General features: G+C 43.1%; 3 protein-coding genes and 1 pseudogene across 6 annotated transcripts; 3 read left to right on the top strand and 1 right to left on the bottom strand.

Annotated features, from left to right (window-relative positions):
• Positions 1-7,501: 7,501 nt before the first annotated feature.
• Positions 7,502-7,925, top strand: LOC144696376 (small ribosomal subunit protein uS8 pseudogene; annotated as a pseudogene).
• A 3,085-nt stretch (positions 7,926-11,010) lies between these two features.
• Positions 11,011-13,658, top strand: fezf1 (FEZ family zinc finger 1). The gene is made up of 4 exons (XM_078567537.1): positions 11,011-11,724; positions 11,880-12,014; positions 12,866-12,998; positions 13,396-13,658. Exons 1-4 carry the CDS (start codon positions 11,011-11,013, stop codon positions 13,656-13,658), a joined length of 1,245 nt encoding a protein of 414 aa, XP_078423663.1.
• Positions 13,659-46,793: 33,135 nt separating this feature from the next.
• Positions 46,794-133,741, top strand: aass (aminoadipate-semialdehyde synthase). The gene is made up of 23 exons (XM_078568375.1): positions 46,794-47,017; positions 54,350-54,526; positions 62,524-62,608; positions 62,707-62,774; positions 64,931-65,077; positions 67,956-68,034; positions 69,199-69,326; positions 72,394-72,542; positions 73,914-74,036; positions 76,194-76,305; positions 79,950-80,012; positions 80,103-80,170; positions 84,170-84,291; positions 92,205-92,334; positions 92,929-93,039; positions 95,796-95,904; positions 96,404-96,544; positions 98,390-98,557; positions 112,685-112,780; positions 115,701-115,816; positions 116,573-116,661; positions 131,716-131,892; positions 133,386-133,741. Exons 1-23 carry the CDS (start codon positions 46,796-46,798, stop codon positions 133,499-133,501), a joined length of 2,796 nt encoding a protein of 931 aa, XP_078424501.1. The 5' UTR covers positions 46,794-46,795; the 3' UTR covers positions 133,502-133,741.
• A 1,316-nt stretch (positions 133,742-135,057) lies between these two features.
• Positions 135,058-396,313, bottom strand: ptprz1a (protein tyrosine phosphatase receptor type Z1a). Of its 4 annotated transcripts, XM_078568367.1 has the most exons (32): positions 396,010-396,313; positions 349,211-349,276; positions 267,480-267,659; positions 266,429-266,577; positions 264,423-264,518; positions 262,260-262,326; positions 260,708-260,865; positions 247,424-247,574; positions 242,564-242,748; positions 242,276-242,408; positions 228,526-228,572; positions 224,106-224,940; positions 222,342-223,040; positions 211,127-211,271; positions 192,454-192,545; positions 180,577-180,662; positions 175,783-175,803; positions 174,074-174,170; positions 164,259-164,341; positions 162,949-163,083; positions 161,998-162,132; positions 160,641-160,804; positions 158,017-158,109; positions 154,570-154,705; positions 152,570-152,716; positions 149,941-150,034; positions 148,590-148,663; positions 144,320-144,448; positions 142,944-143,090; positions 139,957-140,099; positions 139,239-139,374; positions 135,058-137,693 (listed from the first exon to the last, which is right to left on the bottom strand). In XM_078568367.1, exons 1-32 carry the CDS (start codon positions 396,182-396,184, stop codon positions 137,550-137,552), a joined length of 5,142 nt encoding a protein of 1,713 aa, XP_078424493.1. In that variant the 5' UTR covers positions 396,185-396,313; the 3' UTR covers positions 135,058-137,549. The 4 variants fall into 4 exon arrangements, with proteins under 4 accessions (XP_078424493.1, XP_078424494.1, XP_078424495.1 ...); XM_078568368.1 differs by lacking the exon at positions 158,017-158,109; XM_078568369.1 differs by lacking the exon at positions 222,342-223,040 and having other exon boundaries at positions 396,010-396,312.
• Positions 396,314-522,714: the final 126,401 nt, after the last annotated feature.

The raw sequence follows: 522,714 nt of genomic DNA, 5'->3' as shown, positions 1-522,714 counted from the left end.
GGGGGGGGGGGGGGGGGGGGGGGGGGGGGGGGGGGGGGAGGGGGGAAGGGGGGAGGGGGAGGGAGCGAGGGGGGGTGGAGGGGGAGGGAGGGGAGGGAGAAGGGGGAATGGAGGGGGGAATGGAGGGGAGGGAGAAGGGGGAATGGAGGGGAGGGAGAAGGGGGGAATGGAGGGGAGGGAGAAGGGGGGAATGGAGGGGAGGGAGAAGGGGGGAATGGAGGGGAGGGAGAAGGGGGGAATGGAGGGGAGGGAGAAGGGGGGAATGGAGGGGAGGGAGAAGGGGGAATGGAGGGGAGGGGAATGGAGGGGGGGAATGGAGGGGGAGGGGAGAAGGGGGGAATGGAGGGGAGGGAGAAGGTGGGAATGGAGGGGAGGGAGAAGGGGGGAATGGAGGGGGGAATGGAGGGGGGGAATGGAGGGGGGAATGGAGGGGGGGAATGGAGGGGGGAATGGAGGGGAGGGAGAAGGGGGGAATGGAGGGGAGGGAGGAGGGGGGAATGGAGGGGAGGGAGGAGGGGGGAATGGAGGGGAGGGAGGAGGGGGGAATGGAGGGGAGGGAGGAGGGGGGAATGGAGGGGAGGGAGGAGGGGGGAATGGAGGGGAGGGAGAAGGGGGGAATGGAGGGGAGGGAGAAGGGGGAATCGATGCATGGAGCGGAACAAAATGGAGATGAATGGAGGGGAATAGAGGGGAGGTGGAAAGGAGGGGAGGGGGAAAGGAGGGGAGGGAATAATGGAGGGGAGGGAATAATGGAGGGGAGCAGAATGGAGGGGATGGGGAAGAGGGGATGGGGAAAGGAGGGGAGGGGGAATGAAGGGGAGGGAGGGGGGAGGGAGGGGGGAGGGAGGGCGGAGAGGTGGGAAGGAGGAGGGGGAGGGAGGAGGGGACGGGGAATGGAGGGGAGGTGAAGGGGAGATGAAATGAAGGGGAGGCAATAATGGAGGGGAGGGGGGATGAAGGGGGGAGGAGAGGTGGGAAGGAGGAGGGTGGGAAGGAGGGGGCAGGGAGGGAGGGAGGAGGAGGGAGAGGGGAGGGGAGGAGGAGGAGGGGAGGAGGGAGGGGGAATGGAGGGGAGGGGGAATGGAGGGGAGGGGGAATGGAAGGGAGGGGGGATGGGAGGAGGGAGGGGGGAATGGAGGGGAGGGGGAATGGAGGGGAGGGGGATGGGAGGAGGGAGGGGGGAATGGAGGGGGGAATGGAGGGGAGGGGGAATGGAAGGGAGGGGGATGGGAGGGATGGAGGGAGGTGGGGAAGGAGGAGTGGGAGGAGAGGGAATGGAGGGGGAAGGGATGTGGGGGGAGAGGCACAGTGAGAGGGAATGGTGGGGGAGGGAGGTGGGGGGGAGGTGGGGGGTTGGAGGGGGAGAGTGGGGGGAAGGAGGAGTGGGAGTAGGGAGAATGGAGGGGAGAGGAGTTGAGGAAAGGGGAATTGAGGAGAGGGGGAATTGAGGGCAGGGGAGGGGGAATTGAGGGCAGGGGAGGAAGGAAGGGGAAGGAAGGGGATGGAGGAGGGGATGTGAAGGAGGGAGGGGAGGGAGGTGGGGAGAGGTAGTGTGGGGGAAAGAGGGGAATGGGGGAAAGAGGGGAGTGGGGGAAAGAGGGGAGGGGGAGTGGGTGGAGTTGAGGATGGGCTGGGGGAGTGGAGGGGGAGTGGGGGAAAGAGGGAAGGGGGAGTGGGGCAAAAAGGGAAGGAGGAGTGGGGGAAAGAGGGGAGGAGGAGTTGGGGAAAGAGGGGAGGAGGAGTGGGGGAAAGAGGGGAGGAGGTGTGGGGAAAGAGGGGAGGAGGAGTGGGGAAAGAGGGGAGGAGGAGTGGGGGAAAGAGGGGAGGAGTGGGGAAAGAGGGGAGGAGGAGTGGGGAAAGAGGGGAGGAGGAGTGGGGGAAATAGGGGAGGAGGAGTGGGGAAAGAGGGGAGGAGGAGTGGGGAAAGAGGGGAGGAGGAATGGGGAAAGAGGGGAGGAGGAGTGGGGAAAGAGGGGAGGAGGAGTGGGGAAAAAGGGGAGGAGGAATGGGGAAAGAGGGGAGGGGGAGTGGGCAGAGTTGAGGATTGGCTGGGGGAGTGGAGGGGAAGTGGAGGTGTGTGGGGAAAGGGAAGTGGAGGTGTGGGGGAAGGGAAGTGGAGGTGTGGGGGAAGGGAAGTGGAGGTGTACGGGGAAGGGAAGTGGAGGTGTGGGGGAAGGGAAGTGGTGTGGGGGGAAGGGGTGGAGGTGTGGGGGGAGGGAAGTGGTGGTGTGTGGGAACAGAGGGAGGTGGTTGGGAGTGGGGGAGGAATGGAGGGTGAGGCAGAGGAAGGGAGGGGAGTTTGAGGCAGAGGAAGGGAGGGGAATGGATGGGTTAGAGGGTGGAATGGAGGGTGAGAGGGAGGAAGGGAGAGTGAGGCAAGGAAGGGAGGGTGAGGGTAGAGGGGAGGAAGGAAGGGAGGATGAGGGGGAAGGTGGGATGGTGAGGGGAGGAGGGAGGGGTAAGGTGGGTGGGGGAGGAAGGAGTGGAGGGGGAGGGGGATGGGGGAGGGGGAGGAAGGGGAATGGGGGAGGTGGAATGGAGAGTGAGGGGGAGGAAGGGAGAATGAGGTGAGGAAGGGAGGGTGAGGGTAGGGGGGAAGGAAGGAAGAGAGGATGAGGGGGAAGGTGGGATGGTGAGGGGAGGAGGGAGGTGTAAGGTGGGGGAGGAAGGAGCGGAGGGGGAGGAAGGAGCGGAGGGGGAGGGGGGATGGGGAGGGGGATGAAGGGGAATGGGGATGAAGGGGAATGGGGAGGAAGGGGAATGGGGGAGGGGGAATGGGGAGGGGAGGGGGAATGGGGAGGGGAGGGGGAATGGGGAGGGGAGGGGGAGGAGGGGGAATGGGGAAAGGGAGGGGAGAAGGGGGAATGGGGAAAGGGAGGGGGAGGAGGGGGAATGGGGAAAGGGAGGGGGAGGAGGGGGAATGGGGAAAGGGAGGGATAGGAGGGGGAATGGGGAAAGGGAGGGGTAGGGGAGGAGGGGAAGGGGAGGAGGGAGGAGGGAGGAGGGGAAGGGAAGGGGAGGAGGCAGGAGGAGGGGGAAGTGGAGGAGGGGGAAGGGGAGGAGGAAGTTAGAGGAAGGGGTAGGAGGGAAGGAGGAGGGAGAAGGAGGGGAGGAAGAAGAGGAAAAGGGAGGAGGAAGATGAAGGGGATGAGGAAGAGGAAGGGGAAGGGGAGGGGGAGGAGGAAGAGGAAGGGGAAGGGGAGGGGGAGGAGGAAGAGGAAAGGGACGGGGAGGAGGAAGAGGAAAGGGATGGAGGGGGAGGAGGAAGAGGAAGGGGAGGGGAGAGGAGAAGAGGAGGGGGAGGAGGAAGAGGAAGAGGAGGGGGAGGAGGAAGAGGAAGGGGAGGGGGAGGAGGAAGAGGAAAGGGACGGGGAGGAGGAAGAGGAAAGGGATGGAGGGGGAGGAGGAAGAGGAAGGGGAGGGGGAGGAGAAGAGGAAGGGGAGGGGGAGGAGGAAGAGGAAGAGGAGGGGGAGGAGGAAGAGGAAGGGGAGGGGGAGGAGGAAGAGGAAGGGGAGGGGGAGGAGGAAGAGCAAGGGGAGGGGGAGGATGAAGAGCAAGGGGAGGGGGAGGAGGAAGAGGAAGGGGAGGGGGAGGAGGAAGAGCAAGGGGAGGGGGAGGATGAAGAGCAAGGGGAGGGAGAGGATGAAGAGCAAGGGGAGGGGGAGGATGAAGAGCAAGGGGAGGGAGAGGATGAAGAGCAAGGGGAGGGGGAGGATGAAGAGCAAGGGGAGGGAGAGGATGAAGAGCAAGGGGAGGGGGAGGATGAAGAGCAAGGGGAGGGGGAGGATGAAGAGCAAGGGGAGGGGGAGGAGGAAGAGCAAGGGGAGGGGGAGGATGAAGAGCAAGGGGAGGGAGAGGATGAGGAGCAAGGGGAGGGGGAGGATGAAGAGGAAGGGGAGGGGGAGGATGAAGAGGAAGGGGAGGGGGAGGATGAAGAGCAAGGGGAGGGGGAGGATGAAGAGCAAGGGGAGGGAGAGGATGAAGAGCAAGGGGAGGGGGAGGATGAAGAGCAAGGGGAGGGGGAGGATGAAGAGCAAGGGGAGGGAGAGGATGAAGAGCAAGGGGAGGGGGAGGATGAAGAGCAAGGGGAGGGGGAGGATGAAGAGCAAGGGGAGGGGGAGGATGAAGAGGAAGGGGAGGGGGAGGATGAAGAGCAAGGGGAGGGAGAGGATGAAGAGCAAGGGGAGGGGGAGGATGAAGAGCAAGGGGGGGAGGGGAAGGAGGGGGGAGGGGAAGGAGGGGGGAGGGGAAGGAGGGGGGAGGGGGAGTGGGGAAGGAGGGGGAGGGGGGAGGGGAAGGAGGGGGAGGGGGAGTGGGGGAGGAGGAGGGGAGGGGAGGGGGAGGAGGAGGGAGGGGAGGGGGAGGAGGAAGAGGAAATGGATGGAGGGGGAGGAGGAAGAGGAAGGGGAAGGAGCGGAAGGAGGAGGGGGGAAAAGGAGGGGGAGAGGGAGAGCGGAGAGGGGAGAGGGGGAGGGGAGAGGGGGGAGGGGAAGAGGAAGGTGGAGGGGGAGGGGAAGAGGAAGGGGGAGGGGAAGAGGAAGGGGGAGGAGCGGAAGGAGGAGGGGAGAGGAGGAGGGGGGAAGGAGGGGGAGAGGGAAGAGGGGGAGGAGAAGAAGGGGGGAAGGAGGGGGAGAGGGGGAGGGGAAGAGGAAGGGGGAGGGGAAGAGGAAGGGGAGAGGAAGAGGAAGGGACGAGTGGAAAGCCGGGAGGGAAGGGGGCAGGAGGAAAGGTGAACCGGGGGTAGGATGTAGGAGTTCAATATGTTCCAATCGGATGTGATTACGATTTCGCTACAAAAATCGCTGATCCGGACAAGTCTGTTCAACAATAATTGTTAAGAATCTAGAGGCTTGGCTGCTAAACATGGTTTGATGTCATTGAGCAGAATACAGAAACCACCACAATCCTATCAGCACATGGGGCTTGTCCCTGCAAAAATATACACGGGCTTCTCCCACTCGGTCCCTCAGCTTTCCCTGGACAATGAGCAGAATAACAAACTCTTGGCAGATACAGTGGAGGAGAGGAGTCGATATGGATTTTAATACTTATTGAGTCCATTTATTTTTCAGACCATCCTCTCTTGAGTTAAAGCTCCTTTCGCTGTCTTTACTTACTCGGCTTGGCTTCCATTCACGATCCACCTCTCCGGGTTGCATCCTCCTGGATCTGCCCGGGCTGCGGCTGGTCAGGAATTTCAGGCTGGCAGATCAGAGGTCCTTCCAGAGAGTGATGACTGCCCACACCAACCCCGAACAAATATCCCGCCCGAGTGCTGGCGGCTCTCTCACATGACTGGACAAGTCCTTCCACCGACTCGGGGTGGCTACCGCGCGGCCCTAACGCCACCACCACTACTCTACACATCAAATCCAGAGTCCTCAGATCTGCCTATCTGATCTCATCTCATCTGGATGCATTTCACTTTGTCACGTTTTCTGGAACTTTCGTCCAGTTTTCCCAGAGATGTACGCTTTCAAAATGCCCGGAATGCTATCTCTCCCCCACCTTAATCACAGTCGCACCTTCTGCACCGGGCAAATTAAACTCCACCGGTGTTAGGATTGAAACTAGAAACATATCAAATTGATGTGAATGTTCATGGTGGTTTAGATCGTATTTTTCAAGCAGGGAGAGGGTTTGAATTTGGATTGCATTTGTTGGACTCGGCTTGAGGTTTCCTCCTCTATATCCAGCTCTAACACTCCCAAAACCCTGCACCCCCAGTTCGGCCAAACTGTCCGGCGGCAGCAAATAGGGAAATTACCTCTTGTGTATTCGAGTGATTTGTTAATTATTATACTTGATAATTGTGTTTTATCCCCCCTCCAAAACCACATTGATTTCCATTATAGGGCAGACAGACTATACTTTGGGGAAAGATTTGTATTTTGCAGCTTTCACATTTGTGGCCCGGTCTTTGTCGGTATTTCGCTGCTGATGGGCTTTTACTGCGTTTCTAATCAATGTGTATGTCTCAAGCTGAAACTGTTGTGAATTCATGTAAGCCAGGGAAGTGATAAATATTTCAAAAATATTTCAATTAACATTTGAAGTAATTTTATCCGGAACAAAGCCAACGCCAAGCAACATTGCAAACTGTAGGCGAACGTATGGAATGTCTCCAAATTGCCTACTGAGAATCAATCCCGTTAGTAAATCTGCATTTGGTTTGATTGGTTGAATATCAGAGAATGTGAAAGCGGGGGAAACATTATTGAGTTCGGATAAAAACAAAATACCGCGGATGCTGGAAATCTGAAATTAAAAACAGAACATGCTGCTGGAGAAACTCAACAGGTCTGACAGCATCTGTGGAGAGAGAAACAGTTAACGTTTCGAGTCCCTATGACTCTGAAGAGGAATTCGAATATTTCACTTCGCCCCGCATTGTTGTGACATTTTTTTGTATTCGTTTATATTTTAGGGAAAGTGTCCAAAGGCAGCAGATATATTTGTGCCAATCTCAACAGAGGCTACAGGCAAAGCTTTCTGGTAAAAGAAAGATTTGCATCTTTATAGCGCCTTTCACAACTTCAGGACGTCCCAAAGCGCTTTGCATCCAATTAAATACTTATTGCAGTATGGACGCTGTTGTAATGCAGGTGGACGGGTTGCCAAATTTTAATCCACTTCTGCATTGCATCAATGAGAAATAGAGTAAGTTTCGCTCCCAGACTTTAGTCGAAGAGCATCTTTAAAGCATATGTACAGATATGTACTGAGGAGAGCGCAAGGCCATCAGAACAGAATACACACACTGCCGACCCCAGCAAAATGGAACCTCGTCACCATGATAACCTCAACACACAAATGGAGGGACCATTGACCCTGTCAATAATGAGAAGAATCAAACGCAAGTTTAGTGAGTTCCTAGTGGATCCATCAAATTTCTCAAAGGTACAGGGAAGCATTTATACTAGCCAATGTGAAATCTGAGTGGTCTCAGGTTCCAACACAGGAGTGGTTCACACTTCTCGCCTTTCGGGTGATCCGCATTTAGATTACAAATCTCATCTGACAACCAGCCATGTGCCCATGCCTTCTAAACGCCCTGCCACTGAAACCAAGTGTAATGGTCCTAAAGGAGGTGACTTCACAATGGAATGACTCTACCGTTTATTGTCCATGCAACGTCAAAATCGCCCCCTATTGGCTGCCACCTTGTAATTGCCTTGTCATTCCAGTGTGAAGCTGTTCAAGCTGAATTTAGGCCTTGACACTGCGGTTCACGGTGCGAGACCAGTAGCTACAGTGAACGGGTTTCAACCCTGCTTATTTTGGCTGGCTGCAACTCGAACCTGTCCGGGAGGGAGAGCGCCATATATTTCTGGATGTGTACATATGCATTGCTCTCTACCAGCATTTTTAATAGTGCAAATTTTTAGAGAGACTTCAGAGGAGAGCATTATAACATTTCAGTTATTGCCAGGTTGGTCGAAAGGCGCCCTCCGGGTCTTAACTATTCCTGTGCAATGTGTAAAACAAGTGGAACAGAGGAAGCGGCATCATGGTGCGCATGAATGTCCTCGCCGATGCCCTTACAATCATCAACAATGCAGAGAAACGTGGAAAACGGCAGGTTCTCATCCGACCATGCTCCAAAGTGATTGTGAGATTCCTGACTGTAATGATGAAGCATGGCTACATTGGAGAGTTTGAGATTATTGATGACCACAGGGGTGGGAAAATAGTTGTCAATCTCACAGGCAGACTGAACAAGTGCGGTGTCATTAGCCCCAGGTTCGATGTTCAAGTAAAGGAGCTAGAAAGGTGGCAAAATGGTCTCCTGCCTTCCCGTCAGTTTGGGTACCTTGTTCTAACGACCTCAGCTGGCATCATGGACCATGAAGAGGCCAAGCGAAAACATACAGGAGGAAAAATCCTAGGATTCTTTTTCTAAAACTTAATACCAGTCTATAATAAAACAAATCTCTATTGTCTCTCTGGTTGTCAGAAGCTTCATTCGTTTTGCTTGGATCAGGTCGGGCCTGGACTCTGGTTTGGGTGTGAAGGGGAAATTGCTTGGGACCCAGGCTAAATGTAATATGAATGCACCTGTCATTCCAACGACAAGGACTGAAATAAACGCTATATGTTTCTAAGCTGTTCCAACTGACTCTCCAAGAACTTCTTTCGACTTAATTTTTAACCTTTCTTAATGTCCACAGCCTATTCCACGCGCTCTTGACTAATCTTAAAACGTGACCGGCATTTGGACACCGGTAAGCACTCTCAGCCCATCTTTGCAAACACACATCCAATAACCTCCATTTTGCTTGGCTACAAAACCATGCGAAGAGATCATTTTAAGCGCTGTTTAAATGGATAGATTTGCCCAGGAAATCATCCAACACCGAACTGTGTTTGCGATACTCCGCCTCCCTAGGTGCACATGCAGGCATCGCCTATCTTACCTCCCCACATGGTACATGGTGGACTTTAGGACTTTGACTGGAGTCTGATTGCCTTTTGTCCCACACTTGCATTAGAGGTTAAAACAAGGAGGTAGACAACTGTACAAACAGAAGACTCCGAGCACCTACCACAAGGGGAGAGAAACGGCTGCAGCGTTGCAATTGCTGGAATAGCAGCAAGCTCCAGAAGAACTCCAGCAGCTAAACCAATTAAGAAAAGTTACAACCATTTGAAAAAGAAAAAAACAAAAAGCTAAAAGCTACTGCGGATGCTGGAAATCCAAAACAAAACAAAAACAGAATTACCTGGAAAAACTCAGCAAGTCTGGCAGCATCGGCGGAGAAGAAATCAGTCAACGTTTCGAGCCTTCATGGCCCTTCGGCAGAACTGGCAGTTCTGCCGAAGGGCCATGAAGGCTCGAAACGTTGACTGATTTCTTCTCCGCCGATCTGCCGAAGGGCCATGAAGGCTCGAAACGTTGACTGATTTCTTCTCCGCCGATGCTGCCAGACTTGCTGAGTTTTTCCAGGTAATTCTGTTTTTGTTTTGTTTTGAAAAAGAAAACACAGAAAGGTCGGCTCCAATCGGCATCTGAAAGATAAAGGATAGGTTAAAATTGAGAGTGTTGTGTTGGTCAGCCAGGCTCTACTTCTAATCGAAGATTACTCTCAGCTAGTTCTGCTGAAGGATCTCCGCCCCATACTCTAGTTTATCTTTCTGTTCCAGATGTTAACGCAGCTGCTGCGTATTCCCAACAAGTGTTCCCGTTTCAAATTAACAGTCTCGACAGTTTCCCTTTACCCCATTCGATTTCAATGTCTTTTCTTCTTGGAATAAAAAGTATTTGAATCAACAAACATCGATTAATAATATTTTATTGGTTCTGTTAGCAAACGATAATCTGAACTATATCACCAGGTTATGTCGAGTAAAAGCATTATTTATATTAAAAACACTTGAAAACCATATAAAGCCACAAATGATTATCTATTGATTTGCAGTGGGGGTTGCTTTAATCCTGTTTCAATTGATGTTTCCAATAACGAATTCGTTCTTCGCTAACAAAAACGATATAATTCACAGAAAGAATATGCAGAACCCACTAAAGTAGGAAACAGTGTTTTGGGAAGCAGGGGCAAGTTATCTAGGTGTTCTGATCTCAGAATACCACTGTACTGAGATCAGAATATCTAAAACAAAAACAGAATTACCTGGAAAAACTCAGCAGGTCTTGCAGCATCGGTGGAGAAGAAATCAGTTAACGTTTCGAGTCTTCATGACCCTTCGGCAGAACTGCTGACCTGCTGAGTTTTTCCAGGTAATTCTGTTTTTGTTTTGGATTTCCAGCATCCGCAGTAGCTTTTAGCTTTTTGTTTTTATCTCCGAATATCTAAGTTTGGTTTCTAAAGTTAGCCACACCCAATGTACCAACCGTTTCTTTCAGGAAAATAAAGAAAATTACTCGCACTATTATAGGCCCTTTCACGGCTTCAAGACGCTTTACTGCCAATGAGGCACTCATTGAAGTGCAGTCACTGTTGTAAGCTAGGGAATGCCGCAGCGCACAGCAAGATCCCATGATAAATGACCAGGTCACCTGCTTTTGTGATGTTGGTTGGAGGGTAAATATTAACCAGAGAATATGGTCTTCTCGACCTAGTGGATGAGTAGTCTGACAGAATCGAGAAATATTTAAGGTTGCAAAGGAAAATGTCCATATTGGTAACACATATGACTACAAGCTGCGCTCGGGAAGAACTCTTTTACGTGTCAGATATACCTGGGACTTGGATTTCAGCGTTTTTGCTAACAAGTGTTCTGCAGAAAGGGCGTGTAAAAGTGCGCTGACCCAAATCAAAACGGAGTTATTGACTGACATTTACTCCTGCCAGAAATGACCAAGGTTTAAGATTTGGCAGAAACCACAGCAGAAATTAATCGGGGGCTTTTGAAAGCCCCTCGGGGCTTGTGACAGGAGTTGGGCCGAGGTAACGCTCCGCTCAGGCTCCTCTGACTGCACCGTGTTCCGAGGATTGGCGCTGGTGTCAGTCAAACACCTCACGGTCTGAAGCGCTCTCCAGATTTGACGCGAACTGCCAGGCAGAAGGAAGAGAATGTGTGTAAAGAAAAAAAAGGAGGTGCCTCTTTGCCGGGCGGGCGGGCGGGCGGGCGAGAGTCGGATCTCCAGTGACGAGCAAAACTGAACGCCAGCCCACTGAGAAAGCACACAAATAAAAACTTTCATTGCCGACTGCTGCAAGTGAATTAGTGACTTTATCACTCACCTCCAGATGGGAACATCTATGGAGCGTTATTGGCACAACACATTGTAATGGGCAGGGTTTGGAGGAATGGTGCCTGACTGTCACACGGGCTTGCAGAACGCTCATGTTGTGTTTATTTCCGTCCAAAATCTGCAACACGGAGAAAAGGGGCGTCTACGAAAACACACACACACACACCACGAAAAGAGCAAGTAGATTTTTAGCATTCAAGCAGATATGGACAACACTTACTCTCATCGCTACCGCGCAGATAAGATCCTTGGAGCCACTTCTACTGGGAGAGAGAGTCTACATACTGGAGACGGTATGATCAGCACTTCCAAACCCTTGGCTTTCTCTATCGAGCGAATCATGGCCAGGACACCAGAACCGAAGTGCGTCCCTTACCCAAACCTACTACAAGGATCGGTGACCAAGGGCGAGCCGAAGCACGTGTTCCACCTGAACTCTTCCGTGCCCTGTATGATCCCACTGCTGCCCCTGGGTTACGAAAGCAGCTCCAAAGTTGGCCTGACCGGTACAGAGCTCCGCAAAAGCCACTTGGATGTTTCCTACGACTGCAATCACTTGGTGAACTGCGGCGTGCCGGCCAAAGCGGACCTGTCTAACCACTCGCCACCGCTGGAGCAGTACAGACTCATCCGGCCGCGGGTGGTTAACCAGTCCTCCTTCCATGCCATGGGGGCTCTGTGCTACCTGAACTGCGGCGATGGCCCGTGTCCGCCCCCGGCCGCCGCCACCATCTTCAACGTGCACCCGATGGCCTCCTACCTGCTGGGCTCCCCCCTCGCTCTCCAGCAGAAAGCCTTCCTCACCGACAAGAACAAGGTGGTCCTGCAGCCCTCGGTGGAGCGGTACCCGGCGGCTTTTAAAGAACTCTCCCCCGCTCAGATTCAGCACTATGTGAAAGAGAGTGCGCAGTTTCTCTCCGAAAAACTGGCCTTGAAACATGCATCCAAACTCAACAACAACTCGCCCGGCAGCAAACCCAAAGTTTTCACCTGTGAAGTGTGTGGAAAGGCAAGTCTCTATTCTCCTTCTCTCAATTGCTGCCCATTCCCGCTCCCCCCCCCACCCCCCCTATTCTGATCTAGAAATTAGGCTTTTGAGAAACAAGTGTGACAATTCCCGAGAATCTAATTCGTTCCTCCCCTCCATCATTTTGTGTTTTTTAGGTATTTAACGCGCATTATAATTTAACCCGTCACATGCCAGTGCACACTGGAGCTCGACCGTTCGTCTGCAAAGTCTGTGGCAAAGGCTTTCGCCAGGCCAGCACTCTGTGCCGGCACAAGATCATTCACACACAGGTATGTCCGCCCGCTTCCTCCAATCCGCCACGGTTACAAATGGAGCTCCCAAACTCGTACAGGGTACAGCCCGAGCTGGAGCACTCTGGAGCGCACTTCATGGTGAAGTCTGGGCGGTGGACGGCTCTGATAACCTTGGCAGAGAGTTCAAGCATTTGCTGTGACAAAAGATGGCGAAGGAAGTGGACCCCACTACATAACACTGGGGCGAGAAAGTTTACAGTGTGCGATGTGATGGGGGCGAGGGAGGGGAGGGGGGGTACACATTCTAAAAATGTAATGTTACGAGGAGCCTGTGTGTCCATTGATTAAATCATATACACGGAGACATGGACAGAGAGAGGACAAAACCTCCAGGAACAAAGAGGGGGAGACAGTACATGGACAGAGAGAGAGAGAGCGGGCAGACTGAACGTGGGCAGAGAGGGAGAGAGGGGATGGAGCAGGCGCTCCATGTTATATGTGAACCTCTCGGTGATGTGTCCCCTGTGTGTGTCCATGTACTGTCTACCACCTGTCTGTTCCGGGAGTTTGCCCTCTCTCTTTGCCCATGTCCATGTGAGTAGGGCAGTGGTCTGAGGAGTTTCAGGTCCCACACTGGCACTCACTCTTTGTGATGTCAGAAATGATCACGGGCCTTTATTTCTGGAGTGGGTGATACATTTATTGAATGAGGTTTCTCTGTACTGGGGGATTTGCAGTTGACATCTTCCCGTTTTTAGCTGAAGGTGAAAAGCAGAGAGTTTGGGTCAGATTGTTGCTTTCCTGGAGAGTTTCACTGCTCGGAAAACCGAAGGTGTGTAAATGTGCCGGCAAAATTCACTGAATTTCCATTTTCCATCAATTGGCAGGAAAAACCTCACAAATGCAACCAGTGTGGAAAAGCGTTTAACCGAAGTTCCACACTCAACACTCACACCAGAATACACGCTGGTTATAAACCCTTTGTGTGCGAGTTCTGTGGTAAAGGCTTTCATCAAAAAGGTAGGACTGGGCTGGTGTAGGGGGTGGGGGTCGGGGGTGGAATCACAGATAGACACACTCAGAGAGTTAACATAGAAGTAAACAAAACACTGAGAACGAATTCATCTCTGTTTAATATACACATAACAAGTTTCCAAACGAGTGAGTTAAAATGACTTGTATAAGTCCACAAAAAATAATTCGCGTATGCAAAATCATTCGACTTTTAGCAATATTTTGTGATGAAATATTTCTAGTTTCAATACAGTTGCTCACATTTTTAACTATTTACTGAAGCATTTATTCACCTGACAGAGTCCATAATACAACCAGTGAGCAGAGTCAATCGTTGTTAACCTACGAGTTTTATTTGGCCTGTTCCGCTGCAGTTTAAATCCGAGTCTTGCATTATTTTCAGGTAACTACAAGAACCACAAACTGACTCACAGCGGGGAGAAGCAGTTCAAATGCAGTATCTGCAACAAAGCTTTTCACCAAATCTATAACCTTACCTTCCACATGCACACCCACAACGACAAGAAGCCCTTCACCTGCTCCGCCTGTGGCAAGGGGTTCTGCCGGAACTTTGACCTGAAAAAACACATCAGGAAGTTACACGACAACTGCCCGGGATCCCATTCGTCAGCGGCAGACATGCCCATGGAGGAGCCTCGGAAATAATCACTGGAGACCAACAGACACACGCGAACATATATATATATATTATATATATAAATAAAACCGCTAAGTACATTTTGCATGCAGATTTCTATTATATACAAAATGAATAAAGACTCGGACACAGAGATTGTTGCGACTTGAAGGCCTTTTATCTAAGACAGTTGGAAAAATAATTCGCTTCATCTCAGGTTTGGAGAGATGTAAAAAAAAGAGTATAATGTATTTATTTGGGTCTGTTTCGTTCCCTGCTGCATGGATTTCGTCTGTTTGGATTCCCTCATTCTCCGCTAATTACAGATTATATTGAGCTCAGTCGCCACCCTGGCAATGGAGGACATGGGCGCTTTTTGATTCCCCCGCGCTGTCTCTTTCCTCTCGCTCCGATGTAAAATAAAATGCCCGGCTCCTTCCTTTCTGTGTTGTAAAGAAATGTTCATCCGTATCAGGAAGGGGAATTGCTGCGACCCGACTTTGCTGTATGTTTCCCTGATGAAATAAATTCTTGTAATTCTCCAGAGAGTGGAATATTTTGCATGTTTTGAGAATGTGATTTTAAGAGTTGAGGTTTTAAATTAAACCATCAGTTAAGCCTATTCAATATTATATCATTTTATACCTGTTCACTATATACATTGACATTTCACTCTCTCTAGTATTAAGCATATATGTTATTCTACACATATACATATAGGCACGCCTCACTATCTACCATAGACTGTATAAGGATTTATTAAGTATGCATTTTATTGATAGCAGTGATCAGTTTTCGAGTTTCCTGCATGTTGTAATCAATATTGCAAATTTAAACAACTTACTTTGTGCTTCTAGTAGAGTTAAGGAAGAAAACGAAAGCAGTGCATAGATGTAACAGCCGAAGGGGGGAATAATCGGTGCTGCAATGGGGTAAGTGAGAGAAACTGTTTAGAAAATGATATATTCGAAGGCGATCGTAATAGATGGAATTAATCCATTTTACAAAGATTAGTGGGCACTAAATATTGTTCTGTAATTTCTTGTATAGTCTGCACAACTTGGTTTGACTGGTCTAATTTAAAAGCCTTTTTATCTAAAAAAAATAATTGCAGCCTGCTGTCTTTGCGCCTATTAAAATGCAAACTGTTATGACATTAATTAAGGGGAGTTTAATGAATAAAGTGTGGGCTACACGCGGCTGGTTTGAAGGTATAATGACGAGCAATTACTGAGTCCTCTGTAAGAAAAATATACTCGAATGAACGGGTTTGAATTGGCGAAGAAACGACGTCAACTTAAATTAGGGCGACAAGCAGTTTCATGAGGGCAACATTTCGGAAAATATTTTTTTCTGTGGCGGGAGAGGGAAATGCTTTAATTCTAACTGAAGACTCAGGACCGCATTTATTAAAGGCGAATCAAGAGCATCTCCTTCACCTTAACCAGTTATCCAATTTGAGCGAATAACACGTCAAACTAAATTCAGCGGTGAGCTCGGTTCATGGGAAAGAGAAGTCCGGCTGTTAACAATCGTCACCGGGTTTATCCCGTCACGACAGTATTTATACCCTGGTTATGTGGACTGTTTTCTTCTAAGGCGTGTTCTTGGCCTTTTCAATGGGATGCCAATGTTTGTTGTTAAATCTGCTCCTGTGCAATTACTTGGACAGAACAGAACCAAGCATACAAAACAAAACATCATCCCAATGATGAATATATCGGGAAGGAATTGCTGACCAGTGGGACGAGTTGGATGGCTCGTTCAAAGAGTTGGCACCGACGCGATGAGCCGAATGGCTTATTTCAGTGAAGCTTGTTCGGTGTCCTGTCACCCCCCAATGACCCGATAACAGGGAGAGCCATAGGGTATGTTTTTAAATAACATATTCCACTGCCCTGTACTCCATAGTCAGGGACTCTGGTATTTGAGGCTTTCGATATTTCGATTCAATCTAATAATAAATTCGACTGCAGCTTCAAAAATCTGCAGCGATTATGAGTTGGAAAAAGTGAGATCGGCTTAGTGCCTGGGAGAAATAGAGATGTTCAGAGAAAAAATGTTATTTAATTAAAGCACAGCAACGGGTGCGGAAACAGATGTAAACTGGTTAATTCTCTCCACATGTCTTCATTTTACACAGCTCAAATTGCAAAGATATCAATTAAAAAATAAAAATAAAGTTTAAAAATAGCCAATGTTGATAAACGGCGGAAGTAGCGAAAGATGAATTATATAGGGAAAGGGGTGGCTTGTAGACTGAGCTCATCTGGTAGAAAGTTAATTGTGGATTGCTATATTTTCTTTCCATATACATGGGCAACACTGTAGCTGCAAGTCAGCCAGCTATTTATTTTCCTGTTAAGGCACGGGTCCTTCCTGTGATTCTGTGGTCTGGGAGTGAAAATGGTATTTGGTGGCTAATTATCGCCGAGCTTGGAACTGTCGGATTGTCATTATAACAGCCGCTCATCATTTTCAACTCCGATGAAATTCGTGCTGCTCACTCAGTTCACTTCATCCAGAGGCAGAGACGCTCATTAACTCGGGGCCCAACTTGCAAAACCAGCTCAGACGCGGTCGTTACAGAACCTGGGTGAAGACTGTCATTGAAACAGGCTTAGCACTCGGCTCCTCCCGTGGTAATTGCACTCCACATAAGATCTTACCTGCTTATAATTTACTACCCAGAGAGAGAGAGATGAAAATTAAACAACTCTGCTCTGCGGGGCTGAGAGAGGATTCACTTTCAAAAGGATCGGTGAAAGGCACTTAAAGTGCAGGGAAAGATGCAGAAAAACGTCACCTCCCCCTACCCGCTTGGAAATTTGCAAAAGGCTTTTCAATTCTAGAAATGGTCGTTATGATATCTTTTTGTTCAGACGGTTCAATGATTTTAAAGATCTTTAACCCTACCACTTCCCTATGGCGAACAGCTCTTTATGTGACCTGATTCGCACGGAAAAAGGGAAGAATAGCGCTGAGCGGGAATTCTTACCCGTCTCCTTCTCCCCTTCCCTGGCGGGCTGGGTGGCGTTTGATTCGGGCCCGGTAGGGGATGTTCATAGGTGTATGTGATAAATCAAACATACACTATGCTTCATATGTATGAGACGATGGTTCTTGGTAAAGGTGTAAGAAGCAATTCGATGCTGATTTTTTTTAACCTGAATTTGCTCCACCAAAGCCCATTCTATAGCCAAAAAAATCAGCAACATTTTTCAAACAAGATTCCGTGTATTTAGTTTAAAACAATCCGTTTAAATGCTGGATGAATGAGTCCGGTCTCAGTAATCCAGGTGAAATTTAATGCACCGAATTAGGAGTGAAGGTGCAGACAGAGTCCTATCTCAGCTTCACTTTCTCCAATTAGGATTGAGCTGGACACTGGCAATTTAAAAATAGCCAATGTTGATAAACGATGGAAGTAGCACAACATGGATTAAATAGGGAAAGGGGTGGCTTGTCAATTTGTACAGACATATTACATTTTATTCGTTGTCATCTAAATTGTAAAAAAGAGTTTTCATTCAGAGTTAATCGCAAGTAATCACCTCCTCACCCGGTGTGATTATCATTCAAGTGTTTCTACACTCAGCAGTCGATTTGTTAAGGAGAGTTTACTTTAAAATGTGGATCAGGTTATTATTTTGGGCTTTGAATCGTGCTGGATCCCCTCATATCTGACATTAATATTTACCTTGTTTTGATTTGCTTACCGGAGGGGCTGACAGGACATGTAACATCTATTGCTTCAGAGGTGTTACACTGTCAGATTTCAAACCCAGCATCGTATGGGGTCAATGGGAAACTCAGAAACAACTGAAAATGAAATGCAAGAGAGTTGCATGTCGTGGGGGAGAAAGTAGGTTCTTTTTGAATAGACACCCTGAGACAACTACTCTGTTCCAACGTGAACTGACAGCTATCGCTCACTTTCCTTCTTCCCGTTTAAACTATAGCCTTTTGGAATGGTTGCACGATAATCCTTTACGCTACACTCACAGGAACCAACCATAAAAAATAATAGTGATAAAAAGACATATTCGTTTTATTAATGAAAGATAAATATGTTGACTGCTTTACCTTTGAGGGAGAGCGTTTTCATTTTGATCAATATTTAACTTGCCGAAATTGTTTGGTGGGCGAAAATTTAAATAATCTTTATGAAGCATTCCAGAAATAATTCCTTCTAAACTTTTGTAGGGCGTTGGCATTAAGCGTCTGGAGGAACTATCCAGAAAGCATCCTCTAGTGGAAATCGGAAGGAATAGCAACAGATTGCACTTTCATATTTTTCCTGGCAGACAAGATTTGCTGCTGTGAATATTAATATAAAGATGATTTCCCAGTTTAGTTTTCAACAGGAAAACGAACCATCAGAAATCTTTCGATGAACAGACATAAAACAAACACCTTGGAATATAGCGTATAAGTAATTCAAGACTTGACATGTGGTAAGTGTAAGTTGCTGGGGAAGAACAAGTGACTTTCGACTTGCGGTTCCCAAAGCTTTCTACCACCGGGGGTTCCTCTCATCATCTGAGTGTATATGGGACTAATTAATAGAGATTAATTGCTGCGATTAGTCAGAGGGAGAGAGAGCTGTGGTCATTATTGTGGAAGGGGAGAGAGCTGTGGTCATTATTGTGGAGGGGGAGAGAGAACTGTGGTCATTATTGTAGAGGGGAGAGAGAGCTATGGTCATTATTTGTAGAGAGGAGAGAACTGTGGTCATTATTTGTAGAGGGGGAGGGAGCTGTGGTCATTATTTGTGACGGGGGAGAGAGAACTGTGGTCATTATTTGTAGAGAGGAGAGTGTTGTGGTCATTATTTGTAGAGGGGAGAGAGTTGTGGTCATTATTTGTAGAGGGGAGAGAGAACTGTGGTCATTATTTGTAGAGGGGAGAGAGAGCTGTGGGTATTCCTTGTAGAGGAGGACGGAGCTGTGGTCATTATTTGTAGAGGAGAGAACTGTGGTCATTATTTGTAGAGGGAGAGGGAGCTGTGGACATTATTTGTAGAGGAGGAGGGAGCTGTGGATATTCTTTGTAGAGGAGGAGGGAGCTATGGATATTCTTTGTAGAGAAGGAGGGAGCTGTGGATATTCTTTGTAGAGTAGGAGATAGCTGTGGTCATTATTTGTAGATGGGGAGGGAGCTGTGCTCATTATTTGTAGAGGGGGAGGGAGCTATGGATATTCTTTGTAGAGTAGGAGATAGCTGTGGTCATTATTTGTAGAGGGTGAGGGAGCTGTGGTCATTATTTGTACAGGGGGAGAGAGAGCTGTGGTCATTATTTGTAGAGAGGGAGAGAGCTGTGGTCATTATTTGTAGAGGGGGAGAGAGAGCTGTGGTCATTATTTGTAGAGGGGGGAGAGAGCTGTGGTCATTATTTGTAGAAGAGGGGAGAGCTTAGTCATTCTTTGTAGTTGTATTGTTAATGATTCAAAAGGAAAGTGTTTATAATCATTCCTCACATTGCAACTAGACTAATTCGTCTTACCAACATGTGCTTTTTCATTTCATTGTGTCCTTAGTTTACAGCTTAGATGAGGATTAAATGGAATCTTTAGTGTGGAGTCTGTCAGTTTTATTATTAATTTGGAGTCATATTATGTGACCAAAGATGTCTGGATATGATTAAAAAAAGGATTACTTCATTCTGGTTCCCCCTTCCACATTGCTTGATGGCATAGTTGTCATGGAGAACAGATTGAGCAGAAGATATGCAGTTACCTAATCCCAGTATATTATTTAGCAGGAAAGAAAACATTTAAAAACTTAAATGTGGATCACAAATGCCCACTGTGCAATGCCTTAAAATTTGCAGCACCAGATTGATACAGACATCCAATTCACACCCGTTAAAGCTACAAGTGTAATTTTCAAATGGGGGTCAGACTGGAGTTCACTGCTTAAACTTTGCGAATATTTACAATAACAATACTTCACTGTAATCCATTGGGAGGGAATTTAGAGTGATGACTTCTATTGTAGAACAGTGCTGCAGGTACATTGGTAGCCTTGTACATTATTTAGAATGACATGCTATAAACAAATGAGAGAGGAATCATCATCATTAAAAATGGATAGCTCATTTATCAGAGATATAAACAACCAAATATATACACACACACATATAAATATATACATATGAAATATAGCGTAGGAGGCCATTTGGCCCATTGTGCCTGTCTCAGCTCTTTGAAAGAGCTATCCAATTAGTCACACTCTCCTGCCCTTTTCCCCATAGCCCTGCAATTTTACTCCCTTTCAAGTATCAAGAATCCTCTAAATAACCCCGTCATTAAATAATATGGAGATTATTTGCTTACCTAGGATGCATGAATAGATACATCAATCACATGGGTCAAGGTTTTAGCCATGAACATCCAGTTTCACTAACTCAGATCTTTAAGGCAGCAGTCAACAGGGAGTGCTCTGACTGGTAGGCCATTGAAAATGCTTGGGATTTTACATTGTGAATATTTGCAATACTAAACCAGCTAAGTGTGACATGACAACCTTGGATAGTAGGCTGGGCAGCTGCTGGTTGACTTTGTCAGTTTGCTGACGACATGGTTCCTCCTCCCCCACCAGCTTCACCAGCCTAGTTCAGGTATATTAGCTATCGCAGCTCCTTGGTGTTCCCTGGCTGATCTATGTGCCACTAAAACTTATATGAGTCACTTCAGTCGGAGGCTAACTTGTACTGCACTGCAGTGATTCTTCCTTCCAAAATTGTGCATTAAGTAGCTTGATTTCTTTAAAAACAAGAATGATAATTCAGGAAAGTTAACTGCATTTTTAATACTCTCTTAGAATCAATTAAAGTTATTTCTCGTTTGTTGATGACTTGTTAGATAATACATTTTCAGCATTTCTGTATGCAGACCCTTTTCGTGCGATGTTTGAACTGTGACTATTGTTTAACTTTTTTAAATGTTCAAGTGAAATATATTTCAGATAACAGCAGTCTTATTTTTAAGAAGTCATAATAGTAAATGTTCTCTTTTTTAGAAATAAAGCATTGCAGATTGTGTTGTTCTTAAAATTTATTTAATGACAAAACATTGTGTAAAGACTACCCTCTCATGAAAGTTACCAAAACAAATGATCAAAATGCTGTAATGATAACACTTAGCATTTCCCTGTCTTTGGGTCTCTCTGAGCTATCTTCTATTCCTTAGTCAGAATATTTCTAGCCCTCAACAAGTAACTACAACCTCTAACTCCCTTTCCACCCCATGAAGAAGCTGTGGTACCTCATCCCGATATCATGGCCTGGTTGAGATAGGAAACTCCTACATTCATAATTTTGGCTTTTATCTCGTTCCAGCTACACCTGTGATTGTTTTAAAGATGCAGTAGTTTGATATTTGTTTCTCCATTGGATCACACTTTAAAAGGAGTTTGAAGCTCAACTGACTATTAACCGTTTCATCATAAAGGACAGAAGAAAGCATTGTTATACACCACTAATGTGACCATAGCATATGCTTAACAAGTAGCACCCAGGATCACGAGTGGTGAACAACCAGAATTAGGCTTTCTGTTTATTTTCAAGCATTACTGAAGCTTCAGGTTCAGCTTCAGCTTTCACTCAGTTCCCTGTTGACAGGGAGATCTGCCTCCAAGAGTTAACTTACCAACTTACCCAACTTATATTGGGTAATCAAAATATTTGTGAATATTTTATGATATGTTTCCATTTTATTGAATCTAGAAGAATAATATGAGGAAATAGTCGCTGATACATAATTTTGCTGTAGTGGTTGTTGGAGACCAAAACCGTACACAATATTGCAGATGTGGTATGACCAAGAACCTGTATAGCTGCAGTAAAACCTCCCTACTTTTATTTTCCATTCTCCTGAAAATAATGTCAACATTCCATCTGTGCTGTATTTGGGTCGTATTTATTATGTAGATTGCTAACTGTTCCAGATTTCCTCCTCAGCAATAACTTCAAAACTTGGAAATTGTAACTGAAACAATGCAACAATCAGATCAGCTCCATACAGTAAGACATTTCTAACTATTATGTGCTTGATGTTCCATGCTCTCAATTAGTCACTGTTGAAACCCATTAAGCCCTGTCAACCAACATCAAGAATTAAATCATTCAACCAAGTTTGCAACAGATCAAGATATTTTGAGTTTTAACATTGTCTGGCTCCATGACAACCGTTTTATAATCCTTTACTCTCTTAATCAAGCAAACATGCTATTACAGAGCAAATCTCTAATAGGATAACAATAATAATGGACCAGATTGCAATTTTTATTTGATAAAGCAAAGATGAGATCTGTGGTGTTGAAGCTGTATTTGTACAGGTAGTAGGATGACAATGGTGGATAAGCTGATAGTTCTGTGTAGAACTTATTATCCACCTGAGATCTCAATAAGAAATATTAGTATCCTTTTCACATGGTCTATCAAGGTTGTAGCTGAAAATGGCCAGTTAAAGAAGGTGAATTCTGCCATAGAAGATAGCATTCAGTCTGAAGTGTTCTACAGGTAAATAACCTGTGATTGTGCTATGATTACATCAGGAAGTCAAAACTCATTTTAATAAACTTGATTATTTATGAGCTGTTCACAGAACATGCTTCACAGAATCTTACAGCACAGATGGAATGTTGGCATTATTGTAAGGGGAATGGAAAATAAAAGTGGGGAAGTTTTACTGCAGCTGTTACATCGCCTTGGTGAGACCACATCTGGAATACTGTGTACGGTTTTGGTCTCCTTATTTGAAAAAAGATATAATTGCATTAGAAGCAGTTCAGAGAAGGTTCAATCGATGCATTCCTGGGATGAAGGGCTTATCTTATGAAGAAAGTTTGAACAGGCTGGGCCTATACCCACTGGAGTTTAGAAGAAGTGATCTTATTGAAATATATAAGATCCTGAGGGGATTTGATAAGGTGGACATTGGGGAGATGTTTCCACTTGTGGGAGAGACTAGAACCAGGGGACACAGTTTAAGAATAAGAGGTAAGACAGAGATGAGGAGACGTTTTTTTCTCTCAAAGGGCTGTTAGTCTGTGGAATTCCCTTCCCCAGAAAGCATTGCAGGCTGGGCCATTGAATGTATTCAAAGCAGAGTTAGACAGGTTTTTGATGGACAAGGGAGTCGAGGGTTATTGGGCATAGACGGCAAAGTGGAGTTGAGACACAACCAAATCAGCCATGATCTTATTGAATGGTGGAGCAGGCTCGAAGAGTTGAAAGGCACTACTAAATTGATTTCCACCATCCTTTCAGGCAGTGCTAGATCAAAGAAACTCATTCTGTAAAAAAAAAATAATTCTCTCCCTTCTTTGGAATTGTACCATGTGACCTAACAGCTTTATGGGAATAATTTACTGACTAACACAGGGGAATCCTATAACTTCTATGTATACATCAGACATTTTTTTTAAACAAGCCTCCCTTTTTACGTTTTGAAAAGTAATGTTTTTGGTTATTAAATAAACCAGCTTATTTAATTACTTACATGGCTTTGTTGGTGCACACTTACCTTTGAGTCATAAAATTGTGGGTTCGATTTGCTCTCTAGGACTTATGCACATAATTGAGGCTAACGTGCAGCACTGATGAAGCTTCAGAGGTGCCATCTTTCCAATAGGATGTTAAAGCAGGCTGTAGTTTGTCTGCTCAAGTGGATGCAATAAACATCTAATGACATTTTTGAAGAAGAGCAGGGAGTTCCTCTGGTGTCTTGGATGGTTTTCTCACTCCTCAACTATTCACATCATTTACTGTTTGTAGGGTATTATGCACAAAACTGACTGGCACATTTGCTTGTAAAACAGTAACTTACAGGTAAAAATTAATTCATTGGCTGTGAAGAGCTTTCAGTGTCGTAAAGATATGTAAGGCGCTATATAAACACAAAAGTCTTTCTTGCTGTTGTTCAGACCTATTCCAGTGAAAAGCAAGTTTTCTTCGTATAGAGCTTTATTTGTTCAAATGGCTCCAATTATGTTGTTGTTTTCCAGTTCCAGCCTCTAGATTGTCATGATGAAGAAAGAACTTGCATTTATATATCACTTCAGCCTAGATTTTGCGGTGTAATATGAACATATGAACAAGGAGCAGGAGTAGGCCATTCAGCCCCTTGAGCCTGCTCTAATCACCATCATGGCTGATCTGATAGTAACCTGAAATCTGTATCCCACCTACCCCAATAACCTATCACTCCCTTGCTTACCAAGAATCCATCCACCTCTGTCTTAAAAATATTCAAAGACTATGCTTCCACCACCTTTTCAAGAAGAGAGTTCCAAAGATTCAAGCCCCTGAGTGAAAAGAAATTCACCTCATCACTGTTTAAATGGGCAACCCCTTATTTTTAAACAGTGACCCCTAGTTCTAGATTCTTCCACAAGAGGAAACATCCTCTCCACATCCACCCTGTCAAGACCCCTTCAGGATCATATATGTTTCAATCAAGTTGCCTCTTACTCTTCTAAATTCCAGCAGATATAAGCCAAGCCTGTCAAACCTTTCCTTATAAGACAACCCACTCATTCCAGGTATTAGTCTGGTAAACCTTCTCTGAACTGCTTCCAATGCATTTACATCCTTCGTTAAATAAGATGACCAATAATGTACACAGTACTCCAAATGTAGTCTCACTAGTGCCCTGTACAACTAAAGCATAACCTCCCTACTTTTATGTTCGATTCCCCTCACAATAAATGATAACATTCTATTAGTTTTCCTAATTACTTGCTGTACTTGCATACTAGCCATTTGCGATTCATGCACTAGGACACCCAGGTCCCTCTGCATGTTAGAATTCTGCAATCTTTCACTATTTAGATAATATGCTTCTCTTTTATTCTTCCTGCCAAAATGGACAATTTCACATTTTCCCACATTATACTCCATCTGCCAGATCCTTGCCCATTCACTTAACCCATCTATATCTATTTGTAGGCTCCTTATGTCCTCTTCACAACTTACTTTCCTACCTATCTTTGTGTCATTGGCAAATTTGGCAACCATCCCTTCATCCAAGTCATTTATATAAATTGTAAACAGTTGAGGTCCCAGCACTGATCCCTGTGGCACACCACTCATTACATCTTACCAACCTGAAAAACACCCATTCATGCCTACTCTCTGCTTCCTGTTTGCCAGCCAATCTTCTATCCATGCCAATATGTTACTCCCTATACCGTGAGCTTTTATTTTCCACAATAACCTTCGATGTGGCACCTTATCAAATGCTTTCTGGAAATCTAAGTACAGTAATGGCAGCGAAACTATCAGTGTCAGTGGAAACTCCACTGCAAAGGAGAGAGACTTCTGAAGTCTGCCCACACACACAATAACATAGAGATCTATTAGTGATTCTAGGCCTCTCCAGAGGGTGCATTGTTCAGGCACTCCAGGCTGCAATCAATGGAAATCAATTGAATTAACAGTAGCTTCTACTCTTATGCTGTTAGTCTTGCTGTAAAAACCCTTGAAAAAGTTACACCTTGTAGAATGATGTGTAACTGGGTTTTAATGGGTTGTCAACTTCATGATTACTGCTAAACACCCTTTGTGGCCAAAAAGCTGATTATATATAGTAAATTCTATATTATTGGCATGTCAAATTTTTCAATAATTCCACGTTTAATTCTTTTTCTTAAGTTTCTTTATCTTTGATATAGATTCTACCTTAATCCAATCATCATTTATTTACTTTCTGAAAATTTAAGTTACAAGTGAAAGATATTAAGTGCTCTCACCTTCTCGGTTTGTTGCGTGTGATCACTTCAATCTGATTGGCTGATCTGATCACTGTTACTGCACACCAAGACATCCACGTCGTGGTACCAGATTTCAACTCCCATTAGGAAAGGGGAAAACCACGTCACAGAGATCGCTAAGCCTTTGTGGGAAATGTTTTTTTGAGGTCCACTGTGATGCCATTGTTTCATCACTGACTGCAAATTCCGGGCCCTTACCGTAACCTCAGGATGTCTCTAAACACTTTATAGCCGATGGTTGCTTTTCAAAACGTTTTAATTAGACAAACTTGATAGACAAATTATAGAACTGGAACTGTCTGAGCTGAGATGCATAGTTGTTGATTAATTAATAGATTTTTGCTATATTTGTTACACTATTGAGCATATCTCCCTGTAGCTATAATAACAATGTTTTTCTGCATGATTGAATCCTGACAGGTACATAGTACACAGAGCAAATCTTTTCTACAACAGTGACCACACTTCAAATGTATTTCATTGATTGAATGCTATTTTGGGATGTCCTGAGTTCATAAACTTTTCTTTCCCCCTCTCTTTCACTATCTTTTTCTCTCTGCCTTTCTCCTACCCTTCTTCCCTCCTTCGGTGAAGCAAAATTGTGAATCTATTTAATGTTAAACATTAATTACACCTCGTCACGTAAGTCATAACAGCCTATATGAAAGTTTAAACAATGCAACAGTTTTCAAGCTAAAGCAAAAGTTTGCATATCTATAACATATTAAAAATATTTTGGCTGTTTTCTATTCCTCACATTTTTCAAATTTCTATGTTCACATTTAAAATAGAAACTGCATATCTAAATTTGCCATGCTGTAATTACAAAGTTTCCATTATAAATGTGAACAGAGGAATTTATAATTGGATGTAAAAAAATAAAGACAGTTCATATGAATTTAAAATGTGTTGTTAATCATGTCTGTGCGCTCTTTAACCCTGTTTTAACTGATGACAAAAGTTGAGCTTGATTCCCTGCTGGAAATTGACAAGTATCTGATTAAAAATCTTGTATAAGATGTGAATTCCACTGTAAGATGACAATGCTGTAATATCAATACTTTTCTGTAACTATTAACTATGGAGCCAAAAGGTAGCACGATAATAGGTATTCAAGTGCAACACTGATCTGTCACTAACCTGCCACACCACTAGGTGGCATGACTATCTATTCCCTACAAGTTAGTTAAAATATTTTCTCAGAGATCTGGCATGTAATCTTAGCAGACACCCCAGGTCAGTACCGAGGGAGTGCTGGACTGTGCATTGAACCGAGGTTCCATTTGTTCTCTCCCATGGCAGTATTTGAAAAAGGGAAAAGGTGTACTCCTAGTATTCTAGCCAAAATTTATCACTCAGCAAAAAGAGTCTAACCACCTCCCCTTGAGAGTCAACTACATTGCCATTGCGAAATCCACCATCATGAACATAATTCTGGTCACCATTGGCTGGAACCCAACCTGGACCGGCCACATAAGTTCTGTGACTGCAACAGCAGGTCAGAAACTGAGTATTTTGCTGTGAGTAACTCACCTCCTGACTACTCCTTTCCACCATTTACAAGGCATAAGTCAAGGCATAATGGAACACTCCATTGTAGGAACTTGCCAATGTTTCTTCCACAGCACCTTCTAAACCAACAACTTCCATTGCTGAGAAGAACAAAGGCAGCAGGCATATGGGAACACCAACACCTCCAAATCACTTGGAAACATATTGCCGTTCCTTCATTGTGGCTGGGTCAAAATCCTGGAACTCCCTTCCTAACAGCAATGTGGGTGTACCTACACCACATGGACTGCAGCGGTTCAAGAAGGCAGCTCACCACCATCTTCTCAAGGTCAACTAGGGATGGGAAATAAATGCTTTCCTTTCCAGCGACATACCCATTCCATGAATGAACTTTTAAAAATCACCACCGGAAATGTGGCCATTTATCTCATAGTTGTTTGTGGGAGTGTGGGGTGCACAAATTGGCTGGTGTGTTTACTACACCACAACAGTGACTATGTGTCAAAAGTACTTCACTGGCTGTAAACTTATTTGGAATGAACTGAGGTCATGAAAGGCACTTCATAAATGCAGGTTCTTTTCCTTTCTGAAAAAGTAATTATTTTATCATTTTTTCTCAATAGTTATAATTTCTATATCTACAATATGGTTCAAAACAAAATAAAAAAATAAGTTTCACAGTATCATGGTTAAATATATCCATTCAATTGCCCTTTGCCACCTTTTTTATTTCTTTATTAAAGATTTTGTTTGAAGGTCTCAATATCTCCCGAAAGAAAAGACTTAGACTTAAAGTCACACCTCTGAGCGAATATGTTATTAATTGAATACATTGTACCAGATTTCCCAGGATAAATAAGGCTTATTTATTCAGCTAAACTTAGAATTCCCAATCCACAGTGATGCCGGAATACCTTTCACTGTATACCCAAATAGAGCTTTTGAAATTTGCTACCTACTTTTAACATAGTAGATGCTATGAGAAGCCAAAGACAAATATTCCAATGTCAAATAAGATGAATAGCCAGTTCACTTATTTTTGGCAGAGGTGAGAATGGTAACTAGACCACCAGAGATGCTCCTTGCTCTTCCTGAAAAAATGAATGTACACTTGAGAGGGCAGACATGATAACAGTTTAACAATTTCCATCAACTGATCCAATAGTGCAGCACTCCCTCAGAACGGCACCGGAATGTCAGTCTAGATTATGTGTTGTTGTGAGGCTTGAGCCTACAACCTATAGACTCATGTGGGTCTGCTAACCCTGAGTCAAATTGACACTCAAAATCATTAAACTAACCCATTAAATTTTCTTGTAATTTCATTGTTTTTATGTGAAGGCTCAGCTTCTGCCAGATATCTACATTTGAGATCAAGGCCTGGGCTTATGATGACAGCTTAAAGAGAGGGGTCAGTTTGAGCATGTGCAGAATTTCCCATCGTGTAAGGTTCTGCTAATGTGAGTGTTAGGCTGACTCACAAATAGAAGCTCATGGCTGTAGAATTTGACTCTGTAGTCTGTGGGGCAGCTGAAAATGGTGGGCACACCACTTCTAGTCACTTTCTGCATGCCATGCACAGCACCCCATATTTGTAAGGGCACTGGCACGGACGTGTTCTGCATATGCCAGAAGCATGCAATGTGGGCACATTTAATGTCAAACTACCTCTAAGGCTTATTTGCTGCATGTTCTGACAGTTTGGACCACGCAGGTCCTTTTAATGTCATGTGCTAAACACCCCCAGTTAACGTATTCAGTTGCACAAGGAACCCCATACTAGCGTCATTTAAAGGGCCAAACTTGAAGGTGAGATACTTTTGAGTTAGTTTTGCCCTTGCAAAGTTTGCGGAAGTACAATGTTGATGGTTTTGGGGGAGTTCTGGAGACTCTGACAGGGAGGCTAGAGGAATTTTCAGCCCTTTGTCTGGAAAGCTGGAGTTATTGGGGCTACAGTTACAGTCCCTCTCAGGCTGCAACACCATAGAGGAGCACAGATGCAGCGAGGAGAGGTTTACAGTTACAGTCCCTCTCGGGCTGCAACACCATATGGAGCACAGATGCAGCGAGGAGAGGTTTACACATTGTGCAAATTTGGGAAAACTCCGCCCTAAGTGCAGTAGTGGGTGGGTAAAACGACACCCTCGCTGCAGTCCTGCCACAGTGCTCACCCCCACCCCCCCACCCCCCACCACCACCAGTCACCTCAGAGGCAGGGCTGCACTTGCCCCCTGATCTGCACCCCCCAACCACCAGTCGGGTAGGGCGGCACTCAACCCCGACACCCTGGCACCCCTGAAGCGTGCAAAGCAACAGGCGACCCTGGCTCTGCTCTGCAGAACGTTGCTGTGCACTCACCTCCAGTTTACTCAAAGTGCAGGTCACCAAGTGCACGTCGCCTGTGTGCTGTTGTGAAACACGTCAGTGTGCTTTCCCGCTAATGTGGATGGACGATCCAGCAGGGTGCAAGAGCGTGGCAGGCTGGCCTGATAATGATATGCTGATGTATTACAATGAGGTTCCTGATGACCGATGGCAGGAAACGTGGCTCGCCATCAGCAGGCTGAGCAGACAATCACTACTTGTCTTCCCACAATCGTGAAACCCATCACGTCACATTGTTTGCTCATGCCTCCTACCACACCCGCTGCCAGCGGGCACAGAAAATTCCATGCATAGAGGGGAGTAGGAGGGCTCTCCACAGAAGGGCCTATCCACAAAGGTATTCAGGGAACATTTCTTCTACTTCCACCTCAGTCAGGAACAATGTCTTAGATTCAGCAAGGAGGTAGTCACTACTGTGTCACCTTCTTCAATAGGACCTACACCTACACTTATAGGGTGGCACTGCCAATGGCTGCCAATGTATTCATCACCCTCAATGTCTACACATGCACATCCTTCCAGGTGTGAACAGGCAGCATAGCCAACATTTCCCAGATTGCTGCCCATCGCTGCATCAGGGAGGTTACAAGGGGCCTGAATGCCAGGAGAGGGGACTTCATCATCTTCCCACTTGTAACAGAGATGCAGGGGAAGCTGGCATGTGGTTCTTGCAGAGTAGCAGAGTTCCCAGTGGTATAGAGAGCCATCAACAGCACTCATGTGGCTCTGTGGAGCCAATGTAAATGAAGGAGATGGACTGGAACCACAAGGGCTACCACTCCACCAACATGTAGTTGGGGTGTGACCATGAACAGAGCATTTTGTCAGTGAATGCCCACTATCCTGACAGCAGCAATGATGACTTCTTCCTGAGGCAGTTAAAGTGCCCGCTCTCGTTGGACCAGGCGAGCTTCCGAAAAAACATGAAACCTCATCCACGGGCAGGATAAGGTTTCATGAGGGTTTTAAAAATGTTTATGAAATTTATAAATAAAAATCATTGACATGTCCCAGCTCATGTGACAGTGTCACATGATGGGACATGTCATTAATTTTTTTTCTCTGTTCAGCACAGGTTTTAAAGTTGAAGTGATCTCCCTGAGGCAGCACTTTGCCTCAGGGAGATTTGTGGGCTCTTTCGTGCATGCGCAAAAGAGCACACAGACCTGCTCAGGGAATCCCCCCGCCTGCACAGGGAGCGCACAGCGCTTCGGGGCAGATGTCACGCTGGGCGGGCCTTAATTCTGCCCTTGGAAACTCTAGGGAATATAGACCCAGTTTCCCCAATCTCTCTTCATAAGCCAGTCCCTTCACCCCCAGGGCAAGTCTGGTGAACCTTTGTTGCACTCCCTCTATGGCAATAATGTCCTCTCTGAGGTAAGGGGACCAAAACTGCACACGACACTCCAGGTGTGGTCTAACCAAGCTTCTATACAATTGAAGCAAGATTTCACTACTCCGGTACTGAAATCCTCTTGCGATAAAGGCTAACACTCCATTAGCCTTCCTAATTGCCTGCTGCACCTGCATGTTAGCCTTCAGTGACTCATGGACAAGGACACCCAGGTCCCTTTGTACATTTACACTTTTTAATCTCTTACCATTTAGGAAATAAGCTGCACATCTGTTCCTTCTACCAAATTGGATAACCTCCCACTTTCCACACTATATTCCATCTGCCATGTTCTTGCCCACTCACTAAGTCTGTCCAAATCCTCCGCTTTACATCTTCCTCATAACACACATTCCCTCCTAGCTTTGTATCATCTGCAAACTTGGAAATTTTACATTTGGGTCCCCACATCCAAATCATTGATATATTTTGTGAACAGCTGGGGCCCAAGTACTGATCCTTGTGGTACCCCGCTAGTCACAGCCCGCCAATGTGAGAATGACCCGTTTATTCCTACTCTCTGTTTTCTGCCTGTTAGCCAATTCTTACTCCATACCAGTATATTGCCTCCTATCCCATGTGCTTTTATTTTGCTAATCAACCTCCTGTGGGGGACTTTATCAAAAGCCTTCTGAAAATCAAAGTATACTACGTCCATCGACTCTCCTTTATCAATTTTGTTAGTAACATGCTCAAAAAACTCCAACAAGTTCATCAAACATGATTTCCCATTCGCAAATCCATGCTGACTATGCCCAATCAGATCATGATTATCCAAGTATCCATTTATCACATCCTTATAATAGATTCTAGCATTTTTCCTTACTTCTGATGTAAGGCTAACAGGTCTGAAGTTCCCTGTTTTCTCTCTCCCTCCCTTCTTAAATAGTGGGGTGACATTTTCTATCTTCCAATCTTCAGGAACCATTCCAGAATCTATAGAATTTTGGAAAATGATCACCAATGAATCCTCTATCTCTACCTCGCAACCTCTTTCAACACTCTTGGATGCAGAATATCAGGACCTGGGGACTTATCAACTTTCAGTCCCATTAGTTTCTTCAATACAACCTTCATACTTGTACTAATTTCCCTCAATTCCTCATTCTCCCTAGTCTCTTGGATCTCTAAATCTGGGAGATTTTCTGTATCTTCCTCAGTTAAACAGACACACAGTAATCATTTAGCTTCTCTGCCATTTCTCTATTCCTCATTATGAATTCTCCTGACTCTGCCTGTAATGGACCCACAGCAAAAACAAAAAATGCTGGAAAAACTCAGCAGGTCTGACAGCATCTGTGGAGAGAAAGACAGAGTTAATGTTTCGAGTCCGTATGACTCTTCTTCAGAGCTGTCTTATCCCCTGGTCCTGGCTGCAGCCCACTCATGCCCAGTGACTCAGTCTATGGAGATCCTGACTCTACACTACCCTGTAAGGTATGTGCAGCGCCAGTATCTCAGATGATGGCTATGATTGTCAGATTCATGAACAGTGTTTCTTCAAAGGTCTGGAGCTCTTGCCCTTCCTCATGAGACTGCGCTGGCTGGCTATGCGGCAGTTCTTGGGTATGCAGAAGAGGGGTGTTGGGGTGAAGATATTGGTGGGGTGGGGTGGGGTAAGGAGGGCACTGGAAAGCAGGAGGTCCATGGTCACACCATCTGCCATCTGCAGCTTTCACTTCATGCCTGATAGCAGGGTGAGGGTGAGGTAAGATTTAAAGAAGGGGCATAAGGCAGGAACATACCATCATCCTCAATGCTCTCAGCAACAACGGATGTGATGGCCTCTGTCACAGCTGGCCCCATGACTCAGAGCGCCATCTCCTCCACAGCGCTCAATTGATGCTGGCATGCCTGTCCCCCTCCAGCTCTGCTCCACTCCCTCCTGCTATGCATCACTTTGTCCTGCAAGAGGGGAGAATGTCAGTGATTGTGATGCAATACATTTGGGTGATGTTCCAGTCATGGGTGAAGGCAGTGAGAGGTGGGAGTGAGGCTGGCAGCATTGGAAGATGTTGAGGGTGAGGTGGTGTATCTGAATGTTTGACCTGAGTCCTGATTGCAACATATTGCCCTTGGTGAGTGATGGGGGGTCTATGTTTCATTAAGCAGTCTGAGGTGTTGGTGGAATGGTGGGTAGGAGGTGTCATGTGAAGATTATTTCACAGACCTTGACTACCCATGTGAGGTCATTGAATTTCCTTAGAATGTGAAAGACCAGTCGGGTGTGCGTTGAAATGTAATCAAGTCTAGAGGTAACAAAGGCATAGATGAGGGATTCAGCAGCGGAATAGCTGAGGCAGGGGCAAAGTTGTGAAATGTTACAGAGGTGGAAATAGGTAGACTTAGTGACAGCACGGATATCTGGTCAGGAGCTCATGTTGGGTCAAATATGACACCAAGATAAAGTTTTATGTATTATCTACTGGTTAACTTCTAGCTCAGAAACAGCATAAATCAGAGACAGGCAGCCAGAGAGAGAGAGACAGAGAGAAAAACAAGAGGGAGAGGAAAGGTAGAGTTTTGTTTTCACTGCCTAGTCTGCATTCTGGTAGAGCTGATTACACACACCATTTTCTTTTCAATTTTCTTTCCAATTATTTCACTACACCCCTTTAAGTGACCTTGCATCTCCAATGGTTTGGAATGCAGCTTTTGTTGCCTAATATCTAGTTAATCAATACAATGACCTGGTGATCATTATATAGAACCTCTGCTTGTGTACCACAGCTACTTAAATCTCACAGCTGCCACTGTATGTATTCTCTCTCTTTGGAAAGTTGACTGAAAAACATTCTATCAAGATGAGGCACAAGTGCAAATCACAAAATGGTTTATATCTATATAATTTATATGAATGAACAGAATACAATTTTCGTAATGGATATTATGGAGCACTTGAAATTACTCAACAGAAGAACGTGTGGGGGCAACCAGATAGTCATAAAATACCATGGCAAAAGTTGGGCCTTTGAGATGAAGCCTCAGTTGTGGCAGAAGCAACATTTCAGAGTAATCTGGCACATTTTCCTGCCATAAGATCACCTTATGACTCAAAGAACCATATCTTGCTTGATAAGTAACAGCAAATATAACATACACCACTATTAATGCGCAAATCGCCAGCAAATTCATGAGAAATAAGCCAAGAATTGAGCAACTCTAGAACTTTTGGTTGATTTGTTGTTCGCTTCACACAAATGGCTTTTCGACGATGACCTCCTTCTTATTTTTAAGAACTTGCTGGATTCACACATGGATTGCCCATTAAACTTGCCAGAGAAAGTTAAGTTTGCCAATTACGAGCATAAAGCCATCACAATTCATCATGTTGTCTCTCCTCTAAATTCACTGTCCTCTCATCCTCCTTTAATCTCACCCTCCTTATAAACTCACCAACTCATATTCTTGGCCAACCCCTTGACCTTGACATCTCACATGGCCTTGCTACCCCCTGAGTATCTATCATAGTTATGGCCTTCTCTGATCACCTCCCTGTCTTGCTCCCCACCCACATCTCCTCTCCTCCTCTAAATCTTACTTCCTTCTGCGTCTGTCTCTCCTAATTCACTTACAGGTGGCAACTGACTGAAGCTGAACCAGATTGTTCACAAACTTGGTGTTAAATTTGACCCTGAGAAGAGCTTCAGATATCTGTGCCACCGGACCACCCACTTCCATCTCTGTAAGATCATCCACTTCCCAGTAAATTTGAGGCCATCCAAAACTCTGCTGCCCATATCCTAACTCACCGCAAGTCCCATTCATCTTCAATGGCTGCTGGTTAAGCAATGCCTTTATATTTGAAATTCTTAATCCTTGTTTTCAGATCTTTCTACACCCTTGCCCCTTGAATCTCCTCCAGCCCCTCAGCACTCTAATCCTGGCCTCCTGAGCATCACCAATTTTTAACCGTTCTGTCATTGGCCATTGATGGCCATGCTGTCAGCTGCCAAGGACCCAAGTTCTGGGAATTTCCCCCTTAAATCACTCTAGCTTGTTTTCCTCCATTAAGAAACTCCTTAAAACCTACCTCTTTCACCAAGCTTCCGATCATCAGCACTAATATCTCCTTTTGTGGCTCAGAGTCAAACTTTCCTTGATCGTGCTCCTGTGAAGTGCATTGGTACATTTAATTATGTTAAAGATGCTGTTTAGATGCAAGTTGTTGTTGGAACGTAGAGAGATTTTGCTGAGGTGGGATCACGGTGGGGGTGGGGGTGGTAAAATCAGGGGGAGCCATCTATGGCGGACCAGCTCCCTGAATATCTCCTGTTATTGGGGAATTGCACCAACGGCGGGGCCAGCTTTGGCCAGGCTTCTCGCTGCAGGGAGGTGGGAAGCACACTTAAGGATTCAAATGCCCTATTTTGCGCCAGTTTGCCAGGCCATTGGCATTTTGCTGACAGTGGATCGGCCCCCGACGGGCGGGGAGGCCACGAGCTGAATACAGGTGGCCTCCAAGCAGCAGCCGGGTGGGTTAGAGTTTTTTATTCAAACAGAGGCCATAGGCAGAGAAGGCGGCCCCAGCGATGACCTCAGAGGGTTTTCCCATCCATTAGAATATTTTTTGTATTTAAAAAATTTTCTTCCGCCTATCTGGTGTAGGCTGTAGGACCCTTGCCTTCTCCAGCAGTGGCCACTGTTCTTGGTGGCATGGCTGAACTGTTGGCCCTCTGATTGGGCCGGCAGCTCTAGGAGGCGGGTGATCATCCTGCAGAGGAGGGCAACCCTGGCAGCAGCTTATTAATGAGCTGCTGCCCGTAAAATCAAGGGGGAGGTATCGCCAACCAGCCATGCACATTGCTGACATGGATTCCTAGCCGCTGTCAGAACTCCAACCATTTTGGGAAAATTCAGACTGTAATTAGTGTTGCAGTGTAGGAAATAAAATCCAAATATAAGTATCCAAATATTTCAACCATTTCGATTTCTATTTTGATTTTAATAACGTTTACTACAAATGCCAGGATGTGGGATCAGGTCCACCATACACTAGAAGTTGATACACCCAGGCTACATCTGTACAAAAGTAATTGGCTGGGATATTGGGAAAGAAACAGGTTTTCCCTTTTCCGACAAAAAAGTACTGTCAGCAACTTAACAAATGTAAGCACCTTATAATAAAACCAAAATCGATACATAGCACTTTAGGAAGATGTGAAGATTTTAGAGGGGGTGCAGAAAAGATTTATAAGAATGGTTCCAAGGTTAAAGGACTCCAGTTACCTGGATAGATTGGCAAATCTGGGATTGTACTCCTTAGAGAAGGTTGAAAGGAGATTTGATAGAGGTGTTCAAAATCATCAGGGGTCTAGACAGGGTAGATAGAAAGAAATTGTTCCCACTGGTGGAAAGGCTGAGAAACAGAAAACACAGATTTAAGCTGAATTGCAAAAGGAGCAAAGGCAACATGAGAAAAAACTTTTTTATTTTTACACAGCTTGTGGTTAGGATCTGGGCACACTACCTGACAGTGTGATGGAGGCATGTTCAATTGTGGCTTTCAAAAGGGAATTGGATAAGTACCTGAAGAGAAAAAATTGTAGGACAGAGGCGTGCGACTAGCTCAATTGCTCTTGCAGAGAGGCAGCAAGGGTTTGATGGGCCGAGTCTTCTTCTGTGCTGTAAGCGTTCTATAATTCTAGTCTATGATTTAAAGGGAAGCTTGATAAGCTCAGGAGGGTGAATAGGCTGATAGGGTTTGATCAGTGGTCCTCAAACTTTTACATCCGCAAAGCACTTAGGTGGGGCAAAAGAGCTTGTGGGCCAACTCCTGGTCCTGCCCCACCCAGCTCTGCTCACCACTGCACAAAATCATCCCAACTAATGGCAACTTATGGTCATGATAAATATTTCACTGCTTTTTCACTACTAAATGTAATAAGTTTATATTTTTAAAATTAAATATCATAAGTATTTCATTCATGCCAGAAACAAAAGTATACAGTTTCTTATTAAAACATTCATAATGCAAATGTTGATTTGAAACATTCTAATATGTTATAACATGATCACAATTTTTCACAATGGTTGTAATTCTTACAACCCATCGACCCAACCCTTCCATTCCCACCTGCCCCGCATGTGCTAGAGTGTGCAGGCCGCACATTGGACATCAAACCGGAGCGGTTGCAGGTCATCCTCGATCCCCAGGGACTGCCTAAATGAGAGTGGGAAGGAGGGTCCTGGCCTGTTCTCTCCTAAGGCGTCAGCTGTGTTGCTGCCTGTCAGTGAGTTACATTTTGGTCCAATCTGCGGACCACCCGAAGAACCCTCCCGGACTGCCGGTGGTCTGTGGCCCAGACCTCTAGAACTACTGGAGTAGATGAAAAGCCATTGGTGGAGACTCGTGTGAAGCATGGACACCAGCAGGGCAGAGTAGTTGGGCGGAACACCCGGTTTTTGTGCTGTACATTCAATGTAAAAAAAATGCTGGATGCAGGAAACTTGAAATAAAAACAGAAAATGCTGAAAAACCCTTGGTGGAAAGAGAGAGAGAGAGAGAGAGAAAAGAGAGTTAATGTTTCAGCTCCTTTCATCAGAACTATCAAAAATATTATCTGAAAAAAAACCCAAAAATTGCTGGAAAAACTCAGCAGGTCTGACAGCATCCGCGGAGGGAAAGACAGAGTTAACGTTTCGAGTTCTCATGACTCTTCTTCAGAACATATCTGGCACGGTGAAAAAGAGCATTACGCAAATCAAAAAGTGGAGTATCCAGGGGTTGTACACCTCTGCTGGTTTAGGATTTCCTGGTGACACACAAGTCAATGTGTGCCTATTATTGAGGAGGCAGTGCATTGCGCTGACGCACCATTGGCTGCCTGTGGGAGCGGAGTCAGTTTCACATCGTTCTGGAAATAGCTGTGCACTCCCAACCCTTTCAAATCCTGCCCTTCCTCCTCCCGGTCTGCAGCGAGGTGAGTGTTTGTTACTGAGACCCAGAACTTTAAGCAGATCCTTCATACCTCTTTCCCCAACCCCCTCTTCTCTCTCTCTGGCTCCACAGGGAGCGAACTATAACTTAACGTAATCGGCGTACAAAGCGATTCGCCTCTTTGGGGACTGCGACGCATATTGTTTGATTTTCAGGCCTGTTACAATGCATTCGCCGCAAATCACCCTCTTTGCCATCGGACAGGAGGAGCGGCAATGGCCCGAGCTCCAGGAACAGCAGTGAATGGGCAAATGGCGCAGTCAATGCAAGGAGATTGTGCTGGTCTCAGTCTGAGCCTTTTAAAGCCTCGCTTGCTGCCGTCAGTGCCTCTATTTAGAATCTATGCTTCCAGTAATCTGTCAGCACGAGAAAACATTTCCTTACACATGTTTTCACTTCCCGTACGTTAAAAAAAAGGAACTTTTTTTTTAGGTTATTTGCACATGTTACGTCCTACATAAAAACATGAAGCATATGGGGGATTTTCTAACAATAATAACTTTTTATAAAGGAATGAAAAAACGTTGTCTTCGCTGCCTTTAATAAGGCATAATACAGTTGCCTGTTTGGGATCTTGGAATCCCTTCACTCTCTTTTTAGAATATTTCTCAAAACCAAGTGTTTCTTTCGACTAAGCTTTTGGTCCTTAAAGTAATATCTCCTCACATGGCCCAGTGTTAAGTTTTGTTTAATAATGCCCCCGTGAAGCATGATATTTACTATATCAGAAGTGCTGCACAAATGCACGTTACTGTCTGTGACAAGTTTGTTGCTGCCTGGCCTTCTGAATGTTGCCCACTTCTGGCGTCCTCACTCAGCAAATGGTCGAGAATGATGTAGTCTGAACTGGTGCTTGGGTGTGTCAAGAGAGAAAAAAATTATTTATAAATCATCTTTCACAAGGCACCTAGTAACACATCAAGGTGCCCATCCATCAATGATGAACAGGGAGGTCCCACAATCTCATGGCATCACAAAGCAATTTGAGGCAAAGAAGTGCTTTTGAAGGGTGGTCACTGTTGTGTAATGTGGGATTTGTAAACACCCACAAAACAGCAATGAGATTGTGGTCAGCTAATTAGTTGTGGTGAAGTTGGTGGTGGCAGTGAATACATTAATATGTTTATAATGTGAAAAAAAACAAAACAAAAATTGTCTTTTTCCTCAGTTTGGAAGTTGCTTCAAGTTTACCAGGAGGTCAGGGTGTAGAATCTGTTTGGGTGGAGATAAGGAACAGTAGGGGAAAGAGGTCACCAGTGGGAATGCTCGACAGGCCCTCTAACAGTTACCACAATGCAGGACCATGTTTACAAGATGGAATATTGGGTGCTTGAGATAAAGGGACGGCAATAATCATGGTTGACTTTAATCTACATATAGAATGTAGTGAGGTGAAAGTGCCTGCCCTTGACATCAAAGCAGCATTTGACCAAGTATGGCGTCAAAGAGCCTTAGCAAAATTGGAGTCAATGGGAATCAGGGGGAAAACTCTCACTGGTTGGAGTCATCCCTAGCACAAAGGAAGGTGGTTGTGGTTGTTGGAGGCCAGTCATCTCAGCTACAGGACTTCACTGCAGGAGTTCCTCAGGGTTGTGTCCTTGATCCAACCATCTTCAGCTGCTTCATCAATGACCTTCCTTCCATCATAAGGTCAGAAGTGGGGATGTTCGCTGATGATTGCACAATGTACAGCACCATTCGCGACTCCTCAGATACTGAAGCAGTCCATGTCCAAATGCAGCAAGACCTGGACAATATTGAGGCTTGGGCTGACAAGTGGCAAGTAACATTCGTGCCACACAAGTGTCAGGCAATGACCATCTCCAACAAGAGAGAATCCAATCATTGCTCCTTGATGTTTAATGGCTTTATCATTATTGGATCTCCCACTATCAACATCCGGAGGGTTACCATTGACCAGAAACTGAGCTGGACTAATCATATAAATATTGTGGCTACAAGAGCAGGTCAGAGGCAGGGATCGTATGATAAGTAACTCACCTCCTGACTCCCCAAAGCCTGTCCACCATCTACAAGACACAAGTCAGGAATGTGATGGAATACTCCCCACTTGCCTGGATGAATGCAGCTCCCACAACACTCAAGAAGCTTGACACCATCCAGGTCAAAGGAGCCCGCTTGATTGGCACCACATCAACAAACATTCACTCCCTCCACCACCGACGCACAGTAGGAGCAGGGTGTACTGCCTACAAGATGCACTGCAGGAATTTACCAAGGGTCCTTTGATAGCGCCTTCCAAACCCATGACCCTACCATCTAAAGAGCAGCAGATAGATGGGAACACCACCACCTGGAAGTCCCCCCCCCTCAAGTCACTCACCATCCTGACTTGGAAATATATCACTGTTCCTTCACTGTTGCTGGGTCAAAATCCTGGAACTTCCTTCCTAACAGCACTGTGGGTGTACCTACACCAGATGGACTGCATCGGTTTAAGAAGGCAGCTCACCACCACCTTCTCAAGGGCAACTAGGGATGGGAAATGATGCTGGCCGAGCCAGCGAAGCCCACATCCTGTGAATGAATTTTTAAAAAACCTGGAAAAATCAGATTGGCAGAAGTAGCCTGGATGAGGAGTTCATACAATGCTTTTGAGATAGTTTCTTAGAGCAGCATGTTCTGGAACCAACCAGAGAGCAGGTTATATTAGACTTGGTATTGTGTAATGTGACAGGATTAATTATTTCAGGGTAAAGGCACCCCTAGGTAGCAGCGACCACAATATGATTGAATTTTACATCCAGTTTGAAAGGGAGAAGAGTGGGTCTAAGATTAGTATTTTAAACTTAAATAAGGGCAACTATGTGGGGATGAAAGCTGAGCTAGCTGAAGTTAACTGGGATACTAGGCTAGAGGATAGGTCAATAGAAAATCAGTGGCAGACATTTAAGGGGATATTTCAGAATAAGTATATTCTTACTATAAAGAAAAGTTCTAAAGGGAGGGCACACCATCCATGGTTAATTAAGGAAGTTAGGGAAAGCATCAAACTTAAGGAAAAAACATATAACCCCACAAAGATGAGTGGCAGGTCAGATGATTGATCAGAATATAAAGAATGGCAGAGAATGACTAAAAGGTTAATCAGAAGAAAGAAATTAGAGTATGAGAGGGAGCTAGCTAGAAATGTAAAAATGGATAACAAGAGTTTCTACAGGTATTTAGAAAGGAAAGGAGTAAGTAAAGTGAGTGTTGGTCCTCTAGAGAGTGAGAAAGGGAATTAATAATAGATAATAAGGAAATGGTGGATGAAATTAACAAATATTTTGCTTCTGTTTTTACTATCGAGGATATTAAAAATATTCCAGTCATAGCTATAAATCAGGAAGTGGAGGGGAATTTGTTGAAATTACAATCACTAGGGAAGCGGTACTGAGCAAACTGGTGGAGCTGCGGGCAGACTAGTCTCCAGGTCCAGATGGACTTCATCTTAAAAGAAGTGGCTAATCAGGTGGGAGATGCATTGGTGTTAATTTTCCGAAGTTCCCTAGATTCTGGAAAGGTTCCATCAGACTGGAAAGTAGCAAATATAAGCCCTCTATTCAAGAAGGGAGGAAGGCAGAAAACAGGAAACTATAGGCCAGTTAGCTTGACATCTGTCGTGGGAAGGTGTTAGAGTCAATCATTAATGAGGGTATAGCCGGGCACTTAGAAAAACACAAGGTAATTGGGAAGAGTCAGCATGGTTTTGTGAAAGGGAAATCATGTTTAACCAATTTATTAGAATTCTTTGAAGGAGTAACATGTGTGGTGGATAAAGGGGAGCCTGTAGAAGTACTGAACTTGGATTTCCAGAAGGCATTTGATAAGATGCCACATCAAAGGTTATTGCAGAAAATAAAAGCTCACGGTATAGGGGGTAAAATATTTGCCTGTATAGAAGATTAGCCTAGCTAGCAGAAAACAGAGATCAAAGGGTCTTTGTCTGATTGGCAAGTTGTCACTAGTGGGGTCCTGTAGTGGTCTGTGCTGGGGCCTCAACTTTTTATTATTTACATCAATGACTTAGGGGAGAGAAGGCATGGTAGCTAAATTTGCAGACGATACAAAGTTAGGTAGGAAATTACGTTGTGAACAAGACATAAGGAGTTTGCAGATGGTTACAGGTAGGTTGAGTGAGTGGGCAAAAATATGGCAGATGGAGTATAATGTGGGAAAATGTAAAGTTGTTCACTTTGGCAGGAAGAATAAAACAGCAGAGTATTACTTAAATGGAGAACGACTGCAGAATTCTGAGGTACAGAGGGATCTGGGTGTTCTCTTGCACGAGTCACAAAAAGTTAGTACAGCAAGTAACCAAGAAGGCAAATGGAATGCTATCCTTTATTACGAGAGGCATTAAACATAAAAGTAAGGATATTATGTTTCAGTTATACAGGGCATTGGTGAAACCGCATTTTGAACAGTGTGTGCAGTTTTGGTCTCTTTAATTAACGAAGGATGTAAATGCATTGGAGGCAGTCCACAGAAGCTTACTAGATTGATACCTGGAATGTGCGGGTTGTTTTATGATGATAGGTTGGAGAGGCTGGGCTTGTTTCCACTGGAGTTTAGTAGAGTGAAGGGTGACTTGACTGAAGTATATAAGATCCTGAATGGTCTTGACAAGGTGGACGTGGGAAGGATGTTTCCTCTTGTGGGTGAGTCCAGAACTAGGGGGCACTGTTTTAAAATTAGGGATTGCCCTTATAGGACAGAGATGAGGAGAAATTATTTTCTTTGAGAGTTGTGCGACTTTGGAACTCTCTGCCTCAGAAGGTGGTGGAAGCAGTGTCACTGAATATTTTTAAGGCAGAGGTAGACAGATGCTTGTTAGACAAGAGAATGAAAGGTTATCGGGGGTAGATGAGAATGTAGAACTCGAAACACAAACAGATCAGCCATGATCTTTTTGAATGGCAGAGCAGGCTTGAGGGGCCGAATGGCCTACTTCCTGCTCCTAATTCGTATGTTCTTATGTACCATCTCTTCTTCTTTCTACAGCCTTTGTGTGAAAAGTAGCCTGAGCACCACTGCTTCAAAACCATTGAAGGGCTTGTATTGTGGGGCCCTGCTCCCATCAGATTCTGTTCTTGATGCCATTGTCCTGCTCACCTGCACCTTTTAAATAAGTGAAGAGTCATATGGACTCGAAATGTTAACTGTGTTCCTCTCCGCAGATGCTCTCAGACCTGCTGAGTTTTTCCAGGTATTTTTATTTTTGTTTTAAACAGTAAATATGCCATAGTACAGAGCAGTCTGTGACTGAGAATCCAGTCTGTAGTACCAGGGCTCATTCACACTATTTTAAAGTGGTTGATCCCCTCTGCCAGCACATAATTGATATCAGCTAACTATTCTTGACCTTCATTGTGACAACTGACAGCAGTAACAGAATGTTCCAACCAGTGCCTAATTCCTGAAATAGTAACATTTTTATTTCTAGTTGTGGAATGTTCTCACAACACACAAGGTATTAGAGGGTGAATTTCCCCCAATTCTGCACTGTCGTTTTAAATTTTAACAACCTGCATTTATATAGCCTCTTAAATCAAAGAACATCTCAGGGTACTTCATAGATAGGTGTCTGCAGAATGGACACTAACGCAGAAGGGGCGAATAGAATCTTGGTTGAACAGAGGTTTTTAAAGGTGGAGAAAGAGGGTTAGAATGGGAGCTCTAGAAAATAGGATCACGGCAATTTCGCGTTCTGCTGCTGATCATTGTGAGAATTGGAAGAATTAGCTGCTTGGAGGGATTATATAGGACTGGAAAAAATTGCAGAGGTTGGCTTGGGAGGATTTATAGACACAGAAGAAATGTGATTTGAAATTTAAATTTCATGCATATGCAGATGAAGAGCCACAACAGATTAGTAAGGATTGAATGATGGGAGAGCAGGACTTAGTGCAGGATATACATGGCACTGTTTTGTACAAGTTGGAGTTGAAAGGAGGCTGGCAAAAGGTTGGAGTTGTTAGCCCTGGAGTGACAAAGCCATGTTTACTGGTTTCAGTGGAAGCAGACAATATTGTAGCGATGGGGGTAAATGGCCTTGGCGATAGATAGGATGTCAGATTCAGAACTGCATTCAGGGCAAAACAGGATGATAGTTGTAAATGGACTGGTTCAGCCTAAGAGAGTGACTGGAAAAACCGGATAGAATCAGTGGCAAAGCAGCAGAATTTATGATGAGGGGTGAAGACAATGCCTTTGGTCTTCTTAGTGTTGGAGCTGAGCCTAGAAATGGAGGCAATTCTACTATTATGGTGATGATGAATGCATGACTGGAATTTTGAAGAGTAGAAGTTCTGACTCATGATTACTTGATATACAGTGAAATAAATCTACTACTAATAAACCTTACCAATACTAATAACCCTTACTAATAAAAATAAGAGAAAGGACTCATGAGCCTTCCTTTCTGTTGGCATAAACTCAGTCCCTTACTTTGGAGAAAGGAAAACAACAGCAATACTCACCAGGCTATCATCTCACAATTTTCCTATGACGTCATTTTATTTCTTTCCCCCTTTTTTTTCAAATTCATCGGTGGTCTGGAACACTACTGCTGCTGCCACCCCTGGTAAGTGCTTGGCCCCAATCCTGGGCCTGAATTTATCTTCTTTCAGGCACTCCCAATTCCACCCAGGTTCACAGGCTGTTGTTGCCTCATCCACCTCAGAGGCCAAACAGAGCTTTAGTTTATTGCCTCATCTGAAAGACAGCACCTCCAACAGTGCAGTATTCCCTCAGCGTTGCACTGAGGTGTTAGCCTGGAATATGCTGACAATACTCTGGAATGGGCCTTGAACTCACAACCTTCTGACACAGAGTTGGAGGTGCTATCACTGCGCCAAGACTGACATTAGTACTGTCCCTTAGGAACTACAAAAGCAAAGTATGCGAATGCTGGAAACCTGAAATATCAACAGAAAATGCTGGAAGTACTCAGAAAGTCAGGCCACAATTTTTGGAGTGAGAAATGGAGTTAACGTTTCAACTTGATGACCTTTAATTCTGATGTAATGTAGGAAATGTAACAGCCATTTTGCACACAGCAAGGTCCCAGAAACAGCAATGAGATAATACCCAGATGTTCAATGATGTGGGATGAGGGGTGAATATTGACTAGGACACCAGGGGGACTGCCCAGCTTTCCATTGAAATTGTAATGTTGGATCTTTTAGGTACTTGAGAAGGCAGAAAGGGCCTCGATTAACGTCTCATCTGAAGAATAGCATGTCCACTTGACATGTGAAAACAAGGAATTACACTGGCTTTGTAACTTCAGATGTAACATTCCACCATTTGTATTGGAGGAATTAATCATCTGTGCATGGGAGCTCAAAGGAGAAATCCAAATCCGAAGGCACAATATTGGTTGCTTTTCTGCTCTGCCATTCAATATGATCATGGCTAACCCTCTGTCTCAACGCCATATTCCTGCTTTCTCTCCATACCCCTTGATGCCCCTAATATCCCAAAATTTATCAATTTATTTCTTGAATATATTCAGTGACCTGACCTCCGCAGCCTTCTGTGGTAGAGAATTACACAGGTTGACCACCCTCTGAGTGAAGAAATTTTTCCTCATCTCAGTCCTAATTGGCCTGCCCCGTATCATGAGACTGTGTTTGCTTGACCTTCATCCTTTCCCAATTTGTGCTGCTGCTTTCCTGCTCCCCTTCATTTTATTCAATGTTAAGACTCTTTCCCTGCTCACCTCCTGAGTTTAAATCCAGCCTACCTGAGAGGATTAAAATTATTTTCCTTTGTTGCTAATTAATGCAACATGAACATGGCTTTCTTAACCTAGTTCTGATGGCTACATGCCCATAGCACAAATTGCTTGTAATTAAGCATTGCTCTAGCCATCTCAATGAGGCAATCAGGAATGTGTGGCAAATGGAAACTATAGAATAATGCAGCACAGAGGTCATTAGGCCCGTTGTGCCAGTGCTGGATCTCTGAAAAAGCTATCCAATTAGTTGTATTTCCTTGCCCTTCTCCCAAAACACTGCCAATCTTCCCTTTCCAAGTACATAACCAATCCCCTTTTGAGAGGTATCATTATTGAATCTGCTTCCACTACCCTTTTAGGTCATGCATCCCAGGAAATGTCATGATGGTGCAGACCAAAGGCTGAGATGATAGTACTGTTTGGGGTGCAGTAGTGGGAGATTTGTGTTATATTTGAGGTGTGCCTTGGCTATTGACTGATCTCTGAGGAATGATTGATGCTGATAGAGCAAAAAGTTTTTAAAAAAAATCTGTCTAAATGAGTTTTCTGTCTTCACCCTATCTAACCCACACATTTTTGTTTTTAAATATCTACAGGTTCCTGTATACACACAATTTTACAGAGGCAAAGAGTGAGTATGAATAATAATTGTAAGGTAACTAGATACTTATTGTAGCTGTAATAATGTCACTGCAATTTATGTTGTACAACACGAGTTTGCAGAAATTTTTTTGGAAACTTTAGAGGCTTTGGGTAGTTATTAGATTCCTGTCCACATTCATGGCACACTGTTCACTGCCTCTGCAGTGTTTTCATTATTTTTTATGGTCGCTGGTATATTATTAAGGCAATTCTGCCAATATGGCAATGTTTTCCATTGGGTAGGTGACACTGGGATAGGAAATAGACTTGGGCAGTTGCACTGAAAGGGTGGTAGAACATTAGCTGCCTATTATTGCTGTTCTACTGACTTCAATATTGAGTGTGCTGTATAGCAGGTCACTCGTGCGACATGGCCCATTTGACTCTACTGCTGAATCTCCATCCCACTGTCTTTGAAAAGCATCGTGCAGGTGTGTTAAAATTTGCAAAAGTCGCTGGGAATGTGCCATTATTTGTGCTGGGCCTGCAGGAGGGTATGAATATTTGTTTTGGGCTCACTGGAAGAGTGTCAATGTTTGTACGGGTTATGGAAATATTTGCAGAGTCCTCACACGGCTAAATTTGAAAATCGTTGCTGCATATAGCAATTACCAAAATGCTGTCTTGCCTTTCAAAGTGCTACTGAGACCAGGGTGGTTTGACATGCTCATTGAATATTTATGCGATGGTTCTTTTTTTTTAATGGTTACTGGATCTGTCCTAAAATGGATCTGGATTGCTCTCTTCCATTTTGTAAGCAGGTTTGAACATGTTTTGGTTGTTGAAACATAAAAGCAAAGTGATAAGCTGCTGCCACTGGTGTGGCCACCCCAGATACCAGCATCATAAAGCTGTCTTAGCGTTGCGAAGGGAGGACATAAATGTTTGGGAGAGGCGAGCACCATTGGCTCCGAAACACATCAAAGAGGTGACCAGTGCAGGCTACAAGGTCCTGGTACAACCATCCAACAGAAGAGCCATCCACGAAAAGGTGATTCTGAATGTTTCATTGGCCAGAATGTGACCCTGCTTGGGTCTAGTTCTGTTTTACTTGCTGGCACAGCCACTCTGAAGTTTTTAAGTCTGTGTTTAGAATTTATAGCGGAGTAATTTTACTTCTATAAGTGGGACTTTCTAAGGTTTTGTGACTCATTTTTAAAGGAAAAAGAATATAAGGAACTGTAATGCCAGTCAGTGTTTTTATATTTTGATGGCTATGCTAATCTCTTAAAAGGAACTAACTCTCCACTTGGAACAGATTTCTCAACTTGTTCTCCAGATTTTTTCATTATTCTGGCAGCAATGCAATAAACTGTTTCTGCCTCCAGCTTCCCCCTTTTACTTTTGGTAAGTTGTTTTGTTCATTAGGAAACTGTCACGGAAGCTTCATGATCTCCACCCTGACATGGAATATTTTTCTTCTTGAGAGTTCTAATTCCTTATTTCAATTCCATTGTTCCTAACATTACATTGGTGGAATGATTTGCAGTTGTGGGTGTTCATGTAACTATTTATCTTCAAAAAATATATTAAGGTGTAACATGGAGCAAAATTATGAATGTAAATAATGAACAAGCTTTTGCAACAGCAAGTCTTATCCCTGTGTCTTTACTTTGTGAGAAATGTGAGTTATTGCAAAGTCCTTGCAAGTTCAGTTTGTAATGAATGTGGCCAAAATCCAAGTTCTTAAAGATTCTTTTGGTTTCCAGTCAATCTTTCTCACTCCCACACTACTAAAAGTGATGACACTTCTTGGCTTGTTTTCTCTGTCTTCCTATTTAATTTTCTCTTCTCCTCTCCAAAAGGGCCTTCTTTTTTAAATGGAGTCATAACACCTGCAGCAAAACAGCAGACTCAAGGTTGTATACAAACACGGGAGGGTAATGTTTCCACTTTGAGGCATGATTGGCAATTCTGGGGCAGAATTTTATGGCTGACGTCCAGGTGGCGGAGCCCGCACGTAAGCGCTTAAAATGTTGCGCATTGACATCGGGCGAGCGTCCCGACGTCAGCGCGCACCATCGCAATATTTAGCTGGGTGGGCGCGCTACGAAGCGCGATGCGCACCCGCCATTAATTAAAGGCCTTGTTAAGGCCCTTAACTCGGCAATCAACGCCAATTTTGAGGCGCCCGTGTGATCTTCGCCTGGCGCACGGGCCCAACAGGCAGGCGGGTAACTGATTTTTTAACAAACCTCATCCACGGGCGGGATATGTGGGCTCAGAGGGATTGTTAATGTTTTATCTGAAGTATTTATTGCAGAAAGTGTTTTAAACTTGCCTGTGTGATCTGTAGCAGTTCAGATCGATTTCCAACAGCTTTTTCTGTACTTTGAAGCTTCAGCTCAGCAATCTGCAGACAGTAATCTTTATCGGGCCTGCAGCTTTCCGGAGGCCTCCATTTAGCCTTGGTATGGGTTCTGACATCTCCACTGGAGGCAGCTCCTCTGAGGAGGAAGGGAGGGATAGAATAAGGAGGAGGCCAGGACAATCAGCCTCCAGGGGAGCCACCTTTGGGAGGACAGGCGCAGGCACAAGGGGCACTGGGCCAAGAGGTTGTCCAAGGTGGAAGGGGCAGCAGAACACGCCACTATCCTGCTGCCAGGGTATACAGGCGGCGAAGCAGCTACCTCAATATGACTGAGGTGCAGTGCCGAAGGAGGCTCTGACTGTCAAGGGGGACAGTGAACTATATCTGTCAGATGATTGGCCCTGAGATCTCCGTGAATTGTGTGGGTGGACACCCCATGCCAACGGCTCTGAAGCTCACAGTTGCCCTCCACTTCTATGCATCTGGCTCCTTCCAGGGCTGTGTGGGTGATCTTTGTGGTGTCTCCCAATCAGCTGTCCACACTTGTGTCAAGCAGGTTACAGACGCTCTGTTCAGACATGCATTGACCTTCACCCACTTCCGCTGCGACCAGATAAGTCAGACAGAGCGAGCCAGAGGCTTCGCGGCCATTGCTGGCTTCCCCCGTGTCCAGGGTGCAATAGACTGTACACATGTGGCCATCAGGCGCCAGCAGGTGAGCCCGGTGTCTTCGTCAGCAGGAAGGACTTCCACTCCATGAATGTGCAGATAGTGTGTGATCACAGGATGCTGATTCTACAAGTCTGTGCAAGGTACCCAGGCAGCTCCCATGACGCCTACATCCTCCAACGCTCCCAGTTGCCGGGGCTCTTCAGTGCTCCGGCTCAGCTGGATGGATGGCTGCTGGGTGACAAGGGCTATCCCCCCAGATGGCTCATGACGCCTCTCCACCATCCAAGAACAGAAGCTGAGCAGCGGTACAATAGGAGCCACACCTCCACAAGGGCTGTGGTGGAGAGAGCCATTGTTCTTCTCAAGATGCGCTTCCGTTGCCTGGAACGCTCAGGGGGCGTACTCCAGTACCCCCCAGATCGTGTCTCTGTGATAGTGGTAGCATGCTGCGCTCTGCACAATCTTGCGCTGGAAAGGGGGGGATGCAGTTGACGATGAAGACCTTGACGCAGTGGATGAGGCTGCACATGATGAATCCAGCAGTGGCTCAGAGGATGAGGAAGCACAGGGTGATGATGAGGGGCTGCACACTGACCCACTACTACACCAAGGAGGCAGGGACATCCGAGACACTTTAATCCAACGAACCTTCAGCTAGCTCCACACACATGGATCAGCAGGACCAGCATTGCCTGGCGCTTCCACATGTAGCACTTAGTTGCAGCTGATGAGGTGGAAGATGTAGCACCTAAGGGCTTAGTACAGAAACATCAATGTCCACTCAAACACTCATGAGATGTCTGTGAAACATACAAATGCAGCACAAAGGAAACACCCTCAGCCATGGTCAGAAATGTGGACTTTATTGCCACCAAAATAAACAACAAACGTCGCTCTGACGCAGATAATGAAACATTCCCTAATCTAGGGCCAACACAAAATCACCAGTGACAAACCCGTGGAGTGCCTAACATGCCTTATGCCTATGTTTGCGGGTGCTATGTCTAGGTGCCGCCCCATCGCTCGGAGTGGCTTGTGAGACAGCCTACTCACTCTGCTGTCCTGTTGGCCTCGATGACCTTGGCGGCCGTCCTCTGGCCTGTGCTGGCCCCGCCTGGGAGGGAGCGGCCAGTTCCAGAACTGGCACCTTCCCAGTTGTCGCAGCCTCAACGGATGCAACGGTCACTGGCAGAGGGGCGGAGGAGCTGCTGCCCTCATCCGGAGCGCCCTGAGAGGAGCTCACAGCAACGTCACATTGGACCTCCCTGCTCACCGCAGATGGATGGGCACCAAGCTGAGACACATGATGCCCAGAACATCTCCCACATTGCCAATGACCACCTGTGGCCATTAGCGCTGTGATGGCTTGCAGGTCAGAGCGTAACCCAATCAGAAGATTCTCAATCTGTTGGAAGCCCCTCTCCATGAGAGTCGCCAATCTCTCAATGGAGGAAGCCTGAAGCTCTGTCCTGAGGTTCACGCCATCACTGACACTCTGCCTGATTCCTCCACCACAGAGACCAAGTGAAGCACATCCTCATGCAATCCTGCCAGATGCTCCTGCGCACCCTGCCGCTTGTCCTGCAGCTGCTGCATGGCTGACATCTCCAGAGGCACATCATCACTGCCGGACTCAGCATGTGCCTGGTCCCTTGCAGTCCTCTGGCTGCTGGCGCCATCGGCACTCTCTGTCCATGCCATCTCCTCCAGCGATTGTGAAGTGCCCTCTCCACTTTGCCCCGGGACACTAGCCAACTTTATAATCCCCACCAAAGTGTTTGTCGCTGCACTGGTGCCAGGCTGGCTGAAATGATGTGACGCAAGTTGCAAGCCTTGGCCCTCAGGTGTGGAGGGGGGTGCTCTGGACTTGTTCCTGGCGGCCATGCAGTGGTGATGCTGAAATTAACAACAAGGACAGTGGATCAGTTAGCGTTCAGTCAGTAACACCTTTCATCCCTTTCCCCCCCCAGCCTCATAATGCGCTCAACCTTCAAGAACCTAAGGAGACGAACATTGGTGTGGTGGAAAATAGTCAAGAGGAGGCCCAAACATTACACGCGCATACAGACAGGGTGGTCAGATGGCCTAAGGAATGCCACATGGAATGTTATTTGGATAAGTGTTTGGTTAAGCACTTGGGCAAAACAAGCAAGGTACAGGAATACATGAGTAATGGTAGGACCGTGGGAAGTCATGACGATTATAGGGACCTTGCTGGGCAGACCCGTTAAGGTAACAGAACAGGAACATAAGGTGTTTAACAAGGTCAAAGCCAGACTTGCCTTTATTAGCCGAAGAATAGAATGTAGGAAAAGGGAGGTCATGTTGCAAGTGCAGAAAACGCTGTCGAGGCCACATCTACACTTCTGCGTTCAGTTGTGACCTGCGCTTCATGGGAGGGATGGCATTGGAGTGGGGAGAGTGCAGAGGTTCCTGACCTGGATACATGCTGGCCTGGAGAGTTGGAGTGATGAGGAAACATTGCAAACACTTGCGACATTTGTCGTGGAGCACAGGAGATTGACAGGTCACATTATTGACCTTCACACCGTAATGAGGGGCATAGAACGGGTGGACAGAAGGCAACATTTCCCCTTGGCGCAGGGACGACTAACGTGGTGGCATTTATTTAAGTTGAGTGCCATGAGGTTGTCGGGTGAGGTGCTGAGGACCTTTTGGACAGAGTAATGTGGGGCGCACTGGCTGAAAAGGTGGTGGAGGTACAAACCCTCCTAAGAAGAAATAAGTCTTTGGATGTGCAGCAGCGATGCCATGGCATGTTAGGCCATGGGGATAGTGGTCACAAATGGGATAAGGTGATTTTGGAAGGTGCTGGAGACGTGCATCCTCAAAGGGGCTAAGGGACCTTTGTGTATGACCCACACGTCTGACTGTATCAGTCTGTGAATGAGCAGTGATGCAGCATTAACGATGGCAGCAATCGTCAGTGCTTTGGATGGTGGGGAAACAGAGTGGATGGGACTGTGGCCCTCGAATACCTGGCCACTGCACCCCAGCCTCACCGACACCTGCCGACCTGGCTGCCTGCCTCCTCCCCAACTCCATGGCCTGCTCCTCATAAGTGGTGAGGTGCTGCAGCATGGTGTGCCCAACCCCAGTCCACAAACGCTCCCGGATATTGTGCTGTTTTTGCCTGCAGAACAGAGCAGAGGATTTATTGGGGCTGATCGCTCATGTACTCTGCACGCGCACGCCACACCCCAACCACAGTGGCCCATCTGAGGCCTCCAGTGGCTCCTGTCCACACTACTAGAGACCAGTCCCCAGAAGATAGTACGGCTGGTCCCAACCCCCTCCCCCAACGGCCACCTTGGACACATTCAGCGTCCATCAATTTGAATAGCACACGGGTCTTAGCGCCCATGGCAAGGAAGCACAACTAGGTGCAGCGCCGAGGCCAGCAGATGGCTCTTTGCCACGACACCTTGAGGCTCCCCTTCCACCATCTCATCACCATCAATATGACATGTGTTGGAGTTCTGAGTATGTGTCTAGCTGCCTCCCCTGCAGGTTGCCCCCAGGCTACTCAAATGTGACAAACACCAACATATGCTGCAGGGAGAACCCATCTTCTCCTCAACCACTAAGGCTGATGTAAGCATGGTCACTATCTGTTTGCCCACCCAGCGTGCGCCAAATGCCCAATGCAGTAATGACACTAAGACGTGTTGCGGGGGGGGGCCTCAAAGGCTAAGGTTGCCTGCTGGTTAAAATGGCCAAGGCCGACATGGTACTCACCCTTCCAGAGCACAACAAATCATTGAAACGTTTGTGGCACTGCGTTCCTGTGCACCGCACAGCATCTTGAGAGCTTACAGCCTCTGCCAACTCCTGCCACACCTGCCTGGTCACTTGGGGGGCCCTCCTCCTCCCATCCTCGGGAAACAACACCTCCCGATGCTTTGACACCTTTTCCGGGAGGGCAGCAAGGCAGGCATCGGAGAACCGAGGGGCACATTGGCCCCCCTGCTGGCCTACCCTGCAGCCTGCCCCCCTGCTCCTCCTCTGCCTTCACCTCCTCTGGAACCCGGTCGCTGGCCGTGGTGAACAGCCTAAAGGAGGCTGCCTGGCCTTTCTTTATACAGACTGTTGGTTCCCCATTGGAACCGGCGGTCTGAACATGCCCACTGCACATTTGAATTTCTCGCTGTACGTGGGAGTCTGAAACGCACTGGGCGGGCCTTAATTGGCCCGCCCGCGCAATATGGCGGCGCTGCCCAATTCGCCGGCGGAGATCGGCTACGCACCCCCTGCCGATTGGGTCGGGCCTGCCTGCCCGACAAACATAAAATTCTGCCCCTGGTGTATGCTCAAAATTACATCCATTTTGAAAAATGTTCTCCTCCCACCACCGGCCCCCAGCGTTTCTGCTCAATCTCACTTGCATATCACAATCTGCTCTGAACCAGTGCAAATAGGGCAGCGTTTTAAAACAGAATTTTTCTTAAAAAAGATTTTGCTTTAAAAAACCTTTCCTTCTGATATTTAAGAATGGTAATTGGGTGCAGTGTAATTAATACAGCTGAAACTGAGCTTATTATGAAAAGTAAGCATTTTTAATCACCATCAATCCATCACCTATGAGTACCCAATTTTAAATTACTGAAATACATTTTTAACAAATGTATATAACAACTTTCTAGTTATATTGAGGTACAGTGGTCCCTTTCTCAATGAATCAAATGAAAAATTAAATTTAGAAGCTTTTTACAATGTGCCCTTTTCTATCTTAAATATACTCAAAAGAACCAGTTTAATTTTTAAAGGTTTCCTGAAGGCTTGCGAGTGAACACAATTAGTGAAAACTCCCAGTGGTGGCAAATTCACTCTAGGGTTGTGGCCAATTTTGTAGGCAAGGCCTACTTTCACGTGTGACGTTTATAAAACTAGTGTGAAACATCTTGGAAACAGGAGGTGTGCTGAACTCAAATTGGGCATAAAATTCTGTGATATTCTGTGCAGCACAGAAAAACCTCAGTTCAGTGGAATCCCTAAACTGTGAAATGTTTGTCCATTACTATCCATAGCAGTAATTTTTAGGCTTGCATTATTAACACCTCCAAGTCTCAAATGCATAAGAAATTGTTGAACTGTTTGATACTCCTTTTAAAAAAAATACATGGATTTTTGGTCCCACACTGTCAACCTTATGTCCAATTCTGATTTCCTTCACAATGTGAGTGGGAGCATACAATCACCAAATGGTACCAATAACTACAGGGGATTTGTTCATCTCTGACATATTGGTTTTCTGAGGCTCAATGCTTTTGAAGCTGACTTAAAAAAGGAGAAACCATTTTGTAACATCTCTATTTTTAGGATTATAGGCAAGCAGGGGCTATAATCCAGGAAGACATCTCCGAGGCTTCTTTAATTGTTGGAGTGAAAAGCCCTCCAGTGGAGAAGCTGATACCTAAGAAGACTTATGCTTTCTTCTCGCATACTATTAAAGCCCAAGAGGCAAACATGCCTCTTCTGGATGCTATCGTTGCAAAGGTATGGCAGAAACATATGTTTTTTTGTTAACAATTTCTTAAACTTTTTTCTTCTGAATTTGATGTGGTGACCTTTACAAATGTATGCCGAGAAAACAAAAGTAGGAAAGAAATACGCCTTGTAACTGCTAACAGCTTCATTGTTTGAACATTTTCCATATCTTTATAATTATTGACAATAGTGAATACAAACAGATGTTTTAGCATACGCTGAGTATGTTGCCTTCTAGATATATGGAAATTCTCTTTATAAAACAATGTTAGGAGCCAGATAGATACTCCTTGGATGAGCACAGAGGCAGTGTGCTGGTTTGTCAGCACCATTCCACCATTTTCCCAGAGGCGGGATTGGGGTGGAAGGGCAATACCCACCTGCAAGTGGTGGGTAACAAGATAAGGTAAGTTAATTGGCCTTAATTGATCATTTTCAGAGAACAAGTGGAAATTTTCAGTCACCATGTGGTGTTAGAACTGAAGCTGTCTGGAGGCAGCTTCTCAGCAGCAGACCAGAGGACCAGTGCAGCACTGGGTAGGCAGGCCTTGCACCCCAACCTGCCCCTCTGCCTATAACTGCGGCCACAGGCCACCCTGTAGAGGGTTCCTCCTCCATGAGGGTGCTGTGGTGGTTTTAAATTTATAAGTTGCACTTCAAAATGGAAGAATCTCTGACTTTCCCAACTGCAACGGCAGGCTTCAAATTCTTCTGAGCTGGAAGGCCTCCTATAGGCCCTCCTGCTTCAAGAGTCTATGCTCTCTGGCCACTAAATGGCCAATCCACGGAAAATCATTACTGGGTTACAGTTCCTCACACAGTGCAGGATCTTGATCCCCATTTGACCCCGACATCAGTATCCTGAGCCAAAACCAAAAACCCTGTCCCTTGTCTTTGTTGAGAGTGCACTTTTGCTTTACAAAAGCCTAAGTATGTGAACAACAGTTTTTGGCAATTCTGATTTTTATTATTGAAGTACAGACTCTGAAATCTTGAAAGCTGAGATTGTCAAGTACTGTCAGAAATCACCACGTCCCAAAGCTCTGTCTGAATTCCCTAAATAATATTCCTACACTTCAGCCTCTGAGAGGCTTCTCCTGCCACTAAAAACACATGATGCTTTTTCCAGTGCTCAATCATTGAGCCTTCTAAATGAGAGACTGTCTGATTCGAGGCCAGTGAGATGCTCTTTATTGAAGCTCATTGGGAATTGAATTGAGTCAAAACCGCCCACACCAAAAGAATTAATAGTGGAGATTGAGGGGGAGGGTTGTTGTAAAGAAGCTTAGGCCCATCTTGTCATGATAATTGTTGATAGTGGTAGTGGACTCCAGTATTAGATACTATATGTTACTCTACTAGATAGGGGGTTGCCTGACCTGGGAGTTGAAAGTCAGATAGCACATGTTGGAGCCTGTTTTGATCAAATTCAGTTACTGCAGGTATGTGTTTACGTTAGGAAGATTGTTATCAATAAAGTTAACTCAGCTACAATGTTGACAGCCTGTGTGCATCATTGAAACAAAAAACAAGACATGGTATCAGAAGTAAACTACACACAACAATGGAGGTTCTGAAACCACCAACAAAGTTCAGTTTGGAGGGCAATCTTACTGAAAACTGGAGGGAGGTTCCAGCAGTGATTCGAGCTGTACCTCACAGTGACGGGCATTGATAAAAAAGACCCTGTGGTACAGTCTCCCATCTTTCTTCACGTAGAGGGGAAGAATCTCTAGAAGTCTATAACACATTCATGTTTTAAAGCGATGAGAAACAAAATGACTTGAAAGAAATAGTGGAAAAATTCGAAGCCTACTGCAGCCCTAAGAAAAACATCATGTATAAAAGATACCGATTTTTTATGTGCACACAAGGCAGTGACAACATTAGCTAGTACATAACTGAGCTGAGAAAACAAGTTAAATCATGTGAATTTGGAGAGCTTGAAGGATCACTCATCCAAGATAGAATCATTTGTAGAATTGCAAATGACAATCTCTAAGAACTGCTTTTGAGAGAAGTTGATCTCAAGATGGAGAAAGGAATAAATATCTGTAGAACGGCAGAGACAATGAAATGCCAGATTAAACAGATGACAGAAGATGATTAGCTGCACACAGTCAAGCAGTTAGATGCAGTTAAACAGAAACAACCCTGGGAAAGAACAAATAAACAGCCTGAAGGTAAAAAAAAACTGCTATTAGAACATTTAAATGCAGTCGATGTGGAACACAACATTTACCATGTCCAGCCTACGGAAAGCAGTGTAAGAACTGTGATAAACTGAATTACTTCACCACGTTGTGTAAACCAAAGAAAGTGCACACAATTGCAGATGATGACACAGACACTGAAACTGAACTTTCCATTGGTGCAGTAACAACAGATTCTAAAGAAGATGAATGGAAGATTGATTTAAAAATTGCCAACATGATGGTGAATTTCAAGCTTGACACAGGTGCACAAGGGGATGTCATTCCCATAAGCCTGTATTGTAAGATAAGCAAAGAAAAACGTCTAACTAAAACAAAAGTGAAGCTGTCTACTTATACAGGGTGAAAAAACTGCTGTAGAAGGCAAGTAAGTGCACACTTAAAGTGAACTCCAAAAAACAGTCTCAAGCACTTCCATTCATAATGGTGAAAACTGATGCAAAACCCATTCTTGGAATCAAAGCTTGTGGAAATCTGAAGCTAATCAAGAGAATAATGATTGTCACCACTGCTGACATCCTGAGCGAGTATAGAGATGTGTTTCGGAGGACTGGTTGCCTAAAAGGAGAATACACCATCAAGATTGACGAAACTGTGACACCCAAAATACACCCACCCAGGAAAATACCAGTAATGCTGAGAAGACTGACTGAAAGCAGAGTTGGACAGGATGGAGAAACTTCACATCATCAAGAAAATTGAAGAATGGAAAAAGTGGGATAATCCAATTGTAATTGTAGAAAAATCAGATGGGAACCTGCGAGTCTGTCTGGATCTCAGAGACCTAAACTAGGCAGTACAAAGACAGCATTACCAGCTGCCCTCAGTAGAAGAGATCACGTATAAGCTAGCTGAAGCTAAATATGATTCAGTCTTGGATGCGAGTTCAGGCTTCTGGCAGGTCAAGCTGGATGAACACAGCTCCGACCTCTGTACTTTCAACACACCATATGGGCGATACAGGTTTTTACGCTTATCTTTTGGTATTAATTCAGCTCCGGAGGTGTTCCACAGAACAGTGAAGCAGCTATTTGAAGGGTTAGAGGGTGTGGAAATCCATATCGGCGATGTGCTGGTCTGGGGAGCCTCACGAGAAGAACAGACTGAGGTAGGTGCTGGCTAGAGCTAGAGAAAGGAACCTCAAGTAGATGAGGGAAAGTGCAAAATAGCTCTTCATAAAATCAAATACTTGGGACACGTGCTAACAAATGAGGGACTGAAGCCGGAGCTGAGTAAAATTGAAGCAGTCATGAACATGCCACCTCCAGAATGTAAGAAAGACTTTGAGAGGTTTTTGGAATGGTGACCTAACTTGGGAAATTCATTCTGAACATGTCAGACCTGACAGCACCTCTCAGAGAACTTCCACAAAATGATGTGGAATGGCACTGGGAACAAAGTCACCAGGAAGCTTTGACCGGTCTGAAGAGAACACTGACCCAGGCACCAGTGTTAAAGTATTACAATGTCAGTCAGCCAGTCAAGATCTCAGTGGACACTTCAAAGACTGGCCTGAGAGCTGTCTTCTTGCAAAATGAGGCACCAATGGCATTGTCAAGAAGATATAATAATGTCTGTAATGTTATTGGAAATTATAAAATACAGACACTCTGTCACTTGCATACATACCCATCAAGGAGGAAGAGGATAAAGAAACGGAAGCACATGTTTCACATGCTGACAAAGAATTTACTTGTGGCTGTAACCAAACTGGATGAGATCAGGGAACAGTCCAAGAATGACGCCACCATGAGAAAACTGCAGCAGATTGTGCAAACTGGCTGGCCCACACGTCGGAGCAGAGCCCCTTCTGCTGTACAAGAGTACTGGAACTTTTGTGAGGAACTTCATGGAGTAGAAGGAATACTTATCAAGGGAGAAAAGATCATAATTCCTGCAACACTGAGGAAAGCAATGTTGCAGAACATACATGAAAGTCACCTCGGCATAGAAACATGCTCGAGGAGAAAAGCTCGAGATGTACTGTATTGGCCTGGAATGGGAGCACAAATCGGGGAAATGGTAAATGCATGTGCAAAGTGCCAAAAGTACAGGAACTTGCAACAAAAAGAACCACTTCAACCACACAGTGCTCCAGAGAGGCCCTGGCAGAAAATTGGAGTGGATTTGTCCACATTTGACAACAGTGAGCACCTACTAACAGTAAATTATTACACAAAGTTTTTTGAGTCTGTGCTGCTGAGAAATGATAGTAAGATCATCACTGTAACAAATTATTTAAAATCAATTTTTGCTCGCCAAGGCATACCTGAACTGCTCATCTCACATAACGGTCCACAATTCTCAGGCACTGAGTTTTGCAAATTTGCACAGAACTGAGAGTTTTGCTAGACTATGTCAAGTCCCAAATATCCATTATCCAACAGAATGGTGGAACTTACAATCCTGTTAAAGAAGGGAAAGGCAGATGGAAGAGACCCCTACCTGGCTCTGCTGAATTTCAGGAGTACTCCATTAGAGGGCATTGGATCATCTCCAGCATAGTTCCTGATGGGAGAAAGACTAAGAACCAAGCTTCCAACTGCACCCCAACTGTTATTTCCACAGCCAGTGAGCTGCAGTGTGCAGGACCTGTTCAAACTGTGACAGCAGAAGCAGAAACAGTACTTTGATCGAGGTGCCCAATCTCTGCCTGACCTGAACATGGGAGAGAGAGTAAGGATTCAGCATGAAGGGATCTGGAATCCTGCTGTTGTCACAGGAATCACAGGAGAACCAAGGTCTTACATAGTGCAGACTCCAAACGAACAACAGTACAGGAGAAACCGGAAATTCTAACGGAAAACAAATGAAACACAACCTCGCTCTGAACCAGGAAGTGTAGCTGAAGATCAAAAACCAGAATGCATCGGTGAAGCGACAGATAACTAGACAAGGTCTGAGAGTCCTGAAAACTATCCAAGTGGTGATATTGACACAGAGCTGGAGATGGCCCCTTGTCCTTCAAAATCACCTCTGTCGCCATTCAGAACATCCAGTGGAAGAATTGTGAAAAATCCACAGAGATACAGAGATGAGTAAAAGACAAAACAGACTGATCAAAACAGAGTGAGAAAGAATAGAGACTTTGTGTACTTGAGTTGTCTAAAAGTTTTTTTTAAAAAGGGAAATACCAACAAAATAGTAGTTGATTGTGGTAGTGCACTCCAGTATTAGATACTATATGATACTCTGTACTAGATAGGGGGTCATCTGACCTGGGAGTTGAAAGTCAGATAGCTCCTGTTGGAGTCTGTCTTGATGGAATTTAGTTACTGCAGATATGTTTGGAAAATGTGTTATTAATAAAGTTAGCCTGTGTGCTTCATTGAAACAAAAAACAAGACACATCTGACTGGTCCGAGCTGGGCTTTGCCATACATTTCAGTGATGGAAGGCAAGAGTACAATTTTCAGACTGTCTGGTCAAGAGAAGCAGCATTGCCAGTGCACAACAGGATGCAGATTCTGGGCTTAGCCCAGAATGTAGGAGTCCATGTTGTTCTTTTTGGTATAATAAAATATGATAAAGATTGGAATACACTAATGCTATTGCAAAGATTTAAAAACAGTGCAATGTGTACAATAATCCCTTTTACAAGTAAAATCAAATCTTTATTAGGGGGATTTCATTAAATAAACAAAACTCTGAACAGGGCAGGTACTTAAGAACATAACCGTTGAATAAAATTCTTCAAAATAAACACGATCCCCTCCACCATAAACAAAAGGGATCGGTTAACAGGGTAATATAAATATACTTTACGCTGTAAGTATTGTGTATTTTAGATATTGCAGCGGAAATGTATGTATTGAGTAACCTTGTACATGCAATATCCTCGTGGGGGTGGGGAAAGAGAACTGTGAATGTTGGGAATTTGAAGTAAAAAATGTAGAAATGTCTGCTTCCATTTTAAATGTTGATCAACCTACTGTGAGTTGCTGTTTTCTCTTTATATTTTAATGTTGTCAATGTTTTCCCTGTTTTTGAGCCATTACTATAGTGCAGCATTGCAGTGTGAAGCTGAGGTTAACACCCCTTTGTCTTTTTTAGGGAAGATCTTCCTGATTTTGTGGATAAACCCTGGATAATTAAGTACATTGGAAATTCTATTTTACTTAGACCTTGGCCCAGATTTTCGCTCCCAGATCAGATGCAGAAATGGGAGAATTCCCGGATCTGTGAACCCAACCTTTAAAAATGGCCACCTGCATTTCCAATTTTCGTTCCGGAGGCGGGCTGGATTAGAAGTTGGGCCCACTGCCCCTGCCAGGTGCGAAGGCGGGCTGGATGGAAGGCCTGCCTGTGTGCTCCAGCACTTTGTTGAATTCAATAAAAAAATGATTAAAACAAAAAGCAACCCTCCAGACCTCACCCCTCACCCCCCACATACTACCCATGCCCCATCCATGCCAACCTATGCCAACACATGCCCCTATACCCACCCTTTATAGGCCCTGTGCCAACTCATGCCAACCCATTACCCCCACCCATCACTCTTTGCCCTTATCCCCTTGTTGCAACTCACTGAGTATCCACCATGGCAAATCTCAGAACTTTATGCTGACATATAATAAAGTTATGTGTCTGTTGATGACATCACTATTTTAAACAAAAAATGCTCTCTGATTTAAAAAAACATTCAGTACATAGAAATTCCTTCAGCTCATCTCGTATAAAAACAAATATTTCTATTCTATAACCACTTGGAACTGTCAGTCAAATTGCTCACTGAACAGGCGCCCCACTGTGATAATGTTAGTTTGTAAAATCCGACATTGCAGAACAAATCCTATAATGATAACCCTCAGGTTTATGTCAACAGACAGAACGAAATATCAAGCACTGATTATTTTTTGAACTCCAGACTGTTTTTGTTTTAATTTATAGCCCCACAGAGTTAAATTCATTGACAGCTTTGTCAGTTCCATTGAGCTTTGACAGTCCCAAAGAGTTTTGACAGCTCAAAATTCTTTGGAATTTACTACCCCAGAAGGCTGCGGAAGCTAAGATATTGAGTATGTTTAAAATAGAGATTGGTATTTAGAAATCTGTCAATGGCATAAAAGAATATGGGGAAAGTGTGGGAAAAAGGCATTGAAGTGGATAATAAGCCATGATCGTGTTGAATGGTGGAGCAGGCTCAATGGGCTGAATGGCCTACTTGTGTCCTTATGTTCCTAAAAGAGTTTTGGCAGTTCTTTGACAGCTTGGCAGTTCTTTGACAGCTTTACAGTTTTTTGACAGCTTTGATAGTACCAATGAGTTTATGCACTTTTTACATGCAATCATGTTTACTTTTAACAATCCGAAAGGGTGCCCTTACCTCTCCCAATGGTATCCTGGGACCATATCCAAAAGGGCACCTTACTTCTCTAAAGGGGTACTCTGGCTATCCAAATGCATCCACCAAGTTCAGAGCAGCTCTTACCTGGTCTAATATGCACACGCTGGGTTTCATACCCCTCGCCTACCAAAATCCTACTTCAGTTGAGGTAGCTGATGATTTAAATGGCCAGCACACACAGACCCCAGCCCGACTGCAGCCTCTCCACTGCGAAAATAGGAAATGCCTTTTTGGGGGGGCCCGACTTAGGATTTTTAGCTACTTCCACTATTTTTGCCATGGTGGAGAGCCTCTCTATCATGGCAAAAATCTGGGCCCTTAGTGCAAGTTGATACTTTTGCATCGCTAGCTCTGTTTAATCACTGCATCAATAGAAATATGATATAGGGAGCTGTACTCCTAAAGAACCATGCTTATATTGCTTTTTGTTGCACTTTAACTTACAGGAAATTCGCCTCATTGATTATGAAAAAATGGTCAATAGCAAAGGGACAAGAGTTGTGGCATTTGGCCAGTGGGCTGGGGTAGCAGGTACTTTTTTTCCCTAATTGTAACTTTTTCCATTTGCAACAAAACCATCATGACCTGACTAGTACTTTCTAATTGTTTCTTTCTGCTGTTTGTAACAGGAATGATCAACATCTTACATGGTTTGGGACTGCGCTTCCTCGCCCTTGGCCACCACACTCCTTTCATGGTAAGAGTCCCCTGTTTTTCCAGCCTTTTGTGTGCTCCTGGGTTTGTTGAGGATGTAACATGTAGGGTAGATAAAGGGGGAGTAGTAGATGTGTATTTGGATTTGCAAAAGGCATTCGAAAAGGTACCACAGGAAAGGATAGTCTAGAAGAAAAGAGCTCATGGTATTGGGGATGATATATTAGCATAGGTAGAGGATTGGTTAACTAACAGGAATCCGAGAGACAGAATGAATGGGTCATTTGCAGATTGGTAAATTGTAACTAATGGTGTGCTGTAGGATCAGCGCTGGGGCCTCAACTACTTACGATATTTATTAATGGCTTGGATGGAGGACTGATGGTGTGTAGCCAAATTTGCTGATGATATGAAGATACGCAGGAAAGCAAGTTGTGAGGAAAATACAAAGAGTTTGAAAAGGGCTCTAGATAGGTTAAGTGAGTTGGCCAAAATGTGGCAGATGGAGTACAATGTGGGAATGCATGAGGTTGTCCACTTTGGGAGGAAGAATAGAAAAATAGAATATTGTTTAAATGGAGAGGAACTGCAGGTTGTTAGCATGCAGGTACACCAAGCAATTAGGAAGGCAAATGGAATGTTGGCTTTTATTGTAAGGGGGAAGGAGTATAACGGTAGGGAAGTCTTACTACAACTGTACAGGGCATTTGTGAGATTGCACCTGGTGTACTATGTACAGTTTTGGTCTTCTTACCTAAAGGAAAGACATTACTTATATATTGGAAATAGTTCAGAGAAGGTTCACTAGGCTGATTCCTGGGATGATGGGGTTGTCTTTTGAGGAAATGTCCAGCAGGTTGGGCCTAAACTCATTGGAGTTGAGAAGAATGAGAGGCGATCTCATTGAAACATATAAGATCCTGAGGGGCGAGGCAGAGTAGATCAGAGGATGTTTGCTCCCATGGGGGAATTTAGAATTTGGGGGCACAGTTTAAAAATAAGGGGCCTCCCATTTAAGAAATTTCTTCTCCCAGAGGGTCATTAGACTGTGGAATTCTCTTCCCCGAGATTGGTGGAGGCTGGGTCATTGAATATATTCAAGGCTGAGTTAGACAGATTTTTGATTGACAACGGAATTAAGGGTTATTGGTGACAGACAGCAAAATGGAGTTAAGGCCATAGTTAGATCAGCAATGATCTTATTGAATCGTGGAGCAGGCTCGAGGAGCCAAATGGCTCCTGCCCCTCTTTCTTATGATCCTATAATTTTATAATCTTATGATTTAAATAATCCTTTTTTGCATCAATACTTTCCCAGTTCCTTTTCCCTCTACCCTCTCTTTGAAGATGATGTTTTCCTTGCTGGGGGTTAGATATGTCAGTTGCTCTGTCTGCTACTTTGCCCAAGGCCTGTTCATGTTTCTCTAGATAATGGTTTCAGTAAGCTGTTCACCAGTCGAGTGTTATGCCTGAGCCCAAATCGTACTTTCTCCTGATATTCAAGCCTATCAGTTCCAGTAGGGATTGCTGAGTTGTTATCAGGACCCGCCAACCCTGCGACACTGAGGCTAGATGCGATTCATCCTGGCTGAGATGTGCTCGTTCAAGCAGCCTGGAGGTAGAGTCTGGGACTTGCTACCTTGAGCAACAGAGCCATTCACCTCATTCAAAGTCTACAATTTTGTTTTCAATGCCTTGGGTGGTTATTAGCATTGTATCCATTTTCAGTGTTACCACAGACTGTGTTATTTTTGAGTTCACCCCCTTTTTTTCTTAGCTTCACTTTCAAGTACTTGGATGTTTGATGGTCAGATTCTGGCACAGAAATTTTCAAACCTTTCACCAATAGGCCAAACCTCCCATCCGCCCATCTAATAATATGGATCCATGATAAATATTTGAGAAGTAAAATATCTTTTAAAGTCACTGAGCAAGTTTTTGTGTGGTTGCAATTTTGTCAGTGCTTCTGTCACTGTACCTTTGGTGGAGGTATGATGGAACCCCTGTTTTATGAGTGTGGAGTGGGGGGCGGGGTGGTGGGGAATGGGGTTGGGGAGAGGAGGCTTCAAGGAAGTTGGTATTTTAGGAAGCTCCTCCAGTGAATCTAGTCATGGAGCAAATGGCTCTGAGTTGGAGCTAACTGGTAAGCTGCTGTGTTAATGGGTGTTGCTGTATTCAGTCAATGCTTTCTGTTTTCAGCATATTGGCATGGCCCACAATTACAGAAACAGTGCCCAGGCGGTGCAAGCTGTGCGGGACTGCGGTTATGAGATCTCCTTAGGTTTGATGCCAAAGTCCATTGGACCAGTTACGTTTGTGTTCACAGGCACTGGTAATGTCTCCAAGGTAGGCCACATGCATTTTATTAAGTTCCAGGGGAATGCTTGTAATAAACTTGGTAACGTCGTAGAGACCAGACACTCACAGAAATGTCCAAATCTGCCTAGTTTCCTTTGAGAGCTACAACTTGGGTGCAATGTCAGGTATGAATGCTCAGTTGTCTCCTGTCAGCTTCCTCCACAATTTCAATGATAGTGCTAACTGATTACTTTTAATGCCTTTCTAATATTCTTTCAAATATTGGTTGTTTATGGTGGGAGTTAATAAATTCAGAGAAGGGAAAGACATGCATATTAATGAATAGCTAAATAGTGATTTTGAGATGTGGGATTGTCCCTCAAAGTGGAAATGTATTTTTTTTCATAACAGAACTGGGTGAAATCTTGCTACCTGTTTTTTGAGGATTTAGCACATCATTATCAAGCTGCTTCATCTAATCTAGGACATTAGAAGTAAAGGATATGCCCTGTGTTTGAAAAGGGGCTAAATTCAGAACAAACCTGTGGTAACATTATTTCAGTTAATGAACAGTCAGTCTATGGAATAGACTCCTTTGGGAGATAGCAGAAACAGTTAATATTTATTCATTCAAATGGAAATTAGATTTCTTTCTGAAAATAACCTTTTGGGATACAGTATATGAATACCTTGAAAAATCACATGCTAAGTGTAGCATGCTTGGGAGGAATGGTTGACTGGGGATCTATGGTCCTCAAAGCTCTCCATCACTGGGTTTTCCTCACCTCTGGGTCAGTTGTAGACTAATTGATGGAAAATAATTGCTATGATTAGGCAACAACTCCATTATTGTTGTATTATGTGACTACCGGGATGGAAGAAGGTGAACTAGATGTCTAGCAATTCCTATGTTCCAATATCATGTCACACAAATGCCTGTCCAGTATTTATTCTGTTTAATTGAAGTTGCAGTTGTCTTCCAAATCATTGCCAACAGGCGTAGATTCAACTAATGTTGAAAGCTTCCTGACTTTAGAAGTCTAAAGTGTCAGTCATTATTTCAGAGCTTTGATGAAGCGACCAATTTTGAATGTCAGTTTACTCCTGCCAGCCAGTTGTTTGTGCATTGGGTTAACAACAAAAGAAACACATCTGTCATTGCCGATTTACGGATAGGTTTCATTTTCCCCTATCAATGAATGTGCAGTGTTAAATATACAGTGTTTTAACGAGCACACGTTTGCTCTGACTTCCCCTCTTTTATTCTGAAGTAATAATTTCTAACTAATTGAGAACTTTTTCTACATCTGGAACTCAGTCTGTATACAGACTGAAAGACCACACCATGAAGTAACACTCGTGCTGAAATGCTCCCTATTACACACTGTTTCTAGTAACTATCATTTTAATTTGGGATCAACTGAGGGGGAGGTTGGACATTTCCCAAATGCATTATTTTCAATTAGGTGGGGATGGAGAGGAGGTGATGGGCTGGATTTTACAGTTTTCGGTGGGGAGTGGGACGGAAAGTGAGTGGTCCGCTCGCACTCGACCCAGTCTCATCTCAGCCAATCGAGCGCCATACGGCCAATTAGTGGCCGCCAGTGGGAACACTGACAATTAGAGGTGCGAAGAGGGGCTCTGCATCCAACCGAACCTCTAGGCCGAGACGGCATGTGGGAGGGGGGTTATGCCATGAACAGGAAGTCTGTCGTGGATACAAAATTAAAGGCCTCCTGCCCTCTCAACCTCTTCTTACTTCTTACCTCAGACTAAAACAATGAATGACTGAAGTCAAAAAACATGCAAATGCTGCCACCTTCAGCAGCATACTCTGCTGCTACATGCAGCCATGGTCCTGTAGGAGGCCCTTTCTTCTGCCCTTGTACTGTCTCCTCATAGCTGCAATGAAGCATCCCAAATATTTTCCCATGTGATGCCTGAAAGATGAAGTGGGCAACAAGAAATTGCAGACAATTGGGTGTTTAACAAGCTCAATATTTTGTTAATTGGTTATTTAAAAATGTCGACGGATTTCTGATGTCTGCACCTGTCGCCTTCCATAATATCGGAGGCTGGCATGATGATGTCAGGTTGCTGACCCGATGTTATCACACCGCATTTTATGTTTGTGCAGAGGGATCAGCCGCTCTGTCCCACCACACCCCACCGAATTCAGCCGTAAAATCCAGCCTGAGGAAATTAGTTGGGGGGAAGAGGAGCTGGGGATATCAAGTGGGGGTGGGGATGAGATGAGGGAATTGGATAAGAACCTGAAGGAGAAACAATTGCAGGGCTGGAGAGAAATGAGTTGAAAGGTTATGGGGAGAGGGCGGGAAATTGGAGTTGAGGTCGAAATGAGATCAGCTATGATCATACTGAAAGGTGGGGCAGGCTCGAGGGCCTGAATTGCCTACTCCTGCTCCTAGTTCTTATGTTCTTATGTCCTTATATTCTTATGAAAGAGCAGGGGACTGGGCTAGCTATATTCCTCTTGCAAGAGAGCTATGTACAGGCTCAATGGGCCAGATCGCCTCCCTGTGTGCTGTAACCATTCCATGATTCGAATCTTGAAGGAGCTGTACATTTCAGTGTATGAGCTGAAGATTTGGGTTCCCAACAGTTTTGTGTTTAAGTTAATTACGTAACAAAGTTAACTTTGTGTTGCGTTTTACTAGAAAGTGCTGCTTTTCTACAAATTTTAGCGCATATTGCTCCAGTGGTGTTTCTTGAAAGTCATTGCAATTTTTGGATCCTCTTGTGTTTCATTCCTCCGAGTTTTGATTTTAACTTTGGTGGCTAACTATTTGAACATTATAGATGCTATATAAGACTAAGAACTTGCTGCAAAAGTTTGCTGGTCTGAACGTATTTCGCGGAAGAAGAAACGAAACATTCTTTGTGATAACTGCTGTTGCCTTTCCAGGGAGCACAAGAAATATTTACTGAACTTCCTTGTGAATTTGTTGAACCACATGAGCTGCAGGGTGTTTTCCAGTCTGGAGGTATTTAATAGTTAAGATTGCTTCATTCCATGTATTTAGAGTGATCGGATATAATGAATATTTTGTATTAGTGCATTGTCATGTTCACTGGCTACTCTTCATTGTGCTCAAAACGTGTGTGTCTTTGCGCTGTGCATTGCCTGAACTCGGGGAGAGTGTGAGCGCTGTGTTTTTCTAAACTCGGGAGTGCAAACGCTGTGCGTGTGTGTCTGAACTTGACAGCCCAGTGCAGCACTACCTACCTTTAATCTGAAGGCAGTGGCTAGAGCAAATGGCCCTTTCTTAGAATAGTGCTGGCAGACTGGTCTCTCGTTGCACCTACCACCTCCCTGCGTTGTCTGCACATTAGTTGATTTGTCCTTCCAGCAAACACAGACTTCTAAAAAGTTTCCTTTGCACCGGTTGTGGCTTTTGCAACCAGGATGATGCTCAAGATTGTCTGGAGCTGTCCGAGGAGAGCGGCCTCGCAATTACCTGGCTCAGAAACCTCTGCTGTGTTGCTTCATTTAGCCTACACTTTTTACATAACAACAAAACTACATTACACATCAATGGATGAGCAGGGTAATTACTGTATAAGTGGTGATTGTTTTCCGATATACCATTTAGCAAACAAACTATTGTTCATTTATTGAGAGGAATACCTGTTTAGACTTGTTAAAAGAAATTAATCTTTTGTTTACTTGTTTTTCTCTTAGAAAAATTACAATAAGTTATATTTGAGCTTGATTATTTGAAGTAAGGTTCAGAGATAGTTTTGTTGTACCTAAATAGAATTGGTCAAATGAATATTAAACCTCAGCATAACTGGCTTGTACAAATGAAAAGGGCTGGTGACGGGTGCAGTACAATCAGGTATGATTAGTAACATTACACAGGGCAAGATATACAATTGTGCATACAGTTCCTGAGCAGATCAGGCCTCTGCTAGTTGAAAATTCTCATCAGCAGATGATAAAAAATGGAAAGGATGCTGTCCCCATCCTGGGCATGAAATGGTTGGTGCTCTGGGATGGGATGTGCAATCACTAACAAAAAGGACAACTGGGGAAGGGAGGGAATAAAAATGTTCCAATTTCACTGTTCTTCATTACAAGTGACAAGAACTAAAGTATTGTCAGCTCTTCACAATTTGGAACTAACTGCCTATCTTTCATTGCACAGATCGAAGTAAGGTTTACTGCACCGTTCTCAGCCGTCATCACCATGTTGTTAGAAAGAGTGATGGGAAATATGACCCTGTAGAATATCAACATCATCCTCAATTATATACCTCGCGCTTCAGCACCGATGTAAGAGACCATCATGCACTTGTTTTGTATAAAATATAAACCCTGTGGAACATAAAAATTTATCCTGCCACTTGAGTAAAGATTGATTTGAAGGGCAGAATTTCTCTAGATGACTAAGCTTAGTGTTCTCACAGGGCCATTTTTATAGTCAGTCATTGCCAGGCCCAAACTAAATCCAATTTTGAAGATCAGCAATGAGAAAAACCCCTCCTACATGTTGTTAGTCCACATCTGGGAGCTAATACTGTTCAGCATTGCGTCAGCCTTGCAGTGACTTGGTGATTTTGCCAGAGTCCTAACGAACCTCTAGAATATAAGAAATAGGAACAGGAGTAGACTATATGTCCCGTTGAGCCTGCCCCACCATTCAATATGATCATGGTTGACCTTCTGCCTGAACCCCACTCTCCTGCCTGCTCCCCAAATTCCTTGAGTCACTGAAAGAACAAAACTTTGTCTATCTCAGCCTTAAATATAGTAAATGATGGAGCATCCACAACTTTCTGTGGTAGAAAATTCCAAAATTTTTCAACCCTCTGAGTGAATAAATTTCTCCTCATTTCAGTCCTAAATGATCAGCCTCTAATCCTGAGTTGGTGCCCCATGTTCGAGATACCCCAGGCAAGGGAAACAACTTCTGATTGCCAACCCTGTCAAACCCCGTCAGAATCTAGTATATTTCAATGAGATCGCCTCTCATTCTTCTAAACACCAGAGAATATAGACCCAATTTATTCAGCCTCTCATCATTGGACAACCCTCTCATCTCAGGAACTAACCTAGTGTCCCTTCACTGTACTGCCTCCAATGCAAATATATCCTACCTTAAAAATGGAGATGACAAACACAGTAATCCAGATGTGGTCTCATCAAGGCCCTGTAGAATTCCTTATTCTTGTACTTGAATCCCCTTGCAACAAAGGTCAGCATGCCACTTGCTTTCTTAATTGCTTTCTGTACCTGCATGCTAACTTTCTGTGTTTCTTGTACAAGCACACCCAAGTTTCTCTGAACATCAACATTTAGAACTTTCACGCCTTTTAAAAAATATTCTGATTTCTATTCTTAGTACCGCAGTGAATAACTCAGACTTCCCCACATATATTCCATCTGCCGCCTTGTTGCTCACTCACTTAATTTGTCCATATTACTTTGCAGCCTCTGTGTCGTCCCCACAGCTTACCTTTCAACTGACCACCTCCCCACTTCTGGCTTAAAGCCTTACCAAAAGCCCTTTTTATATGATTCACCAGGACACTGATCCCAGCCCAGTTTAAGTGGAGTCCATCCCAATGGCACAGCTCCCTCTTTCTTGAGTACTGATGCCGATGCCCCATGCATCAAAATCCCTTCTTCCCACACTGTTTTTTGAGCCACTTGTTTAATTCCCTAAACCTGTTTGACCCTATGCCAATTGAGTCAAACAGATTTAGAGAATTGTTAGAGAATTGAACAATGCAGAGATTATTACCTTTTAAGGTGGTGAGATCCTGGTTGTGTCAAGTGTCAGCTGCTGTTCTGTAAGTTACTGGTGGTCTGGTAAGGGCCAGAACTTCCGCCTGCCCTTTTTGAAGCAAATGTCATCACGATGTGATGTTGGAGGTTGGAACCAGCTCAAAGGACCCTTAAACTGGGAGGTCCAACTTCCCAGCTCTCTCGTTACCCATGGTAGGACTGGGGCTGGTACACAAAGTGAAGTTGCGTGCACTGTTCTCCAGAAGGACAGAACTGGGACTCAACAAAGGCAGTCCTTGCCAGGAGAGTGGCCTGGATTCTTGAGCTTGGGAACTTATTTTAAAATTTAGGATCAGCCTCATACAGAGGGACCTTGGCAGGGTGGGGAGATGGGTGTGTTGCTGCGCAACTGTCCGCCCCCAGACCCTGCGATGGCTGGACTTTTTTCCAACTGAATGGGAAAAGATATATGTCTGTGCCAGTGAAGTGCCCTTCTACTGACCACACAAACTCCAGCAGGGTGGCACCAATGGACGCAATCCCATTGTAACCACTGGAATCACAACCTGCACGTTCACAGGGCCTTTATTTTTATTGGATGGTGATAACACTAATGCCTATTGAAGGCTTTTGATAGCCAGCTGTCCTGCTGATACCATTGTGTATTTCCTATCAATTTTGGGTGATGATCTGGTCAACAGAACAATTTATTTCCCAGTCAAAGTTCAGTTGAGCTGCCCCATGTCCAACGAGGAACTGAAACCCACATTTTGGAAGTTGTTCTACCAATCTGGCACAGTGATTCACTTGCATTGCATTTTTAACTCTTTGGTTCATCTGTTTGCAAGGTTATTATCAGATGTCAAGTGTGCCTGCAAGGTCAACATCCAGCATAGCTAAATCCACCCTTTGCACCTAGCTAGAGAAATTCTGACACTGCTCTCTGACTGATTTTATTTATTATTTTTTCATTTAGACTTTAATGTACAAAATATATGAACATGCAAAAAAATGAGGGAAGGTAAAAGACCTAATCCAGCCTGTTCCACAAAATTGTGATGTTTTGGAGTCTCCACCCTACCTAAATGCATATTTTGCATTGGTAAAAATGACAAAAATATAGGCCAGTTGGGGAAAAAAATTGAAGATTCCTCAAGCTATGTAAGCTAGTCTGGGAGATGACTCTGGTACTAATTTATATTACAGGATACCTACCAGTCAGTCAAGAAATGATCTCCAACCCAGCTAGAAACAGGCCTAGCTCGCATTTGAAGGAATTCAGTGAATCAGTATTCACTAAGTGAGCCAGAAGCTTGTTCAACAGATTGACTATTCTCTAGGAAACGAATAATTGAACTTAGTCTGCCTTTACATAACTCAAGATTGTGACTCCCTGGTCTCTCCTAAACTAATTAGTTGAATTAAATTGCCTGCACAAACAAAATCTAATCCCACCATCATTTTATTACCCTTGAACAAATCACCCCTAAGTTTGTGCTTCTCTGAAAGTGTGGGGATGCAACTTGTTGAGTGTATCTTGGCAGCTAAACTGCTTTAAACTGGGATAGCTTTAAGCTTTTGTAGATGCTAAAATGTCCACACTGTTTTTCAGATTGCCCCATATACCACTTGTTTGGTGAATGGTATTTATTGGGATCCAGATACTCCTCGTTTACTTATACGATCGGATGCTCAGAATTTGCTGGCATCGGCCAAAAGTTTTGACCCAACTAGTGACGGTTGTCCACAATTACCACACAGGTAGGTTTATTATAGGTCAATGGTTAAAGCAATTACATACTTAACAACTCATTATGAAAATAAGTTATCAGGTCACTTTCCATGAAAAATATGCAAGGGTTCCCATTTTCTTGGTACAGTGTTAAGGGGAACAGGCTTGAGGGGCCATATGGCCTAACCCTGCTTCTGTTTCTTGTGTCTTATTTCTTAGTCTCCTGAAGATATTCCATTATGTGGTGTAGTTTATACATTTACCAGCAAATTCACTAATAATGCACTTCTGTGGGGAGACACATTTCAAAAGAGCATGGGTTCAAAGAATCGTCCTACCATAGTGTTGTCCCCTCCATCTTCGATTCATGTTGGTCTGAGCATTTACCGGGAACCAGAATTTAAAATGAAAGCCTCTATGGTACATATCTATGCAATCCACAGAGACAAAGATTTTGACGCACCTGGTGTAGTGATAGGAAATGGAGATATTTTGAGGACTTTGACATGAGCATACATATTTTTAACATATTCCTCTGTTGCCAGTTTTAACAGGCATTAATTCATTTATTTTACCCAATGTTTGCATTTAAATAGTAGCTAAAGGGCCAAGAAGTCATAAGCTGATTAGGCAAACAGTAATTTGTAGGCCACAGTGATTGTATTCATTTACAATTCTATGAGGTGAGAGTTCAATACTATCCACTCCCTAACAACTACCATCAGAGTGCATGACCATCACATCATTGAGAGCCACACACTACTAATTCCACTCTTCCCTGGGCATTGGTGATTGTCTGAAGGTCGTAGAGAAGGCTAGGAGACTCAAAAAATCTTGCAGACTAAATATCTGTACCTATTGGGCCCACCAAGAGGACAAGCTCCTCCCTTTCCACTCCACCCTAGCAACAAGTCACTGCCAGGTGCAGGATGATGGTTTAATCCTTTCCTGGAGGCCTATACAACCCAGACAGCCTGCCCAAACTCCCCAACTCCTCAGGGTGGTGAGGAGAGGAGAGGGGAGGAGAGGGGAGGGGAGGGGAGGGGAGGGGAGGGGATGAATGGAACTAAATGGACTGTGGTCATAATCCATTAAGGATTTTCTTCTGTTTGATTGGGCCACCAAAACAGTAGTCCGACTCATTGAGACCCCTTTTTTCCAAAGTCAGAACTGTTGAAATCTCTGGCTCATTTTAACCCAAGAGATGCTGCCAAATAACTCTGATCCCAAAAGCATGTAGTTCTTAACTGTACAAGCGGCCTCAAAATGCTGACTTATTCTGTGTGTACCATGTAATAAAACTATGCAGCAACTCCACAAAAATGCACATTCTCTTTTTGTCCTTAGCTTGTATATGAGTATTATATAATATGAGGTGTTGTGTTGTGCCTCTCTTCTAGATTTTTGGCAATCTGTGACATTTCTGCTGACACTGGTGGTTCCATTGAGTTTATGACTGAATGCACATCCATTGACATGCCATTTTGTATGTATGATGCAGAACAACAAGTTATTCATGACAGGTAGGATTCACTACAATCATTGTACTAGATTGCATGCAGGAGCTTGATGCAGCATCAAGCACAATTTGCTACTCCTGCAAACAGTATTGTGATAATGAAGTTTTTGTTCTGTTGATTGAGGGAGAAATATTGTCCAGTACACCCAGGGTAACCCCTTGCTCTTCCTTTAAAATGCGATCTTTTACACCATCTGAGGAGATTGACAGGCCCTCGGTTCAACATCTTATCCAAGAAACAGCATCTCCGACAGTGCAGCACTCCCTCAGCACTGCATTGGATTGCCAGCCTAGATTTTTGTGCTCAAGTCTCTGGAATGGACTTAAACCACAGCTTTCTGACTCAGAGGCCTGCGCACGACCTACACATTGACACCGATAAATTCAGGAATCAGACCACCAGTTCTCGAGGTTTTACATTAAACTAAATGAAACATTTTATTAATTTACACAGGTTATAATATATACACATGGCTTCAAATTGCTACTATCATAACTTTCAACAAATTCCCAAACTAATCTCCATTAAGGCAACAGCAACTCATAGACTTAACCAGACACCAGGCAAAGCATTTTCACCTTACGAGTTCAAAATGAGGTTCTTTTCACTTTGGTTCCTGTGGAGACAGTTGGAGGCTTACAGCTGCTTTTGATCTCACATTGCCTCTGCCCTGCACACACAAAACTGTTGCAGTTATACCTAGCACCGGTCATTGAATGTAAATTCTCATTGTATCACCAGCCTCTTTGAACTCCACCTTTTACAATAAAACCTCTTTCATAGTACCAATTTTATTAGTAATATAAACATATTGCTTGGTATCTGCTAGCTAGGTGGTAGTTTCCACCCAACTTCTTGAATGCTCTATTCAAAAAAAATGCAAATGCACACTATCTGTCTCACATATCAAAACTTGTACACATCAAAACACCCAGACTAGCTGGTTTTAATCCAATTAAGACACACCCACAGACTAAACCTCTACTTTAAAAGAAAAATATTTTCCAATAATATATACATTAATAGCTTAATGACAACAAGTGGGACTGCATATTATACGTACAAGAACTTACAGTATTCATTTGGTGTGTGATACAATAAGTACAGTCAACAGTAAATACAACTTGCATTTCTGTAGCATCTTTTATGTTGTAAAACCTGCAAAGGCACATCACAGGAAACATAATCAGACAACAAAATTGACACGAGCCAAAGGGGACCTTAGGACAGGTGACCAGAACATAAGAACATAAGAACTAGGATCAGGAGTAGGCAATTCAGCCCCTCGAGCCTGCTCCACCATTCAATACGATCATGGCTGATCTCATTTCGGCCTCAACTCCAATTTCCCGCCCTCTCCCCATAACCTTTCAATGCATTACTAATTAAAAATCTGCTATCTCCTCCTTAAATTTATTCAGCGTCCCGGCATCCACTGCACTCTGGGGTAGTGAATTCCACAGATTCACGACCCTTTGAGAAAAGTAATCCCTCCTAATCTCTGATTTAAATCTACCACCCCTTAGCCTAAAACTATGGCCTCTCATTCTAGAATGCCCCACATGGGGAAACATCCGCTCCACGTCTACTTTGTCTATCCCCTTTTAGAACCTTATACCTCCATTAGATCTCCTCTCATCCTTCTAAACTATGGTGAGTATAGGCCTAAACTGCTCAATCTCTCCTCATAAGACAAGCCCCACATCTCTGGAATCAATCTAGTGAACCTCTTCTGAACCACCTCCAGTGCAACTACATCCTTCCTCAAGTAAGGTCAAAGCTTGGTCAAAGGGGTAGGTTTTAATGATCATCTTAAAAGAGGAGAGAGAGAGAGTGCTGGAGTGGCAGAAAGGTTTAGGGAGAGAATTCCAGAGCTTAGAGTTGAGGCACTGAAGGCACAGCCAGAGATGGGATGACAAAAGCCAGGGGAACACAGCATCCATTAATTTGAAGTTAGTGGATGAAAAATGATGCCGTGAGCCTGTTATTTCCAGATTTATGCTGTCGGGTTGGGGGCAGCATGTGTTTCTGTGCAAATGCCACATCAAAATGTGTCTTTGGAAAATCAGCTCTGAAATGCAGACACTCCTTTTAAAGCAAGATATTCCCTCACAGTAAATGTAGCTTTACCGCAGTGTATATAATTTTCTGTACTTGCAGCTTAGAAGGCAGTGGGATCTTGATGTGTTCAATTGACAACCTACCTGCACAGCTCCCAATAGAGGCTACTGAATATTTTGGAGATCAGCTTTGTCCATATTTATGGGCGATGGTAAGATGCATAGTGGTAAGGATGGGATCTGCAAACGATTTAACTAATGGTATTGTTTGATTTCCCCCACCCCCCCACCCCCATTGCTTTTCCTGTCTTTGTTGTCAGGCATGAGTTTTAACCACCCTGGTCTTGGGTCACTTAAGCGTTTGGAAAGGTCTTACTAAAGATATGTATCCAATACATTGCTGATACACCAGGATATTCCTTGGCAGTTCGAAAATACTTTTGATTGTAACTATTTTGATGTAAACAAGACAATATGATTGTTACGACCTCTGTATAGCCCCACAACTTTTAAAAAGATATTTGAATTTCCAGTGGCCAACTGAAAGGATCACATGACAAGATTGCAAGTTTTCAGACTTTTACTGCAACAAACAAACCAATAGCAATATAGACTAAATACTATTTTGTCAGCAGCTTATACTGTAAATTACAGATAGGAAATTCCCTATTTAACTTCCAGCACCACCGAAAATCTCCTGCTACTCTTATACAAATGAAGTGGACACTTCATTCTCCAGGAACCAGTCTAAAATTATTCTTAGCTCTGGATGGCTTGCTTCCTTTTTCCGCCTGGTAACTTCTAATCCCAAAACTGACTTTCACTGCGAGGGTTACACTGGAGATTCCTTTCCTCTAGCCCAAGCTAGGTAAATCTTCTAGCCGCCTTTAAATCCCAACAAATTTGTTCCCTTCAATCTAATCATGAGTTCCTACCCACGTTCTGCCAATAGAGTCAGCATTTTTGCTGCTTAAGGTGCAGGATTGGATGTCTGTATCTTATGTTCTCTCTGTCTCTCTATCAGATGGCTGCAGTGTGACTTGTAACTTGAAAGTTTCAGGGATATCTTAGAAGCCCTGTAACCTGATACTACAGTAGTTTTCTATGGACTTTTCCCTTTCCAAAGCTCATCTTCATGGCAATGTGAATCAAATGGATACCTTGTATCCAGGTAGAAATGCTAATTAGCTATCTTCTAGACCCCCAACTTCATTCTATCTGGTATTCACCAGACAGTTTAAAATATAACTGTTTATAGAACCTGACATTTCTAACAACTCCCTATGAGAATTGGAGACTAACAGTCTATCCACAGCCAGCACAATTGCGCTTGCCGTTGTCCACAGTTGTTGTCCTCCAAATAGTTGCTGGAAACTGAATATGCCAGCAAATTGTACTTCTAGGCAAAAGGAGGTTGTTTTTGTGGAAATCTTGGACCAAAAGATGCCAACCAGCCTCTTAATATAAAGTCTGAAGTGACCCAGATGGATGACACAGTATCTGCCATTCAGCATTCTATGACCCACTTTTTTGGATAGTGCATCACTATCTTTATCCAGTCTCACTTTTTTTCACATTCTTCCAAGCAAGGAACATACTCAATCACAGAGAGCTTAGAGCCTTCATGCACTTCGCTCCAGTATTCTTGCTATTTGCTACCAGTGTAGCATAAAACAGATTAACTTGAATAAATCACACAGTTGATTTATAGTTGTAAAGGGGGAGGGTGATTAACTTCATTTCATTTGTGATTGGTTGACACTTATTTAAAGTTAACTGTTCAAAAATGTGGTGGGGACTGTTGCTTCCTAGGGGGTCACCAGTTGGTTGTCCTTCGTTTTGAGCTATGGTGATCTACCTGATTGAGAAAATAAGAGGTGGCACCACTTTTGTTTTTGCCTACATTATGAAAGAGGAGAGATTAAATGACAAAGGGGATGATAGCTAAAGACAAAAAGAGGTTGTAATGGGACAAGAAGAGAAACAAAAGATGTGCCTGGAGGAGATGTAAATGGGAAAACAGAATCACCAACAACAGTTGCTGTCCAAAATAATAAAAAAAAAGGGGTCAGATCTGAAATTATCAAATTCAGTGGTGCTTCTGGAAGGCTGTAAAGTGCCTAATGGAAATATGAGGTGCTGTTTCTCAAGCTCGCGCTGAGCTTCATCGGAACACTGCAGGAGGCCAAGGACAGAGAGGCCAAAGTGGGAATGACAGGCGACTGGAAGCTCAGGGTCACTCTTGCGTACTGAAAAAGTTGTTCCGCAAAGTGGTCACCCATTCACCCCAGTGTGGAGGAGATTGCATCGTGAGCACAAAGCAAATAGGGCTTGCATTTATGACTTTTCATGAGCACCAGGTGTCTCGATATGTTTTAAAGTCAATGAAGTACATTTGTCACTGTTGTATTGTGGGAAACACAACAGCCAATTTGCACACAGCAAAACCTCACTAATTGCAATATGATAATGGCCAAGGAATCTGTTTTTGTGTTGTTGATTGGGGATAAATATTAGCCAGGACACTAGGGATAACTCCCCTGCTCGTCTTCAGAATAGTGCCATGGGAACTTTTACATCCACTCAAGCAGCCAGATGGGGTCTTGGTTTAACATCTCATCAGAAAGAAGGCACCTCTGACAGTGCAGCACTCCCTCAGTACTGCACTGGAGTGTCAGCCTTGATTTTTGTGCTCAAGCCCTGGAGTGGGTCTTGAATCCAGACCTTGTGAATCTGAGGGCGAGTGCTGCTAACTGAGCCATAGCTGGCACACAAATACAATATTCTAAATTGAATGAAGTATAAGTAAATCGCTGTTTCACCTAAGAGGAGGATTCAGGGACTTGGACAATGAGAAGACAGGAAGTAAAGGGACAGGTGTTGGATTTCCTGCACTTGCATGGTAAGGTGCTGGGAAAGGGAGGAGTTGAGTTGTTATGGGTGATTGAGGAGAAGTCCAGAGTGTTACAGAATGTTCACTTCAGAAGCCTGAAACACAAAGGAGGTGGGGGCAGGGGGAAGATGAGTTTAGTGGTGGTCACAAGTTGGGTGATTTGTTTCGTGGAACACAGTCATTCAGCTCACAAGCATGGCCCTCAGCTGCCAGTCACCTGCCAGTTTAATTATCTGTGCCACACCCACTCTGATTTCTCTGCCCTCAGTTCCTACAATGTCCCAATGCAGCTCAGCGTGAGCTCAAGGAACAGAATCTCATCTTTTGATTAGGTGCTTTACCGCCTTCTGGGATAAACATTGCGTTCAACAATTTTGGATCATAACCTTTGACCCCATTTAATTTTGGATGGCAATTGTTAGTGGTGATTCTGTGAGCCATATTTACATTTCCTCTAGACTCATCTTTTGTTTCTTTACTTGTCCCATTACCATCTCTATTTGCCTTTTTCATTTAGTCTCTCCTTCCTTCCATCCTATCACAAACTTCCCCATTTATTCCTTCCTCCCCTTCTCCATTTCTTGCCGTGCTTAACAACACTGATATCTTTAAGCACTCCAAATTTTGACAAACGGTCACTGACCTGAAACATTAACTGTTTCTCTCTCCACTGCTGATGCTAGCACTGTTTCTTATTTCCAGCATTTTCAGTTATTGTTTAAAATTTCTCCAGAGTTTTTGCCTGTGAGCAGGAGCGTAATTTGTACTTAGGGTGGAATGCAGCACCTCCTATCAGCTGAGCCAGACTGAAGTTTTTGTTGCCAAATAATGAACATAAAGGTAATGTTTACAATTGGATTAGCGTTATCTGTGGGAGTGACGTCCTTTTCCAGTTTGAGCTTTTAAAAATCCACATTTTTTCGATAATTCTAAAAGGGCTGTGTCTGATTTCCACCTCCACAGTTGACTTCTGATGCTACGCAACCCTTTGAAAAGGAGAACGGTTTAACCCCAATTATCCGGAATGTAAGTGTGGTTTTGTTCTTGGCTTTGTGTATATTTGTGTCTGCTTCACCTCCCATCATATGTAATGTATTTCAAATTGATTATTTCTAGGCTGTAATCGCCTCCAATGGTTCACTGACTCCTAAGTTCAAATATATTCAGAAATTAAGAGCGAACAGGTAAGTTACTCTGGCTTCAGCTGTCTGCCGTATTGTGGTAAATGCTCTGTACGACGTGAAAACTGTGTAAATATAAATTGTTGCAGTGCTGCATTGTGCTTTGCTGCATGGCATCTGGTAACTTGGAGAATTTTATGGTATTTCAGTGCAAGGGAATTATTTTAAGTCAGGCTGTTTGTAAAGTTTTGCATTGCCTTTTATTTGCTAGTGTTGTGTGGCTCTGTGGGTGAGCTGAATCCATGCATTGAACACCAGTGGTCTTTCAACTATCGGGGGGGGGTCACACCATCCACAACATGCCCACTGCCAGCAAGGGTGACAAGTTAGCAACATGGGGCACCAGCCCTGGGTAATTTGTAACTTTTTGGTCTCTATCTCGGCTAAGATCAGCCAACTCAGCAGAAACCCTTCTTGTTCTGCGTGGCCTAGTGAGTCCTGTGGGAGCTTACATTGCTTTTCTTTCTTCCCGCCTCTGCCAGTTTTGTCCTGTGGTTTCCATTGCAACAGGTGGTTTTATGCTGACACTGAGGAAAGCTTGAATGTAGGTTGGGATTTTGATCCTTCTGGAGTGGGGGGGAAAGCAGTGGGTAATTACAGGCTGTAATTTTCAGTATAAACATACTTGACCCATTTGACTCCAAACTGACTCTGTCCAACATTTGTCCCACAGTAAGATTGAAAAGCTGCTTGTCATAATACAAATGCAAATTTGATCAGATATCCGATTTCGGGTTGAGCTAGTATTCTGTTAATTTTAAAATCCTTTGAATGTGAAACTTATTCACACTACAAACATTAAGTGTTGATGTTGAAGTTCTGATGTTAGCAATACTCCTATTTTGTAATCCTTCATTTAACAATGGTTGCATTGCATGTTAGCAGTTCTAAGAATGTGGCAGTGCAGTCTATTTAAAACCTCACCGATTGAAGTGTTTTATCAAATATTTGCATGTTGAGGGTCTGCACTATAAACTGGATTGGAACCTTGAAACATGTTGCCTTCAATGAAATTTATCACTGACAGCAAGTATGACACAGATTGATTTATGCACACACCTAAAACGAATTCACCCCCTCCCATACTGGCTTCAAAACTGCAGCAGGACTGGCCTCAGTGTCATTTCCAGTTCTGACTGGCCTTGTAAGCTAAGGTCTGAGGTTTTGATGGGGGAAGTGGAAGGGGAGAGGACTGTGGAATGTGCAGGGGAAGGGGAGCGGGGAAGAGGTGAAGGGAGGGGGAGAGGAGAGGAGAAAGGGGGAAGAGGTCGAGGAGAGAGGAAGAGAACTGCTGCAACCTGGGGGGTGGGATGGAGCGCTTTCCGTGTTTTTGATATTTACACTTATCAAGGTACATACAAAGGACTGGAAGACCTTCCATTTCATTCACCCAGGCCAGGATATTTCCCACAGGTTTCAGGATCCCAATGTCAGAGTTTAATAGGGGTCAGAAGCCTGCACTCTGGGGAAAGTTGTCTGTGATTTTCTCAGAATCTTTAAAACCCATTTACCTCTTTGTGCAAGCTTTTGGTCATGTGACCTAATACTGCCTTATGTTGGCTCACCCTACCTGACAAGTTAGACTTTTGAAAAATTGGGGGGGTTGGGGGGGCGGGGGGTAGGCGAGGGCCGAAACAAATTGCTTCATTCTGGGGGGTTGGGGGGAGGGGTGGAAGTAAATTGCTTGGGGGGGTCGTTGGTTGGGGGAGAAAATTGCTCCAGGGAGACTGTTGGGGAGAAAACTGCTGCAATCCAAGGAGAGATGGTTGGTGCGGCAGGGGATCGGGGGCGGTGGTGCAGGGTGGGGTGCAGGGTTGTGCTGCATGAAGTATAGATTATGAAGGAAAACATAAATAAGTCAAAACAGATGTTAAAACAGAGTCTGCTTTTTCTAAAGTTAGTTAAGTTTTTTGATGTTTAAAGCTATTTAAATTCAGAAATAGGGAAAATAAATTCTGTGATTGTTTTTGGTGTCTGAATGCTTAAGCGAAGTTGCTAATTTCAAACATTTGAGTTCTCTGATTTGGTGAAATTTATGACATTGATGTCAGTTATGTTACTTTGTAATGTTAAATCATAGCTAAATGATTGCTTTTGAGTGCTATTGATGTCAAATAAGTACAAATGAATGCTGTTGAGCACAAATGATATCAAACTTTTCAGGTAGGTGTTTGGGCTCAAGTTGAAATTACCTTCTCCATATCTAAGTTTTTTAAAGCACAAATGGGGGGATACTTTGCTTGCTGATTCGCGTGAATATTAGTTCTCCTTTAAATGAAGAAATGAGATAAAAGGCACCTACTTCAATGTCGTTGGGCCTCCCATCGTATTCAGCCCCCAGTAGGGCAAAAATCCAGCCCCTGAGTGCTGCTGGCCAATCAGAGGCTGGCAGCTTTCAGAACAATAATAGGAGCGGTGGCCACTGCTGGCTGCACACCGGGGCCTTCACCTGAAACCTTGGAGAGAGAGAGGTAAGCGGGGCAGAGTGCAGGTCACTGGCAAGGTGTGGGGAGGAGGTTGGAAACGAGGGGGTGGAACTCATCAGGCTCCTCCCCCTTCTGCTGGGTGCTTAAATTGGGCACTGAGTGACTGTGAATGCCCCGCCCCTCCGACCCCACTCCAGTAGGCTGCTAGCAACCCTGGCAGGATTTGCTGAGCAGCTTTCTGGAGGCACAGGTGACCCATGCGAGGCTTGTTTAATCCCTGAGCCACTATTAAATCCTGGTGAGCTCAGGGATAATTAGATTTAAATGACTCATTAATGAGCCTAATTGCCTTCCTGTCATTAGTGGGCGGGTTTCCCACCATCGAGTAGGATACATGACCTCTTGTGTGATTTTTCCAGGCCTGCCTGCTCCAGTGGGCACCATTAAGTTCCACCTTAGGCTCACTTGAATATAGAAAAATATCAGGAAAGCCTTCAACAAATCTTGGCCAAATGTTAGCATTTAACTAACTCACACAAAGCACAATGCCCTCTGATAGTGGTAATGTAATTGCTAACAGTCCTTGCTAACTAGATTTGTAATCCCTTGCACAGTGGTGCTGGTTTATCTCCTGATTACACCTTTGACATTTTGCTCTTGTGTGAGCTGCAGGACACTTGTTTCTTCCATGAAGAGGTTTCTTGACCTATTAGTTCTACTGCTATTTTAATGTTTTAGTGTAAATTTATTGCATCAGCCAAAGTAGTGCATGTTTCACCGATAGGTTAATGAATTGCTTAACAGCAGCTTTAGAAACTGTAAGCTTTAACAGTGAAACAGTAGGGCTGTATTTTAACACCTAAAAAAGGGTGGGTTGGGGGTTGGTACAGATGTTAAAATTCTAAGATTCTGAAACTCACCTTTCACCTGTCCAGTTGGGATTTGTCAGAGATAGCACGAGTGTCTGGCAGCCAGCCTGCTGCCAGGAGGTGGGTTAGTAATTTAACTATTGTAATGAGGGTCCGGAGGTTTAGCCTTGGCCTGCTGTTTCCCAGGACTCAGAAACCAGTCAGCTGAAGGGAGGTGGTGTGGGCTTCTGGTGAGTCAGGAAAAGCAGCAGTGCTACCCCCAACTCCCAAAGCTCCCACCCTATCAGATCCTACCTTATACAAAGGTGAGGGATTGACCTCAGTCCCTCACTACTACTGGGGCGGGGATCGGGCCAGCTTGCTCCTTTGTCCTGCTTCAGAGTCCTCACCGCCCGACTGAAAGCTAAGCTGACTTCCATCAGGGAACCTGTTAAGTACTAAAGATACACGCTGTGTTGTTGCATACGGTGCTCCCTGTCCACCTATATAACCTGCTCTGTTAACATCCAGGATATGGACTGCAACGAATCTATATAATTTTATGAATTTTCTTTGGTGGTGCATTGTTTTAATTAACTTTTGAAACAAATTTGACTAAATGGAACTATTTACTTGCAATTTGCATCCATTTTGTCTCTAACAATATTGTTAGAATTGTGTCACTCAGCAGACTGCTGTTCATCTAAAATGCCTAATGGTGTTTTTAGGGAGTCTGCTCAAAGTAGGAAGATGAGTGCAAAAGGCCGGGTGTTGTTACTTGGATCTGGTTATGTTTCGGGACCGGTTTTGGAATATATCACCAGGGACACTGACATTGAGGTGACCGTCGGTAAGTAACCATTTGTACCTTAAAGGTTGCTTTTGTCATGCTTTTGTTTTAGTCATCATGTTGATCTAGCAACTAGTGACATTGAAAGTGGGTTCAAGAAGATTCCTTTTGATTGATGTTTCTGTTGAGATTGTAAATGCGTGCAAAAAGATTTGAGCACGGGGAGTAGTTTTGAGAATATTCATAGAATAGCACCTACAACTTCTAATGAATCCAAAATAAAAAAAATATTGGTAAGCTATAGGGAAAACTGAAACATCAATTGCAAGTTCCGGAAATACACAACAAGTCGGTTATTACCTAAAAGAAAACAGATTATTGTTTTGTGTCTGATTCTACAGCAGCACTGCACTTAGCAACTCTGTGGAATAATTGCACCTGATATGTTAATCTAGCGTTTGTCATGGCAGAATTTATGTTTTCTTACTGTTTGTGGTTAATATTTTTTCTATGGGAAGGTTGTATATTTTTCCCCTAGGAGTGGTTGTCCCAATTTAAGTAACCCCAATACTTTTAAAGTATTGCTGTTTATTGCCTTGGTTGCAGCTGGTTCAGTGACCTCCTGATGGTTTCTCTGTCTCAAAACGGCTTCTGCTTTTATTTCAAAAGCAGACAACAAAAATGGCTGTCTTACCCATGTGGCCTGTTATAAATCCAAAGTCCTTTTTCCAAATAAGGTGGTGTGTTAGGCCAATAAACATCCTCTGTTGTGGCTTTTCACACCTTGAGAGTTTGAATCAGCCAAGGTCTTTGTGTTTGGATGAGGGGCCATCACAATACAACGAAAAGTCGATGGGATACTTTTCATGTTCATCTTACGCCCATTGAGTTTCGAGGTCTCTATTGTCCCCAGACAGAGTTGTCTGCAAATCCCATTGCTTAAACAATGAGATGTGTGAATTTCACAAGTGGCTATGAGGTTCCTTCACTCAGGCCCATATTTAATCAGCCATTGGCCGCAGACACTACCAAAAGCCACGTTAGCCATTTTAACACTGTCTATGTTCACTTATTAAAATATAGCTTTAAACTTTGTGATATCTTCATGTCTGTACTGGGCATGACACATTTCTTTCTTGGATTAATTTGGAATGGTAGGTACTATCCCATAAACATTCTCACAAATACTTCCTCTACTCAACTCTGTTTGTACCTTAACTGTATCGTGTATTTTTAAATTAAAAATGAAGAAGCGTAAATGGTTTCTCTGTCTCAAAACGGCTTCTGCTTTTATTTCAAAAGCAGACAACAAAAATGGCTGTCTTACCCATGTGGCCTGTTATAAATCCAAAGTCCTTTTTCCAAATAAGGTGGTGTGTTAGGCCAATAAACATCCTCTGTTGTGGCTTTTCACACCTTGAGAGTTTGAATCAGCCAAGGTCTTTGTGTTTGGATGAGGGGCCATCACAATACAACGAAAAGTCGATGGGATACTTTTCATGTTCATCTTACGCCCATTGAGTTTCGAGGTCTCTATTGTCCCCAGACAGAGTTGTCTGCAAATCCCATTGCTTAAACAATGAGATGTGTGAACTTCACAAGTGGCTATGAGGTTCCTTCACTCAGGCCCATATTTAATCAGCCATTGGCCGCAGACACTACCAAAAGCCACGTTAGCCATTTTAACACTGTCTATGTTCACTTATTAAAATATAGCTTTAAACTTTGTGATATCTTCATGTCTGTACTGGGCATGACACATTTCTTTCTTGGATTAATTTGGAATGGTAGGTACTATCCCATAAACATTCTCACAAATACTTCCTCTACTCAACTCTGTTTGTACCTTAACTGTATCGTGTATTTTTAAATTAAAAATGAAGAAGCGTAAATGGTTTCTCTGTCTCAAAACGGCTTCTGCTTTTATTTCAAAAGCAGACAACAAAAATGGCTGTCTTACCCATGTGGCCTGTTATAAATCCAAAGTCCTTTTTCCAAATAAGGTGGTGTGTTAGGCCAATAAACATCCTCTGTTGTGGCTTTTCACACCTTGAGAGTTTGAATCAGCCAAGGTCTTTGTGTTTGGATGAGGGGCCATCACAATACAACGAAAAGTCGATGGGATACTTTTCATGTTCATCTTACGCCCATTGAGTTTCGAGGTCTCTATTGTCCCCAGACAGAGTTGTCTGCAAATCCCATTGCTTAAACAATGAGATGTGTGAATTTCACAAGTGGCTATGAGGTTCCTTCACTCAGGCCCATATTTAATCAGCCATTGGCCGCAGACACTACCAAAAGCCACGTTAGCCATTTTAACACTGTCTATGTTCACTTATTAAAATATAGCTTTAAACTTTGTGATATCTTCATGTCTGTACTGGGCATGACACATTTCATTCTTGGATTAATTTGGAATGGTAGGTACTATCCCATAAACATTCTCACAAATACTTCCTCTACTCAACTCTGTTTGTACCTTAACTGTATCGTGTATTTTTAAATTAAAAATGAAGAAGCGTAGAAGAAAATTGCTCCTATCAATCTACAAAATGCAATCGAGAGTAAAACAGGGCAGTCCTGAAACTTTGGGCGGAATTGTCCGTGCCCGCTGGCGTCGGTCGTGTTCGGTGATGTGAGTGGACAATATGGTGAGAAGTCCAAAAATCGGTTTCACGACGTCGTGAAACCAGTTTACGATCGTCCGCTCTGCCTGTCGATAGCAGGCTGTGTTTCTTGCCATCAGGATCCTCATTGTAATACATCTGCATATCATTATAAAGCCAGCCTGCTGGAGTCGTCCACCCACGTTGGTGTGATTGCATGCCGACGTGTTTCACAACAGCACATAAAAGGCATGCGCTTGGCGGGCTGCATTTTGAGGGGAACTCGGAGTAACGTTGTGGAGCGCTCGCCTGTTCGACTTCAAAGTTAATACATGTTGTAGGGGGGGGTGGGATCAGGGGTGGGGGGTCGGGGGGGGGTGGCGGCAAGGGCTGCCCTGCGGTTGAGGTGTGTTTGGGCGGGGGGAAGGACTGCCCTGCAGTTGAGGTGCATCAATGTGGGGGAGTGGGGGGGGAAGACAAAGGCTGCCTGCAGTTGAGGTACTTTAGGGAGAGGTGGGGGCAAAGGCTGCCTGCAGTTGAGGTACTTTGGGGAGAGGTGGGGGCAAAGGCTGCCCTGCGGTTGAAGGTAGCACACAAGCATGTGCTGGGCGAGGGAGGCAGCCATGCATTAGGGACACCTTGTATAAAGTGACCATTCCTCTGCAGCTGAGACCGTTCAGGCGCAGCCACATTGATATGATTGGAGTCGGTCCTCTAGCTTCTCTGCCCACTCAAGCAATGCAGAGGCATCAAAATACAACCTAGTGCTCCAGAGCTTTTCACCCCTCGGGCACAGACTGCAAAGTAATGAGCATTTTAGTGAACTGCAGAACAGTTGAACGACTAGGCACATTGTATAATCTCCTTGCTAAAGCTGGCCATGGAGCAGTCACTGGTGGAGGTGCTCACAGCCCCTGCAATGTCCATTCAGGGTTGGACCAGTCTCCCCCGTGGTTCAAGCTAACAGTGCAGCCTCTGGAAGAAGAGGCAGGTAGGGCTCCTGCACACACTGCTGAAGAGCAACAATGAGCCTACTTTGGTCGGCGCCTAGCTAGACCCAGAGTCTATAGATTTCACCTTTCATTCCTGCAGATGACTGAGAACCAGTGTCGCCGAAGACTGCACATGTCCAGGGAACTGGTCGGTCACATTTGCCAGCTACTGCCATGTGAACATGGAGCCATCCACTGCCAGTGGCCAGGAAAGTGACAGTGGCGCTCAATTTCTACGCCAGTGACCTCTGTGGGTTATCACAAACCTCCACCCATAAATACATTCATGAGGTCACGGATACCATCTTTGCAAGGGCACACAACTTTGTGCATTTCACCTGGGACCAGGACAGCCAGGATGCAAGAGCGATTGGATTTGCCCAGATTTTGGGTTTCCCACAGGTGCAGGGTGCAATTGACTTCTCTCACATGGCACTCGGATCTCCGTCGCAACACACGGTCAACTATGTCAACCACAAGGGAGTGCATTCGCTGAATGTGCAGCTGGTGTGCGACCATCACAAACACAGCCTGCGCACGGTTTCCAGGGAGTGTGCACGACTCCTGCATTCTCAGTCAGTCACAGATCCCTGACGTCTTCCAGGGTCCACAGAAGCTGCAGGGATGGCTCCCCGAGGACAAGGGCTACCCACAGAGACCCTGTGCGGCAGCCTCAGACTGCAGCAGAGCGACGGTATAATGATGCTCATGCTGCAGCTTGCTGCTTGGTGGAGCAAACCATCAGGAAGCTGAAAATGAGATTCCAGTACCTGGACAGGTCAGGTGGAGCCCTGCAATATAGTCCCCAAGGGGTGTCACACATTGTCGTCATCTGCTGCGCCCTTTACAACCTGGCACTGCAACGGGGAGACGAGCTGGCTGAGGAGGAGATGGAGGTCTTCTCCAGTGAGGAGGATGCCGATGGGGATGAATCGCTGAATTTTAACGGCACAGAAGGAGGCCATTTGGCCCATCGTGTCTGCACAGGCTCTCCAAATGAGCATTATGACCTAGTGCCATTGCCCTGCCTTTATCCCGTACCCCTGCACATTGTTTCTATTCAAATAATCATCTAATGCCCTCTTGAATGCCTCAATTGAACCTGCCTCTACCACACTTCCAAGCAGTGCATTCAAGACCCAAACCACTCGTGTGAAAAAGTTTTTTCTCATGTCACATTGGCTTCTTTTGTAAATCACTTTAAAACTGTGCCCTCTCGTTCTTGAACCTTTTACGAGTGGGAACAGCTTCTCCCTATCTACTCTGTCTAGCTCCCTCATGATTTTGAACATCTCTATCAAATCTCCTCTTAGCCTTCTTCCCTCCAAGGGAAGCAGTCCCAACCTCTCCAATCTATCCTCAAAGCTAAAGTTTCTCATCCCTGGAACCATTCTTGTAAACCTCTTCCGCACTCTCTCCAATGTGTTCACATCTTTCCTATAGTGTGGCGCTAGCACTGTACACAAGAGTTACATCTTCTTAACTTTCCTAACCCTGCTGCTATGTCTTGGTGCTCCCTGACATTGACAGCAGAGGTAGAGGCAGCTTGCTGACTGCTACATCCTGTCTGTGATGACCTTGGCAGGCGACCTCTGCAGGGCCGAGACTTGGAAGGCCTCGGCCTGATTTCGGGGTCCTGCTGTGTGGCAGTGGCACCCTCCTCGGCCTGTGCAGCTGGAGCTGCGGAGGTCACAGGATGAGGGGATTCGGTTGGGCCGGTCACTCCCAGAGTCACCTGGGTGGATGGCCTTGGAGGTTACACCTGTTGATCTTCCTCACTCTGGGTGTCCAAGAGACCCAGGCCGACTCCTTGAGGAGAAGCGGAAGCTGGAGTGAGACCGAGCTGCACCAACACCCCTCTTGCGTATACACTATTGGAGGCCAACTATGGCATCAGTAATGGAGTTCAGTCTGCGCAGGAGTGACAGGTCTCTATGGTGGCCGCCATCCTACCAGTGTTGACCTTGGTGCGATGCAATACCGGCGCTATCACCTTAGCCTGAAGACGAACAGACTCCTCCATCGTGCCTTGCAATCTGAGGAGTGCAACACACATCCCTTCCTGATGTTCCCGAGCTTGCCTTTGCAGCTCCAGCAACTGTGACAAGACTGAGTCCAGAGGCTCGTCATCTGATTCGGACTCAGCAAATTTCTGGCCTCCAGCAGTCAGAGCACAGGATGCCTGGGAAGTCCCTGCCTCCGCCTGCTGTGGATCAGACAGTGTGGTGTGCTCAGCAGGTTGTGATCCCGCGGTCACTGTAAAGCTAGGTCCCACCGAGGTGTGTGTCTCTGCACTGGTGAAGGGTGAGCACTGTGACAGGAATCCTGGGAGGGTGTCTCCAGATTTCTCTTCAGAGGTTTCTTCAGGGCTTGAATGGAGGCCCTGGGTCATGGACTCCATCGTCTGTTCCCCCAGATGTGCCTGCAGAAGCAAGGAGAGATAATTAGTGCATGGCAGTGGCCTGTGAAACAGGACACATCACTCACGGCATGGTTGTCTGATGGATGTTGCACTGCTGGATCCTCACTTGGTAGAGCACCGCCGAACTCACCATCGGCACCGGGCCAGTCCCGGTCATCGCTGGCCAGCTGGATGACTCTGTTTTCAAAGTGAGGATCTTGATTTCGGGCATTCCTCCACCTGTCTGTGACCTCTCCCTCTTGTGTGCCAGCTTATACTGCATAAATAGAGATGGAGAGAGTGTAAGCAGGACACCTATCAGGCCAGATGATAAGTATGCCTGGCATGTGTGAGTGTTGGGTGGTCCCATGGATGGGATGAGGACAATGAAGGTGTGTATGAGAATGTCCCATGCACTGGCAGTGAGCGAGGGCCCAGGCGGCCTTCGCATTTATCATGAAACCTCATCCACGGGTGGGATGAGGTTTCGTGAAGGGTTTATAAATTAAATACATTTTTTAATTAAAATTCATTGACATGTCCCAGCATTGACATGTCTTAATTTTTTTTCTTATTTATTAAAATTTTAAAAAATCAAAATAATCTCCCTGAGGCAGCTCTGTGCCTCAGGGAGATGTGTGCAAAAGAGTGCAGGCCCCAACTCAGCCTACTCCCCCCCCCCCCCCCCCGCCCCTCCCCAACCGCACAGGGAACGCTCAGCAAAATTTGGCCCGCCCATGTAAAATGGTGGCGATCGGCTGCGCGCCCATCCGCTCCTGCTCAACCCCCCCTGACGAGAAAATTCCCCCCATAGAAACAGCAACCGACATGATAGATATAGGTAAGGCTGACTCCAATGCTATGAGAGAAAAATTGTTCACCGTAAACTGGGCATATCAGTTAATGGAATGGGTAAAATGACAGAAGATCTCTGGGAGATGATCAAAAAGAATTGAATATGATACAGAACCACTTCGTACCGCATGGATTTGTGAAGGCTAGATCATGCCTGACCAATCTGATTGAATTTTTCAAAGAGGTGTCTGAAGTTGTGGACAGGGAGTGTCTATGGGTGTTTCATGTGAACTTCCAAAAGGCACTTGATAAAGTCCCTCATAAGAGACTGTTTGCTTAAGTTGAAGCCCATGGAACCGAAGGAAAATAATGACTTGGTTAGGAAAAAGGCTGAGCGGCAGGAGACTGAGGGTGGGGATAATGGGCAGATACTTTAATTGGCAAGATGTAACTAGTGATGTCCTGCAAGGATCTGTGTTGGGCCCTCAAATATTCAACATATTTTGTTAATGACTTAGTTAATGGGATAGAAAATCATGTATCCAAATTTGCCAATGATGCAAATACAGGTGGTATTTACTCTATTTGCTCATGGGATGTGGGTGTCACTGGCAAGGCCAGCATTTATTGCTCGTTCCTAATTGTCCTTGAGAAGGCTGCTGCTGTCCATGTAGGGTTTGTACACCTGCTGTGCTGTTAGGGAGGCAATCCCATGATTTCCTAGGTTAAATGTTACCGTATTGCCAACCTGAGAGGGCTGACAGGGCCTCAGTTTAAGGTCTCACTGAAAGACAGCACCTCTGACAGTGCAGCATTCCTTCGTTACTGCACTGGAGTGTCAGCTTAGATTATGTGATCAAACTTCTGGATTGGGATTTAAACCCACAATTTTTGAGGCAAGAGAGTTATCACTGAATCACAGCTGCCACACACAGCAGAATCAGCTTCAACACTGAACAAAATGAAGAGTTTAAACGTGTACAAGAACTGTATAAGTTTTAAGGGTCTCCTTTATGCTTTTTAATTTGGTTTGGAAGACATGTAACTAAAAAATATTTATATGAGAATTCTCATGAATACCACGTTGCATATTTCAAGCTTTGACCCTAATGTAATGGCTTTAAATCAAATAGATAACTAAAGATTAAGCTGATGTCCATTTTTGATTTTGTTCTGCAGCATCAGCACTAAAAGACCAGTTGGAAAAACTGACTTCCAACTATAACCACACCACTCCAGTAATACTGGACATGAAGAAGTGTGGAGACGAACTCTCCTCACTGGTGAAATCCCATGACCTTGTGATCAGGTTAGTTTAGGCCCTGTTCTCCTCCTCTTCATCTCCTCCTTTTGGCTCCTCCCATTTTACTTGGGGCCTAGCCAGCAACTCCCACATCCCATGAATGAATTTTTAAAAAATTGCTATAGATGATGTTTCTGCCCATCTTGGATGTGTTCCTGATTACATCTGGAGAGCTTAAAGGGGAGAGCACTGAAAAGGTGTAGAGTTTCATCCTGAGAGAGGGAACCTCAATAGAATCTTCCAATAATATATTATAACCTTATGTGGAGGAGGGCTACATGAGAGGATGATTTTCTCATATAGCTTCTGCTTAACTGAAAATTTTCAGCCCTTAGCCTAAATAATTACCGTAAGTTGCTCACCTTAAGGAAGCACAGGGCTGCATTGCCTCTCACAGACCCAGGCTTTCTTGTCACAGGTTCCCCCTGCCAGGGGTCTATCACTAACCTAAATTGTATGTCGCTGCCCCACGCTGTCTGATCATAGGTCTGCCTTGTCCGTCACAAATTCCTCCTACTCTTCACCTGGTCTGTCACAGCCCCACACTGTCTATCTGCTCGTGCTCTGAAACAATCTTTATGACTTTTCTTCCCCGCTTAGTTTGCTGCCTGGTGTTTTTCATCCCATGGTAATGGAGGAATGCATCAAACAAAAAGTGAACATGGTGACAGCAAGCTACCAGACTCCTGAAATGAAAGAAATGCACCAAAGGTTGGTACTGCAGGAAGAGCTGAGTGTGGAATTTTACCTTTCACCCTTCCAGTCTTTAAAAGGCCTCTACCATTTAACTTACAGCTGCTTACAATTTAATAGTTATCAGGCTCCACCTGAAAATACATTTAAAAGTTATATTTTTCTTTGTAAAGCCCCAATTAATCAAAATTGAGAGATTTTGATAAATATCCACTGGTCAAGGTGACAGTAAGTAGAGGATGTAAATTTATCGTCAGACGAATAAAGAGATTAAGATTGCTACTTGGGAGGGTTGGCAGGGCATGGAATTCTGTACCAGGATCAATAATGGACACATATCCATGATAAATTTTAAAATGAAAGAGCATAAGTGTTTGAAAATAAGAATGTAAAAACTTAAGGGCCAAGGGCAAGGATTTGTGACTAGGGACTAGATTTTATTAGCCTTCTGGAGATGGCTGGGAGGAGGGAGGGCTCATAAAATGGCAAGGAAAGGTTGCGGGGTTCGGGTGGAGTGCCTGTCATCTTCCTGCTCCTATGGCATTTTACCAACAGTGGGGAAGGTGGAGGATGGCCCTCCCCCCACAGTGGCCAGTTAAAGGCAATTTACCAGAGGTGCGTGGGCAATTTGCCATGTGAGGAGACACCCTTGGTGAATCCTGCAGCCTCGGGGGTGGGGAGTCCTCCTATTCGAGCATGGAGGGGCCCCCAGTGTCAATGACCACCCCAGTGGCACCCTGCTCTGCCCTCCCCTCTGCTCTCCCCACTCCCACTTGCCAAGGCCTGCCTGACTGGCCCTGCATGATGCCCCCAGAACCCACTTCCATGATTTGGAGGATAGCCTGCTCCCATGACGTCCTCTTCACCCAGGTGCAGTCCAGCAGTGTCTGCTGTTCCTCTTAGTGCTGCTGAGATTGCTGAACGGCCAGCCCGCTGTTTTGCTGGTGGCTAAAGGCACAGGAACTAATTAGTTGCTGGACAGTTGAAATATGTGGCCAGGGTCCTACAAACAGCAGAGGCATTGTTGCCCCTGGCTTTCTGGCCAGCAGTCAGGACCCCTGTAGTGCGGATAAAATTCCGGCCTAGTTGAGCATGGCTTTCAGAGAGCCCACACAAGCACAAAAGGCCACATGGGTTCTTCCTGTGCTGTCAAATTCTATAACTCTACCAAACCTCTTTATGTAAAAACGACAGAAAATGAGTGATCGAAAAATGTTTTCACTTATGAGCTAACCTGGAAAACTGGTACAAACTAATGAATGGCTTTAAAAAGTGACAACTCAAAAACAGCTCCAAATATGACACTGAAAGTGCAGTAAGACATGGGCTTGTTGTAATTTAGCTGCAGGCATACGCGACATTTCATTTCTTGTATAGTGCAAGATTAGAAAAATATGCATTGATTTTGCCATTTTTTGCAGAGAAATTGTGGGTTATTGTGAATAGATATTGTTGCTTCTCCCCTTCTCCACTTCCCTGATTCATTCTGGCACTCATTCCCCCCCTACCATCTCATTCACTGTGGCATGTTTGGCCTTCTGCCCCACTCCAGTCCATCCTAACACCCTTCTCCTTGCTTTGTTGAAGCTGGCAAACTTGCCCAGCTACCCCTTTGTCCACTCCATGCTGATGCTCTCACCCCTTGGCTCCTGCACCCAAGCACTGGTCATAGTGGCTCCAACTCCATGCTGCTTCCATCCCTGGGGATTGAAACCTGTTGCAGGCAGTAAGCAGCACTTCCTGATGTTTTGCAATGATGGCAATAATTCCCACCGACAGGATACAGCGACATTCAATCAGTGGCAGGTAGGAACCAGAAGCAGTGCTGATTTTCCTCCATGAATGGCAGCAAGCGGTCACTGATCTAAAACCTTGATGTCCAAGTGAAATATGGATGTTTGTCATGACCTGATATTATGTTATGTGCATATTAGCGTATGAACAGTTAATACACACGGAATCTTTGTTCCAAATATAGTCTTTCATACAGATCAAGAGTTCATGCATGAACATTCCCATACCATTACTTCAAAGCCTAACTCACACTCAGCCCAGAGATTCAACTTCACATTCCACATACAGAGCTGTCTTGGTTTCCTCCTCATCCATTTCTCTTCTCACTCTCCCCCTCCCCTCTTTCTGTGTAATCTTCTGCATAATTGTGCTTACCTGAGTTTCTAAGATGCTAACTGCACCACAACCACTAGATTTAAGGCTGAACATTTGTCTTGCAGAAGGTCATTTGTAATTTTATGAGATTAAAAATAACTCATTTAAAAAGCAGCACCGTGTGATAGTGATGACGTCACAGGCAACATCTTAGCGCTCTGATGTATATTGCTGCACTTTTATAGAACCATATCAAGCCTTATTACCATTATTTCCCCTCACCACCAACATGAAAGAATAATTATTTACACAAAACTCTAAATGGTGTATTAACCTCAAATATGTTTTGTACTTGTAATGATTACAATCAGTAACGCCTTTTTACCTTCATCTCTTTTTTTTTGACGTTTTGCCCCATTGACAACGAATGGGACATGGGAATTCAACCATTGTAATGTAGCAAAAGTAACTGTATGGGATGTTCTAAGTGCTTGCCATGTGGATAAATGACCAGATGTTGTTCAGTGTTTGTTTTTTGCTGTTAAGCTTTTTTCTGAATCTCTTTTATTAAAGGGGCACATATGAAAATTGCTGGGGAGGAAAAAAGTGTTATTGATTTGTTTTTGGATATTGTTCTCATTGCTTGTCTGCTGTATCTTGTTTAGTGCACTGGACGCTGGGATTACTATTTTAAATGAGGTTGGTCTGGATCCAGGGATTGACCACATGCTGGCGATGAAACGTATTGACGAGGCAAAAGAGCAAGGTTCAACAGTGAGTGCTATTATCTTCAGTTTACCTCTACAATGAATCATCTCCTAATTTACATTCAGAATATTTATGCCAGAGAATTGAAATTCCAGTTCCATTGATTAGTCAAAGCATCCAGACAAAAATTGTTATTAAAATTAGATTCATCCGGTCTATAAAGTGAAGGGAAATATGCTGAGACTTTTAAGTGATCACAATAATGAGAGTACAATAGTACTTGAATAAAATAGAAATTAAATGGGAGCATCAGTCTCTGTCCCTTGCTGCCAAACTGATGCAATGTGCATTGTTAGGTTTGGTGTCAGGGAAAAGCTTCAGATTGGATGGAGATGAAGGATTGTAAACAATTGCTTTAATGAATTGTGTGATTCGACAGGTTTTATTAAAAGTCATCCACACTGGGAGTAAGGCATTTATATTGGAGTAGTTTTAAAACTGAAGTGTGCATTGGTTTTATTGGGCTGTGATTTATGCTGCTGTAATTTTTTTTCTCTTTCTTTAGATAGAGTCTTTTGTTTCTTTCTGTGGAGGTCTCCCTGCCCCTGAATGTTCTGATAACCCCCTAGGGTACAAGTTCAGCTGGAGTCCCTCTGGAGCTCTGTTAAATACAATCCGTCCAGCCACCTACTTAAAGGATGGAGAGGTAAAATGTTGTTAAGTTTTAATTTATTTTTATTGAGCCTTATCTTACAGTCTTCTTTCAGTAGCAGACAGCTCTTTTCAATAGTTAATGCAAAAATGATCATGACCAGCATCAGAAAGAACCCATTAACAGGGTTACTATTTGTCCTTTAGCAGCTCATCAGTTGCAAAGCATATAAGATCTAGTATCTCACTTTTTCTGTAACAATCTTATTTTCCAAAAGAAAAGGCAACCATTGATGTAGAGTTTTTCCAACCTTGAGCCAAAAAAAATTACAGGGACTGACAATCGCCCTCTTATTGATCTTTGGTTTATACAAGTAGCCACAATTATCCTCTAATTGACCTCTGGAGTTTATGAGCGGCTACCATTAGCCACTAGTTGACCTCTGGAATTCACAGGCAACTTCATGGATTTGTAGACCATGTCCTCACAGGAGGACTTGAGCAATGGTCATCATAGGGAAAGTAGATAAAACACATGTCCATGTTGGTCATAACATCACAAAGACATCCAGACTGCAAAACACAAACAAGCATCACCATAGGAGATCACATAGAATTTATAACTATGTATATGTCATGTTGGACCTTAGAACTAGATTTCAGTTACTTAACTGCATCTTTGGGAATGTGCAACACCTTTATCCTTTGTAGCCAAATACTAAATTCCAGTGTACTTTTAGCTGTACAATCCTTGATTTCTCCTGGCTGCCTTTTGCCAGCATCTTCCTGCCAGCAACATTGTCTTTGAAATACTTGGGTACATGTTTTCATTGAGGCAATGGTTTTGGTGGCCATTTTCAGGATAAGTCCATTGAAAATGGAACCATAAGCCTAACTGAAAATAAAACATAAATTAAAATGATAGGGAAAAGTTGAGGGTGATGTCCACCTGGAGTTAGAGAGTAGCATTGTGTAATGTGTGTGTGGCTTGTGACTATTGTTGAACATAGGATGACAGTTTACCTCATTCTGTAGAGCAGCCTTATGAATGCTTGTTAAGATTTTCTTTATACAAACATACGAATTAGGAGCAGGAGTAGGCCATTCAGCCCCTTGACCATGCTTCGCCATTCAATAAGATCATGGCTGATCTGATTGTGGCCTCAACTCCACATTCCGCCTACTGCCAATAAACTTTGACCCCCTTGTTAGTCAAGAATCTATTTATCTCTGCCTTAACAATATTCAATGACCCAGCCTCTACTGCTTCCTGGGGAAGAGGGTTCCAAAGACATTCTGCCCTCAGAGAAAAAAATTCTTCTCATCTCAGTCTTAATTGAGAGACCCCTTATTTTTAAACTGTGTCCCCTAGTTCTAGTCTCTCCAACAAGGGGAAACACCCTTTTAGTATCCACTCTGTAAAGTACCCTCAGGATTTTATGTTTCAGGAAGATCACCTCTCATTCTACTAAACTCCAATGGATACAGGCCCAGCCTGTCCAACCTTTCCTCATAAGATAACACCCCCATCCCAGGTATCAGTCAAGTGAACTTTCTTTGTTTTTTTTTCCTTTGGTATTTCCAGCAAAATTATAAATTTGCAAGTGGATTCTGAAGCTGTTATGCACAGTAACCCAAGGAATTCTTGGCCCTCTATTTTCACAGCAAAAAAATGGTGGCCCTCAGACTGTAATGAAAACAGTTAGCAGGTGGATATCTGCTGGCATTCTCCTGCTAGTCCACTTTAACTTGGCAGAAAGACTTTTTTTAGTGTTTTCTGCCTCTCTCCTGTCAGAGTTAAATTGGGCAGCGCCGAGTATTCTTGTGGAAATCCATATGTTTGTCAGTTTATTCTTGGTGCTTCAGTACATTGTGGTGTATCAATATGCTTAACCTGCAGGTTATTAATATCCCAGCTGGAGGCGCTGTTCTCGACAATGCTCAACCAATGGCTTTCTTCCCAGGATTCAACCTAGAGGGTATACCAAACAGAGACAGCCTCAGTTACGCCACACCATATGGGATCCAATCAGCTCGTACTTTGTTACGGGGCACCCTGAGATACAAGGTAAGAATGGAAAAACTCAGTTTGCTCAATTCAAGTTCCTCAGGGTAATGGCCTAGGCCCAACCATCTTCAGCTGTTTTATCAATGACCTCCCCTCCATCATAAGGTCAGAAGTCAGGATGCTCGTGGATCATTGTACAATGTTCAGCACCATTTGTGACTCCTCAGATACTGAAGCAGTCCATGTGCAAATGCAGCAAGAGCTGGACAATATTCAGGCTTTGGCTGATAAGTGGTAAGTAACATTTGTACCACACAAGTGCCAGGCAATGACCACCTCCAACAAGAGAGAATCTAACCATCTCCTCTCGTCATTCAATGGCATTACCATCGCTGAATCCTAAACTACCAACATCCTGGGGGTTACCATTGACCAGAAACTGAACTGGACTAGCCATATAAATATTGTGGCTACAAGAACATGTCAGAGTGTGGGAATTCTGCAGAGAGTAATTCATTTCCTGTCTCCCCAAAGCCTGTCCATCATCTACAAGGCACAAGTCTGGAACGTAATGGAATACTCTCCACTTGCCTGGATGAGTGCAGCGCCAACAACACTCAAGAAGCTCGAACAATCCAAGATAAAGTAGCCCATTGGATTAGCTCCCCATCCACCACTTTAAACATTCACTCCCTCCACCAACGACGCACAGTGGCAGCAGTGTGTACCATCTACAAGATGCACTGCAGCAACTCACCAGGGGTCCTTTTGAGAGCATCTTCCAAGCTTGTGACCACCTGGATGAACAAGGGCAGTAGATACATGGGAACATCACTACCGGCAAGATCCCCTCCAAGCCACTTACCATCCTGACTTGAAATTATATCACTGCTCCTTCACTGTTGCTGGGTCAAAATCCTGGAACTCCATCCCTAACAGCGCAGGGGTATTCTTACACCGACTGCAGCGGTTCAAGAAGGCAGCTCACCACCACCTTCTCAAGGGCAATTAGGAATGGGCAATAAACGCTGGTCTAGCCAGCGATTCCCACACCCCATGAATGAATATTAAATAAAAATTCAAGCTGGAGAATTAGAGATGTCAATTGTAATTCATCAAGAGAGGATGTGTAGAACAGCAGGGACATATATAAGGTTTAGTCGCTGGAAAACTGACTTTCTTTCTGGTTGAAAGAATAGATTGATGGGTGGCTGGTGAATATGGGAGACTGTTTAAATAGGTTGCAAAAGTTGGTCTGAGTTGTGTGTGATATTAGTTGCTTGTACAAAGCTGTACTGTCCTCAGTGAATTGGATTGTCAGACAAAGTTTGAAGAGGAAAAAAAATCAGGATTTGGACAAGCCTTCTCAGCCCATCAAATACCTTATTTTATTAACTCTTTTCAATTGACATCTAATTGTATTTTGAGGATCTTTATTGAATATACCTCTCTTGGTAGATTATTACAAATATTCATCATCCTTTCAATAATTACTTTTTCATGATAGCTGTACTAAATGTACTGCTCACTCAATCCTATTTGCACCCTCTGATGCTACTTTCATGGTTTATGTTAAAGTAATAATCTGTGACAAACGAAAAATGTTTGTGTAATTTATTGTACAGTTTTGATATAACCAGAGTTGTATTGGAAGCTGTCCTTTGTTATCAAAATCTAAAGTGAAGGTCAGAGACAACCTGTCAGTGGAGTTAAGACATTAGTAATAAAGAGACGATTTCTTCTAGATGCTAATTAAATTTAAATTTAATTAAATTATAGATGACTGTGCTATCAACATGTACTTGTTAACTAAATGGTGTGCAAACTCTGGTGGCATTCTCTGTCACAGTTTGCACCATTGTATGGAAAGCACTGAAGATAATGCATAGTTACACAAAACTCTGGCTAAGAATGTAACAAATGAGAGCATGAGTAGGATGATAGCAAAACTTCAATAACAAGTCCATTTCTGACCCTATCCCCATATTCCTTGATTTCCTAAGTGCCCAAAAATATATCATTCTCAGTTTTGAATATAATCATGGACCAAGCAGTCCTCTGGGTTAGAGAATTCTAAAGATTCATAACCCTCTGAGTGAAGAAGTTTCTTCTCAGACCCTTCTCCTGGAACTATTACTCAGTTCTAGACTCTTTTACCAGAGGAAACAGCCTTTCAGCATCTATCCTGTCAGGCCCTCTCAGAATTTTATATGTCTCAATGAGAGCACCTCTCATTCTTTTAAACTTCAGAGAATATAGCTCCTTACTCTTATACTTGAAGCCTACCTCACCTGCAACAAAGGTTAACGTACCATTTGCCTTCCTAATTGCTTGCTATATTTGCATGTTAACTCTCTGTGCTTTGTATCTGGAGTTCTGCATTCCGTTTTGTAAACTGTACCTAGGACAAGATATATTGATTTTGGAGGGGATGCAATGCAGATTCACTATAATGCACTAAAAGATATAAATTCTGAGGCCAGGTTGCATAAATTAGATTGTATTCCTTCAAGATTTGAAGATTAAGGGCTGATCTAATTGAGGTGTGCAAAATTATTAAAGGATTTGATAGGGTGGATAGAGAGATTGTATTATCTTTGCTGGGGGAGTCCAGACAAGGGGGCATAACCATGAGTTTAGAGCTGAGTCATTCAGGGGTTATGGCAGAAAGTACTACTTCATACAGAGTAATGAAAATCTAGAACCCTTGCAAACATAAATATGGAAATGGCAGACCTGGTGAACAATTAGACTTACTGAACAATCACTTTGTGTTAATCTTCAGGGTAGACATTCCAGGGAAACAAGTAATGAATCAATGACTGAAACTCATTAACGTTAATGTAAACAAGAAAACAGTATTAGGAAAAATGGTACTAAAAACTATCAAATCCCTAGGACCTGGTGATTTCTGCCTTAGAGTTTTAAAGGAAATGGGTAAGGAATTTGTAAATGCTTCAGTCACAATCTTCCAAAATGCTCTCAATTCAGGAATTGTCCCTTCAGAAATGGTTAATTGCAAATATAACTCAATTATTTAAGAAAGATGATTCAGAGAAAACAGGATGTATAAACCTGTAAATAAGGATAAACTGACTGAGCACTTAGGGAAATTTGAGCTGATTCGAGAGAACCAATATTTGAAAAGGGTAGATCAGTATAATATGGCGGCAGCAGTAAGACGATAGTTTGCACCATGCAACTCTGTTTGGCGTCACCTGGTGTGGCTGAGGAGCCCCACTCTAGCATGACAGTCTCTGTCGCATTTGCTTCAGATGAAGGCAGTGGGCTGACAAGGTGCACAAATTGCTGGCCTCTGTTCTCCCTGGATCCTCTTCTCAACCAGTTGAGCTTTCCATTTCTGCTCACATCTTCCAGTGCCCTTTTAAATGCGTTGAAGCCAGATGGTGAAGTACAAAACAGGACACAGATCTTTTCCTTGTTAATAGGTTTATTCACAGGATGCAGCAGGTGTCAGCTGTGGCTCAGTTCATAGCACCCTCGCCTTTGAATCAGAGGGTTGTGGGTTCATGTCCCACTCCCGGAAACCAAGAACTGTGATTGTACTCGAAAGAGTTGCGATCTGTGACTGTTGATAACTCGAAAGAATTAGAGACCTCTGCCTCCTAACTGCTGACAGTGTTCCAGCTCTCTTTATACGTGTTCTCAGTCCTTAATAAAAAATGCTCATCACCTGTGTATATTTAACAAGATAATCAACAATAATTAAGAGTCACAATCTTCAGTGGCTGTCTCCCAGTTGTCCCAGTGTCAATGTCCGCCATCTCCATATCTTTCTTCCAGGGACCCTTGTAGCAGAGGTATGGATGCTCAGCATGTTGTGGTCCAGTGGCTAGTTCACTTTACAGAAGGTCTTTAGGCATACGGCTGTCATCCATCCGATGAACATGGCCGAGCCAGCACCATGCTAAGTCATTGGCTTAGCAATGTGTGTATGCTGATGGAATTAGCACTCCAGGACTCTTGAGTTGGTGACCTTGTCCTGCCAAGAGATGTCGAGGATATGTCTGAGACAGTGAAGAAGGAAACTGTTCAGCCTTTTCTCCTGCCAGTCTAATGTTGCCCAGGTCTCACCTGGACAACAATTGCTGTGGTTCCACACTCACATACTCAGCTTGGGCATAACAGCTGCAGCTTTTGCGATGCCTGTGCTGATTTCAGCATCAAATAACCTGGTGACTATGGAGCCCAGATATGTGAAGCTACCAACAACTTCAATACTCTTACATGGCAGTGTGGCAATATCCTGAATCATGACATTTCACTTCCTGATGTTGATGGTCAAACCAAATTCTTTACAAGCATGAGAGAGCCTGTCCATTTGTCACTGCAGGTGTCCCTCAGTATGGAATGTTAGTGCAGCATGGTCAGCGTACAGCAACTCTCTGATGAGGACTTTTCTTGGATCTTAGGCAAACAAGCTGAACAACTTTCCATCAATTTTGCTATGTGAGTATACGCCCCTCTGTAGAAGACCTGAAGGAATTTGACAGCAGCAAAGAAAAGAACATGCTGAAGAATATGTTCATGGCATTTTCTCTTGTAGCTGCCGGACTGAGAAGATCGTGTCAATTATATATGTTCCAGTTCAGAAATCACACTGGAATGCAGGGTAGATGCGTTCAGCCAGGATCTGAAGTGCTCAGCTGGGATATGCCTCGATTAATTGTTACAACTGCTGCGGTCGCCTTTGTTCTTGTACAGGGTCACAATCTTTTGCATCGTGCATATCCTGGGGCACTGTCCCCTCCGTCCAGCAGAGAGAGAGGTTTGTGCAGATGCACCAGTTTCTCCCTATTTCATGTGTTCAGGCAATATAGCATCAGCACCTGGAGCTTTGTCTGTGGCAAGCAAATCAATAGCTTTGCGAAGCTCCTTCACTCTGGATCTTGTTTTGGCCATTGGCAATCCCTTGGCATCAAGGGTGACGTCTATCAGGCCTGGTAAGACTTCAGATGACCGAGAAGTCCAATTCTGGATCCACATGTTCTTCCACAGTGGGGGCACTTTGTCGCACAGCGGAGTGGAAATCGCAGCCCCGGGTTGGCTTCTTTCTCCTTGCTCCAGCGCCAGCGTTCCACCTTGCTGTCGAGTCGCTGAGCCTTGAAGTGGCTTGTGCCTGGATGGACCAGGTGGTGCCTTGCCGAGTGATCAACAGCATTCTCCTTCCAGTCAGTGATGTTAATGCCTCCATGCTTTAGGGTGACCTTGAGCGTATCCTTATACCTTGAGGACTCGAAATGTCAACTGTACTCTTCTCCGCCAATGCTGCCAGACCTGCTGAGTTTTTCCAGGTGTTTCTGTTTTTGTTTTGGATTTCCAGCATCCGCAGTTTTTTGTTTTTATCTTATACCTTTTCCTTTGGCTGGCCTTTGAGCAGTGACCAACGGAGAGCTATGAGAAGAGAACCTGCTGAGGGAGGTGGTTTTTGGGCATCCGGATGCAATGGCATGTCCATTTAAATTGGTTCTGCAGGAGCAGGGTTTCAATGCTGGTATACGCAGCTTCATGGAGGATGCTGGCGTTAATCTGGCAATCCTCCCATTTGATCCCCAGGATTTGACCCAAGCACCACTGATGGAAGCTCTCAAGGATCTTAATATGGTGTCAATAGACAATCCATATTTTGCTGCAGTAGAGGAAGGTGGCCAACACATCGGCCTTATAAACCGGACCCTTTGTTGACTTGCAAAGGTCCTTGTTGTCGAAGACACAGCGCAGCTTGAAGAAGGTAGCGCTGGCACAGTAGACTCGTTGTTGGACTTCCTCATTGATGGTAGTCCCTTGGGAGAGGTGGTTGCCAAGATAAGGGAAGTGCTGCACATACTCCAGAGCCACCCCATCTACGTGGATGGCGCGGGGGATGCTCAACTGGCCTGGGGAAGATTGGTGAAGGACCTTCATCTTGGCGATGTTTAAGGACAAGCCAAACCTCTTATACGAGGTGTTGAAGAGGTCAAGGGTCCTTTGCATGTCCTGTACAGAGTGAGCCATCATACAGCAGTCATCCATAAACTGAAGGTCGTGGATGTCCATGGTGCTGAGTTTTGTTTTTGCCCAGAAGCGACTAAGGTTGAAGTGCTTCCCGCCCAGATGATACTGAATGCTGACACCAGGTGGTAGGTCCTTTTGGATGGGGTGGATGATGACGGTGAGGTAAACGGTGAACAAAGTGGGGGCGACTTTCACTCAACCTTGTTTGACCCCAGTCTGGGTGTGAAAGGTGTCAGTTTCAGATCCTCCACTCAGGACGGTGGTGGCTGTGTTGTCATGCAGGAGCCTCAGGAAGGTGACGAACGTCAACGGGCAACTAAAGCATCAGAGGCCGATCCATAGAGCTTCACGATTTAAAGAATCAAACATCTGTGGTCACCCTTGTTCTTGTACAGGGTCACAATCTTTTGCATCATGCATATCCTGGGGCACTGTCCCCTCCCTCCAGCTGAGAGAGAGGTTTGTACAGATGCTGCAGGCGTGCCGGTTTCTCCCTATTTGATGTGTTCAGGCAGTATAGCATCAGCGCCTGGAGCTTTGTCCGTGGCAAGCGAGTTAATAGCTTTGCTAAGCTCCTCCACTGTGGGTTCTGTTGTGGTATAAAGATGAGACCACTCAAGTCCGTGAGTTTCCAGTAAACAAAGATTTTATTCAAGCAAATGCTGGGAGGGCACAGCCTGGTTCTACAGTGTGTCCCCCTGATACAGAGACTGTGTAGCATAATTATATCTTTTAGTTTCACATTTCACTATACTGCCTGTTACAACCTCCAGTTACATATCTACTGAGCAGAATTATTCAGGCTGCAGATGCCTCTGTTATCCCACTGGGTGGCTGGGAAATGCCTCCGTTCTAATGCCTCCCAGTCTGTGCTCTTATCACCCTGACATTTGTTTACCCATCCTGTGAAGGTCATTAAGTTTTATGACTTGTGATTGTTAGTTGAGTTCCCACAGTACCATATCCATCATGCCTATGTGTTGCCAATATTTCCCATCATGCTTAGAAAGAGCTCTCGTAACTAAACTTAAAGCTGTTAATGTTCATAACTACATTTGTCTACTTTTAAAGCTGTTCATGCACATCTTAATATCAGTTTTAGTATCGAAATATTTCAATTACCCCACTTCAGTTCGATATCCAGTTCTGCCATGTCAGGCAGGTTTTCTCTGATGTCTAGAGCTTTCTCAGTGACAGTGTACTCCCTAGAGTACAGCTAAAGCTAGTGTTCCACCCATCTCTTCAACTGTTTATTGCAGCCAGGGAAGACCTCCCCTGCCTTTGTTTTCAGTGGAGCTGTTTTCTTTGCTGATGGACCTGTTGCTTTTTTAATCCTGATATTCTCTGTGTCAAAGGGCTTTTGGATAGTCTGGCAGAGTTGTGACCTGTAGTCATTGGCACACTGCCTAGCTGTCTGTTGGACATTATTTCAAGCGGTGCTTAGTTCATTCAGAGTTTTCTTGCTCAAATCTCCCTTGTAGTTAATCAGAGCAGACCACTTGGCTTTAATGACAGGCCCCATCACAATGATGTTTGCCTCAACCCAGTCAAGAATTGTGTAGATGGTGTCTCAAAATATATTCCATTTTATATCTGCATCCTATGTTGGAATGCTGGAGAGCACCTGTTCAATCGAGTCATGGAATTGTTGGTTTTTATCTGGGTAGGTAGTATGGCTGACCTCGATACGAGGACAGTATTTCTCCTTTGAATGAAAAATCTTCAAGGGTTGCATTCTCACCCTAGTGCACATCAGGGAGTGATCTGTAAACCAGTCAGTGCTGTAGTAGCTGTGTGTGTTGAGAATGCTGTTTGGAGATTCACGTCCGGTGATGATCAGATCCAGCTGGTGCCAATGCCCTGACCTTGGATGTCTCCAGAACTCCCTGTGGTATGATTTGTTTTGAAAGAAGGTATTAGTTACATAAAGCTCATGGTAGCAGCAAAGCTGAAGATGTCTCTGTCCATTCTCATTTATCTTTCCCAGGCCGTGATGTCCGAGGCAGGAGGACCATGCCTTATGGTCTGTGCCCACTCTTGGTTGAAATCCTCCAGTAGGCAAAGATGTCCTGACTTAGGGATTCTGCTGATAGCAGTGTCAAGCTCCTCATAGAACTGGTTTTTTGTCTCTGTAGTGGAGCACAGCATTGGACCATAGATACTCATGGGATTAACTGGTCCTGTTTGAATTGAGAGGCAGATGAAGAGAACACGTTCTGCACCATTTATTAGGGAAGGTGGGGGGAGGCTTTACCATCGAGAGTAGCAAATTCCTTACAATGAAGTTGACACCTTGCTCATCCATTTCTTCTGAACTCTTCCCGTGCCAGATGAGCGTGTAATGTTTATCTTTCAGCAATCGCTGTCGGCGTGGCTGGTCTGTTGTAGGGAAGCGATGTCAATGTTCAGCCTATCAAGTTCCATGTCGATCACAGCTGTCTAGAACGTGTTATCGACCAGATGCAAGTTGCCTGTCAGTCTTGTGCAAATAGCCCTGACTTTCCAGCTTGCCAATTGAAGAGTTGGAATCTTCTTTCTTTTAAATTAAGAAGCAGAGAGTAATGGTCAATGGATGTTTTTCGGCTGGAGGAAGGTTTGTAGTGGAGTTCCCCAGGTGTCAGTATTGGGACCCTTGCTTTTCCTGATATACATTAATGATCTAGATCTTGGTGTGCAGGGGACAATTTCAAAGTTTGCGGGTGATACGAAGCTTGGGAGTGTTGCAAACTGCCAGGAGGATGGTGTGGAACTTCAAGAGGACATAGACAAGTTGGTGGAGAGATGCAGATAGGTGTCAGATGGTGTTCAATGCAGAGAAGTCTGAGGTGATGTATTTTGGTAGGAAGAACATGGATAGACAATATAAAATAAGGGGTGAAATTTTGAAGGAGGTGCAGGAGCAGAAATACTTGGGTATATATGTGCATAGATCATTGAAGGTGGGAAGGCAGGTGGAAAGAGCAGTTAATAAAGCATATCCTGGGCTTTGTTAATAGGGGCATAGAGCACAAGTGCAGGGAGGTTATGCTGAATTTATACAAGACCCTTGTTAGACCTCAGCTGGAATATTGTGTACAGCCCTGGGCACCATATTCTTGGCAGGATGTGAACACATTGGAGGGAGTGTGGAAGAGGTTTACAAGGATGGTCCCAGGGATGAGAAACTTCAGCTATGAGGAAAGATTGGAGAAGTTGGGATTGTTTTCCTTGGAGAGGAGAAGGCTGAGAGGAGATTTGATGGAAGTTTTCAAAATCATGAGGGTCTGGACAGAGAAGAGAGAGAAGCTGTTCCTACTTGTAAAAGGATCAAGAATGAGAGGGCACAGATTTAAAGTGATTTTCAAAAGAAGCAAATGTGACGTGAGAAAAAACTTTTTCTCACAATGAATGGTTCGGGTCTGGAATACACTGCCTGGAGTGTGGTGGAGGCAGGTTCAATCGAGGCATTAGATGATTATTTGAATAGAAACAATGTGCAAAGGTACAGGGAAAAGCAGGGCTATGGCATTAGGTCATAATGCTCATTTGGAGAACCGGTGCAGACACAGAATCACACAATCACACAGTGCAGAAGAGGCCTTTCAGCCCATCGAGTCTGCACCGATACGTGAGAAACACACAATGGGCAGAATGGCCTCCTTCTGTGCCGTTAAGATTCTGTGATTCTCCTATTCTGAGATTTGTTTCATTTGTTTGTCTGGTGCGATGGATTCCATCCATTTGTTGAGCAGAGACTTAAAGCTTCAAGCACCCATTGAAGCAGGTGGACTGTGGCGGGTCAGCACCTTACCATTTAGGGGCTGTCCGACTTAAGGTGGGTGGTGGCTGACCAGTGGGTCACGATGGCCCGTCCCACCATCGGAGACAGCCCATAGCACCTGTTCTCAATCGAGTTGGGCTTAGCACTCATAACTGCTGTCTCCCATGTGTTAATGCTCTGCAGTGAAACTGGAGCATCCTCTCCAGAGTGAAAGCCTGGCCAAAATTTAAGGGACCCTGGGTTGCCCAAACCTCAGGGTCTCCCTCTCAACCTCCCTGGTTGAATTCAAAGGAACACAAAGCACTATGCTTGCCACCAGCTTGGTGCAGGAGTTGCCAGAAAGATGACATATTTAAATATCAGTCCAACTATGGGCTCCACTACAGATTTTCTGTCAGGGTTTACTCCCTTAGCCTACAACTCCCCCCAGGTATCCGCAAGGCAGGGAAGCTATTCTTTCGTTGATGGAGTTTTGTTCTCAAGTGCCAGGGCTGTCCACATGCCAGTGGGCCTGAACATTGCATGTCTGAGGACCAAATATCCTCCACCTTCCTCTGAAGCTTTAACCTGGGGCTGTGAAGGACCCAGTTTCCATGTGTCACCATGAGGAGGCAGAGCTGAGGACTTGCCAATGGAGGGGCTTTGTACTGACGGGAGAGACTTACACATTTGGCTCTGTTTTTCACATTGCTGCTAGCCAGTGGTGTGGACCGAAAATGAGGAACAAACTAGCACGCAAAAGCAGAAAGCACGCTAACTCTCTTTACTCACATGCTCGATGTATCACATTAACCTATTGGCCATACAGTTCAGGTTTAATGAGTCTAATCTTTTGAGGAAGTAACTAAAATAGTATGCAAGGGAATTTTAATGGATGTAGTTTATATGGATTTCCAGAAGGCATTCGATGAGGTTCCACATAAGAGACTGTTAACTAAAATGAAATCTCATGGGAGCAAAGGCAAATGCACAGAGAATGCATAAATGGTCTTTTTCTGATTGGCAGGATGTGACGAGTGGCATCCTTCAGGGGTCTGTACTGGGGCCTCAACTTTTTATGATTTACATCAATGACTTAGATGAGGGGAGTGAGGACATAATAGCTAAATTTGCAGATGACACAAGGATAGGTAGGAAAGTATGTTGTGAAGAGGACATGAGGTTACAAATGGATATAGATAGGTTGAGTGACTGGGCAAAGATCTGGCAAATGGAGTTTAATGTGAGAAAATGTGAAGTTGTTCACTTTGGCAGGAAGAACAAAAAAGCAGAGTACTACTTAAATGGAGAACGGCTGCATAATTCTGAGGTGCAGAGGGATCTAGGTGTTCTAGTACATGAGTCACAAAAGGTTAGTATGCAGGTACAGCAAGTAATTAAGAAGGCTAATGGAATGCTATCCTCTATTGATTGAACATAAAAGTAAGGGTGTTATGCTTCAGTTATACAGGGCATTGGTGAGACCGCACCTCGAATACTGTGTGCAGTTTTGGTCTCCTTATTTAAAGAAGGATGTAAATGCATTGGAGGCAGTTTACCAGAGGAGATTGACTAGATTGATACCTGGAATGAATGGGTTGTCTTACGAAGAAAGGTTTGACAGGCTGGGCCTGTTTCCACTGGAGTTTAGAAGAGTAAGGGGTGAGTTGACTGAAGTATACAAGATCCTGAACGGCCTTGACAAGGTGGACGTCAAAAGGATGTTTCCTCTTGTTGGTGAGTCCAAAACTAGGGTTCACTGTTTTAAAATTGGGGGTCGCACTTTTAGGACAGAGATGAGGAGAAATTTTTTCTCTCAGGGGGTTGTGCGACTTTGGAATTCTTTGCCTTAGAAGGTGGTGGAGGTGGGGTCATTGATATCTTTAAGGCAAAGGTAGATAGATTCTTGTTAGGCAAGGGAATAAAAAGTTATCAGGGTTAGATGGGAATGTGGAAATCAAAACGCAAGAAGATCAGCCATGATCTTATTGAATGGTGGAGCAGGCTTGAGGGGCCGAATGGTCTACTCCTGCTCCTACTCCTGCTTCTTATGTTCTTATGTTCTTAAATTATTTGGAGATTGGTAAGGTGATGGAGAATAGGGATAATGGGTATGTACTCAAAGGAAGTGTCCCAATATATTTGGGCTTCAACTTTGGAGGAATGCAGTGCAGATTCTCTGGAGTGTTACTAGGGCTCCCAAGGGTTACGTTTGCAGAGATATTGCATAAACTAGACTTGTGTTTCCTAGAACACAGAAGGTTAAGAGGCAACCTGACTGAAATTTTTTTTGAAATTTTGAAAGGATTTGGAAGGGCAGATAGAGAGAAACCATTTCTGCTGGTGAGGGAGTCTAGGACAAGGGGTCATCACCGTAAAATCAGTCAGTCCATTCAGGAGAAAAGTCAGTAAATACTTCTTCACACAAAGGCGGTAGAAGTGTGAAATTTTCTCCCACAAAAAACAGTAGCTCAGTCAATAATTTTACATCTGAGATGGATAGATTTTTGCTAGCCATGGTTATTGAGGCATATGGAGCCAAGAAGCATTATTTGAGTTACGGTACAGATCACCCATGACCTCACTGAATTGTGGAACAGGCTAGAGGGGCTGAATGGCGTATTCCTGTTCCTTTGTTCCTAATAGATTTTAATATTTACTGATTTTAATACTTATCAAGCCGCCTTAGGCAGCACCTTCCAAACCCAAGACCACTACCATCTAGAAGGACAAGGGCAGCAGACACATGGGAACATCGCCACCTGGAAGTTCCCCTGCAAGCCACTCATCATCCTGACTTGGAAATATATCGCCGTTCGTTCACTGTCGCTGGGTCAAAATCCTGGAACTCCCTCCCTAACAGCACTGTGGGTGTACCTACACCACATGGACTGCAGCAGTTCAAGAAGGCAGCTCATCACCACCCTCTCAAGGGCAATTATGGATGGGAAATAAATGCTGACCCAGCCAGCGATGCCACATCCCATGAACAAATAAAAAAAAATTAACAGACCTGTAGCTATTTTGTTGATTATTGTCACCACTTTTAAACACAGTTACTTTATACTCCTGTTTCCAACCATGTGGAACTTACTTGCTCAGGTGACTTATGATAGACCTATTTTCCTGCTGATTATTTTTTGAGAAATGTAAGACACTGAGATTGAAAATATATTTTGGGGGAATCATTAGGTGGCTAATATTGTTGTTTACCCTGGGGAAATCACACACTCCCGGAGCAGTCTTGCTATTCCCCTTCTTTGAACCTACACTCTTCTCTCTCTGGTGGTGGGTAATTAGGAACTGCTGAGTGTTCACTTTCCACTTGGTGCATCAATATAGTCAAAGCACAGGAAGTACCTGTTGTCATTGTTCATGTTGATCAGTGATGGTTATAATCATGAATGTAGTGATATTTTAATGATATCATTCAAGTTCACCTTTCTGATTTTCTCTCCTCTCTCCCCCTTAGCTTGTCCATGGAGTGGTGTCCTTCGCTCTAAAACCCTCCAAGATCTCTGCGCCCCTCCAATTCTGACTTCTTGCGCATCTGCGATTTACATCACTCCAGCATTGGCAGCTGCCTGGGCCCTAAGCTCTGGAATTCTCTCCCTAACCCTCTCTGCCTCTCTATCTTTCTTTCCTCCTTTAAGATTCCTCTTAAAAGCTAGCTCTTTGACCAAGGTTTTGGTAACCTTTCCTACCTCCTTATGTAGCTCAGTGTGAAACTTTCTCTGATAATGCCACTGTGATGCTCCCTGGGTGTTTTTCCCATGTTAATGGTGCTGTACGAATGCAAGTTGTTGTTATTGCTTTTCCTCCTACTCCGGGTACCTTCACTATTGCTGAACCATCTGTCATGTTTCACTTTTTTACAGAGCTGAAGTGTCTGGTTTACTAATGCTGATTGTTAATTTAGAAATCTGTTTTTTGTCTTTGTGGTTGCACTAAGAAATTATTATGCAGCTTCATCTTTTGTTCTTTACAATTATTCTTTCTCGCAGGCACTGTTATGGTTAGAGGGTTCATGTGTTGCTTGATAGCCAGGACTTGTAATAGGCCTATTTTCCTGCGGATTATTTCTTGTCGTATGTTTAATATCAGCATCTGTTTTCTGTTCCAAATCCATATGTGCAATAGTCCAATGCTTCTTGGATGATTGGGCCCTCCTGTAAGATTACAGAGGATTTAGGGAATTGGCTTTCAAGCTCCGTAAAAGAAAGATTTAACCATTTTCATCTTCTAAGCAGACAAGTTGATTCATTAAACATTCGCCAACAGCCATCCACTGTTGCAGAGGAAACAATGTCAAGCACTTTAAATGAGACTGATCCTGGATGATGTTTAATCTGTCGACGGTTTTTGTAATTTGCAGTGCTGTCCATAATGAAACATATGACCATGAATAGATATTGTCCTGTGTCCTCTTTCAGGGATATGCAAATACGGTGAAAGGACTTCACAAACTGGGATTGATCAATCCGGACCCAAACCTGCTGCTTAGCGCAGAAGCTCCTCCTATCACCTGGGTATGTCCCTCTGTTTCAAAGCAAATTGCACAGGGTGGTTTTTGCAGGATTATTCTGAGGGTTTTGGATACTCTGTGTGTAATAGGGATAGCTGCTAAAATACAGAATGCTGTCTTTCTCTAATCCTATTTCTGAACTAAACTACTGTATTACTAACAGCATCTGGGTCAATTTTTGAGCCATTTTGTAATTCATTTTAAGTATTTTTTTCTCTAGACTTTCTGATAGGTAGCTTTTGAAGGATTGCTGAAACTATTTTGATTTATATCGCTGTTTATCCCCTTTTGTTTATTTTCATCAGTATAAGTATTATTGGTAATTTTATTTGGTTGGCTTTGATATTTCCCTTCTGTGTCTGTTCATGCAATTCGTCTTCCTCCTCTGAAAAAAAGGACTTTACCTTTATTTGAAAGCATATGTGTAGTGCTCAGGAGTACAGAAGGGTGGCCTGGGGTGACCGAACCTCTACTTTTTCCAACCATACTGATGGGAAGGGCCTTGCCTCCATCTGATGACCCAGTCCTTCATGAGTGCATTTGAAATCAGGAATCCATAAAGTGAACCGACGTGTGAACACTCCAAATGGCAGCACACTGGAACTGCTGTTCATTGCATCACCACCCCTCTCTTTATTACTAGTCATCACAAATTGAATATGGTGGTTAGAAGTTGATCACTTCTAGTCGTGGAGGTGCTGAGAACAAGACACCCTAGATATAAGATTAAATGTAATATTTGGAGCCAAGTGCAACATTATCTTCGTTACACTCCATGGGATGGGTTTTACGCTCCCCCACCAATGGGTTTGAAGACAGAGGGTATGTTAAATCCAGCGGGCGGCCTGACCACTCCCTATCCACTGCCCGTACTCCCATTTCCGCTTTCAGGGATATGCAAATACGGTGAAAGGACTTCACAAACTGGGATTGATCATTCCTGACCCAAGTCTGCTGCCAGGCCTGGGGTACAGCTACACCAAGGATGGTGGGTGGAAGAGGGGCAGATGGGCTATACCAGGGACGGAGGGGGATGTGGCCTGCACCAGGGATGGGGGGTGCGGGGGTGTGGGGGGGGGGGGGGGGGGGGGGGGGGCTGGTGGGTAACAGGGATTAGGAATGGGGTGGTGTCAGGCAGTCTGCCCACCAGTGAGCCAATTGAGGCCCTTAAGTGGGAAATTAATGCCCACTTAAGGGCCTCATCTGTCACCCCAGTTGGATGTAACCGGCAGCAGTAGAGGCCCATGCCAAGCAGCCAGCTCAGCAGCTTTCCCTGAGTGGGCCAGTGCATGCACTTGGGGTTCTCCCTAAATGGGATCCCTGGGCTCATCCACCCAATTAGTGTATATTAATCTGATCTTTCATCAGTGGGGTGCGGTGGGGGTGGGTGGAGTTGGTGGTTGGTGGTCAGGGAAAAATGGGTGGATGGTTGACATCATAGGTTTGGAAACTGTGTTGGAACACAGTAATTGTTGTGAGGGTAGGGTGTGGGGGGGCGGTGGCGGGTGGTGAGCAGTGTGGGGAGAGGTTCTGTACCATAACTGGGGTACAGCTACACTAAGGGTGGTGGGTGGAAGAGGGCCAGATGGGCTGCACCAGGGATGGGGGGTGCGGGGAGCGGGCCTGGTGGGTAACAGGGATTAGGAGTGAGGGGGATGTACCAGGGGTTGCTTTTCTGCCCACCAGCAGCCAACGCAGTGAAGGCTGCCAGGCTGCTTGTTTGGTCGTCTCCTTCCCTGCTGCACATATTATAGCAGCAGAGGCAGAATGAGACCCTTAAGTAGGCATTAATTGACCATTTAAGGGCTTCAGTTGGTGCAAGAGCAGACTGGCTGCCTGACGCCCTCCCCCGTACAATGTAACAGGTCTGGGGTGGGAACAAAGGCACCGGGCAGGCTACCCTTTCTAATTTACGAACTCCTGCCTTCAAATCCAGCCCTTTATCTCCCTTACCATGTTGATCTCTACCCACCCCGCGCCACTTTCTTCCCCTTGATCTACTAAGGTGCTAGCTATCCTTTAGCTCCCAGCTCTGATGAGGCGCATATATCTGAAATGTTTGTGCCTTCTCTGCTATCAGATATCCATTACCCTGCTGATTCTCTAGCATTTTCTGTCTTTATTTTTTTAAATTTACTAAGCATATCGTCCTCAACTACACTGAAATGCTCTTTGTTGGGAATACCCTTGAAGCTTCTTCTGATTGGCCACCTTTACTCTGGTGGAACCCCTGATGCACTGTGTAAAAAACATTTTTGCTGATCTTCCACTGGTCATTTGGAAGATCCCACACCTCCCCACCCCAAGGAAATGAGAAAATTGCCAGCATTTTATGCTCAAACCTGGTGATCATTAGATAGATTATTGCTGGTGAGGGTAAGAGGGCATAAAGTGCTAATGAGGGACGAGGGAGGGAGGAGGGCAGAATTATCAATGGATTTCTCCTATATTCATTCATTACTCATTTCAAATGTAATAGGAGGATATTCTTCTCCTTTCTAACATGACTGGAGAGCTATTTACCTGACCACAACCTTGTTTGCAAGTGGTTTCTGAGGGAAGGGCTAGGGTTGTTACACTTACAGTCCCTGCATGCTCTTATGCTTCAACATCTATGCAACTTCTCCAGTCCTATTTCTCAGGTTTCACCCATGGCACTAACATGTGTAAAATAACAGATTTTACTTGTGTAGAACCTTTCACTGAAATTAATGGTGTTCACCTTGTGTTCAAGGTTCGTCCGGCCAGCAATGGCACGCTTAATTTAAAAGATATAAAAGTCTATCAGTGTAGCATGTGAGTAGAGTGTGGCTCTTTTGTTGTGTCTTTCTCTTCCTCCTTCCCCTCCCTATGCTGCCTCTGCCCCTGTAGTCCCAATTCATTATTCTCTACTCAGGCTATTTGAAATTCTAATGTTTGTACAGAGAGAACTCATGTGTAACCTGGTGGGAATTGCACCATCCAGCAGTTTCCAAAGCCTCCAAGAAGCCATCTATGATAAGATTGGAAGAGACGACCACAGAATGAGCACTCTGTTGTGGTGAGACAACCATTGTTTTTTCTTTCTGCTATTGGTCTCTTGAAAGTCACACACACTGTCCCCTTCCGGAGAATTGGGGAAATTGCAGAGTTCTTCATCAGTGCCATTGGTACTCAGTTCACAGTGATCTGTCAAGATGAGCTGAATGCAATAATGATGGGCTGAGCAATGTATGTATTCTATCCCTTCTTAAGCTAGAACTTTTCACTCGATCTGGCAGTCTGCCTGACGACCCGGGGTGGAGGGGAGGGGGCGTGTGATAATTGAAAAATATGTCTCTAATATCCTAACAGCTCTTTATTGAAGCAGTAGCTAGATTTCCTATTTTAAAACATTAAATGCCTTTGTGTGCTTGTTGAGGAAACAGGATAGTGATCTTTTTCAGTCTTTGCTGGCACTGTTATACAAACGATTGGCTTGATTTTCTGGGAGTGTTCGTTGGTTCTCTGGGGTTTCCATCAAAATTACATTGGGAGACTGATAGATTCAGAATTCTACCTCCATGATGAATCAGTTTAACTGTCCCTCTGATCTCTACTTCTCTCTTTCTCCTTTCTTTTTTGTTTTCTCTCTCTCTCTTTCTCTGTTCTGTTCATTGCACCCAAGATGTGTTGAGACAGAGGACATCTTGTTGAGTCATTCCAATACATAGCTTGGCTGTGTTCCAGCTTACTAAACCTTATTTAAAAGACTTAATTGACACATTTTGTAAAATGCTTCCTTTGCTTGTAGTGACATTTATTTGCTTTCAAAAAGGCTTGGGCTGTTGGAAGATGAACCAGTTCACAAAGAACAGAGCCTTCTGGAGACTTTTGCAAAGCACATTGAGCCCAAACTTACCTATGGTAAGAAGAGCATTACATTTTCTCGTGCTTTAACTTTACAGAATGTGTTTTTTTTAATGTTTTAGGAATTAATGAAAAATGAAAGAGAAAAAAATAAAGGTATGACATGAAACACCTTGCTTTTATAAAGTTCTAACTGAAGTTTTTGCTAAATTGAAGTCCTGGGCATTTAGATATGCATTTGGACTCAATTTATCAGCAAGTAAAATCACAAGTGTTAGCTGCTGAGACTGATTCCATTCCAGTATCTCTTTAACTAATTTCTGAGCAATGTCATTGGAGATTAGTTGGTATTCTATTTCCAGAACTCTTTCCAGATCTTGGTGTTTTATATTGAGAATGAATATTAAGCACGGAAGTATTTGCATTAATGGAGCATCTGTTATGACCTTCCAAAGCATGCCACAACCAATAAAGTGCTTTTGAATTGTAGTCAGACTGTGTGTAATGGAGGAAGCATGGGGATGAATTTTATGGGCACCTGCTGGCAAATTTGAAGGCAGAAGGTACTCGTAAAATAAAATGGGGGGCCTGCCTTACCACCCACACCTAACCTGCCTCCCATATTACAGTGGGCAGGCAACATGCAGCTTTCCCATCCTTTGGCCTATTGAGGCTCTTAAGTGATCAATTAATGGTGAACAGCCCATCAACTTTCATGCAGGGCTGCTGTTGGGTAGAAAGGGGGGTACCTCCTTTGGGAGGGTCCCCAGTGCCTATCAGAGGCACACCCAAAAAGGTCTCCGTACCAATTGCTAAAATCTGATTCCCTACCCCCCTCTCCCTCGCTGGGGTTTGCCATGCAAGCCCAATCAAAATCCCTGACTAACCTGAAGCCTGGGACCTTTGTGGATTAAGCAGTAGCTACTACTCAATTCTGCACTGCTGGGATTACAGAGCTGCTGGGCATCAGATTGGTCAGCAGCTCTCTGGGGTGGGAGCGAAAGTCCCACTCCAATCCAATTGAGGCTGCCCGGGGACGACCCCAGGGCAGCCTGGTTTCTAGTCGGTCATGGTGCCAAAGGACTTCATTTGTTGGGGGGCCAGGGGACCTGAGTAATCCGTCCTGCCATAAAATCCACCCAATAGAACCTTTCATTGGGCTCCATGTCCAGGCTTGTTCTAGCTCCCCATTTCAAATTAGACATTCGATGGCAAGGAGAAGATGGTCACTACGTTATCATTAGAGAGACGATATATCCAGTAAGGGAAAAACAAAAGGTAACAAAATGCTATAATTAAAACCATTTACACGGTTAATTAGACAGTATATAAAACAAAGACTCTTTTAGATACTGCATTAGTAACATGTGTTGTTTTTAGTTAAAATTGTACAACGGCAATCCCGTTCAGTTGATGGGTTGTGGGAACAGCAAGACTTTGAGGCTCAGTGATTTCCACTACACTTGGCAAACACAAGATAGTATTGTATAGATTTGTACCAGAGCGTGGATTTGAACCAATAACAAACTGACGTTCTGTTTATCAAAAGGACAACTCATCCAAATCATCTCAGCCAAAATTGTCCACTTTGGGTTGAATGAGGTTGAGAAAAGCTTCTTGTTTGGTGACCATTTGTGTCATGCTTTATACAACAAGGATAGCATTGGATCAACTCCATGATCAAGCCTTCCAGACTAAAATACTTTTTCTTTCCAAAGATCTTTATTGAATGCACTCAAAATCATTCACACATACAGAGTTAAAATCAGGCCCTGTTTGCCTGGACAGTCTCATCCTGATGTTTCTTGATAGATTCTTTCATAGTCAACCAAAATTAAGACCTGTACACTAATGAACAGATAATAATCTCAGGCAATAATAGATAAAGATCCATAATGTTGTTCACAAAGGTGAATTATACTGACCAAATTGCAGAAGACATTTAATTTACTTTCATCCTCTTTTGACTTGATTAGAGGAATGAAAATGTATCCAAGCACTGGCAGACTAAAAGTCACTGTGTTGAGTTCTCCCATTCTTCAGGCTTTATCGCTATTTGAAGAAGAATAAGACATTCTCTTGAGTTTCCTGACTAGCATTCCTATCTTATTGATTTGCTCTTTGTGCCAGCTTGCTTTGTGGCAAGTTGGCTGCCATGTTTGTCTGCAGGACAGCAGTGATTGCATTTTGTTGAACCATAGGAGGAAGAGAACAGCACAGAAGGAGGCCATTCATCCTATCATGCCCATGCCAGCTCTTTGAAAGAGCTATGCAATTAGCCACACTCCCTTGCTCTTTTCCCATTGCCCTGTAAAATTTTCCTTTTCAAGTATTTTTTTCAATTCACTTTTGAAAGTAACTATTGAATCCTGTTCAACTGCCGTTTTAGCTAGTGCATTCCAGATTGTTGAAGAAAAACTCCCCATTTTCCCTCTTCATTCTTTTGCCAATTATCTTAAGTCTATGATTTTGATTTCAAAATAATGGGACATTCAAGGCGAGTTCATTCATCTTTTAAAATCGATGCATTCATATTGAGGCCTAAAGCTAGTTAGCAGCATGCCTGTATAAAAGATGTTGTCAAGGAGTAAAAAAATCAGCTCCATAAATAGTATTTCTTAACAATATCATGTTTCCCCTGATATTTCAGACATATTGTAGGAATCATCTTTGATTTTGTTCATGTGTCCATGAATATTTAAAGCTAGCAACGTAATAAGTTAAAACTACAGACATGATACAAAAGTGATTCTCTGCATGTCTTTTGGTGAAGTGGATCATGCACATGTTTAAAATGTCCGTACCTGTGATTTTGATCATTTGAATAGTTCTTTAAATTCTAACTAAACTTTCTACCCTGGTCTTGGGAGTGGAGTGGACCCCTCTGTGTACGAAATCATAAACATATTCTTCATAACAGTATTTGCAATTCTGTCCCAGCTTCCCTCCCTAATTCCATAGTGCATTGTAGGTCCTCCATTTGCATGAGTTTGTATTGTGCCTAAATTATTCATCAAGTGAGGTCTTTGTTAGAAGCAACCATATATGTTAGCACTACATTTAGAAAATCTGACTTTACTCTTGGCTGCCTGAAGGAGAAAAAATTGATAGATCAGTGTTGTAGCACCAGGTAGCATGAGGTTATAACAATATTTGCAGCATTCTGGCAGGTATACAAGGGGCATGGACAGGGTGGATAGGGAGCAGCTGTTCCCCTTAGTTGAAGGGTCAGTCACAAGGGGGCATAAGTTCAAGGTGAGGGGCAGGAGGTTTAGGGAGGATGTGAGGAAAAACTTTTTTACCCAGAGGGTGGTGACGGCCTGGAATGCACTGCCTGGGTGGAGGCGGGTTGCCTCACATCCTTTAAAAAGTACCTGGATGAGCACTTGGCACGTCATAACATTCAAGGCCAAGAGCCAAGTGCTGGTAAATGGGATTAGGTAGGTAGGTCAGGTGTTTCTCATGTGTCGGTGCAGACTCGATGGGCCGAAGGGCCTCTTCTGCATTGTGATTCTAATATAGCTGGGGATTATTTTATGAGTAATATAAAAGCAAAAGTCTGCAGATGCAGGAAATCTGAAATAAAAAGAAAAAAAGTTGCTGGAAATTCTCAGCAGGTCAGGCAGCATCTGCGGAGAGAAAGCGAGTTTGGGCAGGATTTTCTGGCTAGGAGCAGAAAATGTCGCGAGATCGGAAAAATCAGTGTACCGCCATCGTAAAAGCAGTCTGGGATCGTCCGTTCCAGCCATCGATGGCGGGCTGCGTTTCCCACAACAGCACGCTGGGGATGTCTTTTTAACACATTTGCATCTCATTATGAGGGCTACTCACCGGAATCATCCCCTCACGCTGGATCAAGAGGGCACGTCAGCGTCCAGTTAGACCGACGTGTTTCACGATGGTATATAAGTGATGCGACCTGCACTTTGCTTGTGACTTCGAGGTTCATTCGCTTACCTTGCATTGTGCAGCACTCACAGCAACTTAGACTCAGCATCAGGTTTCGCAGGCAGCACCATATTGCTTTCGGGGGGGTGGGTGTCGGAGGCAAGTCTCTACCTACTAGAGTTAGGGGTGGTTTTTAATGTGCTGCAGGGTAAAGCCCCCACTGGGGAAGGGGGAAATTGGCCTGAAGCATGAGAAGGGGCTGCAGGGTAAGGCCTCTACTAGGGGTTAGAGTGGGGACAATTGCACTTAACTGGGCAGGGATGATGGGGCCCCCCCCATTGGGGGTGGGAAAGCATCCTCAGTGCCAGGATGGGGAGAGAATCGGTAACAGAATGACATAAGCGAGTTGGGGCCAGAATGAGAGGATCACTGAGTGAAGAAATGCTCCTTGCAAAGACTGCCCTTGTTCCAGTCCAGGCAGGGGGAGGACCTGTCAGTCCAGTTTCAGTTGCGTCCAGGATGTTGTGCACAGGGTGTTGTCATAACATCACACATATTGGTCCAGGGGGTTTCTGGCATCATACTGGGCCACACTCAGTCAAGAGAGACATCAACAACCTACAGATGGGGAAATGGTATTGATTGGGCATTCAAGGGTGTCAGAAGGGGTGGAGGGGAGCAGTTTAATATGTCAGACTGTGCAAGTGTCCTCAAGATGGGGAAGGGTGAGGTCCACGTGGGACACAGGCACAGCTTTCTCACCATGTTCCGGGGATAACAAAGGGATATCCACCACATTCACAATGGGATCAAGGAATACAGGGGGAGGATTGAGATTATTTTGGAGGGAGGGAAACCTGAACATTAAGCTCCTCTGGGATGATGGGAGGGGTTTCCACGCTCACATAGGGGGGGGGGTCCAAGCTGGCCTGGCAGTGAGGCCTCAGCACTGCCATCTTCCAATCTGCAACGGTGGTGCAGTAAAAAATTAAACTGAGGAGATACTCTGCTGCTGAGGGCTCTGAGGACAGGTACATGTAATTGTCGGGGGGGTGGGGGGGGAGGTGGGTGGGAGCTGTACTGTGCATTCTCAGCTGAGGAGAGTCATAGATGTTTACGGCACAGAAGGAGGCCATTCGGCCCATCGTGTCTGTGCCGATCAGCAAAGATCTGACTACACTAATTTCATTTTCCAGCGCTTGGCCCATAGCCCTGGACGTTATAGCAACGCAAGTGAATATCTAAATACTTAAATGTGACGAGAGTTTCTGACTCAACCACCCTTTCAGGCAGTGAGTTCCAGACTCCCACCACCCTCTGGGTGAAAAAATTTCTCCTCAACTCCCCCCTTAGCCTTCTACCTCTTACCTTAAATCTATGTCCCCTGCTTATTGACCCCTCAACTAATGGAAAAAGTGCCTTCCTATCCACCCTATCTCTGCCTCTCATATTCTTACACGCCTCTATCAGGTCCTCTCTCAACCTTTGCTGCTCCAAGGAAAACAACCCCACCTATCCAATCGTTCCTCATAGCTCAGGCCCTCCAGCCTAGGCAGCATCCTAGTAAATCTCCTCTGCACCCTCTCCAGTGCAATCACATCCTATAATGTGGTTACCAGAACTGCATGTAGTACTCTAGTTGTGGCCTAACCAGTGTTTTATACAGTTCCAGCATAACCTCTCTTCCCTTGTAGTCTATGCCTTGACTAATGAAGGCAAGTATCCCACATGCCTTCTTAACCACTTACCTGCCCTGCTACCTTCAGGGATCTGTGGATACACACCAAGATCCCTCTGATCTTTCCAGGGTCCTATCATTCATAGTTTAATCCCTTGCCTTGTTAGCCCTCCCCAAGTGCATTACCTCACACTTTTCTGGGTTGACTTCCATTTGCCACTGCTCTGCCCACCTGACCAGTCCATTGATTTCCTCCTGCAGTTTACAGCTATTGTCCTCACTATTTACTACCCTACCAATTTTCGTGTCATCCGTGAACTTCTTGATCATACCCCTTACATTTAAGTCCAAATCATATATATACATCACAAACAGAAAGGGCCCCAGCACCGAGCCCTGTGAAACCCCACTGGAAACAGACTTCCAGTCACGGAAACATCCCTCTACCATCACCCTCTGCTTCCTGCCTCTCAGGCAATTTTGGATCCAACGTGCTCCTTTGCCTTGGATCCCATGGGCTCTTACTTTCTTGACCAGTCTGCCATGAGGGACCTTATCAAAAGCCTTGCTAAAATCCATGTAGACCACATCAAATGCATTACCCTCATCAACACTCCTGGTTACCTCCTCAAAAGATTTGATCAAACTTGTCAAACACAATCTTCCCTTACAAATCCATGCTGACTATCCCTGATTAATCCGTGCCTCTCCAAATGCAGATATATTCTATCCCTCAGAATTCTTTCTAGTAACTTTCCTACCACCAAGGTTAGACTGACTGGTCTGTAATTTCCTGGTCTGTCCCTTCCTCCCTTTGTTAATAATGGGACAGTTAGCAGTTAGTAGCCTTCCTGTCCTCTGGCACCTCACCTGTGGCCAGAGAGGATTTGAAGATTACTGCCAGGGCCCCTGATACCTCTTCCCTTCCCTTCCTCAACAGCCTGGGGTACATCTCATCCGGGCCTGTGGATTTATCCACTTTTAAGGCCGCTAAACTCGCGAGTACCTCCTCCCTCATTCTATGTTAATTTCCTCTAATATTTCACAGTCCTCCCCCCTGATATCTATACTTGCGTCCATTGTGAAGACCAACGTATTCATTGAGGACTGGACCCACACCTTCCAGGTCCACACATATATTACCTCTTTGGTCCCTAATTGGCCCTATTCTTTCCCTAGTTATTCTCTTGCTCTTTGTATGTTTTAAAAGCCCTTTGAGTTTTTCTTTATTCTACCCACCAATGTTTTCTCACACACTCTCTTAGCTTTCCTAATTTCCTTTTTACGTCCCCCCATGCACTTTTTATACTCCTCTAGGGACTCTGCCATATTGCGCCCTCGGTATATGCCATAACCTTCTCTTTTTTTCTTAATCCGAACCTTTATGTCCCTTGACATCCCGGGTTCTCTGGACATGGTCTCCCCCTTTGTCTTTACAGGAACATATTTGCCCTTTACTCTCACTATTTCCTCCTTGAATGCCTCTCACTGGTCTGACACAGTTTTATCTGCAAGTAGTTGCTCCAAGTCCACTTGGGCCAAATTGTATCTCATCTTAGTAAAATTAGTCTTTCCCCAGTTTAGAACTTTTATTCCCAGCTATCTTAAATCTAACTGAGTTATGGTCACTATCTCCAAAATGCTCCCCGACCAAAACGCCTTCCACCTGCCCGGGCTTATTTCCAAATATTAGGACCAGAACTGTCCCTTGTGGAGCTTTCTATGTACTGGCTAAAAAAAGTTCTCCTGGATGCAACTTAAGAATTTTTCTCCCTCCCTACCTTGCACACTAAAACTATCCCAGTTAATATTTAGGTAGTTGAAATCCCCTATTATTACTGCGTTATTATTCATATGCTTCTCTGAAATTTGATTACATATTTGAGCCTTTATCTCTCCCTGACTGCTTGGAGGTCTATAATACACACCCAACAGCGTGTTTGTGTTTTTTACTTCTACCCGTTTGGCCTCATTTGATGATCCTTCAAAGATATAATCCCTCGTCATTGCTATAATTGATTCCTTGATCAATATTGCGACCCCCCCCCTCCTCTTTTATCCCCCTCTCTATCCTGTCTGAATATCCTATAACCAGGAATGTTGAGCTGCCAATCCTGCGCTTCTTTCAGCCAAGTCTCAGTCATAGCTATGATATCATACTCCCACATGCCTATCTGTGCCCTCAGCTCGTCTGTCTTATTCCTCAGGCTCCTTGCATTAAAATATATTCCACTTTGCCTTGCTAAACTCACTTCTTTCTTATCTAGCCTATGTTTCCTCTGCCTTCCAGACTCACTTACTAATGTTTTAACTTCTAATTCCATCTCAGCTTCTCTCCCATCTGAAGTACTTTCAGGGTCCCACCCCCCTGCCAATTTAGTTTAAATCCGCCCCAACAGCATTAGCAAACCTCCCCGCGAGGATGTTGGTCCTGTTCCTGTTCAGATGTAACCCGTCCAACTTGTACAGGTTCCACCTTCCCCAGAAATGGTCCCAGTGCCCCAGGAATCTAAAGCCCTCCCTCCTACACCATCTCTTCAGCCACGCATTCATCCTTCTGTTCCTTTACTCACTACTGCGTGGCACCAGGAGTAATCTAGAGATTACTACCTTTGAAGTCCAGCTTTTCAACTTCCTACCTAAGTCTGCTTACAGGACCTCATTTCTCTTTCTTCCTATGTCATTGGTCCCAGACTTGGCCCACGACCTCTGGCTGTTCACCCTCCCCCTTCAGAATGCCCTGCAGCCGTTCCGTGACATCCTAGACCCTGGCACCCTGGAGGCAACATACCATCCGGGAGTCACGTCTACGGCCGCAGAAGCGCCTGTCTACTCCCCTCACTAACGAATCCCCTACCACTGTTGCCCTTCCACACTTCTTGCTCTCTCCCCTGAGCAGCTGGACCATCCACAGTGCCATGGCCTTGGCTCTGGTTGGCCTGCACAGAGGATCCGTCACTCTCTCCATTTTCTAAGGCTGAAAAACGGTTTGCGAGCGAGATGCACTCGGGGGATTCCCTCATTACCTGCCTGGTCCCTTCTTCTGTCTGGCGGTCACCCATTCCCTCTCTGCTTGCACTTCCTTAAGCTGTGGGGTGATCATGTCCTGAAATATGGTATCCATGAACCCCTCAGCCTCGTGAATGCACTGTAGTGCCCTCAGCTACCGCTCAAGCTCCAAAACCCAGAGCTCGAGTTGCTCCAGTTGGAGGCACCTCCTGCACACATGGTCATCCAGACCGCCAGGAGCGTCTAGGATTTCCCACATAATACAGGATGTGCAAATCACAGGACTGAGCTCCCCAGGCATATCTAACACAGGTTAGGAGCCTTTCAATGAGAATGCAGGGAATGAGGTTAATGAAGCTATGATGTGCTTTAATGTGAGACTAATCCTGTAAAGTGGCACTAATTGATCTCCTTGTATTAACCCTTGTTCACAGCATGGAAATTCCCCAGAGCAGTAACACACTCCAGAGCAATTGGGCAACTGGACAAGCTTCAGATGCGTGTTGCAATTATGGCATTGGCAGCTTCACAGAGGAGAAACCTTAGGCCTAAATAATCTCAGTTCCTGACTAAACATTTTCCCTCATGTTTATTCCAAAAATTGTGGCATCAGAGTGCAGTAAATGAGGATCCAAGTGCCTGGGCTGAAAGCAACACACCCAAGTACCTGGCCAAAGCAATCTCATAGCAGACGGTCATGTAAAGGTCAGGAGGGGTGGGGGTGGGGGAAGTTACACCTTGAAACAAACCCTGCGCTGGCCTGGATTTTTGGGGTGAGTAGTTTCTGACAAGGGACCAAAGCCCTTGAACCCATATTCACTGACGAGTCATTGACAGAAAGAGGACCTTGGAGACTAATGCTGACACTTGTCTGTTTCTCGCTGATACTGCAGAGAGGAGGCTATCTGGAAGGTGGAGCCTGGATTTATTGCTGCCTGTATAATCACATGCAGGCAGAAGGGAAGAAGATTATGATGGAGGCGCAGGCTCATCAAAGTGAGGAGCCAAACCCTCGAGACCAAGGACCAGCAGGGCCCCCTCCAGACACAAGAGGATGAGGCTCACAGAAACATCATGAGTAGGTGCCTCACAAGACCGAGGGTGAACAGAACTCACATGGCTTATCTGCAGATAAGCGAGAGAGCATGTCGCCAACACCTCTGCATGTCCAGGGATCTGGTGATTCAAGTTTGCCATATTCTGCAGGAATTGGTGCCACGGGGACTGGGAGGGCATCCCTTGCCACCGGCTGTGAAAGTAACCGCCACGCTTAACTTCTACGCCAGTGGCTCCTTCCAGACTCTACTGGGGACTTCTGCAGGATCTCTCAAGCATCCACACACAAATGCATTCATGAGGTCATAGACACCCTTTTTGCCAAGGCCCACAATTACATCAACTTTGGCAGAGATCAATCCAGCCAGAGCACTGGGCTTTGCTGAGATTTCCAGTTTCCCACAGGTGCAGGGTGCTATTGACTGTACTCATGTGGTTATAAAAGCTTCCTGGCAGCAGGCACTGCAATACAGAAACAGGAAAGGCTTCCACTCATTCAATGTACAGCTGGTCTGTGACCACAGTGGACAAATCCTGTAGGTTTGCGCCAGATGCCCAGGAAGTATCCATGACTCCTACATCTTGAGTAGATCTCAGATCCCAGACATCTTCGAGGGACCACACAGGATCCAGGATCAGCTCCTCAGTGACATAGGGACCAGCAAAGGACGTGACTGATGACGTGCATGCGGCAGCCGCAGAATCCTGCAGAGAGAAGGTACAACGAAGCTCATGCCACTGCCAGAGTATTGGTGGAGCAGGCCATAGGCATCTTAAAGATGCAATTCTGATGCCTGGACAGATCTGGCGGAGCACTCCAGTGCAGTCCCCAGAGGGTCTCACTGATCATCGTGGCTTGTTGCGCGCTGCACAAACTGACGCTGAAAAGTGGGGAGGACTTGCTAGATGCTGACATTGAGGAGCTGTACGTCTCCTCCGATGCTGCACATCTCCGATGAGGTGAACATTAAAGGGAAACTGAGGCTGCAGAGGAAGAGGCCATAAGATGGGCGAGATGAGGCAGGCATGCGCCTGAGGCCCTCATAGCCACCAGATTCCATGAGGAAAATGGCGAGCTGCAGTGGTTACCCTTTTGGCCAAGTGCCCTCCATCATGGGCCAGCATGAACACCAGCGTTGCTATTCCTCTCATTTCGCCCATGCACTTCACTCTGAGAGTGAATAGTTACACATCAGGCTCACTTGTCCTGATCCTTTGAAGGATGATGAAGACTCAGGAGCAAGTGTCTTTGCTGAGATGAGGTGCTAACTGGAGGAGGGAGTCCCAGCATCGGACTTCAGAAGGTGCTGCATCTTCAAGCGTCTGTCCAGCATCCCAGTCGCAATGGCAGCCTACAAGAGCCAGGAGCTGTTCCACTATCCTCAGTGGGCTCATAGCTGAATGTCTTCAAAGTGACAAGGCTCCTCAAGGAGATCCATCTCCAGCAATGGGACAACATATTCTGTGTAACCCCAATGGTGAAACTGTTAGGTGACGCTTAGGCCAAGGCAGCTGAGGATGTTCCACATGTCTGCATCTAACCTGAGATGACTCCACCCTTTGTGTCACCTTCTCTATCACATTAACATCCGGTCCTCTCAGTTAGGAATGCTGGTCCGCTTTTATCCTCACCTTACTATGCATTGTGGACCCCCTGAAGATGACAATGTTCAACCACTTGCGTGCCAGATATTAAAATACCTCCTCTTAGAGAGACACATTGTGCCCTCATTGCAAATTAGCATCACACGTCTCGGCGAGTGTTTAGGTGATGGGACGCATAGCGCTGCATCCCAACATTGTGACAACAGCCTTGTGGCCGCAATGAAACAGTCAAAGCTGTAGCTTTGAGCACCAGGGCAATAATGTGGCTGAGAGGGCAGAGCTTTGGCACCTTGAGGTGGAAAAGTGCTCCTACTTATTGGTGAGCTTCGCACTGAGAGAGGACATTGAGCTCCGGCATTCCACCCCAGCTCTGGGACCTCTCCCTGCGATTGTGTGCGATCCTGTCCTGCATAAAGACAGATGGAGAGAGTGTGACAAGACGCATGCCAGGGCAGGTGATAAGGATGCCTGGCGTGTGTGAGTGGTGAGGAGTGCCATGGCCGGGATGAGGACGCAATCTCCAGAGGAGATGAGTCTAGATGGAGATTTGAGGATGTGTGTGAGTGAATTTTGATGTCCCTTGAGTTGGCAGTGAGTGAGATGCCACTGAATATGTGATGGGCTTGTGAGTGTGAGTATTGAGAGTGATGAGATGGTTGACTTACCCTGATGGCACGGATGAGATCATTCATTATTTTTCTGCACTGGGTGCCTGGCCTCTTCTGTGCAGTGTTGGCACTGACCACCGATGCCACTGCCTCCCAAGCCGGATTGGTGAGCTTGCTGGACTTCCTGCGGCAAGAGCGGGTGTAGAGGACATCATGGTGCGCCTCGACTGCGTCCAAAAGGCGTTCCATTGAGGCGTCACTGAAGTTGGAGGCTGCCGTTCTCTTGGTTTTCGGGGCCATGTCTTCAGCGGAGCAGTCCTGGGCTGCAGACATTAAGAATGCTGTGTGCGGCTGCATTTTAAATATGGCGCCTGGACTGAGGAAGCGGTGAGCTTGTGGCGTGGTGGGTGAATCAGAGGCCGCCCGCCAGCAAACCGGTGTGTTTCCAGTGCATGTGTATTTAATCATGTGTGTAGCGGATGATACGGCACGAGAACCTGCCATAGTGGCCGGCAGGTAAAACACCAATTTTCACGCCCACCACCACACTTATATGCAGGGAGTGGAAAATCCCGCCCAACCTTTCAGGTCGAGATCACCTTTCAGTAGAACTAATGAAAGATTATGATAGATTATTTTGTGAGGTTTGATTGTGTTCTCATTATTTTGTAGTTTTATTTCTGCTTCTGCATTGTACGAAAATAGCCATAACACCAAACACCTGAACCGACACTTTATTAAGACCATATATTCTTGGTCAGATCTCAGTAAACGAGCCAGTGCTCCTTGTTATCTTTTACCTAAAGTACTACTGATATCTGTGCTGAAATGCCAACCTGTTTACACTGTATGTTTAATGTCATATTTCAAGAATAATTTTATAGCTTAATGCAAGTAAAGTTCATAAAATCATAGGATAATATAGCACAGAAGAAGACCATTCAGCCTATTGAGTGCACTGGCTGATTGAAAGAGCCAGCCCAGTTAGCCCCTCTCCCTGCTCTTTCCTCACCCCTGTGCAATTCTCCTTTGGAGAATGAGGCATTGTGAGGGTCTGCTCTGGCATCCTGTCTGAGAACTGGAAAAGCCCAGCTGGGTAAGTGGAAACGTGTCAATGTTAGTCAAAGGTACAATCTCACGTAGAGTCATAGAAGCAGAATCAATGCCACACAAAAGGAGGCCATTCAGTCTATTGAGTCCATGCTGGCTAATCCAATAGCTCCATTCCCTCAATCTATCCCTGTAGTCATGCAAGTTTATTTCCCAAGTGCTTATCCAAACTTCCTTTTGAAATCATTCATTGTCTCCCACCCTTGTAGGCAGTGAGTTCCAGGATATTACCACTCACTGTGCAAAAAATGTTCTCACATCTCCCCCAGCCTAAAATATGTGTCCCCTAGATCTTGTACTTTAGCTAATAGGAACTACTTTTCTTTGTCTACCTTATCTAAATCTATCACAATCTTGTACATTTCTATTAAATCTTCCCTTAATCTCCTCTGCTCCAAGGAGAACAATCCCATTTTCTCTAGCAAAACCTTGTAGCTAAAATCCCTGGAACCATTCTGGTAAATCTCCACACCAGCAATAGCGGGGAACCAAAGCTGTAATGAGAGTCAGTAACTTTAACTTTAAATAATTAATATTAGTGAAGAAAAAGTGCTTGAAATCCCCAGGACCTGATTTGCCTACTACCAAGAGATGACTGCAGAGATAATGAATGCATTGGTTTCGATTGTTCAGAATTCCTTAGACTTGAGAATGATCCTGTTGGATTGGGAGGTAGAAAATATAACCCCTGCCCTTCAAGGAGGCAGGGAAAAATAGGCCAGGTAGGCTGACATCAAGAGTAGGGAAAATGTTAGAATCGATTATTAAGCATGCGGTAACAGGGCACTTGGAAATCACAATTTGATTAGACAGGGTCAACATACTTTTATGAAAGGGAACTTGTGTTTGCACTAATCTGAGGGTGTAAATTGGCAGGGTAGGTGAGGGGCAACTGGTGGATGTAATTTATTTAGATTTTCAGAAAGCATTTGATAAAGTGCCACACAAGAGGTGGTTGCACAAATTAGGGCTCGTTGGATTCAGGGTAATATAATAGCTTGGATCCAAGACTGGTTGATGGACAAAAAACTGAGAATAGGAATAAACAGGTCAACTTCTTAGATGAGGGGACGGAATATAATGCATCCATAGATGCCAATACAAAACTTGGTGAAAGTAAGCTATGAGGAAAACGTAAGGAGACTGCAAATGGATCAAAGTGTTGTGATTGAGCAAAATAATGGGAGATGGTATATAAGGTGCGCAAGTGTGAAATTATCCACTATGGTAGGAAGTTTGGAAAATCAGAGTATTATTTAAAAGGTGAGAGACTAGTAAATGTTAGTATGCTGAGGGATTCTGGGGTCCTTGTACACAAATTGTAGAAGTTAACATGTAGGTACAATAAGCAATTAGCAAGGCAAATGGTATGTAAACCTTTATTGCAAAGGAGTTGGAATACAAGAGTAAGGGATTCTCGTTGAAATTATATAGGACTTTGGTGAGACCATACCTGGAGTGCTGTGCGTACACAGTTTTATTCTCCTTACCTAAGGAAGGATATACTTTGCCTAAGAGGTAGTGCAGCAAAGGCTCACTAGACTGATTTGTGGTTGAGAAACTTATGTGTTGAATGGACCATTGATCTCTGGAATTTAGAAAATTGAGAGATGATCTCATTGAAACATATTAAATTTTGAGAGGGTGGAGGCTGCTTACCCTGCTTGAAGAGTCCAGAACTGGGGGGTCATTGCCTCAGGATAAGGGGTTGACCATTTAGACTGAGATGGAGAAGAAAATTCTTCACTCAACGACTGTGAATCTACTCAGAGGGCTATGGATGTTCACTTGATGAGCATATTCAAAACTGAGATCAATAGAGTTTTGGGCAGGAAGGCGATCAAGGGTTATGTGTATAGGGTGGTAAAGCGGACTTCATATGTAGTAGAAGCCATGATCTCAGGCTCAATGGACTGTGAGATCTACTCCTGCTCCTATATCTTGTTATATTAAGTCAAGATCACAGCTGTACTGAAGTGATCTGTCCATCCACATTTAATGCATGGACTAAGATGCATTTACTCTGCTCATTTTCAGTGTGTTTCGGTGAGGGAAAGTGCAGCAGTGGTCCGATACCTTCAATACATACTTGAAAAATGGTTGTGATTCAAATTATACGACAGATCCCTGTTTGTGATATCTTCTTTTTTGTTTCAGCTCCTGGTGAAAGAGATCTGATTGTCTTACGGAATGATGTTGGCATTAGACATGCTTCGGGTCAACTGGAAATTAAGCATGATAGCCTGGTGGTCTACGGTGATGTTGGTGGTTTCTCAGCAATGGCAAAAACTGTTGGCTTCCCTTGTGCTATTGGTGCCGAAATGGTTTTAGATGGTAAATCATTTTTGTTTCTTTGAACAGATTATTTTGTGAGCATCTCACAAATGTTTCTCCCTATTAAAGGGGATTCTGCATACTTTTGTTTCTGTGGCAGTGTTGAAGAAGGTGGGAGGAATCCAGGGTCCTTGTGAGAATTGGCACAAGGAAACCAGAGACCCCAGCCAAATTAATATCACAGAACAATGGCTCCCCCTCAGTCATATTGGTACTGAAGTAGGGACATGTCAGCGTTGCTCTTAGAAGCTTGTGCATTCAAAGGATTTAGAGCCATAATCTGTGTTAACTCTTCAGTGCATTACTGAAAGTGTGCTGTACTGTTGGAGTGGAGGTGTCATCTTTCAGCTGACAGCTATGCTGAGTCCCCTGCCCATTCAGGCAGATTTAAAGATTTCATTGCACTATTCTCTTGGTGTTCTGGGAAATGTTCCTCCCTCAGCCAATACCATAAGAGCAGATTAACTTGTCATTTGTATCAGTTGTTGTCCCTGGGACCTTTGCACAAGTTGATTCCTGAATGCAATTGGAACAATGATTACAATACTAATTTGTGGGCTAAGAAGGATTATGGGGGAAAAATAGCAGTGCAGATGCCATTAATGATCAGCATTCAGCCTCCCGAAGTATTAACTACACATAAAATCTGTTCTGACAAATGAAAAGCATATCTATTCATAAACTAACTTTGAATAATGTGCCAGCTGCACACCATGATTCATAATATATAGCTGCAGTATCTCAATCCTGGGCATGTTCTTATTTCAGAGAATACCAATTTGGTTAACGTGGAAAAAAATGTGCGATCTGAAATGATACCAAAACAAAGCTTATAACCATCAGGAACTGTTGGGGATTGTGGGGGCAGTGGGGGATGGTTGTTGGGAGTGGTGATTTAATAGAGGCCTTTAAAATTACGATGGGGTTTGATTGGGCAAATGAACAGAACATATTTCCACTTGGAAGATCCAAAACAATGGGTCATAAAAAGAAAATTGTCACCAATAAATCCAATAAAGAATTTAGGGGCAACTTCTTCACTAACAAGATGGTTAGAATGTGGAGCTTGTTGTCACATGGAGTAGTTGAGGAAAAGGGCATAGATGCATTTAAAAGGAAGTTGGATAAACAGATAAGAGAGAAATAGAAGATTATCCTGATGGGGTTATTTTGGAAGGAGGGTCATGGGGAGCATGAACTCCAGTTTCTGTGCTATAATTTCTACGTCATTCTATGTCAATTTTAAGTGATAGCGGTAAGAGTTATTCAGTTTGCAAGTGAGGTTGTTGGGTGTTAAAAGCCCGTGGTTATTAAACATACGAGGTACAAATATGTTTGTCTTCATGTCCATTGACGACTGCCTTGCTCGAAGATTCTCTTTCTTCCCTTCCTGCTTGCCCCCAACCCTCACCAAAAAAAAAAATCACTGTGCTTGTGCCATTTGCTGCTTCCAATACCATTACAACGTTGAAATTTTATTGTATTTTTAACAGGTGAAATCTCCACTAAAGGAATGATCGGTCCATTGACCAAAGATATCTATCAACCAATTCTGGATCGCATCAAGTCCGAAGGCATTTTTTATACTTCAAGCAGCACCTTTTCATGAAAGGTGGATTATTTTGTTACTGGAAAATCATGCAGTAATATTCCAGTCTTTATGTTTTCCATTGATTTTATGCACCAAAGACACATCGCATTTTTAACTGTAAATTTCAAGTTGCTCCTGTGAAATTCTTCGCCCACCCAGTGCTGCTGACCTTTGAGCTCAGACTACCAATTGGAGAGTATTTTGTGGTGTGGAGTCAATCATGATTAATTAAAGAATGGAACAATTAATGAAATTTAATCATTGATGCTGCTGCAAGCTGTGGTAATTAACTGTTAATAATCCTGGATTCATTTATAAAAACATTGTGACGTCAAACAGCTTTTCGGCTTTGTGAACAAAGCCCACCATTGTCTAACTGTTTCAATACAGCTTATAGTTTATTAGTAATACTTTGTGTATGGAGTCTTCTGCCTGTACACATAGCTGCAAATCATGGAATTGTATTGAGTACAGAAGGAACCCAGTGTGCCAGTGTTAACTCCCCAGCTAGAGGTAACATCTTGATCCCACTTTCTTCTCCTTTTCCAGAAATGGAGTGCAGACTCCTGCATCAAAAAATTTCAGCAGAGCCCAGGGAGCCATACAATATCCAGCTATTAGTTAGAGCCCCATGTATCTTGCTTCTCTATCTCCTGCCCATTACTTGCTGGCCTACATGCATACATGTAGCGCAATAGCTAAATTCTAAGGAATACAACCCTAGTTTATAAAATCTCTTTGTAATTTAATCTTTGGAGTCCAGGTATCATTCTGGCAAATCTACACTGCACTCCCTCCAAAACCAATATTTTCTTTCTAAGGTGTAGTGCACATAACATTTTAGTGCTCTAAGTGTGGTCTAACCAGGTCTTTTTATAGCTGTAGCTTGATTTCTGATCCCCTGTATTTTAGTGGTCTAGATATAAAGGCTGGCATCCATTAGCCTTTTTGATTATTTTCTTTAACAGTTCATGACATTTTAATGATCTGCATACCTGGACCATCAAGTTTCTTTGAACCTCCACTGTTTCTAATTTCTCTCATTTAGAGAGTACCCTATTCTATCCTTTTTGGGTCCAAAGTGAATGACCTTACACTTGCATATGTTGAAATCCAATTGCTAAAGTTTTGCCCATTTACTTAATCTATTAATATCTCTTTGTAATCTTATGCTTCCATCTACACTGCCTACAGTGCTGTCTTTGTGTCATCGGCAAACTTGGATATTTGGCTTTCTGTCCCATATTCTATGTTGTTAATAAATAAGGTGAATAGTTGAGGCCCCAACGCAGATCACTACTCATCACATCTTGCTGATTATAGTACCTTCCCTTTATGTCTACTGCTATTGACTGTTACTCAGTCAATTTCTTAACCTGATCGATAATCCAGAGATTATAAAAAGGATCCTGTTCTTGAATTTGGCTCTTAATTCCTGGCACTGTCCAAACAGGACATTACACCTATTTTCCTTATGTTGTTGGATCCAACATGGACTAGTATGACTGGATCCTTCCCCCCACCCTCTCAAATATCCTTTCACCTCAGTTCAAAATGGTCCTTATCCAGATAACATATCATGCAATGATCCTGCTTACAAAGGATGCTATCTGACTGCCCAATTATTGAATTTTGGGACATAAAAATTCAAGTTTGAGGTAGAATTGCCATTTTTTTCACTCAAGCAACATATATAAAACTAAGTACAAATTATCGGATATTAAAAGATACATGGGTTACGGACAGAGTCATTTACAGTGATTGCAAAAATGTGATTAACTTTGAGCTGGGCAACATACAGTGGTAGATTTAATACATCTATGTTTTAAGCATATTTTTGCAATGTGAGCCAGATAATACATGGAAGTTGTCCTGTCCAGAAGACATAAAGGAAAATATATATCTACGTCATCCTAGCTATTTTATAAGATGATTATTTTTAAAATGGACAAAGGTTTTACTCTAACGTGCCTGACTTGCGATGACTCATAGCAGAGGAATTTCTAACCTTCAGAAACCTTGTTACCTTTAAAGAAGTGCTAATACCCCCCTGTGACTGCAGAAAATCAACTTCCAAAGAAATGCACCAACATCCTTTTACATTTCTAAAACAGAGCTATTGCCAACAGAGACGGTATGTCTACAAGGACAAAAGGGACCCTGACTCGTCTGTTAAACCTCTCAAGATTCCAGACCTGGAAAAACACATCCTTTATCCAAAACCCAGGAGAAGAATTGGGAGGTATGTCAAATTACCTCCCCCAAGCTGCTAGAACCTGTAATATTGCCCAGGCAGCCTAACACCACCTAACAGGTAGCAGCAGAAAGAGCTCTGTCCGGTACATTGCCTGCTCCTGACCTATGCTGTGAACTACTGGAACATCCAAACTCGGTATCTGGGCCTATAAGATTAATGGATCTCTGCATGCCCTCTTCCATCAGGGAAGTCCTCACTTCTGGAAAGATGGATCACCCTGCAACAGTTTCAGCCTGCTAACCTCTGAAGGAATACACCACAGGATTTTTGATTCTGGACTCACGTGAAACCATAACTCTTATTTTTATTGTGGTCTTGCCCTGTACCCTTTCTTTCCCTTATCCCTCTTTTATTGTATGCAAAAAGTGGCGGATGTTGTGAAACCCCTTCCCATGTTTTGTGTGTGTGTAAAATAAACACACCTCTTACTTTACCTTATCAAGTTTGCTGTAGGGTTCGGAGGTTTGGATCACTCCAAATTGAAGGGTTGAGAAAACTATCACTTATAAAGGGGGGAATCAGAAATACCTTTCTCTTTACAGACGGGTAGTGAAAGGAGATATTAGGGCTGCTTAAATTAATCCCCCTCCTGCCCGTAACAAAGTTAAACTCCAAACGGTATTTACATAGTACAAAAAGATTATTTTATTAATATTTTTCGTTCCAGAGTTTCATTATTGTAATTGACATTTTTAATTCTGTATTTTGATCAGACATTAAACGCAGGACTGATATTGGGCAGGTGCTTTTAGAAGTCGAGTTGTTCCAAAGCTTCTGCAGAGCTGGAAGTTAATCTCGAACTCCAAAGATATTGACAGATGTGCATCACACGGTGTTATTGGCACATCCCCAATAATGACAGTCAGTACTAATCAGCTGATAAACCTTATATTTTAATTCTTCTGCAGTAGCCATAATGTAAAAACATCAGTCATAACCAAATCACACATCATCTGGATCTTTTCTCTGAAAATTCTGTCTAGAACTTACTATTCCTGTTGCACAAGTAGTGTTAAAATTGCATGCCGTTATTTGTAAAATCACATCAAATAAGTCATTAATAAACATCTGACATGAGATTTAGAATCAAAGCTGAATTAAACAGACATATTTAAACATTAATAAAATGCCAGCTACAACAACCATGTAGTCAGAACATCAAAAAAGACTAGAAAAGACTCTGTAGTAAAATATAAAAATCTAGAATTATAAATAGAAATTTGGTCCATAGACAGGTTCATTGTTCTACTATTTACATTATGTATTAGAAGATTAATTTTCTTTCTTTAACAATATGACGTCCACATTATCCAGACTTAATCAACGCTGATATTTATTTCTGTACATTCAGTATCTTGCTTGGGCACTGCTGAATGTTGGTCTTTAAAAGGTGTTGACATCATGGAAAACAGAGAGATAAGTCTTAGGCAGCAGCACTCTAGTAACCATTGATGTTGCAGTCAATATTATCTTTTGGAAACCTCTTTAGAAGACACTGTCATGGATACATCCCCCCACCCCCCTCCCCCAACACTAACTCTGATAAAGACTGGAAGCAGACCATGGGACTTGACACTGAACATGCTACAGCGAACATCAGCCAGGCCAGCGTGATGCAAATGGGACATTCACACACTGCACAACAATTTCTGCTCACAATTTTTTTTTATATAAAGGCACCCACAGGTCAATGTCCGCTGGTGCCACAAAATGGATACCAGGATTTTACAATGGATACCTGTATAGTTAACAAGATCTTAAATAGGGTTGTGTTTTTCTCCTGTGTTGTTGAAGATATTTCTTGCACTGTTACACCAGAGATTCCATGCTTTCTGCTCCGTTACAGTCATTGGCAGACATGACCAGGCCATTGGTTTCCAATGTAGTTGCAGGGCTTTCATCTCTTGTGCTGACCAGGCTGAGGACAGCTTTGTATAAAAACTGGAACTGATCCTGTAGAGAGTGAACAGACATCATTATTCCTGTAATATTTTTGACAATCACCGCAACTGGGTCAGAATTGCCTCAACACAATGGTGGTCTTTTTGCTCTTCGCTCCAAAACAACATTTTGAGAGTATAAGTGCAAAGAGCTTATGTTGAACTTGTGTAAGACACTAGTTTGGCCTCGGCTGGAGTATTGCATCCAGTTCTGCATACCACACTTTAGGAAGGTAGTGAAGGCATTGGAAAGAATGCAGAAATGATTATCAGGAATGTTCCAGGTTGAGGAACTTAACTTCTCCAATCTATCTTCATAAGTGAAGACTGTTTTCCTTGGAGAAAGAAGGCTGTGAGGAGATTGATAGAGGTATTCAAAATCATGAGGGGCCTGGACAGAGTAGATATGGAGAAACTGTTCCCACTCATGAAAGAATCGAGAACAAGAGGGCACAGATTTAAAGTAATTGGTAAAAGAATCAAAAGCAAAATGAGGAAATACTTTTTCATGCAGCGAGTGGTTAAGATCTAGAATACATTGAGAGTGTGGTGAAGGCGAGCTCAAAGGAAGCATTCAAAAGGGAATTAGGTTGTTATCAAAAAAGGAAGAATGTGCAGGTTATGGGGGAAAAGGCAGGAGGTGGCACTAAGTGAATTGATCATTCAGAGAATCGGTGCAGACAAGTTGGGCTGAATGGCCTCCTTCTGCCTGTAACATTTCTGTGATTCTGTGAAAATGCAAAATGGCTGCTAGTATACACCTAGTTACTTAATATTGCTGGAAATCTATTCAATGACATCAAAAAATCCAATTCTCTATTTCCCTCCTTTTGAGTTTTCTAGTAAGTGAAATAAAAATAATTAACTCATTTTATTATGGATACAGAATTATTATATGATCACTTACTGGAAGGTTTTTAAATTTTTTTTCTTAGTATGTATTCTGTAAATTTCCAGCAGCTCACCCATGGATATGCTCACAGATAACCTGGGTTTAGAGCAGAGTGCTGATGTTTAGCTGCTACCTGTGGGAATTCAGGCAGATCAGGGCAATTACAAGAATTGTAATCACTTCATCTCCCACATATACCAGCAAGTTTCAGCCCTGTATTCTCCTCATAGGAGATCTGGTCTGAAGATGCAGCTCCTCCAACAAAGGCCCATCAAGCTCAGTTCAGAACTCTTATATCCCAAGTTATATTTAGGGTCATCAATCTGAATAAAACTGCTCTGCAGCCACAGCAATCTGTGCCTGAACACCAGCACAGAAGGCACGTTAGGAGGACTGATCTATCTTGCTATCTACATCATCCAACCCACCCTCCCCCATTGAAGCACACTACACACATAGGCTAAGGAGAATCCAATACATGGTGAGACCAAAGAAACAACCACTGTCAGTGTTCTTTCACATTACCTACCAGTGATCCCCAGACAGGGTACCAGGTTACCTTTCATTTTCCACCAATCCCAGTCTTATTCTTAAATATGCTTTGAAAATGTTTTGTCAAAAATAGTAAAGAACTCTGCATTTACAGAGTGGTGTTTAGTGACTTACAATATCAGTGAAGATGCCAGGCCTCATTAAATTAATCATTTTAGCCACTTGATAAACATCCATTGAGTTTTCACTCTCATGCTGATGCATCAGTTTAGTCAAAGCACAGAAGGTACCAGCTGTTATTCCCCCATGTCTATTGAAAGAAATAAAGATGAGTTTTAGACTTTTTATACACATACACACACAACACTCAATAATAAAACCTTCATATCCCTTGGGCTTCATATTTGCAGTGAAGCAACTGCAGTCTAGTCCAATGACAAATCTAAGTTCGCAGTCAATCCAATGAACATTAAACTTTATTTCAAATCAGAAATGCCCCAGAATGATGCACACATTACCAACTTGGATTAAGGCCTATGTTCTACTGAGAATTCTTGTCTTCCCCTCAGCCAGGTGCAGTATAATCATACTGCTGTCAGGAACAGCAAGAGTATTAACAAGCTGGGCCTGAGAGGAGGAGGATCCCCTTGCAGCAGCTGACAGACCAGTCACTCAACAGAATCGATTCAGATACCTCCATATCATGCATTTCTTCAGGAACCAATGAAACACTAAAAACTAGGCGGAATACCCACCCCATTTTGGGGGCTTTTGTAAAAGCAGCAACTGGATGCACTTGACAGTTTCCATTTCTGAGAAGGTGTTTTCATGAAGAGGCTTCTATTTTGTGAATGGTTTAAACTTAGAAAGGATAACAAGGAAAAAGACATACTCATCATGGACAATTGTTGGCCCGTCCCTTGTAGCAGCTTCTTCTCGTATTATGTTGAGGAGCTCAAAGGTTTTTCTTATAGGACCATCTGGATTTGGCCACTTTGGAGACTGGTAGTGCCTCACTTCAAGCACAAAGTCATCCTGTGCAGAGGCAATTATTTAAAAAAAAATTACTTTCCATATAGCTCCATTATTCAATGGCAGAATGTGTACTTTTAATAGAGTGAGCTGAAGGTTTTTTTGCTATACTACCTAAAAGTGGAGCCATCACAGGACACTCTACATCCTTGCCTGTGAACAGTCAAAACTCATCTTAATGATGCTGTCAAATTCAAAGGCTGAAGACTCAGACCTCTGACTTCTGCATTGTGAAATTGCATCTAATTAAGCAATATGTCTCAGGATATTTTTAAGCATCACTGATACATTTTGATGCATTACGAACTTCACTGCAATTCCAATTAGAGGGAAAATATATTCTAATTATACTCTTGACCTACCTTGGAAACAAACTACTACATTAACACATGCTCAGATGCCTCTCAGTGATTAGGGTATTGTTCCAAATAGTGTTCTATCTTGTAAACTTTAGGGGTTGGCAACTTCTTGCCTCTTGCTTATCTCTGATTTACACCACTCCACCATTTGTGGCCCTGCCACCAGCTGCTTTGCATTTATTAGTGCCTTTAACATAACGAAGCATCCAAGGTGCTTCACAGGAGCAATAGCAAAATTTCACACTGAAACCACACCAAAGAGGTATTGGGACAGATGATCCAAAGCTTGGTCAAAGCTTTTAAGGAGTCACTTAAAGGAGAAGAGGAAACTCTTTTGAGTTATCAACAGTCACAGATTGCAACTCTTTCAAGTACAATCACAGTTCTTGGTTTTCCGGGAGTGGGACATGAACCCACAACCTTCTGATTCAAAGGCGAGGGTGCTATGAACTGAGCCACAGCTGACACCTCAAGGAAAAGAGGAAGGTGCAGGGGTTTAGGAAGTTAATTACAGAGCTTAGGGCCTAGGTAGTTGAAGTGATGGCCAACAAAGGTGGAGTGATGAACACTGGGGCTGTGCTGGAGGCCAGGATTGGAATATATATGGTTCTTTTTTCAGATTGCTTACTCTTGGTGGGAACAAAAGAATCTCATTGAAACTAAACCACAATTTTAACAATAAACATATATGTTGCCATGTTTAAACTCCGTAATTGTTCTTATGTGGAAAAAATATGAAGTAAAGATAACTGTATGCAATCCAACATTAAGCATGAGAATAAGAGAAACAAAATGTAAAGTGATGTGGTTAAATCATTAATGGCTCATGTACACTGGGTATTTACATTGGGTCATGACTTCCATTGCAAGGACTATCTGAAACATGTAAATAATGCAGTGTTTTCATGTTATATTATAGGGAAGGAATTCTGGAGCACTTAAGCTGAAATGAATATTTTTGAAACAATAGTGAATGGAAATTAAACAAATCTTATATTTTCCCATTTGTACTCCAATAGTTTAGATTTCCTCTGCTGGGGTGGTGAAAATCTCAGAGAAACAAATGGATGCTGATCATTGATGGAAACAGCAAATGCACAAGTAACCACACATTTAATCAGACTGTAATGGGAGGTGATGGTCATAGTTAGTAAAATAGAACCTCATTCAACCCAAGATATTTTTAACTAAACCTGATATTTTTCATTTTCCTGCACTAATAATTTGCTCTTTACCCCTTCTTTCCTGAAGCCATGTGATTCTTTCAAAACAGAACATTGCAGATGCTGGGAATCAGAAATAAAATCAGAACATGCTGGAAATACCCAGCAGGTGAGGCAATATCAGCGGAGTGAAAAACAGAGTTAACGTTTCAGGCCTGCGACCTTTCAACATGATCAGAGGTCATAAACCTGAAATGTTAACTCTGAATCCTTGCTGGGTTACAGTTGCATTTGGGCTGGCATGTCTGTTTACCTTCCCCATGGTTGTACTTCCTGTGTTAGTCTCGACAGGGAGGGCAGGTGGAAGGCATCACAAGTAAAACTGTTGAACAGCATGCATTGCACAGCAGAGTGATCAGGAGTGAGACCCCTGGCTAATTTTTCCCTTCTCTAAATCAGGGCCAATGATTGTGCCCCTTGCTACTTCAGGGATACCCTACAAAAGATGTATTTCCCAAATTGCTTCCAAAGGATAGTTGGAAGGAATAAAGCAATGGTGTGAAGAATGGCCAAGACAGAGACTGATGTGCACATATCTCATTTTCTAATGTACAATATGATGTAGCCAATCAGTAGAACATGCTTGCCCTGTGCTCTTGACCATTTGGTGAAAAGGTCCACAGGCAACAGAAACCACCTATTAGATTAACCAGCAACAGAAAAATGCTGAGACGCTCAGCAGGTCAGGCAGCATTGCCAAGAAAGCACAAGCCAGTTGGTGTTTCAGATGTATGCCCTCAGAAATGATGAACAGCATTTAAGAAGGAACAGGGCAGGGGAGAGGTCAGGACACATGGCATAGAACATCTGTAAAATGCTCAGGTTGGCGATTAAGAAATGGCTAAGGGGCAAAAGGATAAGCAATGGAAGCATGCTGAAAGAAATCAAATATATATATCAGATACAGTGTGAGAAGAGCTAACGTGGAATAGCTAAGTGGAAAAGGAAGCTTGAAGTGGCAAAGTGCAGCAGGCTCCAGTTACCCAGGAATTCAGTGGATGAAAAGAAAGTATGTCTTCAGTGAAGCTGCTATCCATCCTACCTGGTTATTAACTGGACCAGATGCTTTCAAATTACAAAAAAAATACATTTCCAATGCTATGGTGGTGCAGAATAAATGATTTAATTTAAATCTAATCATGAAGCTTATTGTAAAAGTAGTGCCATAATTAGTTGTGGATTGTGTTCTAAGATGAACTACATTTCACCAGCCACATAACTAAATCACTTTTCCCTTCCGGGCTCACTAATTTTTGGTATTTTACCTGGGTTGCTTCCAGAATGAAATCGTGGATGACGAGCTGTTCCTCGTTGGAAAGACAGAGATGGCTCTGGTTGATCAGGCTCACTGTAAATGCTTCACAATTCATGGGTTCTTCTTTCCTTGGCCAGTACACAGATTCAGTCTCAGTCTGCAAAATAGCAACCACATAGTGTTTATCTCCACACACATAACCTTCATCCGTAAGCAGCCACAGAGATAAGAACTTATTCCACAACCAGAATTTTGTTCTGAAGGAATTCTCTCAGAAGCTCCTAGAGAACAATCAGGGGCCGATTTAAAATAGGAGTAGAACTAAATCGACTCTTACCCTAATCTGATGATGACCTGCCACAGTACTGTCCTATTCAAGCCAAGCATTAGTCAACTCACTGTCAAGCAGTAGTTGCGTTTATTTTTGCCATTCATGTTTTTTAAGACAAGACTAACTTTAACTCTACACTTCTTGTAATCTTCCAAAATATCTAAATCTGATTTGTTTGATCATGAGCATCATTAAATTGAATAAAGGAAGTACACGTTTCTTCATAGAAATGTTCAGCTGTGGTTCACCAGCACTCTCACCTCTGAATTAAAAGGCTGTGGGGTCTATGGGAGTTGAGCACAAAAATTGACGTTGAGGGGGCACTGTTGGAAGGGTTATATTTCAAATGAGAGTCAAACTGAAGCCCCATCTGCCTTCTCAAGTGGATACAAAAAATCAGATGCCACTATTTTGAAGAAGAGCAGCGGAGTTCTCCCTGGTGTTCTGGCCAATTTTATCCCTGAGCCAATATCACTGCAACAGATTATCCGGTCATTATCTCATATTTTCCTTACCTCCTGTTATCCTCAGCGGAAAAATTGCCAAGGTACTGAGGAAATCTTGTTTCCACAATTCTTCTGTCAAAGATCCAATGGGTGAGCTGGAGATTTTTTTGCAGTGAATATTGTATGCAGCGAGAGCACTGGTCAGAAGCAGGTAAAAAAACTCACTCCAGTTTTCCCAATAATATGCCAATGACTGAATCCTATCTCATTCTGGTACTGTATTGTCATTGCACACTAAGGCACACAGAGTACATAAATGAAGGGTGTTACTGTGGCAAAATTTAATCATCATTCAGAAATACCACTGCCACATGTTTAGCTTGGATTGTGATAAACTAATACCTGTGACTTGGTTTGCAATGTTTAACTGCTGAATTTGCCCCCTTCTACCAGCAGACTTAGGCCTTTTTTTTGTGTGTGTGTTAAAGGTTCTTCCACAGGGTTATATAGCTGAGTCCAGTAGTGAAAATATCCATGAGCAGGCTCTCAAAATTCCAAATTAAAATAAGCCAATATAAAATGAACTGAAAATAAAACAAGAGTCCATACCAGTCCTTGGTTATCTGGTAGCATGACAATAATTCGAGCGTTGTAGTCCCATATCATTTTCCAAAAGTCCTTTGTGGTATGTGGCAGTGGATGTTGGGTAATGATGAACTCATTACTTTGATGAAATCCCTGGAATTAAAGGCAAAGCAAGGTACAAATGCATAAGAATGATCTCTGGAATACAAATCCATCAGGTAATATTCACATCATCTTGCAGCACATTCAGAATGATAAAACAGAACCAAATGAGATAAAGCAGACCCAATGCTGGTACAGTGGGGTCTTCTAACCAGCTGGCATTATGCATTTAGGCAGCATGTGTGTTGGAGTGCAATGTTTGGCACTTGGACTGTGGTAGAGCTTTTAACACCCCAGTGCAGTACTGAGGGAGTGCTGCACTGCTGGAGGTGCCATCTTTCAGATGAGACCTTATACCAAGGCCCCATCTGTCCTCTCAGATGGATGTAAAAGATCCTGCAGTGCTATTTCAAAGAAGAGCAGGGAAATTCTCCCCAGTGTTCTGGTCAATGTTTATCCCTCAATCAACATCACACAACAAAATTGTCCAGTTATTGTTATCTCATTACTGTTTGTGAGCTTGCTGTGTGCAAATCGGATGCTGTGTATCCTACCTTACAATAGTGATTACACTTCAGAAGTATTTTCTTGGCACCCGAATTGCTTTGGGAACTTCTGAGGTCAGGTGCAAGTTTTCATCTTTCTCATGCAAATTTAACACTATGAATTGACAGCATCAGATTAAGTATGCTTTTTCTTTCCATTGCCCTATGTTTCCTTTTTATTCAGTTGTAGAGGTATTGAAAGGGAAGGTTGCAGAACTTAAAACCCATACACTGATTTATTTAATGTTTCCAGTCACTTCAGGGAAGCATTATCTGTTGCTGGGAAATGCAGTTTTCAGTGAAAGCTGCAATCAAATTTTGGACATAGAGGATAGTTTTGCAAAATACATCCACAAATCTATATGAAAAAAGACTAGATGCTTCATGACAGCCACTCATCATTTGGTTGCGGAGAATACAAGAACACAAGAATTAGGAGCAGAAGGCCATTTGGCCCCTCAAACCTGCTCCACCATTTGATAAGATCATGGCTGATCCTTATCTCAGTTCTAAATGGGAGACCCCTAATTTTTAAACTGTGTCCCCTAGTTCTACACTCCCCCACAAGGGTAACATCCTCCAAGTATCCACCCTGCTAAATCTCTGCAGAGTCTTCTATGTTTCAATAAGATCACCTCGCCTTCTTCTAAACTCCAACAAGTATAAACCCAACTTTTCCTCACAAGATAATCCCTTCATCCCGAGAATTACTTGAGTGAACCTTCCCTGAACTACTTCTAATGCAATTATTTAAGGAGATCAAAACCGTGCACAGTAGTCCAGATGCGGTCTAACTAAGGCCCTGTAAATCTGTAGCAACACTTCCCTGCTTTTATACTCGATTCCCACTGCAATAAACAACAACATTTTATTTGTCTTCTTGATCACTGCTGTACCTGCATACTAACTTTTTTGATTCATGTACCAGGACACCCAGATCCCTCTGTACCTTAGAGTTCTGCCATCTCCATTTAAATAATATGCTGCTTTTCTATTCTTCCTGCCAAAGTGGACAAATTCACATTTTCCATATTTCATCTGCCAAGTTTTTCTCACTCACTTAACCTTTCCAAATCCTTTTGCAGAAACTATGTCCTCTTGACAACTTGCTTGCCGTCCATCTTTATGTCTTCAGCAAATTTAGCTGCCAGACATTCGGTCCTTGCATTCAAGTCATTGATGTAGATTGTAAATAGTTGAGGCCCCAGCACGGATCCCTGTGGTACTCACTGGTTACAGCTTGCCAATCCAAAAATGACCTATTTATCCCTAATCCCTGCTTCCTGTTAGCTAACCCATCCTCCATCCATGCTAATATGTCACTCCCTACACCATGAGCACTTATTTTGTGTAGTGACCTTTGATGTGGCACGTTGTCAAATGCTTTTTGGGAATCCAAATAAACTACATCTAAAAGTTCTCCTTTATCTATCTTGTTTGTTACTTCCTCAAAGAAGTCTAATAAATAATTCAAACATGATTTCCCTTTCATAAAACCATGTTGACTCTGCCTGACCAAATTATGATTTTCTAAATGTCTTACTATTACCTCCTTAATAATGGATTCTAGCATTTTCCCTATGGCAGATGTTAGGCTAACTGGTCCATAATCTCCTGCTTTCTGTCTCCCTCCTTTCTTGCATACAAGTGTTACTTTAGCAACTTTTCAATCCACTAGGACCTTTCCAGAATGTGAGGAATTTTGGAAGATCACAACTAATGCATCTACAATCTCTTTAGCCACTTCTTTTACCAACCTAGGATTAAAGCTATCAGGTCCAGGGGACTTGTCAAATTTTAGTTCTAATAATTTTCCCTGTACCTTTTCTTTAGCGATTGTGATTGTGTTAAGTTCCTCCCTCCCTTTTACCTCTTGATTTCCAAGTATTCTAAGTATGGTTTTTTGTCTTCTATAGTGAAGAAAGATACAACACTTCTGTTCAACACTTATGCCATTTCCTGTTTCCCATTATTAATTCTCCAGTCTCACCCTCTAAGGGGTCAACACCCACTTAAGTTACTTTTTTCCTTTTTAAATACTTGTAGAAATCCTTATATATTCTACCTAGTTTTCTCTCATACTCTGGTTTTCCCTCCTTTTTTTTTAAGTCTTTTGCAGAGAGTTATGGATTATCTCCTTAAACGTCTGCCACTGTTTCTCTACTGTCCTATCTTTTACTCTATTTTCTCAGTTCACTTTAGCAAATTCTGTCCTCATGCCCCTGTAATTACCTTTATTAAAGTTTAAGACATTAATTAAACTTAGACCCACACTTCTCTCATTCAAACTGAATGTGAAATTCTATCATGCTTTGATCACTGTTGAGGACTCCTTTACTATGAGGCCATTCCTGCCTCATTGCATGTTACCAGGTCTACAGAAGCCTGCTCCCTGGTTGGTATCAGAACGTACTGCTCTAAAAAATTATCCCAAATACACTCTATGAACTCATTTTCCAGTCTACCATTCCCAATATGGATTTATCCAAACTACATCAAGATTAAAATAACCCATGATTATTGAAGTACCCTTCTTACAAGCTCCCATTATTTCTCATGTATACTCTGTCCTACAGTGTTGTTACTGTTAACAGGCCTGTAAACTGCTTCCACAAGTGTCTTCTTACCTTTTCTATTCCTTATCTCTACTCAAACCAATTCTACATCTTGATCTTCTGAACTAAGGTCATCCCTCAGTACTAAACTAATGGCATCCTTAATTAACAAAGCTACCCCACCATCTTCTCCTAATTTTTTGTCCTTCTGAAATGAATGTTTAGGTCCCAGCTTTGGTCGCCTTGCAACTATGTCTCTGAAATAGCTACCAGGTCATACATATTTATCTCTATTTGTGCTATCAATTCATCTGTTTTGTTATGAATGCTGGGCTCATTCAGATACACCTTGTAGTCTCAGTGAGGGCCAGTAAAATTAATGGTTTTACCAGTCAATTCCAGAATTTATAGGAACAGAAATCAAATGCAAGGGGAAAGGACAAGAGTGAAGCCACAGATTAGTTGGCAAATATGATCTGGCTAAATGTTTTCAAACCTCAACACTCACTCACAGATTAGGTGGACAAATTGAGTGGAATCATTCCCTCTCTTCTCTCAAGTGGAATTCAAAGCCTGTTCTCTAACCAGTTGCACACTGTGGTGTTTATTCCTTTTAATCATATATGTCAGGGTGTCTGTCATTGCAAAGAAGCCCGGATTTCCATAAGGAGTTGAGTCGGGCAGAACCTTTGATTCAACAGCGCTAGGAGCAACAAGTGTTGTAGCCCAAAGATATCCGTGCTGTGGTCCGTGGGCTCATTTCATCCCCTTTGCTAGGTCCACATTTCTGCTCACTTTCAGTTCCTTAAACATCCTAGATCTGGATGACTAGTAATTACCGTTTCCTAATTAATATATGCATTCCTTTAGGATGAGGAGGATTAAAAAGGTGAGGGTGAATCATTTAAATCTTTAAACTTTGGGAAGTGAGAAGCTTGCATTTTGAGAATGACTCACATTTCTGCCTAATGGCAAGGAGGCCACTTATTGCTAGAGACATATTTACTCACCCCCAGCAACAAAAGGCTGTCTGTCCCTGGTGTAAACCTGTACAATCTATAAGACAGCACAGACTGCTTTCAAGATGCTTACCGAAATGTAAGAAGCATTGATGTAATCGGAGCCCTCTACAGTCGATGTTGAGAGTGCAACTCTTGATCTCTCCACTAGAATATAAAAAAATGCCACTTACTTTCACCTATAGGTTACAGTCATAATTGGTGATGGGGCAGACTGCCTCCCGCAAAGATTCAGGACTTTAGAATTCTCCTGAGAAAGGGGATGCCAACAATACAGCGCCATGGTACTATTCACGGATGCACATGGGAAATCTTCTGATTTTGCAAATAGCCAGTTAATGTCCGGGTGGTATGATAACACAATGGAAGAAACTGTGACAATAGCTCTTTCTGTAATTTGCAATTCCTGACACAAAGAAGGGGATGAGAAGAGAATCAAGGTTTAATCAATTCAGATGTTTCCCTCTGTGGATGTAGGGCATGCCTGTCCCTTTACTTGAAGGCCTCATTTTGCCATCTAAAAGAGCATCAGATTGAGATCTCTTAAAACTATTCTGCTTCTCTGCCCGTGGTTAGAGTAATTGAATGAACATTCTTTCTCCTGCTCCTTCAATCGGTTTGAGGTTTGCAAAATTTAAACTCTTCTGCCATCCCTGTTAAAAAATGATTACATTCCAATGCTGATTAGGCAATTAGATGGATATTAAAGCATTGGAATCTTATTTGCTCATTGATAATTTTTTAAAAACTTAGAAAGCTAAGGAAAGGATTCTTTCTCGTACATTCAAACCAGGCTCAGTAGACCCTTATAAGTTTCACCTCAACTATCACACTTCACATCAGCTGATACTGTTACTGGGCTATCAATCCGCAAACTTTATTGAACACTAATCCAAGGAACACAATTTCAAATCCTGTCACGACAATTTGTAAATTTGAGTGCAGCTTTAAATGAATTTAAAAAGCTGTACCATTAAAAATGTTCATGAAGCTGAACTGCTAGAATGCAGGAACCTTTTGAGTCAGATCAGATGCCCACAGCTAGTAAGTATGAAAAAGCAGTCTAAGTGCATTGCACATAGGGAAGCTGCGATGATGGGGAAGGTTTACTCAAAGGCAGTGGTAGGTGGTAGACTAGAATTGACACAAAACTGTAAGCGAACTACCATCATAACATAATATGCCTGGCTACTTATGCAGATGATGGAATATCCTGAAGTCTTCCTTTCAGCTGCATGCTTAAACCTGGGGTCAAACACAGGCAAAAAGTGGGTAGACATTCAGTATCCTCAGAACTGAACTTTTTTGGCATGACATTGACAAACCTTCTTTAAAGTAAATTTTTTTCAAAGTTAAAAAAAAACTTAAATAAACTTTCTTATTAATAATGGAACTGTTTTAATTAACTTGACCTTCAAACCTACCAGGAATGATGGAGGAATTTCTATTCTTGTCTCTATTGCACTGCTTTAGTGCTGCAGAGTAATCGCACTGCTTGGCATGAGGCTGGCTTACCAACTGTTGAGAGAAATGAAGAGAAATCCAGAGTTCAAACATAGTTAATATCTTCACCACAAATATAAAATGGATTTGAATTTGAACTCCATTCTGATCCTGGTTACTGAATCTTTGATCCCAGGTATCAGCTCCCTGATCCTGATTATCGAATCTCTGACAATATTAAACTTTATTCTGGAAATTCAGATGGTTTTGCTTTTGCAAATTTTCTGCCTTCTTAAGGTGCTAACCCACACTGGGGTATACCATGCGCATCTTTCCACCATGATAAATGGGCACCTCAACTGCGTCCATCACATCTCCCATACACACTTCCACCTTCACCCCATCTTCTTCTCAGAACCATGTTAGAATCCAACTTGGCCCCACCTTCCAGCCACCACTTTCAACAGATCACCCTCTTGACAGTTCCTCCACCTCTAGCACAAAATTACCAACAAATGATTCTTCTTGTCTCCATCCCCTTCAGCATTTCAAAGGGACTTTTCACTCCTTGGCTTCTTAATCCACTCCTCCATCACCCCCAGTCCCTGCTCCCTTTCCCCAGCACCTTACCAAACAAGTGCAGGAGATACAATACATGCCCATTCACTTCCTCCTATACCACTGTACCAAACACTTCTTCCAGGTAAGGCAGTGATTTATTTGTACTTCTAGCTTCATTTCCTGTATTTGCTGTGTGTGGATGCAGTCTTCACTACATTGAGGAGACCAAACTGTTGCAATAAAGCTCAATGCATGTGATGAGGATCTATGGAAGTGATCTATGGAATTCATTACCACAGGAGGCTGTGGAGGCCAGGTCATTCAGTGTATTTAAGACTGAGATAGATAGGTTCTTGATTGGTAAGGGGATCAAAGGTTATGGGGAGAATGGGGTTGAGAAACTTATCAGCCATGATTCAATGGCAGAGCAGACTCGATGGGCCCAATGGCCTAATTTCTGCTCCTATGTCTTATGGTCTTATGAGGAATTGCAAATGAAATTTCTAGTAGATATTTTACAGCCCTCTTGCCTTAATATTGAGTGCTTTTTCAACAACTTCAGGCTTTAACCATTTTCTCGTGAACGTCCGATGCTGGAAATTTTGGGTGACTGCATCTGCACCTGTGCTTGTGAGAATGGGGAAAGGTGTGGGAGGTTATCGAGATAGGGATTCCCCATCAGTGCATGGCCAACAGGGTGGTATTCACCCTTTGTGTCCTTTCCATCTACCTCTTCCTTCCAACACGCTCCTGAGTCACTGAAGCCTTCTCTGCTTCACGAAATTTTCCATGCTTTCTACCCATCTCAGCTGTTCTGCTATAGCCATTTACACTTCCTCTGGGTTCTGGATACCCTCATTATTTGTCTAATTATTGCCTCCTTTTGTTACACCATCTTCACTTGTCATTAACTTATCTCCAGCCCTCTCCATTTTTTTTCCCTTGCCCCATTTTTCCTGGCTCTGTTCTTGTTCAACTGTAACGCTTTATTCACTTTTGGGAAAGGCCATCACTCTAAAATGTTAACTCAGGGTCTCTGTCCTGCAGATGCCATCCAACCTGTTGATCGTTTTCCGCATTTTTTGTTTTTATTTCAGATTTTTCAGCCTTTTTTTTTGCATGTAGGACATTAGTCTGGTGACAAAAGTGGTTCATTATTCGAGGCTTACATTTAACTTATACATGATTCAAAAGTTAGAATTTATAACCATTTCTGCCGAAGACTTTCTCTGAAGGCTGGAGCAGCTCCATAACAGAAAGCTGCATTCTGACTTATATTAGTGAAATGCTCACTCTAACTACTAATGGCTCTCTTGTCCAGCTGCTGTGGGCCAGATGATGAAGTGGTTGAGGGAATTGGAGTGGGGGAGAAGATGACTGGTAACACCATGCAAATATTTCTAGCAACATCAAGAAACTAGAGACGACAGACTTGCATTTATATAGAGCTTTTCATGACCACTGAATGTATCAATGCGTTTTACAGTCAATGAAGTACTGTTGAAGTGTAGTCACTGTTGTAATGTAAGAAACATGGCAGCCAATGTGCGCTCAGCAAACTCCCACAAACAGTACTATGATAATGAGCAGATAATCTGTTTTTGTGATGTTGATCAAGGGATAAATATTTATCAGGTCACCAGGGATAACTCCCCTGTACTTATTCGAAATAGTGACATGGGATCTTTTACATCCACCAAGCAGGCAGTTGAGGCCTCAATCAATTTGACATCTCATCCAAAAGGCAGCACCTCTGACAGTTCAGCACCCCCTCAATGCAGCACTGAAGTGTCAGCTGTGATTTTTTACTCAAGCCCTGGAATGGGATTTGAACCCAGAACCTTGTGACTCAGAGGCAAGAATGCTGCCAACTGAATCAAGGCTGACGCCCAGAAAAGTAATCAGCTGGGCCTTGGGCTCAGGAAGTGACAAGGTAAAATGAACGTTTGATAGTGTAAGATAACTCAAGCAATTTCAGAATTCTGCTCCCACTGAACTTCACACTAAAATGCTCAATACTTCTTGAAAAATGACATTTAATAGCTTCACCTTGAATTGCTTCTCTAGATTTGTCTTCCCTGAAGGCCCAGGTGTCAGAAGGGCATTGACATAGGCAGATAAATGATTGGCAGAAACTTCTGTATCTTTATTAAAGATGGCCTCCACCAGGACATCATGAATGAAGATGTACTGCTCCTATTGAGAAGGCATATTAGACATGAAATTGCATAATTAGTTCTAGCAAATTCACTACAATCATACCAACATGCTAGAGATGTTGACTTAGACTGCGTGTAGGAACAGTCTAGCAGCTAAGAAGCATTGGCACCACAATTACGGATCCATGGATTACCTGCATTCCATTTCTATGAGGGAAGTCTATGATAGTTATAAATTGCTGAAAAAAGACATTTTTTGTCAAAGCTTTATGTCTGGGACTCATCAGGACAATTCGTAAGAATACCAAATGTAAAGAGAACGACAATTTGTCCTGTATGAGCAGAGAGTGCTGATCAGTTGGCAAGTGGACTCTGATTGGTAGAGACGTTGGCATGAAGGATGCACCGTATAAATTGTTGTTCCCTTTACATTTGGTATTCTTGCGAATTGTCTTGATGAGTTCAAGGCATAAAGATTTGACAAAAAAATCGCTTTTTTCAGCAATACTCAAGTTTTGTACTACCAAATGATTATCATTACAAATGTTGAAGGCAGATCTTAATTCACAACTTTGTATTCTCATTCAAACATCAATAGGTTGTTAACAATAAACCAAATAAATCTTCCTGTTTTATGCTCTAAATTGCATCAGAAGTTTATGGCTCTTATTTTTATACAAAAAGCTGTTGCCTCTGTCCCTCTGCATTTATTATTCCTTCTTCACTCCAGCTTCCAAGTTTGTCCATCTCCTGAATCTATTTCTGACATAATCTAGCACATTGATAGGTTCTGCTCCCCCTGGTGTTGACCAGTGTCCTTTCATTCTCTGGTTGCACTTGAACTTGTTTGTTTCATTGCAAAAACTAACTTGTGAGGCAGAGCTTGCAGTTTCGGTTCACACAGGATCACGGATGATCCAACCTTTTCAATTCATTTCGAAACTGCTTTTCAGCTTCTCTCGGTGTTTTGCTTTTTAATGGATCCACAAACTAGAATTTTAAACAAAGTGTGCTTTCTCAAAATAAGCGAGGTGTAGCTGGTGATTATCTCTATGTTTTTAATTTAATCTTTGGAATAAATTTAGCTATGCTTTCAGTTTCTGGTTGACTAATGTTCTTTAGGGAAGGAAATCTGCCATCCTTATCTGGTCTGGCCTACATGTGACTCCAGACCCACAGAAATGTGGTTGACTCTTAACTACCCTCTGAAAAGGCCGAGCAAGCCACGCCATTGAAGAGCAATTAGGGATGGGCAACAATCACCTTGCCGGCGACGCTCAAACCCTATGAAAGAATTTTTAAAAAGTTTTGTTTCATGCCAGTTTTGGAGGGGTTTGGCCAAGTTTTAGTTCATAATTTCCATATTCTTTTCAGGGATTTTAATAAATATTCAACAGGGCAACATGCAATGATATATAATTATTTATTTTCAACATTTGCTGCAAAAGTTACAGACTTCACACATGAAATTTAGCTTGTTATCTCAGTTCAGTTCTAATATTTAAGATTTAGATCCAATTTCAATTGAATTGACACTGCAGCTTATATTCTCTCATTTTAATCAACAGTTTATATCAGTTATTCTGCTACTGTAGTGACATAAGTCTATGATCAGATCTTTTTGAATTGTCACCTTTTTTCTCCAGTCTACCACAATGCATTCTAATTTTATGTCACAATTCACTCTTGTATTTCAAATAAAAGTAACATCTGACACCTCTTCAACTATAATGATAGTTTTCTTTCTAAACTTCAAAAAAAACTTCCTCATGAAAGGAGGTCAAATTGTTGCATTACAATCCAAAAATCCTTGCTTCCAAGCATTTATTCTAACAAAGAAAATAAGGCATCAGCAAGAACTTTCCTTCCACCCCTTGAAGCTTTTTTTACCTCTGTTTGGACTAAATAGTTCCTTTGTGTTCTGATGTGTTTGAGAAATCCCAGCACATTGACAGTGCCTTTGTGCTTGATTTGTTGTAACATGCTGTCTATTACGATATATGTGCCTGTTCTTCCAACACCAGCACTGCAAGAGAAATGACATGGAAAATAACAAAACCAATCAAACTGGGAAACTGTTTAATCCTTCACTGTGACCATATCTATCTGTACAGGTGTCTATAGTAGCAAAGATACATAGTGTATTTTGTTTTTACAGTTAGAATTCTCAAATGCAATTGTTCAGGTCTCAATCGAAAAATATAGCTGTATAATATCAACTCAAGGCTTTTCTGCTGTGCAAAATGCAAAAAAACCTCAGATTTTTTTAAAGGAACAAGTGTCAGAATGAAAGGAAAAATGCTGCTAATAGGCCAGGATTTTGTAGTCAGGCAAAATTGCACTTCTTATTATTGACCTTGAAGAAAGCTGCCCAAAAAGTTCCAGCGATCTCTTTGGCACAGATCTCATCTTTCCCAACGATAGGAAATTTACAGCATCCAGCAACAGTGATGTCCTCAAGCAGGCTCAGCTGCCAATCACATTGAAGAATTTTCACATACAGCAGACCAGGGAGGAAAAGCACTGATTATCCTTCAATTCTTAATCTTCTTATAGAGAGTGAAATAGGGATTGGAACATACACATTGGATTAAGGTAGAAGTTGAAATATAATAAACAAAATTTATAAAATTTAAAAATGTACAAAATTATAACATAATGGAGAAATTTAACATATCACAAATGTAAAATTAATTTTACCGGGCCAGAGAGTTTGTTCAGAAGTATTTCTGACTTAATATCCCATTTCAAGGACTTCTACAGGGGGATTAATAATGTAAAAACAGAAATTCAAATCAAATCATTGATTTCCATTGCGAGGACTTCAAAAGCAAACTGTGTAAAGGAGCGAGGAATGATTGACAGCAACTTCTGGATTTCCATGTTTAATTACACATATGCAGATGCCTTAAGTTGCTGTCAATTTCACAGAGTTGATCCAGGGAAATTGAATGCGCGTACAAAAGGCAAGTGCAGCTCCAACAACAGTCAAGGAGCTCAACACCATTCAACACAAAACAGTCCATTGAAGGTGGATGCTGACTATTTCACCATCATTGCAATTGCAAGATCTAGGCATTGTGGCAGGTGATTTTAAATTTTATTAGTAAAAATTAAATTAGTTTAAGATTACTTGCTGCCTCCTGCTTCATTGTCACAAACAAACATTGACCACTAATGCTCAAGGTAAGGGTTTTATGTAGTCTGAAAGAAAATAGGATGAAAGAACTATAATGTCCTTCTGGATTTAATCCTTTTGACAGGAGGTGACATTGGCACCACGGCTCAAGGCTTCTCTTTCAAGTGCAATTGGTAGATCCAAACTTAACCACTTGTACTCCAGCAGTGGCTGAAAGGAAAACCTGACCATAGCACCTCAAGTTGTTTGACTTATATCTATATGCAAAGCTGCTGGAACTATCCAAAAACAGAACAGGACAGAGCAAAATTGTCAACTGTTCAATCCTGTTTCTCCCCTCTCCTGAATGCATTATGAGTCACTTTAACCTAATTCTCCTGATGGAAAACTGGAGTGACATAGCAGGTGCCTCTTGTACACACATCCAATTTTACTTTCTATTGAAGTCAACAAATGTGTAAAATGGGCAGCTGATCTGATCCCATCAGTTTCCACTGCACATATTAGGTTAAAATTACTCCTACTAACTCACTTATGTAGCCATATAAAAAGTATGGCTACAAGGGCTGGTCAGAGACTGGAAATTCTGCAGAGAGTAACTCACATCCTGACTCCCCAAAGCCTGTCCACCATCTACAAGGCACAAGTCAAGAGTGTGATGGAATGCTCTCCATTTCACTGGATGAGTGCAGCTCCAACAACACTCAAGAAGTTCGGCGCCATTCAACACAAAACAAGCCATTGATTGGCATCCCATTGATTACCATAAACAGCCACCCTCTCCACCACTGGCACACAGTGGCAACAGTGTGTGCCATACAGAAACATAGGAACAAGAATAGGCCATTTGGCTCTTTGAGCCTGCTCCACCATTCACTAAAAGCATGGCTGAGCTGGTTGTGGTCTTAGCTCCACTTTCCCGTCTGGCCCCCATAACCCTTGACTCCTTTTTCTAACAAAAATCTGAGTAACTCTGCCTTAAATAAATTCAAAAGCCCAGCCTCTACTACTTTCTGTGGAAGAGAATTCCACTTACCAACGACTTTTTGGGAGAAAAAGTTTCTCCTCATCTCTGTCTTAGAAGAGAGACCTCTTATTTTTTGACTGTGTCCCCTAGTTCTAGTCTCCCCCACAAAAGGAAACATCTTCCTGGTATCCACCCTATCAAGTCCCCTCAGGATCTTGTATGTTTCAATAAAGTCACCTCACATTCTTCTAAGCTCCAATGGGTAAATGACTAACCTGTTCAACCTTTCTTCATAAAACAACCCCTTCATCCCAGGAATAAGTCCAGTGAACCTACTCTTAACTGCTTCTAAAGCAATTATATCTATTTTTTTTTTTAAATAAGGAGACCAAAAGTGCACACAGTACTCCAGATGTGGTCACACAAAGGCCTTGTACAGATGTAATAAAACTTCCCTACTTTTATATTCCATTTCTCTTGCAATAAAAACCAACATTCCATTTGCCTTCCTTATCACTTGCTGTACCTGCATGCTAACTTCATGTGATTCGTGTACCAGGACACCCAGATCCCTCTATGCCACCAAGTTCTGCAATGTTTCTCCATTTAAATAAAATGCTGCTTTTCTATTCTTCCTGCCAAAGTGAACAAGTTCACATTTACCCACGTTATACTTCATCGGCCAAATTTTTGCTCTCTCACTAAACCTGTCAATATCCCTTTGCAGAATCTCTACCTCCTACTGACACCTTATTTTCCTACCCACCTTGGCATCATCAGCAAATTTAACTACCATACATTCGGTCCCTTCATTGATAAAGATCGTAAGTAGTTGCGGACCCAGCACTGATTCCTGTGGCACTCCACTAGTTACAGCTTGCCAATCCGAGAAAGAAACAAATATACAAGATGCACTGCAGTAACTCACCCAAGGCTCCTTCAAGGGCACTTATCAAACCCATGACCTCTACTGCCTAGAAGGACAAGTGCAGCAGATGCATGGGAATGGTACCACCATGCAAATTCCCCTCCAGGCTACACACCATCCTGACTTGTAAATTGTCGTTCCTTCACTGTCACCGGGTCAAAATCCATGAACTCCCTTCTTAACAGCACTGTGGGTGTACCTACACCACATGGACTGCAGCGGTTCAAGAAGATGACGCATCATCACCTTCCCAAGGGCAATCAGGGATGAGCAATAAATACTGACCTTGCCAACAATACTCACATCCAAACAATGAAAACAAAAAGAGCCCATAGTTGATTAGCAGTTTTCACAACTGTTGGTATCTTATCCACAGGTGTGTGATGAGCCTTGGTGCTGAGCATGAGAAAGAGCTGCATTTATATAGTTTTTGACCACATCCCCATGTCATACTACAAGAGTACACAACCAGTTTTCCATATAACCTAACACACTGTGCAGTCATTGACATTACGGAAGCAGATAAGGCAGCTAACCTACGCACAGCAAAAACCTATAACATGAGTAAATGGAATGAATGGTCAATTAATCTGTCACTGTTGGAATTGTTTAAGGGAGAAATTTGGCTAGGTTATAAGGAGAATTCCCTGCTTTTCTTTGAATAATGCCACGGGTTCTTTACATCTACTTGAATAGGTAGACAGGGCCTCAGTGTAATCAAAGCTCTGAACCACTATGTCTCCAACAATGCAGCATTCCTTCAGTACCAAAAAAAAGTCAGCCTAATTGATGGTGCATTCCCATGATAACCTTAAATGCAAGTGAACTGGAATGGCCTGGCCCTTAAAATGGGATTACCTGGGGCTTTGTAAGAGGTGGCACCTCTGCAGATCCTTATATGACCAGTGACAAAGGAGATCAGATGATTTCCTCCATTGTTAGCAGGCAATACCCATATTAAGCAATCCCAGGGTATAGGCTAACACTCATATATATCGGCCGTCTTCCCAAATGATGAACCTTTCTCAGAACTTCTGAAGACCACAGGCAACTGGAAATGTGCCATATTTCCCAATCCTACAGCGGTCACTTTCACCGCGCTCCCAAGCAAGATTTCCTTTTTTAAAAAAAATTGTTTGTGGGATATGGGCTTCGCTAGCTAGGCCAGTATTTATTGCCCGTCCCTAATTGCCCTTGAGAAGGTGGTGGTGAGTTGGCTTCTTGAACCGCTGCAGTCCATGTGGTGAGGGTACACCCACAGTGCTGTTAGGGAGGGAGTTCCAGGATTTCGATCCAGCAACAGTGAAGGAACAGCGATATATTTCCAAGTCAGGATGGTGAGTGGCTTGGAGGGGAACTTCCAGGTGGTGGTGTTCCCATGTGGCTGCTGCCCTTGTCCTTCAAGATGGTAGCAGTCATGGGTTTGGAAGGTGCTGTCGAAGGGGCATTGGTGAGTTTCTGCAGTGCATCTTGTAGGTGGTACACACTGCTGCTATTGTGCATCGGTGGTGGAGGGAGTGAATGTTTGTGGATGTGCCAGTCAAGCGGGCTGCTTGGTCCTGGATGGTGTTAAGCTTCTTGAGTGTTGTGGGAGCTGCACTCATCCAGGCAAGTGGAAAGTATTCCGTCACACTCCTGACTTGTGCCTTGTAGATAGTGGACAGGATTTGAAGAACCAGTAGGTGAGTTACTCGTGGCAGGATTCCTAGCCTCTGGCCTGCTTTTGTAGCCACAATATTTATATAACTGGTCCAGTTCAGTTTCTGGTCAATGGTAACTCCCAGGATGTTGATAGTGGGGGATTCAGCGATGGTAATGCCATTGAACATGGTTAGATTCTCTCTCATTGGAGATGGTCATTGCCTGGCACTTGTATGGCATAAATGTTACTTGCCACTTGTCAGCCAAAGCCTGGATATTGTGCAGGTCTTGCTGCATTTGGACATGGACTGCTTCAATATCTGAGGAGCCGTGAATGGTGCTGAACATTGTGCAACCATCAGCGAACATCCCCACTTCTGACCTTATGATGGAAGGAAGGTCATTGATGAAGCAGCTAAAGATAGTTGGGCCTAGGGCACTACCCTGAGGAACTCCTGCAGTGATGTCCTGGAGCTGAGGTGACTGACCTCCAACAACCTCAGCCATCTTCCTTTGTGCTAAGTATGAGTCCAACCAGTGGAGAGTTGTCCTCCTGACTCCCATTGACTCCAATTTTGCTAGGGCTCCTTGATGCCACATTCGGTCAAATGTGGCCTTGATGTCAAGGGCAGTCACTTTCACCTCACCTCTGGAGTTCAGCTCTTCTGTCTATGTTTGAACCAAGGCTGTAATGAGGTCAGAAGCTAAGTGACCCTGGCTGAACCCAAACTGGGTGTCAGTGAGCAGGTTATTGCTAAGCAAGTGCTGTTTCATAGCACATTTGATGACCCCTTCCATCACTTTACTGATGATTGAGAGTAGACTGATGGGGCGGTAATTGGCTGGCTTGGATTTGTCCTGATTTGTGTGTACAGGACATACCTGGACAATTTTCCACATTGCCAGCTAGATGCCAGTGTTGTAGCTGTACTGGAACAACTTGGCTAGGGGCGCCGCAAGTTCTGGAGCACAAGTCTTCAGTACTGTTGCCGGAATATTGTCAGAGCCCAAAGCCTTTGCAGTATCCAGTACCTTCAGCGTTTCTTGATATCACATGGAGTAAATCGGATTGGTGTTGTGGACCTCAACCTGCGACAAACAGTGCTGAGCCTGTAAACTCATTGCAGCTATGATGAGAATGCTCATCAGCTGACAGCAAACACAAGGTAAGAAGTATTGCTCACCAGTGCAGTGTTCAGTCTGGCACCGGTTCAAAGCTCAAACCATTTAAACACCATCATGTTGCTCCAAATTAAAATATTTCCACAGTAAATAATGCCACGTACCTGCAATGAACTACAACAGGTCCCATAAGATTGGTCTTAGCAGCCGCTGAGTGTCGTATAAACGTCAACACAGGAAGAGCATACTCTGGAACACCCATATCAGGCCATTGAGTATAATGATATTGGGTCACTGTATGATCATTCTGTCTTCCTTTCTGTGATCCCTGTGGTGTGTCAGAAAACATACTTTAGATAGCAGACTTTTTTTTAATACAAAAAATACAAAATCTGTGCAAGCGTTCATTCTTTGTACACAGAAACATATAGGAATATATGTTAAATTGTGCCAATTTAAAAATGATACTTTTTTATCATTCTCCTCCTTCTTCCCATCAGATAAAAATTCCCTCCTGTGCAGGTGCTGACTCTCGCTGGGGGTTCTAGTCTAGTGATAATACCCTTAGGTGTCTCAACAATGTGTGAGATTTGTAGGGCATCACATGAAGCTGAGTCTCACCCTTCCCCCTACATATGCCCTTCCCACGGACTTCTTCCTCCCCTTTCCCTGTCTGCTTGAGGACTCCGGGGTCAGCTACAATGGACTCACCAATACCCCAGCTTAGGTTGGTTAATTCAGGACAAAGAGGAGACCAAATATCTGGGCTTTCAAATCCAGAGGGCTCTCTGGCAGTGAATTTATTTGACAAGCCCACGATACAGGGCATAGTCAAGTAGCGAATTGCAAATGGGTTTAAATTAAGCCAAAGGAAACTAAACTGTACTGAATGTTCACCTTACCCTCCCATCCTGCTGAACACCAATTTTTAAGGAACAATTCCAAATTTTTTTTCTGAATTGGAAATCAAAATGAACAAACTCCCTCTGCGTTCTGCAGACAACGACCTTCACTAATGGTCGTGGTGTATATATTATAGTATAAGAAAGGACATCAGCCCTGAGTAATTGAAGACTATGCACATGAGGGCAAAATGGGCAGTAGCGGTCTGAAGATAATGCAAACTACTTCTCAGTCAGCAAGCAATGACAGCCACTGCTCCTCCACCACCCCACCCACACCCCCACCACCCCAGCCTTGCCCAGATGCTGGTTAAATCTCCTGAACTTTCCAGCTTTTTGTTACACATCCTAAACACACTACATGCAGCAAATCCCTGTATGTGCTTTTGAACATAGAAGTCCAGTGGGGAGCCCAACTCCAAACAGATCTCCTCCCAACTCCTTCCCCACATGTGCAGCCACAGTAAGGGAACCAAATGTAAAATGACACAAACTAATCTGCAACAAGGGACAAAATTGGACCTGAATATTCAGTTTTAATCCAAAACATTATGAGAGTTTTTGCTCATTGAAACAGATTGATGTTTTTTTGTATTTTCATACGAGTACATCGACATACCTTCTTAAACTTTGTGTTGCGAATGGAAAACTGTCTAACGGTGTAATAAGACAACGCTTTCGTGCTCTTCAGCGAGACAAGAATGTTTCCATATTCTTCGCTGTTTTCTGACGGCCAATACTGATCACATTTCCTCTGAACAGAAATAAAAAGTCACATCACGGAAAATTTGTGTGTTTTCAATCCAGGATTTTTATTTGGACTATTTATTCAGGTTGGCTCTTATTTGTACTGATTCAGCAAGGCTAACACTCTCGGATTCAAAGGTTGCAGGCGCCTCTCCCCAGTGACCCGACTGTGCTGCCTTGACCTGGGAGAACTTTATGCTGCAAGTTGGGTGCTCAGAATGGAAAGTGCTCCATTCCCCAGTGAAAACACATTGCCTTGAACAGACTAAATCTGAATGTCAAAAAATGAAATGTAGCATCTTTTATTGAACTTCCAGTGTAGAAGTATAGAATTGGACTCTAGAGTCACAGTGACAAGTAAGGACTGTGTTCACTACCTTGTTGCAAATGTGTACAATAGAGAAAATAAGCCTCAAATGTTTCACAAAACGGCACGGTTAATGACCAAAAACAGCATTCTATGAAAAGGAGCAGCAATTTCCCCCACTTTTTCATTCTAGCGCCAACGAAGCATTAGTAATCAGTTATATTTTCCAGCCTCTCCCACAGGCGGGATCTTCTGATCCCACTGAAGTCAACAGACTTTTGAAAACAAAAATAAAAATACCTGGAAAAACTCAGCAGGTCTGGCAGCATCTGCGGAGAGGAACACAGTTAGCGCTTCGAGTCCGTATGACAGTTTTTTGCTTTTATCAACGGACTTTTGAATGGCTCGCCACATTTTTCAGCCCCACCTCTGCTGCGACAGGGCTGGAAAATTCCACCCATTATTTCTAGTCACACTGAGATCTGAATGCAAGAGTTTTCAAAGTCTCAAACTCACCCTCCCCTTTTCCACCAGGTTGGTGATCATAACAATAACTCCCACATTGTGCTCCCATATCATCCGCCAGAAATCTTCAGCTGTAGATTTAAGTGGCCCTTGAGCTGCTATGTAGGCTTTCTGCCTGTCGTAACCCTGTTGAGCATAGTTAAGAAATGTGCTGTATTAAATTCCTGTTTCTTTTATTATTTAGCACACTTATCAATTGACAGATATTCAAAAGAAAGGATCCAAGGCACATTATATGCATTCTAGGAGGAGCTAGGAAGATCATCCACAAGTTTTGGAGCTATGGTTACACAAATACATGTTTACAAAGATGCAGGAAAAGTCAGAAAAGAGAAAAACGACACTTCACCTTTCATCCCTCTAGCATATAACTGGAATCATAGAATGATACTGCACAGAAGGATGTAATTTGCCCATCCTGCCTGTGCTGGCTCTTTGAAAGATCTATCCAATTATCCCCACTCTGTTGCACTTTCCTCATAGCCTGCAAACATTTCCTCATCAAAAATGTATTTAATTCAGTTTAAAAGGGAAATCTTGAATCTTGAACATCTCCATTGTTTTTGCCCTTAATTCCCTACCTGAAGACCACTTCAAACAATCTCTGTGTAAAGAGGTTCATCCTGATATCCATTTTAAATGTGCTTTTCATTCATTTCTCTCTAAGAACACCTCGTAATAGTCATTTCAGGTTTAGTATTCCTCATTCTTTACTATTAATCATGTAAAATGACTGAACCACACAATTTACTGAGGAAGTCGCATTATCGATCTTCCACGGCCAGCATCTGCAGAATTTTGCTTTTGTTGTGTATTCTGTCAATTTTCCCCTGAAATTACAGCAACCAGTTGGGATCACATCCTTGCTAAGGAAAATCCCAGTGAAAACGCTTATGCAAGTGAAGAAATTACTGCGAGGATTAGTGGAGTGTTTAAAATGAAGGAAAGCCAAACAATAATGCAGAGTAAATGAAGCTGATGAATCACAGGACAAGTCACAGTGACACATATGAATTAACACATACTCACCTGGCTATTCTCTCTCTCTCAGGTCATGCCACAGGAGATGTACTAATATAGCAACACTTTATCCTTGTTATAGAAATTGTAATTTTTTAACACAAATAAGCACTGCACATTTAAGCACTGATTATAATAATAACCAAAGGCTTTTAAACTAAAAACTAGTAAGATTTGGGATGTTTCCAGGGAAATCCCATGAATCGCAAATAAGCCATAAACTCAAAGTCACTCCTCTACGCCACATCAAAATGTGAAAGAAGCTTCCGTATCTTACTTACATCAACATAATTAGCATTGATGTAATCACTGGGCTTGGAATCCTTTTCCGTAAGTGGGGACAGTTTAACTCTGCTGTGGTCAACTGGAACAAAGAAAAACTTTGTTGATTTTTTTCTAGAATAAAGCATCTTTTTTAAACAGTTAATGCAGCATTAAATACAAATAGATATCTACCCATGAAAGCAGGAGAGTAAATGCAACTATTGCATTCCGCGGTGTGCGCTGAGACGTGCAGAGAGCGTTAACACTTTATTTTGCCTTGTAAAGGAAATTGTTTTAAATCAAAGAAAATTAGAAGGGATATTACTCCCAGGCTAGGCTGTTGGTTTCTTACTCTGGTAAAGATACTTCGACTCCACAAGGGCGTCTGATTCATGCATTCTAATGCAATGTCCCACTGTGAAAGATTATGGACAAAGTGAAAGCCTGGCTCTTTCACCCAAAGGGAACATTACATGCTAAGATTGTAAGAGGCAAACAATACCAGAAAATGTTGGAAATACTCAGCAGGTCAGGCAGCATCTGTTGAAAGACAAACGGGGTTAACACTTCAGGTCGATGATCTTACATCGGAACTTGCAAAACTTTGTGATGTGACAGATTTTAAACAAGACAGGGAACCAACAAAACAGAAGGCCTGTGATAGGAAGGAGCACAGAAAAGATTAAATGACAAAAAAGATGACTGTGCAAGGTAAAAGCTGATGGTGATGGTACAAGAAAAGGAACAAATTATGGGTCTAGGGAAGTGTAAGTGGGAAAAGGGGCATCATCACTAACAGCTGCTGTCCAAGAACAAAAAAAACCACAAAGGAAAAAAATGGGGCCAATGTTGTGAAATGGTTGAACATAATGTTGAGTCCTGAAAGCTGTAAAGTGAGACGCAGCTTTCTATCACCCCATTACAAAACTCTGGAACTCCATTTCTAACACCACTTGGGGTTACCTTCACCACAAAGAGATGCAGGGGTGCAAGGCAGCAGCTTATCACTGTCTTCTCAAGGGCACTTATAGCAATGGTTAATAAATACTGGCCTAACCAGTGATGTCCACACCCCATGAATATAAAAGCCACCCCTGTTTTATAAATGCAGTAAATTATGTGTAACAGGGTCTCAATGTAGCTACAGGATTTGCTTGGTCACTAGTGTGGTATATTGCAAGAGGTTTCACATTGCCCTTTCTGCTGCTCTCTCTGTTGGGGAGCGGTAAATAAAGTTAGTTCAATAATGGCTGCTGGCTGTGAGTTCACATGTTAATCTTATCTCAGTGCGATACGCAACAGAAAGATGATAATGAGGCTGGGATAGAATTCTCTTTTACATTTCATTTGAGAAGTTAATGACTGAAGAACATTGTGTCACATTTTTGAAATTCCTAAACCCCTGAGGAAGTTTGAGTAATTTGAAAGATTGCTCCTGGTGCACAGTGTGTTCAGGAGTGAGTCAGCACACTATATAATTTATAAAATGGCGCTGAAGGCATATTTGGGGACAATGGGGGAATTCAGCCCTAACAAACAGGACTGATATAATTACAAACAAAGATTACGTATTTGGTTGAAAGCGAATAAAATAGAAATTGAGAATAAAGTAAATGTTTTCTTCAGCATGACAGGACCAAATGCTTTTGAGGTGGTGTTTAACCAATGTTGCCTGCGAGACCACAGGACTTTGGACTGTTCTGAAATTAATGAGATTTTGGACCCAGTACAACTAAGAATGAGATTGCGCTGAGAGTTGCATTCCGTGAAAGGAAGCGGTTCCAAAAGAAGCAAATGTGATGTGAGAAAAACTTTTTTCACGTAACGAGTGGTTCGGGCCTGGAATGCACTGCCTGGGAGTGTGGTGGAGGCAGGTTCAATTGAGGCATTCAAGAGGGCATTAGATGGTTATTTGAATAGAAACAAGGTGCAGGGGTACGGGGAAAAGGCAGGGCAATGGCACTAGGTCATAATGCTCATTTAGAGAGCTGGTGCAGACACAACAGGCTGAATAGCCTCCTTCTGTGCTGCTAAGATTCTGTGACAGTGTTGCAGATTACACTCTTGAATTAAAGAAACTCACTGTGGGTATGGTCCGAACTTAGAAATCAACATTAGAGTCATGTTTGTAAGAGGCCTCTAGAACAAAAGCCTCTAGAACAAAGGCAATAAGATGACATGGAAGGAGCCCTGAGATGAGGCCATAGCAATGGAAATGACAGAAAGAAATAGGTCAGGATTTTCTGTTCCCATCTATGGCAGGTATCATGGTGGGAGGGAGCCGAAAATATTGTGAGATGATAAAAAATATCGGCGAGAAAACAGGGTCCTATCATCTGCTCCAGACTTCAATGTTTCCCTGCGCGCAATGTTGAGAACGCCATTTGAATACATTTAAATATTATGAATATTCATTGTAAAGCCTGCTTGCCAGTGTCATCCCCCACGCTGGATCAAGAGGGCACATCAGCGTCTAATTAGACCGACATGTTTCACAATGGCATACAAGTGACGTGCATCTGGCAACCAGCATTTTGCTCATAACTTCAAAGTTTGTTCGCCTACCTTTCATAGGGCAGCACTCATGGCACCACGACTCAGTGCCAGGTTTTGAGGCAGCACCAAATAAGGCCCTACCTACCACACCAGCAGTAAGGTGGGGGTGCTGTGGAAGGAGCCACAGGGCAAAGCCTCCACTGAGGGAGGGGTGAAGGTGGACAAAGGTTGTAGAAGGGGCTGCAGGCCAAGGCCTCCAAAGGGGGAGAGGTGAAGGTGGACAGAGGTTCATCTCAGAAACATGGCAAGGGGGCCGGAGGAGAGATATCTTCTGGGCCAGAATAGGGAAAAGTCTGCTACAGAGGGACATACGTGAGTTGGGGCCAGAATGGGAGGATGGCAATGTGAAAAAGCGCTTCATTTTACATGGCTGACCTTGCAAAGAGTGTCCTTGTCCCAGTTCAGGGAGGCTGAGGGCATGTTGGTCCAGGTCCAGTATTGGCCAGAATGTTGTGCATAATGAGTGGTCATAACACCATGTGCCTTGGTCCAGGGAGGTTTCTGGTATTATGCTGTGCTGCAGATGGCACACTCTCAGTCAGCGGAGGAATCTCCAGTCTATAGATAGGGAAAAGGTAGTGTAGGAGTATTGGAGGGTTCTGGGGAGGGTGTGCTATATGTCTTATTGGTCAGGAGGGTGTGGAGGGGTGAAGTCCACATGGGGCAAGGTCCACACGAGGCATAGGCCAATCCACCTCCAAAGATTCAGGGGGCTACACTGGGATTTCCACCACAAGCAGAAAGGTTCGAGGATTGGAGGGGGAGGATTGAGAGTTGTTGGAGGTAGGGACAGCTGGAAATAGAGCTCCTTCAGGCTGATGGGAGGTATTTGCCCAGCCACATGGTTGGGTTCAAGCTGGTCTGGGAGTGCGACCTCAGCACCATCATCTTCCAACCTGAAGCGATGGTGCAACACATAATTAAGAAGAGGTGAGACTCTGCTGGTGGGGGCTTTGAGGGCTGATTGGAGGACTGGGCTCTGCACAGGGAGGCTGATTGAAGGGGCACCCAAACGTGTTTCAACAAATGAGGGGAGATGCACACCTGAGACATGTTAGGAGCCTTTCAGTGGCAATGCAGGGAATCAGGAGAGTTACGCACTGGGGCACATTCACACGAGATGAATCCCCATTCTTGGCACTAATCAGTCTCCTTGTATTAACCCCTTGTTCCAAGCACTGAAATTCTCCAGAGCCATAACAAAGTGCGGGGCTATTGGTTAACTGGACAAGCTGGAGCCAGGTCTTAAATGCTGCAGCTCAGAATACAGTCGCTGGCAGCTGAGCAGATGAGAACCCTCAACCCTCCATCAACTATTCACACAGTCCTTATGTCTTTTCCAAAGAATCTAGTCAGAGAATGCAGTGAATGAGGATCCCAGCAACAGGCCTGAAAGCTGCACAACCAATTGCCTGGCCAAAGTGATGTCATAGGTGTCGCTGATGCAGAAGGGTGGCTGAGGTGGAGGGGACCCACAGTGAAAAGTACCATGTGCTGGCCATGATTTCAGTGGCGATTAGGTCTCGACACTGGATCCAAGACCTTGAACCCACAGTCACTCACTAGTCATCAATAGAAATAGGGCCTTTGGAGGCTCATGATCACTTATGTCTTTTTCTCATTCATGCTGCAGAGAGGAGACCTTCAGCAAGGTGGAGGCTGGATTTATTGCTGTCTACATCATTGCATACAAGGAGAGAAAATGGAGAAGCTTGCGATGGAGGCGCCAAGCTCACCAAAGAAAGGAGCTTCGCCCTCATGAGCAAGAGGCAGCAGGGCCCCATCTGGATGCAGAGGAGTGAGATCGAGCTGCCTTGCACCCACTCTTGCATAGCCACTGATAGATGTCACCAGTACCTACACCTTAGAAGTGCAGCTCCTGCCGCAGTGCCTATGTCTTGGACCAAGGTCTCCATGGGCAGCCGCCTTCCTACCAGTGTTGACCTTGGATGGTTGGCATGCTGGCGCTCTCACCTCAGCCTGAAGGCGGACAGACTCCTCCATTGTGCATTGATATCTGAGGAATGCAGCTGACATCTTCCTGATTCTCCCTGCAGCACCACCAACCGTGTTAGGACTGAGTCCGCAAGCTCGTCACCTGACTTGGACTCAGTAGAATCCATTGTGATGATTGCACAATGTTCAGCACCATTCGTGACTCCTCAGATACTGAAGCAGTCCGTGTCCAAATGCAGCAAGACCCGGACAATATCCAGGTTTGGGCTGATAAGTGGCAAGCAACATTTGTGCCACACAAGTGCCAGGCAATGACCATCTCCAACAAGAGAGAATCTAACCATTACCCCTTGATGTTCAATGCCATTACCATCGTCAAAGCCCCCACCATAAACATCCTGTGGGTTGACCTGAACTGAACTGAACTGGACTAGTCATATAAAAACTGTGGCTACAAGAGCAGGTCAGAGGCTAGGAATCCTGCAATGAGTAACTCACCTCCCAACTCCCCAAAGCTTGTCCACCATCTACAGGGCACAAGTCAGGAGTGTGATGGAATACTCCCCACTTGCCTGGATGAGTGCAGCTCCAACAACACTCAAGAGGCTTGACACCATCCAGGATAAAGCAGCCCACTTGATTGGCACCACATCCACAAACATTCACTCCCTCCACCACCGACGCACAGTAGCAGCAGTGTGTACCATCTACAAGATGCACTGCAGGAACTCACCAAGGCTCCTTAGACAGCACCTTCCAAACCCACGACCCCTACCATCTAGAATGACAAGGGCAGTAGACACGTGGGAACACCACCATCTGAAAGTTGACCTCCAAGTCACTCCCCATCCTGACGTGGAAATATATCACCGTTCCTTCACTGAGTCAAAATCCTGGAATTCCCTCCCTAAAAGCACAGTGGGTGTACCTTTTTGACATGGACTGCAGTGGTTCGAGAAGGCAGCTCACCACCTCCTTCTCAAGGGCAGTTATGGATGGGCAATAAATGTTTGCCTAGCTAGTGATGCCCACGTCCCATAAATGAATAAAAAAATATAATTTAAATGCTCCCATTTCCAGTCAAAGTGCTATGCCTATGGGAAAGTCAGTCGTATTTAGGCTGGCATAGAGGAAATAGTCATGCTCCAGATTGTGGTAAAGCACTGGGTTGCAGTCATGCACCAGGTTGAGGTGGTAGATCTAAAGCTAGTTCAGCTGTCTAGACATCCTCAAATGCATATATGGTAGATAGATATGGAAACAAAAGTTAATGTTATTGAACAGGAAGATCAAGAGTTGTACTCAGAGCAAGAGAAACAGCACATGGAAGATGAGAGTTACAGGGCTGAAGATGTAATTGCAGTGCCCATAGTAAAAATGAAAGTCAGAGGTTCACAACTTATTTTCATCATTGATACAGCTGCAGCAGAGTCTATTATCTCAGAAGGTGAGTACAAGAAATCCCTAAGTCACATTCCCTTATGCAAAACTGGTGTAAAACTGATTAGTTATTCCAATAACAGTATTCCAGTGTTAGGTAAAGTTAGTATTAGAGTGGGATACGATGACACATCCCATTGTCATTGGTAGTAGTAGGAAGGAACAAAGTCTCCCTGATGGGAAGAAATTGGCTTAAGAAAATATGGCTAAACTAGGCTGAGTTATTTACAGTATGAATCAGTAAGAATACATGGTAGAAATGCTAAGAGCACAATAGGGTCTTTGAGCAAGGATGACCAAATGATAAAATTAACCATCGGTACAATAATATTAAATATTGTAAGTCAGCAGGTTATGCAAATGAGGACATTCTTTTCAAATTTCCTTGGAAGATTGATTCATTTCTAGCTACTGTGTTACCCATGAATTACTTTACATACACAAATGATATGCCAGGGTCTGCTAGATAGAATAATGAAGGAACTCGCAAGGATGTGATGCTCAGTAAAGTGCTCAATTATATCACGAATGGTTGGCCTAAGGAGTGAAATGATGAGAAATTGCAGGAATATTTCACATGTAGAAATAAACTGAGTGCAGATCAAGGCTGTCTCCTATGGGGTTTAAGAGTCATTTTCCACCATGGTTTAGAGAGAGGTTGTTAGAGGGAGAGCACACAGGGATAGTCCATATGAAAGCAGTAGCAAGAAGCTATTTCTGGTGGCCAAAGGTAGATAGGGATATTGAAGAGTTGGTGAAAAGTTGTGAAGTGTGTCTCAGAATGAGAAATGATCTGGCCAAGGTTCCTTTTGTCCCATGGTCAAACACAAGAAAACCGCGGGAATAAATACACGTCGATGTCTTTGAAATGGAAGGGAAGAGTACCTTGTTTTGGTCAATAGCAATAGCAATAGGATAAATCTTGAGTCTATGCTCAATAATGTAAGTGCTAAAACTATTGAGGTTTTGAGATGTTGGTTTGCAATGTACAGATTGCCAGAGGCGTTGGTATCAGATAATGTTCCACAGTTTGCATAAGAATTTGAACATTTCTGACTAAGAATGGAGTCCAACACATTTTAATACCACCACATCACCCAGCATTGAATGATGCTGCAGAAAGAACTGTACAGATTGTGAAGAAGTCTTTGCAGAAGTATTTGCTGGTGACAAGCTAGGCAGAAATCTCCATGTTTCTCTTCAACACAGGCTGTAAAATTTACTGTTCTCATACAGAGTAATCCCACAGTCTACACAGGTTCCTCACCTTAAGAGTCGGTGTTTAAACAGAGTCCTAGGATAAGGTTCGGTTTACGTAAGCCAATAGGAAAGTAAGAAAAAAGCAAGGCAATGATGAGTCAAAATACAGCAGACATGAAACTCAGTGAGTTCAGTGCTTGTCAGGAGATCATGATGAAAATCTACCAAGGTAATAAGGAGAAGTATGTAATTGGAGTTGTTGTGAAGAGACTAGGTGCATTCATATATCTACTGAAGATTGGAGACTCCATCAGTGTCAGACCCAACCATTAAGTAGAGTTGGTAATCAAAGTCAAAGTTCAGGTTTTACACAGTCATGGGGAAAAATTTTCCATTCGGGGTGTGGGTGCGTGTGTGCCCAACATGCTGGAATGATAAATGATGAGCGATGACGTTGGGCATGCGTCCCGACATCATTGCGAAGTCGCACGATCTTTTGTTCGGTGGGCGCGCTGGAGTAGGCTACGTGCCTGCTGATAATTGATAGACCTATTAAGGCCATTAACCAGGTAATTAACCTGAATTTTACGCTGCCCGTCCAACCTTATGGTTGGCGGGCAGGCGAAAATGCCAAGCAGCCTTTATGTTTTTTAGGAAACCTCATCCGTGAGTGAGATAAGGTTTCCTAAAGCTTTTACAAATTAAATAAAAATTTTCTTTGATAAATAAAAACAAGTCCCATCTCATGTGACACAGTCACATGAGGGGACATGTTTCATTAAATTTTTAATGTATTTATTTTTTTAACAAGCGCTTCAATCTCCCTGAGGGAGTTCCATGCCTCCAGGAGATTGAAGCGCTCTTTTGTGCACATGAGCGAAAGAGCGCTGGACCCGACTCTCCCTCCTCCCCCCACCTGCACAGGTGGCGCTCACGCTACTGCTTATGATCCACGCAGGGCAGGCCTTAATTGGGCCACCCGCGTGAAATTGCAGTGCGGGGCCGATCGTGGGCGACGGTCAGCTCTGCGACCACCCCCGTCCTCTCCTGCTGAGCCCGCTCAACGAATAGAAACTCCTGGCCAAGATGTTCAGAGGGCAAAGTGAAGCTGACGGAAATGGAAGGAGATACCTAGATAGAAAGTGAAGGAATCCAGGTAGGTTATTTGAAAGTATGTGGAAAGAAATGATTTTTTAAAAAACACATGCTGGTGTTAAGGAGAAACATTTTTTTTACAAGTAAGTTATTCTGGTAGTATCGGTCACATATGTTTCGGTTGTGATGACAGTAAAAACAAGTATGCAACCAATGCTCCCTATCTCGACCTTTTAGCCTATTTTGATTCCTTCATCCCACCCCACCCCCACTAGGGCTATCTGTACCTTGCTTGTCCTGCTTTCTACCCTTAATTAGCACATTCCTTAGATAATATCACCACCTTCAACACCTCTTTGTCCTTTTGTCTGAGACATCTTTTGGTTATCTCCACCTATCACTGGCTCTACTTGCCCCACCCCCCCTCAAACCAGCTTATATTTCACCTCTTCTATTTTTACTTAGTTCTGTTGAAGGGTCATTCGGACTCGAAACGTTAACTGTGTTCCTCTCCGCAGGTGCTGCCAGACCTGCTGAGTTTTTCCAGGTATTTTTGTTTTTGTTTTTTTATTGTTGATGTTGGTTTAGTTATATCATATTCGGGGAACATATTTATTAAAACGTAAAATGGTACATGTACTTAAGTTTTTGTTTAAGTGGGGAGAGAGTGTAGATATTGTAAGGTCTGACCATTTTGTTATATTGCCCTCTCTGTCAGGGAGGTGTAAATAAAGACAGTTCAATAATGGCTGCCACATGTAAGTCCACATTTTAATCTTTTCTCAATGCAATACACAATGGTTAGGAGGACAGGGGAGGTGAGAGCAACAAAAGAAATTGACAGAAGAGTACAACAGAATGTAATCTTAAATCATGATTCTGGTTATTTATTGTTTTTGAAAGAAATGATACTAGTGGTGAGACTTCTACTTTCATTTTCATCACTGACTAATGTCTGTTCATCCAAGCAGGTTGTTTTTTTGTTTTACAATGAACTATGCATATGTTAAACTTTAGTGAATCATCAACACTGAACTAGGTCTTCTCAGGATAGGGAGCAAAAGAAAGAAATGAATCAAATTTCTTTTTCTGACTGTTATTATACACAGCTAATTCCAGAACTATGCCTTGGTTGTGACAGTTCCTGAAGTAGAACAGGCACCTGAGCCTCATTCTCTCCTTGCACACAAGCACCAGAAAGCAGCCGGCACCCATAAAGCCACAGCCCAGTGTGGTCCTCGGCTTTTGGTAAAGAAAGAGAGTGAAGGAAGAGAACTGTGGAGAAATCTGAAAACAGTAAAACTTCTCAGCTTGTACACAATTAAACCAAATAATTTCAGAAATTCCCCATTTCTTTCTTTGTTGCGTAACAAAGAGTCATAAAGAAGTTGGTTAGAGGTCAGTATTGTCCACTCTTATGAAAAAGAAGCCATTCTTCCCCCAGTCAAATCATCCAGGTCTACTAGTTAGCACGACTAAGTGCCACTAAGGAAGTTCTCAAGCTGAGCATGCTATTTTGAGACAAAATTATTCCAAATAATTGTTGATAACCCTGGGAGGTAGTAAAGTAAGCAAAATGACTTACAAGCAACTATATTTATGTAGCGGTTCTTGTTTTTGTTGTCTGGGTGGTTGGAGCTGTCTGACGTGATGCCTAAGTCAACAGTGCATCCTTGGACTTCCTGCAAAAAGCAAAAATACATGTTAGCTAGTAGAATAAAATTTCACATAGATACAGCCAAGCTCATTAATTGAACTAATTTAAAGCCCGTGAAATCCCACTTCTTTTCCCTCCATCTTACTCTTCTCCCATTCTTGACAGAATAGAGAGCTGCTAGGGGACCTTTGCAATGCTGCTGGCAGCCTTCTAGTTTTCCTCATGGTGGTTAAAACTCATGCATCAGTTATACAGTGAGCATTTGGAATTCAACTGTTGGGGGCATCACAGGTAAGTTAGCCCTAATCCTCAGCCAACATAGTTATTCACCTATGGTTGCCAACTCTTCAGGGTTGTTCTTGAGCCTCCAGGAATTAAATATTACTCTCCTGGACACTGTGAGTGACCCATGAGGGGGAAAAAAATCATAGGAGCATTAAAAATAAATTGTGATTCCACCCCCCCCCCTCCGCCCCCCCCACATTTCTTTGAACATTTCCACTTGTTAGGTATAAAAAAATTTTGGAGATGGTAGTAAAGATTGCTTTACAGGTGTTGGGGAGGAGAAGGACTTGGAGATGCAAGTTCATATGATGAAACATCCAGGAATAGGTCCAATACCTCTTTAAAAATAATGGTAAGGACAGTATAAAACCACAATTCCCTCCTATAAATGTCATCAGAGTTCAAAGTGGCAGTGATCCCAAAAGGCTTCACTCTTTTTTTCACGGATGTAATGTGACTGTGGATGGTGAGATGCATGCAAACATTAAAAAAGGCTAGGTCCACCCAAACATGGCATAATCAACATGCTCCAACAACCCCACTTCTCCCCGGTCGCGTCACTCTAGGGGGGGTGATCGTTATCATTTACTGAACAGCACAGGTGCATGTTCACAGCACTAAGATCCAGCAAAAAGACTATAAGTAGCAATGGGTGGGTGGAAATCAGGAACGCATTGAAAAAATATATCATACAAATAATTTTCTGAAGAGGTGAGCTTTATAAGAATTGCATCCTGCATGTAATCAAAGATCTTTAAAATAAAATTATATTCTATGGTATTAAAAGCTCAGAAACTCAGGCCTAGCTTACTGCAATAGCAAGATAATCGATAGCCTACCACCACCTTAAAAGCTCCAGTAAAGTCAGCTACTTTGAATCTGGTCTCAAGATAGTCTGAAGTCACAATCCCTCGCTTCTGCTAGTTTTCGCTAAGGAAGCCATAATTGGCCTTTTGATGCTGAGGTAGAAATTTTAAAGCGTTTTGTAATTCAGTCAGCACAATGTTCAGGATTTTCACTGCGTGTCTTTAGCACGCAAGGGAAAATTAAAGCTTCTCTCGGATAATATTTATAAGCAGCATCACGTGAGAAAGAATGTTTGTTCACCAATAATTACTTTATTTTCATGGCAGATTAAAATGCAGTTGAGATCGGTCAAGAGCAAATTCTGCAGAGGAGTTTATTCTGCTCTGACAATTGAAATTTGACCTTCAGAAGAAGCCACTCTGTACATGTCATAAGTAAATTAAATGAAGAGCAAGCACATAGATGCAGCAAAATAAAATGGGCAAATGCTTTCTCTACGAAGCTACTTCTAATGGACTAACAAAAGCCAACGCAAAATGTCTTACCTCGTAAAATGCTTTCAGTTTCTTATGAAAGGGAGGGAATGTAAAAAGCACAGCAATCAAACTCCACAGCAAACAGCACAGATGTATTACAACGAGGTAAATAAGGAAACTTTAAATAGTCATGCAATATATACATTTCAAATGTTGAGTGAGCTTAATTCATAACCATTGATCACAGTTTCTTTTAACTTTAACTGTAAATTCCTTCATTTTAAGGCCAAAAAATAAACAAAGCAGCAAAATTTCAAGTGGGCTCTGTGTTGCAGTGTTGGCGCATGGCTGTAAACTGATCAAAAGCAAAATTAATGCTCGGGGTTATTAACTTATAAGTAACCAATATCAAAAGAGCAGGAAACAGGCGTCTGTTGTTTATTGGAGAGTTTGTGGGAAGTGGGAAACTGTTTGAAAGAATTTTACAAGGATCATGAAAACAAGCAGTGGATTTGGAGAGGGACAGAAATTGGGTAACATAACTACAAGTGTAAGCAAGAATAAAAATGTAAATGAGTTTGATACATAGACTACTTATATCTAAGTGGCAATAAGGATAAGTTTGAGTTAATTATAAAGTAATAAAATCGCCACTGGTTTAACAGAGGAAGTAGAAAGCATGAGCGGAATTTAATGCTCCCCTACACAGGCGGGTTTGGAGGTGGCGGGAGGTGCCATATAATTGGGTGGGAAGGTATGGGGTAGCGATTCTGCCACCTTTTCGAATCCCCCTGATTAATCTCAGAGCTGGTAGGGTCGAGGGCAGCCTTCCCACTCAGACGCCAATTGAAGTCCTTAAGTGGTCACTTAAGGGCCTCTTCCCACCTTCGCTGTTACTATACCAGAAGCTGATGGGGGTAATCCTGTCGAGTATGCCTGTGCCCTGGAAGAGCGGCTCCCTCTTTCTCAGGCACTCTGTGCCCAATGGAGGGACCTGCCCATGGAAATGGAGGGACCCCTAGGAAGCCACACCAATGCCTTTAAGAACAACCTCTGGCTTCTCTCACCAGCGTCTCCCTGCCTGGGGTCCCATTTACCTTAGTCCGGGGATCCAGCATCGATCCTTCCAACACGCCCCGGTGCAGGCAGGCAGTGGCCACTGTGCCCAGTGGCACTTCTGCTACTAGGGAGCTGCCACCTCTGATTGGCAGGACACCGCCCTACACTCCAAAGACCTCACTGGAAAACTTGCCTCCGGTGGAGCTGGGAACTCCACCAGAAGCCCGCTCACTACCATTTAGGGACTTAATCCCAACGGGGCTCCCAGAAATAGCCTCAAAGGGGTTGCCACTGTTGTAAAATGTCTTTAAGGGATAGAGCATGCCATCACTAAAAGGAAAGTGTGTCATGTGACCTAGTCTCAGTTCCACTTTGGCCTGTGAATTGAGCACAGCACACACAAAGCTCTGTTGCTGAAGTCTTCAAGTTTTCTACCCTTGTATAAATGTTCCCAAGTGCCTAGGTTAAATAAATGAACCCAAAACATGTTTACACAATCCCTTGAGTGATTTGTGCCTTTATATCATTATAAAAACATGACAGTAACCAGTTTTCCTTCTGTTGATGGGCCCCATACTGTGAGCATTAAATTCCGCCCTGTATTTTCCAGTAACACCAAGTTCCATAAAGGCACTTTTAATTTAACCGAGGTTGGACTAAAAGATAGGAGCAACAGCTATTACATTGGCTCACACAGTATTGCCATGTTATCATGAAAGCTGCTGTTAAACTTAAGGTCGAATTGATAGCTACAAAATTGATTCGCAAACAGAATAACAGCTTGCTTATACTGCCTGCTTATGAGTTTGAATTAGTTCCGTAGACACATGCTTACACAACAGAGCTCCACTCCTGGTAGGTGATGGTTAAGCATTTAAGTGTGATTGAAGCATTCATTTAAAGAAATGCTACTGAAGCTTATAAAAAATGTCCAGAAGCTCCCTAGACTGACTCTGTTTGCAACTAGTCATAATGCTGAATTGGAGCTGCATTCCAAGTTGTGTTAAGCTAAAGCCTCCAAGGCAGGATCTCACTCTGAAGTTATTCTGTCACCTTTCTGTGTCACGATAAGATGAAGATGGCAACATAAACACACCCTAAGGCAGAAGCTAAGAAAAGCTGAAGCAAACAAGTCTACAACATGTAAGCTTGAACATACTAATACATCTGTAGTGCATTCTTTTAATTAATTATATTTAGTCTATATTAAACAGAATCGGTTAGCTAATTGCCATAATAACTCTGTTCCCCCCCACCTCACTCCCCTCACTGCTGCCTACTTTTTGGTTCTGGGGAAAACATTTTAATATATGTTGAAAGTGAGAGAAGAATGCTGACCGATGATTCTACATCAAATCTTTGGGGTTTTTTTTGACCAAGACAGAGATAAAGGTAAAGAGATACATGGGTAGGTGGAATATACACATAAACAATGAGGCTGGCTGACCAAGACTGCTTTCTGGTTTCATTCAATTTGTCTTTTTCCTATTATATTTATTAGTTCTCCATAAAACTACTATAAACCTTTATGTGCTGTTAATAAAGTTCAAGGGTTGCAAATTAGGCTCAAATTTAACATGCAAAAATACACATTGCTATTCACATTGCTTTGTGTCTTGACTTGCAATGTGTGTTAAATCACATTTTTGAACTTTTAAATTAAAATAAAGGTCCTAGCAATGGCACATTTCATGCAAAATCATTAATACTTAATGCATCAATCACAAACACACTGTAATCTGTTCACAGTACAAAGCATCTGAATATCTGAGTGCAGATTTTTTGCACCAAGGCAGCAGCCACAGACTTGAAGAAAATGAGTGAAATGAGTCAGAATGCTACCCTTCACCTGGGGACCGAGGTTTGATTCCAGTTATACATTCCCTTATGTACTGAAGGCACAAACAGTCTTCACTGATATCCCAGTGGGCATGAACCAAGAGCATCAAAGCAACCAAACTGGCTGCACTTGAACAACATCAATTAGGAGGGTCACGTGACGGCAGGTGTTGGAAATAAAGCTATGGTGCATTTATAGGGCAGAATTTAATGCCATCCCCCTGGAGGTGAGTTTGGAGGTGGGGGGGGCATGGTGTGATCGGGCAGCAGAGTGCGGGGTGGTAATCCTCCGCCTTCCCACCTCCTTCCGAATAAGTCCAGGGCAGGAAGGCTTGCAGGCAGCCTTCCCACCTGGAGGCCAATTGAAGACCTTAAATGGTCACTTAAGGGCATCATTCCCATCGTCGCTGGTATTTAACGAGCAGGGGTTTTGGCATCCGTTTCAAAGGCTTTTTGCGCCTGATCAAGGTACTTGGCATGGGGAAGTGGGGGAGTGAGCCACAGGAAGCCACCTCTTGCCCTTGTTGTTGACCGTCCTTCCCATCCCTTCTACCCCATCCTGCCCCACTTACCTGTCTCCGGAGGATCCACTGCCGGACGTCTTGGTAGGCGCGGGTGCAATACAGGCAGTGGTCACCACTCCTGTTGGTTCTGCTAGTGCTGCAGAGCTTCTGGCCTTTGATTGGCCTGAAGCTATTGGGTGGGATTTCAGCCCTACTGGGCCCTTTCTTCAGTGGGAGACCCGATGCTGTCCAGAAGTGCCCGGTTAACTTGGAATAGCTTCAAACCTTACATAGAAAGGCAACATGGCATACCCATTGGTTCTCCAACTGGGGGCGGGGGGGTGGGGGGGGGGGGTGCACATGTCACTGTCACTAAATTATGCCCATCATAGAAAGTATGCTTGTGGATTGGGGTTAAGGGACAAATAATATGAAGCTTTTAAACTGCATCTAACCTCTGTTCTAACTGCTCTGGAAGCATTTCATGCTTATATAGGTGTATTAAAAAGTTTCATACTTATCATTTTGACGCATAAAAGAAAACACACACTTCCCATCACCAGCACTTAATGAAAATTAACAGATTCACTTGGGCCTTGAGAATACACTATGGGATAATGTAGCAAGTACCATGTGTGTTTATCTGAAATTCGTCCCTCTGCTATTTTATTGGAGGTGATGCCCTGTTTAGCAGAGATATTTCAGAGAGATACATTAAGTGTTCATATGCTATTCTCCCACAATAGGACTTTAAGGCCTCAAGTTTTACAAAAATCTTGCAATTAAATCACATGAGTGTGTCCTTGAAGTAAAATACCACTGACATACCTACAAATCATCAGTGATCTTAACTTGAAATAGTTTGATTTCGGTGCTTTAAACCAGAATCAGTAGAAACTTCTAATTATAAAGACATTTTAGCTCATTCATCAGTACTTTTTCTTTCTCACTACAAGGTAGTGATTCATTGCCAGGGATTGTTTATAATTAAACCTATGCTGATTCCCATCTATTTAATTGACCATGAACTGAAGACCTCAGAGATTTCAGACATGTTTTTCATAAAATTATGTAAGGTTACAGCTTAGAATGAGGGCATTCGGTCCATCAGTTTGTACCAGCATTTTGTTTCAGCCGAAGTTAATAACACAGCCAGGTCACTCTCCACAGTCCTGTACCTTCTAATGCTTTCAACGTTTACCTAATCTTCCCTTGAAAGATACCTCAGCTAATTTCTGTAGAAAAGCATTCCAATTCTCTGTGTAGAGAGATGTATCCCAACTGCTAGTTCTTTGGAATTCTACAGTGCGAATTCAAGATTTTGCCCTTTGATTTTCTTTAAACTTAGTGAGAAGTTAAATCTTGGGGTTGCAAAACTGTACTATCTGGACATGGGGTTTACCAAACTGTAACTTTTCTTTCATTAATTAAAGAATTAACACAAAATAAAATTAGAACATACCTCAAATTCTTCAGAAAATCCATTATTTGCATGAAGTTCTGCAACGTGCTTTGGAAAATGCCTGATTGGAATTGCTCCCATTTCATCTGAAGATAAAAGTTGTTCTTTTATAATCTCATTAAAAATGCTGATTGACAGATTGCAGCAATAAAATCATCAGCTGTTCATTTTTTAAAAATTCATTCTTGGAACATAGATATTACTGAAAATGCCAGCATTTTTATTGCCCATCCATAATTGCCCTTGGGAAGGTGGTGGTGAACTACTGTAGTCCATGTGGTGTAGGTACACCCCCACAGTGCTGTTAGGTAGGAGTTCCAGTGACAGTATTGGAATGGAAATATATTTCCAAGTCTGGATGATATGCAGGAGAATATGCAAGTGGTGGTGTTCCCTTGTGCCTGCTGCCCTTCTTTTTCTAGGCGGTAGAGGTTGTGGGTTTGGAAGGTGATGGTAAAGAAGGCTTGGTGAGTTGCTTCAGTGCATCAGGTACATGGTTCACATGGCACCTGTGGTGAAGGGAGGGGTATGGTAGCATACCAGTTATGTTGCTGGACTAATGATCTGGAGATGAGTTCAAATCTGACTGTGGCAATTAGGGAATGTAGATTCATTTAATTGAATAAATTTGGAATAAATAAAGCCAGTATTAAAACTGGTGACCATAAAACTACTGGATTATGGTAAAAACCCACCAGGTTCATGAATGTCTCTTTTGGAAGGAAATTTGTTGACCTTACCTGGTGTGGTCTATATGTGACTCCAGATCCACAGCAATGGTTGACTCTTCACTGCCCTCTGAAGTCAGTCAGTCAGACGTATCTCAAGGGTAATTCGGGATGGGCAATAAAAGCTGACCTTGATAGTGATACCCGCATCCCGTAAATGAATTGTTTAAGGTAGCAGATGGGAGCGCCAATCAAATGGGCTGCTTTTGGTGAAGGAATACGTGTAAAGAAATCCAGCCATAATGAGGGGTTATAAGGTTAAATGGGTTATTTTCCTATAAATAAGAACTTAAAATATTAAAAAGGGTTCTTTTTTTTTTAAAAAGGTAAATACAGTTCACAATGCCTGACAACAGGTCTCTGCATGTAGAGACTCGTGTCTTCTTACATTAGTAAGAGAATCCCTGATAGGAGAGAGCAACACCAAAAAATTGCAGAGTAACACATTTGTGTTGCAAACTATCAGGGAAGCCAGCAGAGTGCAGGAGTTGATAAAATTAGTTTATACTGAATCCTAGACCACAGTCAACTGGAATTTTTACAATCCTTGAGCTATATTATAATCTTAAAACACAGACTCATAACTAATGAAAAATTGAGCATTATGATTTCTGGCAAGCTTGGCTTCCCTAGGATCAATAAGGGCTAGGCCTTAAGTGGAATTTCACAATTATATAAACTTTCTTAGAATCAAGGGGACGGGTTGTGGGGCTGGATCTAGAGATTAACAGTAGCTAAATGATATTTGGAACATAAGAAGGCTGAACTTAATTACAATTAAGATATCTGGCTCCTGCATAAGAAATTAGTTATCCAGCCTAAGACAAACTATAAGTATTGAGAACATACATCAGATTTTCAGATTCTCTGAGTTCACTCCAGCTGAAGCAGTCCATGTGCACATGCAGTAAGCCCTGGGTGTTATTCAGGCTTGGGCTGACAAGTGGCAAGTAACATTTGTGCCACACAATGCCAGGCAATGACCATCTCCAACAAGGGAGAATCAGAGGGTAGGAATTCTGTGGCTAGTAACTTACCTCCTGACTCCCCAAAGCCTGTCCACCATCCACAAGGCACAACTCAGTAGTGTGATGGAATAATCTCCACTTTCTTGGGTGAGTCCAGCTCCAACAACACTCAAGAAGCTTGACACCATCCAAGACAAAGCAGCCTGCTTGACTGGCACTCCAACACCTTCCAAACCCATGGCTGCAACCATCTAAAAGGACAAGGGCAGCAGACACATGGGAACACTACCAGCTGCAAGTGCCTGTTCAAACCACTCACCATCCTAACTTGGAAATATATCGCCGTTCCTTCACTGTCACTGGGTCAAAATCCAAAAACTCCCTTCTGAACAGTGCTGTGGACGTACCTACACCACATGGGCTGCAGTGGTTTAAGAAGGTAGCTCACCATCACCTTCTCAAGGGCAAGTAGGGATGAGCAATAAATGCTGGCCTAGCCATCAACGCCCAGATTCCATGAACGAATATAAAGAAAAATCTGATGGCAAAAGTACTTCTACTAGAGCTCAGCAAAGATAATTTTCTCCTTAACTGGGACAGTCATTTCAGCAACTCTGTAGTTCTCACTTGGGGATTAAGATAAATGTTACTTTAATATTTGATGGATATCCTACTTAAATATTTTACTGCAACAATAATTGAATTTTAAAACTGGAATCTCTACTAGAAATAAGATTGTATTTTCTCTCTTTTCCTAAAAGCTGTTTAACATTGCAATTGGCAGTATTCACCACACTATTAATTGCATGTTTTGTTCTTTAATAAACATCTCTATATTTTAGAACTTATATCATCTCACAGTCTTCTATATCATTAACTTGTGAACCTGACTCAGTACCCTCTTTGGCGGGTGGTTACATAATTGAGGTGTAGCTCCTGGACTCTAATAATGTCTGGGATATTATAATCTGGCTGAAACTTGTTAAAAAGGCTACCCGAAGGGTGGAAATACTCTTAACAGGCTCCTTTCCTTTGGTGAGAGATGAATCAGTCCTTGGACCGATTTAGCATCTTTCAGATCTGTCCTTCTCAACCTAGAGTTGAGAAAAATCATGAGAAGTACTCCTGACCTGGGATTGCCCAAAAAAGGGCGAGGATTATAATCAAGCACACTGTCCTGGATGGTGTCGAGCATCTTGAATGTTGTTGGAGCTGCACTCATCCAGGCAAGTGGAGAGTATTCCATCACACTCCTGACTTGCAGCTTGTAGATAGTGGTGGAAAGTGAGTCAGGGAGTGAGTTACTCATCCCAGAATATCCAGCCTCTGACTAGCTCTCGTAGCCACATGTTGGAAACATTTTCCTTTATTCGACTGTATTACAAGGAGTGAGAGACTTGAGGCAGAATTTAGGCTGCCCTGCCAAATGGCCGCACCCTCCCAGGTGGGGAGTTCAGAGGTGGAGGCGGGGCCCTTTTGATCAGACAGGAAGGTATGGGGTGGACACTCCACTGTATTCATGACTGTCCCCCCAATAAAACTCCAGGAAAAGTGGAGGGTGGGCCTTTCCACCAGAGGCCACTTAAGGCCCACCAATTTTCCAGCCATGGGTGGGAACCCCGCCATGGACATTAAATTTTGCCTTTGTGCAAATAAAGAACGAACTTGCATTAACATGTTGCCATTTAATTACTCATCCAATGAAATATTTTGAAGTGTAGTCACCATTCTAACATGGGCAAATATTGCAGCCAATTTGCACACAGCAAAATTCCACAAACAACATTCCATAAATGGACTATATTTTAGTGAGTGATAAATGTTGGCCAGGGTACTGGGAGGACTCCCCAGCTGTTGAGGGCCCTAATTTAATATCTCATTTGAAAGGTAGCATCTCAGGTAGATGGGGAGATGGTAGTGTAGTGTTAATGTCACTAGACTAGTAATCCAGAGATCCAGGCTAATGCTCTGAGGACATGAGTACAAATCCCATCATGGCAACTGGTGGCATTTGAATTCAATCAATAAATCTGGAGTAGAAAGCTCATCTTAGTAATGGTAACCATGACAACTATCATCGGTTGTTGCAAAAATGTTTTGATTTTCAATTATTCCCCTTTAGGGAAGGAAATCCGCCATCCATACCTGGTCTGGCCTATATGTGACTCCAGACCCACAGCAATGTGGTTGACTCTTAACTGCCATCTGAAATGGCCTAGCAAGCTACTCAGTTCAAGGGCAATTAGGGATGGGCAACAAATGTTTGCCTTGCCAGCAATGGCCACATCCCATGAAAGAATAAAGAGGAAAAAAATCAGTATAGTGCTGCGTCAATATACCATAGTATCAACCTGGGTAATGCCCTGAAATCTCTGGAGTGGGCCTTAAACCCATCACCACCTGACGCAGAGGCAAGAGCCCTACCACTGAGCCAAAGCTATAATTTCAATTTTTAATATTCCTGATTTTATTTTACATCGAATACACACTCATACTCCCAAGCCAAATTGTAGAAAGTGACATTAAATAGGATTATGATGCTATATCAGTTATTACAACTATTTAGGTCTGGGGATATTCAGTTTGCTGAAAAATTAAAATAATCAAACATGCTCACAACTGAGGACAACCTTGAGAGGTGTTTTACACCGCAGTGATGGTTTCAGGCAAGTGCTGATGTATTGACCTAAGCAATTTCACCCAGCACCATTTTCAGTCAGGTTTATTTTTATATTTATTCCTGGGACATGGTCATCACTGGCTAAGCCAGCATTTGTTGCCATTTCTAAATTCCCCTGAGAAGGTGGTAGTGAGCTTCCTTCTTGAACTGCAGCAGTTCATGTGGTGTAGATACACCCACAGTGTGGTTAGGGAGGGAATTAGGAAGTTAAAAAAAGTCTAACATTTAAAAAAAACCTGCAGAAAAATCAGCTGGCAGGAGACAGTTAAACAAAGGAAAAAGCCTGCAGAGTTTAAAACAAAGGGAACCCTGTCTTCCTGTATAGAGGAACGAATTGCTGCTGTTTTAAAAGTTCTTGCAGAGCCTAAGAAAAAGGAAATTGCTTCAAACAATCTCACTTTAAAATAAGGAGATCAGATTTTGTCCCAAATGAAGGGATAGCCAAGCCTCAAGCCCAGTGCAGTGCAGTGCAAAGAGCTAGAGCACTGTACTTGGATTGATACATTTGTTGCAAAATAAAACACCCGCAAATCTTTTTTTTCCAAAATTGAGGAGCCAAAAATCTCCCCAGCAACAAGGCTCTAAAAAATAGCAACGGACAAACTGCCGACAGCCTGGGTGAAAAAATGGTTACTGCACTGACAGCCTTAAAGGGGCAACAACATTTAAAGTAGTAACTATAAGAAAAAAAAATGGCCATGAACAGAAAATTGGAAGAGCCAGACACATTTTTGCTATGGAAAGGGCTAAAACAGACCCAAGAATGAGAGTCTTGGAGAAGACAATTTTTAGTGTACAGGAGATGTACAAGATTAAATAAGGCATCAGAATAAGTACAAGATTAAATAAGACATCAGAAGTAGTACAAGTTTTTATTCATCTTTGATTCATTTGCAGATGAAGTACTCCATAGCCAACACATAGATCAATACTCCACAACATTTGGTGAGATATTAAAAGGCTTTGATGGATATTTTGAACCATGTGTTGTAGAGAGCGCAAAACCTGGAATAAGGTCTAGCACACCCCTAATGAATCGCCAAGAGACCTCAGAACGAGGGCAACAAGAGGCCACAGAGCGAGGGCAACAAAAGAGCCTAGAGCAAGGGCAACAAAAGACTCCTGAGAGAGGGCAACTAAAGACTCCAGAGAGAGGGTAACAAAAAACTCCAATGCACAAGCTGAAGAATTTAGTGCAGAAGAAATAAATGGCTGAGAAGCAGCTGAAAGGTTTAAAAATAGAGGTTTTTGAAAATGAAGTTGTTCCATTGGAAAATGTTCGCATCAGAGCTGAACTGGAAGATTTGAAGCACAAGGTTCAAGCTGAGTACATACCTTTGAAATCATGTGATAAACTGAAGTCTTCAATGAACCAAGCTGATTGAGATCTGAACAAACAAGCTTTAGAGATGATACAAAGGTATCAGGAGGAAATAATGACCCTCAATTCCACAGTTGGCAAATCAAAACAGGAGTTGGGAACTCAACCAGATATACAGCCAGGCAAAACAGAAGACAGAAAAAGCACACAAGAAAGTTGTGATCCTGGAAGACTCCTTGAAGAATCAACATGTAACCATGGAAAAACATGAGGAGCAAAACAAGACATTGAATATTACTTTAGAAAAAGCTGTGTTGGAATTATCAGTAGCAACAATATGATGCACTGAAGCCCAGTATGAGTTGGCAAGAGGTCAACAAGAAAATAAACAGCTGAAAGAACAGTTGGTTGTCCTTCAAGGTCAAATGCAAAAGGAACGTGTAACCATTCAGCATGAATGAAGAAACATGAAAAATTTAAGACTGTCTTAAACAGCAGAATGGAAGCACAGCAGAAGAAACTCGAGGAGACTCTGCTGAATCACAGGAAAACTAAAGATGAAGCAAGCAAGCTTTGCAAGGCAAAGGAAAACCTGTTGAAAGACCTTCACGTGCTACAAGAATCCCTTGGGTCAAAGTTCATTCCTGTGGAAATTTAGAAAGAGAAGAAAAATGAATTTAACGTTACTTGGAAGAAACTGAAGAATCAGTTGGCAGAGTAGACTCAGCAACGTTCCATAGTCCAGGAGGAAGGCGAAAGCTACAAGGAAGAGGCTGAAGAGCTGAAGAAGCGGTTGAATGGAAAGAAAGAGGCATTGAAAGGAAAAGCCATAGAACTTTCCAAGCTGCGAGTGGATAATGAAGTCATGAATAGTACAATTACAGACCTGAAACGAGTTAAAACTTCACTGGAGACAGCCCTGGCCAACAGTGAAACCAAAATGAAAGACAAGGACAAAGTTCTTTTGCAGATAGAGAAAGGTAACACAGCAATAAGATTGGAAAATGTAAATCCAACACTGAAATGCAAGGAACTGGAAAAAGAAAAAGCTGAGCTGAATGAAAAGTTTCACAAGCTTTCAAAACGATTCAATAATAAAACAGCAAACAAGTGTTTGGCTGACATTATGAAACAAGTGGAAATGAAGGTTCCATTTGCAAAACATATACGTCCAACAAGAACATGGTAGACACCACGGAAAAAGAAAATTTGAGTCCACTCGAGAAATAAACGGAGTGGACATTCCCCACGGAAGGAATGGGACAAACCCACAGTGTCCAAAAAAAACAGACAGGCTGTTAATAAAGAGAAATGCAACTCGAAGGAGCACAAAAAATTGAATCAAATGGAGATAACCATGTACCATAAACACAGAGTGCTACTGCCATTCCACCAAACGTGACAGATCGAGATGTGGAAGAACTGTCAAGCTTCAAGACCGTCTAAATTCATAAAGCTAGAGACTTGGGGCAGAATTTTCCCCCAGTCAGGGGGGAAATTCAAGAGCGGGTGCGTGGAGGTGCACCTCCAATCAGCGGCGCACCACTATTTTATGTGGGTGGGCCAATTAAGGCCCACCCAGCGTGATGTCCAATGTATGCACACCCTATGCAGGCGGAGGAGGGGGGGTATTCCCTGAGTCGAGAGTGCGCTCTCCCCTCCCTGAAGCTAAGTGCTGCCTCAGGGAGATCGGCTACACATTAAAACATATTGAAAACAGGAAATAAAATAATTCCCTGACATGTCCCCTCATGTGACACTATCACGAGTTGGGACATGTCCATCACTTTCAGTTTCACTTTTATTAAAAATTTATAAGCATACATGAAACCTCATCCCGCCCATGGATGAGGTTTCATGCTTTTTCCAATGCCCGCCAGGGCTCCCGGCCTGCCTGCCAACATTAAAGTTGGATGGGCAGGTCCACTAATTACATTAATTACTTTGTCAATGGCCTCAATTGGCCATTAACAGATCAGCGGGTGCACAGCTGATTTGGCTGAGCCCCCGCCAACCTGAAAATTGAAATGGGATGGGGTGACATCGGGAGTTCCGACCGACGTCATCCCGCGTCATTTTACGCATTGGTGAGCGAGCCCCAACCTCCCGCTCGCTGACCGGGAAATTCTGGCCTTGAGGTTGGGGAGAAGGGATAGCAAGTAAAGATTGTAATGTAATATTCCATTGAAAGGGAGGAAAGTTTTCTTTGGAGAAGAAAGGGGGGTGTTGTATGATGTTGTATGTGCCTGCATGCCATTGCAATATAAAGGTGCTCAGGAAAGCAAAGGATAATGTGGGACTGAAGAATAGCATCACCAATGGTATGATGTATAGAGTCACATGGTAATAGACTGAGAGAAAAGTATAGAGAGAACACAATGGAAGCAGACTACCTGCATGGCAGCAGCATCATGCATGACATTAACATGGATCTGTAAATAGTTTAAGATTCACAATAAATGGTTCATGTTTAAACATACAAGTCTCAAGATATCATAATTGAGACACCATAGTGATGGCACCATAACACAACACAGCACCTTCCAAACCTAAAAACGCTACCACCTCAAAGAACAAGGGCAGCAGGTACATGGGAACACCACCACCTGCAAGTTCTCCACCAAGCCACACACCATCCTGACTTGGAATTCTATCACCACTCCTTCACTTTTACTGATTCAAAATCCTGGAACTCCCCTCCCTAACAGCACTGAGTGTACCTACACCACATGGGCTGCAGCAGTTCAAGAAGACAGCTCATCACCACCTTCTCAAGGGCAATTTGGGATGGGTAATAAATGCTGGCCTAGCCAGCGATGCCCAAATCCCATGAAAGAATAAATAAATAAAATAAGAGTCAACTACACAGTGTGGGACCGGACACATGTTGGTAATGCCAGATAATGGTGGCAGGTCCCTTTATTGAGGGATATTAACTACTTGGGTTTTTATAAAAATTGACAGCTATTAGGGTGCCAGATCACAAACGACCAGAATAACTGAACTAAATTTCACAACTTACCAAGACAGAACATGAACCTCATGGGCTGCTTGACCAGTACTATATCCACCCTTAGAATGTCTTTAGAATTTGTCTCAGTACCTATGTGGCTGTGCGAAAGGCAAAGTATCCCTCCTTGTCCTTCTCAACCTATGTGTAGCCTTTGACACAGTTGATCACACCGTCCTCCTCCAATGCTTCTTTACTGTTGCCCAGATGGTTGGAATGCTCTCATCTGGTTCCATTCTTAGCTATTTAATTGTAGCCACAGAATCACCATCAATATCTTCTCTTCCCATTTCTGCAAAGTTTCATCTGGGTTTCCCAAGGATCAATCCTTGGTTCCCTCCTATTTCTCATCCAAATACTGCCCCTCAGTGACATCATCCAAAATAACGTCAAATTCGACATGCACACTGACCACACACAGCTTTACCTCAGCACCATCCCTCTCAACCCCACCAATGTCTCTAAATTATCAGACTGCTTGCCCAACATCCAGTACTGGATAAGGAGCAATTTCCTCCAATTAAATATTAGGAAGATCAAAGCCATTGTTCTTTGGTCCCCGCCACAAACCCACACTACCAACTGTCTGAGGTTGTTTGCAACCTCAATGTCACATTTGACCCCGAGGTGAGTTTTCAACCAGATATCCATGCCATCACTAAGACTGCCTATTTCCATATCTGGAACATTGCCAGACTATCCACCTCCCCACACCTCATCTATTCTGCTGCTGAAACCCTCATGCACACCTTTGTTACCTCCAGACTTGACTATTCTAATGCACCCTTGGCCAGCTTCTTGCACTCTACCCTCCATAAACTTGAGATCATCCAAAATTCTGCTGCCCGTGTCCTAGTTCACACCAAATTGCATTCACGCATCACCCCTGTGCTCACTGACCTACACTGGCCCCTGGTTATTCAAAGCCTTGATTTTAAAATTCTCATCCTTGTTTTTAAATCCCTCCATGGATTGGTGCTTCCCTGTCTCTGTAATCTTCTCCAGCCCCACAACCCTTTGAGATATCTATGCTCCTCTAATTCTTGCCTCTGGAACATCCATGATTTTAATTGTTCCACCATTTGTGGCCATGCCTTCAACTGCCTAGATCCTAAGCTCTGGAATTCCCTCCATAAATCTCTCCGCCTTCTTCCCTTTCTTTCCTCCTTTAGAACACTTCTTAAAACCTACCTCTTTGACCAAGCTTCATCTTCCCTGCTATCTCCTTATGTGGCTAGGCGTCATATTTTGTTTCATAATGCCTCTGTAAAGAGCCTTGTGACATTTTATTACATTAAAGGTGCTATATAAATGCAAATTGTTGTTGTTGATGCATACAATACAAACAAACATCAGCACCATGAAGAGATGGAACACTGAAACATATGAACGTATGAATCAAGAGCAGGAGTAGGCCACTTGGCCCCTTGAGCCTGCTCTGCCATTCAATAAAATCATGGCTGATCTGATAGCAACCTCAACTCTACATTCTCGCCTCCTCTCAATAACCTTTCACCCCCTTGCTTGTCAAAAATCTATCTACCACAGCCTTAAAAATACTCAAAGATTCTGCTTCCATCACCTTTTGAGGAAGAGAGTTGCAAAGACTCACGACCCTCAGAGAAAAAAATTCTCCTCACCCGTCTTAAATGGGTAACCCCTTATTTTTAAACAGTGACCCCTAGTTCTAGTTTTTCCCACAAGAAGGAACACTCTTTCCGAATCCACCCTGTCAAAACCCCTCAGGGTCTTAAAGGTTTCAATCAAAAAAAAAGTCTGCTGTTCAGATAAATAAATTTTAAAAATCATTTCTGGGTTCCCCTTCCTTTAGAGATTTTAGTTTTCTGTTTTCCAAGAGCAAATGCTGCATTTTAACTTTTCATTACAATGCCATAGTCAACTGTCCTTACTAAAAAGCACTTAAAAGAAACCAGCAACGTGTCAGAATCTGCCACTCATATTATAAACAATATTTCTACAGGAAAGCTATTTAGACACCATTAACACTGGTGAAATAATGTACGAAGAAGATTAAACATTAACACATCATGGTAATTTGCCTAGCACTTTGTATGATGGTGTTTCAAATGTGCCACCATGGGGAGAATGCTGTGTTTGTAATTAACATCACTGGAGGTTAGTCAAGTGATGTTTCAATAGTGTTAGCATGGGCAAAAATAAATATTTTAACTGATTTGAAATTGTAAGTCATGTTGATTTTTTTTTTCTCCAAGCAGTTTCTTCCATTTCTGTTCTTGTTTCGCAAGATCAACTGTAGTCTGTCCCTTGCAAGTGAATGTGAAAAATGGAAACTTTCCCATGGCAATATTTTGAATAAGAGCAGGATAATTCTCATCTGTGTTCTAGACAATAATTGTCATTCTGCAACTAAACTAAAAACTGGTCATGATCACATTGCTGCTTGTGGAGCTTGCTGTGGACAAATTGGCTGCTGCATTTCCTACATTACAACAGTAACTACACTTCAAAAGGTACTTAATTGAGTGCTTTGGGACATTGAGGTCCTGAAATACACTATATACGTCTATACATGTGAAAGCCTCTTTTTTTGAGAAAGCAGAAAATAAACTGGATACACAGCAGCTCTGTCACAATCTCCAGTGAGATCCTGATACAATTGTAATATTCTTCCAGCATTTACTGTTGTTTGTAGTTTCAGCATTTACAGGCATTTTCCCTGAGATATGCAGAGGAAACAACTGCTTTGCTTTTGTTTGGAACAAATCCAACATTAAAATGTGCTTGAAAGATGGTAACAAACAAATGTTTCACATGTAATATTTGTTGGATTGTGCCTGATTTTGATTCCTAAAATATCTCCCCAATCATGTGCAGAAAATGGATGTTTGCAGTGGCATCAAGCTTTTGAAGTAGAAATTCACTCCACTGACCAATGGCATCTTTGATCAAGTTGGATAAAGAACTAGAGAAACTGATGCACCTGCAAAGGATCAACATTAACTGTCCACTGAGCTGGGGGAAAGGTCCAGAGAACCACATGGGGTAAATGGCCATGGAAAATAATTAAAGAACTGTGCACAACAGCTGAGCAAAACAGAGAAAAAAGCTGTTAACAGCTATGACATAGTTTCATTATGAGTTAATGAAGATACAAGTTTGATTCAGGAGACCCAGTTGCAAGAATTTACCTGAAATAGGTAGAGCTGGCGATTGTGAAGTAGAAACCACTCTTGGCGAAGCATTGTCTTCCAAGTAAAAATGGGCAGTCTGAAAGCATTTCCTGCAGAAGAGTGAAAAGCAGTTTTAAGAAGCACTCAAATGCTAGTGTGGCTTTCTTAGAACCCCATCCTCTTAAAAGAAAAGCTCAGGTATAACTTTCAGAAAACACCACGCTTAACATTTTAAAACTGTTTCAGATGCTAGGTGAACTTTACAATGCCTTACCTTTTATCTTCATGCTCTCTGAAAACTAAGTGAGTAAATAATGCAGAGAACCTTTTTGTAAAGAGGAAGGTAAAATTAACAGAATGGCCACAAGCTCAGAGTCCGTACTGTTGTACTGGCAAAGATGCTTCTCTTAACTTTCCTTCATTGTTTGGGACTGTCTGGCTTTCCATTTCTGAGATAGTGTGGCTGGAATTACATTTTCCCATATCTGATGCAGAAGAGAGAGCAGAGATCAGACAGCAAGAAGACATTTAGACGATTGAAGAGGGCGAAGATTGTTCTCAATGTCTTCGGGTGATACCCCAGCTCTCTCCACAATGTAACTCACACTGCGCTTGTGAGATCTGCCCCTCACAAATTAAAAGACCTCTCCTCCAGTAGGTATGCTAAGAAATTGGGCAAACTGGTGGTTAAAAAATCTGTGAAATCCATAGTGAGGAAATTTCTTGTGTCTAAAATAGCTGTGCTCACACATTGCCATTGTGTTAAGTTTATGAAACTGGGCATTAAGTGTAAAGGTAACAGGTGATTCGGAGCCAACTACAGAACAACCCACTGTTTCTGGCAGATGGCTTCTCTCTCACAAGCATTCTGATGAGTGAATGAAAATGAAAGGAACCTTAGATATGACCCAACAAATGCGGCAACCAGCCAGTTCGCACAGGATAAACGTGAGAATCAAAATGAGTCACTGACGACAGCTGGTGTATCCGCATCGAGGGAGTTTAGAGACAGCAAGAAAAATATTTACTGTCGAGCACAGGTGCAGCGAGCATGATCTCTGCTGAATAAAGGGAGGGAGTAGTTATCAAATTCAATTATTCACCTGAGGATAAATAGGATATACACTTGGATCATAAAGCAATTCAATACCACAAATAAAGATCAGTTGGGCTCACAGATGTTTTCATAGCTGGTGGTTGGAATCTCTTCAAGTATTTTTTTTACATTCTATATGATCATCTACCCTCCATAGACTCCAACTTGCCCAAAATTCTGCTACATGCACCTAGTCCCACGCACCCATGATCCTCACTGATCTACAGTGAATTACAGTCACTAGTGCCCCAAATTTAAAATTCTCAGCCTTGTCTGTAAAATCTCTCATGGCTTCAGCCTTCCCTCGCTACCATGTCCTCCATCCCTAAAAACCCGACCTGCTCATCAAGCTCTCTGGTCAGCTGACCAACCTTGTGCTTCCCATCCCCTCCCCTCCCCTTTATCCCACTATTGGCAGACATGCTTTCAATAGCCACATTTCCATTTCCTGGAACCCCCTCCCTAGCCCCTCCATCTCTTTCCCCTCCTTTAAGACCGTCTTTAAATCCCTCCTATTTGAACAGGTAACCAAGCCTATGATCACTTTGTCCTAATGTTTCCTTTGTTAGGTCAGTATAAATTTTTGCCTGATTACACTCCTAGGAAGTGCCTTGGAACGTTTTACTCCACTAAAGGTGCTTCGAAAATGCAAGTTGTTTTTGCTGCTTTAGTCTGACTGTGTATAATACAATGTGGCAATCTTACACGGACCATGTTTAAAAGTGTGGCAATCTTAGACAGGCCGTGTTTAATAGTGTGGCAATCTTACCCTGACCGTGTTTAATACAGTGTGGCAATCTTACCTTGACCGTGTTTAATACAGTGTGGCAATCTTACACAGACCGTGTTTAATAAAGTGTGGCATTCTTACCCTGACCGTGTTTAATACAGTGTGGCAATCTTACACAGACCGTGTTTAATAAAGTGTGGCAATCTTACACAGACTGTGTTTAATAAAGTGTGGCAATCTTACACGGACCGTGTTTAATAAAGTGTGGCAATCTTACCCAGACCGTGTTTAATACAGTGTGGCAATCTTACACAGACCGTGTTTAATACAGTGTGACAGTTTGCACAGGCTGTGTTTAATACAAGTTGGCAATCCTACACTGATTGTGTTTAATGGTATGGTAATCTTACACGGACTGTATTTAATACAGTGTGGCAATCTTACCCTGACCGTGTTTAATACAGTGTGGCAATCTTACCCTGACCGTGTTTAATACAGTGTGGCAATCTTACACGGACCGTGTTTAATAAAGTGTGGCAATCTTACACAGTACGTGTTTAATACAGTGTGGCATTCTTACACAGGACGTGTTTAATACAGTGTGGCAATTTACACAGGCTGTGTTTAATACAAGGTGGCAATCTTACACTGATTGTGTTTAATAGTATGGTAATCTTACACGGACTGTATTTAATACAATGTGGCAATCTTACACGGACTGTATTTAATACAGTGTGGCAATCTTACTCGGACCGTGTTTAATACAGTGTGACAATCTTACACGGACTGTGTTGAATACAGTGTGGCAATCTTACATGGACTGTGTTTACTACAGTGTGGCAATCTTACACGGACCCTGTTTACTACAGTGTGGCAATCTTACATGGACTGTGTTTAATACAGTGTGGCAATCTTATACGGACTGTGTTTAATAGTGTGGCAATCTTACATGGACTGTGTTTAATACAGTGTGGCAATCTTACACTGACCGTTTAATACAGTGTTGCACTCTTATCCTGATCGTGTTTAATACAGTGTGGCAATCTTACACAGGACGTGTATAATACAGTGTGGCAATCTTACACAGACTGTGTTTAATACAGAGTGGCAATCTTACATGGACTGTGTTTAATACAGTGTGGCAATCTTACATGGACCATGTTTAGAACAGAGAACAAAGAACAAAGAAAAGTACAGCACAGGAACAGGCCCTTCGGCCCTCCAAGCCTGCGCCGATCAAATTGCCCGTCAACTAAAACATTTTGCACTTCCGGGGTCCGTATCCCTCTATTCCCATCCTATTCATGTATTTGTCAAGCTGCCTCTTAAACACCACTATTGTACCTGCTTCAACCACCTCCTCTGGCAGCGAATTCCAGACACTCACTACCCTCTGCGTAAAAAACTTGCCCCGCACATCTCCTCTATAGTTTTTTCCTCTCACCTTAAATCAATGTCCCCTAGTAATTGACTTTTCCACCCTGGGAAAAAGCTTCTGACTATCTATTCTGTCCATGCCACTCATAATTTTGTAAACTACTATCAAGTCGCCCCTCAATCTCCGTCGCTCTAGTGAGAACAATCCGAGTTTCTCCAACCTCTCCTCATAGCTAATAAGCTCCAGACCACGCAGCATCCTGGTAAACCTCCTCTGTACCCTCTCCAATGCCTCCATATCCTTCTGGTAATGTGGTGACCAGAATTGCACGCAGTATTCCAAGTGTGGCCTAACCAAGGTTCTATACAGCTGCAGCATGACTTCCCAGCTTTTATACTCAATACCCCTGCCAATGAAGGCAAGCATGCCATATGCCTTCCTACCTTATCCACCTGCATTGCCACTTTCAGTGACCTGTGGACCTGTACACCCAGATCCCTCTGCCCGTTGATGCGCTTAAGGGTTCTGCCATTTACTGTATAATTCCTGCCTGTATTAGACCTTCCGAAATGCATTACCTCGCATTTGTCCGGATTAAACTCCATCTGCCATTTCTCCGCCCAAGTCTCCAACCGATCTATATCCCGTTGTATCCTTTGACAATCCTCTTCACTATCTGCAACTCCTCCAACCTTAGTGTTGTCTGCAAACTTACTAATTAGCCCAGTTACATTTTCCTCCAAATCATTTATGTATACTACAAACAGCAAAGGTCCCAGCACCCATCCCTGCGGAACTCCACTAGTCACAGCTCTCCATTCAGAAAAGCACCCTTCCACTGCTACCCTCTGCCTTCTACGACCAAGCCAATTCTGTATCCATCTTGCCAGCTCACCTCTGATCCCATGCGACTTTACCTTCTGTACCAGTCTGCCATGAGGGACCTTGACAAAGGCCTTACTGAAATCCATGTATATAACATCCACTGCCCTTCCAAAGTCGATCATCTTTGTCACTTCCTCGAAAAACTCGATCAAGTTAGTGAGACACGACCTCCCCTTCACAAAACCATGCTGCCTCTCACTAATACGCCCATTTGCTTCCAAATGGTAGTAAATCCTGTCACGAAGAATCTTCTCCAATAATTTCCCTACCACTGACGTAAGGCTCACCAGCCTATAATTTCCTGGAATATCCCTGCTACCCTTCTTAAACAATGGAACAACATTGGCAATTTTCCAGTCCTCTGGGACCTCACCCATAGCCAGTGAGGATACAAAGATTTCTGTCAAGGCCCCAGCAATCTTCTCCCTTGCCTTCCGTGTTTAATACAGCGTGGCAATCTTACACGGACCATGTTTAATACAGTGTGGCAATCTTACATGGACTGTGTTTAATACAGCGTGGCAATCTTACACGGACCATGTTTAATACGTTGGCAATCTTACACTGATTGCATTTAATTGTATGGTAATCTTACACGGACCGTGTTTAATATGATGTGGCAATCTTACCCTGACCTTGTTTAATACAATGTGGCAATCTTACCCTGACCTTGTTTAATACAGTGTGGCAATCTTACCCTGACCTTGTTTAATACAATGTGGCAATCTTACTCTGACCGTGTTTAATACAGTGTGGCAATCTTACCCAGATTGTGTTTAATACAGTGTGGCAATCTTACACGGACCGTGTTTAATACAGTGTGGCAATCTTACACGGACCGTGTTTAATACAGTGTGGCAATCTTACCCTGACCGTGTTTACTACACTGTGGCAATCTTACACGGACCGTGTTTAATATAGTGTGCCAGTCTTACACAGACCTTGTTTAACACAATGTGGCAATCTTACACGGACTGTGTTTAATAGTGTGGCAATCTTACCCTGACCGTGTTTACTACACTGTGCCAACCTTACACAGACCTTGTTTAACACAATGTGGCAATCTTACACAGACTGTGTTTAATACAGCGTGGCAATCTTACCCTGACCGTGTTTACTACACTGTGGCAATCTTACACAGACCGTGTTTAATACAGTGTGCCAATCTTACACGGACCTTGTTTAATACAATGTGGCAATCTTACACAGACTGTGTTTAATACAATGTGGCAATCTTACATGGACCGTGTTTAATAGCGTGGCAATCTTACTTGGACCCTGTTTAATAAACGTGGCAATCTTACCCAGATCTTGTTTAATACAGTGTGCCAATCTTACATGGACCTTGTTTAATACAATGTGGCAATCTTACATAGGCCGTGTTTAATAGTGTGGCAATCTTACACGGACCATGTTTAATATGATGTGGCAATCTCACACGTATGGTGTTTAATACAGTGTGGTAATCTTACACAGACCGTGTTTAACACAGTGTGACAATCTTACATGGACCGTGTTTAATACAGAGTGGCAATCTTATCCTGACCGTGTTTAATACAGTGTGGCAATCTTACATGGACCGTGTTTATTAAACGTGGCAATCTTACCCTGACCGTGTTTAATACAGTGTGGCAATCTTACATGGACTGCGTTTAATACAGTGGCGCAATCTTACATGGACCGTGTTCAATACAGTGTGGCAATCTTATCCTGACCGTGTTTAATACAGTGTGGCAATCATATCCTGACCATGTTTAATACAGTGTGGTAATCTTACACGGAATGTGTTTGGTCGCCTTACTTTAATGTTGTTCGATAATGGAGCGTTTGATACAGTGTGGTAGTCTGACACTACTTAAAAACAAATTAGTCAGTTACGCCAATTACCTTGAGAAAGCTTCGTCAACAAAAGTAAAACTGAATTAATGACACTGAATTTCTATCCCAAGGCAACAATCTCTGTAAATGGTTTGAAGCAAGGTCTGACAAAAACAGGGCATCTTTGTCTCTGCTGGATTATCTATTCATTTCTTCACTGCTGATTACAATGAGTACACAGAGTTGACGTCAGTTATTGCTAGCTGTTTTCCACAAGTTGGATGGAATTTAATTGCATTTTGGCCAATATCTGTGCTCAGGACAAGACCAAGGTTAGCACAGTTCTAGAAGTCCTTGGCATGCATCATCTGATTATACATGACATCAGATGGGACCCAATTAAGGTCATTCAAAGTAGTTGACAAAGATCAATGAATCAAGCTATCCTATTGTTATGTAAATTTTTATTCCTTCCTGGAATGTGAGCGTCATCCACAAAATCAGCATTTAATGCCCATCCCTAACCGCCCTTGAAATGATGGTGGTGAGCTGCCTTCGTGAACCACTTTAGTCCATCTGGTGTAGGTACACCAACAGTGCTGTCAGGGAGCAAGTTCCATATTTTTGACCCAGCGACAGTGAAGGAACAGTGATATATTCCAAGTCAGGATGATGTTTGGTTTGGAGGGGAGCTTGGAGGTTGTGGTATTCCCATGTGTTTCCTGCCCTTGTCCTTCTGGTTGGTAGAGGTTGTGGGTTTGGACGCTGCTGCTGAAGGAACCTTGACAAGTTGCTGCAGTGCACCTTGTCGATGGCACACACTGCTGTCACTGTGCATCAACCATTCCAAACATTGAGAGATTGACATCCTGGGTTACTGGTTCTAATTGACATATATGTCTGGATCGAATCCATAGGTATGTTGGGCCTGTATGGGGGAGACAGAGGCCACATTATCCCAATTGTGTACGGGCAGTGGCCACCAGCTCCGGTCAAATATGGTGGACACAGTTCCCATAAGCTCAAAATGCACCATCTGCTGGCTGTGGTAATTGCAATGAATGGTTGGCAGTGACTGGAACTTTGAGTTCTGGAATTGGGAAGCAGGTTAATTTGGCTAATGTTAAATAAATGTATTTGTTTACAGCCTGATTAAGACTGATTAAGCGTATTTTCAATCTTACTACTGAAGTTTGTATAGTGACATTTGATAAACTTCCACAAACCAGAATAATGGGACAAAGGAGTCTTGGTGCATTTACTTGGGCATATAAAGAAACATGCTGGTACATGGGGGGATACAAGGTCTGCTTGGTCTGCCTAAGGGAGTGGTCCCTGCTTCCCTCCTGCCCCGTTATCCTGAGTGGTCCTTAGCAGAAGAACCAGAGGCAATATGCAAAAACTTTCTTTTTACACAGTGAGCTAATGCACTTGCTGAAAGGGTGGCAGAAGCAGATACAATAATACCTTTCAAAAGGAAATTGGATAAATAGTTAAAGAGGAAAAACTTACAAGGCTATGGGGAAAGCCTAGGGCAGAGGGACTAATCGAAAAGTTCTTTCAAAGAGTTGGCACAGGCACACAAGAGTTGGCGATGGGCTGAATAGTCTCCTTCTGTACTGCAATATTGTGTGATTCTATGATGCTAACCGAACCAAAGCAGAATGTATAGTGTAATAGCAGCAATATTCCCCACATAACCCAGGATACATGTAAATCTAACTACTTGTTAAAGCTCAGAAATTTGGAACGCCATAAAGATCAATGGACATGACCATGTAGCAGCAATACCCATACCCCGGGGCAAGTGGAATTCAGTGATACAAATAAGTTACTTCACAATGCACTGAAATATCACATCACTTACCAGAACAAACCCCTAAAAGTAGCTTTCAAATATGAGCTGTCAAGTGTATCTAATACTAACCTGGCAGAGAGTGCTTGTGGCGCATTTATATCATCTGTACACCACTACACAAGGTGAATACCCCAACCTATGTTACTATAGCACAATAAATCACTTCACTCTTTACAGACTCTAGCCTTAATTAACATTGACCTTAACAATTTCAGACCTTAACCATTGCTCCCATTTTCTCTTGGACACCAGGTGCTGGTAGTATAGGGTGCAATATATAGGATGCACACCAATGCATCCAGGAACGGGGAAGGATGTGGACTGGAGTTCAGATTGGGGATTCCTGTGTTGGGTGGTCTTCACCCTCTTGTCAATCTGCCTTTTTCTTTCACCGCAAACCCGAGTCAGTGGAGCTTTCTCTGCTTTGTCAGAGTTCCCGTGTTTCCCTCCTCCCTCTGCTATAACTGCTTAGACCTCGTCTGGGCCTCAGATCTATCAATGATTACTCTCATTATTCCCTCCATTTGCCTTGTACCATCATCCTTCTGTCATTCAATAATCTCCGGTCCTCCACCTGAGCATTTCTGTACTTCCATGAACCACCATTTCTCCTCAGAAGCTATTCACCTGCGATATCTTCTGTGAAAGATCATTGACCTGATGCAGTAACTTTTCATATCTCTCTCTGCAGATACTGCCTGACCCGTCCAGTGCTTCTAGTAGCATCTGTTCTTACTTCAGGTCTTCAGCATTTGCAGCATCTTGCTTTTTGCAGACTGAGTCCTCTATCATGTTAACTAGCCCACACATAGGAACAATAAAATAAAACACACAACCACTTAGGTTTTGAAGTCATGAAATGAATGAGGAAGATCAGAACTGAAGATTATGAGGATAACTAGGGGATATTTGCCAGTGATTGTGAAAACTCAATTAAAAAGTGGCTACCTGAGCCATTAATATGGGCCATGTGGGGTTTGTCAAGTTGGTAGCGGGTATACATGCCTCGACAGATTGTATTTGAATACATCCATTTTCATGGAACAGCTGTACATGAATTCCATCAAGTATACCTTTTACCTGAAATTTGGTTTAACAACTGTCATGGGAAACACACAAAAAAAGCTCTATTCCTGACATGTAGCAGCTGGGGAAAAAAATATCAAAACATATTCTCCTGAACACTGACTGCAATATCCATCACAAAATATCCATCTGTTTCATTTAATTGTCCACCCACAGCAAGGCTGTGGCATAGTGTTGATACATAAGCTTCCTGCTAATTATCACTCTATTAAAAAGGAATAAGTGCTGACAGGTTTGCAGCCATTGCTGTACAGTCTAGCAGTTGTATCTTTGATATTCCTCAAACTGCCAGATCATTTCATTGGCACTTTCCCTCTGTGGCTGAAGGAACAAATTCCCAATGGCCAAATCTCTTGTTAATACCATCAGACTTTTAGTCAGGTACTTAACAAGCTAAAAAGGCAAAATTAATGGATAGTGTCAAACCTCTGAAAATTATTGAAATATAATAAACAAATAAAGAATCTCGCCTGTTTTTCATGATCACTCAAAACTTTGTTTGGAACAGGTGTCTCTCTCTGATGTCCAACAGGAAGCATGGTGAGGCGCTGTGATCATTACAACACCTCCCTCTTAACATAGGGGAGATATAATTTTTTTTATTCATTCATGGGATGTGGGCTTCGCTGGCTGGGCCAGCATTTATTGCCCATCCCTAATTACCCTTGAGAAGGTGGTGGTGAGCTGCCTTCTTGAGCCGCTGCAGTCCATGTGGTGTAGGTACACCCACAGTGCTGTTAGGATGGGAGTCCCAGGATTTTGACCCAGCGACAGTGAAGGAACGGTGATATATTTCCAAGTCAGGATGGTGAGTGACTTGGAGGGGAACTTCCAGGTAGTTGATTGAAACTAGCCAAAAGGGTATATCTCCACAGTCATTGAGACAGTAACATATTTTTGGAATGATGCCATTATTGTTGCAAAATTTCATTTTAACATCTTCATAGATATTGTGAATGTAATATTTCTCATTGTCCTTGACGCTTTTAAATTGGCCAATTTATGTAAAGTGTAAAATTCACTCCTGACAAATTGCTAATGCCCCCCAGGTTTTGACACAAATTATGTTCGAAGAATTTGAATTCAGCAAGCCCAGCTTCCAAACTTTCTTGGTCTTGGCCTTCAGATACTTATGTTCATTGGGTGAAAAAGCAACATTGTGTAAAGCATCAAGAGGAGGTTGCATTGCAACTTCTCACACTGTACTTGCTGTGCGCCATCAGTTTCTTGTGCCTGAGTCCCTCCATGTACATAGTTGTTTGCACTCAGGTTTTTGTTTAAATGTTTTTCAATCTTGGTTGTCCTTGGTTTAAGTTTGTTAAAATTATACCATCAATTAATTAATTGATTAATTTGAGCTCAGCAGGAGGCTTGGCCAAGTTAGGCTGGCAAATTCCACTTGGTTGAGGGTTAGCCAGTTGACTAAAGCTAACTAGAGTCAGGCCTAAAAGAGAGGGTTACAAAAGCTTTGGGGCAACTGCGAGATAGCAGTGAAGGCCTTCTGAAGTGAAGAGGTTAGAAATATTGGAGGATGGTGCAAAGGTGTCTTGTTTAAATTATGTAAGGTGCCCCATGGGGTTGGGTTTCATAGTTATGGCAATGGGCCTGTCCACTGGCTGGATAGTCAGTGGCAACCCTGCTGCTGTCATTCCCTGGCACCCTGATGTGATTAAAAGCCAATCAGGCACCTAGCTGGTCTGAGTCAGGATTTCTAGGTCCTGCCAGGTGATGTCCCACCTCCAAGAGTTGCCACATAGGCAATCAGAAGCCTGCAGCTCTTCACTGGCATCAGCACTACCAGGTGAAGTGGCCATTGTCAGTACTACAGGAGGCGCCAAAAGGGGGAAAAGCCATGGAGCCCTGGAACCCAGGTAAGTGCGCTGGGGCTCTCTGGAGCCAGTCACGCAACCCCAGTGTGGGGGTGGATGGTGGCTGCAGGGGTTTGGTTTAAAGAATGGGGGATCTTCCTATGGGGGCAGCTCTTGCTGTCATTCAGTCCCTCCATTGGACACAGTGTTCCCGAGCAGGAGGGATAGCCCTCCACCAGGCCACTCGCAGCCCACCAGGTTACACCTGGTGGCTTGCCCATATGTCATGACTCACCATACCACTGGTAGAATACTAGCGGCAGTGGGCTGAGACCCTTAAAACTTAAGGGCCTCAATTGGCTTAGGGGCAGGAAGGAAGTGCTTGACCCTTCCTGCCCTGGAATTAATTGTGGGGAGTCAGGAAGGCAACAGGGTCTTCACCCTGAGCCTTCCTGACCCATTATATGAGCTCCCCGCCTCCCAGCCCATTCCCAGGATGGTGGGGGGTGGGAGAGCATTAAATTCCACCCACAGTGTGAGGAAGTGCAGCATGTTCTTTATTGCTTCATTGAACAAAGATAACTTGTACTGACAACTTAAATGAATCTGGTCATATATGATGTTCTATATGCTCACTCGTAGTGAAACAGAACACCTTAAATGAATCATGTCAAGCCTCGCCTCACCAAGTTTTTGCTTATTCCATCTGTAGGCGTGACTAACAAAACCTAAGAAGGTATCTATGACCAACCTAAATTTGTAAATCATAAGTTACCACTATCAGAAATCACTTCTGAAGAAAAACTTTTGCATCATAGAAACTTACTGTAAAAGCAGACTGAATATGAAAAAATAAGTTGGTAATAGTAAGAGAAAGATTTGTATTTATATAGCACAAATCAAAGCCTTTCCCTTTTTTTAAATCAATGTGATTCTTATGTAGGCAGGTGTAGCAGCCAATAGCCGACAAACGGATATGTGATGAATGACCAGTTCATCTGTTTTTGGTTGAGCAATGAATTGTGCTCCGGCCACCAGCAGAACTCCTTGCTCTTCAGGAATAGTCCATCTGAATTCTGGTTTAGTACCTCATTACCAAAGAACACCTGATTCAATACTTCACTGGAGCGTCAGCCTAGATTATACTCTCAAATCCTGGAGTCAGGCGCAAACTGCCTCCTTCAGATCCAGAGCCAAGAGTGCTACCAACTAAGCCAGGCTAAAAGAGACAATCTTCCATTAGAACTGTGCAGGGGTTGCATATTTGAGCAAGTGAACACATCGTTTAATCTCTCCCCAGGTATGCGCACTTTAGTTTGCTTTTTATCAGGTCATATGAGATAAAAGAGCGTAAATTAGCTTAAAACATGACAGATAATTTCAAATAATAATCCTATCAATAACATTTCTTGTACAAATTCAAGTAAAATTCTCACAAACACCTCTTTTTAAACAAATATATCTGATTGGATTGAAATGCTCACCTCATAGGCACAGGACAACCAAGGAAGGATAAATTCTGAATGGCAAGGGTTAGCACATGGAGGGTGGGGGGTATAAATGAGACGCTGTATTATTGGATCTGTGCTTCAATTGTGGTCTTATCAGCACCAAATGCATGGCTGCTCTAAACCACAAGCATGGTCTGTCTGGGGAGCTAGATCTGCAAGTTTAATGAATCATAATACACCAACTGAGATTACAATTTTAACTGTAACAACAGCAAGTTGAAAAGGCCTGATATGATTTTAAAGTCAGTATAATGTAGACAGTCAGGTTTCATAGCTATGTACAAAATGTTGCTAAATGCTGACATTTTCCTATTGAACTTTGTTAAAGAAATAGTATTCTTTATATAAAAACATCAGACTAATGAATGGATTACTTGAACCTGACAAATTTCTTTAGTGCTTTCACATACCCTAATAATGTAGGTTAGCACCAGGGAAAGAATAGGATCATCTATATCATACAACTTGTACAGAATCCAAAATTGGGGCGCTGTTTCAGTGCTATACCACGTCATTCTGCATAATCCCACTGCTCAACAAAAGTTCAGATATAATGAAGAGTTAATAATTAAAGGAAAAGAATTCCAAATATATTATTGTAAAACCTATCAATACAATTGGGAAAAAAACTGTCAGTGGAATCCCCATTTTTGGCAGCTGTCTCGTGAACTGCCTGAGAAAGCGGTGAGACACCCATGCCGACTCTTAGGAGGAAGGCCAACTGTATCTTCTGCCCATCAGACAGTTAAGTGGACAGTGGCGGGCCTTCTTCCTGACTAAGGACCCCGAAATATGACGTACCACCCACCAAGACCTGCCAGCCAATTGGAGGCCGGCAGCTCTTGCACTTGGCAGTGTGATGGAGGAGGCCATGGCTACTGCCGGAACAACATACCCCGCCCCCCCCCACCCCAGTCCGAGGAAGTTGGGGGAGTGGGGGGGGGGGGCGCAAAAGAAAGGCTTTCGTGGGCTGGGAGTCATGGGAAGGGGGGGTTGGCATGTGGGATGGCAGCAAGGGCAGGACCTGTCCATGCCCTCGGTCGTGTACAGATTTATGAAGATCGAGAAGCTACACCCCACCGCCCCTCCTCCCACCCGCACAGTTGACATTAGGCCCCGCACAGTTTAACCATTCATGCAGGCTGCACATCAGTAGGCCCGACTGGAGTTCAGAAGGTTTCAGCGGAAGTGAGAAAAGGTCCTTAAAGTGGTTGTTAATTGGCCACTTAAGGGACTCAAGTGGGGTGGGGGGGAGGTGGTGGGAAGGTCAGCCATGGCCCTTCCCACCCAGAACTTATTTCTGGGGAGGCAGGGAGATGTTAGGAATCAGTCCTGACGCCAACCCACCCAATATTCAGGCCCCCTCACCACCTTCCTCACATCCTGCGGGGGCGGAAGATTCCGCCCTGCAATTCTAATGGCTAACAATTGGCCTTTTTGATTCTGAAATAATCAGGGTCAAGACAATCTGTACTCATAAAAAATATGTAATTACTGCATGCATGCCTTTGAAATGAAGTTGTGTGTGTTTGTGTGTGCACGTGCATGTGCTTGTGGTGCGTGTTATGATTTTAAAATTCTCATCCTTGTTTTCAAATCCCTCCATGGCCTCGCCCCTCCCTATCTCTGTGATCACGCCCAGGCTCGCAGCCTGCTCTCCCCCAATTCTGGTATCTTAAGCATCCCTGATTTTAATTGGTTCAGTCATACCTTCATTTGCCAAAGCTAACTCTGGAATCCCCTCCCAAAACCCCTCTGCATAATTTTCCTTCTTTAAGATGTTTCTTAAAACCTACATCTTTGGTCAGCTGTCGTAGTATTTCCTTTGTGGTTTGGTATCAAATTTTGTTGAAAATGCTCCTGTGAAGAACCTTGTAACATTTTGCTACATTAAAGATACTATATAAACATGCCAAACTGCAATATGATTTGTCGTCTGGATGAGTTTATGATCGTGAGCGTTTGTGGGTGAAAGTTTATGCACAATTAGTCTATATTGCTTTGGATTCGGTTTTCCAAGTTTCTGATCCTGGAGTTGTCAAGTTACCTTTTGCAAGATATGTCTTTTTTTAAAAAAATACAAACTTTTAAAAACGGACTTACAGAAACAACTTTTTTTGCCCTACAAGGTTCCTAGTTACACATTGGAAGTAACCAGTTATTTTGTTGATGAATTCTCATAGCTGCTGCCCTCTGGTTATGTGATCTGATATGCATTTTCACTGGGCAATAGTCAATTGTTGTTCGCCGTCAGTATGTTTTTTTATTAGTTCATGGGATGTGGGCATCACTGGCTAGGCCAGTATTTATTGCCCATCCCTAATTACCCTTGAGAAGGTGATGGTGAGCCACTTACTTGAATTGCTGCAGTCCATGCTGTAGGAACAGCCACAGTGCTGTTAGGGAGGCCCAGTGACAGTGAAGGAACGGTGATATAGTTCCAAGTCAGGATGGCAAGTGGCTTGGAGGAGAACTTGCAGGTGATGGTGTTCCCATGCATCTGCTGCCCTTGTCTTTCTAGGTGGTAGAGGTCCTAGGTTTGGAAGGTGCTGTTGGAGGAGCCTTGGTGAGTTGCTGCAGTGCATCTTGTAGGTAGTACATACTGCTGCCATTGTGTGTCGGTGGTGGAGGGAGTGAATTTAGTGGATGGGGTGCCAATCAAGTGGGCTGCTTTGTCCTGGATGAGTTTATGATCATGTCAAGCTTCTTATGTTGTTGGAGCTGCACTCATCCAGGCAAGTGGAGAGTATTCCACCACACTCCTGACTTGTGCCTTGTAGATTGTGGACAGGCTTTGGGGAGTCAGGAGGTGAGTTACTCACCACAGAATTCCCAGCATCTGACCTGCTCTTGTAGCCACAGTATTTATATAGCTGATCCAATCGTAAGCCCCCAGGGTGGTGAGAGTGGGGGTTTCAGTAATGGTAATGCTATGAATGCCAAGGGGAGATGGCAGGATTCTCTCTTGATGGAGATGATCATTGCTTGGCACGTGTGGCACGAAATGTTGCTTGCCATTTATCAGCCCAAATCTAAATATTGTCCAGGTCTTGCTGCATATGGACACAAACTGCCCTTGACACTCTCAGTGTTTCTTCCAAGTTGTGTTCAACACAGAGGAGTACTGATTCATCAGCTGAGGGGGTTGGGTGGGGGGTTGGGTTGTAGGGGGATGGTGGTGAAGTAGATGGTAATCATTGACCTGATGCCATGAGACTTCAATGAGTCAATGTTGAGGACTCCCAGGGCAACTTCCTCCTGACTGTATACCACTCTCCCGCCATCTCTGGTGGGACAGGACATACCCAGGGATGGTGATGGTGGTGTCTGGTACATTGTCTGTAAGGTATGATTCCGTGGGTATGACTCTGACGGATAGCTCTCCCAATTTTGGTACAAGCCCCCAGATGTTAGTAAGGAGGGTCGACAGGGCTGGGTGTGCCATTGTTTCCCATTGACGCCAGGTGGTCTCTCCAGTTTAATTCTGTTTAGAACTGACTGGCTTGCTAGGGCATTTCAGAGGGCAGAGGGCAGTTAAGAGTCAACCACATTGCTGTGGGTCTGGAGTCACATGTAGGCCAGACCAGGTAAGGACAGCAGATTTCTTCAAGATGGGTTTTCCCCCAACAATCAACAATGGTTTCATAGTCACTATTATCGAAACCTGCTTTTAATTCAAGAGTTATTAATTAAATTTAAATCCCCATCCTGGGATTCGAACCAGTGTCCCCCAGAGCATTAGCCTGGCTCTCTGGATTACTAGTCTAGTGACATTACCACTACGCCTCCCCATACATTAACGTATGACAGACATTAATGCACAAGATGTTACAAATTGACTAAAATTGTAGGGTCTATTGCTGTGATGTTGCCTGGACACCCTTTTCATTCACTATAACAATAATCTAAACTGAAAATGAGAACAATAAATTCCCTTTCTTAATTTAGAAATCAAACAATACTCCCATTTATTTCACTGCTTGGAGGACATGTCAGAAATCTGTGGGTTTTTTTCTTACTTTGTCTCCTGATTTAAATAGTCCCCAATTACACATAGCCTGAAAGGAACTATCAGTTCACTTTTCACCCCTCCTACATGGTGTCATGGAACATGGAATGAGTTGAAGGCACCACACCAATATCCTCTCTACAGTTTCAATCAGTTCTTTTGCCAAAAAGCTATTCAGCTTCTCTTTTGGAATCTACCCATACTATTCATCAATGTCTCCCTATATATGTTCTTCTGCACAAATGCCTCCCTCTGTATGAAATAGTTAAATGTAAATTGTCTATGTAACTTCTCTCTTTTGAAGTTAACACTGTTACCTAGTTATAGAGTGCAGTTATGCAAGGTAATTTGCTTAGGCTCAGCTCGTCTATGGCTCTCAGAATCTTGAAAATGTCAATCAGTTCTCCTTATCCTTCTGTTCCTCAGTCTAAATGATTTTGAAAAAATAAATTCCACAAGACATTTATGTGTGATAGTAGGGCAAGAGGACACAAGTCAAGACTAGAGAAAGTTGAATATAGGACTGATGCCAGGAAGTTATTTTTCACACTGTATCAGTTCAGTGGCGGTACTCTTGCCTCTGAGTCAGAAGAAGGTGGATTAAAGACTCACTCCAAGAGCCTGAGCACATAATCGAGGCTGATAGTCCAGTGCAGTACTGAAAGGGCGTTTCATTGTTGGATGTACTATTTTTGAATGAATCATTAAATTGAGGCCCCATATCATCTCTTGGGTAAACATAAAAAAATCCCACACCATCATCTGAAGAAGAGCAGATGAATTTATCTCAGTGTTCTGCCCAATATTTGTGCAATAATAAACACCACTAAAAACAGATTAGGAACATTGGAAGTAAGAGGAGTATGCCAATCAGCCCCTTGAACCTGGTTTGCCATTCGATTAGATCTGGATCTCGACTCCATTTATCTGCCTTGGTTCTGTAACTCTTGCCTAACAAAAATCTCAGTTTTGAAAATTTCAATTGGTTCAGGCTCAACAGCTTTTTAAGGCAGAGTCTCAGATTTCCACCACACTCTGTGTTAACAAGTGCTTCTTGAAATCACCTCTGAGTGTCATGGTTCTAATTTTAAGGTTATGCCTCCAGGACTCTTAACTGGAGTAAACAGGTTTGTACTATCTACCTTGTCAACTGGTTTAAACATTGTAAACATCTTAATGAGATGATCCCTTAATCTTCTGTATTCAAGGCACTATCTGTTGATTTATCTCTGCTGTTTGTGGGACCTGACTCTGCACAAATTGGCTGCTGCAGTCCCCAAGCTATAACAGTGATTACACTTCAAAAATAACTCATTGCCTGTGAAGTGCTTTGGGACATCTTAAGGTCATGAAAAACCTATATATAAAACACATATATAAAGTGTAAGTTCTTTTCATTTCACATAAAGACTGACCAACACTTGGTATAGACTTCTGAGTAGTGAGGTCAAAATTCAAACATCCAGAAAATCTAGTGTGCTACATTTCCTCCTCATTTATATCCATCTTGTATACATCACCAGTTTCTCTAGTTTCCCTTCATTGCTCAAGTGTCTCCTATATCAGTTTAGCTACCCTCCTTTTTGTGTCTCCATGACCAAAACTGTGCCTGCAATTCTAGTTGAGGCTGAACCAATGCTCTATTCAAGCTCACTGTAACCTCTTGGAATTTATCCCTCTAATTATAAAGCTTGGAATTGCTTTGCAAAGATCAGTAGTCTTCTGCAATATCAAGATTTCTGAGCTAGCACTGATACCTGAAGTGAGCCTACTAGAAACATTCTAGGTACCAATGCACAACATTCATGGCTGAAATTAATTCAGCTTTACTGTCTATAAATGCAACCTCAGAGGAGTATTAAGGGATTTGGGATTGTGAAGAATAAGAATCAAAGCTTCACCCACACATCTGGCACAAATACATTGTCTGCTTTCCTGATCCACCCAAAAAGCTTATTGAAGGCGAATGAACCATGTTTGCAATTAATAAGCAAGCTTTCCTCAACAGGGAAACTAAGTCTTGATCATGCGATTGATTATTTTTATTTAACTTTAACACTTAGATTTAAATAATGTTGCAGTGCAAACAGCAAAGCTAACAGAAATCCGCTACTATTTTATAGCAAATTATACACAAAGTATTAAGAACCGAATGCCTCATGTTAAACAACAGAAGTCACAAGGCGTATGTATCAGTGAAGCAGTCAACAATTTTGCAATCTACAAAAATATATTTTAAAGTTTTACTTTATAACCATGTTCCCATTCAATCATTTACATATTTAGAACACCCTAACATTTGATTTTAGAGAACTATCTGAAGTTTGAAGTGTCTGAAGAGAACTATCCATGCACGTTCAAGGAAAACTTCAAAGGTTTTAAAATTTTCACATTTTACTTTATTTTACCTATTTGAAGCTCTGAAGCTCATTCTTCGTAATCTTCACCTTACTACGCTTCCAAGCAAATATTTGTCAGCTAATGGAGTCATCATGACTTCACAAACACTTACCTCCAGTATATAAGGATAGCTACCAGCAACATCAAGCAAAGGAAGGTGAGAGCTGACACCACCACAAGAGGGATAATTGCCTTTTTTTCTGTCTCTAAACCAACTGCCAAACCTATACGAGACTCATGGCTGCTGTTACTGGCCTCTGTAGTTGTAGAAAAAGGAAAAGGATTAAAAACAGTTTTATCATGAGCAAACCAGGAGAGAAAAGCACATTCAAGATGATACAATAACAACTTTATTGTTCCATGGTTAAGCTTCTGTTATACGCCTGAAGCGTAACTTACGTGACATCACTTACCTGTACAGCATAAAATGCATGGAAATAACTTTCAACCCAACCATAAGAGAAGCAAAGGTGAAGGACAGTGGCAAATGCAGAATTAATTAGCCAGCAAAAGCATAGTTCCAGTGTCACAAAGCCCCAAACAATTTACTCCACACATATCAAAGCAGAAGGACCTTGAAGGAAATCTAAGAAAGATTAGCTTCACTTTATTTAAAATGTTAGGGTTTTAAATAAAGGTTAGATTACTGAAGAAAATTTCTAAGATATAAAAAAACTGGCATTGCAACTGGACAGCATCCCAAGCTGACAATAGATCTTTGGCTTGAATTGGCAGTGGTCCTTTTGCCTGAATCCATGTGCAAAATATTACATCAGACAAATCTGGAGATGCTTCCAATGGTTGCATATTAGGAAAATAAATCATTCAGCTAATGCTTAATATTGTTAATCTTTTATGAGTTGATCTCCCTTGCTCAGGGACAAAATAACACATACTCAATTTCTGTAATTATTTCATTACTTTCCTTTCATTTGTGAAGTTTTTCTTTAGGATTTCTATCTTTCCGTTGTCTCTCTGTCTCTACAGATGTCACACACTTTTCTCATGGTGTGGCCTGTAACTCCGTGTCAAACACTTCTCTTACTCCTCTAATCTCTTTTTTTGTGTAAAACTCTCATTGCCCCAAACATGTTCCTTTATTGATCAACACAATTTCTAATGTCTCATCTTTGTAAATTGTGCAGCAAAGGGCAGCCAACACATGTGTAGGTACCATGATCATGTGGGAATAGGCTAACAGCTTGTGAAATGCCTAGAGATGAGTGAGAAATTAGATCTGGTGGCTCTAATGAAAAGGAAATGGGAGTCCAGGGTCAGAACGTGAGATGGAGTAGATAGAGATGTTGGGGTGAGCAACCTAGGCTACAGGCCTGATACCACTTGGCAAGTGGGAAAGGAGCTGGCAACATTCTGTGGATGACGAGGAAGAAGAGAAATAACTTGCTTCCTCATTTTAGAAAACTAATTGAGCTTTAAATTCAGCAAGTTGCAACTAAGGAGAATGTGAAAATCCCAATTATTGCAGTTGCTGTTTAGGATGCCATCTACTGACAACTGATACAAATTACGGAATAGGATGATTGCAAACATCCCAGTTAAATGGTCAGGGGAAGCATCCATTATCTTTGTAAACCAAATGTTATCCTTAGTATATAGTTAATAGCCTGAGCATGATTTACTTTGATTAAGCAATTTTTCACTGTACATGCCTATTGAGCAGGATGTGCTGCATTAATGCATTTATGACCTGTTTGGGAACACCATGGAGACTAAAATGCCTGGTTTGTTAAGAAAATTATCAATTTTTCACATAAATTCTCCAATATGTTTGGCACACAACTTCTGTAATTATTTTTAATACTCCAACCAGATGGCATTCATTACAGTCTGCTACATTTCAGGCTAATTAATAACCTGCATATAAATGTACTTCAATGGGAAGTGGGTTTTAAAATGTTGATTTATCTATAAGTAACTGCACTCAGTGTGAGAGTTGGGAGGTGGGGGGGGGGGTGGTGCGGGGGTGAAGTAAACATCTTGGAGATTAAGTATTGCTGAAAAAAGAGACATGTCAAAGCTTTTTGTCTTGCACTCATCAGATCACTTCGCAAGAATACCAATATAAGGGGAAACAACAATTTATACTGTATGCTGATTGCTTGGCAAGTAGACTCTGATTGGTAGAGGCATGTTCATGGAGAATGCACCAATTGATGGTGACTGACAGTTAACTGCCAAGCATTGTTTGAAATTTAAACCAGGCAGCTTGACCCTGATTACTAAAGGCATTGCCCTGAGGAATGATTCAGAGAATGGCTATCACTTATTTTGTTTAGCTGAATCAGGCATAATGTATGTACGTGTTTTTTATGTCTGCAAAGAATAGGGCCCTGTATATTAATATATGTAGCTTTCAGTACACACAAATATGCCACACTTAGAGCCTGACTGACACTCTTAAATTGGTTGTCAGCATAATTCTTAGCACACTGAGGATTATTTAGCAAATGTTGTCCAATCGTGGAATCACATATAATGTTAGACTCCGTGTTTTGAGTTTTGCAAGCACAGGCTGGTTGAGGCTGTACCTTGTGTGAATTTGAGCATAGGACGGAGCTCATTAAGACACGTAAGGAAACTATTACATGCAGCTGTGGATTTAAATATAGCAAATGTACCATCCACATAGCGGAAACATGAAAAATCCATGAGAAACGTGTCATTGATGAAATGACGCCTAGCCTCCTACTCCTCACTCAAATTCATCTTTGAAGTGGAACAGTCAAATGAATTCCCTTTCCTTGACATACTAGTTGAGAAATCTGCCAGGGAGTTCTCTAACGCAGTCTACCACAAGCCCACCTTCGTTGGTCAATATACGTTGGGATTCTTACAATTCCACACAGTATAAGATTGGTCTTATCGGCAACCTTGTAAATAGGGTCTGAGCCATTTGCTCACCATGCAAGCTTGATTCTGAAATAGGCGCATCAAAGGCATCCTGCAGGATAATGGCTACCCTGATGACATAATTTCGCTCTGTATATCATGCAAACTCATGAACAGGCTTAAGGTCATCACTCTCAGCCCTGAAAAGTGCACAGTCTACCTTGGATTACCCTAGAAGGGCAAGGTACCTTAAAAATTTGAGCAACAGGTGAAGCTAGCTGTTTCACGCTGCTACCATGCAGTAGCAACACGAGTAATATTTGCTACTAACAGGATGCAGCCGTCAAGCCAAAAAGACGTTCTGTCACACAAATGAGTAATGTGGTATATGAATTTCTGTGTCAGTGTGACGCTAGGTATATAGGCCATATGTTCCAAAGACTGGCGGATTGTATCAAACAGCTTGTCCCAGCTGCTGTTTGCAGCGCATAGGGTACAGACCATATCCAACCAGCCCATGCTTGCAAAACTCAAAACAGTGTCCAACATTAGATCTGATACCGCAATTGGGACATTTGCTAAATAATCCTCAGTGTGCTAAGAATTATGCTGACAACCAATTTAAGATTGTCAGTCGGGCTCTAAGCGTGGCGCATTTGTGTTTACTGAAAGCTACATATATTAATACACAGGGCCCTATTCTTTGCAGACAGAAAGAACATGTACATACATTATGCCTGTTTCAGCTAAACAAAATAAGTGATAGCCATTCTCTGAATCATTCCTCAGGGCAATGCCTTTGGCAATCAGGGTCAAGCTGCCTGGTTTAAATTTCAAACAATGCTTGGCAGTTAAATGTCACTCACCATCAATTTGTGCATTCTCCATGGCAACTCCTCTACCAATCAGCGTCCATTTGCCAACCAATCAGCAATCTCTTCTCATGAAGTATAATTGTTGTTTTCCCCTTATATTGGTATTTTTGCGAAGTGGCCCGATGAGTGCAAGGCGAAAAGCTTTGACATGTCACTTTTTTCAGCAATACTCAACTTTTGTATGACCAAATGGCTAACTAGGAGATTAGATGAATTATTGGACCTCTCTCTTTCACAGCAAAAGAAAGAAAAATATTTCCTACATTTTTGAGATTATGCTCAATTTGTATTTGTGGTTACCTCCTAGTGCAAATATTTGATCCCTTCCAATCTCCCTGGTGGATGCAGACTTGGGGTGCTCCTTGCACCTCCCAAGTGGCTCAACTGATTTTAGCCCAGATCTGCAGCTTATGAAATCTGAAATAAAACTGCTCATTGTTTCTATCTGCGCCCATGCCCCACCCCACCTACACTGGCCCTTGGCTGCTGTGCTAATGAAGAAGGGGAAGACAGACAATAGGGCCCAGGTTTTCACTAAAACTGAGAGACTCTCCCTCCTGAAATGGCCAGAATTCTAAGTCCCACCCCCAAACAAGGCATTTCCTATTCTTGTGGGGGCAGGACTTGAATACAGGCAGGCTTTGCGCATGTGCGGTTTACAGAGGCAACTGGCCACTTGAATCACCAGCTGCCTTCACCAGAGTGGGATTTTGGTAGGCCAGGAGTGTGAAACCTGAAGTGTGCAGACCAGAACAGATAAGAGCTGGTCTGAACTTGGTGTATTCATTTGGATAGCCAGGGTACCCCTTTGGAGAGGTAAGGTACCCCTTTGGATATGGTCCCAGGACACCTTTGGTAGATGTAAGGCACCCTTTGAAACTGTCGAAAGGAAACATGGATCGTGTGTTAAAAAAAATGCATAAACTCATTGGACTTGTCAAAGAACTGTCAAGCTGTCTAAGGCCTGTCAACGCTGTCAACGGACACTAGATGCCTTGGCATGGAGGGGTAAAGGCAAAGGGTGGTGTGTGCCATGGGTTGGCACTAAGATAGCATAGGGGCTATAAAGGGTCATGGGGGTGTGGTGTAGAGGGCCATTGTTTGGCACAGAGTGTATGAGGTGCCATGGGTGGGGGCCATTAGGTGGCATAGGTTGGCATGGATGGGACATGGGGAGTGTGTGTGGGGGGGGGGGGTGAGGAATGAGACATGGAGGGCTGTTTTTTTGTTTAAGTTATGTTTTAAAAAGATTAAAACGAAGTGCCAGAGCACAGAGGCAGGCCTACCACCCAACTGGCCTCCGCACTCGTTCTGGGGATGGTGGGCTCAGCTTCCAATCCAGCCCCCCAATCCCCTCATCCCACAATCTCCCCCGCAACACCCTCCCCCGCAACACCGCAACGCCCCCCACCCACCCCCCACCTACCAGCAGAATGAAAATCCAAACTGTGGGTGGCAACTTTTAAAGATTGGGCACGCAGAGCTGGGAATTCCCATGTCTCAGCACACCCGACCCGGGAGCGAAAATCTGGGCCTAAGGATTCCAGGGGGCCATACAGGAGATCAGGTGGGGGCAGTGGGGGAAAAGTAGATCGCCACAAAGTACCAAAGCATTTCAAGGTCTTACAATATAAAAAATGGAAAATCACCAAACAATGCAATTGTAACAGGCTAAGCCTCTAAATAACTATAAAGTTCAAGTAATGAAAATGATTGGCACTGGCGTTTGCGAAAGCCTTTGTGCGAATAACTTCTAATCCAAATGACAAAGTTAATTTAAACACTGGGCAGAATTCATGGCCCCATCGCAGCGGGAATACATGGCGAGCCATTCAAAAGTCCACTGACTTACGAGGGACTGGAAGATCCCGCCCACGGGAGGGGCCATAAGATTCTGCCCACTGGTGGGACCAGTTAAGCAGCAGTTCATATTGAGACAGACCCAACTTATGAACTTTACTTATTCTTACTGCTCCTCTAACACACTAATACACAGGCCTCGGTTATGTTAGAAAATAGGAACTGTCTATGCATTGAAAGAGCATTAACTATAAGCCTACGCACCTTTGAAAACTAAATGTGGAATGATACAGCATTCCTCCCCATACACGTGTAAATAATTAAAGAAATGAATAATAAATGTGCTTCACAACTTAGTGTGTGATGAAATTTAACCAACATCCACTCTATCCAGTTCTAATCAGATATTGTGGGATGTTGGAAAACAGACTGATGTCTTCAGTTGCAAATTAATCAAATACGACAAATTTCTATAACTCCTGAAAGATATGAATTGTAATGATTCGGTAGCATGAGTGATAACAAAAAATATTAATCAAGAATATGTCACTTTGTAAGTCTTGACAGCTTGCTTTTCAAATTAACATCTTTAACAGTTAGGGCCAGATTTTGCTGGAACAGTATTTCCAGGTAGTTATACTCACAACTGCACATTTAGGTTTTAATTTTATTTTAAACACAAAGTTGCTGGATGTGTGATCTGATTATGAAGCAGCAAGGGGAGCAGGGCATCAGGGACCCGAGTGAACAAAACAATGTATCTCCTTAACCAATGGGGTTAATGGTTTGAAAAATAAACAGTGGAAGGACTGAGAAGGAGGGTAAATTGAAGGGGGTAAATTCAATGTCAGGTCAGATGCAGAACAATAAATAAAGAGAGGGAAAGGAGGGTCGAATTAAAAGGGAAGGAAAAGGCAGAAAGGAAAAGTAAGAAAAAAATTAAACAGTGATATTTTTAAAATTGCTAAAACAATGCAAAACTTGGAGATGAGAGAGTTCAACTTTATAATTTACTTTCTGGGCAAGAGAGATCAATTTGCAGTCATTAACAATTAACATGCTATGAAAATGATTACTTACACTGATAATTACTAGATTTATTTTTTGTGGTGAGTTTAATTGACAATTAATGTGCAAATGCAACAACTTCACAAAACTCAGGGACATTAAATGCAAGGTGTCGTTTTTGTTATGTTAATGGTGGGACAATACAAATCATCTAGCATCTCGTGGCAATTCATAATTTGTCTCTTCCCGATTACAAGTTGCTGCACAATGTGCACAATAATGGTAAATATCATTCACAAAATATTATTTTTTAAGCAAAATCTGGCCCATAGTATCACAAAGTGATCTGTTTCCTGGGATTGCTCGCAATGTGTCGGTAGGAAAGTGCTGCCCTCTGGAGGAATTTTCAATTACATTTTATTTTGCTGGTATTTTGTTGGGTAGTCCTTGGCTTTTGGTGGCTTCCTGAAATAGCTGCCCGTGGAAAGGGCTCTATAATAATTAGTACAATGTTGGGATTGCAGCTTCATTAGTGCAGCCAGGGCCTTCCCCAGTGTTCAGCAATGCAGAATGTACATTTTCTGTAATGCTAATTGCAGAAGGTTGGAACTGTTTACCTTTGCTAATGCCAACACTCTTTGTTGGAGTGGTCCAGCTCAACAAGCATTATGGTAACTCTGAAGGTAACAACATGAGCCATTTACACTGTAAGACTGCTTCCGACAGTACATTTACTATCAGAGGCACCCATGCAGCATAAAGGCAGTACGAGAAAGGGCCAATGGCAGTATCTTAAATAGGCAAAATATTTATTAAAGAGCTCGATAACATAATACAAACACAACTATGTAAAGGCCTTTGGCCCCACTAAACACAGTCTCAGACCATGAACATCAAGGTCTCGCTAACACTCAAAACTCCTGAGGAACATTTCTCCCTGAAACTCAAAGGAATTAAATAAAATCTAACAATATCTTATAGCTGAATTTCCACAACTCAATCAGTTAGCTAATTTATATGGGTGACAATCCCTTAGTCATGGCACACCATGCACCATGAAGTGCTTGATTATCTGCCCCATGCTTATTCCCATAATTTTCAATCTAATTTCTAGCTAGCTAGTTACAGGATTCCTTTTGAAGGAATAAATTGATGCAGTATTATCTGTTTTATTTTAATGTTTTCAGTGCATCTTGAAGTGACTGTAATAGAAGAATATAGAAGGCACTGTACAAATAAATTATCGTAGTAAATTTAGTCAAAGGTAAATAACACAGGTAAAAACTTACTTGTATTAAAATTATGTATTCATGAGTGATGTTAACCTAATTACTGCATAATTTGATGAACAAGAATCAACATAAAACATTAAAAGCAAACAATGTATTGCATTAACATTGTTGAAACTGAGGTAATTGCATTAAGCATTTTTAAAAATATGAAAAATTGGAGTAGCTATCATGATGTTTATAGAATATAATAAACTGTAACATTATTTGAGTTATAATTCTAAGTGCATTTGCTCCTTTTAGAGATTGACCATGAAAAGTATTTGTGGAGCTTTGGGCGAATCTATCACACAAAAGAATCTCCGCAGGCTGATCCATTCAGGTTGTTGGCACATCAGTCGGATAACCTAATCCTGACAAATCCACAGGTGATCTTTAGAGCTGTGAATGGGAACATCCCAAGATGGGGGAAGTAGGGTTGCTAATTTCTCACCATTGTGCTGAACAGATGAACTAGAGAGCTCACTTGCCTTAGTAACTAGGCTTAGCCAAATTGTATGTTATGTAACATTGCCATGTCATTGTATCAGGCATGACAGGGTCATGGACATTCTGGAGCAGGCAAGTGATTTCCACCATTTTGTAATGGGAATACCAATCAACCCTCAAAGGAAGTGTTCTTTGGTGGATTATAGCAGACCATTTGCCTTGTATGGCAGTGTACAGGATTATATGCTGAAGGATGCTGCAAGAGGTAACCTGTCCTCCTGTCATTGGGTATCACTGAGTGAAGCCTGGACTCTGGATCCTATGTCTTTGAAAGCTGTGGGTGTTTCCTAATAAATATTATGTGGTCATTTTCATTATGTTTGCTCCTCTACTTTAAGATGCTGATGATTTCTGTGGTGCACCTCTGAGAAACAGTATATGGAAGAAATCTGTGGAGATATGAAAAATATTTTCATCAATTGATTTTGGACCATCCACTAACAGCAGTGGCTTAGCATTAAATTGCTCCAGATGACAATGAGTGAACAATTTATTTAATTCAAGCACAGTGGATAAATATGGACATAGGATACGATACGTATGATTTACAAGATGTTACTGAATATTTTTGGTTGGCCTATTATACAAGATTTTATGTAAATTTTTCTTATGCAATTTTTTTTACTTTGATCAGAAAATACTCAACAGAACACTTACCAGAAGGAGATGACTCTGATGTCTCATTTGCCTAGAAAATTTGATTGCTTGACAGTTGCTTTCTTTGACTGAATACCTCCTGCGAAGCCACGTGACAATGTTTGTCCCTGAATACCATTTCTTTGAATGTGTGCTATCTTACTGTTCAACATATATTTGAAGCTACTTTTGGCCACTTGGTTAGAGTTACATGTAAGGGGTATAATGTTGCTTGACAAGACTCTTGTTCTAAAGCCTGGCATGCTAGGAGCACAGATCAGAGAGTCAGACACAAATGTCAATGCTCTCGATTTTCTTGCACTAAGTAAAATTAATGACTGAAAGAAAATTAGCATTGCTGTGAAACAGATACACCAACCTCTGTCCCCAATTCTCTGATTTATACTCTTTACAAGTGAGGCTCTGGGACAGGAGCCTCATCCCACTAGACTTGACCTGTAGTGAACCATGGGCCGACTATGGTGAACAATAGGATCCTTGTGCCACACAAAGTATGTTAAATATGATGTGCTGTTTAATCGCTAAAAACAGCTTTGCTTCTCTAGTCTGAGTTTTCTTTTGCCACCATTTTATACTCTTGTTGTAACTCAATCAGCAGTGCATACTACATTCACCCATTTATGTTACATAGTTTGGTCCAATTGCTAGATTGGTAAATTTGACAACTATGAACAAACACGCAAACCTGCCATCAGTGGTGAGTTAAGACTATTGTGGGTCAGAGCACACAGTATGAACATGTGACTGCCAGATGTATTAGAAAACTTCTTTGATGGCCTTTCTACCCAACAGTACAAAATGGAGCTCCAACATTCTCTGGTTGCAGCTTTATTTTTCTCTTTTGTTGCTTGGCCATTTTAACTGCCTCATAATTCACTTAAAAAAGATGCATCAACCACCAACCACATAACTGCAGTTCCCTTTGCAGGAACAGCAGGTTCTGAGTTACATTTGAATAGGAAACTAAAATATATTAATCAATACCTTAATTGTAAGAAAATATGTTTGCTTATCCACTGTTGTATGGGTTACAGGTTCACACTACAATATTAAAGTGAGACCACTCAACTTAGAGAGGAACATGGAACAACAGAGGTATCATTGTCTTGCATTTCTGTGAGGGTTCGGTTGATAACGAAGATATATCAAGATTGATAATAGAAACATTTCAACATCACCAGAACTCAGAGGAGCATTATGTCCCTAAAACACACTTACCTTTAATAATCTATAAGCAGATGTAGTTGATAGGGCCAGCTTATTTACATTTTTATCAAATTCTGTAAATTTCCATACAACGCCATGCATTAAGGCAGGCACCAAGAGCAGCAGGCTGGATTAAGTTAAAGGATATTAATAAAATCACTATTTCGTTTAGATTTAAGCTCAAACACTATTGCACCCATTTGATTTCAACTCAAATACTACTGTGCCTGCTGAATTTATGTGGCAGTGTTATTCATTTTTTGTTCCAATATATTTTGCAATGGATTAGCTGGCCTTGTATATTAAAGGCTATTTTGTACAAACAGAGTGTGCTCCTCTGGCACAGGGAGCACAGGCATTCACAATCTCTTTTTTGACTATCAGCTGTAAAGTCAGGGAAGTAAGTTAGACAGCATATTGTAAGAACCTGCACAATGAATTTGTTACTGTCACAATTTAAAACAAAAATAGCCATAAGAGAACACTTATGGGTCAGACACCATCATTTCCCCTATCCACAGATATGTTCCTTTACCACCTTCCATATAAATCAAGATTTTTTTCACTCTAATTTGCTAGCAGAGTATAAATACATTTGTAATCATTTTACAAGGTCAACTATATTACTCAATTGCAATGTTTCACACTTCTCAAATTACCAAAGACTCTAACCCAGTGCTATTTTATAATGAAGCTTGAATACTTGCTGAATCTTGATATTGCAATATAAATTATTCACAGTTGCTATAGATTTACACTGTAGGAGATCATTCTGTGCTACTGAGCAAACAGTCTCAATAGCTCAATTTCTGAGTTTGTTTTGAATGAATTAATAACAATGCAGTTAACTATGGAGGAGCATGATGGTAATTCTGGCTTAATTTAGATCATAATCTGAATGATTGGAAATTTAAACTCAAGTTTTGTTTCTATTAACCTAATATTTTACTGAATTTTAAGGATGCAGGCCAGCTACTATAGCCCCCATCAACCATTATTACAGTCACAGAGATACAGAAATGAATGGGGCAACTTAGTACTGAGTCCTTTCAGGCATCAGTATAAATCCCACTACCAAAGTTTCTGACCATCACCTCCGGAACTGCATTAATTTCATCCTTGGCTTTGCAAATTGTTTTCAATCATAACTAACCTGCCTCATAAACGTTGAATAAAGTTGTTTCAAGCCCACTAGTTATAGATGGAGCTGAAGGCAGTGACGTCCTTGGTTCTGCTGCTTTACCTGTGCCTGGTGTACTGTCTAATGCTTTATAATTATTCTCGAGGGAACTTAACACCACTGAAGTTTCATTAACAGTTAGACTATCAGATGCACTCTGGCCAGAACCACTCTCCTCTTCAATGGTCAGGAAAGCGCTAGTCCTAGAATGTGATGGGGATGGTTTCGTAGTTACTGTTGTGCTCCAATTGTGTCTCGCTATTATTGTTGGTCTTTTGTGCTTTCCGATGGATACGTTTGGTGTCAGTGTTGTTGCCATGTAGTGATTTCTGTCCACATCTGAATCTGTTAAATTGATGTTAAGAGTGGTGATGAATGACTTTTCTTCAGAAGATGCAGGTGATCTTGATATGATTTGGGGATACTGACTATTCTGCTCCTCTGTAGTGCTGAATATCTGCCCATTTATGTGAGTTATTGCCTTTTCCTCAGATTTGGGGTAAAATGTTGCTGGAACACTACCATCTGTCTCAGACAAATCAACTTCTGAACCAGAAGACCAAAATTCAGCATCATGACTTTCACTCAGCAATGTGACAGAGGAAGGCACAGAAGGAGCTGGCAAAGGGGCAGCAGACACTTGCATAGTTATCTCACTGCTGGGAGTTGTAGCTGGAACAGAAATGTATGTTGCGTCATCAATTGATAAAGGCAGGCTACTAGGAACAGAAAACTGGTTATTGGAAACAGTGGAGGAAACATAAGGGAGTACATTATCACTGGAAGAAATGAGGGAAACATAAACCATTGTCTCATTTTTCCATAACGTTTCTGTATCATTCAATGATCTTGTACTACTAGAGACACTAACAGTAGATTGCAGCGATAATTCATTACTGGATAAAGCAGGAGCAGCTGAAGTTGATATTTGACTGTGGGGAAAAACAGGAGGAGCAGACGAAGCTATTTTGCTTTCATAGGAAGTAGAAATCGCTTGAAGCAACATATCAGCAACAGTGGGTGCAGAAGTAACATTGAATGTCTCATCACTGGGAACAATGGAAGGAGTCAGAGGCAACATCAAAGTGTTGGAAAGAGCAGGAGTAACATGAAGAAATATCTCATTCTCTTTAGGATAAGTTTGAAGAGACATCACATCACTGGGTAAAGGAAGGGCAGATTCAAACAACAAGTCGCCAACAGAGGCTGCAGTAGTGGCATGCAGCATTAGCTCACCGCTAGGTGCAGAAGTCACATTGAGTAATGCTGGAATTTCAGAAGAGGTTTGAAGCTCATAAGGGAGTATCTCACTAGAAAAAGAAGCAGGGGTAGTATGGGGGAGAAACACCACATTGCTAGCTAAAGGAAGGGTAGCTTGAAGTAATACATCAACACTGGCAGGTAGAGATGAGCCAGACAGTCCCACTTCATCATAAGAAGCAACAGAGGTAGCTTGAAGCAACATTTGACTGCTAGGAAAAACATGGGCAGAAGGAGAAAATATCTCACTAACTGAGAAATCAAAGGTCACATGCAGTGACATTGGGTCACTCGATAAAGGATGGGTCATTTGCAGAAACACCTCACTATTAGCAGAAGCAGAGGATTGATAAAAGGATGCACTGAATAAGGAGGGAGTAGGCTGCAGCAGTACATCATCATGGGTATAAACAGAGGTAGCATGAAAGGATACTTCTCTGTTTGAGGGCACAGTGGTAGTTTGAAACGCCTTCTCACCAGTAGAGTAAGGAGAGGTAGCTTGGATTTCCTTCTCTTTAGGTAAGGTATTTAACCTGTCAATGGAATCTGGAGTACTGTGTAGATACATCTCCTGGTCAGAAGGAGGAATAGTTTCAGAAAACATCTTTTCACTAGACGTAAGTACGTGGTCATTGGAAGGATGGATTGTTGATGAAAAAACGACAGAATCAGGGACCATGTTGAGTTCTTCTGAATTAATAGTTTCATTGGTTGATGTCATTTGCTCTGTGCCAGAATCCATCCGAGGTGCAACTCTAGTTGTTTCAGACAACAAGTTAGGAGTTGAATCACTTGTGAGACCATCTTCAGGTGTTACAGGCTGAGGGACATTTCTGGTGTTGATGGTATATACACTGAATATACTGTCAGGTTCTGTAGTGGGACTGAAGTCTGGGATTTCCTTGGATGTAACTGGAATTCTTGTTTGCTGGGAAGTGGTGAAAATTTCATTCAATTCCAGGGATCCCATCGCTGAAGAATAGTCCGAGTTTTCTGGAACTGAAGAGACCATGGTTTTGGTTTCAGGCTGCAGGGCAGCACGTATCTCCTTGGATGTTGTTTCAGCCACAGTGAAGGAGGATGGGTAAATAATAACATCGGGAACAGCAACATTTGTGGTTATTTCCTCATTCCCCTTGACAAAATACTTTTCATTAGGGACAGCATTTGTGTTCCGTTCTTTGTCATTAATAGTTATGGACTTCACACTTTCCGTTTCCACATTCTCCTCATTCCATTTGTGGTCAAGTACTGGAGCCGTGTACGGTTCGAGAAAAATTGGTTCTGTTTGTTCTGGGTTATTTTCTTTTGGCTGAAGGAGAAAAAGAAAAAGAATGCAAAGCTGTTCATTCCATGTGTTCCATCTCTCAAAATCTACATATGTTCACTTGGAACCTCTGCAAGGGTTTCTCCGGTGGAAGACTAGCAGAACTGTTGGGGAAATAGCCTCAGTGGCTAAAAATGGCCACTTACACCATTTCTCCAAGGCTTCTGCTGGGAGCATAAGCCGGGAGATTGAGAGAACCATATGGGAATCCCCCAATTATTTTTGTGCTTGAAACACTGGGCTGGATTGGAGGTGACAGGGGTCTTGCCTGCCAGCTCTTCAGCTGGCGGGAACCCTCCTTGCCTCTTTTACGGAAAATTTGCTACATTAAGTGCCACTCAGGCACTTAACTAGACTGCAGCAGGTCTTCCCCAGGATTTAGCACCCCAGGGGTGCAAGTCCCGTCTGCTGGCAGCTCTACTGAATGGCAGTGCCACCAGAGAGGTGGTGGCTGCTGCTGGTATTACACCCATCCAAGGCCTAAGATCGTCACTGAATTCCAGGCCCCAGGTGAATGGTGGAGAGAAGCGGGGATTGTGGTGTGTGTCTCACAAAGAAGGGAGCAGCAGCCGCAAGGGCAGGAAGGTGGCTCTGAACAGACCCTCCACTTTCCGATGCTGGGTCCCTCACTCAGTGTCTGAATGTCTTTAAATGCAGGAACCCTCCCCACACCCCCCACCTGCCCGGGAGCCTGCAAACAACCCCACATGGATTTTCTTGTTGTGCCCCGTGCATGGCGAGCCCACCACCCAGTGCTGAGTTCATACCAGCAGCAGTAGGGTGGGAAGGCCATCCATGGGTCTTCCCATCATGGGATTAATTGGATTGGAGGCAGGAAGGTGGTGAAGTCCTCACCCGCCATCCTCCCACCTGATTAAGTGCCCCCCCCACCAAAGTCACCAAGGGGGTCAGCATTAAATTCCACCCACTGATGCCACTTATCTGGTTTATGTTACATATTCTCCACACTGTAGTATAGTGGTTCAGTTATGCCATATTCTCAGTGGGGCTGATTTTCAAACTGCAACCCCTACCCCTGGTGTCCACCACACCTTGGATACAGGGTCAACTGGGGTACACACAGAATTTTTTCCACCTGGCTTGATCTATCCTGTCCTATTTGCCGGTTCAGGTCATTTTCTGAGCTCCAACTTACTCCACCAGCCAGAAGGTCTCCCACCCCAAATAAGGGGGTGGGGGCTGACAAAAGGGCTCCTCCTAAGGGTCACTACCCACCCCCCTCAGCTCCTCCAATCTAAGGGGTGGGGTGCAAAGCATCAGGCCTGCTTCTTCTGGGCACCCACCCTAATAGCATTTGGGCAGGAAAATGAGGGATGAAGCACTAGAGATGTCATCCCCACTTCATTTAAATTCAGTTTGACCACTTGCACCTATTTCTGGCACAAGCAATGGTGCCCGTTGAAATTCCAGAAAGCCCATGGTAGTGCAAATCTCCACCTCCCCTTTTCCCCTTTTCTCAGCTCAGTAATCAAAGCGTTAACCAGGTGCAAAGCACAGGAAAATGCAACCACTCACGATTCAGTTTTCATTCCAGTTTAAGTAACTGAACCACCTCATGAGAGAAGGGCAGCTTATTTCTCAATGACACAATTCTTGGCAGGTTGATGGGTATACCTGTGACCTGAGCAAACAATGTGGACCAGGAGAATGGTGAAGAGCTCAGAACCCCTCACCAAAATGAACTGCAGAAGAGGGAATAATTTGATGGAAGGAGACAATTTACCCAGGATTTAGTTTTCTGCTGCCTTGAAGCTGACACTGGTACCAAATAACATGGCCAGAATTTTCCGTGCCCGCCGACACCGGGCATGTTCAGTGGCGTGAGCAGACAATATGGTGCGATGGGTTTCACGGTGGCGTGAAACGGTGGGCCACATTCTCTGCCATCAGACGTTGGGAACCTCATTGTCATGCATCAGCGTATCATTATTAGGCCTGCCCACCAGAATCACCCCCCCCCACCCCCGCCTCCCTCCACCAGATCATCCATCCATGTTGGCGGGAAAACACGCCACGTGTTTCACAACAGCACATAATCAACGTGCACCTGGCGGGTTGCAATTCGCTTGGGACTTTGAGGTTTGTTTGCCTACCTTGCTTCGGGCAGCACTCGCAGTCATCAGCGCCAGGCTTCACAGGCAGCACCACATCACTTTTAGGGCAGCTCATGGTGGGTCTCTACCTACCAGATCAGCCATGTGTGGGTGGCTTTTCAATGGCTGCAGGGCTAAGGCTGCTTGGCAAAGGGGGAGAAATGGCCTCAGGCCAGGGAAGAGGCTGCAGGATGAGGGCTGTACTGGGGAAGGAGGGTAACCCATGGTGTGTGTTGATCTGTGCAAGTGGCCTCAAGATGGTGAGGGCTGAGGAGGCAGTCTCCAGAGGAGATGAGGCCAGGCGGACATGTGAGGGTGTGTGTGTGTGATGTCCCTTGAGATGGCAGTGAGTGAGATGCCAGTGAACGTGTGATGGGCTGGAGTCTATGAGTTTAGAGTGATGAGATGGTTGCCTTACCCTAGCTGCACGGATGTGATCATTCATCCTCTATCTGCATTGGATGATCAACCTCTTTTGTGCAGCATTGGCGCTGGTCACCACTGCCACCACCTCCCAAGCCTGGTTAGTCATGCCGCTGCCCACCCTGAGGCCAGGGAGGGGGATAGGGGACATCAAGGCAGGCCTCCACAGCGTCCAAAAGGCATTCCAGTGACGCATCACTAAACCTGGGAGCTGCAGTCTTTTTGCCTTTCGTGGACAGCTTCCCTACAGTAGTCATGGGCTGGAAGCACTGAGATGTGTATGTGCAGCTGAACTTTAAATATGGCGCCCGGCTTGAAGAAGCAGTGAGGTGATGGTGTGCTGGGCGAATGAGAGCCCATCCGCCCACCATCGAAATGGCGTGTTGCCTGGGAATGCATAACTAATGCGACGGGTTTGGGACAATATGGCGTGAAAATCTGTCATTGTGGCCAACGGGTAAAACAGTGTTTTATCCACCTGCTAACACACTTAGTACAAATCTGGGTCGATTCCGCCCCATGAATGCATTAATCATAAGGTTACACTGGACAGTATTATGATAGATAAGTGGCCACAGTCATTATACATATTACACAATGTAATTTCAGGGCACTGGGGAAGAACCAACCCTGCAGAAGTTGATGCCAGTTAGCAGTTCTTTTGGACTGTACTGTTCCAAATACTTAAAAATCTCACATTGTTTTTCTACCACATTAAGATCTGTCAAAACTCAGCATTAGATTTGTGGAAGCCTTCAAACGTTGCAAGGTTTAAAAAAAATGCACATTGCATATCAAAAATGGGATGCAGATGGGAGGGAGTTAAAAGTAATAACAATATCTCTTGGTATACTTGATTGTTCGTCAATTGCTCAAGATTTGTTCTTGTGGTTTAAGACATACTTTGAAGTCTTTGTGAATATGGTGCTACATGAAAATGCACCCCCCAAAGCATCCCAGAGTTCACATATAAAAGTAACAATTTAAAATGAAGAATAAGACAGCCATAACATAATTTAAATATTTTCATTACCTCCAAGTCATCAAATGTGTCATTAAAATTAAGAAAGGCACCAAAATCTGCAACATATAACAAAAAAAGCATTAGACTACAAAATAATTTCAAATATGGGAATAGTTGACTTCAGAATAAATGGAATTCTTTGCAATATAATAGGGAAAAAATTCTGCAATTTGTTATATAATTGTTTATATTAGGGTTTCACCATGTGTGGTATCCATCAAAATGCAATTATTACATTTTATACATTGAGCATATATGTTGATTGAGAATTTTCCAATGATTCAGGAAGAGATGCATGGATGTGAACTAACCATATCATGGCAGGACTCAGATACAAACTTTATTCTGTATTAACATAAATAATCTTAATCAAAGTATTGGTGGAGGGACCATATCCTCAGGCGAATGACAGGGAATGGGTTGGGGGTGGGCAGAAAGCAGCCAGTTATTCTGCTCATGGCCACTATCTGTTGGAAATTTGATATACGTGAATGTCAGGTAAGGAAAATGCAAGTTTTAAGAATAGTCACTTGGATGAAATGGAGAAGGTTGCTGCCATCAGAGGGGTCTGCATGAAGCAGCACCTTCAGGAGAAGCGGAGTTAAACTGAAAACAACAAGTGTATGCTGCTCAGGCTGAATCAAAATCATATTTAAAACACAGGCCAGGGATTGCTTCTGTGGGAATTAGTCATTCTTTCAAAATGAATGAAGCAAATGTTTGGGCGTGAAGATTATTGTCTCTTCCGGCATTAACATATCTGCTTTTAATTTCAAAATCTGGGTGGCAATTAAAAAAATATTTCTGTGACACATGACACCCTGATTAAACACAATGGGCATCGCCTATATTGACACACATGTTGGAGGGCAACAAGAAAGAACGCGCATAAAGAGAGGAACTAGGGGCACACAAGCAGGTACTCAGTGATGTGACTTTTTTTTGTTGATAGTAGGGTTATGGTGTTGGCATTTAATTGTCTGACCTCATTAGAAATCACTTTCTGAACCTTTAGAAATATTACCCATGCCAATTTCAGTACAGAAAACATTGAATGGCCTCCCTAAGATGTTAACTAAAAGAGAGGTGGGGAGTCTCACTGTGGATGCTCATGTTTAAAAACGTGGAATGGAAAATTTACAACGACCCTGAGAAATCATTTCACTTGTTTCTTGCATCTTCCACATTCCCCTATTTTGAACTGTTTCAATGGTGAACACTGATGACATCCTTTGGGAAACCAACTTGGATGACTTACTAGCAAAGGACCAAGCGGGCACACTTTGATAAAATGGTAGGACTGGGGAAACACTCTGACTTAACGACTGTGTAAGAACATTACTGTGGCTTTCTCACAGTAACTCTAGAAGTTTTTGTTGCCAATATTAGCGGATGCTGCCTTATTGCCAGTTTTTCCTCTTATTGCGTCTGGGCATTAAGGGTCATCCTCAGAGGAAAATCAAGCATTGGCACGTGCATAAAGGAATCAACACAATCTTCTGCAATCATTACTATAAAGCAGCCTTTAGCAGCTCATTTTAAATAGGTTAATACCTTCAATAAAATATTGTACGAAAAAAAGATGTAATAAGCTTTGGCCAGATTGCTTCCTGAACAGTGATTTCCAGGTTAGTGACTTCTCAGCTCATATTGTCACTGAGGTAACAAGATCTTACTGTTGACATGCAATTGTTTAAAGGAAAAACAAAAATGGATAGAAAATTAAAATTGATCCAAATTCTTTGTAAGTTTTTAAAAAAATCTTTAATGGTAAGATAAACTTCTAAGCTGATAAATTATGGGCAATAAGGGTGGAGCTTAAGAAAGCAATTAGGAGAGCAAAGAGGGGATATGAGAAAGCTCTGGCTGGTAAAAGGGAAAATCTCAAGATATTCTATAAGTATATCAATGGGAAGAGGATAACCAGGGAAAGAGTAGGGCCAATAAGGGACCAAGGGGGCAACCTATGGGTGGAGCCAGATGATATCGCTAGAGTGTTGAATGAATACTTCACATCCATCTTCGCCCAAGAGAATGAGATTGAAGGTATCGAACTCGGGGAGAGACTACGAGGTTCTTAAGCAAATTGATATAGGAAGTGATAAGGTATTGGAGGTGTTGGCAGGCTTAAAAGTGGACAAATCTCCAGGTTGGGATGATTTGTGTCCCAGACTGCTGAGGGAGGCAAGGGAGGAGATCGCAGGGGCTATGACCCAAATTTTTAATTCCCCACTGGCCACGGGGGAGGTGCCAGAGGACTGGAGAACAGCTAATGTGGTTCCGCTATTTAAGAAGGGTTGTAGAGATAAGCCAGGGAACTACAGGCCAGTGAGTCTCACGTCAGTGGTAGGGAAACTATTGGAGAAAATTCTGAAGGAGAGAATCTATCTCCACTTGGAGAGGCAAGGTTTGATCAGGGATAGTCAGCATGGCTTTGTCAGAGGGAGGTCAAGCCTAACAAAGTTGATTGAATTTTTTGAGGAGGTGACTAGGTATGTAGATGAGGGTAGTGCAGTTGATGTAGTTTATATGGATTTCAGCAAAGTCTTTGACAAGGTCCCACATGGGAGACTTATAAAGAAGGCAAATGCACATGGGATACAGGGTCATTTGATAAGGTGGATTCAAAATTGGCTTAGTTGTAGGAGACAGAAGGTGATGACAGAAGGATGCTTTAGTGGCTGGAAGCCAGTGTCCAGTGGCGTACCACAGGGATCTGTGCTGGGTCCCCTATTATTTGTCATTCATATAAACGACATAGATGACTATGTGGAGGGTAGGATTAGTAAGTTTGCGGATGACACAAAGATTGGCCGGGTGGTTAACAGTGAGGCTGAGTGTCTTGGGCTACAGGAAGATATGGACGGGATGGTCAAATGGGCAGATAAGTGGCAGGTGGAATTTAACCCTGAAAAGTGTGAGGTGATACACTTTGGAAGGAGTAATTTGACAAGGAAGTATTCAATGAAAGGCATGACACTAGGGACCTTGGCATATGTGTCCATAGAGCTTTGAAGGTGGGGTGGGGGGCATGTTAATTGGGTGGTGAAAAAGGCATATGGGACACTTGCCTTTATCAATCGAGGCATAGATTACAAAAGTAGGGAGATCATGTTGGAGTTGTATAGAACCTTGGTGAGGCCACAGCTGGAGTACTGTGTGTAGTTCTGGTCGCCACATTATAGGAAGGATGTGATTACACTGGAGGGGGTGCAGAGGAGATTCACCAGGATATTGCCTGGAATGAAGAGAGGTTGGATAGACTTGGGTTGTTTTCGTTGGAGCAGAGAAGACTGAGGGGCGACCTGATCGAGGTGTACAAGATTATGAGGGGGCATGCACAGGGTGGATGGGGAGCAGCTGTTCCCCTTAGTTGAAGGGTCAGTCACAAGGGGACATAAGTTCAAGGTGAGGCACAGGAGGTTTAGGGGGGGATGTGAGGAAAAACTTTTTTACCCAGAGGGTGGTGACGGTCTGGAATGCACTGCCTGGGTGGAGGCGGGTTGCCTCACATCCTTTTAAAAAGTACCTGGATGAGCACTTGGCACGTCATAACATTCAAGGCTATGGGCCAAGTGCTGGTAAATGGGATTAGGTAGGTAGGTCAGGTGTTTCTCATGTGTCGGTGCAGACGCGATGGGCTGAAGGGCCTCTTCTGCACTGTATGATTCTGTGATTCTATGAATAAATGCTGGCCGAGCCAGCAACACCCACATCCCATGAATGAATAGATGTTTGTTACTTGGCAACAGACTTGTGGAAAACAAGAACAACTTGTATTTATATAACACATTTAATGCAATAGAATATTCCAAGGTGCTTCACAGGAGCATTATCAGACAAAATTTAACACGGAGCCACAAAAGGAGATATTAGAGCAAGTTACCAAATGCTCGGTCAAAGTAGGTTTTAAGAAGTGTCTTGAAAGGAGAAAAGAGAGGTAGGGGGGTTTAGGGAGGAAATTGCAGAGATTAAGGCCTAGACAGTTGAAGGAACAACCAGCAATGGCGGAGTGATTATAAAAAATAAATGCTCAAGTGGCCAGAGTTAGAGGAGCACAGATATCTTGGAGGATTGTGTGGGTAGATAAGGGTGGGAGTGCAGGTGTGGGGCATGGAGGCATTTCAAAACAAGGATGATAAATTTATAAATCAAGGTGATGCCTAACTGGATGTCAATGTAGGACAGCGAACATGGTGAGGTGGGAGGGGAGGGTGATGAGTGAATGGGACTTGGTGTGAGGCAGGACATGGGTGACAGAGTTTGGCAATGACATCAGGTTTACAGAGGGGAGAACATGGGAGGCTGGTCAGGAAAACATTGTAATAAATGATCACTTGGTAGTACAGAACTTGAGTAATGCTGAAAAAAGAGAGACATGCTGTCTAATCTTTTTGTCTTGCACTCATCAGGAAAAATTTGCAAGAATACCAATTCTAAAGAAAAAAAACAGAAAGATTGACAGTTAACTGTTCTCTGGTGCATTCTCTATGGAAACGCCTCTACCAATCGGCGTCTACTTACTAACCAATCAGCATTCACTTTTTGTGCAGTATAAATTGTTGTTCCCGTCAGAATTGGTATTCTGGTGAATCTGTCCTGACAAGGACAAGACGATAAGTTTCAACAGCATGTCTCTTTTTTCAGCAATACATTATAACGCTCGAATCTCAAGGTAGCAAAGGCATGGATGAAGGTGTCAGCAGCAGATGAGCTGAGGCAGGGGTGAAGGCAAACAATGGCAGAAATAGGCAGTCTTAGTGATGGTTTGGATGTGTGGTCAGAAGCTCCTCTTGGGATCAAATATGACACTGAGGTTGCAAACAGTCTGGTTCAGCAGCAAACAGTTGAGAGGGAGTGATGCAGCCAGTGCTAGGGAGCAGAGTTTGTTGCCGCAACCAAAACACAACGGGTTTGGTCGTCTCAATATTTAATTGGAGAAAATTTCTCGGTACTGATGAGATAAACAGCACTGATGGGATAAACAATCTGACAATTTAGAGACAATGGCAGGGTCAAGAGATGTGATGTTGAGGTGGAGCTGAGTGTTGTCAGCATACATGTGGAAACAAATGCTGTGTCATTCAATGATAATAACGTTATCGAGGGGCAGCATGTAGATAAGAAATACGGTAGGAGGCCAAGGATAGGTCCTTAGAGATAATGGTGTAGGAAAGGCATTGGAGGAGGATGGTGTGATCAACTGTGTTAAAGGCTGCAGGCAGGCTGAGAAGGGAGACGGTGGTGTAGTGATATCGTCACTGGGCTACTAACCCAGAAGCCCAGGCTAATGTTCTTGGGACATGTGTTCAAATCCTGCCATGGCAGCTGGTGGAATTTAAATTCAATTAATTAATAAAAATCTGGAATTGAAAGATGCTCTCAGTAAAGGTACCTATGAAGCAATCATTGATTGTCGTAAAAACCCATTTCGTTCACTAATGTCCTTTAGGGAAGGAATTCTGCCATCCTTACCTGGTCTGGTCTATATGTGACTCCAGACCCACAGCAATTTGGCTGACTCATAACTGCCCTCTGAAATGGTTGAGCAAGCCGCACAGTTCAAGGACAATTAGGAATGGGCAACAAATTATGGCCTTGCCAGCAACACCCACATTCCCTGAAAGAATTTTTAAAAGGGCAAGAAGGGGACAGTAAGGTACCATTTGTGACTTTGATGAGAGTAATTTCAAGTACTGTGGCAAGGGCGGAAACCCAATTAAAGAGCTTCAAACATGGATAGTGGGCAGGGATTTGGGAGGTGACAATATGATTTAGGACTTTGGAGAAGGAAGGAAGGTTAAAATTGTGGCAGTAGTGGTTTGCCAGGACTGAGGAGTTAAGGTTTTTTATTTGAGGAGAGGTGTGATGCTGGCAGCTTTGCAGGAGTCAAGGACAGTATCCGAGGACAGAGTGCCCTTCACAATATCAGTTAACATGGGAGCTAGGAAGGGAAGTTGGGTAGTCAGCAGTTAGTGGGAATAGGGTTGAGAGATCGGAGGTCTCATGGACAAGATGACCTCAGAGAGGGCATGAGGGGAGATAGAGAAACTAAAGAAAGATGCAATCAACAGGAAACCATTTCACAAAGCCTTTGGCACCTCAAGTGGAAACAGGTCATGGGACTAATTTGAGTTAGGTGCACCATGATTGAGTATTGAGCAGAGTGATCACATAGCCTGCCCAGGCAGCAAGAGGAGCCTGAGCCACTGGGGCCTGATCTACATACTTTTGGCAAGCTATCAGTGCTCAACTCAACGATCCAGGCTGGGGGCAAGATCCAGCAGCTTCTGTGCTGATCCAGGTCAGAGTTCAGAGCTTAGACGAGTGGGTGGTGGAGATGGGATATTCCATCAGATCCTATGCAGATCCCAGCCATAAGTGAGGGGTCAGGGATGTAAAAAGAGCCTGTGGGTGGTGCTGTGTTGAAACACTGAGCAGCTAGCAGCAAGTGGGAAGATTCTTATCAGACCAGGAGGAGTTAGTCAGGCTGAAAACTGCATTGGGGCCCTAAAGGTGGCATTAGACCCCCAATTCAAATAATTTAGTAGGGTTTTTGCCTGTTTCAGGAAGGACACTGTATCATCATTTTGATGTTCACTCAAAACGTGAGTCAGACAGACGATCAGTGAAAAATTGCCTTTCCACTAAACCCTTTTTTCAAGCACAAAAGGGACATTGGCCAAAGGAAACTCTTCTTCATTACGTACTGTAGCACAAGGAAGAGTAATTTTCATTTTTAGTTTGTCATTAATTGCCATTATGGATTAAAGTATTCTTCCAATACTATTATTTTAATTCAATATAGTGACATATGTATTATACATATTTGAAAAGATGTCAATTGCTATGATATATTGTAAATCGCAGAAGTAATGCTGGACTCAGACTGTGTGTTTGAATTTTAACATCTATTGATACAGTCACAGGAATCCAAAGACATTGAGGTTAATTTTTCACATACGCCTTTTGAAACAGTCCTCTCATAGAGCTGGTTAATAAGCTGCAAGGTTGGAAGAATTGGCCTTTCCCTTTCTTCCATTTTCTTCCCACACTCTCTAAAGGCACAGGATATGCTAGACACTTGTTCCATCTGTACCCTAATTCCTCATACGTGGAACACAGCCAAGCACGATCCTGTCCTCACCCCCATGTCGCACATGTATTTATAGTAGGGCTCACTGGATAGCGATCTACAAATGGAACCCTGGCTGATTTTTTTTCCCTCCCTTCCCAAGAGGTGTTGAGGCCCCTTTTGGCTTAACATCAGGAGCAAGATTTTTTTCCAAAGTAAAACTATATATTTTTAAAACCACGACACTTATGTAGAACAAATGCGTGTGACACATATCTGAATTCGCATTGTCCATATTTAGTATTGTCTGCCCATAGGCAGTTTGTGTATGAATTCTACAATCAAAATAGTCTGTTTCATAATAAAAACACTCAATGCCACAGATAAATATATTAACCTAAGTACTAACGGTATATGTTGGGATATACTTGTTCACTTATATTGAGGGAAACCTCCTGTCCTGTACACTCTGTTTTCAGGATTAAATTAACTGCACGCAGCTTTCTGAAAACGAATGCCACTTGTACCATTTACAATGCAACCAGCAATGTCTCGTGTTGACATAACTTTCATATCAAGATCAAGTACTTTAATTTACTACAAATTTGATTCCACTTATTTCTTCAAATGGATGACAGGAATTTTTCTAAAATGATTCATTTTTTTCTTCTAACCTTCTTTAAAAATGACTACAGGAAACATCACAAAAAACAATACAATAACCAGATTATCTTACCTTTGCTTTGCAATGTTCAGTGCTGAAAAGAAATGGTGATGAGATTCCCAACTTCCCTGTAGTTAGATAACACTGGTTGTGAAGTATTATCCAATTGCAAAACACTCTCAATAGCTTCAGGCATTTTTCGCAATGGTAAGCAAATTCAATTAAAACATAGCTTTGTTTACCACGAGCCATACACACACTGATATACACATGCCCCAAATACATATAATGTGGTTCAACAGCTGCTAATATGAGCTAATCATTAGAAGTGACATGTCATTCAAATAGCATAAATTAGGTTTTTGACTTAATATTTCCCATTGTGGTATGAATAAAGTTTACAAGGTTAACCTATTAAACATTGTGGATAATCAATATGGAGATTGCACTCATTTATGCTACTATTCATTCCAATTTTCTTGCACTGACCAGAGCAGGTGATTGTTTTCCTTCCTGGCACATGCAGCTCATCTGTTGTATATTTTATGTCCCAGAGCTATATGCAGAGATGATACACTAGGCTATACATATGCAACAGGAATTTATTTAAAAGAGTTTCTTTTAAAAAAAAAATCTGTTCTCTCATGTTTCTAACAGCTTCTAACAGTGAGCTTCCAGCTTTCTTTACTTTCCTGAGTCCACACCCAGGCTTAGCCAATCAAGCACAGTGAGCATTAATAGTAAACAGACTCTCATAATCAAATACAGAACAATTGAACAGCATACCATCACCATATTTAAGAGTTCGCTGTCCAAACTACTGAGCAACCTACACAAGTAGGGTTTCAATTGGCGTATATGAAAACTACAAGTTCTTATTGTAGTGGTATATCCAACATATCTAAGCCTCACAAGTATATATTGAGGTGCAGATGGAATTTGACCTGCAGCCTAAAGAGTGCAAATAAGGTTCCTGTTGTTTGGTCAGCTAAATCCCCTCTATCTCATTGGGATTTGTTTGCCATTGAGTGGGAAGAAATCCAGCCCCCAGGAACAGATCTACCTTGCTAGGTCCTATTAGTGAGCTGACTTGGGCAATCAATAATCACCAGTACCTGGGATTAGCGCACACCGTCCTGGCTCAGATATTGCATTATTAGATTCTGAAAAGGGGGTAGACCTGATTCTAATTCCCCAAAGCCTAGCATATCATCTTGGAACTATCTCAATGCCAAGGAAACTTCTTCCCCAAGGATGATCATCAATATTCACTCATTAGAGAACTGACATTGACAAGTTTGATCACTTGCCAGGAGTATCATGGTATCAAAAGGTTCTCCTGAGTGGGAGGTAAGTTGTATTGCTCACTAAAGTATGTGAGGACATTGCAACATCTTCCTGATCACAACATAGATACACATTGTCCCAATCAAACATTGGTCCCATCAATTGAAAGCACAGCGATCAACAGCACTTAGTTGCCTTTCTGCAAACCAATCAATATCAAAACCGAATCCTGGATATACAACAAACAACTCTGATACATGTCCTTTAGTTAATGTCCTCTAACATTAGTCACATAAGAGTTTCTACATCAGGTATCTGATGAACATCTGCCGTCAGCAACAGTAGGAGGACCTACATGGTTCAGCATGGAAAGTGCCAGCCAGCTTGATGTTCTGAACATCCAAGTCCATTGCTTCCTATCAGACACATTCATCATGAACTGCTTAAACCAGGTCCTCACATGAGAAATTTTAGCAATGACACAAGGCTGTGAGTGGCCTGCCACCACCAGCAAGGTACTGAGCAATTGGTCAGTGTAAATGGTACATTAAAAATACACAAATGAGAGCAAAATATTAAGCATATATCTTTTAACATAGAAGGGTGGTCTTATGAAATAAAAACTCCAAACTTGTAGGAGAGAAGACGGGCAGTAACACAACCTTGTGTGCACTTGGAATGAAATATGGGGCCACTCCTCCCATTTTGAGAGTTGATTTCAGTTCTTTGATCACCCGTTTAAACAACTTGTAACTGAGTAATTCTATTGTTCTATCAGAAGTTGTAAACTTATTTGAACTTCGATATTTGGCTAAATATACAAAACTGATTTCTTTGACATGAAAATTAAAACACAAAATGTAAGAATAACAGTACATTAGTACTATAAATATTAGTATAGACCTGTTTATATTTTTAAATACAAATGTAAGTGAAAATATGGATGATGCTAAATATACACATAGAATGGAGTAAAAGAGCAGTAGAAACAATATCAAACATAAAGAACGGTGTATGTTGAAATTTAGGCAAAAAGATTAAACAATGCAGCCAGGATGAATCACACACAGAAATTCCCTATGCTTCATTCAATTTGAGTTTTGTACATGAATAACAAAAAAAAAATTCACAAGTTTAGCTCCATTGAATGATCACAATCCTAGCATCATTAACCATGACTATGGCTAGTGATCAGCTTATTTCTACAGAATGGCTGCGAAAAATCAAGGTGCCTATCACAGCACATTTCTGCAGCAATAGTCCTGAACAGATCCTGCTCTCTCATGCTCTGCGTCTTTCACTAATTTGGGCCAAATCTCCAGTTCAGTTTGTATTTTTCACTCTCATTAGAAGCTAGTTAAACATGGTCCAAGGAATCATTAACCTTTGTAACAAATTATTTTTATGTACGTAAGAATTATCTGTTACATTGAGGTTATAAAAATACTTATAGTTAGTTTATTTAATTTAGAAAAGGAAATTTTGTTAACTTCAAAGGGGGATATATTTAATGTGACTGAAAGTACAAGTTTCTAAATGCAATCAGGTTAATTGCTAAGGCTGAAAAGATGCATCACTATTGGACATGAATCAATACAAAGGCAAGTAACATATCTGATGTCAATCTTCCAGGATATACTGGTGCCAAATGTGGCTGAGAAGGGAAAATCCTGAGGCTGAGTGAAGATCAATACATGAAAATGAAGTATAGCATTCAATACATGAGGCACAGGTCCGCAGTTGTACATGTACAGGCTTACCACTTATTGATCAAAAGAAAAAACAAAATGACTAAAAGAGTTATTAAACAATAACAGACAATTGAACTGTAAATTTTATTTGCTGTGTAATATCAATTGCTACTGTAATTAATTATATAAACTGAACCAAACAAGATCAATATTATAAGAATAGAAACAAAAGATTTATACTAATAAATTGTCTAAATCAATTTCATATAGGCTCATCCTTCTCGGCTCAGATAATGAGTAGAAGGAGGGACAAAAGTTTAAAAGAACTTGGTTTTGGTAGTGCGCATACTTAAACCATAATTACATTTCACAATTAATCAATAAAGTTTCATGGAACTAATCAACCAAAATTCGGTTCCTAATTACTGATAACCTATATCTGACCTTTCCCTGCTCCAGATTTTTGCAAATCTCCCATTTTAGAGTGTTCTTTGGGAACAAATCAATTAATTTTCAATCCTTCCCATATATCACTTGTGAGAAGTAAGTCTGGTGCAAAGGGATTCACACCAGAACAAGGTGCAGCAGATTTTCTCTTAATTATTTCTAGCACTCGGTCGATGTTAGATGCAGTGGCTGGAGGTTCTCAACTGACAGTAGCCAATCATTAATTTAACATTGTTCCAATGGGCACAGGCAAGCTAGTCATTTTGACACATAGTACATTTGAGAAGCGTAGGTACATAATTCCCTTCAGTTAATCTAGAAATAATAGTTACTGGGATTCAAGTTAAGCCTGAAGAAGAGGAAGTGTTGCTCACTCCTATCTGTATAAATAGGTCAGTTTAACAGTTGCCATTTGCAACTGCACAGAGTTGGATACAAACAAGATTTCTGCATTTATTACAGTCTGTATGGGATAGCAATGATATGCCTGCATATATTGAGTGGTGTTTCAGACTTAGCAATTAGGAAGTGACCAGTAAAACCAGCCAGTGGAATTGAGGCAATTTCACTTGCAACTATAGGCAAGTAGTGCAAAGGCATCAAAGTTTCAATGATGTAGGAGAAGGGAAATAGGATTTCTCCTGGCTGTTGTAATTATGACTGGGCTTGGTTCTCCTCATTCCTTCTTAACATTCCTAATTCTTAGAATTATCAGATTATATTTGCAACTAAAACACCTATTCATAGCTTGCCTCCTTAACATGCACTCTACTGAAACTTGGATTTAAAAAGCATGTTAAATGCCCTTAAGTGCTTCACAGGAGCGTTATAAAGCAAATCTGACACCAAATAAGGAGATATTAGGTCAGTTGACCAAAAGCTTGGTTAACAAAGTAGGTTTTAAGGAGTGTCTTAAAAGAAGAAAGAGATAGAGAGGCAACGAGACATAGGAAGAGAATTCCAGTAGTTATAGCTGATGGCACAATGATCAATGGTGGAGTGATTAAAAATGGGGATTTAGAACTCAGAATTAGGAGAGCACAGATATCTCAGAGGGTTGCAGAGCTGGAGGAGGTTACAGAGTTAGACAGAGGTGAGATGATGGTGGGGTTTGAAAACAGGAATGAGAATTTTAAAGTCAAGGCATTGAATGAATGGTGAATGGAATTTGGTGAGCAAGGACATAGGCAGCAGAGTTTTGGATGACCTCAGGTTTATGTAGGGTAGAATGTGGGAGGCTGGCAAGGAGCATGTTGGAAGAGTCAAGTACAGAGTTAATAAAGGCAGCTCTAGTACTGTGTACAGTTTTGGTCTCCTTAGTTAAGAAGGGATATAATTGCACTGGAAGTAGTTCAGTGAAGGTTCACTCTGCTGATTCCTGGGTTGTCTTGTGAGGAAAGGTTGAGCAGGTTACACTTATACTCATTGGAGTTTAGAAGAAAGAGAAGTGATCTTATTGAACTATAGAAGATCTTGAGGGTACTTAACAGGGTGGATGCTGGAAGGATGTTTCCCCTGTGGGGAGTCTAGAACTAGGGGACACAGTTTAATAAAGGTTCTCCCATTTAAGACGGAGATGAGGACAATTTTCTTTCTCTCAGAGGGTTGTTAGACTTTGGAATTTTCTTCCCCAGAGAGCAGTGGAAGCTGGGTCATTGAATATATTCAAAACTGAGTTAGACAGATTATTGATTGGCAAGGGAGTCAAGGGTTATGGGGGGATGGGCAGGAAAGTGGAGTTAAGGCACAATCAAATCAGCCATGATCTTATTGAAGGATGGAGCAGGAATGATGAACTGAATGGCTTATTCCTGCTCCTAATTCTTATGATCTTAAAAAGGCATGGCTGAGGGCTTCAGCTGCAGATCATCTGAGGCACAGGCGGTGTTAGGTGATGTTATGATGGTGGAAATAGGCGGTTTTAGGGATGGCATGGATATATATGGTTGGAAACTTGGCATGCAAACAAAGAATGACCATCTCACATTGAGTAATGAACCTTTTTGGAAGCATCATATTCTCAAATACATTTGCTGCAACATTTTGAATGCATCTTCTGAAAGAATTTGTAAGAGAAAGCACTAATTTCATCTTTAAATTCCAGACAGTAAACCAACAGAAAGCAAAGGGGGGCAGAGCAGTTTTGTTCAAAAGATAACCCACAAACCACTATATGAGATTGAGAGAGCATGCGCACTATCAGCAGACATCAGCTATATTCTTCATTGCTTTCAAAAGAAAAATGCCATAAGCAAAGTTACACTAGCTACAACAAACAAGGGAATCCCACCACCATTAATTAAAAACAACATTCAACTGACATTTTCATTCTAAATTTCTTTGTGAACCTCAGCAAAACCTCGAGACTTACATGACTGCACATTAGCAATAACCCAATATTTTAAATCACAGGAAGAAATTTGAAATAAATATTGATTTCATAATTCAGAAAGAAAGAAGATCAGTTCTCTTTAATCAGGATTGTACTAATTTCTGAGCCCCATGAACTTATTTTAAGTCTATTTCCACAGAGCACAGCACCATAGGAAATTCAAGCAATGGGGTGAAAGATTGAAGACTAGCCCTCCTGTTTACCTGGGTCTTCAAATTCCATGGGCATGTCCACAATCAGTTGGTCACTGTACTTTCCGTACAGACCATCCGAACATATAGCAACCACTTGAACAACATAACTTGTGTTTGGTAATAAATTGCTGAGAATGGCTCCCTGAAACAAGAGAGGTAAACATTGGGTTAGAATGAAAGGGCTCAAGGATTATATTTCAGCTCAATTTCTTTTAAGTTGCTCTTTTTATTGCCCATTGGTCTGAAACCATAAAACTTATTTTATTGTGATGGCTAACATTCTGAACTATACTTTACCATGTCCTGATCCTCGTCCGTCAGGAACTGGTATCTGGTCTGGTCTTCTCCATCCAATTGTTGATGGAACACTGCATATCTCTCAAGGACAGCACTATAAACCGCTCTGGGTCTTTGCCAGAGAACAAGTAAAGAGGTGTTATTCCTTGGGTCGGCTTGGAGATTTTCGGGTTCTGAACTGCAAACTTAGAAGACATTGCACAGAGTTACATCAAGTACACTCAACTAATTGTAGTTTAACTAAAGATCGGTGTGTGGTCATCAAGGTGAGCAGATAATTGCTTCCACTCAGTCAGCATCAAGCCAGGTAAAGTATCAACAAAAGCACAGTATACCTCCCCTCAATCTGCCCAAACACATGCCTCAATTACATCCCCTCCCTCATTTTAGAACAGCAGTTTCTACTGAATCATTATGGCTTCGATTTTCATCATTACCATCTAGGCACTAAATGATGGAGCACAGAAGGGAAAATCTGGCCAGAGGGCATCTTGGGATCCCGGAGTATCTGTTACCAGGGCAAGACCCTTGTGTTCAAACAGGGCAACAATCACTCTCCTGCCTATTTCTGTAACCTACAGTTCTTCAAGATCTCTGCGCCCCTCCAATTCTAGTCTCTTTGTGCATTCCCGATTTTCTTTTCTTCACCATTGGTGGCTGTGCCTTCAGCTGCCTCGGCCCTATGCTTTGGAACTCCCTCCCTAAATTTCTCTGCCTGCCTTAAAGATGCTTCTTAAAACCTACCTCTTTGACCAAACTTTTGATCACCTGTCCTCAACACATCTTTTTACGTGGCGAGATGTCAAATTTTGTCTGATAACACTCTTGTGAAGTGCCTTGGGAAGTTTTACTATCTGAAGGCACTATATAAACGGAAGTTACTGTTGCTGTATAGATAAAAATCTATCCCTTTTTCTCTTTTCAGTTTGTCATTTCTCTCCACTACCTGGTGCGTGTGCATAGACTTTGGTTTAAATTAAGGTGAGGCTTAGCACTAATGCCTTCTGTAGTCGAACAGCTTGTCAACACTCACTGTCGTGGTTCACATATAATAAATGACCACTGGGCTGAGATGTCAGAGGGTTAATGCTACATGTGGATCCAAAAATCAGCAAACATCAACACTTTCAGGAATGGAGGAGAGACATTGGGAACATATAGAAGTGAAATAACACTGGTTGCTTTCTCTGTAAAATCTTTTAAAGAAACTTGGATTACATGACCTCAGGGTTTCCAAAGTGCTTTACAACCATTAAAGTGCTTTTTGAAGTGTCTTCATTGTTCTAATGTAGGAAATGCAGCAGTCAGTTCATGCATAGCAAGCTTCCACAAACAGATGACCTGATAATCTGTTTGATTGAGTTTGGTTGAGGAATAAATATTGGCTAGGACACTATAGAAAACTCTTCTTCAATAATTCAGCATGGGATCTTTTACATCCACTCAAGTGGGCACACAACACCTGGGATATAATGTCTTATTTGAAAGATCAAACCTCCAAATGTGCAGCATTTCCTCAGTACTGCTTTGAAGTATTCACTTGGATTATGTGCTCAAGTGACTTGAACCCATGACTTTATGAGAGTGCTTGAGCCAAGTCTGACAACTTTCTGTAGCAAGTTAGAAAATCTAACATTTAAGGCAGAGGTAGATAGATTCTTGACTAATGAGGGAATCAAATGTGCCCGGGGGTAGGTGGGAAAATGGAGTTGAGGCCATAATTAGATCATCCAGGATCTATTGAATGGTGGAGCAGGCTTGAGAGGCCTAATGGCCTACTCCCACTCCTAACTCCTATTTCTACATATTTTAAAAATTTATTCATTCATGGGATGTGGGCGTCACTGGCTAGGCCAGCTTTTATTGCCCATCCCTAATTGCCCTTGTTCAGAGGGCATTTTAAGAGTCAACCACATTGCTGTGGGTCTGGAGTCACATGTAGGCCAGACCAGGTAAGGACAGCAGATTTCTTTTCCTAAAGGACATTAGTGAACCAGATGGGTTTTTACAACAATCGACAATGGTTTCATGGTCATCATTAGACTTTTAATTCCAGATTTTTATTGAATTCAAATTTCACAGTCTGCCATGGTGGGATTCCAATTCGGGTTCCCAGAGCGTTACCGCATGTCTCTGGAATACCAGTCCAGTGACAATACTACAATGCCACCGTCTCCCCGTTCATATATTATGTCCATTAATCTCCATTAAGGCAACAGCAACCCATAGACTTAACCAGACACCAGACAAAGCATTTTCACCTTCCGAGTTCAAAACCTTACGAATTCAAAATGAGGTTCTTTTCATTTTGGTTCCTGTGGATATATGTTCATATATTCATATGCTTCCAAAAGACATGATTTACTACAAATAAAAAGTACCAATAGCTCACAGTAATATTTCAGCAACATTTCAGGTTGAATTTAATGGCTGCATCAGTCTGGCTAGCCCCGTCTGGCTAGAAAGCCACTGGCAACACTGCCACTGCCATTTTTTGGAACCCTAATGGAATTAAATGTCTATCAGACAGTTTTCTACCTGCCATTGGGTTTCCTGGGCTTCCAAGATGACGATCCTAGCTTCAACCACATTGCTGTGGGTCTGGAGTCACATGTAGGCCAGACCAGGTAAGGAGGTCAGATTTCCTTCCCTAAAGGACATTAGTGAACCAGATGGTTCAAGTGCTACCAGCCAGTCAAAAGGCCGGCAGCTCTTCAGCCACAGCAACAGCACGGGAAGTGGTGACCACACCTGGGACTGTAGCAGGTCCCAGACCAGGAACATTGCTGGTGGCTCAGAGGACAGTTGAGTGCAGTGGCCTCCTTGATCTTCCCCATCCCAAACTTTTATGGGGGGAGTAGGGAAGGGTATAGGCTCTCCAGCCAGTGCCTCCTTGTCTGGTTATACAGCGCCAACTACCTCCCATCCCACTCTCCAGGGGGCATTAAATTCTGCCCTTCAAGTGCAGATATTCTGACATTAATCTATTTCTCAACACAAGAGTGCGCTTAAAGGTTGGAAATTTTTGAAAGTGCTTTTAAATTACGTGAAATGCATTTTTAAAAACGGTTATTCATGAATTCAGGCTGTACTAGGGTGAATTCTAGAGAGGGACAGGAAAATTCAGGACAGAACCAGAAGAGAGTATTAAAACAGAAAAGACAGACTGGGACTGGGGTGAAGGCAAAATAGAATACAGTAATTGACAAGAAAAGAGGAGCAGATTGACATAGATTAAATCCAAATATATTACAAAATTATTGGGAATAAAAATTGGAACAAGCTTAAAGAAACAAAAGAGAAGGGCCAAGTATAACACAAATTCCAATTGAAGGAAACTAATATCTTCTAGATCATCTATTGCCAGACACTCATTCTGCCATCCTTGATTACGCTTCAGTCAGGTGAATAGTACCTTAATCTTCACTAGGGTCCAGGCAATAGATAAGCTTTGACCCATCGATGCTTCAGCTGGGATCAGAAGTGCTGGCTGAAAATTCACAAAAGGGTTGGGTTTGCAGGAATCTTTACGGCAGTGTCAATGTGCATAGCATCAATGCTGACAGGGAAGACCAAGCCTTTAAGTCTAACTTTTTAATGAAATTGTCCTTAAGCTATTCTCAGAATATTATGCAACAATTTATTAATTTCTGTATTTTTCAGATGCCAAACATATAGTCCTTGAAGTCTTGTGCTGTCAGTTGTGTGTGTGCAATTCAGATTTATTAGGTTTGAGCAAGTCATGTGCAAATTGATTTGACTTTTGTTTAAACTTCCTATCCTGTATATTTGAACCTTGGTGAAGACTGAGGTAAGGCACAGCACCATTAACCTAATTGTTCCAGCACCAGACCCATGTAACATTTGCACATGCACTCAATTCTGGGAACACCATCAAATTATTCAAATGAGTTTAGCTCACCATACTGAAAAGGGCAGCTCATTCAGATGGGTGTGGGTAGTGTGTCAGGGACAGTGGTCCTAACACGGAGTAGCCAAAACCTTATAATTAGAGCCAGTGTTCTTGTGTTCCAATGTACTGCATACTGTACCTGGTATTTGCTCTTGTAGTGCCTGAGATGGACTGAACAAAATTATCTGCCATGGTTCTCTCACCTCTGAACCAGAAGGATGTGGGTTCAAGACCCATTCCAGGAGTTTCAGCAAAGAATCTAAACTGATATTCCAGTACAGTACTGAAGGAGTGCTGCACTGTTGGTGGTAGCATCTTTCAGAAGAGATATTAAACTGAAGCCCCATCTACCCTTTCGGGTGAGTGGAGAAGATTCCATGGTTCTAGTTAGAAGAGATGGGGAATTCTGCCCGGTATTCTGGCCAATATTCATGCCTGAACATCACAAAATCAAATGGTCTTTTCATACTCACATTGCTATTTGTGTGCAAAATCGGTGGCCGCATTTCCTCCATTATCACAGTGACTATATATCAAAAGTACGTCATTGGCTGTAAAGTACTTTGGCACATTATCAGGTCATAAAAGTCACTACATAGATAGAAGTTCTTTCTTTCATCAAAGGTGACAGCAGTTAACTGCTGCACTAGTTTTATTTAGCCTGACCTGCAGTGCAGTTATGATTACAGTTAATGTCTGTTGATTAACACTGTTGGTTCAAACAAGCTGCAGCTTCATAGCTAATTCCTACATGACTTGTGAGTACAGTTAAAGTACTTGCAGTCTACCTGAAGTCATGGTAGGTGCTATACAAATGTACATTCTTTCTTTATCTTATGTAAGGAGTCTACATCACTGTATCTCTAATGCAGCATTTAAAGGTTTAGAATGAGCACAGCAAACCCAATTGCAAAATTGTTGCAAAAACCCAACTGTTTTGAACCTACCTGGTTCATGAATCTCTTCTGTGCCTGAGTATGAGGAAAAGACCTGCCCAACAAATTGGTACTGCTGCTCCCTGTAGTTGTTCTGTAGATAGTCTATCAACATAACGTAGCCGGACTGTTGCATGGTCAGCACCTCACAGAATATCTCCAGCTGGATCAAAGCACAAGTGTTTCATAAACTCTTTCAGTGGATGGACATATTTGCTGGCAGTGCTGTCAAAATGGCAGCTTCTCAAAGGAGAAAGACAAAATTGCTTGAAAATTGTTAAACCTCAACCAATCCTTGTCTGACATCTATGCACTTGCACTTTTCTACTGGGGTAATTGGAGATGTTATAAAAGCAGGAATATTGACCACTCCCCATCCACTCCCTCAACCCCCCGCACTCCCTAGCCCAAGGGCGCTTAAGTTAATTGTAGTGGCCCACTTCAATAGGAACTGGTAATTGAATATGGGACCTTCTGGTCTACATGGCACTAAGTTAAAATTTAATTGAAATATACTTAAGAGGATAATACAACTTGTTTTTGTAGTTTAATTTTGGATGAATGGGTTAGTGCCTGGGTAATGTACCAGGGGATGAAGTCTATTAAAAATTAAGTCCATTAAAACAAGTGCTTTAAGGATTTGTGTGATGAAATTTCCAGGTTCATTTTGTTCACTTTTTTTAATCATTGCAATAATTGCTATTGGTAATTTGGTAATACAGAGAATCACAGAGATCTGGGAATATGTTGAGACATTAATCCATTTGAGGAATTCAGGTATTGCTATGAAGCTAAAGATATAATTAATAACAGTAGAACCTCTGATTAGACAACTAACTCACAATCCCTTTGGGATACAGATATAATTTTCCCTTTTACAACTAATTTGATCCATGCTTTTATAACTCACTGAGGTCAAACAACAGTGTAGCCATTTCTGCAAGTTCTCAAAAATAATTGGCAGCTTATCACTGGCAATTTTAAACCGTGGTTATTAATAAGCATTTACTGTACTTGTTCATGCCCCCAAACATTGTTCATGATTTCAGCTTGTACGAGCTGATTTTCACATCGCACTGCTGTCTGGGAGCACTTAACACAGAGCTCAAACAATAGAGTAAACTCAGCACCCAAACTTGCTCTCAGGCCTGATTAAAATAGAGGTATCACATGGGTACACAGGGAGGTTGAAATATTGGCCTGCAACCTTAAAGGCACCAGCACATCTAAAGGAGTATAAAAACGAATGAAGCCCCATAGGAGAGCCAAACAGATTTTGTTTATTGCTGTTGATTGGGAAAGATTATGATCTAGACGCCTTCCAATAAAGAATACTAAATTGATGATCTGCCATGATCTGTGAATTGGGTGTGGCTTTTACCTTCATAAAGGGCCCATTCCCTATGGATAAGTTTGTATTGTTAAACCATTTTTTGGAATAAAAGTAGCACCCCATGTCTCACCTTCTCCATGCCAGTGTCCTCTAGATTCTTGTTATACGAGAACATTCAACTATGACCATGGGCCCAATTTTTATCTGGTGATGAAGGCAGGCATGGGGTCAGGAAGAACAAAAACTTAAGAGTTTTTGGCAGCAATTTCAAACTTGCAGTGACTCCCTGATCCTGAATTATTTGTGTGCAGCCTTTTCATGGATTGGGAAGGCTTTGAGTTGTGACCCTGCATGCACCTCTTCTGAGGTCGGGGTCTTCATTGTGAGCCACGAGAGGAAGTTTGAATTTCCTCCTCCTTGTTCTTTTCGTGTGCTGGTGTGGGTTTTGGTAACCCTAAAGCAAACAGTCTCATTGGAAAGTTGTGACCATTAGGAGAACATTCTGACAGTTAAGTGCTTAATGCTTTGACAACTTCAAATGTCACAATCAGGTGCTGTATTGTAATGTACATGTGTTTTAACTGCAGTGATTCAGCATTGGGCTCTATCCTGCAAAAGTAAGTTGCCCAGCATGGTTTAAGTGTTGAGAAGCATTAGAGTTCTTTCTCCCTTGGAGAAAGTACCATAAAGCATTCATACTGTAGTAAAATGTTCTGGGAAAACTCCCGTCATGTTTGGACTGTAATTTAAATGTCAGGAGATCTTTAACTTTGAAAGGAGGCATGGGGAGTATGAGGGGGTGTGGAGGGTCATGGGGGAGGGGGCAGAGGTGGATGGGAGTGTGAGCAATGAGGTTTACATGCTGGCCAAGGTTGGGAAATAAACATTCCAGTGTAGACAGTATTTCAAAAAGACAGACAGCATACAAAGGACAAGGGGTAGACCTGATAGTAAAATATGACATAAGGACAGTAGTGAGCAAGGATCATTGCTCAGACAATTATTAAATAGAATCAGTATGGGTGGAGATTCAGAATAGCAAAAGTCAGGGAATGCTGGTGGTGTAGTTTATAGGCCCCCTAACGATAGGGCATTAAACAAGAAAATATTTGAGAGTGTAACAAAGGTAATCTAATAATTGTGGGCGAATTTAATCTTCATATAAACTTGGACAATCAAACTAGCAAGGGTGGTCTAGAAGATGAGTTTGTAGAACGATTTTGTGACAGTTGCCTGGAGCAATAAGTTGTGGAACCAAGCAATTTTACATCTAGTGTTGTGCAATGTGGTTCATTAGCAAATTCATAGGGCAGAATTTTCGGTTTGGCGAGTGGGGGCAGGGCCCGCTAGCTAACGCGTAAAATGATGCGCGGTGACATCAGGCGGGTGTCCCGACGACACCGCGCGTCATTTAGATTTTCACTTTGGCGGGTGCACAGCGGACTTGGCTGCCTGCTGAACTGTCAAAAGCGTATTAAGGCCATTTAAAAACTAATTAAACCAATAAACTGAGCTGCCCGTCCAACCTTAAGGTTGGCGGGCAGGCAAAGAGCCCAGGCGGCCTTCGCATTTTTCATGGAATCTCATCCACAGGCGGGATGAGGTTTCATGAAGTGTTTATAAATTGAATAAAAATTTTTTTTTAAATTCATTGACATGTCCCTGCTCTTGTGACGCATGAGGGTACGTCTTACAATTTTTTCTTTTCTTCATTCAGCTTTTTAAAACTTAAACTAATCTCCCTGAGGAAGCTCTGTGCCCCAGGGAGATTTCTGTGCTCTTTCACGTGCATGTGCAGAAGAGTGCAGGCCCCCAACTCAGGGAATCCCTTCCCCCTCCACTCGCACAGGGAGCGCTCAGCGCTTTCGGGCGTGCATCATGCTTGGCGGGCCTTAATTGGCCCGCCCACGTTAAATGGCAGCGCAGACCCAATCAGGAGCACCGATCGGGTTCACGCCCGCCCCCCGCCCACTCCCACACAACCACCTCCCCCCTCCCCCCCCAATCCCCCCCGAGGGGGGGAAAGTTCTCCCTATACTAAAAGATACACTGAGAACTGTTGATCATAATGCAATTGAATTTCATGTTAAGCTTCAAAGGGACACACTTCAATTACAATAAAGAATCTTAAAAAAATCCAGTTACACAGGTATGAGGGAAAATTAGGTAAATAGACTAAAATATATGGCTGTAAATAAACAGTGGGAAACATTTAAAAGAAAAACTAAAAAATACATCCCATTGTAAAATAAAACTCAGCAAGAAAGATCCACCCTTGGCTTACTCAGGAAGTTAAGTTTAGTATTCAATTAGAAGAAGAGATTTCAGATTGCAAATGACAGTAGCATGTCTGAAGATTGGGTATGTCTAAGAAACCAGTAAAGGGCTAACAAAAACTGATAAAAAGTAAAAAAAAAATACAGTGTGAGAATAAACTAGCCAAGAATAACAAAAACAGATTGTAAGAGCTGTAAAAGTTTTACAAGTATATATAAAAGGAAGAGAGTAGTAAATGTTAAAGTAAATGTTGGTCCCTTAGAAATATTAGGTGAAATGAGGAAATGGCAGAGACAATGAATAAATATTTTGTATGTGTCTTCACGGTAGAAGCAACAAGCTGCATTTCACAAACAGAAGGTAAACAGGGTGCTAAAAAGAATGACAAAATTAATATCAGCAGAAAAAGAAAGACTGGAGAAACTTAAGGGACTAAAATCCGACAAATCCCGAGGACCTGATGGTCTACATCTTAGGGTTCTAAAAGAGATAACTGCAGAGATAGTGAATGCCCTGGCTAAGACTTTCCAAAATTTTCTAGATTCTGGAACCCCCGTCCCAGCAACTTGGAAGTGAGCAAATATGATATTGCTATTCAAGAAAGGAGAGAAAGAGAAAACAGGGAACTCCAGACCAGTTAGCCTGAGATTAGTTGTTGGGAAATGCTGAAATCTATTATGTCATGAGAAGCAGAATATAGCCCTCAATTACCTATGGGCAATTTGAACTTTTTAAGGAAGACCTGTGTTTTTTTAAAAAAGAAAATACAAGCAAAGACACTGAGCAAAAGATGTATGATAATGTAAAGTGACGCTTTCTGGAAAAATCCTATCTGTTTTATACTGACAGACCTGTTCTGAGAGAACATGGAATGTTGCACCCGAAAAGATGTCATGGCCTTCTTCAAGCAGAGACACTTGGAAGGGAGATAGGAAAGATGCAAAAGACTAAACTTTAATCTCCTGTTGTTGTGGAGACAAAAGACAGATTTGCACGTCTCAGCAGTCACCCAAAAATCCATCTCCTGTTGATTTATATCTCAGAATGTGTAAATAGTTCTGATAAGAATGCAAGATGACAGTAGCATTTCCTCTTCTGCAATACACAGGGGAAAAAATGCGTTAAAAAACTAGCCGCAGAGCAGTGCAGTGTGTGCTGGTGTGCTGTGAGAGTGACAGTATAGCAAGACCAACTAGTCACCCCTACAGGTGCAGGCAGTCTCTCTCTCTCTCTGTTGCTGGAGGGAAGGCTCAGCAGAAGCCACAATCAAAAAGGAAATAGGACAGCCTTTTCAGTTATCCTGCAGAACCAAGTGTCTTCAAATCAACTGTGAAAATGCCAAAGTCAGCTCTACCAGAATCACCCAACTTAACGGCCGTAATGTACCATCATCTATGCCTCATGGACAAGCCAAAGACTGATTCAAATTTTTTGTCTTTTATTTGGACTCTTCTTATTTCTGATCTGTGTATGTGTCTTGCATTTTTATTATTTTTTTCTCAGGTTTTAGTAACTAATAAACTTACTCTTTCTTTGACTCAAGAAAGTCTAGTTAAATTGGCTTCTTCTAAAAGTAAATAAATTTGGATTTGGAAAAGATAGCCACATGGGGAAGGGATCCCTTTTAAATTAACCTTGTTGCAACCAACTGAGGGGAATGAATAAATAAGGGGAGGCAGCTCATTCCTCCTCACCCAGGAGCAGAATAAAATTGGGGTCCTGTTCGTGAAGTTAACAAATTTTAAAAAACCGCTGAAGGTTTTCTTGCGTCTGCCCTAAGTGTAAAGATGTCCACATTTGATGCCACAAGGCATTTGACAAGGCACCATATCAAAGGTTATTCCGGAAAGAAAAGGTCATGGTGTAGGGGGTAACATATTGGCACAGAGAAGCAGAGAGTAGGCATAAATGGGTCTTTTTTCTGTTTGGCAAGATGTGACGAGTGGTGTCCCGCAGGGATCAGTGCTGGGGCCTCAACGTTTTACAATTTATATAAATGACTTGGATGAGGGGATTGAAGGAACGGTTGCTAAATTTGTTGACGACACAAAGATAGGTAGGAAAGTAAATTGTGAAGAGGACATAAGGAGGCTGCAAAGGGACATAGATAGGTTAAGTGAGTGGGCAAAGATCTGGAAAATGGAGTATAATGTGGGCAAATGTGAAATTGTCCATTTTGGCAGGAAGAATAAAAAGAAACTTATTATCTAAATGGTGAGAGATTGCAGAACTCTGAGATTCAGAGGGGTCTGGGTGTCCTAGTGCATGAATCACAAAAAGGCTAGTACGCAGGTACAGCAGGTAATTAGGGAAGTTCATAGAATGTTATCATTTATTGTGAGAGGAATTGCTTACAAAAGTAGTGAGGTTATGCTTCAGTTGTACAGGGCACTGGTGCGACCACATCTGGAGTATGGTGGACAGTATTGGTCTCCTTATTTAAGGGAAGATGTAAATGCTTTAGAAGTAGTTCAAAGAAGGTTTACTAGAATAATACCAGCAATGGGCAGATTGTCTTATGATGAAAGGTTGGACAAGTTAGGCTTGTATCCACTGGAGTTTAGAAGAGTAAGAGGCGACTTGATCGAAACCTTTAAGATCTTGAGGGGTCTTGACGGGGTAGATGTGGAGAGGATATTTCCTCTTATGGGCGAATCTAGAACTAGGAGTCACTGTTTAAAAATAAGGGGTTGTTCAATTAAGACAGAGATGAGGAGAATTTTTTTCTCTCAGAGGGTTGAGAGTCTTTGGAACGCTCTTCCTCAAAAGGCGATGGAAGCAGAGTCTTTGAATATTTTTAAGACAGAGCTAGATAGATTCTTGATTAACAAGAAGGTGAAAGGTTATCAGGGGTAGGCAGGAATGTGGGGTTGAGGTTACATTCAGATCAGCCATGATCTTATTGAATGGCGGAGCAGGCTCGAGGGGCTGAGTGCCTACTGCCTAATTCGTATGTTCATATGTCAGTATTTTTACAGGCAGAAGGGATGTTAGTTATGAAAATTTAACAGTCCGTTGAGTAGTTAAAAGAGCTAGTGAGGCACTTAGGATTAAAATTTCACCCGAAAGCCAGAAAACCAAAAGTCTTAAAAGGGGTGGCCAGTGGAGGTGGTGGCATAGTGGTATTGTCACTGGATTGAATTCCCACCACTGCTGATGGTGAAATTTGAATTCAATAAAAATCTGGAATTAAAAGTCTAATGATGACCTTGAAACCATTGTCAATTGTTGTAAAAATCCATCTGGCTCACTAGTGCCCTTTAGGGAACGCGATCTGCATCCTTACCTGGTCTGGCCTACATGTGACTCCAGAACAGCAATGTGATTGACTCTTAAATGCCCGCTGAACAAGGGTGCTTAGGGATGGGTAATAAATGCTGGCCATGCTGGCCAAGTCAGTGATGCCCATGTCCCATGAATGAGTAAAAAAAAAATTGAGAATGATGGAATGGATAGAATAGCGGTAGAGAGATTAAAATTAGAGCAGTGGAAATTAAAATTTCAGGGAAGAGAAAGAGGAAAGACAGGAAAGCGCATGGAGAGAAGAGAGAGAATTTCAGGTCAGGGTTTAAAACAGCTCGAGCTGAGGGGCAGGAATCATACTGTGTCCCTTGAAGACAACACTAGCTCAGACTTCAGGGCTGTGGGAATCCAGTTTGTTCATTTAATCATTTTTTGGTCTTCTTTATCTCTTTGGAGCAGTTAGCACAGCAGATAAAGTGGCCAGTCCAACACAGGTTCCAACTGCAGAAAAAGCTCACGAGGTTTACTCCCTCTTGCCTGAGGAGAGTGTCACTAACTATGAGGCAGCAAAAAGGATCATTTTAAGTGCTGGAAAGGTACAGTCAGAAATTCCATTCCCTCGGGAAAAGGCCTGACCAGATCTACCTGGAATTTGAAAGGCTTAAGCAACTTGCTTTTGACCGGTGGGTGCAGGCACTTTAAACAGAAGCCACTGATAAAACCCTCCGTGAAATAATTCTCCTTGAGGTGTTAAAACTCCATACCCTTCCCAATAGGAACACACCTAGAGGAACAGAGGGTAACAGGGACCAGGCAGGCAGCCACACTGGCTAATGAATTTGAGCTGCTCCACAAACCCTTGTCCCAGAAGAGACCCTCCCCTAGTCACCCCCAACTAATTGGAAAGGATAGAGGTGGAGAGAGTGATAGAAAACTGAGCACCCATGGGAGAGAGGGAAATGCTGGGGGCCCTCCTCAGGACAGAGCAGGTGGTGCTGGGATGAAAAGTGAGGCCAAGAGGCCTGTGTGTTTTAACTACTGAAAGGTAGGGCACCTCTGTGCTAACTGTTGGAGGTTACAGGAAAAATCATTGGGATTTATCAGAGCGCAAACACCCCATGCAGGGAATGGGAGTCAGTCAGAGAGCCTAACAGACCAGGCTATGGCTCTGACTGCAGCTGTGAATCCCTGTAGATACACTCCTGAGAGTGCGGGTGAGGTTAAACAAAACCCTGAGAGTTACAAGGATTTTGCATCCAAAGGAAGGGTGGCCACATTTCCCCAGAGTGAGGCGTGTAGGCCTATAGTGATACTGAGGGATACAGGGGCCAGCCAAACTCTACTGCTGGGAGAAGGCATGACCTGCCCACCAGAGTGTGCAGTAAGTGCCAAGGTGTTGGTAAAAGGGATTGAAGGAGGGTACATGCCCATCTCCTTATACCGGGTACATCTGAGTGCGACCTTGTGTCAGGACCAGTGGCCGTGGGAGGCGTCCCCAGTTTGCCTGTGGATGGGGTTGACCTGCTCCTCGCCTTGACCTGGTGGGATCAAAGGTAACAGCATCCCCAGTGGTCTCAGAGAAGCCAACTGAGGTCAGGGAGACAGAACAGCTGCAGGAGAAAGTGCCTGGCATTTTCCCTGAGTGTGTGGTGATATGGTGTATGGCCAGACAAGGTCGGTCAGTGGAGTCTGAAGCGGCACTGCAGACAGAAGACCCTACAGGTTGGTTATCTGAAACCTTTCTCGGGAGTCTAGAAGACCCTATGGAGGTAATAAATAGATCTTCCTTGGTAGCAGCCCAGCAAGCTGACCCACTGTTAAAAACATTAGCTCAGCCTGCCCACATTGAAGCTGAGGCAGAAGCAGTCCCTGAATGCTACTACGTTAAAAATGAGGTGTTAATGAGGAAATGGATACTCCCTCACAGACCCGCAAACAAGGAGTGGACAGTGATCCACCAGGTAGTGGTGTCGCCGAGGTACTGTAGGGAAATATTACGGTTAGCTCACAAAATTCCAATGGCTGGGAATGTCATTATACGCAAAACCCAAGCCCGCATCAGCCAGCATTTTTACTGGCCCCACCTCCACAGGGATGTAGCAAGGTTTTTGCAGAATGGTACCACCAGACCATAAAAACAATGATCAGGGCAAACTGCTGCGAATACTCCCATGACTGGAATAAAGGACTAGGTTTTCTTCTGTTCGCTACCAGGGACTCATCCAATGAGTCCACCGGTTTTACTCTGTTTGAATTAGTTTATGAGCACCAAGTGCAAGGACCTCTGAAACTAATCAAGGGAAGGTGTTTAGAATAGAAGGAGGAAGTCTCCATGTTAGACCACGTGACAGTGTTCCGGGAGCAACTCAGGAGAGCCTGTGATGTGGCCCGAGAACACTTAAAAATCCCCCAGGCAGCTAAGAAGAAACAGGCAGACAAACGTGCCAGTGCCTGAACCTTTCAGCCAGGAGATTCTGTGTTAGTGCTCCGACCAATACCAGGTGAGCCCTTAAAAGCCCAGTTCAGTGGCCTGTACAGAGTGGTGTAGAAGCTCAGGGAAGTAAACTATCTAATTGAGACCCCAAATCAGGGGAAAAAGCTAAGGCTGTGTCATGTCAACAAGATAAAACAAAATCACAACTGAGGAGAAGACAACCAGTAACGAATGGTCTGTCGCATTGCCACTGGCCTAGAGGATGAGGGTAGCAGTGGGGATGAATTGGAGAGAGAAGTGGGTGAGGCCCACGTTGAACACCCTACTACCCGGCTAACCAACATAGAGGTGCTAGCAAAGCTAGACTCCCTATTCACTACCTAGGTGCAGAACAGAGAGCTGACTTGACAAGGCTGCTCACTGCATTTAAAAGCTTATGCAGAGACAAGCCAGGCTGCACCACACAAGCACTACATGATGTGGATATGGGAAAGGCCCTCCCATAAGGCAACATCCTTATCGTCAAGGCCCAGAAAAGCTGGTCCAGGTTTGGGAGATTAACTACATGCTAGAGCCCAGCAGCAGTAGCTGGAGCTCCCCAGTTGTGCTCATACCAAGCCGGACAGCTCCACAAGGTTCTGCATTGACTACTGAAAAGTTAATGCAGTGACCAGAGCCGACTTCTACCCGATACCCCAGCTGGAAGACTGCATGGATATGGTACGTAAATCAGCCTACATAGTTTTACTCAAGGGATACTGGCAGGTTCCCTTGGCTGCCCGCACGAAGGAAACCTCTGCCTTTATAACTTCAGATGGGGTTATACCAGTGTCGGGTCATGCCATTTGGACTCCAAAATGCCCCAGTCACCTTTCAAAGGCTGATGAACTAGGTAGTGGCGGGCTTACCCAAATGCGTAGTGCACCTAGACAACCTGCTAGTGTACAGCGACACCTGGAAGACTCACTTAAAGCAACTGGAAGCCCTCTTCCAGAAGGTACAGTCAGCTGACTTAGTGATCAATCTCACAAAGAACGAGTTCGCTAAGGCTCAGTAGACCTATTTAGGACATGTAGTGGGTCATGGACAATTACTGCCCAGAGCTGCAAAGGTACAAGCAGTAGCACAGTTCCCCATTCCCACAAAGAAAGGAGAAATCATGAAGTTCTTGGGAATGTGTTGGATTCTACCGTATGTTTGTCCCAAACTTCAGCACAGGAGCCGCCCCGCTGACAGACCTACTACAGAAATAAGCAAAGGTAGAATGGACTGAGGAGTGTCAGGCAGCTTTGGAAAAACTGAAAACCATTTTAACAGGGGAGCCTGTGCTTGCAGCTTCAGATTTAACCAAGCACTTAAAGTAGCCATCAATGCGAGTGACATCGGCATAGCAGCTGTCCCCTTCCAGGAAGATGAATCAGGAGTAGAAAGACCAATCAGGTACTTCCCCAAAAAACTAAACAAGCATCAGAAATGGTACTCCACAGTGGAGAAGGAAACCCTTGGTTTATTACTGATTCTCAAATGCTTTGAGATATATGTCTGAAATGGATAGAGAGGGACCACAGTCTATACTGGCTGCAAGCCTTTAACCTTTGTGGAAAAGTTTAAGACACAGAATGCCAGATTATTCCATTGGAGTTTGTTTCTCCAACGGTACCACCTAAATTTCACCCACATTGCCGGGAAATCGAATGTGATTCCAGACGGCGTCCAGAAGTTAGAGAGACCCAGTTAGAACTGCAGAGAATAATATTGACCAAGGCTAGGAGAATGAATGTGTATGTGTGTGTGTTTGTTGGCTTATCATTTTTTTCCCTTTGTCATGAAATGAGTTAATGGATCTCATTTCATTTGTAGTGCAGGGGAAATGTCATGAAAAGCAGATTACAGCCACCAATTACCTACGGACAATTTTAAGGAAGACCTTTTTTTTTAAAGAAATACAAGCAAAGACACTGAGCAAAAGATGGATGATAATGTAAAGTGACCCCTTTCTGGAAAATCCCCATGTGGGTTATACTGACAAATCTGTCCTGAGGGAATATGAAATGTCATACTCGAAAAGGTGTCATGGCCTTCTTCAAGCAAAGGCACTTAAAAGGGAAATCGGAAAGATGCAAAAGACTGAATTTTAATCTCCTGTGGTTGTGGAGCCAAAAGACTGATTTGCACATCTCAGCAATCACCAAGGGCAACAAGATGAAAAATGGAGTATCATGAGGGGAAGCGTGAGGATCGTACTTTGGTTGCATGAATAAAAAATCATACTATTTTTAAAAAGGTGTGAGACATGTAAATGTTGCTATCCAAAGCTCATGCAAGGAGCTCAGAAAGTTAGTATGCAGATACAACAAGTAATTAGGAAGGCAAATGGCACTTTGGCCTTGTTTCAACGGGACTGTAGTACAAGAATAATGAAGTCTTGTTACAATTGTACAGGAATTTGGTGAGACCACATCTGGAATGCTGTGTACAGTTTTGGTCATCATATTTAAGGAAGGATATGCTTGCATTGGAGGCATTACAGTGAAGGTTCATTAGATGGTTCTCATGGTGAGAAGGTTGTTCAATGATGAAAGGCTGTGTAAATTGGACCTACATGCTCTGGAGTTTAGAAGAACAAGAGGTAATATCATTGAAATATATAAGATTCTGAATGAGCTTGACAGGGTAGATACTGAGAGGTTGTTTCCCCTGGCTGGGGAACCTAGAACACTGGGCACAGTCTCAGGATAAGGGGTTGATCATTTAGGGCTGGGATGAGGAGAAATTTCTTTATTCAAAGGTTTGTGAATCTTTGAAATTCTCTATAAGAGGGTTGTGGATGCACCATTGTCGACTATATTTAAGGCCAGGATAGACAGATTTTTGGTCTCTCAGGGAATCAAGGGATATGGGGAATGGGCAGGATATTGGAGTTGAAGTCCAAGCTCAGCCATGATTGTATAGAATGGTGGAGCAGGCTCGACGAGCTGTATGGTCTAGTCCTGCTCCTATTTCTTGTGTTCTTGTGTATGTGGGGTTTAAGAATGATGTTGGCAGCAAAATATGGCAGGAATGTGCTTCGGAGGCAGTCTGGGGTTTCAGAAGTTGGGAACAAGCCAGACTCGTGTTCCCGCAGCCCAAAATGTCAATCCAGGTCCGTAAATAACTGTACCTTAAATCAATGTTAATTTGTTGAGAAACAACCTGCATCTGACTACTCCATATATGTACATTTTAAACCTGCAGCTAATACAATATATTTTAATTCCCAGAACTTTTTGCTTCAGCCCTCTGAGTGGAGAGCGGGAATGCATAGCGGGGAAATCTGCAACTACAGTCTGTAGTTTTCCACCTATTAAATGCAACAGAGTGGGTGGGGTGACAAGGGAGGGAAAGATCATAGGCTGGGCCTTCAGGACTTCTGATACTTTCTCCCACAATGCAGCATGATTCCTGAAATAGAAATATTCGCCCAAGATGCCTATCGTTCCTAATTCTAATCAAGGATACCACAAACATGGATTTCCCTATAAAAAAAGGAGTTCTGCAGGAAGAATCAAATGAGACACAGCACATACTTATTCTGATGATTATAACTAAGTATCAGTATCCAAGTATTAAAAGTATTTTAAATTTCTTTTAGGATAATGATGCTCAGAATGGAAAAAATTGAACATTTCTCTGCTGGCCACTTTCTGTGCGCTGACTCAGCAATTATTCTGCTGCAGGATTATGTCCCACATGTGTTCCGGAATTAGCTTGAGTGGGGGTATTCTGTGACTGGATCAACATGTGAAATCTCAGTTCACTGAACAGTCTCATAACGCATCAGTCTCCTTACCTAGATAATGAAAGGCATCATAAAGGAGATGATATAATTTATGGGAAGTGAGGGCTTGCTTCCCCTCATAATATATAACAGATTACATTTCTGTCACATCCTCTAACTTTTTTTACAGGGTGCATTAAGTTGCACTGTTTCTAAACTTCAACTTAAACTTTGAAAAATAATTGAATTTACCTGATTTTCAGAAATGGGGACAGTTTCTTTAAATACAATCCACTGGACATTTTCTGTACAGGGAGGTGTAGTAAGGGAACCGTTGTAACTATAATATTTGTCGGTAGAATTTGGAAGAAGGTTCAGTAAAATGAATGGCTCCACCGTAGCCCGTTTTCCTAAAATGATGAAAAATTTTGGATGAAAATCCATTATGGAGAGAATAATCACTGCTTTAACTAACAAGTATTAGCATTAATGCTGATTATATAAGCAAATTTTTATGTAATGGAACGTATTCATCAGAAATACAAGGTGTAACTATGACTTCTGCGGTAATTATAGTAAGCTTGCAGCCTTTTTTTAACATCTCTCCTGATTTTTGCTTCAATGGATTTAACCAGCATCCACATTACACCACCACACAAAGTCAAAATGACTCCCACAATCTTATAAATTAGCAACTGGGCAAGCTCTATTTAAGAAATTACAAGTTACTTCACTTGCTTATTCCATTACTTCTCTCTCACTGGCTTTGAGATTATCTTGTGTGATAAACAGGTGCAAGCACTCAATACGCTCACCCTTAGTTCTGCTCTCCACTATTGGACTGAAAGCATTTGAAATAAACTGAATTTCAGGTGCATATATTCAGGTTCACATTCGTTATCCCACAGCATGACTTCAAGGATACAGTCTCTTAATTTGTGGTACATAAGGAATAGGACCGAAAGGATGAGAAAATTATTTGGGGTGTTGAATTTGCAGTGTAAAATTGGCTTGGGTTGCACACAGGTTAAAAGTCCCAAAGTTGCTCATGTATTGTTTATTTTGATTCTAGGAGACTCATGTCTATGAGCTGATCGCTGCAATGCCTGAAAATGATGGCGCACTTATCCCAGCAGCAAAATATAGACCAACAATAAAAAATATTATAGAGTTGGTGCAAAAAGCAGTCTGTGGATTCCCAACAATGAGGTCCAGGCGAGGGAAAGGATTTAGACCTAAAGAAAAGGAATCTTGCTTCACAAGGATTTTTCTTTAACTAATGAGTTTCCTTACGCAGCTGGAATGGCTGAGTTTGGAAGGATGGGCTTGGGCTGCTCCCGACATCCCTAATGCTGGGAGCTCTGGAGTTCTGTTGAATGGTGAAGCTGCCTATGTGGTTTGCACCTGACTACCACGTGCTAGAGTTGGCCTTTCATTAACCCTGTGAACTCCAGCAGAGTCCAGGCTGGGGGCTACTGTCAGGCACGATCCCAAAGCACCTGCCAGGATTGTGTCCCGAGGATTTTCAGTATCCAAAACATTTTTTCTAATGTCGATTTGCCTGATATGTATTTCCAGTATTTTCTTTCTTTATTGTAGAAGCATTAGTTAGCATTTATTCATTATATATAATGAAAACTTATTTTCCCCTTTTTTAATGTTATTTCCCAATCCTGTGACTGGGATTCTGTATAATAACAATAAAATAAAAGATATATTGCTCAATTGGGATTCTCAGGCCTTTTCACTTCTTTCTGCCTAGGTAGGCTGGTTCCCTTCGTCACCATTTATTCACAGAACTTACCATATCGGCTAACCATTTCCACACCACGTATGACATTATCGTAATCCATATTGTTCTCTGGCCCAATCTGTAAAATATGAGATTTTTAACAATGGTTATGTTTTAACACACCCCATTTTGATAGCCTGATGCACATTGGTGATGAAGCATGGATATGGAAGATGTTAAAGAGGCTCTATGTTCTTGATATAGTGTTTGTCAATTTGTTTCATATTTGTTTAAAGTATATGGCATAGTGGCACATCACATTCAAAAATCACAAAACTTTGGTGTTTTGTAAAAATTATTTAAAAAAAACACACACATATTACTCTTCTGGCGCTGCTGCCAATTCTTTTATTAGGAAGTCACAATTAGTAGTATTTTGCAAATAATCAAATGTCTTACTTTAAACTGTAATAAAGATTTTCTCTTGGCAAGAGTCAAAACTTCATGAAAACTCACTGAAGTTGCTGTTTATTTTGACATGCAAATATTTACAAAATCATAGGTACAATGATTTTTATTTAAATAATTGGGTAGAGTTTACAAATCCTGGTGTGAGTTTTGTGCGACAGGAGCATACATTAGGAGTTCAATGCTCACTCTGAAAACTGGAAAAGTGCAGATGACAGTGCAGGAGGTGTTAGCAAGAAGGGGGATCTGTCTTGTTACTCCAGGAATCCTCCTCATAGGACAGCAACGCTGTAACAGGCGGCTGTTACAGTCACTGACAATGCCAGCCTTATGGTGCATATTAACTGCTGCTGTCCTTGTGACAGATTGTAAATGCCAACAGATGACTCATCTCAGCAGATGGCTGTCCAATGATCCATATTCAGTGTAGCTAGTTCCACCCAATTGCTGGCTTATAGGTATGCCTCTGCCTAGCAACATGGATTAGAGGGTATCAGCAAGTAGGCACAATCTGCCTCCATTGCAGTCTGAGTTTTGGCATTGGTCCATGGTTCCTCCTCTTCTTCCTTCAAAAAAAATGTAAGTAAAGGGGTGTCCCCATTGACCCAATTCCATGGACCTACCAACAATGGCAGTGGCAGAATACTTGTGATGAAGTTTCCTGACCAAATAAGTGGAAACAGGAAAGAAACAAAAATAAACAAGAAAAAGGTTCAAAAATAACCCCAAAACCCAGTAACAAATCTTACTCTTTATCAAACCTTTAAATGCACTTCCGTAAACAGTATTATTGGGGCCTAATTTTAATCAAGTTAACTGCAATTTGATGGGGGTTCTTGGTGTCAGCACAAAGTTTACCAAACATTTAAAAGGTTTTTCTGATTGCTTATGTATGTTTTGCCCCCAACAATCAGGAAATATGCACTACATTGTTCAAATCTGAATTGATCTGAAAAGGAAAAACATGCAGCCTATCAGGGAGGAGATAAGTGCAGGTTTGGCCCTAGTTTTTGACATCTACAACGTTCAGATTTTACACTGTGACACTTTGAAGATTCAATGGCATTTCAGCTTCTCCAAAATAAAATCCATTATGCCCTTACACTGTATTTTTTTTAAATTGAGGAACCTTATTCTTAAGGTCTAAAGTGCAGAGCTGATAAGTTCAAGAGAGGAGGATAATCAACAAATAATGACCAGGCCATTCCAAGCTTGGGCTTTAGAAACCTGTCAATTGTGTAAACAGAGAAATGACAGGGAAGTAGGGAACTGAACAGCATTGAAATTCTGGCAAAGAATGAGTTTAAAATGTGAGACAGTGCGGCACTGTTCTCAAAATATGGAATTACATAGGAGACAATGGTATCAATTTTCAGCTCGAAATTAGGGTGTGAAGTTGATGCAAATGTAAAGAATTTATGCCCATAAACAAACTTCTTTTTTGGAGAAGGAATGAATATAGGTATATTTTATGAGTTTGTATTTCCATAATTGAGTCATGCTCGCAGAGGGAAATGGAAATTTTCCCCTAATTCTCAATGTGTGCTCCCAATGGGAAAGGGAGTGTGCATTTGTAAAATTTATCATGTAATATTTGCTCTTTTGCACTTAATTATAGATTTGACAAAACTGTCAGAGATGTGAGGCAGATCTGAAGAAAATAGAAAGTAAATATTAGGCTTTAACCAGATACAACATGGTTTACAGCATTCCTTAGGAAGGATCACTAATGTTACTCAAATAGTTCTTGCACAAAACCTTAATTACCTCAAATAAGACAGACAGAGCCTTCAGACTGCCTTGTCCTTGCACCGCATCCTCAAAACTTTCAAAAAGATCAGACTCAAAGCAAAAGATCTGCATCTGAAAAACATTGACAGAAAACAATTACTATTCTCACCTCCTGTTTGTAGAACAAACATTAGTTGCAGTTTCAGGCAACAAAAGATGCAACACGTATTTATTTGGTTGCGTAGTTTATGTACAATTCTATTATGCGGCATCACATTATATCATTCCTATCTAAATACACTTGCTTAGTATTTACAGCAACTGCTAATTACTGCATAAACTGGGACATTGCATGCATATAGGAAAGAGATGGATGCAGTGGATTAGAACAATGTTTTATCGTTTCAGGGACCAGAATTAAAACTTAGCTCAGGTCAGAACAAGAGCATTAAAGGTTCTTTTCTCTCTGCTGGCTGTAAGGCTCTACAGTAAATGGATTTGTGCGATTCAAAAACAAAGACCCAGGGAGCATCAGTCTACAGTACAAAACTAAACAATATTTTCAACACCAAATTGGCTATCCAATACAATAAAGAAAGCTTAAAATCAAAATGATGCAGTAGGCAGAATGAGGCTGAGAAAATGTTCCCTAAAAATGAAAATGAAACAAAATCATAAAACGCAATATGTTTTTTGACATTTGGCTTTGGAAACTGAAGAAAGTAATTCCAGCTATTATGGAAAGAAAGATTGGGTTCTGGATACCTTTTGAAATCTAACTTGTCAAAATTGAGTTTAACAAAATGAATTTTGCCTTAAACCGGACCAAATTTGGATGCGTTTAAGAAAGCAGCACCAACATGCAATTCATTGCATTCTATCCATTCCCCATAGCTCATCAGTTTAGCCCGATGAACCTGGATTCAATTTTTGTTAAACTGGTGAAGTGGTTTTCACACACACTGGAATGAGGGTTGTATTTAGTTTCTCAGAAATAAATAAATAACTTTCTGCTCTAATTACGCTACAGAAGGAGCCCAGAATTATCTAGTGTCTCTCCATGATGATTTATCCAGCAGAAAAAGGTTGATTGGGAAGAAAATTGATTGACCCTCTGCTTGGACAAATAGACTGGAGGCAGTGTACGTGGCTGATACCAACTAAAGGAGTGTTCATATAGAATTGATGTACATAAACAGTAAGGCATCCGCAGTTAATATACTAACTAAATCCATGTTGTTTTCCCTGGCTGGAAAGTCGAGAACTTTGGGGCATGTATTCAAGATCCTGAGGGGTATGGACAGGGTAAATAGTGAGGAACTGTTCCCACTCTAGCAAGCATCAAGAACTAGAGGGTGTGGATTCAAAATAATTGGTAAAAGGAATAAAAGTGACGTGAGGAAATTTTTTTTCACTCAGAGGGTGGTTGGAACCTGGAACTAACTCCCTGAGAGGGTGGTGGAGGCAGGTTCATTTGAGGTATTCAGAAGGGAATTGGATTGCTATCTGAAAAGAAATAATGTGCAAGGTTATGGATATAAGACAGAGGAGTGGGACTAGGTAGAAAGTTCTTTCAGAGATCCAGTACAGACTTGATGGACCGAACAACCTCCTTCTGCACTGTAAAGATTCTGTGATTTGTGATGGTCTCAGGGTAAGGGACTGATCATTTAAGACTGTGATGAAAAGGAATTTGTACATTCAGAGGATTGTGAATCTTTGAAATTCTCTACTTGGGGTATGGAAGGTCAGTCAGTGAGTATACTTAAGACTGAGATAGATAGCTTTTTGGACTCTAGGGGAAATCGGGCAGGAAAGTGGAACTGAGGTCAAAGATCAGCCATGATCTTATTGAAGGGCAAAGTGGCTGTTATTTCTTATGTTCGTATGTGTGACACAAATTGAAGTGCTTTTCTTTCTTTCAATAAGTGGTAACATTCAGATGCAATGGGGATGTGTTGGGTCTCAAGTATGGCACAGCTTTCCTCATGAAATCAATGCAGGTAAGTCTTAGCCTAACATAAAACATAAAAGTAACTCACCTCCAAAGGAAATTTTTGTCCATCTATGGTATGCTCTGATCCATCTGTTGCATTACACTTGCCCCAGTGGAACATTATCTTGCCTGCTTTGTATCTGGATTTCATACCACCTCCACTGATGTAATATTCATCTGTCAAATTCATTTCCACTGGAGATCAAGAATGAAAGATGTTTGCCATTAGATATCTTGCTATAAATGTATTGGATGCATTATTAAAATAGACATCAGGAGAAATGTATTCATACAGTGCTAATTGTCATGCATTTCAGTAGTGAGGCATTCTAAGGAAACAGAAATCGGAAGAAGTAAAAGACAGCTTAATTCTAACTGTACTGTAAAAAATCAGTCCGAAATACAGAGGAAAATACCTTGAAATGTAGCTGTGATGTTTTATATGGAAATAATGTGTCATATTGAAATAGAGGGCAGAATTTTTAGGTTGATGTGCGGGCGCATGCCCAACCCGATCAGATGCGAAATCGCGCGAGATGACGTCGGGCAAGCGTCCTGACATCATCCCGCACTTGTGCAATATTTTGGTCGGTGGGTGCGTGTGAGTGTCAGACAATTAAAGTTGTTAAAGTTCCAATTGTCCCCGATTTTTCGTGGTCCGTCCAACCTTAGGGTTGGCGGATGGGCGAATCTGCCAGGCGGATTTTGCATTTTTGATGTAACCTCGTCCAAGAGCAGGACGAGGTTTCCGTTATTAAATAAAAAAAATAGAAATGTATGGACAGAATTTTTATCATGTATATGTTCAGGTGACTGATTCTGATGTGTGGACATTTTTTTTACAGATTTTAAAATCTTTATTTAATTGTTTTGAAGTCTTCAGATCTCTGCCTTCAGGGAGTTTTCATTCAGCGCTTGCCCGCGCCGCACTTACATCAGCCCCCAACCCGGCAGCGCTGAGCTTTTCAGCACGTGTTTCGCGCTGGCTGGCCGTTAATTGGCCAGCTAGCGTGAAATCGCGGTCGGGGGCCGATCACGGGCTGTTCCCACGTCTGCAGGCCGACCTAAAAATCCTGCCCAGAAAATGAAAGGAGTACCTGTTTTCCCATTATTGTGAATGACTGTACTTCCACTGGATTCATGTTCCCAGCCTTCAAATAGCAGCTTTCGAAAATTAATGTTTACTTGAGTAAAACCGTCATCTATATTGATGGGGGATTGTTTAGGACCAGAGCAACTCGGATATTTCTTCACCCAGTTCTTTTGATTTAAGTGACCTGAAGAAAGGCATCAAAATATCAATACATTGGTCAACAATTTCATCAAAACTTGTTTTAAAATACTGTATTTTAAAAGTGGTGACCCTGTTTTATCAAGGATATAAAGCTTTACCTAATTACAGTAAAATAATCCAGGATAAAATGCAGATGGCAATAACAGCTGACTAATGTTATGAGGATGTAATATAATCAAAGGATTCTAACTACTTCAGAAATCAGATACTTATCCACTTTTTAGAACCACAACATTGTATTACAACCACAGCCCCATTATTTCCTATATGTAATCTTGAAATTAAGGTCACTGAACTCACCTGACACAAAAAGTGAAAAAATTGGATTGGGCACTTGCAACCTGCCAGACATTACTTTCCATTGACTTCACTGCTAGGCGAGTGGATTAAGTTAAAATGACCTCTGCTCATGGATGATGGTGTCTTTGGTGCCAAGTGTTATATTAGAATACTGTATGCTCCTCAGTTTGGCTTGGTGAAGTTTCAAGTGTGAGAGAACCTATTGCTAATGAATAAAACTATTGCAAGGGTGGCGATTTAGATTAAGGATAATCAACTAGAGAGCTTTAAAAAAAAACATTCATGGAATATGGGTATCACTGACAAGGCCTGCATTTATTGCCCATCCCTAATTGCCCTTGAGAAGGTGGTGGTGAGCCACCTTCTTGAACCGCAGTAATCCACCTGGTGTAGGTACACCCACAGTGCTGTTAGGGAAGATATTCTAGGATTTTGACTCAATATTTTGCCTATTGTTTTGCACATCTCAGACCTGGGTTCAGTACACCAGTGCCAACCATTATGATTGTGTTTATAGGGTCAGACCCTCCAAGAACTTTGAAGACAGAGGGAAACAGATAGTTATGCTAGAATCTATTATGGAACAAGAACACGTCAGTCACAACTTAAGGATAGTTATTTGGTTGGGATTGCCTGCTTTTTTTCTGGGGGGATAAACGCAACATAGGGGCATGCCAGTACACTGAGTTTGGGCAGATGTACAATAATACACACAAGAACTTTTGGCAAAGCATGTTGGAACCAAGAATTTGGAGTAGGCCAATACATAAATGAGGGAGATTACTGTCATGCGTTCAACTGAGTGCTTTTCAGTTACAGTATACAAATCTAGAACTGGTCCTATCTTCCTGGCACAATAGATTGCTTGTGCATTATCCTAGAATAAAAATCAGTTGGTCAACTTCATTTGAGTGTCTGTGCCCTGACTGAAATAATCCCCACTCTTTATTTCTAGCTGGCAGAGCTGAAAATGCTGTGGCTGGATATAGCAGTTAGTTGCAGTACAAGCCTGTGTCCCATGACTGAGTATTGCTGTTCAGATATAAATTGTCATTCATTCAGGCACTGGGAGTTCAAACAATAAATGACCATCTTTGATTGTATCTTGATTGTAAGACACAAGATTAGCTTTTCCGCTAATCAGGTTCTGGCACATCAAAGCTAAAATGTCGACTGGCATGCGACTTTCACATCTCAGGCCCTGAGTTCAAATCTAGCCCAAATGATACAAAGGGGTGGTTTAAGTTTGTACCTCTCTTCCACAAATGCAAATTAATGCAAGATCAATCATTAATTTTAAAACAGAGATTGCAAGATAGTTGTTAATCAAAGGTATTAAGGGATATGGGGCAAAGGTGGGTGCACAGAGTTAGGTCACGGATTAGCCACGATCTATTGAATGGCAGCAGTGCAGGTTTGAGGGGCTAAATTGCCTACTCCTGTTCCTATGTTCCTGTGAATGTCTTTTCTCTCTGCTATGCATGAATGTTTGACCATCCCAACCACACGTTACTAGGCCTAACCATCTTCAGATGCTTCACCAATGACCTTCCTTCCACCATAAGGTCAGGAGTGGAGATGTTCGGTTGATGATTGCACAATGTTCAGCACCATTCTCAACTCCTCAGACACTGAAGCAGTCCATGCCCATATGCAGCATGACCTGCCATCATTCAGACTCTGAGGAAGAGACTTCCGGGCTCGAAATTTTAACTCTGTTTTTCTCTCTCTATAGATGCTACCAGAATTTTCTGTTTTTATTTCCGATTTCCAGCATCTGCAACATTTTGCTTTTATCATTCAGGCTTGGGCTGATAAGTGGCAAGTAACAATTGTGCCATACAAGTGCCAGGCAATGACCATCTCCAACAAGAGAGAATCTCCCCTTGACATTCAATGGCATTACCATCGCTGAATCCCCACTATCAACATCCTGGGGGTTACCATTAGCCAGAAACTGAACTGGCCTAGCCATCTAAATAACGTGGCTATAAAAGCAGGTCAGAGACTGGGGATTCTGCAGAGAGTAACTTACCTCCTGACTCCCCAAAGCCAGTCCAGTATCTACAATGTACGTCAGGAGTGTAATGGAATATTCTCCACTTGCCTGGGTGAGTGCAGCTCCAACAACACTCATGAAGCTTGACACCATTCAAGACAAAGCAGCCCTTGACTGATACGCCATCCACCACCTCCAACATCCACCCCCTCCACCGATGCACAGTGGCAGCAGTGTACAAGATGCACTGCAGCATCTCACCAAGGCTCCTTTGACAGCACCTTCCAAACCAGCTATCTCTACCACCTAGAAGGACAAAGGCAGCAGATGCATGGTAACACCACAACCTGCAAGGTCCTCTCCATGCCACACACCATCATGACTTGGAACTATTATCATCGTTCTTTCACTGTCGCTGGGTCAAAATCCTGGAACTTCCTGCCTAACAATAGTCAGTGTACCTACACCACATGGACTGCAATGGTTCAAGAAGGCAGCTCACCACCACCTTCTCAAGAGCAATGAGGGATGGCCAATAAATGTTGGCCAAGCCAGCAAAGCCCACATCTGATGAAAGAATAAAAGAAAAACTAGTGTCTCACAGCACAAAAAAATGACTGTCAAATTTTCACCCAGAGAAACTATCTGACATGGCTATCCAACTGGTTGGGATGGGTGCTCTTCTGAAGTTGGCCAAGAGGAACATCGTTGGTACAGAATATTTGGGCAGATAGAAGGAATTTATTCACTGTGATGACATGATCTTTGCAGCACCTTAAATTCAAGAACAGTCCTGCAAACCGGATAAGGACCTCTATATGGTATTTGTTGACTTGACCAAAGCTTTTGACACAGTAAACCAGGAAGGCCTGTGGAAGACTCTGTAGAAATATGGCTGCTCTGAAAAATGATCAGTGTCATTTGCTCATTTCACGATGGCACGATGGCAAGCATGATGCAAAGTGATATGTCATCGGATGCCTTTCCTGTTAGCAAGGCTATGTATTAGTTCCAGCTCTGTTCACTATATACTTCTCAGCCATGCTCCAGTTCACACTCAAAGGTCTTGGCACAGGAGTGCACATTCAATTCAGGACAGACAGCACCCTCTTCAACTTGCAAAGGCTTAAGGCTTGCACAAAGGTTACTGAACAGTTATTGAGTGAACTCTTGTTCGCAGATGACTGCGCTCTATGAAAGCATACTCTGGAGAATATTCAGCTGCTTGTTGATTGCTTTGCCCTAGCCTCAGAACACTTTGACCTGCCAAAATATCTGTGGAATTCAGAGATCTTGTATCAACCCACCCCTGGCCACGTATTATGACTCCACAGTCAGTATCAAAAACACACCCCTCTGTTCAGTGCAGAAGTTTTGTTATCTTGGGAGTATCCTCTCCGCTAACTTTACAGTGAATGATCAAATCAACCATCACCTGGCAAAAGCAAGCTTAGTGTTTGGCAAGTTCACTCACAGACTTGGGAAAAAGCATGAAGTTTGTCTCAGAACAAAGAATAAGGTCTACCAGGCAGTGGTCCTTGCATCACACCTTTATGGGTGTGAGATTTGGACAACCTACCAGCAACATATAAAGCACCTAGAAATATTCTATCTTCGCTGTCTGAGATTGATTTGCAACATCAGGTGGCAGGTCAAAAATTCCCAACACTGAGGTCCTTGCAAAGTTCTGCATATACCTGGCATTGAGAACAGGCTCATCAGAGCTCAGCTTTGCTGGGCCGGTCATGTGGTTCGTATGGAAGATTCCCGCATACCAAAGGCAGTATTCTACAGGCAGCTGAGCCTGGGAACCTGTACCACAGGACGTACCAAATTTAGATATAAAGACAATCTGAGAGCCAACCCGGGCAGCTCACCCTCACCTTCTCAAGGGCAACTAGGGATGGGCAATAAATTCTGGCCCAGCCAGCGAAGCCCACATCCCGTGAATGAACAAAAAAAAGAACTTGCAAGTTGGATCCCAATACATGGGGGAAAAAAATCTTTGGACAAACCTAAATGGGGAAGTCTCTGTCATCAAGTGATTTCGACATTCAAGGAGAACAGAGTCAAGTGCCTTCAAGACAAGCGAGCACGGCACAAAGCCAATGTCTATATCCATCCCTTCAGCACTGGCTTTGTATGCAGGATTTACAAACAGTTATGCAAATCGAGACTTGGTCTAATGTCACACATGAAATGATATCAACCCAGACTGCAAACCAGTCTTTTATTTTTGCTGAACACTCTTCCATTGAAGTGATGGGAGAATCCATTACTCTACACTGAAACCTTCTATATCTGGTCAGACTGCTCTATCTTAATGAGCACAAAAATAATAATCAAAAAGAAAGTCCTAGTGACACTGGTGTTTGAATTCTGTGTGATCGAAGAAATGACAGTATCAGTGGTCAACATATGAAATGACCACTGGGAAAAACAATTTCCTCGTAGCAAAATTTTAAAATTCCCTTCTAATAAAAGTTAGGCACAGTACATTTGAGTGAAGTGTATGCCCGTGTGGTAAATTCTCTTCCCATACTTTATAAGATGACAGCTGTTCAGTACCCTGGCTATGTAATCTTTTTCCCAGATCACTGACCGTGAGTGATTAAGGAATAATGATAGGAAGCGGTGGATTTGTAACACAGCACAACCACAAGGATGGTTAAGAGGAAAGCAACAAATGCTGCAAATCTAAAATAAAAAAGAGAATACTGGCAATGTGCAGTATGTCAATCAGCATCTGAATAAGAGGGAAGAGCTATCAGGTCAGTTGTAAACTTTTAACCAAGTTTCAGCATTTCCATTTTATTCCATAAATTCCGGGCTGTATCGTCTTCAGAGTATGTTATGGCAAAAAAACTGAGTTACAGACTTTCATTGAAACTTCAATGGGGACAGGATGCTAATATGTTTCAAATGGAAGTCATGGCTGCTGTTTCTTTTAGGCATGAGCGCCTGTAGGTAAATCAAGTACTCAAATTCTACCCTGAGTTAGCTAGTGATATTGTAGCTGGCAGATTGCCAACATCCATCTGGGGCTGTCAGTTGCCTGTACTTATAGTCAGTTGCAACTGCAATTAACCCTGGTCTCGGAAATGATAAACAGAGGCATGCTTGTTGTCTCACATGTGTGCCAGCAAACTATTTGAAAACAACAAACTGTTTCATACACCACTCAGGCTGTGTGCAGAAAACCAACCAGAACAAAGCTGTTCAGCAATGATAAAAGAAGGCTAGGAGTTCACGTTTATTCTGCCTGCAAGTTATAATTGGCTTTTAAAAATGTGTTTACTTGGAAAGGATTGAGGTTTATTCAAAGAATCTTGTTTAGTAAGGTACATACTCTGGTTCAAAATATTTGAGGAGTTGACTGGAGTAAATAAGTCTCAGTAAATCTTCATCACTTTCGTTCACTTGTTTAAGCCAAATCATTTCATCAAGACAAAAATCTGTGGAGCTTAAAGAGTCCATATTACAGATTTCCAGGACAGATATAAGGATTTTGCCAAAGGGCTCCATGAGAATTCGGAAACACTTATCATTTTGATACCAGAAAATTTCTAAAAATGAACATCATTCAATAAATTTGATTTAGGAGTTTTAATCTGGGTTACATGGTTTGGTGTTGTGGTGCTTTTCACCTGTACAGAGAGATTAACATATTGTGCATGCCCGTATGCTTTTGGTGTATACCCTGGGGCAGACTACGCCCAGTCACTGCATACAGAAAATTATGCTTGAGTCCATAGGATCTGAGGGTCTTCCAATAGATATGCTTCCAGTAGTAAGCACAAGAGCTTTGAGTAAAAAACCTGAATCATAAAAGTGGCACTATGAATACTGTAACATTCCACCATCCATATAGCCTATAACATATGTAATTGAAGACTCTTGTTCAAATTACTAGTAGTGGAATGGGATTAATACTAGAACCATGGAATAGTTACAGTACTGAAGGAGGCCATTCAGCCCATCATGTCTATACTGGCTCTCTGCAAGAGCTAATCATTTATCTCATTCCCTAGCCCTGTCTCTGGAGCCCTGCAAATTCTCTCTTTTCAGGTGCCTTTTGAAAACCATGATTGAACCTGCCTCTGCCACAGTGGTTTTACTGATACCCCCAACTAGTAAAACTGCTTCTAACACTCCTCCGACTGGTAATCCTGGCAGTAGCATTTTGTATACGGGGAAATAATAGCAGCGCACTATTACACAATATGACTGTTATGGCACAGCCAATGGTAAATACTGAGCTGCTCAATTCCCAAAGGGAAACTTGAACAACTGCCACAACTGTTTTGCAATTTGTATATATTTCGAGATGCCTGCCTTGAATTCAATAGTAATAAGACCACCGAGTCTTACAGGTTTCTTACAAAATTAAATCATTTTTAAAAATCATTTTAAGCACATTCATAAGTTTACAAATTACTACTATGATAACTCCTAGCTCCCCTAGTTAATCTAACTCCCAGTTACACCTCTATTAAGGCAACAGTAAAAGAACATGGATTTAAACTGACACAGGCAAAGTAACACAATACCCTGAACAGTCGAGTTCAAAGTGAGTTTTCTTAACTTCTGTTCTTGCAGAAAGCAGTTTGAGGCTTAGATGCTGGAGGCTTTTCACACTTGTTAGGTCTTAGAATGCCTTCTTTCCTACACGCAACCTAATCTCCTTTATACAGATTTCCCTTTTGAATGCAAATTTCCATTGTTTCGCCCTGTATTTGGGCCTTACCTCTCTAATAGTGAAAATTTATCATAGTACCAATTTTACCAGTAATCTTTGGGAAAAATAAACACACTGTTTCTTAACTTCTGTTGGCTAGGTGAAACATTTTACCCCCTCGTTTGACATCAAGCTAGTCTGGTTTATTTAAAAATGCAAATGTTCCCTTTGTACCTCACATTCTAAAACTTCACCTCTGTCTACCTACTTAACATTTCAAATCTAGCTTATCTTCTGATACATCAATGCCTTCAGACCAGCTGCCTTTAATTCAATTAAATGACACACACACACACACACACACACACACACACAGACCTCACTATTACTCTACCTTACAACAAATTCCAATAACATTATGAAAATGATTATAGCTTCCTGACATGACCCAGTTGTAGCCTGTCTCCATTTTAGTGCAATGCAGTGATGATGGCTTGCTGTCCATTGTGTATTTTATAAATGGGGATAGGCTGGAGCAAGATTGACCGAGCTGAAGGAATTGCCTTCCAAGTTAACCAAACAGAAATCCTAACTTTATTTTAGTACAACCACACTCATGAGAAACAAGAGCATATTAAGTGAAGTTTCAAGTGTATGTGGTTCAATTGCCTTGCACGCCACTGAGAAAAATACCAAATGGGATCCTTTATCCTGATACATTGGGTTACAACAGCTAAATTCAAAGCAACAAACAGATATTCCTGACACATATTGTGGACTTCCAGTTACAACATCAAAATATGGACAAAAAGGAAACAAAATACTATTGATTTCCCACACAGCATTCTTTATTCCCATGACAGCTCATCTCAGTTATAGCACCATTCTATCACCTAGCTTTTTAAATGCTGTATTTCTTCACAGCAATATAAATGCCACATTACAAGCCTGTAAAGTGCACACTTGATAGAAAAGAACAAACAATCAAGCTAAACTGAGCCTACACCCACATCCCAGGGGATAATTACATTAATTTTACTTGCCATTTTATTTCAATACAAACACATAATAACATACAAAGCTATTTATTTGTCAATTTTAAACAGTGATGTGTCATCCACTATGTTCAAAAGGATAAAAAAAAGGAGAATTGTGGAAATGATGGGTTAAAGTGGAATACTGCTCCAAGATGCAAAACATTTGGGCTTCAGTAATGCTCGTCTCAGCATCTTACTTCTTACCTCACACTACTATATACCTATTTGTGCAATAGTCAGACTCACAATTGCAACTGTGCACAATTCACCATCTGGACCAGATCTCCATGTCTTTCACAAAATTTCTCTAAAAGTAGGACAAGTTATGACTAGATTAGCCCAGGTTTGGTTTTGAATTGTTTACATGGTTTTAATTTACATTAAGGTGAATTATCAACATCCTGAGGGTTACCATTCACCAGAAACTGAACTGGATCAGCCGTATAGATACTGTAGCTACAAGAGCAGGTCAGAGTCTGGGAATTCTGTGGTGAGTAACTCACCTCCTGACTCCCCAAAGCCTCTCCACCATCTACAAGGCACAAGTCAGGAGTGTGATAGAATACCCGCCACTTGCCTGGATGAATGCAGCTCCAACAACACTCAAGAAGCTTGGCAACATCTAAGACAAAGTAACCTGCTTGACTGGCACCTTTTCCACCACCTTAAACATTCACTCCCTCCACCACCAACACACAGTGGCAGCAGTGTGTACCATCTACAAGATGCACTGCAGCAACTCACCAAGGCTCCTTCAACAGCACCTTCCAAACCCTCAACCTCTACCATCTAGAAAGGCAAGGGCAGCAGATACATGGGAACACCACCACCTGGAAGTTCCCCTCGTCGTTCCTTTACTGTCGCTGGGTCAAAATCCTGGAACTCCCTTCCTAACAGCACTGTGGGTGTACCTACGCCACATGGACTGCGGCTGTTCAAGGCGGCAGCTCACCACCACCTTCTCAAGGGCAACTAGGGATGGGCAATAAATGCTGGCATAGCCAATGATGCCCACACCCTGTGAAAGAGTAAAAAACAGAGCAACCATTATCATCAGTTCAACTTACACAATTTATATTCATATTGTACCAATAAAACATAAAGCACATGTCATGCTTTCCCGCATAAGTTGGTCATCTTACTTGACTTTAGCAAAATGAATCCTCTACACCCTTTCCTATGGTTCAAAGCAGATACTTCATGCAGTCTCCTTCTCACAATCTTCTCACAGCACATTGCTGCCTGTATGTCCTTTTAGAAAAACCTGACTCCGGTGTCAGTTTTTAGTCAAAATTAATTGCCTCCAGTTCAAAGGCAGAGTGCTCTGTATTGAGTAAGCAGGGTTGGTGCTGTTGTGATAAATGTGAACACTCACTGGAATGCCATATGGTTTTTGTCTGCAGGGTGCTGATTCAGATGTCTCTGTCTTAATCTTAATATCCATCTACATGCCATTCGCTTCATGAACTTAATCCTTGAGAGCTAAATTTAGCTTAAAGTTAGTGGGTTTCCCGTGGCTTTGGTTGCAACAATAACCATCACATGATTCAGGTTCAAATGGTTTTAAACAACAAGCTTTAACATACATTGACTAATAACATTATTGTTTTTATACAACACTTCTGCAGCATTACATTAAATGGCGAGCAATTAATACAACCTGATTCTTCCACATAGTCTCATTCAAACTGATCCAACTTATAACTTTCGAGGGTCATTGTTTCTATGAAAGAACTTCTGACTAACCACAACAGCACCCTAGCTTTTGGAGGGAACAAATCCTACCCTTATTTTATTTGGCGACCTTGGGCTGAACCTTTGTATTCCACCCAGTTGATGCGATGCTTGAGGTGTTTACCACACTTCTGATCATTTCAGCCTCCAGCTCTGTTCTTTGTTTATTATACTGTAATATGTAGACCAAGTGGCTTCATACTTTTGGCTGCCTTAACAGTATTTCAATGCTTTATTCATTGTAAGAGTTACATTAGGTTGTGGGGCATTGCTGGGGGAGGGGGTGGGGGACGCAATACTGAGTGAGTGCCCCACAGGTCCCAGTGTTGAGGCCAATATGGTCTCTAATTTACATAAATGATCAGGAATCAGAAAACCAAAGCAAAATTGTCAAATTTGCTTATGCCAAAATAGAAGTGATGCTATATTACATATTCCCACTGCACTCAATACGCTGGCCGGGATTTTCTGTGCCTGCCGGTATCGGGCGTGTTTGGTAGCGTGAGCAGACAATATGGTGCAATCCGGTGCAATCCAAAATTATGACACCAGTTTGCGATCGTCCACTCAGCCCATCAATGGCAGGCCACGTTTCCCACAATCGGACATCAGGAACTTCATTGTAATACATCAGCATGTCATTATAAGGCCTGCCCGCCGTACTTATCCACCACCGTCCCCCTACGCTGGATTGTCCGCCCACGTCGGCGGGAAAACACGTCGACATATTTCACAATAGCACATAAGCGATGTGTACCTGGCGGGCTGCACTTCACTCGGGACTTCAAGGTTTGTTTGCCTACCTTGCTTCAGTCAGCACTCGCAGTCATCAGCGCCAGGCTTCACAGACAGCACCACATCACTTTTAGGGGGGCTCACGGTTCACCTACCAGATCAGACATATGTGGGTGGCTTTTCAACAGCTGCAGGGCTAGGGCTGCTTGGGTAAGGGGGTGAAGTGGCCTCAGGCAAGGGAAGAGGCTGCAGGACGAGAGCTGTACTGGGGAAGGAGGGTATCACAGGGTGTGTGGGCACATGTTGATCTGTGCAAGTGGCCTCAGGATGGTGAGGGCTGAGGAGGCAGTCTCCAGATGGACAGGTGAGGGTACGTGTGTGAGAGAGTGAGTGGTGATGTCCCTTGAGCTGGCAGTGAGTGAGATGCCAGTGAATGTGTGAGGGCTTGAGTATGTGAGATGGTTGCCATAACCTATGGATGAGATCATTCATCCTCTATTTGCATTGGATGGCCAACCTCTTCTGTGCAGCATTGGCACTGACCACTGCTGCCACTGCCTGCCATGCTGGATTGGTGATGCCGCTGCCCATCCTGCGGCCAGAGCAGGCATAAAGGACATCACAGCAGGCCTCCACTGCGTCCAAATAGCATTTCAGTGACACATTTTTAAACCTGGGGGCTGCAGTCTTTTTGCCTTTCATGGACATCTTCCTTACGGTTGTCGTAGGCTGGAAGCACTGAAGCGTGTGCATGCGGCTGGACTTTAAATATGGCATCCAGCTTGCTGAAGCGCCAAGGTGATGGTGTGGCAGGCGAATGAAAGCCCACCCGCCATGGAAACGACGTGATTTACCTGCCCGCTATCGCACGCAGTGCAAATCTGGGACAAATCTGCCCACTCTTTCACACCAGAGTGAACACAACAACAGCTCTATTGCATAAACCAGCATCTCACTCTGCATTTGTTCAACAGAAGTATAAAGTTATAGTAACAGTTTATAGCGAAAACCAAATAGACTAGAAACAAACTGGAAAGTCTGAACTGTAACCTCAAAGCAGTAAAGCAAACTGAGCCACAAGGAGATCTATACAGTGCATCAAATCACGCCAAATAAATTTGGCTAAAGGAGAAGTGTATATGATGGGCAAGAACTGATTCCAGCAGAAGCAATATAGATGGGGTCAGGTTTTCCATCTGGCAGAGCCTCTTGTATGTGAGGCTGCTATTTAGATGATAAACAGCAGACTGAGCTTTTCAGTTAAGCAAAGCAATATTACTTGTTCCACAAGCCAGAGGCTCATGTCACATAACTCCCACCTCTCCATCATCTTTGACAAAGAATGTGTATCCATCATCTGGATTCCAAAGATGTCTCAGCCATTAGGAATTGAAAGGAAGGTAATGAGGCCTGTGTCTTAGCAGAAGATCCATCTCCTTCTGGCCAGCCTGGGTTAATCAATGCATATGGCCTTTGTATAGCTCTCTTTGAAGTTGGACTGGACAATCCACAGATGGTCATTAGTGGCTTCTCGGAGATAGTGAAGTGCGAGTTTTCCCAAAACGGCCAAGTAGCTTCTTTTGTTCAGGGACCATGGACATTTTAAAGGTCTTTGTTCAATTTTTAAATTTTAGAAATAGTAATAAACATATCTATATATATTTCATAAAAAATATACAGTGTGAGGTCTTAGTCTTTCACAGTACATTCAGTGTAACTTTTAAATTGATCCTTTCCTGATAAAGGAAATAATTTGTCCCCATTCACCTCATCAAACTGCTTCATAATTTCAAAAACTTTCATTAAATCTCTGAGCCTGCTGTGCTCCAGTGGAAATAGTCCAAGTATCTCAAGTCTCTTCAAGATGTTGAAGGAATGTTTTCATCAGCCCTCATTGTGCCACTTACAGTAATTGAAACTGGATAGAGAATGCAAAATCTCTGCTATAACAGGAAATGCCGTTATAAAAATGAGAAAAGCATAGGAACACAGCAAAACTGTTACAGATTACTTTCAGAACACTAATGTTACACAGAGCCACTATTATCTGGGGACTGTATTCCTATGAAGGCAAAATGATCCATTTCATTACAAAAAAATCTCTGACCTTAGAAATAGCATTCTAAATAGATTAGAAAAGCATTTGAAATATTGTTTTAAATTTGACCGGCGTGACTTTAAAATATATTATTCTTGCTGTGCTTCAAACAATAAAGTACCATATTTCCAATTTAATTAAATAACTCACAATGCCATGCTCTGAAAGTTCAATAATATTTGAAGCAGTCCTCAATGAAAGTGTCAAATCTGATAAATGCATGTGTTTATGTGGCCAGTTTCTTCCAGAATACAATCAAAACTCATGGATCAAATAGGATTGTTTCAGTTTGCAAATCAGCCTGCATGGCATCTCAAATGTTGAAGTTAAATTGCCTTCAATTAGGAGGGAGCCCATCACATATTCACTGGATCGCTACAATCGACAACAATATGTTTGATATGAATCGAGTACTTCCGTTTGGATAATGCTACATGCTGGAGTCCGACAAGGAACCAATTTAGGTCCTATTATATTTTTAGCCATCATAAACAATGCCTTTATTGATATCACCATGCCTATTCATCACTATAAATATGTGAATGACCTGACCCTTTTTGGAGTGTTTTCATCAAGGCAGCCCATCCCACATGCAAGGGGCGATCACTTTGTTGAATGAATCACATGAGACTGAATCTCCAAAAGTGCAACGCTATGGAATTACATTTCATGCACAACCCTCCTGATCCTCCTTTCATCAACTTAGAGAATGCTGAGACTGTGCAACAAGCCTGCATTAAACTATTAGGAATCTACATTCAAAATAATCTCAAATGGGATTACCAAGTGTGTGAAATGTTTAAGAGAGCAAATGGAAGACTTGACATGCTCTATCTTTTCAAACATCACAACGTATCTCAAATGGGCCTATTCATAGTATTTAATAGCTATGCAAGAACTATTGTTGAATACCCAGCACCTGTTTGGAATGCTGGGCTTACCAAAGAGCATGTGAGCAAACTTGAAAGTGTTCAGAAATGAGCACTGAAACTGATCCTAGGTAACAAGTATCAAAGTTACTCTGACAAAATCAAACAACCGACTGTGTGTTCCCTTGCTGAAAGGCGGAGAAACCTCTGTCTGGACTTCACTAGAAAACTTTTGAATCCCACCTCCCATTGCCACTATCTCTTGCCACAACTACACAAAAGTAAATGTGCGATGGAATTAAAGAGAAAAGACACCATTCTGCAAATAAGATATTGAACAAATAGACTATGAACCAGCCTAATCCTCTACTTTATAAAACTCATAAATAGTATCAAGCTCAACATGACAACAGATGATCTATAGACTTTAGTACAAAATGCAGACTGCAGTAGACCTTACATTTTTATTCAGTAAATTAAGGAGACCTGCATTTTGCAATGTATTGTGATTATTTGTAGACTGAAATGTTCATAATTATGCAATCCCTTTATTATATTATACTTTATTTTTACTTTAATGATTGTCTCTATGTTATGAATTATGATTACTTGCTCTATTTGTATCTTCATCATCATGTTGCTATGATGATTTTTGAATAAACCAATCATCTATCTGTCCGTCTAAACAGGAAGTAGGGTTTGAACATTCCTTATATACAAGGTAATCATAAAATCATAGCAGCACAGAAGGAGGCTATTCAACTCATTGAGCCAGCACTAACTCTTTGGTAGAGTTATCCAATTAAGTCCCCTTCCCTGCTCTTTCCCAATAGCTCTATAGTTTTTTCTCCTCAAAGTATTTATCCAATTCTCTTTTAAAAGCTCTTACTGAATCTGCTTCCAACAGCCTTTCAGGCAGCACATTCCAGAACACAACTGGCTGAATTAAAAAAAAATGTTCCTTCATGTCACCTCTGTTGCTTCTGCCAATCACCTAAAATCTGTCCTCACGTTACCGACCATTTTGCTAGTTTCTTCTGTTTTACTCACCAAAATCATTCATGATTTTGAATGCCTCTACTCTTAAATGTCTCTGCTGTAAGGAGAACAACCCCAGCTTTTCCAGTCTCTCCAGATAACTGAAGTACCTCACCCCTGGAAGTAACTCATCCCTTCCTAATGTGCGGTGCCTAGAATTGAACACAGTACTCCAGCTGAGGTCTAAGCAGTATTTTATGAAGATTCAGAAAAATTTCCTTGCTTTTGTATCCTAGTCCTCTATTAATACGGCCAAGAATCTCATATGCTTTTTTTAAGCTACCTTCTCAACATATCCTGCCACCTTCAAAGATTTATGTACATACACTCATAGATCTCTGTTCCTGCACTCCCCTTTCAAATTGTAACATTTAGTTTATGTTGTCAATGTTAATTGTATCAATTGAGGTTAAGTATATACAGATAGAGGGCATCGATAGGATGGTTACCTGAGCACATATAGAGAGATTACCTGACACAGGAGTAGGGTGGAGTCAGGAGATATAACTTGTAGTGTTTCACTTTGTGAATAAATCTAATCCAAGCAAAGACTGGCTCTGGTTTCTTCCTAATCAATTGGCTATCCAGAGTATACAGTCACTCATCATTTTTCTTATCGAAATGTACCAATTCATATTTCTCTGTATTAATTTTTTTTCGTTCATGGGATGTGGGTGTCGCTGGCCAGGCCAGCATTTATTACCCATCCCTAGTTGCCCTAGTTCGGGGGCATTTAAGAGTCAACCACTCTGCTTTCTGTCCCTTTGGAAATTTTGTATTCATGCTGCCACTGTCCCTTCAATCGCATGGGATTTAATTTTACTAACATGTTTATGTGGTACGTGGTCAATTGCTTTTTAAAAGTCCATGGAACATCAACCAGAGAACCCCAATCAACCCTTTTCATTACTTCATCAACAAACTTGATCAAGTTAGGCAAACACAATTTGCCTTTAACAAATCCATGCTGACTTTCATTTAATAACCCATACTTTTTTAAATGCCAATTAATTTTGCCCCAGATTATTGTCTCTAAAATGTTCTCTTACCAGCGACATTATGCTGACTGCCTTGTAGTTACTGCATTTTTCCCTCTCCCCTATTTTGAATAGAGGTGTAAGCATTTTCAATTCTTCAGTTCTCTGGGAGAGGAGTCTCATTTGATGGATTGGCCCGATTGCTGGGTCATAAGGTGACTATTGAGAGTATGTAGAATACAATGAGGTTTGGAAGATTGTGGTCAAAGCCTTCACAATTTCTCGCCTTACTTCCCTCAATAACGGAGGATGTATCCTATCCTGGCTGGGTGACTTTTCTGTTTTGAGGACTGCCAGCCTTTTAAGTACCTCCTCTTTATTTTTATCTGAGGTGTGTCATGGTAAGAATGGGAAAATTCTTATTATTTTTGATAGATATGGTGATACTTCACAGTACTTTCTTAAAGTGCAATGGGGATCTCATATTTTCTTATCAGTTATTACACTTAAAGAGTTATAAGCAAAGTGCCTCAAAGTAGCATTGATTTAATAGGAACAGCATGACTTCTCACTTTGAGAAGAAAGAAAAATATTTCCTTCCGTACCATAAAGCGTTAATTTCAAGGGTTATACTGAACCATAATTGTCACGCCAACCACAGTATTAAAAGTGACATATTTTAATCACAAACAAGAATATTAAACCTAAAGAAAGCCAATTGCATAGATGTGAGGTAAGAACTGGCTAAGGTTGATTGGATAAAAAAACCGAAAGGTATGATGGTAAACACACAGTGGGAAACATCTAAAGAAACAATTCAAAATGTTCAACAAAAATACATTCCATTGAAAAATAGAAGCTCAGGAAGAGAAATCCATCTGTGGCTTGCTATGGAAGGTAAGAATAATATTGGAAAAGAACAGGCTTATAATGTTACAAACAATAGTAGTAAGTCTGAAGATTGGGAGTATTAAGAAGGAAGAGAGTAGCTAAAGTCCCTTTGGTCCCTTGGAAGCAGAGACAATATAAAATATTATGGTGAATAAGGGAATGGCAGAGATATTGAACAAATATTTTGTGCCTGGTTTCACAGTAGAAATCCAAAGTTACATTATATTAGAAATAGAGGGTAATCTAGGGGTAAAACGAGTGAGGAAATTAATATCAGAAGAGAAAAACTACAAAAGAAACTTAATGGATTAAAATCTGCCAACTATCCAGGACCTGATGGCCTACATCCTTGGGCTCTAAAAGAGATAGCTGCAGAGATAGTGAATGTGGTGGTTATGATTTTCCAAAATTCCCTGGATTCTGCAACCATCCTAGCAGATGGGAAATTAGTAAATGTAACACCACTATTCAAGAAAGGAGGGAGAGGGAAAACAGAGTACTACAGACCAGTTAGTCTAATGTCAGTTGTTGGGAAAGTGCTGGAGCCTATTGTTAAGGAAGTCTTAACACCCCACTTAGAAAATCAAAGTATGATCAAAGTCAACATGTTTTTATGAAAGGAAAATCATATTTGACAGATGTATTAGGGCTTTTTGAGGAGGTAACTGGTAGGGTAGATAAAGGGGAATCAGTAGGTGTAGTATTTCCAAAAGGCATTCGATAAGGTGCCACACGAAAGGTTAATATGCAAGATAAGGGCTCATGGAGTTGGGAGTAATATATTAGCATAGATAGAGGATTAGTTAATAGACAGGAAGTAAACAGGTATAAATGGGACATTTTCATGTTGGTAGGATGTGACTATAAGTTCCACAAGGATCAGTGCTGGAGCCTCAGCTATTTACAATCTATATTAATGGTTAGACAAAGAATTATGTATTTAAGTTTGCTGATAATTTCTTATGTTCTTAAACAAAAACTAGGTGGGAATGCAAACTGTGAGGAAGACTCAAAAAGGCTGCAAAGAGATGTAGACAGGTTAAGTGAGTGGGCAACAAAGTGGCAGATGAAATATAATATGGGGAAATGTGAGGTTATTCACATTTGTCATAAAGATAGAAAAGCAGAATATTTTTTAAAAGGCATGAAACTTGTAAATGTTGATGTTCAGAAGGACTTGGTTATACTTGTACAAGAAACACAGAAAGTTAGCATGCAGATACAGCAAGCAATTAGGAAGGCAAATGCCATGTTGACCTTTATTGCAGGGAGATTGGAGTGCAAGAATCAGGAAGTCTTGCTACAATTGTACAGAGCTTTGGCGAAACCACACCTGGAACACTATGTGCAGCTTTGGTCTCCATGGCCTGAATTTTACATTCCCCTGCTGGCAGGTTTGTAGGCAAGAGGGGGGGCCTGAGTGTAAAATTCCTCGGATGGGCTTCCCGCTGGGTTTCTGCCCACCCCGACCTGTTTACAATTTTATCCTGGGGCAGGTGAGGCCTTGGACAGCCCGCCTGCTCTTGTCCCAATTGAGGCCCGTAATTGCTAATAATGGCCACTTAAGGTCTGTTTTCTGCCCTGCCTCAACAGGAAGAGTTCCAGGATATGGGAGAAGCTCAAAAATAATCAGGTTCAGGCTTCGGGTGGGAGGTGGGGGGTGGGGAGTGGGGTGGGTGGGGAGGGGTCTTCCATCAGCAGCACCTTTTTAACCCCTTAAGGTCTGATAACCGCAGGTCATCCCTCCCCCATCCCCCCACTGTCCACTCCCACAGGCCTTCCCTACCCTCTCTGCCCTGAGACCCCCAAGACTTACCTCTTCCTGGAATCCCAGTGCTTAGGCTCCGGGGACTGCATGCAATCCCAGTCCTGCCCACTTCACCTTCTGGCAATGCTCCCTCCTGAGTGAGAGGTGTAAGTCCTGTCTGCAGCCAATTAATGCTCGTTGGAGCATGAAGTCCCTGTGGTGCAGACAATTGGAACACATCCCCACCGATTCTTTGGATGGCAGGAAGGGAATCCCCACCATCCTAAAAATCCTGGTTCATGTTTAAGTAAGGAAATACATGCATTATAGGCAGTACAGTGAAGACTGACTAGATGGGTCTTTGAGGTAAGAAGGCTGTCCTATGATGAGAGGATGAGCACATTGGGTTTATATTCTCTGGAATTTAGAAGAATGAGAAGTGATCTTATTGAAGCATACAAGATTCTGAACAGATTTGACAGGATAGATACTGAGAGGTTATTTCTCCTGGCAGAGAAAAAGGGATGATCATCCAGGACTGAAATGAGAAGAAATTTCTTCATTCAAAGCATTGTAAATCTTTGGAATTATCTATCCCAGAGGGTTGTGGATACCCCACCATTGAATATATTTAAGGCTAATATAGACAGAATTTTGGTCTCTCAGGGAATCAAGGGATATGGGGAGCAGGCAAAAAAGTGAGGATGAGGCTGAGGATCAGTCATGACTGTATTGAATAGTGGAGCAGGCTCAAAGTCTGTATGGTCCACTCCTGCTCCTATTTCTTACATTCTTAAACAGTTCTCATTGCAACATGGATATTTAGTTATGATTTTAATTCAGCAGAATCATTCTTTTATGATGTCAACCATTGAACAGGTGGCCATGTTGAAAATCCAGCTGTTTAAGTGAAGAATTGATGTTTGTGAAGGATAACGCTGTCTAAGTATAACGCTGATTCATCATTGGTACACTCTGAGCAATTATTAAGCTAGCTGACCTGATCAGTTGATTTACAAGGTACTGAATCCAGTGTGTAAATGTTTCTACGTTACTTGTGGCTTTTCTACCAGCTTGTAAAAGCCCCATTAAAGCTATTAACGTAAGTCAATCTCATGTATTGGTTCTGTGGCAAAGTCAAAGAATTTTTCAACCGTTTATTCAATTAGTGCTGATGGTCCATATAACATGGACACTGGAGGGATTCGGTGGACCTACTCTTGGGGGGGTTATTTCTTTAAAGGTGTATTTGATCCTCTTTTACTTTTTGGATAACTTTACCATTTGCATTATCATTGTTGCAATGCTTCTGACTGCTATTAGGTCTGTTTATTTTGCAATGCAAAATTATTGTTTTACCCAGTCTCATTTGCTGCTATCTTAAGATGACCCTTCTCAAAAAAAATGCTCTGGATGAAATTGATATCAACTTTTATTTCCTTCCATGTGAAAACTTTTTGTGGCATCATGTGTGTCATTCAGGTGCTTCCCCTTGGTGATAGTGTCCAGTCAGTATGAGGAATAAATGGGCTGGCAGATGTAGTATAAGGGTCTGGTATATACAGGGGTATTGTGGGACTAAGTACGCTACCACCCACACAGTGATGTAAGAAGTCACATGACCCAGAGCTAGGGGCAGTGTGGTATTGGCCAGAGATGTGTTAAGACCTAGACATGGAAATAGCTCCTTGCCCTTTACTGTATACATGTATATAGTTACAAGTAGTCAATAAAGACTTGCTGTTAACATACAGAAGACTACAAAGGCTTCCTTAACAGGCACGCTCTAACCGACACCATTACAATAGTAGATAGCCGACCCTCATGTTGGGGGATGAGTCTCATTTGAGGGATCTGCCCAAGTGCTGGGTCATAAGATGATTGCAATATGGTGCTGGCTGACGCTGCTTCATTTGTTGTGGATGCTGGTTCACCAGAGCCAGGACGTTCCCGTCGGCGAGCGGGGGGGCGGGGCCCATTTGCCAATGTGTAAAATGACGTCACCGCGTCCCATTTAAATTTTCAGGTAGGCGGGGGCTCAGCAAAATCAACTGTGCGCCCGCCGACCTGTCAATGGCCAATTGAGGCCATTGACAGAGTCATTGCAGTAATTAATGGACCTGCCCATTCAACCTTAAGGTTGGCGGGCAGGCCAGGAGCCCTGGCGGGCATTGGAAAAAGCGTGAAACCTCATCCACAGGCAGGGTGAGGTTTCATGTAGGTTTTAAAAAATTTAATTAAAGTGTTTTTAAAAGTTATGGACATGTCCGAACTCATGTGACAGTGTCGCATGAGGGGACATGTCAGGGATTTTTTTTTCTATTTTTAATATTTTTCAACATGCAGCCGATCTCCCTGAGCCTCAGAGAGATGAGTGTGCCCTTTCGTGCGCATGCGCGAAAGAGCGCAGCCTCAGGCTTAGGGATACCCCCACCGCCCGTACAGGAAGCGCATAGCACTTCCGTGCGGACGTCATGCTGGGCGGGCCTTAATTGGCCCACCCACGTAAAATGGCGGCACGCCCCCGATTGAGGGCACCGATCGGAGGCGCGCTTGTGCGTGCCCGCACTTCAACTTCTCCCTCAACGGGGGAAAAATTCTGCCCCAGATATGGTACCCCCTCTTATCAGACATTTCCAGGGAAGGGTGCCATAAGGTATCAAATATGACAGCTCTACTCACATCTACTATGCACTAACATGCCTAGTTCACCAGCCACTAAGGAGAGAGATGAAGAGTATTGCCATTGTGTTGTGCTTTCGTATGCATCTCCTTTGTTTTCCTTTTAAGACATCAGTTATTCACCTATCCTTATAGCCTTTGGAAAGGCCAACAAATAATTATAAACAATTTGGGTCCTTACAAATGCTGAAACATATTTACCCCATAACAACCCACCTTCAAGTGGATGCATGATTTTAGGTCTGAGAGTCAACGCTTTAAAGGGTTGCATGCTAAATTCAATGATCCTATAATCATGTTCCCTGCACAAGCCCTAAGTGGTACTAAGAGCTAATGTTAAATATATGAATGATTTGATTTCACTGAATCAGCTCTCTTTTTCATGGGCACATGCCCCCATAGGCATTCAACACTCCAGTGGCACTTTGGAAGGGAATACTGAATGTGCTGTATAATATGGAATCCATTTTTGGTTGAGTTGATGATGAACTTTCATTTCTGAGGCATTATCAGGCGTTCACACCAGAAAGTAAAATTTTCCAAAGCCCTACACAGGCTGGTTGGACATTGTAAAACTTATCCTTGGATTCTTCACTCTTTCTGGCTAAAAGAATACTGTGTAAACAATTCAGGCACATCTCAAACCTGTGCCTAATGTGTTCACAGCACAAAACTGCTTGACAAGTGGCACATAATGACATTAAATCGACAGCCTCAGAAAGCTTAATGGTGGTTGTGGAAAATGGTGCATAGGAATATTCTTCTGAAGTTGAGACTAATGCACATTATCAGAGCAGAAAGAGACAATGTTACCCTGAAGTTCGCTGCCTTAAACCACACCGATACTGACATTGGACGCTGGAAGTAGAAATGCATTCTAATCTTTAACACTGGCATTACATCTTTCAACTTGATTAGACAAAAATATAGGTAAATTGGACAGCCCCAGAAAATGGGCACAGTTTGTGATGCTCCATTATCCCACACCTATTCAATGTTCTCAGATTTAAGTTTGCTTTTCTCCTCTACCCCATCTTCCAAGCAAGATGTGGCCTACTTATTCCTCTTACCAATATGCACCACCTCCCACTTATCAAAAATGAAAATTCTGTAATGAAATTCATAACTTTACCTTTTACACACCTCTTTCTTTCTAACTTCTTCTGCACCTCTTTTTTGCTCATTGTTTACATTCTTCCCTTCTCTGTTTCTCATACTTTACCCCTGCTTCTCACATTTCTTCCTCTTTTCAAATTTTCTCTTTTATTTACTTTGGTCTTTTACAAGCCTTATATCTCTCCCATTGGCCAGAATTACACCAGCATAAAAACCTACTGACCACGGTGAGGCACAGGCACAAGAGTTTATGCAGCAATGGTAGCGTGCATTTCTCCTCTTCCTACACAAAGTAAGGGTGAAAACATAGCAAAGGTGCAACATATGCACATGATTTTATGGTAATGCAATTAAACAACATGTGCTGAGTGACTGTTTAATTCTGTCAGTAAATTTGCTCTCGTTAAGCTGTGGAGTTTGTCCTGACCTATCAGTAATTGATCTGATACAGAGAAGTGTACAATGTTAACTGCATGAATTCAAACCATCAAATCAAACTCTGAGTTACTGATAGGTTAACCTGTAATGAAGTTATAGTCAGGGTCAATAGAAACCTACGAGGTATTTAGGCCAAAATAGAGGGTATTTTTTAAAACTATGCACTAATCAGATTTGTGAAGCCTTCTCCTCACATTTATCTCTGTAAAGAACTGCTAGAAATGAATGATTGAGTTTAAACAATACAAAAAGCAATCATGTTGATATTCGAGAGTTACACTAAACATGAATATCCAGAGGGAAAATCAAACTACTGGCTGATTCATGGCCTAGGCATGCAACCAGCCATTTTCATTAAGCAAAATAATGCACAGGCTGGAAATTGGAACTAAAAACAGAAAACGCTGGAACATTCAGCAGGCCAAGCAGCGTAAATGGAGTGAGAAACAGAGTTAAATTCACAGGTTGATGATCTCTCATCGGAACCGGTACTAATCATATGGTTTTCTCTCCACAGGTGCTTCCTGATTTGTTGAGTGTTTCCAGCATTTTTGGTTTTTAATACATTTTCATTAGTTGATGAAAAGACTGAACTAAGTGATGTTCTGAAAAAATTCAATTGCTGTTAATGGTAACAATAGACTAGGTCATGCCTTTGTGCAACACTGTAAAATAGGTGAAAGTGAATTGGTACACAGTTATACATCTCACCCGACTTTTATTTTCATCGATGAAAACCATTCTTCACTTAAAGATCCTAATGCATAAATGGGGCTACTTTAAATTTCTGGAGAGCAGAGTTATTCACTTGAGCTCCAAGTTCTAAATTAGCGCCATGGTGCTCATTCTTTCCTAACAATGAAAATTATTTCCATTACACAATTGCCACTAACTAGAGTGGGCTGGGATTACAAATGAAATGTCGCCAATCAAAGATCATATTATTTTTTGAGTGGTGGATGTTCTATTTTCTTGCATTTCCACAGTCCCACAGCATCCCAGCCTAAAGGCGGACTGTTCTTGGAGCATACCATCAAAAGTGTCATTTGCATTTGGACACAACATTCAAATGGCATCCAATTTCTTTGCTCCCTTGGGACTAAGCAAGCTTTTAAGGAATGAAAGAAAATCTTCCATATAGTTTTCCTGGGGAAAAGCAGATCCAGTTGAACCTGGCTGTAGAAAGTAAATAAATACACAGTTGGATTTACAAATGCATGCTTCCAGTGCAGAGTCTTATCCGCCAGGAGTGTATTTTGGGATGTTACAGGTGCACTATCCATGCCTGTGATTTCCCAATTAGTGCTTCTGGAGGAAGACGTTCCCTCTGGGAGTGCGATTTGATAACATTGTAATGCAGGTTTATGAGTGTCAATGGGCAATTAAAAGGTATTCATACTCTTAGTACAGTTTCCCGTGGATGTCTGTGCATGTAATGTAGGTGTAGCCAATAAGTTAAACATCTAGTGGCTATTTTGTTATAGTATCAAAAGAACTGGGTTTGAATCCAAACCAGACTAGAAAAACAAAAGTCTCTTCTGTTAGCTGTAAGGCCCCATGTCAAATGAGTTTGGACAATCTCAACCGAGTTCCAAATGCCAATATGTCAACAGCACAAAACTGGTCCCGATTTGCCAGAAATTGGCAGACTAATTTAGAGAGATCACATTTGGCTGGTGTGGGAAATCAAGGTGCGAGAGTGGTGGCATTTGGGGTGCTGTTCTAATGTTGAGGCTGAGACATGTTAGGCAGAATTTAATCCAACCTGCTGCAGTGGGAACCACGGTGACCAGGCACACTTAATTGTGGGAGACTCCCTGCATCAGTCTCCCAGAAAGGAAAGGGTGGGGTGGGTGGTGGCGCTGCTGCTGAAAGCCAACCCCTGCCCCTGCCTCCAACTCCCTTACCACCCTCTCCTGTGAGCTCCACCCTGCAATTCCCATCTCACCCTCACTTAGCCATGGCCTGGGGTCCCTTGGTTATTCTGGTCCTTTGGTGGACGCATTGCTGGCTGTTGTCATCGCTCCTAGTGGCGCTGATGGCAATGTGGAGCTGCCAGCCTCTGATTGGCCAGCAGCTTTGCAGGCAGGAGTTCCGCCTCTAAGTTTCTGAATCCTGGGGAAGGCCCAAAGGTGGTCATTTAGGGCTCCTAATGCCGTTGAGCACCCCCCCCACCCCTCCATGGAACTGTCAGGAGTTCGCTGCCAGTTCTCTGACTGGTGGGTGAGACCCCCTTCAGGCTGATTAAATCCTGCCCATTGCTGGGGTAGAGTAAAGAAGAATTTTGCCTGCACCAGACTCATTAGCTGATCTGGGATTGCTTAGCATTGCATTGTGTACCAAAAATGGATAGAGTGTCACTTTCCTAGCACTAACAAAATCAGTACCACAGGAAGTAGCAGAGGCAAAATACATTGATGCATTCATATGGAAGCTAAATACGCATCAGGGAAAAACAAATAAAAGGATATGGGGTTAGGTGAAGCGGACGGGAGAAAGCTCGTGTGGAGCATAAACACTGGTACAGACCAGTTGGACCAAATATCCCATTTCTTTGTTATAAATACTTAGGAATAGTTTGCGATATGTCTCTCTTGCCTTGATAAGCAAAAAAATTAACAAAATAAAATATTGTGCAAAGCTTTGCTTGAACTAGTACTGACAAGCTGCGCATTATTTCAGTGGAAGTGAGCCAAAAGATGTTCAGCAAGGGAATAGTAACTCATGAAAAAAATCCCTAGATGTCATGAACCAAATTATTGAAGTTAACTAAGGCAGAGCAGAAGTGAAGTTTCTGTATTCCCTTTAACATTTCATTAGAGAAGAAAAGAAGTGCTCAGTAATAATCAATAAGTCAATTTGTTGTGTGTTTATAAATTACTACATTCACACCCATGATGAAGTTGTTGCAGTGCAATTTTTTTTCTATCAGTAGGAAGAGTTTAATTGGACATGACACAAAGATCACCCTTTACCATTGCAGCTCCAAAGTACTGACCAGTGTAATAGTAAGACATGGGTGTTTCCACATGATCCTGTACATACTGAGCTCCTGATCTCAATCATGCTACTATTGAAAGGAGTCAAGCAGAGGCCAGGTACCATCCAAGGGCAGAAGAAACATGTAAGACCACTTTATCTCTGATTGCTCCTGCACTCATCCCAGTAACTGATTACAGAGCAACAGTGACCTGGGAGCAGGTCGCTGGTTCAAACTCCTGTCAAGAAAGAATGGATGAAGAATATATAAAATTGAAATGCACATAGCAATACCCACCTTCTCCCAGGCATGAAATATTGAAGAGTAGATTTTACAAATCCTCACTCCTGCTGCAAAGCTTTGATCACCAGCAATATATATGGGGAATCTGGACTGGGAGGCCATGTACCCGACAGGATTTTCCATCCATTAATTTTAGTTGAAGTAAAACGCAAATGCACAGCTTGAACTCTCTGTCACATCCCTCAATGCCACGACCAACTCTGTTGTCAAATTATTAAGTCATGGAGTTTTCCTTTGTGCTTTTCGAAGTCAAAAGCATTACATGATCACAAGTTGTGTTGTTGTATATGTCTATATTTGTTCAGCCTTAAAATTGAGAGCGCTGTCAGATATCTTTACCCTGTTCCTTTTTAAAATCTTTCCAGGATTAACAACCTTTAAAGGTTATATTCTGTGCAAAAAGCTCCTTCCACTCTTACTTTTCCTTAAGGCTTACCAATTTCATAGTCATGTCCTCTGGTCCTGCAGTAACAGTTAAATAACAACCCCATTACCTCTCAGTGCCTATATCCTGTCCCATTCAACAAAGGCAGGATTCATCATCCATAAAACACAATGCTGGGAGTGGCTGAATGAAGGTTATTCTGAAAAGGCCAGCCCAGTTTTGTATGAGCGTGCTGAAGCCCGATGTAAGAGCTTTTTAAATCTTGACAAGCTGTCACATTCATGTTCTGAAGCTCAAATTTACATTTTGGAGCGTAGGCCCAAGGATAACTTGTGACAAAAGGAAAAGGTTTCTGGATATTAATAAAGCAGATGCCCTAATGTTGTCAGATCCACAATGAGCACTAAAATACTGCATACAGAGTCAATCTGAAAACTTAAACAATTGATTTCAATCCAATACAAAAGCAAACTAAGTTAACCTGTACCTATTAGGTTATGACTGATTGTAATTACACCTCCCCTTCCTCTGTGGTTACTTGTTTATTGTACTCTGAATGTAAAAGCTCTAAGGTATTCATATCTTTCAAAATCCTTCCATTTTGTAAAAACAGAGACAGCCCTGTATTTGCTCCACCATTTTAATACTTCAAACTTTCTGGCTGATCATCTTATCAGATTCTGAACTTCTCCTTTAAGGCTAAGAATTTGAGTCTTCAATCCTGCCATCGCTTTTTGGGCCATAATTAATGATTAGTGGTCCATTTATAATGGCAAATAGTATAAAACTACATAATATAAAAGGTATTAGAGTAAAGAAAAACAAATTTAAAGGCTATATAACTGTTATGCCTATACATACCATACTAATTGGTATTATCAATAAAGGGGAGATTTACCTAGGTCTTTGCCCAGTGGATGTGCACATTCAGGTTGCCAACTCTGTCTTGTAAATGCTATTGCATTCATCTCATAAAAGTTCGGCGTCCCCATAGTTGAGTATATTTGCTCGCCTTTAACATTGGAGTAGAATTTCCGCTTTGATTGTAATCAGCGATCTCAGCGCAAATTGGGCTCAAAATAAGACCCATTTTAAGTTTTTTCTCCTCCAATTCATTTACATGTCTAGTGAACTTTCATTGCGCTCCTTCTTAGGCAAGTATATCTTCCCTTAATGCTGTTTTGTTTTCTTAGAAAACAATTTTCTTCTTTCTTCCTAACCCTATGCCATTTTCTTTTGTCCTTTTCATGCATCAGGAAGGCCTTGGGTGCAAAACATACGTGCACCTTTTCCTAGGTCAGGGTCCCCATTGTGAGGACAAGCAAATGACTTATCCTCCCACACACTATTTTTGTGTTCTGGTGTAGGTTTTGTAAGCCTTAAAGAAATGCACCTCCTTGGAGAGTTCATGACCACCGGGGAAGCCTGCTCAGGAATCAGGAACATTCTGAAAGCTAAGTGTGAATTGTTTTGGCATCATCAAATGCCACTATTTGATGCTGTGTTGTAATGTAGATGTGTTTTTAATGCAGTGATTCATCATAGGATCCTGTCTTGCAAAGATAAGTTAACCATTACATTGACCACTATTGTGTAAGTGTTGACATGCATTAAATTACTTTTTCCATTGGAGAAAATGCCATAATGCAATCAAAAATTTAGAAAAATGTTTTGGTAAACTCCCCCTGCTGTATTTGGCACTGGAATGTAAATGTACACACAGTTCTGACCGAAAAATAAATCCCCTCCTTTTGAAAGGTTAAAAAAAAATCTGAGCACCTACTCCCCTCCATTGAGTGACAGGTAAATTGGCTTTGAAATCGAGAGGACACATATTCTTTTAGTTTCAATTTCAATTCTTTGAATTGTAGACTCTTGCAGTTGTAATAGTTTTTTTCAATAGCTGTGGTCATTATGAATTCTTGGCTGAATTCCAAAAAAAGCCTCATCGAGTACTCAGTTCTATTGATACAGGGGAATGACTGACAGTTTTATGAGTCTGTAATACCATACTCAACCTTTTTAGAGTACATGGTTATTTCTTTGCACAACTTCGTGACTTAAAGGATTAACATTTTTTTCAATGGAGAAGTTGTTTGCAATAGCAATGACAGGCCTTTGAATGAGAGTTTTATTATATTGTCACAGGTTTTTTTTACACCTGCATTTAAAATAATTGTTTATTGCATGGTTTCTAAGTGTAGTATATACTGAATACTACTTGAGTGGCTCTGGAGGATACATGGAGGTGGCATGAGGGAACCAAGGGAACTAAGCTGAGGGGGCAAGGAGGTGAAATGGATAATCTGAGAGGGCATAGGGGTGGCATGGGTGATTTGAGGGGGCATGGACAATCTGAAGGGGCAAGGTTTAGGGGCCCTTTAAATGATGTTTAGAGCTGGGCCTTCTAACTGGCCCACCTCTGCACCCACACTCCTCATGCACTCCATCATGGCTCACAAACTGCACTGTGAACTCAAACCCTGTGTGAAAAAATTCCATGCATTGGTCAGGCCTGCAGTTCAGAAGCCACAGAACTGCATAAGTTGTGCTTTCCCGGCCCTGCACAAAAAGCCAGGCCAAAACTGTTTGCTGTATTCCAGCACCTCATATAATTTCAGCAAAACTTCTTTAATTTTATACTGCAACTCCCTTGAAGTTTCCATCATCTTCAACAGTTTCCTCCCCTGTCCATGGACTCAGCCAATGACGGTGAGCACCATCTTTTCCAGGGGGTTTAGAACATATAGCCACATCTGTCCCCATCCATTTAGCTCCTGCTGTTTACAATTGTGAGTCACCTTCTCCAGTAAGTGCATCAGTGAGCATGGTGAAACCTGTTTGTGGCTATTATGATTGCATAGCTAGCAGTTTGTGCAAGCTGAGAGACGTGGCTATGAAGCTTGCAGCAATGCTAAGTGTGTGCTATGAATGTTAGGTACGAGTACTGATTGAAAGGGAGTCTTGGTAGGTGAGTGATGGGGGTATGGGGCACTGAGCAGTGTCTGAGGTAAATAGTACAGGCATTTGAAGATGCATTCACTGCCCTTGAACTCTTGTGTGAGATCATTGAAATCCTTGCAGCACTGCATCCAGGTCTTTTGGGTTATTTAAGTCTCGGCAGTGACCTCCACAGCTATCTGGTCCCACTGCCTTTTGACTGTGAGGATGGAGAACCTCCTGCATATAAAAGGACATATTTCCTCTTCTCCAGCCCCTCCACCAAGACCTCCAGTGCAGCAACTGAAAACTTGAGCCCACTGTCTCCCACGTTGTGCTATTCCTCATGTTTTTCCATTTTGTAGCAGGTGCTGGCAGTTATGCAGGATCTCAACGCACTTTTGCCTTAAGCAGTGCCAGTCAGCTTTAGTGGTACTTGGAATGTATAATGTTCGACTCCCACTGCTGATGCATGCGGCCAATGGACAGCATGGTTAGTGCTGGCTACATGCAGAAATCACTACAGTAAGCAGACAGTAAAATGTTGTCAATTGTCAATTTCAGTCATCAGACACAGGTTAATTACACATCAGCATTCCTGTGTCTGCTTTGGGGCTATCCAATTTAGCCCCTTGTGTTCCGAACTTCAGTGGGCAACTGCCTACAGTGGCTGAATTACAAGCTGATGGACTAGGTTACTGTCATTGATGAGCGGTTTTAAAAGTTCAAGCTACAGAAAACAGCATTAGATGTAGTTTCAAAGTTAAATGGTATACTCTGATCCAAGGGATGGAAGTTAGTTCAGCATTGCAATGATGTTACTTCTGAGACATTCTAGATTAATAAAACTATAGAGGATAAATTTGTTACCTCACATATATTGAAGGAATTCTCAAAAATCTAACATTACAGCAGATTAGTTTTCTGGATCTGCATTTTCATCTGCAGCCAAAGTTCACATAAAATTTGGCTAGATGTACCATGTTGGTTTTGCTAGAATTGCAACCATCCATCCATTGTCTGAAGAAATGTACAATTTAACATTTTTTGCATGCCTAATTCATGGTTGCCAATCTTATAAACATTTGCTTCCATAACATGGAATCGGTCATGTCATGTCATGTGTGCTTTGCCTAAAGGGTCATTTTGTGGTAATGCTTCATCCTGAGCCATTTTCTTGGCAGTTTTCCTCAGTGATGTTTTGTCTTTGCCTTCCACTGCCACGGGTACATAACCAAAAAGAAGTGTTTAACAGGCGTGTGTTTTGTTGTAAAGAAAAGCTATTATAAAAACAAGTGGAAATACATTCTCAAATGCTCACATTTCTAGCCAAGTATATAATTGGATGTTTATGTTGGGGCATTAAGAGAGACTGAGATTCCCATCGAGTTCTGCAATAACAAAGATGCCTTATTTGTTCAAAAAGCCATGACAGTCAGGTCTTATCAATATAGAGCTTTGTGTGAATCTTGTCTTTTAATAGATATCAAGCAATGAAACTTGTAGACACCATATAATCTCAGCCCAGGTGCAGCAAAGCTGGTCAACTTGTGGTAGGAACATTGAAAAAGCCACAGAGCTAAAGCCTGAGGTTATAATGTTGGCTATTATCTTGGGTGGAGCATTACTCAGGGTTGCATAGCATTTGCTCCATTGATCTTTTAATACCAGGTGTCTGGTATTAAAAAGATCAAAGGAAAAAAAAATCTAAATTACACAACAGCTGCATTATAAGCAAGGCAGTATTGTATCTACTAGCGTTTGTCTATTTTACAATAACAACCAATATCAACTTTCGGCTTCAGAGTTCCATAATATTTAAATTTGGTCCAAGAAATATAGGCCATAGATTAAGTTTTCATCATGATACAAACACATCACAACAGAATCACGATTAAGAGAGTGCCAGCAATTTTGCGGATGAAGAAAAACAGGTTAAATTATTAGTAGGATTGAATCAATAATTGTGAATTTATTTCACTGATTAAACTTCACAGAGCTGCAGTACAATAAGCACAGTTTCTATGGTGTTAATATTTTCACTCAGTGATTGCAGATGGCTTCATTCAGCTTCACTCTAGGGGTTGCATCTGGACTGTGGGTTGGCGTGTGGACATTTTAACTGGCGCCGAGGGTGTTCAGTCTGGACTGTAAACTGGTATGGAGACAATTTACCCGATATAGCTCTGTTGATGTACATATGTAAAATACTCTGACAGCAATAATCCAAGGAGAACACTGTACCTCCCATGTGTCTGACATAGTTTGTGTTTAGTGATTATTTTTATCAGTACAGAATAACACTCAGATGAACAATCCATTTGTAGGATCCAACAGCCTATGTTTTACTCAGCTGCTAGAGGAGCAGGTGCATTTGACTGGATTTTGAGCAACAAAATCCTTGCAGAGACCAACCATGAGCTAACGTTGCTCGCTCCATGGCTGTGGCTTTATTACAGAGCAATCAGGAACTATCATCCCGCAAAATCACCAACTGCATGAAAATCAACACCGACAACTGTGCCATGCACATGGCAGGGCTCCGTGTCTTCAGCTAAGGACAACTGTAAAATGGCAGAAATCTTTTAAACAACAACTTTCATATTCTAAGGCATTGTTCTCCTTTAAGCTTCATTTAACGGGCTCCCCAATGTTTTGCCTGGAGTTCAAGTATTAAAGAGCACCAATTATAAACCATTTGCAGGGAAAGAACAGTAGAATTGAAAACAAATCTATTAACATGGCATAATATTGCAAAATCACACTCCCAAGCAATTCCAATTGAGTATCTCAGTCTAAATGCATTTTTTTCCTGTTAGAAAGATACTGCAAAGTCGAAAAACTATTATAATAAATATTTCCATTGACAGACTGACCTTAAAAAACTGCCAATGCATCACTCAAGAATGATTCAATCAGCCTCACTGGTGCAGGTATTTATCATATCACATGATTGACAATTTCAAAGTATTGAAAGCTCCTTGCACTAGTGATTTGAGACAGCATGTTGGAAGGATAGGTTTAATTATGAAGAGGCTATCAGAAATACTGCAAATGCAGATGTTATTGCAACATTGTAATCATAGATATTTAGCAGAATGATACATTGGAGTGATTATTGGGTTAGGCTGTCAACCTAAAAGTGTCGTCCATTCCATGAAGTTTATAACCAATTTACTGTTTTATTTATTTTCCTCTGCAGAGAAGCAAATATTACCAACACAAAGTGTGGCCAAGAGTAAATATGATGTCTGGTTCCTAATGTGGATGGGCAAACTTTCGGTTTAAACACAAACTGTCACGTTGTTACAATTATGAAGAATATGAGATTGTTATATTTTGGGACTGTAGCTTTAAATTTACAGCAAATGAAGGGGGTCATGTGACCTGTTCTGCAGTCTGACTGACAGTAAGCCTGTGTGGTTTAATTGTTAGCGATCAAAGGAAGGCTTAGATTGTTTTACTGAGGAGGAGATGCAAGGTATTTATGCTTGGAGACAATGGCAGCAGTCTGACTTTACAATGAGTAGACTCCGAGTCTCCCAAAGTCCCAGAAAAGCATGGCAGGCATCAGTTGGAAACAAAAATAAATGGACAGTTTACAACACAACTAAGATGAAAGGAAGTTGGGGTCAAGGATAGTTAATCAGCAGTTCTACCTGGATGCATGGTTAATGTGTTTCACATTGCCATGGGAAAGAAGGCAGAGGAAGTCATTTTTGAGATCAGGTTACAGGCTTCCCTGCAAATCAATGAATATCCCAGACAGATAGCAGTTCTGTGTGGTAAGCAGAGAGAGAAAGCTGCTTTGACTTTGCAAAGTACCACAGCCACAGGATGCAGGAAGGAAACAGTCTTTGGCCAAAGAGATGCATCCTGCGGCCTTCCAAGGATTCTGGAGGATTTGTTCCAGCATGGCCAGTGGAAGAAGAATCATTGGAACAGACTTTACTGCTGGTGATGGATTTAAGGAACTTTCCAAAAAGTGAAGGAAACACCTGGAGGTGGTCACTCAAAGTTACAACTTTGCAAAACGGGGATACAGCAACCCATTGGAAGATGAGAGCAACTGTGGACTGTTTGTTAAAAGGAATGTAATTTTGTGGAGAATGTGATGTGTGATAAATATAAAAGGGGAATGTCACTTCCTGTAGTTTAAAGTATAAGTTGCCTACAAAAAGAAAATAGTGTTTTCCAGTCCTTTGTTACGGTTTAAAAATCTGAAATCCTTGCCATTCTTTCAGATAGTAATTGGAAGTTAGGGTCTCTTTTTAAAAGTTATCGGTCTCTTTGGAGATTTTAACAATGTGTAAAACATGGATGGTTGGCATGCATGCAGACATATAAGGGTATGATAGGTCAAAAATGGCACTTATCCAACGGCAAGCAAGATTTAAGAACATGCATGATGCAAGAGGTGAGTCAGTAATCCTGCTTGATCCAGCAATGCTATTTTGCCTGTTCTCCCCATGTTCTTTTGCTTCTGACAAATCTAACACACATGGGGCAGAATTTTCCCCCCATTGGGGGGGAAGTTGATGGGCTGGCACGTGCGGGCGTGCTTCTGATCGGCACCCCCAATTGGAGGCGCGGCGCCATTTTATGTGGGCGGGCCTGCATGACGTCTGCAGGGAAGTGCTATGTGCTCCCTGTGCGGGCAGGGGGAATCCCCAAAATCGAGAGTGTACTCTTTCGCACATGCGCACGAAAGAGCGCACTCATCTCTCTGAGGCTAAGTGCTGCCTCAGGGAGATCGCCTCTACTTTCAGCAATATTAAAAATAGAAAAAAAAAATTCCCTTACATGTCCCCTCATGTGACATTGTCACATGAGTTGGGACATGTTCATAATTTCCATAACAACTTTATTAAAATTTTTAAAACCCTACATGAAACCTCATCCCACCGGTGGATGAGTATTCATGTTTTTTCTAGTTGCCACAGGGGCTCCTGGCCTGCCCGCCAACCTTAAGATTGGACGAGCAGGTCCTTTTATTGCTTAATTGATCCTGTCAATGAATCTCTTAATGGACATTTCACAGAGAGAGAGAGAGAGACACCCTATATTGCTCATGTTGGCTTGCTTTATAGTATTGATGAACTTGCCTACATATTTTATCCAGCTGGAAATGTACAGGATTTCATACCCTCTTAGAAAATAGTTTCACCCAATGAATACCAGGAATTAAAGCAGGACTCACTGACCAAGACAACTAGCAAATTAGATACAATAGCGCAGATACCAATCATTAATTAAATCCCAATTAAACCTAATTATTTGAACCAAAAATGGCACATATTATAAACACTATGGATAATTCATTAATATCTTGTATGTTGCTTCCTTTTGGCATTTATTTTAAAATTGTTACCTCCAGCATATAGGACCAATCCCCCAAATTAGTGCTTCATGGCTTATCAAGCTTATTTACTGTACAATTGAGAAAAGTAATTAACTCTTGAAAACAATAATAAACAGTAATTCCTTTTTCTCTATTCTAATTTAAGAACGTAATTTAATTTGTTACACAATTTTCAGAGGTACACATATACACTTGGCAATGAACAAAAAGGGTTTGCATTCTGTAATTGGGCATGGTTGGATGAATCCTGTTGGCAATGCCATCAAGTTTTAATACTGCTGCAATGCAACATTCTCGCAATTATATTGCATTTGGTCCATTTAGCAAAAAGAATAAATGGAATGACAAGCTATTCACTGTGGCAATTCTTATCTACAACCGGTTGCATAAAACTGCAGACATGTAACACTTTTGATTCCTGACAGATCTTAACTTGCCCCACAGAAACCTGAGGATAACCAGAAGCTGCTGTTTTAGTTATTGTTTAACTACAAAAATACACTGAATGAAAATAAACTCTTTCCCTCCCAGTGACAGATATGGGCTGTGTTAGGAATTACTCAGAACTTAAAATCACAGCATAAATCTTTTTACTAGATTGTATCACTACAGTTGTAATTGTGCATTAGCACAATTGTGCAACCAATACAAATGATTCAGTTTGCCAGAACTATGCTTAGTAAACATTATTGTATTGTTATCTCTTTGAAAACAAAACATAAGATATATACAACTTATTGAAAACAATTAACACTTATCAAAATTATAGCTGTTGTCAATGTATCAGTAATGGGATAGCTTTAACAGATAGAAAGCATTTTTTTTTGGTTTGGCTGTGCAAATCCTATCTCTCGCTTATATTTTATAGCTTGTAATTCTGATTTTTTTTTTACCTAAGCCAGGATTACATAGACATTTTTCTTCTGAGCTCCCTTTCCCCACACCATGTTTTAAAATTTCCAACAACTCTCTGTAACATAAGTATTGTTTTCATATAAACATTCTTTCTGTGCTTCCACTCACTATGTTTGTGCAGCTTCTGTCACAACAGTGCAGAAAATACTGGTCCCCATGCACATCCCACTCCCTCTACATGGACCCAAATCAATTGACTGCCCCCAGTCTTCCTCAGTCCTCCTCAAGCCGGATTTCCCTCACTGATTGTTCCCAGCATATCAACTGGTATCATATCTCTTGTCAGTTAAACAGACTTGTCAGTTAAACAGACTTTTTTGCCCCTTATCTTCAATATTTTTATACCTAAATGAAAAGGGAAAAAAAACAATTTTTTTTAAGACCTGAACAATATTTCCCCTAAAATTACTTGCAGCAGTGTCTAAGTTAATGATTTATTCCTGGTGGCTCCAGGAAAATCCTGGATGATTGAAATCTTATCTGGAGGCCAACATTGGGTGTGGAAAATCTGGCCTGTCTTTAATACCCTCCTTGGAAGAGCAAGATCGCTGTCATGCATGGTATAGGCTTGCAGAGGATGAATGAATAAGGTTAGGCACCAAAGGGTAGCCATCACCCTTGTAATTGTCTGACAGTGGGTCTCAACATTTTGAAAAAGCAGTGAGAAGATACGGGGAGTATCATACAGTGCAGAATATTTAAATAAGTTGATAAATGGTTTCAGTTTTGCTGGTAGTGTCAAACCTAATATTTTCTTTGACATATTCTTCTTCCTCCACAAAGACAGTAACTCACTACTTAACACTGGTAGTTCCTTTCCTCCTTGCAACTGCTGCCTGTTGTCTTGCACCTTCTTCTTGATTGACAATCATGACCTTGTGAATAGCAAAATTGGACAAAAAAATATCTGAAATGGATGCATGTGGGATACTTAAGCTGAATAGGTTAAAGTTGCCATGGGTGATATATGGCAGTCAGAGGATTCAGGGGACGAGAGGTGAAAGTAGAAGAGCAACTACTCCAATTAGCCCGAATCAACTCGATTGCACCTTAACTTAGAACCATAGAACCATAGAAAACCACATTACTGCACACAAGGAGGCCATTCGGCCCATCTTGTCCATGCCAGCCCGGGGAAACCCAGGTGCCTTTTCTAATCCCACCTTCCTGCACCCGGCCCATCGCCCTGCAGCTTACAGCACTTTAGGTGCAGATCCAGGTACTTTTTAAAAGAGTTTAAAGTTTCTGCCTCTACCACCAACTTGGGCAGAGAATTCCAGACACCCACTACCCTCTGCGTAAAAAGGTTCTTCCTCATGTCCCCCCTACACCTTCTGCCACTTATCTTGAAACTATGTCCCCTGGTTCTAGAATTCTCCATCAAGGGAAACAATTTTATCCTGTCCACTCTATCTATTCCCCTCATAATTTGTACACCTCAATCAAGTCACCTCTCGGCCTTCTTTGTTCTAAAGAAAATAACCCCAACCTATCCAATCTCTCCTCGTAGCTACACTTTTCTAACCCTGGCAACATTCTTGTAAACCTCCTCTGCACTCTCTCCAGAGCGTTTACATCCTTCCTGTAATGTGGTGACCAGAACTGCACACTTAATGTGTATTTCTCTTTTTTTTAAAAAAAGTTGATTTAAAAAAAAAGTCTGAAGATTATTTATGGGGGCACTTGAATCTTTCTCACAAACCTCTAGGAGGCTGTAGCCCCCTAATTGAGAACTCTTGGTCTAAGCTACTGGTCCTCATTTTGTAAAGGGGGACTAAATCACCTAGAGGAGGGTCTTCCGGTTGGCAAGCGGGGGCAGGGCCTGTTCGCTGACGCGTAAAATGACGCAGGATGACGTTGGGTGGAACTCCTTATGTCTCCCTGCGTCATTTCCATTTTCAGGTCGGTGGGGGAGCAGCCAAATCAGCTGCGTGCCCGTCAACCTGTCAATGGCCTATTGAGACCATTGAAAAAGTAATTGACCTCATTAATGGAACTGCCCGTCCAACTTAGGGTTGGCGGCAGGCCGGGAGCCCTGATGGGCTTAAGAAAAAGCACGAAATCTCATCCACGGGCGGGAAGAGGTTTCATGAGGGTTTTCAAATATTTAATAAAGGTTTCAGTAAAAGTGATGGACATGTCCCAACTCATGTGACAGTGTCACATGAGGGGACATGTCAGGGAAATCTTGCTATCATTTGTTTAACATTTTTAAACTTGGCGCCAATCTCCCTGAGGCATGTGCGAAAGAGTGCACTCTCGGCTGAGGGAATCCCACTGCCCGCACAGGGAGCACATAGCGCTTCCTGGCGGACGTCAGGCTGGGCAGGCCTTAATTGGCCCACCCACGTAAAATGGTGGTGTGCCCCTGATTGGGGGCGTCGATTGGAGGAGCGCCTGCCCGCATCCGCTCCTGCACATCTCCCCAACAGGGGGGAAAATTTTTCCCCTAATTTTGTAAGGGGACTAAATCAACTTTACTTTCAGAACATTCTCCAAAACTAGAGAGGTTAATTACTTATTGCAAAGACAGAAAATGTAGGTAGCTAAGGCAGGTGTAACTGTTAGGATTTGGGATCATCCTTGTTTTTGCATTGAATTAGTGGAATGCAATGGAAAAGAACAACACATATCTGGCTACCTTCCACTCTAACCATGTCCTTTGCTGTTCCTATAGGGTCGCCAGTCTTCCTGGATTGTCCAGGACTCTCCTGAATTGATCTCCTGGTCAATCCTGCAAGCGACCTGGGAGAAACATTTACAAACTCGCCTGGTGACCTCTATAGTTTGTTCTTTTATGGATTTGTGCAGGAACTTCCACATCCAACCCAAAGTGAGTCTATGCACATGCGCCTACTCCATTCACGCAATACATCGATTTCAGTGGCGGGAGGCATTGTGGGCAACTGGTGCCACACTGCAGCTCAACTAGTTTGCCATCAAGTGTGACCAGGTCGTCAATGCTGTAGCTTATGTCCATTGAGAGTTTGCAACTCTATCTTGCTAAAGGGTACTGTCACTGATAGTGATGGGACGAGTGTGCAGTCAATTCGAGCTCCACTTCTCCACAGGTCATAACAATAGTTTAAATGCCTAACTCACCCACCAACTGGCCAATTGTTTATCATTGATACTGTTATTCCAAGGCTTCTTTCAGTCCTCATACACTCTCACAAAAACACAAGACAGGACAAAACACCACATCCCCTGCAGAGGCTGGAGTATGGGAATGTTTCTTTTAAAAGGATAAAGTTCAAAAAGATCTTGTTGCTGTTGTTGATCTAACAGAATTTTGATCACAATAGAGCTGGAAGTTCTTTCAGATAGATTTTTGGTGAAACTGTCCTTGATGACCCTTACCATAACAGTTTAATTCAACACACACACACGCACGCATGTGCACACACACACGTGCGTGCAACAGCAGTTCTGTTAACTTAGATATACAAAGTATCTCTTCCCTTGACAGGTGTTCCAGCTGGACTTCTGTCTTGACCTGTAGTTTCTTGAAAAATGGCATATTTGCACCCCTGAATTAATCTTACAGATTAAAAATAACTCAGTAGGGAGAATATCCAAAATTCAATGTCCTTCAAATTTTCCAAAAATGGGTTCCTCATGGTACATACACTAACACCTGAATCTAAAGTACCTCATTGGTTGCAATTGTGTTTTGGAATGTCTTGAGATCAATAAAAGTTGTTACAACCCTTTGGGGGAGTTGGGGGGGTGGGGGGACCATAAACTAAAATAACCAAATTTACTGATTGACTTTCCAAATGAAGAAATTACCAATAAGATTTCATTTTTTGTAACTTATATTTTAACACAAATCAGAACCAATGCAAATTAAACATGAATTCACAGGCAAATGATTCTTCAAATTTAAAAAAATATAAATTTTACTTTAAATAGTCAATACAAAGATAGCCTTATGCCACCACAAGAACCCACATCACTCCCCATACAAATGTGGCACCATGTAGCTGCACAGTTTCACAATATACTGTTCCCTATTCATGCAGGGTAGGATTCAGGGGTCCTATCTGACAACTGCTTTCACCTTCAAATTTCATGGATATGATTATCATCAGCAAGGCCCACTCCTATGAACCCTCTCTCCTTGGGTTCTGACAGTTTTGATGGTGTAGCTTTCCACATTTCCTGTTCCACCAAGCAACAAATAACTGAGAATTTCCAGAATTTCTATTTTTATTTCCGGCATTTTGCTTTGCAATTATAGACTTGTGTCTAGTATTAATGAATCAAAAGATATTATTCTTACATAAATATATTTTGATTGCAAAAATAAGTAAATATCACAATATAGAGCATTTGCTTTGTCATAAAGCTTATCAAATTAAAATACTTGGCAACAAATGCAAATGGTCTGGATGGGTTTTCAGGTAGCCATTAATTTTGACAAGCTTGGATTGGCTTTACAAATAAATTCTGTTCCCTGCTGGCCAATTTTCAACTTGTTTTTATACTGCAAGCCCTGAGTTTATCATTTCTTCTCATACTATTGCACTGCAGCTCATGTCGGGTTTCCAAGGGGAGGCTCCATGTTTGAGTAGACAAAATCCCAAATATAAGTTTACATTACAATGTTGGTTCAGCTGCAAAGTATCGCAAATGTCATTATTTTGGAACCAAGGAGGGGGTGCGAGCTAATAGTTAGTTAAAATAGTGCGAGATCCTGCATTGTCTATCATTATGGCTCATCCGTTAGTTTTAAATAAACCTATTCCATAATTTGATAATAAACTATTATCCCAGAGTGTTTATTCTTCTGCATCCCAAAGTCCAAGAGATACTAAGATTGTTCATCAATGCCATGCCATTCAACATAGCAAAAAGGATAATAAATGAGACAAAAATATTTACACTAAGCCAAAGGAGACATTAGGACAGGTGACCAAAAGCTTGGTCATAAAGGCAGGATTTAAAGGACATCTTAAAAGAGAGAGGTGATGAGGTTTGGGGAGGGAATTCCAGGTCCCAGGAGAAAGGCCAGTGACCATAGACGTAGGAGCAGAAGTAGGCCATTTGGCCCATTGAGTCTGCTCTGCCATTCAATGAGATCATGGCTGATCTGATAATCCTCAACTCCACTTTCCTGCCTTTCCACCATAACCCTTGATTCCCTTACTGATTAAAAATCTGTCTATCTCAGCCTCGAATATACTTAACAACCCTGCCTCTACAGCCCTCTGCAGTAAAGATTCACAGATTCACTACCCTCAGAGAAGAAATTCCTCCTCATCTCTGTCTTAAATGGGCAACCCCTTACTCTGAGATTATGCCCTCTGGCCTAGACTCTCCCACAAGGGGAATCAACCTCTCAGCAACAACCCTGTCAAGCCCCCTAAGAATATTATATGTTTCAATAAGGTCGCCTCTCATGGCCCAACCAGCTCAACCTCTCCTCATAAGAAAATCCCTCCATACCCGGGATCAACCTAGTGAACCTTCTCTGGACTGCCTCCAATGCCCGTATATTCATCCTTGGATAAGGGGACCAAAACTGTTAACAGTATTCTAGGTGTGGTCTAACTAGTGCTTTGTATAGTTCTAGCAAGACTTCACTATTTTTATACTCCATTCCCTTTGAACTAAAGGCCAGCATTCCATTTGCCTTCCCTATTACCTGCTGTACTTGTATGCTAGCTTTTTGGGATTCATGCACGAGGACCCCCAGATCCCTCTCCACTGCAGTCTTTCTCAATTTAAATAATATTCAGCTTCTCTATTCTTCCTGTCAAAGTGCATAACCTCACATTTTCCCACATTATACTCCATCTGCCAAGTTTTTGCCCACTCACTTGACCTGTCTATATCCCTCAGTAGACGCTGTCATCCTCACCACTTGCCCTCCCACCTATTTTTGTGTCATTTGCAAACCTGGCAATAGTACATTCACTTTGCTCATCCAAGTCATTAATATATATTGTAAATAATTGTGGCTCCAACACTGATCCCTGTGGCACTCCGCTAGTTACAGGCTGCCATCCTTATCCCAACTCTGTCTTCTATTAGCCAATCCTCTGTCCATGCTAATATACTACCCCCAACACCATGAGCTCTTATCTTATTAAGTAGCCTTATGTGCGGTACCTTACCGAACACCTTTTGGAAATCCAAATATATTACATCTACTGGTTCCCTTTTATCTATCCTGCTTGTTATCTCCTCAAAGAATTCTAATAAATTTGAATTTATGAAGCCATGCTGACTCTGCTTGATTATATTATGCATATCTAAATGCTCTGCTATTACATCCTTTATAATAGACTCCAACATCTTCCCAATGACAGATGTTGAACTAACTGGCCTTTGGTTATGTTTTTTGTCTCCCTCCCTTTTTGAATAAGGGTGTTAAATTGGCAGTTTTCCAATCCTCTGGGACTTTTCCAGAATCTAAGGATTCTTGGAAGATTACTACCAGTGCATCCACTATCTCTGTAACTACTTCCTTTAATATCTTATGGTGCAACCCATCAAGTCCAGGGGACTTATCGGCCTTTAGCCCCATTAGTTTCTGTAATACTGAAGGCATGGTCAGCAATGGTTGGGTGAAGGAATTTGGGCATGCACATATGGTCAGAATTGGAGAAGCACAGAGTTTGTGGAGAGTTGCAGAGATGGAGATAGTTGCAGAGATTGGAAGGAATGAGGCCATGAATAAAAGGATAATAATTTTGAATTTGTGGGGAGGTGGTAGTGTAGTGGTAATGTCACTAGACTAGCAATCCAGAGGCCCAGACTAATGACCTTGGGATCCAAATCCCACCATGGCAGTTGTTGAAATTTAAATTCAATAAATAAATCCGGAATTAAAATAAGCTAGTCTCAGTAATGGTGACCATAAAACTATTATTGATGGTCAGAAAAACCCCACCAGGCTCACTATGGGGAAGGAAATCTGCTGTCCTCATGCTCTGGCCTACATGTGACTCCAGAGTCATAGCAATGTGTTTAACTCTTAACTGCCCTCTGCCATGGCCTAGCGAGCCACTCAGTTATATCAAACCACACAGAAAAGTCAAAAAGGAATGAAACCAGAAGGACCAGCCAGCATCAACCTAGGCATTGGAAATGACAACGGCAAACTCAGCCCTGTCAACCCTTCAAAGCCCTCCTTACTAACATCTGGGGATTTGTGCCAAAATTGGGAGAGCTGTCCCACAGACATGTCAAGCAACAGCCTTACAGCCATACTCATGGAATCATACCTTACAAACAATGTCATAAATCCACCATCACCATCCCACCAGCAGGACAGACCCGCCAGATGTGGCAGCAGTTTTATATAGTCGTAAGGAAGTTGCCCTGCAAGTCCTCAACATTGACTGTGGACCCCATGGAAGAAGCACTGAGGGTGACAAGGGCACAGAATGTACTCGGGTGAGTGACTTCAATGTCCACCACGAAGAGTGGCTCAGTAGCACCACTATTGACCAAACTGGTAAAGTCCTAAAGGACTTAGCTGCTAGACTGGGTCTGTGGCAGGTGGTGAGGGAACTATCAAGAGGAAAACAATACTGGACCTCGTTTTCACCAATCTAACTGTCGCAGATGAATCTGTCCATGATTGTATTGGTAGGAGTGACCACCGCACACTTCTTGTGGAGATGAAGACCTGTCTTCACATTGAGGATACCGTCTGTCATGTTGTGTGGCACTACCACTATGCTAAATGGGATAGATTTCAAACAGATCTAGCAAATCAAAACTGGGAATCCATGAGGCACGCTGGGCCATCAGCAATAGCAGGGATGTACTTGACCACAATATGTTACCTCATGGCCCATCATATCCCCTGCTCTACCATTACCATCAAATCAGGGGATCAACCATAGTTTGATAAAGGGTGCAGGAGAGCATGCCAGGAGCAGCACAACGCATGCCTAAAAAATGAGGTGTCAACCTGATGAAGGTACAACTCAGGACTACTTGCATGCCATACAGCCTAGAGCTAAGCAATCCAAAGGATCATATCTAAGCTATACAGTCCTGCCACATCCACTTGTGAATGGTGGTGGATAATTAAACAACTAACTGGAGGAAATATTCCCATCCTCAATGGTTTAGGAATCCAACACAGCAATACAAAAGACAAGCCTGAAACTATCTATAACATGCTTATGCATAACAGCTACAAGACTGATATCTACCCAGCAATGTGGAAAATTGCACATGTCCTGTCCAGAAAAACAGCAATTCCAACCTGATCAATTACTGTCCCATCAGTTTACTCTTGATCATCAGCTAAGTGATGAAAGATCAAGCAGCACTTACTCAGTAATAACCTGCTCACTGGTGTTCAGTTTGGGTTCAGCCAGGGCCACTCAGCTCCTGACATCATTACCTTAGTCGAAACATGGACAAAAGAGCTGAACACTGGAGGTGAGGTGAAAGTGATTGCCCTTGACACCAAGGCAACATTTGATCGAGTGTGACATCAAGGACCCCTGCTAAAACTTAAGGAAAATGTGGGGGGGCAGGTCATTAATGAAGCAGCTGAAGATGGTTTAGGCTAGGACACTACTCTGAGGAACTTCTGCATTGATAACATGGGGCTGAGATGATTGGCCACCAACAACCATAGCCACCTTCCTTTGTGCTAGGTATGACTTCAACCAGCGGAAAGTTTTCCCACTGATTATCATTGAATTTAGTTTTGGTTGGCTCCTTAATGCCACGCACATTTGGTCAAATGTGGCTTTGATGTCAAGTGCAGTCACTTTCACCTCACTTCCTGAGTTCAGCTGTTTTGTCCAAGTTTGGACAAAAGCTGTGTTGAGATCATGAACTGCGTGGTCCTGGTGGAACCCAAACTGAGCATCACAGGCTGTTGCTGAGTAAGTGCCACTTGAATGTACTGTCGATGATACCTTCCATCACTTTGCTGATGATCAAGAGTAGACTGATCGGGCGGCAATTGGCCAGATTAGATTTGTCGATGCTTTTTGTGGACAATACACACCTGACCAGTTTTTACAGTTCAAGTAGATGCCAGTGTTGTAGGTGTACTGGAACAGCATTATTAAAGGAATGGATAATTCTGGAGCACAAGTCTTCATTACTACTGCGCTAAATGGAATAGATTCAGAACAGATGACAACTGGGTATTGTCAGGGCCCACAGCCTTTGTTATATCCAGTGACTTCAGCTATTTCCTGTTATCATGTGGAATGAATTGAATTAGCTTAATGCTGACATTTGTGATGGAAAAGGCTGAGATGGATCATCAACTTGGCACTTCTGGCTGAAGGTAGTAGCAAATACTTCAGCCATTTTTTTTTACTGACATAGTGGGTTCTGCCATCATTGTGGATGGGGATGTTTTTGGAGCCTCCTCCTCCAGTTAGTTCTTTAATTGTCTACCAACATTCACGGGTGGATGTTACAGGCCTGCAGAGCTTTGAGCTGACTCGTTGGTTGCGGGATTGCTTATCTGTCTATAGCATGCTTATGCATAACAGCTTCTGCTATTTAGCACGTATTGTAGCTTCTTCAGGTGGGCACCTCATTTTTTTTGCTATGGGTGCTGTTCCTTTTGAGCTCTCCTACATTTCTCTTCGAACCAGGATTGGTTCCTTGCCTTGATGGCAATGGTAAATTGAGGGATATGCAGATTATAGATTGTGGTTGAATGCAATTCTGTTGCTGCTGATAGCCCAAAGCAGCTCATGGATGTCCAACTTTGAGATCTTAGATCTGTTCTGAATCTATCCCATTTAGCATAGTGGTAAATAACATGATGGGAGTGTCCCCAGTGTGAAGACAGGATATCATCTCAAGGACTGTACAGTGGTCACTCCTGGTTTGTGGTTTCATTTCCAATTTGAATACTATTTGGATCGCTCTTCAGGTAACTTGTGGCCTGTTCTTATTTGGGAAGGTTTCCCACTACCATGAGCAACTTGGGTCTAACTCCGGTAGGTTTCTTTAAAAACTTCTTTATTTACACGATTGGACATTCTAAGCTTCTAGGTAAATACACCCCTCTCTTGTAAAGGCTATTTCATCTTCTTTTCTGAGTCTCTTGCGCATGAGTGGTGATGTCACTTTTACGTCATGGTACACATCACTATCTCATTACCATAACTATTAACCCATTATTCTACTTCTCCCCAAGCATAGTCTCAACTTTTTTAATAACAATCTTAAACTATTTACATGCCTACCATCTCCCCACAAAGTCCAGACTTCACAGTTTAAGCCTTTGTGGTGCCTTCACAGCTCTCCCTGAATGGTACTTGGCTGTCCTGCTGTATGACTTTGTCTACTTTTTTCAGAAGACCCAGTTGAATACACGCATTTCTGCTTAGTAAAGATGTGCTCTGGTTGTGCAAGGTATAGAGGGTCTCAGTAATCTCTCACCTCTTGTGGTTGAGGGTGGCAGTTATCTGACCTTTTACTTGAAAATCTGTACCACCTGGGCCTTGCAATTTAATGCTTGGTGCCTGGATCTCTACTGCTTTGAGCCATTCCAAAAGGTCAGCCAGTACTGTAACACTGGCTCCAATATCAAGTTTGAACTCAATTCCAAAGCCTTTATCTTCTAAAGCAACTGACCAAATTTTTTGTTCTTGATCCTTCACTTCTCCTAGGAAATCTGTATTCCCATTTCTTTCCTTATTCCCAATTTCCTGGATTGTCTGCTGTTCATTCTCTTGCTTCATTCATTTAGTTGCATATTTAGATTTACAGCAACGCACTAAGTGGCCTGTCTTTTCACATTGTAAATACTCTGTGCCCCTTTTGGGCAGTCTTGCCTTCTGTGCTGCTTTTTAGCTCCACAGCGTGGGCACTGTAAAATGGCTGCTACAAGATTTCCTACTTTCCTCCATTTTGCAGGCTTTTTATTGGGTGGGGCTGCCATCTTTGGGCCTACATAGCTAACAGACTCATCTAAAGTCTCAATAGATGAGACTGGCCCGATGTTGCTCCCTAAGTTTGGCCTGTCTGGCGTATTGAACCACTTGTTCGAGTGTTAGGTTGTCTTTTGTCTGCAAAAATCTGACAGCTTTTTGTTGCGGACTCCAACAACAATGCAGTTGTGAATAAGTTCATCTTTCAATGCACCATACCTTTAACAACTGGCTAGCTTATACAAGTCTGTAAGGAACAATTCAGTGGATTCCCTTGCTGTTGAGATCTCTGATTGAATTGCACTTGCTCGATTACGAGGATCCATTTTGGACTGAAGTATTCAGCGAATGCTTTCAAGACGGTTTCAAAATCTCAAAGAGATTTTTTTCTACCACCATCTCAGGAGAACATCAGCAATGAACCCCACTGCCTACAGGAATGTACTAGCCTGATGCTTCTGCTCTTTAGCATGCAAACCTGCGCTTCTCGATACCTCAGGGAGTGTTTTTTCCACAATTCCCAAGGCTGGTCTCTGTGGAGGTTTGCAAATGGCTGTGGAAGGGCTGCTCGACTGATGCTGACATCATTACCAATTCTCAGTGTGCATCTCACCAAGGTAAGCCTTCTGATTTTTCCTTTGACAAAGTCTTCTTCTGATTTCTCCTTGTGGGTGTTCTGTCAACAGCATCAAATCGTTGTTAGATTGGTGTCACTGCCATTGCTACCATGGGTGGTTTGGTTTCCACTTTGAATACAATTTGGATCTCTCAGGTAGCTTGTGGCCTGTTCTGGATTGGGAAGGTTTCCCTCTACTCATAAATGACTTAGGTACAACTCCAGTGTGTTTCTTCAAAAACCCCTTTATTTATATTATAATACATTCTATGCTTCTAGGTAAGCACATCTCTCTTGTATGGACTATTCCACCTTATCTTCAAAGTCTCTTGCACATGACTGCTGATGTCACTATTAGATCATGGTACACATCACTATCTCACTATCATAACTATTAACCCAATATTCTACAACTCCTACCAATACTGTCATTGACAGATGCATCTGCATCAGGTAGACAGGTGAGGACAAGGTCAAGTAACTTTCACCCTCGTGTTAGTTCTCTCACTACCTGCTGCAGACCCAGTCTGATAGATATGTTTGTTAGGACTTCCGAGTGACTCTTGGTGATGGCATTGAAGATCTCCAACTAGAGTGCCTTCTGTACCCTTGCTACCTTCAGTGCTCCTTCCATTCAACATGGAGGAGCATGGATTCATCAGCCGAGGTAGGCACTAGGTAGTAACCAGCAGGAGGTTTCCTTGCCCATGTTTGACCCGATGCCATGAGACTTCATGGGGTCCGATAGTCAATTTTGAGAGCTCCCAGGGCCACTCCCTCCCGATTGTATACCATTGTGTCACCTCTTTTAGTGGGCCAGGACATACCCAGGGATGATGTTTGAGGAGTCTGGGACAAAGGCTGTAAGTTATGGTTTGGTAAGTATGACTATGTCATGCTGTTGCTTGGCTAGTCTGTCGGACAGCTCTCCCAATTTTGACACAAGTCTACAGGTGTCAGTGAGGAGGAATTTGCAGAGAAACTGGGCATTCCATACTGCACTTACTGACAGTAAATTGGTACATTTACTTGAGCATGTTAAATCCTAGATTATTTTCCGCATAAACTCACATTTCTGCTCAGAAAGTGAGGGCTTGCCTCTAAAGTGGATGACTGCATCGGGCAATGTGCTGTAATAATATGCATAATGTGCTAGAAGGCTGGGCTTATAATCAATTCGCAGCCATCAGCACCTTATTTCAAGTGCCTGGTTGTGAATCCTACTCTTGGGACAAGGAAAGAGCTTACATGTTCTTATTCTGCTGGCCTGCAGCAACCCTCAAAATACATATTATAAACATGCATAGGTTTGTGAAATCTTTGGGAAATCCAAAACACTTTTTAAATCCTGTCTGTTACCAAATTGATATACTCCACAGTAGTGAAGCTCGGGCAAAGTGAGATGGAAACATCTTCACAGTAATGCAAAGTTTATAACTGCAAAAAAAAAACATCAATTAATTATCAGCAAAACATACTCTTCCTACAACTTGGCAGTGCTATTAATTACAAGCAAAATCACTGCTTTTACAATAATAAAAAAGCAAAATACTGCAGATACTGGAAATCTGAAACAAAAACAAAAATAGTTGGAAAAACTCGGCAGGTCTGATAGCATCTGTGGAGAGGGGACGACAGAATTAGCGTTTCAAGTCCGTATGACTCTTTACTGCTTTTACAATCCTGTTCTAATCTTGAAAATTACCTATATTGCCTTCAAACCTGAAGAAACTATTGTCTTGTGCATTATTAAAGGGGATTGCTCCTTAACAGTTGTACATAAGTTCATATCGATAATAGCAAAAGAAATGAAATGACCTCAGGAGATAGCTCACTGCTGGCCTGTGTCAAGAATGTACACTCAGATTCAATAATGTCTCTGGCAAGCTAATGCTATAGTATAGAGGGTATTGTTGTAAATTTAAATGGAGTCAAATTGTTCTAGAATATGCTGCACCCTCTAAAGGCCCAATATGGCAATTCTGCAATGGAAATGCCACCTCCATATTGGTTAGGGCTCTTCCACAGGCTTTTATTGGCATTGGGCCCATTGCAAAAACAAATTGGAGGCCTAACGTCAATATCAGGCCCGTTTGTGAAATTGGACTGTGAATGACTGTGTACGTATGGCCAGTTTCTTCCAGTGCTCAGAAACAAACCACTGCTCCTTAAAAGAACCATTGGAGGCTGCCAAAGACCAGTTTGACAATTTTTAAAATTTACCTTACCGTGGAGGCAGGAGGAACAGGAATGTGTTCATTAAAACCTGGGCCACTGCCGGCCACCGCATGACAACTCCCCCGCACCTTCCTCTCCTCCTCCCTCCTTCACCCCCATCACTCCAGACCTTCCTACGACCCTTAACTACATTGATCTGGCCCATACAGCTCCCCGCTGGTGACCAGCAAGCCCAGGCTGAAAACAGCATCCACAACTCACTGGTACTACAGTAAAAGTGACATGTGGACCAATTGGTGATTGTCCCGTCATTGGCCTCATTATGCACATGCACAACTTGCACTGCTCTGGGATCAAGCTCCAATTCTGGTGAGACCCAATGTCATGGCCTCTTTTTCTCTATTTAGTTACCAGAAAGGAGAATTTGAAATGACAATGTACAGTTACATTTGAGCTGCAACCAGTAAACAGCACTGGAGGCAGTCAAACAGACTTAATAAGGGAATCTTAAAAGTTGCGTGCACAGAATAGATAGAGATTTATGAGAAATTATTAAAAAACAGAAGTGGACTCTTGAGTAATAAAGTTGAGAATTAATTATGCCTGGTGACACAAGTGAGAAATAATTTTTAGAATGTGTTCTATTATACCATCCAATAAAAGATAATTAAAGTTAATTCACTAATAGGATACAAATGTGGGTCTAATGGAGCACTATGTTCCTTCACAAATTGTTGTATGCAGCTGGAGGCAATGCATCTTTGTTGTTGTGTAATGTGGATTTTCACGGTTTTGAAAATGTCGAGGTCTCAAATGCATTTGTTAATTTATTTTCTTTTTCTTGCCAATTTTCCTCCCTTTCTCCTTTCATGAAGCTGGTAGTTCCATACTGGTGTACCGCAGCTCCAGTGGTTTTCATTACCCACTAATTCCTTCCCCAACAAGCTATTGTCCTTTGAGAGAGTCTCCTGTAGTGTACCTTGGGAGGCAGTTTATAGAATCATAACTTGATTCAGTATCAAACCTATGTCCGCGCATTTACACATGCAGCAGACTTTGCTGGGCAATAATTGAGAGCAAAACTCTGGTCCAAAGAAGCATTGAGTACAATTCCTGCATCCATATCGCTTTCTCATCCTCAAACCCCCTGAGATAATCTGACTTCGCATAAAAAAAAGGACAATCCTGCTTTTACCTTTTGCTTCCCTCTGTCATAAAGAAAGAAGAAAAACTTGTAAATAGACAGCACCTTTTATGACCTCAGGACACCACAAAGTGCTTTCAAACTGATGAAGTACATTTGAAACATAGGGCTCAATTTTACATGCTCCCGATGGGCATGTTTCCCTCAAAGGGGAACGTAAAATAGGGCGGGCACTCAATCCACCACCTTCCTGCCCACTCCTGAGCTCACCCCCATAATACAGGGGGCAGCGGGTGGGTACCAAAATCGGCAGCCTGCCTGCCATATTTAAAAGAATAGGCTCATTACCAAGCGAATTGACCCTGAGAATATGCTGCCCACACCATAAAAAGTTAGCATGGGCAGTTGGGCAGGAATGGACATCCTGATTTTTTAACTCACCTGTTTAAAGGCCAGAAAGGAAGGTGGGGGCATGGTGTGGTTGTTCTTCATGGGCTACGCTTTGCCGACTGCAGTGCAGCCCCCCCCCCCTTAGGCTGAACCCCCCTTTCTTCCTACTGGCTCCCTACATTAAACCTACCCCTCACCCCCCTGCCCCTGTCCCTAACATATCCAAACCGTCCCAGCCCAAAACCCCTAACTTACTTGCCCTGGTGATCCATGAGCCTTGATCTTTTTCTATAGTCCTGGTAGCAGCCACTGATGCCTTCCTGGCACTGCCAGGACTGATGGAGCTGCTGGCAGGCCCAGAGGGCGGGAAGTTCGCCCCAATCAGGTCACACTCGGCCCTCATTAGACTGCCGCACAGCGCTTTATGGCTGCAGGGCGGGCTGGCATGGAGCTCCATGCTGACGTTGTTTACAGGGCAGGGGGGGTGCTGTCTGCTCCCCCTGTATTATTCAGCCCATAGTCACTGTTGTAATGAAGGAATCACGGCAACCAATTTGCACACAGCGAGGTCCCACAAACAGTAATGTGATAATGACAAGGTCATCTCTTTTGGCGGTGTTGGTTGAGGGATAAATATTGGCCAAGGCACCAAGGAGAACTCCTCTGCTCTTCTTCAATATGGGATCTTTTACATCCATCTGAAGGGGCAGATTCTGATTAATGCCACATCTGAAAGGCAGCACCTCTGATGGTGCAGCCATCCATCTGTACTGCACTGGGGTTTCATCTTAGATTTTATACTTAAGTCTCTGAAGATAGTCCGTGGATCAAACCTGTAACCTATCTAGTCTGTGTGGCCCAGTCACACACTGGATAATCCATTGCAACTCTCAAACCAAAAAACAATCCCAGTGATTACAACGAAGTATGATATAATCACCATGAAGCATAAACAATATTTCATGGAAACCACATAAGATATGAATTATGAAACATTTACCCCTGCCAGTGCTTGTAGGAGCATAGGAAAATCAAGAGGTTCTGAGGACAGTCATAAACTGTTCTACAGTACCTTTCATATTTTGGGATGATGTAGGAAAGCTTTTCTTTAAAAAGGGTTTTTGTTTAATTTTTCCTCTATATTCTATATCTACTACTGTTCCTAGTTATAAAAAGAAGTTGCAATTTGGAAAAAGACAAGTTAGAAAAAGTGAAGTGACAGATAGGACACAAAAGTCCTGTAGTTACAAGCCAACTTAATTCTCACTTGTATTAGCAGGAAGAGGCATGGAGGCAGCATGAGCAACCGAAAACATTCAGCAGAAAGAGATGTATGGCCAGGATTTTACAGCCCTTCCCACCTGGCAGGATATTACTATCCTGCTGAACTGAATCAGATTTAAATGGCTCACTGCATCCGCTGGCGTTGGGGGGGGTGGTGGGGAGATGCCGTGGTGGGGCTTTAAAATCCTGGCCAATAAGTTGTAAAAGATCTAAAATGTAGGAATTGCTGGATAAAAATAACCAAAATCCATCCATTTTGACTTCTACCATCCAAACAGTTGCATGATACTATCAATAATTACAGCAATCAAACTCAAATAATCTACAACAGATTCAGACATGGTAAAGGGAAAATCCCCAGTGATAGAGAGCTTTAGGGTTCATAGGTCTAAAGGATAGCAAAACATCATTTCACTCCTCCAGTGCACCTAGTCAAACGGGTTCCATTTTGTATTTTAGCCTTGATTATTACCCTAAATGAAGTGTTGCTGCCTCAGCCCGCAAATCTTTAGGCCGGTTGTGACTCATTTCACGTCTGGTAATTACTAGGGTGTGTTAAACACATCTCTCTCCACAGTCCTAATCCAGTCAGTGTCTCAGGCTCTGACAAACACAGCAACTGCTCCGTTTACATCATATGTCCTGAAGGCTTTCTCAATGTTTTCATTAAACACTTTCCTTGTGCATAATTAGAGTGAAAAGCCTCATCATGATAATAACCATGCAGCTTGTAGAAGACACAGCCATAAAACAAAATAGCAAAATAGGCAGCTATACACACTGTTTGAACTGGAATGGTGCTTGTCAAATGAAGAAACACCAAACTAAATCTAGGAGCTTGCAGACCAAACTACTGGGATATTTAATTTGCACACAGCAGGTCCCACCAGCAGCAATTGTTTTTTATTCATTTACAGGATGTGGGCTTCACTGGCTGGGCCAGCATTTATTGCCCATCCCTCGTTGCCCTTGAGAAGGTGGCGGTGAGCTGCCTTCCTGAGCCGCTGCAGTGCCTGTGGTGTAGGTACACCCACAGTGCTGTTAGGGAGAGAGTTACAGGGTTTTGACCCGACGACAGTGAAGGCACTGTGATATATTTTCACGTCAACTCCAGGTGGTGGTATTCCCATCTATTTGCTACCCTTGTCCTTCTAGTGGTCGTGGGTTTGGAAGGTGCTGTCTATGGAGCCTTGGTGAATTCCTGCAGTGCATCTTGTAGATGGTACACACTGCTGCTACTGTGTGTCAGTGGTGGAGGGAATGAATGTTTGTGGATGTGGTGCCAATCGAGCGGCTGCTTTGTCTTGGATGGTGTCAAGCTTCTTGAGTGTTGTGGGAGCTGCAGTCATCCAGGCAAGTCGGGAGTTTTCCATCACACTCCTGACTTGTTGCCTTGTAGATGATGGACAGGCTTTGGGGAGTCAGGAGGTGAGTTACTCGCCGCAGGATTCCTAGCCTCTGACCTGATCTTGTAGCCGCAGTATTTATATGGCTAGTCCAATTCAGTTTCTGGTCAATGGTAATTTTCAAGATGTTGATAGCGGATATTCAGTGATGGTAATGCCATTGAACGTCAAGGGGCGATGGTTAGATTCTCTCTTGTTGGAGATAGTCATTGCCAGGCACTTGTGTGCCACAAATGTTACTTGCCACTTATCCATGCTTGGGCTGACATTGTCCAGGTCTTGCTGCACTTGGACATGGACTGCTTCAATATCTGAGGAGTCGTGAATGGTGCTGAACATTGTGCAATCATCAGCGAACATCCCCACTTCTGACCTTATGACTCCATAAGTTGAGAGTGCATTGTCAGCATCCTCCTGGGCATGGCATTGGATCATGGGTGCCTATTTATTTGCCTTCATCAAAATGGTGGGTGGCACTTATCCATAAGTAATGAAGGCATATGTCCCACTTGCCATTCAGAATGCTTGGAGCCCAGTTTGCCTACTTGAAAAACAGCCGTGGCACTATTAAACATCTAGATGAGTCTTTTAGGAATACTTGTAAGCCAAACTAGATATGACATTAGCTTAAGTACACATGTAGAGAAGAAGGAAACTGTTTTGGCAATTACTATAAATTGAAAATAATTTGTAGGTTATTACACTGGGAAACAGTTCCCTCCAGCAACTCATATTCTGACTTTGCTTCAGTGCAGTTGAATATTCATACATCCTAATAAATCAACCGTGAATGACACATTTGTTTCAATATACATCTGTAGCAAATCCCCTCCCCACTTGGTCCATTGCAGAAATAGGTTAATACATTCAATTTTCCCAAGCATGAAAATATTGCTGCCGGATTATAGCAACATCACCTCCACCCGCTCCAGTGACTACCGCCATGCTTTTATACAAGAAAGATAAAGCAGTACATTACTGGGTACACAGACATTTTAAGGAGATTGGGGCTTATAAGAAGGGGATGGAATGCAATGCTTGCATTGAGACCATCTAGTAATAACCAGAAAGAGGTCAACTTGTTTCTGGGTAATACTAATGATTTCATTAGAGTGTTCAAAATTGACTCTTCTGGCCAAAATAAATAAAATGAAATTCTAATTTCTCCTTTCCTGTTTACACATCAAGATAAGACAGGCACATTTAATCGGCAATTCTCACGAGTGACGGTTTCCATTAACAACACATGAGGTAATAATATAGGTGACATGAACTGTGCAAAATAGGTCAGAATTGCTGTAAAGTTCATGCAATATGTTGGGTCGATGTTTTTCATTTTGCCAAAGTAATTAAACTGTAATGTTCCCATTTGCTATAATTTACGGAATTAATGAATAGCAACTCACTTTCTTTGGACGTATGCTTTTGAAATGATCTTCCCAGCAATGGACTGAATCCTGGTGCCCACTTTCACAGTCTCAGATAATAGAGAAGTTTAGTGGTCCATGATTGGTTTGTTCTCATCCTTCAGAATTATCTTAGCTTCAAAAGCATACATACAAAAAGTGTAAGGTGCTATTTATTAATTGTGTAAATTACAGCAATTGAAAGAAGTAGGAGGATAGGCTACTAGGGGAGGTGAAGTAGGAATATGAAGAGGCTTATGTGGAGCAGAAACAGCGCATACACCATTTGGGCCAAAAGGTCCATTTCTGTGTTGTAGACTCAAATGTAGCATTTGTCAGCTTTTACCCTGTTCTACTTCTGCAACTTATTAAATATCATCTCTGTTGTGGTGCATAGAGTTTTCTGCATCCTGATTGCTGGATTATGCACTGATGCCAGTGCTTGTGGGATAGAGGCTGAGGAGTTGCAGGCAACAATATGTGCGGACAAACGCTCAAAGTGATAGTATGACATTGCTTTTGCCTGTTACTTGAAAGGAGGCATTAACACACTTTAATTACCTGCTGCTTCTGTTAAAAGAGCAGAGTCATACAAATCTGTTAAGCGTTAATCAGCTAACACTAACAATAACAATTCCTAGGCTAATGTATAGAAATGAGCTTCTAACTGGATACAGGATAACATTTTTCCTTTCCGCACCAGCTCCTTCAAATCACAACTGGATATCATTATCTGAATGTGTGTCAAAATCTGCATTGACTGCAGAACAATATGACATTGCTGAACCTTCCTTGTGATTTCAAAGTCAAATTCCACATTAGATGAATCACTGTTTATTATTTTGAGTGCTATGCATGACATCACATAGCAACAGAAACTTCTCCATGACAACAGATAGAATTCAACTCAGGTTCAACAATTTTGTTTCTTGCATTACTGTCACTTGGTAATGGGGGAGGAAGAGGAGGTGGTGTTCATTATGATACATTTGAATTGAACACAGTAATTGCAGTTCGTGCAAAAAAACCCTAAGGATCATCTATTTTCTATTGAAATTAAAGACTAATTTTGGATTCAGTGGTATAATGTGTAAATTTAAAACCAACATAAGCTTTTTCTTATAATGCCAACATTTTTGGAAAGGAAGCTGAGAGGACTCAGAGGTGAGTGCATATTATACACAAAAAAGTGCTATAAAGCCTCAACTCAAATTCACACATAATGTGTGCTCACATTGTAATAAACTCCTTCTCTCATGATATCAGTTGTAACCAAAGGACCTCAATGAGGTCTTCTCTGTAGTTGGATGTGAAGACATGTGAAGCCAAACGAGGGGAGCCTAGGAACAAACTGCACAGCACAGGAGTGCAGAAATGTGTTTTAATAATTCATTTTCAGTATGTAAGGCATTATTGATTGGCCATCTCTACTTGCCTTTGAGAAGCTGGTGGTGAGCCGTCTTCTTGAGCTTCTATAGCCCATGTAGTGAAAGTATTCTCCCAGTGCTGTAAGGGAGGGAGTTCCTTTGATTCAGTGGCAATGAAGGAATGGTTATATGTTCAAGTCAGGATGGTGTGGGACTGAAAGGTGATTATAATTCAATGCACCTACTGTCCTTATCCTTGCAGGTGATGGAAGTCATGGGTTTGGAGATGCTGTCGAAACATCCTTGATGACTTGCTTCTTGTAGAAAATACAAAATGCAACCATGGTAAGCTGGTGAGAGTGGATGTTTAGGTCAGTGGGATGGGCAGTTGATCAAGTGGGCTCTTTTGTTCTAGATGGTGACAAGTTTCTTGAATGTTGTTGCAGCTGCATTCATTCAGATAAATGGAGAGTATTCCATCGAATTCCTGACTTATGCCTTGTAGATGGAGCAGACAATCTGGGGAGGCAGGAGGTGGGTCACTCACTACAGAATTACCAGCCTCTGGCCTACTCTAGTAGCCACAGCTGTGTCTGGTCCAGTCAAGTTTAATGTTAATGTTGATCCCCAGGATGATGGTGGTAGATTCACCAATGATCATGTCCTTGAATGTTGAGGAGACATAGTTAGACTCTCCCATGATGAGAATGGTCATTGCCTGGCACTTGTGTGACATAACGCCACTTTCCACTTATCAGCCCAAATCTGGAGGCTGTCCAGGTTTTGCTACACATGGACATTGACTGTTTCATTAGCTAAGGTATTGTGAATGCAGCACTGAATACTGCACAATCATCAGCAGACAGCCCCACTCACGGCCTTATGATAGAGAGAAGGTCATTGATGAAGCAGCTGATGATGGTTGGGTGTAGCTCACTACCTTGAGGAGCTCCTTCAATGATGTCCTGGGGATGAGATGATTTGCCTCAACAGCCATAATCACTTCCCTTGGTGCTAGGCACAGGTCCAGCCACTGAGAGTTTCCACTTTGACATAAGTTTCACTAGGCTCCTTGGTGCCACTCTTGATTGAGGCTCCTTGGGCCACTCTTGATTGAGGCTCCTTGGTGCCACTCTTGGATTGAATGATGTCTTGAATTCAAGGACAGTCCCTCTCACCTAACCTCTGGAATTCAGCTCGTGTCCATGTTTCGACCAAGGTCTGTAGCTGAGTGGTTCTGGCAGATCCAAAACTGAGCATCAGGTAGTGCTTTATGAGAGCCTTTTCAGTCACTTTGCTGATTGAGAGTACACTGACAGGATGGTACTTGCCCAAGCAGTATTTGGTCAAGTTGGATTTATCCTGAGTTTTGTGTTGTGTTGCAGCTGATATGTGAAATCTAATGGCCCAGAGGAAAATCTGTTACTCTACTACCTAAGTTGATGGTGATAAATACTGCTGAGAAGAGAAGAGAATCATGAATAGCATGTAAGTTTAATGCAAACCACTCCAATGCTCAAAATTGGCCCAGGAAGAACAGTAGTACCCTTGTACAGTTCCTCATGGTCTAAAGGCCAAGATGGACTGAACTAAATCAGCAATTCCTGTACTGGTGGCAGGAGCAGCAGGAAGAGTAGTCAGCACTATCAGAATTCAACTTGGCATTATGGAGTGGATGGTTCCAAAGCCAGGGAAACCAACTGTTCACGTTTATGAAGAAAGCAATGCATTGAGCACACACACCCAAAGCCGGCCAAGCCTCTCATTATTCAGTGCATCATTCAAAGAAATGTACAGGCTATTAGTTTCCATTGTACTGTAAACATGGAAAAGTTCTATTGGCACTATAGAAAAGTGAACCTTGAATCAGAAGAAGGGACATTACATGTTTCACCATAAATTCTACATAGGTTAAGGACAGATATGGAAAAAGACATGCACCCTGAAGCCTTTGTTATACAAATAAAATCCCCATCACTGAGGCTCATCAGCTGGTCATAGTTGCTGCAAGGAAGTCTTGTTGTCTGAAGATGGTGAAACAGGAAGCAATCAAAGTTTCTGTGACTGGATGGTGTTGTAGGGTGGCCAAGTTGTACTATTAGTAATAGAGTTGAACTGTAGACACTTCTTAAGTGGAAACATTAAGTTTATTTACAATATACTCAGCAGCAATGACACATGTGCTTTCAACTCCAACTCTATCTGCTGAGGTAGCCCACACTACTCTACTCTCCATCCACTACTAACATTGGTTACTACAGATCACGATCTTTCCTAATAAGTATTATTCTTAAAGATACATTGTATACTAAATAAAGCCATAATTACTACAGATGGAAATTAATTTTAAGTCTGTTTACCCTTGATGCCAAGGATTCAGAAATATTGGACCTCGATGGGAGTCAGATAAAGTGGAATCTATTGAGGAATGTCCCAGGCAAGTGCACATCATTGGCTTAACAGAGAGATCTGTGGCTTTGGCCTTGATGGCCAGCTATACCATAACATGTACTAATTAGCCTATACACATGGCTTTTATATTGATGTATCCTACACATTTTATTATGAAATGTAGTTAGTGCGGTTAAAGTAGTAGATTATATAACAGACAAGGAACCTACAGATGTTATAGTGTCAACTCTGTTGGAAAAGTAAGCCAATTTACAATACCATTGCACAGTTGGCATTAACTATGTGCTGAAGTGTTGAATTATATGGATGATTATCATGTTTGGCTGTACTCGAGTAGTTTTCCACATATTAGTATATTGTACTATTGCAGTCTGGAAAAGTATTGCAATTTGAACTGGAAAGGTACAGGATTTATTGACTTATTGTGTGATGTATGCATCAAAAGAGTGAGTTGCATTAGATGTGAGTGTGCTATGTTCCATGATATGTTCTATGCAACATTCATCATGTGAGGACATTATATTAATGGGGAGACAGTGATGTAGTGGTAGTGTTACTGAACTAATAATCCAGAGGCCCAGGCTAATGCTCTGGGGACATAGGTTCAAATCCCACCATAGCAGCTGAATTCAATTAATAAATCTGGAATTATAAAGCTAGTCACAGTAATAGAAAATAGCGGAAGTAGGTCATTCAAGCCTACTCCACCATTCAATATGATCATGACCGATCCTTTATCTCAACACCATACTCTTACTCTCTCCCCATACCCCTTGATGCCTTTAGAGTCTAGAAATCTATTTCCTTCTTAAATATATTCAGTGACTTGGCCTCCACAGCCCTCTGTGGTAGAGAATTCCACAGGTTCACCACCCTCTGAATGAAGAGGTTTCTCCTCATCTCAATCCTAAATGGCCTACCCCGTATCCTGAGACTGTGACCCCTTGTTGTAGCCTCCCCCAGCCAGAGGAAACATCATCACTGCATCCAGCCCTGTCAGGGTTTTAAAAATTTCAGTGCGATCTCCTTTCATTCCTCTAAACTCCAGTGAATACAATTTGGGCCTAGTCGACCCAATCTCTCCTCATATGACAATCCTGCCATCCCAGGAATCAGTCTGGTGAACTCACTGCACACTCTCTATGGCAAGTATGTCCTTTCTTAGGTAAGGAAATCAAAACTGCACACAATATTCCAGGTGTGGTCTCACCAAGGTCCTATACAGCTGCAATAAGACATCCTTGCTCCTGTACTCAAGCCCTCTTGCAATGAAGCCCAACATGCCATTTGCTGTCTTAACAGCTTGCTGCACCTGTATGCTTGCTTTCAGTGATTGATGTACAAGGATACCCAGGTCCCTTTGTACATTAACATTTCCCACTCTATCACTATTTGAATAATACTCTGCCATTCTGTTTTTCCTACTGAAGTGGGTAACTTCACACTTATCCACATCATACTGCATCTGCCATGTATTTGCCCTCACTCAACCTGTCTAAATTGCCTTGAAACCTCTTAACATCCCCCTTACCACTCAAATTCCCACCAAGTTTTCTGTCACCAGCAAACTTGGAAATATTATGTTTGATTCCCTCATCCGAATCATTGATATATATTGTGAATAGCTAGGGACCCAAGCATTGATCCCTGCGGTACCCTACTAGTCACTGCCTGCCACTGCCAACTCTGTTTCCTGTTTGCCAACCAATTCCCAATCCATGCCAATACATTACCCCCAATTCCATGAGCTTTAATTTTGCACACTAACCTCTTATGTGGGGCTTTATCAAAAGCTTTTTGAAAATCCAAATACACCACATCCACTGGTTCTCCCTTATCTATCCTGCTAGGTACATCCTCAAAAAACTCCAGTAGTTTTGTCAAACATGACAAATCCATTGATATTTTCTAAATGTCCTGTTATCACATCCTTTATAATAGGTTCTAGCATTTTCCCTACTACTGATGTTAAGCTAACCAGTCTGTACTTCCCTGTTTTCTCCCTCCCTCCTTTTTTAAATACTGGGGTTACATTTGCCACCCTCAAATCTGCCAGAACTGTTCCCGAACCTACAGAATTTTGGAATATGGCAACCAACGCATTCACTATTTCCATGGTCACCTCTTTCAGTACCCTGGGATGTAGATTATCAGGCCCTGGGGATTTATTGGCTTTCATTAATTTCTCCAACACTTTTAGTAATACAAATTTTCTTCAATTCCTCCTTCTCAGTAGACCCTTGGTTCCCAGCATTTCTGGGAAGTTATTTGTGTCTTCCTCCGTGAAGACAGAACTAAAGTAGCTGTTTAATTGCTCTGCCATTTCCTTGTTCTCTATTATGAAATCTCCAATTTCAAGCTGTAAGAGACCTACATATATCTTTACTAATCTTTTTCTTTTTACATACATATAGAAGCTTTTACAGTCCGCTTTATATTCCTTGCAAGTTCACTCTCATATTCTATTTTTCCCCTCTTAATCAATCTCTTGGTCCTCCTTTGCTGAACTCTAAACTGCCGCCAATCCTCAGGCTTGCTACTTTTTCTAGCAACTTTATATGACTCCTCTTTGGATCTAATACTATCCTTAAATGATTTTGTTAGCCCTGGTTCGGCCACTTTTCCTGTTGTGTTTTTGTGCCAGAAACAAATGTATAACTGTTGCAATGCATACATTCATTCCTTAAATATTAACCATTGCCTATCTATTGTCATGCCTTTTAAATGAAGTTCCCCAACCTATCCTAGACAATTCATGCCTCATACTTTTGTAGTTTCTTTTGTTTAGATTTAGGACCCTAGTTTCAGATTGAACTAGTTCACTTTCCACCCTAATGAAGAATTCTAATATGTTATGGTCACTCTTCCCTAACAACCCTGCACAACAAGATTACTAATTAACCCTTTCTCATTGCACAATACCAAATTTAGAATAGCCTGTTCCCTAGTTGGTGTCGACATACTGGTCTAAAAAAAACTCATACACATTCCAGGAATTCATCCCCCACAGTATTAGTGCTAATTTGGTTTGCCCAGTCTATATGTAGATTAAAGTAACCCATGATTATTGTAGCACCCTTGTTACATGCATCTCTAATTTCCTGTTTAATGCCATCCCCTACCTTACTAATACTGTTTGGAGGCCTATAGACAACTCCCGCTAATGTTTTCTGCCCGTTGTTGCTTCTTAGCTCCACCCAGATTGATTCTACATATAGATTTTCTGAGCTAAAATCTTCTCTCGCTATTTCACTGATTTCATCTTTAACTAACAACACCACGCCACCTCCTTTTCCTTTTTGTCTGCCCTTCCTAAATAGAGTACCCTTGGGTATTCAGCTCCCAGCCTTGGTCACCCTGCAGCCATGTCTCCGTAATGGCAATCATATCGTATCCGTTTACATCTATTTGTACTGTTAATTCATCTACCTTATTGCAAATGCTCTGCACTTTCACATACAGTGCCTTTAGACTTTTTTTTGTACTATCCCTATTTGCTGCTAACCCTTGTTTCCTCTGCCTTCCACTTTTGCTTTCTACTTTTCTGTCTTTCCTTCCTATCTTTGTTCCCCTCTCTTGTGTCTCCCCACTCAGGTTCGCATTCCCTTGCCGCTCGAGTTTAAACCCTCCCCCACAATACTGACGAATACCCCTGCGAGGATATTGGTCCCAGTCCTGCTGGGGTGCAACCTGTCCAGCTTGTACAGGTCCCATCTTTCCCAGAATCGGTCGTAATACCTCAGGAGTTGAAATCCCTCCCTTTGCACCATCTCTCCATCCATGCATTCTCCTGGTCTATTCACCTATCTTGATCTTGCAAGTACATGGCACTGGAAGTAATCCTGGGATTACTAGCTTTGTGGTCCTGATTTTTAATTTATTTCCTAGCTCCCTGTATTCTGCTTTCAGGACTTCATCCCTCATTTTACCTATGTCATTGACACCAATATGTACCACGACCTCCGGCTGTTCACCATTCCCCTTCAGAATGTCCTGCAGCCACTCAGTGACATCCTTGACCCTGGCACCAGCGAGGCAACATATCATTCTGGTGTCACGTCTGCGGCCGCAGAAATGTCTATCCATTCCCCTTACAATAGAATCCCCGATCACTATTGCTCGCCCACTCTTTATTCTTTCCCCCTCCCACCTGCCCCCATGCAGCTGAGCCACTCGTGGTACCATGGACTTAGCTCTTGCTACATTCCCCTGAGAAACCATCTCCCCCAGCAGTATCCAAAACGGAAAATCTGTTAGAGAGGGAGGTGGACCCAGGGGACTCCTGCACTGCCTGCCTAGTGCTTTTACTCTGTCTGGCGGTCACCCATTCCCTTTCTGCCTGTGCACTCTTCACCTGCGTGTACATGCTATCCACGGAGATCTCATCCTTGCGGATGCTCCACAGTAACTCCAGCTCTGAAACACGGATTTCGACTAGCTGCACCTGGAGACACTTCCTGCAATGTGGTCACCCTAGACATTGGAAGCGCCCCTGACTTCCCACATTGGACAGGAGGAGCATTCCACTTGGCCAAGCTGTCCTGCCATGACTCACCCTTAAATTACTCCCTTTACTTTTACTTCATTTAGTTTAGAGAATACTAAGGACAGAAGAAATACGCACCAGGTCCCACTTACCAAGACCAGCGCACTTCTTACTGAGAAAAGGTAGAAAATAAAAGGATCCCTCCTTCCCTTTTCACCAAACTCCCTCTCTCAAAAAACTCCAACTTAAGCACTCTAATGCAGCCCAAAGCAGCACTCCAGGACAGACAAGGCAGCAATGTAGATGGCTTGCTTTTATGCTTTCTGAATCTAGCTTCTGAAAACCTGTTTAAGCCGGTAATCTAATTAACTATCTGCAGCTGCAAGCAGAGTCTTCAATTAACCCTGTCTACATGCGACTCCAGAACCAAAGCAATGTGGTTGACTCTTATAAAAGCAAAATACTGCAGATGCTGGAAATCTGAAACAAAAACAAAAATAGCTGGAAAAACTCAGCAGGTCTGACAGCATCTGTGGAGAGGAATACAGTTAACATTTCGAGTCCGTATGACTCTTCACCGGAACAGTGCTGATGAAGTCATATGGACACGAACCATTAACTGTATTCCTCTCTGCAGATACTGTCAGACCTGCTGAATTTTTCCAGCTATTTTTGTGGTTGACTCTTAACTATCCTCTAAAATGGCCTAGCAAAAGCAATTAGGGATAGTCAACAAATGTTGGCCTCACATGTAATGTCCACGTTTCATAAAAGAATAAAGAAAAAAATACTAAACCATAGGGTGGAATCATCCCAGATTTTCACAAAGTGCAGTAATGTGTGGGAAAAGGATGTTTTACCCCCCCCGGCCACAATGGCAGCTTTTCGCACCATATCATTCCATTCCCGGAGCATCCCACCTCATTAATTATGCATTCACTGGGAACACGCTGGTTCACTGGTGGGCGGGATAAGATTTGCCTGCCACGCCTTGACCTCAGCGCTTCCTTGCTCCAGGCCCCATATTTAAAGTACACCAGAGCGCAGCCTACTTCATGTCTTCAGACCAGGACTGCTCCAGGTGACAGATGGCCCTGAAAGCAAAGAAGACGTCAGCCCCCAAATTTAGTGACGCCTCTCTAGGGGTGCCTGCAGGACGCAATGGAAGGCTGCCAAAATGTCCTCTACCCCCACTCTGGCCGCAGGATGTCCACCAGAGTCACCAATCTGGCTTGGGAGGCAGCGGCAGTCAGCACCACTGGGGCACAGAGGAGGTCAGCCATACAGTGCAAGAAGAGGATGAATGCTCTCATCCGTTCTGCCAGGGTAAGTCAACCACCTCTTCACTCTCAACTCACACACTCGCAAACCCATCACACATCCACAGGGATCTCACACCTCAAGGAACTACAGCACTAACTCTCACACACACCCTCACATCTCCATCAGACTCATGTCCTCTGGAGCTTGAGTCCTCATCCCGTCTATGTCTCCGCTCACCGCACAAACATTCCACACAGTGCCATGTGTCCTGTTCTCACACTTTCCATCTGTTTTTCATGCAGGTGAAACTGGCTCAGAACAGCAGGGAGAGGATCCAGACCAGTGGTGGCGTGGCGCACATTAGACCCCTCACTCACTTTGAGAAGTGTGCCATCGCACTGACTGGTGAGGACATGGACTGTGCCTGTGGTGACGGTGAGATCGGCGGCAAACACCCATGTGAAGATGCTGCACCACATCATCCCTCTATCAACACAACTGTGAGTGCTCTCTCTCCTGCTTTTGACTCTGCTGCACTAATTGGGACCTCCACCAAGCGATGGAAGCCCTTAGCCAGCCAGTCCCTCAGCTCCATCCAGGTCCTTACCTCCAGCCAAGAGAACACCTCCTTCATTGAAGAGCTGGAAATAAGCAGCCTGGAAGACCCAACACAGAGCTTACCCACACCCTCCACCAATGCAGAGACACACACCTCGGCGGGACCTAGATCTACAGCAGGCTAGGGTTCACAATCTGGTGGTCTCCGCAGCAGAAGGAGACAGGTTCAGCCGAACCCTCTGGCATTTGGAGGACTGCTGGGGAAAAGGCATCTGTGAGGTCCGAGTCAGATGATGAGCCTCTAGATTTGGCCTTCCAACTCACCCTGGGGAGTCAGCAGGAATGCAACCGCCTGCACTCTGATGAAGTGATGCCCACATGTGCGCATATGGAGGTCTCCATGGGGAGGATGGCAAATTCCATGGAGACCTTGGTCCAGCAGAATGTGGAGATGTGTGCAGACATGCACTTCATCATGGTAGCCATTGGTGAGTTCCTGCAGTGGCAACGCGAGAGGGAAACAGGCACTTCGACATCCCTCTAGGTGCTCTTTCCTCTCAAGGAGCCAGGCCAGGGCCCTCAGGCACCTGAAGGGAGGAGGAGCAGCAGCTGGACATCCATGGGTCATCCACACTAGAGTTTCAGGGCTGTCCTCTCTCTCCCAGTCCCCTTTGCCTGTGACCCCCTCAACCTTGTCCTCTGTCACCGCAGATGAAGCAGCTGGCACACAGTAGGATAGCCAGAGCAAGTCGGGGTCCTCAAGGCCACAACCCTCCAGAGGAGCTACACCCAAGTCAGGAGAGGCTGCCTCCACCCTTCCTACAGATGTCAGGGCAGCACCTATAAGAAGTGGTAGTCCTAGAAATGTTAAGAATTTCTGATCACAAGTGGTTGCATGGGTGAGCACATTTTGTCACTTGATAATCTGCAGATATATTCACTTTTGCTGAATAATGTGTAATGGTGTCTTTCAGCGTCATTGACAGGCTTCTGCGAGTCCTCCTCCTGCACCCCGCCCCCCACTAGCAGTTCACCTACTTGCAGTCGGTCCTTGAGTGATTCTGGAGGGAGAAGTGTGTGTGTATGGCAGGGTCTTTTGGAGCCTCGTGCAAGCACTCTCCGATGCACGCAGAGCCTTCTTCCATCACATTCATCTCAATTCTACCTGCTGGGGTTCGCTTTCAGTTGTCCATCTGAGCTGATCTGCATCTCCACCCACCCCCTGATCACACTCCCATGCAGTACCCGTGCCTGCACAACATGAGGCCCATCTCACTTTCAATTTGGAAAACATGGTCATAGTAAGGTTTCTTCTCAGCTCCCCCTTCCTTTTCCCTCCCCCAGTCACCCATGTCCTTACCCTCATCACTGGTGACCCCCCTGGCATCACCTTCCATCTCCTAACATCACCTTCCAACCGGAACCCTTTTCTTTCCAGGATGTCCAGGTGAATGTGCACATTCCCTACCTTCCCAAGAATCTCACCCCCTTCCAGATTAACCTCCCTGACCTGCTCCTTTCCAAATCCAAGGTCTGTGTCTGCCTCCGAGTCTCCACCAACAACCCTTGCTGTCCCTTCAACCACTACCATTGCACCCTCACTCTCCCACCCGTCTGGCTCCCTCTGCACCCTCTCATACTCACCATTCCCTCTTACCATGCCCACCCTCAGTTCACTCCCCAGGAAGCAGTCATTGACTCCACAGACCCCTCCCTTGCACATTCATCTGGGCATCCCCCCACCCTTCTCCACTCTTACCCTCTCCTCCCGTGGACTTCTTCCTCCCCTGGACTCCTTCCCCTCTCCAAACTTCTTCCTGCCCCTGAAGACCTTCCTCTGTCCAAACTCTTTCTGCCCCACAAAGTCCTTCCCCCCTCTGAACTCCTTCCCATACATCTTCCTCCCCCCTTACACCTACCTCCCCAGTTGTCATATTCTCCACCGTTACAGCCTTCTCTCCCCTCCTAACCTCACACCCGACACCTTTGTTTTCCCCTCCCAACATTAACTCCGCGGTACACCTTCCTCTCCCAGTCAAAGATAGACCTTCCTCTCCCCGCCTCAATGATCATTCGTAGCAGCCCATTGCCAAGGCTGTGATGTCCCGAAGCAGACCCCAGACATCAAAGGAAACCTCCCACTTTCCAAGAGCTGCTTCGCGGTGGAGCCATGTCCATGAAAATCCACCCAGCATACGTTGCACGTGTTCCTCCAGGGTCTGGTAGCTGTAGGACTCCAGCATCTTCTGCTCCTCCATGATCTGAGCAAGACTCTAATGGTAAGTCCCGACTTCTGCACATCATGCTTGTTAAAATGTGTTCTGGGCTGGCATGTTTTCCCCCGATGTGGGCAGTAAATTTGATGTGGGGAGGATGATTCTGGCGAGCAGGCCAGATGATGTGGTGCAAAAGCACTGAAATTAGGTTTCTGACGTTGGATGGCGGGAAAGGTGGCCTTCTATTGACAGGCAGAGCGGACGATCGCAAACTGTTTTCATGACATTGTAAAACCGATTTTTGGCCTTCTCGCCATATTGTCTGCTCACGCCAGCCTTGACGCCTGATGCCAACATGGACAGAAAATTCCAGCCATAATCTTCTGAGTAATTGTTTAATTTCAAATTCTCAAGTGTCTTAATAATGACACTTGCCCTTCCACATTATCTTTAAAAACCATTTCCTTGCTTGTTTATTGTATATTGAATTGTAGATTGCACTGCTTGACAAATACAAGGCTTGCACAGATGTCTTATGATGAGATATTCTTGCCTCAAAATAGCATGAGAGATGAGTTTTCTTTCAGCAATGGAACCATTACCGCCAATATTCTAATACCAAAAATTATTTCTAATCCATGGTGTTACCTAGACTCACAAAGGCTTAGCAGCATGAAATCAAATATTGCATATGAATATTGGTACACAATCAGGAACATGTGTGCTTCCTTTACCCACACCCTTTATTCTCTTGTTTTGTAAGTTGGAAATTTTTATTATACATTTATCAACCGTGCACATCAATGATCAATTTAAGAATAGGTGAATTGACTTAGTGCTTCGATCCCTGCTGCAACTCTTAAATTCTGAAGGAGTCTTGACCCCAAAAGCTGATATGAAAAGGAAGTCTTGCAAAGAAACAAAATCTTGTTTTTTTCTACAAGCATATGCCATCCACAGAATTTCTGCAGCCATCGGAAACTACCTAAACAACTGGCCAGGAATTTTAGATTCTTGCCAGCTATTTAGTGCACCTACTCTTTAACTCAAGTTATAGCAAATTAGGGGAGACAAAATGAATGTGTAACTGAAATAACTTTATAACAAAGTGTTCCAAGAAATGAGTGTTACATGAACATAAAGTGGGAACTAGACTTTCACAATGTAATGGCTCCCAATCTTAGAGCTTGGCTCTTCAGTAGGGAAATCAGGAATCACGTTTTCACATAAAGAACAGAGGAAATCTGGAATTCTCTTGCACCAAAGGCTATGAATACTAACTAGGACAGTCAGAACTTTCAAGACTGAGATCAATGGATTTTTATTAGGTAAGGGTATCAAGAAAATGGATCAAAGGTGGCTAAGTGGAATTGAGATACAGACCAACCATGATTTAACTGAGTGGCAGAACAGACCTGGAAACCTGTATGGCCTACTCCAGTTCCTGTACAATATATAGTGCTCTTAATATATTAGAGATCAACAAGAACAACACAGCTAGAAAGATATCCTTTTTCTTTAATGATATATTATGCATTGTGTTTGTATGAAAATATATTGAAAATGATCAGAGAAGAGAGAAATTCTAAATGGAGATGTCCAGATTTGGGATAAGATTCCTATGACAGTATTATTGACTTTGGCTTGGAAGCCCTGCCAAGTCGGCAGTCAGATACAAACATCCCCTGTCTTAGATTAGAAGAATACTTGCTGTGTATAACAACGACCATCCACTAACTAGTAGGAGAGTGATATAATCCAGAGAAACAATGGACAATAGCTTCCTCTGTGCACCAGGTGTAATGAAATGGAAACCTGTATTTTATACATGAGTTACACAAAAAAGGACATTTTCCTCAATGTTTGCAGTGTTTGTGTTTGTTTCAATTTAAAAATACATTTGTTTAGAACTTTGGACAATGAAAATAAAGGTTTTATTGCAGTCAATAAAAATGAAAAATTAAAGACTTATGATCAGGTTTTTGTACTGCAATCTGACATAATGTTCTGCAGGTTTTTTTATTACAATTAGATATACATTCTAAATGATTTCCACATTTAATTTTCAGCATGTTGGTATTGCACCAGAAACAATAACTGTTAAATAAAAATGAACTCCAATACTTTACACTCTTGAATCTCAATCCCATTGGGATGTATTTCCACATGGCTTAAGAGGACAGGAACAGAACTGAATAGTGCAGTGCTTCAGAATTTCTACCTTGGATTTCTTTTACTGTCTTTGGTGAGCTGTATTTTTAAAGTTGTGGGACCATAGGAGCAGGAGTAGGCCATTTAGCCCCTCAAGCCTATTCTGCCATTCAATAAGATCATGGCTGATTGATGACATTACTCTATATACCCGCTTTGGCCCCTTATCCCTTAATACATTTGGTTGCCAAAAATCTATCAATCTGACCTACTGCAGTCAGTATATCATTGGTGGAATGGATATTGATGGTTCTGGACATTGAAGCTAATGCCAGAGGCACTGACCAAGCAAGCTGCTTTGCCCTGGATGCTTTTGAACTTCTTGAGTATTGCTACAGTTGCACTGATCCAGTCAAGCGGTATATATTCCATCACAGCCCTGACTTGAGCCTCATAAATAGTGGAAAGGCTTAAATGTTAGGAAGCAAGTGACTTATAGGACACTACCCAGACTTGGTCCTGTTCTTGTTGCCATGGCGTTGATGTTGCTTATCCAGTTAAGCTTTGGGTCAATGGCAACCCCACAAAATTGTTGCTGGGGCTCTTAGCAATGATGGTGTCATTGAAGGTTAAGCTGGGCTTTCTCAACTTCAAGATGATCAATACCTGACCATTATGTGGCACAAATATTATCTGCCACTTGTCAACCTAAGTTTGGATGTTATTTAGCTCCTTCGATAGGCTGGCATGGGCTTCTTCATTATCAGAAGAGCTGTAAATAGTTCATTCACTCTACTGGCTTCTCATAGGGTTGTCAACGCTCATTGGATGTATTCCTGGAGATCTGATCATGTGATATCTGGTAAGTGGAGTGGCTGCGTGTGCACAGACTCACTCTGGGTTGACTCTGGAAGTAGCTAAAGCAAATCAGGAAGGAGCTAGGAAAGAAAAAACAGTAACATTCCAAATATTATAGTCACCATCAGACTAAATTGTAATTCTTTCTCTTGGGTTGTTCACTGGAGTGCCCAAGAGAGTATTATCCTCAATTCCAGGAGACTTGTTTGTAACCCTAGATCCTAATAGTGAATCAGCATGCTCCTCTCTTTCTGTTCCAAACAACAGATAAGTGTACTTCATTCCAGTGGAACCTTAATTAAGGATTTGCTTCATTCTCTGAGGGCAGAAGTTGGAAACTTCCATTAGGATGGATACCACTTGTAAATAGCAGTTGAATGAATAAATCTTTTCAGCCAATGTAACTCCTCTTTGTTACTATAAAAAAGTTAAGGGAGTCAAAACATGCCTTTGTGCTCAACATGACTAGTCTTTCATGTTCAAACAAATCATTAATAGATTGAGCCAAATAATCCCAATGTCTCATTCTCTGGCAATTACATTAACAAATTGAAAATACGTAGCTATTTTTAATGAATCACCTGAATTGTGCTACAGATGTTAGTCAGTTACTTTCTTCTGACACCTACACTGGCAGCAATTGGAGCCACATCAATCTGCAGCTTAAAATATCTCAAACAATGTACACCATCTGTAAAAGGACCTTGTATTTAACATTCCCGTTTATGTCTGTTTTTATATCACACCCAAACACCCTTACTGCAATAGCTATAGTCATCAATTTACCCAAAGAACTTGAGTTGGGACTCGCCCCCATTAGCTCAGATGTAGGTGTTGCTGGCAATGTGAACATTTCTTACCCATCCCTAATTGTTCCCGAGAAGATGGTGGTGTGGGCCTTCTAAGTTTAACATAACAGAATGGCTTTCTAGACCATTTTAGCGGGCAGCTAAGAGTCAACCATAATGGTGTGAAACTGGAGTCAAACATAGGCCAGACCTGGTAAACAGCTGGTTTACATCCTTAGAGGACATTAGTGAACCACTTAGGTTTTTGCAAGAATCTGACAGCTTCATAATTACTTATGCAGATGACAGATATCTAAAATTTTATTCATGATGGGTCATTTCTCTGCATCATTAGTCCAGCCTCTGGATTACTCATTTAGTTATGGAGCTATTACACTATGCTACACCTCGAGTTGCTGAGCCATACAAAGCTAGATTTGATCCTCTGTTCATGCTGAGCTAGCTGACTTCAATGGTGGTGCTATAACTATATCACACTGGGTAAGGCAGCAGGCAACCGGTGGGAGATTGCACTCCTGATCACCATATTGTGCCTCCCTCCTTGAAATGTGCACGTGTCAATGAGGTGAGGACAGGATAGGCTTCAGTTGATGCACCTCCCGGGTTTGGATAACATGCTGGAATTCATTGTGAAGAGTTCCAGGTGAATAATGATCAGATGCATAAGGTGACAGAAAGTGGCTTGCTCCCTGAAAGCACACCGATTAAAGAAGAGTCAACACCTTCAGCTGGTGAAGAGGAGAGGGGAGAATATACGAGAAAAGAAAATTTGAGCTTTATGGCTTGACTTGATAATTAACCCATCACAATGAGTGAAATAAATAAGCTCTTATAGAGAATATTGGTCTTGGCTGGGGTGGATCCAAATAAACAAGAATATCAGAGTCAACCTGCCTGGTTTGAATTTGAACAAAAGCTTGGCAGTTAACTGTTCCATGCTGCATTCTCCATGGCATCATCTTGACCAATCAGCACTCTCTTCTCATGCATTATAAATTGTTGTTCTCTTTACTGTTGCAAAATATCCTGATGAGTGCAAGACAAAAAGCTTGACAGCATATCTTTTTTCAGCAATAAATAAGAATGACTTGCATTTATTATAGCATGTCTCCTATCCTCAGGATGCTCAAAGTGTTCAATAGGTTTTGATGTGTAATGTAGACAAGTACTATAGCTAATTTGTTTATATGGCTCCTCTAAAAATGTAATCTGAAAGACAGACCTCCAACATTGTAGCACTTCCTCGGTCCTGCACTAAAGGGACAACATCGTTTCTGAAATGAGACATGAACCCATAACCTTCCGGCTCAAGGATGAGAATGCTTCCACTTAACCATGGATGAGCAATAAGGTTTTATGTTTGTTGATTCTTAAATCTGCCAGCCTGAAAATACAACAGTCACAGTCTTTTATAGTAACATTAGAAATGTACTTCAAATGGTCCAGCAAAAAAAAAACTGTTATAGGAACACAGGAACAAGAGTAGGCCATTTAGCTCCTAGAGCCTCTTCCGCCATTCAATGAGCTCCTGACTGATCTGTGACTTAACTCCATATACCCACCTTTGTCTTAGTACCTTTGGCTAGCATAAATCTATCAATCTCACTTTTCAAATTAACAATTGATTTAGCACCAATTGCTATTTTGGGAGGAGAATTCTAAACTTCTACCATTACTTGCATAAAGAAGTGTTTCCTAATTTCACTCCTGAAAGGTCTGGCTCTAATTTTTTGACTGTGGATGAGGATTTCTAAAAAACCCAAAGGCTGCTTGGCCTTTTCACCCACCTGCCAATTGTAAGGTTGGACAGGCAGTGAAAAATTTCATTTAATTGGCATTTTAATGGCCTTAATAGGCCTGTTAATTGTTGGCGGGCGAGCTGCCGACTCACGTGCACGCCCACCGACTGAAATATCGCGCGAGTGTGTGATGACGTCGGGATGCTCACTTGATGACATCAGGACGCTCACCCGATGTCATCGCGTGTCATTTTACGCTCATTCGGGTCAGGCACGCGCCTGCCCAATGAGCGAAAAATTCTGGCCATAATTTCTTCCAATCTAACCTATCTGTTCCCCTTAATATCTGGAAAACTTTGACAAATTGTCTCTTAACTTCCCCAATTCCAGAGAACAGCCCTACGTTGAACTTGTTCATATTACAAGTGCTATCCGATAAATGTTCACAAACCATTAGGCTGTTAACTAAATCTGGCTTATTACTCAGTACTTAACCTAATATGGCACATCTCCTTGTTGGTTCCCAGTCCTGAATGTCTTGCAGCCATGTCTCCAAAATGGTTCTCATGTCATACTCTCCAAGTTGAATATTTGGCAGCAATTATTTTAATGTGTTCCTTGTACTGAATGCATTTGTATAAGAATACTCATTTGGCCACACATCCTAACCTGTTCTGCTACTTTAACGTTTTACTTACAAAATACCTATTCCCTGTCCTGGTTTAATTATTCTACAGCTTTTAGTTTCCCTTTATTTGAAGTACCTAAAGCACAATTTCTGACTGTCACTCTACTCTCTTCTCTCTTGTTTATTTTCAGCCTGTTATCTATACTGCCTTTTCCACCTGGGCCCTCCCCAACCAGTTACTAATTTCAAGTCATATTTATCCTTTCCTCTATGACCCAGGTCCCAGCCCAGTTCAGGTGGTGGTGCTGGTGCCATTGCCCCATGAAATGGAAACCCTCTTTCCCACAGCACTCTTTCAGTCACATGTTCACCTCCCTAATCTCTCAATGCCAGTTTGCATGTAGCCTGGGTAATAATCCAGAGATTATAACCCTTGAAGTCCCTGCCCCTTAATTTAGTGCCTAATTTCTGGTGGTCTCTGAACAGCACCTCTTGTCCACTCTTCCCTATGTTACTGGTTCCAACAAGGACCACAATCACTGGATCCTCCCATTCCCTCTCTCATATCTTTTCAAACCAATTCAAGATATCTCTTACCCCCGGCACCAGATAAGGTAGGCAACAAATCACCTGGGCTCTCACTCCTGTTTACAAAGGATGCTATTTATCACCCTAATTATTGAATCCCCTGTACCTACCACATTATTCTTCCCCTCCTCATAATCCCACCCCCCCCCCGCCCACTGCCTTGGACAGCTTCCTGCTCCAAGCTGCCATGTTCTGCACACTAGCTATCCTTCTGACCAGTCGAAAGTACATTGTATCTGTTGGGTAGGATAGGTTTCTGTGATTTCTTGTTTTCTATCTCACCTGGGTCCCCTTCAACCTCTGTATACTATCAGTCACACCAGCTCCATTCTCAACCTGTACCTCTCTATGAGCTGTAACCAAAGTTTTTTAATGGTGGGCCTTACAGCGCTCAGAGGTAGGAGTAACACCATACTTTATTGTGCTGTTCAAAGTCAGCTACTTAAAAATTTAACTGGTCTCATTATGATTCAGACATCTCCAAAGCAACAAACCATCTCCTTCCTAACACCATCCCTTTCAAGGTTAATATAATGGAAGGAGCCCCCAAGGATGACACCCAGTTAATTACTTTATTGCTTTAGCATCTCCAGTTCATTCTTTGGAGCATGCAGTAGGGGAATATATACTGTGAAAAATAAATTGAATTGAACACTCGAGTTACTCTCCATGTTGTTTCAATGTTTTATGGTCCCTCCAGGGAAAATAGACACAATGCAGGATTATGGGAAACATAACTTAAGAGGCAAGTACAGACATTTTATGTGTATGCCTTGTAAAATAAAAATCTTGCCTCAGAAGCTCAAAAATCATAGTGGCAGCATGGTTTGCTTCTGAGTACGCAGTATCACCAGGTTGTCACCATAGCGTCCAAAGTTCTTTCTCATTCCATTTTGTTCCCTCACGAAATCGCTATGTCTAAAAGCTGCAAACCCACACATAGTGAGAGTAGCAGCTATGGACTCTGCGGGGTGTTAGTTACCAGACAAACATAAGTGAAACCTTTTTACTTTACTTTTTGTGATGCAGAGGATTCATTTTGTTCTACAAAGGCAGCATTGGACTTTAGGTATTCATCATATTTTGAACAAGTTGGCACCATATAAAATTGAAATAATCTCATTTCGATTTAGTTATTTAAGAAAAATAAAAAAAAGAAAATCTCTCTAGTGACGGATCTTCAGTTCAAGCACCAATCTATGCCAATGCAGGCACTGTGTGAAGGGACCACCAATCAACATTGATTTTTAAGAGACATCCCATAGCCTTCTTTTATCACAAGCATCATACAATGACTGCCAAGGCAATAAAACCCAAGATAATCCCACTGTGCAGCTCAGCTATTCATTACTGCATTTGGATACAGTGGCCTGCTGAGTAACCTCAGAGCAACTTGAGTTGCTATGCCACCAGAAAAATAATCAAGAAGAAACTGCAGAGAACGATGCTACACAGTAGACCAAGTGGCGAAGCACTTGATTTGAAGTTAAAGTCACAGGCCTGGGCTCCAAGGTTTTTCAGTCACATGAGTTGCCAGGTAGAGCATGGTATTTAGTCTTTGAAGAGAGAAGAGGAGAGAAAAGCTGCCATTATCTGACACCCCCAACATAGACCAACATAGACACCTTCCATTTTTGAATTTACCACCTCGAAGAGGGGAAGTTTTAGAACAGTTAGTAGTGTCCAGGAGGAGAGAAAGAAAAATATAATTTTGTATGGCTACTATTAAGGTCCAGTGTAAGCACAATCAAACACTGATGGAACACAGGAATGCACCACCAACCTGCAAAACAAATTATGAGCCAACTTAGGGCTGGAAAATTCCACACGCTAGCTATCAGTAGCTTTCAGTTTTTGATGAGCGAATTAAGAATTCCATCAACTAGTTTGCAATATATTCCAATGAAAGATATGCAACCATTATACTGACTTGTGTTTTCTCTTTACAGGTGTTGCTCAAGCCATTGTGTATTTTCAGCATTTTCTGTTTTATTTCAGTAATGATTTGTTTAGTCCTCCTTAACCTTCACCATTTCTTTCATTGCTTTCTTACTGAGTTGGAATTCATGATCATAGGAACAAAGAAAAAAAGAGCAGGAGTAGGTCATTCAGCCCCTTGAGCCTATTCTGCTATTCAGCTAGATCATGCTGATCTTCTACTCCAATGTCATTTTCATGCACCATCCCCATATCCCTTGATATCTTTAATATCTAGAATTTTATCAATCTCTGTCTTAAGCCTTTACAACCTTCCGAGGTAGAGAATTAAAAAGATTCACCACTTTCTGAATGAAGTAATTCCTCCTCATCGCGGTCCTAAATGGCCTACCTCCTATTCTGAGTCTATCCTCTCGTTCTAGAAACCTCAGCCAGGACAAATATCCTTCCTACATCTACCCTGTCAAGGCCTGTGAGAATTTTGTATGTTACAATGAGTTCACCTCTCATTCTTCTAATCTCTAGGGAATACAGGATCAGTCTCCTCTATTTCTCCTCATAAGACAATCCTGCCATCCCAGGAATCAGCCTGATGAACCTTTGTTGCACTCCCACTATGGCGAGTACACCCTTCCTTAGGTAAGGAGATCAAAACTGCACACAATACTCCAGTTGTGGTCTCACCAAGGCTCCATATATCTGTAGTAATACTTCTTTACTCTTGTACTCAAATCCTCTTGCAAGGCCAATGTACCATTTGCCTTTCTGATTGCTTGTTGCACCTGCGTGTGATCTTTCAGTGACTTATGAACAAGGACACCCAGGTCCCTTTGGACATCAATACTTCCTAATCTGTCGCCATTTAAGAAATACTCTGCATTGCTGCTTTTCCTACCAAAGTGGATGATTTCACACTTTTCACATTATGTTCAATCTGCCATATTCTTGCACACATACTCATCCTAAATCCCCTTGAAGCCTCTTAGCATCCTCCTCACAACACACACTCCTACCTAGTTTTGTGTCATCAGCAAACTTGGAATTGTTACATTTGATCCCACATTCAAATCATTGATATAGATTGTGAATAGCTGGGGGCCAAGTACTGATCCTTGCAGTACCACACTAGTCACAACCTGCCAACCTGAAAGAATGACCCCTTCTACTCTCTGTTTTCTGTCTATTAACCAATTCACAACCCATGTCAGTATGTTACCCCCAATCCCATGTGCTCTAATTTTGCATATTAACCTCTTGTGTTGAACCTTATAAAAATTCAAATGCACCACATCCATGGTTTCCCCTTATTTATTCTGCTAGTTGCATCCTCAAAAAACTCTAACAAGTTTGTCAAACATGATTTCCCTTTCATAAATCCATGTTGATTCTTCCCAATCCTACCATTGTTTTCTAAGTGTCCAGTTATCACATCCTTTATGATAGACTCCAGCATTTTCCCTACTATTGATGTCAGGCTAACAGTTCTGCAGTTCCTCTGTAGTTTTTTCTCTCCCTCCTTTCTTAAATAGCAGGGTACTTTTGCTACCTTCCAGCCTACAGGAACCGTTCCAGAATCTATCGAATTTTAGAAGATGGCATTCACTATCTCTATAGCCATCTCTTTCAATACTCTGGGATATAGATCCTCAGGGCTAGGTGATTTGTCAACTTTCAGTCCCATTAAGTTCTCCAGTACTACTTTTTTACCAATACTAATTTCTTTCAGATCCTTAATCTCGCTAGTCTCTTGGTTTTCTATTTTAGGGAGATTTTTTGTATCTTTCTCCGTGAACATAGGCACATTTTAGTTTCTCTGCCATTTCCTTGTTCCCCATTATAAATTCTCCAGCCTCTGGCTGTAATGGGCTCACATTTGTCTTGGCTAATCTTTTCCTTTTTACATACCTATAGAAGCTTTATAGTCCATTTTTATGTTTCTTATTAGTTTGCACTCATTTTTTACTTTCCTTTCCTTTATCAGTTTCTTGGTTTTCCTTTGCTCAGTTCTAAAATACTCCCAATCCTCAGGCTTACTACTTTTTCTGGCAACTTTATAGGCCTCTTCCTTTGATCTAATACAATCCTTAACTTATCTTGTTAGTCCTGGTTGGATCACATTTCCTGATGGGTTTTTGTGCTGTAAAGGAATATAAATTTGTTGTATTACTTGTTTAAATTCTAGCCACTGCCTGTCTACCACCATATCTTTTAATGTAGTTTCCCAATCTACCATAGCTAACTTGCCTCTCATACCTTCGTAGTTTCCTTTGTTTAGATTAAAGACCCTTGATAGTCGTAGTGCTGTAAGAAATTGGGAGTATTTAATAAACTGGTATTTTCTGCATATTATAGAACTCTTATGGGATCAGCTAGCACTTTTCTTTCTTCGAAAAAGTAATTACTAAACAGTTCCTAGAAGCGCCAGGGTCACTTGGTTCAGGCTTCCACGTTGACATTCCATGTTGGTACCATGGCGTCTTGTGTAACCTTATCTATGCAAGTGTTTAGAAAGGGCAAGGAAATAACCCTCAGCATGACATAAACTAAATAGCTGACCTCGAGCTGGTAGCTTACCCTCATCAGGATTTCCCGTCGGCAAGCGGGGGGCGGGGCCTTAACTCTTTGACTAGAGAGCAGAATGCTGCCACCATAAGCTGCTGAGATCAACACACACTGTGCCAACCATCTGTTTGTCCTCTGGGATCGGTAAACCACTCTCAACTGTCATAGGTTGCATTCTTTTTCTGTCTAATTAGTTAATGGATCATATCTAAACTGTTGCTTCTTAATAAACTATCTTAAAATTACTTTTGAATCATCGACTGCTTATCTTAGGTATCTATGGTCCCCAAATCCAAAAATCTTACATTGCTCCCCTATTCCATTGATTGACTTGTTACCTTGTGCCAAAAATTTAATTCTCCTGATTAATGTTCTGATCATTTCTGTTTTTGGTCACTGCAAATTCATGCAAGTGAAGTAAAAGTAAGTAGTTCTGCTTTGGCAATCAGTTTTTGATATATTTTTCCAGCACTTCTTCCCTCATAAGTTTCAGGAAAAATTTGCTTGCTGATAAGTAGCTCCTTCCTCAACTCTAGCCTGCAGCCTGTTACTGATTAACTTCTCTTACATTATTTATTGATATTTCTTTGATTAGTGCCCCTCTAAAACTTAATCTCCTGTTCTTTAAGCAAGAAGTATGCCATCCTATACACAATGCTTTCCATCATATCTTTGTAGGATCAATATTAAGATGCATCAATTCTAATAAAGAGATAAATCAATTCAGGAAACCTCCAATCTTGTTTCACTTTGTCACAGTGCTGAAATGGTTGTTATAACAAAGTCACAAATGACACGCGACAAAGATTACCTATCTTTCTTTGTCCTTCTTGATCTGTCTGCAGGCTTTGACAAGGTTTGCCACACCATCCTCCTCCAATGCCTCTCCACTCCCATCCAGCTGGGTGGGAGTCTATTTGCCTGGTTCCATTCTTAGTTATCCAGTCATAGCCAAAGAATCACTTGCAATGGCTTCTCTTCCTGCTCCTTCACTATTACCTCCAGAGACCCCAAGGATCCACCCTTCATCCCTTCTATCTCTCACCTACCTGCTGCCCTTTGGCAACGTTATTCAGAAGCACAGCATCAGTTTCCACACGTGCGCTAATGACACCCAGCTCTATATTGACACCAGCTCTCTCAATCCCTACACTTGCTGTAAATTGTTGAACGGTTCTCTTGATCCTATGACACGCAGTACTAGATGATCAGAAATGTCCTCCTGTTAAGTATTGGAAAGATCAAAGCAATTGTCTTTGGTCCCTGTGCCAAACTGTCCCCTCACTATCGACTCTATTCCTCCCTGGGAAGTGTCTGATGCTAATCTTGACAGTTTACAATCTCGGTGTCATATTTGACCCAGAGATGAGCTTCTGACCACATATCCACACCATCACTAAGCCCACTTACAGTCACCTCTGTAACATCACTTGACTCTCTCCCTGCCTCAGCTCATTTGCTGCTGAACCTCTCATCCACCTCATTCTCACTCTAGACATGAACTCTACTGGTTGGGCTCTCATGTTCTACGATCTGTAACTTTGAATTCATCAAAAGCTCTGTTGTTCTTCGTTTAACTCACGCCAGGTCCTGACCCCTGTACTCAATGACCTACATTGACTCTGAGTAAACCAAAATCTCAATTTTAAAATTCTCATCCTTGTTTTCAAAACTTCCACGGCCTCATCCTTCCCTAACTCTGTTATGTCCTCGAGCCCTACAACCCTCTGAAATATCAGCGTTCCTCCAATTCTGGCCTATTGAGTAGCCCTGATTTTAATTGCTCCATTATTGATAGCTTTGCTTTCAGCTGTAAAATCCCTAAGCTCTGGAATTCCTTCACTGAACTTCTCTCCGTCTCGACCTCTTTCCTTCTTTAAGACCCACCTATTTGACTGAGCTTTTGGTCATCTGTCCTAATATCTACTTTGCGGCTTAGTGTCATTTTTTTGTGACACTCCTATGCAGTGTCTGAGGGCATTTTATTGTATTAAAGGCACTGCATAAATACAAGGAATTGTTGTTGTTTTCATCCCTATTTTAAGTCATTGGCTTCCAAGATTTCAAAGCAACTCTTTATCTCCTTTGGGTCTTTCTTATTCCTTTAAAAACCAAGCTTGGTACCACATAAGTCACCACTTCTTCATTTACCTTCTCTTCTCTTCCTAACCTCGATGGTGTCCCGTACTTAGAATATTGATCTAAGTTTTTCAGTTTGAGTAAAACATCAAAGATGAGACAGCTTGGACAAGCAAATCTTCAAAAAAACTACACACATGGCACTCTTCAGTATGTACCCAAGCTGCATTTGCATCAGTGTTACTGTTTCCATTCAGGATCTAGCGATCTGTTCTACATAATGATTGTTATCCACACTTGTTGAAAGAAAAGGAATGAAACTGGAAACTTTATTTTCTTTTTCTTATGGAGAGCTCTACAAGGCCTCATCATACATACAAACATGTGAGACAGAATTCTCACAGCCAAAAATAGAAAATTGATACCAAAATATTCGTTTTCACACAAAAATTGATCGATGCATAGAATGGATGTCCAAATATGGATGATGTGATAGTGAAAAATGTAGGTTATTTCTGGATGGGTGTGTTTACATACACTGAATGTAATTCTTTGGAAGTAAACATGCTTACAATACACACAAACACTGAAGGAACCTATTCCTAGGTTATTAACAGAGCATGCTATGGCAGAGTTAGAAGACCATCAATTAGTCATATGGTTCCTACATCAGTCCTCTTCTATAAATTCTGTGAATTCCATGATGAGCACAGGTTTGATGGGTGAATGGGATGTGGTGGGAGTTAGAATATGGACAGCAGAGTGTTGGAAGTGGTCGAACTTATGGAGAGTGGAAGGTAGAGACAGGTAGGGTGAGCACTGGAATAATCCAGTCTGCAGGTAAGAGAGGCGTGGATGAGGGTTTCAGCACAGGTGCAGAGATGGAAGTATGCAGTCATTGTGATGGAGCAGATATGTCATAGGAACTCATAACCAGAAGTATCTGTTGTACTGGTTTCCTAAGTAGGATGAGTATTTCCACCCTATACTTAAGCAGCAATGTATTATCACTTCAGTATTCAATGACATGAAAGAATGTGGAATGCAGGAAACATCATCTCCCAGCCAGTGAAAAGCTGCATCATTAATTATATGCTTGAAAATTACCCTTATACATGGAACTCTATAATTAAGAAAATAAAATGTATTTTACCATGCTTCACCATGCCTAATTATGGGATAAGAGCAGAGTTTAGAATTATAATTCATGTTGCTACATTTAATTTTTTCATGAATCTATACCCACATATTAATCTTTACCATTCTAAAAGTTATGTTGTCTTGAGTTTCAAGACTAGATAAATTTACATAGGTTAGTAAATGTCTGTCATTTTGCATAACTAATTGCTTACCGGTGTATGACCAATCCACATCATCAAAGAAGTTATTGTGCTGTCTGTAGAATCCATATGCCCCATCTGTAGAATGAAAAAAAATCTTTATTGTAAAAAAGCACAAAAGTATTATTAAAACAGAAACTTTACATATAATGATCATAGACCCAACTTTATGTCAACCACACACATAAAAAACACTGAAACTACCATTCATAAGACATTATTTATAAATATTAGCATTACTTACAGAACTCAGAGAATATACCCTTTTATAGCATAGCAGTAATAATATACCATGTGATGCACAATGTACTGTGCTATTCAGATGCTTTTGTGTGTAACTTGACAAGTCCCCACAAGGTACAATTGCTGAGCCTTCCTGAGGTCAATTAGAGATTACTTGATGTCTGAAAGATCCAGGGTTTGATTAGATTTCAGAAGAATCCGGTAGGTCTTATCATGTAAGAAATAGAAGTAGTAGTAACCCGTGCAATCCTTCAAATTTGCTCTGCCATTCAATAAGATCATGTTTGTTGGATTTTAGTCACATTATCTTCTAAGTATTTTCTCTTTACTAATGTTAAATGCTTCTATAAATAAACTATTTCTATAAATGTTCATCATCGCTTATCTACTATTATGTTGTTTTACTTAATTTCCTCATCTACTTGATCCTCATATCTACATAATTGGTTAGCTTTAAATTTACAATTCTAGTTTCAGGTCTGACCCTAGCACACTCAAACGCAATATAAAATTCTACCATATTATGATCACTGTTCCCCAGGATGATCCTTTACAACAAGATTATTAATTAACCCTGCCTCATTACACAATATTACATTCAAATTAGTTTGTTCCCTAATTGGTTCTTTGATATATTGTTCTAGAAAGCTGTCCCAAATGCATTCCATGAACTCATCCTCCAAACTAGTCTTGCCAATTTGCTTTGCCCAGTTTTTATGAAGATTAAAATCCCCCAAATTATTGAAGTACCCTTGTACATTTAATTTGCTGATTGGTACTCTGTCTAATCTTCCAACTACTGTTAGGAAAGCAAGAAACTACCCACATAAGTATTTTCTGCCCTTTGTTATTTCTTAGCTATCCCCATACTCATTCTACATCCTGATTTTCTGGGCTAAGACCCTTCCTCATTATAGTCTTTATCTCAATTTTTATTATTAGGGCTACTCATCCCCTCCTTTTCCATTTTCCCTATCTTTTCTAAATTTCAAGTACCCCAAATATTTAGTTCCCAACCTTAGTCCCAACCTGCAACCATGTCTCAGTAATGACTTGTAGATCAAACCCATTTATCTCTATTTGTGCTAACAATTTATCTATCTTGTACTAATGCTTTACGTATCCAGACATAACATTTTTAATTTTAACTTTTTACAATGTTTTCCTTATGTGATCCTAGTCAAGTGTGCCCTACAGCCTTGGTTAAACTCTCTGCCCCTACCTTATGCACTCTAGTAGATTTTACCCAAATCACCACTCTGCTCTACAGCCTTGACTTTTCTCATTTGGCTTATAAATATACCTTTACCTGAACCCTCCCCACCATATAAGTTTAATTCCCCATCTAGCACCCTAGTTATTTGATTTGTCAAATCTCTATTTTATATTTTACAAAGTAAAACAAATTTGCATGTGTGACTGAAGTACAGCTAAAATGTTTCAGACATTTATCTAGATACATATTATAATCATTGCTCACCATTGTTCCACTTCATACATTCATAAAGTTGTACTGAAGGATATTAAGAAGCCTAACTGATCACTGGTTGTGGGAAAGAAATATTTAATTGTTATTATTTATTTATTTTATCAACACATCATTATTAACATGCTAAAAAAAGTGTTAAGGCCTTGTCCATCAATTTACCTTCTATTTTAGCTTTCATTTCTAACTCTGCGTTAAACTGTCTTCAATGTAACACACAGTTAAAGACTGAGATGTGTACTGCATGTTTTTGATTTGTTTGGTGATAATGCTTGTGTGCCACACCTGTGATTATAAATGGAAGCTAAAAAAAAATCTCTTTGAGTCATTAATGACTTGCTGACTGATGATAACTTGTGAAAACTTGTGAAAAATGGCACTCACATTCTGCCGAATGGAACTTTGTCTATGCACCATTTTTAGTGTTCACCTTCCTGCCTGCATTATTTTAACATAGGTTATGACTATGTATTTAAAATGATTGTGTTAAATAGTGGAAGTGGTACATGAATGTTTTAACAACTCCACTAAAAACAGTGCACAGAAAAAACTAAACTTCTGTTCAACAAACCTTATGGAGCTGTTTGGAGCTCTGCATGGACCTGGATGAATTGAAAACCAACAGTTGGTCACAAGAGTTAATCAGCTTCCTAACTGTGCCCAGGAAGTTAGTATTGAAACTTATTGAAACTATTGAAAGTTAGTAGTGATGGGTGATAATTAGCTGAGGAGTTTGTTGGCAACACCTTAGATAATGCAAGGTGCTTCAAAACTGACAGCATTAATATTCTTTCCAAATTAACTCTAAAAATTATTACTTTTTGTAATCAAGTTCTTTTGTTCAAGTTTAGCAATACTGTATTCCAAATCTACAGAAAAGGGAATTTGTTGCAAGTTTTTGTTGTATGTTGTATGTTCAGTAGGTCTCATGAACGGTTGAACATTAAGTACATATTGATAACACGTAACTATATACATATATACAGGGCATAGCCCAAGCTATGAGCTAACTCCATGCTTGCATCTACACAAGTCTCTGTCCAGTCCATAAATGACTCTAGCCTTAGGTCATGTGCCTCTTTACATCACACTATGGCGTTACTGTTTCCCAGTCCCACATTAAACCTTGCTATGCCAGATACCCTTATACTACAATTTTCAATACTTAGTACACAGTAAATTATAGTTCATCTCATTGTTGGCTAACACAAAGATTGTTTGACTCCTGTGGTGGACCACTAACAAATAATGTAAGTCATGAAAATGTTACTTTGATAGGCAAACAATTGCAGGTAGGCATCATTAGTCACCACTGAAAAATACTACTCTTCAACCTATGTATCTTCTTTAGATTACTTTCTTGGATTGTGTTGTGTTATTTTGTATTATATTGTGATTATTCGGAGTGGTTCCTTATGGTGTTTACATAGCACAATATGATAACATCTCTCCCTGTAGCTATTGAGCAAAGGTTCTTAACATGGCTGTTTTCTTTCAGTAAATGCATCATAAATTAGAAAGGACAAAAAAAATAAAGTTGCAAAGTTTATATTATCATTTCACTCAATGATTGTCTTGTATTCTGCATGTTAGAATCTTCAAGCAACATTGTGATTCTGGTCAGTATATAAGTTAGAGCCACTGCTTTGGGCAGATACATCAAAATGCCTTTTGTGAAATAAACATAGGGGAGAATTTTTGGCTAAGTGAGCAGGGGCGGGGCCCTCTCGCTGAGGTGTAAAATGACACGGGGTGACATTGGGCGTGTGTCCCGACGTCACTGCGCGTCATTTAGATTTTCAGTTTGGCGGGAGCGCAGCTGTCAAAGGCCTGTTAAGGCCATTAATTAATAATTAACCCTATTGAGAGAGCTGCCCATCAAACCTTAAGCTTGGTGGGCAGGCGAAGAGCCCAGGCGGCCTTCGCATTTTTCATGGAACCTCATCCACGGGCGGGATGAGGTTTCATGAAGGGTTTATAAATTAAATAAAATTTTTCATTAAAGTTCATTGACATGTCCCAGCTCATGTGACACTGTCACCTGAGGGGGCATGTCTTAAATTTTTCTTTTTCTTTATTAAAATTTCTCAAACTTAAAACTTATCTCCCTGAGGCACCTCTGAGGGAGCACACAGCGCTTCCGGGTGCGCGTCACGCTGGGCAGGCCTTAATTGGCCTGCCCACGTAAAATGGCGGCGCGGACCCGATCGGGGGGCCGATCAGGTCCGTGCCCGTCCGCATCCGCCCCCGCACAATCCCCCTGACGGGGGGAAAATTCTCTCCATAGGGCTGAATTTTCAGCTTGGCGGGCAGGCGCATTCGGCGGGCCCAGGAGTGGCCAAGAAACAGGCCTGCCCAGCATGAAGCACGGCTTCCCAATGGTTGGGAAGGGCCAGGCGGGGGCAGGGGCCGGTCAGCTACTGGGTTCAATGGTGACCCAGCGACCAGTTTAAAAACGGCACAGGCAGCCCCTTGAAGGCTGCTGGTGAAGAAGCATACAGTTTGCGTAACAGAGATGGTATTTATGGTGTCAGCAGCGGTTGGAGATGCCAGGTGGGAGGGCAGGTCGGATGGGCACTCAACCCCCCACATTTCAGACGAGTGCTCCACAGTCCTCCTGGAGGGGGTGGCTGCCAGGTGGGACACCCTTGCACTAAGGGGCGGAAGGAGGAAGCCACCACACCTGACGAAGATGGCCGGAGAGGAGGTGGCAGCCCAGGTCAGCAGTCATGATGTTGTGCGGTGCACGTGGGGGCAGTGCCGCAAGAGGTTCAGAGGTGAAGTGTTAAGCTCAGGGGTGTTAGAGTCTGAGTGCCAACTATCAATGACATCGGAGCTGGCCAAGGGGGTGAGCCCTGGCTGCTTGGACTGAGCGCCTTGTGGCTCTAGGACCGCGACTCAGATGTGCACTGCAGGGTGTTCCTCAGCTGGGGTTGGCCAGGCTGCAATGGGGCTGCCGGTAGAGAGTGGACTAATCAATGCTCCTCTGTTCTTTCAGGAGAAGACATCCCATAACCAACTGGAGAGATCGCGGACTGGTGGAGGCCCACACAACCTGCTGCTGCTGACCAGGTTCTAGCAGGACACCCTGGAGCTGGAGAGCCGGCACGCTCCCCGTGCAACCGGGCGTGGAGAGGCGGGGGTGTCAGAAGACGGTAAGAGTGCAGTGCACAGAGGCTTGTGCAACCATTCTACTGTATTGCCATAACTCCTGGCTAGGGTGGGAAAGTGCTGGACCGCAGAAATTAAAAGAAATAAATGCACACTTACCTGGTCTTGAAAATTGCATTGCCGCTTCCGTTCGCCGGAGCTGCTTGGGGCCTGCATCGAAAGAATCCTCGCAGGCCCCAGCAAAGTCTAGATCCAGCACACTCAAAGAGGCCATGGCCCCTTTTTTTACAGCACTTGCTGCAGTAATAAAGGTAAGTTTAAAGGGCCAGGGAAATTGACAGGCCAGGAGGAAGGTAAAGTGTCGACAGTAACTGAATAGGATTTGGGGTTTGGGGGTAGCCCGAGGTCAGGGTTGGGGGGGTGGTGGGGGGGAGGGGTTCTGTCCCAGGGTCAGGGGCGGAGGGGTGTCCTGAGGTAGGGTGGAGGGGGAGGGTCCGGAGGTTGGGTGGGGGAGGGCCCAGGGGTTGGTTGCAAGGAGGTCCAGAGGTTGGGAGGGGTGGGGGGGTCCAGAGTTTTGGTGAGTCTGGAGTTCAGGAGGATCCGGGAAGGCTGGGGTGGGGGGTCTGGATGCCAGGGTTTCCGGTTTGGGTAGGGGGGTGGTGTCCCGTAGTCAGGTGGCAGGGGGTGCAGTTGGTGTTCCAGGGTCAGGGTGGCAGGGTCTCGAGGTCTGGTGTATGGGTGGGGGGGGGTGTGGCCAGAGGTCGGGCGGGTAGTCCGGAGGTAGGGGGGTCTGGAGGTCGGGGGTTCCAAAGGTCGGGGGTGGGGGGAGGTGTCCCAAGGTAGAGGGAGGGGCGAGTCTCCGTTGAGGGGGGCAGGGGTGTGGGGGAGTCCCGTGGGTCATTCTGGGTCTTTACAATAGTTGCCCGGAAGTTAGAAGAGGTTTTAATTCATCTAACTTTTCCTAGGTACTATTGGTATAATCCCGGCAGAACCATCCGCACTTTGCGATTTAAATCGCACTTCTGGATGGTTCCCAGCACAGCGCAATTGTCCAGAGGAAGTTAACATTTTTAGGCAATTGCCGTGCAAACCCTTGTCTGGGAACTTCCCAGGGGGATTCCCCAGCACATCTTTGGGGTAACCCCCCCGAATCCGACACTGGGGAGTGCGGACGTTACAGGCCGTAGTCTCTTAATTGATGGGAGTCCCCAATGATCATTGAAAGACGAGGGCACCATGGTGTTGATCTCCATTGTCTCACCCTTAAATTTGCCAGCATGCACTCATTCTCAGGACCTCGAAGGGCCACCCCTGACACCAGAGGACTGCCGGGCTTCATCTGCACCTGTGTCACACCCGCTCTCTGAACCAGGCACCAGCGCAGATACCAGCACCTCGGTGGGCATTAGATTGTTAGCTACATTGTCGGTGCACATTGGCGAGGGCACTTCAGATTCGCTTGAGGTGCAGGCGGAGGCAGAGGGTGCCAGCAGTTGGAGGACTGCTGGGGACCAGGATGATGCTTGATCGAAGGCAGATGATGATCCTCCGGAGTCATCCATCAGGCAGCAGATACTAGACATCCAGCGAGATGTGCGGGAGGATCTTGTGGAGATCCATAATGTTCTGCATGCCATGGTCTCCGCTGTGGAGGAGACCCTGCAGAGCATGACCACTGTGTTGACCCTCATGGCCGAGGACACTGCCTCCTCCATTGAGAAGGTGGCGACTCTCATGGCAAGGCAGCTCCAGGGACAGAATCAGGGGTTCCTGGGGTTGCGCTCAGACCTGCAATCCCTCACACAGGCACTGAACTCAGGTGGTCAGTGCCAGTATGGGAGATGGATGAGGCACCCAATATCCCAGCTAGGTGCCCATCCATCAATGGTGAGCAGGTAGGTCCACAGTGACCTCACATTGGCACATGAACTGCTTGTCATCGCTGCGGGCTCCTCTCTGCCAGTGACCGTGGCATCTGATGAGGCTGCAATAATCGGGGAGATGCCAGCCCATGGCACTGGCCACTCCCTCCCAGGCAGGGCAAGCACAGGCTCCACTGTCCAGAGGACGACCCCTGCCAAGGTCATCAAGGCCAACAAGACAGCAGAGTCAGCAGGTTGTCTCCAATGCCAGTGCCACCGAGTGGCGGGGAGGGGCTTGCACCAAGGCGCAGCACTTGCAAACATAAGTTAAAAGTGTCATGAGCACAAAACGGACTGTCACGGGTGATCTTCTGTTCAGTTATGGTTGGTTTATATGTCTACTGGTGTGGAGATCAACACTAGTAAAAGTCATGTCAATATGATTTGAATGTGACAATAACATTAAATTTGCTTTTGTTATGATAGCCTGAGTATGCTTCACCTTTTATTTTTGGTGCAGGGTTCGCCAGTTGTAATGCTGGACGTGAGTGGCTCTAAACTTTATTGCACAGGCACTGAGTAGACTTTGGGTTCACATGACAGGGGCGTTTTGGACAAGCGCGAATCACATGGGCAGCATGAAATCTTGCCTTTTTAATGGCCTTAAGTGGGCTTTTAATTGATTGAGGGCGTGGCTCCGACACCCGCGCGCGTCCGCCTACTGAAATATCGCAAGAGTGTGGGATGACCTCAGGATGCTCGCAGGGTGTCACCTCACACAATTTCACGCCAGATCGGGTTGGGCACCCGCCTGCCCAGTCAGTGTAAAATTCAGCCCATAGAAAATGTGGAGCCATCAGGCTGTGATTTGTATTTTGTTCCCTCGTATGAAGGATTTATTTTCTGAACGACTATGCAAGGCTCAAATTACAGCTATAGCTGAAAGTATTGGCATGCTAAATGAGAGTTGGGGAACCCAAATTCATGTTTTAAATTCACTTTTGAAGGTCTTTGAACTTGAAGTTTAGCTTTCAGCTTCAGTAAATGTTGTCCCCCTGGGAAGGGGAGCTAGGGGGCAATGGATGGGTAGAATTCCATTCCCATTTAGTCACAAAGTTAATCTGATTCCACTTTTCCTCCCCTTTGCAATCTTCATCATTGCTCCAGTTTTCTAATGTTGACAAAATGAGTCCCATTTAAATGACTGAGTAAGAGTTAAAGGCCAGAAATTACCCAGAAAGAGGACTTGACATGTGAGTCTGTTTAAACTGACCATAACGAGGAGGGTTAGAAGCTCCTTCAGCTCATAGAATATGGACACTTTGGATCTGTGATTGCTGGAAGCTGCAGCTGAATAATGTTTAAGGAATCTATTATTTTAAATCAATTTAGTACAAGTAATCTGTACTTAAGATTGCATCCAAAAATAGTTTCTAATTGCAAACAACAGCAGTGTTAAAAATGTAATTCTTAGACTGTGGACTTTAATTACAATACATGAAGGCAAATAATACGTATATCTGCATTTCAGACAGATAGTTTTTAAATCTTTATTCTGTTTTGCCATACATTTGTTTGAAGAAATATGATTTTTTTGAAGAAATATGATTTTTTTAAATGTAAAAGTTAAATGTTGCAAGATTCAAATTTGATCTTCTAACCTGCTGACTTCCTCATCTCATGATCTGCAAGTTCACCTCCAAGTCATGCAGCACCCTGACTTGGAAACACTTCTGTGCTTCTTCACAGTGCTAGATCAAAATCCTGGAACTCCATCCCTAAGAGCACTGTGAGAGTACTTACACCACATAGACTGCAGCGGTTCAAGAAGGTGGCTCATCACCACCTTCTCAACAGCAATTAAGGATGATCAGTAAATGCTAGTCTTGCCAGCAATGAATACCCAGATGCCAAGAATGAATAATAAAAAAATCTAAATGCTGTCAAGAATTACTTAACCAATTGTTTTAATATCTCAAGCGCTACTCAGACTTTGTCCCCACCCAACAGTATTTTGCAAAAATCCTCCCCTGTATGGAACAAAGACTCCTGTGCAAATATTTAATCAAGTTATAAAAATACTACACATGTTTCACTGTCATCTTTCTCTAAAGTACCAAACTTGCATGTAAAAAGTAAGGTCAACTTCATTTACAGTTAATATATGCAATCAATTCCATTGGAGGCACTTCCAGCAGGATAGCCCAAGTGAGAACTTAGAATGTGAAATCAGACTTCAACCACATGAATGGTAAATTGTAAAAAAGCAAAACACCTACTTGACCATCAATTTTGGTCAATGTCTATGAAATAACGCTCTCAGCGATGTTTGTGTTACTGAGGAGGCTTAAAATATTCAATACACAATTACTATATGACCTGGCAGTTCAGCTAATGAGTGGTACTTAAATATGTAGGAGGTGATGACTATGAAATTTAATTGCCCATTGAGGGCAGTCAGAAGCTCCAAATGGCATGTGGACACCCCACAGAAGACACTGAAGACTGATGAACGGAGGCAGCCTCCTGTTAGCAGACTGGGTTGTGGGGAGGTATGTGGGGGGCATCAATGCTTCATTCAAATTACATCATCACCGACATTAGTGGGTTCCCAACCAGCATTTCATCCCAATGGTGCGATCACGACCCGGGAATGAAAATCCTGCCCTGTATGTGCTCAAACTGCACAATCCAAATTCAACTCCCCAGAACCACAGTTCTCAGCAAAAATATCTCTGGCAAAATTGTGAAATATTTAAGATTTTTCATTTTTAAAATTTTGCATTTTAGACATTCAAAATTTAGAGCGGCATCGTCCCAGATTTGCTCTAAGTGCGATAGCAGGCAGGAAAATAGTCATCGCAATGACAGGTTTTCACGCCATATCATCCTATTCCTGCCTAATTAATTATGCAGCCACAGGAAACACACCATCTCGCTAGCGGGCGGCCTCCGATTTGCCCATCACGCTGTTACGTCACCGCTTGCTCACACGGGGGGGTGTCATGTTTAAACTGCAGTTCCAGTGAAGATAAGGCTCCAAAAGCCAAGGAGACTGCAGCCCCCGATTCAGTGGTGCATCCCTGGGACACCTTCTGGGCATCATGGTGGCCCGCCGTGATGTCCTCCACCCCTGCTCTGACTGCAGGAGGCCCATAACTCCGGCTTGGGAGGTGGTGGCAGAGGTGTCAGTGCCAATGCTGCACATAAGAGGTCGGCCATCGAGTGCAGAAAAAGGATGAATGATCTCATCCATGCTGCCAGGGTAAGGCAGCCGTGTTATCACTCTAAACTCAAACACTCAAGGCCATCACACATTCACTGGCATCTCATGATCACAAACTGGTTTCACGACGTCGTGAAACTGATTTTTGGTCTTCCTGCCACATTGTCCACTTGCGCCCGCCATGACGCCCAACACCAATGGGGACGGAAAATTCCACCTTAGCTATTGAGAAAGAAATAGCAAATGGAAGATTTTTTAGAAAGTATTTTGAATGATTTGTGGGATCCCAGTGAACATCACAAGGTAATACTGTCATTATTAAAGATCGATTATTTTGTGTGGCATACACTGTGACAAGGAAAATTGCGGCCTTCGATATTGAAAATATCTATTGCAGTACCACTGTATACTATAATAGGTATTCAGGGATGTGTTTTATTTGTCAATTAACTTTTATACTTTAATGCTATATGCAATACATTTCTAGAGCAATAAAAATATTTTTAAAAATGATTGGAAGCGTGCTTATCAAAGTCTCTAAGTGATTTGAAAATTGGCACAAGTAACTTCTATCTACAATGCCAACAATTAACTATTGGCAGACTAGAGTTATTAGAATAATATAAAGTCTTAATATTTAGTAACAGCACATTGCTATAATTTAAATGGTTTACACTGAAATTATTCCAAGCCAGTCGACCTTTAATGGGGCAGAATAAGTAATATATGGGAACTCCATCATGAATTGAAGTTCTTTTCAAAATGAAAAGCTGTTTGTACTTGTTGCAAACTACTCAAATACACACATATTATTAGTACCTCTCCTTAGAGACCCACAAGAATGGAAAATGGTCACAATACTTAAATCACTCAGTCCCATGTGGCTTATGAGATATGCGCCCAGGTTCTCAAAGAGCCATGGGGTTAGGAACAGGTACAAGCAGGATTTGAAAATTGAGGTCCAGCTGAATGCATCAGGATCACGGCACTGCTTGGCAATTCTGAATTTTCAAACGGCCAGGTTTCAGGGGAAGCGGGAAACGTGGGCCCTGCCAATTACCAGCCCCTTAAAAGAAAGAGCCTGTCTGAGTTTGGAATTTTAATTTTTTTTCCTGGCGAGCCCAAACAAACAAACAAACAAACAAACAGTCTGTTGGGTTTGCTGTGGGGTCCTGTCGATTTCCTGTGCAGTTGCTTTGATTTGAAACCTGAGGGATCAACTAGTGCCAGCAAGAGCACCACACCAAACCTTGTTCCTGTGGCTGCTTTCAACCTCCTGCCTGCTTAAAATCAGCAAGGCAACGACTGTATCCAGGCTACTGCCTGCTCTTACTGCTGGCAACAGTCAGGAAGCTCCCACTTCCTGGCTCAGCATCTCTAATGGGCACTGAGATCACCTCCTGGCTAATTAGCCCATTTAAGTTTAAAAATAGTACTGCAATAGCAATGCAGTTCTGGTGCAGGGTCTGGACCTGGAATTCATCCGTGTGTCGGGTTCCCAATCCTGCTCTGAAAATTCGGCCCATGGCCTCTCACACATGAAAGAATGAAGACATTCTCTCTCTCTATACAATGCTTTGATCAAAAATTAAGGCCTGAATTTTCAATTCCAAATCAGGAATGCAGAACTGGGAAAATTTCTGCCTGGATAACAGCAGCGCACCAACAGCCCACCCCATCAACCCCACCTGAATGCCAACCTAGGGCTGTGGAGATCACTGAGGAGGGTGAAGGTACCAGGAGATTCTCAACGCCCTCATCTCCTTCCACTTCCCCAGCTCCTCTACCAAAGTCCCTGTCTGCTCCAGTGACCATTGCTGCCCATGCAGAGATGCAGAGGCTGCCATCTGAACGAGGTCCCAATGAGTGCCTGCACGATGAGATCGTCCGCTGCGCTTCTCAATAAGATATAGAATGAGAAGTGAGCAGCCTGTGTCCACCTCTGCTGAGGCAACATAGGGAGCACTTCATAGCAGCATGCATGAGTGCTGGGCGCCATCCTGCCTAGAGTACTAATGGGTTCACCTTGGTTATACTTTCACTTAGTTAGTATCACTACGAGGCACTTTGTGAATACAGATCAATGTACTCAAAGAAGTCTGTGTTTTTGTACACTACAAACCTCAATGAGAATGTTAACAGAATGAAGGCCATTCTTACCAGTGCTGAGGTCTATCTAGCACCGCCATCATCAGGAGCAATGGTATGATCATAAGTATCCAGCATTGGAAAGCTTCTTCCTTCTCCAGTGCATAAGGTAGCGATGAACAAAGGATCATGGATTGAGATGCCTCCTTGCATCATTTATTGTCCATCACGATTAAGGAAGCTCAAATGATCAGACTTAATGATCAGATGGAGTTCATCAGATGCACTTCAGGCATGAGTGCTGGGTGCAAGGCAGTCATCTGCACGTCATTGTTACATAGTCAACTACGTGGAGGGTTCACAGGTCAAGATGCCATGTATGCTCCAGTGAAGTGTACTTGTCTGCTCTCCCCACTACATTGAAGCCTTTGTGATCAAGCTGGCAGAGGCTGTGTTTTGTAAGGTAGCCAAGGTTCATGGCAGTATTGCATGTTGCATATTCTGCACATTCTTGAAACTGGACCATGCAGGTGAGTGGATAATGTGGAAGGTTATTCAACGAGCTGGTCTAGCAGTCGTGGCCTCACCCTGCACAGTGTGCATTAGCTTTGTCTCAGTTAGCACTTAAAGACCTAGCAGCAGGTATTTGGTGTGAAGTCATGCTCTCTCAGCATATTGGGCATGGTTTGAGTATGCACAAAGTGGCATCTTTGGTGTCTCATTGAAGTCATTGGCGGAGATTTGAAGGATCCAGGTTGTGAAGGACTTCTCAAGCTATGTACTTGCAATATGTTGAGACTAATGGTTAAGACAGATTCATGTAACTGAGTTAAGCTCCTTGATGTCAGTTTTCTTTCTTGTCAGGGATGGGCATTTCCCCGAGGAAAAAGGTTTATTATGTGGAAGCTGCTCACCAGGGAATGCCTGATGGTAAGTGTGAGATTTCAGAACACTAGGTGAATCTATTTTGGATTAGAGCACTTCTGGTGACGACCCCTCTTGCAAAGATTCGGTCAATGCTACAAGGGCATGCCTCTCAGCTAATCTGCCATTGCTGCCCTCCTCCTCTTCCTCCTCTGCTGTGTCAGATCCCAGAGAATAGAAAGCAGCATCCTCATCCTCATCTTCCTTCCCCTCTTCCTCCTCCTCCTCTTCCTCTGTGTCAGGTCCCTGAGAATGGACAGCTGCATCCTCCTCATCATCATCTTCCTCCTCCTCCTCCTCATCCTCAGATGCTGCAGTTCAGGGCCGGGCTTCTTCTCCTTCCGGTTGTAAGTCCTTCCGCTGTGCGATATTGTGCAGCATGTAGCACAACACTACTATTCGGGACACCCTTGCAGAGGAATACTGTAGAGCTACACCCGAGTGGTCAAGGCACCTGAAGTACATTTTGACAATGCCAATAGCCTGCTCTATTGTAGTCTGGGTCGCCACATAGCTCTTGTTATAGTTCTGTTCAGGGTCTGTTTGTGGCAGTCTAATGGGGGTCATTAGCCACCTCCTTATTTCCCAGAAGCCAAACATGGATCTGTATTAGTGATTGAAAAAGCTGAGGCAGTTGTGAATTCTTCAGCATGAATGAGTCATTGCAGCTGCCAGGAAACCTTGCATGGTCTTGCAGGAAAACCTTGCTCTGGTCACTAACTACCTGCACAGTGGAAGGACTTCTGGTTCACAAAGGTATCAGGCTGATGAGTTGGAGCCCTAATGGTGGCATTAGTGCAGTTGATAACCCCCTGCACCTGAGGGAAGCCTGCTAATATTGCAAAACCTGTGGCTCTCTGTGTCTGAGACGCCACATCCAGCAGGAAGTTAATGTGCTTCCCCCAGACGAGCGAACAGGGCATCACTGACTGCCTTGATGCAGCTGTGTGCGGCTGACTGTAAGATTCCACTGAGGTTCCTTGCTGAGCCCTGGAAAGCAGCTGATGCATAAAAATTCAAAGCCACAGTAACCTTGACAGCTACTAGTACAGCATGAGGATCAACAGACTGTGGTTCAAGGTGTTGTTGTACCATGCCACATATGTCAATGGCCACTTCACGGCTTAGCCTGAGCCACCTTCTGCATTGGATTTCAGTCATATTGAGATATGACCTCTGAGGTCAGTAGACCTCAGGGTAAAATCTGGTTGTCCTCCTCCACCTCCTTTCTGGTGCATGCTGCACTGCCTTTGCCTCCTGGTCTGGTATCATCCCTCTGGCCTCACTTTGGTCACTTTCACAGGCCTCTATGGTGTGAAAGTTTGAAGGTACCATTCCCATTTTGGATCTTTGTTTGGCATAATGCACACTGCTCTCCTTCCTGCCACCTGGGGTGCCCAAGTCAATAGGGACAAACAATTTTGCTCTTCCATGGCCAACAGCCCCACTCTCCAACTCCCTTGGGTGAAAGCCACATGCCTGTGATTGAGTTTTTTGCCACTTCTATGGCAGTTGCTGCAACTTTTCAGTGTTATCCAAAGGGGTCCCGGGATGTTCCCAAAAGGGTATCCCACCTCTCCAATGAACCCCACAAACTTTACACCTTCCCTTGATGAGACTAAAGCACACAAGTTGGATTTCACAATCCTTGCTGATGAAAATCAGATCTGACTGAAGGCAGCTGCAGTTTTATATGTGTAGCTGCCTCGGTATACTGCACATGACCAAAGCGCAACCTGCCTCTCCCACCCAGCCCCCAACCCCCACCGTGAAAATGGTGAATGCCAGGTTTGGGGGTGAGACTTCCAGATTTGGGCCTCTGGCACCGTTTTGGCCGAGCCAGAGGCCCCCATCGTGGCAAAAGGTCAGGCATAAGAGTCATGTGGGCAAATAGCATAACAAGCAGAAGCACCGAGTGAGAAACTGGAACACACAGCTTTAAAGAATTATTTTTAGCCCTGCGTAATTTTAAGACGTTTAAAATCTATCAATTTTCTAATATAGGACAGTCTATTTTTAACTGTGATGTTTGCATAGATACCAGAATTATACCAATCTGGTTATTAGTAAAATATTAATTTGGTCAGTTGCTTTCAAAGAACTCATGTATGGTTTTTTCCACTCAACATAGTAACAAGTTATAATATTTTTCACTGTGCTGATTTTCTGATGAATATTCCCTTTTCTACTTGAGTTATTTAAATGCAGTCACAGTGGTGAATGGTTGTTTTTCAGACTGGGGGAAAGTATACTGTGGTGTTTTCCAGTGACTAGTATTGGGACCACCAGTCTTTTTGCTGTATATTAATGACCCGGACTTTGGTATACAGGGCATAATTACAAAGTTTGCAAATGATGTGAAACCTGGAAATGTAGCAAGCAATGAGACGGATAGTAACAGATTTCAGGAGGTCATAGGCAGGCTGGTGAACTGGGCAGAAACGTGCTGTTGAAATTTAGCACTAAGTGTGAAGTGAATCATTTTGGAAGGAAGAATGATGAGAGGCACTATAAACTAAATGGTACAATTTTAAAGGGGGTGCAAAGAGCCTGGGGTTGTATGTTTACAAATGGTTGAAGGTAGCAGGACAAGTTGAGATCCTTGGCATTTTTGAATAGTGGCATAGAGTAAAAAAGGAAGGAAGTTAAACTAAACCTTTATAAAACACTGGTTAGACCTCAGCTGGAGTTGTGTTCAATTCTGAGCACCAAGCTTTGGGATGAATGCCAAGGCCTTCAAGAGGCTGCAGAAGAGATTTACTAGAATGGCAAGAGGGGTGAGGGACTTCAATTATTTGGAGAGACTGGAGAAGCTGGGGTTGTTTTCCTTAGAACAGAGAAGCTTAAGAGGAGATTTGATAGATGTGGTCAAAATCATGAATGATCTTGATAGGCTTAAGAAGGAGAAGACTTGGTCACCTGAGGACACAGATTGGCAGAAGAACCAGGGGCAGCATGAATTATTTTTTATTTACGCAGTGAGTTGTTGTGATCTGGATTGCACTGCCTGACAGTGCAGTGAAAGCAGAGTCAACAGTAACATTCAAAATAGAATTGGATAAATGCTTGAAAGACAAAAGTATTATAGATATAAGAAGAAAGAGCAAAGGAGTGGGATTAATTGGGTAGTTCTACCAATGAACCAGCATTGGCTTGATGGGCTGAATGGTTTCTTTCTGTGCTATTTTATGATTCTACAATATATGATATTTGCCCTACGGCAGATATTATTGGATGCAGTGTGATTGACTATACAGTTTCTGTATTGATACAACTATCAAATATCTATATATGGTACTAGATCACTCCCTGTCCATGAAATTTTATTTCCTGTCCATTAACATGTCACACTTCAGTGTCTGTCATACCCAGTGCCTTTCAACCTTTTTTTCCACGCAGGCAGAGATCATTATCATTTGATGTGACAGTGGTGAGGGCTTGTTGAAGTTGATTGGGTAGGTTTTATTTCACATCAATGTACCTCGTGCTAGTTAGTCACAGAGCAGTACCCGACAAGAAGTAAGCAGCATGTGGGCCCTTCTCTGATGGTCTTCCCTCTCTTGCAACCATGGTAGAAAACATGGCAGAGATGCAAACCCACAAGAGAAATAGTGATTAAGTACTGACCAGTCCTCATTATTCAACGGAAGAAATTTCTGCAGCAACTTGTCAGTTCTCCCGTAGAGTCAGCCCCATCACATGAACTTATCTCTTTCAGATGCTGATCATGCTCCTGCACATTTCCAGTGATTTCTGCTTCTTTTTCAGAATTCCTTCATCTGACATTTTTACCTCACTGGATGCTATACAGACTATATGCTGAAGTGAGGTTGGACTTGATCTCTAGAGACTCTTGGGATGGTGTGATAAATGCTAAAACATTGTTGCTCAATATATCAGCATTAATCACATGTAGCTAATTGCATTTCTGATCAGATATCCTTGTTGAGCTTGTGATCAGAATGTTCATGTGCTCACGTAATCTTGAAATCTGAGTATGCAAGTGTTTCTTTGGTCATTGTGAATGGTTTACTTTCTTGGTTACTGAATTTTGGCAGATGTTTGTTAAGTGAATATACATTTGTAAAGTATCTGTTTTGCGTGAGTTTGTCTACTAAAATTAGGACGTTAAATGCTGTTGCTGTGGTAGCCACAGCTGAGGTTAGTTAGCAATATCTATTGGACAACACCACTCTGTAGTTCTTAAATGGTTGACAGTGATTGCATTTTTCCAGGCTACCAGAAACTGAGTCAATCATTTTGTGTGTGCCTCGCCTGCTGTGTTAACTAAGGCCAATTGTTTTGTATAAGTGCCAGCACAAAGCAATAAAAAATCCATGGCGCTGTTCCTACAAGCACGTTTGGTCATAATTGCTGTTTACAAAGTGGAAGTAAAGTCAGATTTGAGGAAGTGTGTAGTGTGCTGCAGCAGTATAGTCATGTTTGCACTCAGAATGTATTTCTAAGCATCAGAATACTACCCTAAAAATGAACTAATTTAATTCAGATTGTCTTTCACATTCAACAGACAAATAATAACTTTATCAAATACTGCGAAAGGTCATCAGGTCTCCATCTCCTGATGGAAGCTGCACATTAAACTGAAGCTTAATGTGGTTTTAAACAGCCAAACCTCAGAAACACAACAGGGGTTCAGTTAAAAAGTTGAGTACACCCACGGGTGCATCTCAGCAAGTGCCAGCCGAGGGTTCCTGCCACTGACCCTGGCAAGCTTTCCAGGTGAAGGAGAGTTCCCTGGTTTGTCTGTCAATACACCATTTGAGCTCTTTCAATACCTGCATTTATAAAACTTAGAATCTTATGTGCATTTTACACAGTATTGTCAACTTGTCCTTCCACTTCAACGATTTGTGTAGCAGAAGCACTAAGTCTCTCTGCAACTTGACTCCTTTTAGAATGTTAGCTTGTAGTGTACCAGGCCTCTCTTTATTTGTCTTCTCAATTTGCATCACTTCTTCACATTAAATTTCACCTGACGTCAATCTGACCAATTTACTAACCTGTTATTGTCCTTTTGAATTCGCTTACAGTACTCTTCATAATTAACTGTGCTCCCTATTTTTGTATCATATACATTTTGGTTAGGTGTCCTTATACCCAAGTCCAGATCAATTACATATTGAGAATAGCAAAGATCTCAATTTTGACTTTAGGGACTCCACTGTTTACCTCCCTCCAATCCAAACACATCTATTTATTTACTGCTCTATTTTCTGTCATCTAACCAATTACCTATCATGCAAGCCACACTCATTGGCCAGGATTTTTTGGTCCCACCCGCAGTGGGAATTGGCGCGGGTGGGGCCCTAAAATTTGGATAGCAGCCAAAAGTCCATTGACTTTGGGCCAGAATTTCCGGTCCTGCCTGTTATATTTGTGAAAAGTTAAGAGTTTTTTTTCTTTTCAATTTTTAAATTACCCAAAATAAAACAATTATTCATGCTTTTATCTCCTTTGAAGTGCTGTGTCCTTTTCATTTTCTTGAAGTGACCAGAACAGTCTGGACTATAAATGAACAAAATCAAAAATAGTAACTAAACACATATTGTAAAAAGTGTTCAAAAACCAACATTTATTTCTGAAGAAGTATGAAAAACACTCCTATTGTTATGAATGAAGCTGTATGTTCTTCGAATTATTTTCATTAGGTTATTTCCACTGGTTTAAATTTTAAATGTGCCTACATTTGTTATAAAAATAAAATCAATAAATATATCAAGCTTCCTTTATTGTTTGTGGGTGTGGGAATAATTCAGAGTCAATCAACATTTCCTTTAAGAATAGTGCTAAATCTAAATGAAATATGAAACTGTACTAACATTTTATAACAATAAAAATATATATTTCTGACTTTCTGTCTTCTCTCAGAAACACTGAAGCACATTGGTTATTTTTACATTAAAAAATCGCACTTATGATGATGAGACGAACGACCTTTTTGATGTTGTTGGTTTCGAAAGAAATGTTCTCCAAGCTACACAGAAAGCATTTGTTCCTCTTGGAATAGCGTCCCAGCACGTTTAACATTCACCAGGATTGGCAAACAGGGTCCTGGTTGAATGGAGGAAACTTTAAGTGTCTATGGTGCCTCAAGTGCCTGAAATAGGAGTTAAATTCCAAGCTGTAAATTTGCCTCTCTTATATCTTCCTATGGCCTTTTCAAATGCTGCCATTTTCTTGGCAGCTGATGCATAAGGTCCCCACCTGACTCAGGCAGAAATCTCATGCATACATGAAAAGCGAGGACCATAAAGTTATTTTAACAATCTACTTTGCAGTTATAATTTTGAAACCTGACAGGCAAGACGTGGAGCCCTTTACAGGTAGATTGTGGAGTTAGGAGCCCGACCATACAAGGAAGGTTTGCGCCACTGTTGCCTTGAGTTCTCTTCCTCTTTTGCCTTCGCAACATTTTTACAAATTCCTTTTTAACAATGGACCGAGTGCCAGCAAGAAAACACAATATTCCCTGTGGACATTTCCTGTGTCTGTTTCAGGCAGGCACCTTGGGGCATGAAGCCTGGTCATTAACCTGGTCATAAAAAAGAATCAGGCCTCATGCAGCACTGCTTGAGTGGCAAGTTCTGAGGTTCTGCCAACTAACTGCATAAGAGTTAAAAATTGCCCAAATAGCTGAAAAACAGTTGCTCTGACAATGCTGTACTCCTGCATTTGAGTGCTCAAGGTCTGAAATGGAGATTGGTGCATAACTTTTTGACTCAGAGCCAAGTGTTTACCCACTAGACCAAGTAGTGGATAGTATTAAAAGTTAAAAAGAAATAACAAATATAAATCTTCAAAAAGACATACAAACCAGTAAACTAAGAGAAATAAAATACACCTTCTACAAAATAGGCCACAGGATTTTAGTTCTTTCTTAAATCCAGTATCATCACATGATCATAGTTTGTCTTTATCTGACACTAGTTTCCAATCAGAACATTAGAAGTATTGACAGCAGCAATAAGTACAGCCCTCAGGATTGCACTTTGAACCACCTACTACTTGTCATTTTGGAAATGATTTCAAAGATGCAAAATCACGTCTTAGAAAATGGCTGTAATACAAAGCTAAACAGTACAAAGAACAGAAATCCTTCCAGTGATCTAGGCACCAAAACGAAATTTGAAATATGACACTCATCCCTTTATGGTCCCTATACCAATTATGCTGCTCCACCCAACCCCATGGTTGTTTATAGCCCCATTGCCAACCTATGCCCTTCTTCTAACTCCCATGGCTCTTTATAGCCCAAGCCAATTTAGTGCCAACTCATGCCAACAGCTACTGTGCCAACTTACCCAGTATCCATCATGGACAGACCTCAGGACTCATGCAGAAATGAAATAAAGTTCTAAGTATGTATGCAGACTTTACTGTACTGAAAAAAAAACACTATCATTCATAAAAACCCATTTACAACATTTACATCACTTGAACTAAATAAAACTTTATAACAACAAGCATTTCATTCAAATGCACAATCCCTTGTAACAAGTATTAGAATTCATTGTCCCACATCAAAGAGTCTATAACCACTTGTAACTGTCAATCAAACTGTGAACTAGCAAGCACACTACTGTGGTAATGGATGGTTGAGAAATCAGTTATGCAGCACAAATCCATTAATGGAAATCCTCAGGCTTATGTGGACAAAGAGTGAAATAGCAATAATTTATTTTTTAACACTCCAGACATGTTTTTACAATGATATAAAGGGCAGAACTTGCCAGCCCCCTTTGGCAGGTGCTTCCAACAGTTTTGACAGGTTGCTTTGACAGCTCTCTTTGAAAGGTGCTTCCAAAAGCTTTGACAGTTGATTTTGACAGGTCTGTTGACAGTTCCAGTGAACTTGACAGGAAAGAGTTTATGCACTTTTGACGTACACTTGTGCCTACTTTTAACAATTCCAAAAGGCACCTAACCTCCCCAAAGATGTCCTGGGACCAGATCCGAAGACATACATTACCTCTCCAAAGTGGTACCCTGGCTAACCAAAGGAATCCACAAAGTTCAGACCTGATTTTACATGGTCTAATCTGCACACTTTGGGTTTCACGCTTGCCTACCAAACGATGGAGTTGTTCCCCATTGTCATGAAAATCTGGGCTCGAGTGCAGTCTTCAGAAAAAATGGAGTTGGGGTGGGATGGGGAGAAAAGAACAAGGGAAAGTTGGACCAGGCTATGCAGGTGCATAGGGGATCTTAATAATATATTAAAACTGGAAGATGTAAAGTAAAAGCCCATGGGATCCAAGGCAAAGTGGCACGTTGGATCCAAAATTGGCTGAGAGGCAGGCATCAGAGGGTGATGTTTCTGTGACTGGAAGTTTGTTTCCAGTGGGGTTCCGCAGGGCTCACTGCTGGGTCCCTTGTTATTTGTGATGTACATAAATGATTTGAATTTAAATGTAGGGGGTATGCTCAAGAGTTTTGTGGATTACATGAAAATTGGGAGGGTGGTAAATAGTGAGGAGGATAGCCGTAAACTGCAGGAGGATATCAATGGACTGGTCAGGTGGGCAGAGCGGTGGCAAATGGAATTCAACCCAGAAAAGTGTGAGTTAATGCACATGGGGAGGGCTAGCAAGACAAGGGATTACACTATGAATGATAGGACCCTGGAAAGTACTGAAGATCAGAGAGACCTTGGTGTCCACATCCACAGATCCCTGAAGGTAACAGGGCAGGTCAATAAGGTGGTTAAGAAGGCATATGAGGCATTAGAATACAAGAGCAGGGAGGTTATGCTGGAGCTGTATAAAACACTGGTTAGGTGACAACTAAAGTACACGATAGGGAGGATGTGATTGCACTGGAGAGGGTGCAGAGGAGATTTACCAGGATGCTGCCTGGGCTGGAGGGTCTGAGCTATGAGAGAAGATTGGATAGGCTGGGGTTGTTTTCCTTGGAGAAGTGAAGGTTGAGAGGGGATCTGATAGAGGTGTGTAAGATTATGAGGTGCATAGATAGGGTGGATAGGAAGGCACTTTTCGCATTATTAGAGGGGTCAATAACCAGGGGGCATAGATTTAAGGTAAGAGGTAGAAGGCTAAGTGGGGAGTTGAGGAGAAATTTTTTCACCCAGAGGGCGGTGGGAGTCTGGAACTCACTGCCTGAAAGGGGATGGTTGAGTCAGAAACTCTCGTAACATTTACGAAGTATTTAGATATTTACTTTCATTGCCATAGCCTCCAGGGCTATGGACCAAGCACTGGAAAATGGGATTAGTGTAGTCAGATCTTTGTTAGCCAGCATGGACACAGTGGGCCGAATGGCCTCCTTCTGTGCTGTAAACGTCTTTGAGTCAGTGTCACACTCCAGATATCGTTATTTTGTTTCTGTTACAAACTATCTTAAAATGCAGGGCAGTTGTGAACTACAACCTTAAACTGACAAGTTTATTCCAATCTGGAAAGTTCTCTGACCAAATACAATTAAACTTTTGGTGAACACAGCTGTGCCTTCGTTAAATTATACATTATTTATTATATAATATACTATTCTTACACAGCATCTAATGTGTCATAAGCAATATCACAGGGTATAAGTTAGCATTTTTTATAAAATAACTAATATACTCAAGGCATTGCCTAAGAACTGTTCTAGCTTTACTCTTTCGGGTTTATTTCCCAAATTCTCCGCAGCCTTATAATCTCATTCTAGGATCTATTATATGAATATTGTTTTACTACTTCATTGCGTCAAAAATAAATATAACTGGGATATCAATATATGATCAGAAGGCTAATCAAAGCAGGCATTATTCTACGCTATTACTAGAGTACTGAGGTTTCATACAATACCAAGAGTACAGGATATAATTAAACTTGAAATAACAGGCCCTAACCACACAAGGCAGAAATTGATTTTTGCCAGCACTGGTTCATCTACATGCAAAACATGTCTTGTGTGCTTTCAGAAGAAAGTGGACTTGATCAAGGCTCAGTGCCAATGTAACTTCCTCCACACATTTACTAGATCATTGTGGACACAGACTCATTCAACACAGCACCCTGAAAACTTACATTATTCAAGAGTTCCTGGCTGAGTGAGAAATAGAGATAGATAGATAGAGAGAGAGAGAGAGAGAAAGATAGCAGGGGAGTGAGAAAAGGGATAATGAGAGGGAGAGTGTGGGAGAAAGAGACGGAGAGTGTGCAAGATGGTGAGAATGCTAAATAATCTTTCAACAAAGAGGGAGACCATTCGACATCATGGCTACGCCAGCTCTTTGAATGAATTGTCACCCCAACCATTAATCCCACATCCCCATAATTAGTCCTCTTTAAATACATGACCTTTTGAAAGTCCTGATGGGTTCCAAATATTAGCAACCCACCATGATTTCACCGTCCTTTCCCCTCTAGTTCTTTATCAATTATGTTAAATCTGGTTACTGACCCATTTACCAGGGAAACAGTTTCTCCCTTCTTGCGCCATTAAAACACTTCATATTTTGAATCTCTATTCTGTCTTCCTGTGGCAATTATGGTTTTATCTAAGCTGTAATATACTTTTAAGAAGAATGTTTGTTAAGGAAGATCACATGATCTTTAATACCCAACAGGACAGTAGCACGAGATAGCTCAGTAGTTGGTAGTTAGTGGTGTAGAGATAGGGTTTGAAGTGAAAGCACATGTATAGTTGCTGCTGAGTACCTTTGTAAATAAACTAGAAGTTTTCCACCTAAGAAGTGTCTGCTGATCAACTCTATCAATAGAACCAACTCGGCCACCACTCACGACAAACTGGCAACGAGGATACACAGGACCCAACACTTCCCTTACCTTCTCTACTGTGAGAACAATTCCAGCTTATTCAAAGATAAAAACAAAAAGCTAAAAGCTACTGCGGATACTGGAAATCCAAAACAAAAACAGAATTACCTGGAAAAACTCAGCAGGTCTGGCAGCATCGGTGGAGAAGAAAAGAGTTGACGTTTCGAGTCCTCATGACCCTTCAGCAGAACTTCTCTGCCGAAGGGTCATGAGGACTCGAAACGTCAACTCTTTTCTTCTCCACCGATGCTGCCAGACCTGCTGAGTTTTTCCAGGTAATTCTGTTTTTGTTCCAGCTTATTCAATGTCACCATATAACGGAAATCCTCATCTCTGGTAATATCATGGTAAACCTCCTCTGTATCCTTCCCAAGGCCTTCACATCCTTATTAAAATGTAGATGCTCAGATGTGTATACAATACTCCAGCTGAGACCTAACCAGCGCTTACAAAGCCAAATATCACATCTGCTTTCTTACTAACTTGTCTTTCTGCTTTCTGTGTGTTGTGACTATGCACCCCATTAGGTCCTTCTGTTCTCAAACCCCCCTCAAAATAGTATCTCTTAAATTAGATAGCCTTTACATGTTGTTTTTTAGGTTCATTAGTTAATAAACGTAATGGTTCCAAAGTTAATAAGCAGCTTTATGAACAATTCAGACTTTCCAATTTAATGTTAAATATTTTTTTCCAGCACAGTGGTTAATTAAACTTTAAAATGACTTTCTACAGGAAAGCAGCTTCATCCCATTATCTTACATCTCAACTTTATGATTAATTAGAAAGTACTTACCTACCAATAATGAGAACCAGTCTAATTAATACAGGATATGGTATGCTATAGTAACAAGCAGCTGTGTCACTACATTCTCCCTCTATTTAATGAGGCGAGGAAACAGTATTCGCTATTACAAACTCATGCACATAATTACGCCAGCCAAGTGTTGACATCTTCCATCTCACCATTCATAAGTAAAAAAAGCACATTCTCTTTTGGCAAAAATGACTCCAGATACAGTGAAAATAACTTAAAGGAAGGCAGGGTAGCCTTTCCACAGAACCTGATCACATCTTTTAGATACACCTCAAAGCAATTTGAAGGCAGTGAGTTACTTTGAGATGTGCTGTCTGCAATTTGGGCAGTCACTTTACATACAACAAGGTCACGCAATAACAATGAGAAGATTGATTGTTCAAGTTGCCTTTTGGTAATGCTGGTTGAAGGGGAAACGCTGGCCAGGAGACCAGGAACTCCCTACTCTTTACCAAATACTTTGGTGAGATCTTTGTTATTTACTTGAACTGTGTAAACAGGCAGTAGACCCTCTGTTTTAATGTCTCACCCAAAGGTTAGTGACTCCAACAATACAGCAATCCTGAATATTGTACTGGATTGCCAGCCAAGATTATGTGCCTAAGTCCTGAGATGGGTGCTGAATGCACAAAATACTGACTCAGAGACAAGAGTGCCACCAATTTAGTCAAGCTGACACAATTTATATTACCTCTCAGTGCAGGTGAATATAAATTTACCCAAAAGCAGTTTCAACTGATCATCAAAGATGAAAATATGCTCTGCAGATGGTTCACATTACTTGCATTGAACACTATAAATACCAACACACTAAAAATTGAAAACCATCGGATTCACAACTGACAGCATAAAAATATTAGACTTTCAACTTGTTTCAATCTGATTATGAAAATAATACAGGTAACACATGCAACACTTCTGAATGCTGTAATGTAGCATCAACTCCTGATTTATTTAGTCACTCTAGCCAAACCATGTAAAGATTGCAATGAGGCCAAAAAAGACCCACATCTTTTATACACTCAATACTCCTTCAACTTTAAACCTGAAAAGGTATTTTATTTTTCTTAAATGGAACATTGTTTCTTCTGGTTTTTGGGAACGGGGTTTGTGATTCGGTCTGTGTCCGGTCCCACTGCTGCAGACAGCACGCAATCTTCCTGCCACCCCTCATTTGCCTGCTTGTAGTGGTCAGCTGGCTGTGATCCACATTATTGGCTGCTGAACGTTTGACAGGAGATCTAGCAGAGGGCGTGAGACTCACATGTGCTCCAACTCGCCAACAACTCTTAAAGAGGTGCCTGTTCCGCTCTTAAAGGGGAGCTATGCGCAGTGGAAGGAACCTGCTGCTGACTGCCAGTGCTGTAACAGGTTGCAAGGAGAAGCTGAATAAATTGTGCACCAAGAAATAGAGAGGGCTTTGAGGTTCACAGATGTAGCACTGGAGCACTAAGTGATGGAGGTCAACACGAGGGGAGAGGCCATATTTCCACGGCGTGGGGATGGGAACAGGAGGTCAATTCTCAAAGTCTGGCCCGAAGGACCTGGCAGCATTGCTGTAATTAACAAGCTCAATGAACTCATGTGGATGGTCAAAGTCAATAAATGCATCTTCAAAGGACATCTCATACTCACCAGACCAACAGCCTCTCACACTGCTCAATGTACCCCCATCACTCACCCATCAGCAAACTCTAGCAGTCAGGAATGAGCCTAATATTCAGATGCTCCACCTCACCCTGTCACACCTTCTAATGCTGCTAGCCTCACACCTACCACTCCCACCTCAACTTCATCTGACATGAAGTGCAAGCTGTTGATGGTGTGGCCTTAGACCTCTTGCTTTCTACTCTACCCTCCCTCCTTCCTTCACCCCAACCCTTCTCTTCTGATTTTCTGCTTTCAGACAGCCAATAACTGCTGCCTCCCCAACCACTGAGCAGCCTCAGGAGGAAGGATGACAGCAATGCCGCACTACCGATGAAGAGGTGCCATCACTTGATCTGACTCTTGCAACCAGCAGCTCAGATACTGGCACTGCATATACTGCAAGTTAAAAGCTAGTATAGTATTGGGACCTTCATGTGGTAACTCACTAGCAATGTGTGGGCTGCAGCCAGGCCGGGCGGAAAGGATAGAATTATAGAATCATATAAATTTACAGAACAGAAGGAGGCCATTTGGCCAATTGTTTCCATGCCAGCCAACAAAGGAACCATCTAGCCCAATCCCACTTTCCAGCTCTTGGACTGTAGTCTTATTGGTTACGGCACTTCAAGTGCATACCTAAGTACTTTTTAAAGGTTATGAGGCTTTCTGTCTCGACCACCATTTCAGACAGTGAGTTCCAGACCCCCATCACCCTCTGGGTAAAATATATTCCCTATGAATCTCATCTAAACCTCCTACCCTAAATCTATGGCCCCTTGAACCCAAAGAGAATAAGGCCTTCTTTTAGACCCTCATACTTTTATACATTTTAATTAGGAATCCCTTCAAACTCCTTGGTTCCAATGAAAACGACCCTAGCCTATCCCATTTATCTTCATAACTAAAACTCTTGCTCACCATATAAGACAAGGTTGAACACGAATTCTGCTACAGGGAGCTCAGATGAAGACTTTGATGGGGAAGCATACAAGAGAATGCAACACAGCACAAGCAGAAACCACTTAACACCTCAGTGCTGCAGTGGAAGCTCAGGCAGAGATCGTGAGGTGCTCAGCAGTCCAGCAATTTGTCCTCCGACAGATTAGTTGGATTTCTGAGGACATCCACAGGGAACTGGCAGTGGTTCCTCAGAGTATATACCTGCTGTTCTCTCTAAGGTTGACAGCATTTGTGCTTCCACTGCTGCCACTCCACCAGTGTCTTTGGTGTTGCCGCACATGCCAAGATGGTGCACTCTGAAGCTGGGCCCTCAAGGATGTCCTGCAAGGCTAAGTTCAGTCCCCCCTAGTGAAAGTCAGCAGTCTTCCATCAGTCATGCTGCCTGCACTAGGGTAGAACTGTATAGGACCACCAGATTAGTCAAAGGTGCCACATCACAGGGGAATGGGCAACAGTGAAAAGTTTCCCTGCAGAACAGCTTGTGTTGAGTGTCGGGATGTGGCTGTCGATTCCCGCATTGGTATTGCCCCTCCATCTTGTACTGTCCTCTCCTTCTCCATATATACCTGAACAGCACACAAAATCCTCAGTATCACTGCCAATCACAAGCAGGGTTGGGGCCCGGAAATGATCTGGATGTGTGGAAATTTTAAAGTGGAACAAATTCCAGCTAGTATCTCCTTATTTACTCTATAAAAACCATTCATGATTTTGAACACCTCTATCAAATTTCCTTTTAATCTTCTCTTCTCTAAGGTGAACAAGTTGGAGTTTTATATATTGTACTCTCTTTTGAAATCAACCTGAATTTTAATGAATTTTAAAGCATTTAGTTGTATTCCACAAAAGTGGACAAAATGTAAGAATACACTCAAAACCATTGTCAAAGTAAGCAAAACTCATGATTAGACTACTGTGGTCCAAATAACCTTCCTCATTCATACTGAACAGGAAGCCTTGTCAACTCTGCAGCACCAAAAAAATAATTCTCAATATGCACCAAACACCAATACCTGCTTCGAACACATGTAAATTGTATGGATGCAGATGTGTTAGTTATATGATGCAAATTCAAGATTCTGCTTCAATTTTGATATTAAGTCTGCACTATCACACTTGATAGAATGGCAATAATGTATACCTTGACAAAATTTAACTACAAATTTTTCAACCAAGAACATTTTATTGCATATAAAACACTAAAAAAAACAAGCACTATTAACGTAACAGAATGGTTTATAACTAAGTAGGTTGTGCACTCAGTTTTACTTCTTACTTCCCCCAAGAATTTTCCTATACTTTATGATATCTTAGAGTTATTTACTCCTGTTGGGACCTCCCAAAAGTATGCCACAGTCCTCTGCGAACTATTTCAATTCTTCTCAGTTCCAGCTATTCTCAGAGGTAAGACTTTCATTTACTACCTCTTGACTTTAGATTCCTCGGTGCCTTGTTCTATTGCCTTCTCAATACTTCCAAGCTAATTTGCTGATTGCTTTCTTTTGCCACAAGACTCTATGAGGACCAGTGTAGATTTTTCCTCTTATTTCAAATTAGGCAATCTTCCAGCTCTCTTCCTTCACAAAAGTGAAACTGAGATTAAGCCTCACCCTTAACCCACATTCCACACAGTGAATGATAAAGTTAGCATTTTCACTGCTTACAATGCAGGCCTAACTGTCACTTACTTTGGCTATCTTCTCTGAGCTACAAACTGCATACCCAAGGTCCAAGCTGCAACTAAAAAAAGTCTCTCAGCAAACACCTATATAAATCAAAACCAGAGAACCTCCCAAAGCTCCACCCATCTCCCTGGTGATGAAGCATGCTCTAGATTATCTTTGAATAGACCTAGAGATTAAGTATCTCTCATATAAAATTCTTTCTTTGATCTGACGAAAGAAATGGATTTTATAATGCTTCAGGGTTACCAAATGCTTTTAAGCTAATTTAGCTCCAACTCCCAAAATAAAAACATCTCTTTAGACTGTCCATACTGCAAGGATTGCAGATTTCATATCTCCAGCTCTTTAGCTAAATAAACCCACCTGTTGTTTTGTGTCCTTATCATTCCAGCTGTTAACCTATTAAGTCAACATGACACCAATATTTTAAGTGTAATAGGCTCCAAGCTTGTTTTAATTTCATTTACTCCAGAGCTGCTTTTACCAATTTCTCAACGAGACTCCCATTTTCTACAGCGAAAACTTTAATTAAAAACAAACAATTTATATTCTAAAACAAATGAACTATGAATTAGATATTCATATCATAATTTTACTTCTGGAAAGTATTCATTTCCATTTGATCCTATGGCAGCGGCTCATTGTAAATCTTGTTGCACATTTGTTTTATTTTGAATGAACAGGAGGAAAACATTTGCTTGAGTCCTCTTACAAGTAAGAACATTTCAAAGTTATCTGCTTATATTTTTTGTTACTCATTTGTTTTAGATGTATCACTCTGGGTGTGATCCTTATATACTAAATCCCGCATTTGTTGAATAAATGACTTCAAGTTAAATTACAAATAAAAGTAGGGATACATGTTTTAAAACTCTGGATGCTCTGCTTCTGAAAAAATCAAGACGAATTGTTACACTGATCAGAAGTACTGCAAAACTGACGATGTGAAGGTTGTGTGGTTATGAAATCATGGAATATTCGGATTAAAAATGCACGAATAGTTTTGCCTCTGAATTTTGTGAAACTTGATGCTTTTTAAATGTATATGGATTCAGATTAATATCCATGTATAGCATTATCAATATGCAAATCAATGTATAAATGTCAGGGAAATTCCTTAAGTTTTCATTCACCTTCATGAATTAGCCAGCATCACTTCTGCTGACAGTGATGATCATTCAAAGATACAAAGGTAAACATAAATTACATCCATGGTGATTTATGAAAAGTTAGGCTAGTATTTTCTGGCTCCGTTGTGGCTGGACCCACCACGGGAGATCTGGCAGCCCAGCCAATAGTCCATTGACTTTCAGCAGGACCAGACAATCCTGGCAGTGGGAGGGGCTGGAAAATCCCACCCAATGATTTATTCAGCAACATTTTTTCATAATGCGGGTATAATTTATTCTAAAGCTAGTAAGTATGGTTATACTGTTTCCTTTTACAATATATGACTTATTAGTTTATACTTGTAAAAGACTGTTAAAATGGCATTCATTCGATAGCATACTAATGGTATGTGTATTATTTTACTAATTGATATCTTAACTTCCTATATTTGTAGCTCTAATATATTAATTTCATATAAACCTGATTCACGAACAATAGCATGGAGCTATATGAACTTGTATTGGCAACTGAGCAATACTGATTACAGTAGCGGGTGGGTAAAATGGAGTCATACCCATAGATGAAAATGGCGGCTTTTCACACCGTACCTTCCTGAGCTCACCTCATTATATATTCACTCCTGCGAAACACGCTGTTTCCATTGCAGGCGAGCTCTCATTCGCCCGCTCGCCATCACACCGCTGTTGCATCACGCTGGCCGCCATCTTTAAAAGGCAGCTGCCAGCACAGTGCTCATCACCACCAGTTCACCACCGCTGCCCGGGAGACATGGCCAGCAAAGGCAGAAAGACTGCAGCCCCTCGCTTCAATGACAGATCCCTCGAGTGACTGCTGGATGCCGTGGAGGCTCGCCGGGATGTGCTCTACCCTCGCTCTGGCCGCAGGATGGGTAGCAATGTCACCAACCCGGCTTGGAAGGCAGTGGCAGCAGTGGCCAGCACCAACGCCCTTCAGAAGATGGTAGCCACCCAGTGCCGCAAAAGGATGAATTATCTCCTCCGTTCTACCAGGCTAAGTCACTCTTTTCATCACTCCCAACTCACACACTCACAAACTGATCACACATCCACAGGGCCCTCACTCATTCCCAGTGCAAGGGACATCAGCATTCATTCTCTCACACTCACCGTCATTGTCCTCATCCCGTCCATGGGACCACTCACCACCTACACAGGCCAGGCATACTTATCATCTGGGCCTGGTAGTCCTGATACACTCTCCCCACCTCTATCCATGCAGGACAAACTGGCTCACAACAGGAGGGAAAGGTTGTAAACAGGTGGAGGGATGCCGGAATTCAAGGTTCTGACAGAATTTGAAAACAGAGCCATCCAGCTGGTCGGCGATGACAGAGACCGGTCCTGTGCTGACGGTGAGGTCGGTGCTGCTCTACCAAGTAAGGATCCAGCAGTGCAACATCCATCAGAAAACCACGCTGTGAGTGATGACTTTCACAGGCCACTGCCATGCACTAATTATCTTCCCTTGCTTTTGGAGGCACATCTGGGAAGCAGCAGATGGAGTCCACAACCCAGAGCTTCCAAGCAAGCTCCGAAGAAACCTCTGAAGAGGAATCTGAAGGCACCCTCTCTGAAGTCCTGTCACAGCGCTCACCCACACCCTCCACCAGCGCAGTGACTCACACCTCAGTGGGACCTAGCTTTAGAGTAGCCTTGGGACCACAGTCTGGTGAGCACATCTCACTTTCTGATCCACAGCAGGTGGAGGCAGGGACTTCCCAGGTCCCCGGCACTCGGAGGACTGCTGGAGACCAGAAGGTTGATGAGTCCAAGTCAGGTGACGAGCCTCTGGACTCGGTCATATCACAGTTGCTGGAGCTGCAAAGGCAAGCTCGGGAACAGCAGGAAGGGATGTGTGTTGTACTCTTCAGATTGCAAGGCACGATGGAGGAGTCCGTCCGTCTTCAGGCTGAGGTGATAGCGCTGGCATTGCAACACACCGAGGTCAACACTAGCAGGATGGCGGCCGCCATGGAGACCTTGGTCCAGGACGTCGCTCCTGCACTGCTGTGCGGGCTTAACTCCATCGCTGATGCCATAGTTGGCCTCCAACAGTGTGTACGAGAGGGTGCTGGGCAGCTCGATCTCACTCCAGCTACCCCCTCCATTCACAGAGTCAGCCAGGGGCCCATGGGCACCCATAGCGGGGAGGATCAGCAGGTGCACATTCAGGGGCCATCCACCCAGGTGACTCTGGGAGTGACCGGCCCATCTGACTCCCCTCTTCCTGTGATCTCCGCAGCTCCAGCTTCACAGGCCGAGGAGGGTGCCACTGCCACACAGCAGGACCCCGAAAGCAGGCCGGGGCCCTCCGAGTCTCAGCCTTCCAGAGGATGCCCACCAAAGTCATCACAGACAGGGCGTCACAGTCAGCAGGCTGCCCCCACCTCCACTGTGGCTGTCCGGGGAGCACCAAGACATAGAGACAGGGTAGCGAAAGTTAAGGAGAATTAGTTGCACAGCCTGGCCATGGGTGTTGATCACTTGTACATAATGTTCACTATTGTCAATAAACTCCCAAGAATGTCTCCCTGCCTATGGCTCCTTGTTCTGATGAGCAGTGTTCTTGTCACTCAGATGTGAAACCTTTCTGCACAAGATAAAAGGCAGGTGTCTCAGTCCAGGGCCTCTTCCCTGTGCTCTGTGCGGCCTTCAGACCACAGTGATGGTCCAGCCTCATTCTCCCTGGAAACATTACTGATGCCTGCACCTCGGCGGTGTTGGTTATTGCTGCCAGAATGTAGTGGGCGGGCGCCACAGAGTTCTCTCATACTCTCAGTGTGTTCTCAGCAACTTTAAGATGGGGCTCGCCCCCATCACATCAGCATCTGTGACCAGTGATGCTGTGCACCAGCTCCTGAAGAGCTGAGGTGCTGAAGGCGGACACAGCATCAGATGCGTCTAAAGTTTCATGGCTGCGTCTCTGAGATGGCCCTGATCACAGAGCGCAAGCGAGCTGCCCTCAGCCAAACAGGAGTCAGACATTCTCAGAGGCCATGTGAAGATTTATGGAGTGTCGGCACTCCGTGATGTCATCATCCTACTGCAATTGAGTGACTATTAAGGCCTCCACTGCATCTCCATGACAGGAGCATTCTCACAGAGGGTATTGGCGCTGCCATACGCCAGACTGGAGTCAAACGTTCACAACTGCGATGTGAGGAACTCTGGGGACACCTCACTGCATGTCATCATCATCCTCCACAAATCTGGCAGCTATGATGGCCTCTCGAGTGTGCCTTCCTCATCTAGCCCATGCAGGGGTCTCATCCCTGTCGTTGTTACCCTGGAAACCATGCACATACCTGCAGGATACGTTTCTGGTGGTCGCACACCAGCTGCACGTTCAGTGAGTGGAAGCCCTTGTGGTTGATGAATTCCCCCGAGTGTAGCGACGGAGACCTGAGCGTCACATGAGTGCAGTAAATCACACCCTGCACCTGTGGGAATCCCGAGATCAGGGCAAATCCAATGGTCCTTGCATCCTGGCTGTCCCGGTCCTGGATGAAGTGCACAAAGTTGTGTGCCACAGAGAAGATGGCATCTATGATCTCATGTATGCATTTGTGGGTGGTGGATTGTGAAATCCCACAGAGGTCACCTGTGGAGCCCTGTAAGGAGCTACTGGCACAGAAATTGAGCGCTGTGGTCACTTTCACAGCCACTGGCAGTGGATGCCCTCCATGTCCCTTGGTGCCAAGTCCTACAGTAAGTGGCAGATGTGAGCCACCAGATCCCTGGTCATGCGCAGTCATCGGCGACACTGGTTCTCAGTTATCTGCAAGAATGGCAGGTGGCATCTATAGACCCTGGGTGTCACTAGGCACTGACCAGCCACGGCTCACTGTCGCTCCTGGGGAAGCATGTGCGGGAGCCCCAGCTACCCCTTATTCATGAGGTTGTTGCTCCTGCCTTTGCGCAGCCAGGAGCCTCAGTCGCTCTCTCCTCCATCTTCTACAGTCTCTCTAGACTATCAGGCACACAGCCAGGTCACCAGGATCCATGATCCAGACGTGGTCCTCCTGCAGCATGAAAGAGAGAGAGAGAGAGAGACATGGTTATCATGGATATACTTAGCACCTTTCCTGGCCCTGTGTAACCGCCCCTTAATGCTTCCCGGAGAGTGCTGGTCACCCCTCGGATGGCCACAGATGAGTGCGCTGCATGGCTGCCCTGTAAACCTGTGACATGGGGGACACTGGTCCAAACCGGGTTGCTGAGATTGCAAGGGGCTGTGAGCGGCTCCAGCAGTGACTGTTACATGGCCAGTGTTGGCGAGGAGATTGTACAACGTGTGCAGTTCAACTGCTCTGCGGTCAATAAAGTGGTGGCGGTCTCAAAGTCTGTGCTGGGGTGGTGGGAGGTGGCAGGGGTTGAGGGTAAGGTATGGAGCGCTTGGTGGCCCTTTGGTACCTCTGCAATGCCTACTTGGGTGAGCAGGCTAGGAGCCTAACCCCAATCACATCACTATGGCTGCGCCTGATCTGTCTCAGTTAGAGGCATGGTCAGTTTATACAGGTGTCCCAAATGCCTGGCCATTTCCCTCACTTACCCTGTCCCACACCTCGATTGCCTGTGTGCGGGATGCAGCGCCAGGGCAGCACTTGACATAGCCCCGCCCTCAGCAGTCGCCTCTGGGGCCGGTCATCAGTTTCCCCCACCAATCCCCTGGCACCCCTGAGGCCTGTAAACAACGCGTGAGCTGTGGAGAACACTGCTGCTCACTCACCTCAGTTCTCCCAAAGTAAAGGCCGCCAAGTGCACGTTACCTGCGTGCTGTTGTGAAAGATGTCGGCGTGCTTTCCCGTCGATGTGGATGGTCAATACAGCAGGGTTCCCAGAGCCTGGCAGGATGGCCTTTTAATAATATGCTCATGTATTACTGTCAACCGATGACCGGAAACGCGGCCCGCCGCTGTCGGTGAACTGAGCGGAAGATTGCGACCTGCCTTCACGCGATTGTGAAGTGGGTCCCGTCAAATTTTCCGCGCATTCCACCTATCACGCCCGCCACCAGCGGGCAGGGAAAATTCCGCCAGTTTACTAGGCTGAAAAGAAAATAATAGTCAGATGTGAAAAGAAACATACTATAATACTGTATAAAGAGGCAAAGCGCATTGTTGAGTTCAGCAACAAATACATACGCCAGCTTGGAAAGGATAAAAACAGGCACAGGTACGGGTTCCAGCAGTGGCATGGTGCAGTGCCCTTCATTCATTATTCGTTACAATTTTACTTTTGTGATGTTGCAATGAAAAAGCATTTCTGACTAATTTACTCTCTGCTGAATAACTCCTCTTCTTCCCAGGATGGTTGCTGCTGTTTATGTATTTACATTGATTAATAACAAAAGAAACTTGGTTGATTTTACCTCCTCGGGCAAGCAGAAGTGGTACGCTGGTGAGGGAACATGATAATGGTGGAGGTGGAACTGGTCAATTTAAATAGAACAGGACCAACTGTGTCGATATGAATTGCTGGAACTGCTATTGGGTATATGACAAATTGTGAAGAGGACATGGTGGAACTGTCTGAACTGCCATTAGTGGTACAAGTCTGGTTAACATATGGTGGTCTGGGCAAACAGAAAGGTATATTCATATATATAACTTCAAAGAAAACAAGGAGGACATTTTGTGTCAGATTTCCCAAACAAGGGGGAGGTTTTGCGTCAGGTTTCCTGAACAATACCAATCCTAAAACGCACAATGCAGGAAATGATATCAGTTTAGCAAAAGTCCCCATGCTTAGCATTCTGCCCTGCCGGAAAAGCAATGAATTTTCCATATGAAAGGAAAATATGTGCTTTGTAACCATTCCCATGCTCAGGAGGTCACTACACTTTCTAATTGGATACTGTATTTCATGTAGAGACATTCTTCCTCTCCATGGAAGATACACTTTGACAAATCGCTGACAAATCACTGTCACAGTCAGACAACATCTTACAAAAGCCCCATCAGTGTTATGGTTCCCTAGTGAAGGTTCCTGGGAATACTTCAGTCTGCCTGCTTGCCCACAACAAAGCTGAAGGAAAAGAAAAATGCTGCTATCTTTAAGAAAAAAAAGTTAATTCTACTTCTCCCCCTCTGATAGAAACAGTGGGCGGGATTTTACGGCCCCTCCCAGCAGCAGGGTTTTCCGGTCCTGCCGAAGTGAACGGACTTCCGAACGGCTCACCGCCTTTTACGGCCCTGTTCCTGCCACGACAGGACAGTAAAATTCCGCCCAGTGTGGCAACAGTTGTATAATTAAAACTGATTGGTGCAAAAGGTTGAGTTTGTCAGGAGTTGTAAAAAAATGACTCCAATATTTCAGTTCATTCAACCTTGCTTCACATCCCTGCTGCAAACAATTGAATTCTCCCCCCACCCTCAACAGTCTATTATTCTTTTCATAGTTTTTGTCTGAAAAGTTAGCAATGGTGTTATTTCTCTATCAATAGGTCAATGAGCAAGTACAAGCACCTACAAGTCAGAAGACTATCAATACAAGTAGAACAATATAGTAAAAGGGGAAAATTAGGCTCCCAGACTCACTCAATACACTGTCACAGCCAGAAGGTGAAAGAGAAAGCAAACAAAACAGCCAATCAGATTGGACTTTACCAAATACAGCGTGCAGGATATTGTATGGCTGACATTTTACACTTAAATTTCTTTCCAAGATGTAGTTTTGATGTGGAACAACAAGAGTACTATCAAGTGCTAATTCAAACATGCTAGAGTCAATTTAATTTACAGAATCTTGCATTTCAACAGAGGTATTTTTGTTGCTCATTTATTTAGCTTTTGTTAGCAAGTTCATATCAAATTTCTACACCTGATTTTTTGAATATAAAATTTTATATCACACTGCACCATTTCACCTTGCTATTTAGTTTAAATAATGCATACAATGTTAGACATTTTTTTTATATTCGTTCGCGGGAATTCCTTCACTGGCTGGGCCAGCATTTGTTGCCCTTCCTTGAGAAGGTGGTGGTGAGCTGCCTTCTTGAACCGCTGCAGCCCATGTGGTGTAGGTACACCCACAGTGCTGTTAGGGAGGGAGGTCCAGGATTTTGACCCAGCGACAGTGAAAGAACCCATTAGTAGTGGGCATACTCATTAGTAGTGGGCATACATTAAAACAGACATACCACTAGTATTTTTAAATCTTTACCTACTTACAGCACTGGATAGTAATTGTGTATGAAGTCCCTTTCTTGTGAATGTATAATGTGATAACAGAGTACTTATGGAGGCAAGTGTAACAAGGAGTGATGGCTCAAGGCAGTTGGTGTGAGCACAGAATGTTGTGGAGAATTTGTACTAGGATGCCATTGGGTATCTTGAACTCTATACTAATGAATTCTCCAGAAGGTTTGTTTCAGAAATGAAGATTGTCTCTTCACTTAATCTTCTGCATGCAAGAGACAGTTCCATACAAAAATATTAAGCGTCTCTCCCTGCTGGTTATGACTTTTACCTGATCTAATACAATTCCTTTTGTAAAGCTGACAAACTGCATTATTTCCCATTCATAATCCCCCTGCAATTTACATTAAATTACTTCTTATTCTAGTTTTCCAGCTCCAGTTCAATTGGACAATTTCATTGCTTCCTTACTATCATACATAATTGAAGCTCATACAAGTAATTGATTTACGGTGCTCCAACTAGGCCCTTGAATGAGAATAAATTACATCATCAATTTCATCAAATGCTTTAGTACGACTGATTTTAATTTTTTGTGCAAAAAGTCCATTAGTTCATCTTAGTTTATACCTTTAATGGGGGAAAAAAATCTAATTTCAAAGTTGAACAATCATGTCCAATGGTTGCCTTGCTGGTAGTAACAAAGGGCGGAATCGTCCCAAATTTGCATTAAGTGCAGTAGCAGGCGGGAAAAAGGACATTTTACCCGCTGGCTGCAATAGTGGGTTTTTGCGCTGTATTGTCCCAATCCTGGCTCATTAATCATACATTCCCGGGAAACACACCGTTTCACTGGTGGGTGGCCTCCAGTTCATCCATCACATCGCCACCTCACTGCTTCCTCACGCTGGGCACCATATTTAAAGTGCAGCCGCGTGCACAGCTCCCTGTGCTTCCAGCTCAGAACTGCTGCACAGAAGACATGGCCCTGAATGGCAAGAAGACTGCAGCCCCTCAATTCAGTGATGGACCCTTGGGATGCCTTCTGGACACTGTTGGAGCACGCTGCAAATGTCCTTTACCCCTGCTCTGGCCAAAGGAGGCCTATCAGTGTCACCACTCTGGCTTGGGAGGCAGTGGCAGTGATGATCAGTGCCAATGCTGCACAGAAGAGGTTGGCCATCCAGTGCAGAAAGAGGATGAATGATCTTATCCATGCCGCCAGGGTAAGGCAACCATCTCATCACACTAAACTCGCACACTCACAAGGCCATCACACGTTCACGGGCATCTCACTCACTGCCAGCTCAAGGGACATCACCACTCACTCTCTCACACACACCCTCAAATCTCCATCTAGCCTCATCTCCTCTGGAGACTGCCTCCTCAGCCCTCACCATCTTGAGGCCACTTGCACAAATCAGCATGTGCCCCCACGCACACCCTGGGACACCCCCCTTCCCCAGTACAGCACTCGACCTGCAGCCTCTTCCCTGGCCTGAAACCACTTCTCCCCTTTCCCCAAGCAAGACCTAGCCCTGCAGCCACTGAAAAGTCATCCCCCCGGTAGATAGAGGTCTGCCCCCGCCCCTCCAAAGTGATGTGTATGCCTGTGAAGCCTGCCACTGATGACTGCGATTGCTGCCCAAAGCAAGGTAGGCAAACAAACCTCGAAGTCCCGAGTGCAGTGTCGCTCACCAGGTGAACGTTGCTTGCACACAGTTGTGAAACACGTCAGCGTGCAATCACGCCAATGTGCCCGGATGATCCAGAGTGGGGGATGATTCCGGCGAGCAGGCCTTATAATGAGATGCTAAAGTACTGAAATTAGATTCCCAACATGTGGCAGTGGGAAATGCGCACCCCAAACTAGTTTTGTGACAGTGTGAAACTGATTTTTGGCCTTCCCGCCATACTGTTCACCCCCCCATCCGCCATGATGCCCAACACCAACGGTGCCGGAAAATTCCGGCGCCAATGTTGCTGAGAAGGGAGTTCCAGGATTTTGATCCCAAGGCAGTGAAGGGACTACAATATAATTCCAAATCAAGATGGTGTGTGATTTGAAGGGGATCTTATAGGTGAGGATGTTTCCATGCAGGTTTGCTCCCTTTGTGCTTCTAAGTGGTCGAAGTCGCAGGTTTGGAAGGTGATATTGAAGGAGCCTTGGTGAATTCCTGCAGTGTATCTTGTACATGGTGCACATTGTTGCCATTGTGCGTCAGTGGTAGAGGGAGTGAATGTTTAAATTGGTGGATGGTGTGCTGATCAAGCAGGTTGCTTTGTCCCGAATGGTGTCAAGCTTCTTCAGTGTTGTTGGAGCCACACTAATCCAGGCAAATGGAGAGTGTTCCACACACTCTTGCTTTGTGCCTTGTAGATGGTGGACAGGCTTTGGGTACTCTCTGCAGAATTCACTGACCTGCTCTTATATCCACAGTATTTATATGGCTGGGCCAGTTCAGTTTCTGGTCAATGGTAACCCCCAGGATGTTGATAGTGGGGGATCCAGTGATGGTAATGCCATTGAATGTCAAGGGGTGATGGTTAGATTCCCGATTGTTGGAGATGGTCATTGCCTGGCACTTGTGTGGCGCGAATATTACTTGCCACTTATTAGCACAAGCCTGAATATTGTCCAGGTCTTGCTGCATATTGGCAGGGCCTGCTTCAGTATCTGAGGAGTTGTGAATGGTGTTGAATGTTGCACAATCAGCGAACATCTCCACTTGTCATTACGCCAGATTTTCCAGTCTCCGGATAGTTAGACCCTGTGGATGTCCTGATGAACCGGCTTCATAGGAATTGCCTAGGAAGTTTGAACTTCCGATGGGCAATTACCATGCCCAGAACCCTCCAAAAAGTCTCTGACTCTGAGGTAGAGTCGGAGACTTCAGACAGTTCTGATTTACTTACCTGGATAGTTACCCAGGAAATGTTAGAGAGAAAAATCCTAGTGTAACTCCTGGGTAATTATACAACTGACCTACCTTTACTCACAGTGACCCCCTTGAACGCCTCCCCCCCCACCAACTACCCCCTCTGACCTGACCATTTACGTCCCCCCATGACCTCCCAACTAACACCCTGACCTGACAACCCCTCCCAACCTCACCTGACCAGCCCCCACCACCCAACTACCACCCCGTAACTGACTGGACTAGCCCCCACCCCACCGACTACCCCCTCAACCATCTACCATTCACCCACCTATCCACCTGACACCCTATCACCTCCTCCACCTGCCACCTTACCCGCATGTCACCCGACCACTTTACCCACCTGCCACCCTACCCACTTACGCACTCATCCACTCATTCACCGAATCACTCATACACTGAAAAGATTTGGAACCTTTAAACACTTACCAGAATACAACAGCTAGTGCCGTAAAAAGCGGGTATAGATTCTGCGCTGACTCTTTTCACTGCACTCTGCATGGATTCCTATGCTGAGGGGAGTCCTTCTGCATCATGGATCAAAGGTTTGGCCAGAAAAATCGTATCCAGGTAAGTGGATAGTTTTCTGTCTGATCAGCATTGGACAAAGTGGCTCCAATGCTGATTGGAAGATTTGGGCCAGTATGATGGAGGGAAGGTCATTGTTGAAGCAGCTGAAGATGTTTGGGCTGAGGACACTACCCTGAGGAACTCCTGCAGCAATGTTCTAGGGCTGATTTGATTGATCTCCAACAACCACAGCCATCTTTCTCTGTGCTACATATGACACCGACCAGTGGGGAATTTACCCCTGATTCCCATTGACTTTGATTTTGCCAGGGCTCCCTGATGCTACACTCGGTCAAATATTGCTTTGATAGCAAGAGCAGTTGCTCTCTGCTCCCCTCTCGAGTTCAACTATTTTGTCTATGTTTGGACCAAGGGCTGTAATGAGGTCAGGCACCAAAGTGGCTCTAGCGGAACTATTCAATTGTGTACTCCACCAAAGCAGAATCTAATCCTCATCTAATGTTCAAATACACATACTTCCTGCATGGAATCTTAGGAACTGATCAGTTTTAACCTCTCTACCCTAGGGAAGATGAAGCCTAGTACCGTCACCCTGGAAGATTAGCTCATTCATCAATATTTTTGTTGAATAATTCAAAAACAGGAATGGTCACTCTCAGCCACGGAATGGGGGAAAGCAAACTAAAGAGGAAGAAAAGTAATAGTTTTATTGAAAAAAAAGAAAGCCCTTTGATGCTATTTTCATAATCGAAAATGTGACCTTTTTGTGTAATGCAACGTCCTCATAGCACATTATTAAAAATAAAACAGGCAAAATCCATTGAAAGTATGGGAGAAGAGCATCTCTACAAAAGATGCAATGATCCCCTTCAATGGTACAAACAAAATGAACAGCTTTGATGAAGATATGTATTTATATAATTACTTTTTTCCCTGGAAATCTAGTAATATAGACTGATGATGAATTATGGTTTATTGTCTTGATATAAATGGTCAAAGAATCTATTATTATTCGAAAGCAAACAGCCACAATCCTTAAATATTTTTTTCTCCAGCTGTTTTTAACATTTGACAGAATATTTATATGAAGAGCTGAAAATTTTTTTAAAACCCTAGTGCCTTCATTTTTGCAGCACCATTAAAATCTGAAGATAAACAGAACGATAGATAGAGAAAAGACAATACTGTTTGCCCATTTGGGTTCACACACTGGATCTGTGTGGACAATCTTCCCTTTTGCCCTGTATAAGTGGCATGTCCCCTACTTCCAATTCTGTACCAAGCTTCAATGTTTCAAAATGTCATTGTTCATTGAGCCAAGTTGCAATTTATTTACCTTCATATGTTAACAAACCTGAATATGAAGAAGTTAGCCTTGAAGTACAAAAAGCTTAGATTCTCATCAGCTTCTAATCACGTTTCTAGCATTCTTCTGCTGGTCCTACACAAAGAAGCTTTTCATATATTCTCTTTCAGTTCTCATCATTATTTTAAAAAGCTGAGATCCTCCCCGCATGAAAACAAATTGAGTTCCTTTAGCTATTCTGCATAGCTCATCAATCTAAAAACACAGAAATCACCCTGCAAGTCCTTCTTTGAATCCTAGCCAATGGCTCAATGCCTTCTATTTTATAACTATACAGTAACCAGAAACTGAAAACAATATTCCAGTCGTGGTCTCATTAATGTTTTATAGAGTATCAGTATCAAGTTCTGAGACTTTCTTCATTTCTATAGATTCTCCACTTAATAACATTAATCTTTGCAATTGCTGTAATGCAATATGTTAAAGGTTTCAACAATGCATAAGTCTTCAAACTCACTTTATTTTCCAACTATCTCACTAATAAATAAAATCCCATGTTTTAAATGAATAGCTTTTTATTAATAATGAACATCACCTTACATTTCTCAATATTATTTTGAAATAATCTTTGCAATAAGCCATTTTGAAATATAAAATATTTTGGTTTGGTTTGGCGGAAACATGGGGCATCATTTTCAACATAGTAACCACAAGTAAAATGGTAATGAAATTTATGACACTGTGTTGTGTGTTTTCGAACACAACACTCTTGCAATATTTTCAATGCAGTGATCCAGCAAAGATGAAGAGGTAAGAAGAGAGAGAGAGATATAACCTGTTCTGGTGATTAAAAGGAATGAAAGGTTTTTTTAAAAGGATCAAAGCGTGCATTTATTGTGCAAAGTCTTAATTAAAAATACAGCCGACAATTGTCCTGTGAACATCAGTATAAAATTAATTGGGTCTGGAGAACATCCAGAGCAACAAAGCACATCAGAAAGTATGTATAAAGTAAGAGAGTGTTGGGGTGCATTTTCATTAGTCCCTCTTTCATGGGATCCAAATCTCAGTTGCATCATTGTGGAATGTCACAGAGCAGTGTTCCAGATGCTCCCCAGAGAAAGAGAAGAAAAACTGAAAGAAACATCATCAACAGCAGGCTCCATTGTGGATTTCTTGGTAGCTAATGCAGAGGAATAATGAAAGTTAATACAGCTTCAAAAAATGAAGCTTCAGGTTTGTTACAATTTCCCTTAAAATGTTACTCTCATCTTTGAGGTTGAAAAAATGTCTAGACTCCAATGGGCCAAATGGCCTCCTTCTGTGACTCTATAACAAGAAAATTTAGTCAGCTGAAGATTTCGGAAAACTCTCATTCAGGTTGTGCTTTGGGGTTATTCCACAATGCATACTCCATATGGTTCCAATGCAAGGACAGACTTTGAGCACCTGCAGAGTATGTCTCAAATTCTTCTGTTGAACTGTCTAAGTAAAGCCTATCCTGAGGTTGGCTAATACCAAGAGAATTATAGCATGGGAGTTCAGCCATAGGAGTAGCAGCAGCGGCAATATGAGAGAAGTAAGGGTTAATTTTCTAAGAACGTCTTGCCTATTTTTTAGTTAGCTGTATCACTACCCAAGCTGGTTGAAGTCAATCTCTTTGGAGGTTTCAGGTGGTCAACTCAGAGGTTTATTGAGGCAGCCCTAAATGTCACTAGAACATGATCTCATTTACGTCAGTGAAAAATTTAGTTCAGTCTTTCATCCATAAACTTCCTGGTTCCTTTGACTATTATAAAGGACTGCAAGCTATCGGTCTACATTTCACTGGCTCTACACCGGACTTCACTGCAGCTCACAAAATCCAGCAGAACATCTGCTTGAAATGGCCAAACTTCTGTCATCTATCATTGATGGCTTCCAAGTACTTGAGATGTGCTTGAGATAAACTTCGGCTTTTCTATGACAAGTGTAATCCAAATAGGTTATAAATATAAATAATGAGAAAGGCAACAAAACATTAACAAGACCAAAAGCAAGGATTAAATCTTCCATAAGAAGTATAAGGATAAAAGGAAAATATATAAAGAATGAAAAAGAAATGTAATTTTCCTAGCAAGGAACCAAATGCAAAGAGAAGGTATTAGAAGGCTTCTGTTCAGATGGGAAGCAGTTTATCTTTTCTGGATTTTCATTGAAAATTAGGATTGATCATTCAACTTCTATCAAAATGCAATCAAATTGTTGAGTTTTATATTTAGAAGAAATGGTGATACAGTTAGCATGAAAAAAATTCTCAGAGGTGGGACTTGATAAGGTACATACCGGGAGGATGTTTCCACTTGTGGGAGAGACTAGAACTAAAGGCACAGTTTAAGACTTTTAAGACTGAGATGAAGGTAAGTTTTTCCTCTCAGAATGTCATTGGTATGGGGAATTCTCTTCCCCAGAAAGCAATGGAGGCTGGGTCATTGAACTTGTTCAAGACAGAGTTAGACAGATTTTTGACAGACTAGGAAATCAAGGGTTAGGCGGGCGGGGGGCAGACAGAAAAATGGAGTTGAGACCACAACTAGATCAGCCATAATCTTATGGAATGGCAGAGCAGGTTCAAAGGGCCTAAGGGTCTACTCCTGCTCTGAAGTCCTATGTTCCTATCTTCTGCTGGATACTTTTTGAACTATAATCTGACTGGAATAAATTGTGCCACAGACAGCCTAAAGTGTGGTTCCTCACAGGGTTTGTGAGTAGAAAGCTGGACAACTGAAGCAAAAAGGTGTGTTTGATATTCAAAATGATCGGCACAACAGTTAATTGAAGATCTGTACTTTTCCCTTAATGTTACCTTTCATAAAACTCCATCATCAGAGCAAAAGTAAACTTCTACAGCATTAGCAATAGAATGGAAAGAACAGAGACTGGAGTATTTTTGGACAGGAGACTGTAACTGACAGTCCTTTTCTCTGATCCTCTTCATTTCTGCCATGTATATCAATCTTAAGGAAACCATTAAACCACAAATGCTTTAAGTAGCTCTATATAGCTGCAGAGATTCAAATAAACTTATTACAGTCATTTCTACTGTCAGATTTTTGCACAGGTTTTCAGTTGTTGATGACTTTTGGCATTATGTCCACTCCACTGGCATGCTTTTTATTTTGCATTCGTCCATAAATATTTAGAGTACGAAACTTCATCCCAGAAAGCATCCAATTGTCTTTCAAAATACAGAATACAGATGACACAGCATTAGTCACATGGATAAGTGAAAACAACATTTGACTCTCTGAAGTGACTTTGAGCACAAATTGTCAACTGTTGTTTATGTGAAGTGTACTAAGTGAACTTGCTTATGAGAAAGATTTCAACTGTCTGACTATGACCTACAATTGTAAGCATACCCAACAACTAATGCTGAATTATGAGTTATACCACTCTGCCCTTGAATCCACAAGGAACTGCTCAACCTAAACTCACATAAGACCATTTATCAGAAAGGGTTTTTTCCTCATTGCCTGGGCTGGGTTTGAACCCAGCGGCAGAGGTGAGAGAATATGGTTCAGCAGAGTTCATTCACCACCTGCCAGTTTTTCTTCCTCTACCATCCCACCCCCCCCCCACCCCCACCACCACCACCACCGCCCCCCGCTCGCCCTCCAATCATTTTGATCCAAGTTTGGCTCAAGAAAATAGTGCACTGGGATTAGTAGCTACATAGCTGACTATAGAAAAGGTTTGTCTAATGTGGCCTGCAGTGTCAGTCAAGAAGGCCGAGTTCAACCATACACTGTGAGATTTGTAGCACTGATCGGGAACAGAGCTTGTCCAACAGCAGGCCTCCCGATTACAATATTGTTTCTCTTTTAAAAATCTGTGCGGGACTCGTCTTTGTTCCCTCATCCTCTCTCCGTCATTCTGGCTTCAGCAGCCACGAAGAACAGCCCCAGAGTAATCAACTGTCCTTAACAGACGCTGACAACAGAGTCCAATGAGGAACAAAGAGATGCGAAAGGAATTGAGGTTTGTAACAGAATTGAACGGGACCAATGACTGAGACAAATACCTTCTAGATTGCTGGGCTTTGCAAGAGCAATACAGGACATACTGTACAGGACATGCTGTACTCTCCCAATCTGCACCAATTTCTCAGTTTCACAATATTCTCCACCTAATTACAAACCAAACCCTTGATATATTTGTTCGTTAAGAGGCAAAGCGATGGGAACTGCCTTCCACAGCTGAATATATAAATGATGAAAGGTTTGCTTGGGGACGTTCAATAATCAAAGAAAGGTGAGGTTTTACACGAATATATCGACAGATGCTGTGATGCAGCCTTACAGAAACTGCAGGGTCAAAACAGCTCGCCTCTGAACTCTTAAAAACCCCAACCTATTAAAATATTCGCACAACTCTCCCACACCAGCCCTTCTTAAGTTTGCAATAAAGCTGCAGCGATATCATGGGCACATCCTGATATCAAGTGCTGCAAATATCGATGCCACCCCTCGGTTTACCTCCCTTCTCATCATTGAAACTGGGCAAGGAGAATGTCCATTCGGCCGCCTCTCCACACACACACACACACACACAGCCCGGGAGACTCAGTCGCAAGCAACCAGCATCACAACTCAAAAAAATGGTCAAATAAAAATTCAATAAAGATTCCGCTGCAGCTTGGATTTTGAACATTCCCATTACATCGGGACGCACTTTCCCTCTGTGCCCTACCTTTTCTGTTGAGTCTCGAGGAGCTGTTATAAGCTCCTGGGCACTGAAATGGTTCACAAAATCTTACCAGGCGAATATCACAGGAAATGTGACTTTTACTTGTTTTTTTAAATGAGATGAGGATGCAAAGCAAAGACCGCGGGTCAGGTAATGCTCCACTCACCCACTTGACAGATACAAAGGATTGCAAGGATCCAGAGAGACTCGGGCAGCATGTCCACGGTCCGGCGACAACTTGTTGGGTTTGGTAGCAGATTAAGTCCTTCTGGTGAAGGGTTTCCTTCTTTTTGTTGTGGTTTGCTCCGTGTCAGGCGGTTATAGCGGGAGGAGCGGTGCATGGAGCGGGTGACTGAGCCGGTGTGGCAAGGCAGCCGAGTGACTCGGAGCCGCCTTCACTGTGGGTGACTCCAGAGAGAGTGAGAGAGACTGAGCAGAGCAACTCAATGTAACAGTGAGTCTGGATGTGGGTGTGTGTGTGTGTGAGAGAGAGAGAGGCTGAGTGACTGGGAGACTCTCAGTGTGAATGTGAGCGCTTGCCCATCTATTTCTGTGAATGCCACTCTCAGCCATTGAATGTGGGCACCTCACTAAATGAGTGAATGTGGGATAGTCTGTGTGAAGCCTGAGCTGTCAACTTTATCCCTGAATGTGATCTGCCTTACTGTGTGTGTGAGAATTTCAGCTGTCTTTGTACTGGCGATGGGATTCCGGGAGATTGGTGTCTGTTAGCTTGCTGCTGGACATCTACTCGGCTCCCTTATCGCAGCATTAGAATTGGAGATCCGTATTTCACTGGGTCTACCATTGCTGCTGGATAAGGAGGATAAGGGGTTTAGCAGTAGAAATACTGGATTCCCGGAATCCAGTCGAAACAAGTGACACGATCAAAACAACCAAGTGACCGTGGGATGTGGTTTTCAGGGTCCAGATACCACCTCCACAGCTGTGTGCTAAAACGCAGCGCAACCAGCCCCGAAACCTAGCACAATGCGCAGGGTTAATGCTCTTGGGAGCTGCCAACAACTGCGGTAACCCCATCTGGTGTTCGCACCACCTGCGGTATAACTCATGCTCAATAGAAAACCACATTTCAAAAAGTGTTACGAAGTGGTCTACCTGGAAAACTAGTAAAAGTTTGACTGGAATGTTTCTAGATTTAGTCTTAGGAGACGAAGCTGGGCAAGTGGATGGAGGACCATTTTGGAGATAGTGACCGTAATATAGTCAGATTTAGCATCATTATGGAAAAGGACAAAGATAGAACAGGAGTAAACGTTCTAAATTGGGGAAGACAAATTTCACAAAGTTCAGAGGTGAGCTGGCAAGAGTGGACTGGATACAGCTTTTGGAAGGAAAAACTGTCAAATCAGTGGGAGGCTTTCAAAAGGCGAGATTCTACAGGTACAGTGCAGACATGTCCCTACAGAGAAAAAGGGTGGTACTGTCAAATTTAGAGTCCTCTGGTTATCCAGAAGCATACAGCAGAAAAAGAAAACTTATGACAGTCACAAAGGACTTAATACTGTAGAAAGCCTAGAGGGGTATAGGAAGTACAGGGATGAAGTAAAAATGGAAATTGGGAAAGCAAAGAGAGGATATGAAAAAATATTGGCAGGTAAAATCGAAGAAAATCTTAAGGTGTTTTACCAGTACATTAAGAGCAAGAGAATAACTATGGAAAAGGCAGGGCCTATCAGAGATGTACATGGTAACTTGTGGGTCGATGCAGAAGATATGGGCAGGGTTCTCAATGAGTACTTCGTCTCTATCTTCACTAAAAACAGGGATGATGCAGACAGTCTAGTTAAAGAGGAGGAGTGTGAAATATTAGATACAATAAGCATAGTGAGAGAGGAAGTGCTGCAGGGTCTGGCAGCCTTGAAGGTGGATAAATCACCAGGGCCAGGTGGATTGTATCCCAGGCTGTAAAAGGAAGCCACGGAGGAAATAACGGATTCTCTGAGGATCAGTTTCCAATCCTCACTAGGTGCAGGCGAGGTCCCAGAGGACTGGAGGTCTGCAAATGTTGCACCATTATTTAAAAAGTTTGCGAGTGATAGGCCAGAAAATTATAGGCCAGTCAGTCTGACTTTGGTGGTGGGCAAATTATTAGAAACAATTCTGAGACACAGGATAAACTGTCACTTAGAAAGGCACGGGTTTATCAGGGATGACCAGCATGGTTTTGTTAGGGGAAGATTGTGTCCTACTAACTTAGAATTTCTTGAGCAAGTAACAAGGAGGATCGATGCAGGTTGTGCAGTGATGTTTTCTACATGGATTTCAGTAAGGCATTTAGAAAGATCCCACATTGCAGACTGGTCAGGAAAATGAGATCCCACGCGATACAAGGGAAGGTGGCAGGTTGGATCCAAAATTGGCTCAGTGACAGGAAACAAAGGGTAATGGTCGATGTATGATTTTTGTGAAGGGAAAACTGTTTCCAGTGGTGTTCCACAGGACTCAGTGTTGGGTTCCTTGCTGTTTGTTGTATATATTAGTGAGTTAGACTTATTGTGGGAGGCATGATTGGGAAATTTGCAGATGACACAAAAATTGGCAATGTAGCTGATAGTGAAAAGGATAACTGTCGACTCCAGAATGATATCAATGGTTTAGTTGAGTGGGCGGAGAAGTGGTAAATGGAATTCAATCTGGAAAAGTGCGAGGTAATGCATTTGGGGAGGGCAAATAGAACAGGAGAATAGTCAAGAAACGGGAAGTTATTGAGAGGGGTTAAGGAAGTGAGAGATCTTTGAGCGCATGTCCACAGGTCTTTGAAGGTGGCAGGACAGGTGGACAAGATGGTCAAGAAAGCATGTGGAATGCTTTATTGGGTGAGGTATTGAATACAAAAGCAGGGATGTAATGATGGAACTGTATAAAACGCTGGTTAGGCCACAGCTGGAATTTTGTGTACAGTTCTGGTCACCACATTACAGGAAGGACATAATTGATCTGGAAAGAGTGCAGAGGAGATTTACAAGAATGTTGCCAGGGTTTGAAACTTGCACTATGAGGAGAGATTGGATAGGCTAGGGTTGTTTTCCTTAGAACAGGGGAAGCTGAGGGGTGACCTAATTGAGATGTAGAAATTTATGAGCAGCCTCGATAGGTAGATAAGAAAGACTTGTTTCCCCTAGCTGAGGGGTCAATTACCGGGAGGCATAGATTTAAGGTGATTGGTAGAAGGATTAGAGGGGACATGAGGAAAACCTTTTTCACCCAGAGGGTGTTGGCATCTGGAACTTACTGCCTAAGTTGGTGGTTAAGGCTGAAACATTCAACTCATTTAAAAGGTACCTGGATCTGCATCTGAAGTGCTGTAACCTGCAAGGCTACAGACCAGGTGCTGGAAAGTGGGATTAAAATGAGCAGCTAGTTTCTTTTTTCTCTTTTTGGCTGGCGCAGACATAATGGGCTGAATGGCCTCTTTCTGCACTGTAATTTTATGATTTCTATGGTGTCTATAGTTTCTATAATGAAAGACAAAGGGTTTTCCTCCACTGCCACTTCGTCCCAAAAAATAAGCCACGTACCAGGGGAGCCAAATTTTGCAGATATTGCCAAATCACATATACAGAAAAGCATATCAGAGTGCTTCATTGTTGCTGCAACTAGGCACCAATCAACTGGAGGGCAATGGGCATTATAACATGGGTCTGTTGATGGTGCATTACATGTGGCCTCAGTTAGCTGTAGCAGAAATGTAGGGGAGAGTCCTGGTGTATGAACTGCCAGTGAAATTTTGAATGCTGGTACAGAGCAGGCGGTGGTTGAACAGTTCTGACTGTAAATGGGAATTACATGGAGTATGAGTGGCTAAGGTTTGTGTGACTAAACATTATCTGATGAGCCTTGATCGCTCATTTAGTTTAATATGCTGTATACTAAAACAAACGTAGACAGTTACCCAGTCCACATCCTGTGTTGAGGTTCAATCCTGGGCCAATTGGAAGAGTATGGGCAGAATTTTCTGCCTGTCGGGCAGGCGGAGCAGAAGCGCCCGCGATCGGGGCCGTGCCACCATTTTGCACGGGCGGGCCAATTATGACCTGCCCAGCGCATTTTTGACTCCCGCAAATAGCGGGAGCGTGCGGGCTGTGGCGGGCTGGAACAGACTGCTGGGTCCAATGGCGACCTGGGAGTCTGTTTAAAGGATGGCCTGGCAGCCTCCTGTAGGCTGCTCACAATGGCCACTTCCAGGTCACAACGCAGGGGGTCAGCTGAGCAGGGCACGCTGGAGGGAAGGGCAGAGGAGCAGGGCAGGCCCCAGGGTCGGCCCCAGGAGCAGGGCAGGCTGCAGGGTGTGGCCCGGGAGTAAGGCAGGCTGCAGGGTCTGCCCCAGGAGCAGGGCAGGCTGCAGGGTAGGCCAGTGAGGAGGTGGCAGCACGGCAGGGGGTGTTGGTCTCCCAGGATGGGAGGAGGAGGCTCCCCCACATGACCAAACGTGCCTGGGAGGAGGTGGCGGAGGTGGTGAGATCCCACAACGTGGTGCGGCGCACCTGGATCCAGTGCCATAAGCGCTTCAATGATTTGCTGCGCTCTGGAAAGGTGAGTACCATGTTGGTGTTGGGCATTTAACCCAGCAGGTAGCCTTAGCCTTTGAGGCCACCCCCCCAAGTCTTACTGTCGTGACTGCATTGAATCGTGCTGGGCATTTCTCGTACACTTGGTGGGCAAGCAGATAGTGCCCATGCTTAGATCAGCCTGAGTGGTTCATGAGGAGATGGGTTCTCCCCCGCACCATGTGTTTCTGTTAGTCACACATGACCAGTCTGGGGGCAACCTGCAGGAGATGCAGCTAGGCACATACTCAGAACTCCAACACATGTCCTATTCATGGTGATGAGATTATGGAAGGGGAGCCTCAAGGTCTCGCGGTCAAGAGCCATCTGCTGCCCTTGACGCTGCACATAGTTGCAGCTCCTTGCTATGGGAGCTAAGACCGTGTGTTTCCTAAAATGATGGACGTAGAAAGTGTCCAAGTGGCCGTTGGGGGACGTTGGGAGCTGGTGTACTAGCTTTGTAGTGATCAGCAGTGGCGGGGAGAGGAGGCACCGGAGGCCTGAGATGGGCCACTGTGGTTGGGGTGCAGCGTGTGCACAGTCCATATGCGATTAGCCGCAATGAATGGTCTTCTCTATTTTACAGGAGAAGAATGCTCACAATGCGTCGGAATGTTCACGGACTTGAGGCGGCCAGGCCCAGTTGATGACTTTAAACCATTTCGAGCAGGAGGCCCTGGAGCTTGAGAGGCGCCATGCGCCCAGGCCCACTGGTGTCGGTGAAGCTGGGGTGGAAGGGCCAGGTATTTGAGGTCAACAGTGACACCCGCTCTGTCTTCCCACCATCCATAGCACTGATGATTGTTGGAATTTTTAATGTAGCAACACTGCTCATTCACAGACTGATTGACCCACACGTCTGACTCTTAGACAAAGGTCCCTCGGCCCTTCGAAGATGCGCATGTCAAGCACCTTCCAAAGTCGCCTTATCCGATTTCTGACCACTATCCCTATGGCCTTGTATGCCATGGCATCCCAACTGCACATCCAAATACTTATTACATGTTAGGAGGGTTTCTGCATCCACCACCCTTTCAGCCAGTGTGCCCCACATTACTCTGTGCAAAGGTTGCCCATCACCTCACCTGTCAACCTCATGCCCCTTACCTTAAATCAATGCTACCAGGTTACTCATCCCTCCACCAAGGGGAGAAGTTCCTTTCTGTCGACCCTATCTATGCCCCTTATAGTGTTATAAACCTCAATAATGTCACCCCTCAATCTCCTCTGCTCCAGGGGAAATAACCCCAGTCTATGCTATCTCTCCTCATAAGTCAAATTCTCCAGCCCAGCATGCATCCTGGTCAACGACCTCTGCACTCTCTCCACTCCAATCACATCCCTCCTGTGAAGCTCATATCACAGCTGTATGCTGGACTATAGCTGCGGCCTAGGCAGTGTTTTCTGCACTTGCAACATGACCTCCCTGTTCCTATATTCTATTCCTTGGATAATAAAGGCAAGCATGGCATTTACCTTCTTAAACGCCTTATGTACCTGTCCCGCTACCTTAAGGGGCCTGTCGACATGCCCAGCAAGGTCCCTCTGATCCTCCTTACTTTCCACGGCCCTATCATTCCTCATGTATTTCCGTACCTTGTTTGTCCTGCCCAAGTGCATCACCTCACACTTATCCACATAACATTCCATTTGGCATTCCTTAGGCCATCTGACCAGCCCGTCTGTATCCGCCTGTAATGTTTGGGCCTCCTCCTGACTATTTGCCACCCCTCCAATATTCGTCTCCATAGGTTCTGGGAGGTTGAGCGCATAATGAGCCAGGGGGAAAGGGATGAAGTGTGTCACTGTGTGCACGCTAACTGATCCACTATCCTTGTTGTTAATTTCAGCATTATCAGAGCCTGTCCACCAGGAGCAATTCCTGATACCCCCTCTCACACCTAAGGGCCCTCAAATGTCACCTCGTCACACCATTTCTGTGAGGCAGGCACTAGCGCAGATACTAGCACCTCGGTGGGCATTGTAACATCAGCTAGTGTCCCAGGGCACAGTGGAGAGGGCACTTCACAATCGCTGGAGGAGCTGGCAGAGACAGAGAGTGCCGATGGCGCCAGCAGCCGGAGGACTGCAGGAGTCCAGGCAAATGCTGAGTCAGTGCCTGATGATGTGCCTCTGGAGTTGTCTGCGACGCAGCAGCTGCAGGAAATGCAGCCGGGTGTGCGGGAGCATCTGGGAGTGCTGCATGAGGCTATGCTTCGCTTGGTGTCCATGGTGGAGGAGCCCACGCGGAGCATCAGTGATGCAATGAGCCTCATGTCAGAGCGCCATGCTTCCTCCATGGAGGGAGTGGCAACTCTTGTGGAGAGGGGCTTCCAGGAGAACAAGCAGCTTCCCCTGGGGTTACGCTTAGACCTGCAAGCCCTCACAGCGCCAGCGGCCACAGCTGGTCATTGCCAATGTGGGGGATGATGTGGGCTTCAAGCTTCCCAGCTCGTTGCCCATCCATCGACAGTGAGCAGGGAGGTCCGGGGAAACCTCACGTCGGCAGAACATCTGCCTGCTGTATCTGTGGGCGCCTCTCACGGCGCTCTGGATGAGGGCAACAGCTGCTTCGCCCCTTTCCCAGTGACCGCTTCATCAGGTGAGGCTGTGATGACTGGGGAGATGCCAGCTGTGGAACTGGCCACTCCCTCCCAGGCGGGGCCAGCACAGGCTCCACGGGCCAGAGGACGTCCGCCAAGGTCATCGAGGCCGACAGGACAGCAGAGTCAGCAGGCTGTCTCAGATGCCACTCCGAGTGATGGGGCGGCACCAAGACGTAGCACCCGGAAACGTAAGCATCAGGCACCTTAGGCAGACCACGGGTTTCTCACTGGTGCTTCTGTTTTGGCCCGAGATTAGGGAATTATTATTTATTTAAGCTTGAAAAACATTTTGGTTTGACTTTGTGTGACCTTATGATGGTGAAAATTAAAACCAGATGTGTTACCGTGGCTGAAGGTGGCTCCTTTGTGCTGCATTTGTATGTTTTACAGACATGTCATGAGCGTTTGGCTGGACATTGGAGTTCATGTCCAAAGCCCTTAGTTGCAACTGATGAAGTGGCAGATTTAGCATTTAAGTGTTGAATATGGAAGCGCCAGGCAAGGCTGGTCCTCCTGATCTATTTGTGTGGAGCTAGCTGAAGGTTCATTGGATTAAAGTCTCCCGGGTGTCCCTGTCTCCTTGGTGTAGTCCCGGGTCAGAGTTTAGCCCCTCATCATTCCCCTGTGCTTCCTCATCCTCAGAATCAGTGCTGGACTCATCGCTCATCGTGTGCAGCCGCATCCACTGCGTCAATGTTTTAATCGTCCATTGTGTACCCCCTTTCCAGCGCAAGATTGTGGAGAGTGCAGCATGCAACCACTGTTACCGAGATATGATCTGGGGGGTACTGGAGTGTGGCCCCTGAACGGTCTAGGCATCGGAAGCTCTTCTTGAGAAGTCCGATGGCTCTCTCTCTCCACCACAGCCCCTGTGGAGGTGTGGCTCCTATTGTAGCACTGGTCAGCTTCTGTTCTTGGATGGCGGAGAGGAGTCATGAGCCACCTTCTGGGGGGATAGCCCTTGTCACCCAGCAGCCAACCATCCAGCCGAGCAGGAGCACTGAAGAGCCCCGGCACCTGGGAGTGTCTGAGGATGTAGGCGTCGTGGGAGCTGCCTGGGTACCTGGCACAGACTTGTAGAATCAGCATCCTGTGATCACACACTATCTGCACGTTCATGGAGTGGAAGCCCTTCCTGTTGACAAAGGCACCGGGCTCACCTGCTGGCACCATGATGGCCACGTGTGTACAGTCTATTGCACCCTGGACACGGCAGAAGCCAGCAATGGCCACGAAGCCTCTGGCTCGCTTTGTCTGGCTTGCCTGGTCACAGTAGAAGTGGATGAAGGTCAACGCATGCCTGAACAGAGTGTCTGTAACCTGCCCGCCCCCCACATGGCAGGCAGAAAATTCTGCCCATGTGTACAAAAGTCAGCTCCAGTGTTCCACAATAGCAAATAGGACAACCTTGGCAATGCAAGTAGTCCCCAGTTTTGTACCAGTCTGTAACCGAGTGTGGCAGTGATCATTTTAATAAAGAAAATGGAATAATAAAAGACCAGTTTTTAAAATTCCCTTGTTTACTGTTACGACTGCTCCTGGGCGAGGTCCCCCAATTTATGATGACCCCAGAGGAAATACCCCAAAGTGTTAAATTCTCGAACGGACCCCAATTTTATTCTGTTCCTGGGTGAGGAGGGATGAACTGGCTCCCCTTCTTTATTCAACTCTGCTCAATAGGTCGCAACAAAGTTTAATTTAAAAGGGATCTCTTCCCTTGCGGATACTTTTTCTCAGTCCAAATGTATTTATATTTTAGAAGGAGCCATTTTAACCAGGCTTTCGAGTCAAAGAAAGAGTGAGTCTATTAGTTACTAAAAACAGAGAAAAAATAATAAAAGCACAACACACATACACAGATTAGAAATTAGAAGTTAAGTCCAAAAGTAAAAGCTAAAAAAGATATACGAAGCAGTCTTTGGCTTGTCCATGAGAAGTAGATGGCGAAACATTGCAGCCATTAAGTTGGGTGATTCCGGTAGAGCAGACTTTGGCAGTTAAGCAGTTGGTTTGGAGACACTTGGGCCAGGATTTTTACCTCGTTGGGTGGGTGTGCACCTGACCCAAACGAGTGTAAAATGACATGCAATGACGTCGGGCGAAAGCCCCGACGTCATTGTGCACTCGGGTGACATTTCGGACGGCGGTTGCATGCAGGGGTCAGCAGCACACCTGCTGACAATTAACAGGCCTATTAAAGTACCAGTTAAATGTTATTTTTCACTGCCCATTCAACCTTGCGGTTGGCAGGCAGGCGAAAAGGCCAAGCGGCCTTTACATTTTTTAGGAAACCTCAACCATAGGCCGGGATAAGGTTTCCATTAGCAATTAAAAATAAAATAAAAATTTTAACCTTTCATTAATAACATGCCCCTGCTAATATGACAGAATCACGGGGGGACATGTTTTGTAACATTTTAAAAATCTTTACTTTGGATTTTTTATATCTTCATCTCACTGAGGCAGCTCTGTCCCTTGGAGCTTTTTCTGCATTCGTCTGCGCAAAGTTCTCTATTTGCCCACCTCTCCCCCTCCCCACCACAGGCAGTGCTGAACACTGCAATGCGCATTTCATGCTGGGCGGGCCTTAATTGGCCTGCCAGTGTGAAATTGTGATCGCGGCCCGATCGCGGGTGGCGGTCAGCTTCCTGACTGCTCCCACTTGCCCCCACTGAGCCCGACCGACGAGGGCAAAATTCTGCCCTTGGTTCTGCAGGTTAGCTGAAGAGCTGTATTATTTCCTTCTTGACTGTGGTTTTGCTGACTCCAGCAATACTGAGAGACTTTTAAAAAAATCTACAAGCTGCAGGGATGCCTAGTTGATGTTCTTCAGCTGTGACCTTCACAGCGCACATTAATACACCAGAACGAACACACACAGGCCAGGTTTGCAGTTGGCTTTTTAACCCCTTTTCTTGTGTACTCCTAGAAGGGCAAAACAAACATGTCTTTCGCCCAGAATCTGCTTTCTTTCAACTCGAACCATTTCCACATTCTGAGATGTAATTCAACAGGAGATGGTTCCTGCAGTCTCCATTGTCTCCCCAACCACAGGAGATTAGAGTTCAGCCTTTTGCATTGCATATTTCCCTTGTATCTCTGTCTGAAGTAGGCCTTGACACATTTTAGGTGCGACATTCCATGTTCTCTGGGCTAGACAGTCAAGCATAATCCACATAGGAATTTTCCAGAAAGTAGTTACTTTACAGTCTCAGCCAAGGTTTGCTTGTATAAAATAAAAGCAAAAAACTGGAAATCGAAAACAAAAACAAAAATACCTGGAAAATGTATTAAATGTATTCCCATCCATTGTTTTATCTCTACCTTTTAGCCTTTTTCGATTCCTTCACCCCACCCCACCCCCACTAGGGCTATCTGTACCTTGCTTGTCCTGCTTTCTACCCTTAATTAGCACATTCCTTAGATAATATCACCACCTTCAACACCTCTTTGTCCTTTTGTCTGTGACATCTTTTGGTTATCTCCACCTATCACTGGCCCTCTATCCAGCTCTACCTGACCCACCCCCCCATAAACCAGCTTATATTTCACCCCTTTTCTATTTTTCCTTAGTTCTGTTGAAGAGTCATGCGGACTCGAAACATTAACTGTGCTCCTCTCCACGGATGCTGCCAGACCTGCTGAGTTTTTCCAAGGTTTGCTTGTATGTCCTCTTTAAAAAAACACATGATTTCCTCAAAAAAAGTTCAATATGCACATAAGTAATTTGGGCTGTGATCTGCTGTCATATTACAAACATCCACAAATGCCTTGAGCGAGGGTGTGCATTTTGCATTCACACTGGGATGAGCTAATCCACTTTTTACAGGCACTCAGACACACTTACAGATCTGTTTTGTGAATGAGCAGACCGATTTTTTTTACAAAAAAAAACTCCCGCCTCCTTCCACTAAGTGACATTCCCAGCTTTAAAAAATCCTAAAGCCCATTAGTGACGGAGTTTGTACAATTGTTCCATTTTTAACTGAAATCATATTTTCAAATAGTGGGATTAGAATTCTTGTTCCCTGGATTACTAGTTCAATAATATAAAAATTACACGACCAAATTTGACATCAATTTTGTTTTAACCTCCGTAGAGACCAATAACTTTTAAAAAGAAATTTCAACTTCCAGTCAGAAAGAATAACACATCAAGATTTCATGTTTTAAGGCATTTACTGTAACAAATGACTAAAAACACCAGTAACTAAACATTATCTTTGTAGGCAACTTATACTTTAAACCACAGAATGAAATACCCTCCATGGCCCCTGCCTCTCCTTACCCTTGGCCCAAGTGAAAAAAAAAATACTTCAGGTATATTTTTCACTGTCCTTTATGTAGACATTCAATTTTTCCCAGAATCAATCCAAAGTGATTCTTAGCTCCCAAGTCCTTTTCCTGTCCTTTTACTTTCTGAGCCCGATAACATATAATCTTAGAACTGTCTTTCACAGTGTGCCTTTCTTTCCCCTGAAGACTCTCCCCCTGGTCTTAGCCAGGTGACTTTCAGCTTCATTTTAACTCCCCATGAACTTGTTCTTTCTAATCTGAGCACAAGCTTCCACCCACATTCCTGCACAGAGAACCATAGAGACTTTTTTGGCCTTTAGCTGCTCCCTCTCTCCTGGATCAAGGAAGACTCAAAACACTAATATTTTAGGAAGCATGTAACCTGATCTTTGCAATGGCTTCTCTGCATCCCTCCCCATGGTAACATGAATCACATGGACCTTGTATCTAGGTAGAAATGCTGATTAGCTATCCTTGAAAACCCTCACTTTTATCCTGTAACTAAATGGACAATTTAAAGCATAACTTTTACAATCTGGCACTCAACACTTTATTGGGACTTGATACTCTCAGTCTCCACTGTAAACACACAGGCTGCTACATTATCTCCAAGCATAAATACCTTGTACCTTCTTCCCAGTAAAACAAACAATCTATCCTTTGATCTTTAACAACCAAACCACCCAGGCCTACTGTCAGGCAGCTGTCAGAACAGGTCACATGACAGCCTTCATTTTTATTACCTTAAATTTAAAGGCACAGTCCCAAAACATAACAACCTTACAAGCCTCATAATTGTAACACCATCCAGGAGTATGGGTATCATGCAGGGTATGAATGTGAATAGCATTGACCGAACATGAGGGAGTCTCTCTCTCTCTCTCGCATATTTGCACGAACTAAAAATTTACTTGAACTGAATCAGTCTGGATGTGTAAGTGGCACAGACTTTTACTATGAGATGTGTATTACTGAATAACAGCACTGCAACATTAAACTGCTGTTTGGCAGTCAATAATGCTTTAAGAGCACTGCAAGCCAACAGCAATGAGTTCTAGCATCTGCACCATAATACTTTCAAATCACAGACAGGCAGGATCTCGAACCTACATGATCCTAAACAAATTTAGAAATCCATTCTTCACATCTTATCCCAAACAAAGTCCCACTCATTTATCACTAACTCCTTCTTGTATGAATGGTGAGAGCATGACATGCTTAAACAGCACCTGCTCTACAGCTTATGGAAACAATTGGAGTCATATTTTGTTCACAATTATTTGTATACATATCTAGCCTTTTACTTCAACTCTCTGTACATAATATCCCACTTTTTATAAATATATTTTCTCCATATGAGAAATGTCCTATTTTATGTGAATTGTGTCGTTTCCTCTCTGAAGAAGAACAACCTCTGTATATGATGGTGTTTGCAATAACATGCGCTTATTCATCTGCTCTCCCTTGATTCAAGGATGATGTCTACTCAGGATTGTAGCTTTTTGCCATGGGTTTTCATGTAACTGAACAAGACCCACAGATCTGAGCACATGAGGCAAGATGTCCCACGAGGTAGTGGGATACAGAGTGCAGGATTTGTTTCCTTTACTTTCCTTACTAGCTGCCGCTCTGCCTCATCATTAAGACGTTGTGATTTGTGACATTGTGAATTGGTAGTCAGTAATATCAATGCTGCCGTGCTTCAAGGAGAGCTTCAGAGTGTCTTTGAAGTGTTTTCTAGTCCTCCCCTGGAATGTTGGTCATTTGAGTGTTGAGAAAACAGGGCCTGCTGGGGGAGACGCTTTTCGGCCATCTGGACGGTGTCTAGACATTCAAAACTGATTTTGTAGAGGTTTTGCCTGAATGTTTATGGAACTGATTTCAAGAAGGACACTAGCAATTATTTGACGATCCTCCCATTGAAGAGTGCGGCATTGTTGATGGAATTTCTCTAGCGCTCGTGTCGCTGATGCATGTTCCAGGTCTCACTGCAGTACAGGAGTGTGGTGACATCAACTGCTCTGTACATTAAGTTTTTTTTGACTTGCAGAGGTCTTTGCTGTCAAACACTCACTGCCAATTTGTAGAAGGCTGAGCTGGTGCAGCTGATCCGGTTGTGGATCTCATTCTTAAAAGGCCTCCATTGATAAAGGTGACTGCAAGATATGGGAAGTGCTCAATATATTCCAGAGTCTTATGCTTATTATGAATATACTTTATCCATAAATCTTTGCTCTATAATGTCAGCAAGAGATTGAGAATGCACAAGGTTATTCAGTATAATAGGGAAAAAAAGTGTAAGACAAGTAAATCACCAATGATCGTGAACATTGAGCGAGTTGAGTGAGCCTGGTGCACCACTGAGTGACATTTTCTGGCTCATACCATACATTATGTTCCAGATAGAGGAAGGGTGGAGTGTATATACATATGCACAGGAATGTCAGAAATGTGGATGTTTAAAGAATTGTGCAGCTGCAGCAATTCAATAATGGAAGCTGTAGGGAGAATGGCTGAATGAGCGTATGGCTGCACAAGCAGGAAACAAAGAACTAAAGGATAAAACAATTATAGTCAGGAAATTAGGAACTTTCAGAGACTGATGAGTGACAGCAGCTAATGAAATCAGAGCATGGAGAGAATGGAGACAACCAAGAAAGTGAGAGGGGTTGATGCTTTTTATAGCTTTATTTAAATATGTTTTGCATAATATGTGTTTCATATTATCATACAACCCATTTAAAGGATATTAAACAGATTAGCATTACTGTACTCCTGAACTTCTACCTGCTCTTTGCTTTGGTCAATTCTATAAAACAACTCTTGTGTGTTGAAGTCAGTTCAGTGATGTGCCCCACCTTCCCTTAACTGGCTTGCCTTTCCTTTCAGATTCTGGTCAATCTGCTGTAAGTTTGAGGACTGTGCATTATATTTCAGATTTCCCGTATTCAGCTTTTTATCTTTATTAGTGCCAGGTAGGAGATTGCACATTTTGTGCCAGCTTTTGGCAATTCAATTAAACTCAGGAGATATTTTTTGTTTCATTTTGTCCCTTTAGGCATGGCAGCACATATGTAAACACCGTGATTACAAGAGCAGATCAGACACTGGGAATTCTGTGGTGAGTAACTCGCCTCCTGACTCCCCAAAGCCTGCCCGCCATCTTTAAGTCTCAAGTCAGTAGTGTGATGGAATACTCTCTGCTTGCCTGGATGAATGCAGCTCCAACACTCAAGAAGCTTGTCCTGGATGGTGTCAAAGCAGGTTGCTTGATTGGCACCCCATCCACCACCTTCAACATTCACTCCCTCCACTGCTGACGAACAGTGGCAGCAGTGTGTACAATCTTAAAGATGCACTGCAGCAACTCACCAAGGCTCCTCCAGCAGCACCTTCCAAACCCATGACCGCTACCATCTAGAAGGACAAGGGCAGACACATGGGAATACCACCACCTGGATGTTCCCCTCCAAGTCATACACCATCCGGACTTGGAACCATATTGTTGTTCCTTCACTATCACTGGGTCTAAACCCTGCAATTCCTTCCCTAACAGAATCAAGGGTGTGCCTACACCACAGGGACTACAACAGTTCAAGAAGGTGGCTCACCACCACCTTCTCAAGGGCAATTAGGAATGGGCAATAAAAATGCTGACTTGTCCAGTGATGCCCACATCCTGTGAAAGAATTTTAAAAATTGAACGAAAGATCTGTTTACAAATTGAGGAACCTATGCAAAGCAATGAATGAGATAAGAGTATAAGACTATGCAATAAGTCTTGATTTCAACTTGGTGCGATTGGAAGAAGCAGCAGGAACTCAAGAGGAATTAGAAAAGGAAGGTTAAAGAGATACTAACCCAATACAGTATGAGCTATAAACTGAAACAGGAAAGATTGCACTGGGAGAGAGGTTGCAAGTTAGAGGTAGAAAGGTGAATTATGCTCAGGATCCTGAGAAGTGCTAGCAAAACCTCAGAAACTTTGTCTATGGGCAGATGTCATTTTATTAGAGCTTTGAGAGTTGTGGAGGAGTTTTTATGTGTGCAGGGAAACAAAAAAATTGATGGTTACAGCTTTGAAATTGGAAGAAATATGGAAGCTTTGCAAGGTCAGCAGGGATAGCTACACCAAGAATTGTGATAGACAAGGACGGACAGAGGGAAAAATCATCAAATCAAATAGCTGATAAGAATTGGGAGAGATACAAATTAGCTTTAAAAAGAGTTAAAAGAAGCAAGGACAGGATTTTCCCTGCAGTCTTCTGAACCCTGTGATCAGGCTCAAATCAGGGTCAGAAGCCCCCTCTGTGCAGGAAACAGCCACCCACTTGTGATTTTCCAGGATTTGGCCAGAGGGCAGGCTCTCCATCTAATTAAGGATAATGGACAGGTTCTTGAAGCTGGAGGGCCAATATCAGCCTAGAAACAGCAGCAGGATGGCTCTTACAGGTAAGTGAAGGAGAGGGCACCAAAAAATGGAGCTTCCCTCTCTCCAAATTTTTCACATTTGGAATTTTAAAAAAGTAGTCTTTGCAGCCAGGCCACCACTGGGAGGGGAAGAGTGAGTGAACCTGTCTGCAGGGCAGCTTGTGACAGCTGCTGATCTCAGGCTGGCAGTGGTGGAGAAGCCTCTAAACCTGTGGTGCGCAATTCCCCCCACAACTGTCACATGCCCCCAATCCCGACCATCCCCCCAGGGATACTTCCCTGGCCTCCTTCTTTGCCTGTGGGGACCGGAGGCTGACTGGAACATCCCTGTCGGCCTCCACTAACAGGTCTTGAAAGGTCTGTAAGTGGTTCACTTGAAAAAAAAAGGCAGGTAGGCCTGCATTTCCCCCCATCGGCAGGGAATGGAGTTGAGCAACCAGCATGCAGGCTGGCTGTGTGAAATTCCTTTGTGCCTGCTCCCAGTGGGGGCTAAATATCAAGCCTCAAGATTTTCATTTCCATACTGAAGGGCAAGAAAAAGCTCATGATATAGTACTTCAACTATAGCATCCTGAAAAGACTAAAGATTACGAACACAAGGAGTGACGTGTGAAGGAAGTTGATGAATGCAGTGTAGAAAGAGTAGATGGGGATTGTACGATAAGTGGAGGAGGTCAATAACAGAAAAAGAGCAGGTGAAAGAGGTTAGGGTTCCAGGAATAGAAAAATCATCTCCAAAAATGCTCGCTCAGCAGCATTTATTTTTGAAGACAGTCGGTACAATATACCAACCATGGAGACAATTTAGTCCAGCAGTGAGTCTCCCCAAAAATACTGGCAGGAATATTTCTTCTTGTTTGTTATTACTGAAGTTCCCATTGCTTCATTACGCATGGACAGCTTTATTTTAGGTCAGAGTCTATTCTACTGTTGACTCTTCAATTACATATGAGAAAAAAAGCAAAATGGTGTTTCCATTCACTGCAGCAGAAGTAACCTATTTAATTCCAAATCAATAAAAGATTATTTTAATATTGAATTAATGTACCTCCGAATGATTTCCTTCATACTCAAATGAAATGTGCCATGCATGTTGGAAATTTGACCACAGGCATAAAGAAGTATATTTTTTCAATTCAGGAAAACATCTGTTTTAAAATGAACTTACATTGTATATCAATTTAGATTACAAATCCGATCTGTAACTCTAGCACAAGAGCTTCTAACTCAAATCTTATAGAAAGATTAAATGGCTAAGCAAGCAATTAAGAAAGCTAATAGAATGTTATCATTTATTGCAAGGGGAATTGCCTTCATTGGCAGGGGTATTGAGTATAAAAGCTGGGATGTCATGCTGCAGCTGTATAGAACCTTGGTTAGGCCACACTTGGAATATTGCTTGCAATTCTGGTCACCACATTACCAGAAGGATATGGAGGCATTGGAGAGGGTGCAGAGGAGGTTTACCAGGATGCTGCCTGGTCTGGAGGTTATTAGCTATGAGGAGAGGTTGGAGAAACTCGGATTGTTCTCACTAGAGCGACGGAGATTGAGGGGCAACTTGATAGAAGTTTACAAAATTATGAGTGGCATGGACAGAGTAGATAGTCAGAAGCTTTTACCCAGGGTGGAAAGTCAATTACTAGGGGAACATAGATTTAAGGTAAGAGGATAAAACTATAAAGGTGATGTGCGGGGCAAGTTTTTTTACGCAGAGGGTAGTGAGTGTCTGGAATTCGCTGCCAGAGGAGGTGGTGGAAGCAGGTACAATAGTGGTGTTTAAGAGGCAGCTTGACAAATACATGAATAGGATGGGAATAGAGGGATACGGACCCCGGAAGTGCAAAATGTTTTAGTTGACGGGCAATATGATTGGCGCAGGCTTGGAGGGCCAAAGGGCCTGTTCCTGTGCTGTACTTTGTTTTTTGTTCTGAATTGAACACAGAAGTGGGGAGGTTATGCTTCAGTTGTACAGGGCACTAGCGAGGCCACATCTGGAGTACTGTGTACAGTATTGGTCGCCTTATTTAAGGAAGGATGTAAATGCATTGGAAGCAGTTCAGAGAAGGTTTACCAGACTAATACCTGGAATGGGTGGGTTGTCTTATGAGGAAAGGTTGGATAGACTTGTATTCGCTGGAGTTTGGAAGAGTAAGAGGCGACTTGATTGAAACGTAAGATCCTGACGGGTCTGACAGGGTAGATGTGGAGAGGATGTTTCCTCTTGTGGAAGAATCTAGAACTAGTGGTCACGGTTTAAAAATAAGGGGTCGCCAATTTAAAACGGAGATGAGGCAAAATTTTTTCACTCAGAGGGCTGTGAGTCTTTGGAACTCTCTTTCTGAACAGTTGGTGAAAGCAGAGTCCTTGAATACTTTTAAGGCAGAGGTGGATAGATTCTTGGTAAGCAAAGGGGGTGATAGGTTATCAAGGTAGTTGGGGTGCAGATTTCAGGTTACTATCAGATCAGCCATGATCTTATTAAATGGCAGAGCAGGCTCGAGGGGCTGAATGGCCTAATCCGTTTGTATGTTCGGCTACCAGTATGTTTAGATTGGAGAATACCACTTATATCTTGTTCTCAACTTATTGGGATTCAAGTAAAAAGGTCCTTAATCAGAAATGTTTCGAATGGGAGTGAAATATTTGCAATCCAGCTAACTTTTATTTTACAAACTTTGTTTTTTTTTAAACCCTTCTCTCTTGAAGGGGTGGTAACTGTTACTGAGCTCTCATTACATAGGCACGCAATGACCTTTAGTACATCACCTTAATTTTTCAAACATACTTCTCTCCTTAGGAGCAGGAGAGACTTAAAGGAGATCTAAAAGAGGTATTTTAAAATCATGAAAGGTTTAGATAGAGTAAAAAATTGAGAAACTGTTTCCAATGGTTGAAGCTTTGATAGCTGAGGGCACAAGATTGTCAAAAAGAACCAGTGGTGACACAAGGAAAATCTTTTTATGTGATGAGTTGCTAGGTTTTAGAATGCACTGCCTGATAGGGTGGTGGTCACAGATTCAAGGGTAATCTTTAAACGGGATAAATGAATAAACACTTGAAGGACAAAAAATGCAGAGGTATGAGGTAAAAGTGGGGGAGTGGAGTATCTGGATTGCTCTTCAAGAGAGCTAGCACAAACTGGCTCGGCCTCCTTCAGTGCTTTCCTATTCTAGAATTCTATATGTCGAGACAGTGAGCATTTACAGGTTATTTCATCATAAATGGCATCACATACCAGCCCAAAATTATTTTCACTAAACATCAACACATGGGCATTCCCCAGAAGGGAAGTCGCTGCAAAGCATTCAAGAACCAAAACCCTAACAGACTTCTTTACCCAATCCATGAATCATAGAGGCCAACTGCAGCCAACCAATTAAATTGGTTAGTTCAACACAGACCAATTGAAACTGGGCTCCATATGGATTGGAGCTATTTTGAGCAATACCTTTACCCAATAGTCTTAACTGACTCTTCAGTTTTACTGACATCTGGGCCATTGCCCTCCCAGTTAGTTGGTGGTGTTATTTCCTACATTAAGGTTAACTTCAATACTTAAGTCACAGAAAATTAATTCCAAAATGAGAACTAAAATGTCAACAGCAGGGAAGCATTTGATCATCTTATGATACCTATCAGCAACATATACCAGCTGCTTCCATCACGGCTGAGTGACATTTCATAAAGGAAGGTGGTGCTGAGAATGCAACGTTTTTCATGACACTTTGCAGAAAGCTTTGTTCCTTCCAAAAACCATTTTGCTAGTTTAATCCTATTAAACTGGCAAATTCTCTAATCACAAACATTCAGTTTTGTTGCCTGACAAAAAAAATGTATTGTTTGCTATGAATCTTTTTTGATCTCTTAAAAAAGAACTGAAAGTCAAAACACTGTTTATCAAAATGAAACACTGTACACCTCATTTCATTGCATAAAATCCAGTTCTAAACCACACTGTGCACACTGTGATTAGTGTGACTCAGTCCCAGAAAAATGAAGCAGTAGGTCACAGCAAGTTCCTCAATTAAAGATAGATTAGCATAAAGGCTTAACTAGCTCTTTATTTCCTGATGGTCCACACAGCTTTAAATACAGAACAGGTATTTTGTATGAAGAAGTTTAATTTCTTTTACAAATAAAATATAAAATTATATCAAGAATCCTATTGATTAAATCAAACGGGGGTGAAACCTGTGCATTGTATTCCATCACCTGCTGTTCCCCTGAATAGACACCTTAAAAAAAAAAGGGAGGGGGTAAAAGCAAACTATAAATTCTTAGAAAAAAGGTTCACAAAACAATGAACAACATTTATAATTAAAAATCACTAATTGGTTGAAATACAACATACCAAAGGAAATTTTCCAAGTAGAACAGGTCACAGCTGAATATCCAAATATTCATCATATTATTTTCATGAATCTATTAACCTTTCTAAGCTATACCCCCCACCACCATAAATGTCAACCACTAGGTTTCAAAAGCATATTCTGCCTCAGTAAAATGGTGGTCTTATTTGTAGAATACAGAAATGAAAATCTTTTTCCATAGTTCTGTTATTTCTTTAGAGAATGGAAGTTTCATCCGTTAATTTCTCAATATTATGTTTGTAGTTCAAAATCTACAAGAGATAGTTAATCTTCAAAGTATTGAGAATGAACTTTGTTATGGCCACAAATTTAAAGTTGATTTGTCTTGCTAATTTCGCTAACTTCCCTGCATTACATTTTTGCACCATTCGCTCCTGTACCTCACTGACCATCCTTTCCTTGGGCAATATGCAGATAATTACATTGCATAACTTCATCCTGGATCCAATTTATTTAAAAACTGCCAGCTCTTTAAAGCTACCTAAACTAGCAGGCAAGAATGTTACTGAAACCCAGGTTCCTGTTATTCAAGATATCCCAGTGTTATAAAGCCATTGATGTACCCACTCAGATAATGTTCAATTTGAATTATGTTCCTGAACATTTGCATCAATACTCTACCCATCACTGGTGTGAAATCCAGTTTAAAATAGACTTGAAAATCTACTACCACATTTGTTGAAGTTTTAGGAAGGTTCTCAAAAATATCTCTCATGCAATAATTGGCTTTTACCAACAGATGCAAGACTGATGCACTTAATTGACTGATGATATTGAACTCTGAAACTATGTGGATTGGAATCATCCCTAGAATCGTGCAACAATTAATCCAATATATTTTAGCATTTTATACCTAACCCAAGAGATGCTCAAGGAAGAGCTGGTTGGCCTCAAAGGGCTCTGTGGTTAAAGCTACTTGACCAAACATTTACTCCGGCAGAACCAAAGGAATACCAGATTTAAGATAACCATTGACTGTGTTATTCCATTAAGTTAAAGACACCAGGCTGTCAGCTATCTCAAATGAATTCAAGTATTCAGAGGTCCAAGTGTGTCAAATAATAGATCACAAACACATCCACTCATATGGATTAAACATTGAGAACCTGGAACAATACATGTCTCACGACACATTTATACAGCAAGCAAAACTAGAATGAACCAGCTTCTTTTTGAGGTGAGGAATGTTAGTGCTGGGGAATGGAACTCTTCCCATCTCAGATAACCAGGGCTGGTTTTTAGCCCTCATCAGGGCAGGCGTTAAAAATAGCCCTGCTGGCTGACGTGCCAGTTCTCAGGTCTATTGCAGCCCTGGGCATTTTTGCAAAGGTGGGATGGTTGGAGGGAATGTGGCAGGACTAACCATCTGCAGGGGTGGGTATAGCAGTTATGGATTGTTAAGAACCTATTGGGACCAATTAAAGGAGGTTGACTTGGGTCTTCCTTTCGGCCTGAGAGAGAGAGTTTAATTGCTTGCAGGCAGCCTCCTGGGAACAGATTGGGGAACCAACACATTAGGAGAGGCCTAGAAGCCCCCCCTACCTTCCTTTGTGTAGGGGATGCCACACAGACCACCTTGTCGAGGGCTTCCTCTCCCTTAAAGTGATGGTCTGGATGAAAGATCAATTTTTAAATTTGATTAAAAATGTTGGGAGAAGGCGCCTCCAATTTGAATTGGCATCTCCCTCATTTACCCTCTGTTCTAGGCAGCTGTTCTTTTCAAGTTGGAAGATCCTCCAGCTTCGAGAACTCACCCACTACCCTGAATTGGATGGCAAGCCCACTCTCTGGCCATTAATTGACTCCCTCCATGAAAATTGGGAACCACGATTGCTTCCCCCTGGGGACAGTTTCGGGATCCAGAAGCAGTCCTGACCTCTGTTTCCCACCCCCAATGGGAAAATCCTGCTCCCAGTGTCAGCTGTAGCATTCCCAATCAGAGTAAACCAAAACCTTGGAAGAGCACTCCCTGCTGCATCCTTTTCTTCCCTCCAATTCCCACACCACCCTAGACCCACTCTGAATGAGATTCCCAATTGGTCCTAAAGTGAAGATTTTTTAAGAGTTCAAGTGATGGACCTAGAGCTGGAAGGTGCGAGTAGGCTGGATAACTATCGGGCTGGCATGGACACTATAGACCAAATCACCCCCTTTCTGTGACATTTATTTCCTATGTTACAATGTTTTATGTTAGATGCAAAGTACCCACACAGAAATAGATTAAGGCTACTGAAATTCAAACACAGGAGCCTTAGAGAAAGCAGGCCTAGGAGATGTGCCAGCTGGGTTTGAACCCAGATGCAAGGCTAACAGACTGCCCCATGCAGCTCCAAGTTCTGCCAGTTTTACCCAGAGATTTTCATGATGGTCTTTATAACCAGAAAACTGTACAATATATTAATGTATTATTGGAAAAAACCAGCAATATCAAAATTGCTAATAATCTGCCAAATCAATAGGTTGTAAGATGCACAACAACAATTTTCATTTATATAGTGCCTTTAACATAGTATAATGTCCCGACACACTTCAAAGATATCATAAAACAAAATTTAGCGCAGAGCAACCTAAGGACATACTTGGACAGATGACCAAGCTTGGTCAAAGAATTAAGTTTTCAGGAGCATCTTAGAGGAGAGATCGGTAGTATGTGGAGAGGTTTAAAAGGAGGGAATTCCAGAGCTTAGAACCTAGGCAACTGAAGGCACGGCCACAATGGTGCAATAATTTAAGTTAAGGTTTTGCAAGAGGCCAGAATTGGTGGAGTGCAGAGATTTTGTAGGGCTGTAGGGGGTAATAGAGATGGGATGGAGTGAGAGATTTGAAAACCCAAATGAGAATTTTATAATATAGGCATTACTGGACCAGGTGCCAATGTAAACAGTGAGTGCAGGAGTGATGGTTGAATGGGACTTGGTGCAAGTTAGGATGCATGCAGCAGAGTTGTGGATGATCTTAAGTTGGGAAGTATATCCAAGAAAACACTGGAATAGTCAAGTCTAAGGGTAACAAAAGCATTGATAGGTGTTTCAGCAGTTGAACTGAGGTAGGGGCAAAGTGGTTAGAGATGGATGGTTAGAGATGGCAGTGGGCAGTCTTGGTGATGGAACGGATGTATAATTGGAAATTGATCTCGGGGTCAAATGTGACATCAATGTTGCGAATGATCTGGCTCAGCCTCAGACAATTTCTAGGGAGAGGGTTGGAGTTGGCGGCTAGAGAATGGAGTATTTGGTTGAGACTGAGCGCAATGGCTTCAGTCTTCCCACTATTTAGCAGAAGGAAATTTCTGCTCATCCAGTACCGTATGTCAGATGAGCCATGTGACAAATCAGAGCCAGTGGAGGAGTCAAGAGATCTGGTGGTGAGGTGGAGCTGGATATCATCATGCAAATAAAACCCAATGTTTTATTTATGGAGGATGTCATGACAGGGCAGTGTCTGGATGAAAAATAGCAGGGAACCAAGGATAGATACTTTGGGGATGCCAGAGGAAACAGTGTGGGAGTGGGAAGAGAAGCCACTTCTAGTGATTTTCTAATTATGACTGGATAGATAAGAATGGAATGAAGCAAGGGGAGACCTACTCAGCTGTACGCTGAACGGGAGGCATTGGAGGAAGATGGTGTAGCCAGCTGTGTCAAAAGCTACATTCAGGTCCACAATAGCAAAACAACAATTTACATTTAAAGGTGCTATATAAATATAATGAAACATCTCAGGACACTTCGCAGGAATATTATAAAACAAAAGCCACATGAGGAGATATTAGGTCAGATGACCAAAAGATGAAGTAGGTCTTAAGTAATATGTTGAATGAGGTAGAGGGGTAAAGAGTTGTAAGGAGGGGATTCCAGAGCATGGGGCTTAGGCAAATGAAGGCACGGCACCAATGGTGGAGCTATTGTAATGGAAATGCACAAAAGGCCAGAATTGGAGGAGATCAGCAGGTATCTCGGAGGATGGTGGAACTGGAGGACACTACAGAGATAGGGAGGAGCAAGGCCATGGAGGGATCTGAAGACAAGGGTAAGAATTTTAAAGTCATGATATCACTTGATGGGAGCCAATGCAGATCAGCGTGCACAGGAGTGATAGGAGAACAGGACTTGCTGCAGGTCAAGGCACTTGCAGCAGAGTTTCAGATGACCTCAAGTTAATGGAGGATAGAATGTTGGAGTGAGCAGCGTATTGGAATAGTTGAGTCTAGAGGTGATAAAGGTAAATGTTATGATCCCAGCTGATGTTGACACTGGAAACGCCTGATCCTAGGTTGGAACCTGCCTTGATAGATCCTAACTTTTATTTTTTGTTCAGATATGTGGAGAGTGGCTACTGAACAGAGTCACAAAAGTCAGTTAATGAAGTTTTAACAAAAGAATAAAACATTTATTTAACAAGAAAAGATGAACTATATTACAATACTCCTTCACCCACAGCTATAGGTGGTGTAGCTTTGTTAGTAAAGGAAGAGATTAGTGCTATAGTGAGGAATGCTATAGGCACTGGAGAGCAAGATGTAGAGTCAGTCTGGGTAGAAATAAGAAATAGCAAGGGAAAGAAGTCCCTGGTGGGAGTAATCTATAGGTCTCCAAACAGTAGTTCAACAGTAGGGCACAGTATAAACCAGGAAATGCTGGGAGCATGTAAGAAAGGCAAAGCAATAATCATCGGTGATTTTAATATGCATATATGCTGGACTAATTAAATTGGCAAGGGTAGCCTCGAGGGAGAGTTCACAGAGTGTATTAGAAATTGTTTCTTGGAGCAATATGTTGTGGAACCAACTGGGGGCAGGCAATTCTGGATTTGGTTTTGTGTAATGAGATGGGATTAATTAATGTCCTCATAGCAAAGGATCCTCTAGGGAAGAGTGATCATAGCATGCTAGAATTTCAAGTTCAGTTTGAGAGCGAGAAACTTTGAGTCCCACACTAGTGTTCTGGAGTTAAACAAAGGTAACTACATAGGTATGAGGGCAGGTTTGGCCCTAGTGGAGTGAGCAGGAAGGCCACAAGGTAGGACAGTTGATGAACAGTGGCAGATATTTAAGGAGATATTCAATTCCTCCCAAGTAAAATATATTCCAAAGAGGAAGAAAGATGGCAAGAGAGGGAAAAAGCATCCATGGCTAAGCAAGGAAGTTAAAGATAACAAAGGCAAAAACTCAGGCATACCAAATTGCAAAGGTCAGTGGCAGGCTGGAAGATTGGGAACCTTTTAAAGATCAACAAAGGGTTACTAAAAAAATAAAAAGAGCAAAGGTAAATTATGAAAGAAAACTAATGCAAAATGTAAAAACTGATAGCAAAAACTTATACAAGTATATAAAAGGAAAGATAGTAGCTAAAGTGAATGTTGGTTCCTTGGAGGTTGAGACTGGGAGTTAAAAGTGGGGAATGCAGAAATGGTAGTGACGCTTAATCAATATTTTGCCTCAGTTTTCATGTTGGAGGACACTAGTACCACCCCAATAGTAACAGGTAGTGCATAAGATATAGAGAAAGAGGAACTTAGAACAATCACTATCACTAAAGAAAAAGTACTGAGCAAACTATTGGGATTAAAGGGTGACAAGTCTCCAGAACCTGATGGCCTACATCCCAGGGTCTTAAAGGAAGTGGCAGTGGAGATAGTGGATGCATTGGCTATAATATTCCAAAATTCCCTGGATTCTGGAAAGGTTCCAGTGGATTGGAAAAATGCTAAAGGGAGGGAGGCAGAAAGTAGGAAACTATAGACCAGTTAGTTTAACGTCTGTCGTTGGGAAATTGTTGGAATCCATTATTAAGGAAGTAGTAATGGGGCATTTGGAAAGTCAAAATGCAATCCATCAGAGTCAGCATGGTTTTATGAAGAGTGAATCATGTTTGACTAATTTGCTAGAGTTCTTTGAAGATGTGACAAGCAAAGTGGATAATGGGGATCCTGTAGATGTAGTATATCTGGACTTCCAGAAGGCCTTTGATAAAGTGCCGCAGAAAAGATTAATACACAAGATAAGATCACACGGAGTTAGGGGTAATATATTAGCTTGGATAGAGGATTGGCTAACCAACAGAAAGCAGAGAGTCGGGATAGATGGGTCTTTTTCTGGATGGCAAGCTGTAACTTGGTGGGGTGCCACAGGGTTCGGTCCTTGGGCCCCAACTATTTACAATCTATATTAATGACTTGGATTCAGGGATAGAAGGTACTATAGATATATTTGCAGATGACACCAAAATAGGTGGGAAAGTAAGTTGCAATGAAGAAATAAGCAATTTACAACTGGATATGGACAGGTTAGGTGAATGAGCCAAAATTTGGCAGATGGAGTTTAACGTGGATAAGTGTGAGGCTATCTATTTTGGTCGGAAGAATAAAAAGGCGACTTATTATTTAAATGGAGAGAAACTTCAGAATGCTTCAGTGCAGAGGGATCTGGGTGTCCTCGTGCATGATTCACTGAAAGCTAGTATGCAGGTACAGCAGGTAATAAAGAAGGCAAATGGAATTTTGGCATTTATTGCTAAAGGAATAGAGTATACAAATAGGGAAGTATTGCTGCAACTGTACAGGTGCAGCTACATTGATATGATTGGAGTCGGTCTTCTAGCTTATCTGCCCATTCAAGCAACGCAGAGGCGTCAAAGTGCCACTAACTGTTCCAAAGCTTTTCACTGCCCTCCTGGCACAGGCTGCAAAGTCGAGTGTTTTAGTGGACCGCTGAACAGTTGGACGACTGGGCATGTTGTACAATCTCCTTGCTAAGGCTGGCCATGGAGCAGTCACTGGTGGAGTCACTCACAACCCTTCGCAATGTCAGCATCCCAGTTTGGATGAGTCTCTCCCATGGTTCAAGCTAACAGTGCAGCCTTGCAGTGCGAGTTAGGAGAATGGCTGTGCCTGAGCTGAGAGCACAGCATGCAGTCCAATGGGCAAAGCTGCCACCAATCGGTCGGGTGGACTGGGGCGTAAGTGGTGGATTTTCGGGCAGACAAGCAGTGCACTAATTTCTGGCAATCTCTGGCCATCCATGTGGTGGCCAGCATTCACCGGGAATCATTAAGGGGCCTTCACACTTAAGCAGGACAGGTTCTTAGCGCATCCATTCTAACTGTGTCTCTCTCTTCCACCCTTCAGGAGGACTACATCAGGGTCATGGAGCCTGGTGAACCAGCTGTATGCCTGATGGACTAGAGAGATCAAAGACGACGGAGGAGAGAATGACTGAGGCTCCTGGCTGTGCAGAGATAGGTGGAGCATCCTCAGGAAGAAGGGGCGGCTGGGGCTCCCGCATATGCGGCAAAAAGCCACAGTGAGCCGTCGCCAGTTGGTGCCAAGCGACACCCAGGGTCTATGGACGCCGCCTTTCATTCCTGCAGGTGACCATGCACATGTCTAGGGAACTGGTCGGTCACATCTGCCAGCTACTGCAAGATTTGGCGCCATGGGGACATGGAGGGCATCCACTTCCCATGGCCGTGAAAGTGACCATGGTGCTTAATTTCTTTACCAGTGGCTCCTTTCAGGGCTCCACAGGTGATCGCTCTGGGATCTCACAAGCCTCCACCCACAAATGCATCAATGAGTCACGAATGCCATCTTTGCGAGAGGACACAACTTTATACATTTTGTCCGGGACCAGGACAGCCAGGATGCAAGAGCGATTGGATTCGCCCAGATCACTGGTTTCCCATAGGTGCAGGGTGCAATCAACTGAACTCGCGTGGTGCTCAGATCTCCATCGCAACACGTGGTGAACTAGATCAACCACAAGGGATTCCACTCACTGAATGTGCAGCTGGTGTGCGACCACCAGAAATGCATCCTGCAGGTGTGTGCATGAGTCCTACATCCTCAGTCGGTCACAGATCTCTGAAGTCTTCCAGGGTCCACAGAGGCTGCAAGGATGGCTCCTCAGAGACAAGGGCTACCCGCAGAGGCCGTGGCTGATGACACCTGTGCATCAGCCTCAGACTCAGCAGAGCAAAGATATAATGAGGCTCATGCTGCAGCTCACAACTGGAGCAGATGAAGATGATTTTGATGATGGGATGCTGAAGATGAGGTTCCAGTGCCTGGACCGGTCTGGTGGAGCCCTGCAATACAGACAACAGGGGGTGTCACAAATCGTTGTCATCTGCTGCACCCTTTACAACATGGAGCTGCCCGAGGAGATGGAGGAGCTGGAGGTCACCTCCGTTGAGGATGACACCAACAGGGATGAGAGCGAGGAGGTCCCCAAAGGTGACGATGGCAGGGATGAGGCCCTTGCGCTGGCTAGCTGAGGCAGGTGCACTCAGGAGGCCCTCATAGCTGCTAGATTTGTGGAGGTTGATGACATGCAGTGAGGTGACCCCATAAACCCTCACATTGCATCTGTGAAGATTTGACTCCAGTCTGGCTTATGGCAGCGTGAATACCCTCTGAGAATGCTTCTGTCATGGAGATGCAGTAAAGGCCCTAATAGTCACTCGATTGCAGGAGGCTGAACCATCACTTTGGTCTGAAGGCTGCAACGAGGATAGGGAAGAGGCCTTGTATTGAGACACCTGCCTTTGTCTTGTGCAGAAAGGTTGCACATGCGAACGACACGAACACTGCTCATCAGAAGAAGGAGCCATGGGCAGGGAAACATTCTTGGGAGCTTATTGACAATAGTGAATGGTGTGTACAAGTGATTTAGACCCGATCCCAGGCTGTGCACCTAATTCTTCTTCATTTCCCTAACCCTGCCGCTATGCCTTGGTGCTCCCCAGACATCCACAGCAGAGGTGGAGGCAGCCTGCTGACTGCAATGCCCGGTGATGACCTTGGCTGGTGTCCTTTGGAGGGCTGAGACTTGGAGGGCCCCGGCCTGCTTTCAGGGTCCTGCTGTGTGGCAGTGGCATCCTCCTCAGCCTGTGAAGCTGGAGCTGCGGAGGTCACTGGAAGAGGGGGTTTCGATGGGCTGGACACTCTGCGAGTCACCTGGATGGAATGAGGCTGGAGTCTGCACCTGCTGATCCTCCACCCTATGGGTGCCAGAAGGCCCCATGCTGACTCCTTGAGAAGGGGTAGCTGGAATGTGAGTGAGCTGCCTAGCACCCCTTTTGTGTACACTGTTGGAAACAAACTATGGTATCAGTGATGGAGTTAAGCCCATGCAGGAGTGCAGGAGAGACGTCCTGGATCAAGGTCTCCATGGCTGCTGCCACCCTGCCAGTGTTTGCCTCAGTGCATCGGCATGCCGGCACTATCACCTCAGAGTGAAGGCGGACAGACTCCTACATCGTGCCTTGCAATCCAAGGAGTACAGTGGACATCCCTTCCTGGTGTTCCCGAGCTTGCCTTTGCAGCTCCAGCAACTGTGACATGACCGAGTCCAGAGGCTCATCATCTGACTCGGACTCAGCAAATTTCTGGCCTCCAGCAGTCCTCCGAGTGCTGGGGACCTGGGAAGTCCCTGCCTCCGCCTGCTGTGGATCAGACAGTGCGATGTGATCACCAGATTCTGATCTTAACAGTGAGTGAGGGCCCTGTGGATATGTGATGGGTTTAAGAGTGTGTGAATGCAGAGTGATGAGAAGACTGACTTACCCTGGTGCAATAGAGGAGATCATTCATCCTCTTGCGGCACTGGGTGGCTGTCCTCTTTTGAAGGGCGTTGGCATTGACCACCGCTGCCACAATCTATTCAGAGGCTATTCTAAAGCTAGGTCCCACCAAGGCATGTGTCTCTGCGCTGGTGGAGGGTGTGGGTGAGCGCTGTGACGGGACTTTAGGGAGGGTGCCTCCAGGCTCCTCTTCAGAGGTTTCTTCAGGGCTTGATTGGAGGCCCTGGTTCATGGACTCTGTCGGCTGTTTCCCAGATGTGCCTGCGGAAGCAAGGGGAGATAATTAGTGCATGGCAGTGGCCCGTGAAAAAGGACACATCACTCATGGCATGGCTGTCCGATTTATATTGCACTGCTGGATCCTCACTTGGTAGAGCACTGCCAACCTCACCGTCAGCACAGGAATGGTCCAGGTTGCCACCAGCCAGCTGGATGGTTCTGTTTTCTAAGTCCGTGAGGACCTTGATTTCAGGCATTCCTCCACCAGTCTGCCATATTGTCCTGCATGAATAGAGATGGAGAAAGTGTAAGCAGGATGTCTGCAAGGCCAGATAATAAGTATGCCTGGCATGTTTGAGTGGTCCCATGGACGGGATGAGGTCAATGACAGAGTGTGAGAGAGAGTGAATGGTGATGTCCCTTGAACTAGCAGTGAGTGAGGGCCCTGTGGATGTGTGATGGGTTTAAGAGTGTGAGAGTGCAGAGTGATGAGAAGTGTGACTTACCCTGGTGGAATGGAGGAGATCATTTATCCTCTTGTGGCACTGGGTGGCTGTCCTCTTTTGAAGGGCGTTGGCACTGACCATCGCTGCCACCAATTCCCAAGCCTGTTTGGTCACACTGCTGCCCATCCTGCAACCAGAGTGGGGATAGAGGACATCTCAGCGGGACTCCACGGCATCCAAAAGGCATTCCAGTGACGTGTCGCTGAACCTGGGGGCTGCAGTCTTTTTGCCTTTAGTGGACATCTTCCCTGCAGCAGTCAGGGGCTGGAAGCACTGAGATGTGCGCGCACAGCTGGACTTTAAATATGCTGCCCAACGTGTTGGAGCAGCAAGGTAATGGTGGGCAGGCGAGCGAATGAGAGCCTGCCCATCATGGAAACAGCGTGTTTCCCAGGAATGCATAAATAATATGACGGGTTTCTGACGATATGGTGTGAAAAGCCGCCATCACAGCCGGCGGGTAGTGTCATTTTACTGCCCACCACACTTAGTCCAAATCCGGGATAATTCCACCCACTGGCTTCAGTCTTCTCAATAGTTAATCGGAGGAAATTTCTGCTCATCCATTACTGGATGTCAGATAAGCAGTCTGATAATTTAGCAATAGTAGAGGAGTCGAGAGAGGTGGTTCTGAGGTAGAGCTGGGTGTATTCAGCGTATATTTGAAAATGAATGCTGTGCCTTTGGATGATGTTGCCGAGGGGCAGCATGTAGAGGAGAAATGGGCAGGACTAAGGATAGATCCCTGGGGGACACCCAAGGTGATGGTGGTGGAGCAGGAAGAGAAGCCATCACAAGTGATTCTCTGGCTATGATTAGGTAGATAAGAAGGGAACTAGGTGAGAGCAGACCAACTTAGCTGGACAACACTGGAGAGGCACTGGAGGAGGATGGTGTGGTGAACAGTGTCAAAAGCTGTACACAGGCCAGGAAGGATGAGGAGGGCAAGTTTACCCTTTTTACAGTCACATAGGGTGTCATTTGTGACATTGATAAGAGCTGTTTCAGCACTGAGTGATAATGACATATTTGAAAGAAAGGGGGGGACAGTGTCTGAGGAGAGAGAACTCTTAACAATATTAGCTAATGTTAGGAATATGGGTGGTCAGCAGTTTGGTGGGTATAGGGCTGAGAGAACACTAGTTAAGTCTGATGGACAAGATGAGCTCAGAGAGGGCAAGAGCAGAGGTATAAGAGAAACTAGAGAAAGATGCAAGTTCAAGAATAGGGAAGGGAGGAGACACAGGAAGTTTGGCCTGGTGGGCTGGTGAAGAGAAGTCAGTCCATGAGCTCCTCACCCTTGTTGCTGGAGTTGAGAGTCCAGGGATGGGGTTGGGGGGGGGGGGGGGGGGGGAGATGGTGACAGAGAATAGGGTTTTAAACAAGACAGTATGTAGTGGACGAGAGAAGTCATGGGTTGCCTTTATGTTCCAGGATGATCCTGGAATAGTGAGCAGGTTTGGCCGAGGAGAACATGACCTATGGTGCTTTATCTAGTCCAAGCAGATCTGGCCCACCATAAAGGAACAGAGATGAGGGTGGGAGGAATGATCAGTGGCTTGGCAACAAGTGACACTTTGCTTATGATTTAGGGTTCAAACCCTACTTCAGGACTTGTGTTTGTAAACGCAGGCTAACAGAGCAGAAGTATTGAAGTAATGCTGTTCCTCAGATGAAATGTTAAACATAGCTACTTCCTGCAGCTGAAGGTGAGCATTGCATATCCCAGGGGGTTTCTAAATAGGAGAAGAGCTTTACTGATGCATACACATCCCTCAACTACCATCAAGTGTAAGTAAACTAGCTGGTCATTCTATTATTGTTTGTGGTCATTATTAATATAATCAAAGAATTGTTACAGCTCACAGGGAGGCCATTCAGCCCATCACATCTGTACTGACTGAATGAGAAATTTACTTAGTGCCATTCTCCTGTCTTCCCCCATAACCCTGAACATTGTTTCTATTCAAACAATCTAATGCCCTCTTGAATACATCAGTTGAACGTGTCTCCATCACACTCAGGCAGCACATTCCAGACCTTAGCCACTCACTGCATGAAAAAGTTTTCACATATCACTTTTGCAAATTACTTTAAATCCGTGCTCTCTCATTCTCAATCCTTTCACAAGTGGGAACAGTTTCCCCCTGTCCACTGTTCAGACCCCTCATGATTTTGAATACCTCTATCAAATCTCCTCTCATCCTTCTTTTCTTCAAGGGAAACTGTCCTAACTTCTCCAATCTATCTTCATAACTGAAGTTCCTCATCCCTGGAACTATTCTGATGAATCAATTCTGCACTGTCTCCATTGCCTTCACATCTTACAGCATTTACCTAATTCAGTGGTTTGCTCTTTTGGATGAGAAATTAAACTGGAGCCTGTCTGCACACACAGTTGTGTTACTCATAATAAGTGCTTCTGGTGGAAGAATGACTCCAAAGCTTTTTTTAAACTTCAAGCTGGTTTATTCTCACTACAGCTTCTCAGCCTACAAACTCCATAATAGTTTCCCTCCCCAGTGTTCCAGCTGTATCTATTTATACTGTTTGGATGGGAGAACCAATACCCATCACCTGTTTTAATTAGCAATTATCTTTAACAATGTAATTGCTATGCAATGTGATTACTGATACATTGGCCGATTCCCTTGTTTTTTTTAAATTAAAGCTTTGAAAACTTAATGAACATTCTTTGAAGCAAACAGAAAGAAAGAAAGTAAGTCACGTATTTTGACATTTATAGATCCCACCTTTCCTGTACCATAACATCATTATAACATAAGATGCCCACCTTCCAATACATTTAGTAATTTCTTGGAGCAGGCATTTCTTTTCGTCACCAACTATCAAACTGTTTTACTTGTGTCAACCCATCGTATCTTAGAGATCTATATTCTCTAACATTTCTTTTATACTGGCTAGGCCTATTCTTAGCCTTTTTCAGCAAGACCTTTCGTCAAATGAACATTACCCCAAAGGGACCGGTTGTCAATATAACATTCTATGGGCAAACTTTTCTCACATTGCCCCTTATTATAATATTTCTGTCAGTACATTGGATAAGTAAATCCCCATAACTATTGCTTCTACTAATGCCAGCGTTTCAGCAGCTAAGGTGCTTTTTACCACCCTTTTTAGTTTCTTGGCCTCCCAAGCCAGCGGGCAACATTTATCATTCTCTCCCACCAAGAATATGATAAACTCTGCTGTGCTAGAATACCCATCTGGAAAATTAGCATGTAAAGCATTGCTAAAAATGACCAACCTCATATCTTCTGGTCTACCCAAGGCTGTGCATCTTTCTGAATTTAATATCTTCAATGTTTTATTTGCTCTCAGAACTTCCTCAACTGTAGCATGTTTCATCATAGCACTCAACTCCAACACTTCATAACTAGCGTCAGGTCTAGTCTGAGTGCACAACCAGCTCAACTGCTCAGTCAAACTTCTCAATTGTTCGGCTTCTTCCTTGGAAGCAGGATCCTCTGTGAGGATCTAACCTGATTTCTAGGAATATGATTAACATTTTCTAGATAAGATTACTGATTCAATGTCACTCCTGACTTACTCTGCTTAATGTTTAAACCTATGTGTTTAAAGGCCCCAGAAGCTTGACTTCCAATCTGGAATTCCTTCTTTATCTTCTTGATTACCCATTGCTCAAATTCTACAAAGCCCCCCCACAGGATATCATCAACATGCAAGATAAAGATTCCTGCTAGTTTCTCTGTATGATACCTGTTGAACATCGCAGGGTCTGCCTTTAACTGACTGCAATCTGCTTTCAACAGGACAGACCTCACGGAAAATTACTATACTCTTGACGCATCATTCAATCCATAAACACACTTGTTCAATTTCCACAGTTTTTCTTCTACGTCCCTGGCTTCTTTGGGTCATTTTTTTTTTTTTAAAATAAAACTTGCCTTTGAAACTTCTCCCCTGTAAAATCACAGCCTTTATATCAATTGATTTGCACTCCCAGGAATATGATGCCAAAATAGCTAAAAAATCTTCAAACTCTGTCCCTGCAGTACGCAAGTCCACCCTGACACCCTGAGGTTTTTCTTCAAAGCCTCAGGCTACTGATCTCACTTTAGTTTTGTACATGCAGTCTGGAAGAACCTTTTCTGCACAGATCCACCTATGAAGTAGGGCTGTCTGTCCCCTGTCAGTTAATTCAGTGTATACCCGAAATTCCTTCCAACTTTGTTTGGCTTCCTTTGTCAGCTTATTTTCCAATTTATTAGCAGCTACTAAAATCTCTTAGTCATAAAGACTTCTACTGACATTCCTGGCTTGCTCTCTAGTCCTCATTCTTGTCAAGCTACAACCTCTGTTCTCATTCCTCTTTCTCCCATGCGAGTAGAATCCCGTTCGCAAGTCCGTGATTTATTTCTGGGGTCATGACCACTTCAGAACTTATACTGCGCCTTTTGGGTTTCCATATCTTAACCTCGGTTTGCCAATCCATAAGTCTTATCTCCTGTCCTTCATCCTGCACGTTAAGCCAATGTCTGTATTTACCAGTGGCCTTTCCTGCTCTCCCTGTGATGGTGGCATCCCTCCACACACTGGTCCCTTCTGGCATGTATGTTACCTTTGTCCCTACTTTGGGTAGCTGCCCTTTTGGACGAATAGCCTTATTCTGTACCTCTGTTACTTTGCTCATCATCAGTCGACTTTGTATCTACCGCAGCCTGCTCCTCATAACTGCCCAATGTACGTATGTGAAGTGCGTAGTGCGTCCTCGCGTTCTGTCCTGTAAGAGTAAAGTCAATGCCAATTAATCTCGAAGAATGTACCCTAACAGTCTGATTATCGTGTTGTACAATAACTATTTTCCATCACTCCCTATCACCTTGCCAGGTCCTTTCCACTCTTTCCGGCCTTCCCTTTTGTACCATGTTTTCTTGTCTAAACTATATTCCTGATGGTCTTATGCGGTGCTGCAGGGCCCGCTGAATTTTCTCCAAAACCTCAGCTTTAATTAAAGCTTTTCTGCCCATATGCAAAGCATTCAGATGAGCAGAGAAAGGGGAGCTAATGCTAGTCCCTTCTAGAGCAGGAGCAGCATCTGATAAAACCAAAGGTAACTTTGGATTCCTTCCGTACAACAACTGGTACAGACTGTACCCCCCAACCATTTGGGAAGATTTCTTTGCATGCACCGCCCATGCAATTGTAATTTGCAATCTGGTTGATAGCAAATATTTTATGTAACTTGTCGTCTATCACCACATTGTTTCTTTCGCAAAGACTATTACTAAACAAGCTCTCTGCTGCAGTGTGAACTATGATGTTCAAATTTTCGCACTTCTCGAAATTCCTCATTAGTGAGTTCCCCACCATTATCTGTGAGGAACTTCGTTGGTATTCTTAATCCTGCTCCTACCCATTTCTCCATGACCTTATCGACAATGGTCCTTTTGTATTAGTGGATAGGCTAACTTGGGTTGCAATATCTATTAAGTGTAGTAAAAAAATACCCCTATCCTTGTCCCAAACTTCTGGGGCCATTGCATCATTAAACTCCCTGGCCAGTGGCAAGCTCACAACAGGGTGTGGTGGTGTCTTGCGATTTTTAACAAATTTCACACTGAGCAATGATTTGCTCGATAATGTCATTGTATCCTTTATCAACCAATCCAGCCTCTTGCTGTAGAGTTTTCAGTTTTTGTGGCGCCTGATGTGCAAACTGTTATGTAGCTTCCAAATTTTTTGTCCACCAAATCCTTATTCCCAGCAGTTAACAAACCTTCATGAACTTCTTGATGAGCAATATCTGGCTTCCTTAGTGGCAAGCAGTAATGGCCTGACCGAGTAAAATGTAGATCCACATTTTTTTCCTCAAACACGACCTCTCTATCATTCTTCACGTCTAACATCATATGAGCCTTTTTCATTGCAGATCAACTTAACAATGGTAGTATTTAGCTAAAAACTACATCAGTACTGATAAATATCTTAAAAGGGAAGACCACCCTTTTGGGGATATTAATGTGTTACCATCTCCAAATCTGATGCAGGTAGAGCTTTCATAGTCCTTGACCTTCTGCCGGTCAGCCTCATCAAGAGACCCCAAATAGCAGTTAAGCTAATCCACCCCATGCACCGTGGAAGTGCAGCGGCTGTCCAGAACTGCGCAGTTGAAGGAATCGACCACCAAGATACTCATCACTGGATTCAAACTTCCAGTGACCAATACAATTCTATCATGGCAGTCACCATCTACAGTTTTAGAAGAATCTATCTCGTGGGTTACTTCAAAAACACGATTATTTCAACTGTGGGCATTTTATCGCATAATGATACTGCGAATCACAATAAAAACACCAATTAGCCATTCCCAATGCATTTTCTGGGTTTAAATGCCTGCAGTCACAGACATGCTTTTTGTCCTGACTCAGATTGGCTAAGGTTATGACCATTTTCAGACCTCCAGTCATTAAGCCCACTGTTGTATTGGAATGTTCATCTAATATTTGGCCGACCCCAAAATTTGGCCACCAGAGAGTCCTCCATCCTTTGTTTCACAGCATAGTTGCTCATATTTGCTAAGAAAGTGGCAGGGAATGACTGTTTCCCCAGGAATTTTTTAGGGCAGCAGCCTTTTGATCTAGGAGAGATTCTTTCACCCCAGAATTGAACCCCTGTTAGTACTAAAAGACTATCAACATGGGAAATGCAAGCATAGTCCAGTAACTAAAACACCAATACCAACTCCAGAACTTCAAGTTCAAATCTATGTAGCCTCTTATACCATTTATCAAATTTCATGATATATTCTTCCATGGACTGACCATTTGATTTCCTAAATCTATCAAAGATCATCCAAGCTTCATACGCTTCCAATAACTCATCCCTTTTGTAAAACTTATCCAAACATTTTAATAGAAAGTCCAATCCCTCTTCACCATCCAAATCATTTACTTTCCACTCTGAAAATACCTTACTCCTTATCTTACTTTTGACCAGTAATGATAACACCAAATCCATACCTTGCTCGTTTCAGGGTATGGAAAAAAATTGGTGGATAGTCAAAGCTTGCGATTTTGCACCATCCTTCCACCATTCCACACCTTAAAACGTCAGCAACAGTACACTTCTTTTCCCTCAGAGGATTGAGACAAATAGCTTAATATACAGCAGTCAATAACCAAAGCTTAAAGTTCATCCTCTGCTATCATGTTACTTACAACAAGTGCTTCTTAAGAAAGAATGAATCCAAAGCTGTTTTTTATTTTTACTTCAAGCTGGTTTATTCTCACTACAGCTCCTCAGTGCTGCAGACTTTCTCATAACCTCCACACAGTGTTCCAGCTGGATCTATTTATATTGTTTAGATGGGAGAACCAATGCCCATCACCTGTTTTAATTAGCAATTGTCTTTAACAAGGAAATTGCCATGCAATGTGATTACTAATACATTGACAAGTTGGACGTAAAAGATCCCATGGTATTGTTCAAAGAAAAACATGGAATTTCTGGTCAATATTTATCACTTAGCTAACATCACTAAATAGATTACCTGGTCGTTGTCACATTGCTGTTTGCAAGGCCTGGCTGTGCTCAAATTAGTTACTGTGTTTCCTATGTTACAACAGGGACTACACTTGGGGTGCTTTGGACATTCAGATGTCATGAAAGGTGATATCTAATTACAAGTCTACCCTTTTTAAACATGGATTCAGTGTCAGTGCTCTATCATTGATGGTGGTAAACACTGAACTATTTTTCTGGTTTGATAAGGCACTGTAGATACAAGAATTACTACTTCATAATTAACAGGCTGTATTGGGTGCTGAATTGCGTAAGTTTGCCACCATTGGTACATTTTGATTCACTGTAAAAAATCTGTCCCAGATTAATGGAATTAAATTTTCCTTCTTTTGCTGCCGTAAGGAGTTTATATCTGAAGTGAGCTTGGGCATATGTAATTATATACAGATGCAGCTTTTCTGGGGCTCAGCCTTGCCTACTGCTCCAATGCCCACATGATGCCAGGAGGGTAACAAACCCCTGAACTGGCAGTTCTTAATGCTGACTCTTCCCCTAACCTCTGAAGGTCTGGCACACCTTTAATTTCAAAGGGGTGAGTGCTTTAACCCATGAAAAGTATGAACACTTAGCTTTTTAAGCTTTTCTGGCCACCATATGACTCGTTCCCGACATGGCCCTTGCCTGCCTTCAGCTGCTCTGATTCAGACAGCTGCTAAATGCCAGTTGCCCATAGGAAGATTCCAAAAATTTGCAGAGATGGACTTTTAACAATTAACTATTTTAATTGGCTTGTTTAGGAGCGTGGGCGGGTTTGGAAGTCCACCATTCCCCATTGCCCCCACAAATATCTCTGAGGCCAGAATGTCCAGCTATCCAACCCCACCCCCACCCCCCGCCTCCCACCCCTTGGTCTTCCTCCTGTTCCAGCCTGAATCAGGAAATTCAGCCCCAAGTGTCTATTTGGCTCACCCTCAGAGAAATGGAAGTATTTGTGAAACATGAATATTTGACTCAGGTCATACTATTGTTACACCTTCAGATTATACTATTGTACAAGTAGATACAGGACAGTGAGAGGCAAAGCCTATATCATTTAGGAGGCAACAAATGCCAGTGAACCTGAGAATGTACCCATGGCAGAACCAAATTTATAACGCATGCTTAAGACTGGGCTATTGCAGATATGATCACTTCTAACTGCTTCTCATTGTTAATACCATGCAGCAAAGGTGTCCATTCTCACCGACAGATTTTTGCAGTATTTATTTAATTTATATAGAATGGATGTCTATGCTGACTTCCATTAACATGGCTCCAAATGGAGATTTAGAAGTGAATGACAGACTGCATAATACCAGCAGACAGCACTCCACTGATCCTACTCAACATGAAGAGCGTAAAGAGTAGGACACAGCACTTTTCAACACTGATTTCAATGCCATGACAACAGATGGAATCCATGGAAGAAAAAGCCTTTCAATCTCCTGTCCGTATTTGTAAAGATCCAGTTAACGGTTATGTTAAAAACAAGCAACACTGCTGGGTGCAGAACAGAAACACTTTCTTCCTGCATACACCAAGTGGAATAACTTGCAAGTTAAGGCAAAAGTATACAATAGGAAGCTTTTAATGCTCTTCGCTGGCAAAGTTTGTAATTGGGCTGAACAAACCAGCCCTTAGGCAGCATAAATGTTAGGTTGTACCTTTATCTTCCTACTTTTGCATAAATTTCACTTTCTTGTGGGATTCTTTCAAAGGGAACAAAACTCAAGTAGTGAAGTCATTCCTTCCTTGACATTACTCTGTTTCCTTCTTTTTAATTTCTGAAAAAGCTTTTCAGACATCTCTTGAGCCTTTTATTTTGGCCGTCTAAGTTGTCATGACAACTTGTTTCAGGCAGGAATTGTGGGTAAGTTATGTAATCAAGAATTCTCAATCGGCATATAACTTACGATCTTGCCAAGAGTTCTTTTCTCCTCCTTTTCTCTTCCACTTTAACAGTGGCAAAGATGTGACTGGAAACCAGATTGGACGGTCCCAAATTATAATAGATGGGCAATGACCAAAGGTCTGTTAACACACAGCATCATTTATATTATATTGTACAAATAACCCAAGTCACCATTTCATTTTTAGTGCTGCTCTCTCTCAAATCACCCCAACAGATCAGTGTTGAAACACAGAAAGACAGATAACACGCGTGGACATGGGGTGAACTTCTAAATACATTTGTATTTAGAAGTTCACCCCATGTCCACGCGTGTTATCTGTCTTTTAACATTATTCCAATTGCCTTTTCTGCTTGACAATCTCCCTCATTGCATGTGCCCACTGGATATCACTGCATTCACACAGGCTCAGATCTGAGTGATCCTGTGTGCTACTGGCTCCATTTGTCCCCATGCCCCTGCTCTCTGTCTCTCTACTCTCTCCTGCTTTTAGACACTCCAAAAAACCAACCTCTTTTCTGTCCTAATAGCTCCTGATGTTGCTCAATGTCAAATTTATTTGCGAACTCTCCTGTGAAGTGCATTGGGATGTTTTACCATATCAAAGGATCCAGATAAATGCAAATTCACCTTCTCAAGGGCAATTAGGGATGGGCAACAAATGATGGCCTTGCCAGTGATGCCAACATCTCACGAAAGAATAAAAAAAAAATTGTTGTTATCTCTAAGATGTGCTGGGTTTAGGTGGGGTACAGTTCCACAGATGCTGACAGTCCTTCTGTACCATATGCAAGTGGACATTCTTCTAATTAGTCAAGTCAGCAAGTATCAACGGACTGTTCATTAATATCTGATTGAGGTATATTCTCTCTGAACCTACATAGGGATATATGAACATAGGACTTAGGAGCAGGAGTAGGCCATTCGGCCCTTTGAGTCTGCTCTGCCATTCAATAATATCATGGCTTGACCTGCTTGTGGCCTAACTCCACTTTGTTGCCCCCCATAACCCTTGACTCCCTCGCCTATCAAAAATCTGCCTAACGCTGCCTTCCATAAATTCAATAACCAAGCCTCCATTGCTTTTGGAAAGAGAATTCCACGTACTACGGCCCTTTGAAAGGAAAAAGATTCTCCTCATGTTTGTCTTAAACGGTAGACCCCTTCCTCTAAAACTGTGTTCCCTAGTTCTGGTCTCCCACAATTGGAAACATCCTCCTGTTATCTACTCTATCAAATCCCCTCAGGATCTTATATATTTTAATAAGATCACATCTCATTCTTCTAAACTTCAATGGGTATTGGCCCAACCGATTAAACCTTTCTTCATAAGATAAGCCCTACATCCCAAGGATGAGTCGAGTGAACCTTCTCGGAACTGATTCTAAAGCAATTATATCTTTTTTTCGAATAAGGAGATCAAAACTGTACATGGTATTCCAGATGTGGTCTCACCAAGGCCCTGTACAGCTGCAGTAAAACTTCCCCACTTTTATATTCCATTCCCCTTGCAATAAATACCAACATTCCATTTGCCTTCCTAATCACTTGTTGTACCTGCATACTAACCTTTTGTGATTCATGCGCCAGGACACCCAGATCCCTCTGTACCATCAAGTTTTGCAGTCTCTCTCCATGTAAATATTATACTGCTTTCCTATTCTTCCTGCCAAAGTGGACAAGTTCACATTTACCCACATTATATTCCATCTGCCAAATTTTTGCCCACTCACTTAACCTGCCTATATCCCTTTGCAGACTCTCTGGGCAGAATCATCCCAGATTTGCACTAAGCGACGTTTTACCCGCAGGCCGCAATGGCAGGTTTTCACGCCATATTGTCCCCTTCCTGGCGTGTTCTGCCTCATTAATAATGCATTCACGGGAAACACGCTATCCCGCTGGTGGGTGGCCTCCAATTTGCACACCACGCTGTTACCTCACTGTTTCCTCACGCCGGGCACCATGTTTAAACTTCAGCTGCACGTGCACTTTTCAAAGCTTGCAGCCCGGGACTGCTCCAGTGAAAACATGGCTGAAAAAGCCAAGAAGAGTGCAGCCTCCCAATTCAGTGATGCATCCCTGGGATGCCTTCTGGACACCATGGAGGTGCACCGTGATGTCCTCAACCCCTGCTCTGGTCACAGAAGACCAACAGTCTACCAATCTGGCTTGAGAGGTGGTGGCGTGGGTGGTCAGTGCCAATGCTGCACACAAGAGGTCGGCCACCCAGTGCAGAAAACGGACGAATGATCTCATCCATGCCGCCAGGGTAAGTCAACCATCTCATCACTCTCAACTCACCCACTCACAAACCTATCACACATTCATGGCATCTCACTCACTGCCAGCTCAAGGGACATCACCACTCACTCTCTCACACACACCCTCACATCTCCATCTGGCCTCATCTCCTCTGGAGACTGCCTTCTCATCTCGTCCGTAGTTCCACTCAGCACACATGCATGCCTGGCATCCTTCTCATTTGGCCAGACATGTGCCTTGCTCACACTCGCTCCATCTGTCTTTATGCAGGATAAGATCATGCACAATCACCAGTCCTTGACCTGGGGTGGAGTGTTGGAAATCAAGGTCCTCACTCCATTCGAGAGTCGCATGTTGGAGCTGGCCGGAGAGTTGAACATCCATCGTGAGGAACATGTGAGGATCCGGCACCAAATCATCCCTCTCTCACTGCTACCCTGAGTCCACTGTTCTGTGTTCAATGTGGCTGCCAAGTACTAATAATGTCCACTTTCTGTCTTAGGCACATCTGACACGTTGCCCTCAGGCAATCTTGACCCTGACCCCAGCACCAAGAGCACCTTGGATGAGGACCCTGAGGGAAGCACCATTGCAGGCCTGTCATGGTGCTCACACACACTCTCCATCAGCGCAGAGATGTGCGCCTCGGTGGGACCGAGATCTGTGAGGCCTGGGTCAGATGACAAGCTTCTGGATTCAGCCTTCCATCTCATCCTGGAGAGTCAGCAGAAGGGGGGGAATGTCACGCTCAGCCCTCAACAGAGTTGCACATGAGTTGGAGGAGTGTATCTGCCTGCTCTCTGATCAAGTGGTGCCCACATGTGCATGCATGGAGGTCTCCATGGGAAGGATGGCTGATGCCATGGAAACCCTGGTCCAGCGGAACGTGGATGCGGCCAGACCTGCACTCCATCACAGATCGCAGTAGCCATGGGCGTGTTCCTGCAGTGGCAATGCGAGGGGAAAACAGGGCACCTCGATGTCCCTCAAGGTGCTCCTCCCCCCACCACCGCCCCCCACCTTACTAGTGCGCCTTCTTCTCCCACTCACCCCCCAATCTTCGTTGATCATCCATAGCCACCCATGGCCAAGACCATGAAGTTCCGAAGCAGGCTCGGAGCATCAACGGAGATCTCCCACCTTCTGAGAGCTGTTTCATGGCAGGGCCATATGCATGAGGATTGACCCAGTATGTAATGCAAGTACTCCCCCAGAGTTCAGTAGCTGTCGGGCAACAGCATCTTCTTCTCCTCGGATGTCCGTGATCTGAGCAAGGCCCTAAAGATGAGTCCTGACATCTGCATGCCACACTTGTCCAGACATGTTCTGGACTGGCGTGTTTTCCCGCCAGCATGATGGTAAGTCAGATGTGGTGAGAACAATTCTGGTTGGCCTATTAGCAGCATACAATTCGTGTTCACGCCAACCTCCAGCAGGATTTGCATTCCGCCATGGTGGACACCTTCGGATGCTCCTGCTGTGATTTCCTGCCTGCGTGAAAGTGATTTTAGCCCCTCACGCTGAATTCTCCCCCCTGCTTGCCATGACACCTACCACCAACTGAACCAGACGATTCTGACCTCTACCTCCTCTTGTCAAATTACTACCTTGGTGTCATTGGTAAATTTAGTTACCACACATTCAGTTGATTGTAAATAATTGAGACCCCAGCACTGATCCCTGAAGCACTTCACTAATTACAGCTTGCCAACCTGAAAAGGATCCATTTATCCCTATTCTCTGTTTCCTGTTAGCTAACCAATCCTTTATCCATGCTAATATCCCTACACCATATAATCTTATCTTGTGTGGTAACCTTTGATGTGGCACCATATCAAGTGCCTTCTGGAAATCAAAGTACACCACATCTACAGGTTCTCCTTTATCCACCTTGCTTGTTACTTCCTCAAAAAACTCTAATAAATTAAACACAATTTCCCTTTCACAAACCCATGTTGACTCTGCCTAATCAAATTATGATTTTCTAAATATCCTGCTAAAACTTCCTTAATAATGGATTCTAGCAATTTCACTATGACAGATGTTAGACTAACTGGCTTGTAGTTTCCAGTTTTCTGTCTCCCTCCTTTCTTGAATGAAGATGTTACATTAGCTATTTTCTAATCCACTGGGACCCTTCCAGAATCCAAGGAATTTTGGGAGATTATAGCCAATGCATCCGCTATCGCTGCAGCCACTTCCTTTAAGACCCTAGGATGCAGGCCATCTGGTCCTGGGGACTTGTCAGTCTTTAGGCATAATAGTTTGCACAGCATTTTTTCCCTAGTGATGGTGATTGTTTTAAGTTCCTCCCTCCCTATCACCTCTTGAATTTCATTTATTCTTTGGCAAGTTGTCTAAGTCTTCCACTGTGAAGACAGACACAAAATATCTGTTTAACACCCCTGCCATTTCCCTGTTTTCCATGATCAATTCCCCTGAGTCACTTTCTAGAGAACCGACACTAGCTTTAGTTACTCTTTTCCTATTTAAATACTTGTAAAAACTCTTACTATTTGTTTTTATATGACTAGCTAGCTTTCTCTCATATGCTCCTTTCTCCCTCTTTATTGATTTTAGTCATTCTGTGCTGGTTCTTAAAATTTGACTATTCTTCTGACCGCTAATCCTTGCAGATATGTACAGTGCTTCTTTCAATTTGACACTGTCTTTAACTTCCTTAGGCAGCTACAGATGATGCATCCTTCTCAAAGAGTCTTTCTCACTGGTATAAATTTTTGCTGAGAGTTATTAAATATCTCCTTAAAACTCTACTGTGCTACATTTCAACCTAGCTTCCCAAGTCACTTTAGCTAGATCTGCTTTCATACCCTTATAGTTACCTTTATTCAGGCTTAAAACACTAGTCTTAGACCCACATTTCTCCCCTTCAAACTGAACATGAAATTCTATCAAGTTATGATTGCCGTCACCTTGACGCTCCTTTACTATGGGTTATTGATTAATTCTGCCCCATTGCATATTACCAGGTCCAGAATAGCCTGCTCCCTGGTTGGCTCTACAATGTGCTGTTCTAAGAAGTTGTCCCTTGTATACTCCATGAACTCATGTTCAAGGCTCCCTTTGCCAATCTGATTCACCCAATCTAAATGTAGATTAAAGTCACCCATGATCATTGTGGTACCTTTCTTACATGCCCCATTTACTTCTCCTGTATACCCTGTGCTACTGTTAGAGGGTACAAGTGACCTCATAACTTTACTGTTTCTTATCTCTACCCAAACTGATTCTACATCTTGCTCTTTTGATCTGAGGTAATTTCTCACTATTGTACTAATGTCATCCTTAATTAACAGAGCTACCTCACTACCTTTTCCTACCTTCCTATCTTATTGAAACATCAAATACCTTTCAATATTTTGGTCCCAGCCTTGATCACCCTGCAACCATGAGCAATATTTTCCCCCCATTGGTGGGGGAAGTGCAGGAGCGGGCGTGAGTGGGCGGACTTCTGATCGGCGCCCCCAATTTTATGTGGGCGGGCCAATCAAGAGCGCACAGGTCTCCCTGAGGCAAAGTGCTGCCTCAGGGAGATTGGCAATGATTTGAAACTTTCAATAAGGATTAGAAAAAAATTTCCCTGCCATGTCCCCTCATGTGACACTGTCACATGAGCTGGGACATGTCCATAACTTTTATTGTAAAATTTTCCGTATTTTTTAAATCACTCATGAAACCTCATCCTGCCCTTGGATGAGGTTTTGTGTTTTTTCACAAGCCCGCCTGGGCTCCCAGCCTGCCCGCCAACCATAAGGTTGGATTGGCAGGTCCATTAATGAGTCCTATTAGTTTTTTAATGGCCTTAATAAGCTGTTGACAGGTCGGCGGGCGCACATGTGACTCAGATGCACGCCCCCCGAACTGACAATCTATATGACACGGGCTAATGTCAGGGCGCACACCCGACGTCATCCCATGTCATTTTACACATCGGCGAGCGGGCCTCGCCCCTGCTCGGTGACCGGAAGATGCTGGCCCATGTCTCTGTAATGCCTATCAGGTCATACAAATTTATTTCTATCTGTGCTAACAATTCATCCATTTTGTTGTGAATGCTGTGCACATTCGGATACACAGCCTTTCTATCTTTCTATCTTCTGTCTTTCTACCATATTTGCACTCTCCAGTCTTATTTGCTGGTGCACTCTTAAGTTTGTACTCTCTACCCCTTCCTGCCACACTCTGGTTATCATTAGCCAAACCACTACTCTGTTCTATTACTTTGTTGTTTCTCTTTGATTTACCACATCTCCTCTTGCTGATCCCTTCCCCTACTATTTAATTTAATGCCCTCTCTATCACCCTAGTTATATAACTCACCAGAACACTGATCCCAGCACGTTCCAAGTAAAGACTGTCTCAACATTACAGCTTCCACTTTCCCTAGTACTGGTGTCAATGCCTGATTTCTCCTATACTAGCCTTTGAACCACACATTCATTTTGCTAATCTTATTTACCCTACACTCATTGGTTAACAACATGAAGAAAGAACCTTGCTTACATTCTCCTATCCCGAGCCCAGGGAACTGAGATCAGTTGTAGCACCTTTACAGCTGTTTCACATTAACAGCCTTCTAATGGGCCCCCTTAATAAAGGGCCCATTAAAAAAAACCTTGCCCACATTTTTTGTTTTGAGGAGAGAAAAGAGCCCGAGAATCTGCATCTCATTTTCTTCCCACTATCACATTATGATATGGTGCAATGCAATTTACTTAAAATATTGTGAACTTGCACAAAAAACAAAGGTTAGCTTTTACATTCCATCTGAGGAACAATTTCAAGCACTTGACACAAATTATTTTTGAAATGACCAGTTCATTTGCTTTTGGTGGCATTAAATAAGGGCCAGGACAACAGAAGACCTCCCGGTTCTTTCACAAACAGTGCCTTGGGGCCTTTTATATCCACCTAAACATGCAGAAGGCGTTTTGGTTTAAGGTCTCATCCAAAGGACAGCACCCCTGACAATAAAGAACTCCCTCAGTACTGCAGTGAAATGAGAATTCAGATTATGCACTCAGATACTGGAGTCTGGCTTTAATCCACAAGCTTTTAACTCAGCCAAACTGCTACTTGATTAAAAGAAAAATCTCTGGCAAACCACTTCTTTCCCACAAACCTTTTTCTTCTCCCTTAAAGAGAGATGATAATATGTTTATGTGACTGGTGAAGCAATGAAAAGCATGTTAGTTTAAAGGGCCATTATGTCCTTCAGGACTTAATTTGAAATAAATTACTACTTTAATCACTAGAAATTGAAGGACCACTGGAGAGGATTGAAATGTAAGTGTTTTTATAGGCAGATTTATTATTTTGGTTTTAAAATTTTATTTCACTTGAATGCAACAGGAGTGCTATTAGGCAGAATACAATAACATCAATAATTACCTTTACATCTATACATTCCTCCTGCTCAAAACAACTTGTTATTGCTCTCAGTGAATAACAGAATGCTCTTGCCATGTCAAATATCTTTTCTATTTCTGAAATCTGCTCTTTCAAAACTCCCACAGTTGAAAAAAAAATGCCTGCTATCACCATGACCTGACACCTATTGCATAACTAGCATGTTATATCCTTAATAGAAATTTTGCCAAATTGTGCTTTTAAAATGCTTCTTAGAAACTACCAACACAACAATTTGGTTGTGAATGAATTTTGTAAGCGTAATTTATAAACTGACCATCAAATCATATTTCATGTAAAAAAAATGCACCTTTCAAACATTGGGGAGAATTTTCTCCCTGTTGGGTGGGCCGGTTGGGAGCGGGCGTGGGAAGGCGCGGAGCTGATTGCCACCTGCAATCAGCTGTGTGCCGCCATTTTACCTGGGTGGGCCAATTAAGGCCTGCCCAGCGTGATGCGCGTTCAATAGCGCTCAGCGCTACCTGTGCGGGCAGGGGAGGAGGGAGAATCGCATGCGCGCAAAAGAGCACAAAAATCTCCCTGAGGCAGCTCCGTTCAAAATGAAATTTTCAAATAAAGAAAGAATAAAATTATTTAGACATGTCCCTTCATGTGACAGTGTCACATGAGCTGGGACATGTTTATGAATTGTGTGAAAAATATTCATTAAATGAATAAAACCTTCAGGAAACCTCATCCCGCCCGTGGATGAGGTTTCATGCAAAACGCGAAGGCCGCTTGGGCTCTTCACCTGCCCGCCAACCTTAAGGTTGGACAAGCAGCCCTGTCAATAATCTAAATTGATTTTTTAATGGCCTTAACAGGCCTTTGACAGTTCGATGGGCGCGCCTGCGAATGAAAGGTCGGAATGACGCGCGGTGATGTCAGGGCGCATGCCTGATGTTACCGTGCATCGTTTTACATGTCGGCGTGCAGAGCCCGCCCCCTCATGCCGAAGAGAAAATTCTGCCCATTAAGAACATCTTCTTTTCATTTAACCAACACTTTTATACCTTTATCTTAAGGAACAAAACGCCTTCATATGGGTTACCTGTATTTCTCTGAGCTTCTGCAATTATTGGCCTATATTTTTCAGTCAGTGTTAAAGGAAGGATACTCGCCATTCAGTAAGCTTACAGCTACCATAGACATTCTCTGAGCTTTTGAGCATCAACGTGCTCTCATTTGGTGTCTGATCCAGCACGGTAACATCTACAGATCTATAGGGCTGAATTTTGCGTTTGTCAGGTGGGCGGGCCAAACCCAATCGCTGCTGGGTGCGGAGCTGATCGCCGCTGGCGAAATGGGCAGCGCCGCCATATTGCGCGGGCGGGCCAATTAAGGCCCACCCAGCGCGTTTCAGACTCCCGTGTTCAGAGGGAAAATCAAATCGGTGGTGGGCATGTTCACACCGTCGGTTCCAACGGGGAACCAGCAGTCTGTATAAGGAACGGCCAGGCAGCCTCCTTGAGGCTGTTCACCACGGCCAGCGACTGGGCACCAGAAGAGTGAGGGCAGAGGAGAAGGAGGGGGGCAGGCTGCAGGGTAGGCCAGCGGGGGGGGACCAATGTGCCCTTCGGTTCTCCGGTGCCTGCCTTGCTGCCCTCCCGGAAGAGGTGTCAAAGCATCGGGAGGTATTGTTTCCAGAGGATGGGAGGAGGAGGGCCCCCCCACGTGACCAGGCAGGCGTGGCAGGTGGCGGCGGAGGCTGTAAGCTCCCAAGATGCTGTATGGTGCACAGGAACCCAGTGCCGCAAACGTTTCAATGATTTGCTGCGCTCTGGAAGTGTGAGTACCATGTCAGCCTTGGCCATCTGACCCAGCAGGTAGCTTTAGCCTTTGAGGCCCCCCCCCCACAACTGCTTAGTGTCGTTACTGCAATGGGCATTTGGCGCACGCTGGGTGGGCAAACAGATAGTGACCATGCTTACATCAGCCTTAGTGGTTGAGGAGAAGATGGGTTCTCCCTGCAGCATATGTTGGCGTTTGTCGCATTTGAGTAGCCTGTGTGCAACCAGCAGTGGAGGCAGCTAGACACATACTCAGAACTCCAACACATGTCTTATTGATGGTGATGAGATCGTGGAAGGGGAGCCTCAAGGTGTCGTGGCCAAGAGCCATCTGCTGGCCTTGGCGCCGCACCTAGTTGTGCCTCCTTGCCATGGGCGCTAAGACCCATGTGCTATTCAAATTGATGGACGCCGAATGTATCCATGGTGGCCGTTGGGGGAGGGGGTTGGGAGCAGCCGTACTATCTTCTGGGGACTGGTCACTAGTAGTGTGGACAGGAGCCGCTAGAGGCCTCAGATGGGCCACTGTGGTTGGGGTGTGGCGTGCGCGTGCAGAGTACATGAGCGATCAGCCCCAATAAATCCTCTTCTCTGTTCTGCAGGCAAAAACAGCACAATATCCGGGAGCGTTTGTGGACTGGGGTTGGGCACGCCGTGCTGCAGCACCTCACCACATATGAGGAGCAGGCCATGGAGTTGGGGAGGAGGCAGGCAGCCAGGTCGGCAGGTGTCGGTGAGGCTGGGGTGCAGTGGCCAGGCATTTGAGGCCCACAGTCCCATCCACTCTGTCTGCCCACCATCCAAAGCACTGATGGTTGCTGCAATCATTAATGCAGCAACACTGCTCATTCACAGACTGATACAGTCAGATGTGTGGGTCATACACAAAGGTCCCTCGGCCCCTTGAGGATGCACGTTTCCAGCACCTTCCAAAATCACCTTATCCCATTTGTGACCACTATCCCCATGGCCTAACATGCCATGGCATCGCTGCTGCACATCCAAAGACTTATTGCATCTTAGGAGGGTTTGGGACCTCCACCACTCTTTCAGCCAGTGCGCCCCACATTACTCTGTCCAAAAGGTCCTCAGCACCTCACCCGACAACCTCATGGCACTCAACTTAAATAAATGCCACCACGTTAGTCGTCCTTGCGCCAAGGGGAAATGTTGCCTTCTGTCCACCCGGTCTATGCCCCTCATTACGGTGTGAAGGTCATTAATGTGACCTGTCAATCTCCTGTGCTCCATGGCAAATGTCGCAAGTGTTTGCAATGTTTCCTCATCACTCCAACTCTCCAGGCCAGCATGCATCCAGATCAGGACCCTCTGCACTATCCCCACTCCAATGCCATCCATCCCATGAAGCGCAGGTCACAACTGAACGCAGAAGTGTAGCTGTGGCCTCGATAGCGTTTTCTGCACTTGCAACATGACCTCCCTTTTCCTACATTCTATTCCTCAGCTAATAAAGGCAAGTCTGGCTTTGACCTTGTTAAACACCTTATGTTCCTGTTCTGCTACCTTAACGGGTCTGCCCAGCAAGGTCCCTGTGATCGTTGTGACTTCCCACGGTCCTACCATTCCTCATGTATTCCCATACCATGTTTGTCTTGCCCAAGTGCTTAACCGCACACTTATCCAAATAACATTCCATGTAGCATTCCTTAGGCCATCTGACCAGCCTGTCTGTATGCCAGTGTAATGTTTGGGCCTCCTCTTGACTATTTACCACCCCACCAATGTTCATCTCCTTAGGTTCTTGAAGGTTGAGCGCATTATGAGCCTGGGGGGAAAGGGATGAAAGGTGTTACTGGCTGAGCGCTAACTGATGCACTGTCCTTGTTGTTAATTTCAGCATCACCACTGCATGGCCGCCAGGAACAAGTCCAGAGCCCCCCCTCCACACCTGAGGGCCAAAACTTGCAACTTGCGTCACATCATTTCAGCCAGCCAGGCACCAGTGCAGCGACAAACACTTTGGTGGGAATTATAACGTTGGCTAGTGTCCCGGGGCAAAGTGGAGAGGGCACTTCACAATTGCTGGAGGAGATGGCATGGACAGAGAATGCCGATGATGCCAGCAGCCGGAGGACTGCAGGGAACCAGGCACATGCTGAGTCCGGCAGTGATGATGTGCCTCTGGAGATGTCAGCCATGCAGCAGCTGCAGGACAAGCGGCAGGGTGCGCAGGAGCATCTGGCAGGGTTGCATGAGGGTGTGCTTCACTTGGTCTCTGTGGTGGAGGAATCCAGGCAGAGTGTCAGGGATGGCGTGAACCTCAGGACAGAGCTTCAGGCTTCCTCCTTTGAGAGATTGGCGACTCTCATAGAGAGGGGCTTCCAACAGATTGAGAATCTTCTGATTGGGTTACGCTCTGACCTGCAAGCCCTCACAGCGCTAATGGCCACAGGTGGTCATTGGCAATGTGGGAGATGTTCTGGGCATCATGTGTCACAGCTCGGTGCCCATCCATCTGCGGTGAGCAGGGAGGTCCAATGTGACCTCACGTCGGCGCAGCAGCTGCCTGTCATCGCTGCGAGCTCCTCTCAGGGCGCTCCGGATGAAGGCAGCAGCTCCTCCGCCCCTCTGCCAGTCAATGTTTCTTCCATTGAGGCTGCAACAACTGGGGAGGTGCCAGTTCTGGAACTGGCCATTCCCTCCCAGGTGGGGCCATCACAGGCTCCACGGACCAGAGGACGCCCGCCAAGGTCATCGAGGCCAACAGGACAGCAGAGTGAGTAGGCTGTCTCACAAGCCACTCCGAGCGATGGGGTGGCACCTAGACATAGCACCCACAAACGTAGGCATAAGGCATGTTAGGCACTCCACGGGTTTGTCACTGGCGCTTTTGTGTTGGCCCTAGATTAGGGAATGTTTCATTATGTGCGTCAGAGCGACGTTTGTTGTTTATTTTGGTGGCATGGGCTGAGGGTGTTTCCTTTGTGCTGTATTTGTATGTTTCACAGACATATCATGAGTGTTTGAGTGGACATTGATGTTTCTGTACTAAGCTCTTAGTTGCAGCTGGTGAGGTGGAAGAAGTAGCACCTAAGTGCCACATATGGAAGCACCAGGCAATGCTGGTCCTGCTGATCCATGTGTGTGGAGCGAGCTGAAGGTTTGTTGGATTAAAGTGTCCCGGATGTCCCTGCCTCCTTGGTGTAGTAGCGGGTCGGCGTGCTACCCCTCATCATCACCCTGTGCTTCCTCATCCACTGAGCCACTGCTGGATTCATCATGTGCAGCCTCGTCCACTGCGTCAATCTCTTCATCGTGAAATGTATCCCCTCTTTCCAGCACAAGATTGTGCAGAGCGCAGCAGACTACCACTATCACAGAGAAGCGATCTGGGGGGTACTGGGGTGTGCCCCCTGAGCGGTCCAGGCAACGGAAGCGCATCTTGAGAAGACCGATGGCTCTCTCCACCACAGCCCTTGTGGTGCTGTGGCTCCTATTGTAGCGCTCTTCAGCATCTGTTCTTGGATGGCGGAGGAGGTGTCATGAGCCACCTTCTGAGGGGATAGCCCTTGTCACCCACCAGCCAACCATCCAGCTGAGCCAGAGCACTGAAAAGCCCCGGCATTGGGAGTGTCTGAGGATGTAGGCATCGTGGGAACTGCCTGGGTACCTTGCACAGACTTGCAGAATCTGCATCCTGTGGTCACACACTATCTGCACGTTCATGGAGTGAAAGCCCTTCCTGTTGACGAAGGCACCGGGCTCACCTGCTGGCACCTTGATGGCCACATGTGTACAGTCTATTGCACCCTGGACACGGGGGGAGCCAGCAATGGCCGCGAAGCCTCTGGCTTGCTGTGTCTGACTTGCCTGGTCGCAGCGGAAGTTGATGAAGGTCACTGCCCATCTGAACAGAGCGTCTGTAACCCGCTTGACACAAGTGTGGACAGCTGATTGGGAGACACCACAAAGATCACCCACCGAGTCCTGGAAGGAGCCAGAGGCATAGAAGTGGAGGGCAACTGTGAGCTTCAGAGCCTCTGGCATGGGGTGTCCACCAGTTAGGGGAGATCTCACGGCCAATCATCTAACAGATATAAAAACAAAAAACTGCGGATGCTGGAAATCCAAAACAAAAACAGAATTACCTGGAAAAACTCAGCAGGTCTGGCAGCATCGGCAGAGAAGAAAAGAGTTGACGTTTCGAGTCCTCTTGACCCTTCAACAGAACTGTTCTGTTGAAGGGTCAAGAGGACTCGAAACGTCAACTCTTTTCTTCTCCGCCGATGCTGCCAGACCTGCTGAGTTTTTCCAGGTAATTCTGTTTTTGATCTGACAGATATAGTTGACTGTCTCCCTTGACAGTCACAGCCTCCTTCGGCACTGCACCTCAGTCAAATTGAGGTAGCTGCTTCGCTGCCTGTATACCCTGGCAGCAGGATAGTGGCATCTTCTGCAGCCCCTTCCACCTTGGACAACCTCTTGGCCCTGTGCCCCTTGTGCCTGCGCCTGGCCTCTCAAAGGTGGCTCCCCTGGAGGCTGATTGTCCACTCCTGGCCTCCTCCTTATTCTAGCCCTCCCTTCCTCCTCAGAGGAGCTGCCTCCAGTGGAGATGTCAGAACCCATACCCAGGCTAAATGGAGGCCTCCGGAAAGCTTCAGGCCCGATAAAGATTACTGTCTGCAGATTGCTGAGCTGAAGCTTCAAAGTACAGAAAAAGCTGTTGGAAATCGATCTGAACTGCTACAGATCACACAGGCAAGTTTAAAACACTTTCTGCATTAAATACTTCAGATAAAACATTAACAACCCCTCTGAGCCCACATATCCCGCCCGTGGATGAGGCGTGTTAAAAAATCAGTTACCCGCCTGCTCGTTGCGCCCATGTGCCGAGCCGAAGATCACACGGGCACCTCAAAATCGGCGTTGATTGCTGAGTTAAGGGCCTTATCAAGGCCTTTAATTAATGGCGGGTGAACTGTTCGCGCTCGCCCACCTAAATATCGCGATGCCGCACTCTGACATCGGGACGCTCGGCCGACGTCAGCGCGAGACATTTTAAGCGCTGACATGCGGGCTCTGCCACCCACACATCAGCCATAAAATTCTACCCATTGTGTGTGTGAGCAGGAAAAGCAACAGGATGGCACTTCAACTGCTCAGGTTGAAGAAACCTGACTGAGACATGCAGAGTCTGAGACAGTAAATATAATTAGAACATTTAATTCAAAATCATGTACAGAAAGTAGAATAAAAAGAGGAAAGAAAGATAGAGGGTGAAATTTTCTGTGCCCGTTGGCAGCGGGTGTGATAGGTGGCATGCGCAGACAATGTGGCGCGATCGGTTTCACGACAGCAGGAAGGCAGGTCATGACCTTCCGCTTAGCCCGCCAAAGGCGGGCAGCGTTTCCCGCCAATGGTCGTCAGGGAGCTTATTGTAATACATCAGCATATCATTAAAAGGCCATCGCGCCAGGCTCTCGAACCCCATTGGATCATCCGTCCACGTTGGCGGTAAAGCACATCGACATGTTTCACAACGGCACACAGGCGATGGGCACTTGGCGGCCTTCACTTTGGGTGAACTGGAGGTGAGGGTGAGTGAACAGTATCGTTCTGCAGAGCTCGCCAGGGTCGCCTGTTGCTTTGCAGGCTTCAGGGGCCTGGGTGAAGTGCCGCCCTGCCATGGGTGGTGACTGTTGTTGGGAGGGGTGCCTGGGGGCAACTGTTGTCGGGGAGGAGGGGGGGTTGTCCGGGGACAACTGCTGCCCAGCCTCGGAGGCGCCTGTTGCTGTGTTGGAGGGGGTGGGGGGGGAACTGTTGCCCTGGCGTTGGATCCTGTGCACAAGAAATCAAGGTGGGGGGGCAGGGTAGGTGAGGGAAGTGGCCACACAGTAGGGACACCTGTATAAACTGACCATTCCTCTGCAACTGAGACGGTTCAGGTGCAGCGACTGTGATATGATTGGGGTCAGGCTCCTAGCCTGCCCACCCACGCAAGCAACACGGAGGCACCAAAGGGCCAACAAGTGCTCCATACCTTACCCCAATTTCCCCCCCCCACCCCGTTCCCCAGCTCAGACTGTGGATCCGTAATCACTTTATTGGACCACGGAGCAGTTGAACTGCACATGTTGTACAATCTCCTCGACAACGCTGGCCATGTAACAGTCACTGCTGGAGGTGCTCACAGCCCCTCGCAATCTCAGCAACCCGGTCAGGAGCTATCGCCCCACCATGTCACAGGTTGACAGGGGAGCCATGCAGCGCACTCATCTGCAGCCATCTGAGGTGTGACCAGCACTCTCCGGGAAGTATTAAGGGGCAGTCACACAGGGCCAGGAAAGGTACTAAGTTCACTCATGATAACCATGTCTCTCTCTCTCTCTTTCATGCTGCAGGAGGATCACAAGGACCATGGAGACTGGTGACCTGGCTGTATGCCTGATGGCCTACAGAGAGTGCAGAAGAAGGAGGAGAGAGTGACTGCGGCTCCTGGCTGCGCAAAGGCAGGAGCAGCAACCTCAAGAAGAAGGGGCAGCTGGGGCTCCCGCACACACTGCCCAGGAGCAACAGTGAGCCATGGCTGGTCAGCGCCTAGTGACACCCAGGGTCTATAGACGCCGCCTGTCATTCCTGCTGATGACTGAGAACCAGTGTCACCGATGACTGCGCATGTCTAGGGAGCTGGTGGCTCACATCTGCCACTTACTGTAGGACTTGGCGCCAAGGGGACATGGAGGGCATCCACTGCCAGTGGTTGTGAGAGTTGCCGCGGCACTCAATTTCAATGCCAGTGGCTCCTTTCAGGGCTCCACAGGTGATGACCTCTCTGGGATTTCACAAGCCTCCACCCATAATGCATCCATGAGGTCATGGGTGCCATCTTCTCAAAGGCACATAACTTTGTGCATTTCGCCCAGGACTGTCCCAGCCAGGATGCAAGGGCCATTGGATTCGCCTGGATCTCGGATTGCCACAGGTGCAGGGTGTGATTGACTGCACTCTTGTGGCGCTCAGGTCCCCATCACTACACTCGGTGGAATTCATCAACCACAAGGGCTTCCACTCACTGAACGTGCAGCTGGTGTGTGACCACCAGAAACACATCCTGGTGTGCGCATGGTTTCAGGGAGTGTGCACGACTCCTAAATCCTCGGTCGGTCACAGATCCCTGGAGTCTTCCAGGGTCCACAGAAGCTTCAGGGATGGCTCCTCAGGGACAATGATGCTCATGCTCCATCTCATAACTTGGGGGAGCAGACCATTGGGATGCTGAAGATGAGGTTCCGGTGCCTGGACCGGTCTGGTGGAGCCCTCAATACAGTTCACAGAGGGTATCACGCATTGTCGTCGCCTGCTGTGCCCTTTACAACCTGGCGCTGCAATGGGGAGAGGAACTGGCTGAGGGGGAGATGAAGGAGCTGGAGTTCTCCGATGAGGAGAACGCCGATGGGGATGAGGGTGAGGAGGTCCTCAGAGGCAGCGATGACGGGGATGAGGCCCTCGCACTGGCCAGACGAGGCAGGCGCACTCGGCTGTCACATAGCTGCTAGATTTGTGGAGGATGATGACGAAATGCAGTGAGGTGACCTCATACACCCTCACATTGCATTTGTGAACGCTTGACTCCCGTCTGGCTTATGGCAGCGTGAATACCCTCTGTGAAAATGCTCCTGTCATGGAGATGCAGTGGAGGCCCTAATAGTCGCTCGATTGCAGAAGGATGATGACAACATGCAGTGAGGAAACTCCATAGATCTTCACATAGTCTCTGAAAATGTCTGACTCCTGTCTGGTCAAGGGCAACTTGCTTCACTCCATGATCAGGGTCATATCATAGATACGCAGCCATGAAACTTTAGAAGTTCTGATGCTTTGTCTGCCATCAGCACCTGAGCCCTTCGGGAGCTGGAACACAGCATCACTGGTCACAGATGCTGAAGAAATGGGGGCCATTCTGCTACACAGAAAGTATGAGAGAACTCTGTGGCGCCTGCCCACTACACTCTGGCAGCAATGACCAGCACTGTCGAGGTGCAGGCATCAGTAATGTTTCCAGGGAGTGTGAGGCTGGACCATCACTGTGGTTTGAAGGCCGCACAGAGCCAGGGAAGAGGCCCTGGACTGAGACACCTGCCTTTATCTTGTGCAGAAAGGTTTCACATCTGAGTGACAAGATCACTGCTCATCAGAACAAGGAGCCATAGACAGGGAGACATTCTTGGGAGTTTATTGACAATAGTGAACAGTATGTACAAGTGATTAACACACGTGGCCAGGCTGTGCAACTAATTCTCCTTAACTTTCCTAACCCTGCCTCTATGTCTTGGTGCTCCCCAGACATCCACAGCAGAGGTGGAGGCAGCCTGCCGACTGTGACGCCTTGCCTGTGATGACCTTGGCAGGCGTCCGCTGGAGGGTTGAGACTTGGAGGGCCCCGGCCTGCTTTCAGGGTCCTGCTGTGTGGCAGTGGCGCCCTCCTCGGCCTGTGGAGCTGGAGCTGCTGAGGTCACAGGAAGAGGGGACAACTCTCGGAGTCGTCTGGATGGATGGCCCCGGGGTTTGCACCTGCTGATCCTCCTCCCTTATGGGTGCCTGAGGGCCCCAGGCTGACTCCTTGAGGAGCAGGGATAGCTGGAGTGAGATCGAGCTGCCTGGCATGCCTCTCACATACACATTATTTGAGGCCGACTGTGGCATCAGTGATGGAGTTAAGCCCGCGCAGCAGTGTAGGAGTGACGTCCTGGACCAAGGTCTCCATAGTGACCATCATCCTGCCAATGTTGACATCAGTGCATTGCAATGCTGGCGTTATCGCCTCAGCCTGAAGACGGATGAACTCCTCCATCGTGCCTTGCAATCTGAGGAGTGCAGCGGACATCCCTTCCTGATGTTCCTGAGCTTGCCTTTGCAGCTCCAGCAACTGTGACATGACCGAATCCAGAGGCTCGTCATCTGACTTGGACTCAGCAAATTTCTGGCCTCTGGCAGTCCTCTGAGCGCCGGACACCTGGGAAGTCCCTGCTGCTGCCTGCTGTGGATCAGACAGTGGGATGTGCTCACCAGATTGTGGTCCCAAGGCTATTCTAAAGCTAGGTTGCACTGAGGTGTGTGTCTCTGCGCTGGTGGAGGGTGTGGGTGAGCGCTGTGACGGGACTTCAGAAAGGATGCCTCCAGATTCCTCTTCAGAGGTTTCGTCGGGGCTTGATTGGAGGCCCTGGATCGTGGAGTCCATCGGCTGTTTGGCCGGTGTGCCTGCGAAAGCAAGGGGAGATAATTAGTGCATGGCAGTGGCCTGTAAAACAGGACACATCACTCACAGCATGGTTGTCTGATTTATGTTGCACTGCTAGATCCTCACTCGGTAGAGCAGTGCTGACCTCACTATCAGAACAGGACTGGTCCAGATCCTCGCCAGCCAGCTGGGTGATTCTGTTTTCAAAGTCCGTGAGGATCTTGATTTTGGGCATTCTGCTGCCGGTCTGTGACCTTTCTCTCTTGTTGTGTGCCAGCTTGTTCTGCATGGATAGAAATGGAGACAGAGTAAGCAGGACACATGCCTGGCCAGATGATAAGTATGCTTGGCCTGTGTGGGTGGTGAGGGGTCCCATGGACGGGATGAGAACAATGAGAGTATGTGTGAGAGAGTGAATGGTGATGTCCCCTGAACTGGCAGTGAGTGAGGGCCCTGTGGATGTCTGATGGATTTGAGTGTGTGAGTTGAGAGTGAGGAGAATGTTGAGTTACCCTGGCGAAAGGAAGGAGATCATTCATCCTCTTGCAGCCCTGGGTGTCCGTCCTCTTCTGAAGGGCGTTGGCGCTGACCACCGCTGCCACTGCCTCCCAAGCCAGGTTACTCACGTTTCTGCCCCTCCTGCGACCAGAGCAGGACTTCCCAGCGGGCCTCCACAGCGTCCAGTCGCTCGAGGGACCCGTGGCTGAAGTGGGGGGCTGAGGTCTTTTTTCCTTTGCTGGCCATGTCTCCCAGGCAGTGGCGATGAGCTGGAAGCACTGAGATGTGTGCTTGCGGCTGGACTTTAAACATGGCACCCAGTGTGATGCGGTGGCGAGGTAACGGCCGACGGGTGAATGAGAGCCCGCCCGCCATGGAAACGGCGTGTTTCCTGGGACTGCATAAATAATGAGGTGGGTTTGGGACGATACAGCCTGAAAACCCACCATCGTGGCCGGTGGGTAAAACGTCAGAGCTGCCTCAGGGAGATGAAGAATATATTGAAAAAATGATTAAGCAGCACAAAAAATTAATGGAAAATGTCCCCTCGTGTGAGTCTGTCACATGAGCAGGGACTTGTTTTTAATTAAAAATTAAAGTTTTTATTTCATTTGTATTTGATTTTGGAAACCTCATCCTGCCCGTGGATGAGGTTTCCAAAAAAATGCAGAGGCCGCTTGTCCTTTTCGCCTGCCCGCCAACCATTAGGTTGAATAGGCAGTGACAAATTCAGCACAATTGATAACTTAATGGCCTGAATTGCTTTTTCATTGTCGGCGGGTATGCTTCTAGCTCTGGCACACTTGGCCGACATCATCGCGTGTCATTTCATGCTCAGTCAGGTGCGGCGCATGCCCACCCGCTGAGCTAAAAATCCTGCCCAGCGCAAGTCTGGGAAAATTTATCCCAGGATTAAGAGAGAATGATAAAAGAGACAGAAAGAAACAGTATAAGATTTAATATTTAACTTTTAAAAATCTACAACAATAATTAAATTCTAATGGAATGAGATTTCATGTTTGTAAAATTAAATTTTCAGGGGGTTTGCTTGGCAATAATTAACACTTAGCACTGTACTAAAATTTCACTTATACTTAAAGCACTAGCCCTAACATTTCCTTGCATGTTTAATAGCTATCTAATGGGTGAGTATAAGAACTTCAGACCTTCACATGGATTTCATCACTGAATTTATCAACAAAATACTGGCAGAGTGTGGATTGTGCAGCAGCAGGGAAAGTGGAACAGCAACTTTTGGAATTCTGTGTTTAATTGCACATGTGCGGACTCCAGAAGTTTCTGTTCAATTGACTCTATAAGGCACTCACCATTGTTTCTATTTCAAAATCAGGTCATCACTACTATGTCAACTGCTGTTCTCTCAGATGCCTTGATAGCCCCTCCCCAGAACACTCTGAGTTTCCATTTTCCATTACCTGTTTTACCTCCAACTTGAAGCTGGTACTCTGGCAGATGAGTCAGAGTGCAGCTTAGTCATCAGGGAGTTCGAAATTGTCCAGCCTACATTCAAGACCATGGGGACAGCAAGAGAAGGCTGCAGAGAAACTTTTCTCAACACCTTTGCATTTTATCCACCATCTTTTATCAAATTCTCTAATGTTTAATAGGCTGTCTGATACACTGATGATTCCTGAATATAAAGCAGCTGAACCCGTAGCATCAGTTTGTCTCAGAAATAATTTCCCTCAGTTTTGACATATGATAATTAACGTGTTAGCAGTGTTAAAACAAAGCACGATAATCCAGCAAAGGGATCTATACAATTATCTCTTCATGCTCTGGAAAACCTCCAAGCATCAGAGGTCTCAATGCCGTGGCTGTCTTCATTTCAGTTACTTCAATTATATTATACAATTACATAGCAGAAGATGCAGCTCATAGAATGACATTAATGGCTTAACTTCCAAAAATTGCCAACATTTTCAACATGTGAAGGTGAAATTGTCTATAATTTATGCAAGCCTTATTCTGAGAACTAGTGCAATGAACATGATAAGTCCTGCTCATTCCTTGTTGAAGTTTTATGAAAAATCTCAGCGTAGCGTTCAAACACAAAGGGCAGAATCATCCATGTTCACTGGTGTTGGGCGTGCTCGGCCGCATGAGCAGACAATATGGCGAGAAGGCCAAAAATTGGTTTCACAACGTCATGAAACCAGTTTGCGATTGTCCGCTCAGCCTGTCGATGGCGGGTCACAATTCCCGCCATCGGACATTGGGAACATCATTATAATGCACATCATTATAAGGCTAGCCCACCAAACACATTCCCATATGCAGAATTGTCCACCCACATTGGCGTGATTACACGCTGACGTGCTTCACAACTGCACGTAAGTGATGTACATCTGGCGAGCTGCACTTCGCTTGGGGCTTCGAGGTTTGTTTGTCTATCTTGCTTCGGGCAGTACTCACAGTCATTAGCACCAGGCTTCACAAACAGCACCACAGCACTTTTAGGGGGGCTCAGGGCAGGTCTCTACCTATGAGACCAACCATTAGGCGGGGGTCACTTTGTATGTCTGCAGGGCTAGGGCTTGCTTGGGGAAGGGGAAGAAGTGGCCTCAGGTAAGGGAAGAGGCTGCAGGGTGAGGGCTGAACCGGAGAAGGGGTGTGTGTGGGGGCACATGTTGATCTGTGCAAGTGGCCTCAAGATGGTGAGGGCTGAGGAGGCAGTCTCCAGAGGAGAAGAGGCCAGGTGGAGATGTGAGAGAGTGTGCGAGAGAGTGAGTGGTGATATTTCTTGAACTGACAGTGAGTGAATGTGTGATGGGCTTGAGTGTGTGAGTTTAGAATGATGAGATGGTTGCCTTACCCTGGCGGCATGGTATAAATGCTGACCCTCCTGTGGCCAGAGCAAGGCAACAGGCTATCATGGCGGGCCTTCACAGCGTCCAAAAGGTGCTCGAGGGACGGGTCACTAAGCCTGGGGTCTACAGTTTTCTTGCATTTTTGGGTCATGTCTTATTAGCAACAGTCCTGGGCTGGAAGCACTGAGAGGTGTGTGCACGGCTGGATTTTAACTGTGGCACCCGGCGTGATGAAGCGGCGAGGTGACGGCATGTCAGGCGAATCGGAGCCCACCCGCCATGGAAACAGTGCGTTTCCCAGGAATGCCTAATTAATACAGCGCGAGAAGCCACCATTGTGGCCGGCAGGTAAAACGGCATTTTATCCGCCCGCTACTGCACTTAGTGTACATCAGGGTCGATTCCGCCCTTTGTGTTTATAAATAGAGAATCACAATTACAAAAACAAAGAAGTTATCCTAAACCTTTATATAAGTATTGGGACTAATTCTGAGCACTACATGTTATAAAGGATGTTAGAGCCTTAGAGAGAGTGCTGAAATTTACCAGAATGGGACCAGGGATGAGGGACTTCAGTTAGACAGAAACACTGCAGTTGTTCTTCTTTGGGCAGAAAACTTAAGAGGAAATTTAATAGAGGTGTTGAAAATGATGACGGGTTTTAATGGTTGCTTCCTATTTATTCTGCAGTGGCAAATGGGTCAGTAACCAAATGGTACGTATTTAAGGTAACTGTTAAAGAAACAGAAACGGTTTGAGAAAAAAAAATACCTTAGACAGTCAGTTAGGACGATCTGGAATGCACTGCCTGAGAAAGTGATGAAAGCAGATTTGATAATAACCTTCAAAGGGAATTAGTTAAATACTTGATGGGGGGAATTTTCAGAGCTATGGGGACCAGCGGGATATGGACCAATTAGATTATCCTTTCAAAGAGCTGGCACAGGCATGATGGGTTGAGTGGCCTCCTCTGCTGTGTTGTCCTGTGGCTCTAGAACAAGCAGAACTGCTGTGTTCTCATTGGGGAGAATCTTCGACTCAGCAAGTGAGGGCGGGGCCCACTCGCTGAGGTGTAAAATGACGCGGGGTGACATCGGTCATGCGTCCCAACGTCACCGCGCGTCATTTAGGTTTTCAGTTCGGTGGGCGCGCAGCTGAATCGGCTGAGTGCCCGCCGAACTGTCAAAGGCCTATTAAGGCCATTCAACTAACAATTAAAATAATTAACGAAGAGCCCAGGCGGCCTTCGCATTTTTCATGGAACCTCATCCACGGGCGGGATGAGATTTCATGAACAATTTTAAATTTTCTCAAAAGTTTCTTTGAAATTAATGCAAGTGTCCCAGCTCCAGTGACAGCTTCACATGAGGGGACATGTCATAAAATTTTTTTCAACACTTTATTGAACTGTTAAAACTTAAAACTAATCTCCATGAGGCACCTCTGTGCCTCGGGGAGATTTCTGTACTCTTTCGCGTGCACGATGCACATCACGCTGGGCGGGCCTTAATTGGCCCGCCCACATAAAATGGCAGCGCGGACCCGATCAAGGGTGCCGGTAGGGTCTGTTCCCGCCCACGCCCACCCCTGCACAATCCCCCGTGAAGGGGGGAAAATTCTGCCCATTATCTCTATGATAATAATGCAGAATCAGAATTTTACAGGCCATTCAGCCCATCATGTCTGTGCCATCATTCTGAAAGTTCTAGATATTTAGCCCTGTAATCATGGTATTTAAATTTTTTCACAACACTTACTAACTGGCCTTTTAATAGCTGATTGTGGATTCTTCTTCCAGTGCTCTTTTGCTAGGCTACTCCATGTTGTAACAACCCTCTGCATATCTTTATTTCTCCTTCTCTCTACCTTCATTCATGCATGTCATAGAGGGTCAGATTTTTATATCTCTCTCCGTCTCAGAATGGAAGTGGGGGGGATTTAAAAATGGCAGATGGCATCCGATTCCAGGATTTCTGCCCTCATCTCCATTGTGTGGGGTTTTTATGCCTATGGAATAAGGGTGTGGGTAGTGAGCCCACACGCAGCAGTCCTGCCCTTGCCTGTTCTATTGCGGGGTAGACATTTTAGATTTTTTTTATTCATCATGGGATGTGGGCGTTGCTGGCTAGACCTATCCCTAATTTCCCTTGAGAAGGTGGTGGTGAGCTGCCTTCTTGAACCGCTGCAGTTCATGTGGTGTAGGTACACCCACAGTGCTGTTAGGATTCCAGGATTTTGACCCAAGTCAGGATGGAGAGTGGCTTGGAAGGGAACTTCTAAGTGGTGGTGTTCCCATGTATCTGCTGCCCTTGTCCTTCTAGATGGTAGTGGCCAAGTGTTTGAAAAGTGCTGTCTAAGAAGCACTATTTCCACGGGGCTGGGCACACTTTGTTAGGAGACATAGATCACAGCACCTCAGAGGAGTTGTAAACTTTGGAGAAGCCTGTTAAAGAGTTGGAAACCTTTTGATAGATGCGTTCAAAAGGTCTTGGCATCTGCAAATGTCATAATTAGATCCTGTATGATAAGTAAGTTTTTAATGCAGCAATTGATCACAGGGCTCTGTCCTTAAAGGTAAGTGAACATTAAATTGACCAGCATTGTGTAAGTGTTCAGATGCATTAGACTAATTTGTCCAGTGGATAAAGTATTCTTCTGTATTCAACAATTTTGAGAATCAGATATTAATGTGTCATGTGATTTGGTTTTACATTGATTTAAAGTACATACATCTGTTGAGCCTTTTAAATAGCTTAACAGATGCTTGACTTCTTTGATTGAAAGTCTATCTGTTGAGCCTTTGAAAAGAAATGAATAAATGAACAGATGGCCATCCGTTTAAGCAACTTCAAATGCAGCATTGAATTGAGTTCTGGAGAGTTTGTTTACACAGTTGCACAACAGAATCTCATTACGAATGCTTGGCTGTACTCCAAGCCTCACAAATGGATTTAGCTCAGCAGGGGTTGCTTACATAGCTGTGAAAGGGACTGTGAACTTTGTTTCATTGACACCTTTTATGAGCAATTGATAGGATTAATTTGTCTTGAAGATGTTTTTGAATGGTTATTTGTTTATTTTTAACAGATTCATGAGCACTTAAAGGAGTGACATTTTAAATGGGACTTAGAATAGATGATTTTTAAATTTATTTCATCGGCATTTCAAAGACTCCCCATTGTTACTATAGGGCTCATGAATTTTGTCCATAATGGATACAAGGTGAGTAGGTATGGAGGATGCATAGGGGTCTTGAGGAGGAACTTGGGAATGGTGTGGGCATGGGAGAAATGGAGGGGATATGGACAGTGCATGGGTGGTGGTGTTTGATGGAGTGGAGGGAATATGGTGTCCCAGCGAATGGAGACAGACCTTCTAACCTTTGCACCTAGGCATCTGCCCGGCTCCGTTCCTGCTTCAGGCCTACTTCTGAAGACGGCAGCCCTGATTCCAGCTCCTTCCCACCAACCTGCCATGAGAATAGCATGGGCGCTCCCTGCTGGGCAGGAGGTGGGATCGTATCATCAGGAAATGCCCTGACTCGCAACTCCTGCCTCAAGGATGAAAATCTGGTCCAGAATAAGCAAGTATTCTTACTGCTAGTATGAATCAATTCTGCAGTTAAACAAATAAATTATTGGAAGGGCTACCTCTTCAGTTAACAATCCTGAAAATGATTAGTGTGTATTTGGATAATAATGGAAGCACAAAATGAATTTGTCCCTTTTTTTAGAAGTCAGAACAGCAAATACTGTTAATGAAGGTCATATTGAATCTATGAATATCTTAATCCGCACAGAGGTTTATGATTTGTAAGCTTTGAAGCTATTTAATCAATCCCAATCCATCACCACTATAGTCACACTTGACTTATTTAAAAAAAATATATTAATAAGGAAATTTTATTTGGATAGTATGAGACAGGCAGCAGAGCACATAGTTGGAAAGACTGGAGCAAGGCTTTTAATTTAACATAAAATTAAACAAGCATGGGTTGTTTATTATATGAATCATATTTGGAAATAATTTTGAACCACGCATAGAGCTAATCTTGATATCATTATATTGCAATAAATTGGAAAGCTCAATTAAATTGAAGAGAGTGGGGTATATCTTAACTTTGTGCTCAAGTGTCAGCCGGATAATTATTTCCATTCAAGTTGTTGGAAGGCTGCCAACTCATTACCACCCATTTTACACTAATGCAAAAAGTCAACATTACCCCAGTATCTTTTTAAAAGATTTAAACTCCATCTATGTTTGAATGAATATTCAATACAGTGATTTGGTTATATTTGTATGACATTGCAAAATCTTCTACAGCTGTGGATTGGAACTAAGACTAATGGGAGAGCCATAGCCTGTGCCTGTTTCATCATGCTTGGAAATGAGTATCACTTTGATCTGTTTCCTATCTACTGTTATCTTCCCAGCGCTCACCGACTCTCTTGACAATCACATGTGCCTCAAAATTCACTTCCCTAGTTTCAGTTAGTACTGTGGAGTAAATATCATCTATCCCTGGTGCTTATCTGTTTTGAGCTCCTTTATCTGTCTAGAGCTATATCGAAGGCAGTGATTTTGTTTACGGCATCTCTGTTTTTGGAGGACATGTTGCTCAGGGTCTTCCCTTATGAATACTTGGTGGAAGCAAGATCCAAACTAATAAATAGCTGTAGTAATCACAACCCATGCACCCAACGACTGCTAAAACTAGCCTTGCACCACCTGCATTCCAGGCAATTTTACCATGTTTTAAAAATAAACTTTGTTTCTTAACTATCATTTGAAATAGCGATGTATAAAAGACACCTGACCCATTGGATGCAATTGCTATTGTTATAATAATATAATAAATCATATCAGTTAATACCCTATAGAATTGGTTAATGCTAAATACTGGCCTGCATTTGAGTGTTGGATTCAATGGAAGCAACCAGTTGAATAACAGAAGATGTCCAGTCTGCATCCTGTATACCCATTTTGGTGCAATGTGTCCCTTTCAATTTAATTTATTTAGAACTTCTATTTCTCAATCTTGTGATAATTCTTAAAGCAGCAGACTTCAAAATGTACATTGGAATATGCTCAGACTATTTGAAACACTTGGGTTCCTAGCCATGCTGAAAAGATCAGCTTCAGTTATACAGAGCATTGGTGAGACCATATCTCAATAATTGTGTTCAGTTTTGCTCTCCTTATTTAAGGAAGGGTGTAAATGCGTTGGAGGCGGTTCAGGGGGGGTTTACTAGATTGATAGCTGGGGTGAGCAGGATGTCTTATGAGGATAGGTTGTACAGTCTGGGCTTGTTTGCACTGGAGTTTAGAAGAGTGAGGGTTGACTTCTTTTTATTCGTTTATGGGATGTGGGCATCGCTAGATGGACCAGCATTTATTGCCCATCCCTAATTGCCCTTGAGAACTGAATGGCTTGCTAGGCCATTTCAGAGGGCATTGTTGTGGGTCTGGAGTCACATGTAGGCCAGACCAGATAAGGATGGCAGATTTCCCTCCCAAAAGGACATTAGTGAACCAGATGGGTTTTTATGACAAATGACAATGGTTTCATGATCATCATTAGGCTTTTAATTCCAGATTTTTTAAAAATTGAATTCAAATTTCACCATCTGCTGTGGTGGGATTCAAACCCAGGTCCCTAGAACATTACCCTGGTATCTGGAGTGCTGGTCCAGTGACAGTACCTCCACCTCCCCTTGATTGAAATATATAAGATCCTGAATGGTTTTGACAAGGTGGATGTGAAAAAGATGTTTCCTCTTGTGGGTGAGTCCAGAACTAGGGAGCACTGTTTTAAGATTAGGGGTCGCCCTTATAGGATAGGGATGAGGAGAAATTTTTCTCTGAGGGTTGTGGGACTTTGGAACTCACTGCCTCACAAGGTGGTGGAAGCAGGGTCACTGAATATTTTTAAGGTAGAGGTAGATAGATTCTTGTTAGGCAAGGGAATCAAAGGTTATCGGGGGTAGATAGGAATGTAGAACTTGAAACTCTAACAGATCAGCCATGATCTTATTGAATGGTGGAGCAGGCTTGAGGGGCTGAATGGCCTACTTCTGCTCTTATTTCATATGTTCGCATGGTCCAGAATTGATTGAAAAGAAATTATGTCAAACTGCTACTATTAAATCTTACATCCTTTTCCCAACTAAAGCTAATCTATTAAGGTTAACCCTTACTGGATAAAACACCCAAATACAGACCAGTATTTAACACTAACCAATTCTTTAGGGTATTTACTGATATAATAAACTAGATTTATTTGATTTCTTATCATGCATTTTACATTTCTCTGAAATTATGTTGTCAGAATGAGTACCACAGAAATAAACCATGGTGGCTTAAATAGAAGCCATATTATATGATTTTTCATAATTTCAATGTATTTGCTTTTTTGAGTTCTTTACGCAGTTAAACATTGATTAAATTGTTAGTGCTCTCATTCTGATTAAACAGACATTCCTATTTCCAGTGGTTGGGATTTTCTACACTCCATGTTGATTAACAGGATCAGAAATATAAACATGCACATGGCATCCATTGGGTATCTGAATGTACAAGTCAAAGTATCTTGTGTGCACTTTTATTGAGAATAGTTTAAATATTGCAGAGTTTAGAACCGTGCGTGGTTTCTCCACAAAAGGCAGGTAAGGCAAAATATACATGAAGTGGAAGATTACCCTTGTTGCTGAGGATTGATAGAGTAATAGAAAGCTCTAAGATGTAACCAGAAACAGAAAGACATTACCCCCTGATTGGTCATTCCTGTCAAACTGATGTAGGTGAGTGAAACTAATTGGAAATATAAGCAGAGATTAGTTCTGCTGAATCTCAGCACTTCTAGCATCCCACTTAACTTTTTCCGTTCAGCTCCTAAGTTTTGCCCAAAGCAGACACCAGTTTTCCCATTTTTGATATTTAAGTGAGTCATATAAATTTCAGCAATTTCCATATTTTAGCTTTTGTCAGTAGTGGCAAACAGGCAAAAGGCTGACTGCCTGGTTACATATTTCCTTTCCACTGAAATCATAAAGCCATCCATAAAAAAAATGAGCACCTAGGATGGTCATAGGCTGTGTTGGATGCAGGGGTATATTTAAAGAGGCCTAGAAGAACACTGGCTTCAATAGTTAGAGGCTGTTTGAGACTACTTGTAAGAGGTGGAGCATCATATTAAAGAGATGCAGCCACTTAAAAGTAAGTGGCTACATATGGTACAAGCTGTTAGTCACAATTATAAAGCCTTCTAATATTTCTATCACATATTTCAAGTTGTCAAAGTCTGTTTTGGTAAATGACCAGGAAAACCCAATGCCTGGCACAATATACATAGAGGCAGGAAACAGTTTGAGAATGATCTCCAGGCCAGCAATCTACCTTGCACCCTATGTAAAAAGGAGATCATTCAAAATCCTGCTGCCCATATCCTAACATGCAGGAGATTTAGCTCCCAATGGGGGGGCGCAAGAACAATCGTGGGTGGCACAAAAATGCACACCGTCAGCCAGCTTTGCTGGCACTGTCCAGACTCCTCCGGCCATTTTCCCAGAGGTGGGTTTGGGGAACAATGCTAAAACCTGAAGGCATCGAATGAAATTCCTGTTCCATCTGGGTTGCCGTGGCAATACAGAGCCATTGAAATTTGAGTCTGATGCCTTCTGGATAGGAGAAGATGAGAAAAGAGAAAGTCAGTTTTATTTCACGGCTCTTTTAGGTTTGCCTCTAACTACCAAATCCTTCCTTCGACATGTAGCTGATAAAGGATTTTTCTAATCACTCTAGGCATGTACCCAATTGTGATAGTTAAAGGTCTAGTACAGTCTATTGTCAGAGGCTGACTGATAATTCCAGTTCCCTCAGGGCCCCTGGAGACATTGAGGAAAAGCTCCAGCTCTCTGGCGATGGCCTCCCAGCAGCAGATCATGGTGGGGTGGGGATGGTACCAGCATTCCAGGAAGGCTTCGAGGCCTTCCCCACCTACCTGGCTTCAGCTGCTGCCACAGGCCGCTCTGTGGAGGGGCTCCCCATCGACAATGGTGGCTCAGCTGCTCAGTCTACTTTTTAATTAAACTTAAAAAGTTAGGGAGTAGGACCTCCATCTTTTAGCCGCCTTTCTCTTTCTTAACCGAAAAGGCTTCTTTAATGCTGAAAGGCCTCCTCATGATCCTCCAGCTTTGAGAGACTCCTGTCTCTCTTAATTGGATAGCAAGACCACCCTCTGGCCACTACTTGGCCAATTTGGGGACTATCACAGATGGGCGACTGTTCCCTATTTGACACAGGTGTCAGGACTCCAAGCCCAGTTCAGTCACCAACCCTATGCTAGCTGATCTACATTGGCACTGCCTCAATTTTAAAATTCTCATCCTTGTTTTAAAATCTGTCCAAAGCCTCACCCCTATAGCTCTACAACTATTTGAAATCTCTGCCAGTTTTGTCCTCTTGCATATCCCCTGTTACTTTTGCTCCACCATTGACGTTCGTGCCTTCAACTGCTTAGGCCACAAGCTCTGGCATTCCTTCGCTAATCCTCTCTACCTCTTTCTGCTCCTTTAAAATGATTCTTATAACCTACCTCTTTAACTAATGCTTTGGTCACTTGTTCTCATATGTCCTTATGAGGATCAATGTCAAATTTTATTTAATTAATCTCCTGTGAATTGCTTTGGGACATTTTATGACTTTAAATGTGGTGTATGAATGCAAGATGTTGTTGTTTTCCTGGTTTTTTTGTTGCCAAATACGGGATTGGGTGAAAACCCTGTTTCCTGTCTCAATGATATAATGCCAAGCAGACGGTCTTCCTGGTCATTTACAAAATAAGACTTTGAAAGGCTTCATAATTATAATCAATATTTTGCCCCCATATGTAGCCACTTACTTTTAATTTGATGCATTATCACTTATAGGCAACTTTCTAACAGATAACTTCCTGTGTGTTCCTGCTGAGTAACCCCCACCCCCCACCTCATGTACTGGCCAGTGCCATCTTCTTTTGGATGAGATGTGTCATGACTCACTGGGGATAGTACATCAAGCCCCACTGCTCCCCGAGCTGCAACAAATGTGAAAAGTTTGACCAAATCACCAGATTGCTCCTGCTGCCCCAATTAAACCTAACTATTTAATTTAGGTTGACAGAAGATGAGCACCAGGTTTGTAAACTTAATGGGCAGGATATTGAGGTTGGTGAGTGGGGGGGTGGGGCCTGCTCGCCGACGCGTAAAATGACGTGGGATGACGTCGGGCAGAACTCCCGACATCACCCCGCGTCATTTCAGTTTTCAGGTCGGCAGGGACGCAGCCGAATCAGCTGTGCGCTCGCCGTCCTGTCAACGGCCTATTGAGGCCATTCAAAAAGTAATTGAACTCGTTAAAGAACCTGACCGTCCAACTCTAAGGTTGGTGGGCAGGCCGGGAGCCCTGCCGGGCTTCAGATAAAGCATAAAACCTCATCCATCGGCGGGATGAGGTTTCATGTAGGTTTTTAAAAATTTAACAGAAGTTTAATTAAAAGTGATGGACATGTCCCAACTCATGTGACAGTGTCACATGAAGGGACATGTCAGGCAAATTTTATTTTTCTATATTTAACATTTTTGAATTTGGCGCCGATCTCCCTGAGGCAGCACTTAGCCTCAGGGAGATGAGTGCGCTCTTTCGTGTGCATGCGCGAAAGAACGCACTCTTGGCTTAGGAAACCCCCCCCCACCCACACAGGGAGCCCATAGGGCTTCCTGGCGGACGTCATGTTGGGCGGGCCTTAATTGGTCCGCCCACGTAAAATGGCGGCACGCCCCCAATTGGGGGCACGGATTGGAGGCGCACCCGCACGAGCTCGCACCTGAACTTTCCCCCGATGGGGGGAAAATTCTGCCCAATAAGTAAGTAACTGTTTATTGAACAAATTGTCTTTAACTAGTGGCAAAAGAAAGAAATATGAACTGTTAACTTCTAACACTCTAACTTAAGCTCTACCCCCTTCTTAAATCCCCATAAACACACACACACACACACACAAGACACATAAGACACACAAAATATGGATTTTAAGGGTCGGATAAAACAGTTCAATAGCACCAATCAGGAGTATAGGATTTGATGGGTTGATTTTGATCAATGTCTTCCCAATTCCATTTAGTTCTTTGTTGATGACATGTGGTGGTCTTCCAGCGCTTTCAGTATTTAGTTCACTGGTTGAGCACTTGCTTTTCAATGTCTCTAATGGTGATTTCCCCCTTTGCCTCTTGACAGGGGTTTTCAAAGAGAGAGAGAGAGAGAGAGAGTAGGTTATAGAGATATGGGGAAAGGAGATTTTAGATGTTTTCTCTTTGCAGGCCAGGAGCTTTCTGTTACCCTGCTCTTCACACAAAACCTCGGTCACCTATTCAGGAGCCAATTAAAACACTGTTGTCAGGCAGCTCCCTTGGTCCAGGACTCCTTTTCGGCATCATCCTGTCTTTCATGGCACTCTCTGTTCCAGGACTGCAACATTGTATATATCTCTTATCCTGCAGCCATTGTAATTCTAATCTATAGTCCAACAGAAAATAAACGATATGTTCTTTACAACAATCCAACAGAAATTCTTACAATCTTTACAGATGTTAAACAAAGACCCCGAGGCTGCAATGTTTCTACATTATAACAGCGACTACACTTTTTAAGTTCTTCAATTTCTGTAAAACACTCCTGAGGACTTGGAAGGCGCTATATGAATCCAAGTCTTATTTTTTGTCATTTACACAAGCGGCATTCCTTTGTCTATTTAAATTAGCTGACCTTGCCATTTATAGGAACGGTACTACAACCTGAAGGCATCGAGTGAAATTTCTGTTCCATCTGGGTTGCCATGGCAATACAGAGTCATTGGAATTTGAGACCGATGCCTTCCGGATGGGAGAAGATGGGAAAAGAGAAAGTCAGTTTTATTTCACAGCTCTTAAGTTTGACTGTAACTACCAAATCCTTTCTTTGACGTGTAACTGATAGAGGATTTTTTCTAATCTCTCCAGTCAAAGCTGATGTGTCAGAAAGTTTGTGTACTTTTGAAACCTACAAACTCAACAATTTCTTGGTTTGGTAAGTCATGGAGTGAACATATCCCTCTTTTTGGCAACGTTAAGTCAGGTGCAATTGTGGTGTAAGTGGCAGAATTCCCAGAAACCAACACTGGTGCTCATTATATCCTGTCATTTACATACAGGCCACACTTTGTGGGAGGGCATATCTCCTGTCGGCAGCTAGTTCTCCCAGAATTTAGAGTGTATCTTAGAACAAGTATAACAATAGTATATCAAACAGATGCTGCAAAATATGACACTATAAATCAGCACTATGTCTGTCTTGCACCAAAAACAATCTGAAAATTCCAGCCCATTGACTCCCTGCTGGGACACACTTCTAGAGACATTCATTGCTCCCAGTAGCTCTCTGAATGCTCCTGATACCTTGTACAAGCATCGATAGTAAATTCTGATCAGCTATTCAGGCACGTCACAGCCAAGACTAATCCTGGTCTGGCCTGGAATCTACACACAAAATCTTCAAGGCAAGGTTTCTGGTTAGTGATCAGGAGCAAGGGAATATGGTTGATTTTCCTCTTCCAGATAACAGTGGAGACAAAGCTAATTGAAGCTCCCTCACTGCCTCAGTTGAGCTCAAATAACTCAGTGCAGATGGTGGATCGAGCAGGGATTTTAATTCTGTATGTCTCAGCTACTCACTGAATACATTCACTGAGCCATCAAGGAATATGACTACCTCATTTGCGTTCCTGATCATAACTTAATCACAGTGAACTGTTTCCTATAACACAACAGTTTTAAGAGGCATCAATGAAGATATGATTACTTTTTAAGACAGAGACAAGGGAGCATATTATTCTTTTGGCTTGATTGTGTTAGCCTTTGTTGCAGCTCATTTCCGTCATTGCTGTGACTTGAAAAGCGCGAAAAAGAAATTTGCTCTTGCATTTCCTAGTTTGTGATTTGTTATTAAATCCATCACATTAAATGAAATATAAAAGAGCACGTTAAACCCCCTGGATAAAGCAGATATGTCTGTGCCTTGATAATACTCCCAGATTCACGCCATTTTATTCAAGCTGATTACATTTGTGATGAAAGGTCACTGACCTGAAAATATAACTGTGTTTCTCTCCCCATGGGTATTGCCAGACCTGCTGAGTATTTCCAACATATTCTGTTTTCATTTCAAGTTTTCAGCATCTGCAGTATTTTGCTTTTTTAAATTAATGATTACATTTTTGTTTGAAGATGTACAAATCTCCTGCATGCCATTCACCATTAAGATGACCAACCTGAGTTCCACAGCACCATCCTATGTTTTGTTCAATGCAATCACTTTTTTCTCCTTAGAACAGAAAGGTTAAGAGACGGTTTGATAGAGGTGTCAAAATCATGAAGGATTTTGATACGGTAAATAAGGAGAAACTATTTGCAGTAGCAAAAACGTCAGTAACCAGAGGACACAGCTTTAAGGGAATTAACATAAGAACCAGAGGCATCATGAAAAAAAAATCATTTATGCAGTGAATTGTGATCTGGAAAACACAGACTGAGTGGGTGATGGAAGCAGATTCACTGGTGACATTCAACATTAGATAAATACTTGATCAGTAAAATTTGCAGAAAGGATAGGGGAAATGGAACAAATTAGTTAGCTTATTCAAAGAGTTGGCACAGGCATGATAGACTGAATGGCCTCCAACTGTGCTGTATCATTTTATGCTTCGATATTTCTTTCTAGTTCTTCATCAAATAAGTGTTAAGAAGTATTTGGGACTGCTTTTAAAAAGCAAACCATTGCAAATAATTAACTTTCATATACATTTTCTAGGTTTCTTCTGAAGATTTTTGTATAAATAAAGAACCCTGATGACATAATTGTGATGTGCCACTTTAAGTGGTTACCTGACAAGATACGATAGATGAAGCACATTGGTAAAAGATACATTCGTGACTCAGTCATTGTCTAGTTCAAAGTTGGCAGGACAAGTTGAGGGGGCTGTGTAAAAGCCATGTGAGATCCTTGGTTTTATTAATAGAGGATTAGAGTACAAAAGCAAGGAAATTATGCTTTATAAAATACTGGTTAGGCCCCGTGGTGGAGTATTGTATTCAATTCTGGGCACCACGGTTTAGGAAGGATGTCAAGGTCTTGGAGACAGTGCAGAGGAGGATTACTAATATGCAGAACTTCAATTATTTGGAAAGATTAGGAAAGCTAGGATTGTTCTCCTTACGGCAGAGACAGTTAATGGAGATTTGATAGAGGTGTGCAAAATTTGGAGGGTTTTGATAAAGTAGATAGGGAGAAACTGCTTCCAGTGGCAGAAGGGTCAATAACCAGAGGAAACAGATTTAAGGTAAAAGGCAAAAGAAGCAGAAATGACATGAACAAAATAAAGTTCTGATGAATCTGGAATGCACTGCTTGAAAGGATAGTGGAAGCAGACTCAATAGAAAACTGAAAAGAGAATTGGATATATACTTTATGTGGAAAATATGCAGGGCTATTAGGAAAAAGCAGGGGAGTGGAACTAAATGTAGCTCTTTCAAAGAGCCAGCACAAGTACAATGGGGTGAATGGTCTCATTCCGTACTCTATGACTCGAACACAATCTGTAACCTCGTGGCCCAGCATATCCCCCACTTTACCATTGCCATCAGGACAGGGGATCAACCCTGGTTCAATGAAGAGTGCAGGAGGGGATGCCAGGAGCAGCACCAGGCATGCCTAAAAATGAGGTGTCAACCTGGTGAAGCTATAACACAAGGCTACTTGTGTGCCAAACAGCATAAGCAGCAAGTGATAGACAGAGCTAAGCGATCCCACAACCAACGGATCAGATTTAAGCTTTGCAGTCCTGCCTTATCCAGTCGTGAATGGCGGTGGACAATTAAACAATTCACTGGAGGAGGAGGCTGCACAAATATCCCCATCCTCAATGATGGAGGAGCCCAGCACATCAGTGCAAAAGATAAGGCTGAAGCATTTGCAACAATCTTCAGCCAAAGTGCCGAGTGGATGATCCATCTCGGCTTCCTCTGGAGGTCCCCAGCATCACAGATGCCAGTCTTCAGCCAATATGATTCGCTCCACGTAATATCAAGAAACGGCTGAAGGCACTGGATACTGCAAAGGCTATGGGCCCTGACAATATTCCGGCAATAGTACTGAAGACTTGTGCTCCAGAACTTCCCGTGCTCCTAGCCAAGCTGTTCCAGTACAGCTACAACACTGGCATCTACCAGGGTGAGTGGAAAATTGTCCAGGTATGCCCTGTACACAAAAAGCCGGACAAATCCAACCCAGCCAATTACTGCCCCATCAGTCTACTGTCGACCATCAGTAAAGCAGGGGTCATAGCAGTGCTATCAAGCGGCACTTGCTTTGCAATAACCTGCTCACTGATGCCCAGTTTGCGTTCTACCAGGGCCACTCAGCTCCTGACCTCATTACAGCCTTGGTTCAAACATGGACAAAAGGGCTGAAGAGGTGAGGTCAGAGTGACTGCCCTTGACATCAAGGCTGCATTTGACTGAGTGTGGCATCAAGCCCTAGCAAAACGGGAGTCAAGGAGAAAACTCTCCACTGGTTGGAGTCATACCTAGCACAAAGAAAGACGGTTGTTATTGTTGGAGGTCAGTCATCTCAGCTCCAGGACTCAGGAGTTCCTCAGGGTAGTGTCCTCAGCCCAACCATCTACAGCTACTTCATCAATGACCTTCCATCATAAGGTCAGAAGTGGGGATGTTCGCTGATGTTTGCACAATGTTCAGCACCATTCGTGACTCCTCAGGTACTGAAGCAGTCCATGCCCAAATGCAGCAAGACCTGGATCATATCCAGGCTTGGACTGACAAGTGGCAAGTAACATTCACGCCACACAAGTGTGAGGCAAGAGAAAATCTAACCATTTCCCTTTGATATTCAATGTCATTACCATCACTGAATCCTCCACTATCAACATCCTGGGGGTTACCATTGACCAGAAACTGAACTGGACTAGCCATATAAATACTGTGGCTACAAGAGCAGGTCAGAGGCTAGGAATCCTGCGACGAGTAACTCATCTCCTGACTCCCCAAAGCCTGTCCGCCATCTACTAGGCACAAGTCAGGAGTGTGATGGAATACCCTCCACTTGCCTGGATGAGTGCAGCTCCCACAACACTCAAGGAGCTTGACACCATCAGGACAAAGCAGCCCACTTGATTGGCACCACATCCACAAACAGTCACTCCTTCCAACACCGATGCACAGTAACAGAAGTGTGTATCATCTACAAGATGCACCGCAGGAATTCACCAACAGCACCTTCCAAACCTACAACCACTACCATATAGAAGGACAAGGGCAGCAGATAGAAGGGAACACCCAGAAGTTCCCCTCCAAGCCACTCACCATCCTGACTTGGAAATATATCGCCGTTCCTTCCTAACAGCACTGTGGGTGTACTTATACCACATGGACTGCAGCGGTTCAAGAAGGCAGCTCACCACCACCTTCTCAAGGGCAATTAGGGATGGGCAATAAATGCTGGCCCAGCCAGTGAAGCCCACATCCTGTGAATGAAACTTTTTAAAATTCAATGAATATATACAAGCTATGTTTGATAACTTGGCTGCATCATGCAGACAGGTTCAACAAGTTCTCTAGCCAGTAATTATAATGCCATCGGCACTTCTAATTATGTTATCAGTCGTCTTTACCTGGGTAAAAGTATCCGAAAAAATGGACAGGAATAAAACTTGAAAGGATATTAGTGATATTCATAATTCTCTGGAGAAGGTATTAATTTTTAAATGGGATTTTAATGTTGAGACTCATATCTGTAAGGGAGAAGGCAAGAGACCTGAATGGCATGAAAATGAGTTGCTGGTGCAGTTCTCTCTGTCTCAATCTTATTCTGGATTGTTTTTTCAGCATTTTCAATGCCAGGTAACTGTCAAAATCTGTTCCTCACATGCACAGACACTTAACAAGGCAACATTTTTCTTTTCTGTGCTTCACAATTGTGCCAAACCTTGCTCTGCAATTGTGCTAAACTTTGCCGCGTATCAAGTTACCAGTTAACTCTTTCACTGTGCATATGCCTCCAAGTCTATAGTATTCATCTTGGTCATGGACATTGTAGACACTTCAGTAAACTGTGCCATACATCTTTAATCTATTTTTGTGTGTCATCATACAGCGTCAATTATTTTAAATTATTTTTAAATTAACATTCAGCTTTTATAATCTTTTAAAACTGTCACCCTGCTAATAAGTTGCAAATCAATATCAGGCATTTTAGTATCACTGTAAATAGACAGCTTTCCATTTCACTCATTATTAAACTTAAAGGCAAACTGGTATATAGGCAGTTTTAATAGCATCCCATCAGACCCCAATAGTATGTTATAGCCCAGTGATTGCATAAAGGCCAAAGCTGCCCACATCCACAGAAGCAGCCAGGGCAGAGTTTGTCTAGAACAGGCTTGTCCAACTGGCAGCCTGCAGGCCGCAATGTGAAGCCCCTCTATGTGGCTCCCAGAGCCACTGTTCAAAAGCTGGTAAGACTGGCCGGTAAGTTCAAAATGCAGGTAAGTGAAATTCAAGATTTTGTAAGGGGCTGTTTCTCCAATCACAGGCCGTTCCTTTCCCGTGTTTGCTGCTGATAGGCTTAATAGAGATCCTACCAGCAGCAAATGAGAGAAACAGCTCCTGATTGGAGGATCATCGAACACCAGCGGCGGTGAGTGTGCTGAGGGCTGCTGGGCCCCAGAGAAGCCAAGGTCCAGCAAGGTTGGAGCCTGGGGAGCCAAGGTGAGGCGGGCCTGGGGCCAAACCTTACCTTTCCGAAATTTGCTCATCAGCCCCTTGAGTGATAAAAAATGCAAATGTGGCTCCCCAGAATTAAAAGGCTGGACAAGCTTGGTCTCGAATGTTTTAGTTACTTGCATGATCACAGAAGCGGAAGTTGATTTGTCCATGCCACGGAATGTTTTAATAGGGAATAATGTAGATACTGGGATAAGGACAAGTAGCTCAGGGATTGACCTTACTGTCCAGTGCAGGGTGCTGCAGAAGTTCTTGAACGAACAGCATGAGGTCATGGGCTACAGCACAAAGTTGAGGAAGTTAGGGCCTTGCTCAGCTTTGAGCACTCCAGAGGCAGGCAGGCTAGTGAGAAGCGTTGGACTAAATGATTCAGGGAAACCTGAATAATACAGACTAGGGAGATAAATTGGCTGACCATGTCTAAGGTCTTGAGGGTGATTGGGTGCAACTCCTTGGTTCAACCATTTGCTGCCTTCGTCCCTTCTCCAAATGGAATGAGAAAGTCATGCTCAACGAGCAGCTCACAATGTTCTGGAAACCATAAGACCATGGGCCACATTTTCCACCCATTGGGGGGAAGTGCGGGAGTGGGTGCGGGCGGTCGGGCGAGATTCCGATCTGCTCTCCTGGTCTGGGGTGCGCCGCCATTTTACGTGGGTGGGCCAATTAAGGCCCGCCAGGAAGTGCAATGCGTTCCCTGTGCGGGCGGGGGAGGATTCCCTCAGCCGGGATTGCGCTCTTTCACGCATGCACGCGAAAGAGCACACAGATCTCCCTGAGGCTAAGTGCTGCCTCAGGGAGGTCGGCTCCAATGTAAAACTTTCATTAAAGATTTAAAAATTTCCCTGCCATGCCCCATCATGTGACACTGTCACATGAGTTGGGACATGTCCATAACTTTTATTTAAACATTTAATAAAAATTTAAATACCCTCATGAAACCTCATCTCGCCTGTGGATGAGGTTTCATGCTTTCTCGGAGGCCCACCTGGGCTCCCGGCCTGCCCGCCAACCTTAGGGTTGGACGGGCAGGTCCATCAATCATGTTACTGAGTTTTTTAATGGCCTTAATAATGAAAATCTAAATGACGCGGGGTGACGCGGGACTCAACCTGTCCTCATAAGAAAATCCCTCCATCCCCGGGATTAACTTAGTGAACCTTCTCTGGACTGCCTCCATTGCCAATATATTTTTCCTTAGATAAGGAGACCAAAACTGTTCACAGTATTCTAGGTGTGGTCTAACTAGTACCTTGTATACAAAAACAAAAATTGCTGGAAAAACTCAGCAGGTCTGACAGCATCTGTGGAGAGGAAAACAGAGTTAATGTTTCGAGTCCGTATAACTCTTCATCAGAACTAAAGAGAAATAGAAATGTGGTGAAATATAAGCTATTTAAGGGGGGGTTGGACAGGTGAAGCTGGATAGAGGGCCAGTGATAGGTGGAGGCAAAGGAGAGATTGCAAAAGATGTCATAAACAAAAGGTCAAAGGGGTGTTGATGGTGGTGATATTAACTTATCTATTTATCTTAGTGCCTTGTATAGTTTTAGCAAGACTTCCCTATTTTTATACTCCATTCCCATTGAAATAAAGGCCAACATTCCATTTGACTTCCCTATTACCTGCTGAACTTGTTATGCTAGCTTTTTGGGATTCATGCACGAGCATCTCCAAATCTCACTCTGCTGCAGCTTTCCTCAATCTTTCTCCATTTAAATAATATTCAGCTCCTCTTTTTTTCCTGCCAATGTGCATAACCTCACCCTTTCCCACGTTATATTCCATCTTCCATGTTTTGGGCCACTCATTTAACCTGTCTATATCCCTCTGCAGACTCTTTGTGTCATCCTTACCACTTGCTTTCCCACCTATTTTTGTGTCATCCGCAAACTTGGCGATAGTACATTCATTTCCCTCATCGAAGTCATTAATATATATTGTAAATAATTGTAGCCCCAGCAATGATCCCTGTGGCACTCCTCCAGTTACAGGTTGCCATCCTGAAAATGCCCCCCACCCCTCCACCCCCCGTATCCCAACTCTCTGTCTTCTATTAGTTAGCCAATCCTCTATCCAAGCTAATATACTACCCCCAACACCATGGACTCTTATTTTATTAAGTAACCTTATATGTGGTACCTTATCGAACGCCTTTTGGAAATCCAAATATATTACATCTACTGGTTCCCCTTTATCTATCTTGCTTGTTACCTCCTCAAGGAATTCTAATAAATTTGTCAAGCATGATTTCCTCTTCATGAAGCCATGCTGACTCTACTTGATTAGATTATGCATTTCTAAATGCTCTGCTATTACATCCTTTATAATAGACACCAGCATTTTCCCAATGACAGATGTTAGACTAACTGGCTTGTAGTTAATTGTTTTTTGTCTCCTTCTCTTTTTGAATAAGGGTGTTACACTGGCAGTTTTCCAATCCTCTGAGACATTTCCAGAATCTAAGAACTTTTGGAAGATTACTACCAGTGCACCCACTATCTCTGCAGCTACTTCCTTTAATATCCTAGGATGCAACCCATCAGGTCCAGGTGACTTATTGGCCTTTAGCCCCAATAGTTTCCCTGGTACTTTTCTTCTAGTGATTGTTATTCTATTTATTTCCTCCTTCCCTTTTGCCCCATGATTGTTTAGTATTTTTGGTACGCTATTAGTGTCTTCTACCGTGAAGACTGATGCAAAGTATTTATTCAACTCCTCTCCCATTTCTTGGTTCCCCATTATTATTTCCCCAGCCTCATTCTCTAAGGGGCCTATATTGACCTAGGCCTCTCTCTTCCTTTTTATATATTTAAAGAAGTTCTTACTGTTCATTTTTATATTAATGCAAGTTTACCCTCAAAGTTTATTTTCTCCCTCTTTATTATTTTTTTTGGTCATCTTCTGTTGGTTTTTAAAATTTTCCCAATCCTCTGGCTTACCACTAATCTTTGCCACATTGTACATTTTTTCTTTCACTTTGAATCTATCCTTAACTTCCTTGGTTAACCATGGTTGGCTTATCCCTTTCCTGCAATCCTTCTTCCTCACTGGGATATATCTTTGTTGTCAGTCATGAACTATTTTCTTAAACATCTGCCATTGTTCATCAACCGTGTTTTCTGCTAAACTCCTTTCCCAGTACCTTCCAGCCAATTCTGCCCTCATTCCTTTGTAATTACCCTTATTAAGTTTAGCACAGATGTTTCTGAACTAGGTTTCTCACTCTCAAACTGAATGCTAAATTCCACCATGTTATGGTCACTGTTTCCTAGGGGATCATTTACTCTGAGATCATTTATTAAACCTGCCTCATTACATGTTACCAGATCCAAAATAGCCTAATCTCTGGTTGGATCCATAATATATTATTCTAGGAAACTGTCTGGAATACATTCTATGGGCAGGATCTTCCGGTCGGCAAGCGGGGACGGGTCCCACTCGCCGACGTGTAAAATGACGCGGGATGATGTCGGGTGGAACTCCCGATATGACCCTGCGTCATTTCCATTTTCAGGCCAACGGGGGCACAGCCGAGTCAGCTGTGCACCCGCCGACCTGTCAACGGCCTATTGAGGCCATTGAAAAAGTAATTAAGGTCATCAGTGGACCTGCCCGTCCAACCTTAAGGTTGGCAGGCAGGGTGGGAGCCCTGGCAGGCTTCGGAAAGTCCATGGGTGGGACGAGGTTTCAGGAGGGTCTTTAAATTTTAATCATATCTTTCAATAAAAGTTATGGACATGTCCCAACTCATGTGACAGTGTCACATGAGGGGACATGTCAGGGAAATTTTTTCAACCTCTTTATTTAAAGTTTTAAATCGGAGATGATCTCCCTGAGGCAGCACTTAGCCTCAGGGAGATCAGTGCGCTCTTTCACGCACATGCGCGAAAGAGCGCACTCCTGGCTGAGGGAATCATCCCCGCCCGCTCAGGGAGAGCACAGCCTTAATTGGCCCGCCCAATTTCCCCAATGGGGGGAAAATATTTCAATATGAATTCTTGCTCATGGCTACCTCTGCTAATTTGATTTTCCCAATCTACATGGAGATTAAAGTCACCCATTATTAATATACTGCCTATTTTACATGCCCTCATTATTTCCTGATTTATCTTCTGTCCGACAGCATAGCTACAATTCAGTACATACCAGATGGTGCATATATATCCTGCCACATTCCACATGGAACTCTGGATGGCACAAAGAGTCTGAGATACCAGGTACAGAGGCTGCACATTTCACAGGCAGGCTTCCAGGAGGTCAATCAGAGAAGACACCAAGTGAGGAGTTTATAATCTTCATGACTGTGTACTCAAATTTATATCTCTATAATTTGAGCGAGTGAAGGTGGGTGCTGTGCCAGGCTTGGGGAGGGGTTTGGGAGCGGATTAGGGGGGGATCATGGGGACAGGGGCAGCAAATAGTCAATGATTTTCTGGGAATAAGGGTGTTAAAAGCAGATAAGCAAGCCATCAGAGGCAAAGATCTCATGCTGGATAGACGGCCCAGGCACATCTGAGTCGCAAATAAACTATTACCCATTTTTAATGAAAAGTTAAGAATTAATTTCCAATTGCAAATGATACATATAGCAAGGGCTATCCATTTCAGACCATTGGAACTTAGTCACTACAGGTTTGAAGGGTTTCAACTTAATCTGGAGCATGACTGAAACTCAGTTTGACTTGAAGAAGCAGAAACTCTTAGGAGACCAACTTTGAATGAAATACACAGCCTGCTCTGTCACTGAAATAGCCTGAAATTGATTTCAGACTTCATTGTAACATTTCAATCCTCACACAAATACATTCAAAGTAACTGAGCCTGAAATTGGTGTTTTCTCCATTTCATCAAGTTGTCATTCAAAACCACTCAATGAGTCAGCTCCTGTCATAACAAAACAGACAATTCTGGCATTTTATTATTGCAAAAAAAAATCACAAAAAGGACACTTTGTTCATTACCAAGACCATAGAAGCACAGGTCTAGCACAAACATTTACATTTTACATTATATAAGTTCATAAATAAGTCTGTAATTAGATAAAATAATCATCAGCGCAGTCCAGTAAATTAGTTCCTAATGAAACCAAGACAGCACTGGGACTGGGCTGAGGGGAAGTAGGACAGTGTGAGAGCATTTGAAGAGAGTGAAAGTCTGGAAATCTAGCTGCTTCTTTAGCTCTGACTTAAAACAGATTTCAATTAAAAATTAAAGTTGTTTCTCAAATAGCAAACAGCTCAGACTCCCTATCTTGTATATCTTTGGTCTTGTGCCAGCATTGTGAGGATGCAAACTTAATAGCTGCTTGGTGTAGGTGTAGCCTGACATTTTGGATTCTAATCTTAGCAGATCATACAGAACAATTTTATTGTGTTATTGAACCTGCTACCACTCTCCCTCATCCTGACTTTGGTCAGCTGAGGAAATCCTCCTACCTAGTGATCCAGTTCTTCTCTCAGCTTGTTGCTTCCCCAAGCTGTGACTTTCCACCTTCAACCCCATCTCCAAGACCTCGCCAGCTTTGGGAGAATGCCAAGATTGTGCTGCTAGGTGGCATTATTGCCTACGTCTACAGCAAGAAGAGGAAGGCCTTTGCATCTTGTTAAGCTGTCAGAAAAGCAGTTTTGGCAGCTTTAATCTGCTTCCAAGGCAAAGTTCTTCTCTACCCTTCAGAGTGGAGATCCAGTTTAGACATGTCTGAGCATGAATGTAAGCTGGAACCTCTGTTGCCTATGCCTTAAACAAACAGTAAGAGTGGACCATACGAAAATAAATTACTGCAGCTGCCACAAATCTGCAATAAAAACAGGAAATGCTTAGCAGATCAGACAGCATCTGTGGAGAGAGAAACAGAGTTAATGTTTATGTTGATGATCTTTTGTCAGAACTGGAAAAAGTTAGAGATATAAAAGAAGTACAGAGGCGTGGAAAGGCCGGAGTGCAAATAAACAAAAGGGAAGGTCTGTGATAGGGTGGAAGGCTGGAGAAATTAAATGACAAAAAAGAGCTAATGGTGCAAGGCAAAAGGGACAAGTAAAGAAATAAAATATGGGCCCAAAGGAGATGTAAATAGGAATAGCAGAACCATCAACTGCTGCTGCCTGAAAAAGGTTATGATCTGAAATGATTGAACTCAATGTTGAGTTTCGAGTGCCATATTTCAGACTCAACATTGAGTTCAATAATTTCAGATCATAACATCTGCCCCCATTTTCTTCAGATGGTAGCTGTTGTGCTGATTCTACTATCCACAGTTACATCTCCTCTAGACTCACCTTCAATTTCTTTATTTGTCCCATTACCATCACCTTTTGCCGTGCACCATTATCCTTTTTGTCATTTAATCTCTTCTGTATTCGACCCTATCACTGACCTTTCTGTTTCTTCTTTCACACCCCACTTCCCACACGACTTGCCCTGTCTTGTGACTTCCTTAAAACCTATTTCATGTCTAACTTTTCCCAGGTCTGATGTAAGATTATCAACCCAAAATGTTAACTCTCTCTATCTCCACAGATCTCTCTATCTCCTGCTGAGCATTTCCAAAAGTCAGATTGCAATGAATATGATCTCAAGATGTCTTCTCTTTTTCTGATCATCTTTGTAATGCTACTTTTTGGCTCTTTTGGAGGACATTTACTTTATTGCTGTCTCTCTTGGGCTATGGGGTCTCCTTATATTTGACCTCAGTTTCCTAAACATTTATGACATGATTTTAGTGTCACTGTTCCCTCCCTCTGCTCATTGTGTTTTTTGAAGATTTTTGGGAGCAATTTCACTGTATTTTTCTCTGTTGTTTTTAAACCTCAGTTGTTAGCGTTTGGACAAATCAAAATTTTCAAACTTAAAACGATAACGTTATGGATGCAATATTTATTAAGGCCAATGGAAGGTGAACTTAGAATTGTTTAGGTACATGCATTGTATGATGTGGAGTGATTTTTATTCTATCGCCTATGAAATGATGGGAACCAAGATTCAAAATAGTCTTGGTGTACTGTGCACGATCGACCATAATGGCAAATAACATGGAAAACAGTGAATAAACCTCATCAGTGTTGTAGTGTTTCCAGCCTGGAGGCATACAACATTTTCTTGGCACTTAAGGTGGGGTTGTATTTTTTTTTCAGAGACACAATGTAAAAAGATTACTTGAGCTGCTAGACTTCTTTTTTGATAAAATGAGAATCCCTGTAACTAGATTTTCTCAGAACTAACAGGCTTGCAATTCTCCTGAATGCTGCCAGCACAAATGGCCCAGCACCAGTGAGTTTGGCACATTAACACTGTGAATCTATCATAGAAATGGTTCCGCAAGTAGAACACGGGAAAGCTTCACAAGATAAGGGTTTGAAACCTATTATAAGAGGCGAGACTTCAATTTTCTTTTGAATCTAGGTTTCAGAAGGTCGAAATCTGGTTAATCGTGAAATGGAATATGAAGATCTAATCACAAAATCAACATGTAAGACTCCTCAGTCTCCTTGCAGGTTGGTATAGACAGCCTAAATTGGTTAGACAAACAACACATAAGGTAGAACCGTGCATCAAAAATCTCTTAAGTCAGCTTCAGAGAGGAAAATCTGCTGGGGAAATCACACATAGGCCAGAATTTTTAGCTCGGCAGGCAGGTGCGCGCCCAACCCAGCCAAGCGTGAAATGACACGCGATGATGTCGGCCGAGCGTGCCAACATCATCACGCAGTCGCACGATAGTTCAGATGGCAGGTGCGTGCCACAGCTGGCAGCACGCCCGCCGACAATTAAAAGGCTATTAAGTTATCAATTGCCGTTAAATTTTCACTGCCTGTTCAACCTAACAATTGGTGGGCAGGTGAAAAGGCCAAGTGGCCTTTGCTTTTTTTTGGAAACCTCATCCACAGGCAGGATGAGGTTTCCAAAAGCAAATACAAACAACATAAAAACTTTATGGGCAGAATCTTCCGGTCAGCTTGCGGGGGCAGACCCAACATGCTGATGCGTAAAGTGACACACGATGATGTTGGGCGCACGTCCTGATGTCATCGCGCGCCGTCGCGATATTTTGTTCGGCGTGCGCACTCTGGAGTTGGCTGCGTGCCCACCGAAATGTTAAGGGCCTATTAAGGCCATTAAGAAAGTAACTAAATTAGTTAAGAACGCTGCCCATCCAACCTTAAGGTTGGCGGACAGGCAAAAAGCCCAAGTGGCCTTCGTGTTTTTCAAGAAACCTCATCCACGGGCGGGATGAGGTTTCCTGAACCTTTTATAAAATAAATAAATACATTTTCCCACCTTTACAAACATGTCCCAACTCATGTGACATTGTCACAAGAGGAGTCCTTTTAAACAAATTATCACATCATTTATTGAACTATTTCATTATCCATTCAATCTCCCCGAGGCAGCTCTGTGCCTCAGGGAGATTGCTGCACTTTTTCAAGCGTATGCGCAATAGAGCGCAGGCCCCGACTCTAGCCCCTCCCCACACCCGCACAGGTAGCACTGATTGCTACCAGCCCCGCATTGCCTTAATTGGCCCACCCGTGTAAAATGGCAGTGCACAGCGAATCGCAGGCAGCGATCAGCTCTGCGCAAGCCCCCGCCCGTTCCCCCCCAGCCAGCCTCCATAGGAAAAATCCAGGCCTATTTTTAAATTAAAAACATGTCCCTGCTCATGTGACAGAGTCACATGAGCAGACATATTTCATTACATTTTTTCGTGCTTTATTAAGTTTTTCAATGTCTTCTTCATCTCCCTGAGGCAGCTCCGTGCCTTAGGGAGGTTATTCAGCGCTCTCTCGTGTGCATGTGTGAAGTTTGCACTAGGCCTGCTCGCCCTCCTCCCACCAAACGCACAAGCAGGGCTCAGTGCCACCACTCGCGTATCACACTGGCATGGCCTTAATTGGCCCGCCAGCATGAAATCGCGGTGCGTTGTCGATCGCGGGCGGCGGCAGGCTTCCTGCCTGCTCCCACCCACCCCTACTGATCCTGCATGCCAAGGGCAAAATTCTGCCCATAGGCAACAAAACTCACCTGATTTTCCTTCTATTGAAACTAATGGTCTCAGTCTCAGTCCCGTTGAATTCTGTTCCATGTGGGAACTCCAAAATGCTTATGCCTGGCGCATGATTTTTTGTCAGCTGGTGGAGCTTGAGCTGCAGGTTTCACAGCTTTAACAGCAGCTGGAGTCACTACAGTGTGTTCACAAGGCTGAGAACTATGTGGATTTTAGAGGCCGAGATGTTTCTGTAGCCACAGATGTAACTTCAGGATAGTATGTTACCTCCCTGGCACCAGAGTCAAGGATATCATTGAGCAGCTGTAGAGCACTCTGAGGTGGGAGGGTGAACAGCTTGAGGTTGTGGTCCATATCAATACCAAGGACATAGGTAGAAAGAGAGATAAGGCCCTGCAGGAGATTTTAGGGAGCTAAGAACGAAGTTAAAAAGTAGGACCTCCGATACAGTATGCCTGGATTACTTCCAGTGACACATGCTAGTGAATGTAGAAATAGAGATAGTGCAAATGAATGCACTACGGCTGGAGAGATGATGCAGGAGGAAGGCTTCAGACTCTCGGGGCATTGGGGTTGGTTCTGGGTGAGATGGGACTACATCCATGTCTCAGTATGTGGCACTCTTGCCTGAGTGAGAAGGTTGTTGGTTCAAGTCCCACTTCAGAACTTGAGCACAAAAATCAGGGTTCACACTCCAGTGCAATTCTGAAAGAGCCTATGGGCGGAATTTTCCATGCCTGCTGGCAGCGGGCATGATAGGCGGTGTGAGAGGAAAATATGGTGCAATCGGCTTCACGACTGCAGGAAGTCAGGTCGCGATTGTGCACTTAGCCCACTGACGGCAGGCTGCGTTTCCCGCCATTGTATTACATCAGTATATCATTATCAGGCCATCCTGCCAGGCTCTTGTGCCCCCCGCTGGATTGTCTGTCCTTGTTGGCAGGAAAGCACACCAACGTGTTTCACAACTGCACAGAGGCGACGTGAACTTTGGGTGAACTGGAGGTGAGTGAACAGCAACGTTCTGTTGAGCTCGCCAGGGTCGTCTGCTGCTTTGCACGCTTCAGGGGTGCTGGGGGTTCGGGGTTAAGTGCCGCCCTGCCTCAGAGCTGACTTCTGAGGGTGAGAGGAAGTGGGTTGGGGGGGGCAGGGGGCGCAAGTGCAGCCTGTCCATTGAGGCGACTTGTGAGGCGGGGGCAAGTGCAGCCCTGCCATTGAGGTGACTGGTGGCAGAGGGGGGCAAGTGCAGCCCTGCCATTGAGGTGGCTGGTGACAGAGGGGGGGCAAGTGCAGCCCTGCCATTGAGGTGACTGGCGGCGGAGGTGGGGCAAGGGCTGCCCTGCCATTGAGGTGACTGGCGGCGGAGGGGGGGCAAGTGCAGCCCTGCCATTGAGGTGACTGGCGGCGGAGGTGGGGCAAGGGCTGCCCTGCCATTGAGGTGGCTGGTGGCAGAGGAGGGCAAGGGCAGCCCTGCCATTGAATATAGCACACAAGCATTCAAGGTGGGGCGATAGGGTGGGCAAGGGAAGTGGCCACGCATTTGGGAAACCTATAGAAAGTGACCATCCCACTGCAACTGAGACAGTTCAAGCGTAGCCACATTGATATGATTGGGTCGGGCTCCTAGCTTATCTGCCCGCTCAAGCAACACAGAGACATCAAAGTGCCACCAAGTTCTTCAGAGCTGCATCAGGATCATGGAGCCTGGTGAACCAGCTGAATACCTGATGACCTACAGAGAGCAAAGACGACGGAGGCAAGAGCGACTGAGGCCCTTGGCTGTGCAGAGACAGGAGCAGCACCTTCAGGAAGAAGGGGCGGTTGGGGCTCCCGCACACGCTGCTGAAGAGCCACAGCGAGCCATCGCTGGTCAGCGCCTAGCGACACCCAAGGTCTATAGACGCTGCCTTTCATTCCTGAAGATGACCGAGAGCCATAGTCGTCGAAGACTGCACATGTCTAGGGAACTGGTTGCTCACATCTGCCACTTAATGCAGGATTTGGCGCCAAGGGGACACAGAGGGCATCCACTGCCAGTGGCTGTGGAAGTGACCACAGCACTCAATTTCTATGCCAGTGGCTCCTTTCAGGGCTCCACAGGTGACCTCTGTGGGATTTCACAAGCTGCCACCAGCTGTGGGAGGTCACAGATGCCATCTTCACGAGGGCACATAACTTTGTGCATTTCGCCCGGGACCAGGACAACCAGGATGTAAGAGCAATTGGATTTGCTCAGATCTCAGGATTCCCACAGGTGCAGGGTGTGATTTACTGCACTCATGTGGCGCTCAGGTCTCCGTCGATACACTCGGTGGAATTCATCAACCACAAGGGATTCCATTCGCTGAATGTGCAGCTGGTGTGCGACTACCAGAAACGCATCCTGCAGGTGTGTGCACGGTTTCCAGGGAGTGTGCACGACGCCTACATCCTCAGTCAGTCACAGATCTCTGAAGTCTACCAGGGTCCACAGGGGTTGCAGGGTTGGCTCATCGGGGGCAAGGGCTACCCACAGAGGCCGTGGCTGATGACACCCGTGCGGTGGCCTCAGACTGCAGCAGAGCGACAGTATAATGAGGCTCATGCAACAGCTCACAACTTGGTGGAGCAGACCATTCGGATGCTGAAGATGAGGTTCCGGTGTCTGGCCTGGTCTGGTGGAACTCTGCAATATAGTCCGCAGAGGGTGTCACGCTTCATCATCATCTGCTATGGTAATTTACAACCTGGCGCTGCAACGGGGAGACGTGCTGGCTGAGGAGGAGATGGAGGAGCTGCATGTCTCCTCTGATGAGGAGGATGCCAATGGGGATGAGACTGAGGAGGCCCTCAGAGGCAACGATAATGGGGATGAGGCCCTTGCATTGGCCAGACGAGGCATGCATGCTTGGGAGTCCCTCATAGCTGCTAGATTTGTGAAGGATGATGAGGACATGCAATGAGGTGACCCCATAGTTCCTCACATTGCATCTGTGAACGTTTGACTCCAGTCTGGCTTATGGCAGTGTGAATACCCTCTGTGATAAGGCTCCTGTCATGGAGACATGGTGGAGGCCCTTATAGTCACTCAATTGCAGGAGGATGGTGATGACATACCACAGAGGACACTCCATAGATCTTCACATAGCCTCTGTGAATGTCTGACCCCTGTCTGGCTGAGGGCAGCTTGTTTGCGCTCCATGAACAGGGTCAAACATAGAGACGTGTTTGGGAGTGCATAAATAATGAGGCGGGTTCAGGATGATAAGGTGTGAAAACCTGCCGTCACTGCCGGTGGGTAAAACGTCATTTCACCCACCCGCAACCACACTTAGTATAAATTTGGGAAAATTCTGCCCTATGTTTCAGATGAGATGTTAAACCAAGGTCCCGTATGCCCTCTCAGGTGGATGTAAATGCCCCAAGACACAATTTCTAAGAAGAGCAGGGCAGGGTGGTGTTGTGGGATGGGGGGCTAACCCTGGTTTCCTGGCCGTTAGTTATCCCTCAATCAACATCACAAAAACATATTATCTGGTCATTATCACTTTAATGTTTGTGGGAGAATGCTGTGTGCAAATAGGCAGGAAATTTGTAAATGAATATGGAGGGAAGAGAAAACACGGAGTAGAAAATAGATAACTAAGGGGTTTAGCATTGCATAATATTATATACTTCAATGGAAGGAGCCTAGTGAATAAGGAAAATGAGCTTGAGGGAATAAATAGACAATTGGAAGTATGATATCTTAGCTATTACCGAAGCAGGAATGAAGAAGGGCAAGAATGGCAGCTCAACATTCCTGGTTACAGGGTTTTCAGATGGGATAGAAGGGAATAAAAAAGGTGGGGTTACAATATTGATTAAAGAAACAAACGCAGTTGTGAACAGGAATGATATATATGTTAGGAGGATCATCAAATGAACTGAGGAACATAAAAGGGGCAATCACACTGCTGTTGAATCTACTATACACCCCAGGCAGAAGGCAGAAGAGCAGATACGTGGACAAATTGCTGAGAAGTGTAGAAACAATAGGGCAGTAATAGTGTGGGCTTTCAACTACCCTAATGTTAACTTGGATAAAATCAGTGTGGAGGGCACAGAATTTTTAAAATGCATTCAGGAGAACATTTTTTTTTTTGCCAGTGCACAGCAAGCTCAACAAGAGAAGGGGAAATTCTGGACTTAGTTCTAGGAAATGAAGCTGAGCAGTTGTAAGGGGTTATCAGTGAGAGAGTATTTTGATAGTAGTGATCATAATCCAGTTTGATTTATCATAGCTTTGGAAAAGGGCAAAGATAGACCAAGAGTAAAAGGTTTAAATTGGGGAAAGGCCAATTTTACTAAGCTGAGGCATGACTTAGCTCAGCCAATCAGGGTCCACTTGCAATCAGCACTGTTTTCTCCTGTTGTATAAATTGTGATGATCATTTAAAATTAGGCATTCTTGTGATTGTCCTGAAGAGTGCAAGACGAAAAGCTTCAGCAACATGTCTCTCTTTTCACCAGGAGATTGGACGCCACAATGTTTTAGTACAACCTAGATTTAAATTTACTCAGACTGATAGAATGAAAGTCATTCCATCTGATGCCCATAACAATTCTACATAAAATGGTTCTGGGTGCCTCAATCCCAGCCCTCATGAACACAAATGCTCAGCACGAAACTGCCCACAAAAGACAACCTCATTTGGAGTGGCTATAAGGACAGCAGTAGAACTATTAGCATAAAGCCACATCATGAGCTCCATTAGCTCACCTTGCTTCAAAGTAAGCACCAATATCAAAATCATAAAATAAATGGTTGAAAGCATTGAAAACCAAATCTCTCCTCCAATCATAGTCAATAATGGAAACCAGCGCCTTTCTTCCCACCTCCAAGCAGCAGGTTGTTAGTATCATGGGAAGCCAGAAAAAGAGCGTTCTCTTAAGGTTATCTTGCTGGGGCAAAGCAGTTGGGGCTTTACTCTGCAAGTGGTATGAAATCACCGTGAGAAGGGTTTATAAGGTCATTATCTCGATACGATTTTATTACAGAACAGAAGTAAAATATTACATGGAGAAACCTAACAAAATGGAACAATGCAAGCAAAGGAAACTTGAGGTAGAAACTAGTTATGGTCCGTGTTCAGGCACAGACCCAGCAGCCCACAGACAATGACCCCTCAAACTGGAGGCCCAGGAAAAGGGTGAAATGAAAACTGATTTCTCCTTCAATATTTTTAAAACTTGAAAGCATTTAACCGGCACTGTAATTTAATATTCTAAGAATGAAACACTGCAAAGTTAATGAAATGTATGGATCTAAATTGCTCTGGCTGATTTTGAGCTGCAGAAATGTTTATTTTAAAATATTGTATTTTATGTTGCATTTTCAATGAATGGAAGACAATGACAAACAAGTCAAAATGCCAGGGTGAATACAAGGCTGTACAAGAGAAATTATATATTTTTTGTCATATACACTGCTCAGTTAATTAGTGCCAACAGTAGAGGACAGTTTCTGCTATAAATAATGCCTTAAAACAGGCAATGCATTCCTCCAAGGTGTACCTTTAGCATTATTGTGACAGTATAAGATCAAAGCTGCACATAGGAGTACAAGAGTTTGCTGAATATTCCAGATACAGAGTGTTTTTTAAAACTGTCTCTGCACACATTTGTAACCATTAGGAAGGTGTACTTGGGAACTCTGACAGTATAGGAACAGGAATAGGCCATTCATCCCCTCAAACCTGCTCTGCTATTCAATTAGATCATAGCTGATCTGCATTAACTCCATTTACCTGCCTTAGTTTCGTATCCCTTAATGTCCCTTACTGAAATTAAATCTATTAATCTGAGCTTTGAACTTTTCAAATTGACCTAGCCTCATAGCTGTTTGGGGGAGAAAATTCTGGATTTCCACCCTCCATTGTCTGAAGAGGTGCTTCCTGACATCACCCCTGAATGGCCTAACTCCCATGTTAAAGTTATGTCACCTTTTCCTAGACTCCCCCACCAGAGGAGACCATTTCAGTCTATCAAAATCTTTAATCATTCTAAGCATCTCAAATTGATCTCCCATTTATTTTCTATACTCAAGTGAATTCGAACCTTGACTATGCAACAATTCTACATTGCACAATAAGCAATGTGTAGGCTTCTGGTATAAACTAGGTATAAACAGGTTGCTCCAACTAGTCAGCACAGTGCAGTATAACCTCTGTGAATAAAACCTTCAATTTACAAGGAAATAACAGTTCATTGTCCCATTATCCTTTGGATCATCAAAACTGGGGTTTTGAGGCTGGGATTCAATTTGTGAGGGCCGCACTGGGCCGGGCCAGGTGAGAAACTCAAATGCAGCTTCAATCAACCCAAAGCCACATTAAGAGCACTGTCAACTCACACTGATTTAAAGCAAACCAGTCCCTGCATTTATTGCAAAGCCATTAAATAAATAGCTGAAAGCATTTGGAATTAAATGCTTCTTCCATCCATAGTCAATGAGGAAAATCGAGGCCTCAATTACTGTGTACCCAATTCCAATTGCAAGCAGCAGGGTGCTAATACCGTTCACATGCTGCTGTTAATCTCAGTGTGAATCACTAAAAGTACGATAGAGCAGAATATTTTTGTCTCTGATAATATGCAACTATGCAAGAATTGTAGCTGTAATTATCTGCTGCCATAGCATGAATTTGTTTGGTTTGTTGGCTGTAATTTATTTCAGTAATACCAGTTTTCAGTGAACATCGTAGAAATTGGATCAGACCAGTTATTCCAAATTGCAAAATTCTAATTAACATTCAAGAGCTGCAGCCAGTAAGTTTGCATACTTGGATAGAATTAAAGGTCCAATTTATCTAATTGTTTGTATTGAGCTGTGTGTGTTAATAGTCAGTGGGAATCAGCCGTTGAGAAAATGGCCCCTGTTGCTGCCACCTCTAACCAGCCAGTTATAGTGGGTTTTCTTGAAAAAAAGGTCAGAAAATGTTTCTACTATTGAAAAGTAATCTACACAGTGTACAATATCTTTAACGTTAACGATCATAACTTTGCAATGGTTCTCATTATCAGGAGTGATATTTTTATTGATTCAAAATCATGTACAAAATCTCTTGTCTTTTTGCATCTTACATCATACAAACATTTCCATTGGTTGAATTATCTGTGGATCTTTCCAAGATGATCTCATCTCCCCACCTCTGCCAATTTATCACCACAGGTTTGATCTTATAGGACAGGAATGTCCAAACTGTGGTTCCCTGGCATGAAAGCCTAGGCAACTGAATCTATTTGCATATATATTTCTTATTTTCTAGTGTGTCCTGTTTGGATTTTGTGGGCCTGGAAATTTCTAAAGGCTTCTACTTAATGCACTTTCCTCAATGATGAATCCTATATTACAACACCAAGGTTTTAAGCACCAATTACATGACATATTATGCAAGTTGATAAAGATGTGGATTAAATTTTGCATGTTTCTGAGGTTGCATGGTAAAAGGCAAAACGTTTAAGCACTTATATCATGGGTACACAGGATGTCCATATAGTCATTTGATAGTACAGACTTGAGTATTGCTGAAAAAAGAGACATGTCTAAGCTTTTCATCTTGCGCTCATCAGGACACTTGCAGGAATACCAATATAAGGGGAAAACACCATTTTATATTGTGTGTGAAGAGAGTGCTGATTGGTGGGAAGTGGCGTTGCCATGAAGAAAGCACAAGTGATGGTGACTGACAGTTAACTGCCAAGCATTGTTTGAAATTTAAACCAGTCAGCTTAACCCCGATTGATTAAGGCATTGCCCTGAGGAATGAGTCAGCGAAAGGCTGACACTTATTTCGTTTAGCTGAAACAAGTGAAATGTATGTGCATGTTCTTTTTGTCTGCAAAGAACAGGGCCCTGTGTATTAATATATGTAGCTTCCAGTACACACACATGCACCACACTGCGAGCCCGACTGTCAATCTTAAATTGGTTGTTAGTGTAATACTTAGCACACTGGGGATTATTTGGCAAATGTTGTCCAATCATGGAATCATATCTAATGTTGGACAATGCATTTTGAGATTTGCAAGCACAGGCTGGTTGCAAACAATGGCTGGGACATGCTGTTTGATACAATCCACCAGTCTTTGGGACGTACAGCCATATACCTAGCATCACACTGACACTGAAATTCATATACCACATTATTCATTTGTGTGATAGGCTGAATGTCTTTTTGACTTAATGGCAGCATCCTGTTAGTGGCAAATAACACTCATGTTGCTACTGCATAGCGGCAGCGTGAAACAGCTAGCTTTACCTGTTGCTCAAATCTTTGAGGTACCTTGCTCTTCAGAGTAATCTGAGGTAGACTGGGCACTTTTCTGGCCAAAGGTGATGGCCTTAGGCTCATTCATGAGTTTGTGTGATATACAGCGTGAAATGGTGTGATCAGGGTAGCCATTATCTTGCAGGATTCTTTGATGTGCCTTATTTCAGCATCAAGCTTGCATGTTGAGCAAATGTCTCAGGCCTAATTTGCAAGGTTGCTGATAAAACCAATCTTATAGCATGTGGAACTGTAAGAATCTCAATGTGTATGTTGGCCAGTGAAGGTAGGCTTGCGATAGACCATGGTAAAGAACCTCCTGGTAGATTTCTCATCTAGTACATCAAGGAAGGGGAGTTCATTTGACTACTCACTTTCATGGGTTAATTTGAGCGCAGGATGGAGCCCATTAAGACATGTTGTTAGAATCATATCTCTCAAGACTGAAGTTTTCTTTTATAAAATGGAAGGATTCGGCATGATCTGGACACGTGGATGCTAACCTGGGATTTTATTTTAAAAAGGTTATAAATTCACCTTGGAACTGTCAACAAGCAAGCTTCTCCTAAGAAATCACCTGACCTATATAGTACTTGAGAAGGAGTTGTTTGTGTTGAACTGCAAAGAATTTTAATTAATGAAAAGCTGGGATACAAAGGCAATCACAAGGGAAAGAGGAAAAAAGCTTAAGTTGTGAACCTGCTTGTTTGGAAGGCAGTCTTGTTGGAGAACAAGCTGAGGAAGGAAGGCTACCTTGACTGGCTCCCTCTCTCTACCTTACCTAAAATTGTGTGTGGCTATCAACCTGCAGCCAGAGAACCCTCATCTGAGTGTAACTAATACGCATTTGGATTTGCAAAGCTGAAACTAGTTGGTGAGAACTTCCAGGCATCCACCCGGACCAGTGGCCTGTCTGCAAACGAGAGAATTCCAGGGTTATAGTATCGAGACCCTGCGGACTTTATCCCATATTTTATAATGCCCGTCCTCCAAAGCCCAATTCTGCAGAGAGACTCTATCTGTTTGTCTGTGTGTGTGTCTGTGTGTGTGTGCTGGGGGAGTTCTTTAGGAAGAGGTAGATGGATAAACTTCCTGATTACAATTGTGTGTTAGCCACTATTTGTAACTTGTTCAAAGGAGTTTTAAAAAAAATAAATTAATCATTCTGAGTTTTTGAAAGAAGCCTGGTCAGAGTCTCTTTTCTTCTGGGTACTGGAGGTATAGGTACACAATTGGCCATTTTAGTAAGAAAATTAAACATTTAAATTAATGATACAGCCTGTGAAGTAGAGGGGCTTAATAATTCATGCACTCCTTCCATCCCAGTCATAACAATGTAAAGAAATTGTTACATGGAGCTGGGGGATTTAAATATAGTAAATATATCATTCACATATCGGAAATATGCGAGAGGTAGGAGGTTAGATGTCATTCCATCGAAGACATGTTTCTCATGGAACCCAACAAAGATGTTTGTGAGAGCTGGGCCTAGAGGGGATCCCATGGCAACACCATCTATTTGGGCATACATGGCATCATTAAAACTGAATTCAACTGCACGAGTTGCCAAGTTCATAAGTTTAATGAATACTGATTCACGCAATGGTGGCAGGTCTACATCGCCATGATATAGTGCTGCAGTGCAAATATCTATGGCTTCCTTAAGTGGAACATTGGAGAATAGACTGGCAATGTCAAATGAGCACATGGACACAGCATTGCTATTGATATGTGAGTCCGGTATGGCCTTCGTAAATGTGAAGGAATCCTTCACCGTGTGGAAAACTTGGTTAAAACTGATTGTAATAATTCGCCCAACCATTTGGCCAATTCATGTTGTGCAGAACCAGTCATACCTAACATGGGTCGTAGAGGGACATCACTAGATGTCTTCAATGGAATGACATCTAACCTTCTACTCCTCGCATATTTACGATATGTGGATGATACATTTGATATATTTAAATCCGCAGCTGCATGTAACAATTTCCTTCCATATCTTAATGGGCTCCATCCTGCGCTAAATTCACCCATGAAATGGAGCAGTCAAATGAACTCCCCTTCTTTGATGTCCTACATGAGAAATCGGGGGTTCTCTACCATGGTCTACCGTAAGCCTACCTTCACTGGTCAATATTTGCATTGGGATTCTTACAGTTCCACATGCTGTAAGACTGGTCTTATCAGCAACCTTGTAAATAGGGCCTGAGCCATTTGCTCGACATGCAAGCTTGATGTTGAAATAGGGCACATCAAAGAATCCTGCAGGGTAATGGCTACCCTGATGACATCATTTCACGCTGTATATCACACAAACTCATGAACGAGCCTAAGGCCATCACCTTTGGCCCTGAAAAATGCCCAGTCTACCTCATATTACCCTGGAAGGGCAAGGTACCTCAAAGATTTGAGCAACAGATGAAGCTAGCTGTTTTGTGCTGTTACTATGCAGCAGCAACACCAGTGATATTCACCACTAACAGGATGCTGCGTTAAGCCAAAAAGACTTTCGGCCTATCACACAAATAAATAATGTGGTGTATGAATTTCAGTGTCAGTGTGATGCTAGGTATGTAGGCCAAACGTCCCAAAGATTGGCAGATCATATCAAACAGCATGTTCCAGCCGTTGTTCGCAATGGGCAGGGTACAGACCATACCCAACCAGCCTGTGCTTGCAAAACTCAAAACTGTGTCCAATATTAGATGTGATTCCATGATTGGATAACATTTGCTAAATAATCCCCAATGTGCTAAGAATTACGATGACAGCCAATTTAAGATTGTCAGTTGGGCTCGCATTGTGGTGCATGTGTATGTACTGGAAGCTACATATATTAATACACAGGGCCCTGTTCTTTGCAGACAAAAAGAACATGTACATACATTGCACTTGTTTCAGCTAAACAAAATAAGTGGAGGCAATCGGTGACTCATTCCTCAGGGTAATGCTTTAATCAATCAGGGTCAAGCTGCCTGGTTTAAATTTCAAACAATGCTTGGCAGTTAACTGTCAGTCACCATCACTGGTACATTCTTCATGGCAACGCCTCTTCCCACCAATCAGCACTCTCTTCACATACAGTATAAAATGTTGTTTTCCCCCTTATATTGGTATTCCTGTGAGTGTTCTGATGAGTGTAAGATGAAAAGCTTAGACATGTTTCTTTTTTCAGCAATACTCAAGATTGTCCATTTTACAGCTTCTAATGATTGAACTGCCAGCACCCATACACGATCTTCACAAGATTGCCACTTATCCAAAGTAATAGATCCATTTCACTTCATGCTCTGTAAGACTGCAGTTATACAACGCCACCTGGGTCTGGTGGGCATAGAACCTGCAGCAACATTTGATGTATACTGCATGGCTGGAACTGCAGTCTCATAGCCAGGTCTAGGAGTGCACATTTACCTACATGACAGATGCCTAAGGTCTTTTGTGGAATATAACTAATTACTCCCAGCCTGCTCAGCTCAAATGAAGGGCCAATGCCATGTATAGATGCATAAAACTAGATGGGGGTTATTGCCATCTGCTGGTTGGAAGGAAAGGGCATTTGTAATCTGGGGAGGAAGTGTTACTTTGTCCTGGGAGCAGCAGGAGACTGCACTGCTAGAAAAAGTGGGGCAATAATGAAAGCCCCCTACTTGTTGTTTGGCCAGCTATCTTTTGTGTCTGATTTGAAGTAGCCCCTGAAATAATTACTGAGATGTTACAGGCAGGAATGTCCAATTCTCAAAACCTAAAAGAACACTCTGCTTTCTTTTATCCCTACATATCGACATTTCAAAGTTTATTCATTGTCTGTAAAGCACTTTGGGGCATCATGTGGATGTGAAAGGTAATATCTAGATCCATACTCCAAGCAGAGGTGGTGTGAGAGACTACCTTCTCTAGCGAGGCTCACTCCTGAATTAGACATTTAACAGGTGCTAAAATTGCAGTGTAAATGATATCCTATTGGATTTGTTTTGGACCCACCTGATACTTATAGTGTAATGACAATCTGATCTGACATGATCTGATACTGCATTGAAATAGAGTCAGCCTAATGGATGAGACGATCTCACTCAACTTTCAACCCAATTAGCCCCAGTCTGCCATATATAAAGAAAGAACTTTATTTACCTGGCATTTTCATAGCCTCAGGATGTCCCAAAACACTTTACTTTGGGACCACTCAGAGACTTGAGTACCAAAGTCTAGGCTGATACTCCTGTGTGGTGCTGAGGGGGTCTGCACTGTCAAAGATGCTGACTTTCAGATAGGATGTTAAACAGGGGCCTGCCTGTCTCCTCAGGCAAATTAAGAGATCCCATTGCACTATTTTGAAGAAGAGCATTTTCCTGGACAATATTTCCCTCTCAACCAGCATCACTGAAAATACATTTGTTATTATCTCATTAATATTTGTAGGACTTGATTGTGTGCTAAGTGGATGCTGTGTTTCCCACATGAAAACAGTGACGACACTTCAAAGGTACTTCAATGGCTGTAAGGCACTTTGGATCATCTTGAACTTATTGAAGGCGCTATATAAGTGCAAGCTTTTTTTCACAGCCAATGAAGTACTTTTGAATTGTAGTTACTGTTGTAATATAGGGTTCGCATCTGCTTAAAGCCAAAACTACATGGCATTGGTGCTGAGCCTGTTGTGTAAATACACTTAAACATCAGTGATACATGGTCAGTCATTGTTCCACCACTGACAGAATCACTCCTGATTTTTAATTGCAGTTTGAGAAATTTGACAGTTTACTCTAGTATTTTATTTAATGTACTTTTCTGCATTAATATGAAAATGTTTACAGCCAAAACTGCATATGTTTTCATCTCTCACAAATTTTAACATCTGAGGCATATGTTTGTTCCTGATTATCTGACAGTTCTGCTACAGGTTTATAGCATCTACATTACAGGTGCTAATCTCAGAGTTAAACTACTGTCATGTACACCATTCTTTGCTGATGGACAACTGAGCTATGTGCTTGGAAACTGAGTTTTAAAGCTAAGTGAGGGAGTCATCAGGACAGTTAGCTCCTTGCCAACATTAGGAAGGTTGAAAATTAAGTATTGCAAAGCCCTGGGGTGTCTTGCAAGAGTGTTCACACCTATTGCCCACGCATGCTTGAGAGGGCCAATTATATGCATCCGCAGTCTCAGCAAGGAGCTCCCTTGCCTGGAGTGCATATTGGGTAATAGTGAGCGCACTCTCCATTACTTTCTATTATGGAGCACATCTAAGATTTTCCAGTATATCATTTGGCAGATGATATTTTCCTACCAAAGAATCATGGAGTCACAGAAGGAAGCCATTTGGGCCATCGTGCCTGTGCCAGCTCTTTGAAAGAGTTATCCAATTTTAATTAGTCCCACTCCCCTGCTCCTTCCCCATAGTCCTGCAAGCATTTTCTTTTCAAGCATATATCCAATCCCCTTTTGAAAGTTACTATTGAATCTACTTCCACCATTTAGTCAGAAAATGCATTCCAGATCATAGTTCAGGATTGCATTAAAAAAGTTCTCTTCTCCTCTCTGGTTCTTATACTGACAGCGTAATTTTGTAAGCTCTGCATGATCTCACTTGACTTTGCAACTGAGTTGCAATGCACAGTTGGTGTGAACCCCAAGCCACTTTTCATTAGGGAAAACTCTGTAGTCTAACTGACACATAAATATTTCAGACTCAAAGGTGCATCTGAACAATCATTTCACCTGAAGCATCCAGAGAAAGTTTTGGCACAGCTTTTGCAAAGAACATGGGTGATTTTCATCTTTGGGCATCTAGTCAGATCAAATAGCTCTCCCACTGTAGAGCCTGACTGATTACCATTTCATTGATTTAAATGGGATTAAAACATGGGATGGTAGTACAATGGGCAGACGATCTATTGCACTAGGTTACTGCCAGGCAGTGAAGGTGAAAACTATCCCCACCTCACCAATATGTTGAAGGGAAATAAATGCAAGACCAGCAATGGAGAACAGATCCATTATCTCCACAAAAGAACTGATCTCCCGCGAGGTGAAAAGAAGGACTTGGGAGTGGAAAACCAAGAAGGAGTTGAGCTGATAAAAACAAAAAACTGCGGATGCTGGAAATCCAAAACAAAGACAGAAATACCTGGAAAAACTCAGCAGGTCTGGCAGCATCGGCGGAGAAGAGCAAAGACTCAAAATGTCAACTTTGCTCTTCTCCGCCGATGCTGCCAGACATGCTGAGTTTTTCCAGGTATTTCTGTCTTTGTTTTGGAGTTGAGCTGAGCCCTGCAGTCCCTCTTTAAATGCTGAATTGAGCTCTACAATTAAAATGTAAGACATATTAAAAAGCAGAGACTTTACTTTCTTACTAAACTAAGACAAAGTAGATCTTATATTTTCAGTCACTTGGTGGACTTAAGTGCCACTTCTCTAGCTACACACAAAGAAATACAGAAAACTGAAGCAATATGGTACTCATGATCATAGCCAAATCATTAGGTAATTGTTTTTCTCAGAAGTAATTGGTATGAGCAGTGAAACAGAATTTCACTCACAATTGATTTTTTTTTTGCATACTCTAAGCATTAATATGCTGGGTGTGATAACGTGATTGAGCAGGTTGCTACATAGGTTAGTTATTTGCTACATAATCCCATTAAATCTCTCTGGGGTAAAATGAATTCAATAACAGCAGTTGAGAAGTGATCATTTATCTCTTCTAAATATAATTCTAATCACTTGAAGCCTTGCTAGCCATAAATTTTTAATCCTTGCAGGCATCTTAAGGGTTTGAAAGAACATTTCAGATATACAATGCAAACATAGTAACTATGGGATAAATAAAAGGCTATTCACAATGTGCGAAATATGCCACGTGTAATCTGTCAGTCCATTTTATGTCATGTAGTTTGAGAATAAAAGGTACAGAGAAAAGCAGCAAGAATAATTCCTCATGTAAGGAATATGAACTATAGAGAAAGGCTAAGAAAACTTAATATCAGCAGCAAAGAGAGAAATGGGTTAAGGGGAAATTTATTCAATAAAAAAAGTAAATGGCTTCAATAAGGTAAGCTCTAAATATGTTTCTTTAAAATTAAGGCAGAATAATAAGTCCAAAGACGATTAGTATAAAATAATGAAAATAAACTTGCCTCAGATAGGAGGTTTTCTGAAGAAGAGTCATATTGGACTCGAAACGTTAATTCTGTTTCTCTCTCCACAGATGCTTCTAGATGTGCTGAGTTTTTCAAGCACTTTCTGTTTTTATTATAGAGGAAGAACTGTTTCATTTAAATGGTGATGGGTGTCCGAATCTATCAGGCAGATAGTAGACATGCAAGGCAGGATTCCCTGCTCCCGCTGAACCAGGATGATTAGAGTTGGAAAATTGTTCGGGAATGTGCTGCGCTGCATCTACACTCTGTTTAGTATTCCTCGTTTCCTGCCTCCCAACTGAAGAAAAATGAACGAGCGTATTGTAATAAGATGTAAATTAAGGAAATGTGTCCACTGCATTTTATGATTTTGCAATGTTGGGTCTTTTATGTGTTTGCCAATTCAGTAGTTTGAACTCTGAAAGAAGACGTGCGGTACTCTATATTGAAGCTCTCGATGTGCAAATACCCCCAGAATGCAAAGCTCACCTACTTTTGGCACTTTCCTTATACACAGTGCTATCTTCCCAAAAACCCAATCTAGTTTGTGAATATGGATGAACTCGTGATTCCAGGTCCAACTGTGGATGGGGCATTCTATAAAGGAAGGTGGTTGCCAATCCACATAGTATTATTTGTCTGCTGCTGTCACTACTATGAAAATAGCATACCAATCATAGAGAAATTAACCATATAACAATTTATTTAAGAGTCAGTCTAATGCAGCAGTAGGATTCTTACCTCCAAGCCAGAAGGTTGTAGTTTCAAGTTGATTTGAACAAGGTTGACAATTCAATTGTTTTTTGGATTACAGCTGCATTTTTGGAAGCAATGTCTCTGGAAAAGATGTTAAACCAAGACCCTAGCTACCAAGTTTGGTGAATGTAAAAATATATTGTGATCTTGAAGAAAAACAGTGGTTGTTTACAAGATAATTGCCTATGAGGGAAGCCATTCAGCCCAGCTTAGTTCATTCATCAAATAAGACCTTGAAATGCTCTAATTTCAGCAATCAGTTGCTTCTTAAATGATTCCAGGGTTCCGGCTTCCTACACTCTACCCCCTATATCGATTACTCTTTGTGTGTGTGAGAAAGTATTTCTGAATATCAGTTCTAAATTTATCTTTTACTGATTCAACCAGTGCCCTCATGCAATTACATTTAATTTAATGTTCCAGACTTACTTTTTCATTTCCTTCCTCTACCTCAGTAAGATATCTCCCTTCCAGAATGAAAAGCCCAGATTTATTCAGTATTTTCCACAACTCCAACCTTTTGCATTGGGATCAGTCTCATGATCCAGTTCTGCACCAAATCCAGCTCTTGAGTGCCTCCCTTTGTGCCAGAATAACTAGAGTGGGGCACAGTACTCAAAACGTGCTCTGACCAGATAGTGTACAATTTAATTACAACTTCTTTTGATTTGTATCCTCCTGCTTTGGTTAAATAGTTCAACATTTTATTGCCTTTGCTGATTGTGGCCTGCCTTGGTGGGTCATGTTGAGCATTGAGCTCTTTCAACTCCACCCTTAATATTTCAACATCATACATGGTGTACATTTATTTTTCCTTCCTATGTGTACACTTGTCTGTATTAAATTTCATCTGCCCCTTGTTCTGCTCACTTACAGATTTATCCAACTCCTTATATAGTATATGTGCTGTGACCTTTGATTTTTTTGTTGTCCCTTCTAGTTCAGTATCAGAGACAAATTTGAACAAATATTTTTGAAAAGTATTTCAATATTGAAATTAATTTAAGCTGCTTCCCATTTTGCAGACAATTTCTGATCCATTCCAAGGGTTTACTGGAATCTCCACATCTTTGAGTGTATCCAATATTCTTTTGGCTAACATTCTCCTCTCAACCAAATACCAATATAAACATAGTTTCTTGATGGTGGAACCTTGAGAGATAGGGGGTTGGTGACAGCTGAAGAATCAAGTTGGCCAGGACTCCAGTGGAACTGCCATGCTGTATAAATAAAGTTATAAATCTTTTACAGCCTTATGAATATCTTATCACAGTAAAGTACAATAATTCCACATACTGTCCTGAAGTGTTGCCTAGATTATTTCCTTGGTTGAGCCTTGAATCCATGAACTTCAAACTCAGAAGCAAGAGGAATACTAAGGTGTTTTATATGCTCTTAAGTTACCTCAGATCAATGGCAAAAAACTGAAATAATATGTATCTAATTATTGAAAGCTGAAAATACGAACTAAGTCAACCAAAATAAATTCTTCCCTTATAAATCCTGATTAAAAATCTGATATACTTTTACAAAGAAAGATCTTATCAAAGGGTTTTCTATGTATGGTACTTACACTTTTGTACTAACATCATAGGACCAAACATTCCTGTTCACGTCATCAATCTAAAACCGCAGGAATTATCTGGTGCAGACTTCTTCCAGATTTATTGCTTAGCACACAGCCTTAAATCACAGACTCTAGATGCATGAAATATTTAATGGAATGCTTCTTGTGTTTAAAAATAATTGTCAGAGCTGGGAATTGAGGAGGGGGAGTGGGGAGAGAGAAGGGGTTGGGCTAGGTACCACAGGGATGTTGTGTGCCTCCTTCAAAAAGAGGAGTGTGAAACTGACTTGAGACTCGGTCAACAGCTAGATATTGCCACATTTTATTAACAAATTTAAAAGACATGTTTGCTTTTATCAACAGTCCTACATTCAAACTGTCTTATTTTAAACTTCTGATGGTATTGGCTGTTTTGATGTGACTGCATGAATTCTGGAAGCAATGCAATCTCGTGAAGCTGGCACACAATTTAATGTTTGTCTATAACTTCCTAATTCCTAATGAGCCTATATTTTCATCATTTTATCTATTCACAAAATATCTATCTTTAAAATTCTTCAGTTTTTGAATAGCATCTGTGGCTTTTTACTGCATCTTCGTGCCTCTAGTGTTTAAAATTTTTCATCTAAATTCATTTGTCGAGTTAATGTTATTGAGAATAGTTAAAAGACTATATTTAGAGCTTGGATGAGCTAAATCTTAGCTTTCTTTCATATTAAATGTTTCATATTAGTGATAATCTTCAATGTAATTTGTATGGCACGAACTCGAAGCATGGATTCTTCACTCTCTTGTAAATGCAGACAGTGATTTATAAGAGTCTTTTCTTCACAATGAAGAGGCTTTCCCTCCAGGCATCTTACCAAACCAGTGAGAGATGGAAGCTGCCAGCCTCACAGGTGCCTAAATGGAATAGCATTTTTTAATGTCTTTATGCGGTGAAATAAAATGTTAACATATGAATTATGAAGTTTTATATTTTTGCAAAAGTAATGCATTAACCTAAAAAGACTGAGTCTGAAGCCAGGTTCCAGATCAGCACATCCTCATTTCATCCATTGATCCCAACAAAAATGCAGTTTATCAGCATTTCCTGGCATAATTTTCTGTGTGTTTATTTGAAGTCCAATTCTTGAGATCCACATTGTTTGTACAACCACGTATTCTGGATCACAGAATCCAGCCAGGCAGCTGCCACCATGGCAAGAAGTGTAGTGATATCACTGCTTCATCTTGACATTGCCCTTTGCTGCCTTTAGTTAAAGTATTGCATAAGAAAATTGGCATTGGGACCTTTCATTCACATTGCTGCAAATTGCATTGCTGATGTCAAATGCTTGGAAAGCCACACTCAGGAGAGTTTCTTTTGTGCATGTTGGCTATTATTATGAGTGAGTTCAAAGTATTAATTCTGGAATGAAGATTATGGTGTAAGTAGAACTCTAGAAAGAGAAGCCTCTTAGCTCTGAAACTTAGCTTCTTAGCTCCCAGAGTCACAATAGACTAAGCAATTAATGGCACACTTATGCAGAAAAATGCCAATAGGTAGCTTCATAAGGAATCTGTAGTCTTTGCTTAAATCTTGCTACAGACATCACAGTGAGCATCCCAAAAGACCTTATGAGTCTACTACTAACTCATTTGTAAAATGCTTACATCTTCGAAAAGCTAGCCTGCAGTAAACAGGAGAGTACAGCTAACAGCCACAGAGAACACTTACACGTTGTTAAATTGTGCTTGAGCTCACTATTCCTTCAACTCATTCATTTATTCTGGATAATTTATTAGCTGATCCTTGTTAAATGAATTGTAACGTCTAAGATTTCAGTGCAAACCAAGCACCGCCACAGCCATAAAATAATGTATCACTGTGTTGCTTAGCAACTGCCAGATGGTTTAACACGTTAAAGACATAAATACAGCAGAATTATTAACCTGTGCATTTTGAGATTAAAGTAAGCGTGCTGATCCCATTTACTAAACCAGCTGTTAACAGTAAGGGAGAAGGTTCTGGCAGTCATCAATGATATTTCCAGCCCTGTCTGTTGTGTTTCACTCACTGCTTCTAAATGTGCACGCCCTTAGAAACAAGTCTATTCCCAGTGCTGGAGTCCTGAAGGATTCTGATCACTTTCCTTATTCAATATCATTCCTAGGGAAAATTACAGCTCTGGTCATTAGCTGTCTCTGTGTCTTGCAAATACTTTCTTATCAGAAACATGATACCTGTTTTTCTTAATAAGGCCTTGTTTGTAAAATAGCATTGGGATGTGACATGAGCCAGAACAAATCTAAAGTCTGCTTGAATGTATCGCCTTGGGACGAAGTGTAGTTCTGGAACAGAAATCTTAATTAATTCGGATACAGTCAGACAAAGTTTCTGACACTTAAGTTTAGAACTATTGTCAAGTGTTCATCTGCAGGTAAAGTGATAGGAATAACTTTGTTGGGAAATTTGGTACACTTTCAAAGTGTATTAGATCATTGATAAAAACAATAGCAATATTGTCACTGGCTATGTTGGGACTAAAACATTGGCCCTGATTTTAATTCTGTCATGGCTGGGAGTGGGGCGGGGGGCAGGAGAGGAATCCAATAGCCAATGGGAAACCGGGAAGTCTGTCAGTGGTTTTTTTTTAAAACTCAAACCCCTTGTAATTTTACTTAAAGTCAACAGTGAGTGAGATATGATCACGGTGATAATTTTCATTATATTCTCACATGGCCAGGTCTAACTCATGTATTTTATCTCCCAAAGGGCCTTCATACAAGCAGCAACAGTCAGTGGAGGTCACGGATAAGGATTCCTTAGAGCAGCTGAGTCATGAGAATGCACCATCACAGGACACATGCAGACCATGCACCAGCTCAGATACTCACATTATGATCGGACAGCAGACAGATAATTGGATTTTCACCTGATGCTTTGTATTTCACAAGTGAGCAAGAGCAGATGGTGGAAAGTGACAGCAGTGGATGGTCCATGTCGGAGGACACAGTCATCTTCAAGTTCTGCTCGACTGGACACAGATGCTATATCTTGGGGCTGCCATTGAAGAGGAGAATCACTGAGCAGAAATACACCAGACCTTCAATGAAGCCGCACCATGATTGCAGAGAGATTGGAAAAGTTCAGCTTAAGCATGAGGAGGGTGATGTCACAGGCCACTGTGATGTTGTTGTATTCCATGGATTGAGTGGCCAGTGTCATGGACCATCATACACTGTTCAAGTGTTCTCCAGCACGGTGGGAGCAGTGAGGTGCAGCTGGGCCATGTGGGGGGATGTTGGAGAAAGGGGACATGGATGTGGGGTCTCCACTCAAAGCGCTTCCAGTTCTCATCCATTGCTCTCCCTTTAATCTAGCTCCCACATGTTGCCTAGTGTCGTGATGGTTGAATCTGCCCCTGCACAGGTATAGGTGGAGCAGTCAATGGTGGGGCTCCCAGACCCTGCAGAATATAGGGGGCATTGGTCAAGAGTATCTCTACAGTCAGAGCAGGGATCTGAGCAGCCTGCCTCTACCTCTGCTGACATCATACAAGTTGGAAGACATTGAAGTAGCAGAAAAAGGGACGAGTTCAACTTTTCTGCAGAAGTATGCACAAGGATATGTACATCAGTGTCTGAAGAAATGTTGTGTTGATAAGTTTTTAATTATACAGATCATATAAATGTTGTTCTTTTTCACAACTTTTCTTTCTTGTCCATTCTTAAGTGTTCAGCAGTAATTAGCCTTTTAACTTCTTTGGCGATGAATGTGTGGACATGACTTCATAGTTGGTTGCAGGACTGCTTTGTGTTAGTGGCATTAGCAGGGGAGGTGGTGGGGAAGGGGGAAGAGTGGCTGTCACATTTCCTGGCAACATGGGTCCACTGCTGCAGCCTAAGTGAACCGTATGTTAATAAGGGCATCTGGACATCCTGAGCAGTAATGTGAGCAGCTGGAGTGCATTGCCCTCATCACCCAACTCTTCTTCTTTCTGCTTCCTGTCCAAATCATCCGAGGAGGATCTCATCTCTTCACCTTATTCCTCCAACAGGTTCAATGCTCAATGTTGAGCAATGTTATGCAGAGCACAGCAATCCACAGCCATACCCAGACTGGTGTGTACTGAAGGACATTTCCAGGCCTGCCCAGGCACATGAAATGTATCTTCAGCATGCCAATGGCCATTTCAGTCACACAGTTGGTGGTGATATGGCACCTTATTGTAACACTGTTGGGCTTCCATGGTCGTGTTACTGACAGGTGTCATGAGCCATGTTTTCAAGTAGCCAGCCCTTAAATCTAGCTCGAGGTGTGAAAAGATCAGGCAACCTGGATGCCATGTGACAAAAGCAGCATGGTAGCTGCCTGAGGATCTTGGAACACCTTCATAAACATCTTTCTGTGGTTATACATCAGCTGCATATTGATGGAGTGAAAGCTCCTGTGGTTGATGAGTACTCCTCATTGATCTGGGGGGATACAGATTACCCATGTTGGAAACTAGCGAAATCCATAAAACACAGTGCCTGCTCATTCTGACTGGCATCATCAATGGTAAAGTTGACAGAATGGCAAATAAACCATCAGTCACCTGTCTTACGCATTTGTTCATGGTCGACTGAAAATTCTTGGATATGTCTATGGTACAGTCCTGGAAGAATTGGAGGCAAAAAAAAGTTAAGAGCAGAATTGACTTTGACAGCCACTGGTAATGCATGGCAACCAGGTGTAGCTGGCAACTGGTCTTATTCTAGCAAACTGCAGATGTCTGACACCACCTGACATACCATCCTAAGCATCCAGAGACACTGGTGTGCAGACATGTCAAGGAAACTGATCTCTGTAGACCCTGTTTCATATATAGTGCCTCTTGTTAGCTTTACCTCTCTGCTGCTTCCCTCTCTGCTGCCTCCTTCTCTACTGTGCAGCTACACGTCTGTGAGCAGCAGGCTGCTGTTACCGATATAGGGGTTATGTTGCCATTGTCTTGGTCCTTATTTAAGCTTCAATCTAAGGCAGCATTTGCACCCATGCTGATGTTATAGAGCAAACCTCTGAAGTTTAGAAAGTAGCCTCTCAGCACAGGTACTGTGAACAACCTCTCTCCACTACCAGGCAATCTCCTGTACATAATGCCCATTTCTTAGTATCTTTACCTGAGATTGATTCAGCCCCTCAGTTACGTGTACTCACTTCGCTTTCACTGGAGAGTTTCATGAAGCGCAAGGAGCCCATGAACCCAACATTAAAGTCATAGGTATGTATTAATATCGCTCCAATTGAGTGATTAACATATGTTGATTGACAAACCACCTCTCTCAAGGGGAGGGCTTTGTGCACATGCAGTATGCTGGAGTCTAATGCGAAATTGACCAGTTGCCGTTGGTTTCCCAACATGCTGTCAAGTTCACTGGTTTGGATCACACTCACCCACCCCTCCCAGCACCCAAACCTGCGGCACAGTCCCATATTAAAAATCAGCCTACCGTTTCATTTATTTAGCATTTTTATTTTCTCTCAGCACAGATATTTCTCATTCTCATGACTTATTTCTTTTCATATTATGAGAAGTAATGGTTGAAAAATAGATCTAGTGGAAGCAACAAACACCAAGCCTGCGTATTCTTTTGGCTATATGAATGTTTTGGTACAACATGATGGAAGTTAAAATGTGTCAAATTATTGGTGTTGTATTTGTGTGAGATAAGTGAAGGATTAGGTGATATGTGATGAAGCTATTCTAGTTATCAGACGGAATTGCCCCAGATGTGCACTAAGTGCAGAAGTGGGCAGGTAAAACAACGCTTTACTCACTGGCCACAATGGTGGGTTTTCACGCCAAATCATCCCAAACCGGCCGCATTACTTATGCATTCCCAGGAAACACAGCATTTTGATGGTTGCCGGGCTCTTATTCACCTGCCACGCCATCACCTCACCGCTTCATCGTGCTGGGCGCCATATTTAAAGCCCAGACGCTCGCACATATCTCAGTGCTTCCAGCCCAGGACCACTGCAGGGAAGGTGTACAGGAGAGGCAAAAAGACTGCAGTGCCCAGGCTTAGTGACGTGTCACTGGAACACCTTTTGGACACTGTGGAGGCCTGCCCCAATGTCCTTTTCCCCCTCTCTGGCCACAGAATGGGCAGCTACATTACCACTCCGGCTTGGTAGGCGATGGCAGTGGTGATCAGTGCCAATGCTGCACAGGAGAGGTTGGCCATCCAATGCAGGTAGAGGATGAATGATCTCATCCATGCAGCCAGTGTATGGAAACCATACCATCACTCTAAGCTCACACACTCAAGCCTATCACATATTCACTGGCATCTCACTCACTGCCAGCTCAAGGGACATCACCACTCACTCTCCCACAAACACATTCACATCTTCATTTCGCCTCATCTTCTCTGGAGACTGCCTCTTCAGCCCTCACCATCTTGAGGCCACTTGCACAGATCAACATGTGCCCCAGACACACCTTCCTTACCCAGGACAGCCCTTGTCCTGCAGCCTCTTCCCTGGCCTGAGGACACTTCTCCTCCTTCACCAAGCAAGCCCTAGCCCTGCAGCCATTGAAAAGCCTCCCACATATGGCTGATCTGATAGCTAGAGACCTGCCGTAAATCCCCCTAAAAGTGATGTGGTGCTGTCTGTGAAGCCTGGCGCTGATGGCTGATTTCTTTTCATACTATGAGAAGTAATGGTTGAAAAATAGATCTAGTGGAAGCAAAAAGCTCCAAGCCTGCATATTCTTTGTGAGTGCTGACCAAAGCAAGGTAGGCCATCATGTAAAAGCATGAGAACATATGCAATGAAAAAGAGGCCCTTTGACCCACTAGGCCTGTTCCTTCCATTGATCGTGTATAATCCGCTTTTAGAGGAAATTGTAACTTTGGACGATAGTGTAAAACAAGCAATGTCAGGTCATTTGCACATTGTTAAATGTCCCTGATTTTTGATTCCACTGAATTTGATGATAATGAAAATTGGGAGAGATGTAACAGGTGGCCATTCTGATAACACCCATTTTACCAACAGAAGTCAACAATACCTTCTGAATCTCTTGATGCAAGGTTATGCAAAGCATTTTCCTGCCTCCCCTACCTGATTGCCATCAATTCAGCAATTATAAAAGCTCGTAAGCGATCAGTAGTGATCTGACATTATATGGTGCAATTTGGAATGAGTATTGATCGCAGGTCATTGAAGTACTTAGCAGCATGCTTGTGGAAGCGATCATTCGGGTTCGGAAGTGATCATTAGGCATTTTAGGCATTAAGTGCAGTCATTAGGCATCGAAGCGACCCAGGAGGTTCTCAGTGCAGCTTCCTACATGTTATGATGGGAAAAATAAACAAATCTTACTGCTTACTTTCGAAATTTTTCCCAATAACGTTCCTCACCTGTTCTATTTCAGCTGAAATGTTACCGCTTCCTTCTGATCCAAAAGAAATCTATGTAATTCTCTGGCACCTCTGCTGTCCCGACTCCACCAGGGTCACCAGCTCTGGGGAAAAATAAAGGATGCTTCGCCAGAAGTGGGGGAGTGGTGGGGTAGAGAAATAATCGACAATGTGAGTAACAAAGTAAGTGTGGCACCACTGAGAAGTAACAGTGCAGTGGAATTAAATTTAAAAGTATATAATGAAATAAGAAAGCTAGCAACTCACCAAGGCTCCTTGACAGCACCTTGCAAACCCGCGACCTCTACCACCTAAAAGGGCAAGGGTAGCAGATGCATGGTAATACCATCAGCTGCAAGTTCCTCTCCAAGCCATTCACCACCCTGACTCGCTGCTCCTTCACTATTGCTGAGTCAAAATCCTGGAACACTCTCCCTAACAGCCCCTGTCTACGTGCCTGCTGTTCTTGAGTACCTGATCGCTGATATCCAGGAGTTTCTTGTTGTCCCAGTCAATGTGGCCCAGGACAACAAGAGGACCCACATCAACTTCACCACTTGCGGCTCACCATCAGCAATGACGAGGAGCTCAACAAGCTGCTGGGAGGAGGCACCAAAGCCCAGGGTGGGGTCCTCCCCAACATCCAGACCATGCTACTGCCCAAGAAAACTGGACATTCCAGCAAAGTTTACACTTGAAGGGAAAAGAGCAGAAAAAGGTAAAAACCTAATGTAAATAAAACAATTTTAAAGGGAAAATTATACCGCCCAATGCAAGGCTAAAAAACAGCACCACATCTGCACCTCCCCTTCCCCAAACCCTTCAGTTCTTCTCAGATCCCACTTCCCCTGCTGTAATTAGCAACACCCAGCACCCAGCTCTCATGCCCAGAGGCCTTCCCCTCCCCCTCAGGCTTGCCAGAAAAGATAAATCAAGTGAAGCATCCAAATAACACCTTATTATGTATTTCTTTATGCTCGCCATCCATGGCATGACTTTTCTATGGTCTCAGCAGCTCAAGGATCATTTCGCACAGCATTTGATTATTCCCCTCTCATGCTTATGCACGTAAAGCTCTTCCTAATCCGATTTTCAATGTATTTCTAAACTGTTGCTAATTGCCACAGCATTAACTAATCTGTTCGCTGGTGCATTTTTACATCCACCAATCTCTGGAGGAAAAAGGGAGGCTGGGCAGTTCCTTTATTAATGCTGTGTTAAACCAAGTTTCTATTAGATTTCTACTGTATTGTATTATATTTAATAGATTTTGCCATCAGTCCAATTTCAGCATCAACAGAAGTTCTGAACCTTACACTGTTAACGAACCCTTGCTATTAACTGCCAAGTTTTATAAAATAGAACTTCTTCCAAAGAGTCAACAGAATATGGTTTAAAGTGAAGAAGCGGTGAAGCATGTCAAATATCTAATCCCCAAAAATGACTATATTTAAATGTGCAGAAAATTGCTGATTTCCCCAATGTTAGAGTTGAATGAGAAGCAGCATTGCACAACGACCACTGAATACTAAAAGACAGGCAATCAGAGGCTTTGTGAAGTATTAGCTTCCCTCTCACATATTCTGTCTGGCCAGTTGAGAGCAATCCATTGTACCCTTGTACAACAGTTCCTTTTGCAATGAAATATTTCAAAACTAAAGGCAGCCTAGCTTCAATAGAGGTTACTAAGGATGGTAGGGGTGGGGGGAGGGGGGTTTGGGGAAAGGAGCATTTCCAGTGAATCTAGCAGGGACAATCTAATCCTCTTTTCTGGTGCATCTGCTTTGGCAGTTTTGCTCCACAAATCAGAAGGCAGCTCATTAATTAAAGCCCTTTTCTTCCATTTTGATTTAGTCTGTGAAATGTGACCAGAGTTTACAAAAAACGTTTCAGCTAACTCCAGACGCAGCTACCAGCCAGCTGTCTCTGTACTTTTATTTGTTGCTGGATTTCCGCTTACTATTCTTTTCTCTTAGGGAGGCTTTTGTCATTGGCAAAGCTACAATACATGTGTGAAGTCTAAGGAAACAAAGTGCCCAGTGCTTGATCAGGAGAGAAGTAACAAACTCATCTTTGTTCATATATTCCTATTCAGAAAAGTAGGCCAATTTCTTTGTAGGTATGTGCTGTATCCAACAAACAAAAAAAGCTCCTATCTTCCTGTAACCAGCTCAGGATACTTTACACTAGGAATGCATATTAGGTTATGTTGACGAGGACTCAATTCCCAAATGCAAAATATATAAATATAAAACTTTTTTTCCTTAGCAGTTCTTCAATCTTGAAGCATGATTTACATGTTACCATTTTAAATGTTAATAAAATAGGTTAACATTAGGACAACCTAGGTTTTTAATTCAGATTCATATCTACAGTTCCCCTTACAGCGAATTCCCAATCTCAATCAGGCTGTTGGTCTGATAGGGAAATTACACACAAGTAAAAAAAACACCAATGAACACAGCTTTTTACATATTTGTGCTAGTGGCCCATGAAGGAATTACTTGGAAAACAACTGTGAGCTTTTTTTCAATTCATTCAGGGGTGTGGGTATCACTGGCAAGACCGACATTTATTGCGTACCCCTAATTGCCCTCAAGAAGGTGGTGGTGAGCCTCCTCCTTCGCCTGCTGCTGTCCATGTGATGTAAGTACACCCAATGTGCTGTTAGATAGGGAGTTCCAGGATTTTGACCCAGTGACAATGACGATTGTCAGGGCGATCGAGGCTGTTTTGACTATGGTGATACGTCTGCTGCCCTTGTCTGTCTGGTAGAGGTCGTGGGTTTGGAAGGTACTGTCAAAAGAAGTTCTGAGAGTTGCTGCAATGTACCTTGTAGATGATACATACTGAAACCACATGCAGGATGTCGAGGGAGTGAATGTTTAAGATGTAGATGGGGTGTGATCAAGTGGGCTACTTTGTCCTGGGTGGTTTTGAGCTTCTTGAGTGTTGTTGGAACTGCACTCATCCAGGCAAGTGGAGATATTCCATCACACTCCTGACTCGTGCCTTGTAGATTGTGGACATGCTTTGGGGAGTCAGGAAGTGAGTTACTCGCCACAAGATTCCCAGCCGCTGACCTACTCTTGTAGCGATGGTGTTCATGTGGCTGGTGCAGTTTCTAGTCAATGGTGACAGTCCCAGGATGTTAATAGCAGGAGGGTCAGTTATGGTAGTACTGTTGAATGTCAAGAGCAGATGGTCATATTCTCTCTTGTTAGAAATGGTCATTGTCTGGCACTTGTGTGGCCTAAATACTACTTGCCATTTATCAGCCCAAGCCTGAATGCTGTCCCAAGTCTTGCTGCATCTGAGAAATTATGAATAAAACTGAGAATTGTGCAATCATCAGTGAACATATCCAATCTGACTTTATGATGGAAGGAAGGTCATTGATGAAGCAGCTGAAGATGGTTATGTCTAGGATACTACCCAGCAGAACTCCTAAGACAATATCCTAGTTGCCGCTCATCTTAAATTACAACAGTGACTACAATTATAAAAGCGCTTTAGGATTTTCAGATATCATGAAATGCTCTATACAAATGCAAGTCTCTTTTCACTTTCTTTTATTAAATGCTGCTTGACAGTTTCCAAGTCGAAAAGGAATGATGTAATTCCTCTTATAATAAAATCCACAGAATGCCTCTTTTTTTCTGCAATCAAATGCTGCACTCTCCAAAATCAGATTTTAAAGCCACAGGTAGCTGTAATTTTGGTAGTGGCTAGTTAATTAAGAAGAAAAAATGGAAAACATCCCATTTTTAATTAAAACAGAAATTTCAGCTCCCACTGTCCCTGTCAATTTCTTTTCTTTGAAGTCAGCTGTAATCAAACAGTAGAAACTGCAAGACCATGTCTTGTGCATCGCCAAAGTTTCAAAAGGAAAGGTTTAGGAGTTAAAAACTAGCTTTCATCAGGGCAGGATTATTGCCTCCAATCAGAAGCATAAGGAAGTAAAGCTACCTCTTGGAGGTGTTCCCACTTTCCCCATTAGTGGCCCACACAGGCTCAATTTTTTTTTGCCCATTCAGAATGGGTGGAAGATCTAAACAGATATTGGTAGATTTGTGTTGTCTTTTTAATACATCATGTTTGTTGCTGTCACCCAGCTCCAATCAGCAGCACAAAGCCAGCATTACAGGCTCATTATTCTCAAATATAAATGTTGCATTGCTATTTTCATGGGTTCTTTTTTACAGGACGTCACCAACATTACTCTCGAGGTTTTTCTCAGCAGAGCCTGATAATCCATTCTTCAGTAGATCTCATTTGAATTCTCTGTGAAGGAGATGGCCAGCGTGTTTGTATTCTCATCAAATCACTGAAGATCTGTCACAGAACAATGTGGGCTCTCCTTCAATTTTCAGACTCCCGAGCAGATCGAGCAAAAAATGCCCCAAGCCAGTGAGGAAGGAGCACAGCACAGTGTGAAGGAGGGAGAAGAAAAATATATGAGTGAAACTGTCCACTGTGGTATCCTGTGTGTTTTGAGAGCATAACAGTACAACAACAACTTGCCTTTACATGAGCTCTTTAACATAATAAAACATTCCAAAGCACTTCACAGGAGTATAATGGGGCAAAGGCTTGCACCAGAACCAAAGGTGGTCAAACACTTGATCAAAGAGGTTTGTTTTGAGCCGAGCCTTAAAAAAGGGCAAAGAGATAAAGAGGCAACGAATTTTGGTGAGTTAATTCTAGAGCTTAGGGCCTAGAGGGTTGAAGGCATGACCACCACTGGTGGGACAAAGGAAGTATGGGATCCAAAAGAGGCCAGATTTGGAGGAAATCAAAATTCTCGGAGGGTTGTTGGGCTGGAAGAGGTTACAGAGATAGGAAGGGGAGATTTCATGGAGGGATTTGAAAATGAGGCTGAGAGTTTTAGCATAAAAGCGTTGGTGAATCAGGAGCCAATATAGGCCTGTGAACACAGGGTAAACTCATTTCCCTCCCAATTAAATTTGTGTGGCTTATTCTGACCCAGCAAATGCTCCCCAGCAAAATGATGCAACAGTTCCATGTGATCATAATGCCAAGTATTCCACAATCAGCAGCATACTGGTGATAGCAATAATAAGATGAGGAACATATAGCTTATCATAAATCTGCAAACATTTGCTGGGCTTTGATCTACATTGAAAAGAGCATAGATGTTGCTAACTGGAACTATTAAATAATGTGAGGCTGCTTCTTTCCTGAGATCATGGACTTTGAAATTGTAGCCTTGCATAATGAATCCTCTTTTGATCCTTGACCTTAACTTGAATACATAGCAAAGTCCCAATGGGTGGCCAACTCTTTGAATCTAAAGCTAAAATGTCATGTTTTTGAAAAGGATGTAAAATGTCAAGTTAGTCAACGTTGCCATCAGTAAAACAGGAAGCTGGGATTCTTTTCAATTTTTGTAAAAGGCAAGACAGAAAGGCCCACAGAATGCCTACGGTCATGTTTAACATGCAGCTGGGCTGTGGGCCTGAAGCAGTTGCTTATTTTCAATCCATGTTATTTTTTCCAAATCTTCCATTAACCATGGGGAGGATTTTTCCCCTTGTCGGGTGGTCTTGGTGGGGGCGGGTGGGGGCGGTCGTCTTCCCGCCATCGGGGCCGGGCCGTGATTTTACGCTGGTGGACCAATTAAGGCCTGCCCAGCGTGAAACGCGTGCGGCAGTGCTCAGTGCTGCCTGTGTGGGGAGGGAGGAGGGCAAGCGCAAACTTTGCACGTTTGCGTGGATGGGCACTTGAAAATCTTCCTGAGGAACAGAGCTGCCTCAGGAAAATGAATAGCTTAAAACATCAAAAATAAAGATTTCTAAAATATTATAAAACATGTCCCCTCATGTGACTCATTCACGCGGGTCTGCGCGGTAAAAGCTCCCTGAGGCACAGAGCTGCCTCAGGGCGATGGAGATTTTGAACAATGAAAATAAAGAATTTAAAAATGTTTACAACATGGCCACTCTTTGTCACATGAGCAGGGACATGTTAGAAATTAGTTTGAAAATTTATTTTTTTTAATCGCTGAAGGAAACCTCACCCCGCCCGTGGATGAGGCTTCGCAAAAAATCCAAAGGCCATTTGGCCTTTTCGCTTGCCCGCCAACTGTAATGTTGGAGGGCCAGCGAAACATTTCATTCAATTAGTGCTTTAATGGCCTAAATAGGCCTGTTAAATGCTGGCAGGTGTGCTGCCAACCCACGTATGTGCCCGCTGACCGAAATATCGCGCGTCATTTTACACTCGTTCAAGTGGGACGCGGGCCCAGCCATCGAGTGGAAAATTCTGCCCCATGCACTAGCATTGCTTCCATATCCCTTAATACCCTCATCTAACAAAAATCCATCAAGCTTCACTTTGAAATTTTCAATTAACCTCGCCTCAGCAGCTTTTACTGGGAGAGAGCTCCAGCTTTCTACTAATCTTTGTGTGAAAAAGTTGTTACTTTGTCCTTTTTTCCTGCCAAATGTCTCTTTCTGACTGTGTAGAGACTAATAAAAATATGAGTTTCACAGTGACCAGTCCAGTGCAAAATACCACACATCAAGATTTCACATTTTACGGCTTTTGCTGTAAGAAGCAAACCAAAATCGACAAAAATAAAATCTGCAGATGCTGGAAGTTGGAAATAAAGACAGAAAATGATGGTAATACTCAACAGATCTGGCAGCACCTGTGGAGCGAGAAACAGAATTAACCTTTCAGGTCAAGGACCTTTCCTCTGAATTCAAGCCACACTTATGCACGCTCAGAAAAATGTATTCCCAGTCTACACCCAGCTTTAACAGGATCTGTCTCCTAGCCCCACCAGGGTAAATCTTCTGCTCACACTCGAATGTGTTGTGACATGGCCGATAATGCGTGCCAGGCAGATAAAATCCATAAGGGAAACTTGGTCGCGCTATCACAATGGTTTTGCAATTTGTATTTATTATGAGAAGATGTGTGCACTGAATTCAGAAGTAATGGGCAGCATTGGCGAGCGAGGGGCGGGGCCCGCTTGCTGCTGCGTAAAATGACGCGCGGTGACATTGGTGTCCCAACGTCACCACGCGTCATTTAGATTTTCAGTTTGGCGGAACTGCCAAAGCCCTATTAGGGCCCGTTAAAAACTAATTAAAACAATTAAATGAGCTGCCCGTCCAACATTAAGGTTGACGAGCAGGCAAAGAGCCCAGGCGGCCTTCGCATATTTCATGGAACCTCATCCACGGGCGGGATGAGGTTTCATGAAGTGTTTAAAAGTTCAGTAAAATTATTTCCAAAATTTCATTAAAATGTCCCAGCTCATATGACACTGTCGCATGAGGGGACATGTTTCAAAAGTTTAAAAACCCTTTTTTTAAAAGTTTAACACTGAAACAAATCTCCCTGAGGCACGGAGGTGCCTCAGGGAGATCTCTGCGCTCTTTCACATGCATGCGTAAAAGAGCACAGGGAACCACTCAGGGAACCCCCCTACTACCTGCACAGGGAACGCTGAACGCTTCCAGGCGCGCGTCACGATGAGTAGGCAGTAATTGGCCTGCCCACATAAAATGGCAGCACGGAGCCGATCGGGGGCGCCAATTGGGTTCTTGCCCACCCCCAACCCCGCCTGCAACCCCGCCCGCACCCCCGCCCACACAACCCCCCTGACAGGGGGAAGTTTCTGGCCAATGTGTCCACCAGGCCTTTGGAGACTTTTAAAAATAACTAAATTAAAGTATTTATTAACAAAATAAAAGATTTCAAGTACATACATACATACGACTACAATTACTAACTACTATAACAAATCCTAAAATTCCTAACTGACCTGACTCTCAGTTACACACCCCCTTTAAGGTAACAGTCCAAAACAGATTTTAGGTTCAAAACAAAACCAGCAAATGAACACAATACCCACTTGACAGTGGAATTCCAAATGGCTTTTCTCCAAATTTAGTTACTTTACTTGACAGGTAAAAGCAAGCATTTTCTGTTTTTGTTTCACTTTACATAGCAGACTAATGCAAAAATAGCTGGAGGCTTGTTGAAGGCTGTTTCACACACTCCTGTTAGATCCTACATGGCTTTCTTCACATAGCCTTTCATTCTCCTTTATATAAGTTTCTCTCTTTTTAATATGTAAAGTGTATTGTTCTATATGCCTTTGAAATTGTGTCCTCTTCATAATTTAAAAACTTCCATATTGCCAATATTGTCAGTAACCTTTGAGAAAAATAAACACACTCCTTAGCCTTGTTTATCTGGCTAGTTGTAAACACACAAACATCCCTTTGAAATCCAACAACCTCTTAATTTATCTAAACAATAAAGTTCTCTTCACACCTTACATGCTAAGCCAGCTCCATGTTTATTCATTAGCAGGTCAAGCACATTCCTACATGTAGCTTCTTTTGATGATTTCAAGCTTGCAGTCTACTTGACTCCAAATGTAATTAAATCACCCAGACAGAACCACCTATACTCCCCCCATAAACCTACTGCATAATAAACCAGAAAAATATTCTGAAAATAATTATACTTCTGTCACAAATGGACTTCCAGTAGTAAGGCATCCTTTGGTAACTCCTTGGTCTTTAACTCTCCACAAGCTTTGTTTCTCCAAACCAGGAATCTGTCCTCACCAGCACTCTTCTTGGTGGTTTACTTGAAAACAGTCCATTTGTCCTGCCTGACATAGCAGCACCTGTTGCGGGTCTTCGTCCCCAAATGTCTCTTTCTGACTGACTCTGAGAGTATGCAAGTCTGTATGCGACAAGATCTGCTGCCTCTTTATAGTGACTCAATGGAGTGGACAGGTTTTAACAAGAAACAGATATACATTATTGCAGAGAGCTTTTCAGGTGCTATGTGCTCGATCAGGACTCTTGTCAGGAAGCCCCACATCTCTCCACCCCCCTCCCGGATTGCCTGCACTTAGGGTTCATTGGTCGGAGACTCCCAGAACATCATGCGACTCCTGATAGGCAGCAGGAGAGGCTATACCTTCAGTTACTACCCTCTTCCTTTGTGTCCAGGTGTTAAAACTTGCACCTTTCTTTCAATAAATTTTGATTTGAGTTTCAGAATGCAAAACAGGTAACATGGGATTGTCTCTGGGCACACTTCAAAAGCGATCACATCCCCACTCCAATCTACTCCATTTTACCTTGAACTTAAGGAGACAGTTTAAAACATAACCGTCTTATAAAGTCCAGCGCTCATAACAAAATGCTTTCTGGCATTGCCCTTGAATGACCTAGATCTAGTTTTAAGGTTATGCCCCCTTGTTCTGGATTCCCCTATGAGAGGAAATGATTTATGTCTATCTAGCTTATCAATTCCTTTAATCAACATAACACCTCAATTAGATTACCCATTAACCTTCTATACTCAAGGGAATGCAAGTATAAAAGCAAAAAACTGCGGATGCTGGAAATCCAAATCCAAAACAAAAACAGAAATAGAAATACCTGGCAGCATCGGCAGAGGAGAGCACAGTTAATGCAAGTATAGCCTAGGCAACTAGTCCTTATTTAGAATATTTCATTATTTATTTCAATGACTGCTGTCCTTTTATGTAACCATCTGTTATCAATATGCTTTGCTTCTAAGGCTACTTAGCATTTGTTAATTTTCTTATGTGTATTGCATTTAATTTTAATATTTGGGGCATTTGCTTTAAAGTGTGTCTAGCTTGTTTTCTGTTGACTGTTTTATAGCGCACTGGAGTGCACTCCTATTGTGCGTTGTCAACTTGTTAATCCCCATTTGTGTTGAGTAGGCCTCGTTCTCATTTCTTTCACTCATCTGTCCTCTGAGACACAGTTTAATCTTTTAATCTCTTCTGTGTCCTCTGCTACATCACCAAAATTTATTTGAAATTCTGTTTACACCTAACACACATGGTTGAGCCTTAAAAAATAGGGAGTCTTCATGATTGTGCCTATGGGTACTTTAAATAGCTATTCTATAAAATGTCATGGTGGTGCTAGAATGGATCAGCTCTCAGCTCAAAGATTTGAATGATGACTTTCCACATGGCAAGTTGGTGATCATGGATGTGCTCTCAAGGAGATGGTGGAAACAATGAAGTAGAGGTCTTCGTGTAACCTCATAGTTATGGTGAGGAAAATAACAGCAACTTGCATTTATATAGCACCTTAACAAAGTAAAACATTTCAAGGTTCATGGGAGCATAATCAGACAAAAATTGATACCAAGCCAAAGAAAGAGTTATTACGACAGGCGACCAAAGGTTTGGTCAGAGAGATAAGCAGAGTCTTAAAGAAGGAGAGAGAGAGAGAGAGGTGGAGAGGTGAAGTGTTTTAGGAAGGGAGTTCCAAAACTTTGGGTCTAGACAGCTGAAGGCAAGGGTATCAAAGAACACGTGGGATGCTCAAAAGGCCAGAGTTGGAGGAATATAGAGGCTCTAAAGGGTTGTAGGACTGGAGAAGATAACAGAGATCGAGAGGATGATGCCACGGAATGGCTTGATCATGAAGATATGAATTAACAAGTAAATGGCTGGATGATTATTTTCATGTTCTTACAAGTGAATGCAGGTTTAACAAAAGATCTGGCAGCAGGGCACCTGTCCATCCTTTTGATTGCACCAGTGACATGTTTGATGACAAATGCTTTGGGAGAGCAGGACTCATGGTGTAGATTTTCACCCGTTGATCACTTTTCTTCCCTTTTTTATTGTGTGGCCAGCCTTTGGTAATTGTAAGCCAGTAGGAAAAGTTGGTCCTCTGTTATCAGTACCCATGACAAGCTTGGACCCTGGGACATCAGGATCAGAGGCTGGGCCATTCAGATTTCCTTTGTGGCTTCAGGGATTCTGCTTGTTGTTTATGGCACAAGGTCAGTGTAAGAGTTGACTTTGATTGAGTCGCATTGCAAAGGTACTCCCTTGCTGTTTGTGATCAGCATGTATATGACTAGATTGAGTAAAGTCAAGGTGATTCCAATACATAGAAATGAAATAAGTTATTGCTGCTGCTTATCCTGTCAGGGAAAGCGTGAATGAAAATCAGGCTCTATAAATTACTCTTGGCATAATTTTATATTGTAAAGATTAAAATATAAATAAGGCAAAGTGTTCTTTTGAAAAACAAGTCAAAAAAGAAGAAATAAAACATTGCACAGTGGTTTGACAAGCCAATATATTTTAAATGAATTACTCATTTGCTGTTCACACATTTTTTTAATTAAATGTATTGGAATGATTCAATACATTTTAAATGAGGGCATTTCAGAATTGGCAATCTTTTACTCTGGGTGCAGAATAATGTGACACAGAGTTCTTTTTAAACATCTACAAATCTAACCTTCCAAGTCTATTTACCCGAGAGTTGGCAAATGTGTTTAGATTTGATGTCCAATGTTGTGAACAGGTTTCTTACACACTGGAGCATGCCGTTGTCTGCCCCAATCCTGCTGATGGGAATTTAAGCCAAAGTCTCCTGCACAGCTCATTAGCCTAAGCAGGAATGTGAAAACCGGCGTACGGTCAACACCAAATGCAGTGTCACCACAGGGGTAAGAATGAGCGAGCAGGCTGTTGTCTTCTGCAATGCTGCCATTACTGTTTCTCTTCTATGAAGATGCAGAAGAGGGAAAACAAAAACAAAAACACCTGGAAAAACTCAGCAGGTCTGGCAGCATCTGCGGAGTGGAACACAGTTAACGTTTCGAGTCCGAATGACCCTTCAACAGAACTAAGTAAAAATAGAAGAGAGGTGAAATATAAGCTGGTTTAAGGGGGGGTGGGACAAATAGAGCTGGATAGAGGGCCAGTGATAGGTGGAGATAACCAAAAGATGTCACAGACAAAAGGACGAAGAGGTGTTGAAGGTGGTGATATTATCTAAGGAATGTGCTAATTAAGGGTAGAAAGCAGGACAAGCAAGGTACAGATAGCCCTGGTGGGGATGGGGTGGGGTGAAGGAATCAAAAAAGGCTAAAATGTAGAGATAAAACAATGGATGGAAATACATTTAAAAATTATGGCAGTAGGTGGGAAAAGAAAAATTTATATAAATCATTGGAAAAAAAGGGGGGGAGAGGGAAGTCGGAAAGGGGGTGGGGATGGAGGAGAGAGTTCATGATCTAAAATTGTTGAACTCAATATTCAGTCCGGAAGGCTGTAAAGTGCCTAGTCGGAAGATGAGGTGCTGTTCCTCCAGTTTGCGTTGAGCTTCACTGGAACAATACAGCAAGCCAAGGACGGATATGTGGGTATGAGAGCAGGGTGGAGTGTTGAAATGGCAAGCGACAGGGAGGTCTGGGTAATGCTTGCAGACAGATTGAGCGGTCACCCAGTCTGCTTTTGGTCTCTCCAATGTAGAGGAAACCGCATTGGGAGCAACGAATGCAGTAGACTAAATTGAGGGAAGTGCAAGTGAAATGCTGCTTCACTTGAAAGGAGTGTTTGGGCCCTTGGACGGTGAGGAGAGGGGAAGTAAAGGGGCAAGTGTTGCACCTTCTGCGGTTGCTTGAGAAGGTGCCTTGGGAGGGGGTTGAGGTGTAGGGGGTGATGGAGGAGCGGACCAGGGTGTCCCGGAGGGAACAATCCCTGCGGAATGCCGCCGGGGGGGTGAAGGGAAGATGTGTTTGGTAGTGGCAACATGCTGGAGTTGGCGGAGGATGATCCTTTGAATGCGGAGGCTGGTGGGGTGATAAGTGAGGACAAGGGGGACCCTATCATGTTTCTGGGTGGTAGAAGAAGGTGTGAGGGCGGATGCGCAGGAGATGGGCCGGTCACGGTTGAGGGCCCTGTCAACCACCGTGGGTGGAAAAATTTTTAAATGTATTTCCATCCATTGTTTTATCTCTACCTTTTAGCCTTTTTTGATTCCTTCACCCCACCCCACCCCCAGGGCTATCTGTACCTTGCTTGTCCTGCTTTCTACCCTTAATTAGCACATTCCTAAGAAAATATCACCTCCTTCAACACCTCTTTGTCCTTTTGTCTGTGACATCTTTTGGTTATCTCCACCAATCACTGGCCCTCTATCCAGCTCTACTTGTCCCACCCCCCCCCTTAAACCAGCTTATATTTCACCTCTCTTCTATTTTTACTTAGTTCTGTTGAAGGGTCATTCGGACTCGAAACGTTAACTGTGTTCCTCTCCGCAGATGCTGCCAGACCTGCTGAGTTTTTCCAGGTATTTTTATTTTTGTTTTGGATTTCCAGCATCCGCAGATTTTTGATTTTATGCAGAAGATATGCCCATTGGGATGCCTATTATCAGCTGTTTAGTCCTTCTGAATGAGTGAAATGGACAGGGGTGCAAAACATTTCAGGCGCGCCAAGATTTTGGGCAGAATTTAGTGTAGATGATGGGACTCTTGCCCACCTTCTGGATAGCCAGTGGAAGCCCCAAGATGCCTCTTTTCAGTAAGGCTCACCACATTTAGTGCCAATCATGCACTTAAATAGGCAGCGGCGGGATTTCCTGGGATCAAGGACTCCAGAGCAGAAGTCTCATCCTCTAAGAGCTGCCAGCCAATCAGAGACTGGCAGCTCTTCATTGCTCAGCAGCGCCATTGGAGGACAAGGTGGCTGCCACTGGTAATGCACCCACTTGAGGGCCAGGATTGATGAGGGACCCAGGTAACAAGTGAGTGATGGCAGTAGGGGGATTGCTGAGTGGAGGTCATGAGGGAGGAAGGGTCGGCAGCAAGGGCATGGTGTGGCTCTCAGTGGCACCCCCTTCCCAATGGTGTGTTCTTCAATCAGGCACTGAATGAGGGACCACCACCCCACAATGCCTCTTGGAATCCTGCATGCAACCCTGACAGGATTTGTTATCAGGTTTCCCC

This window comes from Cetorhinus maximus, chromosome 22 (assembly GCF_964194155.1).
Source record: "Cetorhinus maximus chromosome 22, sCetMax3.hap1.1, whole genome shotgun sequence".
Classification (NCBI taxonomy): Eukaryota; Metazoa; Chordata; class Chondrichthyes; order Lamniformes; family Cetorhinidae; genus Cetorhinus; species Cetorhinus maximus.
The sequence above is the reverse complement of the archived record's forward strand: the minus strand, read 5'-3'. Positions and strand labels throughout refer to the sequence as shown.

Coding starts and splice junctions, on each gene's coding strand:
- fezf1 (XM_078567537.1), top strand. CDS start 11,011: ATGATCAGCACTTCCAAACCCTTGGCTTTCTCTATCGAGCGAATCATG. Junction 11,725..11,879: donor CCTGTGAAGTGTGTGGAAAG/GCAAGTCTCTAT, acceptor TGTGTTTTTTAG/GTATTTAACGCGCATTATAA. Junction 12,015..12,865: donor ACAAGATCATTCACACACAG/GTATGTCCGCCC, acceptor ATCAATTGGCAG/GAAAAACCTCACAAATGCAA.
- aass (XM_078568375.1), top strand. CDS start 46,796: ATGTTTTGGTTGTTGAAACATAAAAGCAAAGTGATAAGCTGCTGCCAC. Junction 62,609..62,706: donor CCAGTGGGCTGGGGTAGCAG/GTACTTTTTTTC, acceptor TGTTTGTAACAG/GAATGATCAACATCTTACAT. Junction 72,543..73,913: donor TGTCCACAATTACCACACAG/GTAGGTTTATTA, acceptor CCTCTCTTCTAG/ATTTTTGGCAATCTGTGACA.
- ptprz1a (XM_078568367.1), bottom strand. CDS start 396,184: ATGCACCGCTCCTCCCGCTATAACCGCCTGACACGGAGCAAACCACAA. Junction 164,342..174,073: donor CTACATAAATATAGTTGCTT/GTAAGTCATTTT, acceptor TCTTTGTTCCAG/TTGACCACAGCAGAGTTAAA. Junction 160,805..161,997: donor GCAACACAAAGTTTAAGAAG/GTATGTCGATGT, acceptor GACACACCACAG/GGATCACAGAAAGGAAGACA.